At 40.0% G+C, this 494,515-nt stretch overlaps 5 protein-coding genes and 1 non-coding gene across 16 annotated transcripts; 3 read left to right on the top strand and 3 right to left on the bottom strand.

The window, feature by feature from the left end:
• Positions 1–35,610: 35,610 nt before the first annotated feature.
• Positions 35,611–46,615, top strand: uts1 (urotensin 1). Of its 5 annotated transcripts, XM_073057140.1 has the most exons (4): positions 35,611–35,740; positions 35,859–36,049; positions 37,066–37,225; positions 45,770–46,615. In XM_073057140.1, exons 3-4 carry the CDS (start codon positions 37,146–37,148, stop codon positions 46,278–46,280), a joined length of 591 nt encoding a protein of 196 aa, XP_072913241.1. In that variant the 5' UTR covers positions 35,611–35,740; positions 35,859–36,049; positions 37,066–37,145; the 3' UTR covers positions 46,281–46,615. The 5 variants fall into 5 exon arrangements, with proteins under 5 accessions (XP_072913241.1, XP_072913242.1, XP_072913244.1 ...); XM_073057141.1 differs by lacking the exons at positions 35,611–35,740; positions 37,066–37,225 and having other exon boundaries at positions 35,790–36,049; XM_073057143.1 differs by lacking the exons at positions 35,611–35,740; positions 35,859–36,049; positions 37,066–37,225 and adding an exon at positions 36,054–36,120.
• Positions 46,616–46,681: 66 nt separating this feature from the next.
• On the bottom strand, positions 46,682–113,860 carry trim54 (tripartite motif containing 54). 4 transcript variants are annotated; one of them, XR_012100321.1, is made up of 11 exons: positions 113,583–113,860; positions 112,929–113,101; positions 108,427–108,598; positions 108,159–108,254; positions 71,996–72,229; positions 71,858–71,880; positions 69,744–69,868; positions 55,988–56,074; positions 52,436–52,513; positions 51,724–51,759; positions 46,682–48,190 (listed from the first exon to the last, which is right to left on the bottom strand). XR_012100321.1 is itself a non-coding variant. In XM_073057137.1 (10 exons), the coding sequence occupies exons 1-9, from the start codon at positions 113,748–113,750 to the stop codon at positions 51,746–51,748; spliced, it is 1,092 nt and encodes a 363-aa protein (XP_072913238.1). In that variant the 5' UTR covers positions 113,751–113,860; the 3' UTR covers positions 46,682–48,190; positions 51,724–51,745. The 4 variants fall into 4 exon arrangements, 3 of the variants coding, with proteins under 3 accessions (XP_072913238.1, XP_072913237.1, XP_072913239.1); XM_073057137.1 differs by lacking the exon at positions 52,436–52,513; XM_073057136.1 differs by lacking the exon at positions 51,724–51,759.
• Positions 113,861–128,483: 14,623 nt separating this feature from the next.
• Positions 128,484–160,573, bottom strand: dnajc5ga (DnaJ (Hsp40) homolog, subfamily C, member 5 gamma a). 2 transcript variants are annotated; one of them, XM_073057147.1, is made up of 6 exons: positions 160,441–160,573; positions 151,113–151,234; positions 147,419–147,632; positions 145,331–145,493; positions 132,183–132,266; positions 128,484–131,188 (listed from the first exon to the last, which is right to left on the bottom strand). In XM_073057147.1, exons 2-5 carry the CDS (start codon positions 151,220–151,222, stop codon positions 132,184–132,186), a joined length of 570 nt encoding a protein of 189 aa, XP_072913248.1. In that variant the 5' UTR covers positions 151,223–151,234; positions 160,441–160,573; the 3' UTR covers positions 128,484–131,188; position 132,183. The 2 variants fall into 2 exon arrangements, with proteins under 2 accessions (XP_072913248.1, XP_072913249.1); XM_073057148.1 differs by lacking the exon at positions 160,441–160,573 and adding an exon at positions 160,232–160,413.
• A 9,043-nt stretch (positions 160,574–169,616) lies between these two features.
• cad (carbamoyl-phosphate synthetase 2, aspartate transcarbamylase, and dihydroorotase) lies at positions 169,617–283,028 on the bottom strand. Of its 2 annotated transcripts, XM_073057145.1 has the most exons (44): positions 282,678–283,028; positions 274,840–274,979; positions 273,882–274,011; positions 271,196–271,338; positions 269,590–269,731; positions 266,532–266,703; positions 263,890–264,075; positions 258,414–258,526; positions 257,846–258,000; positions 257,392–257,523; positions 250,392–250,625; positions 249,896–250,117; positions 249,593–249,781; positions 248,951–249,075; positions 248,305–248,438; positions 247,265–247,377; positions 234,601–234,845; positions 233,810–234,056; positions 233,206–233,304; positions 229,881–230,105; positions 229,533–229,715; positions 228,083–228,301; positions 225,779–225,946; positions 224,768–224,950; positions 216,633–216,737; positions 210,519–210,764; positions 210,332–210,413; positions 209,980–210,146; positions 208,882–209,046; positions 207,217–207,348; positions 204,633–204,834; positions 199,512–199,702; positions 197,942–198,082; positions 190,428–190,517; positions 188,285–188,438; positions 187,586–187,633; positions 186,824–186,984; positions 186,119–186,193; positions 183,890–184,102; positions 179,917–180,042; positions 175,294–175,449; positions 174,977–175,078; positions 173,608–173,702; positions 169,617–171,163 (listed from the first exon to the last, which is right to left on the bottom strand). In XM_073057145.1, exons 1-44 carry the CDS (start codon positions 282,781–282,783, stop codon positions 171,061–171,063), a joined length of 6,759 nt encoding a protein of 2,252 aa, XP_072913246.1. In that variant the 5' UTR covers positions 282,784–283,028; the 3' UTR covers positions 169,617–171,060. The 2 variants fall into 2 exon arrangements, with proteins under 2 accessions (XP_072913246.1, XP_072913247.1); XM_073057146.1 differs by lacking the exon at positions 187,586–187,633.
• Positions 283,029–298,329: 15,301 nt separating this feature from the next.
• trnaa-ugc (transfer RNA alanine (anticodon UGC)) lies at positions 298,330–298,401 on the top strand. The gene has a single exon. It is a non-coding gene; the product is annotated as a tRNA-Ala (tRNA).
• Positions 298,402–298,698: 297 nt separating this feature from the next.
• Positions 298,699–483,469, top strand: ift172 (intraflagellar transport 172). 2 transcript variants are annotated; one of them, XM_073057151.1, is made up of 49 exons: positions 298,699–298,884; positions 299,642–299,785; positions 303,064–303,176; positions 325,008–325,047; positions 328,499–328,564; positions 334,430–334,509; positions 336,117–336,204; positions 347,821–348,035; positions 350,885–351,008; positions 351,306–351,401; positions 352,499–352,660; positions 354,818–354,871; positions 359,563–359,666; positions 360,447–360,532; positions 368,251–368,363; positions 368,862–369,029; positions 370,507–370,643; positions 373,154–373,261; positions 377,651–377,735; positions 384,975–385,067; positions 391,293–391,370; positions 394,527–394,775; positions 396,947–397,025; positions 399,420–399,540; positions 399,713–399,857; positions 403,055–403,144; positions 404,048–404,145; positions 404,484–404,619; positions 407,019–407,135; positions 413,599–413,741; positions 415,599–415,692; positions 416,818–416,882; positions 416,970–417,150; positions 417,609–417,718; positions 435,149–435,278; positions 435,972–436,070; positions 442,451–442,560; positions 446,344–446,407; positions 447,986–448,072; positions 454,074–454,190; positions 456,664–456,774; positions 460,164–460,283; positions 465,738–465,833; positions 469,156–469,215; positions 476,062–476,160; positions 479,617–479,770; positions 480,695–480,786; positions 481,966–482,060; positions 482,536–483,469. In XM_073057151.1, exons 1-48 carry the CDS (start codon positions 298,846–298,848, stop codon positions 482,053–482,055), a joined length of 5,250 nt encoding a protein of 1,749 aa, XP_072913252.1. In that variant the 5' UTR covers positions 298,699–298,845; the 3' UTR covers positions 482,056–482,060; positions 482,536–483,469. The 2 variants fall into 2 exon arrangements, with proteins under 2 accessions (XP_072913252.1, XP_072913251.1); XM_073057150.1 differs by having other exon boundaries at positions 481,966–483,469.
• Positions 483,470–494,515: the final 11,046 nt, after the last annotated feature.

The raw sequence follows: 494,515 nt of genomic DNA on the forward strand, positions 1-494,515 counted from the left end.
AATGGAGACCGCCTGCAGCGACAGCCATCCGAAGCCTTATGGACATCAAGCGGTTCAGTGTTCTAACTCGACTAGTCAAAACAGTTGCATGGGTCTGGAGAGCAGCAAAAAAGTTCATTGGAGGAAATCAAGCCATGGACAGTCCAAAGTGGGAGACAATTTCTTTGACAGGAGTCATTTCAGTAAGGGAACGAGAAGATGCTCTAAGACACATTTTTCTAGTAGCACAAGAGGGTGCAACCTTCCCAAGCACCACTACAGACAGGCTGGTAGTCTACAAAAACTTAGACTCTTGGCTGTTGGTTAGCAGTGGCCGAGTGCAAATCTTCAAAGAAGATCAAGTTGGTGTCCCCATGTTGCCCTATGATGCCTGGGTGTCTACACTGTTAACTTGGGAGGCCCACAATGAGAGTCATGACAGAGTAGCTGGAACCTTGCTTAAGATGAAAAGAAAGGCATGGGTTATGAGGGGAAGGAAAGTTGTCAATGGCTGCATGCTCTGCAGGAAGGCAAAAGCAAGGAAACGTCAACAAGTAATGGGTGACTTACTGCCAGAAAGAACTGAACCTGCTGCACCGATCCAGTTCACAACGGTGGACCGCTTTGGACCCTACCAAGTAAAAGATGACATCAAGAAAAGAGTAACACTGAAAGTCTGGGGAGTGGTCTTTTGCTGCATGGCCAGCAGAGCCATCCACACAAAGTTGGTAAACACCCTATCAACTGAAGGATTCCTGATGGCCAATCAAAGGTTCACAGCAATCAGTGGACATCCAAGGAAGATCTAGTCAGATTCAGGCACCAATTTCATTGGAACAAAACCAGTCTTGGAGGAGCTGCACAGATTCTTGGACGGCCTGAACGAAGCAGCCCTGCAGGAGACTGCGGCAAAAGATGGAACGGAGTGGATTTGGAAAATCCATCTGCCTGATTCTCCACACAGGAATGGTGCTGCAGAAGCCGCTATATGCATTGTGAAGAGAGCACTCCAGAGTCTTGGGAAGGAGTCTGGGTTCAGTTACAGTGAGTTCCAGACAACTCTTCACAGGGCAGCCATCCTTGCCAATGAGCGCCCAATTGACGCCAGGGTACAGAGCCGGGAAGACTGTATTCAGTATGTCACACCCAACACTCTTCTACTCGGTCGAGCATCTCAAAGCGGGGATTTCAAAATCTTTGACTTTTCCAGCTACCCCCTACAAAAGACTCCGAGCAATGCAGTCAGAGGTGACCAGGTTCTGGAGGTGCTGGAGCCAACTCGCTGGTCCTAATTTGTTTGTCAGGAGCAAGTGGCATACTGCACAGAGGAATGTCACTGTTGGGGACGTCGTCTGGTTAAGCAACCAAAATGCACTAAGAGGACATTTCAAGCTTTGCAGAGTCATCAAGACTAATCCAGACAGCAAAGGCATTGCGAGGGACGTCAACGTCAGGATGTTCCCAAGCTACAGTGTTCCTGTGACTAAAGCTCTGAAAGTAACAACAAGGCATCCAATCTCTGATGGGAAAAAAGACAGGATCCAAGCCACCATCCTTCACAGGGAAGTCAGGTGGCTGGTTGTCTTACTACTTGCTGAGGAACAGATGGAAAGTCAAGACAACAATATATTGTAAGAACACAGGACTGGGACCACCAAGTTTGCCTTTGAAGCTTGTGATCTCCCCAGTGTTTCCATGGGAAGATCGAGTGGGAGGTGTCAAGTCAAACCAGAGTTTCTAGATAGTATTGGGACCTACAGGCAAAAGAAAATAAAATTTAAAAGTAATAGCAAGAATACTGGATGGAACCCACTGCCTGAGTGCTGCTTCTGCCCAGAACATTGGGGGGACCCTGCAGCGTCACAGCGGCAGTCCGGAAGCAGCGTTGGAATCTGCGATAAGATGCTGAACTTTAAATAACTTGAGAGACTGTTTCATGGAAAAGAGCACTGCTGTCACTGCATTTGGGTTAGCGCTAGCTTCATCCCAGGGATCATCGCGCGCAGGCGCTTCTTGGAAATGGTGCAAGGTTTAAGAAGAGCTCGGGAACCTTCAGGAGGGGTCGCCCGGTTTGAAAACATAATGGTCTATTAGAGAGCAGATACTGTGCAGGTCAAAACCGTCTACAAAATCTGGAGAGACAGCCAGTTTTTTCACCTAATGGCTAATGACTAAGGACTAATGACTAATAACTAATGGTTGATGGAACTAATGGAACTATCAAACTGCTGCACTTGCGAAAAATAAAAGGAGGAAAAAGGAAAAGTTGTTTGGTCATTGAGTGGAATCCAGTTAAAAAACCTTTGGGTAGATGCATTGAATCTCTTTCAAGTGGGGAAGCTCCACATGTTCAAAGAAGAAAAAGAAATCCAACTTGACAGACACACTGGAATTTAGTTTCTCCTTCTCCAATTTCAAAGTGAACTCGATCATATTGTGATCACTGTTCCCTAAGGGTTCCTTAACCTTAAGCTCTCTTATCACCTCCGGATTATTGCACAACACCCAATCCAGCACAGCCAATCCCCTAGTGGGCTTAACAACAAGCTGTTCTAAAAAGCCATCCCTGCAAATTCTCTCTCTTGAGGTCCAGTTCTGGGCTGGTATTCCTAATCCACTTTCATGTTAAATTCCCCGATTATTATCATGACATTGCCCTTCATACGTGCCTTTTCTATCTTCTGCTGTAATTTGTAATCCACATCCTGGCTGCTGTTTGGAGGCCTTATACAATTGCCATTAGGGTCCTTTTACCCTTGCCATTTCTTTACTCAACCTATAGAAACTACACCTTTCGATCCTAAGTCATCCCTTTCTAATGATTTAATATTATTTCCTAAACACAGGGCCACACCACCCCGTCTGCCTACTCACCTATCTTTCCGATACATCGTATAGCCTTGGACGTACAGCTCCCAATAGCAGCCACACTTTAGCCAAGTTTCAGAGATGGCCACAACATCATACTTGCCAATCTGTAGCTGAATTTCAAGATCATCCATTTTATTTCTTATGCTGTGTGCATTCAAATACAACACTTTCAGTCCAGTATTTGTTGCTTTCTGTTGTAAATCATCCCACTGGCTGTGGTTATGCCTCATCTCCTGCCTGTCCTTTCTATCATCTCTGCTGTGCGCTATCTTTGATTTATTTCTGTTTTCCCCTTCCTCAGCCCTATCACTCCGGTTCCCATCCTCATTTAAATCCTCCCTAACAGCTCTATTAAACCTGCTTGCTGGGATATTGGACCCGTTGGGGTTGGGTGTAATCAGTCCTTTTTGTACAGGTTTTACCTCCTCCAGAAGAGCCTCAGTGATCCAGGAATCTGAATCCCTGCCCCCTACACCAGTCTCTCAACCACACATTATTCTGCCTGATCATGCTATTTTTGTGCTTGTTAGCACGTGGCACAGGCAGTAATCCCGAGATTACTACCCTGGAGATCCTGATTTTCAGCTTCCTACCCAACTCCCTGAATTCTCTCTTCAGAATCTCCTCCCTTTTTCTACCTATGTCATTGGTACAAACATGTATCATGACTTCTGGCCCTTCAGATTACTTTGCACCTGATCCGAGACATCCTGTACCCTGGCACCAGGGAGGCAGCACACCATGTGGATATCTCTATCAGGCAGACAGAACCTCCTGTCTGTTCCCCTCACTATGGAATCCCCTATGACTACTGCATTCCTCATCTTCCTCTTTCCCTTCTGCACCACGGAACCAGGCTCAGTGCCAGAGACCCGATCACCGTGGTCGTCCTCTGTCAGGTCACCCCCCCAAACAGCATCCAAAACGAGATGACGATTACTGAGGGGGATGGCCAGAGGGGTGCTCTCTACTATCTGAGCTCTTCCCTTCCCTTCCCTGACCATCACCCACTTGTCTAACTCCTGCAGCCTCAGGGTGACTAACTCCCTGTAGCTCCTATCTATCTCCTGCTCACTTTCCCTAATAAGCTGTAGGTACCAAGCCGCAGCTCCAGATCCCTAACACGGTCTCTCAGAAGGTGCATCTCAGTGCACCTGGCACAGATGTGGCCATCTGGGAGACTGGAAGATTCCCAAGATTTCCACATCTGACACCCAAAGCAAAGTACTAACCCTACAGACATGCTCTCTATTCCTCCAAAAAAAAATTGCAAGGAAAAAGCAAAGTCCACTTACCCACTTACCTCGCTGAAGCCTGAATGAGCCAAAGCTCTACCAATCTGCCTCAGACCACGCCTCTGATGACCACTCTGCTAAGCAGTGTCTCCTTTTTATACTTGAACCTTCCCTGTTCTCCAACAGGTGCGCTGGTTATAGCTGAGCTCCTGTGAAGTTTTCTCCTTTTAAACTTCACTCCCGGCCCTGTGTGCTGCCTTCTCTCTTGGAGCTCTCCAACTCACGATTCGTGCCCCGGTTTAGCAATGTTCAAGATCAAGATTCAAGATTCTGGATTATATAATATCATTTCCAGTACGGAAGTGTAACAGAAAACAAAATAATTATTACTCCGGGTCCGATGCAGCACAAAAAATCCACAAAAACACAACAAGATAAAGAACTCAATAATTAAAAAAGATAATAAATATAAATACATTTGATAGCTTATATAACTAGATTGATTGTAGTCCATAAAGTGATGCTAGGTACAGGAATGTCTGTACATAAGGTGACTGCAGGAAATGGTGGTGGTGGGTGGAGGTGTTGATCAGCCTTGCTGCTTGAGGAAAGTAACTATTTTGGAGTTTGGTGGTCCTGGTGTGGATGCTATGTAGCCTCCTCTCTTGTGGGAGTGAGACAAACAATCCATGAGCAGGGTGGGTGGAATCCTCAATGATGTTATTGCGTCACGGTCCGGTCCATGGACTCTGCATTCTGGTTATTTCTTTTTCCCCGTGTTCCATTGGGCACTTTGATTGAAGCACTTGATCCTCATTTTGAGCCTGCAGCATAAATAGCTCCGGGGTTCAGCTATTCCTTTGCTGGACCGTCATCAGAAACTCACACCAAGAAGCTTGTCACTAGAAACCAGTTACCGGAAGCTTGTCACCGTAAGCCAGGCTGGTGGATTCAGGATCTGGGCTGCCCAGAAGTCTGGACCATCATTGGAGCCGCTGAGAATCGTGACTCTAAGTTGCTTCGGTGCCTGTGGCTGCTTAGCGAATTCAGTCGTTTTCATGTCCAGTAAGATACGAATTCTGTTGTTTTTGTGGCCGGCTAAGACTTGCTGGTTGTTTGCTACCACTCTGAGCAAAGATACAAATGGACTGTCGTTGTGTAGTTTTGTCTCCTCGTTTACAAGTCCCTCCAGCTGAGTGGATCCAGCCGTTTGCCGCTGCTTTGAGTTGGGTATTCTGTCTCTTTGTCGTCCAAGTCTGTGTTCCAGTCCAGTGAAGTCTGAGTCCAGGTTCTGCGTTCCAGTCCAGTCAGGTCTGAGTTCCGAGTCAAGTCAAGTCCGAGTTCCAAGTCAGGTCAAGTTGAGATCCAAGCCCCGAGTCCGAGTCGAGATCCAAGTCCCAAGTCCGAGTCAAGTCCGAGTCCAAGTCAAGTCCAGGTTTTACCGGTTTGTTATCCAGCATTTACATCCATGTTGACATTGCGTCCTCATTCCTGGCCTTCCTAGTAATTCTCAATAAACACAGTTCAGTTTATACGATCTCAGTGTCTGTGTCTTGCACTTGGGTCCGCTCCCAATGCCCCCTTGTAACATATTGACCCTTTTTTTGGCACCTTATTGTATATATGTCCTTGATGGTGGGTATGCTGGTGTTGGTGATAGGTTTGGCAGTTTTGAGTACCTGTTGTAGAGCCTTCCTGTCTTCTGAAATAAACTGAGAAAGAAAAATGAAGTAAAATGGTAGCTCATAAATGGATCATTGGGTCTATTGTGTATTGGGTTCCCATTGCAATCCCATCAGGACTTCAAGCTGTTCAAGTACTACTAACAAAAATAAATGAATTTCCACCCTAATGTAATTGTTAGTGCTATTGGCCTCAGGGAACTGTAAATTTTTCCTTACAAATATCAACCATCATCGCTTTGTGAGCTAACACTGAATATGAATTAGTTACAGGATTCTGAGAACAAGGAATTTCCTAATATGGGTTTTGTTTTCATTTCAACCTGTTTTTTTTCACAGTTGTATATTCTTAGCAGAGTGAGTCACCTCAAGCTGCTTTTAATCACCCCAAACATTAATTTGCAGAGCAGCACTGATAGAAGCCCAAGGAACAAGTGTCCCACTTACTCTCTGAACAGAATTTAATAATTTAAGTCTTTAATCATATGGTTACTAATAATTTTAATGGATTAAAACAGAACATCAGACTTATTATAATCATATAAGCAGATAATAATTAATTACTTCAACAACTAGTCTGTTTTGCTTAATATTGTAGATTCAAAAATCTCAGTTAAGTTAATGAATTGAAGACTTGAGGCATGGTTACTTTAGAGGTGACCGATTTAAAATTTTAAATAGCTGCTGTACTATTTTACAAATCAGTAACCTGAAAGTTCACGGCCATGGTTTCTTGCCATCTGCTTTGATCCTGAAACTGGTTTCAAGAAAGTGTGCTCCAGTATGGGGACTAAATTGGATTGCTTTAGAAAATGGTCACATGCATCCATAATTAAACTGCATCCATTTTGTCCAGTATAAGATTGGGCCGGAGGCAAAGAGTTGGACTGAAGGGAGCCTTTTCTGGCTGGCTGCCAGTGACTGGTGTACTCCACAGGGGTCTGTTTTAGGACCCATTCTTTCTACATTATGTATCACTGATTTGAACGATGAAATTGATGGCTTTGTTGCAAAGTTCACAGACAATATGAAGATAGGTGGAGGGGAAGGTAGTTTTGAGGAAGCAGAGAGGCTACAGAGGATGTGCACAGATTAAGAGAATTGGCAAAAAAATGGCAGATGGACTATAGTGTTGGGAAGTGTATGGTTATGCACTTTGGTAGAAGAAATGAAAGGGTTGACTATTTTCTAAATGGAGAGAAAATACAAAACACTGAGGTGTAAAAGGACTTCAGAGTCTTTGTGCAGCATTCCCTAAAGGTTAATTTGCAGTTTGAGTCTGTGGTGAGGAAGGTAAATGCAATGTTAGCATTCATTTCAAGAGGACTAGAATATAAAATCAAGGATTTGGTGAGGTCTCACTTGGGGTGTTGTGAGCAGTTTTGAGTGTCTTATCTTAGAAAGGATGTGCTGAAACTGGAGGGGGTTCAAAGGAAGTTAATGAAAACAATTCCAGAATTGAATAGCTTGTCATATGAAGAGTGTTTGATGGCTCTAGGCCTGTATTCAGTAGAATTCAGAAGAATGAGGGGTGACTTCAATGAAACCTATCAAATGGTTAAAGGCCTTGATAGAATGGATGTGGAGAGGATGTTTCCTGTGGTGGGAGAGTTTAAGACCAGAGGACACAGCCTCAGAATAGAGCGGTGCCCTTTTTTAGAACAGAGATGAGGAGGAATTTCTTCAGCCAGAGAGTGGTGAATCTTGGAATTCTTTGCCACAGGCAGTTGTGGAGGCCAAGAATTTATGTAGATTTAAGACAGTGGTTGATAGATCGTTGATTGGCCAGGGCATGAAGGGATATGGGGAGAAGACAGGAGACTGGGGCTGAGAGGAAAATTGGATCAGCCATGATGAAATGGTGGAGCAGGTACGATGGGCCAAATGGTCTTATGATCATAAATACCTCCTTCCTGGTAATACAAATATTCTCCAAAACATCTCCACTTGTTTCCCTTATCACTTGAGCAACTATGATTTTCTCCTCAGTAAATAATGAGAAGGAATATTCATTTAAAGTCCCCCAAGATATAGGAAGCCCTGCTGATCTCTAACGGGATCTACTCTCTCCCTAGCTCCCCTTTAATATAGCTATAGAACCTCTTGCTGTTTTCTTTAACCTTATCTGGCAGATCCATCTCAAACCCTCTCTTTTCCCTCCAAATTTCCTTCTTAAGAGTATTCTTAATCTTCTTTTATAGTTATAGAACATAGAACATAGAACAAAACAGCACAGTACAAGCCCTTCGGCCCACAATGTTGTGCCGACCCTTAAACCCTACCTCTCATATAACCCTCCACCTTAAATTCCTCCATATACCTAACAGGATTGTCGCTGACATTTTAAAATCAATGAATGTTTCTTCCTGTTTCTACACCAGGGCTTCAATATCTCTCATCAGGTAAGGTTCCCTAAACTTTCCAGGTTTACCATTCACCCTAACAGGAATATGCTGCTCCTGGACGCTTAATATCACACTTGAATTTAGTTCCTTTCAGCCAAACAGGCTCACCCAATTGACTTTTCCTAGATCCTGCCTAATTCCTCCTAAGTTAGTTCAGTTTCAATTTAGGACCCTAATCTCTGGACTTGTCCTATCCTTTTTCATTACCATCTTAAAATAATTAGAACTATAATCGTAAAATTAATGTTCACTCGAACCGGTGTTCCCTGACAGTCACTCAGTTACCTGTCCTGCCTTGTTCCTTCACTGCACCTGTCCTGTACTACACCTTGCCAAATAGGGCTCTTGATATATTGACTCAGGAAACTTTTCTGGACACATTTCACAAATTCCACCTTGCCAAGGCCCCTAACATTCTGGGTAGTCCAGTTAATACTGGGGAAATTAAAATCTCCCCCTACTATAATCCAATTATTCTTTCAGCTATGAGCAGTTTCTCTACCCACCTAATCCTCATGTTCCCTCTGAATATTGGGGGTGGGGTCTATAATGCAGTCCTGCTGGAGTGAACCTTCCTTTCTTGTTCTAAGTTATACTCGGTATGGCCTCACCGGACAATCCCCAAAGTACGTCATCTTTAAGAACTGCCGTTACGTCCTCACTCATCAGAAGGGAAACAATCCCTCCTCACTTACCTGTACCTCTGACATGCCTGTAGCATTTGTATCCTGGAATACTGGAATAGAATTTGTATCACTGACTACTCAAATCAGCTGCACCAGTCCTGCCCTTCTCTCAGGCATATTTCTGTTATGGGTATACTGTAACATCCCAGTCCCAGGGCCAATCCGTGCTCTGAGTTTGTCTGTTAAACTTCATGCATCAAAATAAGTGCAGTTTAACTGGGTATTCCTTTCCCTCCCTTTACTGTGACATAGCCTAAAAGAATAAACCTTGCATTTTGGGCAGTATTTTGGCCTGTCCTGCCGAGCATTTCCTACAACTTTGATTTTTGTAGCTTCTGTATTCCAGTGTTTGTGTTTTCTCTTTCCAACTTCCCTTATCGCAAGTGGAGGCAGAATCTTTGAATTTTTTTAAGGGCAGAGGTAGATAGATTCTTGATAAACAGAGGTGAAAGGTAATTTAAATGGACATGAATGTGGAGTTGAGGTTATAATAAAATCATCTATTATCTTATTGACTGGTAGAGCTGGTTTGAGTGGTCAGTGATTTGCTTTTGCTCCTAATTTGTATGTTCTTAAGATCCTAACATTATTTGGATAGCACAAGTGGCAGGCTAGTCCAAAGTTAACATACACTTAAAATCCCACATAACTATTTAATTTTCTATTTAATCCGTCCAAAGTCATATAACCAGAATCAGATTTATTATCACCAGCATATGTCGTGAAATTTATTAACTTCATGGCAGTAGTACATGAAATACATGATAAATAAATATAGAAGAAAAAAACTGAGTTACATTAAGTATATAGATGTCTATTAAATAGTTAAGTTAAAATAAATAATGCAAAAAAAGAGATACAAAGAAGTAGTGAGGTGTGTTCATGGGATCAGTGTTCATTTAGAAATCGGTTGGCAGAGGGGAAGAAGCTGTTCCTGAATCGCTGAGTTTGTGCCTTCAGGCTTCTGTACCTCCTTCCTGATGGTAACAGTGTGACGAGGGCATGGCCTGGGTGGTGGGGATCCTTAATGATGGGCGCTGTCTTCCTAAGGCACCACTCCTTGGAGATGTCTTGGATACTATGAAGGCTAGTGCCTTAATGGAGCTAACTAATTTTACAAATTTCAGCAATTTATTTCAATCTTGGCAGTAGCACCCCCCGCCCCCATACCAGATGGTGATGCATCTAGTCAGAATGCTCTCTACAGTACAGTTGTAGAAGTTTTTGAGTGTTTAGTTGACAAACCGGATCTCCTCAAACTGCTAATGACATATAGCTGCTGTCTTGCCTTCTTTATAGCTGCATCAATATGTTGTGTCCAGGTTACCTCCTCTGAGTTATTGACACCCAGGGATTTGAAATTGCTCACACTCTCCACTTCTGATCTCTCTATGAGGATTGGTTTGTGTTCCCTCATCTTACCCTCGTCTTTAAAATAATTTAGCTATCAATAAATTAATTATGCTCTTCTTATATTTGTGCATCAATTTCAAGAAATCACGGAGACAATAGGATCTTTTAAGAGACTTTTGGATAGGTACATGGAACTTAGTAAAATAGAAGGCTATGGGTAAGCCTAGTAATTTCTAAGGTAGGGGCATGTTTGGCACAACTTTGTGGGCCAAAGGGCCTGTATTGTGCTGTAGATTTTCTATGTTTCTATTACTTTGAGGGAGTATTTCTTTCCTGGATTGTGAGCTATTTCTCTGAATGAAGTATTGGTATTAGCTTATTATTGTATTGTCACATAAACCAAGATAGAGTGAAGAGCTTTTGTTTTGCATTCCATCCATACAGATCACGCTGTACATAATTATATCAAGGTAGTAAAAAGAAAAGAGAATGTAGATTATAGTGTTCCTGGTGCAGAGAAGTGTAGTGCAGTTAGACAAATAAAGTGCAAGGATCACAGCAAGGTAGGTTGGAAAATCAAGTGTTCATCTTTTAGCCGATGAGAGGTTCATTCAAGAGTCTGGTAACAGTGGGGTAGGAGCTGTCTACGCTTTCTCCCATTGACACACAGTTTTACATTTCTTATAGTCTTTTGGTATGTTACACCATATATTTTTGAATGTTGGTTGCAGAGTAAGATTTTTGTTGGCATTGATCACAATGGTCAGGCCATCTGGTCTGCTATTTCTGACCTGACATCCTTTAGGAGAGATCTTTTGTGTGAGAACCTAAAGTACAATATGTGACCCTTGATCATTAATCTTACTTTCATGTCTAATATTTTCATAATGACTTAACATCCCAACGGACAGTTAAAATTACACTGGTATATAACAAGCAATCAACAGTTGATTGCTGACAGTCAATTGCAAAGCAGTGAAAGAGTCAAGTCAATTTTGGACATAGCAAACTTCAAGAGAACAATGCTAAGAATGATCAGATATAAAACAAACAAAATCTGACATCTTAAAGTCACTAGTGGACATTTCTTTTTCTTTGAATTTTTTTTTGAATCAAAAAATTTTTGTTTCAGTTTTAATTTTGCAGTTGATATGTCATATACATGTTGCCTAAGAGCTTATTGATATGAGGTACTATATTGTGATAGAGTGCGTAGTTTATTCTTAGCTGTAAATAGCAAGGCATAAGCCTCAACTGCAGGCTTACCAATAAATTAGAGTATTTTGGCATATTTCTGGCAAAAAAATAAAAGGAAGTAAATATTCCCTTAATTTAAAACAGAAAGTCTTAAGGACAAAAATGCAAACGTCAGTAAATATAAAAAAAAAATCCAATAAAAATATTTACCCTCTCTCTTCAATCCTGGGAGCACTGCTGAAGTTTGTGCTTCATCATTGGATTTCATGCTAAATGCAATCAGAAACTTCTTGATAATCAGTTATATATATATATGGTTCGTATATATATATATTTATATATATATATTCATATGAATATATTTATATTTATATATATATATATATATGGTTCATATATATATATATAACTGATTATCAAGAAGTTTCTGATTGCATTTAGCATGAAATCCAATGATGAAGCACAAACCAGCAGTGCTCCCAGGATTGAAGAGAGAGGGTAAATATTTTTATTTTTATATACATATATAAATATTGAGGACTTCTATGTTTGCCAGGAAATACAGAGTTTCAGGTAAGTGCCAGCAATCCTCTACAAAGCTACTGGCATTTCTGCAGATGAATTCTATGTTGATAATGATTCTATGTTGAGCATTCCTCAAAAGCAATGTGATAGTTAATGAGAATTTATTTTTTCTAACAAAATATAGATGATATTACATGATAAGTTTAAGAATTTTTGTTTTAGATTAAGGGGATGTTTAATTCTTTTTATGTTTTTGCCAGAAATATTCAAAAACATTGTAATCCTTTGTGGTTGCAATTGGTAAGCCTACGGTTGAGACTTACGTTTTGCTATTTATGGTTGAGATCAACTAGATGGAATTAGGCTGTCAAACAGCTGCAGAAGACTCAATGACTATATAATTAATTATGAATAGGAGATTTGCCAACTATTAGGGAACGTTATATACAAAATGACCAAACAACCCAACTTTGCAATATGACCTACTTATACTGTGGTAATTATTCTGATGCTATGCTTGAGGCATAGGATGAAGTACAAAGATCACAAAAAAATTCCAAGCCAAGTGAACAGAATTTCACCCATGTTTCTGATGGGTCTTGGTAGGTGGGAGCTCCTTCTGACACAACCAAGAATACTAGCACAAGAGTTGGAGATAAGGTGAAAGGAGCTCAATGATAGCAGCTCTTCCCTTTTAGATAGATAGATAGATAGATAGATACTTTATTCATCCCCATGGGGAAATTCAACTTTTTTCCAATGTCCCATACACTTGTTGTAGCAAAACTAATTACATACAATACTTAACTCAGTAAAAAAAATATGATATGCATCTAAATCACTATCTCAAAAAGCATTAATAATAGCTTTTAAAAAGTTCTAAGTCCTGGCGGTAGAATTGTAAAGCCTAATGGCATTGGGGAGTATTGACCTCTTCATCCTGTCTGAGGAGCATTGCATCGATAGTAACCTGTTGCTGAAACTGCTTCTCTGTCTCTGGATGGTGCTATGTAGAGGATGTTCAGAGTTATCCATAATTGACCGTAGCCTACTCAGCGCCCTTCGCTCAGCTACCGATGTTAAACTCTCCAGTACTTTGCCCACGACAGAGCCCGCCTTCCTTACCAGCTTATTAAGACGTGAGGCGTCCCTCTTCTTAATGCTTCCTCCCCAACACGCCACCACAAAGAAGAGGGCGCTCTCCACAACTGACCTATAGAACATCTTCAGCATCTCACTACAGACATTGAATGACGCCAACCTTCTTAGGAAGTACAGTCGACTTTGTGCCTTCCTGCACAAGGCATCTGTGTTGGCAGTCCAGTCTAGCTTCTCATCTAACTGTACTCCCAGATACTTGTAGGTCTTAACCTGCTCCACACATTCTCCATTAATGATCACTGGCTCCATATGAGGCCTAGATCTCCTAAAGTCCACCACCATCTCCTTGGTCTTGGTGATATTGAGACGCAGGTAGTTTGAGTTGCACCATATCACAAAGTCCTGTATCAGTTTCCTATACTCCTCCTCCTGTCCATTCCTGACACACCCCACTATGGCCGTGTCATCAGCGAACTTCTGCACATGGCAGGACTCCGAGTTATATTGGAAGTCTGATGTGTACAGGGTGAACAGGACCGGAGAGAGTACGGTTCCCTGCGGCGCCCCTGTGCTGCTTACCACCGTGTCAGACCTACAGTCTCCCAACCGCACATACTGAGGTCTATCTGTCAAGTAGTCCACTATCCAATCCACCATGTGAGAGTCTACTCCCATCTCCGTTAGTTTGTGCCTTAAGATCTTGGGCTGGATGGTGTTAAAGGCACTAGAGAAGTCAAGGAATGTAATCCTCACAGCACCACTGACCCCATCTAGGTGAGAGAGTGATTTGTGCAGCAAATACGTGATAGCATCCTCCACTCCCACCTTCTCCTTATACGCAAACTGAAGAGGATCCTGGGCGTGCCTGGTTTGTGGCCTCAGATTCTGTATTATCAGCCGCTCCATGGTCTTCATCACGTGCGACGTCAAGGCAACAGGTCTGAAGTCATTCAACTCCTTTGGTTGTGGTTTCTTCGGTACCGGGACAATACAGGATGTTTTCCACTGTCTGGGTACTCTTCTCTGCTCCAGGCTCATGTTGAAGATGCGCTGTAGTGGTTCTCCCAGCTCAGTCGCACAGGCCCTCAGTAATCGTGGGGAAACGCCATCCGGTTCAGCCGCCTTGCTGGTACAGATCTTCCTCAGTTGACCTTCCACCTGTGCAGCCGTAATCCTGGGCGTGGGCAAGGTCTCCTGTGAGTGCCTATTTTCCTGTGAGGGAAGTAAGCCTGGTGTGGATTTCTGCGATGAGGATGAGATTGAGCTGTCAAACCTATTGAAGAAGTTGTTCAGCTGGTTCGCTTACAAGAGAAAATCTGCAGATGATGGAAATCAAAGTAACACACACAAAATATGAGGAAATCTGCAGATGCTGGAAATTCAAACAACAACACACACAAAATGCTGGAGGAACTCAGCAGGCCAGGCAGCATCTATGGAAAAGAGTAAACAGTCGATGTTTTGGGCTTCAAGATGGAGCTAACTAAGTTTCTGCAACTTATTTCGATCTTGTGCAGTAATAAACTACCCCCCCCCCCATATACCAGATGGTGATGCAGCCAGTCAGAATGCTCTCCACAGTCCTTTTGTAGACAATTTCGAGTGATTTCATTGACAAACCAAATCTCCTCAAACTTCTAATGAAATATAGCAGCTGTCTTGCCTTCTTTATAGCTGCATCAATATGTTGCATCCAGGTTGGGCCCTCAGAGATATTAACACCCAGGAAGATGAAATTACTTATTCTCTCCATTTCTGATTACTCTATGAGGATTGCTTTGTGTTCCCTTGTCTTTCCCTCATATTTAAAAATAATTTAAATATTAATAAATTAATTGTGCTCTTCTTATTGTGCACGAATTTCAAGAAATGGATTACTTTGAGGGAGTATTTCTTTACAGTCCTGATGAAGGCTCTTGGCCCAAAATGTTGACTGTTTAGTCTTTTCCATTGCTGAGTTCCTCCAGCATTTTGTGTATATTAATTCCTCCCTTTCCAACCTGGCAGAGGTAATTTGGACCAGTATCATTTTTGTGAACTGTGCGAACCTGCACTTGTAGTGCTAACTCAGATGTCTAGATCTGGACCCAAAGTGTTCTAAATATATTACATTAAAAATTAAATTATTTACATTAAATTATTGCATTAACTATTGTATCCTGATAGAAATGGGTTCCTGTTTTTTTTTAAGAGCTTCTAACATCTTCTAGTGAGGGCTCCAGTGGTTGATTTTTCTCTCCAGGAAGAGGCTTTGTCTAAGAACATATGAGAACATAAGAAATAGGAGCAGGATTAGGCCATCTGGCCTGTCAAGCCTGATCCATCATCCAATAGGATCATGTCTGATCTGGCGATGGACTCATCTTCACCTACCTGCATTTTACCCATAACCCTAATTCCGCTACTATGCAAAAATCTATCCAACTTCGTCTTAAGTATGTTTACTGAGGTAGCCTCCACTGCTTCATTGGGCAGAGAATTCACAGGTTCACCACTCTCCTCATCTTCATCCTAAATCTACTCCCCTAGATCTTGAGGCTAAGTGTTTGAGTTCTTTGAAATATAATTTACTGTATGATTTATGTACATTTCAAAATCTAAGCAGGATAAATCAGTGAGTAATCTGCAAAGACATAGTTTCTGAAGTTTCAAAAGTTGTAATAAAAATACTCAAAATTAACCAATATCTTAGATATATTAATTGTGTGTTAGATAGTAATTAACTAATCATGCAATGCATCTTTGGAACAGTTATACTACCAAAGTTATTTATAGCAGTAAGCAGAAGCACTCACTTATCAAAATTCATCATGGGCTTAAAATGCAAATCAGAGAAATAAGTCTTTTTTGAAGGGTTTCGGCCCGAAACGTCGTTATTACCTCCCCCCATAGATGCTGTCTGGCCTGCTGAGTTCTGCCAGCATTTTGTGTTTTTTATTTATTTCCAGCATCTGCAGATTCACTTGTGAAGTCTTTTTTAAATTGGCTTTCATTTTACAGATCTTTGAAGGATTAGATGGAAATCTTGAAAGTATTAACAGCTAGAATGTAACTTGTAATCTGTTTTATATTATGTAGGTTTTTGTACAGTTTCTCAAAACCAATATTGATCAGTGTGTCAATAATTCCTTTTCCGCATATCTCCAGAATCTTTGAAACTTGAAGGGTTCTTCAGAAATTGACCTCTGCCTGCAGGGAGTAGAGTGCATATGGAGTGCATCTTGTGGAATCCTGGACCTTTGCCAAGAATTTTCCACCCATTCATTCATTGATTTTAATGGTAATGGCCCAGAGGGTTCAGATGATGGAAACAACCTCTACAGTCTCTGACTTGGTGAGTCAAATTGTATGATTAGTCAATTCTTCAATGAATGGTCAATTGCTTACCATAAACATAAAGCATGTCAAAATGTAACTGTGTTATGTGGCCAATGATGTTCATAGAAACATAGTAAACAGCACAATACAGGCCCTTCGAACCACAAAGCTGTGCTGAACATGTCCCTACCTTAGAACTACCTGGGCTTTACCCATAACCCTCTATTTTTCCAAGCTCCATGTAGCCATACAGGGAGTCTCTTAAAAGTCCCTATCGTTTCTGCCTCCACCATCGCTGCCAGCAGCCCATTTCACGCACTCACCACTCTGCATAAACAATTTACCCCTAACATCTCCTCTGTACCTACTTCACAATTAAGGTGAAATGTCACATCAAAGTTCTAAGTAAATTTATTATTAAAGTACGTACGTTACCATACTATACATTAAGATTCATTTTCTTACAAGCATTTACGGGGGAAAAGCAGAACATTATTTAAAAAATCTTCACCTGAACAAAGACTGACAAACAGCCAATGTGCAAAAGAAAACAAGATATACAAATAAAAATAATACTGTAAACATGAGCTGTAAAAAGTCCTTGAAAGTGAACCTGTGGTTCATAAAAACAGGTTCAGACTAGTGGTAATTGAAGTTAACAACGCAGGCTCAGGAACTGGCTGATAGTAGGTTAATAACTATTCCTGAATCTGGTTCTGTGGCACCTCCCACCTGATGGTAGTAGTGAGAAGAGGACTTGGTCTGGATGGAAGGGGTCTTTAATGATGGATGCAGCTTTCTTGTTGCAGTGGTCCATGTAAATATACCCAGCGGTGAGGAGGGCTTTGCCTGTATTGGACTGGGCTGTATCCACCACATTCTGTGGCCTTTTCCATTACTGGGCATTGGTATTTCCATACTATACTGTGATGCAACCAATTAGAATACTCTCCACTGTGCATCTTTTGAAGTTTGTCAAAAGTTTTCGGTGAATGTATGCATAAGAACATAGAAGCACTGTTGTGACTTCGTAGTGCTGATCCCAGGAAAGATAATACAATATGCCAATACCAAGGAATTTAAAGCAACTGACCTCACCACCTCCATTCCTCTAATGAGGATGACTTATGGACCTCCAGCTTCTTCCTCCTGTGGTCAATAATCAGCTCTTTGGATTATTTAATTTAACAATTATTTTGACATATGGGGAAGTGCAATTCACGTGCATAATATTTATTTTTTGGGCCAGAAAGAATGCCAAGCTGCTCGATGTTATTAACAGTCTATTTACACCTTATGTAGCAACATGTAAATATTTCTGGTCATTTTATAGTCTAAATCCTGGAATTCATTCTTTGCTGAGATGGCTTTTCAGCTCTGCTTTGAGCAGTTTTCGTCTCTAAATATCTGGAATTGGTTGACAGCAACTTTTAGGATTTTGATGTTTAAATGTGTATGTGTACTTCAGGAAGTCACTGCTATTTTCACAGAATAAAGATCAACGACAGTGTTGGTTTTGTTCCCATTTTAGAAGTTAACTAAGCACCAGTTGGCCATATAGAAATGCTGATTTAATTCATGCAGTACAGTTTTATTCATTGGAAAGCAAGGGTTAGTTTTTGTGAGGTTAAATGATAGATTACATAACCCTATGAGAATAAAATATGTTGATATTTTGGACGAACTTTCTATAATTCTTAATAGCATGGAACCCAAGCAACTTCAAGAAGCACTAGAAATAAAAATGACACTCAACTGGTCAGTCAGGCAGCATTTGTGGAAAGAAAAACTGTCAGAATTGAGAAATGAAAAAATAAAATTAAGAACTAGCCACAACTTCATTTAACAATAAACCTACAGTGCAGTCCAGATCCTGACAACTTGCTATGTAAAACAAATAATAGTTTTTCTCATGAGTTCTTTCACTATTCACCATCATTGTTTGATCTCTGGTCCTTGAGCCTTTTGCGACTGGAAACAGTTTCTACCTACTCTGCCTAGATCCATGTTGAATTTAGATCTATGAAATTCCCCTCAAAACCCCAGTTTCCCCAGTCCATCCACATTACAGAAGTTGCATAAACGCTACCTGCCAATTTATTATCAAAGTACGTACATATACTGTATGTCACCATATACTACCTTGAGATCAATTTTCTTCAGGCATTTACAGGAAAATAAATACGATAGAATTTATGAAAACTATACATAAAGACTGACAAACAATAAATGTCCAACAGAAGGCAATTTTTAAAGTAAATAAATAATACTGAGAACATGAGTAGTAGAGTCGTTGAAAGTTGGTTTATTGGTTGTGGGGTCAGTTCAGCACTGAAATGAGTGAAGTTATCCATGCTGGCTCAGGATACTGATGATTGTAGGGTAATAACTTACTGAACCTGGTGGTAGGAGAGGAGAGCATGGCCTGGATGATGAAGTTCCTTGATGATGAATGCTGCTTCCCTGTGGCAGTCCTCTTTGTAATTGTTCTGGATGATGGGCACATTTGATAAACTTTCCTTAGCATTGCCTTGTTATGCTGCATACAAGCATGAAGAGTTGTGAACAGAACTGAATGTTGCTCAATCATCAGGGCATATCCACTCTGCTGGCCCTTTAATGGAAGGAAAGACTTTGAAGAAACAGCTAAACATGATAGACCGTCTCTGTGCAAGGTATGTGTCCAGCCAAAGGAATTTTTGTTCAATTTATCAATTGGAAAGCGAAGTTCTTGTTTCTAACTCATTGATTTTGTATTAAGAGTCATTGAACTATGAAGTAATAATTTTGATTTATGCATCCAGTCCCAATTTTACGGGGTTGTATATTCAGATAATAAAAATAGCAATAAACTTACAGGAAATAAGTCTGTCAGGAATTATGTTGATGAGAATTGATAATGTACAACATGAATAGCGAAGATTAAAACCTTAGTTAAAACTGAAATCTGTTGGTTATTCCATAAAACAATGTTATTATAGAGCTAACACGAGTGAATCTGCAGATCCTGGAAATAAATAAAAACACAAAATGCTGGCAGAACTCAGCAGGCCAGACAGCATCTATGGGAGGAGGTAGTGACAACGTTTCTGGCCAAAACCCTTCATCAGGAGTCGGGGGCTTCGGCCCGAAACATTGTCACTACCTCCTCCCATAGATGCTGTCTGGCCTGCTGAGTTCTGTCAGCATTTTGTGTTATTACAGAGCTGTAGTCAAAGAGGATAAACTCATCCATGGAGGCAATTTGTCAGAGCTCAGAAATAGGATAAATGCAATTATGCTGATGGGATTATAGGTACCCCGATAGCCTTTGAGAAATGGAAAAACATGCATTTCATATTTGTATTAAGAAAAAGAGGCTAACTAAGGAGACGGTAGATCCATTCAAGGATCTGTGTTTAGATTCCAAGTAAATGCTAAATGAGTATTTTGGGAAGAATTTGAAGAATAATGAAAAACAGATAGGGCCATGCTAATGTGCTAGGACATTCTGAGATTAAGGAGACGGTAGTTGTGGGTCTTTTGAAAAGCATTAACTGGATAAGTGTGCAGGGTCAGATGGCTCATATCCCCGAATATTGAAAGAAGCAAGCAAAGAGATTGCTGGGGTTTTCTCAAAGAACTTTGTGTCTGCCTAGCAACAGGCAAGGTTCCAGAAGACTGGAGAGTAGCAAATGTGCCCAAAAAGGGAAATGAGGATAATCCAACCAAGTCAACCTTACTTCAGTGAGAGGGAAACTATTGAAGAGAGGATAATTAGGGATATGATTTATGCACATTTGCAAACCTGTGTCCTGCTTAGGGATAGTAAGCATGGCTTTGTGCAGGACAGGTCATGCCTCAGGAACTTGGTTGAGCTTTTTGAGAAGCTGACAAAAGCAGCTTGATGAAATTAAAGTAGTGGACATTACCTACATGGACTTTTAATAAGGCATTTGATAAGGTCCCTCGTGGTAGGTTAGTTTGGACAATGAAGAAGCATGGGATCCAGGGTGAATTCCAGGTTAGGATTCAGAACTGGCTTGCCTGTAGAAGACCATAAGACATTGAAGCAGAATTGGGCCATTTGGCCCATTGAGTCTGCTCTGCCATCTGACCGCAACTGATTCATTCCCTTTCAACCCCATTCTCCTGCCACCTCCCCATAACCTTACATGTCCTGACTTATCAAGAATCTATCTACCTCCACTTTAAATACACTCAATGACCTAACATCCACAGCCACCTGTGGCAATGAATTCTACAGACTCACCACTCTGGCTAAAGAAATTTCTCCTCATCTCTGTTATAAATGGATGTCCCTTTATTCTGAGGTTGTGCCCTTTGGTTCTAGACTCCCCCACCACAGGAAACATCCTTTCCACATTCACTCTATCTAGGCCTTTCAACATTCAATAGATTTCAATGAGATCACCTAAATGTCAATGAATACAGGCCCAGAGCCATCAAATACTCCTCATATATATAACAATTACAGCACGGAAACAGGCCATCTCGGCCCTTCTAGTCCGTGCCGAACGCTTACTCTCACCTAGTCCCACCTACCTGCACTCAGCCCATAACCCTCCATTCCTTTCCTGTCCATATATCTACCCAATTTTACTTTAAGTGACAATATCGAACCTGCCTCTACCACTTCTAATGCGTTCCACACAGCTACCACTCTCTGAGTAAAGAAGTTCCCCCCCCTCGTGTTACCCCTAAACTTTTGCCCCCTCTCAACTCATGTCCTCTTGTTTGAATCTCCCCTACTCTCAATGGAAAAAGCCTATCCACGTCAACTCTATCTATCCCTCTCATAATTTTAAATACCTCTATCAAGTCCCCCCTCAGCTCCAAAGAAGAAGGACCTAACTGGTTCAACCTTTCTCTGTAACTTAGGTGCTGAAACCCAGGTAACATTCTAGTAAATCTCCTGTACTCTCTCTATTTTGTTGACATCTTTCCTATAATTCGGTGACCAGAACTATACACAATACTCCAAATTTGGCCTTATTCTGATAATATGATAAGCTAGAATCAATTTTGTAAACTTCCTTTGAACCCTCTCCAATGTCTGCACATCATTTCTTGGATAAAGGGCCAAAAATGGCTCACTATACTCCAAGTGAGGCCTCACTGGTGCCTCATAAAGTTTCAGCATTACATCCTTGTTTTTATATTCCAGTCCTCTGGAAATGAATGCTAACATTGTGTTTGCCTTCCTCACCACCGACTCATCCTGCAAGTTAACCTTTAGGGAATTCTGCACAAGGACTCTGAAATTCCTTTGCGCCTCAGATTTTTGAGTTTTCTCCCTATTTAAAAAAACAGTCTACACTTTTACTCCTTCTACGAAAGTATGTGACCATACACTTCCCAACACTGTATTCCATCTGCCAGTTCTTGGCCCATTTTCATAAACTGTCTAAGTCCTTCTCCTGCCTCCTTGCGTCCTCAACGCTATCTATCCCTTCATCAATCTTCGTATCATCTGCAAACTTGGCCATAATGCCATTAATTCCGTCATCCAAATCATTGACACACAAAGTGAAAAGAAGCAGTTCCAACACCAACCCAAAACCAGTAGTTACCAGCAGCCGATCAGAAAAGGCTCCCTTTATTTCCACTCTTTGCTTCTTGCCAATCAACTAATACTCTATCCATGCTGGTAACTTTCCTGTAATATCATTGGTTCTAATCTTGCTCAGCTGCCTCATGTTTGGCACCATGTTAAAGGCCTTAGGAAAATCAAAGTACACAACATCCACTGATTCTCCTCTGTCTATCCTACTTGTTACTTCCTCATAGAATTCCAATAGATCTGCTAGGCAAGATTTCCCCTTAAGGAAACCATGCTGACTTTGATCTACCTTTTATCATGTGTGTCCAAGAACCCCAAAACCTCATCCTTAACAATCAACTCCAACATCTTCCCAGCCACTGAGGTCAGGCTAACTAGCCCATAATTTCTTTCTTCTGCCTCTCTCTCCTCTTGAAGAGTGGAGTGGCATTTGCAATTTTCCAGTTTTCCAGAAGCATACCAGAATTTACTGATTCTTGAAAGATCATTACTAATGCCTCCTCAGTTTCTTTAGCTACCTCTTTCAGAACCCTCGGTGTAGTCCATCTGGTGCAGGTGACTTATCTACCTTTAGACCTTTCAGCTTCCCAAACACCTCCCTAGTAATAGCAACTGCACTCACTTCTGCACCCTGACACTCTCAACCATCTGGCATACAGCTAGTGTCTTCCATAGTGAAGATTGATTCAAAATACTTATTCAGTTCGTCCACTATTTCTTTGTCCCATATTACTACCACCCCCTCATAATTTTCCAGCAGTCCAATATCTCATTTCACCTCTCTTTTATTCTTTATATATCTGAAAAACTTGTGGCATCATTTTTGATATTATTAGATAGCTTACCTTCATATTTAATCTTTTTCCTCCTTATAGCTTTTTAGTTGTGTTGTTAGTTTTTTAAAACTTCTCAATCCTTTAACTTCCCACTAATTTTTGCTCTATTTTATGCTCTCTTTTACTTTCATGGTGGCTTTGATTTCCCTTGTCAGCCACGATTGTGTCATTCTGCCTTTAGAGTAGTACTTCTTCTTTGAGATGTACAGAAGCCTGCAGGCACACAATCAGTGATTCAGGAACCGTTTCTTCCCCTCTCCCATCCAATTTTGAAATGGAAACTGAACAGTACACTGCTTTTTTTTTCATTTATTTCTGATTTTTGCACTGTTTATTGTAACTTAAATATTTAATATACATACTAATTACTGCTATTGATTTTTTCTGTTTATCACGTACTGCTGCAGCAAAGAAAACAAATTTCTTGACATATACCTGTGATATTAAACCTGATTCTGATTCTGATCTATCCTGTGCCATCCAAATTTCACTCAAAAGCTCCAGCCATTGCTGCTCTGCCATCATCCCTGCTAGCATCCCTTTACAATCAGCATAGACCAGCTTCTCCCTCATGCCTCTGTAATTCCCTTTACTGATACATCTGACTTCAGCTTCTCCCTCTCAAACTGCAGGGTGAATTCAATCATATTATGATCACTGGCTCCTAAGAGTTCCTTTACCTTAAGCTCCGTAATTAAATCTGTTTTGTTATGGAATATCCAATCCAGAATAGATGATCCTCCAGTGGGCTCAACCATGCTGCTCTAAAAGGCCATCTCATAAGCATTCTACAAATTCTCTCTCTTAGGATCCAAAATCAACACCTACCTGATTTTCCCAATCCACCTGCATATTGAAATCTGCCATAATTATTGTAACATTGCCCTTTTGACAAGGCAGAGAGTAGTGTTAAAGGGCTGTGATTCTGGCTGGAGGTGCATGACCATTGGTGTTCCACAAGTATTAGTACTGGGCTCACTGTTGTTTGTGATGTATAATGATGATACATTGCTATACATCACGAACACAGAGCACTATTGCAGGAAAGTAGCATCCATCATCAAAGACCCCCACTGCCTACACTATGTTCTGTTCTCACTGCTGCCATCAAGAGCCTCAGGACCCACACCACCAGGTTCAAGAACAGTTATAACCTGTCAACCATCAGCCTCTTGAACCAGAGTAGATAACTTCACTCAATCTACTTGTCCCCATCATTAAACTATTCCCATAACTCTCTTTCAAGGACTTTTCATCTCATGTTCTCAATATTTATTGCTTATTTATTTTTTCCTTTTGTATTTGCACAGTGCCTGCCCATCCTATTGGTACAGCCTTTCATTGATTCTATTGGATTTACTGTGTATGCCACACAAGGAAACAAATTCTAGGTTTGCGTATGATGACATATATATACTTTAAAAATAAATTTACTTTGAACTTTGATTTGGATTAAAATGTGTATGGATAGATTAGCAAAGTTGTGGATGCCTCCAAGATTGGTGAAAAATTGTGGGCAGTGTAAAGGACATTCAAAGAATACAGCAGGATATTTTCTCAGTGGCCACTTTATTAGGTACACCTGTACTCCTGCACATTGATGCAAATATATCATCAACCAATCAGTGGCAGCAACTCAATGCATAAAAACATGCAGACGTGGTCAAGAGGTTCCATTGTTGTTCAGACAAAACTAAGTGACTTTGACCACGAAATGATTGTTGGTGCCAGATGAGGTGATTTGAGTATCTCAGAATTGCTGATGATCTGGAATTTTCATAGACAACAGTTTCTGTTGATTACTCTTTAAGTACCGTGCCTCATTTGCTCATATGAATAGAAACAAAAGCATCCAGTGAGCAGTAATTCTGTGAGGGGAAAATGCCCTGTTAATCAGAGAGGTCAGGGGAGAATGGCCAAACTGGTTCATGCTGACAGGAAGGTAACATTAACTCAAATAACCATGCATTACAACCAATGTTCCCTCCAAATTTTTACAACTGCACAGTCCAACTATTGCTTCGAACGGGAGCATTGTACACAGCCTGAAAACTACAAGCACTTTAAATGTCTGTTTGTAATATGCATACTATGAATATTTAGAGTGAAAATTGAAAAATCACATAACCTTGATCTTATACTAAAATTCAGTACACTTTCAAAATTATATTAACATTATATAAAAGAAAATTCCATCTGCATATTAACAAAGGCGATGTGCATGGGAACACTTCAGTTACTGTGTGGCCATGCACCTACATGGCTTAGAGAGGACAGTGATTATAACTGTGATGTACACAAGAACATCTCTGAATGCAGAAGCCCATGAACATGAACTCAGTGGCCACTTAATCAGGACAGAGGAAATGTGCATTTTTCAAGGGCTGAAATGGCTAACACAAGGGGGCATAGTTTTAAGGTGCTTGGAAGTAGGTACAGGGGGATGTCAGAGGTAAGTTTTTTGCACAGAGTGGTGGGTGTGTGGAATGCACTGTTAGGCAGAGGCAGATACAATAGGGTTTTTTAAGAGACTCTTAGGTAGGCACATGGAACTTAGAAAAATAGAGGGCTATGCAGCAGGGTAATTCTAGACAGTTTCTAGAGTAGGTTACAAGGTTGGCACAACATTGTGGGCCGAATGGCCTGTAATGTGCTGTAGATTGCTATGCCTCTATGAAAGTGGCCACTGAGTATAGATCAGTTACAGATTTGGCAGAGCAGCAGCAAATGGAGCTTAATCCAGGCGTGTGAGATGTCTCACTTTGGAAGGTCAAATGAAAGGAGAAAGTCAATGGTAGGCCCCTTACTACCATTGAAATTCAAAGGGATCTTGGGGTCCAAATCCATTTTTCACCGAAAGGGACTACACAAGGGGATGAGGTGATAAAGAAGGCATATGGCATGCTTGCCTTTATTGCTTGGGGTCTAGAATATCAGAGTAAGAAAGTCATTCTGTGGCTATGGTATATAAAGTTCTATTCAGAGCACACTGGAGTATTATGTACAGTTCTGGTCCCTCCAATGTGGAAAGTGTGTAGAAGAGGTGTATTAGGATATTGCTTGGATTAGAACATCTGAGTTTATAGGGAAGGGGTAGGCAAACTTGTATTAGATAAACTCCTTAGAGTGTCAGAGGCTGAGATGATCGAGGTTTTTAAAATTATGAGAGGCATAGTGTTACGTACCCCATAACTGGGTGTCTTACCAGCAAAAATAGAAGTATCCATTGGAGTCTGGTACTATTTTCCAAACAGTGTTTATTAGTAAAATATACAAATCAATATCAACAATGCAAATATACAGATAATACACGTTAGCAATACTAAACCTAAAAGTGTGGGTATAATAATAATCAATAATAAACAAGCTCTATCGATGTCTAGGGGATAATGAATTGTCATATGTGAGTATAAAGTTCAGTTCAGTTCATACAGGCTGAGGTAGTTGTTGGTCGATGTGTTGTAATTGTTGGGGAGAGAGAGAAAGAGAGAGAGCAAACAGTGACAGCTATTGTCTTGCAAACCTTCCTTTACAATCTTGATCCATCGATGTGTTGTTGTGGCCATTCAGGTATGACCCCTCTGTCCTTTAGCTAGACCATTCTTCTATGGTGGACTCGTCACCCAGGCAAGGGTGGACGCACACACAAGCCCCCACCGGCCTCACTATAAACACTGTGAGTTCAAATTGACCGATCCTTCGTTCGGTCTCCGATGCCCCACACTTTCTCGTGGGTTCCAACACTTAAGCAGTGCTCACTAGTGTGTCTCTCGGTGCGTCTCCCCAGACCTCACTTTTATCCCTACTCACGGGGTCTCAGATGTCTATCAGTTTTGAATGGCTTAGCCCATCAAACCAGCCCACTCCGGCTGTCCACTGAGGAATTTTAATGAACAGAATAGTACCAAGTAAACAGCCCTCTCCGGAGCCGTGAGTCTTACAGGAGTCATAATATGGTCTCTCTCCCCCGGTGTTATCTCGCCCTTGTCTGAAGCAAATGTTCCAGTCCCAGTATGTTTTGTTCCATCTCTTTCTCTCTCATTAACAGCCTGGCAACAGTAATGGTAATTCTCTCAGGGGAGGGGGACATGGGCAACCTTGCACCCTTCCGCCCATCAGAGCTGTTCATCCTTCGTAACACCCCCATCCTTCTAGGAATTTTCACCATAGGGGAAAATTAACTACTATAGCATTTTACAGGATTACAGAGTTTAGCAAAAAAAAATACAGAAGTGTTCTTAACTATAAAGCAATACAGATATACCTTCACTTAGCATCTAGATAAACAGTCAGTGATTACATTGTCACTTCCTTTAATATGTTGTATCTGAATATCAAACTCTTGTAGCATCAGACTCCAATTTAATAATCTCCTGTTTTTATTTTTCATGTTAGCTAGGAATACCAAAGGGTTGTGATCTGTATAAACAATTAAGTGTCTTTGTGCTGAACAAATGTACACTTCAAAATGTTGTATTGCCAAAACAAGTGCCAACAATTCCTTTTCTACACTAGAGTAATTCCTCTGGTGCACATTGAACTTCCGAGAGAAATACGCTACCGAGTGTTCCACCCCATCCCCTGCTTTCTGCAATAGGACTGCCCCTGCAGCCTCATCACTTGCATCAGTCACCAGGGAGAAAGGTTCTAACAAGTCAGGTGCCTTTAACACAGGGTGATGGCACAGTATGGTTTTTAACTTGTCAAAAGCATCCTGACAAGAATTGTTCCACTCAAATTTTTCTTCCTTCTGTAGGAGTTTTGTAAGCGGGAGGGCGATATCAGCAAAGTTCTTACAAAATTTTCGATAGTACCCCACCATGCCCAAAAATCTTCTCAAGGCTCTCTTATTTGTTGGTATAGGAACCTCAGAAATTGCCTGTACTTTAGCCTGCACAGGAGCCAACTGCCCCTGCCCTACCACATACCCCAAGTATGTGATTGTGGCATGACCAAATTCACTCTTTGCAAGGTTCGCTGTAAGTTGGGCTGCAGACATTCTTCTAAATAGGTTTTCTACAGCCTCAATGTGCTCATCCCAGGTGTCATTCCAAACTACCACATCGTCAATATAAGCCTTGGTATTTGTTAACCCTTTTATCACCATGTCAATCATCCTCTGGAATGTCCCTGGTGCATTTTTCATTCCGAACGGCAAGACATTGTACTCATAAAACCCGGATGGGGTGACAAAGGCTGAAATTTCTCGAGCCCTGTCCGTTAAAGGAACGCACCAGTATCCCTTTAACAAGTCAATCTTAGTGATGTACCTCGCTTTCCCCATTTTATCAATGCAATCATCCACCCTAGGGATAGGGTAAGCATCTGTCTGCGTGACAGCATTCACCTTTCTATAATCGGTACAGAATCTTATGGTACCGTCTGGTTTCGGTACTACCACGCAGGGAGAGGCCCACGCAGAAAAGGATTCATGAATTATACCAGCAGCTAGCATATGCTCAATTTCTTTTTCGACTAGCTTGCTCTTTTCCAAATTCATCCGATAAGGGGATTGTTTAATAGGCTGGGTCGAGGTAACAATGACATAATGCTCTGTTCCTTTACACCTCCTTGGAACATCTGGACATAAATCTGCCGTTTAATGAGCTGTGTTAACTGCTCTCTTTGTTCAGGCTCTAAGTGATTGACTTTATCAGCAAGGTTGGCTAGAATAACTGAGCTCTGTAGTCTGGTGGGTATTATACTTAACTTTTCAAAACGTTCTGGGTCCTCCTCAACACTCTTCTCTACCTCATCAGTTTTTGTGACTGCTCCGACCTCTGCGGGGGTCGTTTCATGATAACCTTTCAGCATGTTTACATGAGCCAACTGGTTCGGCTTGCGTCTATCAGGGGTTTCAATCACATAATTCAGCGAGTCTATTTTCTTAACCACTTTGTATGGTCCTTGAAACCTCGCCTGTAGGGGGTTGGTAACTACAGGGAATAGGACCAAGACCTTATCGCCCACGTGAAATTTTTGCTCTCGGGTACGTTTGTCATACCATTTTTTCATTCTCGTCTAGGAGTCTTTGAAATTTTCCTTTGCCAAGGCGCATACTTTATGGAGTCTTTCCCAGAATTTTAAAACATAGTCAGTCACACTGACTTGAACGTTCGGGCTAGACCACTTCTCTTTAAGTAGAGTTAAAGGTCCTCTGGGCCTGTGACCAAAAACGAGCTCAAACGGACTGAACCCCAGAGATTCCTGAACCGTATCCCTCACTGCAAATAACAGAAGTGGTAATGCATCATCCCAGTCTCGAACATTTTCCTGACAGTAAGTTTTAATCATGGTCTTTAGTGTAGCGTGGAATCTTTCCAACGCTCCTTGAGATTCCGGATGGTATGCAGAAGCTAAAATTTGTCTCACTCCCATCTGTGTCATCATTTGCTGAAATGCTCTGGATGTGAATGTACTCCCCTGATCCGATTGTATTTCCTTAGGTAGCCCCACTGTGGTAAAGAATTTAGTGAGGGCTTTCACCACCGCAGGGGTCCTAATACTCCCCAGAGGCACAGCATCTGGAAATCGTGTAGCAGCACACATCATGGTCATGATGTACTGCAGCCCACTTGCTGTTCTAGGCAAAGGACCCACAAAATCCACAATGATTCGGGAGAAAGGATCCTCAAAAGCGGGTATCGGTCTGAGAGGTGACTTAGGGATCACCTGGTTTGGCTTTCCTACCACCTGACACGTATGGCACCTTTTACAGTAATCAGCTATATCCTTCCTCATTTTTGGCCAATAGAAATCTTTCATAACCCTATCCACTGTCTTCCTTACTCCCAAATGTCCACCTAGAGGTCCCTTGTGAGCTAAGTTCAAAATTTCATCCCGATACATCTTCGGTACTACCACCTGATGTTCCACCACCCAGTCATCATTGACTGGCACTGTGGTCGGCCTCCACTTCCTCATCAACACTCCGTCCTTCAGGTAGTAGCCTTCTGGTTCTTTATCCAGTTCTGTCTCAGAAAGAACTGACTCTCTCAATGCCACAAGCTCCTCGTCACGTCCTTGCTCCTTTATAAATTCTTTTCTTGCTAAGGGTAGGTCTACCTCCTCTCCTTTATTCTCCTTCACCTCCCTATTCTCCGCTTCACCATCCCCTAACCCCTCCTGGTACAGGGTCAGTAAAAATGTCTCAGCCAAATCAACATTGGACTCATTTAAACTGTCCTCTTTCTCAGCCGTCTTTCTCAACATGCTGCGAGTGATTGCGCATGCGGGATAGATCTTAGAATCCAGGGGCGTGTCCTCAGCCTTCACAGGCTTGCTCATTAATTTCACTGCTGCACACATGTCACCACCTGCTAAATCATTACCAAGAAGGACGTCCACACTGTCTCTCGGTAATTCTGACCGCACCCCTACTTCGACTGGTCCAGATACCAGGTCACATTTTAAAATGATCCCATGCAAAGGCACAGCTTCTGTTCCTTTTCCTATACCTCTTAAAACTACCTCTCCAGTCTCAGGACCAAAACCTAGCACCTTACTTAGGATCAATGACTGATCAGCCCCAGTATCTCTCCAGATTCTCACTGGAACTGGGGTCTCTCCTTCTTTCACAGACACCGTCCCTTCTGAAATAAATTTCTCATGCCCCTCTCGTACTCTATCTACCTTTGCCTTCCTCGTTGATTTACTGATCTACTCAATACACCCTGTAGGGACTGCCGTTTTCCCTTTTCCTGTCTCCTTCTTCGGAGCAAAGCACTTAGATGCAATATGACCAACCTTTCCACAATTATAACAGGTCAAGCCAGGAACCTTCCTGCCAGCCTGCTGGTCCTCCTCCTTACCTTTACCACCAGCTCCCGGCTTATTCTCTACCTTAGCCGGTGGACTTTCTTTACTGTCCCTACTGCCTTTCTGGTAACTCTTATTTAAGGAAAACTTTGTCTTGTGGGTTAGGGTATATTCATCTGCGAACCTGGCAAATTCCGATATAGACTTATTCGGCTTCTCATTCAGATACATCCAGATATTATCCGAAACACAACCTTCAAATTCCTTGATCAGAATTAACTCTCTGAAACGATGGAAATCCTCCTCCACCTTTTCTGCAGCACACCAGCGATCCAAGAGCACACCCTTTTTTGTAGGCAAACTCTGCATACGTCTGATTCCACAGTTTCTTTAAATCTCTGAACTTTTGTCTATATGCCTCGGGTACCAATTCATAGGCCCGAAGGATAGCCTCTTTTACTTCCTCATAATCCGCAGACTCGTCCATGGACAATGCTGCATATGTCTGTTGAGCCTTACTTTTTAATGCACTTTGTAACAACGCCACCCACTGATCTCTGGGCCACTTCTGATTCACTGCCACCTTTTCAAAATGCAAGAAGTAACTATCAACATCTGTCTCCTCGAATTGAGGTACTAACCTAAACTCCCTACTAACATTAAACTTCTCCTCTCTTGAGCCTTCCTCTCGGTCTTTTCCCTGTTGCTTTACCCTCTCTATTTTCAGCTTATGTTGCCTCTCTTTCTCCCTTTCCTTCATCTGCCTTTCAGCTTTCTTTTCTTCCTCCTCTGCTTCCAGCTGTTTTAACCTAAGTTCATGCTCCCTCTGTTTCTCTTTCTCCTTTAGCTGGAGTTCATACTCCCTTTTCTTCTGCTCTGCGTCCAACCTTAATTTTTCCAACTCTAACTGAACCACCCCAACAACTGGTTCCTTTTCAGGGATAAGTTCCAATACCCCCGGCGTGAACACATCCTCGGATATATAATACTGGGCTATGGCCCTCTGTATCTCTCACTTTTTCATTGACGACTTCACCTCTGTGATATTTAAACCTTTCGCAATATTCACCAAGTCCGTCTTTGTGGCACTCTCTAGCGCCTTCAAAGTCGGGTTTTGTATAAATTCGTCTACATCCATCTTTTCTGGTTTCCCGTCTGGTTTCCCACGCAACCAGAATAAATAATGGACTTATAGCCCGATTCACTGCCCCCCCCCCCAATTTGGTATCAAATCCCGGACGAGCCCCCAATTTGTACCCCGTAACTGGGTGTCTTACCAGCAAAAATAGAAGTATCCGTTGGAGTCTGGTACTATTTTCGAAACAGTGTTTATTAGTAAAATATACAAATCAATATCAACAATGCAAATATACAGATAATACACGTTAGCAATACTAAACCTAAAAGTGTGGGTATAATAATAATCAATAATAAACAAGCTCTATCGTTGTCTAGGGGATAATGAATTATCATGGGAAAGTATAAAGTTCAGATCAGTTCATGTAGGCTGAGGTAGTTGTTGGTTCTTTTGTTGTAACCGTTGGAGGGAGGGGGGGAGAAAGAGAGAGAGAAAACAGTGACAGCTATTGTCTTGCAAACCTTCCTTTACGATCTTGATCTGTCGATGTGTTGTTGTGGCCATTCAGGTATGACCCCTCTGTCCTTTAGCTAGACCGTTCTTCTATGGTGGACTCGTCACCCAGGCAAGGGTGGACACACACACAAGCCCCCACCGGCCTCACTGTAAACACTGTGAGTTCAAATTGACCGATCCTTCATTCGGTCTCCGATGCCCCACACTTTCTTGTGGGTTCCAACACTTAAGCAGTGCTCACTAGTGTGTCTCTTGGTGCCTCTGAGGGGTGTCTCCCCAGACCTCACTTTTATCCCTACTCACGGGGTCTCAGATGTCAATCAGTTTTGAATGGCTTAGCCCATCAAACCAGCCCACTCCGGCTGTCCACTGAGGAATTTTAATGAACAGAATAGTACCAAGTAAACAGCCCTCTCTGGAGCTGTGAGTCTTACAGGAGTCATAGTATGGTCTCTCTCCCCCGGTGTTATCTCGCCCTTGTCTGAAGCAAATGTTCCAGTTCCAGTATGTTTTCTTCCATCTCTTTCTCTCTCATTAACAGCCTGGCAACAGTAACGGTAATTCTCCCAGGGGAGGGGGACATGGGCGCACCCTTCTGCCCATTAGAGCTGTTCATCCTTCGTAACAATAGATAAAGTAGGCAGTCAGAATCCTTTCCCCAGGGTAGGAATGTCAAAAACCAGAGGAAATGCTTTTAAAGTTACAGAGGGAATTTTCAAGGTGGTGTGAGACGCAAGTTTTTTTCCGCACAGAGACTGGTAGGTGGCTGGATGAGTTACCAGAGTTTGTAGTGGAATTGGCAATTGGGTAGATTTTTTGAGAAGCATTTAGACAGACACATGAATATGGATGATTATGGAAGAGGACATTTAGAATAAATTAAAATTCATGATTGGCACAACTATATGGACTGACTGGTTTTCCAGTGCTAATCTATTCAATGTTCTTTGAAAGAATAATCAGTAGTCAGGCTACTTTTATATGCTGGATTGGGAAGTTTCAAAACTAACAACTATTTAGAGTATGTGTAACTTTTACAGACAGGAAGGATTAAGAAGTTAGACATGAAAAGTACAATTATGTTTAAGTTAGATTTATCCAGTTGAGCTGATAAATATTAAACTTGAGTGACCAAATAAGAGAGGTCCAAGTCATACATTTTATTCATACATTTACATCTCGATGTTCTAATGATGATAATGATCTGATAGAGGATTAAGTATATTGAACATTTTTGATATTGGTATTGGTTTATAATTATCACTTGTATCAAGATACAGTGAAAAACTAGTCTTGCATACTGGTTGCACAGATTAAATTAGTACAAAGTGTACTGAAGTAGAACAAGGTATGATAAAAATGTGAATGCTAACAAAAATTGCAGTGCAGGTAAAAGATAAAAAGTGTAAGATCATAACAAAGCAGGATGTAAGGCTGAGTCCATCCCATCATACACTACATCCATTCAAGAGACTGATGGCAGTGGGATAGAAGTTGTCCTTGATCTTGATGATACATGCTTTCAGGCATTTGTTTTCATTTTTAATTCCCTGAGTCTTACAATATTAAAAAGCATATAAATAGCAGGTCAGCTTAAATTTATTGGGTCGTTTCTCTTTTTGGATTTAATTCACAGTTTTCAATGAAATTTATTTCCACTTGTTGATTACTGTAGTCTTTTCTGACACTTCCAGCACCACAGAATTACTTATCCAGGTCATGCATAACTGAACTCTGGGTACTTGTACAACTTTGAAAAACACGTAAGAATGTTCCAATTTAGTTGAATTTGTTGCAGAGTGAGACTGCCATATTTTTTAAAGCTGAAACGAGGAAATTACCATGTCCCGATTATCTTTGTGACTGTGCATGGAATTAATTGGTTTTATCAAGAGATGGAACGGGAGAAGAGGGCCCCTTAGATCTTGTATACAGTCAAAGCCAAGATGGTTGAAAAAATTTATTTACATTGTTACCGTTTTATTTTATTCTGCTAAATTTAAAATAATAATGGAAAAGCCAGTTGAAATAGCTATCAGCATTTTAGCTGAGTTGAAGCATAACAAGGTACAGATATAGGAAGAGTGTAAATAATTTACAAAGACTTCTGTACTGATTAAAAAAAAGGTAAAACTCAATGAAGCATTTCTCTACAAATTGAAAAGTTATTTTTGGATGCTTTCAAAGTTGTAACTTCCTTACATACGTTTATAAATTTATTTGTAAGTATGACGTGTTTGGTCACTAGTCTAACATTTTATAGTTGTCATTTCAACCCTACTTTCAAAGTTCAAAGTAAATTTATTATCATGTATATGTATATGTATTCATCTCCTTGTGAGTATACTCAACAAATCTATATAGAACAATAATCATATCGGAATCATGAACACCAACTTGAATGTTCAACCAGTGTGCAAAAGACAACAAACTGTGCAAATACAAAAATTAATAAGTAAATAAGCAATAAATATCAAGAACATGAGATGAAGAGTCCTTGAAAGAGAGTCCGTAAATTATGGGAACATTTCAATGACGAAGTGAAGTTGAGTGAATTTATCCCTTTTGATTCAGAACTGGCAGTTGAGGGATAATAACTGTTCCTGAACCTGGTGGTGTGAGTTCTGAGGCTCCTGTACCTTTTTCCCGGTGGCTGCAATGAGAGAGATCATGGGGGTCCCTGATGATAGATGTTGCTTTCCTGGGATAACCTCCGTGTAGATGTGTTCAATGGTGGGGAGGGCTTTACCCGCGATGGACTGGGCTCTGTAGGATTTGCTGTTCAAGGGCATTCGTGTTTCCTTACCAGGCTGTGATGCAGCCAATCAATATACTCTCCACTACTCGTGGAGAAGTTTGTCAAAGTCTTATATGTCATGCCGAATCTTCGCAAAATAGTGGCGTTGTCGTGTTTTCTTCGTAATTGCATTTACCGGGTGGATCCAGGACAAGTCCTCTGAAAATGATAACACAATGATATCTAAAAGTGTTGACCCTCTCCATCTCTGATCCCCAGACAAACACTTCCTCCTTCTCCAAAAGTCAATTATCAGCTCCTTGGTTTTGCTGCCGTTGAAGTAAGAGATTGTTATTGTAGCAACACTCAGCCCGATTTTCAATCTCCCTCCTATATGCTGATTCGGCCAACGCCAATGGTTTCGCCAGCAAATTTAGAAATGGCATTGGAGCTTTTTAGCCACACAGTCATAAGTCTAAAGCGAGTAGAGCGGGGGCTAAGCACACAGTCTTGAGGTGCGTCTGTGCTGAAAAAGATATCTTGTTTGATCCCATCCAACCTACTCATTGCCTCACATCCCATTCCAAACAACCCCATCCATAATCCCCATGAACACTCACCAGCCCACATAATTGCCCGCCCCATGTATCGCCCCACACAAATCTCCTCTCCTGTCGATCACGCCGCCCATACCATCGGCCTGACGCCGTTCCACCTCCACCGCACCTGCAATGAGTTTACTGGGATGCAGCCGCGGAAGTGAACAATCTGTAAAACCTTCTAGAACCAATCTCGTCTTTGTTCTACACGTGAAATACAACATGAAAAGATAAGGAAATTATGTAGAAGATCTCATTTGCCCATTTGTTCAAAGTACACAAAGTACATCACGTAAAACAGGTGAATTATTGATGTTTCTGATGGCTCTCTTAAACCGACCCGTCAGGACTTGTCCTGTTAAGTTTTATTAGATGTGCTTTAGAAGTGCTGCCATTCACTGTATATTTTACTGCAGCAGCTGTCCGACCACTGATATTTTGTGGAACATCTTTCGTGCATTTACAAGCAGATACATTGACGTCATCTCGACTCCTTAGATGTAATATAAGGCTGGGAGAGAGCCCCTGGAGCACCAACCAACCCCCGCAGCCAATGATCGAGCCCCTACAACTCTAAGACGTTTTATACTTAGAGCGCCAGGACAAGCAGGTGAGTAGGCAAGCATCTCTCTCCACTCCTACGCTGATAACAGCGGCTGTACCTATTCTGATCCAGCAGAAGTAAGTTCATACCCAAAGCAGTTCGGTGCTCGAGTGCGTTCACAATTGTCCGTGACTTTTCAGAAAGGGGCAGACAAGTGGGCAAACAATCGACTCCGCTCCTGCACCTTGTGACTTTGGATGAATTAGTTAAAACTGGGAAAGATGCTAGGCATGGGGATTTCGATCAAAGGTACACCCTTACCATCCGTCAATCCAAACATTGATTTAAAAGTAAAAGGTTATTTAGCCATGGCGTACTTAAAACTGATTTCTGTTATAGAGGCAGAGAGGATAAACTGGTCTGAGCACGTTGCTTATATTTCTATTGAAGTTTAAGTTGCAAAAATAATCAGTCAGGAAATTTAGTCAATAGAAACTGATTTGCACAGAATTGATCTGTAAAAATTGTAGCTATTTTGATAACATTGCACTAATGGACAGTTGAATTACAAAAACTGCTTTGATATTTGACCTAATTGTCTCAAATTTTATTTTGCTCCAACTTACAGCTATAAATCTGCAGGATCCAAAAAGGTAAAGCACAGGACAGAGTGAAAGCCTCTTCAACTGGTGGAGTCTTTGCCAGTTCTTTCTAAAAACAATGAGCTTAATTCCACCTTGGTTACTAACCTTTTAACGGAGATTAGCTCATTTTTAGTTTATCTGCAACTCTCCTCCAAATGGCAATTAAAACTAGGTCAATTGTTAGTGTGAGTCAGGAATAGAGCTTGGAAGAAAAGATACTGAAGGTGAAATGTCGGTACATGGAATTAGGTCTCTAATTAGTATAAATGTCTTTGGAGGGTAATGATCTGGTAAATGGCTTACCCCAATATTCTTTCATTTTATAACCAAATTTCTAAATCCTTCACTCTATACATAAATAATTAGATAGTAATGATCAGGTACATGACTCGATGGGATGTGGGTGGTTTAAAAGCTGATGGAACTGTTGCCTTTCAGTTCCAGTGACTTGGGTTCATTCTCCAGTGCTGTCTGCATGAAATTTGGACATTTTCTCTAACTCTGTGGATTCCCTCTGGATGCTCTGGCCCCTCCTACATTTCAAAGATGTGCAGGTTGTAGGATTAGTTGGGCTCCAAAAGTTGGTCCTATTCTGCAGGTGAGTGGCGGTTTCTTGGCGAATTTGATGGGAATATGGGGTGAAAAAAATTAACATAGAAATTGACTAATCATTCTATTAGCTAATTCTACATTAATTCTACACTGGGTGCTCGATATTTGGAGCAGACTCAGTGGGCTAATTTATTCCATTTCTGTTTCATTTTCCTTTGGAAAACTAATTAAATAGGATTTTTTAAGTTTTCAAACTACAACTACATTTGTGATTTTAAAGAAACTCTAAACCTTTAATATTAGTGCTTGGAAGTAGGTACAGAGGAGATATCAGGGGTAAGATTTTTACACAGAGTGGTGAGTGCGAGGAATGGGCTGCCAGCGACGGTGTTGGAGGCGGAAACGATAGGGTCTTCAAAGAGACTCCTGGGTGGCTACATGGAGCTTAGAAAAATGGAGGGCTATGGGTAAAGCCTAGGTAGTTCTACGTAGGGACATGTTCGGCACAGCTTTGTGGGCCGAAGCTACTGTATTGTGCTGTAGGTTTTCTATTAGTAATTAAAAATAATAGCTTTGTCAGATTAACTCAAGACATCAATACTTCTGATTCTTTTGTTATTGATTGTTAAATTTAACAATATTCAGAAACATTTACTTCTCCAGGTAGTATAGCTTAGTACTTCACAAAATTTGAATAGATGTTATGTGACTGATTTAAAGATATTTAAGAAAAATATGTATTTTGGAAGGGAAAATAATATATCCTAATGTATCAAAATAATGAACTGAATTATCTTCCTGATATAACATTGGATACAGAGAGAGATTATTACTGGAAAGATTTAAAATGTTTGAGAAAGCTCAATTGCTTTCTGGCTTTCTCCTAAAAGGTTGTTTCTGAACTACTTTACAGCATATACGCAGTTTTATAAGAGCAATGCCTGCCTTAAGGACAAACCTCAAAAGGACTCTGATTTCCAAATTAAGAGTATAACAAGATTATAAACTTACTGTTTTCATTACTGAAATCCTTCAATATGTCCAGGTTTTTAAAAGAGATTAAGGAATGAAAATGTGCTTAGATTTTGAGAATATTTTCCTACACATTTTTATTAAGTCCTGAGCTAAAATTTCTAAAGTCTGCTTTGGAGCAATCAGAGTTCTAATTTTAATGGAAATATATCAACATTATCATTAAGAATTCCATCAGTTTTAGATCATATGCCTCATTTGCTTTGCAAATGGTGTCATCAATTATACTGTGTTTAAATATCGTTTCTGTTCACCTGAATATCTCTATATTAGTATACACAACTTCTTTATCAACATAAATGAGTCTGTTTGGAAATGTTTTAATGAAAAACAGACAGTGAATCAGTTAAGAAAATAGTATAGAAGTGCTAGAGAGTACATTATCAACACTATTTAGTGTCATCTCTCTGCTTAATCCGAATTGTCAGTGATAAAGCCAAGTTGGTCACTTTGTACGTAGAAGTACATTTTAAAGAATGAGAAACTATAATCTGGGAGTATCCAAATCAAAGGATTTATAGCAAGTAATCAAAAAAGTTTTTTTTTAATTGTCTTTTATATCCAATGCATTCAACTACCAGAGTAAAGTTAAGTTAAACCACTCAAAGGCAATGAAAATGCATCACTTAAAAATAGCTTTTCTAGGTTCTAGAGCATCACTGGTAAGGCCAGCATTTATTTAGCACCCTTAATTGTATTAATGCATTGATGGTGAACTGCTGCCTAGAGTGTACGATCACCATCTGTTTAGGTAGATAGGTGACAGATGCAATTTTATGTGGAGAGGAATGTGGTGTATTTTGGGCAAAATCGTTGGAAATGTGCTGAAAGCTGTGTAGGAAGTGGAAGTCTGTGTGCAAATGCATTATTTAAATGTAAAGGAATTTGAAGTTATATTTAGATTTATAAAGAGAGACAGAGCAAAGGGGTGTAGGTATCTGTTTGCCAACCTCTCATTTCAGCAGGTTTTCTGTAGACAGCAGTCTAATTAGTCGATCAGATTTTGCTTCAGTGGTGAACATACAGTTTCCAGCTTCAAATAAGCTGTCTATGAAGTTTAAACAGGAAGTCAGGCTTTCTTTCACAATATCAGTTTGAATTTTGTGCATTCTATAAGGGATCTGAGGAGTCTTTTTCAAAAACTATGATCAGGCAATCTGGCCATCCCCCCGGTTACAATGTTCTAAAATTAAATTCTCATTGTACAACAGCAAAGATTAGATCAGATACATGGGATTAGAGGAGAAATTTAAATGAAAATAAAAGCTTTAAATTTTTTTAATCTAGCATTCTTCTGAGGAAAAGTGGCTCCACATTTTGAAAAGTAATTATTTAGTACTGCTCAGCTATTACTTAAAAAAACAGCTACTCTTGCTTGTAAAAGGACTTGATCTTTCTCATAATCTCAAAGAGGCAATTTCTATGATCATTCCAATTACAGACTATTACTGATGGCAGCCTTTTGATCATGCACTTACCTACTCTGTAGCTTGCTGTCAGTTTTCCCAGCAGTAGAAGCAAGACAACCTTGCCATTATTACAATAATATTAAAGACCTCAAGTTCAATCTTTTGTTAATGTGGAAAACCTAAAGACAGTAAGCTAATGAGATTTAATACTGAAAAGAGCTGTTAATCATTAATGCGGCACAATAGAGAGTTAATTAAAATAAGTTATTTTGGTGATTATAAGCAGTCAGAGGAGTCTTTGAGGTGACAACAATTAATCTGAGCACTTTTCCTCCCATACTCTACAATGAATTGGAGCAGCTTAATTATGTCCAGTATTCTGAGTATAATTATCCTGAGTTTGCATGGAATCAATGTCCTTGGTTTCCCAGCCCCATATGAGGTGGCCTTCTAAGAGCCAACCAGCAGCTCCCTGCATCGGAGTGCCCATTGACACAGTCGGAACAGTGAAGTGACTGCTACCACGACAAACCCGGTGTGGATCACACCAAGCTTTGCCGCCAGTGATTTCAAATTTTAAATGCATCTGGTGGTCAGAGGCGTTTAAAATTTTAAATACCAATATTAAAATATGTAGAATTTGTAAATTAATAAGAATACAGTTTGAAACGTTAAAGCAAAATTACTTTTAAAAAATCATGCCTGCAGAAGTGTCTCCCAAGTCTTCTTCTGGAATATGACCTTAAAACAAGGCCTTGCCTAAGTACACTTCTGGAGAATGCATCAGGTAACATGCAAAATTGATAACCAGATAAAAGTTTCTTCTGCGATCATCTTGGCACTTGGCTCCAACCAATAATATCAGAAAGAGATTATCTTTTACTTTACAACCTTGCAGTGGCACAGTTTGATAGTCCCTCACTACTTCAATAATTAATCCATGGAAGTGTATAATTGCATTGCAAACGGCAGACTGATGGTGAATGTAGCACTATGTAATGATATGGGTTCTGGAGAATGAGAGGCTTCTTACTGAAACTCCTGTAAATGCATTAGATGTGACCAGTCCTCCGTGAATTGCTGGCAATACACTGTCAAATCTGTCATTTCCCTACAAACAGGTGACATTTGCATATATCCTTTGCTCCATATGTTCTTTAATGGGCCATGTGTGTTACTTTCCAATGCAATTCTAAAGGGATGAGAAGTGAGGACCTTTGTAACTAATTACATGGAACTTCAATTTTGAACAATCATAGTCATGGAAAAATACAGAACAGAAACAGGCCCTGTGGCCCATCCAGTCCCTGCCAAGCCACTTAAACCGCCTACTTCCATCGACCTGCACTGCAGCCACAGCCCTCCATACCCCTGACATCCACGTACCGATCCAAACTTCTCTTCAGTGTTGAAATCGAGCTCGCATGCGCCAGGTGTGCTGGCATCTCATTCCACACTCTCACAACCCTCCGAGTGAAGACATTTCCTGTCATGTTCCTGTGAAACTTTTCACTTTTTGCCCTTAACCCATGACCTCTAGTTGTAGTTCCACCCAACTTCAGTGGAAAAAGCCTGCTTGCATTTACCCTATCTATACCCCTCATAATTTTGTATACCGCTATTGAATTTCCGCTCAGTCTTTTGCATTCTAAGGAATAAAGTCCTAACCTATTCTTTCTTTCCTTATAACTCAGGTCCTCCAGACCCAGCCACATCCTTGTAAATTTTTTCTGTACTCTTTTAACCTTATTTTCATCCTTCCTGTAGGTAGGTGGCCAAAGCTGCACACAATACTCCAAATCAGGCCTCACCAATGTCTTATATAACTTCAACATAACATCCCACCTCCTGTACTACTTTGACTTATGAAGGCCAATGTACCAAAACCTGTCTTTATGATCCTATCTACCTGTGATGCCACTTTCAATGAATTATGGACCTATATTCCCAGATCGCTTTGTTCTATTGCACTCTTCAGCGCCCTACTGTGTAAGACCTACCCTGGTTGGTCCCACTGAAGTGCAACACTTCGCAATCGTCTGCATTCAATTCCATCTGCCCTTTTTCAACCCATTTTTCCAGCTGGTCCAGATACCGCTGCAGGCTCTAATGGTCTTCCTTGCTGTCCACTACACCCCCAATATTGGTGTCATTCGCACATTTGCTGATCCAGTTAACCACATTATCATCCAGATCATTGATATAGATGACAAACAACAAAGGCCCCAGCCCAGCAATGACCCCTACGGGCCTCCATTAGTCACAGGCCACGCGGCAGAGAGGCAACCATTCTGGCTTCTCCCTCAAAGTAAGTGTCTAATCCGACTTACTACCTCATCCTGAATGCTAAGCAATTGAACCTCTCATGAGGGACCTTGTCAAATGCCTTGCTAACATCCATGTAGACAACATCCACTTTCCTGATAACTTCCAAAAACTCTTAAAGATTGGTTAGATATGACCTACCATGCTGACTATCCTTAATCAGTCCATGTCTGTCCAAATACTCATATCTGGTTCCTTAGAATACCTTCCAATAACTTTCCCACTACTGATGTCAGGCTCACAGGCCTATAATATCCTAGTTTATTTTTAGAGCCTTTCTTAAACAATGGAGCAACATTAGCTATACTCCAAACCTCCACCACCTCACTTGGGCCCCTGCAGCTTCTGCACTTGCCTCCCATGGGGTCCAAGGGAACATCTTGTCTGACCCAGGGGCTTTATCCACCCTAATTTGCTTCAAGACAGCAAAAACCTCCTCTGTAACCTGTATAGGGTTCAGGACCTCGCAGCTGCTTAAAAAGATAAAATCCTATGGCATTACAGAAATACACTGGCATGGATAGAGGAATGGCCGGCAGGCAGGAGGCAGCGAGTGGGAACAAAAGGGGCCTTTTCTGGTTGGCTGCCAGTGATTGGTGGTGTTCCTCAGGAGTCAATGATGGGACCGCTACTTCACACATTGTTTGTCAGTGATTTAGATAATGGAATTGATGGCTTTGTGGCAAAGTTTGTGGAGGATACCAACATAGGTGGTGGGGTAGGTAGTGCTGAGGAAGCAATGCGATTGCAGCAGGAATTAGACAAATTGGAAGAGTGGACAAAAAAGTGACAGGTGGAATACAGTGTTGGGAAATGTATGATGATGCATTTTGGTAAAAGGAACAATAGTGCAGACTATTATCTAAATGGGGAGAAAATTCCAACATCAGAGGTGCAGAGGGACTTGGGAGTCCTCGTGCAAGATTCCCAGAAAGTTAATTCACAGGTTGAATCTGTGGTAAAGAAGGCAAATGCAAAGTAGCCATTTATTTCAAGGGGAATAGAATATAAAAGCAAGGAGATAATACTGAGCCTTTATAAGACACTAGTCAGGCTGCGCTTAGAGTATTGTGTACAATTTTGGGCCCCATATCTCAGAAAGGGTGTGCTGTCATTGGAGAGAGTCCAGAGGAGGTTCAGAAGGATGATTCCGGGATTCAAGGGGTATATGAGGAGCTTATGGCAGCTTTTGGACCTGTACTCACTGGAATTTAGAAGAATGCAGGGGGATCTCATTGATAGGACTAGATGGCTGGATGTGGAGAGGATGTTTCCTCTGGTGGGGTATCCAGAACTAGAGGGCACAGCCTCAAAATTGAGGAGCAATGCTTTAGAACTTTTAAACTTTAGAACCCTTAAAGGAGGATTTTTTTTTTTAGCCAGAAAGTAGTGAATCTGTGGAATGCTCTGCCACAGACTGCAGTGGAGGCGAAGTTTGTGAGTATGTTTCAGGCAGAAGTTGATAGTTTCCTGTTCAGTCAGGGCATCGATGGATACGGTGAGAAGGCAGGTTTATGGGGTTGAGTGAGATCTGGGATTAGCCACGATGGAATGGAGCAGACTTGATGGGCTGAATGGCCTGATTCTGCCCCTGTGTTTTATGGTATTGACTTTGTGCTTCAGCACCTCAGTCCTCATGGGGATAATGACTCCACAGTACTGACTGGCCAGGATTTCCAGAATGCCAACAGATTAATTATTTTAGACGCAACATATGACCATGTCAAGATGATATAGGCCAGCTCTGGCTTTTCCTACTTCCATTGTGGAGTTGGATTACTGGGCATCCTGAAACTTCTCTGGATATACCAACCTCTGGCTGGTAGGTGGTTTTCACAGTCAACCATATAAACAGAAACTGGATGTGGGTGACAGGTTCTCTATCCTGCAATGCATTAATGAACTGGCCCTGCATTTAATGAGAATGGGAAGATTTTCATGAATGGTTTTGTTGTGAGGTCCCACTTGATGTAGTGAGTTCAAATGTATAACTTGGATGAGTTCGGTCTCTAGGCTTCACGCACCACTTGACTACTGTTCTTGGTTTGTCTTTCCTTGCATTCTTAGTTCCTTGTGCCAATCCTATGGCTTGAATGTTGAAAACGAATCAGTGAGACTTGACCAGAGAACTCGACAATCCATTTATCCATAATTGTACAGATCCCCTTCCCATTTCACACCATAAACAATATGTACATTTGACACTGATTTCATCTTTGCAGATGTGGTAAATTGCATTTGACTTTAGAGGAAGCATTTACCACATTTAAAGATATGTAATATAATTTCTCTGTGGAGTCCTAGTTATTTTCTTTAACCTAAATCTGGTAAGGAGAGTGGCAATGTTCAATATCTGAAAATTTATCTAGATTGGTATAATTGAGCTGAATTGATTCTGGTCTTTCTTGTAAAACTTCTGTTTTCTCTTCTTATTACTGAATAGGCCCCCATGACCTGTCTTCAATGCCGTGAGAGAACAAGTACATCTTTACTATTAACGTTGTGATTTGGACCCTGAGCACAGCAAAAACTTTTGTAAATATCCAGTGAGCTGCGCAATCTCAAGTGTGCCAAATAGTTAAATTCCATTCCAGGAAACAGACAAAGGGTACCCATAGTGCCAATTGAGCTACATTACACAATTTAACGGCATTGAATTTTGACTGCAGCTTGCACATGATCTGCAGTGTAAAATGTTTATTCAGGATTTGTAGATATGAAAGAGTTGAGATTTAGCACAGGTTTTCACAAATCTATCCCTTTGTCAGTGCTAATTTGCTATTAGATTTGATATGGTGCATCTAAAGTAAGTAGGATATATGAGATCAGTGCTATTCACCCTGAAAGGTTTGTCTGTCACTGAACACAGTTCAGATCTGTTCCTAATTTTAAAATATGAAAAGTTAAAACAAGGATAACTTTTCTCAAATGTTCCTCACATTAAATTCTCTATCTTTCATGACAACTGGTCAATCTGGACTGCAGCTCATTATTGCTAGAAATATTCTGTAAATCTCTGAAATAATCCTTTTTTAAAAAATTTGATAGTTGTATGGATGTTCGTCATTTATGATGTGAGAAATCTGTCAACATAAGAACAATTAAGAAAATTGAAAACTTAATGTGAAAGTGCATTTGGAATTATCTAAATTGCATTCAGCAGGTAAATTCACATTTCCGGTCTGAGAATGTGAGCAGCTGCTTTGTAAACAGATCCTATGATTATTTTGTTCTGTGTTAAAGGATGGGGAGGTTATTGGTCAAAAATAAATGTATGGGTCTTCAAATCCAATGCCTGCTGCTGGCTTTGGCTTCTTTTGGGGACAGGAGTTCATCATTAATCTGTAACGAGTAACAGAGACTGGCCGCTTGTCATCCAGGCACAGAGGGAAAACAAGATCATTCTGTACTCCAGACGGGATGGCAGACTAGGAAGATGTAGCCAAACTGATGTGCGAGTTAGTGCAGCCATTGGTGGTGATTGTTACATAAAACTGTTTTGAATTCTAACTTTGCAATCATAAGGTGCAATTTAACTACCAGCCTTAAAATAATCTCACAAGTTTGCAGAAACCAATTAAGGGAGAATGTAAGACAGAAGTTGTAAATTGAAATTCCTTTTTCCACAGTGAATGAGGTTTGATTTTGGCTTTTAAAATGACACATAGTTCAAGAAGCTGTACAGTCAATGCCAAAAATCAGCAATCAGAATTCAGCTTGAATTTGTATAATTTCATTAAAAGGAGCGGCACCTCATCGTAAACCATTTGTGGGCCATACCTGGTGCGGTCATATTTTACTGTGGCTCTTGTCTTTGCTTTCAGATTTCCAGTCAGCATGACAACAACACCATTGATTTTCATTGCAACCTGTTTGCTACTTGTCAGCCACATCTCCCCTGCTGTGTGTCGTGCTGCAGATCTGGGTATTTTCAACAGACTGCGTTCCAATATCAGCACAGCCAGTGGTGAAGATAATGATCAAGTTCTTTCCTACATTCTGAGGGAAAAGTTACTCCAACCTTTGGAGCAGAATCCAAACTACATGGAGCTTCACTCTCGGTCATCCTTGGATCAGATTCTGAATGAGATCCTTGAAACCAGTCACCTCTGGAATGAGCTTTTCCCAAACACAGAAACACCAGTGTCTATTCAAGGAGCAGAACTTGATTTGGTGCCAGCTTTTTCTGAACACTCAAAGAGATCGGCTTCCACAATCAACTCCCTGGATCTCTCACTTCACCTTTTGAAGGAAATTATTAGGATGAGCAAGAATAAGAATCAATTGATACAGGCAGAGGAAAATCGGAAAATTATGGAGGCCATTGGCAAATGATGTAAATTGTAGCAGTGTAACTTATCAAATTGGAGGTTTAATTTTTTTCCCAAAGATTTATCATATGGATCCAAAGTCATTAATGAAACTGCTAACCAAATTTGTCTTTTAAACTTGTGTAATTCCAAAAGATAATCTATTCAAAAAATTATCAAATAAATAAATATTCATGAATTGTGCAGCATCAAATAGTTGTCATTTTATAAAAGCATAATTTTGACTAATGCATTATTCAGAGGGGATGGTTGGACTGAAAACAGCAGTAGCCTGTCACTCCTGGTCTACGAATTCTGGGAATGATTCATGAGTTGAAACATATTTCATAATAGATGATCACAGAGGAGCTATTAGTACTTGAATTTGGATGTATGAAATTGAGAAAAAGACTTCAAGTTAGAAAATCATATCCTGTAGAAATTTAATCAATATTGAAAAATAATATTATTCAATCAGTTGTATCACAGATTCAAAGAGATATTGTTATCAATCAATTGGCATCACTTGTTAGTCTTCATCAAATAAAGAACATTTTAGATGTCTTAGAAATTAATATATAGATAGAATTTTTGAAAAGAGCATCCACACTCCACATCCAATACAAACATGACCTTACTGAGTGATAGTCCAAATGACTTGTTCTTATGTTCTTAGCATAATTTTGCAAAGTATTTGTTAAAGAGAATTAGCTAACTTCAAAAAGAGATGTAAAATAAATGGATAAACTGGATGATTAACGCAATAAGCTTGCTGAGCAATCTGCAGGAAATGAAAATGCCAATTGTGCTTTGTCCAGATGCTCTCATACATTACCTAATCCAATTTCACTGTTCCTTGCCATTATCTGTATATACAATTCCATCAGAAATTTACAACCCCATCATGTCTACGTGAATACTTCCCTACTTGCCTTTTAACCAACTAGTTGACAAGATTCATTAGTTTCTTTTCAAAATAATGTTTCAGGATATTAAGGTCCCTTACACATTTCCTTTTCATGAGGCCTGGTCTCAGTTCTCTCATCATTAACTCCTACCACTCATTCTCTTTCTTTAGTAAATAGATTGACATTTGATTTTTGTAGACCAAGACTTCATTTCCTCCAAAGTCTCTTATGACAGAGAGAAACCACAAGAATGAGACAATTTGAATGAACCAAATAAATTATGATGCAAGCACATTTCCGGTGACCATCAAGATGCATGGCTGAAAACACGAATAGGTTACAAATATAAGAATGTTGAATATAACCCGTAGGTAATACAGTTATTTAAATATGCATTCTTGGAAAACAATTCATTGAACAAAATCTTGTAAATTAAAAACTGGACGATATATTTAATGGATAGTTCGATACAGCAATCAAAGACCTGTGCCCCCAAAAGTCAAGGGCATTATAGCAAAGATGCTTACATTGAAGAATTACTGTATGTCTTTCAGACCTTAACTAATGCATTACTTCCAGCACATGGCTTATATTTTCACTTCAGATTTACACACAAGATTGTTAATCTAAAAGTCTGTGGAAATTGGTAAAATAGCAGACCATATAGACCTCCTTTCTAAATATACTTCATCTAGAAATACAATTGCTTGAAATTTCTAAACTAACAAAATGCAGAAGTATCCAAGTGTTGCTTTTTTTTAAAAGGGAGATTCAATATTGCAAAGTTAATATTACCCTAATGTTTATTGGAGTGTTTAACAATTTTAGTGATTTAATTATTTGGTCTAATTGAGAAATCACAGTGCTGTGATTGGTGAGCTAAAGAAAACTGAATGTAATCATTTTGCAAGCTTGTCTAATCATCAACAGTCATTCAGTACTACAATGTGTACTTAGTCCCAATGCAGATCAGTAGACTACTTCATGGGTTCAGTCCTCATTCTCTTCACGTGACTTCAGTATTGACCTGAGGGAAACAATCGAGTTATTACATAGTCATCTGTGGTTCTGAATAAGAATCCAAAATCATAGACGTAGAACACTACAGCACAGAAACAAGCTCTTTGGCCCATCTAGTCAATGCCAAACTATTAATCTGCCTGCACCTGGACCATAGACTTCCATACACCTCCCATCCATGTACCTAGCCAAATTTCTCATAAATGTTGAAATAGAACCCAAATCCACCACTTCCTCTGGCAGTTTGATCCACAATCTCACTACCCCCTGCGTGAAGAAGTTCCCCCTCATGTTCCCCTTAAACATTTCACCTTTCACCTTAACCCATGACCTCTAGTTCTAGTCTCACCCAACCTCAGTGGAAAAACAGGCTTGCACTTACCCTATCTATACCCCTCATAATTTTGTATACCCTCATTCTATTATGGTCTAGGGAATAATGTCCTAACCTATTCAAACTTTCACTATAACTGGTCCTCAAGTCCTTGCAAAATCCTTGTAAGTTTTCTATGCACTCTCCAACATATTGACATCTTTCTGTACGTAGCTGCAAACAATACTCCAATTTAGGCCTCAACAGTGTCTTATACAACTTCAACATAACATTCCAACTCCTGTACTCAAAACTTTTATTTACGAAGGCCAATGTGCAAAAGCTTTCTTTAATGACCCTATCTACCTGTGACACATGTTCAAAGAATAATTGACCTGTATCCCCAGATACCTTTGTTCTACCACACTCCTCAGTGTCCTACCATTCACTTTGTAAGACCTACTCTGGTTGGTCCTCCCAAAGGGCAGCACCTCACACCTCTCTGCATTAAATTCCATCCACCATTTTTCTAGCTGGTTCAGGTCCCGCTTTAAGTTTTGATAGTTTTACTCATTGTCCACTATACCACCAATTTCTGTGTCACTCACAAATTTTCTGATCATTGATATAAATGACTAACATCGATAGACCCAGCATCGATCCCTGAAGCACTCCACTAGTCACAGATGTCCAGTTAGAAAGGCAACTATCTACAACAAAGCCAATGTCTAATCCATCTTGAATGTCAAGCAAATTGGAGATTTTCCCTTAAAGTTAATAAATTTAGGAGATGTTTTGATGGATAATGATCAGATCTATGCTGTAGGTTTGACATCTATTAACATATATTTCAACATTAAAACCATATAGAAAAAGCTCACTATAATACAGATGCAGTCTTCAATGCACTGTTGAAAAAATATCATCATGTATAATTATACAAGGTTGAAATAATTGACCTATTTATTTATTTAGGAAGCCAAATGGGAAACAAAGCAACTACAATTTTTGGTTCCTTATTTAATGACCAGAGAAGAATGCTATTTGAATCTTATGAAATATTTCCCAATTTCAGTATTTGTAAGAGAAGTTCACTGCCAGGCCCGCAATGTAGATTAGGATCTAATCAAACATTAGGTTTCAACTGTTTCAAATTTATTTCGATCTAAAATAAAGATGTGTGCAGGAGTTAGTTCACACAGTTCATTAAAACACACAGCTTGAAGTTGTATGAATGTGATGAGCTAAAGGCGATCAACTCTGGAGTGAGGAAGGATGACAGGTGATTTGATAGAGATGTACAAGATGAGAAGAGGTATAGATAGAGTGGATAGCCAGAGACTTCTTCCCAGAGCGGAAATGGCTAATTCAAGAGGGCATAATTTTAAGGTAATTGAAGGGGGAATGTCAGAGGCAAGTTATTTACATAGAGAGTGGTGTGTGTGTATGGAACGCCCTACCAGGGGTGGTGGTAGAGGCAGATACATTAGGGACATTTAAGAAATTCTTAGATAGGCACATGGATAACGGAAAATTGGAGGCAAGGGTTAGATAAATCTTAAGAGTAGGCTAAAAGGTCAGCACAATATCGTGGTTGAAAGGCCTATACTGGACTGTAATGTTCTATGTTCTGATTCCAATGATGAATGAAACAGCTAGACTTAGCTGAAAGTGAGGAAGGAATGAGTACGTCATCTATGTATTACCTTCCAATTTTTGTCAACAACACAAGGGCAAGAAGTCATTTTGAATCTTATACACAATTATAAGATTTGTAAGATTATAAGATCTTATACACAATTATAATCTTGTGAACAACAACAAAGAGCAATGAGACAAGTTGACAATCAAAGTCTGTGACTGGTCAGATTTAATTTGTTTCCCAGATGCATCAGTGGATGAAGAATCTCACAAGGTTATGACCAGTTAGGGATTAGGACACATCACCTAAGTATAGGCCTTGAAAGAACATGGTTATAATGGAATTAATTTTCTGGTTCTCATTCAAGGCAGTGCTGGGATAGAAACTGACAATGTGGCCCACTTCAGGACTGAACCACACCATGATGGCAAAGATCTATTATTGTAAATCCATCTGATATATGCATGCCTTTCAGAGAACAAAGTGTCACACACCTATCCTACATCTCCTGCATGATATTCTCAGATGAAATGGTCTACCAGGCCTCTCAATTGAGGAAAAGTAGGGATGGACAACAAATACTAAATCTCCAGAGATGCCCATTTCTCATGAAACAATAAGTTAAAAAAAAGTAGTTGTTGTACCTCCAACCACTGACATCATCTTCCCCAGTGCAGAAAACCATATAACCATATAACAATTACAACACGAAAACAGGCCATCTTGGCCCTTCTAGTCCATGCCGAACACTTACTCTCACCTAGTCCCACTGGCCCGCACTCAGCCCATAACCCTCCATTCCTTTCCTGTCCATATACCTATCCAATTTTACTTTAAATGACAATACCGAACCTTCCTCTACCACTTCTACTGGAAGCTCGATCCACACAGCTATCACTCTCTGAGTAAAGAAGTTCTCCCTCGTGTTACCGTTAAACTTTTGCCCCCTAACTCTCAACTCATGTCCTCTTGTTTGAATCTCCCCTACTCTCAATGGAAAAAGCCTATCCACGTCAACTCTATCTATCTCCCTCATAATTTTAAATACCTCTATCAAGTCCCCCCTCAACCTTCTACGCTCCAAAGAATAAAGACCTAACTTGTTCAATCTTTCCCTGTAACTTAGGTGCTGAAACCCAGGTAACATTCTAGTAAATCTTCTCTGCACTCTCTCTATTTTGTTGACATATTTCCTATAATTTGGTGACCAGAACTGTACACAATACTCCAAATTCAGCCTTAGCAATGCCTTGTACAATTTTAACATTACATCCCAACTCCTATACTCAATGCTCTGATTTATAAAGGCCAACATACCAAAAGCTTTCTTCACCACCCTATCCACATGAGATTCTACCTTCAGGGAACTATGCACCATTATTCCTAGATCACTCTGTTCTACTGCATTCTTCAATGCCCTACCATTTACCATGTATGTCCTATTTGGATTATTCTTACCAAAATGTAGCACCTCACACTTATCAGCATTAAATTCCATCTGCCATCGTTCAGCCCACTCTTCTAACTGGCCTAAATCTCTCTGCAAGCTTTGAAAACCTACTTCATTATCCACAATGCCACATACCTTTGTATCATCTGCATAGAGATCACTTAGTATCATCTGGAAGAGATCAACATCCATTTTTGATTTAAGGAAAATACATATAACAAGATAAGTAGACAAAATTCCCTTCCTTCCATTTCTCTTTCACTGTAACCCAAAACAGCCTTGAGAACCAATGTTTGTTGACGTTCCTGATACCTAATAATTTGGACATCAAAATGGAGATACTATCTAGTCATAAGGATCAGTTCCAAATTTGTGTAAAATTAGTTCATCTGCAATTTGCCCCAAAATTGGTGTATGAAGAGAAAAATAAATTACCTAGAGTACTTCTTTTTGATTAAAGCATTATTCGGACAAAGTTAAAAATATTTAAGTTCAAGCAATTCCCTCTCCAATCAAACATCTACACTCTCACTCAGGTTACATACACAAGCAAGTCTTCTCAAGGGAAATGGTTGAAGATCAGCCATCTAGAACCCTACAAGAAGTTCAGGTACGACCCATGGTACATCCCAATAGTGAAAAGACAGCTCCGTGTGAAGTTAGAGACACAACTGGATGCACAATGTACCTTGACTTTCTATAAGGGTGTCAAGGCTGTGATGCTTCACTTCCCAGTAAGAGCTTCCTCAAGGACTATCACCTGGTAGCACTCATATCTACTGAGATGAAGTGCTTTGAGAGGTTAGTCATGGCTAGAACTAATTCCTGCCCGAGGAAGGACACAGACCTGCTGCGACTTTCCTACTGCCACAACAGTTCTACAGCGGGTGTCATCTCAGTGGCTCCCTGTTCGGCCTTGGACTACCTGAACAGAAACAATACCCATGTCAGGCTGCTCTTTATGAATAATAACTCAGCATTCAATGTCATCATCCGGTCTGTGGTGAGCAACAAGCTTCAAAACCTGGGCCTCTGTACCTCATTCTGCCACTGGATTCCTGACTTCCTCATCGGGAGACCACAGATGGTGAGGTAATAACATCTCTCCCTCGCTGACAGTCAACACAGCAGTACCTTGAGGACGTGTGCTTAGCCCACTATACCCCCTGTCCACTCATGATCGTGTAGCTAAACACAGCTCAAACACTATTTATAAATACAGTTATTGGCAGGATCTCAGATGGCGACAAGGTGGTATACAGGAGTCAGGTAGATTGGTGTCTTGAGTGGCATCACAACTTTGTATTGAACGTCAGAAAGATCAAGGAATTAATTGTGGACTTCAGAAAGGGCACGTCTTCATTGAGGGGCCAGTGGTGAAAAGGGTGAGCATCTTCAAGTGACTGGGTATCAACACCTCAGAGTTGCCCCACAGGCTGTACTTGACTAGAAGTTTGAGGAAATTTGGTATGTCACTTAAGATGTTATCAAATTTCTACAGATGTACTGTGGAGACCATTCAGACTAGTTGCAACATCGCCTAGCTGTTCCGCACTGATAAAAACTCCCAGAATATTTAAATCAGTTTGGTATGGCCTTCTCCTAATGACTCCGATGATTATGTTCTCTCCGTGTACTGTCTACAGGCACAGGATTGAAAGGGGATAGAGGGTTGCAGACCCAACCATCTCAATCATGGGCTCAACCCTCCCCACCATCGAGGAGACCTTCAAAAGGTATAGTTTCAAGAAGACGGCATCCATCATTAAGGACCCTCTGTGTCTGGGATTTGCCCTCTTCTCATCCCCTTCTCCAACAGGGAGAAGGTATAGGAGTCTGAAGTCCCACCCTCAATGCTTTAGGAACAGCCTCTGCCATCAGAATTCAGAATGGCCCATGACCCACGCTACCTCACCATTCCTCTTTTCCACTACATATTTATTTTACTTAGTGATTTTTTAACATCTTGCACAGCACTACTGTCACAAATCAACAAATTGCACAGCATATGTCAGTAATAATAAACCTGACTCTGATTGTGAGAATCTGTGGAATCATAACCAAACAACAGTGTGAAGTGATTGAAGATGGAAAAATATGCACACAATAATGATGAGGTAGCAGGAGTGAATCTGAAGATGCTGGAAATAAATAAAAACACAAAATGCTGGCAGAACTCAGCAGGCCAGACAGCATCTATGGGAGGAGGTAGTGTCGACTTTTCGGGCCAAAACCCTTAACAATGATCTCTACTTTTGCAATTAACTTAAAAAATCCTGGTTGTACTGGCAATTGTCTTGACAATAGGAATGACCATTGAGTTCAATTTCAGTCTCCCATTATCTACATTGGGCTGGCACGTGGTGATATTAAAATATCAGCTAAGAGGACTAGAATATAAAAGCAGGGATGTAATGTTGAGCAACATACACAAAATGTTGGTGGAACGCAGCAGTCCAGGCAGCATCTATAGGGAGAAGCACTGTTGACATTTCGGGCCGAGACCCTTCGTCAGGACGAAGTCCTTCTTCTTGCAGTCCTGACGAAGGGTCTCGGCCTGAAATGTCGACAGCACTTCTCCCTATAGATGCTGCCTGGCCTGCTGCATTCCACCAGCATTTTGTGTGTGTTGCTTGAATTTCCAGCATCTGCAGATTTCCTCGTGTTTGTTATGTAATGTTGAGACTTTGTAAAGCACTGGTGAGGTCTCACTTGTAACATTTTGAGGAGCTTTGTGTCCCTTATCTTAGAAAGGATGTGCTGAAACTGGAGAGGGTTCAAAGGAGGTTCATGAAAATGATCCCAGGATTGAACGACTTATCATGTGAAGAGCGTTTGATGGCTTTGGGCCTGTATTCACCAGAACTGAGGGGTGACCTCATTGAAACCCATCAAATGGTGAAAGGCCTTGATAGAGTGGATGTGGAGAGGATATTTCCCATAGTGAGAGAGTCTAAGACCAGAGGACACAACCTCAGAATAGAGGGGTGCCCTTTCAGAATGGAGATGAGGAGGTATTTCTTTAGCCAGGGACTGGTAAATCTGTGGAAATCGTTGCCACAGGCAGCTGTGGAGGCCAGGTCTTTATGTATATTTAAGGCAGATGTTGATAGATCCTTGATTGGTCAGGGCATGAAGGGATATGAGGAGAAGGCAGGAGACTGGTGCTGAGAGAAAAATTGGATCAGCCATGATGAAATGGCGGAGCAGAATCAATGGGCCGAATGGCCTAATTCTGCTCCTGTCTTATGATCTTAACAACTTAATTTGATTGAGAATGGTGAAAAAGAACTAAGTAAAAAGATAGAATTATGGACTTAATTCGTAAAGATTCAAATTTCTTTTAAATACTGCTCCAGCAATAAAAGGATTCTTCAAAGCTGTGAGCCTGAATTTAAAACTCATGCTGTCACTCATTTTTAATTTCACTGGATAACATCCAAATCTTACATAGATATGAACAGATGCTTTCCTCCATTTCATGAGGAACAGGGAAGTAAACAAGATTAGAAAAATAAATTTTGCTAGTTCCACCATGAGTCAACACACACACAGATGCATCGTCACAGCTGAAGCGGCAGGAACCCACCATTACACTTCAAGCAGGTGCCTGAAGAGGCAGGTCATTGTTCAAAATAGTCACTTCATTTCAAAGCAATTATTTGCAAAACAAGTTGAGGTGCTTCTGAGACTGCTAGGGAAAAAAATCAGTCTTTCCTTGCATTTTGTTGGAAAAATATAATGTATGCTCAACACACTTCCACTGAGGCAAGAAGAGAAACTTCTCTAAAAAGTAGACAGTATATAGACACAATGTTCCATCAAAGGTGTGTGCGAGCACAAAGGAATTTAAACTGTGCACAAAAGGTGTCACCTTCTAACTCATTGTCATGTTAGGTATATTTCACGATCATACACAATCACATTTCCTTTTCCAGTTTCTGATGCAATTTTATTTCTTTTAAAGAATAAATAAAAGGAATGAACAACAGACTGGACATGTTAGTGTATTAACCTTAGAATAGCTTCAGGTTTACCTCCACTCAAAAATTCAGTGTGCACTTGTTGTTGTCACTGGGCAAAGAATTTTACAGCACAAAATTTTTGCTCACACTGGTCATTACAAATTAGAGGGAATGTTGCATGGACACTGCATTATCATCTGACCAATTAGAAGACAACACCAAACTGGACTAAACATTCTAGGAGTTTTTGCCAGGCTGGGTGCAGCCACATTGACAGATATACTGTAAGCAGACTTGAGGGATGGAAAGAGGATGCAGAAAGATCTGAGAAATTAATGTTTTTGTTATGATATTGAGAAAAATGAATTTTGTAAAATGAAAATAATGATGAAAAAACAAAAAATCTTCTGCAGATCTTAGTTTTGATTGCTCACCATCTACAATTTCCCCTTCCTCTTCAATTACAGCACCTTCTTCTATTTCTTCTTCCTCTATCTCTTCTTCTTCTTCTCCTTGGTACTCTATAAAGAGGAGAAATCATGAGAAACTTCATGCATATTCTTGGTACCAACTGCCTGATTAGATCAATGTTCAGCAAAATTACCAATTATCTAGAGCCACAAATCACTAGCAGTTGTCAAGGGTCCAAACATCACCAGATAGATGTGTTGGAAAATTCAGGAGCATTTTGAAATATACTTGAATTTTTTCTTCTCTATTAGTCCAACCACGCTACAGTCTTAGAAAATTTGGCAGGTAACTTAAATTTCCTGCAATTACTAACACTCAAACTCAATGCCTGTTATGAAAATAAACTAGCCTTGTAAATCTCCTTTAATCTCCACCCTCTCATCTTACAGCTATGCCCTCTATCTAGTAACTTAATTTACTCCTACAGGTTGCCCCTCATCCTCCGACACTCCAGAGGAAACAAACCAAGTTCATTTGACCTTTCCGTATAGCTAATACCCTCTAATCCAGCTGAACTTCCACTGCATCTTCTCCAAAGCCTCCAAATCCTTCCTGTAGTGAAGAGGCCAGAATTGCACACAAGTGTGGCCAAACCATAAATACAGCTGCAAGTCCCCTTCCTGATCATGATCCATGAAGGCACGTACAGCATTGGCCTTCTTTACCACCGTATCAACTTGTGAAGCCACTCTCACCAATGTACCTCATAGTCCTGGTATTGAATATGTATTCTCTTTTAAAAATTAGCTCCAAAAATTTAGCAGAAAAATGGCAGATGGAGTTTAATTCACACTTGTCTAGATTAAACTCCATCTGCTGTATCTCCATCCAACTTTCCAACCAGCATGCTTTCTGCTATATCCTTTGACAACCTTGCACAGTATTCATAGCTCCACTAGGTTTGCAAAAATTACTAATCAGCCCAATAGTTTCATCCATATCATTTAAATATATCACAAAAAACAGAGGTCCCAACATTGATCCCTACAAAATACCACTGGTTTCTTGTCCAGTTAGAAGAACATCCTTCCACTACTACACTGTCTTCAATGAACAAGCCAGTTTTGATTCAAAACTACCAAGTTACTGTAAATATAACTCCTTTGCTTTAATCTTTTGCATCAGCCTACCACCAGAGACCTCACCAAAAGGTTTATGAAAGTTCATGTACACACCATCCACTCCCTAACTTCCCCAATGAAAATCAATCATTTTCAACTCCTCAAAAAAACTCAGTCAAGTTTGTTCATTGTCTTTGGCCTTGACAATAAAGTTGTTCTATTCTAAGACATGATCTCCACCAAACAAAGCTATAACAATGTTTAAGAGGCATTTTTCAATGATACCATTTTAGAAACATTAGACAGAGGGATATGTTCATGTTCAGACATCATGGGTCAAGGGGCTTACTCCTGTACTATGTTCTTTGATCTATGTAAGTGAAAGTCGCTGACTAACCATCAATAACAAGTGTGCATTTGTGAAACTTCTAAAGGCAATGAACTTGGTCTTCAACATAATTAAAAAGAACCTTTAACACGGCCATAGAAAAATCTGGATGGGTGGTATAGAGATGACTGGAGAAAGTCCTGCTCTCTGTGTTCTCTGTGTGAAAGCTGAACCAGGTTATGCAGCTGAAGGGATGCTCTGGACTTCAAGGAAGGGGGAGGGAGAGACACGGGAGAGGTAAACAAAACCGAGTGAGGGGGTTGAGGACAAATTTGTAAGGAAAAGAACATGAATAAAATAAGAAGCAAAATAACTCTTCAGAAACACCACTAAAATGACTTTCAGGACTTTGCACCTGTGATCACCTCTCTTCCGATATTAAGATCCAAACTGATTAATGTTGAACAAGGAAAGTTACATATATACAAGTTGTTTTAATTGTTTACAGGAAAAAAAACAGTAGGTACATTGGCACTTCCTTGCTCACCAAAGAAAGACTGCATTCTTAAGAAACATAGATTGTCAGAATGGATACTTGTTTAACCTGAAAGTTTTCTATATTTATCTTTGGTGCCTTACCAACCATCCAAGTTGACATCCAGCACCCTAACAAGTATGCATTTAGCTCATAGCTGCCTTACTTTTACATAGAAGAAAATTGCATGATTCTAACATTCTAGGTTAAGCATAAACTATCTCTTCCCTCCATTCAACCTTGGTTACTGGCCTGGAGCTAACGGAACACATGTGAGGGGTGGGGGGGGTGCTTTTACAAACTGCTACCTGGTGTTCACCTGAGCCAGTTATTAAAAACCAGGTTAGTACTAGTCAATGGACAAGACCCAGCTGATACAATATTCTGACAGAACTGCAACAGGCAAACAGCACAGAATCTGTAAATAGTCATTATCTTTTTCCCAAGGTGGTAGATTCTAAAACTAGAGGCCATAGTTTTAAGGTGAGAGGGAGATGGTTTAGATGGGATACAAGGGATTTTGTTTTTCCCAACAGTGGGTGTTGGGTATATAGAATAAGCTGCCAGAGGAAGCGGTAGAGGTGGTATAAAAGACATTTATACAGGTACATGGATAACAATGGTTCAGAGTTAAAATCAGGTTTAATATCACTGGCATGTATTGTGAAACCTGTCGTTATGTGGTAGCAGCACATTATAATAAAAACTGTAAATTACAGTAAGTAGTACATATATAGTTTAAAAGTTACATTAAATAAGTAATGCAAAAAGAGAGAAAAAAAGTAATGAGGTAGTGTTCATGAGTTCAATATCCATCAGAAATCTGATGGCAGAGGGGAAGAAGTGATTCCTGAATCACTGAGTGTGCCTTCAAGCTCCTGTATCTCCTCCCTGATGGTAGCAATGAGAAGCGAGCATGTCCTGGGTGATGGGCTTCCTTAATGATGGATGCCGCCTTTTTGAGGCATAACTCCTTGAAGATGTCTTGGATGCTGGGGAAGCTGGTGCCCATGACGGAGCTGACTGAGCTTACAACGTTCAGCAGCTTCTTTCAACCCTGTATTTAGAGGGATAAGGGCCAAATGCATGAACATGGCAACTTAGGGACCGGACAACTTGGTTAGATGGTAGGGTCTGTGTCTGCGCTGTGTAACCCTCTGCCTTCGATCTCCTTAAATATTCAATCCAACTTGTACACCAGGGCAACATCTTGATAACAGTTTAAATTCCGAAAGGGCAATGGTGTACATGGCCTAGGGACAAGTGTTTTATATTTTTGAGATCAAGAAGCTGGAGCTCTCCTGTGGGCAGCATAAACTCATCAGCTGTCCGACAGTCTGCACCACCACACCATCTCTATCATCCTACGCTCCTCTGTTGACTAGTTCAGGGCATCAGCTGTCCAACAGTCTGCACCACCACACCACCTCTATCATCCTACGCTCCTCTGTTGACTAGTTCAGGGCATCAGCTCTCCGACAGTCTGCACCACCACACCACCTCTATCATCCTACGCTCCTCTGTTGACTAGTTCAGGGCATCAGCTCTCCGACAGTCTGCACCACCACACCATCTCTATCATCCTACGCTCCTCTGTTGACTAGTTCAGGGCATCAGCTGTCCGACAGTCTGCACCACCACACCATCTCTATCATCCTACACTCCTCTGTTGACTAGTTCAGGGCATCAGCTCTCCGACAGTCTGCACCACCACACCATCTCTATCATCCTACGCTCCTCTGTTGACTAGTTCAGGGCATCAGCTCTCCGACAGTCTGCACCACCACACCACCTCTATCATCCTACGCTCCTCTGTTGACTAGTTCAGGGCATCAGCTCTCCGACAGTCTGCACCACCACACCATCTCTATCATCCTACGCTCCTCTGTTGACTAGTTCAGGGCATCAGCTGTCCGACAGTCTGCACCACCACACCATCTCTATCATCCTACACTCCTCTGTTGACTAGTTCAGGGCATCAGCTCTCCGACAGTCTGCTCCACCACACCACCTCTATCATCCTACACTCCTCTGTTGACTAGTTCAGGGCATCAGCTGTCCAGGAAGAAAACCCACTCCCACCACCAGCAAAAAGCAACTATAGATGAGTGAGAAACACCAAGAGAACTTGTAGTAATATTAGTGTGTAATTATATTATACTTTCTGATTCACAGTTGATGAACATGTACTTTTGTTTTCTGAAATAAATCCCTCAGTTCTTATTGAAAGGACAAATCAGTGACTAAACTTGAAATCTCAACTGTCGCAGCAGCAACCTGGCACTCAACGTCAGTAAGACGGAAGAGATGATTGTGGACTTCAGGAAGAGTAAGACAACGGAACATGGATCAGTCCTCAAAGAGGGACCAGAAGTGGAGAGATGAGCAATTTCAAGTTCCTGGGTGTCAAGATCTCTGAGGATCTAACATGGCCCCAACATATCGATGCAGTTATAAAGAAGGCAAGACAGCAGCTAGATTTCATTAGAAGTTTGAAGAGATTTGGTTTGTCACCTAAAACACTTGAAAACTTCTATAGATGTACCGTGGAGAACCTTCTGACGGGCTGCATCACTGTCTGGTATGGTGGGGGGGGGGGGGGGGGGGCTACTGCACAGGACCGAAAGAAGCTACAAAACTCTGTACAGTTAGTTCCATCTTGGGTACTAGCCTCCATTGTATCCATGACATCTTTGTGGTGCCTCAAAAAGGTGATATCCACTATTAAGGACGCCCCACACCCAGGCCATGCCCTCTTCTCATTGTTACCATCAGGAAGGAGGTACAGAAGTCAGAAGGCACACACTCAGTGATTCAGAAACAGCTTCTTCCCCTCTGCCATATTATTCCTGAATGGACATCGAACCCTTGAACACTTCTTTTATATATTATTTCTATTTTGCACTATTTTCAAGGTAACTATTTAATATTCATACATATACTTACTGTAACTGATTTACTTATGTATTTCTTTCTATATTATCATGTATTGCATTGAACTGCTGCTGCTAAGTTAACAAATTTCACGACACAAGCCGGTAATAATAAACCTGGTTCTGATTCTGACTTCAGGCATTCTGTCACAAAGCTCGTGAAGGTGAAACAGACTGCTTCCTCTTGACCAGAACAGGCTTGATTCATAGCAACAGAGAACTGTGATGATCAGATACTTTAAGTGCCTTACTGCACAGCCATCTGCATGCACTACTGTGTAGCCATGTATGGCTTGATACACACATCAAAAGAACACTTTCAGAGTTTATAGTTTCTTGCTATATGGCTGCCATTCAGCCCATTAAATATATGCTGACTCTTGGAGCAATTCCACTAATCCCATCATGTTTAAATTCATTGTCACAGGCATACAGACACAGAGCATCAATGCCAGGAAAATTACTTTTTTTGCAGCTGCAGCACGATACATCATAAACAGGACAAATACAAATTAACATAAACATAAATTAATGCAACTTACATGAGAAATAAACTTATTGACATGAGTGTAATCTCTAAGGACTGGAGATGGGTTAATGTTGTCCTGGTATATAAGAAAGGTGACAACTAATCATGGTAAACTATAGATAAGTAAGCTTAACATGTATCATAGGTAAGACAATGGAAACATTAATAAAGGATAAGTTGGAAAAGCTGCTGATAAGATCAGGCATGTTAGCAGAAAGCCAGCATAGGTTCAAAAACGCAAAATCATGTTTTACTAATATGCTGGGGTTCTATGAAAGGGCAAGTAAAATTTATGATAACAATAGAGCAGTTGATGTCATTTACTTTGTCTTTCAGAAGGATTTTGACAAGGTATCCCTTGAGAAGTTAATATTCAAATTACAAGAGGTAGGCGTTCAGGGTGAGGTATGCGAATGGGTGCAGAATTGGCCCAAAAACAGAAAACAATGAGTTATAAAGAGAGGATCATTTTCACACAGAGATGATGTTAAAATGGGGTTCCACAGGGATGAGTTTTGGGGCTGCTGCTGTTTCTAACTTACATTAATGATTTGGACAAGCACATGACAAATAAACTAGTAAAGTTTGCTGATGGCACAAAATTAAGGGGACCGGCTGATAACATTCAGACAGCAGAATCAATACAGGTAGATCTAAACACAATCCAGATGAAATTTAATGTAAGTGAATGTAAAATATTACATACAGGAAGTAGAAAAATTAGACATAAGTATACAGTGGGGGGACTTGAGTTTGAAAGTGTACTGTGTGAGAAGGATCTGAGCATCCTGGTGGACTCATCACGGTCAACAAAGAAGCGATTGGGAAGACTAATAGAATGTTGGGCTATATAATGTGCACAGTGGAGATCAAGTCTAAAGGCGTTCTCCTTAAGTTCTATAATGTGCTTGTGAGGGACACCTTGAATACTGTATACAATTTTGGTCTCCATATTTTGTGAGGGATGTGAAGGCAGTCAGAGAGTTCAGAGAAGGGCGACCAGACTCGTTCCTGGCCTTCCTGTTGCTCCATCTGTGATATTCTTTCCACTGGCTGCTAAACCATTGCTGCTTGCCAAACAAACTGTAGCTATGAAGAAAGACTGAAAGAATTAAATCTTTTTAGCCTAAGTAGATGTGGAATGAGAGGAGACATGATAGAAGTGTTCAGAATCATTAAGGGTATAAGTAAGGAGGATCCCAGCAACAAGGACATGGGGCCATAGATGGAGACTAGTTAAAGGGAGATTTCAGACTAACATCAGGAAGCATTTCTTTACACAGCGACTCGTGGACACATGGAACACACTACCAAGTTGTGTAGTTGAGAGTAGTACTTTAGAGACCCTGAAACCTTAACTTGATAGTTATTTCAACACACTACGTGAATAGGAATTTGGCAAGCTTTGTTGGGCCAAATGGTCCGATCTTGTCAAAAACTTTCCAATGTTCTAGAGAAAAAAGATATAGTCTGATGTAGTGTTAGGGGATTGCAGGCTGGTCCTAGAACCCAAGTACCTTATTCTCTCTAACATGCACTTGAGTTACCCACTAACTGCTGATTCTCGTACCTCTCACCTTCCTTTGGGCAAGTTACAGTAACTGCCTGCATGTCTTTGGATATGGTGGAAAATGCTCATGGTTTCCATGAGAATATGCAAAGTTCACCCAGGCTGCAAGGAAGTTAAGGATCAAATTTGTTTCCTGGAACCATGCAGTAACAACTGTGCTGCCCTGACAGAAAGCAACCTCTCACTGGGTATTCAATGATGGTTCTCCAGTCTATAATCTAACTGTGCGGCTCAGATGTGCCCTGTAGTTTGTCTCTACTTACAGGTGGTAACAGAGAACAAAAGCACATATGTGTTTGTGCTGTCAAACATTTTTTCTTCCTGTTGCTCCATCTGTGATATCCTTTCCACTGGTTGCTAAACAGTTGCTGCTTGCCAAACAAACTGTAGCTGTTGACTTCTGTAATAATACTGACCTTTACTGCACCCCACCCCCCACCATCCCACAAAGAAGCTGGAGTAAAATAGACAAGTCAACCATTAATAACTTCACAAATAAAAATCAGCTTGTAAACTTGTTCACTCACTTTTCATCAATATTCATTACTGTATAGATCACGAACCGGTACTACTAACTGGGATGTACTGCAAGGGGGGCTCTGTGGGGGCGTTGAGGAGGTCACTGAATGCACAACGGACTATATTAACTTTTGTGTGGATGCCGTTGTCCCTGTTAGAACTGTTCACTGCTATCCCAATAATAAGCCCTGGATCACTAGTCACATCAAAGGCCTCCTAAACCAGAAGAAGAGGGCCTTTAAAGATGGTGATCGGTTGGAGCTTAAAAGAGTTCAGAAGGAACTCAGAGTACAGATAAGGGGGGCAAAGGAGCAGTGTAGGAGGAAGCTAGAACAAAAGCTGCAGAAAAAAAGCATGAAGGAGGTGTGGGATGGGATGAAGATCATCACCGGATGCGGTGCAAAGCGGGGGGCGAACATAAGTGGAGATGTGGAGAAAGCGAACCAGCTGAACAACTTCTTCAACAGGTTTGACAGCTCAATCTCATCCTCACCGCAGAAATCCACACCAGGCTTACTTCCCTCACAGGAAAATAGCCACTCACAGGAGACCTTGCCCACGCCCAGGATTACGGCTGCACAGGTGGAAGGTCAACTGAGGAAGATCTGTACCAGTAAGGCGGCTGGACCAGATGGAGTTTCCCCACGATTACTGAGGGCCTGTGCGACTGAGCTGGGAGAACCACTACAGCGCATCTTCAACATGAGCCTGGAGCAGAGAAGAGTACCCAGACAGTGGAAAACATCCTGTATTGTCCCGGTACCGAAGAAACCACAACCAAAGGAGTTGAATGACTTCAGACCTGTTGCCTTGATGTCGCACGTTATGAAGACCATGGAGCGGCTGATAATACAGAATCTGAGGCCACAAACCAGGCACGCCCAGGATCCTCTTCAGTTTGCGTATAAGGAGAAGGTGGGAGTGGAGGATGCTATCACGTATTTGCTGCACAAATCACTCTCTCACCTAGAGGGGGTCAGTTGTGCTGTGAGGATTACATTCCTTGACTTCTCTAGTGCCTTTAACACCATCCAGCCCAAGATCTTAAGGCACAAACTAACGGAGATGGGAGTAGACTCTCACATGGTGGATTGGATAGTGGACTACTTGACAGATAGACCTCAGTATGTGCGGTTGGGAGACTGTAGGTCTGACACGGTGGTCAGCAGCACAGGAGCGCCGCAGGGAACCGTACTCTCTCCGGTCCTGTTCACCCTGTACACACCAGACTTCCAATATAACTCGGAGTCCTGCCATGTGCAGAAGTTCGCTGATGACACGGCCATAGTGGGGTGTGTCAGGAATGGACAGGAGGAGGAGTATAGGAAACTGATACAGGACTTTGTGATATGGTGCAACTCAAACTACCTGTGTCTCAATATCACCAAGACCAAGGAGATGGTGGTGGACTTTAGGAGATCTAGGCCTCATATGGAGCCAGTGATCATTAATGGAGAATGTGTGGAGCAGGTTAAGACCTACAAGTATCTGGGAATACAGTTAGACGAGAAGCTAGACTGGACTGCCAACACAGATGCCTTGTGCAGGAAGGCACAGAGTCGACTGTACTTCCTAAGAAGGTTGGCGTCATTCAATGTCTGTAGTGAGATGCTGAAGATGTTCTATAGGTCAGTTGTGGAGAGCGCCCTCTTCTTTGTGGTGGCGTGTTGGGGAGGAAGCATTAAGAAGAGGGACGCCTCACGTCTTAATAAGCTGGTAAGGAAGGCGGGCTCTGTCGTGGGCAAAGTACTGGAGAGTTTAACATCGGTAGCTGAGCGAAGGGCGCTGAGTAGGCTACGGTCAATTATGGATAACTCTGAACATCCTCTACATAGCACCATCCAGAGACAGAGAAGCAGTTTCAGCGACAGGTTACTATCGATGCAATGCTCCTCAGACAGGATGAAGAGGTCAATACTCCCCAATGCCATTAGGCTTTACAATTCTACCGCCAGGACTTAAGAACTTTTTAAAAGCTATTATTAATGCTTTTTGAGATAGTGATTTAGATGCATATCATATTTTTTACTGAGTTAAGTATTGTATGTAATTAGTTTTGCTACAACAAGTGTATGGGACATTGGAAAAAAAGTTGAATTTCCCCATGGGGATGAATAAAGTATCTATCTATCTATCTATCTATCATTTTCAGAGCAGTGATAAACAGCTTGTTCGTGTTATCTAATCAGTTGATACCACTATTTCTCCCCCCAGAGTAACACACACAAAATGCTGGATGAACTCAGCAGGTCAGGCAGCACCTATGGAAAGGAATAACCAATCAACGTTTCAAAGTCAAAGAAAATTTATTATTAAAGTACATATACGTCACCATATACAACCCTGAGATTCATTTTCCTGCAAGCACACTCTGCAAATCTATTGAAGAATAACTATACAGGATCAATGAAAGATCAAACAGAGTGCAGAAGACAACAATCTGTGCAAATGCTGATATAAATAGATGGCAATAAACAATGAGAACATGAGATAACAAGATAAAGAGTCTTTAAAGTGAGACCATTGGTAGTGGGAACATCTCAGTGGATGGCCAAGTGAGTGAAGTTATCCCCTTTGTTCAAGACCCTGATGATTGAGGGGTAACAGTGCTTGAACTTGGCAATGCGAGTCCTGAGGCACCTGTACCTTCTACCTGATGGCAGCAGCAAGAAAAAAGCAAGGCCCAGGTGGTGGGGATCTCTGATGGTGGATGCTGCTTTCCTATGACAGTGTTTCAATGTAGATGTGCTCGATGGTTGGGAGGGTTTTACCTGTGATGTGCTGGGCTGAATCTACTATCTGCTGTGGGATTTTCCATTCAAAGGCATTGGTGTTTCCATACCAGACCATGATGCAGCAAGTAAATACACATCTATAGAAGTTTGTAAAGTTTTAGATACCATGTTGAATCTGCAAAGCAAAGACTCCTAAGGAAGTAGAGATGCTGCCAACCTTTCTTCACAATTGCACTCACGTGTTGGGCCCAGGACAGATCCTCTGAAATAGTAACACCCAGGAATTTGAAGTTATTAACCCTCTCCACCTCTGTTCCTCCAATGATTACTGGCTCATGGACCTCTGGTTTCTCTCTCCTGAAGTCTTCAATCAGTTCCTTGGTCTTGCTGGCATTGAGTGATAGTTGTTGCTATGACACCACTCAGCCAAATTTTCAAGATTCCTCCTGTATGCCGATTTATCACAATAGACAATAGACAGTAGGTGCAGGAGTAGGCCATTCGGCCCTTCTAGCCAGCACCGCCATTCACTGTGATCATGGCTGATCATACACAATCAGTACCCCGTTCCTGCCCTCTCCCCATATCCCTTGACCCCGCTATCTATAAGAGCTCTATCTAACTCTCTTTTGAATGCATCCAGAGACTTGGCCTCCACTGTCTTCTGGGGCAGAGCATTCCACATATCCACCACTCTCTGGGTGAAAAAGTTTTTCCGCATCTCTTGTTCTAAATGGCCTGCCCCTTATTCTTAAACTGTGGCCTCTAGTTCTGGACTCACCCATCAGCGGGAACATGCTTCCTGCCTCCATCGTGTCCAATCCCTTAATAATCTTATATGTTTCAATCAGATCCCCTCTCATCCTTCTAAATTCCAGTGTATACAAGCCCAGTCGCTCCAATCTTTCAACATATGACAGTCCCGTCATTCCGGGAATTAACCTTGTGAACCTACGCTGCACTCCCTCAATAGCAAGAATGTCCTTCCTCAAATTTGGAGACCAAAACTGCACACAATACTCCAGATCAAAACTGCACTCAACAGTCTATCCAACACCGTTCCTTGCCTAATATAAATTTCCTTCAGTTCATCCTTTACCCTAGTTCCTTTGGCCACTATTACATCTGGGAAATTGTTTGTGTCTTCCCTAGTTAAGACAGATCTAAAGTATCTGTTCAACTCATCTGCCATTTCCTTGTTCCCCATAATAAATTCACCCGTTTCTGTCTTCAATGGCCCAACTTTGGTCTTAACTATTTTTTTGCTATTCACATACCTAAAGAAGCTTTTACTATCCTCCTTTATATTCTTGGTTAGTTTACCTTCGTACCTCATTTTTTCTTGGCGTATTGCTTTTTTTGTTATCTTCTGTTGCTCTTTAAAAGCTTCCCAGTCCTCCAGTTTCCCGCTCATCTTTGCTATGTTATACTTCTTCTCTTTTATTTTTATACTGCCCTTTACTTCCCTCATCAGCCACGGCCGCCCCTTACTCCCCTTAGGATCTTTCTTCCTCTTTGGAATGAACCGATCCTGCACCTTCTGCATTATTCCCAGAAATACCAGCCATTGTTGTTCCACTATCTTCCCTGCTAGGGTATTGTTCCACTGAACTTTGGCCAGCTCCTCCCTCATAGCTCCATAGTTCCCTTTGTTCAACTGTAATACTGACACATCCGATTTTCCCTTCTCCTTCTCAAATTGTAGGTTAAAACATATCATATTATGGTCACTACCTCCTAATGGTTCCTTTACCTCGAGGTCCCTGATCAAATCCGGTTCATTGCACAACACTAAATCTATAATTGCCTTCTCCCTGGTGGGCTCCAGTACAAGCTGTTCTAAGAATCCATCTCGGAGGCACTCCACAAACTCCCTTTCTTGGGGTCCAGTACCATTCTGATTCTCCCAGTCTACCTGCATGTTGAAATCCCCCATGACAACTGTATCATTACCTTTGCGACGTGCCAATTTTAACTCTTCATTCAGCTTACACCCTACATCCAGACTGCTGTTTGGGGTCCTGTAGATAACTCCCATTAGGGTCTTTCTACCCTTAGAATTTCTCAGTTCTATCCATACTGACTCTACATCCCCAGATTCTATATCCCCCCTCACAAGGAACTGAATATCATTCCTCACCAACAGAGCCACCCCACCCCCTCTGCCAGTCAGTCTGACCTTTCAATAAGATGTATATCCTTGAATATTCATTTCCCAGGCCCTGTTCACTTGAAGCCATGTCTCTGTTATTCCCACAACATAGTACTTGCTAATTTCCAACTGAGCCTCAAGCTCATCTACTTTATTCCTTACACTTCGTGCCCTACATCCTTGATCCGGCCCACAACAGTGGTGTCATCAGCAAACTTGAATATGGTGTTGGAGCTGTGCTTAGCCACACAGTCATAAGTGTAAAGCGAGTAGAGCAGGGAGCTAAGCACACAGCCCTGTGGTGCATCTGTGCTGATGGAACTCATGGAGGAGATGTTGTTGCTAATCTGAACTGACTGGGATCTACAAGTGATGATCAAGGATATAGGATCCAGTTGCACAAGGAGGTATTGAGGTCAAGCTCTTGGAGCTTATTGATTAGTTTTGAAGCTCAGCACCTTGGGTCTTAGATGTTGCCTGACATGCTACAGCATCTTATATAAGTTACACTGGTTTTCCAGCATGTGCAGAATCTCTTGAGTTTCCACTCCATCCCCCAAAAGTAGAACTTCCCGGTGGTCAAACATTTTAATGCTGATTCCCATTCCCAATCTGACATGTCAGTCTATGGCCTTCTCTTGTGCCCCAGTGAGGACACCCTCAGGGTGGAGGAGCAACACCTATATTCCTTCAGGGTAGCCTCCAACCTGATGGCATGAATATCAACTTCTCCCTCTGGTAAATAAAAAAATGTCCCCCCCCCTCTTCTATTCCCCACTCCGACCTCTTACCTTTTCTCACCTCCCTCTGGGTCCCTTCCTCCTTTCTGTTCTCCTATGGTCCGCACTCCACTCCTATCAGATTCCTTCCTCTCCAGCCCTTAATCTTTCCTATCCACCTGGCTTCACCTATCTCCTTCTGACTATCCTCCTTCCCCTTCCCCCAACTTTTTATTCTGGAATCTTCCTCCTTCCAATCAAGTCCTGAAGAAAGCTTGTGGCCCAAAATGTCAACTGTTTGTTGCTTTCCATGAATGTTGCCTGATCTACTGGGTTCCTCCAGCATTTTGTGTGTACCTCTTGTGTTTACTTTTCCCCACTCTACATTTTCAGTTAAAATATTCAAGAGGAAAATCCTCTAAAGAGCAAAATACCGGGATACTAAATCAAAGGAAATAAAAACAGAAAATTCTGGAATGACTCAGCAGGTCAGGCAGTATCTATGGAGAGGGAAGAGAGTTAATCTTTCAGGTCAAAGACCCTTTGTCAGTCTTTCCAGAGTTTGCTGCTTTTGTTTCAGATTTCCAGCACCTGCATGGTTTGATTTCCACTTAGTCCAACATTGTTTTCCTTAATACCTGTTTGGAAATTTATCCTTTGCAATATCTGTTCGGCCCTTCCAAAGTTGACCACAAAATGATCCATGTTTTCATATCCAGGTTCTGTTCTCTCCATCTGGGCAGCTTTTGATGTATCAATAATCCTAAGAGAGTCAGTACATTAACATTATTCTAGATAGGTTGGCACGTACAGGAAGGAATGAACATTAATCCACATACTGCAGGTTCCTTCACACACACACCTCTTATTAAATGGAGTTGAGGTTAATAAATTTCCACCTTGCAATATTATTAAGCAAAGCCTGAGATAATGTTTGCAATTGAATTTTTTTACAAACCTAGAGCAATTTTCAGCTGTGGTATGGTTACCATTTAATTGTTTACATTAACACATAGCCAATTTGATTCTGACTGAGTTGGCATTAGGACAAATAAGCCATCCTCTTTTATCTAAATTTTTAATATACAATCTCAATGTTGTACTATAATACAAATAGCCTTTAGTTGTTTTAAACCCAGTCACAGTAATAGCCAGTTTTAACAAGAGAATCTTACCCCAGTGTAAAGCTGATTGGTATTTAATTATATGTAATTATACATTATACAGTCTGCTGAAGATGTTTTCTATTGTTAGGTAATACTGTTGATCAAATATTTGAGGAGTCAACATTCTTATAGGGTGGCCATAGACAGTGTGATCAGCCTGATGCCCTGACTGTGCAGTTGCATCTGAACTTTACAGTACCTTTCAATAGACCCCCTTCTTTTCAAGTATTCACCTCATTTTCAAGTGTAGAACTTGCAGGTAACACCTTATCTGACTGGGGAAGGTAACTAATTTAAGATTCATTATTTCTGTGCAATACCTTATTTCCTTTGCTTATACCATTTTTCATTGTAGGATAATGGCAATTATGTCAGAAAGTCATCAGTTTTAATTTAACATCCTAGAAGAGGCAAATTTTTTACATCCATATGTACATTTGTGGTTTGTTCGTTATGTGCCAAGTTGTATGACGTGGGTGATCATAGTCTTTCCATGACCACGATTGTTCTTGGCAAATTTTTTCTACAAAAGTGGTTTTCCATTGTCTTTTTCTGGGCAGTGTCTTTACAAGATGGGTGATCTCAGCTATTATCAAAACTCTTCCGAGGTTGTCTGTCTGGCGTCTGTGGTCACATGACCAGGACCATGTGCACCGGCTGCTCATATGACCATCCACCACCTGCTTCCATGGCTTCATGTGACCTTGACTGAAGGGCTAAGCAGGTGCTACAGCTTGCCTGAGGGTGACCTACCTACAGGTTAGCAGAGGGAAGGAACGGTTTACGCCCCCTTTAGTAGAGACACTTACCCAACCCCGCCACCTAAATGCTGACGGTACTTAACATAAACGGTGCTTATTCCATCAAGACAGAGTCAGCAGGGAGTTAACAGGAAGTTAAATTTTATCACTAATTTAAACAAGTGTATATTATGGATGTATACTGCACATCAACATATGTGCATTCAAAGATTATCAAGACAGTGCCTGCGCCTCTTCTGGCCCCACATCCCTGCAAATGCTTCAAAATTTGTGAGTGATGTTAAAAAATTATAGTAGCAACAGCAAATTTCACTTAAATGAAAAACGTGCTTCCATTTATTAGAATGCTACAATAGACAGTAAGAATGTCCAGACATAACCACTGTTACCCTACAGTCGGAAACCATATTAATTAGCAAAAGAAATTGGAGCACAAGAATAATTCTGTGTCTGCATCAATGAGGAGCCATGCCTGTTTCCACATTGTAGAAATGTTACTGATATGCTGAGATATCAGCAACTTTATTCACCCTCACTTGGAAGAGAAAGCAGTCAAAATTTATGAGGTAAATCCTGATAGACAGAGGAACTGCACGTGTGTCAGCTGCAGACTGACAGAAGGAGTGTAATGCCTAGGGAACACCAGCAAGCGTGCAGGTTTTGGCAGAAGCCTGAGGTTGGGTTAAAGTCTGGCAAAGTTATAAAAGTGGAAATGCACACTCATAACTCTCCCTAAAGATTAGATTAGCTTAAGTAAATATTAGCAAAGAACTATTACAGCAGAAACAAAGGTGTTTTGAAACCATTCTTCAGAAGCTGACTTACTTTTTGATCAGTTGTTTTGTGTTCTGTGAAGAGAAGAGATGCACTAAGATGAATTGCATTGCAAATTACTGTAAAAACAACCCACAATAATATTGTATATCCACAAAAGGGAAACATATTGGCCAGTGATAGACGGACCTGCAGGAACACTGCCATCTGCGGTTCCTCCATAGATTGCAAGGCGGTTTCTACCAGTTTGCTGGCTCCTTCCAGGTGATCTCCATACTGCCTCATCAACGATCTGACATATTGCACTTTCTCCTCCTGTTCGCGAGTTATAGATTGAAGCATTTCCTTTTTCCTCTCTTCTAGAATAGCGTACAGAGCGTCAAATTTTTCACAAAGGAGTTGTTTTTGTCTTCTGCTGTTGTCCTGCAAAAGATATGAACATCTGTTTGTGGCGTGCATGGGATGGACCGGTAGAGTCAAACACTTGCATTTTATGATGGACAGAGCATCAAAAGCTGCACCACTGATACCAAATTTCTTGATGCTTACAATGCATCCCTTTCCCGAGCATGAGCACCAACCCATCCAGAAACGGTACTATATTGGAAGCTCTTAAAGGCAGCTTTTCTTGTTCAGTTCAGTGCACATAGAGGGAGGTTCATTTCTCAAACTGGTTTGCATGCATCTGCCATCAATAGAAGCAATAATGCAACTGTTCAGTAGTAAATAGATAGTACACTCATACAGAGCAGGATAACTCAGGCTGGTAGCTGGTCTGTTGCAAACCAGCTTACAAATGGTACATTGCCACAATGACTTTCAAAGCACTTCCTTAGTGGTAAAGGTCCGTGGACAAGAGGTTGAGGGGGAAACTACAAAAATCCTACTAATGCAGGGACACTTCTCAGGGAGCGTCCACTTTCCATTGCTGGCAGGGCCCTAAACCAATGGTAGTATCTCCTTCCATGTCACCTTTGCCGTACAGGTGTATAACCCGTGAGTCCTGAAGAAGGGTCTCCGCCTGAAATGTCAACTGTTTGTCCCTCTGAATCAGGTTTATTATCACCGGCATGTGTCGTGAAATTTGTTAACTTAGCAGCAGCAGTTCAATGCAATGCATAATATAGAGGAGAAAATAAATAAACAAACAAACAAATAGTTAATTAATTAATGCTGGCTGACCTGCTGAGTTCCTTCAGCATTTTGTGTGTTATTCTGTTTTATGTGACAATATTATAATTAAAGATGCAGCTTTTGACTTGTTCAAAACTGGGTTTTTCAATTTGAATATGGGGGTGGGTATGTGGAAGGACACATGGAGCAAACCCCACAGTCACAGGGAGGAAGATGCCAAGTCGACACAGGATTGAACCTGGACCTCTGGTTCTGTTGGGCAGTAGCTCGACAGCTGAACAGATTAATTTGGCCACAAGAGTGTGACTCAGGCTTTCAAGACAAGGAAGCAAGTGTGCTAATCTTTGAAGTCACAGATGACCTCAACAAAAGTACAATACAGAATTACCACTCGCACTTTTGGTAGCTAACTATGAAATTATGTGACATGAGCTCATATGGTAAATTGGGAAATTGCATGAAAAGGGATTACAATTAACAATCATTAAAAAGATTAATACAAAGACTATATCAAAGCTATATCTGATGCAGGGTTTTGATCTGAAACATTGACAATTCAAAGCAAAAGTTGAGTTTATCATTTGCAAAAATATATGCACAAGTGCAATGAAAAGCTTGCTTGAAGAGAAATTGTATTCCTCTCCAAAGCACGTTTTGGATTTATTCTAATTATGTTATAATAATTTATTGAAATTAATTCAAATTCGACGATCTTGGCCAAAAATTGCCAAAGCAGTAACGTCTTTACAGTTGCTAACCAGTGATCTAGCTGGGAGGTTCAACGTGAATATCTAACGAGGTCAAGATTTTAATTCCTTATGAAGTTCCACCTTTCTCCGCTTTGGCCCTCATAGAAAAATTGAACAAAGAGCTTGGGGGGGCTTTTGTTTTATTATCATCCCTTCACAATGCTTCACATCTTCAGAAGAGGAAAGTGCCTTAACATCATTTGTCACTCTAACCCTTCTTCTATGACAGGTACTTCTTGATATTTAGGATCAACTGCTCGTGCGAGGCAGATTATTGTGGCTAATGCACCAAGTATTCTAGATTTACCTGGAACACTTTCTTCAAACACACTTCAATTAATCATTTTCAGCAAATATAAATTTGCAATCAGGAACCCATAACGAGTGGTGCCTTTCAGTCATTACCTACACCGTCAGCCCATCGTCTATCAGGTTGAACAATGACTTGCGTGTTAAATGCCAGGCACGGCAGGGAAATTTATCACGAGCTTACAATGTAATTTGTTCGTACTTCAGAAGCGAGTACATGTCAGAAGACTTTACTGCTGTAAAGTGTTTTGGACTTACTGCTGCAAAAGGACTTTAAAAGAAACAACTTTCACACTTCCACCCCCAATAAAAACAGACTCTAGGGTTTGGCATATCTTCAACCACTAGGCTGAAGATTATAAAATTCAAACACAACATGAAGAAACCATATTAAGTACTGATCGTGACCAACATCCTAGAACTTTTTTTAGAGAAATCTAATTTTTTTAAATTCATAAGCTTATGTTAGAATAACTTCACACAGTAAATTGATGTATGTGGCTGACTTGTTTACATTAGACTATTAATTAATCTATAGCAGCCACATTCTGTGAATAAAACATTGTAAATATTGCATAAAACATCAATTCCAAAAAGGGAAGACCAGAAGCATTATTCATATTAAAATGTGTTTTTAAGATGTGGCCAATTTGGCCAAGGGAACTAACATTTTCAATCTATTGATGAAACTAAAACAGACTGTAAGCATAGATGCCGTGAGAATGCAAACAGACTTCAAGGGATATGTACAAGCTGAGTGTGAGGATAACAGCATAGCAGATGGAATACTGTGTGGAAAAGTCTACACTAGACTTTTTTAAATGACAAGAGTCTGGGAAATATGATGTCCAAAAGGATCTGCATGTTGTTGTACTCAAGCCACTGTAAACAAATATGGTTAGAAGGATATTAAGAAGGTAAATAATATGCCTGCCTTCAATGCAATTGAATTTACATGGAGTAGCAGAGACAAGTCACTCTAATTGAATAGAGCCTTTGTGAGACCATACCTGGAACACAGTGATCAGTGTTGGCCTCCTCGTCCAACAAATATATACATTAGCTATAGAGTGATTGTGCTGAAAATTCATCGGACTAGTTCTTGGGATGGTAAATGAAGAGAAACTGGATAGATTGCAGAAGGATAGGAAGAAACCTCATTTAAACAATAGAATTCTTAGTTTCTAATTGGGGTTGTTTGCCTTAGTGAAGAACCAGGGGCCATGGTCTCAGACTTCTATAGATGTGTGGTGGAAAGTACATCACACATACCTGGTTGCATCGCAGCCTGGTATGGAAGCACCAACGGCCTTGAACAGAAAATCCAACAAAGAGTAGTGAATGTCCCAGTACATCACGGGTAAAGCCCTCCCCACCAGTGAGCACATCTACACGGAGTACTGTCACAGGAAGACAGCATTCATCATCAGGGACCCCCACCACCCAGGTCATGCTCTCTTCGTGCTGCTGTCATCAGGAAGAATACAGGAGCATCAGGACTCGCACCACCAGGTTCAGGAACAGTTATTACCCCTCAACCAACAGGCTCTTGAACCAGAGGGAATAACTTCATTCAATTTCACTTGCCCCATCACTGAACCTATTGAGTCACTTTCAAGGACTCTTCATCTCATGTTCTCAATATTTAGTGTTTATTTATTTATTATTATTTCTTTCTTTTTGTATTTGCACAGTTTGTTGTCATTTCCACACTGGTTGTACCACTTACTGTGGTCTTTCATTGATTCTATGATGATTATTGGATTTATTGAGTATGGATGTAAGAAAATGAATCTCAGGGTTGTATATTGTCACATATACTGTATGTACTTTGATAATAAACTTACTTTTTACTGCCTGTTGCACCACTGGCACTTAGAGCAGCAATGAATGTCCTCCATCTCTGTCTGTCTTTGGCTATCTTCTCTATTGTACAATATGATGGTCCTCATTTCTGCTTCTGCGGTACATCGTCAAGTAGTCTTTGGTCTCCGCCCATCACGGGTCCAATGAAGTGCTGTCTTGATGATAGAGTTGGTCTCTCTTCCCATCACATGCCCAATCAGTCTCCAACATTTCCTCGTGAAGATTGTGGCCATGTCCTCTTGGTGACACTGAATGAGAAGGGTGTGGTTGGAGATATTCCTTGGCCAGAAAATACAGAGGATCTTGGTGTGGAATAACGACAGCTTGGCAGGGCCAGTATTCTAACCCATAAAGAGTGTGGACAGAATGCAGCGCTGGTACAGCTTCACTTTGGTGTGGAAGATGTACTTGGTTGATCTCCATATGTTGCTCACTGATCTGAAGATGTTTCTAGCTTTGCTGAGTCTGCACTGGATGTCGACCTTGGTCCCACATCCTGCTGAATGATGGCGTCCAGGTAGGTGAATCTACTGGTGCTGGGTAAGTCGACACCATATGCACTGACGGGAGGAGGAGACTCTACACTGAGAGACGTGGTCTCAAATGTTCCCTGGCTAACTCTGAGTTCAACCTGTCCACCAAAGGTACAGAGATGTTGAGTTTTGAGTGCTGGTATGTAAGTGAAAGGAATGTGAGGTCATCTGTAAAGTCAAGGTCTTCTAAAGTAGAGAATAGAGTCCACCTAATGCCTTTCTGCTTATCTTTCACAGTTTGCCTCATAACCCAGCATAATATTGCCAGCATCACACAGCCTTGACTGATTCTTGTCTTGACTTCAAAGCTCAAATTGCAGTCCCCAACTGTGTAGGTGAAATTAGCAGAGAAACTCTGGATAAGTCGGATAACTTTGGAAAGAATCCCATATGGTCTGAGAATTCATCAGAGATCCTCCCTGTGGATGCTGTCAAAAGCCTTTGCAAAGTCCACAAAATTTACATGCAGTTGTCTCTGTGCACATGATGTTACACAGGGTGAAGATCTGGTCGACACAGCCTCTGTTTCTCCTGAATCCAATTTGCTCCTTCCTCAAAGCACACACTGACAGCATCTATAATCCATTGGACAATGACTTTGGTGAGAATCTTGCTGGGCACTGACAAAAGTGTGATGCCACACCAGTTGTTGCAATCACTTAGTGCTCTTTTCTTGGGAGTCTTCACAATAACTCCCTTTGTCTAGTTCTTGGGTACTTGCCAAATCCATGGTACCCAGAGTAATAACAAGTATTTCCTCTATAGTACAAATATCCACATTTTTTTTTCATGTGAATGATTTTTATGCAAGCCAAGTACAATTCTAATGGGACTGTAAAAGTGGTATGAGAAATCAAATTGCTTTGGCCTTTTGATTTGAAGATGGGATAACTCACTTTCCAGTAAGATAATATATAACCATATAACAATTACAGCACAGAAACAGGCCATCTAGGCCCTTCTAGTCCGTGCCGAACGCTTACTCTCACCTAGTCCCACCTACCTGCACTCAGCCCATAACCCTCCATTCCTGTCCTGTCCATATACCCACCCAATTTTTTTTTAAATGACAAAATCGAACCTGCCTCTACCACTTCTACTGGAAGCTCGTTCCACACAGCTACCACTCTCTGAGTAAAGAAGTTCCCCCTTGTGTTACTCCTAAACTTTTGCCCCTTAACTCTCAACTCAAAATAATGACATGTGTAGAGTCAGCAGCCTCTTGGGAAACAACCAAAGGTGCTTTTTCCTTTGTTAAATTTGGGTTTTTTTCATGTAAGACTATGCTGGACTCCAACAACTATGAGTACAGCAGGGTTACCACAGCAGTGAGCTGCTCATAGTCCAGGGTAGCCAGCTGGGGTGTCACAGGGGCCAGTTGGCAGTTCCAAGAAGCAGAGGCCAGCTGTCAGGCTGCAGGAGGAGGCTAGACCACTGGGCCGTGGGAGGAGCCGGATTGGGTTCAGAGGAGCTGACCTGGGCACAGGCCGTGCTGCTGCCTGCCAGTCGAAGGCCCTGGAATTGGTGCACCAAGACGGCGTGCAGTGAAACTCTGAGTGACTGGCTTGGACCTTTCTTCGGTGATCACAAGACCCTGTTGGACATTGATTGCTGCAGGCCTGCTTCCCTTGTTTGGTGGCGAGACAGGAGGCGAGGCAGTAGTATTGGCTCTGTTGTAGCAAGGACTAGGCCTCAAACTGCAGGCTTGCCCGCTGCTGCAGTGAGGGGGAGGAGCTGGTGCTTCAGGTGGTGTAGCTTGGCGTCCGTGCTCAGTTGGGAGTGGCCTCTCCCCTTGGTGCTGCCCTCCAGTGTTGGATCGGTGGAATTACAGGCTGGACTGTCACGCAAGGTCTTAGACTAAAAATATGTTTTCTTGCGTGTCTATTTCCTTTACTTTTCTCTCTCTCATTATTTTGAATGCATGTGTACGTTTTTGCACCTTGGCCCCGAGGAACGCTGTCTCAATCAGTTGTATCTATGTATGGTTTGAATGATAATTAAACTTGATTTGATTTGAATTATATTAAATAATGTTTTCCGGAGTACTTTTGGGAATCTTGGCTCGGTAAAACTCATTTTATACACAAGTGGATTTGAACAAAATATAAAGTACAAAGCAAATCTATTATATATACGTCACCATTTACAACCCTGAGTTTCATTTTCTGACATACCCAGTAAATCCAAGACAGACAGACATACTTTATTGATCCCGAGGGAAATTGGGTTTCGTTACAGTCGCACCAACCAAGAATAGTGTAGAAATATAGCAATATAAAACCATAAGTAATTAAATAATAATAAGTTAATTATACCAAGTGGAAATAAGTCCAGGACCAGCCTATTGGCTCAGGGTGTCTGACACTCCGAGGGAGGAGTTGTAAAATGTGATGGCCACAGGCAGGAATGACTTCCTATGACACTCAGTGTTGCATCTCGGTGGAATGAATCTCTGGCTGAATGGACTCCTGTGCCTAACCAGTACATTATTGAGTGGATGGGAGTCATTGTCCAAGATGGCATGCAACTTGGACAGCATCCTCTTTTCAGACACCACCATCAGAGAGTCCAGTTCCACCCCCACAACATCATTGGCCTTACGAATGAGTTTGTTGATTCTGTTGGTGTCTGCTACCCTCAGCCTGCTGCCCCAGCACACAACAGCAAACATGATAGCATTGGCCATCACAGACTCGTAGAACATCCTCAGCATCATCCGGCAGATGTTAAAGGACCTCAGTCTCCTCAGGAAATAGAGATGGCTCTGACCCTTCTTGTAGACAGCCTCAGTGTTCTTTGACCAGTCCAGTTTATTGTCAATTCGTATCCCCAGGTACTTGTAATCCTCCACCATGTCCACACCGACCCCTTGGATGGAAACAGGGGTCACCGGTGCCTTAGCCCTCCTCAGGTCCACCACCAGCTCCTTAGTCTTTTTCACATTAAGCTGCAGATGATTCTGCTCACACCATGTGACAAAGTTTCCCACCGTAGCCTCATCTCCCTTGCTGATGCGTCCAACTATGGCTGGGTCATCAGAAAACTTCTGAAGATGGCAAGACTCTGTGCAGTAGTTGAAGACCGAGGTGTAGATGGTGAAGGGAAGGGGAGACAGGACAGTCCCCTGTGGAGCCCCAGTGCTGCTGACCACTCTGTCTGACACACAGTGTTGAAAACGCATGTACTGTGGTCTGCCAGTCAGGTAATCAATAATCCATGACACCAGGGAAGCATCCACCTGCATCACTGAAACACAATGGAATCACTGAAAGACCACATCCAGCAATAAGCAAAAGACAACAAGCCGTGCAAACACAAAAGAAAGAAATTAAATAATTAATATCAAGAACATGAGATGAAGAGTTCTTGAAAGCGAGTCCATAGGTGTGGGTACAATTCAGTGATGGGGCGAGTGAAGTTATCCCCACTGGTTCAAGAGCCTGATGGTTGAAGAGTAATAAATGTTCCAGAACCTGGTGCTGAAACTCCCATACCTTCTTCCTGAGGGCAGTAGCAAGAAGAGAGCCTGGTCTGGCTGGAGGGGATGCCTGATGATGCATGTTGCTTTCCTGCGCCACCGTTCCGTGTAGATGTGCTCCGTGGTGTACTTCAAGATGTAAAGTTAATTTTGTTGAAGATACCTCTGCCTCTGACATCACACAGCAAAATAAAAACCCTGTAGTCAATAAATAACTTAGAACTTATTTGTTCTCAATTCTAATGGTTTTCTGGTACTACGATGACAGGTGGAAAGCTCCATCTCTGAGTTTGTGTTCCACATTGAGATAATTGAGTAAGTCTTCCAGGCAAGATGTGATTGTACAATGGAGCAACTTACATCTTTCAGTTGTTGTTTTCTGCACAGTGACTTGCTTGTCGTCTGATTGTATGGGCTGCATAGTTTTCACTATTATGTTTTGCCTGCTATGTGTTCAAAGTTTTTCCCAAGGTCTGACTCCAAGGAAGCATAGTTGGTCCAGTAACATCTGAATTCATGCTTCTGCGATATCAGTGTTGCAGGGTCAGCTCACACAAAATCAACTTTGTTACCTTCCAGCTGATTGGAGATAGTGGATTCCAGTTAACTGGGACACATCGGTACCAGTCCATTTTGGCCCAGTTAAGTGTCTGCCTCAATTAGCCAAAGTTTCATGGAAATAGTTAAAAGGGTATGAAAAGGACAAACGGCCATTTAACTGAGTAACGCATTATGTATTTAAATGAAAAATAGAACAAATTAGAACTCTACCAATACAGTACTACATCAGTACAAAAAACTATGTATTAGTTCTAAGTAAGTTTATAATCAAAGTACATATATGTCACCATATACAACCCTGAGATTCATTTCCAATAGTCAATACATCTGTAGAATAATTACCACAACAGAATCAATGAAAGAGCACCCAACTTGGTCATTCAAACAGAGTGCAGAAGACAACAAATCGTGCAAATAAAAACAGAAAGAGGTAATACTAATAATAAATAATAAACAATAAATATTGAGAACATGAGATGCAGAGTCCCTGAAAGTTGTGGTTGTGGAAACACTTCAATAATGTGGCAAGGGACATTGAGTAAAGTTATCCCTCTGGTTGAGGGGTAGTAACTGTTTCTGAACCTGCTGGGTGAGTCCTGAGGCTCCTGTATCTTCTGCATGATGGTAGCTGGGAGGAGAGAGCATGTCCTGGGCAGTGGAGGTCCCTGATGAAGGATGCTGCTTTCCTGCGGCAGCATTTCATGCAGATGTACTCAATGGCGTTGGAGGACTCTGTCCGTGATGGACTGGCCCATATCTACTACTTTTTGTAGGATTTTTCGTTCAAGAGCACTGGTGTTTCCATACAAGGCTGTGATGCAACCAGTCAATACACTCTTCACTACACATCTACAGGAGTTCGTCAAAGCTTTAGATGTCATGCCGAATCTCTGCAAACTCCTAAGGAAGTGCCGCCATGCTTTCTCCACAACTGCACTTACCCAGGACATGCCTTCCAAAAATAAGAACACCAAGGAACTTAAAGTTTAAATTGAATGTTCCTAATACTTATCGACAGAAAAATTAACCCAGTGTATGCTGTGCATTACTTTTGATTGACAGTAAATGAACTAAGTGAACAGAATCAGCGCAGACACCTACTGCAGATTATGGACTGCCTTCATACAATGCTCTTGATGATCGCATCCATTTTCATTGTAACGTTCAAGATTGTGACGGAGGGCACTCAGTAAACACACTCCTCTCTCACACACGCCATTCTGCTCTCATCATGGTGAGTTTGCACACTTCAATGTCTTTCTGTGGTAAACTATGTGTATACCTGTCTGGACACGCCTCTCTGCTGACTGCTCCTGTGGCTCTTCCCACAGACCCCTGTATAAAGGTGATTGGAGGCACTGCTCCTCCCTCAGTCTCCAGGATGTTGTGGTCACGTTTGCAGCTAATAAAAGCCTATTGTTCGCCTCCCGTCTCCGAGAGTTATTGATGGTGCATCACTTTCTCAGTACATTCTCATAATTAACCACTGTTCTCTCCCTGCATTGTTACATACATTCAGAGTCAGACACCAAAGTTTAGTCTAATTTCATCCTTTTTTTGTGCTTAACTGTAAGTGTGCGACTGTGTTGAGTGTCCTACTGTTTCATGTTGTCACCTCCCGGCAGTTCTGTAGCATCAACTGAGTCCTAAACTGAGCGGATTCGCTTGGCCTGGCTTTATGGTGCCTTCCTGCCATATACAGTGGAATAGATAGATAGATAGATAGATAGATAGATAGATACTTTATTCATCCCCATGGGGAAATTCAACATTTTTTCCAATGTCCCATACACTTGTTGTAGCAAAAACTCATTACATACAATACTTAACTCAGTAATAATATGATATGCATCTAAATCACTAACTCAAAAAGCATTAATACTAGCTTTAAAAAAGTTCTTAAGTCCTGGCAGTTGAATTGTAAAGCCTAATGGCATTGGGGAGTATTGACCTCTTCATCCTGTCTGAGGAGCATTGCATCGACAGTAACCTGTCGCTGAAACTGCTTCTCTGTCTCTGGATGGTGCTATGTAGAGGATGTTCAGGGTTTTCCATAATTGACCGTAGCCTACTCAGCGCCCTTCGCTCAGCTACCGATGTTAAACTCTCCAGTACTTTGCCCACGACAGAGCCCGCCTTCCTTATCAGCTTATTAAGACGTGAGGCGTCCTTCTTCTTAATGCTTCCTCCCCAACACGCCACCACAAAGAAGAAATATCCCATTTCTTTAGTAATGGAGATATGTAAATGTATGTATTGGTTTATATACTGGTTATTTTGTAATATGACTGTAATTACATTCTATGTCATGCGTCATCTTAAGTTAACTTTGTTGATAATTAAAGATGGCACGTCCCAGTGCCCATTAAATGAGCTCATTGCCCTCAGTATGGGAGAGAGATAGGGGCTGTGAGGAGTTTACACCGGACAAGAATAAGTATGGAGCTATTATTGTGTTTCTTGTAGATATCTCTTTGTAAACATTGGCAATTTTTCACAATTTTTACTAGTGTTTGCAAGTTTGATTTTTAAGGCATCTAATAAACGCTCTTGTGCTAAAGTGCTAAGTGACTCCAGCCACTTTTTTCTTTCGTAAAATTAAAGGTCAAAACCCACGTTTTTAACAAAGATGATCGTTGACACCTTCAAATTCTTCTTCGTTCTTAACTTGATGAAGTAGTGAAATAGTTTCATTTTCAATCCTGGCATCTCCAAGTCTGAATGCTTGAAAAAGCAGTGAGCGAAACAGTTCTGAATGATCTTATTTCTCACCAACCATTAGTGACAAGAATCACTGCTTTTTGAACACATGCAACTGGTGCTGTTTAAAAACTGTTCACTGCAGTGTCTAACGGCCACGCAAGTGTTCTTGTCTGACACTAGTTAGAAACTGTATGGCACCAGTCTCATGTCCCTAATTAAGCAGCATGGCATCCCAAAAAAATCAAAGGAAATCCTGGCTACTTTCCTGATCAGTTTTCGTTCTTTTAGAGTTGGTCCATGTGAATGGCTGCACTGATTAACCAACGGCCCAATTAGCTGGAATCCACTGTATTATCTAAGGTGAGGTCTCCCTCTATTGGTAGATTCTTAATTCTGATTCTACACTACTGCCAACAACATATTAAAACAGTCACAGACATGGAAAACTGCTAGAACAGATTATCTGGTCCATTCCATCGTTTCGAGTACTCTGCAAATGTACAGACACATTACAAATATTACCCATTTATATCACACTGCTGTCCCCTTTTATTGAAACTGAGATTCACACATTTGCAGATAAACTTTTCCCTCGGACCTTTCTCAAGGTTGTAAGGTTGATGCTTGTCATCGTGTTTACGTCAAGATAGATACTATTTCCTGACTCAGTTCAGTAGAAACTTGTGATGTTTCCTCCACGGTTTCTAATGGATCCACTGTGGAAGACTTTCATGATCACATGACCATGAAACTTTCTTCAACTTCTCTTACAAAAATTGAGTTATGTGTCTGTTTCTGTTTCCATTTCCAAAAGATATCTCCTTTCATGACAAATACTTCAACTACCTGTCCATAATCTCACTTCTGACTATCAGATTTTTTTTTATTATGTGTGAGTAAACAAATTGCACTTTGCTTCACATTTCTCTCTCCTGGTTTCAATCATTCTGTAGCATTTTGCATCAGCCTGACACTTTGTGCTTGCCGCTGTATTTATTGTTGTTTTTCCTGCCAAATGAGCTTCTCCCTAAAGACATAAACTCTCGAGTATCCATTCTACTTCACTGTGGCTCTTGCACATAATCTGTCAACCCTCACTTCACTTCCTCTGCAACTACAACACTATATTCTCCACTCTGCTGTCTTTTTACTACACTACAGTCATTAAACACCACAGCACTGAAACAAGTTCTTCAGCCCATCTAGTCCTTGATGAACTACTGTGGGTTTGTGCCAGTGGTGTGTGAAGCTGTGCCCACATCTTCGAATTAGCATATAGTCCATCTCACAGCTGGAGCCTTTAAGTGGAAACTGTCACCAGGGGTTCAATTCTTTAAAAGTCAGGAAGGTCTCAACCGAAAACGGAGTATGAAGTTACCCTTTAGAATCAAAGAGTCATTGTACACTACAGCACAGAAAAAGGCCCTCATCTCTATTCTAAATGGATGTCCCTCAATTCTGAGGCAGTGACCTCTGGTCCTGAATTCCCCCACTATCCCACAAGAGGTAACATTCTCTCCACTTCCACTCTACCTAGGCTTTTCAATATTTGATAGGTTTCAATGAGATCCCACTACACACACCCCCCACCATTCTTCTAAACTTGAGTCAGTACGTGCCCAGAGCAATCAAATGATCCTTATATATTAACCCTTTCTTTCCTGGGATCATTCTCATGAACATCCTCTGGACCCTCTCCAATGCGTGCACATCATTTCTTCAATGAGAGGCCCAAAATTGCTCACAATACTCTAAGTGTGGTCTGACCAATGTCTTATAAAGCCTCAGTATTACATCCGTGCTTTTAAATTCTACTCCTTTTGAAATGAATGCTAACATAGCCTCTGCCTTCCTTACCATTGACTCAGCCTTCAAGTTAAGCTTTAGAGAATCCAGCAAAGGACTCTCAAATTCCTTTGCCCCTCTGATTATTAAATTTTCTCCCCATTTAGAGAATAGTCCATTCCTTTATTAATTGTGAACAGTTTGAGGCCTCTTATCTAAGAAACGACATGACTGTGCACTTCCCTGCACCATATTCCATCTGCCACTTCTTTGCCTATTCCCATAATCTGTCCGAATCCTTCTGCAGACACTGTTTCCTCACCACAACCTGCTCCTCCATCTATCTTCATATTGTCCGCAAGCATGGCCACAAATCCATCAATTCCTTCATCCAAATCATTGGCATATAATGTGAAAAGAAGTGGTGCCAATACCACCTCCTGTGGCTCACCACCAGTCACCGGCAGCTAACCAGAATAGGACCCCTTTATTCCCATTCTTCGCCTCCTGCCAGTCAGCCAATCTTTTATCCATGCTTGTACCTTTTGGGAAATACCATGGGCTCTTATCTTATTCAGCAGCCCCATGTGCACTACCTTGTCAAAGGCCTTCTGAAGATCTAAAGAAACAACATCCACTGACTCTCCTTTGTCTATCCTACCTGTTATTTCCTCAAACAATTCCAACAGATTTGTCAAACAATATTTCTGCTTTAGAAAACCGTGCCTGATTTATCATGTGCCTCTAAGTACCCCAAACCCTCATCCTTAAAAATAGACTCCAACATGAAAAAGGATCCAGTGCTTTTCTGTCATATATGATGAATGAACTCTTCTGGGGCTTCCAGCAAAGTACAGGTATGAATTATAAACAAGGTGGGACAACGGATTTCTGATTGGATGAGGACTAACCAATCAGGAGGGATGGACAACGGGAGTATAAATACCACTGGATTAGGCAGACAGACAGACAGACAGACATACTTTATTGATCCCAAGGGAAATTGGGTTTTGTTACAGTTGCACCAACCAAGAATAGTGTAGAAATATAGCAATATAAAACCATAAATAATTAAATAATAATAAGTTAATTATGCCAAATGGAAATAAGCCCAGGACCAGCCTATTGGCTCAGGGTGTCTGACACTCCGAGGGAGGAGTTGTAAAGTTTGATGGCCACCGGCAGGAATGACTTCCTATGACGCTCAGTGTTACATCTCAGTGGAATGAGTCTCTGGCTGAATGTACTCCTGTGCCTAACCAGTACATTATTGAGTGGATGGGAGTCATTGTCCAAGATGGCATGCAACTTGGACAGCATCCTCTTTTCAGACACCACTGTCAGAGAGTCCAGTTCCACCCCAACAACATCACTGGCCTTACGAATGAGTTTGTTGATTCTATTGGTGTCTATTACCCTCAGCCTGATGCCCCAGCACACAACAGCAAACATGATAGCACTGGCCACCACAGACTTGTAGAACATCCTCAGCATCGTCCAGCAGATGTTGAAGACCGACATACCCAGGCATCATCCCTGATGAAAATGGCAGAGTTTGTGATCAAAAACGTCAGTTAAAATCGATCCTTGTACTCAGCTGGAAGCCTGAGAAGAGTTGACTCCAAATTCTTTCCAACCACTGAATTAGGCTAACTGGCCTATAATTTCCTTTCTTAAAGAGTGGAGTGACATTTGCAATTTTCCAGTCCTCAGGAAGCATTCCAGAATCTAGTGATTCTTGAAAGTCAGTACCAATACCTACACAATCTCTCTGCTACCTCTTTCAGAACTCCGGCTATAGTCCACCTGATGCACCATCAATAACTCACTCTGAGACGTAAGAAGCGAGATATCGGCTTTTATTGACTGGAAGAATGAACAACACTACATCCTGGAGAATGAGGCTGGGCTCAGGCCTCAATCGCCTTTATACAGGGGTCTGTGGGAGGAGCCACAGGAGCAGTCCAGACAGGTATATGTAGTTCACCACACCACCTACCTTCAGTTTTTCAGCTTCCCAAGCACCTTCTCCTTACTAATAGCAACGACACTCACTTCTGCCCCCTGACGCTCTCGTATTTGTGGCATTCTGCTAATGTCTTCTACGGTGAAGTACGATGCAAAATACTTATTCAGTTCATCCACCATTTATTTGTCCTCCATTACTACCTCATTTTCCAGTGGTCTGATATCTTTCATACACCTTCCAAATCTCACCCAGAAATTCGAGCCATATTTGTTCTACTATAATCCCTGCTGATTTCCCCTTCTGATCATCTTTGGCCAGCTCCTTTGACATCTCTATAATACCCTTTGCTCCACGGTAACACTGATATAGTGGATTTTATCTTCTCCTTCTCAACTTGCAGGGTGAATTCTATCATATTATGATCACTGTCTCCTAAGGCTTCCTTTACTTTAAGCACACTAAGCAAATCTGGGTAATTGCGTAACACTCAAACCATAATTGATGTTTCCCTAGTGGGCTCAACCACAAGCTGTTATAAAAAGCCACATCGTAGGCATTCTACAAATTCCCTCTCTGGGGATCCAGCACAAACCTTATGTTCCTAATCTACCAGAATATTGAAATCCCCCATGATTATCACAACATTGCCCTTTTTACCTCCCATTGTAATTTGTACACCACATCTTGGCTACTGTTCAGAGGTCTGAGTATAACATTGATGGTAAGACTCTTGGCAGTGTGGAGGATCAGAGGGATCTTAGGGTCCGAGGTCATAGGACACTCAAAGCTGCTGTGCAGATTGACTCTGTGGTTAAGAAGGCATACGATGCATTGGCCTTCATCAACTGTGGGATTGAGTTTAAGAGCTGAAAGGTAATATGACAGCTTTATAGGACCCTGGTCAGACCTCACTTGGAGTACTGTGCTCAGTTCTGGTCACCTCACTACAGGAAGGATGTGGAAACTATAGAAAGGGTGCAGAGGAGATTTACAAGGATGTTGCCTGGATTGGGGAGCATGCCCAATGAGAATAAGCTGAGTGAACTCAGCCTTTTTTCCTTGGAGTGACGGAGGATGAGATGTGACCTGGTAGAGGTGCATAAGATGATGAGAGACATTGATCATGTGGATAGTCAAAGGCTTTTTCCCAGGGCTGAAATGGCTAAAACAAGAAGGCACAGTTTTAAGGTGCTTGAAAGTTGGTACAGAGGAGTTATCAGGGGTAAGTTTTTTTATGCAGAGAGTGGTGAGTGCATGGAATGGGCTGCTGGCAACAGTGGTGGAGGTGGATACGAAAGGGTCTTTTAAGAGACTCCTGGATAGGTATATGGAGCTCAGAAATATAGAGGGCTATTGGTAACCTGAGGTAATTTCTAAAGTAAGTACATGTTCAGCACGGCATTGTAGCCAAAAGGCCTGTATTGTGCTGTTTCTATGTTTCTAACTCCCATCATAACATTTTTTACCCTTGCAGTTTTATTAGCTCTATTCACAAAGATCCTACATCTTTCAAATTTATGTCACTTCCTTCCAAGGATTTGATTTAAATTTTACCAATAAAACCACCTCACCCCCTCTGCCTACCTGCCTGTACTTTCGATACAATGTGCATCCTTGGATGTTAAGCTCCCAGCTATGATCTTCTTTCAGCCATGATTCAGTGATGCTCACAACATCATACCTGCCAATCTCTAACTGCCCATCAAGATCACCTACCTTGTTCTGCATATTGTGTACATTTAAATATAACACCTTCATTCCTGTATTCATCAGCCTTTTTGATTTAAGCCCCTTGTTACATTTTAACTCATCAAATGGACTGCAACTTTGCCCTATCATCTGCCTGTTCTTCCTCACAGTTTCACTGCACACTGTGTCTAGTTGTATAGCAACTGCCCCGTCCTCAGCCCTATCACTCCAGTTCCCATCCCCCAGCCAAATTAATTTAACACCCCTCTACCAACAGTTCTGGCAAACCTACTCACAAGGATAATAGCTTCCCTCAGGGTCAGGTGTAACTAGTCCTTTTTGTACAGGTCATAATTCACCCTCCTCTTTTAGAATGTTGTGGACCCGATCTGACACATCCCTGACCCTGCACCTGGGAGGCAACATACCATCTGGGTGCCACTTTCACATTCACAGTATCTGCTTTCTGCGTAGAGAATCTCCTATCGCACCAACCTCCTCTTCTTCCCCCTTTTCTCCTGAGACACAGAGCCAGACTCAGTGCCGGAGACCTGGTCACTGCAGCTTCCCCTTGATAGGTCCCCCCCAATCAGCCTACAACACTATCCAAAGTGAATATAGTTATTGCTAAGGGGGACGGCCACTGGGGTACTCCGCACTGGCTGCCTATTTCCTTTCCCTCTCCACACAGTGGCCTCCTGCAACAGGGGTGACAATAACTCCTATCACCTCCTCGTTGTCAGTATGAGCCGACGGTCATCGAACTGCAGCTCCGGTTCCTTAATGAGGTCTCCAAGGAGCTGCTGCTCGGTGTATTTCATGTAGACGGAATTACCAGGGAGACTGGAGATCTCCCAAAGTCCCCACATCTCACACAAAGAACATACCACTACACCCAGATCCATTCTCAGCACACCACCTATGTACTAACAGAAAAAATACTTACTAGAAAATCACTTCCTGTAGATAGAGGACTAGAACTGCACACAATACTCCAAATTTGGCCTTATCAATGTCTTACAGAACTTCAATATAACATCACAATTCCTGTACTTAATACTTTGATTTATGAAGGCCAATGAGCCAGATGCTTTCTTTATGACCTTACCTACCTGTGACACCACTTTAAAGGAATTATGGACCTGTATTCCCAGATTACTGTTCTCGCACACCCCTCACTGTCCTACTCCTCACCGTGCAAGTCCTACCCTGATTTGTCCTCCCAAAGTGTGACAACTCACACTTGTCTGCATTATATTCCATCTGCCATTTTTCAGCCCAATTGCCACCTGGTTCAGGATCTGCTGCAAGCTCTGGTAATCTTCCTTGCTGTCCACTACATCCCTAATCTTGGCGTCATCCACAAAATTGTTGATCCAGTTTATCACATTATCTTCCAAATCATTGATATAGATGACAAACAATAATGGACCCAGCACTGATCCCTGCAGCACTCCACTGGTCACAGGCCTCCAGTCAGAGAGGCAACTATCTACATCCACTCTCTGGCCTCTTCCATGAAACCAATGTCAAATCCTATTTACTACCTCATCCTGAGTGCCAAGTGACTGAACCTTTTTGACTAGCCTCTCATGTGGGACTTGTCAAAGACTTTGCTAAAGTCCATGTAGACACATCTACTCACAAACAAAAGAAAATCTGCAGATGCTGGAAATCTGAGCAACACATACAAAATGTTGGAGGAACTCAGCAGGACAGGCAGCATCTATAGGAAAGAGTACAGTTGACATTTTGGGCTGAAACCCTTCAGCAACACTGGAGAAAAAAAAGATGAGGAGTAGAGTCTAAAGGTGGGGAGAGGGGAGGGAGAAGCACAGGGTGAAAGGTGAAACCAGGAGGGAGAGGGGTGAATTAAAGAGCTGGGAAGTTGAAGAGATACAGGGCTGGAGAGGGGGGAGGAGCATGAGAGGGAGGCGATCAGCAGGCAAGGAGATAGGGCGAGAGAAGGAAAAGGGGAATGGTGAAGGAGGGGCATTACTGGAACTTTGAGAAATCGATGTTCATGCCATCAGGCTGGAGGCTACCCAGATGGAATACAAGGTCCTGACGAAGGGTCTCGGCCCGAAACGTTGACTGCTCATTTTAACAGATGCTGCCCAACCTGCTGAGTTCACCCAGCTTGTTTGTACGTCTTGATTTGACCACAGCATCTGCAGTGTACTTTGTGGAATATAAGGTGTTGTTCCTCCAACCTGAGCGTGGTCTCATCGCAACAGTAGAGGAAGCCATTGATAGACATATCAGATTTGGAATGGAAAGTGGAACAAAAATGGGTGGCCACTGGGAGATCCTGCTTATTCTGGTGGAAAGAGCATAGGTACTTGGCGAAGCAGTCTCCCAATCTACGCTGGGTCTCATAGGTGTACGGGAGACCATACCGGGAGCACCAGACATAGTATACGACCCCTGACAGACTCACAGGTGAAATGTCACCTCACCTGGAAGGACTGTTTGGGACCCTGAATGGTGAGGGAGGAGGTGGATGGTCCAATGTAGCACTTGTTCTGCTTGCAAGGATAAGTGCCAGGAGGGAGATCAGTAGGAAGGGATGAATGGATAATGGAGTCACATAGGGGGCGATCCCTGTGGAAAGCAAAAATTGGGGGATGGGGGGGGAGGGAAAGATGTGCTTGGTGGTGGGATCCTGTTGGAGATGGTGTAAGTTACAGAGCTGGATGCAGAGGCTGGTGGGGTGGTAGGTGAGGACAAAAGGAACCCTATCCCTGGTAGGATGGCAGGAGGATGGGGTGAGAGCAGACGTGTGAAATGGAAGAGATGCAGTTGAGGGCAGCATTGAAGGTGAAGGAAGGGAAGCTCCTTTAGAACCATAGAACATTACAGCACAGAAACAGGCCTTTTGGCCCTTCTTGGCTGTGCTGAACCATTTTTCTGCCTAGTCCCACTGACCTGCACCTGGTCCCTCCAAACCCCTCTCGTCCATATACCTGTCCAAGTTTTTCTTAAATGTCAAGAGTGAGCCTGCACTCACCACTTCATCTGGCAGATCATTCCACACTCCCACCACTCTCTGTGTGAAGAAGCCTCCACCCCCAACGTTCCCTTTAAACTTCTCCCCTTCACCCTTAACCCATGACCTCTGTTTTTTTTCTCCCCTGGCCTCAGTGGAAAAAGCCTGCTTGCATTCACTCTATCTATACCCATCATAATTTTATACACCTCTATCAAATCACCCCTCATTCTCCTACGTTCCAGGGAATAAAGTCCTAACCTATTCAACCTTTCTCTGTAACTCAGTTTCTCAAGCCCCGGCAACATCCTTCCTGTAATTAGGTGACCAAAACTGCACACAATACTCCAAATTCGGTCTCACCAATGTCTTATGCAACCTCACCATTACATTCCAACTCTTATATTCAATACTCTGATTTATAAAGGCCAATGTACCAAAAGCTTTCTTTACAACCCTATCTACTTGTGAAGCCACTTTTAGGGAATTATGTACTTTTAGGGAATAATTATGAATTATTCTTTCTTTGAAGGACGACATCTCCTTTGTTCTGGAATGAAAAGCCTCACCTGAGAGCAGATGCAGCAGTGATGAAGGAATCAAGGGAGGGAATGATATTTTTACAAGTAACAAGGTGAGAAGAGGTGTAGCCCAGGTACCTGTGAGAGTCTATGACACAAAACCTTAAGACATCAGAGCAGAATTAGGCCATTCAGCCCATCGAGTCTGCTCCATCATGACTGATCCCGGATCTCACTCAACCCCAGACACCTGCCTTCTTGCCATATCCTTTGATGGCTTGACAATCAACTTCTCCCCTAGATTCTTGCTGCAAATTCATTGAACTTCTGACTGCCTTTACCTCTTGATGCAACTCCCTGTCTGTTGAATCCAGAGCATTTATTGTTATATAAACATAGTATAAGGTTAGACTGTTCAGAGTCTAACAAAGGAGTCATTTTTGGATTTCAAACTTTTATGCTAATAGCAGCCAGTGGTTTCCAACTTTGGAGTCCATGGCATAAAAATGGTTGGGAACCCCTATTTTATACATTTTGTGCAATTATGAACCCCTGTTCATAACTCTTAGGCATTTCATCAGTGTTAGCTGCTATGGCAACATTGACGAAATGCATAGGAGTTTAAGTATTATAACACACAGAACCAGTAGAGAAGAAGAAACATTCAACTTAGGACAAATTGGATTGGGGAGAATAAAGTATTAATGACAGTGTTGGAACTATGTTAATTACCTCAGTACAAAATCAAACATAAATATATTTTTCATGATAATTAGAAGTTGTTGCAGCTTAACTGAGGAAATTAACAAGTTCAAATGCAGCAATGCCACTTGAATTGGGAAGATTGCAAGACAGATTTGCTGCATACATTGTAACGGTACGCCCAGATTTGGGAACAGCTTCTTTCCAACTGTGATAGGACTGCTGAACGGATCCTGACCCGGATCTGGGCTGTACCTTCCAAATATCCGGACCTGACTTGCACCACCTTACTTTCCCTTTTCTATTTTCTAATTATGATTTATAAGTTAAATTTTTATTATATTTACTTCGATTTGTACTTCAGGGAGCGCGAAGTGCAGAATCAAATATCACTGTGATGATTGTATGCTCTAGTATCAATTGTTTGGTGACAGTAAAGTAAAGTAAGTAACATTATCCAATAATATTCATACCAGATCTGTTATAATGAATTTGTTCAGCTTCTATTCATTTCCTATATTGTGCTTTAGTCAAATGTTAACCATTGGCTTGTATTTTTGTAGGATGACAACAGCCAATCCAGCAGGTGATGCATTTCACTATGTTATAACCTGCCTTCTTATCAAATCACTAATCCCAGGGTTGAAAATTTTGGAGATCAGTTTCCTGTTTCTTCTAAGCCTCACCATTCTATAAATACACTGCTTTTATTACCCAAGTAAAGTCCAAAGTAAATTCAGGAATTCTAATACTATCTCAAATTTATTTTAAGATTTCACATTTTACAGAATCTCATTGAAATTATTAGCTCTGTTTCAAGATGATGAAAAAAATCACATTTTTATTATGAGCCCAATTGTATTTGCCTTTATTCTCTTCTATAATGTTAATCCATAATCCTGTGAAATTTGAGATTATGAATAAGTCATCTCAAAATGTTGTACCATGGATGACCACATAAGGTTTGTCAAGTTCAAAAATGTCTTGTTGAAAATATCTACAACAACGAGGTTCAAATTGGCGTGCAGAATATCAAAAGCATTTATGACATTCCTTTGATGTTAAAGTTAAAGTCCTGGAGTCTGTCACAATGATGATAGATGGGGACCAGTGACCAAGCTATAGGGGATGGGGTAAAAGAGGCATGAGGAACAAAGGCAAATGTATACAGCAGGCCATTTGGCCCATCAATTCTATGCTGACTATTAAGCATCCCATTTACTGAGTATTACCCAGGTGAAGTCTGTGTTCCATTTTACTCTGCCCACATTCTCCTCAACTGCCCTCATATTCTGCCAGTCACCCAAGCATCGGGGCAATTTACGGTGGGCACTTAATCTATCAACTTGCACATCTTTGGGATGTGGAAGGAAAGCAAAACATTCAAGGGAAATCCGCTTGGCCATGGGGAAATACACAACATAGATAGGCAGCATTGGAACAAGGTCTGTGAGCAGACTGAAGCCATTGTGAGACAACAGTTCTATAAGCTGTACCACAGCACCATGGAACATAACTAATAAACAGAGAGTTTTGACTGATGTTTCCCCTCTGAAAGGAAGAGAAGAGTGAATAGTTAGAATTATTTAAGAAGGTTAGAAGCATAATATGTTGCAGAGCAGGAGGTAAGCAATCAGCGCTGGAGTTTGAAATACCATGCAGGACCAAATTTCATTGTCTGAATCTGATAGGATGAGGATCAATTCAATGGCCGTGGCACAGAACTTACTTTGAGTCCTGGTAGAAGAAATGGTTTTCCCAATAATCCCCGCAAAGAAATAATGACATCTACCATGGACACCGAGAAACGTGAGACAGCTCCACTCCTGTCAAAGGCAGCTGTTAGCTCACTGGGTCTCTGAACTGATCTTTTAATTCAGCGCAAGGGTGAACAAAACACCCCAAGCAGGAGAAGAGCTGATATAATCTATTTTCACCAGTGATTTGTCTGCAGGAGATCAGGAATCAGGCTCTAACCCTAAATTTTTGACCTTATTTGTGATATTTGACAAGCCACCAAACACAAGCCAAGTTTAGGGTAGGAGAATGGGCAAAAACAAAATCAATCAGGCCACATCACGTCCAAGTGCACAGCGTAGAAGCATGTTCTTTGGCCTAGCGGGTCCATACCAACTAAGATTCCCATCTAAGCTAGTCCCCTCTGCCAGTGTTTGGCCCATATTTCTTTAGACTTTTCCCATCCATGTACAAATCCAAGCATTAACTGCTGTTAATAGGCCAGCCTCCACCATTTCCTCTGGGATCTCAATTCATATGCAGATCACTCTCTAGGTAAAAAAATTACCCCCTAGGTTCCCACTAAATTCTACCCCTCTTATCTTAATCCTATGCCTTCTGGTTCATGATACCCCAACCTTGGGAAAAAGACTGTGTAAATTCACCCTATCTATGCCTACCATAACTTTATTCACTTCATTAGCATCTTCCCTGATTAGACCATAAGACATAGGAGCAGAATTAAGCCATTCAGCCCATTGAGTCTACTCTGCCATTCCATCATGGCTGATCCTGGATCCCACTCAACTCCAAACACCTGCCTTCTCGCCATATCCTTTGATGCCCTGTCTGATCAGGAAACTATCAATTTCCACCTTAAATATATCCAGAGACTTGGCCTCCACTGTAGTCTGTGGCAGAGCATTCCACAGATTCAACACTCTCTAAAAAAATTCCTCCTTACCCCTGTTCTAAAAGGTCACCCCTCAATTTTGAGGCTGTGCCCTCTAGTTCGAGATGTCCACATCCACCCTATCTAGTTCTTTCAACATGGGTAGGCTTCAATGAGATCTCCACGTGTTCTTGTAAATTCCAGTGAGTACAAGCCCAAAGCTGCCAAACACTCATCACATGTTAACCCCTTCAGTCCTGGAATCATCCTTGAGAACCTCCTCTGGACTCTCTCCAATGACAACACATCCTTTCTGAGATACGGGGCCCAAAACTGTTGACAATACTCCAAATGCAGCCTGACTAGTGTCTTATAAAGGCTCAGCATTATCTCTTTGCTTTTATATTCTATACCTTTGAAATAAATGCCAACATTGCATTTGCCTTCTTTACCACAGACTCAACCAGTAAATTAACCTTCTGGAAGTCTTGCACAAGGACTCCTAAGTCCCTTCACACCTCTGTTTGAACCTTCTCCCCATTGAGATAATATTCCACACTAATCTTCCTTTTTTCCAAAATGCATTATTATACATTTCCCAACACTGTATTCCATCTGCCACTTTTTTGCCCATTCTTCCAATCTATCCAAGTCCTGCTGCAATTGCATTGCTTCCTCAGCACTACCTACCCCTTCACCTATCTTGGTATCATCCTCAAACTTTGCCAAAAAGTCATCAATTCCATTATCTAAATCATTGACAAACAATGTGAAAAGTAGTGGTCCCAATACTGACCTTAAGGAACACCACTAGTCACCGTCAGCCAACTTGAAAAGGTCCCTCCTTTCTTCCCACTTGCTGCCTCCTGCCTGTCAGCCATTCCTCCATCCATGCCAGTATCTTTCCTGTAACACCATAGGATGCTATCCTGCTGAACACCTCAACAAATGCCCTCTGAAAATCCAAGTAAATTGCATCCACTGTCCCTCCTTTGTTCACCCTACTTGTTACTTCCTTGAAGAACTCTAACTGATTTGGCAGGCGAGATTTCCCTTTACAGAAACCATGCTGACCTTAACTTATTTTATCATTAGTCTCGAAGTGCCCCAAAACCTCATCCTTAATAATAGACTCCAACATTTTCCCAGTCACTGAGGTTAAGTTAACCGGCCTATAATTTCCTTTCTTTTGCCTTCCTCCCTTCTTAAAGAGTGGAGTGACATTTGCAATCTTCCAGTCCTCCAGGGTCATGCCAGAATCGTGATTCTTGGAAGATCATGACCAATGCACCCATTATCTCTTCAGTAACCTCCCTCAGGACTCTGGAATGCAGTCTAGAGTTCTCCTGAGCTAAAAAGTACCAAGTCCCAACCTGCTCAGTCTCTTTCCACAACGCAGTCCCACGAGTCACAGCATTCTCTTAGATCTCTTGAGCACTCTTTCCAGCGTAACTGCATCTTTCCTACAGCAGGGTGACCAAAACTGAACACAACATTGCCTCCTGTTCAACTGCAGCGTAACACTGCAAGTTCGATACTCAATGCCCCATCTGAAGGTGTCCAGCATGACAAAAGCCTCCTTCATCATCCTGTCTTCCTGTGATTAGGAAAATATATACTTGTTCTACTAGGTTCCCTATAGGCTACAACACTCCCCAGAGCCGTACTATTTACTGTGAAAGTCCTTAGTTCATTTGTCTTCCCAAAATGTAACACCTCACACTTACCGAAATTAAAATTCTGCCAATCCTTGCAGAAGCACCTGTAGATGCTGGAAATCCAAGCAACACATACAAAATGCTAGAGGAACCCAGCAGGTCAGCCAGCATCCACAAAAAACAGCACAGTCGACACCCTGAGCTGAAACCCCTCAGCAGGACTGGAGAAGAAGTTCAATCCTTGGTCCACTTACCCAGCTGACCACGTTCCCTCTGTAAATCCTGATAAACAAACCTTTACTATTCCTATTTAAATCACTGATATATATGACAAGCAGCAATGGGCCTAGCACTAAAACCTGGTGAACAACAACAGTCACCGTCCCCCAATCTGAAAAACAACCTTCCTAAGACAATTCTGTTTCCAATTGTTTAGCTCTCCTCGGATTCTATGTGATCTAACTTTCCATTGCTCCTTACCATATGGAACCTATACAATGATACTAGTAGAAACTCACATAGATTAAAATATAGGCTGTGCCTTCTTCACACAATGAAGTATTTTGGCTGCATTAAATGTATGGTATTATTTTGAGTTTCATGTTTACATGGTGGAAAATAAAATACTTTGTTGAAGAAATAATTAAGGTAAAGCTGAATTAATGTGTAATAAATATTATTAGCAATTTGATTTAATTATGTTTTTGCAGAAATCAGAGGCTAATGCACAAATTTTGGGGTTCAAATGTTCTCTGTCATTCATTCTTTGGGATTTTTTTTCTCCTTTGTGGATGTCTGCAAAGAGTAAGAATTTCAGTTTGTATACTGTATACATTTTCTGATATTAAATTGAACCATTAAACTTTATTTCCTTAAGCAACTGAAGATACCCAGTTTTGTTGAGATCTAATGAAACACGAAGTCCTCCTGAAGTGAACCATAAAAAAACCCAGAAAGTTTCAACTCTATCCATGCTTCGTGTTTTGTTTAGAACACTTCCAACCTAAAAACACATTTAAGATTTTCAAAGGTGAAGCATAGCCTCTGAACGAAGTCAAACACATTCTCAAGTTGACATTAGCTTTATCAGTCACAAGTACATTGGAACATACAGTCTGCACCAATGACCAACACTGTCCGAGGATGTGTCGCTGTGTTCTGGAGCTAACATAGCATGCCCAGGACTTACTAATCCTTACCTGTACATCTCAGGAATGGTGGGGGACACCGGAACACCCGGAGGAAGCCCACACAGTCAGAGGGAAAACGTACAAGCTCCTTACAGGAGACGATTCCTGATCCCCTGATCACTGTTACAGCTGGTGGTATCACAAAACCTACTAGCAAGCAGCTGACACTGACGCAGTAACATTAAACAAGGCTATCCTTTGCTATCAGGAGTCTTTTTATAATGGATTTCTGAAATTACTGGATCACTTTTCAGAACCTACACCAGCAATCCCAGGAGAAAGTAGTAAAAAAAGCGAGGACGGCTGTTTAACACAGCTTTTTCTTGCTGAAGTAAATACTGTAGCCTGTGCTTTTCTGAGACAGTTAGAATCATGTGTTGCTCTATGTGGATTGTATAATATTTAAGTTTATTTGTCGCACATCATCCAAACAAGACCTATTTGACCTTGAGAAAATACTAGTGAAATAGAAACTCAGGTTTTGATAGGTGCCGTGTTATTGATTGCCGTGTTCATTGGCAATCAATAAAAATGAGACACACTGATCTGTTGCAATGCTGGATTATCATGACTCATTCATTAGAGAGGTTAAAGTATTAACTAGCAAAAAAATATATAAACAAAAACATGAGCTCCATTTCTGGATTCAAGGAACTACATTGCTTAAATGCTATTAGCATATGACCAGGTTGTTAAAGTAATGATGTCATTCTCTTGGCTGGAACACAGTATGGACTGACATTTCATATAAATGAAAGGTACACCAAACTTATTTACAGACTATCCCGTGTCATCCATTATTTTCAAATGGCATACATTCTGGGGAAAAGTAGATAGCATAAACTCCATTAATCACTTCAACAGAACATTACTGTAACAGAGTTTACATCAATGCAGCAGGCTCCACTCTATTGTGATAGACTATATAATGAATTTTACCTAAAGCAATACTTCTAGTTTCTAGAAAAAAAGAAGCTTGTTTCTGAAAGGATAAGAAATATTCATCAGATTTACAGATTATAAGTGCAAACTGCAGGTAGCTTATTTTTTTCAGACAAAATTCATTCCATGCTCCATCATATTTTTTAAACTGTGCAAACTAAGGGATAAATAAAGTACATGGAGACGATGCAAGCTGGAGACATAAAATCACAGGGGCAACAAGCAAGCCCAGTTTATGTCCCATGTATCTCATTGTGTCAACTGAAATGCAGCAATACGTTTTCATGTACCTTATTACATTAAGATTACATGAAGGTGGAGCAGTGGATGTAGTGTATATGGATTTCAGAAGGCATTTGATAAGGTTCCCCATGCAAAGCTCATTCAGAAAGTAAGGAGGCATGGGATCCAAGAAGTCCTTGCTTTGTGGATGCAAAATTGGTTTGCCCAAAGAAGGCAAAGAGTGGTTGTAGATGGTTCATATTCTGTATGGAGGATGGTGACCAGCGGTGTTTTGCAAGGATCTGTTCTGGGACCCCTGCTCTTTGTGATTTTCATGAATGACCTGGATGAGGAAGTAGAAGGGTGTTTGATGATGACACAAAGGTTGGGGGTGTTGAGGATAATCTGGAGGTTGTCAGGAGTTACAGTGGGACCTCAATCGGATGCAGAACTGGGCTGAGAAGTGGCAGATGGCGTTCAACCCTGTTAAGTGTGAAGTGGTTCAATTTGATAGGTCAAATTTGAAGGCAGAATATAGTATTAATGATAAGACTCTTGGCAGTGTGGAGGATCTGAGAGATCTTGGGGTCCATGTCCATAGAACACTCAAAGCTGCTGTACAGGTTGACTCTATGGTTAAGAATCATGTGAGAGTTCAAGAGCCATGAGTAATGTTAAAGCTACATAAGACCTTAGTTAGATTCCACTTGGAGTACTGTGTTCAGTTCTAGTCACCTCAGTACAGGAAGGATGTAGCTACGATAGAGAGAGTGCAGAGGAGATTTACAAGGATGTTGCCTGGCTTAGGGAGCATGCCTTATGAGAACAGGTTGAGCAGACTTCACCTTTTCTTCTTGGAGTAATGGAGGATGAGAGGTGACCTGATAGAGGTGTATCAAATGATGAGAGGTATTGATTGTGTGGATAGTCAGAGGCATTTCCCTGGGCTGAAATGGCTATCACGAGGGGGCATAGTTTTAAAGTGCTTGGAAGTAGGTACAAGGGAATGTCAGGGGTAAGTTTTTCACACAGAGAGTGGTGGGTGTGTGGAATGCACTGCCAGCGACAGTGATAGAGGCGGATACAATAGGGTCTTTTAAGAGGCTCTTAGATAGATACATGAAGCTTAGAAAAATAGAGGGTTACGTGGTAGGGTAATTCTAGGCAGTTTTTGGAGTAGGTTACACATGGTGGGCTGAAGGGCCTGTAATGTGCTGATTCTATGATAAGATTACACTATGAAACTCCAGGGGTGTTAAAGTCATGAATGAATTGGTCCACAATTACACACTGTAATCAAAATGTACTTATCTTTACAGGTTTCTCCAGATATCCGAATGTAGAGCGTTCCTATGAAACCGTTTGTAAACCGAAATGTTGTAAAGCAAAGAAGCAATTACCATTAATTTATATGGGAAAAATTTCTGAGCGTTCCCAGACCCAAAAAAATAACCTACCAAATCATACCAAATAACACATAAAACCTAAAATAACATTAACATATAGTAAAAGCAGGAATGATATGATAAATATACAGCCTATATAAAGTAGAAATGTATGTACGGTGTAGTTTCATTTATCAAAATCAGGAAGACAGCGAGTCAAAATTGACATGGAGAAAAAGAATCGGCACGTACACGCTTGCACACACAACTGCACGCACAAGGCTTCACGGTCATGGTAGACTTTCTCGGGGTAAATACATGTATAAAGCAGGTGGCTTTTTTCATAAAAGCAAAAATCCTCTTTGGTTAACGAAAACAGGGACTAATGTCAGTCTTTCGTAACAGCAAGCTGTTGTGAAGCCAACGTTCGAAAAACGGGGACCACCTGTATTCCTTGACAGTGATGCATTTACCTAAGATTTCCTTGCCTTTTAAACATATTAACTTTGTTGCTTCACAGAGGCCTGTAGGCAAGGTAGTTTTTGCCATTATCATTTGTCTGTGAGGTCTAGAGGTGTTCCACTGAAGACAATGGAGGATCTTGGAGTAGCATGGGCCTGTAAGCTCGACGCAGAACTTACATTCTCAGGCTTATGGTGTGATATCTCAAGCATGTGCTTGGGCTGTGTTCACACTGTGCCTCCTACTATTTACAGTGTTGGCAAACAAGATATCTGATGACTCATTTACCCACGCACCCAGTCCCGAGTAGCAACAAATTCTTCTCAAGCGTCTCCAAGTGGCAACATAAACATAACAGAACCTTAGAAACATATTTAGAAAACTCTTTAAACAGACAAAATTAGATTGGATTTCTCCTACCACTATTGAAAGATCTGAGATGGATGGAGGAACTGAATGCCTGACCCACTTTTAACCTTAGACTTCAGTTTTGTAGACATTGTTGAAAAAGAAATAAAAGAGTTTGAATATAGGTGGGGCCTTTCATGTCTCTCTGAAAATGTATCCCTAACTTCAAGCAGCAAGCTTATACAAACAAAAAAAATACAATAATTTGCTTTAGTAATGCTGATTGGGAGGTAAATGTTAGAGTAGAGCCAGATCATCAGACCTTCTGTGAAAAGTGTAATTGTGTTTGAGTGGGCAGGTGGAGGCTCGGTTTAACATTTCATACCAAAGGCCGCACTCCCCCGGCACTGCGCTGGAGCAGCAGCCGCGGCCTGCGTTTCTGTGTCCAGTCTCCAGTGGGACTTGATCCCAGAATTTTGTAACTCAGAGGCTACAGCTTTGCAGGTGGAGTTGGGTGTTAGACAAATGGCAATAGGGACAGCTGCAAGCAGAACCCCACAATGCGGAGAAGGAAGGAGGCAAATCGTACCTCCAACGAAAAGGAGCAACTGAATTCAAAAATTAGTGGAGTGATTAATTAGACCTATAAAATGAAGTAGAGGGTCATAACATTAAAGGCATTCGAAATACATTAAACAAAGATATAAGTAATTGAATAAAAGGAGATATTAAGGACGTGCAATACCATACAAAACCAGAAATAAAATCAATGCATAGAGGAGTAAAGCACAGGAAGAAGCCTTCAGTCCTCGATGTTGTGCTGAACTATTTGAGCTAATCACACCTAATCCCTTCTGCCTGCACACGATCCATGTCCCTCCATTCGCTGTATGATCACGTGCAACAGAGCCTCACACACCCCGGATGTGTCTGCCTCCACAACCACCCCGGGCAGCACCTTCCAGGCACCCAACATTCTGTGTAAAAATCCACCCCGTCCCCACCCCACCGGAAACGCATACTCTCTGCTATTAGACATTTTGACCCTGGGATGGAGATACTGGCTGCCCACTCATAATTTTATAAAGTCCTATCAGTTCTCCTCTCAGCTACTGTTGCTCCAGAGTAAGAAAGCCCAATTCTGTCCCACCTCTCTTTAAAGCACAGGCCCTGTAATCCAGACAGCATGCTAGTAAATCTCTTCTACACCCACTTCATAGCCTCCTGTAATGGGATGACTTGAACTAATTGACCAATAGGCAGATTTAAATAAAGGTGAGATACAGTCTGCCATTTCTCTTTGAATTCCAAGAGGCTCTATTTGATTTACTTAGCCACTGTCAGAGGTATTGCCTGTTGTTCACTGAGCTAGAGAAGTGTGGCTGAGAGTTTCCATTGCATGACTGCACTTTAGACTATAATACCATAAGATATAGGAGCAGAAGTAGGCCATTCAGCCCATCGAGTCCATTCACCATTTCATCATGACTCATCCCCATACACCTGTCTTCTCACCATATCCCTTGATGCCCCGACTGATCAGGAAATAATCAACTTCCACCTTAAATATACCCACGGATTTGGCCTCCACTGCAGTCTGTGGCAGAGCACTCCACAGATTCACTATTCTTTGCCTAAAATAAATTCCTCCTTGCCTCCATTCTAAAAAGGTTATCCCTCAATTTTGAGTCTATGCCCTCTAGTTCTGGATACCGCCACCAAAGGAAACATCCTGTCCACATCCACCCTATCTAGTCCTCTCAATATTCGGTAGGTTTCAATGAGATCCCCCTACATTCTTCTAAATTCCAGTGAGTACAGGCCCAAGCTGCCAAATGCTCCTCATATGTTAACCTCTTCGTTCCCAGAATTATTCTTGTGAACCTCTCTGGACTCTCTCCAATGGCAACACAAATCCCTTCTGATATATGGGGCACAAAACTGTTGATAATATTCCAAGTGCAGCCTGACTAGTGTCTTATAAAGGCTCAGCATTATCTCCTTGCTTTTATATTCTATTCCCCTTGAAATAAATGCCAACATTGCATTTGCCTTCTTTACCACAGATTTAGCTTTTAAATTAACCTTCTGGGAGTCTTGCACGAGGACTCCTAAGTCTCTCTGCACCTCTGATGTTTGAACTTTCTCCCCATTTAGATAATGGTATGCACTATTGTCCCTTTTACCAAAATGCATTATCATACATTTCCCAACACTGTATTCAATCTGCCACTTTTTTGTCCATTCTTCCAATTTGTCTAAATCCTGCTGCAATCGCATTGCTTCCTCAGCACTACCTACCCCTCCACCTGTCTTGGTATTATCTGCAAACTTTACCACAAAGCCATCAACTCAATTATCCAAATCATTGACAAAGCAATGCAAAAGTAGCGGTCCCCAGAGGAAATCCACTAGTCAATGGCAACCAACCTGAAAAAGCCTCTTTTATTCCCATTCACTGCCTCTGGATGTCAGCCATTCCTCTATCCATAGGATTTTAACTTGTTAAGCAGCCTCATGTGTGGCACCTTCTGAAAACCCAAGTAAATGACATCCACTGCCCCTCCTCTGTCCACTCTGCTTGTTGCTTCCTGAAAACACTCTGACAGATTTGTCTATCAAGATTTCCCTTGACAAAAACCATGCTGACTTTGACTTATTTTATCATTAGTCTCCAAGTACCCTGAGACCTTATCCTTAATAATAGACTCCAACACTTTCCCAACCACTGAGGTTAGGGTAACTGGCCTATAATTTCATTTCTTTTGTCTTCCTCCCTTCTGAAAGAGTGGAGTGACATTTGCAATCTGCCATTCCTCCAGAAGCATGCCTAAACCAAGTGATTCTTGAAAGATCATGACCAATGCATCTGTTATCTCTTCAGCAACCTCCCTCAGGACTCTGGGATGTAGTCCATCTGGTCCAGGTGACTTATCCACCTTAAGACCTTTGAGTTTGCCCAGCACTTTTTCCTTTATAATAGCAATGGCTCTCACTCCTGCTCCCTGACACTCACAGATCTCTGGCACACTGCTGGTATCCTCCACAGTAAAGACTGGAGCAAAGTACTTATTAAGTTCATCTGCCATTTCTTTGTCCCCCATTACTACCTCACCAGCATCATTTTCCAGTGATCCAATATCGCTCTCACCTCGCTTTTATTCTTTATATAACTGGAAAGAACTTTTGGTATCCTGCTTCATATTATCAGTTAGTTTGCCTTCATATTTCATCTTTTTCCTTCTTATACCTTTCTTAGTTGCCTTTTATTGGATTTTAAAAGCTTCTCAATCATTCAACTTCCCACTCACTTTTGCTACCTTATATGCCCTTTCCTTGGCTTTTATGCAGTCCTTAACTTCCCTTGTCAGCCACGGTTGTCTAGCCCTGCCATCTGAGAACTTATTTTTCTGTGGGACATATCAATTCTGCGCCTTGTGAAATATTCCCAGAAACCAGCCACCTCTATTCTGCTGTCATCCCTGCCAGTATCCCCTTCCAATCCATCTCGGCAAGCTCCTCTCTCATGCCCTCTGGAATTCCCTTTATTCCATTACGAAACTGATACATGCGACTTATACTTCTCCCTCTCAAACTGCAGCATGAAATCAATCATATTCTGATCACTGCCTCCTAAGGGTTCCTTTAGTATGATCCAGGTTATTTCACAGTACCCAGTCCAAGATAGTCTTTCCCCGAGTAGGCTCAAGCATAAACTGCTCTAAAAAGCCACCTCATAAGCATTCCACAAATTCCCTCTTTTGTGATCTGGCCCCAACCTGATTTTCCCAATCCACTTGCATATTGAAATCCCCCATTACAACTGTGACATTACCTTTATTACATGCCCTTTTCAGTTCTTTACAATCTCAATCCCACATTTTAGCTACTATTTGGAGGCCTATATATGATTCCCATAATGTTTTTTAACCCTTGTAATTTTTTAACTCCACCCACAAAGATTCAAAATTCTCTGACTCTATCTCACCTCTGCTTAAAGGTGTAATTCCATCCTTACCAACAGAGCCACACCACCGCCTATGCCTTCCTGCCTGTCCTTTTGATACAAAGCATATCATTTGATATACTTTGATATCCTTTGCAGAGGATGCAGGAATTGAGGAAGACGGTGCTCTGCAGTGGGATAGAAAGAAGCTGGTAATGACAGCATTCTCTGGGGGAAAAGTATTCCCAAAATAACTTACAGTGTCACAGACCAGCAAGTGTGACAAATCCTTAAGGAATTTCAGCTAAGAGAACACATGCGACCATAAGTCAAAACAACAGAATGAGAGAAAAATATTTTGGTTCATAAGGAATAAGAATTTATAAAGATATCCTTCTCTTAACAGCACAATTTTAAAACAGTAGCCAGGACAAACTTAATTATATATTCAAAATAAAGTGACGGTGGGGAAGAGTTTCTGACAGGAAATGTTAACTCCATCTGTCTACCCACAGATAGAACTTGATGTACTCTATACATCCAGCATTTTCCGTTTTTGTCTTCAATATATATAGAATTTGGAATGAAGGATGTGTATTTCATTGAAAAATTGAAGGGAATACTTTCACTATTTGCATGCTAAAGCCAACATAACCTGACCCACTTAACCAGGTGAAAGCTTCTTAAATCCTCATTCTCTTGAACATGTCTTCCAGTTCTCTTGGTCTACGCTTCCTCTCGCACAATCATTCAAACTTCCCACTAGTTAATCTCCCCATTCAGCCAGGTTCCACTGCTGGTATAATTCACCGATTCTTCAAAACATGCACCATATACTAGAAAGTGACTATTTTTCTCTTCACATGAACAGCCACACAATTATACCCTTAACACGTCAGTTATTGTAATACACAATAACCATCCTTGTCTGTCAGTCACCCAATTTGTTTCTGACACAGGTTAATTGCACTGGTAGCTCTCAACGTTCAAGAATTAAATAATTAGTTTTGTTATAATCATACTTATTTATAAAGTGGCTGATTGTTTGTGTGGAACAACAAATCAATAATGACAAACATATTCCTACATTGAGTATTAAAGGATCGTTGGAAACAAATTCCCTATTACCTCTAGGTTCTTATCCAGAGGTCAAGCATAATGTTAATAAATTCATTGTCAGGTCATAGCTGCACAACTTTTGAAGCAATCACAGTAAACAGACAGACATTATTGCGTTTTTTAATGAACATATTCCACCATTCAGCCCATGAGTTCAAAGAGTAGCTACTTGAGCAATACACTGAAGTCAGATTTATTGAGTTTCCACAGAAGTATTTTCTTTTCTTATTCTTTTTCTTTCCTCTCACACCCCCCCCCCCCCCCCCCACACACACACACACACTCTCCTCTTCACCATCTTAAGAACATTTGCAGGGGAGGGGTGTGGTGAACTAGATATACCTGTCTGACTGCTCCTGTGGCTCCTCCCAAGACCCTGCTGACTGCCCCTGTGGCTCCTCCCACAGACCCCTGTATAAAGGCGACTGTGGCCTGCTGCTCTCCCTCATTTTCCCCAGGATGTAGTGTTGTTCTTCAGTCAATAAAAGCCGATATCTCACTTCCTAAGTCTCGGCGTGAGTTATTGATGGTGCATCAAGGGGACAAAATTTAATGTTTAATGCAGGAATGATAAGGGACAAAGATTAAGTTTAGAAAATCCTCTCTATCACCTTGTGACTTGGAGATATTAGCAAAACAACTTTATAGTAGGATATGATAGATTTGTATTTACTAAAGGTTTTTTTTAAAACACATTTTTGCCAAGCACTATGAAACAGAATAACTCTTGTTCACAGAGGGAAAAAATATTAATCTACATCCTTTAATGACAAGAAACTTCATGCTGCTTTGCTGCAGATCATTAAAACGTAACATGCCACACGTTGTAAGGAGTTGTCATTGTTAAACAGGCACAGCTCACCAGCTACTTGCTTACATTGCTATTTTCAGCATTTTAGTTGTCAAATTTCTGGTAGCTGAAGACAGCCTATAAATTTCCTATAGTTCCTCATTTGATGTTCTTATACAGCAACAGCGGAGTGTATTCCGAAAGAGTCTTTAACATGCAAAGCATATTAAGATACTTCCCAAGACCAGATCTGACAGCCAATCAGATATTAGGATAAACAGGCAAAAGCTGGATCGAAGGAATGTCTGATGGTAGGAAAGATGGAGAGATTGAAGAAGAAAATTGTGGACCTAAGGACCTTTGTAGCTGAAGATATGGTCACATTTGAGGGAATGAGTTGCTCATTAAAGTCAGACTGGCGAAGAACGTCAGAGCTGGAGCAGAATGCAAATGCAGAGGCAAGTTCAGGAAATGAAAATGAGAAAGGCTTTTAACCTGAGCCTTTGCCTGAGTGGAAGTCAATGCACACTGACAGGCACAGGAACAACGAGTGTGACGAAGAACTATTGTAAACATGGAAAGTTTGATCAGTTCAACAGATAATACACTACAAGACAAAGAGTATTTATTCCGTGAGCCAAGTCACAGATACTTTTAACATGCAGCTGCTTACCTCGATGGTTTTACAGATTTCTTCCAGCTGAGTAATAATTGCCTGGATTCTGTCATTTCCTGCCACCAGCATTGCAATTCCATCACTGAGCTCAGTCTGCGAAGAATAGAAATACTTGTCAGACCATTCCAGGCAGCAACAGTACCATGTTTGTCCATGGCTTGAACATTTTCTCTGACATCTTAACAACTCCTTTAAGATATTAGCATTTTTTAAAAGATACATTAAGCAAAACACTATCGGTTTTTGTTAAAGAACTCCAACGTACCTTTTGACGTTTGTAGACATTTTGCAGAGGTGCCACTTCACAATCTTTATGAGCACCAAAGACTTTGCACATTGAGCAGGTTGGAACCTCGCAGGTTAGACAGTAGATATTAATCTTTTCATCTTCATGCTCTTCACACATTAACTGCTGGTCAGGCTTGCTGTGCAGAGGTCTGAAGAAAATTATTAGTGAAAAGTATGAAATGCCACAACAGGAAGTATTGGCAACTAAAAGAACGAGATATTTCATTTCTCTTGAGATAATTGCCTCTCCCACCTTTAGGTAATATCTTCTCACCTCCGTGAACAGAGGAGGTGAACTCTGAACTCTGAACTCGTGAACTCTGCCACCCAGTTATTTCCTCCATCACCTCACCCACTTATCCTTGGCGGTCCCTCTGACCTCTGCCACTTCTCCATCACCCCAGCCCCATACACCTAACACCGGAACCTTTATCAGGAGGTGTTCAATGCAATGAATTACCAAGGCCATTGCGATTTTCTGTGCTATCTCTTGATCATCTAGGAAGGAAATTTGATTATTTAGCCTCCTTCGTGAACTTTCTTTTAGACACATCTCTCAGATAAGGAGGAAGAATTTAAAAAATGGAGAGAAGTATAGAAAGCATGTTGACAAGATGCCGTAAAGGAAGTGAGAGATCCATATACTTCACTGTTTGGGAGAAGCAAGAAGATCCCTAGAATGAGGAGGAAGAAATAGAATTAGAATTGATACTAACAATAAACATCAAGGAATTACACCATAGTGAAAGTCAAATTAAAGTACGTATAACCATATAATAACTTGAGATTCAATTTCTTGCAGGCATTTTTAGGGAAATAAAGAAATTCAATAGAATTTTTGAGGAACTATACATAAACAAAGACTGATAATCAATGTGCTAAAGACAAATTATACAAATAAAAAAATAAATTATACTGAGAACGTGAGTGGTGGAGACCTTGAAAATGAGTCAGTAGGTTGTGGAATCAGTTCAGATTTGAGATGAATGAAGATATCCACACTGGTTCAGGAGTCTGATGGTTGAAGGTAATAACTGTCCCTAAACCTGGTGGAGTAGGACTTAGGGCTCCTGTACCTCCTGCTTGATGGTAGTAGCAAGAAATCATGGCCGGGATGATGGGGATCCTTGATGGAAGAAGATGGCACGGGGAACAATGCTATCACAAGCAACATCCTCAAGCTGGTCCACAAAACTGCTGCTTCTCTCACTTCTTTTTCTTTCAAATATAGTTCTGCAACTGTTGGAGCCTGTGATCTACGGTTTGATGGTGTGTTTTCAGGCCAATTGAGTGATCTGGTGGTTTGCTGTTTTCAGGAATGTTCTGAGAGGCAAGGGGTCTCCTTGAGGCCTAAATGTTTGGAGACTAGGCGTAAGCCCATGATCGACTCCATTTCTCATCGAACTTGCCAATTAAAGCATCAAGGAAAATTGAGGCGAATGCAGAAGGTGAACGGGTGGCCCGTGCCACCCCCCACCTCTCGCTTGCTGCTGCCGGAGAAGATGTCTTCATGCGATGGTCTCTCTCACTCCCTCTCACTCACTGCTCCCAAAGGAAGGTCCCTGCATTCAAATGGTCTCTCTCTCCTGAAGCTGTCGGAGGATGGTCCCAGAGCAAGGAACAATCAATGCGGTTGTGGATTGGACTGTCGTTCACATTATGTTGTGTCTTCTGGTTTCCTGCCGCTCCCTTCTTCTGTTGCTATTTTTGGGTGACTTTGAATCAGGGCGGGCTGCAGATAATGAATTCTGAGCTGAACTTGATATGGACTCTTTAGTTTTTGTGCTTTATATTCTGTGTTTTTGCCCATTCTTTTCTGTTGCTGCGCAGGAATTGTTTTCTGCACATGAAGTGGGGTACGGGGAGTGCGGTGGGGGGAGTTAATGCTTTTCTTGGAATGGGTTCCATGGCTTTCTTTGTTTCGGGCTGTCAGCGGGGAAGAGTATCTTGGGGTTGATACTAAATGCACTTTGAATCCTTTGTTTTCTTCTGGCAGCACTCCTGAACAATAAATATGCTCAGGAGTGGGGAGGACTTTGTCCCTGATTGGCCTGGAAATTAAACCGTAGCCCATTGATTAAAAACAACTGAGGAGAAAAATCTAATTAGGTATTTTCCTCCAATCTTATTTGACTGTTTTTCTATATTCCAATACAGTTATTGGAATTAGAAATGGAGTTGATAAGAAGGGAGGTGTTCGGTGAATCCAATTAAATTTGGTGACCATATACCCATCTGTTTAGGGGAGAGATTGTTTGAGGTCATCAGCTTTAATAAAAGATTTTCTTGAACTAGGTGAAAGAGTGAATCTCAGCTAAAAGAGAAGGATTTATAAAATAGGTTACAAATTACAGGAAATAAGCATGAGAATAGTGACAAAATCTTTTCTCACAAAGTACAAATCAAAACAGTAAATGACTGGAGTGAGGCTGGGTAGATAAATTAAAATATACTTCAACATTGGTTATTTGTTATTTGCCTTCCAATAAGCATCATTAAGTACACTAGTAATCTAATGCATCTCTCAAAGATGGTTGTACAAATATCACCCCATTCTTCAAACATTCTTTGTGAAAATCTGTTCAGTTGAATTGTGCACCTCTTATCTCTTAGGGTGGCGGAGAGGAGATGTAGTTCTACGAAAGGAGGTACAAGGCAGGTCATCCTTAGGCCAGGTGTGGCACCTGCTTAGCACCACCCCTCCCAATCCCCCATCAGGGTCACGTGAAGCCATGGGACCAGGTGGTGGATGGCCACATAAGCAGTTGGTGCATATCAAAAGTCCTGGTTGTGCGACCACTGAAGCCAGGCAGGCAAACTCGGAAGAGTATTGATAATGGTTGGGGTCACCCATCTTGTAAAGCGACTGTGAAGAAAAAGGCAATGGCAAACCACTTCTGTAGGAGGATTTGCCAAGAACAATCATGGTCATGGAAAGACCATGATCATCTACATCATACGACATGGCACGTAATGAGCAATTAATTATCTCCATGCAATTCATTATGTGCAATGTGTTAACTTTTCATTTCATTATAATCCTTTATTGATCTCCTAGATTGAGCACTGCATGCTTAATTTAATACTATTTTTTTCTGTTTCAGGCTTCTGTGAAATAATATAGGGGCTCCTAATTTCAGAGTAATACTAAGGTCCCTTAAGGTTGTCATAGCTAGGGGTGGCAATGGGGACAAGCTCCCATTAAATGCCTCTGACAACCAAGTCCAGCTCCTGGCCTTCACGTGTGGCTTGGCTACTAAGCCCAGCAGAACTGTTTCTACTGACAGGAGAAGGGGCAAAGGCGGGTTACTGGCGCCTTAAAACCAGTCACTACAGACAGATCGGGTTCATCATACATGGTTGGTAGCTGAAAGGAAAGCTCTGATCTCAAACCTCCATTCCCTTGCGGCTATACCCACTCATGGGGTAGGCTCCAGGAGTAAACCCCGAGGGAAATATCCAGAGCTGGAGTTCCTAAGCAGTCTGACATTGAGTTCAATGCTGACTGGCAACTCCTGTGACACTGCTGGTATCAAACTCTATCGGTCTCTGCCATTCATTTGGGTTCATCAGATATGTGGAGAGGGGAAGCTTGCTCTCCATATCGTACTGCCCAGGCTTGTGTATCTAGACAGCTAGGATGCAATCTCCGTGGTCAACTCTGACCAACGGAAGCCTCAGAGATGTAAGTGAAATAATAAACAATTTAAATATCCCAAGCTTGCTTCATCCATCCATCCAGCATCCTCTTTGACTTTCTACCATCAGGCAGGAGACTATGATGCATAAAAACAAGAACGATCAGGATGAAAACAATTTCTTCCCCCAGGCCATTGGGCTTCTGAACTCCCGGCTGCATTGTATTTGAAGTGTCACTGGTTAGTCTGTCTCATACCTTATCGTTTGTTATTCATCTGTAGATTTTATCCTTAACTTCATAAATTATTGTGAGTTATGTGTACACCTTGGTTCAGAGAAACATTGTCTCGTTTCTATTATCTGTATGTTATATGGTTAGATAGGTTACATACATGTATATAGTTAAATGACAATAAACTTGACTTGATACCCAATTCACTTCACCACCTTCATGACTTTCAATCTTGTTGCTCTCTATACTTTTAACCATTCTTATTTAGATTCCCATATTGTAGAATATTTTACTTCTGATTTCCCATTCACAAGGGTCAGTGCTATTTCACCTTTCCCACTAATTATTAAATAGTGGAATGGTACTGGTGGAAAAATACCTTTTATGTTAATCCTTCCCCCCCCCCCCCCCACCTCCGCTGGCAAGACTATGGCTGAAAGAAAGGTTTTAAGATGATGGTACAGTTCATGAGAGGACAAACGAGAAAACAAAAGGCAAACTCAAAAAAAAAAAACCATGTCTCATATAAATATATTTTCAAAACATTCACTGAAACATTTTGACTCTGTCTGCCCAACTGCCTCTATAAATAAAGTACATTGCGCAACCTGGATGATTCCTGCTTGTAGATGTCAATGATATTTTCCACCAGGAGATTTCTCTGCAGGCCGTAAACCCCATGTCGATCCAGCACTACTTCATGTCGACAGGAAGGGCACCGAAAGCGGCCCCCTGAAGGCACCGTTGTGGAACCCCTTGACTGCCAAAATGGGTTGGATGCCTGGGAATGAGATATCATATGATAATGTCAATTAACCCTAACAATCAGCTTACTAAATGATTCAGCTATTATTCTCAGACCACATATCCTTTCTCAAAATTTCTATTTTGATAACTTTCTTCCGTTTTACAAACATCCACTTCAATGGTAGTAATATCTTTCACAAGAATGTTTCTATTTTTAAACAGCTGATCTATACTTGATTGTTATTTCTTCCACTTCTCTCGCCATGTTAATGCCCTGATTATATTTCCTTTGATATTTTCTTTTCCTCATTATACCGTTTTGTTTCCTTAAACCTCAAGTCGAAAATGTCAGTAAAGCTGTCTTTTCAGATGTCGAAGTGCAGGCACCCTATGTCTTGTTTGATCAAACAGTTCACTCATCTTACTGGAAGTATAAATGCTGTTAACGTTCCTCTGTTCAAAATAAATTAACAATTACACCACATCCAATTAATAACAATGAATGAAACACATACCTGGAAAACATCATTAGCACATTTTCTGCATAAATTATGCTGGCATGGTAAAATTACTACTGGCTTTGTGAACATTTCCAGACAGATAGGACAAATAAGTTGTTTCTCCAAACTGTCCATTGTCTGTGCATCTCCGAGCATTGGTTTGAAGCCCACTGCGAGGTTCATCCCCGAAAAGACTTATCGGTAAAGTGGTAATCAAATTTCTTCCTCTTTTCAGAGCTCTCTTTTCTTCTGCCTTTCTCTCTTAACTCAAAGGCCAACTGATGGACAAACAGTTAAATTTAGAACAGTTTGTCAGAGGATCGTATTTTTTTCTTTTAAGCAACAAGTCACGTGGCCCAACAGTTATGTGCTCTGCATTCCTCGCTCCATATTTATCTCATGAAATGAGAGACTGGGATGTGGAAGAGCCATTTGTTGAGCAGTTCTTTTCACTGTCAACTGACCATTACTCATGAAGTTTGCTACAGATTAAATATAAATTCTTCAAACTGAATTCATTCCATATGGTTTTGAATCAATGCCTTACATTAAAATCAAATCTTAAATCATGAAATTAAATCCATAGAGGAAAAAAGGCTAATTGTTCCCAATACCTAACAGGTATTTCAAATAAATACTGTCTATTGTGTGTGTCATTCTCCACAGCAATTTGTCATCATTAAATCAATACTTCTAACTTCACTTGATAATAATCAATGTGCAAACAATATAATTAATTGAAATATCCCACACAATGAGGCGGTGTTCCTTAATTAGAGCCATAGAATACTACAGCACAAACAATACGTCCTTCAGCCCATGCCAAAATGTTTTTCAACCTTGTCCCATCGACTGTGCCTGGAGCGTGGCCCTCCATAACCCTCCCAACCATGCACTTACCCAAACTTCTTGTAACAGTTCTAATTTAATCTGCATCCATCTCTTCTGCTGGCAGCATGTTCCACACATGCACCACCGTCTGAGTGAAGAAGATCTCCCTCAAGTTCCCTTTAAATATTTCATCGTTCACCCTTATACTACGACCTCTCATTCGAGTCTCACTCAACCTCAGTAGAAAAAAGTCTGCTTGCATTTACCATATCTATACCCCAGAAATTTGTATAACTCTATCAAATCTACTCTTATTCTCCTACACTCCAGGGAATAAAGTCCTTAACTATTCAGCTTTTCCCCTATAAATCAAGTCCGGGCACATCCTTGTACATTTTCTCCGAACTCCTTCAAACTTATTGATATCTTTCCTAGGTAGATGGCTAGAACCGTACACAATACTCCAAATTTGGCTTCACCAACATCTTATACAACTTCAACATGACATCCAAATTCCTATACTCAGTATTCTGATTTACAGAAACCAATGTGCCAAAAGCTATCTTTACAACCCTATCTATATAGATAGATAGATAGATAGATACTTTATTCATCCCCATGGGGAAATTCAACTTTTTTCCAATGTCCCATACACTTGTTGTAGCAAAACTAATTACATACAATACTTAACTCAGTAAAAAAAAATATGATATGCATCTAAATCACTATCTCAAAAAGCATTAATAATAGCTTTAAAAAGTTCTTAAGTCCTGGCGGTAGAATTGTAAAGCCTAATGGCATTGGGGAGTATTGACCTCTTCATCCTGTCTGAGGAGCATTGCATCGATAGTAACCTGTCGCTGAAACTGCTTCTCTGTCTCTGGATGGTGCTATGTAGAGGATGTTCAGAGTTATCCATAATTGACCGTAGCCTACTCAGCGCCCTTCGCTCAGCTACCGATGTTAAACTCTCCAGTACTTTGCCCACGACAGAGCCTGCCTTCCTTACCAGCTTATTAAGACGTGAGGTGTCCCTCTTCTTAATGCTTCCTCCCCAACACGCCACCACAAAGAAGAGGGCGCTCTCCACAACTGACCTATAGAACATCTTCAGCATCTCACTACAGACATTGAATGACGCCAACCTTCTTAGGAAGTACAGTCGACTCTGTGCCTTCCTGCACAAGGCATCTGTGTTGGCAGTCCAGTCTAGCTTCTCGTCTAACTGTACTCCCAGATACTTGTAGGTCTTAACCTGCTCCACACATTCTCCATTAATGATCACTGGCTCCATATGAGGCCTAGATCTCCTAAAGTCCACCACCATCTCCTTGGTCTTGGTGATATTGAGACGCAGGTAGTTTGAGTTGCACCATATCACAAAGTCCTGTATCAGTTTCCTATACTCCTCCTCCTGTCCATTTCTGACACACCCCACTATGGCCGTGTCATCAGCGAACTTCTGCACATGGCAGGACTCCGAGTTATATTGAAAGTCTGATGTGTACAGGGTGAACAGGACCGGAGAGAGTACGGTTCCCTGCAGCGCCCCTGTGCTGCTGACCACCGTGTCAGACCTACAGTCTCCCAACCGCACATACTGAGGTCTATCTGTCAAGTAGTCCACTATCCAATCCATCATGTGAGAGTCTACTCCCATCTCCGTTAGTTTGTGCCTTAAGATCTTAGGCTGGATGGTGTTAAAGGCACTAGAGAAGTCAAGGAATGAAATCCTCACAGCACAACTGACCCCCTCTAGGTGAGAGAGTGATTTGTGATATGTGACACCACTTTCAAGGAATGATGGGTCTGTTTTCCCAAATCCCTTTGTTCTCCCACACAACTCGGTGCCCAACCATTCACCATGTCCTGTCCGCATTAAATTCCATCTGCCATTTCTCAGCCCATTTTTCCAGCTGGTTCAGATCCCACTGCAAGTTTTGATAGCCTTCTTCTTTGTCCACTACACCCCCAATCTTTGTTTCATCTCTAAAATTGCCGAATCAGTTTACTGCATTGTCATTCAAATCACTAATAAACATGACAAATAACAATGGACCAACACCAAACTACAACACACCCAGAGTCACGGGCCTCCAGTCAAAGAGGCAACCATCTACTAGCACTTCCTGGCTCCTCTGCATTTCCTTCATTGTTCTAGGAGCTGGCCAGCGGTTCAGAGAAGAGACCATTGGGCGTGCCATCGGGCCACGCAAGGAGCAGGATTGGAGGAGCTGACCTAGGTGCAGACCGTGCTGCTACCCGTCATTCGAGGGCACCAGAGCTGGTGAGCAAAGGTGGCATGCAGTGAAATAGTGAGTGATTGTCGTGGACATTTCTTTTGCGATCGCAAGACCCTGTTGGATATTGATTGCCATGGCCTGCTTTCCTTGTTTGGTAACGAAATGTAGTGTGGCTTCTGTGTTCAGTTGTGGGTGGTCTCTCCTGCCAGTGCTGCCCTCCTCTGTTGGATCAGTGGAATTACAGACTGGATGATTCACAACCATCAACGTATGGGACTTGTTGCTCAGGGTCTTGGATTAAAAATGTGTATCCTTGCATGACTATGTTCTTGATCTCTTTTTTGCTATTTTGAATGTGTATGTATGTTCATGCACCTTGGCCCCAAACAAGAGAAACAAGAGAAAATCTGCAGATGCTGGAAATCCGAGCAACACACACAAAATGCTGGAGCAACTCAGCAGGCCAGGTAGCATCTATGGAAAAAGGTACAGTCGACATTCCAGGCCGAAACCCTTCGGCAGAACTGGAGGAAAAAAAACTGAGGAGTAGGAGTAAATCTGCTCCTCAGCTTTTTTCCTCCAGTTCTGCCGTAGGGTTTCAGCCTGAAATGTCGACTGCACTTTTTCCTCCATAGATGCTGCCTGGCCTGCTGAGTTCCTCCATCACTTTGTGTGTGTTGAATGATAATTAAACTTAATTTGACTTCCTGGAAAATTCCATAAGATTGGTCAGACACAACCTGCCTCCCACAAAGCCATGTTGACTATCCCTAATCAGGCTCTGTCTAATCAAATACTTACAAATCCAGTCCCTTAGAATACCTTCCAACAACTTCCCCACTTCTGTTGTCAGGTGCATTGGCCTATAACTCCCTGGCTTATTCTTAAGGGTTTTTTGAACAACAGAACAGCATTAGCTACTCTCTAGTTCTCCGGCACCTTACCCATGGTCAAGGACTTTTTAAGATAGCTCTGCATGGGCCCCTGAAGCTTCTGCACTAGCCTTCCACAAGGCCCGAGGGAAACACCTTGTTTTGCCCTGGGGACTTATCCACACTCATTTGCCTAAGAAGGAAGTATCTCTTCTTCCATAATCCATTTGTGATCCATGACCTCACCAGTTTTACCTTAGTTCTAAAGACTTTCTGTCTGTCTCCCAAGTGAATACAGATGCAAAAAAAAATCCACTTAAGATCTCCCCCAGCTCTATACATGGTTGATCACACTGATCTTCAAGAGGACCAATTTTATCCCTTGCCATCATTTTTTTCTTAGTATATCTGTAGAAGCCCCGGGACTCTTTTTCACCTTATCTGCCAGAGTAACCTCATCCCTTTTCTTGATCCTCCTTGCTCCTCTTTAAGAGATGTTCTCCTGTATTCTTTTATTCCTCGAGTAGCTCATTTATTCCTTGTTGCCTTTATCTGGTATGGACCACGTTCTCCTTGGCTAGGGCCTCAATATCCCTTGAATGATGGGCTGAATAGCCTAATTCTGCTCCTATGTTTATGGAAAATCAAGGTTCCCTAAACATACTAGTCTTGCCGTTCATTATAACAGGAACATATAAATTCTGTACTTTCAATATCTCACTTTTGAAGACTTCCCATTAACTTATTGGAAGACAATGATTAAACTCTGTATGAAAACCTGCAATACTAAATGTTGGATGCAAGAGCATCCCTAGTAAAGGCCAATCAATTGGTTTATACCTCTTTTGACTCCCCCCATGCATCTTCCAACTTCCCCAAACATGAAGGAATATTCTGAAATACAACATATTCACTTAACAAGACACAATCCCTTTTAGAAGGCGTGCCCAGCTCCGCCAACACTCTTAGCAGTGAAGCTGTTTTGAGGCTAACATCTCTGCCATAGTCAATACCAGACATCTTTCAGCACAAATAAAGTACCACAAAGGCTGTCTCTGTAAAATCCTCTAAAATCACCAGCAGGAATCATTCACTTTTAATATCATAGGATGTAAAATTTGTTATCTTGTGGCAGCAGTAAGACATAAAATTACCATAAATGACAAAATAAATAATGCAAAGAAAGAAATAACAAACTAGTGTGAATTTATAGATGGCATTTGAGCTGCACTTAGCCATTCATGAGTGTAGAGGGAGTAGAGCAGTGGCCCAAGCATGCATCCTTGAAGTACGCCTATGTTGATTGTCAGTAAGAAAGAAATGTTATTATCAATCTTTACTACCTGACTGATACACAAATTGGCACCAGTATCCCCTCCCAGGCCAATGTTCTGGGCTCTGAGGCCCCAGTTAACATAGAAACTGATACGGTTCTGAACTTTGTCTCAGGAGCAGATTACCAAGAAGAGAGAGAGAGAAAAGGAAATTCAGGAATGGGCATCACAGCAGTGTAGTGGTTAGCACAACGTTTTACAGTACAGGCGACCCAGGTTCATTTCCTGCTGCTGCCTGTAAGGAGTTTGTACGTTTTCCTTGTAACTGCATGAGTTTCCTCCAGGTGCTCCAATTTCCTCCCACGGTCCAAAGATGTACCAGTTGGTAGGTTAATTGGTCATTGTAAATTGTCCCATGATTAGGCAAGGATTAAATTGGGGGAATGCTGGGCAGCCTGGCTCAAAGGACTGGAAGGGTCTATTCACACTGTCTCAATAAAATAAAGTAAAAGTTTTCTTGAAGCAGGATATCATTTTCGCTAACCACTGGGGAAAAAAAAATCAATACTTCTGGAATGTGCAGAAACCTTGTGTTAGCAGTGAGAATGAGCAATCACCTCACAATACAATTGACACACCTGTCCTATCAGCCATTTCTGCTTCATCTGCTGGATATTCAAAAACCCACAAATTTAGAATACATTTTTGAACTATTCATCTTCGTAATTAATAATAAGCTTTGCTTTTGCACCGTACTGCTGCTGCAAAACAATCTTACAAGGTGGAGATATTAAAACTGATTCTGACTCTGCAGAGTTTGCAGTTGCAATGCTGGCCTTGCTAAGCTAGAATGCTCAACACCAGAGTGGAAGCAAGTCATCCCCGGTCCAAAGGGATTACTTATGAAGGCATGAAAATTCAATATTAAAGCTTGTGGATTAAATTCATGAACATATAATAATTTAGCAATGATTTATGTAAATTATAAATTACATCCCTAACTGAAAACATTGATTCTTGCAAGTCATTCTTCAATCTGCCTGGAGAATTCTCCCCTTTAGAGTTTTTTTAAATATGACTAAGCTTTTACAAATAAAATTAATTACCATATTTAACAATTATAAGATAAGCCATTAAGATCCCAGTGTTCAAGGTTGCTTTACATTCTGAATGCTAAATCTAGTTGCACCTCAACACATTTCAAAAAAATCTATCTACACAAGTACAAAACACAGTTAATGGTTTACATTGTTACATAACATTATTATTACTAGGGTTAATGATTCACTTATGTCCAGTGTTAATCTCAGACAAACATGTATTAAAATGCAGAAAAATGTGAACCAAAAGGGGAGAAAGGAGAAGTGGTAGAATTTCAAAAGAGATAGTCAAAACAAAAGTTGATAGGGGCGGGCCATGCTTGGTAATGGATAAATAAGGAAACAAAAGACAATGAGCCATCAAGACTAGCACAATCATAACTTACAGTAGGTAAACAATGGTGTTAAATGTGGTTTATAGAGTCACAAGGCCCTGGTCCCACAACAGGAAGGAGGCTTCTTTGGAATAGTATGTTATGTGGTGGATTAAAGTCAAAGTGATAAAGAGTCAGTGTAGCAAGTGATCAGAAGTTTGTAGACTGAATGGAAATGTTCAACAAACTTGCTATTACATAATATGGCTTTGATTCCAAAATACTGTAATGTTAGTCTTGACTGTTAAAAATAAACAAGAAAAATACATTAGAAAAGAAAGTTTGAACATGCATAAACATCAGTTAAAATATACACAATGTAAAACAAAACACTTCAGGAAGGGAGATTGTACACATGCTCCTGCTTACACCAATGGTACAGAGTCCATAGGGTTGAGAGCTTCAAGTTCTTAGCAGTCACCAAAAGCCTGCCCTACTACAATAAAGCTTACCAGCACTTCTACTTGCTCAGGAGGCATGTCCCCTTCGACCCTCACTAATTCTTATCGATGCACCATAGAAAGTATCCTATCCGGACACATCAAGGATTAGCATGTCAAGTACTCTGACGGTGATCACAGGAAACTGCAGAGAAACATCACAAAAACTAGTCCTGATGAAAGGTCTCAGCCAGAATCGTCTATTGTTTATTTCTCTCCAGAGATGCTACCTGACCTGTAAATTTCTCCAGCATTGTGTATGTGTTACTCTAGATTTCCAGCACCTGCAGAGACTGTTGTGTTTTGTGTACACTGTCTTGGTAGAGTCAAAAACTGCACTCACACCGGGCATACTCTCTTCTCCCATCTCTAACTGGGCAGACTATACAAAAGCTAAAACCGCACATCACCAGCTTCTGTTTCCCAGTTATAAGGTTATTGAATGGATCTCTAGTACAGTGAAAAGGACTTATGATTTCACAGTCTACTTCATTATGGTCTTGCACCTTATTGTCTACCTGCATTAAACTTTCTCTGTAACAATCTTCTGCACTATTACTGTTTTATCTTGAACAAACTCAAGGCACTCAATATCTGTATGAATGGTATGGAAGAAAAATACCTCAGTACGTGACAATAATGGATCAATTTACCAAAAATTATCTATTTAAAATATCACAGATGCCAGTAAATAGCAATTATCTAATTAAAGGCCTAGCAAAGGTCTTCAATAATACTAAACTGAAGACTATAAATTACAAAAAGTTATCAATTCCTGCCAAGCTGAATATTATAGTTGTGGCATCTATAAAATACAACAATAAAACTACACAGGATTCCATATAACATTTTCTGCCTCAACGTCTTCTTGCAATTCCATGAAAATCGGGCACATAGAACTAAGATTTCTTAATATGCTATTATGAATTTTATCTTTAGAAGTATACAACCTTTTGCCAACCACCCAGACATATATATCTTCTCCGTTTTTAGCTGTACTTGTCCGGTAAATTACTGCGGAGCAAGAGTATCACTGAAACCTCCATTCTCAAGTCAAACATAGATGCATTTTTTTCCAATGGATTTTTCACCTTAAGGAGAGAGAGGCTCATTTACTTTAACCAATGTACTCCACTCTCTCTTTCTCCAGTTGTATTAGGGACTTGCAAGTGACATTGAGTTAATCTTTGCACTCCATTCTGCTTTGATGCACAATCCCAAATACAACAGCATCACATCATCAGTATGCATATGAATAAGGACTAGCCCATGGATCAGATTACAAAGGACAAATTATTGGCAGGATAAACAACAATAATTATAAGCTTTCAAAAATGCTTAAAATTTTTATGTTCATTCTTCCGCGGGATTTCTTGACAAAATCTTTAATTTTTGAAACAGCGTTGAGTAAGCCTAACACATTGAAGCCAAATGTAAATCAGTGGCCAAAGGTGGGCACCGGAATCAGCTGGGGAAGGGAGAAGGAGAGCAGAGTCAGAGGCTGGGAAGATGTATGTGCAGAGAAGAAAGAGATGATGGTCAGATGGAACCAGCTAGGAGAGCAGGAAAGAATATGAAAGGTGAACCAAGGGAGAAGAATCCCAGGTAATTATGTCAAAGTAATACAGTTTCCTAGAGAGTCTAGACCTGCATAACATTTGAGGTTTCACCATACAGAGATATATATATTTTGGGCTTAAAATGACAGATCCATTTCTGTTCATTTGGTAAATCTGTCTCCAGCTGAACACATCACACATCAGGAACAAATTCAAACCTATCTGTATAGTATCTATGTGCTCCCAAACCACCAAGGTTTTAGAAGGCTGAATCCTTCCCATCCACAACCTGCTCTGAATCTCAAGCTTCCATCCTACCTTTTTCTCTATCACTGATCTGTACGCGATACATCCGTGCATAAGCTCACCAACCAGCTGCCCCCCTTACTGTGAACCCGGGTTGTATACCATTCTAATGCTTTATAATTACCTCAAAAGTGACCATGCACCCTCTGTTCCACATTATTTGGTCTCTTAGTCATAACCTTTCTCTGTGTTTGTGGGCACCAACTTCCTTTTGTGCTTCACAATCTTTACATTCACTACCTGCTGGAATATTCCCACCCTACATGTTAGGAAGTTAACTGACACTCAAATTCATTCCCCTATACCTGAAAATTATCTCTAGCTCAGGGGCAATGAGAAAAAATGTAATTCTAAATGCTCAACAGATCACAGTACAGCACACATCCTGCTAGCAATCTCATGATTAAACATTTATATGCTCCTAAATTCTATGTGATTCAAACCAACTCTACAGGTAACATCCTGAAATTATTTAACATTGGATGTTATGGTTTTGGATAAATGTTTTGGAGGTTGCTGTAAAATATCCTATTTGATGACTAAAGTTAATTTTATCATCTATTTGAACTTGAAACATTTCACACCATAAACGCAACATTCCAGCCTGCGTCTTTTCAATTCACATTTATTGTCATGTATTTCAAGAAGCAAAATTGTACAAAATATAATTTCATCACATTAACCGCATATACAGCCTAGTTGAGATTAATATTACAAGGTCACACAGCCCCTTATAAAATGTACCTTTATGTAGTAAATTAAAAAGAACAATGCCCTGATTTATTAAATATAGCCCAGACTTCATGACAATGCATCTTTTTCATTATGATACAGACATACTAAAAGTTAGAAGCTAAATAAGCTTGAGATAGGAAAAGGATACATAATTATGAAAGCAGAGTGGAAATAAGCTTCATAACAAAAGCTTCATTATATATCGCCTGTTACCAGAACAGTCCCATATTTTCATAATAACTTCTGAAATATGCTGTTTCAAAAAATAGTATGCAGACATAATATTTTTGTAATTAATGCCAACTCATTTGAATTTTGTTTTGTAAAGTTTAGTTTCAAAGATTTCGAACTAGGAAAAAGCTTCACTAATATTATGCCAATTTATTAGTGTCAATCTACATGTTCGGCAGCAGGTAAACAAGCTCATAACAATCTTCACAAACAAGAGAAAATCTGCAGATGCTGGAAACCTGAAAAACACACACAAAACGCTGTTGGAACTCAGCAGGCCAGGCAGCATCTATGGAAAAGAGTATAGTCCACATTTCGAAACGCTGATTGTACTCTTTTTCATAGATGCTGCCTGGCCTGCTGAGTTCCTCCAGCATTTTGTGTGTGTAGCTCCTAACAGTCTTCAGTTGGCATTAATGTCTGGCAGAAATATTACAGATAAATGCAGAAATATTATAGATAAATGCAAAAACTTGATTCCCAAATATGTACCATTACTAATTATATTTCAAATCTACAATTTGAAGGACATAAAATCACAAATAAAATCTACAATTTTTCAATAATGTGGCACGTGCTCGGTTACATTTTAAGATTGAAGATCAAAGTAATATTGCATAGTGTTATATTTTTAATCTGAAACAATTAAATTCATTTCTTAGAAAAAACAAGTTTCAAAATTGCATATACAAGTTTATTAAGTATTGTCATCTTTTCATAAATTATTCAGAGTAAAGTCCCAGAAATGCTATGCTTATATTCAAACAATTTGTCCAAAGTAATTCAGATGGTAAGATTGTAGGCAGTAATTTGAAAGACAAATTTCTATCTATGTTCATGCATCTATTCCTCACTTACTGTCCAGAATGCAAGGCCCCAGGTAATTGCTCCCTAGATAAATAATTTCACGTTAGACTTGAAAACACAAATTGTTATAAATATTCAATACAAACAGCATCTATGAACAGAGAAATAGTTTACATTTCAAGTCAATTAGCTTTCACCAGAACTGGAAAAAGATACAGATAATTGAATTTTAGGAGAGGAATAAACAATAGATCTATAATAGGGTATAAAGGAGGAGTGGTTAAATGACAAAGGTGGGGATGATGCAAGGCAAAAACCCTTAAGGGAGCAGGACAAATAATGAAACTGAAGATTGATCTAGAGCTGCTGAGAATGAAAACAGAACTATTCTGAAATTGATAACTGGATGTTGGGTTCAGAAGTCCAAAAGGTGCCTAGTCAAAAGATGAGCTTGCTCTGAGTTTACATATTCCCTTTGAAGCAATGTAGTGGACTGAAATCAAAGTGGAAGAGGAATGGAAAATTAGTGACAGGTGACCAACCAGGAACTTAAGAGTCGTCATTATATAATAGAAATGGGTCAAATATTCCAGATCCAAAACAGGTGCCCAAGCTCCCAGTCACTTCTTCATTCTTCCCTCAATCTTCTACATTGCCTCAATGAACATTAAAACTTAGAGATGTAGTGCAGAATAAGCTCTCCCCACCGAATGACCTGCGCTGCCCAGCAGCCCACCTATTTAACCCTAGCCTAATCACAGGACGATTTACAATGACCAATTAACTTACTAGCCAGTACATCACTGGAATGACATACAGTACTTCATCTTTTGAAGAAACAAAACACATCTTTATAACTCAAAATGTTATGTCCCAACAATGTCAGATGATGATCCAACATATTCACTCAATCCATTGTATGTTTCAGTTGCTCAACACTGGCCCCACTTGCTTTGCATCATCAATCCACTGCTCACTTCATGAGTCCCACCTTCTAACCCACTGCAGATCAATTTCTTTCTGCATCGTGGTACAACTTATTTCTGACTTTATCCACTTCCAATGCAAGGGAGTTGATGTGAAACACCCAGCTGTTTCTCCTAATGCTGCTGGGTCTAAGGAATGACAACATTTTTGACTTCTTAAATTCCCTGTAACAGTTTTATTTGTACCATAATTGTCACTCTCATCCTTTTTGATGGATATAAAGGTTGGTTAACTTTCAAAAGGTGCTAAGACCAAAGTTGACTGATCATTATCATGGTTGCATAAAACATCAAAGGCAATAGGTTTTTTTTTTGGAGAAGCTTATTCTGTCACATTCTACATAACCGGTAAATTTGTTTTTACACATTCTTAAGTTCAACTGTGGCTACAGGATAGTAAAGGCATGCTCTTTGTTTTCACACTCAATTTTTCTCATGACCAAGAAAAAGTTCAACGCCCATGTATCAGGTATTCATTTACATGCAGTTGTGGTTCTAGATGTTATGTTTTTAAAATGCTGATTGTAAAGGACCCCAGAACTTAAACAAAAACACTATTGGAGTTATGTTTCAATTTAGCCCTGAGTTAGTGTCTTCTCCATTTGATATTATACCTGCCAACGGTGGGATGGGGAGTGGGCAGTGGTGAGGATACATATCTGGAATTGCTGAATCTCTAGTTTGATTATTTTAGTAAGCAAAAGCTAGGTCATACTTTGAAATATGTTTGTGTCCTGAGACAAAACCAGGTTGTTGCTGCAACAGACACATAACACAGTTCATTCTTAAAAACGCATTCCAAGTTGAGCTTCAATTTGTGAAAGTACAAGAACATGTTAAATGAAAGATCTTTAATGCTGTGAGTACTCAAGGATATATGACCACCATCTCCCACGTATGACATGGGCATTTAAAACAAGGAAGTATTTTTCTTAGGAACCCATTATTCTATAACCTCAATTTCTAAATAACAATTTTTCTCCTGATGCTAATTTGCACAAGCAAAGCAGAAACCATTCCTGAAGCTGAAAACAGTGCAAAAACAGAAAATAAATTTAATTTTATAAAACTAAAATTACAAACTAAAGTTTAATTGCAGTGCAATTTATATAATTTGTATATTTAATATTTTTAAAAATCACATGTAAAAATAGCGTTTCCAAGAAAATCATACTTCTAAATGTTCTAATGGATGGACTAATTATTATTACACAGATGAGGGAACCTGTATTCCTCTCATGTTATAATTGGAGACAATGAAAACAGGCATACATTTTCAGATTGATCTTTGTAATTTCAAAGAATCCATGAATTGAAAATAAATTGTGAACAGGAAATATATATTTTTTGAAGCAAGTAGTTTGAAGGGAGTTAATTGATTTTGTTTGAAAAATTGCGTTCTTTATTCTACGTGCTTTCTCATACTAAACAAACCAAAGTTGTTTTGTTTGGATTTAGCTTGGCTAGAACAGAATGCATTTTTAAAATTATAATTGTTCAAGATCTTTATCAATTTAATTTGCTTTGAATCTATTGATAAGAAGATATGCTTCACCTTCTAAACCCTCAAGGTTGCAACAAAAATACTGATTGCAAAGTGTGTTAAAATTATGTTTGTCGGAAGTAAGCGAAATAGACTATACATTTTCGATGAGCAATAAAAGAGCACCAAGAACTTTAAGTTCAAAACTCCACTTTGCTAGAGCAATTAGATCTTCAACAAAATCAAATACAAAGAACTGTGGTTTGATACCTTCTCATTTAAACACAAGTTGGGTTTATCCAAAGTTATGCAGAGCAGAGGACAAGAACCTCATTATCAAATTAACTCATTAAATACATTAACCACAGAAGATTTTATCCATGGTGGAAAACAAAATGTGCAGAAGGCATGAACCTTGTCAAAGAATAAATTATTCCTGATTCAATACATTACAATCCTAGGGAAGTTGGAATAAATGTGTGGAGCTGGATCACAGATGATCACTGAAAAGACTCAAGATATTAAGTGGCACCCTCTGTCCTCAGGTTTTACTGAAAAATCAGTTGTGCTCATTATCTGACAAAATATGGGCAACAGATGTAACCCTATTTTAACAGTACCTCAGATTATAAACTCAAGTGTTAGAAATTCAAACCACTGTATTAAAGAATGGCAAACACTAAAGCTACAAACATAATAGAAAACTAACGAATAAGGAAAGTCAGCCAAGATATTTTCCAGTTAAATACCATGTATTTTAAAAAACCTATTTAGATTTCAGCCATTCTCTTTCACTACAGTATACAACCTTGAAGTGATTAATGCCCAAAATAAGGTAAGTAAGGTTAGGTAAAGAGATGTCCAGACATATTATTTGTTGGACCATCATTATCTAAACTCTCAGTGTGGTCCTTACAAGGACAATGCAACTGTTATGGACAAAAATATTGTATGTCTGAATGACCCTCACATTCCAATATCTGGACAGGAATAGGAATGATAAAATATTTAGAGATTTTACTTAAACTGGTTAAATCTATTGTTCAAGTTTACATTTTATACTATATGGGATACTAGAAACTTCGATAACTGAGTGATATTATTTCAAACAATTATTAATTTTTTTTAGCAACTGCAGCGTTGACACAGTAACACACTGTAGCTTTTTCTATGAGACCTGTTCAATAAGTAGGTCAACATAACATAACTTCCATTGCTGAAGTTTGTCAACTGTAAACATATACATTTAAATATGCACATACCCTTTACACACAATAACTTCATACATAGCAAAATGAACTGTTTATAAATTCATTATAAATGAAGCATACATTCCATTTTTTACTATTATCTGACAAAAAAATAACCAGTTCTAAAGTTTTTTTCAAATACAGTATTTTGTTTGCATTGATTAATATTTTACAATTTTTGTAAAAATATTTTAGTTGGTATGACACAATTTTATTATACTTAGTGGCAGATCAAAACTTGCTTAAAAATGGCTAAATTGCTGAACTTCAAAACTATGATCAAAGTCCACAAGCAGTGTGAAGACTTGGTTGTTTATGACCAGAAATGGGAGGAAAATATCAGTTTCAGGCAATAAAATAGCCCAAATCCATACAAAGAGCAGTTGGTAATTCTGATTAAACAAAAGTGAACACATTGAAGCTACTGGTTTTATAAAATCACCATAAATTCCAGTGCTTTATTTTCTTTTAAATGACCACTGTAGAAAAATTAAACAATCCAGATAAATGTGCAGTTATAATATTTACACAAAATGGCATTTGTAAAGTCTGATCTAGCTATAAAAGACAGTTAACTGTGCATGAAGTCCAGGTCAAAGGATCACAGAGTTAGTGGTCCATCAAATTGCATTTTCTCACTCAGTTGCAAACTTAATACATTATAGAAACTTGCTTTCAATTGCTAAGAATGAGATTAAAAATAAAAAGATTTTATAAAGCAACTCAGCTGGTCACTCCAAGCAAACACAAACAATGGCTGACTTTTCAATAGGTTACAAGGGACACAATGAAATAATTTTGCAGTACACTTCAGCATCTAAGAGTTAAAGAATCCTAATTTATAACTAATATGTTTTATTTCTTGCGGTATTTGCAACTCTATGACTTATTTGCCAATTAAAAATGAATCCATGTTGTCACACTACAACATTTATTTGGAGAAATAGTAAAGGAAGGGAAATAATGACTTACAGAAAATTATAATCCTGACAATAGATAGCAGCACTGAATTCACAACTAACATTCATCTTCTACACTTAAGTGACAGAATTTTTTGGTCAGACTACCTTATCAAGAGGAGTCAAATGGCAACTTTACATTTTCAATATAGTTGATAAAAGTGTACACAGATTTTAGATATTTTACAAAATCAATCTTTTCAGAAACGTTTCCAGTCTATTAACTATTTGGCACAAATTTCAATCAGTAATAAAAGTGCTGTGCTGAACCGGCCTACTGGGCCAAACAGATGCTTTTAAGATGAACACAGCTTGACAGAGATACCAACCCATCAAATATAAAAAAAATAATTTTGTTAAAACATTAATTCTAATAATTTGTGTCATTCAAAGAAGAACATCTACATGGTCAATTAAAAGCTGCTGCACATTTCTCATCTTTCCAAACTTGAAGGCTTAAATATTCTTGCACATTAAATTAACTTATTTTTAAATTCTAAATCAGAAATATTAAAGACATATTTTTATTCCCAAACAAAATTTGATATAACTACCAACTAGTAGTGTTTATACTGCTATATAAACAGCAGATGCATTTTCATTGGCTCTCCACTTGGTCTTGACAACAGCAAATGTGCGCGCAACTCAGCATCACACCTTGGTACTAATCAATAAGTTTTTTTTAAAAAACCGCAACTGGATCCTCGACTTCCTCATCAGGAGACCACAGTAAGTGCAGATCGGAAATAAATCTCCCTACTGGCACACCTCAAGTTGTGTGCTAAGCTCACTGCACTATTCTCCCTACACCTATAACTATGTGGCTAAACACAACACAAACAACATCTATAAATTCGCTGATGACACAACTGTTGCAGGCATCATCTCAGATGGTGATGAGGAATCATACAGGAGTGAGATAGAAAGACTCATTGAGTCATGTTGCAACGGCCTTGCACAACATCAGTAAGACTAAGGAATTGATTGTGGACTTCAGGAAGGGGAAGTCGAGGGAACACATGCCAGTCTTTATCGAAAGGTCAGCAGTGGAGAAGATCAGCAGTTTCAAGTTCCTGGTTGACAACATCTAAGATCTATCCTAGGACCAACATATTGATGTAATTAAGAAGAGGGCATGCCAGCAATAATATTTCATTGGGAATTTGAGAAGATTTGGTATGTCACCAAAGACTCCAACAAAGTTTACATTTATATCGTGGAGAGTATTCTAACGGATGAATGGAGGGGCCACTACACAGGATCGGAAAAGACTGCAGTGGGTTGTAAACTCAGCCAGCTCCATCATGGCACTAGCCTCCCCACCATCAGGATACCTTCAAAAGGTGATGGCTCAAAAAGGCAGCATCCATTACTATAGACCTCCTGTCATTGCTACCATCAGAAAGGTGGTGCAGGAGCCTGAAGACACATTTTAGGTACAGCATTTTCCCTCCACCAGATTTGTGAATGGACAATAAACCCATGAACACTAACTCACCATTTTTCTGCTCTTTTTTGCACTACTTTTTTACATGTATTTCTTATAACTGATAGCATATTATGTACTGCACTGCTGCCGCAAAACAAATTTCACGACATATGTCAGTGATAATAAACCTGTTTCTGATTATACACCTTGAACAAGACAAACTTTGGTGATAAACATAGCAAAAGTACATGACAGCCAAAACCGCATTTTATAACTTACACTGAGCTGTGCTTTACGAGCAGCTTCTCATTTTGAAGCCTAAAATCAGTGCAAGTTGAAATTCCTTACCATTTCTACTCAGTTATAAATTCAGTGGAATGAAGTATAAAGTTATGATTTCAGTTCAACTATTTAAAAAAAACTAAGCACAATGAGTCCTTTGTTTAAAATAGGTTATTTCCTATTAGGATGATTCAGTTGATTTGCAGATGAGTTTATCAACATAAAAGTAGAGTTTACAAAAATTTTCAAATGCATTGGTTGTGTGAGAGAGCTCCCTCAGGAAACTGCCATATCTTGGTTACATACATATTCAATTAAAATTAAATGCCTGGCTGAAATAAATTCTGGATCCTCCTTTTCTAGTTATCACTTCTGCAGCCATATTTTTTGCCTGATAACAGCTGGGTTAATCAAGATTCCAATGATTCGGACTGTGGCTGAACGCTGGAGATATTTACACCTAAAAAGGTAAACAAATCAAAATGAATAACTACTGCTATGCAATATAAAATACAGGTAAAAATACATTCAGCAGCTGCTGATGAATGGGTAGGCTGAAGGTTGACAAAGAAGGATGGGAAACAAAATATTAAGGAAGCCTATGAGAGTATGTTTTAGAGATGATAATATTGCTGTGCATTTTCAATGAAAGCATTGGTGACATTTTGGAGTACAACTGGATCCAGAATTCCATACTTAGCAGAAATTTGAGGATGGCCCCAGATAAAAGTTTGGGAAGATATCCAATGAATTACACTGTAATAAAAACAGACCATCATAGCTTGTTCTAGCATGATCCAGGAGGAAAATCAAGAATGTATTTTAAGTTCTAAGGACAGAATACAAGCTAGTAAGTCTTCCAGGTGTGAAACATAATTTAAAGGCCAGACCAGAGATACAAAAGTCTCCACATATAACTCAAATGTGAAAATCTGTCAGAGAGAATTGATCGGCATATCATAAACTATTTACTTTGAGAAACAGATTTGAATTTAATACATATTTAAATTCAAAACAAGATCGTCTGATTACTAGTAAAGGAGTTCACACACTTAAAGCATGATTTATAAGTGGACACAAGAGACAAAATTTTAATAAGTTAAAGAATTGCCGCTTTTAAGGTATCATTTTAAATCCACCTGCTGAACCATTTTGATTTAGTTACAAGGGAATAGCAACAAAATATAGCAAGTCTAGTGTGAAATCAATATAAACTTTCTCAATTTTTGATCTAATCTTAAGAATATGATGTATTCTTGTTAAATAACATTTGCAATCTACTGAGATTTTTGTAATAATAAATGGGCAGGCTGTCAATCAATGTGCTAGAGATATCAGTTTAATCACAAAATCATTAAAATGGAAACGATTAATTCAACTTTCAAAGCATTAGTATAATCTACAGCATTCATTAGCCCTACGTCAGACTTTCATAATGAAAAGAAATGATGAACCTTAATTCGCTGATGCCTCATGTTGTTCATCTGCCTTTACAGAGGCCGAATTACTTGTTGGTTGAGCGATAATGATCTTTTCCCCTAATGAACAAAAAAAACAAAGACACTCAGAAAAATGTTCCAAATTCTACTAATCAATGCACTGAAGTTCTTTACTATTGATGAAACAGCTTTGCATTTGACATTTAACCAGTAAATAAGCCACAAATGTATAATATAATCCCGTGAGCCACTGGAGATGAACATGCAGGAAAAATAAATTCCAGAGACTTTAGATAATTGGAAATCAGAATTATAGGCATACGTTTCCACATTAGTTTTTAAGCAGTTCCCTGGGTAAGATTGCAAATAGCAAACTATTCCATTTTAACACAGAACGTATCAAACTCTATTTTAAATATGCCCAAATAACTTGGCCTCTTTAGACATCCATGGCAATGGATTCCCTTTAGAACAGAGATGAGGAGGAATTTCTTTAGCAAAAGGGAAGTGAATTTATGGAAGTCTTTCTATTCTGAGGCTCTGTCCTCTGGTACTCGACCACTCCACCATCAGTAACATCCTTGCCACGTCAACTCTATCTAGGCCTTTCAATATTCTATAGGTTTCAATGAGATCACCCTCATCCCCCAATTCTTCGAAACTCCCAGTGAGTACAGGCGCAAAAACATCAAGCAGGCAGGGGGGTAGAAAACTTGCACAGCATGCATGTCTTCATCAGTCAGAGCACTGAGTATAAAAGTTGGGAAGTCATGCTGCAGTAGTTTAAAACTATGATTAGCCACATTTTGAGTTTCACTGACACTACAGGAAGGATGTGGTCACTTTGGAGAATGTGAAGAAGTTGTGTGAATCGAAATGGATTAAATAAAAGGAGGGATTGGACTAATAGCTCCCTTTCGAGCAAAAGCTGAGAGGCAACCTAGTAGAAATGTGTAAACTTATGAAGAATAGATAAGGTAGGTAATTTTCTGTGGTTATGATAAACTGCTTGAAGTTCAACATATAATTTCAGATTACTTGTAACACACAGGAATTTGGAAAAACAGGTCAACTTTTATTGAATATCATGTGTTTAATTGCATAATGGTGCTGATGCTTTGCAATAGTTCAACTAAGCTAAATATGTTTTGTTGATGACTTTAATTTGGACTCAGTGTCTGAGGCTTCCCATAAGTGTCCAACAATAATCAGGCAGCATTGACGGATTCCAGTTACCCATGACTACAATGTCTAGGTGAGTCCTTTCCCCGTGCTCATCACTGACAGCGCCAAGATTTGCAGGGAAGCAGTCTCAATGGGAATTCAGAAAATGAATCTTAAGTGACACGTTGCACTTCATAGTTTTGTATGCTTGAAGCATGTTGTCAACCAGCTGCACAGAGCTTGGTGCTCTGTAGTTGCCAAGAAAATTTTCAGTAGCATCTTTGAATGCCTTCCAAGTGATTTTTTCCAGTCCCACTGGAAGTTCACTGAATTGCCTGTCACTGATGACCTGTTTGATTTGTGGACCAACGAAAATGTCTTCCTTAAACTTGGTATCAGTTATTGTAGGAAATATCTGTCTCAAATATCAAAATCCTTCATCTTCCTTGTCCATCTCTTTCACAAGGAATTTCATAAGCCTCAGTTTTATATTTAGAGGAGGCAAAAATATCTTTGGTTCTACAAGTGGCTTACGTGCTACATTTTTCTGCTCTGGAACCAACTGCTTATGGAGTGGTCAATTGTTTTTAATGTAATGAGACTCTTTAGCATGGCTATCCAATTTGGAAATGAATCAGCAATTGGTGTATCTGAGCTGTATTCCTAGTATAGTCGGCCCTCCTTATCTGCGGGGGATTGGTTCCAGGACCCCCCACGGATACCAAAATTTGCGGATGCTCAAGTCCCTTATTTAACATGTATCAGTGAGGTGGTCTTTAGGATCTGGCGGTGCAGCTCTGAATCTGCAGGTGTTTCTGTTCACGAAAATAATCACGATCACGATTGAAAATAAGGTGGAAGTAATAAAGCGATCGTAAAGAGGTGAAACACCATCGGTCATTGGAAAAGCATTAGGCTACAGTCGGTCAACGATTGGAACAATTTTAATGGAGAATGTGAAAGGCCCTGCCCCGATGAAAGCTACAATTATTACTAAGCAACACAGTGGTTAAATTATTGAAATACGTATGTTTCTTAAAAGGTAAAATATGTACTATAGACTAAGAAAAACGTTTGACTAACTGAAGCTAAATAATACCGGATGTACCTGTTCCGACTTCAAATCCGACTTAAAGACGTACTCAGGAATGGAACTCATTCATACTTTTAAGTCATTTGTAGATTACTTATAATACCTAATACAATGTAAATACTATGTAAATAGTTGTTATACTGTATTGTTTAGGGAATAATGACAAGAAAAAAATAGTCTGTACATGCTCAAGCAATGAGTGCTGGAGAGAGAACTTCCGGGTTTTCCCGATTCGCGGTTGGTTGAATCCGCGCATACGAAATCCGCGGATAAGGAGGGCTGTCTGTAGTAGCAATACTACTTACAGATCACCACAGATGTTCCAGTTGTAGTTGCTGCACTGCATGCGTTTCAACAAGACTTCCAACCTTCAGTAGTTTTCTTTCATGTGTACTGCACAACGATTGGCATTGAAGGGTGGACATTGCTGATGTGTAGCAGCTCAGCTTTCAGGCTTAACATTGAAGAATCAATAAAAGATGCCATTGTCATGGGTCATGCTGCCAACCCAAAGCAGTCAAAAGCCCATTATGTCAATGCAGAAACACAGATTATCAACCTGACCAGAGAATTACATCAAATCTTCTTGCCAGCTGTGAAGGACAGACAATTTTGTGTCTGGTGACAGCAGATTCCATCTTTGTAGCCTTGAACCCAGTAATTCTGCTTTTGTCTTTGACAAACCCAAGTCTCCGATCAGGTCATTTAATTCAAATTTGTTATCAGATGAGGCCCATGCAACATAAGGGGTTCAAAATCTATATCATTATCAATGTCATTTCCCATTCCTGGCTCGTGCATCATGGCATCTTCTTCTGCCTCCTCTAGACTCCATGTCTCTGGTGGCTTCGATGCTGGAAGACTATTGTCATGTGGCACAGGTTTCATGGCTGAAGGGAGACGGGGACATTTGATCATTTTTAAAATTTTTAATGCAGAAACCAGACACACTGGTCAGACAAGTAGCAGTCTGTCACATGATTCTTCTGCTCTCGCCAAATCACCACGACAGCAAACTGCATTGACTTCTGAGTACCTCTGTGCCAAGCTCGAAGTAAGATCGACAGCACATATTGTACAACAAATGTGAGGACCTCAGGCTTTATCTTGGTCACCAGTTTCAGGATCAGAATCAGTTTTAATATCACCAGCATGACATGAAATCGTTAACTTTGCAACAGCAGTATAACGCAATATGAGAAAAATATAGGAAAAAACTAAATTACAGTAAGTATATGTACATTAAGTAGTTAAAGTAAGTAGTGCAAAGATCAAAATAAAAAAAGTGAGGTAGTGTTCATAGGTTCAATGTCCACTTAGAAATTGGAAGGCTGTAGGGAAGAAGCTGTTCCTGAATCATTGAATGTGTACCTCCTTCCTAATGGTAAGAATGAAAAGAGGGTATTTTACCCCCAAGTAGAGCTCACGTGTTCTTAATAAGAGGAGTCATGCTCCGTCTTTGAGATTTAAGCACATACTCGCCACAAATATAACAGACAGTTTCATAACTGTTGCAACATTGGCAAGACATCTATCACAAGTACTCCCGAAAATGCAATTACTTTATTATAATGAGTACACGCAATATACTGTGCACGTAGAGCATACATATCAACTTGATCACAAACTGATATACTCTACATGCAAATACAATGTACAGAACGATGTGTGCCTGATCTTTTATAGCCTTTCTAAAACCTGTCCTGCCATGCAGCATCCACCCTGCCTAAGTAAGCTCAGGCATACCTGAACAAGATGGGAAACTTTTCAGCATACATTTGGGAAACATTTTAAATGACTTGAATTATTAATTGAAATAACAAATATAGGCAATTTCAAAAAAAAAGGTATGTGATAGCAATATTTCATGCTGATTTTCATGATCAGCAGCCTAAAATTAATAATATACATACAAAAATATTCAGGAAGCATACATCTTTTTGTCCAGAGTAATCACTCTTGTCTCCAAAGTGGAAATGCCGAAGTCTAGAGGACATAGTTTTAAGGCAAGGTTCACCCGTCAGCTGCAATTTCATGATGTTAGGTGAGGTTGTGGCTGATGAAATAGTGATGTTTAAGATGTATACAGAAATAGGCAGAGAACAGAGGAATTAAAGTACCATGTACAAAATGATGGCATTAGTTTAATTTACTGGCAATATCTAAATGTAGTGGGCCAGAAGGCTTACTCCTGTGTTACAATTTTCTATGTACAATGTTTACTAAAATTACTACTAGTCCCAAGCTTCTTGTTACTCTGCTACGTTACTGATTTATGCTTGTCCAATTACAATCCTATCTATGGAGGTTTCATTTTGCTAATACCTGCTATTTAGAAATATTTTTGCAAAAGATACACATTGATCTCACTGCACTGAAACCTTTTTTTTTAAAACTTCATTGTGAACTACAATTAACAATCAGTTTTAACAAATCAGTGCTGACTTTCATTTACTAACCTACTCCAAATGCCAAAAAGTTAAATTATAATCCACAAAATTTGCCCATCACCACAGTTAGGCTGACTGATTTTCTGTTACTGAGTCTACCACTTTTTTAAAACATAAAAACAAGTTTACAACTTCATGGTGTTGGAAAAGAATGGGTATTGAAATAACACATTGCAAAACTTTCTGAAATCTACCCATGAATTTGTTTCATTAATGCCATAGTCCAAGGCCAATTTGGAGCAACTATGATGATCGAAAGCATGATAAGGTTCAATTAGCAATCATAAAATATATATATTCAAAAAGGACAAATCAGATACCAATTAATTTGTCACTCTTCATTTTCCATTTTATGTTGATTAAATAGTCAAGTATTCCACTTAGGACCAGACCTATATATTGCCTTAAACCAAAGTATGCATATTAAAAAGGTGTTCCACATCCAGCATTAATAGTACCTGGACACCAACTTTTTATTTGCACATAAAATCTGATACATATACTTGTTCTACACTACATTTCTCAGAACAAATATTGAATGTGAATTATCTCAATCTACGATGGTTTGTTTCCTAATGGATCAGCTATTGATATGCAGCTTAAGGTTCAATAGAATTTATACAGAACCAACACCACACAAACAGGCTACCCAAACAGATGTTCTTTTAGAAATATCAGATAATTACTTCTTCCTGCCTTTTATATCCACTTCCTGCCTTCAATAGCAAACTGCAATAGTACTGCCCTTAAATGTATTAACAGTAATATAATGTTTAACAGCACTATTCTACATGGTTCCAAGGACCACATTCCATAAGGCATGGAAAACAATTCATCCTCTTATCAAATTATACCTCCCATTTCTGGCCCCACAACAATTGAAGTTCTTTTTCCCCATTCCATCCTCCAGATACCACCCAAGACACACCCTCTTCTCTTTGTTACCAGAGAGGAGGTAAAGCAGCCTGTAGGCACATACTCAATGATTCGGAAACAGCTTCTTTCCCTCTGCCATCCAATTTCTGAATGGACATTGAACACATGAACACTACTTTTCTTTATTTTACATTACTTACTATTTTATACATTACTATAATTCACTTTTCCCCCTCTATTTGTTGTCTTTGCTTTGTACAGCACTTGCAAAGACAACAAATTTCACAACATATGCCAGTGATATTAAACCCGATTCTGAGAGCCGGTTAGATCAGTCCCTGCTGACAATAATCTTTCTTAACTCTCTCAGCATCCAGGTAAGCATTTATTACACATATTTCTAGTGCATCAAAATCCTTTTAGAAATCATAAATCTACATTCAGACCGCCGTTTTTTTATTCTGAAAAATAAACACCAAAGTTGAAAATCTTCATGGATTTATCAACTGTTTTATTTATGAATTTGAAAAAACCTCATTTTACTCCACACCATTTAATGTATTTAAGAATTAACTCAAAGCACATCTCATACCCTACTACATTAAATTTAATACAACTTTTCCATCATGCTGAAACCTTTGAAGTTCTTCCTATCAACAATTTGAATGAAAATAAATGGCAAGATTAGCAAGACTGGTACCAAAACTGGTGGAAAAGACAGTGAAAGTGGTAGTAGAGTTACAACAGGACCTAGATATGTTGAGAAAATGGATAAAGTAACAGCTGATGAAACGACTCAAGTACAAAGTGATGCTTGTTGAGTTAAACCAGGGCATAAGACATATTGCACACCTGCCTAGAGTACAAGAGTTAGAACATAATGCTACAGTGTACAAGACTGATGAGGTGGTACCTGGAATATTGTGTGTGGTTCTTGTTACCATACTATAGGAAGGATTTGATTAAATTCCGGCAGGGTTGGAGAAAAGGGTGCAGAAAAGATTTGCAATGATGTTGCTAGGACTTGAGAGCTTCAGTTACAAGAGACTGAAAAAGCTGGGACTGTTTTTCTTGAAGCAAGAAGGCTACTGGAAGTAGAAAGGGGAAGAGGGGTGGTGTGACCTGATGGAGGTTTGTAAAGTGAGAGAGTTGTTACAGAAGGATGGTCGGTCTTTTACCCAGCCTGGTAGGGTCCAAAACAAGAAGCCATAAATTTACGGTAAAAAAGTGCCTGCATATGTAGTAATGCATACAACACACAGGTGATTGTGGATATATGGAATGAGCTGCCAGAGGTACAAGTAGAGAGATGTATAATTGCAACACTTAAGTCGAGTCAAGTCAACTTTTATTGTCATTTCGACCATAACTGCTGGTATAGTGCATAGTAAAAATGAGACTGTTTTTCAGGACCATGGTTTACATGACAGTACAAAAAACTAGACTGAACTACGTAATAAAACAAAACAGAGAAAGCTACACTAGACTACAGACCTACATTGGACTGCATAAAGTGCACAAAAACAGTGCAGGTATTACAATAAATAATAAACAGGACAGTAGAGCAAGGTGTCAGTCCAGGCTTCGGGTATTGAGGAGTCTGATAGCTTGGGGGAAGAAACAGTTATATAGTCTGGTTGTGAGAGCCCGAATGCTTCGGAGCCTTTTCCCAGATGGCAGGAGGGAGAAGAGATTGTATTAAAGGACATTTTGGGGGTAAAAAATATTGATAGCAAAGGTCTAGATGATTTTGAGTTACATCAAACTAGCTCAGGAGGACACACGAGCCAAACATCCACAACGTTTACTCCTCTTTGCACTGAGGCGGAGGCCTGCTCTGGGCTTCATGTCTGCAGGCTCTACGACACTTACTCCACTTTACACTGAACTGAGGTTGTGGCTCGCTCCAAGATTAGTGTCTCAGTACTCACTTCCGTCTAAATCTTATTTGCTTACTTTTATTGTTTGCACAATTTGTTTATATCTCTCTGCACAGATTATGTGTCATTTTTTTATGGGTTATTTTGGGTTTCTTTGTTTTGTGGCTGCCTGTAAGGAGGTCAGTGACCAGTGGAGTGCCTCAGGGATCTGTTCTGGGACCCTTACTCTTCGTGATTTTTATAAATAACCTGGATGAGGAAGTGGAGGGATGGGTTAGTAAGTTTGCTGATGGCACAAAGGTTGGAGGTGTTGTGGATAGTGTGGAGGGCTGTCGGAGATTACAGCAGGACATTGATAGGATGCAAAACTGGGCTGAGAAGTGACAGATGGAGTTCAACCCAGATAAATGTGAAGTGGTTCATTTTGGTACGTCAAATATGATGGCAGAATATAGTATTAATAGTAAGACTCTTGGCAGTGTGGAGGATCAGAGGGAACTTGGGGTCCGGGTCCATAGGACGCTCAAAGCAGCTGCACAGGTTGACTCTGTGGTTAAGAAGGCATACAGTGTATTGGCCTTCGTCAATCGTGGAATTGAATTTAGGAGCCGAGAGGTAATGTTGCAGTTATATAGGTCCCTGCTCAGGCCCCACTTGGAGCACTGTGCTCAGTTCTGATCGCCTCACTACAGGAAGGATGTGGAGATCACAGAAAGGGTGCAGAGGAGATTTACACAGATGTTGCCTGGATTGGGGAACATGGCTTATGAAAACAGGTTTAATGAACTCAGTCTTTTCTCCTTGGAGCAACGGTGGATGAGAGGTGATCTGATAGAGGTGTATAAGATGATGAGAGGCATTGATTATGTGGATAGTCAGAGGCTTTTTCCCCAGGTTGCCACAAGAGGACACAGGTTTAAGGTGCTGGGGAGTAAGTACAGAGGAGATATCAGGGGTAAGTTTTTTCACTCAGAGTGGTGAGTGCGTGGAATGGGCTGCCGGCAATGGTGATGGAGGTGGATACAATAGGGTTTTTTTTAAGAGACTTTTAGATAGGTACATAGAGCTTAGAAAAATAGAGGGCTATGAGGCAGTCTAGTAATTTTTCAAGTAGGGACATGTTCGGAACAACTTTGTGGGCCGAAGGGCCTGTATTGTGCTGTAGGTTTACTGTTTCTATGAATCTCAAGGTTGCATAATGTATACATATCTTGATAATAAATATTCCATGAACTTTCGAACCTAGGTGAGCATAGACGAATTGGGTCTCTTTTCTGCTGTATAACTCCACAATTCTAAGATATGGTCTGCCACTTGATAGAGTTTCAAACTTCAAAGAAAGATTTATGGCATTAATGCAAAGTAATTAAAAAATAATTGGCGTTCACCACTGTTCATAAAAGATTATATTGAATTCTATTTGCAGCCACCTTTCAGCTAAATTTCACATTTCCTAATAGGGTGTTGCATTTATGCTAGACTCTCATATACATACTTATCCTAAGTTTCCAACTGTCCTTTAACATTGTAATTACACCTGCCCCTAACATTTCCTCTGGCAGCCATCCAATTTCCACCCCAAGTTGAAAAACTTGCCTTTCAGATCACCTTTCTACTTTTAATACTTCACCAAATTCAATAAAGTTAAATATTTAGAAATTCATGCAACTTATTTTCTCAACTGTATTTTATTACTTGATGTTTTAGCAAAGGTTTTGGTGTGCTTCTGCCCATCTAAATTAACCTAACGGGTCAATAATTGAGCTGTCAGAGTTGATTAATTATATCAATTACAATGGATTCTCATTAATAGGGACACCTCAAAACCAATGCATTTTGACCCTAACTAGCTGCCCAATAAACTATAGAATTAATTGAAAAAATATGTACAAATTAATTTTAACTGTGTACAAATTATATATTTAAATGAAATACTGAACAAATTAGCACACTACAAATACTAGTTACATATGAGGAATTCATCCAGTGCATGGTGTGTTCTTTTGATTGACTAAATTAGCACAAACACCCAGTGCAGACAATGAACTGCCTTTGTAAAATGCTTTGACAATTGCATCCCAAGAATCTTCATTTTCATTATAATATTCATGATTGTTGATACTTTCAAATTATTCATAGTTCCTAACTTGAAGTCATGAAATTATTTCATTTTCACTCCCACCATTTCTCACATTGCCAAACCTGAATGCTTGAAACTGCAGGGAGCAAAAATCACTGCTATCTGAACATGAACATATGCAACTGATGCCATTTTAAAGTTGCTTGCTCCAAGCATGGTGTAGTGTCTAACAGCCACACAAGTACACATGACTGACACTAGTTTAAAAACTGTTTTGCAACAGCATCTTGCCCCAATTAAGTGAGTGTCCCAAATAAATAAAGAAAATCCTGGTTATTTTCTCAATTTGTCCTTTAATAGTTGTCCCGAATAAGTGGCTGCACCAATTAACTGATAGCCCAATTAACCAAATTCACTGCATTTTATTTCCTGAACCAACAAATCTCAATTGAGTTATTCAGAGAACCTGATGTATTTAATACTTATATTTTACAGGTTGGTTATAAAATATTTTCTAATACTAAAGAAGTCTTAATGAAACACTATCCTACCTTTATACATGCACCAATCCACATTTAAATTATTTAACAATTCTACACTAACTAGAAATGTAACTGCATTTATTATTCCGGCAGATCACCTGTCAGGAAACTCCTAGCATGCATTGGGCAATTTTCCAAATGTCAAAATGAATGAACAGAAAATTAAGCAGAAAAGTTGTGCACCCTGGATTGCATTCAGAATCCTGTGACACATGCAATGCCCAACCGTGGAAATGCCTTTTTTAAAGGTACTGTCCTTGTCTCTGACCAGTTCAACATTTACTCAACCATTTAGGGCTTGAGATACAAAAGCAAAACATCTTCTCGTCAAGAAGCCGAACATCTTTGAGACACTCCCCATATGCTGATGTATGGACCTGACTACCAATTATATGTGCCATTTTTCAAGAAATGCCAAGGAAAGTAATATGATGAAATTTAGCTTGTGCATAAAACGTACATTTTTCAACTGACTATTTATGTAACGCAGTTGTCACAGGATAGGATTTGTTGCCTTATTTTGAAGTTACTCAACTCTAGTCTGAGCACATCAAAAATGTAGAATTGCAACACACCTCCATTTCAGATTGGACAATTGTCTGCAGAGAATTATGCTGGCGGTGATGATGCAAACCTGTTCACATTGTTCTAGATTCAGAGTCGGCAGCTTTGGAAAAGAGCCAAGCCACAAAGTATTTAAAAATTTGCGACACTTAGAAAATCTTTTCAATAAACTGATTAGCTTACCATTTCTACAATAAAAGTCTGAAAACAATATATACTCAATGGCCACTTTATTAGATACATCTACTTATTAATGCAAATATCTAATCAGCCAGTCATGTGGTAGCAACTCAATGCACAAAAGAATGCAGACATGGTCCGTTAGAGTTAGCTGTTGTTCACCAGAATGGAGAAAAAATGTGATCTGATTGACTTAAACTGTGGAATGATTGTTGTGCCAGACAAGGTGGTTTGAGTATCTCTGCAGATCTGGGATTTTGAGAATGGTGCCAAAAAAAAAACAATGCACAGCTGTGTGTGTAAAATGCCTTATTAATGAAAGGTCAGGGAGAACGGCCAGACCTGGATCAGGCCAACAGGAAAGCAACTGTTACTCACAAGACCACGTTACAGTTGTGGCATGCAGAAAAACATCTCTGAATGCACAACACACTAAACCTTGCAGCAGATGGACTACAGAAGATCACAAGCATACCTCCTGCACCTAATAAAGTGGCCACTGAGTGTATTTTTATAGTCACTGAGTGTAAACCATACATCAGCACAGTGCTGAAACAGGCCTCTCAATCTTATAACCCTGTCATATCTCCCCTCAGCCTCCACTATCTCAAAGAAAACCCGTTTGTCCAGCCTCACCTTTTAGCCTATGCCCTCTAATCGAGGCATCAACATAGTAAACCTCCTCTACACCCTCTCCAAAGCCTCAGCATCCTTATTATATGGCTAGAACTGAAAATATCACTAATAATTGTGGAATAGAACTACAATGTCTGTGAGACTGGTTATCACATAATCCTCATTTTGTTTGATCATCACATGAATGAAGTGTAGACTACAGTCCTACTTGTGAGATGGATATTCTCAATTTCTCAAATGGTGTCAAAGCATTGAGAAATACTTAAACTTTCACACCCTTCATTATCAAAGTTTGTATTTTGCAATGTGACATGGAACCTATTGCGGAGGCCTTTCATTTCTTTAGCTAAGTGTGCAAAATAGACATGTAGGTGAGAATGCACTGTAGACATTTGAGTAACAAATACTTTCAGAAGGGTAAAACCTCAAGGGATAACATTCCTCAAATTAGACAATTCAACTTGAATCCTTTGTAATGACACAATTGCAGTAATCAAAGAGCCATTACGTTGGTTAAATGACTTTTAATGTTTTAGGTATTCAATAATAATGGTCAAAAATTTAGGTTTTTGGATACAGTGAAGTGTACAAATCTTATTTCCTTATAACTCAGTAGAACACATTAGGCATGGTTTGCATTTTAAACAACCAATGAATACTTGAGAGATCAAAATGGTTAAGTATTATGATAAAAATTGGAACCAAACTTGGGTCCATAACAAGTCAATTCAAGTGCAATCAAAACCTTACACCAAAAACTATTTTTCCCATTATGTACTCATTACATGCATTTATGGACAGGTACCCATTTTGCTTGTACAGGTAACCAAGCATTTCTTTTGCTGGGGGTTTTCAAACTGGAATTGTACACTTCATTTGACTAACCATTTTCCATTGCTCTAAAAGTATCCAGACTCAATGAAGCATTAATTTATTCCTTGTCTTCCTAAAATTGGTCTTCAATAATATGTAGCAAATGGTGGCAAATGATAAAGAACCAGAATCCAAATTTTCCTTCCTAATTCATTCCCACGTATATTGAAGTTAACAATTTTAAGACAACATCACTCCTTGCTCCTGTACTGTTTAGCTTAAGTTTGTACATTACAAATGTTGGCTGGTAATTGAAACAGATTCCAATTATATTGACTTATCAACACTAGAGTGTTCTGCTTTAGTCTGTGCCTCCAAGTCAGGATTTATAATAACAATCTTCCATTTCTCCTGATGGTTTCATTTTCCACAGCAAAAGCAGCAACAGCCAGTAATGATTCCACACAATGATTTAATACAATACCAAACAGCAGAATTTAACAGACTATTTTTACAACATCTTTTTCACGTTGTCATAAAATGTTGGTAAAATGAATTACATTTCAACTTTTCACACCAGCACATGAAAATGCAAAATGAATAAAGTGAACCTTCCATCAAGCTTCAGAATAAAATCAGTTCACAATTAACAAAGCAGAACACATTATTGCAGCATTCAAAGACTAATGCTGCACAACTGCAACTATTTTAGCAACTTAACCAACAATTTCAGAATTCAGTTATACAGGATGGAAAATCTTCTGATTAAAGCCTTTTACTCAATTTCAAAAGTGTATTTTCCACCATAAATCACCACAACTAGTGAAATTAAAACTTACATATTTTGGCTGGTAATTGAAACAGATTCCATTTGTATTGACTTACCATCTTCACTAGTGTGTTCTGCTTTAATCTGTGCCTCCAAGTCATCAGGATTTATAATATCATAATCTTCCATTTCTCCCGATGGTTTGCATTTTCCACAACAAAAGCAGCAACAACAGCAACAGCAGCACCCAGTGATGACTCCACAGAATACAACTAGAGCCTGCGACGTAAAGATGATTAATATGCAAGGGAATAGTTTTCTATACTCACTAAGCAAGAATATGCACAGAGCAGCCTTTAAAAATTACTACTAAAGTCTTTTTAAACCCACATAAAATCTTCTGTGATCAGTGTGTGCTTCTCAGACCGTATCATCCATGCCAATTCATTAGCTATCAAGATGTAGTTAAAATTCACATAAGGTGGTCATATTTGAATTAAGATTGTAAAGTTTAAAGTTGAATGCTAATTGAAGCATTCCAATTTTTTCTAAAAAATAACCAAAATGAAAATTGCTTGTATGAAAATCGAATGATTAAACTGAACTTTAAAAAAAGCAAATTGCTAGCACCCAGAATTCATAGTATTAGCAGCAATTGAAAATCCGAGCAGAAAGAAACTTTTGCCATTGTTTACAGACTCACAGTTAAAATGTTTTAAGATATGGTCTATAATAAGTTGATAAACAAGGCAGAAAAAGCTGCAAGTACTCAGGTTAGGCTGCATTACTGAGTAAGGCTGAGTCAATATTTTAGGTCACAGATGTAAGCTGATCTGCTGATTAATTGACGCATTTCCTCATTTTTGTTTTAGATTTTCAGTGTCTGCAGTTTAAGTTCAGATTGCTTGTTTCCAAAGATAGATGTAATTATACATGTTGATAAATGATATTTTACTATAGATTAATACATTGCTAGAATGTTGAAGAGATGATTTACTCAGCTCAATCCCTGTTTCACATTTTCTATATTCTAATCAAATCTAATATCTTTAGTTAACACCTATCCAACAGTACATTTTCTTAAGACTTTTTGGTATTATTATAGAGAAACTGTTGGCAAGACTGGAAAATATTAATTGAGAATTTGCAAATTCCCATTACATTCTTCAAAACAAAACATCCATAGAAAATACAATGTACATCGTACAGACTGAGAGCACAATGAGAGTACTGGTGGGCTTATCACTTACATTCCATGATTTGAGCATACATCACTTGTATAGTGTACTCAGTTCAGCTCACTATACTTGTGACTGTCTGAGAGGGGATGAGAGGAGTTACACTCTGCAAATTCCAGGTCTCTCCTAATGGAATTTGCAGGAATGAGGGATCATAGTTATTAGGTTAGCCTGGAAAGGCCGGGGTTGTTCCCTTTGAAGCAATGCTGAGGAGATTTGATAGATTACAGTGATAAGATTAAGGAAAGCTGTTCCTAAAAGACCCAGGACTGCAGGTTTAAAATGGTGGACAAAATATGTGAGGAGTATGTGAGTACATACATTTTACTCAGCAGTAATGATCCAGAAGGCAATGATTTTGGAAACAAAGTTGATCAATGACTAAACTTGGGAAGATGGGGATCCATGTCAAGAGTCAAGAGTCATGGATAATGGAGGTCAGATATCATCTTCAATCCATTCTTATTCCTCCCTCTTCTGGCCCCTTCCCAATATGTCAATATGTTCTTCTTTTATTTTCCCTGCACTCTTACTGCTCTATTAACTACTATTAATTTTCAGAAAAAGTAAAAGCCTGAAGTCAAAGGAGGAGGGAAGAACAATGCAAGTGTAGCAATGGGGAAAATTGGCAAATAAGATAGGAATCAGTAAATTTAGCTCATGACAATAATTAAAAAGGCCAGTAATAACTATACCACCACTCATATTAAGAGGCAGAGGCAAATCAGCTTGAGAGCTAGGCATGACACTAGACCACAAAGGACAGGCCTCCATCGGCGTATAAAACTAGTGAATACCCTTAAAATTGGATGGAAACTTTCCAAATCAGAGTTTAAAACATAGCAGAGGGTCAGGAAGTGGAAGGAATGATGGAAGAAAAAACACTGGGCGACTACAAGAGAAATAAAATCCATAAGCACTATAGGATAAGAGGAATAGATTAAGTTTCCGCTAAACATTACCTACCTTAAACCAACACTTATTCATCAGAAAGTAGTATTTGACACTCTCTTCTCCAAACTGTTCAGCCACATATAATCCCATCGAGCCATACTCATCATAGATGCGTTTCTTATTTTCATCATTCAGAATCGCATTTGCATTGTTTATTTCTTTAAACTTTTCTGATGCATCAGGGTTGTCAGGATTTTTGTCTGGATGATACTTGAGTGCAAGCTTCCTAATTGGAAAACAAAAGTAACAAACTTCAGAACTACAATCTGGGTACAAATAATGCTGTATCTAGAGCTAATTAAAAATTTTAAATTAAACTAATCTCCTTAAATCAAATTAAACTATTACCAGGAACACCAGTGCTATTTTTAACAATGTTAAATAGTAGGAAGAGACAAGATTTCAAGAAAATACAGAAGGTTTCTGGATTTCCATTTCAACTTTTGTCATATGCTGCAAACCTTAAAAAAATCTCATTAGTTACCCAAATGTGTGCAAATTTAACTGCAGCAATTGCGAAACAGGTTATTCTTCTATTGAGTGAATTATTGGCCCTTTCCAGAGGTGTTTCAATGAAGCTTAAAAAATATGTCGGTGCTTGGTCAGCACAAACATCCTCATAAGTAGATTTAAGCAAAATGCACACCAAGGTGACCTGCAGTTCATTTAGCATGCCCAGCCTAAACTCCTGCAGCAGCATGCTTTACGTACAATGTTAAACACTGCTGGACTCCATCTCTGCAGAATTGGGTGCTCTACACAGCCTGATACAATATTTCAGATGCTGAGTGCACAGGCAGCAACCATGCAGCATGTACCTGTTGTTTCATGAAATCTGGTTTCACCTCCATTGGTCCATTGAAAGGTCTCCTCGTGTAGTACTGAGAATCTCGCTACATGTGTAAGAGAGTGCTGTAAATATGTCAAGATGACAATAAGCTGGAATGTGACATTTGATTCTTCACCTGTAGTGCAGTAGATAGCTCAGTTCAGTCACAGAAGCAATGATGCAATGACTGGCCAATATACCTGCTAGTGACTGAAACTATTAATCCTGGGTTTCTAAACACGAAATTGCAGTACTTGTGAAAATTGCACAAATTCCCACTGTGCCAACAATAGTCAGTCTAGGGCAAGACCAGACAAAATGAGAGCAAAAGAGTCATATACACAAGGATCTGGGAATGAGACAGAGCTCGAGGTGGATGCCTGAGGGATAAGAAGGTGGCACATAGAAGAGCTCAATAACACCACAGACAGCTGTAACATGTGCAAACAAAAGGGGAAACTACACAAGTATAGGATACGCTCAAAGGATGGAGTCAAAGTGACGAATCAGTGAAAGAAATATCCAAAATGGAAGCAAGCATGTGAGTAAAAGAGAAACATATGAGGATAGAAGGAAGAGTGTTTGGTGCACTTGTTTTGACTTCAATCTGTATGTAAAACTGGCTTACAAGGTAGCCAGGAGTTGTGAAATCTGAACATAAACTGCAGAAGCTGAAAATCTGAAATAAAATAAGAATTGCTTGAAACACCCAGCAGGCAGACAGCTTTTGTGGAATTAAACACTTAGAAGACCATAAGATATAGGAGCAGAGTTAGGCCATTTGGTCCATTGAGTCTGTTCTACCATTTCACCACAGCTGAACCATTTTTCTTATCAGTCCCCACCTCCTGCCTCCCCCCCCATATCCATGCCCTGACCAATCAAGAATCTATCAATCTCTCCCTTAAATATACATACAGATTTGATCTCCACAGGTGTCTGTGACAACGAATTCCACAGATTCACCACTCTCTGGCTAAAGAAATTCCTCTTTATCTCCATTCTAAAAGGACGCTTCTCTATTTTAAGGCTGTGTTCTCTAGTCTTAGACTTCCCCACCACAGGAAACACACTCTCCACATCCACTCTACTGAGGCCTTTCAACATTCAATACGTTTCCTCATTCTTCTGAGCAGAGACCCAGAGACAACCAATGCTCCTTATATGACAAGCCTTTTAATCACAGAATCATTTTCATGAACCTCCTTTGAACCCCCTCCAATGTATCAAACCCAAGAAAGAAAACTAGTTAGTTTTAAATTGAGAGAATGTGGAAGAGCAATGAAACAGAAACAAGAGGAACCTTTCTATTATGGCAAGGTCAGGATTGTCTTTGGGATAAGTTGTAAAACTCACCCCATTGATCAGTTAATGGGGGCAGTTGGAAAGGAAAATCTAAAAGTTATGAATTAAGGGCAGTTTGAAGAATGCACAGAAACACAAGAGATCAAAATGCAGGATGGCCAGGCATGTCAAGCAGACGAGGTTGTGCTAAGGAAAAAAAGACCAGCCAAATCACAGCTGGATGACATTGTGGAAATGGTCAATTATGATGATGAATGCAAGTTGCCGGAAGTTGTAAAGCAGAAGCTAGAATGCTCCTTTTTGACTGAAGATGTGATACTGTTCCAGCTAATGTTGCACTTAACACTTAGGTCAAAATGGGAACTAATGGAGAAGTCACGGGCAGCAGGGGCTGCCTGAAATGAATGTACAGTGGGCCCTCCTTATCCGCGGGGGATTGGTTCCGGGAACCACAGATTGGTTCCCCCCCCCCCACAGATACCAAAAAACGTGGATGCTCAAGTCCTTTATTTAATCTGTCTGAACACGGTGGTCTTTAGGACCCAGCGGAACACCGGACCTTATTTAACATGTATCAGTGCTGTGGACTTTAGGTCCTGGTGCAGCTCTGAATCCGCAGGGTTTCTGTTCACGAAAATAATCACGATTGAAAATAAAGTAGAAGTAAAAAGCGATCGGAAAGAGGTGAAACACCATTGGTTATTGGAAAAGCGTTAGGCTACAGTCAGTCAACGATCGGAACAATTTTAATGGAGCATGTGAAAGGCCCTGCCCCGATGAAAGCTACAATTATTACTTAGCAACTCAGTGGTTTAATTATTGAAATACATACGTTTCTTAAGTGTTTTATGTGCATAGAAAGGAAAAATATATACTATATACTAAGACAAACGTTTTACTAACTGAGGCTACATAATACCGGATGTACCTGTTCCGACTTCAAATCCAACTTAAAGACGGACTCAGGATCGGAACTCGTTCATAAGCTGGAGACTGCCTGTACTTTTAAATCATCTCTAGATTACTTATAATACCTAATACAATGTAAATACTATGTAAATAGTTGTTATACTGTATTGTTTAGGGAAAAATGACAAGAAAAAAATAGTCTGTACATGCTCAAACGACGAATGCTGGAGAGAGAACTTCTGGGTTTTCCTGATCTACTGTTGGTTGAACCTGCGCATGCGGAATCCACGGATAAGGAGGGCCGACTGTATATGCACTGCAATGCAATTACCCAATTAGCATCTGATTTCTCTAATGCAGAGGAAATCACTTGTTGAGCTGCAAAAGCAGCACACAAGATTGGAGGAAGTAGGGTGGCTGTTTGGATTGCTAGAAAGGGAACAGATAGAAGAACAAGTGTCACATCTCCTTCGGTTTCATAGAAAAATGCCAAAGGGAGTGGTTGGTATCAGTAATGGCATTTTAGAAGCTGCCATAAAGCATGCTCATATTTTTAAATTCTGAATGATAATATTCTGAACTACTCCAAGGGAATAATTTTACACAATTATTGGAAGGTTAAGAATTAATAGGTTTCAAATTAGATTTAACAAAATTTCATACCTATATGCCTTTTTGATCTCCTCTGGTGTAGCTCCTTTCTCTAATCCCAATGCCTTATACAAACTTTCACCTGTTCGAGACATCGACCGCTGAAGTCGTGGTGCAGACATGTTGGCAGGTAGCTGTAAGAAATGAACAGGTTTTTATCTAATGTAAGGGCGTTTTCAGTTATCTTTTTTTTAAAATCCCTCAGACAGCTGCAGCTCATTCAGAACGCTCCTGCTAGAGTCCTCACTAAGATCAAGAAAGTAGAACATATCAGTCCAGTTCTCAGATTGCTACACTGGCTTCCTGTCCAGAGAAGTGACTTTTAAATAATGCTACTGGTTTATAAAGTTTTGAACGGTCTAGGGCCAAAATACATCTTCGATCTCTTGCTGCATTACGAACCTTCCCAAGTTCTCATGCCATCTGGGGCAGGTCTGCTACAGTCACCAGGGTCAAAACTAAACGTAGTGAAGCAGCTTTTAGTTACTATGCTCCACCTATCTGAAATAATCTTCCAAAGGATCTGAAGTCTGCCCCAAAGTTAAGTTCTTAAATCAAGGCTTAAAACTTTCCTTTTTGCTGTAGCTTTTAATTAGAATCTCCTGCACTGCACTTCAATTTATCATATCTATTTGTGTGATTTTATTCTTATATATTGTTTGAAATTCGATATTAAATTTTTATATCTCGTTCTGTGTAAAGCACTTTGAACTGCCTTGAGTTTGAAAAGTGCAATACAAACAAACTTACTTGCTTAACCTGAAGTGGGCTGGTTCTCTTCACCCACTGAGGCACCTCACTGAGCCAATCCTATTTTGCTGCAATTATTCCAGATCACTCTAAATAGACAATAGACAATAGGTGCAGAAGTAGACCATTCGGCCCTTCGAGCCTGCACCGCCATTTTGAGATCATGGCTGATCAATTCCTTATCAATACCTGGTTCCTGCCTTGTCCCCATATCCCTTGATTCCCCTATCCATGAGATACCTATCTACCTCCTTCTTGAAAGCATCCAGAGAATTGGCCTCCACTACCTTCCGAGGCAGTGCATTCTAGACCCCCACAACTCTCTGGGAGAAGAAGTTTTTCCTTAACTCTGTCCTAAATGACCTACCCCTTATTCTCAATCCATGCCCTCTGGTACTGGACTCTCCCAGCATCTGGAACATATTTCCTGCCTCTATCTTGTCCAATCCCTTAATAATACAGCCTATACAGCCACCTCTCTAAATATCCCATAAACATTGTAAAACTGTTCATTTTTTTGGCAGCTTGTTCCACATACCCACCACTCTGTGTGAAAAGCTTGCCCTCAAGTCTCCTTTAAATCTTTCCCCTCCCACCCAAAATCCATGCCCTCTATTATCCTGGGGGTGGGGAAAGACCATCTATGCCCCTCATATCTCTGCAATGTCACCCTTTAGCCTCCTACATTCCAGAGAAAATAGCCCCAGCCTTTTCAGTCTCTCCTTATAATTTAAGCTGTCTAGACTCCTTCACCACTGTCTACCTTCATTATGCCACACTTTTAGGGAATTGTGTAATTATACCCCCTCAGTCTCCTATCACTAGAACCATGCCATTTAATATGCATGTCCAGCCCAGATTTACCTTTCCAAAATGTGACACTTGAGTTAAATTCCATCTTCCATTCATAGGCCCACTTTCCCAGTTGATCTAGATCCTGTTCTAATCTCACGTAACCGTCTCCACTGTATCATCAATTTGTGTCATGCTTACATGTAGCTGTCTAGCTACATTCTCATCCAAATTAATATGGATGACAAACAACCATCAAGCCAACTCTGCATTCAATTGGTTAGCTCAAATCTGATCTAACTATTCAGAACTGGATACCACACAGAACATTACCTGCAACCTAACACCCTGTCCTCACCACTTCTCTTGTTCACTTCTCTAAAATAAAAACAACTTTGTGAGAATTTCTCATTCACATCATGCTGACAAATCAACCCTCATCTTTTCAAGTGCAAGGATTCTGGTTCCTCAATCTCCTCTGGTTACTTTCTCAATACTGGTGTTGGTCTCACCAGATTTAGCTCCCTGGCTTGTCCTTGTAGCTCCTCTTAAAAGCACACCATTGCCACCTCTTAACCATCAGGCTCTTGAACCAAAGGGGTTAGTTAACTTCACTCAATTTGACTTCTTCATTGAGATGTCTAAAGTTCTCAGTCATCCAGGTCATTGCATATTGAGCAGTAGTAAATCGAGACAACTGGACTAGCTGTGTTGTCCAGAAGGTGTTTCATCAGTCATCTGAGAGGCTTCATCCGTCTGATCCATGGTGGGTAGTTTCCCAGCTTATAAAGTCTGAGTTGTTTTAAGGTACAGCAATTGCATGAGTGTCATTCAGAGTCGTAGAAGTGATGAGAGGTTTATTAGCCCTATCTTTGCATGAATGGAGGTGTGAACTGTTGTGGAGACGCCGGGGTAGAGATGTTAGGACAACATTACAAGAAGCTGAAAGGTGGTGTCGTACTTTAACCCCTTTTGTTCAGGGATGGGTTTTCTAGTTTGACAAAAATGGCTTCTATAACCCCTCTTTAAAACTACCCATCCTCCCCATACCAGCAAATTATCCAGAAAATGTCAGGGTATCCATCTGTGAACTGAAGCTCAAGAGAAAATAGGTCATGCACCAAAACAATGACCCTAAACACACAGTCAGTTTACCAAAGAATGGTTAAAGCAGAAGTTTCACATTTTGGAAAGGCTGAGTCAAAGTCCTGACATCAGAAATGTTGTGTAAAGGCCTGAAACTAACAGTTCAGAATCACCAGCATGTGTCGTGAAATTTGTCCACCAACATCCCAGAGTTGAAGCAGTTTTGTAAGGTGGAATGGCTTAAAATTCCTTCAAGCCAATATGCAGGACTGATCAACAGTTACTGGAAATATTTGGTTGAAGTTATTGCTGTACAAGGAGGGTCACACCAGTTACTGAAAGCAAAGGTTTACATATTTTTCCAACAAATACATGTAATATTGGACCATTTTGTTCAATAAATAAACAAACAAGAATAAAGTTTGCAACACAAGTGAATCTGCAGATGCTGGAAATAAATAAAAACACAAAATGCTGGAAGAACTCAGCAGGCCAGACAGCATCTATGGGAGGAGGTAGTGATGATGTTTCGGGCCGAAACCCTTCAAAGGAGTTTTGGCCCGAAACGTCGTCACTACCTCCTCCCATAGATGCTGTCTGGCCTGCTGAGTTCTGCCAGCATTTTGTGTTTTTAATAAAGTTTGCGTTTTTTTTATTTACATGGGTTGCCTCTATCTAGTTTTAGGGCTTGTGTGAAGATCTGATCACATTTTAGGTCATATTTATGCAGAAAAAGAAAATTCTAAAGGGTTCACTAACTTTCTAGCACCACTGTATATGTAGTTTGATAATAAATCTACCCTGAACATTAGCCAACCCCCAGCTTTCTAGTACAGTACCTCTCTTGTGGCTAATGGCAATTCAAATATTTCTACTAATTTCTTACCAGATTTTCCACCGTTCTTTGGATACATTTGGTCAGGCACTAAGGATTAGCAACTTCGTGGTTTAAGACCTTTATCACTTCTTGTTATGTGGTAATGTTTCAGGAAATAATTTCTCTTCTCAGCTTCCATAATCTGCACCTCAGTAAATACAGAGAGGTATTTGTGCAAGGCTCGACCCATCTCACGTTGTTCCACATACTTAAAGGATGCCCATTTTCTCCCAAGTTACCTTTTAATCTGATCTCTCCATTACCTACTTTGCCAAGACTCTTTTTGTCCTCCTACTTCCCTTATGCTTCCCAAAGGAGTCAACTTGATCACAGCTGTTTCTACCCAAAATGCCTCCTTTTTCCTGACCAGAATTGCAATATCCTTCATGAAACATATTTCTAATCCTGGCAGCCTTGCCCTTCATTCGAACAGAAACTTGGGATCCAAAACTCATTGAAGGACTCCCATTTGCCATACATCATCTTACTAATACTAATTAATGGAGGGTTATGGGCTGAGTGGAGGGTGGGACTAGGTGAGAGTAAGTGTTCGGCATGGACTAGAAGGACCAAGGTGGCCTGTTTCTGTGCTGTAATTGTTATATGGTTATATGTTATATGGTTAATACCTTCTCCTAATCATTTTTCAAGTTCCTTTCTAATGCCATCAAAATTAGCCTTCCCCATTATGGACTTTCTTGGGTATTCAGGTAAAAGGGCAGATTTACCAAAACTGCGGTCTGGGCATGGAACGGTAGCCGTTCCTCATCTTAGTATAACAATGATCTAGTCACTAGTGTGTTGGGACCTCTGGTGCTGTACATTACATGCTGATGGCAATTGGGCAAGGATTTCTTCAAAAAAGTCTGGTTGAAGTCCCCGACTATGATTTGAAATGCGTTAGAATGGACTTTCTTGTTTGGAGATGACATCGTGCAGCGTCTCGAGCGCTTCATTATAGTCAGCCGCTGGTTGTATGTAAAGTATGGTCAGGATTATGGAGAACTTCCAAGATAAACACAATGGATAGCATTTGATTATTAGGTGTTCAAGGTTGGGGGAACGACTTCAACAAAACCACCACATCAGAGCACCAAAGAGAGTTTACATGAAACACACCTCCACCTTTGTTGAATCAGCATTTTGGTCCATCCTGTGAGTCAAGAAGCCTTCGAGTCTGATCACCCTATCTGGCATGCTGGGAGTAAGCCATGACCCAGTCACACATACAACAATTTCACATTTCCCTCTGATACAGGTCCTCAATTTTGTTTTCCAGCGACTGCTCATTTGTTAACAAGATGCCAAGTAGAGAGTCTCCCATTCCTCTGATTCAGCCTGGCTTGGAGTCTCCTCCTACTCCCTTCCTTACTTCCACCTATACCAAAGAACCATCATCTGTTGAAAGATGCCGTACCTGCTTGCTTGAGTCCACCAAGCCCGTTAGAAAATTAAGAAATTTGTAGTTCATTAAGTTGATTTAAAAGTACATTGCTTAGAGAAATTACATGCTGCAGATTGCAGTGAGAGTAGTTCAAACGAGGTATTGTATGTAGCCCGCAAAACATTGCCATGGTTCTTGCTTAATTCATAATGATTAGAATTATTCAAACTGGATTTCTTCAGAATCAAATTTAGCAGTACATGGAACAGGAGAAAGTCACTGAAAGAAAATCAAAATGTGCAAGAGAGGTGCTATTCAACAAGGGACAGTTTGTAAAAGAAAAAAGGTGGCAGCGAATAGATAAAGAAGAGGAAGTTTGGTTGACCATGTCATTAATTGTAAGAATTTAAAGGAGTTTCATTAAAGACAGCATTTATGATTAGTCTGCTATCCTGGCAGGGTTGTTTACCTGGTAAGAGTATTTAAAAGGTAACTGCAGTAACATGAGCAGTTACAAGATTTAAAGACTGGAAAAGAAAGCAATGTTGAAATTGGGTCAGTATTAGTTTTGAAAAGAGACAATGACCCAAATAAAAGGTATTACCTTAGGTTCGTCCTTTAAAATTGCAATGCTTTCCAGACTGTACTGTGCATCAGAAATCAGGGTCAAATCGTCAGCAAAAGAATTTTAGTCTATACAACTGAACAATGGATTATATTTGTTGGATTGTATTGCTGTGTATAACTGTGCTTGAAAAACAATCAGCAGTTCTAAACAGCCACACTTAACATGTCACCCTAACACATGAAGCCTTTGGATTTTTTTATGGAGCAACCATACACTGATGTGCAAACATCAGCATTTCAGGCAATTCATCTGATCATAATATTAAGGACTTGCTGAGCTATAGAGTTTTGGGGTAGTGCTACATACAAAATAAACTATTCTCCCTTAGAATTCCAAATTTAAATTGATTTCTCCAATTACCTCCACATTACTGAAATATACAAAACTAACAATTGCTCCAATTTACAAAAGAAACAATTTTGTGTAAGCAGTAAGTTTCGAAACTCAGTTCCCACAATGTCACTCATTCAGCTTTTTAAAAAAAAATTACTTCCTAAATACTGACCAAGTTCAAAATACTTAAGAGGTTTGACTTTACACCTTATTACATATATCACCAAAGTTATTCAACTTATTTGGCAATTAAAGTTTGACAGTCTTCACTGGTGCTGCTCTTTGACAGGGTTAATTAGTCTCATTCCCATACAAGTTTTCTCCCCCTCTCCAACATTACATTCCAGTTCACAATTAATTGACATGACAGTTCTTGTCAATTCGCTATGCCAGTCAAAATATTCTTTTCTCTTCCCTCTGGCTCCACCAACAATTGCCTTCTGTGCCTCTGGCTATCTGCCAATGGAAATACTTTTTATTACCTACTCTAACAAAAGTCACAATTCTGAACACTGCTTTCTAATTTTACTGATCATGAGCTATCCATGCAAATAGTAAAAGTTTAAAAAAATAAATTCTCCCCTTCGGGAAAACATTTGGTCAAACATCCAAAATGTTACTGTTTATGCACTTGCACTCCCTACCGACAATACCAGACTTGGAGAATTTGCAGAACTTTTACTTTCAACTTGCTCTGTCACTCATTTTTTTCTTGACAACACCAAATGTTTATAATATAATTCACTTGTCCAAATTCATTCTTCTACAAACATAATGGCATCTTCAAGGACCCCTGTACCTCAAAACACTGGAGAGACACCACGTTTGTCTCCAAAGAAACCAGTACAATGGGCAGGCCCCATTAGTCACATGCCTCAACAGGAGACACAGAAATGAACCACAATAATCAAAACTCTCATAACAACAAATAGCCAGGCAGACTGAAGAAAAGAGTCAAGGATGCTCTCAAAGGCTCTTTTCAAAAATGGGTTTCATGGTAGTGGAGTGGTTAGCATGGTGAAATTAAAGCTCAGGGCATTCCGGAGCTTGGAATTCAATTCTGTAACAAATCTCTGTATATCCTGCCCTTGGAGTGCGTGGGTTTTGCCCAGGTGCTCAAGTTTCCTCCCATTGCCCAAAGACTGATCAGGTAGTTTAACTGATCCTTGTCAATTATCCCATGATTAAATTAGGGTTAATCGGGTTTGTGGGGCAGTGTAATTCAAAGGGTTGGAGGGGCCTACTCCACACTATATCACTAATTTTTAAAAAGATGCAATATTCCCACCAACTATTGGGAACTGCCAACCCGTGGCCATTCTGCATTCTCTGAAAACACCATGTCTAAACATCAGAAGCGCACACACACAAGCCTAGAATGAATGATAGGAGAACCAACTCAAAACATCCACTCTCACCATGTGCTTCCAGCCCGACATAGAATTGCAAATCCTACTTTATCAACTCACTTTGCCAAAGTGGCCTAATCAGTCATCAAACTATTGTTTATGGTACTTTGTTGCATACTACAGTCACATTACCCTCATTACAACAGTGACTAGTTCTTTGGCTGTAAAGGACATTAGGGTATTGAGAGTTCATGAAAGCTACCAAATAGACACCATTTGCAACATTAATTACATTGTACTCCAGTATAAAGCTACCAAATTCAATTGTACCCTTTCTTCTTTCATCTATTCCTTCCTGTCTTCCATTAAAACAACAAATTTTTATTTGGCCACAGTTAATTCATTTTGTTTACGTTAGCTAAATTGGAAAGAAGATTAGTGACGATTAACTAGATGATCTAAATAGGAGTACAATTGTATTAGACCAGCTTTTGTTATACATACACTAATTAGAAATGCACACCTAACATTACACCAGAGTTGCACTGAAACACTATTAATGGCTACAAGCTCAGTAGAAGAGAAATTGCTGGAAATATGCACCAAGTCACACAGCATTTGCAGACAGAATAACACTTAATATTTCTGTTGACATTAACTTGAAAAAGTTAAAACTAAGAGGAAATAATGAAGAGAACAAAAGATGTGTCTGTGATGAAGTAAATACACAGAGTAATAAAAGGTGGTACTGGCGTAGAAAAGTGATAAAGGGTAGCAAATCTGAGCAAGAGTTTGTCCAGTGGAGACGAGAGGGGAAGGGAACAAAAGCAATACTAAATTACAGCAAACAGAACACTACATTTTGGAAATACAGGACAGGAACTTAAGGGACTTAAGCAGTTAACATTGATGACCTTACTTTAGACTGGTTATCTGAAATTATACAATTAAATTCCAAGGACTATAACATGGCAGCTGTAGGAAGAAATGCTGTCCAGATACCTACGAGGGGCCTTGATTGGAACAGTGTGAAATGCCAGCTAAGAGGGCAAGTTGGGTGGAGAATTTAGCATGACAGGCAATAGTACAATTCTATTGTACAATATTCCACAAAACGGACACCAAAACTGTATTCAGTTGTTCCAGTGATCAGAAGAGCATCACTGCAGCACAACTACAGCTGCTTCATCTGGACCAAGTGCAGAGGTCCCTGGGTGATGGGAAATGAGGAAGTAAAAGATAGTGTTACATTTCCTGTTATTGCAAGGGGAGGTGACATGAAAAGGAGAGTGGATGTTGGGAGAAACAGAAGAGTGAACCAAGCAATTGCTGAGGAAGCTGACCCTTCGTGATGCTGGGGCATGTACCTGATATCAAAATCATACTGAAAGTGGCAGATGGATAGGGTGCAATGCAAGGATAATGCAACTTTGCTTTGGGTGGGAAAAGCAGCAAAGTATGACAAATGGAACAGATGCATGTGGTACCCTAGCAACTGTGGTGAAAAGGAAATTCGTAAAGAGGAAGACAGCTGGAAACTGTTGCTGTGGGGAAACATCATCAGAACTATCAGGACAAGGGCACAGAAAGTCAGAAGACAGAAACAGCGAGAAGATAAATGAGCTTTTCAAAACCCGTAACAGATGACAGTAAATTGCATTTTACTCCACCACTCACACGCTTCTCCGCGGAAGCAGCTCCACCGACTCCAACGCACCCCGCCAAAGAAGACCTTTCCCCGGAAAGCTACTCTACCGCCTCCCACCCCAACTCATCCCTTCTCCCAGGAAGCTGCCCCGCTATTTCTCTCCCCTCCCCATCCCACAAACTCTGTTTATCTTTCCAACCTGCCCCTTCTCTCGAAGTGCCGCTGTCCAACTCCCCACTCCCTCCTTCTCCCATAGAGGTGCTTCAACAACACCCCTCACCCACCGAGAATTGCCCCCACAGCCAGCCACCAGATTCCAACGTCCCTCAAGCTGCCGACACGAACCGAGGTGCCACAGGTGACGTTTGCTTTCCCGAGGGCCAAAGCACGGGCTCCTTCACGCTTTCAAGTTGGCGGCCTCCCCGCTCTGGGACCGCCTTCCCGGCACAGCCGGGCATCCATTCGGGCAGCCGGCTCCCGGCACGACGCTTACCTCTGGTAACGAGCTGCCCCGCTCGGCTCCCCTCTTTCGCCTCTCCCTCTACTCAGGGCGCCGTCCAGGAGGCGCACGCGCGAACCGACAGGACGTGACGCGCCGGAAGAAGGCTCTGAGGTCACGTGCTCCGCGCCCGCCGGTTGTTTTGCTGTAGGACGGTGTTTGGACAGCGTCGGGGAGTTTCTACTTGTCCGGAGACGAAATAAACATGTCTCAACTAAAGATTTTACGTGAGTCATCAATGCCTGAGTCGATAGGGCTGGCACAAAGCCCAGTGCTCATTGAAAAAGCGGCTGAGCGAGGTTTGAGCGGTTTTACCTGTAGACTGATGGACCTTGAGTTGGAAGTACTTGTACGATCACCTCTTTGCTGCTATAGACACCATTTGCTGAATGGCCTTTGCTACCATGCAGTCTCTCTGACTAATGCTCTACAATAAGATAATGGTCTTTCTGATGCTGGTCCTATGGTTGAGCACAGCTCTCCACGGTTTGGTTAGAGCTGTCGGAAGCGCAGCGCTGTGAGACTGGCGGAGCATTTGCGGTCGTCAATAGTAAGGCCGGTTCTCTCGTTTGCTTCAGCAAAAGAATAGATGGCTTCGAACTACGTTTAGAGCCTAGGGTAAAGGATCCAGATAATCTCTGTAAATTCTTGCGTTGTGGTACATCTGAATTATTTTTATGGTCAGAGTGCCTTCTGGTGATGGTGCTTGTGTCTGCCTGGTGCCTCCAGACAACCAAGTCATAGAAACATCAGAACTGGAAACAGGAATAGACCATTTGGCTCCTCGCAGCAGCTTAATCATTCGTAAAATGGCAGATGGAATTTATCCTGATAAATTCATTTAGGGAGGACTTTTAAGAATAGAACATATACAATGAATATGCAGCTCTGTCCAGTAATACCTGAAGGTGGCAGCACAGATGGATAAAATGAGATGACGACATGGGAAGATACTTGACTTCGTTAGAGTGTGAGAGCAAGGAAGTGAAACAACTTTATGAAACATTGACAAGGCCACAATTGGAGTACTGCGTATAATTCTGATCACCACATAGTAGGAAAGAGATCTTACTAAACTAGAAAGTGCAAAAAAGATTTACCAGGATTTTGCTTGAACCTGGGGAGGGGGGCTGAATTATAAAATAAGTTGCATAGGCAAGAGTATTAAGTTCAAATTAAATTTATTATCTAAATATGTAAATGTCACCGTATACTACTGAGATTCATTTTCTTGCAGGCATTCTCAATAGAACTGAGTAATACAATCAAATCATTGAAGAACTACATACAGAATGACAAACAGCTAATGTGCAAAAGACAAACTTATACAAATACAAAAAAAAGTACTGAGAACATGAATTATAGAGTCCTTGAAAATGTGTCTATAAGTTGTGGAAACAGTTCAGTTTTGAGGTGAGTGAAGTTATCTGTGCTGAAATGGTTTGGAAGCTGGAGGCCCTTGATGATGGATGCTACTTTCTTATAGATAAGCTCAATGAAGCCCTGGAACATAAGAGATTGAGGATGACATGATAGAGCTATGTAAGGTCATGAAGGGTATAGAAAGGATGAAAGCAGTCTTTCTTCCCCAGGGAGACGGTGCTAAAACAATAGGGCATAGGTTTAAGACCAGGGCAACTTCTTCGCACAAAGGGTGATGTGTATTTGGAATAGGCTGCTTATTCCAAATTGGCAAGTTTGGAATGATTGAAAGGGGCACAATTTAAAAACTATTTAGATAAATACATAGATCAAAAAGGTTTAGAGAGTTATGGGCTAAACATGGTTAATGGGATTATCTCGCCAGGCAACACAGCACAGACAAATTGGGCCAAAAGGCCTTTTTTTCCATGCTGTGATGCCTATGAAGTGATTGCACTGCAGAGGACGCAGTAGAGGTTCACTGGGATGAAGCTTTTCAATTATGAGGAGAGACGAGAAAGGCTTTGTTTAACATAGAGGCTGAGAGGACTACTTATGTAAATATTTGCAGAGCAGAGGTACTTTAATCTGGAGGGTATCGATCTATGGCATAAAAGGTTTAGAGAAAATCTGACAGGGGACTTTTGTACCCTAAGGGTGGTTGGAGTATGAAATGTATTGCTTGTGTGGTGACGGAGGGCGAAACTGATTGAGTATCCAGACAAGCACTTGTGTCACCAGGGCATAGAAAACTACACATCAAATGGATGTAAATTGGATTTAAATAGATAGAATGGCCCCCCCTTCACCATTCCCCCAGCCTCCTTACCCTCTCTCACCTCATCTCCTTGCCTGCCCATCACCTCTCTCTGGTGCTCCTCCAACCCCCCCCTTTTCTTTCTTCCATGGCCTTCTATCCTCTCCTGTTAGATTCCCCCTTCTCCATCCCTGAATCTCTTTTACCAATCAACCTCCCAGCTCTTTACCCCTCCTGGTTTCACCTGTCACCTAAAGAGGAAACCTGCAGATGCTGGAAATCCAAGCAACACTCACGAAATGCTGGAGGAACTCAGCATCTATGGAAAAAAGTACAGTGGACATTTTGGGCCAAGACCCTTCAGCAGGACTGGAGGAAAAAAAGACGAGTAGAGTTAAAAGATGAGGGGAGGGAAAAACACAAGGTGATAGGTGAAAGCAGGAGGGGGAGGGGTGAAGTAAAGAGCTGGGAAGTTGATCAGTCAAAGAGATACAGGGCTGGAGAAGGGTGAATCTGATAGGAGAGGACAGAAGGCCCTGGAAAAAAGAAAATTGGGGAGGAGTACCAGAGGAAGGTGATGGGCAGGCCAGGAGATGAGATGAGAGAGGGAAAAGGGAATGTGGAATGGAGAAGTGGGGAGGGCATCACCAGAAGTTTGAGAAATCGATGTTCCTGCCATCAGGTTGGAGGCTTCCTGGACAGAATACAAGGTGTTGCTGCTCCTGAGTGTGGCCTCATCACGACTCCGGAGGAGGCCCTGGATAGACATATCGGAATGGAAATCTATCACGTATCACTTTGTGTTTCTCCCTCTCTTACCCCCACCTTTCAACTCTACTTTTTTCCTCACATTTTATTTGTCCAATCCTGTGTGTGTTGCTTGGATTTCCAGCATCTGCAGATTTCCATTTGTTTGTATAGAAAGGTAATTGATGGTGGTGCAACAAAGTTCCTGTGTTCTGACTTAGATTATTCTGATCTTTTTTGCTTCAGCCCCACTTTCCTAAGCCAAGTCCATGCCCTGTGATTAATTTCTAAGTATATTCATGACCAAATTGATTGATCTTGGCCATGAATATATATAACAACTTCAGCTTCCATCATTTTCTTCAGTGGAAAATTTTAAATGTTTACTTCTTTCTACGTAAATAAATTTCTTCTCATCTTAATCCTACCTAAACTATTACCTCTTCTTCTTGACACTTAGCCAAGCAAAATATCATCCCTGCATCTTCTCTAACAAGCCTGATTAGAATTTTGTATGTTTCAATAAGATCATCAATGATTTTTCTAAACTCAGAAAACTATAGGGCCAGTCTGTTTAATTTCTCCTGTTTTGGTCAATTATATTTAAGAAATTGTATGCTTGCACTGGAGAAGAAGCTGAGGAAAATCAGAAAGATATTCTCATCTAAGATTTTCTTGGGAACATCAAAGACTCCGGATTTATAGAAATGATGAGTGGAAAAGACAATAAACTGGAGTAATAGAATAAACACCCAAAATACAGGAGGAACTCAGCAGGCCAGGCAGCACGTATGGAAAAGAGTAAAGGCCAATGTTTTGGGGTGAGACCCTTCATCAGGACTTAACTGGAGATATCTATTTTACTTTGGCAGGGGTATAGGGAGGAGTGGGGAGGATGCTGGTCAAAAACCACAAGGCATGGATTTAAAGTGAATGTTGGAGGAATTAGACAAGAAATGAGGAAAAACTTTTTTCCCCAAAGATACTCAATCCCTGAAAGGATGATAGAACCAAATACTTACCGTAATCACATTTAAGGAGTGGTTGAATGTATATTTAAAGAGCCAAAACCTGCATAGCTATGGCCACAGCAACGAACGTGGGAATAAGATGGTGGTGGTTTTTAATTGGCAGACAATAAACTAATGGCTTCCTGTGTTGTAGATCTTCTGCGACCATGATTTCTGCCTTATTCCCATCCCAGGAATCAATCTGATGCACCTCTCCTCCTTTCCAAGTATATTCTTCCTTAGAAGCAGAAATCAAACCTTTTATACAGTATTTCCAGGTCTGAGATTAGAAGGCCCTTTATTACTTCTTCTGTAAACTATCACCCCTGCTGGGTTTATAGGTCGCCAACAGCAGCTCACCAAAGCCCTCTATCCTGGGCTGAAGGTTGATTGGCCCAGTGGCTTCCACTTTCACCATACAACTCCATACATCATCTAAGTGAAGGCCCCTCTTCTCCCAAGTATGAAGTCTTTGGAGCTTCTGTGGGCATTTCTTTAGCTCTGCGTTTTTATGGGATGGGGTGCTAGCCTCATGCCCAATCCAATGGCAGAGTTCCTTTATTATTTCAGATTTGTTCCACCACCTATCTATACAAACAAGAGAAAATTTGTTATTTCAGATTTATTTTATTGAATCTTCCTGCAAAAAAATCAACATAGTCTTCTTCTAGGTAGCAGAGTTCATATGTTTGGAAGGCATTGCAGTACGTTTTAGAAATGGCACACCCTGCAGTCAATGGTGGAACTGGAAAGAATGAATATACAGAGTGGGGAAAATCAAAGGAGTTGTCTTGTCCTGTGATGCGAGTGAGGTGTGAGGGTCTCTGCCAGTCAGAGTTGACTATGTACTGCATCCTGGCTGTCTAAATACACAAACCTGGGCAGTATGATATGGAGAGCAAGAACCCACCCCCCATGCATCTGATGAAACCAAAGGAACAGCAGCGTCACAGGAGTTGTCAGTCAACGTTGAACTCAATGTAGGACTGCCTTAGAGACTCCAGCTCTGAATTTTTCCCTTGGGGTTTACTCCCAGATCCTTCCCCATGAGTTGATACAGCTGCAAGGATATGGAGGTTGGAGATCAAAGTTTTCATTCTCCTAGATGACCTGCCAACCATGGCTGCCAAGCCCCATCTGCCTGAAGCAACTGGTTTTAAGGTGCTGTACGGTGTTGAGACTTTAGATGTTGGAGTTATGGTCATCCTAGCAGGCAGACTATTCCTTTGCACTATGATTTGTGCCTTGTATATGATGGACTAGCCTTTGGATACTAAGTGGATAGGTTGACACAGGATAGACAACCCCAGATTCTATCTTGAGCTGAAATTATCGCATCTTTGGTGCAGCTGAATCTTTGGCCGTTATCATCGCACCAAGCCATTGCTGGTGGAGATCATGATTATTTGGCACCCTTATACTGTGAATGCCACTTCATCAGCCCACGAAAGAACATTGTCCCAGTCTTGCTGCACCCAGGTATGGACGGTTTCAGTTGCTGATAACTAAACATCAGGTAACCATCATGTAAGCCAGGTTAACTAAACCCAAAAATGTAATGTTAGAAAGCTCCACCTGTGAAGGGATGTAAAAGAGAATTTGGTAAAAAAATGTTATGCAAGAACGAGGTATGGTTGACACAGGGTGAACAAGGAGAAAAACACAGCAACGATTAGAAGCTGAAGACATGAACTGCTAAGAATGGAATTAGTATCTTTACCCTACTAACTTGAAAACTTCAGGGTGAAACCCCCTAGAGGGGAGACAACAGCGGTCAGATTTATTGAAGCTATGGCTATAATATGCAGCAGCTATAACGAGACAGTATTGGCAGAGACCAGTGTCCAAAATCTCTACAGTGTAGTCAGGTATCAGTTCTGTAAAATCATACCAAGGCATTTGGACAAGTTTTTTTGTACAAGTCTGTGAATTGCCTTGGCATGGATGATGAACTATTTCAATCCAATGAACTAAGAAAAGAAATGGCGAGCTACTCAAGATTCGACAAACCAGCATGGGAATGGAATGTGTAATGATGCAAAGGAATTAATACGGTTGTATGTACAAGTTTATTTTCATCTGAAGAATCAGAATTTGATTTTCGGCAAGAACTGATTATTTTTGCAAAGACTTCCGTAAGTTACTTAATGAGATTTACTTTGTTTAAAAGTTTTGATGTTAGAGAATTGTGAAGGGAGTTAACTGTTTATATACAATTTTTGAATTTGAATTTAAACTTGTAGATGTACTGCCTGGAATGAAAATGAGGTTAACTATAATACTTAAGAATATGGTTTTCTATCTAGGGATAAGCAAACAGTTTAATCTGTAAACTTTTAAATAGGGAATAACTCTAGATCTAATTAGTTAGATTAGAGTAATAAAGGAATCTCACTGATTCTAATTAAAAAGTTATTTGTTGTGGTTTTATATCTAAGATGTGGAACCTAAACAGAATGTTGGAATTTTGAATTGTTCTTGCTCACTCAAATATTTTGTACATTTTTTTCTTATAAACAACCCTTATTTCCAGAAGTGTGTGGTTTCTATTCACTGCCTCCTTCCAATACCTAGAATCTTCTGATAGCCTACTAGCGCTTAGTGTAATTTGATTTTCACAAACAGCGCGGTGACTGGTCACACACAATAAGACCGATGCTAGACAGGTGTTACAATCAGCACAAAACACCTGAATTTACAGAGAAAGGATGGTTTTTGATTAAACAGTGAAGGTGGTGGAGCCACAGGATTTCCTGTGATGTCCTCGGCTCAGATGACAGCTTTCTGACAAGCACAACCATTCTTCTTTATGCAAGTACGACTCAAAAGTGGAGCACCTCAAACGAGAGTTGACCTTAGTATCAAATATAATCACACTCTGCTCACCTCTGATCAACATTCAACCCTGATGAGGGTTGCAGCCAAGTGATCATCAAAAGGAGCAAAAGCAATGTGGCTAATGAAGGGTAAATACAGTACCATTTTGTGGGACTCAAGGTAGTTGACAACCCAATAATTTCTTGAATGCTTAAAAAAAAAACACTATTTTCTTCCAGCTTCCCATTGCCGCTTCCTCAGCACCTTGCCATTGACAAGGGAACCCAATTAGAAACATTGTAGGCTATGCCCAATGTATCTTTGGGTTATGTTGGCTGTTAATGCAAACACTGCAATTCACTGTTTTGATGTGCATGTGATAAATAAATGACACTCAATCTGTGCCTTACTAAATGTCTTTAGAGCCAGACTATAGTGGGGGCCACATTAGGAATTCAAGTCAGCAGCAAACACTTGCACATTAGAACTTGCTTTCTTTTCAGATTCTCATTATTATTGAAGTATGTATACATTATACAGCCTTGAGATTTGTCTCCTTACAGGCAGCCACAAAACAAAGAAACCCAAAAGAACTCAAGTAAATAACTGTCAAACACCCATCGCACAGAGAGAGCAAAAAAAAAATCCAAATCGTGCAAGCAATAAAAAGTAAGCAAATAGCTTCAGAATTTAAGTTTTATGAAAGACATGGAGCCAGGCATCACTGCAGTTGGAGAAGGCCCAGCATGGGGCTGAATAAACGTCAGGGAGCAGCAAGCAGAACTGGCCCTTGCTCCTGGTCCCAACACCCTGACCTTTTCCTTCTGGCCGCAATGGGGACTGATCCCTACCACCACATACCCAGCCTTTCCAATTCAGCCCAGCAGTCAAGTTGATAAGAGATCGGGACTTTCGTCATTCTCAACCCTGCCTCTGCTTGCCTCTCCAGTTAGCATTGATCATTATTAATAAAGTGTTTAGTAGTTTTGTTTTTGCCAAGTAGATGCTCAGCATTTTAAACCGGATTCTGCTTGTACTACTAAATGCTTGTAGCCTTTTTTTTTTTAAAAAGCTACAAAACACACTAAACCAGATTATAAACACAAAGGATTGTGCAGGTGTTGGAAATCCAGAGTAAACCGGACTGGAGTATGAAACATTCTAAAAGCCAAAGGGTATGTAGCTTCATTTTAAAAAAGATTGAAAACATTAATCCTCAGATGGTGCAGAACTATTCAATAAATTTTAAACAAAGCAAACTGACTACTGGTCAGACCAGTTTGATATAGATGCAAAAGCCGTACTAGATCCACATTAATGGGCCGGTGACTCAGATTTCTCTTTTAATTGTTATTGTTCCCCCTCATTCTCCCTTTATTCCTTAGGTTTAAGGCTATGTCCACACTAGACTGGATAATTTTGAAAATGCCGGTTTCGGGTAAAAACAATAGGTGTCCACACCAAGCGTTTTTGAAAATACCTCCATCCACATTAAAATGGGTATTTGGGTGAATCTCCTCCTACTGGGCATGCGCAGGACACATCTACAGAAAACAAGTAACATGTTTGGTGTTGAATCTTGCGGTGAAAGTGCACGTTTGTGCAGTTACAGACTAGAAAAACTTTAAAGGAAATTGCCAAACAACGGATAGCTGTTGGTTCTTGCACAGGACTTAAAACAAATATTGGAGTGTATGGAGGCAACTGATGGAGTTCACAGACAGTATGACCCGGCTGATGATGAACATTGTTGAACAAACTAACTTTGTTGCATTAATAAAGCACCTTGTTAAATGTATAAACATGTCTGCATCAGTGTTATCTTGTATTTCCATACAATGTTACAGTAAACTGTTATACATCTACTGTCAGAGAAGTACTTGCATAAATAGGTAAACCACCTTCATACAAGCAAGGACAGAAAACAGTGCAAAGTGAGTATACTTATTTATTCAGTAAGTTATGGGTCAAAGTATTTGGTAAGTACATTTCTAACTCTTCTGGCTTCAGTCTCGTTGCCGTCTGTTCTGAAATTGTTAGGTTGTGTGGAGGGTTGCATTCAAGAAAACAATGAAATGCTGCGCTACTGCCATCACCATCTGTTCCAGCACGTCATGACAGCATTTCTAGAAATCGCCGGTTACCCCGTCCACACTACTCTGCACAATCGGCATTTTTAAATTTACACACGCTGGAGGGTGTTTTAGAAAAGCTCCTTCTTCGGGTAAGGAAAACACTGTTTCAGTGTGGATGGAGGGTGAAAACAAAGAGGAAAAGCTTCGGTTACAGATTTTTCCTGTCTAGTGTGGACGTAGCCCAAGTCCCAGTTTTCTGAAGGTGGGAAAAACTACTTTGAAGAAAGAAAGCCTTTAGTTTGAAGAGATTTCCAGAAAACTTAAATCAAACTGGACACTAGATTTAGTACAATAAACTTTATTGGAGACAATTCAGTTAAAAAAATAAGCTGTTAACAATTATCAGAATGTTTTCTGCGAATAAAACGTTCACAACAGATAGCAAAAAAAGTTAATCCTACAAAAAAATGTTTTCTTTTAAAAGCAAGTCCCGCAATCAATAACAATTGGCTACATAATGTTTCAGCAGGTTAACATTTTATACGTCCAGATGATCCTTTTCAGATAGAATGTCAATAAAACCATGAATTTGTCTCAAATCAGTCAGTTGTATATCTACTGGTGGAAGAGTCATGTTTTTTTTTAAACCATGAATCTGTAGGTTTGTAACTGACCGACTTACCTGAAACAAAAATCTTGTTATTGGTCTAGCGGCCACGTTATTACAGTAAGATGCTGCACTTTAAAGTTTATCAGAAGATGCAGTTAGCTGCCAAACCATCCTGTTTCCAGTTAATACAAGAGAGTAGTACTGTAAATGAATTTACACATTCCCAGCTTATTAATAGATTAAGAAATAGTTATGTAGTTGTATGAGAGAAGTAATAAGAATCAGTGTTTCTTGGGTCACTTTGCAGTACATTAAAACTCAAAAGCAAATCTGAAGTTTCAAGCTTCACAAGGTAAAGTAATTGTGCTTTGTAACCATATTGTGAGTATAGGCATTTTTGCAGGTCGACAAATAAGTAATCTCCAGAACTGGTCTCCATTTTAAATAAGGGAGATCTTCATAAAGGATATTTTTCTTGGTTTGACAGCTTTAAACTCAGCGACCTTAAAAGTACAGTGCAACATGGTGTATATACCATATTCCAATTTGTTTTATCTTTCACCAAGTACAACCAGGTACATTACTCCAATAAAGTAACAGAAAAATGATACAAGTTTACAATCTTGAATATTTACAGTCATAAATAGCAAGTTCACAACATTAGCTTTACTGTCAAGCAGTTTTGTTTTAATTTTAAACAGCTGCAATTTTAAGGACGTGTGTAACATTAAAAGCCAGTTGCTTTGATATATGGAGAATGCTCTAAAAAAAAGACCCAAAGTATCCACTACCTTAGGGACTACTGCACTTGTGCCTCTGCAAGTCACAAAATTTCACATTTTTGGAGAAGTGAAAATTACCCTAGCCCACTAAACAATAGCAGCAGTAAAACAGAACACTTAAAACCATACAAAATTGTCTTAGTGAAGAAATAACTGGACTTTTTTTTCCCAGGAAGTCAGATACATAGGTAAAAATGCTGAGTTACTTTAAGGCAGCAAATCCATGGTTTGAAATTCGTCCTGTATGTTTGGACATTTCAAGTCGATAGCCCAGAGCTCAAAAATCACATTTGACCTATGGTCACCCAGGAAACATTGCATCTTATAATCAATATGCTTTTGGTTTTTCTCTTATACATAACCTTTTCCTTGCTATCTTAGTTGGTCGACGGTTTCAAAATTTGCCAAGAACTGTTGCAAGTAGAGCCATCCTTACATACATGCCATTTTCAGCCTGACGGAAGTAAGCTGCCCGTGGGTCAGAATCAACTTCCACACTGAAAGAAGCACAGCGACATTACACATCTTAACAAAAATTATGAATATATGCACATTTATTTATTGTTTTTAAAAAAAGAACAAGTTTAAATCCGACTCTTCTCATGTCTGTGTCAATCTGATCGAGAGGGAGCAACAAAGGGCAAAGGAGAAATTCCTTCCAATGCAATAGAGGTAACATTATCAACTAGTGCTATCTTATACTATTTTTTAAAAGAAGAAATGGAAACTTATGTGGATTAAACTTGTGTGGTTTTATGTGGATTAAACTTAAGACAGCTGGTATTTGCAATGTACAATACCGCACTCCCAAATTTACCCTTATCAAATGCAATTGTTTTTCTAACAGAAGTGATCTAGAAAGAAAAAAAAAACTATATTGAAATTTGGATGCAAAACCAAAGAGCATTTGTATATGTTAATATGCTAAATGAAATTAAAAACTACAGATCATGGAAATACGAAACAAAACAAAATGCTGAAAATACTCAGCAAATCAGACAAAATTGGGAAAGAAAAGCAAATTCAATGTTTCAGGTCAAAGATACTTCAGAACTGGAAACAAGTAGTAAAAAGTGATCAGGAAAGTGTAAAGAGAGATTGATAGGACAGTAAATCTGAGAAAGATTGAGCTACCAAGCAAAGTTTTATTTTTGCTTCTTCAAGACAATAAATACTAAGCAATTTGTTAGCCATTCTCAGCAATTATTAGGTTGAAAACCTCTTGCATCTCGTGTTGGAAAAATTAGCAGGGTGTTCAGTTTGCCTAACCACTCGTCCCATCACAAAACTGGTTTAGTTCCAGGTATAATCCCAGGAACAAGTTAATCTTTGTTACATCAGCCCAGGAGCTTCTGAAATACATTTCCTTTGCCATTTTTGTCTTCACATTCAATTAATTCCCAGAGCACACACACTTCTCCCTCTGCTTTAGTCAGTTCTTCAATTTTCTCTGTTATTTCTCTGTTCCACTTACCCAGTGTGCTGAGTCTCTGCATCCACATTTAATCAGGAACCTATGATTTTCTCTAGGTTATTTCCAATTTCCTTGGTCTAACTTCCATTACAGCTTTGCCCCTCTGTTCCCCCAGTCCTCCATAAAACTCATGTTTGACATTCTCTCATTTTACATGCCCTGACACGACATTTCTGCCGAACTTCTCTCCAAATGACTCAAAATGCATTTTTCAAATCCATGTCCATACTCAATGGGTACGTGCCCAATCAGGTTTTTGGCTTTGTACAGGACAAAAACAAACAAATCTGATGATAGCAGACTACAGCGCATTATCCTCACTCATTTCCTGTACCAACCAGCCCATCACATCATCTTCCTCAAATGCCTTTCTCATTCATGCCCCAACATGGACAGAATAAATCCCACCTGTGATAAAATTATGGAGAGATGGAATAAGTTATTGTCTGTCTCAAGGTAACTAAGAAGTATCATGGATCAGGAGATTAAGGCATGTCATTCAGGGACTAAGTTCATCACTGTTCTTTCACATACTGTGTTTTAATTCAGCAGTGCAAGAAGATGATATTCACTACTTTGACACAGTAATCTATTTTATTTTTGTTTTATGACTAATATACACCTTCCAATTTAATTTAGTCCAATTTTATTTGGGGGGGGAGGGGGCAGTAAAGGAGAGATTCTTCTCTTCAAAATTCATCATTCCTTCACTGAATGTACAGTCTCAACACAACATCTAATTTGATATCAGCTTCCACATATGTAGCAGAGTCTTGCTTCTTTTAATAGCCCAATACTTCCACCATCCAATCCTGCTCTTGTTAAAGATGCTGGATAATAAATGTAGTTCATGAGCAGAGAGGAGCAATGAAATATTGCGGAATATTGGTAGCTTGGGTTGGCTATTTGGACGGTTGGTTGGTCACCGAGCTTGGCAAAACATCTGCAGACACTTCAGCTGCAATCAAGAAGCCATCATTAGTGTGCAATTCAGGGTGTTGATATCCATTTGGACACCGGAGGAGACCACAAGTCAACATTCTGCGGAGACAACACCCTCAACTACACACTGACGGCTTCTCAATCGGAGCCGAAGCATTTGCAAAATTTCTACCAAGTTTGGCAACCAATCAAATTTCCAAATAATGAAGTATGTTCAGATGGATGTTTTAAGCACACCTTTGGCTTCTGACTGTTTATGTGAGAGATGTGGATAGAACAGTAGTGCAGGGGAGAAGTTAGAAATGACAGATCCTGAGTGGCTCTGCAGGGTACCCTACTCCATGATACGTGCATCAGTTACATTAAGAACATACAAAAGATTATACAATTATTTTACCATGGAAATACTGACAAATTCCAATGTGACTCAATGTTACCAAAAATTACATAATAACTTTGATTTGAGAGCAGATGGTCAATATAACCACACATAAACACACAAATAAAATTATTGCAAGGTCTTACCTAATTTCATTCACTCGCGGCAGAGGATGCATAACTACCATCTTTTTCTTGGCTCTGGTCATAATGTGAGGAGTGAGGATAAATTGTCCAAAACACTAGAAAAGAAATTAATTTACAAATAACTAAAATCATTTAGAGGTAAAAGAATCTGAGTATATTTAATTTTACGAAGTCTTAAGATTGCTGTGGACAATCATAGCAATTTAATGCTAGAGAAAAACACTTCAACTGAAAGTGATTTTTAAAATAAATGCTCAAGAAATCTGATTCTGTATAATAAAAACATAACCCTTATGAATTATTAGAAATAAGATTCTAAATTGCAGAATATCAAGTATTTAAATAATTACCAAGTGTTACTTTAATACCCTCACTTTTTAACAATCATTGTTTAATCTTAGGTGACACAAGGAACAACATTATTGACTCATTAGCTCGGAGTGCTGTTGATATGGATTTTAAAAAAAATAAAGCTTAACCAATTTAATTGTCTTTGCTTAAATGCAGCAAATGGGGGCCCTGGGTGAGGTTAGGCTCAGGTTTGGCTGAAGTACCTTCTTTAAATCAGAAGGTTGCCAACAGCATTTTGATACTCACAAAATGAGGCAATTAATTTAGGTAAAGTAGCAATACAATATCTTTAAGGGTATAAGAAAAATTGACAAGTAATCTGTTGTTTAAGGATCACTGATTTCTGTGGACAGTTAATCAAATCTTACAGAGACAATGTTTTAATTAACAGTGTAGAAAATAGTTTTTTTAAATCAATTTCTGCTCTCCCATTGTGCAGAATTGTGCACCTGGCTCATTTGGTTCTGTTTTCCATGCTCCTTTAAAATTCCTTGGGGCCTCTTTCTTGTGATCTCTTAAACTCACTGGGGCCCTCTGCCTACCTCTGGGGAAAGTATTTTTCAAATCATTATTGAAAATTGTTTTCAGGCCTGGAAGGTGAATGGCTTACTGCCTAGTTTTCCATCCCTAGCCAGAAATGTTCTACAGGCTTCTTGGGACAATCACAAAGTGACTTCAGGTTCTCATGTGTACTCATTCAGCTGTGATTACTGAAGTTAGTTCATCAGTAATAAAGCGCTGCACCTTGTAACCAAAAACAAAAAAAAAACAGTAAAAGAAAAAAATCAACAGAATTACATAGAACAGCGAGAAAAGTCACAAACACATCAAGGAATACTGCAATGGGAAAGTTATTATATTTCTATAGAAGATAATTGAAACATACATCTTAAATCCAAAATACTTAAATTGATTCAAATAAGCCTAAATGTAATGGTCAACTTAATTTTTAGAACTTTAAACAAAGGGGCATTGCTGGACAGAGTCCTGATTTCATTTAGTATACATTTTTCATTACCGTTTCGTATTCTTCTTCGGAGGCAAATCTTTCTTTCTGAATCCTAGTCATGTATAATACATCAGTGTCTGGTAGGGCCTCTTCCAAACTGTCAAATTCCTCCTGTACATACAAACAGGTGTTATATACAAAAAGATGTTAAGAAAACAACAAAAATTGCTGATCTGTCCAAGAATATAAAAGTATCACAGTATTCTACATCTGTAAACAAACAGCATAACTCCCATTTCCTCAAACACGCCTATATTATGAATTTGCAGGTTTTGCAATGTTTATAGTAATTATCTTCAAATTAAGTGCAGATTACTTGTGCTCACCTGCTTAATTCCTCTGGATCCAAGAAAATGAACAATATTTTGGGGCATCCGAAGATTTTTGGGAGCAACATATCGGAGATTCACGCGATATAATGTGAGAAGGTAGGCTAGAGAATGTACTGTTCGTCCATGCTTCAGGTCTCCAACCATTGTAATCTACAGATATATTACAATGACAATTGGTGAAAACTTAGTTTAACCATACTTGGCATAAGCAGAAACTAAATTATTTCGCACATCAATCTGTGATGTATTATGATGCAATGAGAAAATAGAAGCTGCCTTTCAGTGCAGAATTATACAACATATATACAAGATCTGGTATGTGATGATGACTGGCACTGTGTATATTATATATTGAAAATAACTCAATTCCAATAACTATCACAAATCTAGTTGTGAAGAGCCAGAGATGCTTTGAAGTTAAAAGAGATAGGCTAGACAAGTACTATATTACACCAGGGATTTTGATCAATTTAACTGAGAAATATTGTGAATCACATGCTTCTTTTTTCACAATAGAACCCAAAAAACATGGAGAAATTGTAAAGCATGAAAAGCTGAAAATTCAAGAACTGAAATGTTAGGCAGTTCAAAAGTATTCACCCCCATTTTCTCAGTACATAGTTGAATTACCCCCGTGTAGCTATTACAGCCAGTGGTCAGTGGTGGAAAAAGCTGTCCCGGAGCCTGTTGGTCCTGGTTTTTATGCTGCAGTACCGTTTCCCAGATGGTAGCAGCTGGATCAATTTGTGGTTGGGGTGACTTGGGTCCCCAATGATCCTTCGGGCCCTTTTTACGTACCTGTCTCTGTAAATGTCCTGAATAGTGGGAAGATCACATCTACAGATGTGCTGGGCTGTCTGTAGCTCTCTGCAGAGTCCTGCGATTGAGGGAAGTACAGTTCTCATACCAGGCAGTGAGGCAGCCAGTCAGGATGCTCTCAATTGTGCCCCTGTAGAAAGTTCTTCGGATTTTGGGACCTGTACCAAACTCCTTCAACCGTCTGAGGTGAAAGAGGCGCTGTTGTGCTTTTTTCACCACACAGCCAGTATGTACAGACCACATGAGATCCTCAGTGATGTGTACGCCGAGGAACTTAAAGCAGTTCATCCTCTCAACCCCAGATCCATTGATGTCAATAGGGGTTAGCCTGTCTCCATTCCTCCTGTAATCCACAACCAGCTCCTTTGTTTTTGTGACATTGAGGGAGAGGTTGTTTCCTTGACGCCACTGTGTCAGGGTGATAACTTCCTCTCTGTGACTGCCTTGTTATTATTTGAGATTATGCCAATCAATGTAGTGTCGTTAGCAAATTTAATTAGCAGATTGGAGCTGTGGGTGGTGACACAATCATGAATATACAGAGAGTAAAGGAGGGGGCTTAGGACACAGCCCTGAGGGGCACCTGTGTTGAGGGTCAGGTGAGGGAGCCCACTCTTAGCAGCTGCTGGCGATCTGACAGGAAGTCCAAGATCCAGCTACACAAGGCAGGGTCAAGGCCAAGGTCTCAGAACTTCTGTCAAGCCTGGATGGAATTATGGTGCTGAAATGTAGTCCAAGAACAGTATTCTCACATAAGCGTCCTTCTTTTCCAGATGTGTAAGGACGGTGTGTAGAGCTGTGGCAATTATGTCCTCTGTTGATCAGTTGTGAACTGTAGGGGGTCCACTGTGGGTGGTAGCATGCTGCAGATGTAGTCCTTAACCAACCTCTCAAAGCATTTGCTTATTATTGAGGTGAGTGTGACTGGACCGCGTCGTTCAGACATGTTACCTTGGACTTTTCAGGTACAGGAACAATGGTGGATGTTTTGAAGCAGGAGGGCACTCTACACTGGGAGAGGGAGAGATTAAAAATGTCTGTAACCACACCTGCCAGTTGTGCCGCGTACACCCTGTGTACCCGCCCTGAAGCCATGAACTTCATCTCTTCTTGTAGTCACCAACTTCTGCAGCTCACTCAGCTCTCCTCCAAATGCCATTCTTCTCCGGGGTGGTCTGACTGAGGCAATGTGGCTGTGGTTTCATTCCCCCCCCAACCCTCCACTTTCTCATGTTCGACTGCACTGAGCCCTGAGGTATGTTCAGTGTCTCTGAGATGTGCCCCTGTACAAGACTCTGCCTTAGGTTTGTGCTTCTCCATTATCATTTCCCTGATGTGCCTTGAATATTCTTTTGTCTTCATTTTGGTCTGATCTGTTGCTAAGCTAACGGACCTTACAGAGAAAGGGAGTATCTATTCTTATGAATTCATTGAAAACAATGGTCCTCCTATTTTTTTTACATCAACAAATATTATCATTAAACATCAACAAATAGCTCCTGGAGGAAAGTTTGTATAGTAATTACAAAGGGAAGGGGTGAATACTTCCTTCAGCCTTTCAATTTTGATTTTTAATTTTTTAGTAAATTGTTGACAGGTCTTCTATTTCTTTTATTTTGATTTGACATGATGCACATTAGCTCAAAAAATCCTACTTAAATATTCTAAATTTAGAAAATGAGACACTTAAAATGTGAAAATAACTGTGGGGGCTGAATAGTTTTTCCAAGGCATTGTATATGACAAATGGACTACAATGTGGGGAAAATGGGCAAAACATATACTTTGATACTCAAGAGAAAAACAATATTTTGTTTGACAGTCACAGGGTTCCAGGTACACGAATCTAAAGTATTATGCAGTTACAGCATAATAATTAGGAATTATACTGTAATTAGGAAGGCAAATAGTACGCTGACCTTTTTTTTTGCAAAATTAAGTGAGTGCAAGAGTAAATGCATTGTAAAGCAACTACCTATAACCCAAGTGACACTGCACCTGGAAAAGTGCACACAGGTCTGATTTTCACACCAAGGATAAAAGGCAATGTTTACCAGACTGATTCCTAGAATAAGGGAAAATTAAAAAGAATGAGCTATGAATCAATGCCCAAACCTTACAGGGTTTCAGATGGTAGATGGAAGAACAATAATGATTTTTCTGGCTTGTCAAGAACCAGGGTTCAGTATTCCTAAGGAGTCAGCATTCTTAGAGATGAGAAGAAATTTCTTCACCGAAAGGAGATGAATCTTTAGAATTCTCTAACCAAAAACACTACAAAGTCTCTATTGCTAAGCACAAACACAACAAGAGTTACTAGGCTTTTGGCTTGCAAGGGAAAAACCACATTGAAGTAACAGATCAGCCACAATCTTTGCTGACTGGCAGAGCAGACTTGAGGATCTGATTGTTAAGAGTCCTACTTCTATTTATGTTCAAATTTGCAATAGTAATAGTAAGACCCAATGTTCAAACCTCTACTTAAGCCATCATAAATAGTATGCAATTATGAATCAAATACAGGAATTCGGGACTCACTGGATTTAAGGGGGTTCATGTTTGTAAATTTAGTGAAATCCACTGGTTATTATACTACAGCATCATTTACTATAAAACTAAAGGATTCCTGTGCTGTGAGGTTTTGACACTAAATCTGCTCACAGTAATTCTGCTTTAATCCACACATCCTGCAGTAAGCAACAACTGAAGATGGAATGCAAGGAAATCAGATAAATTGACATGAATTACAGGTCATTTGCAAAGGTTTTGACAGAAAACATCAAAAATAGTCATATGGTCAAAGCATCAGGCTACTCGGCCCATCTAGACCATGCCAAACCACTTAAACTGCCTAGTCCTATCGACCTGCACCAGGATCATAGTCCTTCGTACTCCTGCCATCCACCTACCTATCCAAATTTCTCTTAAGTGTTGAAATTGAGCTCGCATGCACCACTTGCACTGGCAACTCATTCCACTCTCTCACCAACCTCTGAGTGAATTTCCCCCTCACGTTCCCTCTAAACTTTTCACCTTTCACCCCTAACCCATAGCCCAACCTCAGTGGAAAAAGCTGCTTGCATTAATTTTGTACCCCTCCATCAAATGTCCTCTGAATCTTATACATTTTAGGGAATGAAGTCCTAGCCTATTCAGTTTTTCCTTATAAACTCAGGTCCTCCAGACCCAGCAACATCTTTGTAAATTTGCAATACTCCACAAGATCTAACTGTAAGAAGATAATTTCTAAAATTGAGCTTTTTAGGTACATTTAAATATTGTAAAATAAAAAGAATTTCAGAATGTCTATATTACAAAGTTGAGCATTCTTTAATGAGACTGGCAGCTTAGATAATAATAGCTGAGTGCCAGAGATCCAATTTCGACTAATGTACACTACTGCAGTTACCATCGGAAAATTGCCAGAAAAACAACTGCTTTGAAGACCATTTTCACTAAGGTCCATGATGACCACAAACAGCAGGGTGACATCTTAGATTGGTAGCAAATCAATAAAAAGAATATTTTTGTTACGAAAATGCAGCAAGAATGACTTGAAAAATTAACTTCCCTTCTCCACGTCGTTATTGCCTTACCTGCTGAATATTTCCATTGAGTTCTCACTTATAAATAGTTAATTCTTAATGTAGATTTAGTATTTTTGAAGATTAGGGTGAAAATGGTACAAACTGAAGCAGAGCCAATGTATCAGATTAAAAACAACAGTTTGCTCAGAGCATGCAGCAAACCATGCTGAAAAATTATTACAGAAACCAACTAAAAGAATATCCATCTCACCGTCATTCCATTGACAGTCCCCAGCTCCTCACGAATAGTGAAAATATCAAGCAGAGCCTGAGTTGGATGCTCACCCACTCCATCTCCAGCATTAATAATAGGCTTTCGGCAATTTTTAGCAGCAAGCTGAAAAATAAAGTAACTGGATTCAAGTTTTTCAGTATTGGACTTCCAACTTGAAGCTAAATACATGTATAATCATAATAACATAAAACTAATGTAATATGAATTAACAGGCCAGCCTACTATAATCAAGAATATTGTTTAAAGTTTCTTCAAATGAAAGTTAAAAGAATCTGCTTCAAACCTTTTTATTAGAAAATTTTTAAATTGGTAGCAAAGCCCAAGACAATTTTTATTTTGTAACATAGAAATTAAAATCTTAAGCAGCCCCTTCAGTTCTCACTTAACAATCATGATTGTAAGTTTTCACTAAAACTGCTGGTAACTAGCTATTAAGATCAGCTTTTCAATAGTGCAGATTCCACTGTTATAAATAGGGTGACACAGATGTAGTAGTTCAACAAAATTGAACACAAGTTTTCTGTTTTCTACTAGGATGACTATGATACTGCAAGTGATGGTGTATAAAATGGTAAACTGGTTTATTATTGCCACATGCACTGAAGTACAGTTTTAAAAAAACTTTGATTTGCATGCCATCCATTTCATTGCATCAGTGCTTCAACATGGAACAAGGGAAAATCAATATCAAAATGTAGTACAATAGACACAGAGGAAGTGTAATGTAGACATAGAATACGGTGCACGGCCATGAGGTTCAGAGTCCATTCATTGTACAAGAGGTCTGTTTATTAGTCTTATAACAGCAGGATAAAAGCTTGCCTTGAGCATGGTATGTGGTTTCAGGCTTTTGTATCTTCTGCCCAATGAGAGAGACTATTCAGGGTGGGACAGGTCTTCGATTATTTTGGCTGCTTTAATCATGGCAATAGGAAATGTAGGCCACCTCCATGGAGGGAAGCTGGTTTCAATGATGTGCTGAACTGTGTCCACAGCTCTGTAGTTTCTTACATTCTTGGCAGAGCAGTTACCATACCAAGCCACGATGCACCCAAGCCAGATGCTTTCTACGTACAAAGTTGGACCAAGATAGGAACTTCAGGCAAATAAATCTTTCTACCTCAATACCATTGATGAAACCAGGAGCATGTGCACTGTCCCCCTTTCCCTAAAGTCACTGACCTTTTATTTTGTTTTCCTGACATTGAGAGAAAGGTTGTTGTCATGACAGCACATCACTAACTCTTCCTGTACTCACTCATCATCTGAAATTCAGCTCACTAGGGTGGTGTCATCTGCAAAGCTGTAATGAAGCCAGAGGAGAATGTGGCCACACAGTCACCAGTCTATGTGGAGCAAAGTAAGAGCTGAAGAAACTTAACCTGGGGTACAACAACACCACCACCAGTCTCATTCATCTCTCGTTAGCTGAGAAAAGAACATTTTCTTATGCTAAATGCCTGATATTTATCTTTAAAAATTATAAATATAGAACAATCTGCAAACATTAGGGTTAGAAATGTTTTCTCAAACATGGAAAATAGCATTTCCAGATTAAGGCATTGTTCTGCAGCAGCTTACTGCACACAAACAGTTAGTGTGATAGCGTAATATAAACTGACTACATTCAAAGAATCCAATCTGACTTAACATTTCAGACACAAAACCATTTACTTCCCTACTGAATCATCCCTCCTCAACTTTAGTATTGTCAAATTCACGAAAGAATGTTATTCAGGCATCAATATAACACATTCATAGTTCTGAAAGATCCTTGCTGGATTGCTGCAAGACAGTATTTTTTCCTTCAAATTCCTCAGACCACTGGAGACATTTCTGTTTGGTGCCACTCAACCTGCACAGAAACTCATCACCTGATCGGTTGGCTCCTTATGAACTTCAACACCCAATGAGGTTTTCACTTTGACACATAACTGACCAACCTACATAAACTCAGATCAAACAACACACCCTTTGGCAGGGGGAAGTCCACCAACCTTGTCAGACAAAGTGAAGGCTAACAGAGGCTGGTGTATAGTGGAGGGGAAACCAACTTAGACTAGTAATATAGTAAATGCCTTATCTACTCCAGACTAGCTAATAAAACCTTACGCTAGTGTTGAACATTGGCAGTACAGTAAAAAAAAATTTAAAAAAAAATTCGAACTTAATAGAACTTGTAATTAGCAGCTTGTTTGAATGCTCATGGTTAACCTCTGTGTAGCCATTGGGCCAAAGTTTGTTCAACATACTTCTCTTTATACTACCAGCAGCTCCCTCCTCCCCCACTTCCAGCCTACCCCGTGACTAATGTAACCTTTTGCTGTTCTCTCCGGTGAGATGTCTTGGCCTCACTGCCACAGGCATCCAAGTGCAGCAGCCTATAACCCTCAAGATGAGCTTCCAAAAGGACTTTGAAACTATGTGATGAAATCTTAAGTTTTATTCATTATGGACTATGCCTTTAAGAACCATGTCTGTAAGAGCCGAGCGACAGAGGAAGACGGGAGGGGGGAGGGAGGAAAGGGGGAGGGGGGAGAGGGGGAGAGAGAGAGAGAGAGATGATGTACATGATCACTACATGATACACAGCTGGTGTTTAGCACAATATTTAAATGAGCATCACTGCTTGGTTCACGGGACACGCAAACGCACAAAGGCTGGTTGCGGAAATTGCCACTGAACTTTTAAGTATCCACAAAGGGTGGGCCTGAGGATCGATTAAGAGGAATCGATCCATGACTATTAATTAGTGCGTGTAAGGGCGACCCTGTGGAATCTACCCGTGTGTCTAACCCTTGCCTCGGTTGGTAGGTTATCACTTGAAGACGGCGCTCTTAAGTTGGTCACATTTGGTTGACTTGGAAGATCTGGAGGACATCGAGGATTGACGACACCTGTTTATTCAGATTATGAGTATCTCTCTCTCACTTCAATTCTGTGCATCTGAACTGAACTTTTCTTACATACCATCGTAAGCCTGCATCATTTACCACCTAATCTTGAAGTGTATATATTTACACCTATATATGCATAACACTGCTAACTCTTGATTTACCTGGTTTAAGTTACTATATTACGTAGTTACTAATAAAATAGTGTTTTGTTAACAGCAAAACCAGATTCCAGGTGTGTTCTATTGCTGCTGAAACTTTTACAGGGTTGCGTGTGTGTGACAAATGTCACTGACATTTTAAAACAATTAAAAGATTTAAATCATTTGAAAACTGTAACATGTGAACAATACATTGATTTAAGCATTTAATTTATAAAATAATTGAAAGCATTAAGGCAGTAAAACTTTTTTTTAAAAAAAAGAAATAGTCTTTCAGTCAAGAATGGTGAATCCATTCAAGTGAAAGGGTTCACAATAACATGCATCAACCAGAAGCTTAAAGGTATCAAGCCAAGTACAAAGTTTATCCAGCCTCTCAGCTCAATACGCTCGGCCTGGACTTGTTAACCAGCATTTGATCTTTAGTGCCTTTCTGTTTTGCAATACCAGAGGTGAGGATTATGCTGTCCAGAGTGCTCTTGCTACTCAACAATCCACTACACGATGCAGTCCATTGTTCAAATGATAGTTAAAATGGATTTTTTCCTAATGACACAACTCTAATTTGGAATGTCTTAATAAATTGATTAAAAATAACTACAAGGGACAAACTTAACCTTCATTACATTAATTATTGCTGCTAAATGCAATAAGCAGACATTTCCAAAACAAATCTGTATTTTGTATATTTTAAAAGCATCAGAAGTATCAAAAGCAATAAAATTGCATCATTTGTTAAAAACAAAGCAATGCTTGTTTCTATACATCTGTTCAAACGTATGAATTGTTGACAAATGGACAACTTAAGGGGTATATTTAAACACCATAAATTCTCTGACAGTGAAACTCAAAGTTAAACAATGCAGTAATATTCTGTACCTAAATGACTCATACCTCAACTGCACCCGGTTCAGGATGGCGAAGAACAACCACATCCACATAGCAACTCATTGTATGTACCGTGTCTAAGAGAGACTCCCCTTTCTGCACAGATGAAGTTGCTTCAGAAAAATGAACGACAGAACCACCAAGCCGTTGCATAGCAGCTGCAAAGGAGCTACTGGTTCTTGTGCTGACCTCGTAAAACATGGACGCCATAACCTTACCCTGTTGGGAGTCAAAGGACAGATTCAGTATGCCTGCTTTTGACATTTTTACACCTCGAGGCTGTTCTTCATGCTGTACTATGACCATTGTAATTTACATAGTTGATGTGAGCATGAATAGTGCAGCTTTTCATTATTTTCATTTTACAATCACCTGTGGAAGACGTACCAGTCTCCCGCAGTATTGCTGTCACACTAAAAAGAGTCTTGGTGAAATGTGTAAACAGAACCAAGATACAATTAAATATCTTCTCGTAAATTGCTTAATTTGAGACGCCCCTGTCTACTTTTTTTTTTAACATCAACTCCAGATTCATCATTTATTGTGAGATCAGGAGGGCTGGCAAGCATTCACTGCCTGTTTCTAATTTCCCTTGAGGTTGTATTTGATGGCCTTCACTTGGCATTTTTATGGTGTACATTATTTACCACTCAGACCACCACTGGATCACTGAATTGGTCTTTATTCCTTCATTTGTAGACAAGCAGAACTGAAGATTGTACAGTAATCAGTGAATATCAAGCAACCTCATTAATGAAGCAACTATAGTTGGTTGTGCTGAGGAAGATGCCCCAAGGAACTTCACCAATCGCAATCATCTTCCTTGTGTCAGAAATGCCACCAGCCTTTCCAATATTTACCCCTTGATGCCACTGACTTCAGTTTTACCAACATTTCTTGATGTCCAACCCTGTCAAAGCTGCCTTGATAAAGGGAAGTTACTCGAACCTTACCTCTAGAATTCAGCTCTTTGGTCCATGTCTGGACCAAGGTTATGGTGAAGTCTAGAACAGATTAGTCCCAGTGTGACCAAAATAAAACTCCTGTTTTCGGGTAATTATCACCTGACACCACTGTCAACAACTTCCATGATTTTGCTGATGTTAGGACAGTAGTCATGGGACCATTATCAGCTGGATTGGATCTGTCATGCAGTTTGTGAATAGGATACAATGTGGTCAACTCTCCACTCCTTTCAGACGGATGTCAGTGTTGTAACTGTACTGCAAGGTCTTCAGTATAACAGCCACGACGTTGTCTGGTCCTACAGCTTTGGCTCTAGCCAATAAAATCAGCCTTTTGTTGCTATGACTTGGAATTAATCAAATTGGCTGAAGAGCAGCTTCTATGATTGTAGAGATCTCAAAGAGCAGCACAACTACATCATCTACTTGGGACTTGAGCCCAATCTTCAACACTTACATTCTAGGTCCCACCATCATTGAGGAAGAGGATGTTCTAGGGTTCTTCCTTCAATTGAAGGAATGGAATACAGAAGTTGGCAAGTCATCATACATGACACTGGTGAGACCATACCTGTAGCACCACATACATTACACTCACATACAGGATATACTGGCCCTTGAATCATTGTGAAGGTAGTTCCCTTTGTTCACTCTTAGGATAAAGGGGTTGTTTTCTAAGAAAAGATTGAGTAGATTGGTTCCCCAAACTCTAAATGAGTGACAATTTTATTGAAGAGTATGAGGGCTTCTTAAAATTAGTGGGATGAGGACATTTCCCTTGGTGGGAGAACTTAGAATGAGAAGGCAGACTCTCAGGATAAGGCTCAACACATGAAAACCAAGATGAGGTGGTTCTATGACTCATCTAGTCATTAAGTATACTTGAGGCAGATATTGAAAGATTTCAAGAATACAAGCAAATCAAGGACAATGATCTGAATGAAAGGGGAAATCACATGGTTATTTCTACCCACTTACTTTATGATTAAATACTGGGCTATTCAGAACACTTGTTTGCTCTATAATTCTGCATAGACCAAAAATAAAGATATATACTGAATTGTTTAATAAATTAGCCAATGTTAAATTACAAGTTATCCAATGCAAAAGTCATATTTTGGGGTAGAATTTAGACAAGAAATGTATCGTTATGTTATTTTCAAGACACTAGAGATTTATCAATACTTTATCTGAGCAATATCACAAGTATTGAAGTTGGATGAATTAAGTTTCTAGGATAATTATAAATCAAATATCATATTAGACAAACCTTTAGAATATCCAGGCTACGATCTTTCTGCACTGTTAAACGCAGGTTATGAGCAACATTGAACAAATGTGACAACTGCAAAAAAGAACAGAAATTCAATATCTACAAGTAAACTCAGACTTCTACATACACAAAAATTAACAGTGGCACTTTTATCAGGACTCCTACTGCAACTTTCCATACAGTTGCAACCTTTGCATGTCTTTATAATGAGATCAAAATGTTCTTACTGGCCTCAGGGCTAGCCTCTTTTGGATATTTCCAGCTCACTTAGTAAATTCAATGTCATATTCTGTCTATATGCTGATGCTTAGTCTTTGAAAACAGAGTGTTAAATAATTTTTAGTCTGTATTCTTTAAATTTACCCTTGGAATATTAACTGCGATTTGTTTTTTTGTAAATATTTAAGCAGTTGTCAAGTATTCCAAGTTACCTACAAATTGACAATGTCCAGAATTTTCCAACTCGTGGGAGAGATCAAAGTCCCAGTGTTGTAAGAAACACAGATGCAAACCAGAATTTTTTCAGGCACTGTGCCCTAACACTAGACAACCATTATCAGCCAGCTATCAAGCCTTTCATCTCATTTTAAACTGGTGCACATCAGCATCCACTTCATGATATACCCGAAATTCACACCAGGGCAGAAACTACACATCTTCAAAACTATAAATTAAAGTACATCGATAAAAGAAAATTATCACCTGGTCTTTTGTAAACTGTCTAACTGACAGAACATGCTGTCCAACAAAAGAATGTAAAAGAGGAGAATATGGATGAGGGACAGCTTGTGCTGCAAGATTCTGTGGTGACAGAAGCCTCGAGACTGGAGGAGGATAAACATAACCATCCTGGCTCATGGTATCTTTCAACAAAAGAAAAACAAATAGAAGTTCAGAATTATTTGAAATGACAGACTTTCTGCTGTTATGCAAATATTCAGCATATCGTGAAAAATGACACATGTTCAAATCAACCAGCAAATTTGTATGGCGAGGTTCATAATCGAGTGCTTTAACAACCTTCAACTATACAATCAAAGCCTATGCTATTACGAATGTCACTGTACAATCCAGCACTTGTACTTGCACAGTAATTATAAGCCTCCACATTAAATCTCAATTTGCACACTAAGCAGCCCAAATCTTTAATCAGTATTAACAAAATGACCCAAATACAGTATCATTAACTGAACTATATACATCTCAGTAGGCACAATTCTGTAAGGCTTCAATGCTATGCAGTACAGTGAGTGACATGCAAACATCTGAATACCAAAACGGGCACACAAGCAGCACATTCAATACAATTCCACAAAATGCTTGCAAATCTACAATATCTGCAAAGCAACAAAACATTCTTTTCAAGGGAAAAAGATGGGATTATCTGTAGCCAGAATAATCATTTTAAGTAACTGCAAGCATTGCAGATTATTGTAATTTTACACCTGAAACTGCAATTCACACCTTGTTCGATGAATTTCTTGACAGTTTTTTCCTTGAATTCCCCTTCAGCTGTTCAAATCAGAGCAAGCAGAATCAGCGAGAAGTCATTAACTGAATCAAACAATCCTGATTAAAAAGATAAGCATGCTCTGCAATTTATAAAACATTTCTCCATTTGATGATCAGCGGAATGGGCGGCAGATCTTTCTTTGCAAGCATCTACGTGATCCATAATTAACATCAGATTTTTTAAAAATAGTTTAAACCTCCTTTATGAAAGGCATTAAATAATGAGATAATTAAGATGATGAAATCTTTTCAAAGAGACTCATAGCCAAGATGGTTATACCAAAAGCACTAAAAACAAAGGTGTTAAATGTTGTTAATGTGCACGTTGCAATTAAGCCAGAAGGAGTAACCGGGCAGGTACAACAGTACACTTGGATAGGTGCATGGAGAGGCGGGGCTTGCAGAGGTTTGGCCAAATTCAGGGAAATTGGGACTAGTTGGGCAGGCACTGTGCTTCGCATGGACTAATTGAATTCTACCTTACTATTTTTTTGAGTTACTTATTTACCTAGGGGCTGTATCAATACTGTGTCGCTTGATCACTCTAAAAATCAGGCCATCTAATAGTGTTACAGGTTAATACATATACAAATTATGTTACACAAGACCATGTTAAATCATGAATGAAGGAAGAAATGCAAAGAACACTACCATTTAACAGTCCAGGATCAGAAGAGCGGTGGATTCTTGGGGGCAGATGGAACCTAGCATCCACAGCAGGGCCACTACTTGCCAGTCTACGTGGGCTTGCTGGCCTGGTTCGGATTGTTTCAGTCTGAGCAGAATGTTTTGAATGCTCTGGAGTCTTAAGAGAAAAGTTAATTTACTTTGAGCAGATATGTTACAGGTAATTACCCAGGTTTGTATGACAAGGAAAATGAAAAACCTTAATTAGCGCTTATGAAAACCTTTGGAATACTCTTTGTATGCCTGCTGTAAATTTTTAAAAAAGAGTAATAAAAGCCATGTTGAAGACTTCAATGCAATATTGAGGGGATGCTGCTTTAACACTTGCTTTCAAAGGAGATACTCAAAAAAGCTATCAATCATATTATGGAACAAGAGATAGTTGATTCATTAGATTGTGCCTATTCACAGCAGAATAATCCCATTGGCCCCATTTTGCTCTGAAGTCATTTAACTTATTCCTTCTTTCATACCCATCAAATCTTATCCACCTACACATGGGGTAATTAACAGTAACTAATTCGCCCACAAGTACATCTTTGGGATATCGAAGGAAACTGGTGTATTGTCCGAAATAGTGACAACATGCAAACTCCACAGATGCTTGTGCTCGGCAGCATCTTTAACACAAGGAAGCTCTGGTATTCTAGCAACACATACAAAATGCTGGAGGAACTCAGCAAGTCAACACCATCGACTGCTTACTCCCCTCCATAGATGCTGCTTGACTTGCTGAGTTCCTCTAGCATTTTATGTGTGTTGCCCAAGCTTTCCAGCATCTGAAAAATCTCTTGAATTTCTGGTATTCTGGTACTTCTCCTGACTTCCTTCAATTGAAACTCATGAGCACTTCACTTTCTTCCAATCTTCGTGGGTTTTTTTAAAAAAAAAAACAATCCTCATTATAATCATCACACCCAAAACTTGTTCCAATTTTCAAATCAGAAGACTGCCTCTTTTCCTTCTCCAGCACAGAATAACCCTTTGGCCTCAGGTGATGACAACCGCAATTTACCGAGTTCACAGCCATTCATCTGACTGTGTTACCTCAAGTGGCGCCCCTACAATGACAATAGTAAAAGTTTGACAACATCGAAGCTATCTTTAACAAGTTCCGACACCCCTAATACCACCCATTGCCACTTTCTCTGTTGCCTCCAGAAGAAATCTACTCATCAATTGTCAGATGGCAATTTGAATACACTGTCTTTCTTATGGACAGAATTTAAATCCTCTAAATTACAGAGAATCCAATTAATACTGCACAGAAACAGTTCCCCATAACTACTGCAAAGGTAATTAGAGTATTTGAGTGACAAGAAATAAATCAATGTAAAATATCCCTCATACAAAACCCAGAGATTCTGTATACTTGTGAACTTGTGAACACTTCGGTTGAATGAAGCTTCAGAAAAGATTGAAGGGAAAATCACTTCAGTTTCCTCAAGGTTAAAAGTCATTTCATCATAATTGCTTGGGTAAACTAGGTATGTTAGTTCCAGAAATTTTAACCCTAGTAAACATATCTATGCTTAAAATGATGAAGTGAGAAATAAACTAAGATAACATGAACATGAACTGTGCAAGGACAAGGTTCACTGTCACCAAATTTCCCTTACTGGCCAATGTCATGAGTACAAAGTTAGTGCAACTGTTGAAGTGGCGAAATCATTTTCTCATTAACAATGGGAAAAACCTTCACAATTACCCAGGAGTATGCTTGACTTCCCACTTATTGGGAAGTTATTTCCCAGATCTTTATCGAACAAACACGAACACACACTATTTTTATTTCTGGATAGGCTCAGAACACAGGCAAATTGGGAAGCAAGATGTTCACCAGCACTGACTGACCCAAGAAAACAACTTGCTTTTCCTCATGTGTTCTTATGACTAATCCACTGACATAACACTGAGAAATGAAATCAAACTATTTCGGGCAACTTCACACTTCCATCTCATTTAAATTCTGGCCATTAACTGTGTTAACTGATATCTGTCAGCTAGAAGTGGGCTAAAACATGAGATCTGAAGCTGCTGCATTGTTCAATTTAAACCATTATTTCTTTTTGAATCAGAATAGTCTGTGGTGGAATTGAAACCTTACCTTTACTGCACTAGGTGGTGGTTGCGGTGGCAATGAGACACCCATTGGCCAGGCCCTCACATCCTGTCCATAGCCTGGGGGAACCAGCACCTGTAATCACAGGTTACAATCCAGTACATTTCCATATAGTGGATCAGTTGTTTCAAAGCTCAGCAGTGCCAAGCACAAAAATAACGACAAAACAATGATTAATACCATGTCAAAACAGTTATCTGAAAGGAAACCGCAGAAACATTACAGCAATCAGGAAGACTTCATTTAATTTTAATGCTCTTTAATTGTTTTTAATATACAGTGCAAGTGGAGGAAAAACTTCAAAAGCATATCTTTATTTGAGAAAATAAATGTGTTGCTGATGCCATCCAGAGTCAATCAGAAGAGAACAGCCAAATCAGTGTCTACAGCTTCAGAGAAGGAAAGAGCAACTGCAAAACAATCAGTGCATAAAGGGCACAGAGAAAGTACAAACTAAGAGCAACAGAAGCATGGTTGCAAGCAGACCAAAACTAGGAAATAAATATTTCCTGATACTCAACTTTAAGTAAAACAGAAATGGAAAAGTAAGTGAATAGTCCTGGTAATTCAAATATGGATTAAAACAGTGGACAGAAAAGATTTTGGTTCAGGAAAATCTAGTAGTATCAGCAGATTTGGGTGAAAATACAGAACACGAGGGAACATTGTACACTGGGCCACAAGGAGTTTTCGTCAAATGAGGGTAGTGTATATCCAGGAAATAAGAGGTGCATTACATCAGCAGAATCCTTAAGGTTGCTATAGCGAGGGGTGGTAATGGGGGTAAGCTCCCACCACCTATTAAATGCTCCCAATGACATACACCTCAAAAGGCCTCTGACAGCCAAGTCCAGCTCCTGGCTTTCACGTGTGGCTTAGCTACTATGCCCAGTGGAACAGTTTTTACTGACAGAAGGGCAAAGGTGGGTTACTGCTTTGGGTAGATGGGGCTAGTCAGCCGTGGTTGGCAGCTCATCTGGAAGGAAAATGCTGATCTCAAACCTCTGCTGCCCTGCAGCGAAAACTACTCATGGGGGAGGCTTCGGGAGTAGACCCCAAGGGGAAAATCTGGAGTAGGAGTCCCTAAAACAGTCCTACATTGAGTTCAATGCTGACTGGCAACTCCTGTGATGCTCTGCTACCAAACTGTATCGGTCTCTGCTGTTCCTCTGAGTTCATCAGATGCGTGGAGAGGGGGAGCTTGCTACATGGGCAACAGCTTGCTCTCCGTATCATAGTGTTCAGACTTGTGTATCTAGGCAGCTAGGATGCAATATCCATGGTCAACTCTGACCAACGGAAGCCTCAGCTCAACTCATAAGCAGAAATTTGTTTCTCTGGTGGTAATATAGTGGAAGACAGAATAATTACCACAAGTTACAAAATAAAGTTTGGAAATAATGAACAATGAGGTAGTGTTCATGGACCTTTCAGACATCTTTTAGCGGAGGGGAAAAAGTTTTTGGGGCTTTTGTACCTGCTCCCTGATGGTTGTAACACAGAGAGGGAAGGTCCTTCATACAAAAGAATGAAGGATTATTTTGTAGATTGTCTACAAATTTGTTTTTAAAAATCATTTTGCTGAGATGCTAATGATGGAACAACCTATAGTACTGTTCAAAAGACTTAGGCACATGCAAGACATTCAGTAATGCAAAAACGCTTTCAAAAAGAAAGGTTTCTACATATCAAAAGTTACTAAAAAGAGCTGTAAACAGAGAGAGAAAAAACGAATCAAAATATTTGGTGCAACGATCATTTGCCTTTAAAACTGCATCGTTTCTCTTAGGTACACTGTCATGCAGTTTTATAAGAAAATCCAAACATCTTGGAGAACTTGCCACAGTTCTGCAGATTCTGGCCGTCTCTCCAAGTAATCCCAGACAGCCTTGATCAGAACTCTGTAGTGGCCATAACATCTGTTGGAGAACTCCTTGCTCTTCTTTTCACTGAAGATAGTTCTTTATGACCTTGGCAATGTGCTCGGCATCATTGTTTTGCTGCAGAATGAAGGTGGGACCGATCAGATGCCTCACTGATGGTATTGCGTGATGAGATGAGAATCTGCTTGTGCTTCTCAGCTTTGAGGATTCATTCCATTCATTCTAACCAGATCACCATTAATTCTAACAATTCCATTTACAAAAATGCAGCCACAAACATGCAAGGAATTTCCACTGTTGGCTGCAGACACTCATCCATGTAGTACTCTCCAGCTCTTCTGACAAACTGCCTCCTGTTTGAGCCAAAAATTTCAAGTTTTGATTCATCAGTCCAGAGCATTTGCTGCCATTGTTCAGCATCCCAGTCTTTGTGTTTTTGTGCACAGTTGAGTCGCTTGGCTTTGTTTCCATTCGGAGGAATGGCATTTTGGTAGCAACTCTTCCATGAAGACCACTTCTGACAAGACATCTTCAGACTGTGGAGAGGTTCCAGTGGTTTCTGTGTGTTCAGAACCAATAGCATTGCTGGACTTCTTCCGATTTTGAAGGGAAGTCAGTTTCATGTATTTTCCATGTCCAACAACTGTATTTCTAGTCCCCAGCCATGCCCATTTCTTTCAGCTTCTTCAGAAAAGTTTGGACAGCACATCTTGAAAATTACTGCTTGGGAGAGATCTTGCTGATCTTGGATGACCACCTTGTGTCTTGTTGCTATGCCCACTCTTGTAATGGTGTAAGAATTGATGATTTGAAGGTTAAACTATCACATCTTTTAGATTTTAGATTGGCTGTCCTTCACCCAGTTTGATTCTTTCTACATCCGTTTCTATTTCAGTTAATCAGTTTCGTTTATTCAACTCCTTATGTCACTGGTCAAAAGCACCTGTTTGTTACCTTTGTTTAATCATGCAGTGGGCTAAATACCTACAAAGTAAACAAGTTTTTATTTGAAAAGTAGTCTATTAATTAATATATTACTTTCTTTAATGAAATACAAAAATTCCTATAATACATTTAATTCTTTTGGAAAATGAATGTTTCAAAATCTAATATCTGCTCTTTTCTACTGACACACTAATAAAGAAGAGAAAAAAAATCTAAAACACAAATTTATATTAAAAAAATCTGGAGTGCCAGACTTTTGCACAGCACTGTAGTTTAGTTCAAGTACTGTGTAATTTTAAAAAAGGGTATTGGTAGGTATGGACTCCTCAGGGAGCAGTGATAAGTGGATGAAATTTGCATAAAATGTGATTTTCTTCTATCTGAATCAGGTCTTAAATCAGAACTATGATACCCTACATGATATATTTCACTGCCTCTTTATTAGGTACCACCTATACCGAATGAAGTGTCCATTGAGTGTCCGTTCTTCGTTTTGCCCTGCTGTAGTCCATCCACTTTAAGGAGACGACGTGTTGTGCATTCAGAGATGCTCTTCAGCACACCACAGTTGTAACGTGTGCTTATCGAAGATACTGTCACATTTTAGTCAGCTTAAAGCAGACTGGCAATTGTCCTCTGGTCTCTCACATTAACAAGGTGTTTTTGCCCACAGAACCATTGCTCACTGGATGTATGTTTGTTTTCACACCATTCTCTGTAAATTCCAGATCTCAGATCAGCAGTTTTGAGATACTGGCACCAACGACTATTCCACAGTCAAAGTCACTCAGAACACATTTCTTGCCCACTCTGATGTTTAGTTTCAACAACTGAACTTCTTGACCATGTCTGCATACCTACGTGCATCGAGTTGCTGCCACATGATTAGCTGATTATATATTTGCATTAATGAGTACATAATAAAGTGTATATGATTTAAAATGTAAGCTCATCTTATATCTTAATTGTTGACTACAAAAGCTCAGTGTTCAACACCAACATCCCTTCAGTACAAATTAAGCTTCAAAACCTGGGCCTCGGTACCTCCCTCTGCAACGGGATCAGGAGACCACCGTCAGTGTAGATTGGAAATAACATCTCCTTGCTGGCAATCAACAAAGGTGCACCCCAAAAATGGGTGCTTGGCCCGCCGCTCTACCCTCTACAATCTATGGCTAGGCCAAACTCAAATGTTATCTATAAATCTGCTGATGACACAACTATTGTTGGCAGAATCTCAGATGGTAACGGGGAGGCATGCAGGAGTGAGATCGATTGGGTGCTTGAGTGGTGTTGCAAGAACAACCTTGCACTCAACGCCAGTAAGAACAAGGAATTGATTGTGGACTTCAGGAAAGGGAAGTCAGGAGAAAAGACACCAGTCTTTGTTGAGGAGCCATGAGTGGAAAGAGTGAGCCAGTTTAACGTTCCAGGGCCACAACATCTCCGAGGATCTGTCCCGGGCCCGACGTATGGATGCAATCACCAGGAAGACATGCCAGCTTCATGAGGAGTTTGAGGAGATTTGGTACATCAAAGACTCTAGTAGATTTCTACAAATGTACAGTGGACAGCATATTGACTGGCTGTATCACCACCTAGTATGGAGGCTCCAATGGACAGGACTGACAGTAAAAACTACTTGTAGACTCAGTCAGCTCCGTCATGGGCACTAGCCACCCCACCATCAAGGTCATGTTCAAAAGTACTGCAGGGATATCTTCAGCAAAGACTTGATGAAGACATCAAGAACAATATACCAGTTTGCCTACGGTACAAATCTGGGTAACAACATGGACTCAAGGTGCAGACAGGCTTTGTGGAGATTTATAAAGGGTAAATGTATGGGCAAGAATTTGGAAGATGGAATACCAATACAGGGGGGAAAAAAATCCCAGTTTGGTCAAAAAAATAATGACAATGGACAAGTTAAAGGAGAAAGCTTGAAAGGTTTGGTTTTTGGAGGAACATTATGTCCTTGCACACAAATCACTGAAGGTTTGTACAGGTTCAGCAGCCACTTAGAAAGGCTATTGGCACACAGACACTTCTGAAATAGGATTTGAGTACAAGTAGAGATAACATTCTCCAATTAGATAGGACAATATGTAGAGTATTGTGTATAGAAAAGGCCCACAACAAGATGGAATACAATCAAGATTTAGATTTGTGAAAAATATGTTTGACATAAAGAGAAGAAATTCAGCAGATTGAGCCAATAATTTTGAGTTTTGACCTTATTTAAACATACAAAATAGTTGGAGACTTTGACAAGGCGCAGAGATGTTTCCTCCTACTGGAAAATGATACTCAGTCTCAAGGAATCAGCCATTCACGACAGATAAAAATATTTTTTTTCAACCAGACTGTGGTGAATCTTTGGAATTATCCAACTAACAGAGCTGGCCAAAAGGGATTGTTGATACCAGCAGCACAATAATTTCTTGGAGATCTTGTTTTGAATCTTTATAAAGAAGCTTTTATGACCAACATATATCAGTAAAGAGTTTGACTGATTACTTATTTTAAAATCCTAAATTTATTAATGTGAGCCTCTCAATAAAATTAAGCAATTCTTCATAAAAATCCTACTGGAAACGAGCCTAATGAAGGAGTTTCTGATAGAGAAATGCAAATATAGGCACTTATGGTTTACAAAATGTTTGGTTCTGGAGAATTTCTGGGTGGAGAAAAGACACATGGAATTTACTCCCAAACTTTTGGAGGTCTTTTCGGGGTAGGACATACACCAGGAACACTAGAGTCCAAGAGAGTACTGAGGAACTGAGGGACCTTTGGTCCATAGATACTCAAAGGTGAACAGACTTGCAGGTAGTGAAAATGTACAGCATGCTGCCACAGAATACAAGAACACAGAGGTCATGGGACAACTTTATAAAAGATTGATGTTTTGGGTGTAGTTCAGGTCCCCAGGGCATAATTATACTGGATAGTGTGCAGTGAACATTCACAAAGATAATCCCTGGAAAGGAAAACTTCGATAATGAGGAGGAATTGGATAGACTGGATATTCCTGAGGGGAGGAAGCTACGGAACCACCCCCAATGATATACAAAATTATGAGGGACATAGAGTGGATTGTGAAAATGTAACTTTTACAAAAAGAAGATATTATAATCAAGAAGGCATAAATTTACATGAAGTGAAAAGTTCAAAGGGCAAGAAGTAATTTTCCCCCCCAGTAAAAGGAAGTTGCAGTCTACAAGACATGTAAATAGGATTAATATAATATGATGTGCTGGTGTGGACTAAAGAGCCTGTTTCTGTATTGTCAGACTTCTGGTTCCTCAAAGACATTGAATCAGGTTACATTCTTCTCATAGCAATCCATCTGCCAGCAATGGCCGACTGGTCTAGCACTAAAACCAGATGCCTATGAGATATGCACAGTGACCAGTGTTACATCCCAACATCAATCATATCTCTGTGGAGTCCCAATGAGCAAAAAGAGTACGGATTGATGACCGAAACATATAGTGCATTGGGCAAAATGATATTTCTAAAAATATGACTGTCAAGATAGGTGGATTCCATGGACTTATGTGTTCCAAGCAAAAGTCATTCTGTGAGCTATCTGAAGTAGGCCAATCAATGGGATGTGCAGCTCAGTGAGTACAAAACTGGCATTTACCCAATGTTTGTTGCAAAACTGGATCTAAATAGTTTAAGTTTATGAAGAAGCCAAGCAGCGTTGAGTACATTTCTTATCAGTTATAATTTAAATGAATACCATTGTTAACTTGTTATTTACTTTTCAAACAGGTTGAAAAATGCTCAAGGACAATGTGTAATAGTGATGCATGAAGATCACTATCAGAGCTAAAATAATGTTCCAGCACCAACATAGAAAGACTTAACTATAGTTTTGCATGTCAAAGGTTGGAAACATCTCCACACTCGATTCAAAGCAGCATGGAAGACACAAAATCATATTTACAAAAACAAATATTTACACCAGAAATTGCAAATGGAATTCATCCATACAAACAGTACGAGGAAGTTCAGTACGTTGATCGTGTAACAGTAGCCGAAAACTTCCAAATACAAAATACGGGAAATGAACAATGAGATACATTGCCAATTTACACAAATTTTCAATCTCCTGTACTGAAGAGCAATAACAGACCAAACTCAGTCAAGCAACATTGTCACCAGCAGCATTCTGCATGTCAAAGTAAAGCTAACCACGAAGACATATACTGGTTAAAAAAAAAAGCCTTCCCTAAACTGCAAGATTTTTTAATTGTAACTGAGTTGCAAGCAAAACTGCAAATTTTTTTTTTTAAAAAAGTAAAATTTGCTTCAATTAAATATTAACAAGTAGAAACATTTCAGGGCCAATGGGAATAACATAAATCCCAAAGACTACATTTTTAAAAATAATTTCAGAAAATTGCTCTTGTTACAGTGAAATTCACTGTTTCAGTTCAGGGATGTGAATTGCTTGGTTTGCAAATTCTGCTGTAAGAGCTGAATTTGAGATTTGGAGAACAACAGGCAAATGGAGATCCCTGGGAGTGGCCCAGTTGATAACCAGTGACAACCCGGCTGTGGCAGAGGCTGGATATTACCAAATTTGCTATTTCAACAACTTTGCAATTTAGGTAGGACCTCGATAAAACTGAAAACACTGCAGAGTCCAGGCGTTACCTGTCCATCAATGTAGGCCACTTCACCTCTCAGTACAACTCTCCTGACTCTTCCCTTCACTTTCTTTCCTTCAAATGGTGTCCATTTAGACTTTGTGAACTGCATGTATGCTGGAATAATCCATTCTTGCTCCAGATCAACCTAAAAGTACCATAACACCGACTCAATTTTGTTTCAATGACATTAGAATACCAACATATTTAGAAACACATTTCAGATAGGATGAAAACTTCATATAATTATATACTCCTCTATAATGAACAAATCTTAGAATATTAGATCTGCTGTTTGGTCATTTGTTTTAAAAATGACAAGAGTCCCATTAATTTGTAATATTAATCCACATTCTCTTGCAGAAACATTATGTTCCATTTTCTCAGGGTCCTAGACACACACTCCAACTACATGTGGCCACTGTTCCCCTGACAATGCTTCTGCCTCAAAGCATTTTGAAGGTAATCCACAGTAGATGGATGTTAGCAAAAAAGTGCCACCCTGACCAATCTGGTAGCCGGTATTGTTGTTGCCACAATCCCAGTTTCAGTCCTGCCTACCAATAGGGATTTTGTACGTACTCTCGGTGATTGTGTGGGTCAGGGGAATTGAAACATACAACAGAAAATAGGTTAAAGGGAATGGAACAGATGGGTATGCTCTGAAAAGCAAAAAGGTCTTCACGTGTCCTATGAAAATATGGGCTTGGCACTGTGCCTAAAAAGTTCACTTCTGTACCTGGAGCCAGACTTTCAATGAGATTTCCCACTTATCCATCACAACCCCTGGTTTAAATAAGAGTGAACTGCATACATAATAGCCTTCTCTCTTCAGCAGAATAGTCTGACTACGCATTGTTTATCACCCCCACCCCCCCCCCAACAGTGACAAGAGAAAGATGAAGGCCAGATGGAGGAATGTGGGACAGGGAAACTCACTGATAACACTACGTCAATCTCGACTCTGCTCTGTGATATCTAGGCTGCTCTGTTTTAAATTCTCCAGCCCATCTTCTGAAACAGTCCACTGTCTATGTGCTCTCTACATCAACTGTTTCTATGCATATGGTTCTTTTTACATCTTCTACTTATGCCATGGTATTAACATTAAGCCAATTAACCAATAGTACCATTACTAACCAATACATGGGGATGGTGTGAGCATAATCGAAGAGTGTTGGATTACATGTATATCAGGGGAATTGCATCAATTAGTTAATCTAACAAGACACAAACTTTCCTCATATAGCCAACCAATTAGATATTTTACTTCTATTAGGGCTTAAAGATCAGATAAATAGGACACTTTCTAATACTACAAACTTGCCAATATTCATTAAGAAAGAGGATAAAAGATTGAGTGACTTGAATGAACATGTCACATATGCCAAAAAAATTAAATTCTGCAAATCATAAATACAAGTTATGGTCAAGAAATGCCAGAGGAACTCAGCACATCAGGCAGCATCTATGGAGGGGAATTAAGAGTCAATGTTTCACCCTGAGTTCCTCCAGCATTTGAGAGTGTTGTTTATTTTGCAATACAGTTTCAGACAAACTTCTCAAGACTCCTTTACCTCAACATAAGTGTTTTCTTGAACTGGCAATGAAAAGATTTTCCGGGGATTTTCATACAGCCTTTTAATTAGATCATCAATGGTGAGTCTTCCCTCACTGATGGCTGTGAGGAGTAGTGGCAACATGGTTTCTAAACCAGGGTAACCTGGTGGTGGCGTGTCGCTATTCTTCTCTTCAACAGAGTGCGGAGCTAAAGAAGATAAAATCATTAATGAACACTTATCAAGAACACAATTATTCTGCCCAGATGAATCTGTAGCACGTCACTACAAATTAGGTTAGCATGTACTATTTTGTGGGCATCACTGAGTCTTGGCTGAAAGAAGATCATAGTTGGGAGCTTAACAGCCAAAGACACGTGTTGTATCGAAAGGACAGGCAAAAAGGCATAAAGGGCGAGGTGGCTTTTTTGTTAAAAAAAAAATGAAATCAAATCCTGAGAACAAGGTGACATAGGATCAGACGATGTAGAGTCCTTATGGGTAGAGTTAAGAAACTGCAAGGGTAAGAAGACCATGATAGGAGTGCTATTCAGACCTCTGAACAGAAGCTGGGATGTGAGATACAAACTATCAGATAGATAGAAAAGGCATGTCAAAAGGGCAATGCAATTACAGTCATGGGGGGGTTTCAATATCCAGATAGATTACAAAAATCAAGTAGATGCTGGATCCCAAGAGAGGGAATTTGTAGAACGCCTATGAGAAAGCTTTTCAGAGCAGCTTGTAGTTGAGCTCACTAGGGAAAAGGCAATTCTAGATTGGATGTGGTGTAATGAACCAGAGTTGATTAGATAACAAGATAAAAGAAGCCTTAGGAGACAGTGATCAGAATATGATAGAATATGGGAGGGAGAAGGTGAAGTCAGATGTACAGTATTACAGTGGAGTAAAGGGAATTACAGAGGCATGAGAGAGGAGTTGGCCAAAGTTGATTGGAAGGGGATGCTAGGAGGGATGACAGTAGGGATGACAGTAGAACAGCAATAGCTGGTGTTTCTGGAGGCAAGTTGGAAGGCGCATCCCAAAGACAAAGTATTCTAAAGGGAGGATAAGGTAACCATGGCTGACAAGAGAAGTCAAAGGCAACATAAAAGGAAAAGACAGGATATATTATCTAGCAAAAATTAGTGGGGAGGTAGAGAATTGGGAAGCTTTTAAAAACCAACAGAAGGCAACTAAAAGGAGAGAAAAGATGAAATTGGGAGGGTAAGCTAGTCAATAATAAGAGGATCCCAAAAGTTATAAAGAGTAAAAGAGAGGCAAGAGTGGATATCGGTCTGCTGGGAATGATGTTGGAGAGGTAGTAAATGGCATATAAACTCAATAAGGATTTTGCATCAGTCTTCAATGTGTAAGACAGTAGCATTCCACCAGAAATTGGAAGTGCTTGGAAAGTTGAAAGGTCTGAAGGCAGATAAGCCACCTGGACCAGATGGACCACAGGGTTCTGAAAGAGGTGGCTAAAGAGATTGTTCAGACATTAGCAATGATCTTTCAGGAATCACTATATCTGGAATGGTTCTGGAGGACTGGAAAAGTACAAGTGTCACTCCAAGAAGGGAGGGAGGCAGAACAAAGGAAATTATAGGCCTGTTAACCTGACTTTGGTTGGAAAGATATTGGAGTCTATTATTAAGGATGAGGATTTGGGGTACTTGGAAGCACATGATAAAAAAGGCCAAAGGACGGTTTCCTTCAGGGTACATCTTGCCTGATAAATCTGTTGGAATTCTCTACGGAAATAACTGGCATTATAGACACAGGAGTCCGTGGATGCTTGGATTTTCAGAGGGCTTTGACAAGGTGTTGCATGCAAGGCTGCTTCACAAGAGCCCATGGTATACAGGAATGATACTAGCATGGATAGAAGACTAGCTGGCCGGCAGGAGGCAAACAGCGGGAATAAAGGGGGCTTTTTCTGAATGGCTGCTGGTGACTAGTGCTGTTCCAAAGAGTTCAGTATTGGGACCACTTCTTATCAATGATATGGATAACAGAACTGATGGTTTTATGGCCAAGTTTGTGGATGATATGGAGATAGGTGGTGAGGCAGGTAGTGTTGAGTAAGCAGGGAGTCTGCAGAAAGTCGCAAATCGGGAGAATGGGCAAAGTAGCAGCAAATGGAATATGGTGCAGGGAAGTGTATGCCATCTACTTTGGTAGAAGGAATAAAGGTACAGACTATTTTCTAAATGGGGAGAAAATTCAAAAGTCAGGGATGCAAAGGGACTTGGGTGTCTTTGTGCAGATTTCCCAAAGATTTACTTGCAGGTTGAGTTAGTGGTAAGGAGAGCAAATGTAACGTTAGCATTCATTTTGAGAGGACTACAATGTAGGGGCAAGGTTGTTATGTTGAGTCTTTACAATGCAGGGGTGAAGCCTCACTCAGGAGTATTATGAGCAGTTTTGGGCCCCTTATCTATGAAAAGATGTAACGGCATTGTGTAATAACCCAGATCTTAATAGGGAGCTTAATGAAAAGGAACAGTTAGGAGGCAGTGATCATAATATCATTGAATTCCCACTGCAATTTGAGAGAGAGAGAGAGAGAGAGAAAGAGAATCACAAGTCACATGTATCAGTATCACAGTGGAATAAAGGGAAATTAAAGAAGCATGAGGGAAGAGCTTGCCCCGGTGTATTGGAGGAGGATACTGCCAGGGATGACAGCAGAGCAGAGATGGTTGAAGTTTCTGGGAATAGTTCACAAAGCACTGGATAGATATGTTTCATAGAAAAAGTTTTCAAATGGCAGGGCTAGGCAACCATGGCTAACAAAAGGAAGTTAAAGACTGCCTAAAAGCCAAGGAAAGGACATAAAAGGTAGCAAAAATGAGTGAGAAGTTGCGATAATTGGGAAGCTTTTAAAAAGGCAGCTATTAGAGCTAAAGAAGGGGAAAAGATCAAATATGTGGGCAAACTAGCCTCTAATATAAAGCAGGACACCAAGTTTTTCCTCAGTTATATAAAGAATAAAAGGGAGAAGAGAGTTGATATTAGACCACCAGAAAATGATGCTGGTGAGGTAGCAATGGGGGACAAAGAAATGGCAGATGAACTTAATTGGCACTTTGTATCCATCTTCACTGTAGAAGACACTCGCAGTGTGCTAGAGGTCCGTGAGTGCCATTGCTATTACAAAGGAAAAAGTGCAAGGCAAACTGAAAGGTCTTGAGGTAGACATAGTCACCTGGACCAGACAGACTACGTCCCAGAGCTCTGAGAGTTTGCTGAAGAGATAGCAGATGGACTGGTTATAATCTTTCAAGAATCACTTGATTCTGGCATGGTTCCGGAGGACTGGAAAATTGTAAATGTCACTCCACTCTTTAGGAAGGAAGGTAAAAGAAAGGAAATTATAGGCCAGTTAGCCTAACCGCAGTGGTTGGGAAATGTTGGAGTCCATTATTAAAGATGATAATGATAAAATAAGTCAAAGTCAGCATGGTTTCTGTAAAGGGAAATCTTGCCTGACAAATCTGTTAAGAGTTCTACGAGGAAGGTACACAAAACAAGAGGCAGTGGATGTCATTTACTTGGATTTTCAGAAGGCATTTGATAAGATGTCATACATGAGGCTGCTTAACAAGATAAAATCCTATGGCATGACAGGAAGATACTGGCATAGATAGCAGAATGGCTGACAGGCAGGAGGCAGCTAGTGGGAATAAAAGTGGCGTTTTCAGGTTGACTGCCAGTGATGTTCCTCTGGGGCCAGTATTAGAACCGCTACTTTTCACATCGTTTCCCAATGATTTGGATAATGGAATTGATGGCTTTGTGGCAAAGTTTGCGGATGATACAAAGATACGTGGAGGGGGAGGTAGTGCTGAGGAAGAAATGCGATTGCAGCAGGACTTGGAAAAAATAGGCAAAAAAGTGGCAGATGGAATAATGTTGGGAAATGTATGATAATACATTTTGGTAAAAGGAACAATATTGTGGATTATTATCTAAATGGGGAGAAGGTTCAAATATCAGAGGTTCAGAGAGACAGAGGAGTCCTCGTGCAAGACTCGCAGAATCTCATTGAAACGTATTGAATATTGAAAGGCCTAGATAGAGCTGACGTGGAGAGGTTGTTTCCAATAGCGGGTGAGTCTAGGACCAAAGGGTATAGCCTCAGATTAGAGGGACACCCATTTGGAACAAAGATGAGGAGTAATTTCTTTAGCCAGAGGGTAACGAACCTGTGGAATTAATTTCCACAGACAGCTGTGGAGGCCTAGTCATCAAGTACATTTAAAGCAGAGGTTCAGTCCCGAAGAAGGGTCACGTCCTGAAATGCTGACTGTTTATTCATTTCCATTAATGTTGCCTGAACGGCTGTATTCTTCCAGCAGTTTGCGCGTGTTGCTTTGGATTTCCAGAATCTGAAGAATATCTTATGTTTAAAGGTTGACAGATTCTTGATTGGTCAGTGTCAAAGGTTACAGGGAGAATGCAAGAGAATGGTGTTGAGAGGGAGGGTGGGTCAGCCATGATGGAATGGCAGAGCAGACTCCACGGGCCTAATTCTGCTCCTATGCCTTATGGTCTTACTGCCACAGGATGTTCATCAAAACGTTCTTTATAAAAGGTAGCAACTATGACAATCCTCTGTTCAAATGCCTTTATAGCAAATGCAGTTAACAAATACAAATAATCACAGCACCACCATCAATTAAAGAACTACACATCAAAGAGCGGTATGTTGGCTAATATGAAGTCAAATTTAAGCTTTTGCTCCAATTAAATGATTGTTAGTGAGGATGTTTTTAGTTCTTCAACAGGAAAACAAAATTACTAATGCAATTTTATTATGCTCTGGGGAAAAGCAGTTTCATGCAAAATAAAAAGATATGGCAGCAAAAACACTTCTCATCTCATTTACTACATACTGCCTGCCAGATGTGTGGTTACTTGCTGTAGCTTGAACCCATTCTGGACAGCTACACCCACAGGGATCTTGAGACTGGAATTACAGCAAATAAAACTGTTGGTTGCAGATTAAAAAGATGTATCACATCACTAAGGCAAACAAAATATTGAAGATTTTTCTAAAAGAATCCCTTACTGCTTCACCCCATGACCCAAATTATAAAAATAAAAGCAGAGCTTGCTGATTTAATTACGTACCATGATCAGTCGCAAAACAGTCAATTACATCCATATTTTCCCAGAGAGCTTTGACGTCCTCTTTAGTGCCAAGCATTGGTCTCACCTGGCCTTTGCCATGGCCAATACTTTCAAGGTCTTCTTCACTCAAGAAAAGATGGTGAGGAGCTACTTCACAGGTTACCTGTACACCTTTCTGCTTTGCAGCTCGTATAATCTGGATCTGGTGGAGGTAACAAAATGGCACTTAACTAAATCCAATAAACGCATTCTCATTGCTTCAGTCATTTTTAGGTTTAGAGATAACAGAAGTATATTTGACCGGAAATTCAAGGGGAAAAAAAAAACAATTATAACATCAAATCAATTGAATAGAAATGTTCAGGATTCATCTTTTCAATAAATATCCAGCAGAATAGCTACATGAATGGGTTGAGGGCTGAATGGTCGACTGCTGTACACACGTTCCCAATTGTAAAAATCAGTGTACTTCCTTCACCTTTTTCCAATGCGAAATATCCAATAATGATATTACAAAATTCTGTATCACACTTAAGTCTCAATTACACCATGGCAAAAATTTGATTTCAATTTTGATGCACTATTTCTCATACACAAAGTAGTTAATTTAGCAATATGAAATCAATAAGCTTTTGCTGCAATTAAGTAACTATTTTTAGTGAAGACATTTTAGTCCTTTAACAGAAAAACAAAAGTAAATACTAATCCCAAACCAGCAAAGAATGTCTATAAATTTTAAGGTCCCATTGAAAGCCAATCTTCTACATCACTTTAAAAGCATGGGAGTAGCACCCACTTGTGCTACTGTCAAAAAAACACACAAAATTCAAGCATTTGCAGCTTACACAAATGACCAATTTTCATTACTCTTTAATTTCTCGAAATTTGCTGATGACACTACACTGATTGGCCTAATCTCAGATAATAATGAAGCAGCCTACAGAGAGGAAGTCATCACCCTGACACAGTGGTGTCAAGAAAACAACCTCTCCCTCAATGTTGCAAAAACAAAGGAGCTGGTTGTGAACTACAGGAGGAATGGAGACAGGCTAACCCCTACTGACATCATTTGATCTGGGGTTAAGAGGCATACTGCATCACCGAGGATCTCATGTGGTCTGCACATACCGGCTGTGTGATGATAAAAGCACCTCTTTCACCTCAGACGGTTGAAGTTTGGTATGGTCTCCCCAAATTCTAAGAACTTTCTATAGGGGCATGATTAAGAGCATCCTGACTGGCTGCATCATTACCTGATCTGGGAACTGTATTTCTCTCAATCACAGGACTCTGCAGAGAGTGGTGCATACAGCCCAGCGCATCTGTAGAAGTGAACTTCCCACTATTCAGGACATTTACAAAGAAAGGTGTATAAAAAGGGCCCGAAAGAGACCCGAGTCACCCCAACCACAAACTGTTCCACCTGCTATCCAGGAAATGGTACCACAGCATAAAAGCCACGAACTACAGGCTCCGGGGACAGCTTCTTCCTCCAGGCCATCAGACTGCTTAATTTATGTTGACTATCCTGTTGTACATATGTACAATGTCCTGTGCATGTTACTAAAAAGGACTTCTTTGGTTTGTTACGAGTAGGAATGCTTCTTTGTCTGTTAAAAGTTTCTCTTGCCGTTGTTTCGCTTTAGAATGGCTGATATGGTAATTGTACTCATTTGTTAATCAATGGGGAATGTTATTGTGTTTTGTGAGGCTGGGAACTTGGGGGAGGGGTTGCGCGGGCTTGGAGAGTCCGGAGGGAGACGCCGAGGAAGGAGGACATGCGCTTGGGAGACCACCGGGGAGTCCGAAGTGGGAGTTTCGGGAGGATGACCACCGAGGAGTCGAATAGTTCGCTGGATGAGCTCCACCGATGTGCACTAAACTGACTGAACTTTGATAAGTTGGCGCCTTTTGTTTTTTTCTTGTATATATATATATATATATTGTATTGCCTAATACTCTTTTAATTTTAGTAAACTCTTTAAAGTGTATTTCATAACGGTATTTGTTGTGGGTTTGATACTGCCGGCGGGGGCGCGAGGCATAAACTCGATTCTCACAGCACCTGCGTGTACGGGAGGCGGGGTTGGTGTGTGGCTGGATCTCTTTTTCCCCTAGACATATACCAGCCTGTTGGGTAAGTGTTACACATAATATTTATTGTAAATTCCTATAATTGCACATTTGAACAGAGACATAACGTAAAGATTTTTACTCCTCATGTATATGAATGATGTAAGTAATAAAGTCAATTCAATTCAAAAGGGGCTCTTGGAGAAGCACATGGATGAAAGAAAAATGGTGGGACATGTGAGAGGGAAGAGTTAGATTGATCTTTGAGTAGGTTAAAAGGTTGGTACAGCATTGAGGGCCTTTTCTGTGCTGTTCTGTTCTATAAAACTGAAAGACACTTCACTATGCTTATTTTGCAAATAGTGAGATTTGGCTTTGATATAAATAATAAGATAAATTTTACTTCAAACTATGAAGTTTCAAATTACTCATTTTTTATAAAAACTTTATATATAGGATTTGAAAATGTATGGCTTATTTGACACAAGTACAGTTAGACAAGTTTACTTACCTCCTCCTTCCGAGCTACATGGCAAATGTGAACAGGTCGCTGATATAACTGAGCAACCATTAAAATAGCTGCTACAGTCTGTCTTTCTGCATGTACAACTATAGGCAGATGCTTAGGCCACTTCTCAAAATGCTGAAAATGACAAGTAATTGTAGTTAAAATTCATAATTAGGCAACAAAAATATGTTAGCTGGGATACTTGCTATTTTCATAAACATGGACAGACTGAGAGATTTAGTTTAAAATGTGCTTTAATTATACCTCAAACCCCTGAAGACCAAGGAGATGGTGGTGGACTTTAGGAGATCTAGGCCTCATATGGAGCCAGTGATCATTAATGGAGAATGTGTGGAACAGGTTAAGACCTACAAGTATCTGGGAGTGCAGTTAGACGAGAAGCTAGACTGGACTGCCAACACAGATGCCTTGTGCAGGAAGGCACAGAGTCGAATGTACTTCCTTAGAAGGTTGGTGTCATTCAATGTTTGTAGTGAGATGCTGAAGATGTTCTATAGGTCAGTTGTGGAGAGCGCCCTCTTCTTTGTGGTGGCGTGTTGGGGAGGCAGCATTAAGAAGAGGGATGCCTCACGTCTTAATAAGCTGGTAAGGAAGGCGGGCTCTGTCGTGGGCACAGAACTGGAGAGTATGACATCGGTAGCAGAGCGAAGGGCGCTGAGTAGGCTACGGTCAATCATGGAAAACCCTGAACATCCACTGCATAGCACCATCCAGAGACAGAGAAGCAGCTTCAGCGGCAGGTTGCTATCGATGCAATGCTCCTCAGACAGGATGAAGAGATCATTACTCCCCAATGCCATTCGGCTTTACAATTCAACCGCCAGGGGAAAGATAAGTTAAAGTGCCGGGGTTATGACTGAGCTTAAGTTACCATTCAATGTATTTTAGTAAACTATTTAAGAACTTTTTAAAAGCTATTTATTAATGCTTTTTTTTGAGAGGGTGATTTTAGATGCATATCATATTTATACTGAGTTAAGTATTGTATGTAATTAGTTTTTGATACAATAAGTGTATGGGACATTGGAAAAATGTTGAATTTCCCCATGGGGATGAATAAAGTATTTATCTATCTATCTATCTATCTAATCTAAATAGAATAAAAGCAAACTGTTGGGCTTATTCTGGAGTATCTTATAAACTCAGAGCTGTTTGAAACATTCATCTCACAAGACTCTTTTTGCAAAGTAGAAATGCAAGAAAATTTGATAGATGACACCAATTGCGTGCATCTTTTTAAAAAAAAAGCACAATGAATGCTCGGGCAAGATAGAGACAATCTGAAAACAATTGGAAATTTCATAATATGACAAAAAATTTGAATGCCATGAAGATTATGATATGACACTGAACAACTTCAAAATCCCAGGAACAATAGTGAATAATTACCTCCTAAATAGAGAATAAAATTACTGCACTATACTAGTTAAACAACAAAGCACCTTCCCCCAATTACTGTAGAACATTATTAAATAATAATAATGCTCCTGAGCCAAGCTTTACATATCAGGTCGGTGTATCTTCCAAAATTCCAACGCTTAATTTGAAATTGGGACTTCTCCTTTACACTGAGCTCTATTTAAACCATAAAAGAAAGTGAACAACAGAATCTATTTCTTGTAATACTGGGAAAAAAATCTACTATACCTCCATCCATAAGGATACATTATCCATTTTGAGTGTTGAAAAAGTGTCATTTAAGTACATCTTCAACCCTGCAGCTGAATTGCTTATCAATGGTAAAGCATCGGCATTGTCTAAAGATGCTCCCAGATACAATGCAAAGTCACACCGGGCACCAGCAGTTGCTAACTGGAAGGAAAATTTTGTCATTTAAAACGAGTTATCCATGATCTACAGCATTTACATTAGCAAAAGAGTAATCTAATTTTTTTTTTTTTTTTTTTTAAGTAGTCCACACCTCACTAGACTAAATACATCATTCTTGCCAAAAAAGGACAGAAGATTTAATAATTCTTCTTGTATCATGTGGAACTAATATCATTAAATAATTGCACAATTTGCTCAAGGTATGCAGAAGAAAACGTTTGGCCAATAATTTGACAACGTACCATTAAAACACCATAATCAGAAAATCGTGGCTATCCCTCGAAGTTGAGGATGATGGTCTTCATTCCGTTGATCTATCACAGAGCAAAGACGCCTGTGCATGTATTTGTTTAACGTGTACTTGATGTTGCACTCCAAGATACACACAAAACTTCACAAATCAACCATCTGATTCCAACGACATGGAAACCAGATGATTGGAGCTGATGAATTTGTTGCAGCCTTCATCCGCCTTCACAGCCGTTGAGTTCGAAGTAACTTCATCCACCTGTTCCACCGTTGAGGTCTTGGTTGGATTGTTCTTTGTCAGGGAGCTCACCCTTGACCTTACCCGCCATGGGTGACCCTACCAGGAGCATAGCTCCAGACGGCATCGCTCTCGGGATCTCAGGACCACACCAGCTTCTCCACCACGACAAGGTGACAATCCACAGAGAAGCTTGTGTGGTCCTGAGATCCCAACAGCGACGCCGTTTGGAGCTATGCTCCTGGTAGGGTCACCCATGGTGGTAAGGTCAAGGGTGAGCTCCCTGACAAAGAACAATCCAACTGGAAAATATGGCAGTTTTTAATATCCACAATATTTCCCCTTAAATGTGACTGGATACAAAAAAATGAACATAACCTACACTAAAAACATTTTTTTAAAAAAAAAAATCAAGGTATTAATTTTACCTTCTGTACAAGTGCAAATGAGGTCTGATCTGTGACTGGAGGGTTTGTGTTGGGCATAGCACACACCATGGTAATACCTCCTGCCAAAGCTGCAGCAGTGCCAGAAGCAAAATCCTCTTTGTGTGTTCCACCCGGCTCCCGGAGGTGTACGTGGACATCAATCAAACCTTAAAGTGCAAAGCACACCGGCAACGGATAAAGCTTACTTTTATACTCTTGCTGAATGCATGTTTTAACACTTCTCCAAAATTTACTCCCAGATATGCATTACTAGCCAAAATTAGAAACTCTTTAGACACTTTCCCCAAAAGTTCTAACCCCATTTAAAAAGCAGAGTAGTGGTTGCCATTACCTGGTAAGCGAATTAATTTGAGAGATGTCATGGAATCTACATGAGTCTTCACTGGAGGATTAGTCCCGACCAGTCGCAAAGCCTAGAGCAAGAAGGTACATTTTAAACAGCTTGTGCTTCCCCTTTAATAAAGCTGAAAGAATACTAAAAGAATTGCACTTCCACAAATCACACTCTAAGAACTTGCCTCAACAAACAGTTTAGTGCACTTGATGTCAGTAATTAACGGAACAGAACAATCTATGGCTAATCGCCTGGTACGGTAGCCCTTCGTAACAAATGAAGAAAGACGTCTTCCTCCAGAGTTCCTCATGGAGAGATTTATAACCAAGTCAAAGTGATTTTCTTCCAAGTAGTCTACAATACTCCTTTGCCTCTCCTTCAAAGGACAACCATTATCACAATCTTCAAATGGCCAATCCACCGCCTTAATCTGCAAAAAAAAACACCAATTACTCCCATAAAATCCTCAAGCACTGATAAATTAATAAAGGAGAATCTTAACATTAGGACCAGAATCAGGAAGACTTTCCTCTACTGGTTGCAAGTAATTCAAGACCATACATCGAGTCTGCTCCTGTCTATTTCCCTCTCAGTCCCAATCTCCTGCCTTCTCCCCATATTCTTCATGCCCTAATAAAGAATCAATCAATTTCCACCTTAAATATACCCAATTAACTTGGCCTCCACAGCCACCTATGGCAACAAATTCCAGAGTCACCGCCCTCTGGCTAAAGATCACCTGTCTCTAAGGTATCACGCCCTGAATTAAGAAAATTGGGGAAAATAATGCTGCATTGTAAGTGGGAATACTACTTAACAAGATCAAAAAAACTATAAAATTTCACAGAAATATACAGTTTTCTGGCAATTTAACACGCAAGGTTCTTAAAATTTTAATGTCTGGTTGTATAAAAGCTAATGTCCTCATACAAGTTTTATTTTACATTAAAATAAACCACCCAGAACCAGGGTACACAGGTCAGAGAAAAAAGACAAGTTATGCCACATTTGTCTATGTTGCCAGTTTTAACAATATTATCAGCTGCTCATAGTTACCCCAAAAGTGGTTATTACATGCCAAGTTTTCAATTTTCCAGGGTGAATTTTATTTGAGTAATTAATGCATTTCCTTACAAGAGAACCATAACCTTGTCATTGGGTTTGGACGGTTGTGTGCCTCAATGACCCAGAGAACAACGTTGGCTAGAGTTTGGGCTTTATACTTGGTGGGGTCAAAGGGTAGAGACTAAGAGTAGTCTACCGGTCCTCCAGGTTTGAGGGTTCAGCTCAAGGCTAACAGCCCTAACTGGTAAAACACAATTATTGCAAAAACAGCAACGAAGAATCCTCCTACATTGGAATGGCCACGGACAGAGAAGGAGGACCTTCATTACTGCCCTAAATGCCAGCTGCGTAACGGACGGAAAGTAATTTCAAATATTATGCAAATTGTCCCTGTGGCCGTTCCCATCAACAATAAGTATACGGTTTTGGATACTGTCGGTGGGGATGACCTACCAGGAACAAGTTGCAGTGGTCCTGTCTCTGGCACTGAGGTTGAACCCTCAACTAGGAAGGGGAGGAGGGAAAAGAGAGCGGTAGTGATAGAGGATTCTATAGTCAGGGGGGCAGATAGGAGATGTTGTGGGGAAGATCGGGAGTCTCGGATGGTATGTTGCCTCCCTGGTGCCGGGTCTGGGACATCTCAGATCAGGTGCAGGTTATTCTTGAGAGGGAGGGCAAGAACCCAGATGTTGTGGTCCATCTAGGGACCAATGACGTGGGTAGGATGAGTGAGGGGGTCCTGCGTAGTGAGTTCAGGGAGTTAGGTGCAAAGCTGAAGGGCAGGACCTCCAAGGTAACAATCTCAGGATTGCTACCTGTGCCACGTGCGAGTGAGGCAAGGAACAGAAGGATTATACAGATTAATACGTGGCTGAGAGGATGGTGCAGGAGGGAGGGCTTCAGGTTTTTAGATAATTGGGCTTTGTTCCAGGGAAGGTGGAATCTGTTCCGAAGGGACGGTTTACACCTGAACTGGAGCAGTACTAACATTCTTGCAGAAAGTTTGCTAGTGCTTCTCGGGGGGGTTTAAACTAAATTTGCTGGAGGCAGGTATCCAGAATGCGAGAGAGGATAGCGAGATGAAGAATAAAGGACAGGTGGGGACTACACGGTTCCGGAATATTAAGTGTGTAGTAGAGAAAGGTGAGGCGGAACAAGTGATAAGGAGGACACATGTACAGAGGGATGGTCTGACGAAACATGGAGTTAAATGTGCAGTAAGAATAAGTAAATTTAGGAAGGACAACAAAATTCAAGGGGCGTATAGCCCGATGGGAGTTCGGGGAGCTGGGTTAAGCACAATAGGCAGCGATTTAAACAGAGAGAGGAGAAATGGGCTAAAAATTCTATATCTAAATGCACGAAGTGTCAGAAATAAGGCAGATGAGCTTGAAGCTCAGGTGCGAATGGGTAACTATGATGTTGTTGGGATAAACGGAGACATGGCTGCAGGGAGATCAGACCTGGAAAATGAATGTACAAGGGTATACGTGCTATCATAGGGACAGAAATGTGGGCAGAGGGGGTGGGGTGGCCCTGTTGGTGAGGAATGAGATTCAGTCCTTTGCAAGGGGGGGACATAGGATCAGGAGAAGTAGAGTCTGTGTGGATAGAACTGAGGAACAGTAAGGGCAAAAAGACCCTAATGGGTGTTGTCTACAGGCTCCCAGACAGTAGCATGGATATTGGGTGCAAGTTGAATAGGGAGTTAACATTGGCATGTGGCAAAGGTACTGCAGTAGTTATGGGGGATTTCAACATGCAGGTGAACTGGGAGAATCAGGTTGGTGCTGGACCCCAGGATAGGGAGTTCGTAGAGTGCCTACGGGATGCATTCTTGGAACAGCTTGTACGAGAGCCAACCAGGGACAAGGCTATTCTGGATTTAGTCTTGTGTAATGAACAGGATTTGATAAGCGATCTTAAAGTAAAGGAGCCATTAGGAGGTAATGACCATAATATGATAAGTTTTTATCTGCAATTTGAGAAGGATAAGGGCAGATCGGAGGTGTCAGTGTTGCAGTTGAACAAAGGAGACTATGGAGCCATGAGGGAGGAGCTGGCCAAAGTTAACTGGACGGATATCCTAGCAGAAAAGACAGTGGAACAGCAATGGCAGGTATTCTTGGGAATAATGCACAAGGTGCAAAATCAGTTCATCCCCCGGAGAAGGAAGGATTCAAAGGGGGGAAAGGGGCCACAGTGGTTGACAAAGGAAGTCAGAGATTGCATAGCATTTTAAAAAAGGAAGTATGACAGAGCTAAGGTGAGTGGGAGGACAGATGATTGGGAAATTTTTAAGGAACAACAGAACTTAACTAAAAAGGCAATATGGAGAGAAAAAATGGGGTCAAACACAAGCTAGCCAGGAATATAAAGGAGGATAGCAAAAGCTTTTTTTTTTAGGTATGTGAAGAGAAAGAAGATAGTTAAGAACAATGTTGGGCCCTTGAAGAATGAATTGGGTGAAATTGTTATGGGAAACAGAGAAATGGCAGAAGAATTTAATAAGTACTTTAGATCTGTCTTCACTAGGGAAGACACAAGCAATCTCCCAGATGTATGGATGGGCCAAGGACATAGGGTAACAGAGGAAATGAAACAGATTGACATTAGGAAGGAAATGGTGATGAGTAGACTGATGGGACTGAAGGCTGACAAATCCCCAGGTCCAGATGGTCCTGTTCACCCTGTACACATCAGACTTCCAATATAACTCGGAGTCCTGCCATGTGCAGAAGTTCGCTGATGACACGGCCATAGTGGGGTGTGTCAGGAATAGACAGGAGGAGGAATATAGGAAACTGATACAGGACTTTGTGATATGGTGCAACTCAAACTACCTGCGTCTCAGTATCACCAAGACCAAGGAGATGGTGGTGGACTTTAGGAGATCTAGGCCTCATATGGAGCCAGTGATCATTAATGGAGAATGTGTGGAGCATGTTAAGACCTACAAGTATCTGGGAGTACAGTTAGACGAGAAGCTAGACTGGACTGCCAACACAGATGCCTTGTGCAGGAAGGCACAGAGTCGACTGTACTTCCTTAGAAGGTTGGCGTCATTCAATGTCTGTAGTGAGATGCTGAAGATGTTCTATAGGTCAGTTGTGGAGAGCGCCCTCTTCTTTGTGGTGGCATGTTGGGGAGGAAGCATTAAGAAGAGGGACGCCTCACGTCTTAATGAGCTGGTAAGGAAGGCGGGCTCTGTCGTGGGCAAAGTACTGGAGAGTTTAACATCGGTAGCTGAGCGAAGGGCGCTGAGTAGGCTACGTTCAATTATGGATAACTCTGAACATCCTCTACATAGCACCATCCAGAGACAGAGAAGCAGTTTCAGCGACAGGTTACTATCGATGCAATGCTCCTCAGACAGGATGAAGAGGTCAATACTCTCCAATGCCATTAGGCTTTACAATTCTACCGCCAGGACTTAAGAACTTTTTAAAAGCTATTATTAATGCTTTTTGAGATAGTGATTTAGATGCATATCATATTTTTTACTGAGTTAAGTATTGAATGTAATTAGTTTTGCTACAACAAGTGTATGGGACATTGGAAAAAAGTTGAATTTCCCCATGGGGATGAATAAAGTATCTATCTATCTATCTATCTATCTATCCTAGGGTACTAAAGGAGGTGGCCCTGGAAATAGCGGATTCAGGATCAGTTCCTGAGGATTGGAGAATGGCTAATGTTATCCCAGTTTTTAAGAAAGGAGGGAGGGAGAAAACAGAGAATTATCGTCCTGTCAGCCTAACATCAGTAGTGGGGAAGACGCTAGAGTCCATTATTAAAGATGAAATAGTGGCATATCTAGATAGCAGTGATAGGATTGGGCCGAGCCAGCATGGATTTACCAAGGGCAAATCATGCTTGACTAATCTATTGGAGTTTTTCGAGGATGTAACCAAGAAGTTAGACGGGGGAGATCCAGTGGATGTAGTGTACCTCGATTTTCAGAAAGCATTTGATAAGGTCCCACATAGGAGATTGGTGGGTAAAATCAGAGCTCATGGCATTGGAGGGGAAGATATTGACATGGATAGAAAACTGGTTGGCAGATAGAAAGCAAAGGGTAACGGTGAATGGGTGTTTCTTGGAATGGCAGGTGGTGACTAGTGGGGTGCCACAGGGCTCGCTATTGGGACCACAGCTGTTTACGATTTACATCAACGATTTAGATGAAGGCATTGAGAATAACATCAGCAAGTTTGCTGATGATACTAAACTGGGTGGCAGTGTGACATGTGATGAGGATGTTAGGAGAATTCAGGGTGACTTGGATAGGCTGGGTGAGTGGGCAGATACTTGGCAGATGACGTTTAATGTGAGTAAGTGTGAGGTTATCCACTTTGGGAGTAAGATCAGGAAGGCAGATTATTATCTGAAAGGTGTAGAGTTAGATAAGGGAGAAATACAAAGAGATCTAGGAGTCCTTGTTCATCAGTCACTGAAGGTGAATGAGCAAGTGCAGCAGGCAGTGAAGAGGGCTAATGAAATGTTGACCTTTATTACAAAGGGAATTGAGTACAAGAGCAAGGAAATCCTTTTGCATTTGTACAGAACCCTGGTGAGACCACACCTGGAGTATTGTGTACAGTTTTGGTCTCCAGGGTTAAGGAAGGACATCCTGGCTGTAGAGGAAGTGCAGCGTAGATTCATGAGGTTAATTCCTGGGATGTCCAGACTGTCTTATGCAGAGAGGTTAGAGAGACTGGGCTCGTACACGCTGGAATTAAGGAGATTGAGAGGGGATCTGATTGCAACATATAAGATTATTAAGGGATTGGACAAGATAGAGGCAGGAAATATGTTCCAGATGCTGGGAGAGTCCAGTACCAGAGGGCATGGTTTGAGAATAAGGGGTAGGTCATTTAGGACAGAGTTAAGGAAAAACTTCTTCTCCTAGAGAGTTATGGGGGTCTGGAATGCACTGCCTCAGAAGGCAGTGGAGGCCAATTCTCTGGATACTTTCAAGAAGGAGCTAGATAGGTATCTTATGGATAGGGGAATCAAGGGATATGGGGACAAGGCAGGAACCGGATATTGATAGTAGATGATCAGCCATGATCTCAGAATGGCAGTGCAGGCTCGAAGGGCCAAATGGTCTACTTCTGCACCTATTGTCTATAGTCTATTAACCAGAGATACAGTCATGTTTTCTGCACAGATGTAGTGGACATTTTCTCTCTCTCACTCTCAAACACATATAGGTGCACACAATCCTTACCTTAATGCCATGCTCGGTATAAAAATCTGCTGTGCCCAGACTTGCATACAGGCTGTACCCAAGTTGTTCTAAAGACTGGACCGTACTTAGCAGTTCACTCTTATTCTACAGTTCGAAAAAAAAAACACCATCAAATCTTCAAATCACAAATTCTGTAAATTTCAGCTCAATTTACAAGCCAGCCTCAACACAAAGTAGTTGGAATAATTAGATTTAGAACTACAGACATTAGAAAGGCTAATTATCAAAAAAAGCTTAAATGAAAAATAAAAGAGACAAGTGTTTATTATAGAGATAAATACATCCCTCAAAAATTGTACAAATACCAATAAACTTTCATAACCACAGGATGTCAAAATGGTCTTGGGAAATATCGCTGTGTGATTATATAGGAACATGCAGTGCAAACTTGTCTCTCACAAATAGATACGAGATAATTAACTTGATAACAAGATAATTGATGACACAGGAGGCTCCTGGTGCTGGAATCTGGAGCAAAACTCAGCTGACCAAAGTGAGTAAAACAATGGATATTTTGCGTCAAATTCCTGCATCAGAACTGGTGATATGGTGATCCTAGCTGAAGGACTGATATCTGCCTGTTTCCCTTACAAGGTGTGCCCATTGCAAAGGGAATAAATACTGCAGCACCCCAACCTTTTGACATGCCAGCCTAGAGAATGCGATCAGAACAGAGCACCAGCCAACTGTCAAACTCAGTGCAGAATACTACCACTCACTCTAGGTCACGGACCTCTCGGTTACTACGGGTCCATAGCATAAAAATTTGCAAACCCTTGCTCCAGGCTGAACATTTTCTCAATATCAAAGTTATCTATGTCTGCTGTTCCATATATCCTCATTACTAAAAGCGAGAAAACTTACAAAACAACGACTGGCACATGAGATTCATTTCAGTAATGTACAGTAAAACTCCTATAAACCAGCATGTTCAAGAGTCAGGTGGTGTTGAACTTTCAAATTCTGATTTTATTTCGTTACTACTCTAAAACAAAATTTATTTCACTTCTGTAATTTATAAAAGATTAATTATTATTATTATACAGTAGAATAATAAATTTTGCAATTAACCCAGTAAATATGGGAACAAGAATTCCAGCAAGGAGGCAAGCAGCACAGGAACCATCACCAGATGCTGAAGCCTTAGTATTTCTTTTTTTTTTTTATAATTGATTTTTTTAAATGCATTTTCTATAACACTACAAACAAAAAAACCAAAAACAAAGTAGAAAATTAGTACAGTGCAAGATAAACATACAATAGTAATATAATACAAAATAAGATAATTGAGAAAGCACCCAAATTGAAGTCATGTAAAGTTAGTATCCTCCCCAAGCCCCACAACAACAAAAAACTCCAGACCAACCAAGACAAAATGTAGAAAATATAAATCAGAACATTCAAACCCCCAAAACTGTAAATACGCTTGAAAACAGAAGATAATAATGCCTACTACCAAAAAAAAGAGCTGAAAGCAAGGGACTGAAAAAAAAACTTAATTAACAGGAAAATTATGAAAATACTCAATAAAAGATCCCCTGACCTTATGAAACTTTATATCCGAATTAAGAATTGAATAATGGATTTTTTCAAGGTCTAAACAGGACATGATATCGTTAAGCTATTGAGCATGCGTGGGCGGGGCAACATCTCTCCATCTAAGGAGGATTAGACGTCTAGCCAGGAGAGAAGCAAAAGATAATATTCGACATTTAGTCGAACTCAAGCGTATATTTGTCTCACCCAAGAAACCAAACAGAGCAATTAAAGGGTTAGTTTCTAAGTGGCGATTCAGAATACAGGGCAAGGTTATAAAAACATCTTTCCAAAATTTCTCTAAGCTAGGACAGGTCCAATATATATGAATAAGAGAGGCCTTGCCACTTTTGCATTTATCACAAAGAGGACTAATATTAGGGGTAAAATCAAGATAATTTAGATTTGGACATATGGGCCCTATGAACAATCTTAAACTGTAAAAGACAGTGGCAAGCACAGAGAGAAGTTGAATTAACCGATTTGAGAATCGAGTCCCAAACCTCATCAGATAAAGGGATATTTAAGTCATGCTCCCAAGCCATTCTGATTTTATCCACAGGGGCATGCCATAAGGATACTACCGTAGATGCCGGATTATAAGCCGCTACTTTTTTCCCACGCTTTGAACACTGCGGCTTTTACTACGGTGCGGCTAATGCATGGTTTTTTTTCATGCCGCCAAAAACATTTTGCCTCGTAACAGTAGACCAATAAAATTGATGAGTAGTTCACAGAGGTCCAATGAAATTGTACAATAAATCAAGCGCACTTTCACAATTAAATTATTGTAAATCAGTCATTTGTACTCACCCTCATCAACATGGAAAACACTCGAAGAAAAGCATTGTGCTGCCTTTATGGCAGTTATTTAGTTTATAATATTTTCACTTAGTAATTCATTTGTTAGTATTTTCTAGTTAAAGTTAGAAGTGTTTTAACTATATTTGTTTTCTGTACTACATCCCGGGATGCTATGACGTCACATCCAGTTTCGCCGCGTTTTGTGGGAAATACCGGTTTGCGATAAACGGGAAGGTGGGGGCAAGCGGCATTAGACCTGCGCAAGAACGCTGCTTTTAAGTTAAAGGCGATCAATAACTTTTCCTGGTAGGCTGCAGTATATATTTTTTTTTTACCAGTCGTTAGGAGATATTGGAATGTTGTTCGTGCACTGTTCAGTAAAAAAGTATACGCAACGTAATTTGTGTGTTACCGATATGTATGTATATTTAAAAGTAGCCGTGTTACAGGCACTGTTCGAAAAAAAGCATTTGCAATATGTATTTGTTTATGTTACCATACGGATTTAATTAAAAGTTAAAAAATCCTCACGTGTAATTTCTTTCTGAGTAAATATCTCATATTACAACGTGGGACACCTGCGGCCTAAAATCCGGTGCGGCTTGTACAAGTACAAAATTGATTTTCTTTCTAAAATTAGAGCCTGCGGCTTTTAATCAGGTGCGCTCTGTAGTACGGAATCTACGGTAATTTATCACGGATAAAGGATATTAAGCCTTTACCCAGTGGATTAATAGAAAGAAAGAAATCCATAGCATTTTTCTCGGGCATTTCAGGGAAGTTGGGAATTAAAGGATTGATAAAGGATTGGAGATATCTGAAGAAATGGGCATTAGGCAGATTGAACTTAGCAGAGAGCTGTTGAAAGGATGCAAAGCGATTATCGATAAAAAGATCTTCAAAATGCCTAATAATGCCCTTTCTATACCAATCATAGAATGTTGAATCATACATAGCAGGTAGAAAAAGATGATTATGTAAGATAGGACTAGAAAGGGAAAAACCATAAAAACCATAAAATTTCCTAAACTGGGCCCATATTCACAAAGTGTGTCTAACAAGAGGATTAACACTTAATCTAGACAAACTACTAGGGAGTGCAGAACCAAGAAGTGCAGAAATAGATAGATCTTTAGTGGAATTCAGCTCCATTGCTACCCAATTAGGGCACTCAGATTGGTTATGAAAAAAAGACCAGAAGATAGTGCAACGAGTGTTAGCTGCCCAGTAGTATAAACGAAAATTAGTTAAGGCCATAACACCCTCTTTTTTAGATTTTTGAAGATAAACTTTATTAATTCTAGAACGCTTATTCTTCCACAGATATGACAAAATAATAGTCTAAGGAATCAAAAAAGGTTTTAGAAATAAAAATTGGAATAGATTGAAATAAATATAAAAATTTAGGGAGAACATACATTTTAATATTAATACGACCTACCAAGGACATAGATAGAGGTGACCAGTGTGACAGACTCGGTTTTGTAGTGTATAAAAGATTGGCAAAATTTTCACGAAAAAGATCTTTAAACTTCCTTGTAACTGTAATACCAAGGTAAGTAAATTGATTATGAACTACTTTAAAGGGGAGGTCACGAAATGCTAATACTTGTGCTTCCTTATTAATTGGGAAAAGTTCACTCTTATGTAAATTAAGTTTATAGCCAGGAAACTGGCTAAATTGATCAAGAAGTGAAAACATTGGAGGTAAGGATGTGGACAGATTTGAAAGAAAAAGTAATAGATCATCAGCATAAAGAGAAACTTTATGCTCAACACCTCCCCCTCCAAATCCCGGTCAATTCAGGACAGCTTCGGAATGCTATCGCCAGAGGTTCTACAGCCAAATTAAAAAGAAAGGGACTTAAAGGGCATCCTTGACGGGTGTCACGTTTAAGGTTAAGTAACTGGGATTGCTGAGAATTAGTCAAAACAGAGGCAGTAGGACATAGATATAGCAATTTGATCCAAGAGATAAAACTTAGACCAAGGTCAAATTTTTCTAAAACCGCGAAGAGGTAGTTCCACTCTATACGATCAAATGCTTTCTCCGCATCAAGAGAAATAACACATTCAGGAATCCCAGTTGAAGGTGAATATAAAATATTAAATAAATGCCGTATGTTAAAAAAAGGAAGACGGTTTTTAATAAAACCAGTTTGATCATCAGAAATAATAGAGGGTATAACAGTTTCTAATCTATGAGCCAAGACTTTGGCCAAGATTTTAACATCAACATTAAGCAAAGAGATCGGCCTGTACGAGGAACACTCTGTTGGGTCTTTACCCTTTTTTAATAAAAGAATAATACATGCCTCATTAAATGAGGGTGGCAATTTACCATAGTTAAACGAGTCAGATAGTACTGAGAGTAACTGAGGTGAAAGAAGTGAAGAGAATGATTTATAAAATTCTATGGGGAACCCATCAGGTCCAGGAGATTTGCCTGAAGACAGTGCAGAAATTGCAAAAGATATTTATTCTAATGATATAGGCTCATTAAGTTTTGCTTTAAAATCAGATGAAAGCGAAGGAATATTCAGAGTATTTAAAAAAAGATCAACAGAAATATTCTCATTCAGAGATTCAGAGGAATAAAGCCAAGAGTAAAAATTTTTAAATACGTCATTGATTTCTGAGTGATTCGATGTAATATCCCCGTTCTCCTTCCAGATCTTTGTGCTAAGTTGTTTAGTTTTAGAACGCCTCAACTGATTAACTAGAAATTTACCAGATTTGTCACCATGAATATAAAAGCAACTCTTACTTTCAAGAAGTTGACGTTCAACAGGTTGAGTGGAGAGAAGGTCAAATTTGGTTTGAAGTTCTACACGCTTCTTACATAATTCAGGGTTATTAGTTTGAGCATATAATTGATCTAATTCTTTAATCTGATTAATTAGGTCTAATCGATCTATACGGGACTTTGTATTAAGATTTGCTGTATATGAGATTATTTGACCCCTCAAATATGCTTGCATGGCATCCCAGACAATCTGGGATGACATTTCAGATGACGTATTAGTGTTTAAAACAAAAAGTTATCTGATCCTTAATAAATTTTAGAAAATCATCCTCCAATAATAAAGTCAGGTTAAAACACCAATGTTTATTCCTCTGAGGGAGACCAGGAAAATTTAGAGACTAAGTAATTGGGGCATGATCAGAAATCAGTATACTCTGATAGTCACAAGAATGAACAAATGAAATAAGTTGATTATCAATTAAAAAATAGTCAATTCTAGTAAAGGTATGGTGAACACGTGAAAAAAAGGAATAATCTCTCTCAGTAGGATGAAGGAAACGCCATATATCAGAGATACCATAGTTAGAAAGTAAAGAGTGGATAGCTAAAGCAGATTTAGTAGGTGATCTAGTAACAGGGGACGATCGATCCAAATTTGGATCTAACCAGCAATTAAAGTTGCCACCCAATATAAGAGAATATGAATTTAAATCTGGTAATGAGGAGAAAAAACGTTCAAAAAAATTAACATCGTCAGAATTGGGAGCATACAGGTTTGCTAGTACAACTTTAGTATTATATAATTTACCACAAACAATAATATAACAGCGATTCGTGTCAGATATCTTACTATGGAGTTCAAAAGGAATATTTGAGTTAATAAGGATTAACTTCCCTCCTAGCTTTGGCCGGGAAGGATGAATGAAAATGCTGACCCACCCACTTTGACATAAGCCAAGAATTATCAAAACTACGGATACGAGTTTCTTGAAGGAAAGCAATGTCAGCTTTAAGTTGCTTAATATGGGAGAAGACCTTCCTTCTTTTAACAGGATGATTCAATCCCTTTACATTCCAGCTCACAAATTTCAGTGTATTAACCATTATCAATTGTTAATACATAAAAGGTAGTAGGCATATATAAAATCAAACATTGCAATAACAGTCTGGGAGCAAAAATATAAACATAAATCAGTAAAATCAGGACAGAAACATATCCTGAATAACAAGGGAAAACAGAAAAAACAATAAATAGTGTTGGAACTGGAGAACCCACCCCACCCTCACAACCCAAAACTAGATGGCTACCCAAAAAAGCAGCTAGCTCTACAAAAAAAAATGTTACCCCAAAAATAACTTCCAGTTCCGTATTATTGACATAGGCTCCGTATAGATAATATAGCAAATACTAACTAATTTATGCACTAGAGAGCAAAATTACAAATAGGAACAACTTCGTCAGAAAAAATATAAAACTTAATACCAAAAAAATACAAAAAAAACTAACCTACCCACGAGAAACTATGAAAAATTGAAAGAGAAAGATAAAAGGGCGGGGGAGTGAGAAATTTTATATTTAAAGAGAGTACATATCAGCCGTTTAAAAAAAAAGGCAAGTCTTATACCGTAAATCAACAGGGAGGCCTTCAATACGAAACTCCAAGCCTCCGAAACAAATTAAGACCAATTGTAGTTCTCTATAGTTAAAGTTATTCAGAAGTAGAGTAAATTACACAAGTAAAATCTAAAGTCCACAGGGAAACATTAAATTTAGATCATCTATTTTAGAAAATCGTACCAAGTCCAGGGAGAGACTAACTAGAACCCTTAGAATCTCAGTAGTTAATGTCTGAGTTATTCAAGTAGAGTCTGAGTTCGCAAAAAAACTTTAATTCAAGAAGTACTTATCAGCCATTTTAGAAAATCAAACCGGGTCCAAAGAAGTCAAGATGGCTGGAAGATTTCCAACGAACAACTCAGCCTCCTTCACTGATTTAAACCACTTATATTCTCCAGTAGTAAGCGTAATTCGAAGATCGGCAGGGTTACGAAGAGAAGGTTTGAATCCACGATTAAAGAGCTCTTACATTACGCCTTTGAACTCAGCACGCATCTTCAGAACCTGGGGGGCATAATCTTCCACCATACGAATGGTATTACTTTGGAAGGTCAGAGTACCTCTTCGGCGTGCCTCCATAATCAAACGGTTTTTCACCTGATATCGACGGAAACACAGGATAATTGGCCGTGGTCTAGAACCCAAAATAGCACGAGGGACATAAATCCTGTGAGCCCTTTCTAGCTCAGGTGGAGTCGGGAGAAATTCTTTCCCAAAAATCTCACAGAGAAGAGAAAAATTCAACGGAAGAACCCTTTTCGGTGGCCTCCGGCAAACCGAGAATTCGCAGATTGCAGTGCCTGCTCCGATTTTCGAGATCCGCCATTTTGGAAGTAAGTTTACTGTTTTGCTCCGTTAGGTTGGAGCAGAGCATTTCTAGATGTTGAACACGGCGTTCTAAACCTTCAGAGGTTAGGTCGATGCGAGATAGATGTTCAGCATGGTCATCCACTCTGGCATTAATCTGATCCAATTTTGACTCCAGCTGACTGATAGAAGCTCTAAATTCAGTCTTGATATCCATTAGAGTATCTTGTCGATGCTGTTCCAGGATAGAGAGAATCTCGGCCGACAGAGCCATGGGAGTTTCTTTTTCCCCCCGAGTTTAGTACTTTTTGTAGCCATTATAAGATAGATGTATTTGCAGGCAGATAAAATAACGAACTAAGGTTTAAAAAGGGAGACACATAGTGCGAAGATAAGTATAACGGAGCAAAAGTTTGAAGTGACTGAACAATCGCCATCTTACCGGTAGTCAGTATTTCTGAAGTTAGATAGCAGATTATCAGTGTTAAATACCGCTTTTTCCACCCCACCCCCAACCAAAGAAATGCCTGTCATTTTTAAGACCAAGGAAAATTTTAACATCGGCAGTACATTTGCCAAAAAACACTTCTAAGCCATACTTACTTTGTAGCTGCCGATGGAAAGCAAAATATTCTTTTTTGGTATTTTAAAGCCCGTGCTCAACATGGCCTTGAGATAAGCTTCATAACGATTTTCTCCAAAGCAAGCCACTTCCCCAGTGCTTGTCATTTCCACCCCCAATACCACATCTGCCCCAGCTAGGCGAGAAAATGAAAACTGGGGCACCTGCAAATGAGATCACACAGAGCAAAATCAGACTTCACCACTTCAAGTTTAACAGATCATCAAAAAATATTACATATTCTCAAGAACAAGTATGTTTTCAAAAAGCTACCTTAATAAATGGCCTTTCTTAATTTTACTCACTTTGTATTCATTTAATGAAAGTTGTGCATACTTCGGCAGCAGAAATCATGTCACCTTTCATTAAATCTGTCACCAATCTACACTTTCAAGCTGCTTTTCTGTCCACAGTTGCTACCAGATTTACCGAATATGCTTAGCACCTTGTTTTTATTTCAGGATTATCTGAAGTCAACCTTTTCCCTTTGTTTAGATCAAATTGGGGCTTTCCATCAGCATCTTTACAACAAATGCTTCTTCATGACAACCTAGCAATCTTGGTTTCAAAGGCCAAGCCTTCACAATGTGTCCCCATAATTTCTTCTGTTGATCCGTGGTGTGTGTTATTTTTTTAAATATCCAGCAACAACATTTCAAGCTTGGCCTGCCAATGAACCAGTGTTTCAGTTTACATGATTTCTGTATTATTACTAAAAGCAATTGTACCTCATAATTTACACAATTTTGTGTCGCCAAGATTGTTATTTTTTTTTAAAACACTGCTTAAAAGTAATTTGTTAAATACTACATAGTGCAGAAGTTTTTCCAATGTAAATTTACCATCTAAACAAAGCTACTCTTCTTGAAATCAAATGTCATATAACAAACATTTTAATATTTTGTTCAAGGGAATTATCAGACTGCTCTGAAAGGCAATCAGCAGAGGAATATTTCTACTTTCCAATTCACTCGTCATTAACAGGAGTTTACCTTTACTCCTACAATTCCTGAACCACTCATTAGTCCTACAGGCTCAACTTCTTCACCCATGATGACTTGTGTTGCCAAAGCTATTATATCCACTCCAAGTGTCTTTGACACAAACGGGAAGGAACGTGAAACTCTCACGTTACATTCTATGACCTTGAGCTGATCATCCTGCAGAGGGGATAAACAAAATAGAATAGATAAGTAATCAGAAATGACATATGCAAGTGCATGCCCCAGTGCTACGGTAACAGAGTGGTGAAGAGTCTATTCATGACCCCACAGACAGTCTTCCGGAGCAACGTTCCTGTTCCACCCACTGGTTCTCAATGTAAATTCTTCTCCACAACGTTGTTTTTAAAAAAATTCAAGTTCCCCTTGAAAGCTGCATTCAAGTAGATTATGCTCAGAAACTCAGATGCATCAGGATCCTGCCTGGATTAAAGTGCACATGCTACAAGAGGCTGGACAAATTTGGGTTGTTTTCTTTGAAATGGCAGGGGCTGAGGAGCAGTCTGAGTAACACTTATAATATTATCAGAGGCATAGATAACAGTAGTTAAGCAGCATCTTTTTCTCCCCCCAGGATCAAAATGTCTAATACTGGAGAGCAAGCATTTAAGGTGAGAGGTGGCAAGTTCTTAAGAGATGTGTGGGGCAAGTTTTATTCTTTCCCTTTTATACAGAGAATGGTAGGTGCCTGGAATGCACTGCCTGGGGTAATGCAGGAAAATTATGATAAAGTCTTTCAAGAGGCCCTTAGATAGGCACAGGAATATGCAGAGAATGGAGGGATAAGGACACTGTGCAGACAGAAGGGATTGGTTTAGTTTGGCATTGAATTGCTAGCTTAAGTAATTTGGCACAAACTTGTAGGCTGAAGCACTTCTCTGTACTATATTCTATGGTCTATCTATCCATAACTTTTATATGGTCATAAAATTATCAAGATTAAAAATTTCAATGCTCCAATGTCAAATTATGTAATACAGGCTCAATTGCAGGACTGATACCAGATAACAGAAACTGTAGGCCAAGACATGGTTAACCTTGAAAATGCTCTAGGCTTGATGCTGTGACAGGTGAAGGAGACTGCATGAAAGACCAATCATGCTGAGTTATTTCAGTGCCATCTCTCAAACAGCAACTTTTATCAATAAGGGGCAATCATTATAAGATACGCAGAAGCACAGTCAGTCATCAGCAAGCTCCATTCCAAGCTGATATATTGCTATTTTAAGATGGCGAGGTGTGCAGTGTTCCATCATTGTCTTCATGTCTCCACTCAGGAACTCCTTACCCAATAGCACAGTAGGAATACCTTCACTGAAAGACTGCAGTGGCTTAAGAGGGCATCTCTCCATCACCTTCTCAAAGACAAGTAGAGATGGGAAATAAATACTGGTTTTGGAAGCTACACACAGATCACAAAAAATATTTCACCATCTTTTCATGATTTATTTCTATAATCTCTTATGAACTTGTGCAAGCTTGTTTATTGGTTTCACTCACAAACTTCTATGTTTTGCTTTTCTGGAAGCGATTTGTCAGTTCTTATAAGCAATTCCTATAGGAAAGCTATTTTCTGATCATGAATCCAAATGACTCACTGCTGCGGTAAGGACCTCCAAGGAAAGGGAGGGTTAGGAAGAGAGGGAGAAAGAAAAGTGAACCTGGAATCTTGGTTCAGTTGGAAACCAAACTTAAAAAGTAATGCACCTGAGAACTACTACAAAGGAAACTCAAAAGTTAAATTTTACATTTGACCACTGATGCAATATTTTCACATTACACAAGTAAGCACAATGTGTTTTAGAAAACTAAAGTGACGGGGTGGTGCACTAACCAAAAATATTTGCCCAACACTAGCCTAATCTTATTGCAAATTACCTTTGCAGTGATCAGTGGTTTCTGTGGTGCTCCGAGGGCGGTCAAATCGGCTGGTGTGAATAATGTTAGAAAAATTAAACTGATGCAGCACAGACCATTTCTGCAAAATTGGGATTGAAGCTCACTGAAGACACTTTATGGTATCCAGAAAGCACATGTCACAGAGTGCTCAAAGTGAACAATATATCCCAAAGTGCAAGTTGCCATGTAAAATATTGAATGCAATTAACCCAGCATTTCCAGCAGAGATGTCTTCCACATTGACCAAAAAAAACACTTCTGCTTTTGTGATTTAAGTTCAATACCTTTAGGAGTCACTTATATTCAATTACATCAGAAAATAATAGGATTAAGGATACTTGGGTTTTATATTTAATTCAAACTATTCCATAAAAGTTAATTAAATGAGGATCTAACCTTTGCAATGAGCTGAAGATTGAAAGGTCCAGTGGCTTGTAGCTCCTGTCCAATTGCACAAACAATGGCTTTGATTCGTTCCATTGTCTTCTGATTTAGGTCCTGTGGCGGAGTTACCAGTGTAGCATCGCCAGAGTGGACCCCTGCGTTTTCAACATGCTCTGAAATAGCTACTGCTATCACCACTCCATCACAGGCTACCGCATCCACATCAATCTCCTGTATCAGACACAAATATGCATCTTGATTATAATAAATATCTGCATGACTCTTCCAAACTCTGCTTCAAATGATTACAACTTTACTGTGCCATGCCAGTTCACCACTGCTAAGTACATACCAGACAATAATGAAACTGAGACAAGAGACTGTAGATGCTAGAATCTGGAGCAAACAAACAAACTGCTGGATGAACTCAACAAGTTAAGGAGTATTTGACCATCACTCTACCCCACCCACACGGGTTCTACCCATCAACCTACCAGCCTGCCGCACCCTTCCTTTTCATTTCTAATGCACTGGCTACCTTCCTTTTACACTTAAGTCCTGATGCAGGGTTTTAACCCAAAAAGTCACAAATCGTGACCTGCTGAGTTCTTCCAACAAATTTTTACAATTGAAATTGAATTTAATTAGGCAATAAAGAACCAGCTGCATTAATTCATTACGACAGATGAAACTAATTCCTGCGATTCACCCCACTAACGTAGCTTAAAGCTTTAGTTAGCTTCAGTTATTTATCATTTATTTAGAGATACAGCGGGGAACAGACCCTTTCAGCCCAGTGAACTCAGCAACCTATTCAACCCTAGCCTAACCACACGACAATTTATAACCTACTAACTGGTACATCTTTGGAAAGTGGGAGGAAACCGGAGCACCTGGAGGATGAGAATGTATAAACTCCTCACAGACAGCACCGGAGCTGAACTCTGACCTCCGACGCCTCCAGCTGTAATAGCATTGCGCAAACACGGTTATTGGCTTTCACAATATTTCCAAAATGAAGGCTTTAAAGTCAGAAATCAGATACAGTCCAGAACTAATGAACTGGGACAGTTGACAAGTGTAGATGAACATACATTTTCAAAACAGATTCCTGGAATCATCAGCTAATGTCAGCACTGATACTCTTCAAATGGAAATCACACCCTTTTAAAATAAAAGATTTCTATAAATGTATTTCTGTTGAATTCATAAAAGGGATATCGTTACATGTGCAAGACCTCTTGTTAAACAATAAATATAATCTAAAACACAGGATACTTGATTAATTATTCTGATTCATTGTTTTCATTCACTATTCCAAGCAGAATTCTTCTCTAAGCTAGGGAGGAATTCTGCTTCACGTACAATGCATGAAAGCAATAAATTAGGATAATCACAAAGTACCAGCAACACATTTGAGGTGCAAAGTAATTCAGAATCACAAAAAGAATGGCTTGTTAACCTTGGCCTCCTGAATGAATTTGGAAATGACAACAGGGTGTTCCTTCGAAACAGCAACTGCACTGCTGAGGAACTTCTCTAGGTCGCTGTCAGAATAAGCAACGTTCATAGCAACCCCGCTCAGCACGTAAGACGGGCGGATGAGACACGGATAGCCGACTTTTGTGCAAAACTCCTTGGAGGACTACAAAAAGAGAAGAGACATCTTAAGTTTTGCAAATCAATTTTATAGGTTAGAAGACAAGACGACAACTTAGAACGCCTCAAATGCTTATGTCAATAGTGAAGTGAACTAACTTGTACACTTTATATGGATCAACTGCTTGCAAGCACAGTATTGCATACACACCTCTGTATCTGACAGTTCCTTCCACCGTGGCTGGCTAATACCAATTGTATCCAGCATTCGGGAGAATTTGAAGCGATTTTCAGCGGTATCAATGGATTCTGGTGATGTACCCAAGATTCGGCATTGCTGACGGTGAAGATCCATTGCAATATTGTTTGGCAACTGCCCACCCATTGACAAGATGATACCCTCTGGATTTTCCAGTTCATAAATATCCATCACTACCTGAAAAAAAAATGCACAGTCAGACAAGTATTTCAGCACAGGTGAAGCTTACTAAATATTGCGTCCACCACCACCATCCCTAACCACCCCCCCCCCCCCCCCAATACAAGTTGAACAGACTCTTGACAAAGTAGTGTCAAAACCCTTTGCATGAATGGCCAGATTAAGAAATTGATAACATGATGTCTAGCACAAAACAATCGACTTGACCTTTCTGAGACAGGGCATGCTGTTAACTGTCATGGTTAAAGCCTGAAAAATTGGCCATCTACTAAACAAATGTTGGAAAAAGAATCAGAATTTAAGACAACCTGAGAAAGGTAACAGGGTTCCAGATACAGAAATATAAAAGTATCAATTTTTATTCAGTTGTGGACAAACAAGCAACTGCATGAGCTGAACCACTTCTTAATGTTATATCGCACCATTTCATTTTGAACCAGGTTAATTCTGGAATGACAATGTTCCCTTAACCCCTAAAGAAAACTCAATATGAAATGCGATTTAATTAAAACCACAAAATGTTTTGCCTGTAAACACGAGTCTTCATATCTAAAATTGCAGCAGGTTAAGAATACATTTTATTGCATAGCATTGGTCAATCCTGTGATTAGTAGCTTCGATTTTCAATTGCCAGCATGGTATAGATAGATAGATAGATACTTTATTCATCCCCATGGGGAAATTCAACATTTTTTCCAATGTCCCATACACTTGTTGTAGCAAAACTAATTACATACAATACTTAACTCAGTAAAAATATGATATGCATCTAAATCACTCTCTCAAAAAGCATTAATAATAGCTTTTAAAAAGTTCTTAAGTAGTTTACTTAAATACATTAAATACAATCAACCCCGGCACTTTAACATATCTTACTCCTGGCGGTTGAATTGTGTCTACAGTCTCCCAACCGCACATACTGAGGTCTATCTGTCAAGTAGTCCACTATCCAATCCACCATGTGAGAGTCTACTCCCATCTCCGTTAGTTTGTGCCTTAAGATCTTGGGCTGGATGGTGTTAAAGGCACTAGAGAAGTCCAGGAATGTAATCCTCACAGCACCACTGACCCCATCTAGGTGAGAGAGGGATTTGTGCAGCAAATACGTGATAGCATCCTCCACTCCCACCTTCTCCTTATACGCAAACTGAAGAGGATCCCGGGCGTGCCTGGTTTGTGGCCTCAGATTCTGTATTATCAGCCGCTCCATGGTCTTCATCACGTGCAACGTCAAGGCAACAGGTCTGAAGTCATTCAACTCCTTTGGTTGTGGTTTCTTCGGTACCGGGACAATACAGGATGTTTTCCACTGTCTGGGTACTCTTCTCTGCTCCAGGCTCATGTTGAAGATGCGCTGTAGTGGTTCTCCCAGCTCAGTCGCACAGGCCCTCAGTAATCGTGGGGAACCTCCATCCGGTCCCGCCGCCTTGCTGGTACAGATCTTCCTCAGTTGACCTTCCACCTGTGCAGCCGTAATCCTGGGCGTGGGCAAGGTCTCCTGTGAGTGGCTATTTTCCTGTGAGGGAAGTAAGCCTGGTGTGGAGTTCTGCGGTGAGGATGAGATTGTGCTGTCGAACCTATTGAAGAAGTTGTTCAGCTGGTTCGCTTTCTCCACATCTCCACTTATGTTTGCCCCCCCGCTTTGCACCGCATCCAGTGATGATCTTCATCCCATCCCACACCTCCTTCATGCTTTTTTTCTGCAGCTTTTGTTCTAGCTTCCTCCTATACTGCTCCTTTGCCCCCCTTATCTGTACTCTGAGTTCCTTCTGAACTCTTTTAAGCTCCAACCGATCACCATCTTTAAAGGCCCTCTTCTTCTGGTTTAGGAGGCCTTTGATGTGACTAGTGATCCAGGGCTTATTATTGGGATAGCAGCGAACAGTTCTAACAGGAACAACAGCATCCACACAAAAGTTAATATAGTCCATATCCTGACCTGAAGCCATGCATGCAATAAAATGACATCACTCAAGTTAACGTGGGCCAAGACGTTTGTTCTGAATGGCTCAGCGCCTCAGCACACTATGTATCCAAGACTGTAGGATTGCAGAACGTTCAAAAAGGGGCATTCAAGTTCAAGCAGCAATGTACAGGTCCCTCCACATCTTACAAATACCTTCTTCTGTACAACCTGCACATGAGAACGAGTGTTTGACAGACCTGCAGGATGGAGGCCATCTTCTGTCAGTGGGGAATCTGACCGGTGACCTGTCTGGGTAACGAACAGTCCACAGAATCAGAACTCTGACCTAATCTGGGGAGGACCTGTACTTCCTGTTACAGAGAATCATATCCTCCATTTCAGCTCACAATAAATGCATCTCTTCGTGATTGGAATAACATCTGCACTTTGTGTACAGCAGACCAGATGGAAGAATGTGGTGAAAAAACGATTTCTATCACAGAAATGAGGAATTATATGCAGAATTAAAAGGTCTAAAACCTAACTGACTTACTGGCAGCTTGACAAGTCGTACTGTGAAAATAATGTATGAATAAAGAAGTGTTTGTTCCATGAGAAGCTTCTTGGTCTACCCTTCTCAAAATATGTGATAACAATGTGTATCAACAGCTCCAAGCAGTATTCTGGTCTCACTTGGCTGCAGATTTTCTCATGCTTGGTGAGCAGGGACTCTTGTGTTGCCAACTGAGAATGCAAGCTCGCTAATAAACAGTATGTACTTTTTAAGTAAACTGTGCTTGACAGTTATTTCCTGGGGCTGAACCTAAAGGCCTCTGGTGGAGAGGCAGATCAACAGAAATTGCTCCACATCATTTGTCGTAAAAAGACTGGCAAGTTTACAGTATAAAATCTGAATATTGGCCTTCTAAAAAAAAAAAAACCACAAGACCAGGAATGATTTAAAGTTATAGAAGTTATGTCAGCCCATTTTATACACATTACAGAAAGTACTATGACAAAAAGCTCAAACTCAAATATGGATTATTGAAATCAACCGAAGCATCTCAAAAAGGAATAATTTTTAGCATTAATTTCTTAAATGAATATATTCTCTGCCTGTACAATTATAAATGTAACAATGGGAACAAAATCTGAATCATAGGATGTACACCACTTTGAAAACAAACTTACTTCAAAAGAAATTTCATCAAAGTAAAGCCGATCACACATATCATAATCTGTACTGACTGTTTCTGGGTTGTAATTCACCATTATTGTCTTGTAACCCATCTATATGGGGGATTTAAAAAAAACATAATTTAAGGGCATTTCATTTTCAAGAATGCGAAAATCCAATGAAATGCTTAATCAAGTAATGAAATCTGTTTTTATAGTTCAGTTGATTCTACAAATCTAAACATTAGAAATTAAAGTTAACTATTAATTTATTACACATAAAGGAATATATCAACAGCTAGTTTATCCCCCCCCCCATACTCATAGAAGAGTTGGTATGAACTGGACGTTCATTCTTCAACATTATTCTAATTACATGGGGGAAGCAAAGTGATGACAGGAAAGATGATCTGTCAGCTAATATACAAACTGAAAATCCCATGTCCTTCCCTGCTACTCTTATGATGGAGAATTTCTTAATCTTTAAAATGAAGCAACTACCAAAATGTGGTACTGAGTAGAGCACTTACCGCACCCTATCTGTAACATTTTAAACCCAAGCTACATTTCCCATTTAGTCCCTTTAACATATTATTTGCCAATAAAGCAGCTTTGAAACCTTGCGTAATTGCTTGATACATCCAACAGCACACCAATCGAACTCGACACTGCTTCCTATCCTGTATACGCCAGAACCGATCACCATCACGTGCGATTTGGTAAAGTCGAGGTCATGTTCTTCGCCATTGTACGTCAAATAGAGATAGTTGGTTTGAGCAGGCCACTCTGCTGCTACGGTATCAATCTGCTTCACCACAGGAAAGATTTGCCATTCCTGTCTTAATCGTCTCACTGCCAGCTCAGTACTAAGGAGAGACAATCAAAGCATTTTACAGCCATTATAGTGAAGACACAGATCTTAAACATGTCATTACTCAAGGAGGAAGAAGAGGCTAAAAAAAAAAATTTTCACCTCCCTAATCTTTCAGCAAAAATAAGTTAATAAGCCAATCTGAATATTGGGTTCTGATTTTTCTTTAAAACCAGTGGCTTTATTAGACAATGTCTGCCAATCTACATAATAATTAAATTTTAAGCCAAAAGCAATCTTCAGGTCTTTGAGTATAGACCGAGCTAGTGAACAGCACACTCAAAAAGTCATCATTCAAACAATGCAGGTACAGGTACAGGTACAGCTTGCCTCAATTTTCCCCACATCACGACTGGAAAAACTTACTACACTGCATAGAACACGATTACTTTGGAATTTTGAGAGATTGGACAAAAGGTCAAGGTGACTAGCCTACTACTAAAATTGATGTGTGGTTAAGACCACATTTAAACGATTACAACTTTAATCCAGGGGTTTATAAACATAATAAAATCAATGCAAATTGTTTAGTTCCTGACCTCTGAATGGCCATTGCAATCTGCTTGTCAGAGAAACCAAGGCGTTTAGCTTTCAGAAGAATAGGACGAGGCATTTCATCCTTTGTGTACAACTCAAGCTTCTTTGAGTATTCCACAATGTTCTTCATTTTATGAAGAAACCACTTGTCAATTCTAGTCAACTCATAGAGACGATTAATTGTATAACCTGCCCTCAATGCTGCAGCCAGGACAAAAATTCTTTTATCCGTTGGAGTTTCAAGATCCTAGGGGAAAAATAATCAAATAGGCAAGTATTAATCAGAATTTAAGACAATGTACAAGAAGATTATTTTGAATGTTGGACCACTTAAAGGAATAAGTACATATCAAAGTAAAAGCTGAAACAACCCAAGGATAATATAAACACAAAAGGTTCTGTGGATGCTGGAAATCTAGAGCAACTGGCACAAAATGCTGGAGGAACTCAGCAAAACGGGAGTATTGTAGGAGAGGAGTAAATTGTTGACATTTCAGGCCGAGACCCTACATCGGGTCCTCAATATTTGTTTCTTTCTTTTTGATTTGCAGTTTGTTGTCTTTTGTACTCTGAACACCTGAGTTAGTGTGGTCTTTTATTGATTCTAATATGGTTATTATTCTATTATGGATGAATTGAGTATGCCCACAAGAGAATCTCAGGGTTGTACATAGTGACATTTACATGTATGCTGATAATAAATTTACTTTGAACTTTACCCTATTTTCTATTAGTTAGCCAAACCTCTCAATAGACAATAGGTGCAGAAGTAGACCATTCGGCCCTTCGAGCCTGCACCGCCATTTTGAGATCATGGCTGATCATCTACTATCAATACCCAGTTCCTGCCTTGTCCCCATATTCCTTGATTCCCCTATCCATAAGATACCTATCTAGCTCTTTCTTGAAAGCATCCAGAGAATTGGCCTCCACTGCCTTCCGAGGCAGTGCATTCCAGACCCCCACAACTCTCTGGGAGAAGAAGTTTTTCCTTAACTCTGTCCTAAATGACCTACCCCTTATTCTCAAACCATGCCCTCTGGTACTGGACTCTCCCAGCATCTGGAACATATTTCCTGCCTCTATCTTGTCCAATCCCTAAATAATCTTATATGTTTCAATCAGATCCCCTCTCAATCTCCTTAATTCCAGCGTGTACAAGCCCAGTCTCTCTAACCTCTCTGCATAAGACAGTCCAGACATCCCAGGAATTAACCTCGTGAATCTACGCTGCACTTCCTCTACAGCCAGGATGTCCTTCCTTAACCCTGGGGACCAAAACTGTACACAATACTCCAGGTGTGGTCTCACCAGGGCCCTGTACAAATGCAAGAGGATTTCCTTGCTCTTGTACTCAATTCCCTTTGTAATAAAGGCCAACATTCCATTAGACTTCTTCACTGCCTGCTGCACTTGCTCATTCACCTTCAGTGACTGATGAACAAGGACTCCTAGATCTCTTTGTATTTCTCCCTTACCTAACTCTACACTGTTCAGATAATAATCTGCCTTCCTGTTCTTACTCCCAAAGTGGATAACCTCACACTTATTCACATTAAATGTCATCTGCCAAGTATCTGCCTACTCACCCAGTCTATCCAAGTCACCCTGAATTCTCCTAACATCCTCATCACGTCACACTGCCACCCAGCTTATTATCTTCAGCAAATTTGCTGATGTTATTCTCAATTCCTTCATCTAAATTGTTGACGTAAGTCGTAAACAGCTGTGGTCCCAATACTGAGCCCTGTGGCACCCCACTAGTCACCACCTGCCATTCCGAGAAACACCCATTCACCGCTACCCTTTGCTTTCTGTCTGCCAATCAGTTTTCTATCCATGTCAATGTCTTCCCCCCAATGCCATGAGCTTTGATTTAACCCACTAATCTCCTATGTGGGGCCTTATCAATTGCCTTCTGAAAATCGAGGTACACTACATCCACTGGATCTCCCCCATCTAACTTCCTGGTTACACCCTCGAAAAACTCCAATAGATTAATCAAGCATGATTTGCCCTTGGTAAATCCATGCTGGCTCGGCCCAATCCTATCACTGCTATCTAGATATGCCACTATTTCATCTTTAATAATGGACTCTAGCATCTTCCCCACCACCAATGCCAGGCTGACAGGTCGATAGTTCTCTGTTTTCTCCCTCCCTCCTTTCTTAAAAACTGGGATAACATTAGCCATTCTCCAATCCTCAGGAACTGATCCTGAATCTAAGGAACATTGGAAAATGATTACCAATGCATCCGCAATTTCCAGGGCCACCTCCTTTAGTATCCTAGGATGCAGACCATCTGGACCTGGGGATTTGTTAGCCTTCAGTCCCATCAGTCTACTCATCACCGTTTCCTTCCTAATGTCAATCTGTTTCATTTCCTCTGTTACCCTATGTCCTTGGCCCATCCATACATCTGGGAGATTGCTTGTGTGTGTCTTCCTTAGTGAAGAAAGATCTAAAGTACTTATTAAATTCTTCTGCCATTTCTCTGTTTCCCATAACAATTTCACCCAATTCATTCTTCAAGGGCCCAACATTGTTCTTAACTATCTTCTTTCTCTTCACATACCTAAAAAAGCTTTTGCTATCCTCCTTTATATTCCTGGTTAGCTTGCATTCGTACCTCATTTTTTCTCTCCATATTGCCTTTTTAGTTAAGTTCTGTTGTCCCTTAAAAACTTCCCAATCATCTGTCCTCCCACTCACCTTAGCTCTGTCATACTTACTTTTTTTTTTAAAATGCTATGCAATCTCTGACTTCCTTTGTCAACCACTGTGGCTCCTTTCCCCCCCTCTGAATCCTTCCTTCTCTGGGGGATGAACTGATTTTGCACCTTGTGCATTATTCCCAAGAATACCTGCCATTGCTGTTCCACTGTCTTTTATGCTAGGATATCCGTCCAGTCAACTTTGGCCAGCTCCTCCCTCATGGCTCCATAGTTTCCCCTGTTCAACTGCAACACTGACACCTCTGAGCTGCCCTTATCCTTCTCAAATTGCAGATAAAAACTTATGATATTATGATCACTACCTCCTAATGGCTCCTTTACTTCAAGATCGCTTATCAAATCCTGTTCATTACATATGTTATGATACCAGCCCCCTCCTTTGTGAGAATTGCAAGAGCCCTAGTGAAAGGGGGGTCAATGACCCGAGAGAGAGAGCAAGAGAGAGAGAGAGAGAGACAGGCCGAATGGACACAGGAAATGGAAAGACAGCGACGTGCTGGATACCGCATTCCACTGGGACAAAAGCTGGCGACTGTGGCATTGTTCTCAGGAGACACCTGGGAACTGCAGACGTGCCAACTCGCAGGGACATTGTAAAGCCCTCGGGCAAAGTGGGCTGGTTGAGAGAGAGATTGCATCACCTGCAACCTGATTGACACCTGAGATCCCGTGAGGCAGTATAAAGAATGGTCTGAAAGAGGACGACCCTCAGACGCACCAAGGAGACACCAAGAAGCACGATAACGCTTCCCGTGGGAACAGGAAGCCATTTTGAAGGAAGCCACGTGCGTTAAATTCCGAATGCGGATTTTGTGGCTAGAACCAACGGAAGATCGCTTTTAACTAACAACGGGGAAGATCGCTCCCCTGATTCCACGGATGTTTTGGGCAAGTTTTTCCGTTTATCTCTCTCTCTCTCCAACACGTGAAACTAAAAGGGAAAAGCCTGCAGACTTCAGAGTGACTCTTTATATTTCCAATTGGACTCAGTATTATACCCTAGACAACGAAAGAGCTTATTTCTGAGTGATTATTAATGTACCTGCGTTTTAGATTGAGTATTGACGCATGTTATCTGAATGTTTGTATTAACCTTAATTTTTGTGCCCCTTTATTAATAAAACTTTTGAAAATAGTACCATTGGACTTCAACTGACATATCTATCTTTGCTGGTAAGTGAAACCAGTTACTGGTTTCATAACAAGTGGGGTTCTCGTCTCGGGATTTGACACCAAAAAGGGGGAGGTCAGTCAATCGGGATTGTAAGTCAAAACAAAATAATTTGGATCTGGTACGCAGGTAGCCAGACAGAAAAACCAGCAAAGATGGACGTGTGTGAATTTATGAAAAACGCGACTGTGGCGGCGCTAGAGGTGAGCACCAAATCAGACTTGTTAAATTTGGCGAAGGGGTTAGAGGTGGAAAACGAGCAGGATCAAGCTGAGAGGCAAAGACAGCATGAAATTCGGATCAGAGAGTTAGCAGCAGCCGAGAGAGCGGCAGCGGGGAGAGAAAGAGAGAGGGAGGAGCTAAGGAGAGAGCGGTTTAATGTTAGTCGGGAGCTGAGAGTAGTACCTCCGTTCGAAGAGACGGATGTTGATAGTTATTTCTTGTTTTTTGAAACGGTGGCAGCTATGATGCCGACCCGCAGACTGGCGAGTGCGGTGGCCCCGCCCCTAGAGACCCAAAGCTATCGCGCATGCGCGGTCACACGCAGCCTGTCCAGAAAAGCAGTGAGCAGTTTAAATCGGGCCAGCAGTAATCTGGCCAAGATGTTTTTACCGACCCTGTACCATGAGGGTTCCGAGGGTGGTAAAACAGAAAGCAGTAAAGTAAAAGGGGGTAAGGGAGAGGAAATAGCCCTGCCCTTAGTGAAGAGAAAGGTCCTAGAGGTAGGAACTAAAGTTGAGAAACGGATAAAGTTGTTAAAATGTCCAGAGTTGGACATGGTTAATCTGTCTGGTTTGGCAGAATTGTTTGAAGAAGTTCAGAGTTCTAAAGGTGTTCTCGATGGTCCCGAGAGTGAAATGAGGGCAGTCTTAGAGAGGAAGGGTATCCTTGCTGTGGAGAAGTCAGCTGAAATGGCCGAGGAGGTTGTTTCAGCTCGCAGGGTTGCGCCTTCCCCAACGGGGGGCTGCCTAGAGAGTAACTGGAAGGATCGGGGGACGTTAGAATTTGAAAAAGGTACGGGTATTGAAAGCCTGGAAGGGGCCAATATCCCGTTTGAGTGTGTCCAAGATGGGGGCGCACGTGGTGCTGAACCTGGTAACAGAGCTCAGGGGAAGTCTGAGGTGTTTGATTCAGGGGAACGGGGCGGCCGTCTTTGTGGATCAGATAGGGTTGGTTCAGTAGGAAAAGGGTTAACCTTGGTAACCGTGGGAAATGTGAGTTCCACGGTGTTTGTATTCGAGAGTGGGGCCAAGGTTAATGCCGAATTTAAGGGGGGAATGAGGATTGTTATTGAAGGAAACGGAAAGTCTGTAGTTCCCAAGTCGAAGGAAGAAATTTTAAACCTGGCAGATCGCTCACAGAGTGAGTCGGGAAATAGCGGGGCCCCCCACTCTATTGTTACGCCAGGGTGGGGTGTGAAGAGGTTGCATTTGAAATGCTACCTGAAAGAGGAGTTGGAATTAAAAACAAATAGCCTGAAGGGTCTTGACAGTTTGAGGCATGGTGTTAAAAAAATAGCCCCGATGAACGAGGCGGGCGGGAGTTCACCACGCCAAATTACTCAAAGTCCCAACGGGGGGACTCGCCAGAAAAGAGGTGACGGTTAATGGGGATGCCATTTTTTTTAAACAGCAAAGCAGGTTTTACGGGTTGCGCCAAAGCCTGTGAATAATAAAGACAGACCTTTGGAGACCTGCCGGCGAAGTAAACCGACCGAAACGATTAGTATTCGCATAAACTTTTGTAGATGCACCTAAGCTAAGATCACACCTCCTTAGTTATGTTGCTGAAGAAAGCAAATAAATAAGCTGGTTATTGAGCTGAAGTCTGATGCTGCCAGGCGTTAGCATGGCACGTGAGGTTAAGGTATTAAAGGAAAGGGGCACTGTACTTGTTACCTGTTTAGATGCTGACTTGAATGTATAACTGTATTACTCTGTAGTGAAAAGAAAAGCTTCTGTATTGTGTTAGATTCAAAATTTCTGTAAGACTCTGTACCACTCTGTGTTTTTAACCGCTGGTAAAAAACCTTTAAGAGGGGAGGTGTTATGATACCAGCCCCCTCCTTTGTGAGAATTGCAAGAGCCCTAGTGAAAGGGGGGTCAATGACCCGAGAGAGAGAGCAAGAGAGAGAGAGAGAGAGACAGGCCGAATGGACACAGGAAATGGAAAGACAGCGACGTGCTGGATACCGCATTCCACTGGGACAAAAGCTGGCGACTGTGGCATTGTTCTCAGGAGACACCTGGGAACTGCAGACGTGCCAACTCGCAGGGACATTGTAAAGCCCTCGGGCAAAGTGGGCTGGTTGAGAGAGAGATTGCATCACCTGCAACCTGATTGACACCTGAGATCCCGTGAGGCAGTATAAAGAAGGGTCTGAAAGAGGACGACCCTCAGACGCACCAAGGAGACACCAAGAAGCACGATAACGCTTCCCGTTGGAACGGGAAGCCATTTTGAAGGAAGCCACGTGCGTTAAATTCCGAATGCGGATTTTGTGGCTAGAACCAACGGAAGATCGCTTTTAACTAACAACGGGGAAGATCGCTCCCCTGATTCCACGGATGTTTTGGGCAAGTTTTTCCGTTTATCTCTCTCTCTCTCCAACACGTGAAACTAAAAGGGAAAAGCCTGCAGACTTCAGAGTGACTCTTTATATTTCCAATTGGACTCAGTATTATACCCTAGACAACGAAAGAGCTTATTTCTGAGTGATTATTAATGTACCTGCGTTTTAGATTGAGTATTGACGCATGTTATCTGAATGTTTGTATTAACCTTAATTTTTGTGCCCCTTTATTAATAAAACTTTTGAAAATAGTACCATTGGACTTCAACTGACATATCTATCTTTGCTGGTAAGTGAAACCAGTTACTGGTTTCATAACACATAACACTAAATCCAGAATAGTCTTGTCCCTGGTCGACTCTCGTACAAGCTGCACCAAGAATGCATCCCGTAGGCACTCTACAAACTCCCTATCCTGGGGTCCAGCACCAACCTGATTCTCCCAGTTCACCTGCATGTTGAAATCCCCCATAACTACTCCAGTACCTTTGCCACATGCCAATGTTAACTCCCTATTCAACTTGCACCCAATATCCATGCTACTGTTTGGTGGTCTGTAGACAACACCCATTAGGGTCCTTTTGCCCTTACTGTTCCTCAGTTCTATCTACAGACTCTACTTCTCCTGATCCTATGTCCCCCCCTCGCAAAGGACTGAATCTCATTCCTCACCAACAGGGCCACCCCACCCCCTCTGCCCACATTTCTGTCCCTACGATAGCACGTATACCCTTGTACATTCATTTCCCAGGTCTGATCCCCCTGCAGCCATGTCTCCGTTATCCCAACAACATCATAGTTACCTATTCGCACCTGAGCTTCAAGCTCATCTGCCTTATTTCTGACACTTCGTGCATTCAGATATAGAATTTTTAGCCCATTTCTCCTCTCTCTGTTTGAATCGCTGCCTATTGTGCTTAACCCAGCTCCCCGAACTCCCATCGGGCTATACACCCCTAGAATTTTGTTGTCCTTCCTAAATTTACTTATTCTTTCAGCACATTTAACTCCATGTTCCATCAGACCATCCCTCTGTACATGTGTCCTCCTTATCACTTGTTCCGCCTCACCTTTCTCTACTACACACTTAATATTCCGGAACCGTGTAGTCCCCACCTGTCCTTTATTCTTTCTCTCGCTATCGTCTCTCACATTCTGGATACCTGCCCCTGCAAATTTAGTTTAAACTCCCCCCAAGAAGCACTAGCAAACTTCCCTGCAAGAATGTTAGTACCGCTCCAGTTCAGGTGTAAACCGTCCCTTCGGAACAGATTCCACCTTCCCTGGAACAAAGCCCAATTATCTAAAAACCTGAAGCCCTCCCTCCTGCACCATCCTCTCAGCCACGTGTTAATCTGTATAATCTTTCTGTTCCTTGCCTCACTCGCACGTGGCACATCATGTTGACTTCCTCTCCGTGCCCTGTGGTGCATCGGGTAGCAACCTTACCATTTCTTTAGCATTTGTCTGCTTTTTTTATATAGGAGGCTGAGTTGCTAGTTCAGCGCTCAACCCAGCACAGATAGAAAGTGTACAAGGAGCCGGCCGGATTCGAACCCAGGACCACGGTGCAGATGCCACACCACCACCAGCCGGCCCCTCCTGGTAACATACCTCTCTATCTATTCTCAATACATTCAGTATTTTAATAAGTCTGTCAAACATTTTCTTCCCATGAGAATCATGTAATAGTATTTTTTTTAAATTATTTTCTAGCTAACATCTTCCTAATAACAGATACTGACTGGCCAATCCATTTTGTCTCACTCTTTACTTGAATCAGTGCATTTGATCTGTGATTTTTTTCTGGGACCTTGGTAAAATAAGAAGAATTTTGGAAGAAGAGAACCAATGCATTTGTTAACTCCACAAGTCATTTATATTAAGACCATAGTTAGCAAGCTAATTTAGACTCCAGAACTTCTTTCAATGGTCTTCATAGTGATGTTTTTCTCAAGTTTTTCTTTACTTTGACATTAATTATTAATTGCAGGAGCTCTGGGAGAGTAATCATAACATAGAATTTTACATTTGGAAAGTACAATCAGGAAGCAGTGCTGGAATCTCACCTGTTTACAGTTTATATTAGTAATTAAACATAGAAACAGAAAATAGGTGCAGGAGTAGGCTATTCGGCCCTTCGAGCCTGCACCGCCATTCAGTATGATCATGGCTGATCATCCAACTCAGAACCCTGTACCTGCTTTCTCTCCATACCCCCTGATCCCTTTAGCCACAAGGGCCATATCTAACTTCCTCTTAAATATAGCCAATGAACTGGGCTCAACTGTTTCCTGTGGCAGAGAATTCCACAGATTCACCACTCTCTGTGTGAAGAAGTTTTTCCTCATCTCGGTCCTAAAAGGCTTGCCCTTTATCCTTAAACTGTGACCCCTCGTTCTGGACTTCCCCAACATCGGAAACAATCTTCCTGCATCTAGCCTGTCCAATCCCTTTTTAGAATTTTATGTTTCAATAAGATATTTTATGTGTTTCAATAAGATTATTGAAAACAATTATATAAAATTAAGACAAATGGACTGAGGGCATTCCAACTAATGGCAGGTAACAAAGTTACATCGGGCAAAAGAGTTTGCAGAGAAATATAGATAGCTTAAACAACTGGGTGAAAATTTTAAACAAAAGAGATTCTGCAGATGCTAGAAATCCAGAGCAACACACACACACACAAAATGCTGGAGGAACTCAGCAGGTCAGACACCTTCTATGAAAATGAACAAACAGATGACCTTTCAGGCCGAGACGCTTCATTAGGACTTGAAGGGAAGGGAAGAAGATGCCGGAATAAAAAGATGAGGGGAGGGGAAAGAGGACAAACTAGAAAGTAATAGGTGAAGTCAGGTGGTAAAGGACTGGCGAGGAAGGAATCTGACAGGAGAGAGTGGACCATGGAAGAAAGGGAAGGAGAAAGGGCACCAGAGACAGGGGCTCGGCAGATGAGAAGTGGTAGAGGCCAAAAACTGAAGAGGGAAAGACGGGAGAAAGAGAAAAAAAATTACCAGAAGGAGAAATCAATGTTCTTGCCATCAAGTTGGAGGCTACCCCGACTGAATAGTAGATGTTGCTCCTCCACCCGAGAGTGGCCTCATCATGGCAGAAGAGGTGGCCACGGATCAACATATTGAAATGGAAATTGGAATTGGAATTGAAATAGTTGAACACGGAAATTCCACTTTTTGTGGATGGACTGGAAATGCTAGACAAAGCAGAACCCCAATTTATGTTGGGTCTCACCAACGTAGTGATGGCCACATCAGGAGCACCAGATACAATAGATGACCCCAACAGATCGCCGGTGAAATGTTGCCTCACATGGAAGGACAGTTGGAGCCCTGAATGGAGCTAAGGGAGATGGTGAATGAGCAGATGTAGTATCTCTTTCGCTTAGTGTTATGCGCCAGGAGAGTGATTAGTGAGATGGGACAAATGGACAAGGGAATCACAAAGAGCACGATCCTGTGGAAAGTGGGGAGTGGGGTGGGGGGGTGGGAGTGTTTAGTGGTAGGATCCCATTGAAGATGGCAGATGTTGCGGAGAATATGTTGAATGCAGAGGCCCAAGGGGTAGCAGGTGAGGACAAGAGGAAATCCATCTGTCAAGGCAGCAGGATGGTGAGTGAGCACAGATGTTTGGGAAATGGAGGAGATACGGGTGAGGGTAGCATCAATGGTGGAAGAAGGGAAATCCCATTCTTTGAAGAGGACATCCTGGAAAGGAAAGCCTCACCTGGAAACAGATGTGGAGACAACGAGACCCTGAGAAACGGGAGTAGCAGTTTCACAGGAGAAAGGGTGGGAAGAAGCATAGTCAGGATAGCTGTAGGAATAGGTGGGATTATAAAAGATGTCCATCAACAGAGATGGAGAGACACGACAGGGAGACAGGGTGTGAGAAATGGACCAAGTCAAATTAAGGGCAGGGAGAAGTTGGCGGCAAAGTTGATGAAAGTAACAAGCCCAATGTAGGTGCATGAAGCAGCACCAATGCAGTCATCAATGTGGCGCAGAAAGAGTTGAGCATTATCAGGGAAGGCTTGGAACTCAGACTGTTCCACATGGCCAATGAAAAGACTCTCATAGCGGGGGCCTACGCAGGTGCCAATAGCTACCCCTCAAGCTTGGAGGAAGGGAAGTGGGAAGAGCCAAAGGAAACATTGTTGAGGGGGAGGACCAGTTCTGCCAGGTGGAGGAGGGTGGTGATGGAGGGGAAATGGTTGGGTCTTTTCTTGAGAAAGAAGCGGAGAGCTTTAAGGCCTTCTCGATGGGAGACAGAAGTATATAGGGACTGGGCACCCACAGTGAAAATGAGGCAGTTAGGGCCAAGAAAATGAAACTTGTTAAGGTGATCGAGGGCACATGAAGTGTCACAGATGTAGGCGAGAAGGGACTGAACCAAGGGGGAAACAATATGCAGACACTAGTTCATTGAGGCAGGAGCAGAGACAATGGGCCCACCCAGACAGTCAAGTTTATGGGTAGGACGTGGAAAAGAGCAGTGCAAGGTAAGGGCAAATATTTGAAAAGTTAAGCTCAATGGGAAATAACGTGGGATAACCCATTCAGGTAGAAAGGAGAGAAAAACAGAATATTTACATGCAGGAAGTACACAGGGAACTGGATATTCTCAAACAAAATACAGGAAGATAGCAGGCACATAAAGCAAATCATTAGGGATGCAACTGGAACATTAATCTTCAATGGCCCAGAACAACAACAATGAGAATGGACCAGACTGAGCAGCAATATGTGCAGCATTTCTAAGGGGAATCTTTGCACTCACCATTGAGTCCAGTAGTAGATAGAACTTGGCTGAGAGAATTGATGTAAAATTGCCAGGATTTCGGCAACATCATACATTTGAAGAGGGCCATTATTAAAGGGGCAAGCTCAGGTTAATTATTTCTCTTTGTTTTACTGTATTCTAAATTAATTTACAATATACTGAAGATATGCCAAATGTCTTTTTCTGCAGCTAGCTCAGTGCAAAGTGAATTAGCTAAAAATGACCATTTATGTTGCCCCCCCCTCTGATTTTCCAATACTTCCGGGATACCTTTAGCCTTTTATTAACCATGAAGATAGAAATGTGTGTTTGGAACCTCTGGCATTACATATCCTTCTTTTAATTCCCAAATCCATTTTTCCCCTCTATACCTTCAAAAGCTTTTAATAAACATAAGTTTCATTCATTAATGTCAAAGTTTCTTCCTCAATCTAGAAAATAATACATTATGATTACTGTTCCTCAGAGGATCCTTTAAGATCATTAATTCTATCTCATTACAAGATCAGATCCAAAAAGGCTCATTTTTAGTTCTACAATGCATTGCTCAAAAAGCTCAAGACTACCTTTGGCAATTTTATTTGCCAAATTTACAGCAAATCCTTAATCATCGGGAGGCTTATGTAAAAATAAAAGCTGAATGCAAGCATTGTTCTAATATTACTTTGATGCGCCAAACTATACATGAGCTAGATTTACTGAGGTTCCTGTCATGATTTTAGAAAAAAACTAACACACCTCCATTTGTAATGAGTATGGATTGCAATGCCTACCTTGAAAATGCAATGGCAACCAACTCCTGCCAAAAGAGATGTTCATTCTAGGTTCCCAATAAAGTTCAAGCTTGCTTGTTTTTTTGTGATCACAAATACCAAATCTTTCTCCCCATCCAGATCTGCATCAGCATTAATTTTGATATACAACTTTAACATTAATAGAGCCAAATCTCAACTTAATTTCTATCAGAAGGACATCAACTGATAAACAAAAACTATCAGAAAGTTAGGAATACAATCTTTGTGATAAATTATGAGTTAATTACAGGCTATCCCAAGGTAACAAATGGATTTCATCTTTACAGATAACCTGAAATGATTTTCTCTACAAGTCAGAAAATAAAAATCGTTCGATGTGATAACACACTATTGTAATGCATGGTATATAAAACTGATAAAAACAATTACTGCCAGAGGACAGAATAACAAACAGCTGCCATCGGTGGGAGCCATTGAATGCATGCACAGAAATATTGAATTGAATAATATTATGGAAACTTGTTGTATGCAATGGCACCCGTAAGATGGGCATTTGTAACCAGGGATAGCCTGTAACAATTAGGGCTTTTATCTGGAGGAGGCCGAAATGAAATAGCTTCTGACATACTTCATCAGAAGCCAGCTTCAAAGTATGATCAAACCCAACACAGTTTTCGTCCACCATTCTCAGTGCTTTCTGGAAAGCTTCTTCAAAATTACGACCAATGGCCATCACCTCACCTGTTTTGAAACAAGATTGTGCAGGTGAGATTCTCAGTTTAGAAGGTTCTGAAGACTGAACTGATATTTATTTTCACTGTTTTCTGTTCTTAGTCCTTTAGTTAAGAAGGCAACTCAGTGCTGCGGGCTATGACTCATGGCTCCAGCAACGGACCTCCACTGTTGTCCATATATCATTTACACTTTATCCTCCCGTGCTCAAACATTATAGGTTTAACATGTTAACTGATTTCTTTGAGGCTGATTTCAGTGCAGTTAATAGGGAAATCTTTTGGGAGATTGTGGGCATGAGAGGGTAGGTTGCAGGGAATTTACTGTGGGAAGGGGATTGATGCCACTGCTCTGAGAGTTGGCAATGTCACAATGTATCAAATGACTTCCTCCACTGTCATAAAGAAATCTGAAATATGGATTCCCTTACACAAGTGGAAAAGAGTTCTTATCAAAACACTCCAACAAATATACTTAAATACCTATGTAAATACTAAAATCTTTCCATGAACTAAATTACTGATTTTCAGCCCACCTGGCCACCTTGCATCTCGAGAACCAAAAGGTCAACTTGCTCTAAGTGGCCCTTGTTAACTGCTATCAGATTATGTTTTTTTAAAACTTTAGTTCTTTCAGCAAAGGGAGATTTTCTTAATCCAAGCTGTACTAAAAAATCAAACTAAATTCTCATTTTCTAACTTTCAAAGATTGTATCACACTGCAGCTCCTTATACCCAGAATTATAACATTAATGGCTAATGGAAATAGCAGTTTTTATGCAGTTGATGATTGGCAACTAGGTAAAGTTTACCAGTCTTTGTTTTGCTGCATTCTGCTTTCACAGCAACCACAGTTTAGGAGATAAAATAATTTTCAGCCTACCCATGTCCAAAAACCTGATTATGACAACTGCAATTAGCCCGAAACAATACTTACCAACACTTTTCATGGAGCTTCCAATTTTTGTGCTTACACGCAAGAACTTGCTGAGATCCCACCGGGGTAGCTTCACAACACAATAATCCAGACTAGGCTCAAAGTTTGCAGTTGTAGAATTTGTCACAGAATTTCTGCACCAAGTGTACAAAAAGGTGGAGTTCAGCAAAGTAATGCAAATGACCTTCTTCTAAGTTTAAATTGATTCTACAAAATTTATTCACTGTGCCACATATCTCCATATTAATAAAGAGGCACGAATGGTTATTTCAACTCAACAACCTACAGACAACATTGAACTACCATGACATTTGTTTTTGCTAGAGTTCTTTATCATCATTCCTAATACTATGACAAACATTAAATAAAGCATGTTGAAACCTCTCTCCCTATGCACTTATTACAAATGCACACTTTTTCCAATCCACAAGGTTATTTTACCAGACTCAGAGAATGAGAAACAGAGTTCAGAATTGAAGAAAATTGATTTTCACTAATTCCTGAATGCACTTTATCTCAAGAGCTCATGACATGCTAGCCAGACACATTCCATAGACATTTAACACAGGTGAAAGTACTATTGAGCAATATTGATCGTGATCTAAACTGATGGCTTACATATTTTTGCTGTTAAAGACAGAATTACCTTAGGACAGGCAAAGGAATTCCAAGACCAAGTTTGGCTGCAACATAAGCTAAGGGATAACCAGTTGCCTTACTGGCCAAAGCAGAGCTTCTAGAAAGACGAGCATTCACTTCAATGATAAAATACTGGAAAACAAAGGAGGATGCCGTATTAAGTATGAGAGAGATTAACTTCAATGGAATGTACAAATTGACAACAAAAGCCAACTCCAGCATACTAATAAATTTGAGTACATGCGTTATCTCAATGTCTGCCTAATACTTAAAAAGAAATAGAATTTAGGAAGAAATGCATAATCATTCTAACTTTACAGTTGGAAGACCATTTCGCCTAAATAATAAACATCATAGCCTGTTAACTTTATATTCTTCTATTTACAAAAGAAACTCCTTTATAATCAACATAGGCAGCTACCCTAAAATTGAAAAGGAACATACCAGGCCAGCTCTGCTCCTTAACTTTGGATGAATAAAAATATCTACTTGTAACAAAATAATCCCATGCTGCTGTCAGTTTAATTTGAAAGAAAAGGATACTACAATCAATTCCCACAACTGTATAAAATCTACTAACAATTTTCTGCAGGTTTACACTTCCTTCACTGTTTCTGTACAGACTAACATAATACACAAACTCAGATACCTGTTCAGATTCAGGGCTCAGCGCATACTGAATATTACACTCTCCCACAATGCCCAAGTGTCGTATCACTTTTATTGCAGCTGTCCTCAGCATGTTATATTCCTTATCATTTAGAGTCTGACTTGGTGCAACAACAATCGACTCGCCTGTGTGAATTCCCAGTGGATCCACATTTTCCATGTTGCAGACCTGCAGGGGTACAGAATGCACAACTTGTGTAAATCCCCACTAAAAGAGCTCCAAGATAAACAAAAAGGTTCGACTGAGTGAAGGGACCAAAGTGATTTGCTTTGCCAGACTTACTGTGATACAATTATCATAAGCATCCCTGACGACTTCGTATTCGATTTCCTTCCAGCCTTTCAGAGACTTGTCAATCAGAATCTGAGATGTGTGTGCAAATGCCTGTGTCACTAAGGTCACCAACTCCTCTTTGTTCTGAGCGAATCCTGAGCCCAGTCCACCCAGAGCAAAGGCAGCCCGCACCAAAACAGGGTAACCCAAGCGTTCTGCTGCAGCTTGAGCCTAAACAGAGAAGTTAAACTATATAATCCAATAGACAGAAACCTATTAGGCAAATTATAGTATAATGTCATGTTCATTTATAACAAGCCCCACAAGTTCAAAGCAACTAGTAAAAAGTTAAAAGCAGTATTAAATGATACATTACAAATTGCCTCTACTGAAGACTTCAGATAAAAAAAATGTTACTGAGACACTTTTCCAGGTACATACACGCTCACTGTAACAAACTCATCACAATGGTTAAAGTTAAACTATTAGGAAATCAGAGCTTTACCTGGTCTAATGAGAAAGCAGCTTCGCTAGGTACAACGTATTCATTAATTTCTGCCATCTTCTCCACGAAGATTTTCCTATCTTCTGTCATCTCAATAGAAGCAACTGGAGTCCCCAAAACCCTGACGTTGTACTTTTCCAAAACCCCCCTTTTCTGAAGCTCGATGCCACAGTTTAATGCTGTCTGTCCACCAAATGTTAGGAGGATTCCATCTGGTCGTTCATTCATTATGACCTGAATATGAAATGTAAAAATGTTCTAAATACAAGATAACTGAAATTGAATACAAAAAAAAAGCACTCAAGACGATGACATTAATGCGCAACACAAATGTTATACAAGCTACCAATTAACTCGCCAATGTTCAGTCCATCCACAGGATGGGAAGTCATTAGCTAAAAGTACAGAAAACAAATGAAAATCAGGAAGGAAGAAATCAGCAGCAAGGAGCAAAGCTAAAGAGAATTTGTTTGATTTACTCTAAATGTTTTCTTTGTTTTAAAAGAGGGATGAATATGAAAAGTATGCCTTACTTTAAAAATGATTTTTTCATTCCATATTAACACTGATGTAGATATTTGATAGCTCCCATGCTATTGTGATTGCCTGCCAATGTCAAACCACTCAAAATTATTCAATTTCAATAGCACGTTTGACAGCTAGTAAGTAGATTCTCAATGCAGAATACATGGACCATGCTGAAAGAAACAGGGACGCAGACAATTGGTAAATCCAGTGCAGTGGAAGACTCGCCTCAAAGCAGATTCCATCTGATGTCTGTTTAATATAGCACATATCCCAACTATTACCTATATCCTTACTCTCCTTGTAGCTTCCTAATCTATGCATCCATGTACTCACGTAATAAGTGATAATCCCAGGCACAAACTGTCCAGTAGAAATCAGCGCTAAATATCAGTACAATCGAAGTCTCAAGATGGCGCTTATGGAGTGAGACTGTTTTAGGCTTCGCTCCAATCCTTTTACTTTTTTCTACCTACAAGCACCCCCTAATTGACCTGTTTATACCTATTCTAAAGGCGTTCATACTTATGAAATCTTTTTCAACTGTTTGAATCATTTTCAACTCGTTAAAATGTCTAAACCACGAGAACCTAAGGAATCGAAACAGACGAAAGAACCGTTAACTTTGGAAGCAATTGCGAAACTTATGGATGAGAGACTTGGAAAAGTGGAAAATAAATTAACCTCAAAGCTTTCTACACTCGATGAAATTTTAAAGACAGTCGATGCAAAACTTCAATCACTTACACTGGATTCACAATAACAAGAAGCAAGAATTTTAGTTCTTGAAGATGCCGCTCACCAGAGAGATTGCAAAATTGAAACTCTGCAACAACAGCAAGCTTCGACTTCTCAACTGCTGGATCGTTATAAATCTAAAATCACTGATCTTGAAAACCGGTCTCGAAGACAAAATCTACGGATAATCGGGCTTCCGGAAAATTTTGAGAACGGTGATCTGACTGTATTTTTCTCTAAATTTTTAATGGACGTCTTCGGCTCAGAAGTACTGGATACCCTTCCAATAATCGACCGTGCACATCGCATTTCTCGTTTTCAACCAGCTCCAGTTACGAAACCACGACCAGTGATTCTCCGGATTCATTATCCTCATACCAAAGAACGTTTGATTCGGGCTGCCCGGAAAAAGGGTATGATCAGCTTCCAAAATTTCAAATTTCGTATTCTGGAAGACTATAGTCCCGAAGTTTTAAGGGCAAGAATGGCTTTTAAATCGGTTATGTCGGGAATTCATCGGAAAGGCTACAAGCAAGCGCTGTTATTTCCAGCACAATTGAGAGTTACTCTCAAAGATGGGACTTATCGGCTGTTCAAATCTCCAGCGGATGCTCAAAGATTCCTTGAAGAATAGTACTTTTTTATAACTACGAGTTGACTAATGTATTGTAATTTTACTACTTGTATTAAATTTTCTTTTCTTCATGCTAATAATGTCTATAGATTTGGATCTTTTATAATTTGATGATTTTTACGTGATGGCTAACAGTGTATTCTTACACACGGTAAAGGTCCGTTTTTTTTTGGTTCATTCTTTTTATATTATTATTCTGTTAGTTTTGAAAGTAACTCATTAGGTTTTTCTTTTAACTTCATATACATTTTTAAAATATTTTTAATGCTTAAATATTAAGGTTTTTTTTAAATAAAAAACTTTTCTAAGATGTCATTTCTTTTCCCCAAAAGACCTTAGTGCTTGGATACATCACATCCGTTTGGATGTGTCTGTATAAGTTTAGGGACTTTCTTTTAAAATACTAATACAATATTATCCATTTATGGGTTTTAAAGTTTTTGGTTTTTTTTGTTTTTTTCTTTTAATCCTTTTGTGTTTTATATATATATATATATATATATATCTATATCTATATCTATATATATATCTATATATATCTATATATATATATATCTATCTATATATATATATATATATATCTATATCTATCTATCTATAGATATAGATATAGATATATATACACTAATTTTATAGTTTAATCTTTGTTATACTAACCCTTTCTTAAAATATGGGTGGTTTGTATCTGTTTTTTTTAAACTTTTTTGTTTGAGTTGCCGTCTTGAGACATGGGGGTAAAATTAGTATTAGATTGCCTGCTTGCCTCTTTTTGGCTTTTTTCCTGGGGTTTTGAGGGTGGAGGGAGGGGGATCCTTCTTTTTGCTTTGCTTCACGCTTAGTTTTACTTCACGGGCTGACTCGAAACTACAAAAATGGTTGCAGTGTCATAACTTCCGGCTCCTCCTTGAACTTACTTCCCTCTTCCGGATTCATGAGTTCATCTTTTTTTTAACCTTATGTGTTAATTGTAATAAATATTGGCAATATGGATAAGATTATTAATTTTGTTTCTTGGAATACTAATGGTTTAAATCATCCGATCAAACGGAAAAAAATATTCAAAGTATTCCACAGAATTAACGCTAATATTATCTTTGAACAAGAGACTCATGTGAGGAAGGTGGATAGCAAACGTTTTTTTAGGTTTTGGAAAGACCAACAGTATCACTCGAATTCCCATGCCAAAGTAAGAGGCGTTTCCATTTTTATAGATTCTTCAACCTCTTTTATACACTATGAAACAATTTCGGACCCACAAGGTAGATTTTTGCTTATTACTGGTTTACTTTTTAATCATAAAGTTGTTTTAGTTAATGTTTATGCTCCAAACACTGATTGTCCTGAATTTTTTAAAGTGTCTATTTACATCCTTTCCTAATTTGAATCAGTACATGCTGATAATGGGTGGGGATTTTAACTGTTGCTTAAACCCTTCGATGGATAGATCTAAGCCCACCCAAGCTCTTCTGAATAAATTGGCCTCTCTTATTAATTTCTTTATGGTTGATTCTGGAATTTCCAAAATTTGGCGTTTTTTTACACTCCAATGACAAAGAATTTTCATACTTTTCTCATGTTTATCATAATTATTCAAGAATTGACTACTTCTTTATTGATCATCATTTACTTACAGATGCTATTGATTGTAAATATGATTCCATTACCATTTCTGATCATGCACCTTTGAAGCTATCTATTAAGACAATGGATTCATCTTCTAATGCTAAATCTTGGAGGTTCAACTCTATTTTATTGCAAGACTCAGACTTTCTTAATTTTATTAAACAACAAATTGATTTGTTTTTTTCAACAAATTCTACAGAACAGATCTCTAGTGAAACATTATGGGACACTTTTAAAGCATTTATTCGTGGACAGATTATTTCATACTCTGCTGGAGTTAGGAAACGAACTAATTCTGAAATATTAACATTGGTTGATAAAATTAAAACAATTGATAAGATTTATTCAGTGATCCCCAGCAAAGAACTTTATAAAGAAAGAGTTGAACTTCAAATGGAGCATAGTTTGTTATTATCCTCTTCGATTGAAAATTAGTTAATTAAATCTAGAACCAGTTTTATGTACATGGCGATAAATCTGGCAAATTATTGGCTAATCAATTAAAAACTGCTTCGGTTAAACGACAAATTACTAAGATTCATAAATGAGATGGCACTTTGACGATTGATCATAAAGAGATAAATAAAGCCTTTCAAGATTTTTATAATTCTTTATATCAATCAGAATTTGTTGAGGATTCTTCTATAATGGATGAATTTTTAAGAAAATTGAATATCCCGAAATTAACAACAGAAGATAGTGTACTTCTAGATGCACCTATTACGGAAACCAAAATAAAAGAGGCTATTTTTTCAATGAATTCAGGTAAAGCCCCTGGTCCGGATGGTTATACTGCAGAATTTTTAAAATCCTTTTCCTCTATACTCTCTCCTTGGCTTTGTAAAATTTTTAAAGATGTGTTAACTGTAGGTAAATTGCCACAATCTTTTTATGATGCCTCTATTTCTTTAATTCTTAAAAAAGATAAAGACCCCACTGAATGTACATCTTATCAGCCTATATCCTTGCTGAATACGGACTCTAAGATTTTTAGTAAAATTTTGGCCACTAGATTAGAAAATATATTACCTCGAATTATCTCTGAAAATCAGACTGGCTTTATTAAAAATCGTTATTCATCTTTTAATATCAGAAAATTAATTAATATTATTTATACTCCTTCATCCAAAATACCAGAATGTGTCATTTCCTTAGATGCTGAAAAAGCGTTTGATAGAGTTGAATGGCCATATTTATTTAATACGTTGCAGCATTTTAATTTTAGTTCGAAATTTATATCATGGATTAAATTAATATATTATAAACCTTTGGCTTCGGTTTTTACCAATAATCAAAGATCTCCTTTTTTTCAGTTATTCCGAGGTACGAGGCAAGGCTGTCCTTCAAGTCCTTTACTATTTGACATTGCTTTGGAACCTTTAGCTATTGCCATTCGTGAATCACCTAATATTTTGGGTATTACCCGTGGAGAAGGGGAAGGGAAGTTATCATTATATGCTGATGATTTGTTACTATACATATCTGACCCCGAGAGATCTATTCCTGCTATTTCGTCCTTGCTTGCTCAGTTTAGTAGCTTTTCTGGTTACAAACTGAATTTTAATAAGAGTGAATTATTTCCATTAAATATGCAAGTTCCAATTTATAAACACTTACTATTTAAAGTTGTCACAGATCATTTTACTTATTTGGGTATTAAAATTACCAAGAAACATAAGGATTTATTTAAAGTTAATTTTTTACCTTTAATTGACCAAATTAAGCAACTTGCTACCAGGTGGTCCCCATTATCTTTGTCATTGGTTGGTCGAATTAATGCCATTAAGATGATAGTGTTACCCAAAATTTTATATTTGTTCCAAGCATTACCGATTTTTATTCCTAAATCTTTTTTTGATATTATTGACTCTAAAATATCCTCGTATGTGTGGCAGAATAAAAATCCTAGACTAAGCAAAAAATATTTACAGAAGCCTAAGAAGGAGGGTGGTTTGGCTTTGCCAAACCTGAGATTTTACTATTGGGCAGTTAATATTCGATATTTAATATTTTGGACACAAGAATCGATTATATCATCTTGCCCACAATGGGTAAATTTGGAATGTAAATCTGTACAAGACTTTTCATTGTTTTCAATTTTAGGATTTTCACTTCCTTTTTATCTAAATTGAATAAACAAATAACTACCCCTATAGTTAAACATACATTGCGAAAATGGTTTCAATTTCGTAAATTTTTTGGCTTGAATAAGTTTATCTTATCAAGCCCTATTATATCTAACTTTTTTTTTCAGCCCTCTTTTATGGATCAAGCCTTTGTATTATGGAAAACAAAAGGTATAACATGTTTTCGTGATCTATTTTTAGATAATAGTTTTATGTCCTTTGAACAGCTATCTAATAAATATAATTTACCTAAATCTCATTTTTTTAGATGTTTGCAAGTTAGAAATTTCTTGAATAATATGTTACAGTCTTTTCCGAAATTATGACCAATGGACATTACGGAAAAAATTTTAGCTCTGAATCTTTGCCAGAAGAGTTTAGTAGCCACCATTTATAATACGATCATGAAAATACAGCCAGAAGTATCAGAAAAAATTAAGAAGGAATGGGAAAAAGAACTTCATTGTCTTATACTCACTGAGCAGTGGGAGACAATTTTACAATTAGTCAATTCTTCTTCTATTTGTGCTAAACATGCCCTAATACAATTTAGGGTTGTACATAGGGCTCACATGTCCAAGGATAAACTTACTCGATTTTATTCTTATGTTAATCCAACCTGTGACAGATGTCATTCTGAAGTTGCTTCACTGACCCACGTTTTGATCTTGCCCTTGTTTGCAAAATTATTGTAAAGATATTTTCGGTATTATTTCAACAGTTCTGAATATCAAATTGCAACCACATCCTATTACTGCAATTTTCGGTTTACCAATGGTGGATAACAGTTGTTTATCCACCTCAGCTCGACGGATGATTGCATTTGTCACATTAATGGCTAGAAGATCTATCCTATTGAACTGGAAAGAAATTAATCCTCCAACTATATTTCAGTGGTTTTCTCAAACTATCTCTTGTTTGAGCTTAGAAAAAATTAGAAGTGTTGTCTTTGATCCTTCAGTTAAATTTGAAGAAACTTGAAGACCATTTATTCAACATTTTCATATGAGTTAAACTGACTTTTCCTAAATCCTGCTTCTATTATCCTTAATTATCTGGATGAAGGTATGGAGTTATTGACGCTACTGTGTATATTTGACATAATACAGTGGCCCACGATGGTTAGGTTTTTTTTTCTTTTCTTTTTTGGGGACTTTTTTTTTAAAAACTTTTTTCGTAATTACTATGAGTTTGGGAGGTTATTATATATGGATTATCATCTATTTTAATGTATACAACCTATTAATTATGTACTCTCAAACTCTCTGTATTCATGTTTCATTTATGTTTGTTTAAAATTAATAAAAAGATTTTTTTAAAATATCAGTACAATCGTTTTGAAATAAGCCATTACCTGTGTAACATATTCTGGGGTAATCGGTAGAAAATAGACTTTGTCTGCAAGTCCTTTGGACGTCTGCACAGTCGCAATATTTGGATTGATAAGGACTGACTGAACATTCTCTTCTTTCAGAGCTTTAATTGCCTGAAATAAACCACAACTTAGATACACAAAACAGACTGGGAAAATTGAAGCATCTACTTTGAGACAAAATAAATCTTAAGCCAAAAAGGCAAATATTGTATTTAAGCCAAAACCCAACTTAATATTTTATTGTAGCACGGTCAACTTCCTTGAAACTTCATATGAATCCTTGTGACTACCGAAGAATTAAAGAATGTAAAGAAAGGCATCATGTTCTGCAGACATTTAATGTGGCTGTCCCAACACATTTTAATTTAGTGCAATCCTGTTTCAAATTAAACCATTACAAGAACGTCTTCAAGTTCATTTTACTTCAACTCACCTGAGAACCCGAGTAATCAAACTCCCCTGCCTGACCAATAGACAGCCCACCTGATCCAAGGATAAGGACCTTGCGAGGTCGCAGCCTTCCAGATGGAGGGATGCTTTGCTCAGTTCCATTTTTGAAAGTATAATGGGAAGTAATACGTTCTTTAACTGAAAAAAAGGCAGAGTTTTTTTTTTGCAATTGTTACGTTAATTTTGAGTGATTAGTTATGAGATGCAATTAAATATAGCAGCTTCGATACAAAACTAGCTTTGGATTAAACTTTGATGTGGCTGTACACAGCTGTTTTGATATTTGGGGAAAAGTAAACAGTGATGTTCCCTGTGTACTTAGACTACCACATAAAATTATATGTCTAAGTAATCACAAAGCTCAGTTTACTCTATCACAAACCATAAAGTGAAATCCCCGCTGCATAAAGTACATTCTCATGATACAAGCAAGTACAAATGATTTGCAATTTGACCAGCGTTAACCTATTATTTAGTGGTTAAGGAAATACTGATTCTGAATCCACTGCAATGTATTCAGTGCCCTCAGCTGCCTGAATCAAGTTACTCACCAGTTACATCTAAATTAATGCCCATCTTTGTGTCACGCACACATTCCAAAAAGATATCGAACAGATCCACCAGGTCTGTTGGTCCAGCCATATGCTCTGGGTGAAACTGGATGCTGAAAGCAGGAAGTAACTTACATTATTAACAAATGTCAAGGCATTTTTGTTTCTTTATCTATTGCATCCAACATTAAAAGATTTGCAAGATACTGATGAGCATTTACAGAAAAGTGAAATAATTGGGAAGTTAACTTTTCCAAAAAGGAAGTTAGTTAAAAGTGCAAGTACCATCAGCAGATTACCAAGCACAACTGAATGAGTAATACTGTGTTTTTGGATCAGGTAGTATGTTACAGCAAAGAATGCATTATCAATGAACCAGTTCTACCTCTAACCCTGACTACATTACTCCATTAAACTGTCCCATACGATTCTAGAGCTCTCAAAAGGTACGTCCCTGCTTCTTCCATCAAGTTTAATTTCTTTTACTCAAATCCTGTGCATTTTGAGAATATAAGTATAATTTCTAAGGTAAGGACATGTTCAGCACAATTTGTGGGCCAAAGGGCCTGTATTGTGCTGTAGGTTTTCTATAAACTCAATGCAAGAAGCAAAGTTCTACCAATGTACACTGCAACAAGTTTTGATAGTTTTCCAACTTCCACAGTACTCTGTATGCTCCAATGCATGGACTTGAAGTTCTCAACACCACTCCAATGATCCTCCTCTACTCTGGGTTGCTACGGCCAAGATTTCCAGGAGTCAGTGGGGAAATTCAGTTTCTTCAAAAAGACTGAACACATCCTTACATCTTTTCTTCTGTGCCAAGTAATCTCTTCCTCCTGCAGCTCAGAATCAGGCATCAGGTATCCCAATGGATTGAATGGGATGAAAAATTGAGCCTCAAAGCTCAGGAAATTGGTTTGGGAGAAAACACTGATGCTGGCATTGAACATGGTATTGGTGGCACTTTTCCATTGCCTGTTGAACATCTCAAAAAGGTGCAGGACATAATTAACACAGATATCAATTTCATAATTGCCTTCTCTGAGTGGTGGCTGCCGAGCTCGGAGGTGGTCCCGTTTTCTAGAGCATTACTGAGAGCTGTTGAAAGTCAGAATGGTAGAGTGGAACAAGATTGACAGTGGATCCTTTACTTGCAGATGTTGAGTGCAAGGATTATCTTTTGGTATGCTTCAGGAACCAATAATACCTTGGCACTTGATCTCGGAGCAGAGATGAACACCAGTGGTCAAGCTGTAGCAATGCAAACAGCACTTAGTTTGGGTGTCTTTAGTTCTGAAGTGTGGTTGCTGTAGGTTCAAAGGTTTCCTATCAATTCTGAAGATTAGCTCCAAGTAAGGTGCAACATGGTGGTGAAGAACATTGAGGAAAATATCATGATATTAATGCAGTCAGTCTTCAACAAGCTTGGAGATGTAAACCCATTAGTTATCATTGTGACTTGCATGCCAAGGCAAGTTTCTGTGGGCAACCAAAATCAATATTATTCAGAGGTTTAGTAAGGTTCAAAAAAGGCTACATTTGGTGCCTGACGCTACTCTCCGCAATTTTCTTGAAGCTGTCACACCAGGGAGATCACAACCACTGTCCCTGGAAATGTGCTGAATCCGAGCTGAATCAGGGATTAGCAATTGCTTCAGAAGAACAATGATGATGACTTTAGCTGCAGCAAACAGTAACCCACCTATGACTACCACAAACAGATGCCTCCTTTATTAAAGGTGAATACTATTGCAACATCTCTAAGGTCCCCTGAAGCAATCCCCTCTTCTGAGACAGAGACGAAGATGATGAGATTAAAGATTCCTGAAGCTCTTCACTGATGAGTTTTAGGACGTCAACAGGTACAGGTGCCTTGTTATTTGTCAGCTGAGATCTAGCCTTCTCAAACTTTGTCAGTCAGGAATAGCAACAAGACTAGTTGGAATAGCCTGTTATGGAGCCCAGGCACTCACAGCAAAGTGTTGTAGATAACAGGCTCTTTAAAATAATTCTTCGAACAGGTGTTGTCTACATATCACTGAAGTTGCCATTCCATTTTGTACAATGGCATGGCATGTGTACTTCTTACACAGTGAAAGGCAGGAACACCTGGGTGTTGGCAAACACTCCAACATGTACATAGTCCCTGAAAGTGGTGACATGGTTAAACAGTGATGAAGAGAAGGTAGATGGCATACTTGCTGTCATAGGTTGGCACACTGAGTGCAAGATTTAGGATGTCATGTTACAGTTGTACGAGACATTGATGAGACTACACCTGAATATTGAGTGCAGTTCTGGTCAACATACTATAAAATGAACGTGATTCAGCTAGAGCTGGTGGAAAAGAGATTCACAAGATGTTCGCATAATGGAGCACTTGAACCATGAGCACTGGGACTCTTTATCCTGGAGTGAAGGAGGTCAAGGGGTGACCCAACAAAGGGGAGGCAGGGGTCGCGGAGAGGGGGTGGTAAAGGTGGATACAATTACAATGTTTAAAAGACCTTTGGACAGGTTCATGATCTAAAGGGTTATGCCCAAAATGCAGTCAAATGGGATGAACTCCAACTAGCACATTGGTTGGTATGGCAATTTAACCAAAGAGCCCATTTCTGTGCTTATAACTATGAACTTATCAAAGAACTGAAAAGCCAAAAAGCGTTCAGCAGCTCCTAATCAGAAGACAAAGGATTAACATTTTAGCTCAAGGAACTTCCATCGGAATTGGTAATGCATGCAGAATATATTTTATACATTATACATATACATATACAATGTATATATATATATAATTATACATTATACATATACAATGGTAATGCATTTTTAAACTATTCAACCAGCACTGTCAGGTGATGTTACTTAAAGGCACTTAAGATTTTTTTTAAATTTTGTACTGCAAAAAAAAAAGCTTTATTTGACATCTATTAAAACACTCAAATCTTCTATCACAATTCCTATTTTAGGCAAAGGAATTCAACATAACTTCATACTTTTAACAAGTATTCAACAATTGGACCAGATGAACTGCACCCTAAGGTTCTAAAAGAGGTAGCGTTAGAAATTGTGGTGGCATTAGAAACTACTTTCAAAAATCATTGGATTATGACTGGAAAATTGTAAATGTTACTCCACTCTTTAGGAAAGGAGGAAGGCAGCAGAAAGGAAATTATAGATCAGTTAGCTTGACCTCAATGGTTGGGAAGATGTTGGAGTCAATTGTTAAGGATGAGGTGATGGAGTACTTGGTGACACAGGACAAGATAGGACAAAGTCAGCATGGTTTCCATCAGGGAAAATCCTACCTGATGAACCTGCTGGAATTCTTTGAGGAGATTACAAGTAGGATAGATAAAGGGGATGCAGTGAATGTTGTATATTTAGACTTTCAGGAGGCCCTTGACAAGGTGCCACACGAGGCTGCTTACCAAGTTAAGAGCCTATGGTATTACAGGAAAGTTACTAACGTGGTTACAGCATTGGCTGTTTGGTAGGAGGCAGCAAGTAGGAATAAAAGGATCCTTTTCTGGTTGGCTTCCAGTGACTAGTGGTATTCCGCAGGGGTCGGTGTTGGGACCACTTCTTTATGCTGTTTATAAATGATTTGAGTTTGAATAGATGGCTTTGTTGCCAAGTTTGCAGATGATACAAAGATTGGTGGAGGGGCAGGTAGTGTTGAGGAAACAGGTAGGATGCAGAAGGATTTAGACAGATTAGGAGAATGGGCAAGAAAGTGGCAAATGAAATACAATGTTCGAAAATGCATGTTCGTGCACTTTGGTAGCAGAAATAAATGTGCAGACTATTTCCTAAATAAGGAGAAAATCCAAAAATGTGAGATGCATAGGGACTTAGGAGTCCTTGTGCAGAACACACTAAAGGTTAACTTGCAGGTTGAGTTGATGGTGAGGAAGGCAAATTCCATGTTCGCATTCATTTCAAGAGGTCTAGAATACTAGAGCAAGATGTGCTCTAAGGCACCAGTGAGGCCTCACCTCGAGTACTGTAAACAATTTTGGGCCCCTCATCTTAGAAAAGATGTGCTGGCATTGGAGCAGGTCCAGAGGATGTTCACAAGGATGATTCCAGGAACGAAAGGGTTATCATACGAGGAACGTTTGATGACTCTGGGTCTGTACTCGCTGGAATTCAGAAGTATGGGGGAGGGGGGGAATCTCATTGAAACCTTTCAAATGTTGAAAGGCCTAGACAGTGTAAATGTGGAAAGGACGTTTCCCACGGTGGGAGAGTCTAGGACAACAGGGCACAGCATCAGGATAGAAGGGCACCCTTTCAAAACAGAAATGCCGAGATACTTCTTTAGCCGAAGGGTGGTGAATTTGTTGAACTTGTTGCCACATGCAGCTGTGGAGGCAAGGTCGCTGGGTATATTTAAGGCGGAGGTTCTTGATTGGACATGACATCGAAGGTTACAGGGAGAAGGCCAGGAACTGGGGTTGAGGAGTAAAAAGGATCAGCCATGATTGATTGGAGGAGCAGACTCAATGGGCTAAATGGCCTAATTCTGCTCCCATGTCTTATGGTCCAAGGTGTCAACAAATGGTGGTTGTGATGTGTCTAGTGTGGTAGTGTAGTAGGTAGTGCTTGTCGCTCCCATTTTCAGCTTCCACCACTGGCTAGCAGTGAAAAGAAGAGCTGAATGTGCAAGTCTCTTCCTGCCAGTACATAGCCTCTCCAACAGCAAGCCTCATGTATTGCCATGTGGCAACTCCTTTTGGATTCAGGCTGAACTAGAGGACAGGGAGGAGGTCTGGCCCCTGCACTCAGAGCACACAGGCCCACTGGTGTGTGGACACACCCTGGTGCTCATTAGACAGATCCCCACTATGGGTAAATAGACCCACTGCCTTGTGGGCAGCCTTGGGAGAGACAAAGGCTACGGGAGTAAACCCAGACAGCAAATCCAGAGTGGAGCTCCTCAGGCAGCTGGATGTCACTGAACATCCTTCCGGCAGCTCCTGCAGCCAAGCTGGTGCCAAACATATTGCTTCATCAACCTTCCTTTGGACTACATTAGTGAGGCTGAGAGGGGAATCTTGACAACTGGGCATCTCGGGATGTCCATACCTTCAACCCACACTTGTGATGCTGATGACAGATGGACGTCAACCAACCAACAAGTTAATCAATTCAAATAACTTTCACAGCATTTGGATTAGAGAATTTCAACCCATCAACACCATGAAGACCACTTTCTTCTACTTCTCTGTCAGGGCCCAGCCTGTCTGCTGCTCATATTCTTAATCATTTCTTTGGACAATAATGTCTCATCAAAACTCCTCTCCCCCTGCCCCCCCCCCCCCCAACCCCATGTTTAATTAGAGGATGACTCATTTGAAATTCCCTCTGAAATAGCTTGAGATAATTTATAACATCAAAAGCACAACACAAATGGCACTCTGTCAATGAAAAAGACAGATTAATTAGTGTAGTCTTTCAAAATACCCACCTGAAAATTGGTTTAGTATTATGAATGATTCCTTCATTGGATTGGTCGTTAGCATTGGTGAACAGAACAGACCAATCCCCTGGAAGATGGTTTGGGTCTACAGCAAAGCCATGATTCTGGGACGTAATGAAGCAACGTTGTGTATCTTCATGAATACAAGGCTGGTTATGCCCACGATTCCCATACCTGTAACAAAGAAAAAAATGTGCATTCCAGTGTACACACAAACTCCAGGATAACAGTTCTAAGATTAAACCCAGATAACTGAAGCTGTGAGAACACAGCACTGACTGCTGGGTCACTGAGAAAGCTGATAAAGGATTTTGTTTTGCAAAACTGTCTAACTGCATTAGCAGGGTGAGAAATTTTCAGTGTACATGTATATTGGTAAATGAATAATCAAAACAATACTGAAGAAACCAGTTTTTCCACAAGTGTCAAATCCCCAAAACACCAATTCTGTGGGAAAGCTGTAAGAATGATAAACTATTTTATCAAATTATGTAAACATTCTTATAAATACCAGACAAATTACAATAAACAGCACCATACGCCGAACCTTTTCATTTTGCACGATGCCAGTCAACTCAAATTCACCGTACACTAAAATGAAAATATGTCTGTGGAAGTCATCAGCATAATTCATAATTAAAACCACATTTCAAGACTGATAGGAAGGATGTTTTAAAATTTCTTAGTAGAGTCCAGACAGCTACAATTTCCTATTATCCACAAACACAATTCCAACAAAACAGCACAAGTCAAGGCTGTACTGGCGTTATTCTTAAATGGGAGTTAAACCAGGACAATTACCAGCCTGTTCCAGCAGTGTGGGACTATTAGTAGTTACCAGCAGAACTCAGGCTTCTATTTCTTATCATTATGCGCCTTTGAGGCAATATAATAAATTTTCTTGAAAAGCACTGTTTGCTGATTGATTTTTTTTAAATGCAGCATGTAGCTGTTTTGTAGCCGAATCTTAACAGAGTGGCAAAGTCTCATCTCAAAAGAGGCAGAGAACCACATTACTCACAAAACATCACACAAAAGCAAAATGTACTCTTGTCAATTCTGCAATAGTTAATTCGAGTGGTTTACACTTATAGCTACAATTTGAACAAATGGGTTAATATGAGGATCACCCATATGGAAGCCAAATTAAATTAACAGAATATATAACTGTGAGAAATATAGATAATATATTTTGGTAGCCTCACAGTTAGCATAACACTATTACAGTGCCAGTGACACGGGTTCAATTCCTGCCACTGTCTGCGGGGAGTTTATACGTTCTCCCTGTGACCGCATGGGCTTCCTCTGGGTGTTCCATTTTCCTCCCACATTCCCAAGGCACACAGGTCAACTGGACACAGGGGTAAAATTGGGTGGCATGGACTCATTGGGCCAGAACAGCATGTTACCATGCTGAATCTCTAAATAAAATAAAGATGCTCAATCTGTCAGGAAAACAACATTAAAAGTTGCAGATAAAATAATTTTTTGGCCAGAACTGGAATTATGACATTCATGTGGGAACAAAAACATACTTTGCTGTGTATACTTGGACTCCACATACAGCACCTTTCTTGTTCTTACTGAACAGAGTCATGCTTTAAGTATCTATAAACATGCACAATGCACATCTTTAGCTACTTTCAATAACAATACATCTTTTCTCACTTTGTACTAATTTGAATATACATTCACCAGCCTTGACAGCTCCCAGGTACTTTGCCCAATGCTTTATTGAATTTACACTTTGAGTCACTTTTCTTTCCAATCATTAAGATAAACAGTAAATATTGAGTTACGCAGGAGGTCAGAAAGCAGCTGCAAAGTCAATTAGGACTTCAAGTGAATGACCTGTCATTAAGACTGGAAAAGTTTCTTACTGACTAAAGTTTTAAACATCTATCAAAACGAGGAAGGAAGAATGGAAAGGTAGCAGAATCAAATCACAAAAGGGGTGATAGTCCAAGGTAAAATAGGATGGTAATCAAGTCGAAGCATTATGGGCAAGTATTGCCTAATGAAGAGATGTTTGTCAAGCTTACCAGTGGTTCAATGGAAGAGCGCGAAAGGCCAAGGGCAGTAGGTTAACAGAGGTACAGAAAGAATTGAAAATTATGAACACTAGAAGTTTGGGAATTCGGAACAAGGATACAAAAGGAATCAAGATGATCTGCTGATCAATAAGCCAGCCAACATCTGGTCTCTTTGGTGCAGGAATTCCTTGGTGAACAGTGAATACTGAAGTGAAAACAACAAATTGGTAGTATACTTGGAATATTTAGGGCTCCAGATATTGAAAAAGCAGATGTATTACTTCTACACATGAAGCAGAGCACTAGAGAAAGATTGCTCAAGGCAGTGGGATATTCCACATGTACTTGCTGCTGGTTAAGAATGGGACCCTTGCCTCTAAATCCCCGCTCATTGCAAAGTTAACAGACAATAGTTAGTCCACAGGGAATCAGCCAATTCAATGTAGGTTAGGAATCAAAGCTGGGCTTTATTGATCAGAGTGCTGATTCAGACAGCATCTTCACTAGCATGGTCATTGAGAAAGGTACACATAATTTATACACCCCCACAAAATACCAAAAAGGTGCAAACACAAGTCTAATTTGTAGCCTACTCACTTCATCTTGTAAACTTTGGCTCCAACTGCCAATGAAAGGATCTGATGTCCCATACAAATTCCAAATAAAGGCTTAGGATTTTCTTCAGAAATGATCTTTCTCACATTGCAAATTGTCTGTTGACAATACTCTGGATCTCCTGGTCCATTGCTGATAAATAACCCATCAAATTCTGAAATAGAAAAATAATTACTACTGTACGTTTTCAACAATTATCCCTTTCCAAAACAGGAATATGGACGTAGCAATGGCTAATTATACATCAAGCTCTTGCGCTTTTTTTAAATAAAAACAGCAATCATCAATATTTGGTTGGAACTTTACTTTGAACTTTCATGTAATTGTGAAAAGAATAAATACCGTAGATTCCGGATTTTAAGCCGCTACTTTTTTCCCACATTTTGAACAGCTTTGAACTCTGCGGCCTTTAATACGGGGCGGCTAATACATTATTTTTTTCATGCCGCCAAAAACATTTTGCCTCGTAACAGTAGACCAATAAAATTGATGAGTAGTTCACAGAGGTCCAATGAAATTGTACGATAAATCAAGCGCACTTTCACAATTAAATTATTGTAAATCAGTCATTTGTACTCACCCTCATCAACATGGAAAACACTCGAAGAAAAGCATTGTGCTGCCTTTATGGCAGTTATTTAGTTTATAATATTTTCGCTTAGTAATTCATTTTCTAGTTAAAGTTAGAACTGTTTTAACTATATTTGTTTTCTGTACTACATCGCGGGATGCTATGACGTCACACCCGGTTTCGCCGCGTCTTGTGGGATACCGGTTTGCGATAAACGGGACGGCGGGGGGGAGCGGCGGAGCGGCTTTGGATCTGAGCGAATGCTGCTTTTAAGTTAAAGGCGATCAATAACTTTTCCTAGTAGGCTGCAGTATATATATTTTTTACCAGTCGTTAGGAGATATTGGAATGTTGTTCAGTAAAAAAGTATACGCAACGTATATTTAAAAGTAGCCGCGTTACAGGCACGGTTCGAAAAAAAGCATTTGCAATATGTATTTGTTTATGTTACCATATGGATTTAATTAAAAGTTAAAAAATCCTCACGTGTAATATCTTTCTGTGTAAATATCTCATATTACAACGTGGGACACCTGCGGCCGAAAATCCGGTGCGGCCTGTACAAGTAAAAAATTGATTTTATTTCTAAAATTAGAGCCAGCGGCTTTTAATCAGGTGCGCTCTATAGTCCGGAATCTACGGTACATGTACTTCACAGGGGGGGAAAATCCCATTCAGCTAAAAACACTGCAGATTTTCTCGCTGATAAAAAAAAATTTTGCAAGCTTCCAAGTTAAAGGGAGTCAAAATTCCCAGCATAAGTGATGAAAACCCATTTCAAACTGGTAATTAGATTTCCAGTGTATAAATGCTTAAAAGTGTTTTCAAAATTGCAAGATAGGACTGTCCTGTTGAGGCAGGGAAAGGATGGTAGGGTGAAGAACTCATGGCTCAGAAGAGAGGTGGAACATTTAGTCAAGAGGAAAAAAGTATATATAAGGTTTAGGAAGCAAAGATCAGGTAGGGCCCTGGGAGTTATAAGTTAGTCAGAAAGGAGCTTAAATGACTGAGGACATCTAGAAGGGGACATGAGAAGGTCTTGGCAAGTAGGATGGAGGAAAACCCCAAAGCACTCTACACGTGCGTGAAGAACGGAAGGATGACTAGAGTGAGGATGGGACTGATCAGATCTTTTAAAAAAAGGAAACTTGTGTCCGGGGTCAGAGAGGTAGGGAAGGCCCTTAACAAATACATTGCTTCAGTATTCACCAGTAAGAGGGACCTTAGCAAATGCGAAACCAGTGTAGAACAGCCTAATGTGTTCGAACATGTTGAGGTTAAGAAAGTGGAAGTGCTGGAACTTCTGGGAAACATTCAGATATACAGATCCCTGGGGCAGGACGAGATATGCCCAGGTTACCACTGGAAGGGAAGAGACTGCTGCACCTTGGCAATGATCATTGCATCCCCATTTGCCACAGGAGTGGTACCAGAAGATCTGAGGATGGCAGATGTCATTCCCTTGCTCAAGGAATTATAATCCTGGGAATTACAGACCTGTCAGCCTTGTGCCAGTGGTGGGCAAATTATTAAGAGAGGATTCTCAAAGAAAGGATTTACAAGTAAATTGAGAAGCATAGTCTGATCAGGGATAGTCAGCATAGTTTTGCAAGGGGCAGATCAGGCTGATTGAATTATTTGAGCAAAACGACAAAACAATTTGATGAAGTGTATATCGATTTCGGTGAGGTGTTCGACAAGTTCCCCTTGATAGGCTCACTCAGAAAGTCAAAGCACATCATCCATGGAAACCTGTCTGTGTGGACTTAGAATAGGCTTGCCCACAGAGGGCAGAAGGTGAGAGATGGAGCGTGTTCTGCCTGCAGGTCCGTGTCTAGTGGAACTCCTCAGGGATCCGTTCTGGGACTCCTGCTTATTGTGATTTTTATAAATGACATATGAGGAAGTGAAAGGGAGGGTTAATAGGTCAACAGATGACATGGTTTGATGGCATTGTGGATGGTGTAGGAGGTTGCTGTAGGTTACAATGGCACTTTGACAGAATGCAGAGCTGGGTTGAGAAGCAGTAGATGAAGTTCAAACAGGAAAAGTGTGAAGTGATCAATGAGGGAAGGCAGGGAGACTTCCAGACCACATTTTATGAATTAATATAAAAAACCAAGAGTTCACAAACTGTTCCTTACAACTGCATAGTGGAAGGGGATGTTAAAGGCTTTTTTTTAAAACTACACACAAGGAGTGGTGAGTGCATGGAACATACTCCTGGGGTGGTGGTACAGGCAGATACATAGGAGCATTTAAGAGACTCTTAGATAGGCACGTGGTTGAAAGGAAAATGGAGAGTATGTGGGAGGGAATGGTTAGATTGATCTTGAGAGTAGATAAAAGGTTGATGCAACTTCATAAGCTTAAAGGCTTGAACTGTGCTATACAGTTCTGTGTTCTACTAGAATACCATTTCCTGTTGCAACCAAATTTTAAAATGCTTAATTCTCGACTTATCCTCACCGTTACTCTTCAAAGGATAATCCCACGGTACTACAGTTACAGAAGCTCCCCTCTTACACAAGCATCTGATCTGGTTATACTTCATCCCACAGTCCACAGCCAAGATTTTCACACTTCCAGAGGGATTGTATACCTTGGGTTCCTGAAAGTGAAATAAAGAAAAGTGAATTTATAAATCCCCTTTGCTAGACACAACATGTTTATTCACATTTCTTTTAACTGCACAACTTTAACAAAATTGTACAAATATTTCATCTTTCGATTACGTATCTTGGTAATTTTTCATTTCATACATGCACATAAATAAATTTATGGAATAGAGTAGAAATCTACAAGTATTAATGAATGAATGATACATGGGGGACAATTAAAAATAAAAGCAAAACTTTTATCTTGTACATTGCCCTCATGTTTTAAGATTTTTGTTTCAAAAAGAGGCAGACCCATTAGTTGTATTATGATCAAAAAACAGGGCAAAAATTCAAAGTCACATACACACTCCTAGCAGCAGATATCATAAAAACTACTTAATCTATTATTTTTCCTATCGCCATTTCTCCTCCGACTCCCCCTCACCATGCTCCTGAAAATCAGTTTCTAACCACTACATGCAACCCTCACAAGTTGAACAGAGTGTAGGGATATACCCAGTGGCATGAATCCCAGAGAATTCCACAACATAAGAAACCATGGCAGCTCTCCATACAACAATCAAGTTCCAGTCCCAATTCCCTTGCTCGATCCCCTATGTGCATGCAACATCCTTACAAATTAATTGCCCAGCTAATCAATAATCTCGCTGCGGATTTCAGGAAGGTGGTACAAGAGCCTCAGGGCTTACATCACCAGGTTTAGGAACAGCTATTACCCCTCAACCATCAGACTCTGGAACCAAAGGGGATAATTTCACGCAACTTCATTTGCACCCAACACTGAAATGTTCCCACAACCTGTAAACTTACTTTCAAGGATCTCATGTTCTCCATATTTATTTATTATTATTATTTATTTCCCTTCGGTACTTGCAGTTTGTTGTCTTTTGCACACATTGGTTGCTTGTCCACCATGTTGGGTGCAATCTTTCTTTGATTCTATTATGGCTCTTGGATTTACTGAGTATGCCCACAAGAAAATGAATTTCAGAGTTGTACTGTATATGGTGAAACGTGAAAATTTATTCAAATAAGTTAAATTCCTCCCGCCCTCATTTGGTGCATCGGGGGGCAACTTTTTGGGACCTCTCACCCCAAAATCCAGATCTGGATGCCACTACACCACCAGTGCAGATAATTCAAATAAGCAGCCAATCAATAAAGTTAAAAGCAGCGAGTGCATGCAATATGATGCTGGATAACCTCAGCAGGTTAGGAGGCATTTTTGGAGGAAGGATCAGCAGTAATATTTGCTGACTTGATGAATGAAAGAACACATGTGAATCAAGCTGCAAATAGTTTAGTCCACAATAAAGTACATGATAATAAACAATTAAATAAGATTAGTTTCCTCACTTGATCACTTTTGTAAAGCAGCAACAGGGAGGATGGAACTAGTACAGCAGATAAAAATAATAATGTGCATATCTAGAAGTCACACTTCTGACGTTTACCTTGATGGAAACTTCCTTCACCAGATTTAGTTTGTTTGGATCATGAAAAGGAAGAGTATTTGGATCTATCCCATTTATCACAATCTTCCCTAACATTGTGCCTTTCTCCCGAATCTTCTTTGTGAGGCGTCTTGTATCAATTCCTGCAAATTCAACAATGTAATATTGTTAGTTTAGTAGTGCCTTACAGGCTAATGTGTGGGTACATCCCTATTGTCAGAGAATTAGTTAGTGCTGGCCTTTTTCAAACAAGCAAACAAGCCTTCTACGAGCACTAATATGTTGAGGAAACGTGATCGCATTACTGAATTCATCTTCAGCAACATTCTTTGCCAAAAAACTACAAAACATCACTGCCTCACAGCACCTAATTGGTAGAAGTATTTGTTTTAATCCATACCAATGTAAAAATATCAGGCCAAGGTTGATGCCTGCACTTGGCAATTCCGAAAAGGAACCACCAGCATTCAGCTGATCCTTTGTTGGTCCCAGACTTTCATATATCTGCTTTAAGTCTGGGACGATTTCCTGTCAAATGGCAAAAATTCTGTCACTGTACTCCTTCATACATCTTTGCATGTAATCCAATGGCAGAGCAAGTCTTGCAGAAATTTCCTCATACTACAATAGGGAATCTCCACCACTCTGATCCACAGTCAGTCCTAGGCATTAGGAGCTTCCAAGCTTGGATATTAAGTAAGTTAATTACTTGACTTTAATTTAATGTTTTATTAATTTCTACATGTTCTGTGCCTTTAATTAAACTGATTTTTAGGAAATTTTAGAACTTATTCATATTCAATATAATTTTTATAATATTTGAAAGTTTAAGAAGTTTTAAAAGCCTCATAAGCTTAGATGCAACACAAAGTTCTACCCACAGCTTTGCCCAGTGAAGTACAATCAGTATGGGACCTCAGCACATCAGCTGTGGCTACACTTGACCGCCTGATTTCCACAAGAGCAAACCCAGTCTTTCACATTGATGCGACACATTGTGTGGGGTGACCGTGCACCAAAATGTAAGCTCAGGGAGCTATCATCCTTTTCCTGCTGTAGCTCCCATGATCAGCATGAACATTTTGATGTGCTTGTCAACAGCAGCTGACCAGTCAAAAGACCAGAAAAAAAAAATTTAGATTGTTACACAAGTCAATCGATCACAGCAAATTGACTACAGCTGCAAAGTCATTACAGGATGAGCCATTAACAGTTTAGGTATAATATGCTCCACTTGAACATTTGTGTTTTGCAAATTGAGAAATCCATTTCAAATGCCATGAGATACAGAGTACAGATCACAAAGGTTGAAAAAGAAACAAGGCGAATCAAAGATTGAAAAAGATAACAAAGTTACAGCAGCAATAAACAAATAAATCCTTGTGCACCTTAACAACTCATAACTAAACCAGAAAAAAATACAGTTAGTATAACTTAAGACTGCATCAGAAACATGCAAACTCTAGGATACTGGTGATCTGCATTTCACTAACATGATATTCAGTTAAAATGCAGTGGACTATGAATTACAGCACTTAATACTATATACATTTATCTAAACATAATTGTGTAAGAAGGAAAACTAGTTAATTGAATTCAAACAAGTTTTAATTCAAAATGATAGATAATCTTCCAGCCGGATTTTAATTCATATACAGTACTGGCAGACAACCCAAGATGCGGCGGCTACAATCGATTATTGTAGCACACCCTCTCAGCACAGACAAAGGGAACCAGATACAAGAAGCTTTGCAAACGAAGTTACACCAGCAACAGATCTGGTGGCAAAGGTTTCTGATTTGGTCCCAAAATCCTTACTTGGATGGAGGGGAAGTTTGGAAAGAGAAGAAACATTCCAGTTAGTTGTACATGGGTATACTTCGTGGACCTATCCTTGTCAAGTTGCCTCATCAATAATGTAATGAGGCATTATGTCAGTGATAGTGCTGTTCTCGAACGCTGTCTCATCAGCCTTGAGTTGTTCCCTCTTCATATATGTCAAACTCAAGGCCCACGGGCCAAATCCGGCCTGCGGTGGAATTATCTTTGGCCCGCGAGATAATATCTAATTACTATTAAAGCTGGCCCCAGTAATCGAAGCGCCTATGGCGTATGATATGGCTAATGCTGAGTTTATTCAGGTACCAGGTTTTCAGGGTTTTTAGTGTTTATTCGGCAGTCTTCTTCATAAGAAACGGAATTTGTAAAGTGAAACACTTTGTAGTTATAGCAGAGACTGAGACACATGAGAGCAGGCTGAAGAAACGGAGGCAACGAAAGCTGCGCTCGCACGCGTCCGACTGATCCGGCCCGCATGAAGCTGCATTTTGCTCAATCTGGCCCGTGACCTAAAATGAGTTTGACACCCCTGCTACACCCAGTTAACTCAGCCCAGGTCAGCTCTTTAACCATGTTAAAGTTTTTTCACAATGCTAACAACCTCTTCCTTCAGTGATGCATTCTGGTTCAGTACCGCAGCCGCTTCCCCGTTTAGCCCCAAACTTTGTGAATCAGTTTTCTCCTAAAGCTCTTTCACCCCTGCCAGTTCCTCCCTGTACACAAACCACTCAGCATCTAATTCCTATCCTCCCTCTGTCCACAACCATCCCACTCTTCTCGCTCCTCTTCCATCTTAGTTTAATTCTTCCTGCAATTCAGAAATTGCTTGCAGAAATCCCATACGCACCCTCCAATGCAGGAATTCCTTGGTCTTTCAACCACTGGCCCAACGAGCGGACTGAACTCCAGTGACTTGGGTTTTCTGAATGTTCGCCGATCACCAATGCTGCAGCATAAATTTTGGATGATTCAAACCACTATGAAAATAAAACATGAATTAAACAGTGAATACTGTTTAAATAATTAGACAAAGGGACAAAGTATTAAAATATTGAAAAGAGAATGCAATAAAAAAAATTAAAATACAAACCTGTTTTCCCAACACTTTACCACGAATTTCAACATCATGTAAAAAGAACAGGTCAATGAGAATTAAATAAAGGGACCATTCTCTTTACATCTTTTCCTTCAAATCACCAATGAAGAGCTTAAGCAATAGATTTATTGTCAGAGGCAAAAGAAAAGCCTACTAGATGAATACACTATGATATGCAACGAAACTTACTATACTTTTTCTGGATAAGACAGAGAAATGTTGTTTCTTGAAACTTCTTCCGGACAGACTTAATTTCATGGTCAGAAGTAATGTGGACAATTTAGTTAGTAATACGGCGCAGAGTAAGCCCTTCCAGTCCTTTGAACCACGCTGCCCCTGTAACGCCTGACAAACTCAATTTAACCCCAACCAAACCAATGGACAATTTACAATGACCAATTAACCTACCCGGTATGTCCTTGGACTGCATGAGAAAAACCACGCATTCCACGGGGCAGACATAGAGACTCCTTACAGAACAGCACCAGAATCGAACTCTGGAACACCCCGATAATAGCATTGCACTAACCGATATGCTACTGTGATGCCCAAGTGGAGAATTTACTACCAGCCCCATCTCTAATCTTGTGAAAGAAAAACAGATTATTATATCCAATATTCAAATTGAGTGAGTTGGCTTTAGACCAGCATTTACTAACACATTTTAAGCATCAGTATATAAAAAAAAAGTCCATTCCACATCATGTACCTTACTGAGCTCATGTTCATCACTTTCATCCTTTGGTACACCATAGTTCCCAATTAGTGGATAGGTAAGGACAAGTATTTGGGAATAATATGACGGATCCGTCAGGGCCTCAGGGTAACCCACCATTCCAGTCTGGAAAACTTAAAAGAAAATACATTGATGTAAATATAAATAGTTGATTTTTTTTTGTTCCAGGCACATTCAGATTTTATTCAAGTTTGCACCAATCTACAGCTCTACAATCGACAAATTTAACGTTTGCAAGAAAACTTCTCACAGCAACTTTTTAAAAGACCAACAGACGGAAAATACTGAAAATAATTTCCCACTCAAGAAAACATACCGACGACCCGAGTTTAACAAAGCACCAGGGCAAAGCAATCATAATGCAAAACATGCATGTCCTTTTATAAGACATTGCAAATATGAAATACTGCTGCCACTCCAATAGATAACCATCTCAAAGTAGTTTTAACTTTCTGAGACCAGGAAGTTAATAGAAAAAGATCTGAATTAAAATCTAGATTAATATGCATGCAGGCACCACAAGAACAGGCTGGTGAGGAAGGTTGTCCCAAGGATAGGGCAGGGCTACAGATCATCAGTTAGGAATTTGGGCAGAGATACAGTAAATGAAGTTCAATCAGAACCGGTGTTCTGTTTGGGGAGATCAAACGCAAGAGGGAATAATACAGTAAGTGGCAGACAACTTTGGAGCAGTGATCTTGGTATACAGGTCCATAACTTCCAGAAAGTGGAGAAATGTCTTAGGCAATCTAAAAGAATGCCTATTTGCAGAGATGAAGGGAGAGTTAAGAACAAAGGGAATGTTTGTGATGAGGTGGATACAAACAGTATACTATTGACTCAGTGTCCACTATATCAGGATGTTGGTTGTAAATCATTACTCTATTACCCATTCTATTTTTTTCAATCAGAACTCCACACGGTACAACACTTCTTTCAGCATTGTCCCATTTATTTATTTTTTATAATTGCCCAATATCTGATCTACCATTAAAGAGCAGAACTGGTAACTGCACTAGCACGGTGATGGAGTAACTCAGCAGGAGACGAGTAGATTGCCGACATTTCGGGCCAAGACCCTTCATCAGGACTGGAGAAGATACCAGGATAAGGTGGGGGGAGGGGAAGGAGGACAAATAGTAGGTGAAGTAGGAAACTGGGAGGTGATAGGTGGAAAAGGTAAAGGGCTGGAGATGGAGGAACCTGATGAGAGAGTGAATGATAGGAGAAAGGGAAGGAGGAGTACCAGAGGGAGATGATAGGCAGGTAATCAGAAGAACTGAGAGATCAGAATGGGGAATTGAAAAAGAGGGCAGGGGAGGAGGGAAAAAAATTACAAGTTGTAGAAATCAATGTTCATGCCAGCTGGTTGAAGGCTACCTGGACAGAATTTGAGGAGCTGATCCTCCAACCTGAGAGTGGCCTCATCTTGGCAGAAGAGGAGGCCATGGACTGACATGTCAGAATGGGGATAGGAATTAAAATGGTTGGCCACCCCACCAAGAATCCAGCTTTCGGTAGATGGAGCAGAAACGCTCAATAAAACGGTCCCACCAATTTACGTTGGGTCTCACCAGTGCAGAGGAGTCCACACTGGGAGCACCAGCGACAACAGACAACTCCAACAGATTCACAGGTAAAGCATTGCCTCACCTGGTAGGACTGCCTGGGACCCTGAATGAGATGAGGGAGGAGGTGAATGGGCAGGTGCAGCACTTTTGCTGCTTGCAGGAATGTGTGCCAGGAGGGAGATTAGAGGGGAGGGACGAACAGAGGGAGTGATCCCTGCGGAAAGCTGGGTGGGGGAGGAGTTACAATGCGTTTGATGGTGCGCTCCGTTGAAGATGTTGGAAACTGCAGAGAATGATGTGTTGGATACGGGGGCTCGGAGTATAAAGTGAGGACAAGAGGAATTCTATCACTGTTAAGGTAGCAGGAAGATGGGAGTGAGTGTGGATGTCCGGGTAATGGAGGAGATTCAGGTGAAGGCAGCATCAATGGTGGGCGAAGAGAAACCCTGCCCTTTGATGAGGAGACAGCAGAAAACAGCACCGGAACAGGCCATTCGGCCCACGATGCTGTCAAACCCGCTAAAAAAGTAAATCGAAAGTGCCAAAACACTAATCCCTCCTACCTATACAATCCATCTGTCCATCTTCCTTGTATCCATGTGCCTATCCAAACATCTCTTGAAAGCCTCTAATGTATTTGCCTCTACCACCACACCAGGCATCACATTCCAAGCATCCACCATTCTGAGTAAAAAAAAACTTTACCTCTCACATCCTCCTTGAAGGTACACCCTCCCCCCCATCTTCAACGCATGTCCTCTGGTATTAGACATTTCAACCCCAGGAAACAGATACCCCCTGTCCACTCTATCTATGGCTTTCATAATCTCATAAACCTCTCTCAGATCTCCCCTCAGTCTCTGGTGCTCCAGAGAAAACAACCCAAGCTTATCCAACCTCTCATGATAGCACATGCCCTCGAAACCAGGCAGCATCCTGGTAAACCTCTTCTGCACCCTCTCCAAAACCTCAACATCCTCCCTATAGTAGGGCAACCAGAACTGTATGCAATACTTCAGACGTGGCCTAATCAGGCTTTATAAAGTTGCAACATAACCTCTTGACTTTTGAACTCAATGCCACAACTAATAACAGCCTTCTTAACACATCAACCTGTGTAACCACTTTCAAGGAGCTATGAATTTGAAACCCAGGATCCCTCTGCTTAACACTGTTAAGGATCTTGGCCTTAAGAGAGTGCAATCGCCTTGCATTTGCCCTACCAAGGTGCAACACCTCACGTTTCTCAGGGCAATCTGCCATTTCTCTGCCCATACCTGCAATTGATTTGTATCATGCTGTATTATTTGCCAGTCTTCTACACTGTCCACAACTCCACCGATCTTGGCATAATCAGCAAACTTACTCCCAACATTTTAAGCCAGGTCATTTATATACATTACAAACAGCACAGATCCACGAGGAACATTATTAAATACAGACTTCTAGCTCAACTAAGTCCCTTCAACAACTACCTTCTGTCTTCTATGCGCAAGCCATTTCTGAATCCAAACAGCCAATTCACCGTGAACCTCATGCCTGAATCTTTTGGATTCGCCTCCCACGAGGGAATCTGTCTAACACCTTACCAAAATTCTTGTACACAACACCCACTGCCCTACCCTCATCAATCTTTTTCATCACCTGGTCAAAAAGTCAATCAAATTGGTAAAACACAACCTGTCCTGCAAAAAACCATGCTGGCTCTCTCTAATTAGGCCATGAGTTTCCAAATGCTCATACATCCTATCCCTAAGAATTTTCTCCAGCAACCTCGCTACAAGTGACATGAGACTCATCAGTGACACATCCTCATGTGCTTTATTCGGTCCTAAGTTCCAAAGCTTTACACAGAAACATACAAAATAGGTGCAGGAGTAGGCCATTCAGCCCTTTGAACCTGCTCCGCCATTCAGTATGATCATGGCTGATCATCCAACTCAGAACCCTGTACCTGCTTTCTCTCCATAGCCCCGATTCCTTTAGCCACAAGGGCCATATCTAACTCCCTCTTACATACTTTTTCTTTTTGACTAAATTCATCACCTCTTTGGATATCCACTGTTCTATTATCTTTCCATCCCTGTCCTTCCTTCCAACAGGAACATATCTTTCCTGTATTCTGTGCAATTGATCTTCAAATACCCTCTATGTCTGATGTGGATGTGCCAGAAAACAAAGGTGGTCCCGACTCTTCTTAGTTCCTGCCTTACGCCCTCGTAAATTGCCTCCACTCCAATTTAAAACTCTCCTGCAAGAACCATATCTATCCTTATTTCTAGTTGTCCTGAAAGGTAAGGAGTTGAGGTCACTGTTCCCCAACTGAAAGGTCAGTCACCAGGCCGGGCTGGTTGCCCACCACCAGGTCCGCTATGGACACCCCCCCCCCCCCCACCACCATTGGACTGTCCACATATAGATTTAAGAAGCCTTCCTGGATGCACTAAGAAATTCTGCCCCATCTAAGCCCCTTTCACTAAGGTGGTCCCAGTTTATATTAGAGAAGTTGAAATCCCCCATATCAACTGCCATATTATTGTTAAACATTTCCTTAGTCTGATTCTATATCTGTTCCTCAATGTCTCGGTGGCTTTTGGGGGGGTGGGGGGGGGGAATCTGCTGTGTAATCTCATCAATGTGATTGCACCCTTCCTATTCCTGAGTTCTACCCAAACTGACCCCTCTATTACGTCTCCCATGAGTGCAACTGTGATATTGTCCCTGATTAGTGGTGCAAACCCCCCCCCCCCCACTTTTACCACCACCACCTCTATCTTTTCTAAAACTTCAAAAACCTGGTACGTTAATAACCCATTCCTGCCCCCCTCTCAACCAAGTTTCAGTATTGGCTACAACATCATAGTTCCATGTATGATCCATGCTCAAAGTTCATAAGCCTTACCCATAATACTCCGAGCATTTAAATATACACACTTCAAACTATCCGATCCATCATACCAGTTATTTTGATTTTGCTTGGATATAATATCTCAAATAGTACTGGAATGGAAAGCCTCATCCTGATAACAAATGTGATGGAGACGAAGGAACTGAGAAAAGGGAATGGCATTTTTACAGGAGACAGGTTAGTAAGAGGTATAGTCAAGATCCCCGTGGGAATAGGCAAATTTATAAGGATGTCCGCAGACCACAAGTCTCCAGAGATTAAGAAATAGGAGAGAGGTGTCAGAAATGGACAAAGTTAATTTAAGGGCAGGGTAGAAGATGGAGGCAAAGTTTATGAAATTGATGAGCTCAGCGTAGATGCATAAAGCAGCACCAATGCAGTCGTCTATGTAGCGCAGAAAGAGTTGGAGAGTACTACCGGGGAGAATGCTTGGAACATGGACTGTTCCATGTAGCCAGTGAGTAGGAAGGGATAGCTGGGGCCCATGTCTACATGTCTGGAGAAAGCAGGAGGAGCCAAAAGAGAAACTGTTGAGGGTGAGGACCAGCTCCACCAGATGCAGGGTGATGGTGAATGGAAAATGGCTGGGCGTGTTGTAGAGAAAGAAGCAGAGAACTTTTAAGGCCTTCTTGATGGGGGATAGAAATGTATAGGAACTGGACATGTATGGTGAAAATGAGGCAATCAGAGCCAAGAAATTCAAAGTTGTTGAGGAGATCAAGAACAACACTGTTCTTTTCCGTGCTTTTCAACGTCCAATTGCTGGGCCGAAATTAAGCAACCACCTTTATATTCACCCTATGTAATAATTTTTACCACTATTTGAGAGAATAACTGGGTGCAGTACCTATCCTTTTAACGTTGGTACTTTGCTCAATGTATGATCTGCACTCTGCCAAAGGACATGCCCAACAAGACAGTTGAGTGCATAGTCTGGCAGGGGATGTGCTCATTTGGCAGTTTGGTCTGGATTTTTAAGCGGTACTGACAAATCAACAAAGGCACAATGCTATCCCAAATACTCCAGTTTGATTGGTCACAGGATCGGAATTCTGTTGAGGCATTGGGAATGTCACTTGGTCCAAGGAATCTTTGGGAACATCTCTGAATCATTTCTACAGTCCACCTAGTAATTTCTTGCATAAGTAGAATTTAGTATGGTATAGTATCAGAATTTAGTTACATTTTTGATCATGGCATCAGAAGCATACAATCAGTACCAGCAAATAATTTTAATATTTCAACTTCTTACCACTATTCCTATGCACTGCTTCAGTGCATTAAGGCACCTAATTTTCTTCAGGAATGGTAGGAATTGGAAAGACCATCCAACAGGAGAAATGGCTTTTGGCCCACTATCAACTTCATATTGTAATTCTGAATATTGATTACTGCTTTTCACTGGCCCTGAAGTGGTTCAGTACAAAACTTGGAGAGGAAACAATTTTTTAAAAATCAAATTGTTGCAATAATGCAAAGTGCTCAGTCATTGTTTCATCCTTTGAACTGGTGAAGCCATGCAAGCACAAGTTCACTTACATGGGAAAATGATTCATCATCCCAATGCTAACAAAACATTTTTTAAGATGCTAAAACTGAATTTTAATTAAAAACCTGTTTCTTGAGATTTGAGAGTCAGTGGCAATGATGTCTGTCTTGAATTGTCCTGGAGCAGATGTTGCTGCCTCAAACCAAGCAAATCCTCCCAGAATGCTGTTTGGTAGCCCCAGCATTTAATCCAAACAGTGAAGAACCACTGATACATTTTCAAACCAGAATAAGGGTGGAAAGCTTGAAATTCAAAAGTAAAGTGGGAATTCCTATCACAGATCACATATGAAGTTAAGATTACCTTAGTGCACAATTCACAATTACATATAAGGTACAAACTTGCCAAGATCAGATCAGTTTACTTTCCTCTCCAGTAATTAGGATCTCAAAACTAAGATTTGTCTGTTAGAAGTAAACGCATGGTAACACACAAAAAATGATAGAGGAACTCAGCCGGCCAGGCAGCATAAGACCACAAGATATAGCAGCAGAAGTAGGCCATTCGGCCCATTGAGTCTGCACGCCATTCAATCTTGGGCTGATCCAATTCTTCCAGTCATCCCCACTCCCCTGATTTCACCCCATGCCCTTTGATGCCCTGGCTAATCAAGAACCTATCTCTGCCTTAAATACACCGAATGACTTGGCCTCCGCAGCCGCTTGTGGTAACAAATTCCACAGATGTACCACTCTCTAATTAAAGTAATTTCTCCGCATCTCAGTTCTAAAAGGACATCCTGCAATCCTTAAGTCGTATGCTCTTGTCCGAGACTCCCCTACCATGGGATATATGACTTTTCCATATCTAATCTGTTCAAGCCTTTTAACATTTGGAATGTTTCTATGAGATCCCCCCTCATTCTCCTGAACTCCAGGGAATATAGCCAGACGTTCCTCATACAGTAATCCTTTCATTCCTGGAATCATTCTCGTAATGCATCTACGGCAGAGCAGATAGCCTACATTTCAGGTCTAGACCCTTTCTCAGGACGACATATCTCTATTCTTCCAGCAGTTATATACAGACGAGCATTAGAATCCCCTACAAAAACACTTCAGTTTTCAAATGAAAACAATTTAGCTCCACTCCCATTTCCCATTTTTTGCACAGAAAGGTCAAAGCTCAAAGGAGAATCAAACTATTAACTAGAAAGCTACAATCTCATCATCTGTCCCTTGGTTGAAATTGTTTATGTGTTTGCACTTTACTGACGTAATTAGGCTTCTGGGGGTGAAAGAAAAATGCTTTTACTCGCTGATGCACAAATGAGGTGTATAAAGACGTAATAAAATCAAGTATTTACAGCTGCACACGAGGTCTTTTCCAATACAGCAACAACGCAGTCCTAAAAGAAGCAAAACCCTCCCTAGTATCGCATACAAAATGCATCAGGCAGCATCTAAGGAAATTAATAAAGTCGATGTTTCGGGTCGAGACCCTACAGGCCTTCCCAACCCTTTTTTTAAATGTCATGGACGAATATCATTAAGCAAGGGGTCCGTGGACCCCAGGCTGGGACCCCTGATTCTTCAAGATCCTCTCTCCCTATTCATTATTTTAGCCTCAATGTATTTAATTGACTGACAAATCACAGTTGGAAGACTGAAAACTCTCATAAGGCGAAGCTAAGTCTGAAATCCCTACACGAGATTTCAGTAAAATCCTGCCGCTTAACCTGGTACTGTACAAGTCAGTTCTGCAGCACCGACTCATCTCCACGTTGTTATAGCGAGTATACAGGGAGTAAAAGCGGCGTTCTCTCAACTCCGACTGAACTTACCCACTTCGCCAGAGACGCCGGTATTTGCGCCGAAAAGCCTGCCTTCAAATGAAGAGCCGTCTTCCAAATGAAGCCGGGCCATTTCCTCGACAAGCTTGCCTGGCATCTCCTACAGCGCGGCGTGCAACTTTCTTCCTGCCGCTTGCGCTGGGCCCGCCACGTGAATCCCAAATACAACAGACGCTTCTGCCGGGGACAAAAGACCGCTCCGAATCAAACCCGCCGCTCCCCAACAACCCGCAATCTTAGTGCGATGAACTGCAGCACCCTCTACAACCGACTGTGCCAAATAGACCTGCTCCCATCCACGCCGAACGAAAGCACGGCGCCACAGAAGCTCCCTGACCCTCTACCGCTTCGCAAAGGAAATGACGTGTCGTTTTATTACTTCTCTGGACGAATATGCATTAAGGGCATCGTAACAGTGATTGGGATTGATCTGAACGACCTGTTATGCAATTACAACGTTATAGGCATCTTATATATTGAAGGAGGAATTTAATTTTTCTGGCGATTTACTTGGGCGAAGCTCAGCAGTATGGTGCAGTATAATTATTCTTGACAGCCATACTCAAGACAACAGAAGGATCTGCAAGGAGGTTCGACAGGGAGGGTGAAACTTGATATTTACATTGAGACATATTTTCCTCTTTGTACACAACTGCAAATAAATACTCGAAACATTTTAACATAAAGGAAGGGAGCAGGCCTGTCAGCCCATCCAGCCTACTCCTCTCAAGATCGTGGCTGAGTCTTCTCTTCCATTCACAAGGCCATGGCTGATCTTCTACCTCAACACCATTTTCCTGCTCTGTCTCCATTTCAAGAAAAGTCTTTTGCCACAAGATTTCAAACTACCAAATTGCCAAATAGTAACCACGTCGCATAACTTTTCTTGGGCATCCAGCTGGGTACAGGCATTGATTTTAACAGATGTTTCAATGACAAACTCTGCCATCTTCATCAGGAATGATGCCAAGGCACATCTAGTCAAGTGGTATATGTACTCAATTCCCATTGTCTAGTCTAGAACTATGTGTCTAGTTCAGACGTTTCTGGTTGGTGTTCATAGAATTCTGAGAATATTAAAATTCAATGTCCAAAGGTACATATATGTCACCATGTACAACCCTGAGATTCACTTTCTTGCGGGCATACCAATAAGTCCATAATAGAATAATAACCATAACATTTATATATTAGGCATCCGTTAGTCTCATGAGACCATGGATTTGCGCTTTGGAAGGTTTCCAGGGTGCAGGCCTGGGCAGGGTTGTATGGAAGACTGGCAGTTGCCCAAGCTGCAAGCCTTCCCCTCTCCATGCCACCGATGTGGTCCAAGGGAAGGGCACTAGGACCCAAGCAGCTTGGCACCGGTGTTGCCGCAGAGCAATGTGTTGTTAAGTGCCTTGCTCAAGGACACAAACACGCTGACTCAGCTGAGGCTCAAACCAGTGACCTTCAGGTTACTAGACCGATGCCTTGTCCACTAGGACACGCGCCAACACTATAACCATAACAGAATCAATGAAAGACTGCACCAACTTGGGTGATCAACCAAATGTGCAAAAGACAATAAACTGTGCTAACAAAAAAATATATATATAATAAATAAATAAGCAATAAATGTCAAGACCATGAGATGAAGATTCTCTGAAAGTGAGTCCATGGGTTGTGGGAATGTTTCAGTGATGGGTCAAGTAAAGTTGAATTAAGTTGTCCCCTTTGGTTCAAGAGCCTGATGGTTGAGGGGTAGTAACTGTTCCTGAACCTGGTAGTGTGAGTCCTGAGGCTCCCGTACCTTCTTGCTGATGGCAGCAGTGAGAAGAGAGCATGACCTGGATGGTGGGGTCCTTGATGATGGATGCTGCTTTCCTGCGACAACGTTTCATGTACAGCTACTCAATGGACTGGGCTGTATCCACTACCTTTTGTAGGATCTTGATTTTCCATTCAAGATCTATAGAAGTTTGTCAAAGTTTTAGATGTCATGCTGAATCCTCGCAAACTCCTCAGGGAATAGAAGTGCTGCCGTGTTTTCTATATAATTGCACTTATGTGCTGGGCCCAGGACAGGTCCTCCAATATAATACTGATGAATTTAAAGTTGCTATCCTCAAATAATAATAATTTTAAACCAAGAAAGGGCCCCCTATCATCATCATCATTTCATCCCTCAATGTTCCTCCCTTTGGCTTTTACTCCTTCTTTCCAGTTTGTTCTGTTCCTGCCCTTGACGTTAAGGGCTCCAGCATGCATGTCATATTTCCTAATGATATACAGTAGAAAAGGACTATTTGGTATATCAGATCTATATTACATCCACCTTCAGCTCCATTCTCTAACTTATTTCCTGTCACCTATTAATTCACATATGCCCATTTATACCCTCCCAAATCTCCCAGCCACCCTACACCGGGGTAATTTACAGTAGCCAATTAACTTACCCACTACCGTGACTTTAGTGTGTGGGAGATGACCAGAGCACCCAGGGAAACCTACGCAGTCAAAGCAAAATATGCAAACTCCACACAGCATCAGAGTCAAATGTGGATCACTGGAACCATAAGACAGCTAGGGGTATGGAGGGCTATGGTCCCAGTGCAAGTTGTTGGGAGGAGGCAGTTTTCATGGATTTGGCAAGGACTAGAAGGGCCGGAGGACCAGTTTCTGAGCTGTACTTCCCTATGACCCTATGACAGCTGGGCTACAAGCAGTCCCACTTCCAACAGATGATGCAAACCACAGTGAAGAAGATGTCCTCTTTAAGTTATTTTGGAGAGCTCTTCTAGATGAGACCATAGTGCAGATTGTTATTTCAGAAATCCAATGATGTTTTCCATCATATTTCTGGCGTTTGTATGGCTCAAATTTTAACAGTGCTCTGCTTTCCTTTATGGATCCTCAGTATGCAGTTTATAGCTTCAGTCTTGAACTGCCACCCAGCAAACAGCCATCTATTGATCTGAGATGGAGGCAGACAAATTCCTACCACAGCACAAAGGAATCATGAATGCCATGAGTTGAGTTTCTGGATATGAATGGGGAGTGTGGGGAGTGAAATAACTTGATATTCTGGTAAAGATCTGTGTGGTTATGTGCAGTTTGGAATACAATATTGGTGTATTTTATCTCCCCTATACAATGGATAAGTAGTTAATCTTGTTAACACCCTGTCCCATGTTGTCTGCTTCTCAACAATGGAAAGAAAGCAGATAAGTTTTACTCTACTTGAAAAGAGAACTTTGGCTACATCTCTATCATGTGCAGCAATAAGAAAACATCACAGATGTCTTCAGACCTACCTGGATAAAAATTAAGACCAATTTCAGACTTGGCCCCAGCTACGAGACTGCTGCTCTGCCTATAGCACGACCAGCTCCTTCGAAACCCTTCCTTCAAAAGCTTTTTTCCTAGGAAAGGTATTCATAAGATTCTCAGAAGACTGGCAGAAAATGCTGCCTAGGCCTAAGCCATATAGTTTTAGGGCTGCTTTCTCCTTCTCCTCCAGCAAATGTGCTGCATGGTCTGCTGTCCACATCTAATTTTTCCATGCTTAATGCATAATGCTTCACTGCTTCCACATCAGCAAGACCTGTTTCTCAACATGCCATTGGAAGCAAGAGTCTCTCAGCCTTAAGGCAAACCATGACCATGACTGAGTGAGATCCCTGCAAAACCAGGATCTCAGGAGCTGATGGTAGGGATGAAGTGAACTTGGTGAGTATTGTTTACCAAAAATATAAGCCAACAACTTAAAGGTATTTGGGGTAAAAAAAAAATACTTGAAGACACAAGGTGGCTCTAATATATTTTTCAATTTCTCTCCTCCTTCCAGATGATTAACATAAAAATGTCAGTGTCATATCTTATTAATAGTGTTTTACATTGAGTGGGGATAGGTATGAAGCCACTGCCTACTCAAGAAGACATACAATAAATGTCACTGTGTAAATAACCTTTGAAGCAAAGGAAGCAATGCCGAAAACATGCACAAAAGGCAGTAACATGGAATCAGCTGGGGAATTCAGTGGCTTAAGTGACAGCTGTGGGCAGAGAGGAATTATGGGCATATCAGGTTGAAACCCTGGTTCTGGGGTTCCTCCACCAGACTAGTTGTTCCTTCAGATTCCAGCATCTGCAGTCTCTCGTGTTCACCACGCGCACACAGGTCTATCTTCAGGTGTAAGCATTCAATCCAAGCAGGGTGCACATCAAGCATGATACTATATTGATTCCCAAAAGATGATTCTGGGCAGCGGAGAGGATTATCATGCTGAGGTTCACTCCAGTACATTGTGAGACACATAGCTAACTAATTTTCCACAGCTCTGCCCACTCACGGCCTATCTATATCTTTTGTCCAGTGCTATCTGTGTGAAGCTTGCATGTTCCCTTTGTGACTTTATGGGTTTCATTCAATGCTCTAATTTCCTCCTACATCACAACAATATATAGGTTGGTTGACTAAAAGGCCACTGTAAGTTTCCCTTTGCGGGTAAGTGAATGATAGAATCTGGTGGGGGGGTGCGGAGTTAATGGGAAAGAGGGGAGAATAAAATGGAATTAGGATGAGTGTAAATGGGTGCTTCATGGTCAGTGTTACTTTGCAGGGCTAAAAGGTCTCTTTCTGTCCTGTATGACCCTGTGTTTCCATCTTTCATTATCGCTTCTCTTATTGTTGCTATAACAGATGTTAAACTATGTGGCCTGTCATTTCCTCCATTCCTTTTTTGAATAAAAATGTTACAAATGCATTTTCCGATTCTCAAGAATGTCCATCCTGCCACATCTTTTAAGACCCCAGGTTGAAATCACTAGGGCCCAAAGACTTGTTTGGCTGCAGATCCAACATTTGACTTGTTCTTCATTACTTCCAATGTACCTCAAAAGAGTTGGCTATTCAAATGTCTGTGAAGCTGTTTAACTTGATCTTAAATATGCATATGCTTGTTAATGTTGTATCAAACAATATTGTTTGTTTTGGCACATAGTTTTAATGCATTGGTTGTTTCTAAACTTAACGTACTATGATCCGCAGGGTATAAAGATGTAAAATTGCTTCTCAGAAATCAGAGACATTGTGCAGATATATTTTGATTATGGCTTTCTTTTGAACAACAAAGCAATAGAAGTAATCTTTGGACAGATATGAGGTAATTGTTCTGATAAGAAATCAAAGAATGTGTGGCAATATTTGGCTTGAGCAAGTTTGCTGTCCAGCCAAAAGTGTTGCTAGTGAAATACCTTACTTTTATAAAACTAATGAACCTCTGAAGCAAAGAGAGCTAAGAGAAATATAAAATTTATCTTTTGACAGGTAATCTTGACCAAAGATTAGGTTAGAAATCCAGTCAACATTTGTATTAATTACATATTAAACCAAAATATATTAAAAAGAAGGCTCAGAGGTGAAGGATATACTGACATCGCAACATAATACAACTAATTTGGCAGGTGGATGGGAACTGGAATGATAGGGCTGAGGATAAGGTTGTTGGTTTATAAGAGGCTGTGTATAGTGAGACTGTGGGGAAGAACAGGTAGACGATAGGACAAAATTGCACTCAGTGGAATGAGTTGTAGTGTAAAGGAGGGAGAAAATCAAAAAGGGTGATAGACACAGGACTGAAGGTGTTATATTTGAATGCACACTGTATATTCAATAAGGTAGATGATTTTGTAGAGATTAGTAGGTATGATGTTGTGGGTATCACTGAATCATGGCTGAAAGAAGATAATAGTTGGGAGCTTAACATCCAAGGATACACTTTGCATCAAAAGGAAAGGCAGGTAGGAAGGTGGTTCTTTTGGTAAAAAAGATGAGATCAAATCCTTAGAAAGACGTGAGATGGGATTGGAAGATGTAGAATCCTTGTGGTAGAGTTCAGAACTGCAGGAGTTAAAAGAACCTGATGGGAGTTATATACAGGCTTCTGAACAGTAACCACGATGTGGGGTACAGATTATTATGGGAGATAGAAAAGGCATGTCAAGAGAGCAATGTTATGATAGTCATGGGGGATTCTAAAATGCAGGCAGATTGGGAAAATCAGGTTGGTGCTGGATTCCAAGACAGACAACTTGTAGAATGCATACAAGGTGGCTTTTTAGAGCAGCCTGTGGCTGACCTCACTAGCAAATCAGCTACTTTGGATTACGTGTTGTGTTTGATTAGGGAGCTTAAGGTAAAGGAACCTTTAAGAGACAGTGATCAAAATATGATAGAATTCAACCTACAATTTGAGAGAGAGAAACTGAAGTCAGATATATCAGTATTACAGAGGAGTAAAGGGAAATACAATGGAATGAGGGAGGAGCTGGCCAAAGTTGATTGGAAGGCAACATTAGCAGAGATGACGACAGAACAGCAATGGTTGCAGTTTCTGGGAGTAATTCAGAGGGCACAGGATATGTACTTCACAAATAACAAGAAGTATTCTAAAGGCAGGATGACACAATCGTGGCTGACAAAGGAAGTAAAAGCCAACATAAAAGCAAAAGAGAGGGCATATAATAAATCAAAGTGGGAATGTAGAGGATTAGGAAACTTTTAAAAACCAATAGAAGGCAACTGAAAAAGCCATAAGGGGGAAATCTAGCCAATGATACAAAAAAGGATACCGAAGGTTTTTCAGAAATATAAAGAGTAAAAGAGAGGTGAGAGTAGATGTTGGAATGCTGGAAAATGATGCTGGATTGGAGAGGTAGTAATGGGGGACAAGGAAATGGTAGATGACCTGAATAAGTATTTTGCAACAGCCTTCACTGTAGAAGATACTAGCAGAATGCCAAAAGTTCAAGAGTGTCAGGGGGCAAAAATGAATGCAGTTGCTATTACTAGGAAGAAGGTGCTTGGGAAGCTGAAAAATCTGTGAGTAGATAAATCACCTGGAATGGATGGACTATACCTCAGATGAAAGAGGTGGCTGAAGAGATTGGTGAGGCATTAGTAATGATCTTTCAAGAATTAATAGCTTCTGCTATGGTTTCGGAGGACAGGAATATCACAAATGTTACTCCATTCTTCAAGAAGGGAGGGAAGCAGAAGAAAGGAAATTATAGGCCAGTTAGCCTAGTCTTAGTGGTTGGCAAGATATTGAATCAATTACTAAGGATGTGGTTTTGTGGTACTTGGAAGCACATGATAAAATAGGCCAAAGTCAGCATAGTTTCCTTGAGGAAAAATCTTGCCTGACATATCTGTTGGAATTCTTTGAGGAAATTACAAGCAGGATGGACAAGGAAGAATCAGAGGATGTGGTATATTTTGATTTTCAGAAGGTCATTGGCAAGGTGCTGCATGAGGCTGCTTAACAAGCTAAGAGCCCATGGTATTATTTGAAAGATACTAGCATGGTAAGAGCATTGGCTGATTGACAGGAGACAAAGAGTAAGAATAGAGGGAGCCTTTTCTGATTGGCTGTAGGTAACTAGTGGTGTTCTGCAGGAGTCGATGTTGGGACTACTTCTTTTTAAGTTGTATGTCAATGGTTTGTCATAATCCAGGATAGTCTGCTTACCAAAAGAGGACATTGTCTAAATGTTACGATTTCATATCCCCGTGTCTTGGAAACATATAGTTGTGATCATTATAGTATAATAATTAGGGGGCTAGAGTGTAGGAGCCATGTATCTATTCTCAATCTACTTTGTGTTGTGGATTTTTTATGTTAGTCATGAATAGAGGTGTGCTGAAGGTGAAGGGAGTAAGTTGCATATTCTTGCTTATTTCATGGCAATTTATAGCTTGGGACTGGCAGAAGTTGTATTTTTTCCTAACATTGAATAATGCTTAGCTTACACTTGGGCATGCTTAAGTTTAATCACTTTTTAAAAAATATTATTTATTTATTAAATTTTAGAAATTACAAAGAATAAATGTGGTGATAAAATAGTAAGAAAAATAATATTAACCCTCCCCCCTCCCCTTAACCCTCCCCCCCTTAACCCTTATCTAAAGAAAGAAAAAAAGGAAAGAAAAGAAAGATTGCCTGGATATCGGAGGATCCCCACATGCTCCATGGAGCTCAAAATAATTTTGATATTTATTTTTACTTTCCCCAATTACTATAATTTTATCTTCAAAGGACCTATGTATTTAATCCTATCTTTTGTAAGTATGGGAACCAAATTTTCAAAAATATATCATATTCATTTCTTAGATTATACGTAATTTTTTCAAGTGGAATACAACTATGTATTTCATTATTCCAACGATCCATAGTTAAATATAAATCAGATTTCCAAGTAACTGTGATAACTTTTTTGGCTACTGCCAATGCAATTTTTATAATTTTTTTTCTGATACTTATACAATTTAAGTTTCATTATTGTCCCTTCAATGTCTCCTAATAAAAATAATAGTGGACTATGTGGGAGTTGTACTCCAATAATTTGTTCCAATAAAAGTCTTAAATTTATCCAAAATGGTTGAATTTTAAAACAAGACCAAGTAGAATGTAAAAAAGTACCAATTTCTTGATTACATCGAAAACGTTGGTCAGACATATTTAAATTTAATCTATTTATTTTCTGTGGTGTTATATATAATTGATGTAAAAAATTATATTGTATTAATCTAAGTCGAACATTTATTGTATTTCTCATACTATCAGAACATAATCTTGACCAATTTTTTCCATCAATTTTAACATTCAGATCAGATTCCCATTTTTGTCTTGATTTATGAATTCCTAATTTAATTGTCTGCTTTTGAATCAAATTATACATACAAGATGTAAATTTTTTAATTTTTCCTTTCTGAATTAATATTTCCATTTCACTAGGTTTTGGCATCAACATTGTTTGTCCCAGCTTTTCTCGTAAATAGGCTTTTAATTGAAAATAACAGAAAAGAGTGTTATTTGATATTTTATATTTATTTTTTAATTGATCAAACGACATCAATATACCTCCTTCAAAACAGTCACCAAAATATTTAATCCCCTTTTGAAACCAATTATGTAACCATCATTATCATTGTCATTATCAAGGGGGAATGATCTGACAGTATTCTTGCTTTATATTCCACACTTTTCACTCTATCTTGAATATTTTTTGATAATAAAAAAAATCAATCCTTGAGTAAGTTTTATGTCTATTTGAATAAAATGAATAATCTCTTTCTCTTGGATTAATTTTTCTCCCTATATCAATCAGGTTTAAATCTTTCATTAATGATAAAGTTAGTTTTGTTACTTTTGATTTTGTAACAACTTTAGATGACCTATCCAAAACTGGATCCAAACAAAAATTAAAATCTCCACATATTAATATTTTATCATGTGCATCAGCCAATTTCAACAAAACTTCTTGTATGAATTTTGCATCATTTTCATTTGGTGCATAAATGTTCATAAAAGTCCATAATTCTGAAAAAAATTGACAATGTATAATCACATATCTCCCCCCAGAATCAATTATTACATCTTGTATTTTAATTGGCAAAGATTTATTTACCAAAATTGCAACTCCTCTCGATTTTGAATTAAGTGAAGCTGCAATGACATTTCCAACCCAATCTCTCTTTAATTTCTTATGTTCTATTTCTGTTAAATGTGTTTCTTGTAAAAAAGCTATATCTCCTTTCATTTTCTTAATATATGTTAAAACTCTTTTTCTTTTCACAGGTCCATTAATTCCATTAACATTAAAACTTAATAAATTAAGTAAATTAATCATTCATAGTACCTTGGGAACTCTTTAAAATTCTCCATGTTGCTATGAGTCTCTCCCCAACCATCCAGGCAAAAAAGAAGAAAAATACAAGATAACTAATATATAAGAAAAAAAAATACCCTCCACTAATGTTGCAAATAAAAAGAACACAACATTACCCCCCCCCCATTTTACGGGTCATGGCAATTGCCATGATTGTACACGTGAAACTTGCAGCCATCGATCAGGAGCTCCTCCAGCTCCCCCGCAAAAAAATATATATTAGTGAAGAAAAAAAAAGAAAATAATTAATGTCTCTACTCCCAATTAATACTCCTTGACTATTTTTTCCTTATAAATGTCCATCAAGTCCAACCTTGTTTCAGTCTTCATCATTAGTCCATTTCATTTCTATAATTCTTTACTCCTCTTCATGTACATCAGGTAATTCTTGTACAAATTTCTCCGCTTTCTGGTAGTCAACGAAAAAGCTTCTTTCTCCATTATCCAGGAAAATTATCAATTTTGCTGGGTAGCTCAATAAAAATTTATAGCCCTTTTCCCATAAAGGTTTTTTTCACTGGATTAAATTCCTTCCGCCTCTTCAGAAGATCGTAACTTATGTCTGGATTTTTAAAAAAAAACTCTTTTCCCTTCTATTATCAATGGCCCATTTCTCTTTTTAGCACCTTGAGTAGCTGCCTTCAAGATCATTTCTTTACCTTAGTACCTTAAGCATTTTATCAAAATTGATCTTGGATTTTAATCTTGTTGAGATCTTGGTCTTAAAGCTCTGTGTGCTCTTTCAATTTCAATTACTTGACTTCCTTCTTTCATTTCCAAAATTTTCGGAATCCATTCTTGAAAGAATTTTATTGGATTTTCTCCCTCTGTACCTTCCATAAGACCAACAATTTTAATATTATTTCGTCTACTAGAGTTCTCAAGTGCATCCATTTTCTTTCTGTTGTCCAGGCAAGATTATTGTTTTCTATCTTGTCTATTCTTTCAGTGTTTTCTTCCACTTTTACTTCCATCTCTTTAACTTTATTATCCATCTTCTTTTGTTTTTCCACCACATTATCAAGTGTATTCTGCATCCTTCTTATATCTGTTCTTATAGCTTTTAATTCATTCGTCATATCTGTTCTTGTAGCTTTTAATTTATTCATCATATATATCAGGATATCTTTTATGTCTCCTTTAATCTCTTCCTTCTTTTCCTCTTCTTCTTCCTCTAAATTCCCCAAAGAGTCTGTTTCTACTTCCGATCCACATCCAATTTCACTTCCAGCCGTAGTTGAGATTTGTAGTTTTATTGATATCTGTTCCTACATACTTTCGCGCATGTGTTGTTCCTGCCGTTTCTTCTTAGAGACCACCGACATTGCTGCAGCTTCCTTTCCCGCATCATCAGAAGTGCCATGCACTTCGCCGGGAGGAGATCCAACTTGAGTCCGATGCTTCGCCAAGACGTTTAGGCCTTTTTCCCCACCGATTTGCGCAGTCTTCGAAGTAGTAGCTTTCTTCTGTTTCAGTTTAGGAGCCATATCAAAAGATAATCCTGAGTTGCTTATAAATAGTTTCTAACAGATATTTGTTAACTCTTCTTCATTTAAACCCTATTTCATTACTTTTTACGAGGGAGCTGGATTCCCAACATCTCGATCCTACGTCATCACGTGACGCCTCCCTTTAATCACTTCAGGATTGTGTGGTTGCTAATTGTAATTATACAAGTGTCTAAGAAGAATAATGTGGGCAGCCTTCATGACAATCACCCAGTAGCATTCACATCAACAGTGATGAAATGCTTTGAGAGGTTGGTAATGACTAGACTGAACTCTTGCCTCAGCAAGGACCTGGACCCATTGCAACTTGCTTATCGCCACAATAGGTCAACGGCAGAGACAATCTCAATGGCTCTCCACACAGCTTTAGTCTACCTGGACAACACAATCACCTATGTCAGGATGCTGTTCATCGACTACAGCTCAGCATTTAGTACCATCATTTCCACAATCTTGACTGAGAAGTTGCAGAACCTGGGCCTCCATACCTCCCTCTGCAATCAGATCCTCTACTTCCTAACTGGAAGACCACAGTCTGTGTGGATTGGCGATAACGTATCCTCCTCGCTGACGATCAACACTGGCGCACCTCAGGAGAGTGTGCTTAGCCCACTGCTCTACTCTCTGTATACGCATGACTGTGTGGCTAGGCTTTGCTCAAATACCATCTTCAAATTTGCTGATGATACAACCATTGTTGGTAGAATTTCAGGTGGTGACAAGAGGGCATACTGGAGTGAGATATGCCAACTAATGAAATGGTGCTGCAGCAACAACCTGGCACTCAATGTCAGTAAGATGAAAGAGCTGATTGTGGACTTCAGGAAGGGTAAGACAAAGGAACACATACCAATCCTCATAGAGGGGTCAGAAGTGGAGAGAGTGAGCAGCTTCAAGTTCCTCTGTGTCAAGATCTCTGAGGATCTAACCTGGTCCCAACATATCAATATAGTCATAAAGAAGGCAAGACAGTGGCTATACTTTATTAGGAGTTTTAAGAGATTTGGCATGTCAACAAATACACTCTAAATTTTCTATAGTTGTACCATGGAGAGCATTCTGACAGGCTGTATCACTGTCTGGTATGGAGGGGCTATTGCAAAGGATCGAAAGAAGCTGCAGAAGGTTGTAAATCTAGCCAGCTCCATCTTGGGCACTAGCCTACAAAGTACCCAGGACATCTTCAGGGAACGGTGTCTCAGAAAGGCAGCGTCCATTATTAAAGACCTCCAGCACCCAGGGCATGCCCTTTTCTTACTGTTACCATCAGGTAAGATGTACAGAAGCCTGAAGGCACACAGTCAGTGACACAGGAACAGCTTCTTCCCCTCTGCCATCTGATTCCTAAAGGGACATTGAACCCTTGGACACTACTTCACTTTCTTTTAATATACAGTATTTATGTTTTTGCACATTTAAAAAAATCTATTCAATATATGTAATTGACTTACTTGTTTATTTATTATCTTTTATTTTATTTATTATATTTTTCCTCTCTCTCTCTCTCTGCTAGATTATGTATTGCATTGAAGTGCTGCAGCTAACAAATTTCACGTCACATGCCAGTGATAATAAACCTGATTTAGATTCTGATTCTGATAATAAAGGATTTGATTCTTTGAACAATCATTCTATTGGAGCAGACAGCGTGTCATGCAAGCATAACAACTCCATTGTGGCCGCAGGGTTGCGGCAACTGTTTTGTTTTTGGTTTGGTATTGCTGCTACATTCACTTTCCCTCAATCAATCAAAGCCCATGTTGGTGAACTAATGATGGTGATGAATTTCATTGTTGGTATCTGCTGTTGCCATAAAATGGCTGTCAAGTTAATGTCAGGTTACCCAAAGCCCAGCAGTGTGTAGATGATGCTTGTGTTTGCTGATGCTCAGAAGCTGAACTCCAAGCTATCCTGGACACTGACGCATATCGATAGATCTGCCTTCCACTAAACATCTGCATTGCATGCATCCTCTGTCACTAATCCCTGATAGTAAAGGTTCACAGCAAGGTGAAATCAGACACAGAAAAGTAACCCACACTCCTTGTTTTAATAATGTTGTTGTAGCTTCATGTCACAAAGTTAACTGTTGAAAATTGTAATAAGGAAATTATAACATTATACAAACATGGGAACTTGAGGCATAAGTAGGCTATTCAGCCTTTGCCATTTAATAAGAACATGATTTATCTTTTACCTCAGTGCTACTTTACTGCATGTTCCTTGATACCTTAATATCTAAATATCTAAGAATCTCTTGAACAGACCTCATGCCAAGTCTCCATAGACTTCTGGGTAATACATTCCAAAGATCAGGGGTCACCAACCTTTTTGGCACCGTGGACCGGTTTAATATTGACAATATTCTTGTGGACCAGCCGACGGTGGGGGGGGGGGGGGCGGATGTTAATCACGACTGGAATATAGGTGATAAGTCAACTATAAGTCACTTAGAAGTGGCTAGTACACTCAATTTCGTTTCTAAAAAGGTTTATCTAACGAACTTAATATTAAACACACAGCGTGTATTTTCCTCGCATGAATATAGTGATAAGTCAATTATAACTCACTTATAAGTCAATAACATCATAATATTTTAAGTGAAGTTTGGATGTTAAACACACAGCACATATTTTCCTCGTATGAACATATAAAATCATTGCAACACACCAGTGAGAGGACAAGGTAAGGGCCGGAGGTCCCCGTACCGGGGCCGTGCCCAGTCACAGTCCGGAGAAAGCGACTGACCGAGTGAGGAGTGTGACAGGACGTGTGCCCGCCCCCCCCCTTGTAGGATCTATCGGCGGACAAAAATTTGGCTTGAGGGATGACTTTTGGTAGATTGCAGCGAGGCAGCTGCTCTGCTACTTACAAAACCCTGAGCCCGAATTAGGTCATCTGCGAATATTTTAGCACCGGGTTCCCACGAACATTCGGTGTGCTAAACAGGTTTAGAGGCGGCGCCCATCTGTCCATGCTCCAGGCCAGTAGCAATGGCTCTTCTCGCCGGCCGCACCATGCGGCTGTTTACCCGAGGCCAGCCAGTGATCCCTGGCGTGAGGGTATCACTGTTTAGGCGACTGATGACTTTGTGTGGGTAATGACCTCGCGTGCGTTCAAGCTCATCAGTAGGCGTGACAGGGAATGAGGAAAGGTGCAGCTGACTCATATCGTTTCCTCGTGGCCCAGTAGCATATGCTTTGCGGCCCGGTGGTTGGGGACCACTGCCAAAGATAACCTACTTTCTGTATTAATAATATTTTTCTTATCTCTTTCCTGAATGACTGATCCCTTATTTTGAGACTATGTCCACAGGTTATAGACACTGTAGGAGGGAGGAGGGGAGGGGAGGGGGAAGGGGAGAGGGAGAGAGAGAGGAGAAAAATAAAATGCTGGAGGAACTCATGAGTGAAGCAGGATCTGTGGAGGGAAGTGGATCTACATGACCTGCTGCATTTCTTCATCAGCCTCTCCTTACAGAACAAGCCTGCCACCCCAGAGATCAATTTGCTGCAGGCTCTGTATTAAAAGTTTATCTTTTCTTTAAGTGGGGACACCAGAGCTGTACACAGTATTATAGATTTGATCGCATAAAGTTTTTCATATATTAGGAGCAAGGTGTCTCTTCTCTTGTAATCAAGTGCTTTGAGAATGAAGACCAGCTTTCTAAACTGCCTCCTGTACCCACAAGGTAACTTTCATTATTATCGAGATACCAGGACTGTGGTATGGCAGTCTCTATCACTGATCCCTGTGGCACCGCAGTTATCACAAATTTAACACCAATGTATTTGATACCGACAAACATGATCTGAATCACCATAGTCGTAAAAATAATCAAGTTTCGGCAAATAAATAGCTGGATTTTACAATTGCAAAATTCTTACATCAAATTCCATTTCCCAAGGTTGGAAGGCTAAATTTAAGCTATTATTTCAGTAACAGATTTCTAAACCGGGTTTCTGTAATATAAGCATTGACTCTATAAACTTTCTGTTATAGTATAAAATCATTTGCCTTCTGGTGGACTTGTATATATATATATATATATCACCTTGGTGGATCCCAAAGGAAAATATTTATCAGTGTCATTGACTTCTTTTTCCAGCGATTTTCTTCCCACCTGAAAAAATATACTTAATTGTTTCTATAAATTTGAATTTCTGCTTAGTAGTCAGAATTTTAAGCTGAAATTCAGATGAACAACATTCCGTTGGAACCTTGAGAAATGTAAACTAAATTGCAGTATTTAAAGGGGGATTCAGGAACAAAGAAATATCCGAGTGAACGTGGATTGATGATGATGAGAATATGCGTAATTAAACAGAACAAACTGTTGTAAACCAACTGAAACCCGAGCGAAATGGAACAATGAATCGGCCGGATATGGAGGACACATGAGCGAAGTAGCATGCAGCGGTGGGGATGTAGCTCAGTGGTAGAGCGCATGCTTTGCATGTATGAGGCCCCGGGTTCAATCCCCGGCATCTCCACAATTTTACATCGTTCTCCAAAATAGTTAAATTGCCGTCTTTCCCTGTAAACGAGCTCTTATCGAACCCGAACGATATTAATATGGGAAGGGAAAGAAACGGAAACGTCCGGAAATGCAGAATCCTTTTCCTCTTCCAAGATGTGTTAAATTCTCCGGTTTTGTCTTGATGTATTTTCCTTCAACGAACCGAGAACCCCCCACCCCACCCACTGAATATAAATGAAGCGCTTTCCTGCCTTGACGCAGTTCGCTAAACTTGCTTCACCGGAGGCGGCGCCAGATGGAGGAAATGGGAGGGAATTCTCCGCCAGGGCAACCGAGAGCAAATGGGATGGAGGCTCGTAACTAAGGGCAACGCAGAACGAATGGGACGGGAGCTCGTAACTAGGGCAACGGCGGCTAGCGGCTCCGCGACGAGGAGGAAGCAAAGTGAGATCGCAGAATGCAGCTGAAGCACCTGAAAACCCTGTTGACGCCGCAGGTACAGTGGGGTGGGGGCGTTGCGTGGAGCGGGGCTGGGATCAGCCCGGGGGAGCAGGCCGCATGGAGATATCCGGGCCTACATTATGACTTGGGGCCGACGTTTCTTTTCTGCTCTGCATTCTAGCTTTGACTGTAGCCCCTCGGGTCGTCGCAAATAACTTTATAGTAACGGTGCAGCCTGTTGTAATGTAGCCAGATGCAAGATCTGCACCCGACTCGATCTTTCTGTAATCAGAGTTGCACCAGTTCTGTTCGAGAGAGATGAGCACCCCGTTGTAGTGATGTTTGTCATCTTCATATCTAAGTATCAACTCAGTAATAGCATTCATACCATAAAATTCCGCTTCTGTTCTTCTATGCAACCGATCCCTCCGTATTTATTCTGGAACTCCAGTCTCAGAACCCCAGTAGTTTTACAGTTGATGCAAGACCAACCATCTTGAATCTCTTTAGCTTCGCTCACTGCTCACTAGACATTAATCGCATTTGTAAGTGTTAAAAAAGGAAAAAAAACATTAGAACATGAAATTTAAAAGCAGAACATGAAAGGGTGGTGTCAGATAGACCTTAAATATATTAGTTATTCTGAAAATAATCAGATGTTTTGGGTGATGAAGATGAGAGAATTTTGATTTTATTCAGTAGATAGTTTTGTTTTCAGAATTTAGCTCTTTATCGAGTGGACAATGGGATAATTTTTTCCCTTCTACATTGCATGTAATTTTAAAGTAAATTATGCTATTTTTTCCTTTAAGGATGGTGCTGCAAAAGTTACATGTATGTCATGGGCACCCAACAACAACAAGTTTGCAGTCTGCACAGTAGACCGAGTTGTTCTTCTCTATGATGAAAATGGAGAAAGAAGAGATAAATTCTCCACTAAACCTGCTGATTCTAAGGTAATCGCAACTTGTAGTCTTAAATATAAGTAATAATGTGCAGATATCATTTATTTACTGGGAAGTTCCATAATCAAATTATCGTATAGTTGAGTGTACTGTAGATGACTTTAGGTAATAGATCAGTTGTAAGGAAGGGCATGAATTGAAAATACACGTGGACTAAGATGTTAACTCTCCTGTGCTATCACCAGTGGGATCATCAGTTGATCTGCCACCTGTCTTCAGGAGTTTCAGCCTGCTTATGATCACGACTCCCTCGAGGTGGTGGGCCGGCAGTACTAAAACACCACCTCCCACTGATGAGCTTAACAACTTGGCACCTGCCTCTATCAGAGTTGTTGGTCGCTTCCATCCAACAGATAGTCTACTCTTCAGGTATCTATGCAGCTACTGAAGAGTTTACAAAAGATGGATACACTGTCCGACTATCTGCCCCTCTGGACGTACTTGGTCCACACCCATGATGGTCCTGTCTGCTGCCTCAGCTACAGCCCTGCTGGCACTTATTGAAGCACAGAACATTCTGAGGAGGATTGACAAGGTGGATTCTAAGAAGATATTAAAGGATTGAGTTCAAGAGTCTGGAAGTTATGTTGCAGCTTTAAATCTAATTAGGCTGTATCTGGATTATTGCATTCTCTTCTGGTTACCCCATTTTAGGAAGGATGTTCAGACTGTGGAGGAGTGCAAAAGAGGTTTACCAGGATGCTGCCGGATTAGGCGTAAGGAGATGTCAGACAAATGTGGGGTTGTTTTCTTTGGGGAGGCAGAGACTGAGAGAAAATCTGATAGAGCTTTATACGATTATGATAGGTATACATAGAGTGAACAGTCAGTTTCTTTTTCCCAGGTTTGAAATATAAGGTGAGAGGGTTAAAATTCAAATGAGATGTGTGAGGCAAATTTTTTTTAACACGGAGAATGGTGGGTGCCTGGAATGTGCAGCCTGGAGTGGTTTGGAGGCAAATATGATAGAGATGTCTAAGAGGCTCTTAGAAAGGCACATGGATGTGCAAGAAATGGAAGGATATGGACATTGTGTAGGCAGCAGAGATTAGTTTAGTGTGGGATTTGATTAATAATTAGTAATTTGGCTCTTGAAACAAAGGGGATAACTTCACTCAACTTCACTTCATCATCGAAATGCTCCCCAACCTATCGACTCACTTTCAAGGACACTTCATCTCGTGTTCTCCATATTTATTGCTTATTTATTTATTTATTGTTATTCTTTCTTTCTTTTTGTATTTGCACAGTTTGAATGCCCAAGTTGGTGCAGTCTTTCATTGATTCTATTATGGTTATTTTTTGATTATGGATTTATTGAGTATTCCCACAAGAAAATGAATCTCAGGGTTGTATATGGTGACATATATGTACTTTGATAATAAATTTACTTTGAACCTTTATTAGTTTAGTGCAATATTGCAGGCCAAAGGGTCTGTTCCAGTGCTCCGCTGTTGTATGTTCTAATAACAATAATCTCGAAAATCTTTAGGACCTTTGATGCACGTGTGCTCAGCTCAATAATAGCTACTAAAAATGGAAGATTCTCACTACCAGCTATTTGCATTGAAAAGGTACAGCAAGAAGACTTGTCTTGCACAGACCTTTGTTTATAAATTCCTTTGATTAATTTTGAATTTTGAGGTTTATCTTGTAATGACACAGTGAAGTAATTTGCGCACTATCAGAGGAGAAATAATTTTGGTTCACTTTCACTCCCTGCTCCTAATTTCCACAAATCATTGCATTTATTCTCTTTTACCCTCTCCTGCAATTGCCTTAATATTACTCAAGGGGTAATTTAAATTAATGAACCCTCTTTACGATAATGGGAGTAAACCAAAGCATCTGTAGGAAACCCACACAGTCACTGACAGAAAGTACAATCTCCACACAGACAGTGCACGAGGATAGAATCATATTTGGGTTCCTGTATCTGTATATCAGCGACAGTAACTGCAGTACCACTAAATCACTCCTAGCGATAGATGAATGTGAGATTTTAATATAGATCATGAATGAACCATTTTGTTATTTAATCCTATTTAGCCAAATATATTTTCTTGAATTATACATGGCCTTGTGCACTGGTAATAATAAATAATTAATTTGTTCTCTACAACTTTTGCTCATTGTAGAGCTCTGACCTCAAATCTAATATTAATCCTCTGAATTTGTATCTTCAAGAAGATGTGCTCTTTAAAAAACTGAAAACCATTCCAAATATTATTTAAGGATATAGATGTCTTTCTAGTGTTACGAATGAGGAGCAACTCTGATGGGCAGAAGGGTACAAAGTTCCCCCCCCCCCCCTTTTGAGAATCGCAAAATCGCTATTATTTCGGGTCTGATACCAAGGAACTGAGAGAGGTAAACAGCTCATGTCAGTAATGAGAGAGAGACAACGCAGGAATACACAAAGGTGGAATGTCTCCTCCTAACAAAAGCGGAACGGAACCACTGATTACTGCTATTGTCTCTTGGAGAAGAGTATGAGTGTATTGAGTACTGTTCTATTCATTAAAACCCCTCAGGGGTCAACCAGAGTGGTCTGGTTAATGGGTTGCATCATCCCAACGTGATTGACACCTGAGACCCCGTGAGTGGGGATAAAAGTAAGGTCTGGGGAAGACCCCTCAGACACACCAGGAGAGACGCTATGAGACCGGTGGGGGGCTTGTGTGTGTGTCCACCCTTGCCTGGGTGACGAGTCCTCCACGGAACGATCTAGCTAACGGACGGAGGGGTCATACGTGAATGGCTACAACAACAACGCATCGACGGATCAAGATCATAACAGGAAAGTCGGCAAGTCAACAGCTGTTTTTCTCTCTGTCTCTGTCTCTGTTTCTCTCTCTCTCTCTCTCTCTCCCTCTCTCCATATTGACCAACAAACTACTGCAGCCTGCATGAACTGAACTGAACTTTATATTTCCATCGGACAATTCATTATCCCCTAGACAACGATAGAGCTTATTTCTTAGTGATTATTATTATGCCCGCACTTTTATGTTTAGTATTGATGACATATATTATCTGTATATTTGCATTGATATTATTTTTGTGTATTTTTACTAATAAATACTGTTAAAAATAGTATCATCAGACTTCAACAGATACTCCTATCTTTGCTGGTAAGACACCCAGTTACGGGGTTCATAACACTAGCATTTAGTCACTTGTGAAACAAGATTATCTGTGGAGTACAATTTATGCTCTTTTCATTTAGATTGTTGCAATTAAAAATTATATCATTGTCTTTTTTTCAGTATGGCAAGAAAAGCTATGTGGTCAAAGGGATGGCCTTTTCACCAGATTCCACCAAAATAGCTATTGGGCAGACAGACAGTATCATTTATGTTTATAAAATTGGAGAAGAATGGTAAGTCTTTCACTGAGTGGAATTTGTTGAATGACTAGCATGATATTCAGCACAGAGACAATGGTCTCAAGGGCCTATACTTGCACTGTACTGTTCTATGTTTGCAGGCAAACTTAGATAATTAGATTATATTCATAAGCTTCAATAAATGCTACTTAAAAAATCTTCACCAACCTGTGGGATTTCACTTTGCTGTAGTCTGGAGAGTTTGGGCAATGTTTACTGTATAGAGATGTTCTGCTGGAGTTCAGTAAATGAATTGTATGCCGTTTGTGAATACATATCATTATTAAATATTTCTCTGCTTATCCACCTGCAAAGTCCCTTCCCATGTGCGGGATTTGAATCCACCTTTATTTAAAACAAAAATCTATTTTTCCAATGAGAGATATAAAGTTGCAGTAATAAGCCTGGAAGATCATCAGGGGCACCAGTCACCCCGACCATAAACTGTTCCAGCTGTTAGACTTAAACTGTGTGCAGTTTTGGGCTCCTTATTTAAGAAAGCATGTGCTGACGTTGGAGAGGGTTCAGAGAAGATTCACTAGAATGATTCCAGGAATGAGAGGGTTAACATATGAGGAACGTTTGACCGCTCTTGGACTGTACTCCTTGGAGTTTAGAAGAATGAGGGGGGACCTCATAGAAACATTTCGAATGTTGAAAGGCATGGACAGAGTGATGTGGCAAAGTTGTTTCCCATGGTGGGGGAGTCTAGTACGAGAGGACATGACTTGAGGATTGCAGGGCGCCCATTCAGAACGGAGATGCGGAAAATTTTTTTTAGCCAGAGGGTGGTGAATCTGTGGAATTTGTTGCCACGGGTGGCAGTGGAGGCCGAGTCATTGGGTGTATTTAAGGCAGAGATTGATAGGTATCTGAGTAGTCAGGACATCAAAGGTTATGGTGAGAAGGCGGGGGAATGGGACTAAAGGGGAGATTGGATCAGCTCATGATGAAATGGCGGAGCAGACTCGATGGGCCGAATGGCCGACTTCTGCTCCTTTGTCTTATGGTCTATGGTCTAAATTCACATGCCTGTACATTGCAATGGAGTCATAACGCAAAGATTTTTACTCCCTCACGTTGTGGGATGGATGTAAGATTTAAATAAATTCTAAATCCTAAATACATTTGATCTGTATAATTATGTAAAAAAAAATGTAGAGTGGTAAAAACAATTATGGAATGCATGCAAAATTTGATAGGAAATATTATAATAAGGAATAAAAAACATTTGTGCAAATAAATGATTACTTTGTTCACTACAATGGAAACAGTATATGTAAAGAAAAGATGAACTTCAGGAACTTCAAATTGTTAATATCATGAAAGAGAACGTATTGGAACTGGATGTACGAAGCTGTATCCCAAAGTTCAAAAAGTAATGATCTCTGAGAAAGCAGATACATTAGTGATGATCTTCCAAATGTCCTCACTTCTGGAACATTCCCAATTGATTAAATAATAACAAAAATAACATGGTAATTAAAGATAGAAGGAGGGAATAAGAACTGTGGATCAATTGTCAAGATATCTTTTACCAATAAAATCATGGTATCTGCATAAGGGACATTGGAATATGACATTCAAAAAATTGTTAAAGGCAGAATAACATGATTTTCTGAAATGAACGTTGTGTTTGACAAATGTGAAAGAGTTATACTATATAAAACATTGTGGAATAACATAATTAGCTTAGAAACAAGATTTATCAAAGGTCAAAAATCAGGGAGTAGGAATAAATGGATCGTTTTAGCTTGTTAAACTGTTATTGATGGGGCAGCTTGGGGGCTCAATCATGAGCCCTCAGTTGTTCACAGTTTGTATTAAGTGATTTAAAATAGGTGAATAAACATAATTAGTCAAAGGTTGAGAAGGTTTAAAGGTTCATTTATTAACAAAGTATACAACTCTGTAATTCTTCTCCGGGTAGCTATGAAACCAAGAAAGAAAAGAAAAAGTAGCACGATCATCAACCCCCAAATCCTCCCTCCCAGCACAAAAAAGGGAACAAAAATTGAACAGGCGCATCAACCCCCAAATACCCGCTCCCTGCATAAAATAAATCAAAAGGGAACAGGCACATCGATCCCCAAATTCCCCCCCACCAAAAAAATGAGAAAGATAGGGCCAAAAACAAAAAAAACTACATGACTGAAAAAACTTAATAATTTAAAACTAGTTGACAAAATCGGTTGTGGGGAGAATGCAAGGAATACACATTAGGTTATGTAAGTGGGTCAGGGATGCCAACTGAAATATAAACTGGGAAAATACAATATTTATATAAGAGATAGGAGCAGGAGTAGGTCATCTGGCCCTCTGAGCCTGCTCCACTATTTAAAAAGATGAAGGCTGATCTGGCTATTAACTCATCTCCACCTACCTGCCTTTTCCCCATAACCCTTAATTCCCCTACAATACAAAAATCTATTCAACCTTGTCTTAAATATATTTACTGAGGTTGCCTTCACTGGCTTCATTGGGCAGAGAATTCCACAGGTTCACCACTCTCTGGGAAAAACAATACTTCCTCAGTTCCGTCCTAAATCTACTCCCCCAAATCCTGAAGCAATGTCCCATAGTTCTAGTCTCACCTACCAGTGGAAACATCTTCCCTGCCTCTATCTTATCTATCCTTAGAACCATAGAACATTACAGCACAGAAACAGGCCTTTTGGCCCTTCTTGGTTGTGCGGAACCATTTTTCTGCCTAGTCCCACTGACATGCACCTGGATCATAACCCTCCATACACCTCTCATCCATGTATCTGTCCAAGTTTTTCTTAAATGTTAAAGGTGAGCCCGCATTTACCACTTCATCTGGCAGCTCATTCCACACTCCCACCACTCTCTGTGTGAAGAAGCACCCCCCTAATGTTCCCTTTAAACTTTTCCCCGTTCACCCTTAACCCATGTCCTCTGGTTTTTTTTTCTCCCCTAACCTCGGTGGAAAAAGCCTGCTTGCATTCACTCTATACCCATCATAATTTTATATACCTCTATCAAATCTCCCCTTATTCTTCTACGCTCCAGGGAATAAAGTCCTAACCTATTCAACCTTTCTCTAACTCAGTTTCTCAAGTCCTGGCAACATCCTTGTAAGCCTTCATTGCACTCTTTCAACCTTATTAATATTCTTCCTGTAATTTGGTGACTAAGAAGGTTGGCGTCATTCAATGTCTGTAGTGAGATGCTGAAGATGTTCTATAGGTCAGTTGTGGAGAGCGCCCTCTTCTTTGTGGTGGCGTGTTGGGGAGGAAGCATTAAGAAGAGGGACGCCTCACGTCTTAATAAGCTGGTAAGGAAGGCGGGCTCTGTTGTGGGCAAAGTACTGGAGAGTTTAACATCGGTAGCTGAGCGAAGGGCGCTGAGTAGGCTACGGTCAATTATGGATAACTCTGAACATCCTCTACATAGCACCATCCAGAGACAGAGAAGCAGTTTCAGCGACAGGTTACTATCGATGCAATGCTCCTCAGACAGGATGAAGAGGTCAATACTCCCCAATGCCATTAGGCTTTACAATTCTACCGCTAGGACTTAAGAACTTTTTAAAAGCTATTATTAATGCTTTTTGAGACGGTGATTTAGATGCATATCATATTTTTTTACTGAGTTAAGTATTGTATGTAATTAGTTTTGCTACAACAAGTGTATGGGACATTGGAAAAAAGTTGAATTTCCCCATGGGGATGAATAAAGTATCTATCTATCTATCTATCTATCTATCTATCTATCTATCTATCTATCTCTACACCCAATACTCCATATTCAGCCTCACCAATGTCTTATACAACCTCACCATAACATTCCAACTCTTATACTCAATACTTTAATTTATAAAGGCTGATGTACCAAAAGCTCTCTTTACTACCCTATCTACCTGTGACGCCACTTTTGGGGAATTTTGTATCTGTATTCCCAGATCCCTCTGTTCTACTGCACTCCTCAGTGCCCTACCATTTACCTTGTATGTTCTACATTGGTTTTTCCTTCCAAAGTGCAATATCTCACACTTGTCTGTATTAAACTCCATCTGCCATTTTTTAGCCCATTTTACCAACTGGTCCAAATCCCTCTGCAAGCTTTGCAAACCTTCCTCACTGTCCACTACACCTCCAATCTTTGTATCATCAGCAAATTTGCTGATCCAATTTACCACATTATCATCCAGTTCATTGATATAGATGACAAATAACAATGGACCCAGCACTGATCCCTGTGGTGCACCACTAGTCACAGGCCTAAACTCAAGAGAAGCATTTGTCCATTACCACTCTCTGACTTCTCCCATTGAGCCAATGTCTAATCCAATTTACTACCTCACCAAGTATACTTAGCGACTGAATCTTCCTAACTAACCTCCCATGTGGGACCTTGTCAAAGGTCTTACTGAAGTCCATGTAGACAACATCCACTGGCTTCCCTTCATCCACTTTCCTTGTAACCTCCTTGAAAAACTCTTAATAGATTTGTTAAACATGACCTACATGCACAAAGCAGTGTTGACTCTCCCTAATAAGTCCCTGTCTATCCAAATACTTGTAGATCCTATCTCTTAGTACTCCTTCCAATATTTTACCTGCTACCAATGTCAAACTTACCGGCCTATAATTTCCTGGATTACTTTTCGAGCCTTTTTTAAACAACAAACAACATGAGGGATCCTCCAATCCTCTGGCACCTCACCTGTAGATACCGACATTTTAAATATATCTGCCAGGGCCCCTGCAATTTCAACTCTAGTCTCCTTCAAGGTCCAAGGGAATACCCTGTCAGGTCCTGGGGATTTATCTACTCTGATTTGCCTCAAGATAGCAAGCACCTCCTCCTCTTCAATCTGTATAGGTTCCATGACCTCACTACTTGTTTGCCTTATTTCCATTGACTCCATGCCAGTTTCCTTAGTAAATACAGATGCAAAAAACCCATTTAAGATCTCCTGCATTTCTTTTGGTTTCATACATAGCTGACCACTCTGATCTTCAGGTGGACCAGTTTTATCCCTTACTATCCTTTTGCTCTTAATATACCTGTAGAAGCTCTTTGGATTATCCTTCACCTTGACTGTCAAAGCTACCTCATGTCTTCTTTTAGCCCTCCTGATTTCTTTCGTAAGTATTTTTTGCACTTTTTTATACTCCTCAAGTACCTTATTTGCTCCCTGTTTCCTATAGATATGAAATTCCCTTTCATAATTTTATATGTTTCCATAAGATCTCCTCTCATTCTTCTGAATTTATGTACTTTGGTTGGGAAAATAGAGAGACAAAAATAGTTTTAAATTGTGATTACAAGTGAACATTGATGGGCAGATGGATCTTGATTTACTGGTTCATGAAATGCAGAAATTAAGCATACAACAAATGACTAAGAAGGTTAATGATATGCTGGCCATTGAATTTGTGATGGAATCCAAAAGTAATTGTTGTCCGGATTACGTAGATAAGTTTTTAGTGTTGGATCTCGGTAATTTTTGATCCCTGGCCTCTTTTAGGAATCAGGAATGAGCGAGACTCTTTGATTTTCACGATCATTTCTTCATACTCGAGATAACAAAAATTCTTCGGATAGAAATAATCCAGATAATAGGCTACATAATTAAAACAATTATAACACAAATATAATGTACACCAGTCAATTTAAAAATGAAATGATATATGTAACTGCTGGACCACCTGTTGCCAGTAAGTGGGAATGAACTACCACATACTGTGAAAATACATGAGTTTGTTAAAGATACAAATTGTTAAAAATGCAAATTATGTCAAAAAAAAACTATGATTAAAACTATGATTTTTAGTCTTGCATTAATTCAACTAATAAAAACAATCGATTTCAACAATAGGATTGTGAGAGTCAAAGACAGAGTAGACAGTCTAAGTTTAAAATGTCTCTTATAAAGGGCATGAACTTAAACTTGCTCTGTAGTTCAAAGAAAATCTATAGGGCAACTATTTTACTCTGAGAATGGTGGGTGCCTGGAATGTGCTGTCAGCAAGTCAAGTCAAGTCACTTTTTATTGTCATTTCGACCATAGCTGCTGGTACAGTACATATTAAAAACGAGACAACGTTTTTCAGGACCATGGTGTTACATGACACAGTATAAAAACTAGACTGAACTACGTAAAGAAACAACACAGAAAAAATCTACACTAGACTACAGACCTACCCAGGACTGCATAAAGTGCACAAAACAGTGCAGGCATTGCAATAAATAATGAACAAGACAATAGGGCAGTAAGGTGTCAGTCCAGGCTCTGGGTATTGAGGAATCTGATAGCTTGAGGGAAGAAACTGTTACCTAGTCTGGTTGTGAGAGCTCGAATGCTTCAGTGCCTTTTCCCAGAGTTTGTATGAGGGGTGCATGTGGTCCTTCATAATGCTGTTTGCTTTGCGGATGCAGTGTGTAGTGTAAATATCCGAGATGGCAGGAAGAGAGACCCTGATGATCTTCTCAGCTGACCTCACTATCCGCTGCAGGGTCTTGCGATCCGAGATGTTGCAATTTCCGAACCAGGCAGTGATGCAGCTGCTCAGGATGCTCTCAATACAACCCCTGTAGAATGTGATGAGGATGGGGGGGTGAGAGATGGACTTTCCTCAGCCTTCGCAGAAAGTAGAAACGCTGCTGGGCTTTCTTTGCTATGGAGCTAGTGTTGAGGGACCAGGTGAGATTCTCCGCCAGGTGAACATCAAGAAATTTACTGCTCTTAACGATCTCTACCGAGGAGCCATCGATGTTCATCGGGGAGTGGTCACTCCGTGCCCTCCTGAAGTCAACAACCATCTCTTTTGTCTTGTTCACATTCCGAGAGTTGTTGGCTCTGCACCAGTCTGTTAGCTGCTGCACCTCCTCTCTGTAAGCTGACTCTTCGTTCTTGCTGATGAGACCCACCACGGTTGTGTCATCGGCGAACTTGATGATGTGGTTTGATCTGTGTGTTACAGCACAGTCATGTGCTGCAGTGGTTGTAGAAGTAAATATGACAGAGCTGTTTAAGAGGCTCTTAGATAGACAAATGTATCTGCAGAGAATAGAAAGATGTAGACATTTTGGAGGCAGAAGGGATTAGCTTAGTTGCAAGTTTAATTATATCGGCACAATGTTGTGGGCAAAAGGTCCTGTGCCTGTATTGTATGGTTCTACAGGGTATTCAGGGTTATTATTATTATTACTATTATTCAGGGTTTTGGTGAGTCTTCATTTAGAAAACTGGGTGCTATTTTTTTTTTTAATTTTTTTATTAGTTTTTCAAAACATTTTACAAAATTAAAAACCCCAAATCCCAATGAGGATCATTAATACAGAGCAAGGTTAAGCATACAATAACAATATGCTACAGAGGAAGAGAATTTAACAAAAAAGCACGTAAATTAAAGACAAGTGAGCTTAGTGTCCTCCCCAAACCCCACAACACAAGAAAAAAAAACAACAATTCCAGACCAACCACCACACAATATAGAGAGTATAAGTCCGGACAGTCAAACTCCCAGACTGTGAATACACTTAGCAACAGAGGATAATAATGCCTACTACCAGAAAAAAAAAGGGAGCTGAAAGCAAGGGACCGAAAAGAAAAAAAAACCCTAGTCAAGAGGAAGGTTATGAAAGTACTCGATAAAAGGCCCCCAGATCTTATGGAACTTTAAATCCGAATTGAGAACTGAATAATGAATTTTTTCGAGGTCCAAGCAGGCCATAATGTCGTTAAGCCATTGCGCATGAGTGGGCGGGGCAACATCTCTCCATCTAAGGAGGATCAAGCGTCTCGCCAGGAGAGAGGCAAAGGATAGTATTTGGCATTCGGTCGGACCCAGACATAAATCTGTCTCGCCCCAAAAACCGAACAGAGCAATTAAGGGGTTAGGTTCTAGGTGCTGATTCAGAATACCCGATAGTGTAGTGAAGACATCTTTCCAAAATTTCTCCAAGCTAGGACAGAGCCAGTACATATGGATGAGAGAGGCCACGCCCCTCTTGCATTTATCACAGAGCGGACTAATGCCAGGGTAGAATCGAGATAGTTTAGATTTAGACATATGGGCTCTATGAACAATCTTAAACTGTAAGAGACAATGGCGAGCACAAAGAGAGGTTGAGTTAACCGATTTGAGAACTGAGTCCCAGCTCTCCTCGGATAAGGAGATATTTAAATCCTGCTCCCAGGCCATTTTAATTTTATCCACAGGGGCCCGTCGTAAGGCTGCTAGTTTATCTTGGATAATTGAAATTAAACCTTTACCTAGTGGATTAATGGAGAGAAATAGGTCCATAGCATTTTTCGCAGGCATTTCAGGAAAGTTAGGAATTAAAGGAGCAGTAAAGTGTCGGATTTGGAGATATCTGAAAAAGTGAGCGTTAGGCAGGTTGAACTTAACAGAGAGCTGTTGAAATGAAGCGAAGCGGTTATCAATGAAGAGATCTTCAAAATGTCTAATGCCCTTCCTGTACCAAACATGGAATGCTGAATCGAACGTGGTAGGTAAAAAAAGGTGATTATGTGCGACAGGGCTAGAAATGGAAAACCCCTGGAAACCATAGCATTTCCTGAACTGAGCCCATATACGCAAAGTGTGTCTAACCAGAGGATTAGCTATTGATCTGGGCAGACTACTAGGGAGTGCAGAGCCAAGAAGTGCAGATATAGATAATTCTTTAGTGGAGCTCAACTCCATTGCCACCCAGTTAGGGCACTCAGGTTGACCGTGGAAGAAAGACCAGAAGGCAGCACAACGTATATTAGCTGCCCAGTAATATAAGCGAAAGTTAGGTAAAGCCATGCCACCCTCTTTTTTAGATTTTTGGAGGTGGATTTTATTAATTCTAGAGCGCTTATTCTGCCACAGATATGACAAAATAATAGAGTCTAAGGAATCAAAAAAAGATTTAGGAATAAAAATTGGGATAGATTGAAATAAGTATAAGAATTTGGGGAGAACATACATTTTGACAACATTGATACGACCTACCAAGGACATAGATAGAGGTGACCATTGTACCAGACTCTGTTTTGTAGCATATGAAAGATTGACAAAGTTTTCACGAAAGAGATCTTTAAACTTCCTTGTGACTGTAATTCCAAGATAAGTAAATTGATTATGGACTACTTTAAAAGGGAGATCACAAAATATTAGTTCTTGTGCTTCTTTATTAATTGGGAAAAGTTCACTCTTATGTAAGTTGAGTTTATAGCCAGAGATCTGGCTAAACTGGTCAAGAAGTGAAAACATTAGAGGTAAGGATGTAGACGGATATGAGAGAAAGAGTAGTAGGTCATCAGCATAGAGAGAGACTTTATGCTCAACACCCCCTCTCCAAATCCCGGTCAGTTCAGGACATTTTCGAAATGCTATCGCCAGAGGTTCTATAGCCAAATCAAAGAGAAAGGGACTTAAGGGGCATCCCTGACGGGTGCCACGTTTGAGATTGAATACTTGGGATTTCTGAAAGTTAGTTAGAACAGAAGCAGTAGGACACAGGTACAGCAATTGGATCCAAGAGATGAAACTTTGGCCGAGGTCAAATTTTTCTAAGACTGCAAAAAGGTAGTTCCACTCTATACAATCAAATGCTTTCTCCGCATCAAGGGAGATAACACATTCAGGAGTCCCAGTTGGAACTGAGTATAAAATATTAAATAGACGCCGAATGTTAAAAAAAGGGAGACGGTTTTTAATAAAGCCTGTTTGGTCATCAGAGATAATGGAGGGAATAACGGTTTCTAATCTATGAGCCAACACTTTAGCTAAGATCTTTACATCAACATTGAGCAGAGAGATCGGCCTGTACGAGGAACACTCTGTTGGGTCTTTGCCCTTTTTTAAAAGAAGAATAATAGATGCCTCATTGAAAGAGGGTGGCAATTTGCCGTAATTAAATGAGTCAGATAATACTGAAAGTAACTGAGGAGAAAGAAGTGAGGAGAATGATTTATAAAATTCCACAGGGAACCCATCAGGTCCAGGAGATTTCCCTGAGGACAGTGCAGAAATTGCAAAAGATATTTCTTCTAGTGATATAGGCGCATTAAGTTTGGCTTTGAAATCAGATGAAAGTGAGGGGATATTTAGATTCTGTAAAAATTGATCCACAGAGATATTGTCATTCAGGGATTCAGAGGAATAAAGCCGAGAATAAAAATTTTTAAATGCATCATTAATTTCTAAATGATCCGATGTAAAGTCTCCGTTCTCCTTCCGGATCTTTGTAATATGTTGTTTGGCTTTAGAACGCCTCAGCTGATTGGCTAGGAATTTACCAGGCTTATCCCCATGAATGTAAAAACGGCTCTTGCTTTCGAGAAGTTGACGTTCGACAGGTTGGGTGGACAGAAGGTTAAATTTAGTTTGGAGTTCAACGCGCTTCTTGTATAATTCAGGGTTCTTAGTTTGGGCATATAATTGATCCACATCTTTAATCTGGTTAATGAGGTCTGCTCGATCTGCACGGGATCTTCTATTGAGATTTGCTGTGTAAGAGATTATTTGACCCCTCAAATATGCTTTCATGGCATCCCAGACAATCTGGGATGGCACTTCAGGTGATGTATTAGTGTTAAAATAGAAGGTTATCTGGTCTTTAATAAATTTTACGAAATCATCATCCGATAATAAAGTTGAATCGAACCGCCAGTGTTTGTTCCTCTGAGGGAGACCGGGAAAGTTCAGAGAGAGGGTAATTGGGGCATGGTCAGAAATCAGTATACTCTGATAGTCACAAGTGTGGGCAAATGGGATAAGTTGGTTATCGAGTAGGAAATGGTCAATTCTAGTGAAGGTATGGTGAACATGTGAGAAAAAGGAATAATCTCTCTCCGTAGGATGGAGGAAACGCCATATATCAGAGATACCAAAATTAGAGAGAAACGACTGAATAGCTAAGGCAGATTTGGTAGGTGGTCTGGTAACAGAGGACGATCGGTCCAGTTTAGGATCCAACCAACAGTTAAAGTCACCACCCAATATAAGAGAGTATGAGTTTAAGTCTGGTAGTGAGGAAAAAAACCGTTCAAAAAAGTTAACATCATCAAAGTTGGGGGCATACAGGTTTGCTAGTGCAACTTTAGTGTTATATAGTTTACCAGAAACAATAATAAAACGGCCATTTGTGTCCGATATTTTATTATGGAGTTCAAAAGGAATATTTGAGTTAATAAGAATGGAGACTCCCCTAGCTTTAGCGGCAAAGGATGAATGAAAATGCTGACCCGCCCACTTGGACAGAAGCCGGGAGTTATCGAAACAACGAATATGAGTTTCTTGGAGGAAAGCAATGTCAGCTTTGAGTTGTTTAATATGTGAGAATACCTTCCTCCTTTTAACAGGGTGGTTCAGTCCCTTTACATTCCAGCTCACAAATTTAAGTGCACTAGCCATTATCAATTACTAATGCATAAAAGGCAGCAGGCATATAAAAAATCAAGCGGTACAATAGCAGTCTGGGAGCAGAGATGTAAACATAGATTCGTAAGGTCAAAATATAAACATGTCCTAAACAAAAAAGAAATGTTGGAACTGGAAAATGCACCCCACCCACACAACCCAAAACTAGACGGCTACCAAAACAAGTAGCTAGCTCTACCAAAAAAATTAACCCAAATACAACTTCCAGATCTGTGTCATTGACAGCAGTTCCGTATAAATGCTATAACAAACAGTAACTAGTTTATGCACTAGAAAACATAACTACAGATTAGAACACCTTCTGCCGAGATATACAACTTAATACAGAGAAAATCGGAAGAAAACCAAAACTAACCTACCCGCGAAATATTATAGAAGGGAAAAAAAAAGGTAAGAAGGAAAAAGAAAAAAAGAGGAAGGGGAAAATTATAAATTCAAGACGAATATTTATCAACCTTTTACCGAGAAGGGAGAAAAAAACATTCAGAGAATGGAAAAAAAAGGGGGTGAAGAAAAGAAAAAGATAAAATAAATAAGTATTTAAAACAGAGGAAAAATAAATCAGCAGTTGAACTGTGAACCGACAAACAGGGAGGCCTTCACTAAAGACTTCAAACCTCCAAAACAAGTTAAACTGGGTGCTATTTTGATCTCTTTTCCTCTGAGCCTTAGTTAATTCATAAGATTGATTCCTGGGATGAGTGAACTTAAAACTATAGTTTGATAATGTTTGGATGATATTCTCTCGGGTTTATAAGAATGCAAGATGTTCTCAGGGAAGTGAATGGAAGACTAAAGAAAACCCCAAGGCATCCTACAAGTATGTGAAGAGCAAGAGGATAAGTCGTGAGAGAATAGGACCAATCAAGTGTGGCAGTGGAAAAGTATGTATTGAAGCGAAGGAGATGGCAAAGGCACTTAATGAATACTTTGCTTCAGTATTCACTACGGGAAAGGATCTTGGCGATTGTAGGGGTGACTTGCAGCGGACTGAAAAGCTTGAGTGTGTAGATATTAAGGAAGAGGATGTGCTGAAGCTTTTGGAAAGCATCAAGTTGGATAAGTCACCGGGACTGGATGGGATGTACCCTAGGCTACTGTGGGAAGCAAGGGAGGAGATTGCTGAACCTCTGGTGATGATCTTTGAACCATCATCGGGGACGGGAGAGGTTCCAGAGGATTGAAGGGTTGTAGATGTTTTTCTCTTATTCAGGAAAGGGAGTAGGGATAGTCCAGGAAATTATAGACCATTGAGTCTTATTTTAGTGGTTGGTAAGTTGATGGAGAAGATCCTGAGAGGTAGGATTTATGAACATTTTGGAGAGGCATAATATGATTAGGAATAGTCAGCATGGCTTTGTCAAAGGCAGGTCATGCTTTAAGAGCCTGATTGAATTTTTTGAGGAAGTGACTAAACACATTGATGAAGGTAGAGCTGTATATAGATTTTAGTAAGGCATTTGATAAGATATCTTGTGCAAGGCTAATTGAGAAAGTAAGGAGGCATGGGATCCAAGGGGACATTGCTTTGTGGATCCAGAACTGGCTTGCCCACAGAAGGCAAAGAGTGGTTGTAGATGGGTTATATTCTGCATGGAGGCCGGTGACTGGTGATGTGTCTCAGGGATCTGTTCTGGGACCACTACTCTTTGTGATTTTTATAAATGACCTGGATGAGGAAGTGAAGGGATGAGTTAGTAAGTTTGCTGATGACACAAAGGTTGGAGGTGTTGTGGATAGTGTGGAGTGCTGTCAGAGGTTACAGTGGGAGATTGATAGGATGCAAAACTGGGCTGAGAAGTGGCAGATGGAGTTCAACCCAGAAAAGTGTGAAGTGGTTCATTTTGGTAGGTCAAATATGATGGCAGAATATAGCATTAATGGCAAGACTCTTGGCAGTGGGGAGGATCAGAGGGATCTTGGGGTCCAAGTCCATAGGACACTCAAAGCTGCTACGCAGGTTGACTCTGGTTAAGAAAGCATACGGTGCATTGGCCTTCATCAATCGTGTGATTGAATTTAGGAGCTGATCAGACCGCACTTAGAGTACTGCGCTCATTTCTGGTCGCCTCACTATAGGAAGAATGTAGAAGCTATAGAAAGGGTGCAGAGGAGATTTACAAGGATCACACACAAAATGCTGGTGGAACGCAGCAGACCAGGCAGCATCTATAGGAAGAAGTATAGTTGATGTTTTGGGCCGAGACCCTTTGCCAGGACTAACTGAAAGAAGAGATAGTAAGAGATTTGGAAATGGGAGGGGGAGATCCGAAATAATAGGAGAAGACAGGAGGGAGAAGGGTGAAGCGAAGAGCTGTAAAGGTGATTGGCAAAAGGGATACAGAGCTGCAGAAGGGAAAGGATCATGGGACGAGAGGCCTAGGGAGAAAGAAAGGGGGAGGGGAGCACCAGAGGGAGATGGGGATCAGGCAAGGAGTGATTGTGAGATGGACAGAGAGAAAAGAGAGAGAGAGAGAGAGAGAGAGAAAAGGGAGGGGGAAATAATAAATAAGGGATGGAGTAAGAAGGGGAGGGAATTTATTTATTTATTATTATACCTTCCCACCTCTTTTTTTCTTCTTTTCTCTCTCTCTTTCTTTCTAAGGCCTAACATTGTCGTGGTTTCTCATGCCCCACAAACGACCAGGAGACGCAGAAGATTCTTCAAGAAGGGTTAAACTTTAATTTGCAAATCAAAGCTGAGACAGTCATTGAGCTAGTCGCTGATTGCCCACTGATCCTTGTACATAGCATTTTTTATAGCAATCTCCTGGTTTAGTTGCATTAGCATGTACAATCGGTCTATAGTTGCGTATCACAAATACATCCGCCACTATTGTTTCTACCCATTGACTTAATCATGTTCTAATCTACACCCCATTATCTTCTACATTCTTAAGATTTCATTCTCCTACTAAATTGGATACATGCATAGCAAATAGCAAACTCAAAGCTGACTACATAGTTTTGGTTACACAGCAAACAATGCAACTTTTATACTCCAATAACATCGGCATTAGAGAGAGATCACTGGATTATCAGGTGCAGCAGGGGTCTTCACAGCGTAGTTATATTCTCCCTTTCAAAGCAGTTCATCTGGCAGAGAAGCATCACTGCCATTCATGCTATTGGGCTTCGCTTTGTAGGAAGTAATGTCTTACAAACCCTGCCAGAGTTGTCGTACATCCGAAGTCACCTCCAACCTCATTCAAAATTGTCTCTTTACCCTAGAAATAGCCCTTCGCAAATCATGCCTGCTTTTCTGGTATGGGCCTGGGTTGCCAGATTTGAATGCCACAGATCTAGCCTTCAGCAGACAACGTACCTCCTAGTTTATCCACGGCTTTTGGTTTAGGAATGTACACTAAGTCTTCGTAGGCACACATTCATCCACACAGGTTTTAATGAAGTCGGTAACAACTGCAGCATATTCATCCATATTCGAAGATGAATCCCTGAATACAGTCTTGTCCACCGATTCAAAGAAGTCCTGTAGACACTCCTGTGCGTACCTTGTCCATACCTCTTGATGTTCACTACTGGTGCTGCAGTCTTCAGTCTCTGCCTATACTCAAGGAGTAGAAGTACAGGTGATCAGACTCCCTGAAGTGAGGGCGTGGTATAGCTTCAACGAAGAGTCAAGTCAACTCAAGTCACTTTTATTGTCATTTTGACCATAACTGCTGGTACAGTGCATAGTAAAAATGAGACAATGTTTTTCAGGACCATGGTGTTACATGACACAGTACAAAAACTAGACTGAACTACGTGAAAAAATACAAAACAGAGAAAACTACTCTAGTCTACAGACCTACACAGGACTACATAAAGTGCACAAAAACAGTGCAGGCATTACAATAAATAATAAACAGGACAGTAGGGCAAGGTGTCAGTCCAGGCTCTGGGTATTGAGGAGTCTGATAGCTTGGGGGAAGAAACTGTTACATAGTCTTGGTCTTGAGAGCCCGAATGCTTCGGAGCCTTTTCCCAGATGGCAGGAGGGAGAAGAGATTGTATGAGGGATGCATGGGGTCCTTCATAATGCTGTTTCCTTTGTGGATGCAGCGTGTAGTGTAAATGTCCATAATGGCAGGAAGAGAGACCCTTATGATCTTCTCAGCTGACCTCACCATCCGCTGCAGGGTCTTGCGATCTGAGATGGTGCAATTTCCGAACCAGGCAGTGATGCAGCTGCTCAGGATGCTCTCAATACAACCCCTGTAGAATGTGATGAGGATGGGGGGTGGGAGATGGACTTTCCTCAGCCTTCGCAGAAAGTAGAGACGCTGCTGGGCTTTCTTTGCTATGGAGCTGGTGTTGAGGGACCAGGTGAGATTCTCCGTCAGGTGAACACCAAGGAAGAGTGCTTTCAGTCAGAGAAGTGAAAGGAAAACACTATGTTAAGTTTTTTTTTCTGCTTCCTTTCTTTACATCTGCTCAGCTAGGATAGTAGAGATGCCAGGCAGGATAGTGGAATGCCCCTCTTGAGGGATGTAGGAAGGCAGGGAGACCTCCAGTGTCCCTGACGACTACAGCCACGAGAAGTGCATTCAGCTGCAGCTTCTAACACTCCACATTAAGAAGTTGGAGCTGGAACTGGATGAACTCCAGATCATTTGGAAGACTGAAGGGGTGATAGACAGGACATATAGAGAGGTAGTTACACCCACGGTGTAGGACACAGGAAACTGAGTTACTGTCAAGAAGGGGAAAGGTGTTAAGGAGCCAGTGTAGAGTACCACTGTGACCATCCCCTCAACAGCAGATATATCACTTTGGATACTGTTAGGAAATTGACCTATTAGAGGAAAGTCACAGTGGCTGGGTCTCTGGTATTGAGTCCAGCTTTGCGACTCAGAAGGGAAGGGAAGAGAAGAGGCACGTTGTGGTGAAAGGAGATTCGTTAGAGGAAAGGACAGGAGGTTCTGTGGGCGAGAACAGGATTCCCAGATGGTGTGTTGCCTCTTGGGTGCCAGGGTCTCAGACTGAGTCCTCAGCATTCTTAAGTGGGAGGGTGAACAGCCAGAGGTCATGGTCCATGTACGTACCAATGACATGACTAGGATGAGTGACAAGTTTCTGCATGGGAGTTCAGGGAGTTGAGTGCTAAGCTAAAGGGCAGGACCTCTAGGGTTGTGATATCAGGATTGCTAACCATGCCACATGCTAGTGAGGCCAGAACTAGGAAGATTATATAGTTTAATACATGGCTAAAGAGTTGGTGTAGGAGCGAGTGCATAAGATTTTTGGATCATTAGGCTCTCTTCCAGGGAAGGTCGGACCAGTACAGAAGGGACAGTTTGTACCTGAACTGGAGGGGGAGTATTACCCTAGTTTGTTACTGCTGTACGGTGGGGTTTAAACTAGAGTTGCAGGGGGATGAGAACCAGAGTGCCAGAAGAGTTGGTGGAGAGGTTGTGGAGGCAGATGTTGGTAAGACCTCAGGCAAAGTCAGGAATCAACATGTGACTAGTGTCCTGAGCTGTGTATATTTCAGTGCCAGAAGTATCGTAGGAAATGCAGATGAGGTAGCTAGTTTACAAACAGAGGCAACGTGTATTGAGGAAAGGCTGTTGATAGGACAAAATTGCAGTCAACAGGATAAGATCCAACGTAAAAGGTGGTCAAAATAAAAAAGGGTGAATACAGGACTGATTGTGCGCGATATACAGAATAAGGTAGGTAAACTTATAGCACAGTTGCAGATTGGCATGTATGATGTTGTAGACATCACTGAATCAAGGCTGAAAGAAGATTATATTTGGAGCTTAATGTCCAAGAATACACATTGTATTGAAAGGACGGGCAAGAAGGTCGAGGGGATGGTGTTGCTCTGTTGCTAAGAAATAAAATAAAATAATTAGAAAGAGGTGACATAGGGTCAGAAGGTGTTGAATCATTGTGGTTAGAGCTAAGGTACTCATTCATCAACCGTGGGATTGAGTTCAAGAGGTAATGTTACAGCTATATAAGACCCCATTTGGAGTACTGTGTTCAGTTTTAGTCACCTCACTACAGGAAGGATGTGGATACTCTAAGAGAGAGTGTAGAGGAGATTTACAAGGATGTTGCCTGGATTGGAGGGCGTACCTTATGAGAATAGGTTGAGTGAACTTGGCCTTTTCTCCTTGGAGCAATGGAGAATGAGAGGTGACCTGATAGAGGTGTGTAAGATTATGAGGGGCATTGGTCGTGTGGATAGCCAGAGGCTTTTTCCCAGGGCTGAAATGACTAACACGAGGGAGCATAGTTTTAAGGTGCTTGGAAATAGGTACCGAGGGGATGATAGGGGTAGGTTTTTCACACAGAGATTGGCGGGTGCGTGGAATGCAGTGCTGGTGGCAGTGTTGGAAGTGGATACAATAGGGTCTTCTAAGAATCTCTTAGATAGCTACATGGAGCTTAGAAAAATAGAGGACTATGCGCTAGGGAAATTCTAGGCAGTCTGTAGAGTAGGTTACTTGGCACAACATTTTGGGCCCAAGGGCCAGTAATGTGCTGTAAATTTGTTTGTTCTATGAGCTGCAAGGGCATAAAGACCCTAATGGGAGTTGTGTACAGACCCCTAAGCAGTAGTAAGGATATGTTCTACAAATTAGAATGGGAAATAGAAAGTGCATGCCAAAAGGGCAATGTTACAATTCTCATAGGGGATTTTGATATGCTGGTAGAGTGGGAATATCAGGTTAGTGCTGGATTCCAAGAGAGGGAATTTATAGAATGCCTACGAGATGGCTTTTTAGAACAGCTCATGGTTGAGCCCACTAGGGGATCAGCTATTCTGGATTGAGTGTTGTGCAATAAACCAGAATTGATTAGAGTGCTCAAGGTAAGGGAATCCTTAGGGGCAACTGATCATAATATGATTGAATTCACCCTGAAATTTGGGAAGAAGAAGCTAACATCAGAAGTATCAATTTTATAGTGAAGTAAAGGGAATTACAGAGGCATGAGAAAGCAGTTGACCAGAATTGATTGGAAAAGAACACTGGCAGGGATGATGGCAGAGCAGCAAAAGCTGGAATTTCTGGAAGCAATTCTGAAGGCACATGGTATATACATCTCAAAGAGGAAGAAATATTATAAAAGCAAGATGACACAAGGGTGGCTAACAAGGGAAGTCAAAGCGAACATAAAAGCCAAAGAGAGGGCATATCATATCAAAAAGTAGTGAGAAGTTAGAGGATTGGGAAGCTTTTAAAAACAAACAGAAGGCAACTAAAAAAGTAGTTAAGACGGTAAAGATGGAATACAAACATAAATTAGCCAATAATATTAAAGAGAATGCCAACAGTTTCTTCAGGTACATAAAGTGTAAAACAGAGGTGAAAGTGAATATCTTACTGCCAGAAAACGATTCTGGAGAGGTAGTAAAGGAGGACAAGGAAATGGCGGATGTACTGAGTAAGTATTTTACATCTGTCTTCACTGTGGAAAGCACTTGTAGTATGGAGAAAGTTCCAGATGTCAAGGGTCATGAAGTTTGTGAAGTTACCATACTGGAGAGAAGATTCTTAGGACACTGAAAGATCTGAAGGTAGATATACCCAGGGTTCTGAAAGAGGTGGTTGAAGAGATTGTGGAGGCATTAGTAATGATCTTTCAAGAATCACTAGATTCTGGAATGGTTCTGGAAGACTGGAAAATTGCAAATGTCACTCCACCCTTCAAGAAGGTTAGTTCTTAAACTGCTGGAGAACAGTGCGGAAAGAACAGATGCTGTTTTCTCCCGGTAGGGATTGGTTTTTAGTTCCAAGTACTCCTGCCACATTTTGTCACCCTGCAACCTCATCTTTCAATCCCTTTGAATTATGGAGGACAGTATGTGTATTAATGTCTCTCTCCAGCACACTTCATCAATGTCATCATGACTCCAGTATTTCTACTATTTTTAAAATGTTTCTTGATGTACATATGATTTTTTTGTGTTCTATCGCTGAGCAGCAGTGAACCATCTGAATAGCCTATCAGAGTTCTCTTTGGGAACTAGTTGACTTGATTAGCAATTCTGATCTGGCTATTGTTCACGATTGTACTTAATAACAAAAAAGGGAGACGAGCAGAAGAAACTTTAGTCCAGTTCGTCTGACCTCAATGGTTGGGAAGATGTTGGAGTTGATTATTAAGGATGAGGTTTCAGGGTACTTGGAGGCGCATGATAAAATAGGCTGTAGTCAGCATGGTTTCCTCAAGGAAAAATCTTGCCTGACAAACCTGTTGGAATTCCTGGAAGAAATAACAAGCAAGATAGACAAAGAAAAATAGGTTAATGTTGTGTACTTGGATTTTCAGAAGGCCTTTGACAAGGTGCCAAACAATGAGGCTGCTTAACAAGTTAAAAGCCCATGGCAATACAGGAAAGATTCTAGCATGGATAAAGCAATGGCTGATTGGCAGGAGACAAAGTGTAGGAATAAAGGGAGACTTTTCTGGTTGGCTACTGGTGACTAGTGGTATTCCACAGGGGTCTGTGTTTGGACTGAATATTTTTATGTTATATGTCAATGATTTGGATGAAGCAATTGATGGCTTTGTTGCAAAGTTTGAGGAAGTAGAGAGGCTGCAGAAGGACTTAGATTAGGAGAATGGGCAAAGAAATGACATTTGGAACACAGTGTTGGGAAGTGTGTGGTCATGCACTTTGGGTGAAGAAATGACAGAGGTGACTATTTTCGAAATGGAGAGAAAATGCAAAAAACTGAGGGACAAATGGACTTGGGAGTCCTTGTGCAGGATTCCCTAAAGGTTAATTTGCAGGTTGAGTCTGGTGAGGAAGGCAAATGCAATGTTAGTATTCATTTCAAAAGGACTGGAATATAAAAGCAAGGATGTAATGTTGAAGACTTTATAAAGCACTGGCAAGGCCTCACTTGGAGTATTGTGAGCTGTTTTGGGCCCCTTATCTTAGAAAAAGTTTGCTGAAACAGGAGAGGATTCAAAGGAGGTTCACAAAAATTATTCCAGGATTGAGTGGCTTGTCATGTGAAGAGTGTTTAATGGCTCTGGGCCCTTATTTACTGGAATACAGAAGACTGAGAGGTGTTCATATTGAAACATATCAAATGGTGAAAGGCCTTGATAGAGTGGATATGAAGAGGATATATCCTATGGTGAGAGAGTCTAGGACTCAACACAGCCTCAGAATAGAGGGGTGGTCTTTTTGAACGGATATGAGGAGGAATTTCTTTAGCTTGAGAGTGGTGAATCTGTGGAATTCTTTGCTACAGGCAGCTGTGGAGGCCATTTTTATTTATAGTTAAGGCAGAGGTTGATGGATTCTTGTTTGGTCAGGGCATGAAGGAATACAGGGAGAAGGCAGGAGATTGGGGCTTAGAGGAAAATTGGATCAGCCATATGAAACGATGGAGCAGACTCAATGGGCCAAATGGCATAATTCTGCTCCTATATCTTCTAGTCTGATATCCTACTAAATGGTGAAGCAGGCTTCTGCTCATATAAGCTCCTACAGGTATCTGGAGTTTGGATTGTTAGGACTGACATATAGTACTTTCATTGTGCCTACTCATCTAGCTGGGCCTTTTTCCAAGGCAAACAATAACTTCCCCAACTATGACCTTGTAATTTTGCTAGACACATAGCTCAAAGAAAATATACTTCATAAACAGGAATTTACCGTTAATCATATTGTCACTGTCTCCTGATCAGAGTAGGGACATAAGCCAAAGTTCATTAAGTGATAATTCTACCAGTTCAGTGTGGAGTTTGGCAGTTTGTTGCTTTTGAATTGTGCCAAATCTGATTGTGCTTCCTCCAATTTTGCATCTGGATTTTTATCATTCATATTGTTCAAGCTTTCTCATCAGAGATGCAACAGACTTCAGCCTTTGCTGTTATGAAATCAGCTGTTCAGGGAGTTTCTCTTGTTCCAGTTACTTCCAAATTCCATTTATGGTTCCAATTCCACTTGTGATTAATATCCCTCCTAATAGCTTCCATTTCTTATCAGATTCTCATGCAGGTAGTCTTTGTGTTCCAGCCTATTCCCCTGCAGCAGCTGTCCTCATCTTGCTCTATCTGCCTCTCCTTTTCTGCCTCAATCCATCATCCATCTGCCTCTGTCTCCCTACCCAACCCTAACTAGCTTAACCTGCCCATCAATCTTCTCCTCTCCCAAGTCCACCAGTCTACCTTGGGCTCCTGTCCCACCACTCTCCTTATCTTCCATGTTTTGGCTATCTCCTCTCTCCACTCTCAGTCCTGATACACTGTTTTAACTTGAAACATCAACAATTATTTTCCCCCACTGATGGTGTTCCTCAAGCAGATTGTTACTCACAATTCCAGCATCTACAATCACTTGTGTCTCCTTGCACTGATAAATTCGTCCTTTAAATTTATACAAATTTTGTCCTTTAAACATTAACACTGATTATTGATTTTGCATTTATTTTTCTAGGGGAGACAAGAAGGTTATTTGTAACAAGTTTGTGCAAACGGTAAGAAAATCTTTTAGTGCAGACAATCTGGAGATTTTAATAATTTATGTGGTCAATTTTTATCATGAATCAGCACATTTGAACTTGTCTAATTTTATGTGTGGCATGAGAGTGTATTCATTTTACCAAGACTAGAAATTATGAGGATGAATTGAAACTTAGTCTCCTGATTCTATATTTTTGTTAGAAATATTCATGAATTTCATTAATCTTTACAGCAGCATTCATTTTACTGCAATCTAGACAAGGACTTTTTTGTTGAATTTTCCTATTCTATGCACTTGCAGCGTTCAGTGTCATTGCATTGAAATGACTTAACACCTCGTGGTCTTGAATATGAAGTTTAAGCTTTCAGCCTAGGGATGTTGTTTGGAAGTGACTAAGTAATAGCAAATTATTAAATATTGAGAAGTACAGGAAATAAATAGATTACAGGTAGTTACCGAGTTACAAACATCCGACTTACGGACAACTCGTACTTACAAACCGGGGAAGGAGAATGCCATCTGCCATTTTAAATCGGATTGCAACGCCGTCTGACATTTTAAGTTGGATCACAATACAGTCTGCCATTTTAAGTCATTGCCGTTGACACTGTGTTGAGTGTTTAACTTTGTATTTGGCTTAAATTTTTCTTAATAAGATTCACCCTGATCCCGCCGCGGCCCCCCCCCCCCCCCCCACCGTTCCAGTCGGCTAGTGGTGCAGTGAGATCAGCGCCGGGCTTGAGAACAGAGGTTCCCAAGTTCAATCCAGTGACAGACCGCTCCCATGCCGGGTTGATGTCAATCCAGTACTCCCATACCATCCGTGCCGGGTTGATGTCGAGCTCGCAGCTCAACCTCGTAAAAAAAACACTGCCACCTCCAGTTTAAATTCCCATGCGGAATATTGTGGAGGATCAAATACCCAAACCCAGCACAGCCCCCACTTGTCCCATTTAGCCTGTCTCAGTGCGGTGGTCCTTAGGACCCAGCGGACCTTGGGACCTGCCGCTCGCAGTGTTTCTCTTCCATTGACAGGAACCGATCGCAATTGAAAATAAAGTGGAAATAATAAAGCATTTGGAAAGAGGTGAAACGTCATCAGTCATTGGAAAAGCGTTAGGCTACAGTCAGTCAATGATAGGAACAATTTTAAAGGATAACGGATAAAGTGAGAATAATAGAGCATGTGAAAGGCCCTGCCCTGATGAAAGCTATCGTTATTACTAAGCAACGCAGTAGTTTTAATTATTGGAATACATACGTTTCTTAAGTTTTTTATATGCATAGAAAGGTAAAATATATACTACATACTAAGACAAACGTTTGACTAACTGACGCTAAATAATACCGGATGCCCTTGTTCCAGCTTATGTACAAATCTGACTTAAAGACGGACTCAGGAACGGAACTCGTACGTAACCTGGGGACTGCTTGTACCAGGAAGAATCAAGGAACAAATGAGGCACTTGAGGAGTAGAGGGCTAAAAGTGGTTGCTGTGGCAGATAAAGTGAAGAAGAATCTCAAGGGCTTCTACAGATAATATTAAGAGCAAAAGGATAGCAAGGGATAAAATTGGACCACTTGGAGGTCACTGTGGTCATCTATGCATCGTGCCAAAAGAGATGGGGGAGATCTTAAGTGATTTTTTTTTTGCATTTCTATTTAGTCAGGGGATAGATAAAGTCTGTAGAACTGAGGCAAAACAGTAATAAGATCATAGACTGTCTATCGCTTACAAAAGAGGAGGTGCTTTCTGTCTTGAGATAAATTAGGGTGGATAAGTTGCCATGACCTGACAGTGTGTTCTTTTGACTTTGTGGGAGACCTGTGCATTTTGGCCCAATTAAGTGACTGGTTCAATTAGCTGAAATTTCATGGAAATAGTTAAAATGGTATGAAAAAGACAAACTGCTGTTTAACTAACAATGAAGTATTTAAATGAAATACGGAACAAATTAGAACACTACCAATACTACTACTTACTATAAAACTATTAGTTCCTAAAAGTTATCAATGGGGGATTTCATCCAGTGTACACTGCCATGTTTTTTGATTGACTATAATTGAACAAAATCAGCATAGACACCTAGTGCAGCTAATGAACTGCCTTCTTGCAATCTTTTCGATGACTGTGTTCTCCAACTCTTAATTTTCATTGTAACTTTCAAGATGATTGTTGATACCTTCAAATTCTTCATAGTCCTAACTTGCTGAAGTAGTGAAATTGTTTCAGTTTCTCTTCAGGCTCTTTCTGGCATCTTCAAGTCTGAATGCTTGAAATCGCAGTGAGCAAGAATTCTGAATTGTCTTGCTGCTTATTTCTTGCCAACTTCCAGTGACAAAAATCACTGCTTTTTGAACACAAGTGCTCGCAATGGATGCTTTTAAAAACAGTTTGCTCTAAGCACGGTGTAGTGTTTAATGGCCACACAAGTGTATACAACTGACCCTGGTTAAACACTGTTTGTTATTAGTCTCTTGTCCCAATTAAGTGGCATACTGTTCCAAATAAACAAAGGTAATCCTGGCTATTTTCTTGGTTAGTTTTTGTTCCTTATCAGTTGTCCCAAATAAGCAGCTACCCTGGTTAACTGATGGCTCAATTAACTGGAATCCACTGTATATGGATATACCCAATATTTAAAATAGCCTTTGGCAAGAGACATGGAAGAGATTAGTAGAAAGATTAAGGATAATGTAATTACAAATAGGTAACAAATGGATTAAACATGAAAGAAGGTTTATAAAGTGCTTTGAAAGGGGAACATTAGTTGAAGCAATCTGCTTTGGGCTTGCTTGATTGTATTTCCTAATGATTTAATTAAAATTAGGGAAAATTGTATTAAGATTTTATTAGAGTTTTTAAAATAAGAGGCACAGTTAATAATTCTGAAACTGCGAGAATGTAAGTATTTAGATAGTGGAATAGGCAAAAATAGTTATCAAAATTCTTCGTAAGTAAGTCTGTCAAAAATATTAATTACAGTTTAATAAGAAAGCTGTAGGTTCATACAAGAGAGCAAAATTAAATCAGGACTCACTTCATCCTGACGAAGGGTCTCGGCCCGAAACGTCGACAGTGCTTCTCCCTATAGATGCTGTCTAGCCTGCTGTGTTCTACCAACATTTTGTGTGTGTTGTTGTTTTAATGCAATAATGAGTTAGCATTTTAAGTGGTGGCTATGTAATCTTTTAGGAATACATTAGGAACATATAGAGGCATGGGAATAGTTTTGAGCACAGGGAAATGTGAACAATAAAAAAAACCCAGTATCAACCAGCCAATTTCCAAATTGTGTTTTATGTATAAATCTGTATGACTGGGTTTCTCATGCACAGAAACATCTTGGTTGTTCGCAATTATCCAAACAATACAATTCATACTGAGATGTTGCTAGCCATTACTTTTGTTGTTTTGATTCTAAATGAAGCAAAGAACATTATAAATACATTTGTATTTCAGAGTGCTGTTACATGTCTGATTTGGCCAGCAGATCAAGCAATTGTTTTTGGATTGGCAGAAGGAAAGGTATGTTCCTGTATTTCACTGCCCTAATCTCCTCACTAACAAACAAATTATTATGAATGGCAAGATAATTCATAGGGAAGAAGGAAATGAATAATGAAATTACAAGGGTAGATACTTAGCATTTTTTGTTACATTAACACAATCATACTCTTGTAATTTGGAAGATTTGCATTGGATTGTTTATGCATTGTGACATAACTTTAAGATGTTTGGAAGAAAGTATAGGGGAGAAATCAGAGGTATGGTAGGTGCTTAGAATGTGTTGCCAGCGGTAGTGTAAAGACAGATACATTGGGGACATTTAAGAGACTCCTAGATAGGCACAAGGATGAAAGGAAAATGGAGGACTATGTGGGAAGGAAGGGTTAGATTGTTGTTAGAGTAGATTAAAGAGTCGGCACAACATCATGGACTGAAGGGCTTGTACTACATTATGCTGTCCTATGTTCCAATTATACATTTGTGTGGTTGGGTAGAAGTTCACAGGGGTGTAGGACTGAGAATAATCTCTCTCATACTGACCGTGCACTTATATTGGTATCTATCTTACTTCCTTACTTTGGTAATGTAATTTATAAAGCTGAAAATCAGAATGGCAGTGAAATGATCATGAAAATAATTGAAAAATCATTTAAGTATGGAGTTTCATTTGGTTATTTGTCATTTTATATTTAACTGTATTAATGTATTTTCCCAGACTGTTTGCAGATTTCAATACTCACTTTAAAGTATTAAATTGTAATTCTGATTTGTCTCAGGAATTCACTAGTTTGAAACACATTGTCAGAAGCAATCTCATTGCTTTACAGTTTGACATACAGTAATTTGAATAATATTCTACTTTACTGTTAAACCAAGATTATTTGGCCTTCTGGGTATTTAATGAAATTAAGCTCTATAGATGTGAAGGTGAAGAGCTGTGATCTGTAATAGTATGGCTCTAACACTCAAAAGTGTGACTAATTGTAGGGTGCTTTTATAACTGTACAGAGACAATGTGCCAAATGGCCTCCTGTATTTTAAAATTCTTTGTATTCTTCTGTGAAGATTTTTTAAATGTTTTGAAATTATCACCTGAATGTTTTTCATGTTAAAAAAAAATTGATAAAGAGCTTGAAAGAGAGTTTAGGAAATTTATGGCAGTGGAGCTCTAAGCACTTTACAGCTACTGTCTCAGACTTGCCATACACTATATTTGTATCTTACTTCTTTACTCTAGTAACATAATTTACAATACTGAAAATCGCAATGGCAGGGAAAAGGATCAGGAAATTAATTAAAAAATCATTAAAGTGCTGAGCTTGATTTGGTTATTTGCCATTTACCATTTTTTATATTTAACTGTATTAATGTACTTCCCAGAATGCTTATAGAGTTTTATACTAAATCATAAAAGTGTTAACTATTTCCATAGAATGAGAAACAAATTGAATTGAAATAACTGGTCAGTTAACTGAGATGTACATATAAAAAATTGCAATTTATAGTAATACTATCTTAAATTGTTTTCAAGAGTGTTATTTAATACAACTTAACACAAGCCACATAAGTGAGTATGAATGCAGATAATCGGAAGCTGTCAAAGCAGTAAATTTTAATGTTCATCTGGAAAGAGGAAAGTAAAGTAGAAAAGTGGAGATTCAGGAAAGGAACCAATGTAGAGTGGACCAACTAATGCTTTGCTGCGGGGAGCTCTTCCATTCTCTCTTTGAGGCTGAGGCAGTAAGACTGCTCCAGCTGCTGTGCGCTTCGTGTTTGTGAGCTTCATGGCGATTTGCCCCGCTATAACGTGAACTGAGACCAAGGCTATGGGCCTACTGTGGCTGCTCTGGGATTCAATGGACTCAATCTGGTTTGGAATGCTGTTGCTTGCTTTTATTGTTTGCATGATGTGTTTTTTTTCCGATTCTTTCTCTGTATATTCGGTGTTAGTCTTTTTTATAATTGAATTCTTTCAGGTTTCTTGTTTTGTGGCTGCCTGTAAGCAGCCAAGGTTGTATAATTACACATACTTTGATAATAAATGTACTTTGAACTTTGAATTGCCTTGAAATTCCAGTACACACTAAAGAATGAACTGGAGTAGCATTGATCTGGCAGAACAATGATTATTTTGATCACCTTTCTATAGAGCTTGTAACTTGTGTACATCTTTGCATTCTGTTGTGCTGCCTAGGCTCTGGGCTTTATTGGGCCTAAAGTAGGAAGTTGTGTTTAAAGTAGGAAGTAGGATGTTTTAAATATCTCTGCTAGGCCTCCTGCAATTTCTGACAAGGTGTTCCAAGGGAACACCTTGTCAGGCCCTGGGGATTTATCCACCCTAATTTGCCACAAGGCCGCAAACACCTCCTCTTCTGTGATCTGTTTCCGTTCCAGGCATAGATTACCACTCTGATCTTCCAGAGATTTAGACCCTTGCAATCCTTTTGCTCTTAATGTACTGTATCTATAGAAGCCCTTAGGATTATCTTCCACCTTGTCTGCTACAACAACCTCATGTCTTCCTTTAGCCCTCCTGATTTCCTCTTAATTGTTCTCTTGCATTTCTTATACCCTTCATGTATTTTATCCATGTATTGTAAAGTACTCCTCAAGTTCTTATCTGTCTATATCTGTTATGCATCATCTTCTTTTTCTTAACCAGGGCCTCAATATCTCTTGAAGACCTAGGTTCCCTAAACCTGTTATCCTTGCCTTTTATTCTGATTTAAAAAAAAGCAATCTCTGTACTTTCTAAATTTCACATTTGAAGGGCTCCCACTTGCCAAATACACCTTTGTCGGAAAACAGCCTGTCCCAATCCACACGCCAGATCCTTTCTGATACCATCGTAGATGGCCTTTCTCCAATTTAGAACCTCAACCCAAGAACCAGACTTAGGCTTTTCCATAATTACATTGAAGCTAGTTGTATTATGATCACTAAAAGCAAAGTGTTCCCTTGCACACACTTCTGTCACCTGCCCTGTCTCATTTCCTGTTTCATTCCGAATACAAGATGGAATATCACACACTCTTTAGTTGAGACATTTAAGCATTGATTAAGGAAACTTTCCTGAACACATTTTTCAAAATCTTTCCCTTGTAGTCCTTTTATAGTACGGGATTTTTGGGTGATCTATAATATAATCTTTCTTATTCTTCAGTTCCACCCATAAATCTTCACTAGATGAGCTCTCCAGTATGTCCTGACTGAGTATTGCAGTGTAGTGACGTTTTCCCTGACTAGTAATGCCACCCCTCCTGCTTTATCATGTCTCAACTAACGGGACCCAGGATATTGAGCTGCCAGTCCTTTCCCTCCTTGCATTGAAATATTATTCCCACTTTGCTCAGTGTTTTGATTCCTGACCTTGCATGTAGACTTAACAACATCTTTCTTCATGACCATTCCACTATTTTTTCTGGCACTGGTTTCTATCCCCCTGCAACTCTAGATTAAACCATCTAAACCATGCAGCACTAGCAACCTTCCCACTAATATGTTAATTCTCCTTCAGTTCAGATACAAACTGAAACCTTCTGTAGAGGTTCCACCTTTTCTGGAAGAAAGCCCAATGACCCTAAAATCTGAAGCCCTCTCTCTCTCTGGAACCATTTCCTTAGCCACATATTAAACTGTATGATCTTCCTATTACTGGCCTTACTAGCAACATGGCATGAATAGAAATCACGTGATCAGAATCCTAGAGGTTCTGTCCTTTAACTCAGTATCTAACTCCCTGAACTCACTTTGCAGGACCTCATTACCCCTCCTACCAATGTCATTGTTACCGATGTGAAGTATGATTTCTGGCTGCTCACCCTCCCACTGAAGAATGCTACGGACCCAATCCGAGATGTCCCTGACCTTGACCCTGACACCCAAGAGGCAATATAGCATCTAGGGTGTTCTCCTAATCAATGAATCCCCTATCACTACAGCTGACCTCTTTTCCCCATCTGAGCCACAGAGCCTGTCTGAGTGCCAGAGACCTGACCAGTGTGGCTTTCCTCTGCTCAGTCATCCTCCTCCAACAGTATCCAACCGTATATCTGTTGTTGAAAGGAATGACCAGAGGGGTACCATGCACTGGCTTGCTCTCCATTTTTACCCCTCCTGATAGTGACCCAGTTACCCATGTCCTGTACATTGGGTGTAACCACCTCCCTGCATATCCTGTCTATCATCCCCTCAGCCTTCCAAGTGATTTGGAGTTCATCCAGTTCCAGCTTCAACTCCTTAACATAGTCTATTGGAAGCTGCAGCTGGATGCACTTCTTGCAGATGTCATAATCAGGGATACTGGAGGTCTCCCTACCTTCCCACATTGCAAAAGAGGAGCATTCCGTTATCCTGCCTGGTATCTTCACTGCTATAAATGTGCAAAAAGAAAGATAAAATAAACAACAAAATAAAAAACTATGGCCTACACCTCTCCTTGCTGAAGCTTTGATGAGCCAAAACTTCCAACTCTAACACTGGCCGCTCCCACAATGGCTGCTCTGTTTAAATCTAACAACTTTTTATTGTATCTTGCCAAGTGCCAAGTGATGCACAATCCAATGTCTCCTTGGGAACTGTGGTGTGCAAAATGTGCTGACTGCCCCCGCTTGCTTCTTTTAAACTCGCTGCCCCTCCACGTAGTCCAGCATCTCCTCGGGAACTGTGGTGCACAAAATCTCAAAGCAGGGAAGGTGTTAATTTGCAATGTTGGTTGTTTAACATTATTTAAGCACCCATTCCCTTACTGCGTGATTTATTTTTGTGTGTATGTTTAAAAGCATCCATTGGTCCAGAATCTTTAGTAAATATGTTGAATTGTATATGACACATTAAGTTTTAAACAGTGTAGAATTACATTCACTAAAATGCAATATTACTTTGGCGTTATGATTGTCTTTCTGGATTAGCAATTCCTAATGTCAAAATCCAACCAGTTTACTTGTATTGAACATTTACACATTCTGGTAATTTTGGTACAAATTATGTAGTCAATGATGAATACAGATCACTCATCTATACAAGTAATTGCTGTGAAGCATTTTGGGATTTGTATGATTGATGTAATATACTTGATTTTACTGGTGTGTTGTGTGTTCTCCCGACTTCCCCATCTAACTCCTGTAACCATCCTCACGGCCATCTGAAATTCTACCAACAACAGTGGTGTCATGGCAAATTTAGAGATGGCATTTGGGCTGTGCTTAGCCACACAGTCTTGAAAGGAGAGCAGTGGGCTATCCATGCACCTGTGTTTATAGTAAGCAAGGAGGAGATGTTATTACTGATCTTCACTTCACTGTGGTCTCCCAATAAAGTAATAGATCTACTTGCAGACATTGTGGGTCAAAGGGTCTGTTCTCGAGCTCTATTCTGCAATTATTCCAGTGTTTTGTTTTTTTGATTACTGTTGACCAGATTTACTGGAGATCTTTGATGGCGTACTCAATCAAATGCTCCCTTTTGTTGAGTGCAATCACTCTCTGAAATTCAGAGCTCTTGGATTCAGGTTATAACCAGGGCTGTGATGAGATCTTAAACTGAAGGGTTCTCATTAAAACCAAATTGAGCACCAGTGAGCAAGTAGTTAGTAGGAAGGTTAGCTGTTTGATAGCATATTGTCAATACTGCATCACTCTGCTGATGATTAACAGTAAGCTGACTATGCGGTAATCAGATTGGAACTGTCCTGCTTTCTTTGGATGTGCATGTACGGTATCTTAAAAAAAGGCCATTGTTGTAGAATTATGCCACCAAGTGGTACTTTAATATAGATATTTTTCTGATCTTCATATTAAACAATTTATAATGACATCCCTATGTTGTTAAAATTAATATTTTATGTTTTTTGATGTTCTCTGATATTGTTTCTGTTTAATATAGGTTCGCTTAGCTAACACAAAAACAAACAAGTCATCAACCATTTATGGAACAGATTCTTATGTGGTTTCACTAACTTCAAAGTAAGTTTTTTGGAAATGGCTGTTATTCTCATTGTAAGGCAACTTCTTTATAAATGAGTTAACACACAAAAAGCTGGAGGAAGTTAGCGGATCAAGCAGCATAAAACAAGGGAAATGGACAGTCAACGTTTCTGGTCAAGACCTTTCATCAGGACTGAGGGTGATAGCCAGTACAGAAAGAGGGTGATAGCCAGTTTAATAACTTCAGGATATGGGTGGAGGAAGAGCAGGTGGGTGATCAGTAAATCCAGCTGAGAGGGATGATAGGCAGGTGAAAGAGGTGGAGAATGGAAATAATGCAAGGGACTGGTAGGTGGAAGTGACAAAGGGTTGAAGAAGGAATTTGATCAGAAAGGACAGTGGACCATGGAATACAGGGAAGGATATGAGAAAGGGAACCAGATGGAGGAATGTGTAGCTTATAGGAAGATTGGGAGGATGGGGGAGAGGAAAGAGAGGAGTTGATGGAGTCAGTGGGATAAGAGAAAACAAATGGGGGGACAGAGGGGAATGTTTACTAGAAGTTAGAGAAATCAATGTCTTGTGACATATGGAGCACTCTTTTAAATACCAAGGTCCTTACTTCAACTTTGATGTACTGGGGTATGTTCATCTTTTGTAGCAGCATCAAAAGAGAATCATGACTTGAGAAACATTTTTTTTTCTCAGCAATTTTTTATTGGTTTTTTAAATCAAGAAAGCATAGTAAAAGGTTTGTGCAGTACATAACAAATGTACAATTCACATCTATGAAGGAGATGCACCCATAATACAATCATGCTTTGGTTGCCTCCCTGCCCTGACCTACCCCTCCCAATTCCCATCTCCAAGCCATCATTGCATTAGCAAAAAGGATTAACCAGAACCTTTATCCCTACAGAGCTGCATTGATATAGAGAAGGTGTAATTTCCTAACACACAAACTGTTGTATGTTTACATGTCTGAGTTCGTAGAATTTTACCAGAGAATGCTGAAAGTCAGGGAGTTATGTGCAGAGGAAAGGAAGAAGGGATGAACCTTTAGTTTGACTTGGAATTCTGAAAATATTCAAGAAAGGGTCCCTACACCTTTTGGAACTTTATGTCTGAATTGAGATTTGAATACTGGATCTTCTCAAGGTATAGACTGGACATGATGTCCCTAAGCCACTGAGCATGGGTGGGCGGGCCAGCATCCCTCCACCTGAGCAAGACTCCGCGCCTGGCCAAAAGAGAGGCAAAAGACAGTATGCGATGTTTGGTCTGACTTGGGTGCGTGTCTCCCTCTCTGGAGGTGCCGAAAAGAGCAATCAAAGGGTTAGGTTCCAGATTGTAATTAAGTATTTGGGATAGAGTTTGGAAAGCATCTTTCCAGTATTTTTCCAAGCTAGGGCATGTCCAGTAGGCAAACATTTTTTACAAGCTATTTATCTTCTTTTTTCAGTATCTTTATTCAGAAGATTGGCTCATTTACGTTCATGTCCAAAATGGGGTTTTACCTTTTGATTTCTTTTTGCTAACATGTACTTCTCAGATTCAAGCTTTGTCATGAATTTCAGAATTTTAATTTTTATGCTGTTTTTTGAAAGTATTCAGCTTTTTGCCATTTTCATATCCTCTCTTCACAGCTCGTCAGGCAAAGGGATTCTGTCTGGCCATGCAGATGGCACTATTGTGCGTTACTATTTTGACGATGAAGGGTCAGGTGATTCACAGGTATGACAATAAATTAAACAACAAGTAGTAATTAAGAAAAATGATCAGCAAATGACCTTTACCAGTCTCATAAAATTGTCCAGGGTATGGTTATTTGTGTTAAAATCCATTAAAACATTTGTGGATTTCAACAGTGCTTGTGTATATTTGACACATTGTATGGGAAAGTATTGTGGAATGGAGACAATTCCCTAATATCATTTGTACCATTTTTGTTGCTGGTGTAATATATTCAGGGAGGTGGCTACCTACGATTATCACGTCAAGATTTATGAATATGTAGGATTGGTGATTGGCTGCACACTGTATGAAGTAGCAAGTGAGAGAGTGACATCTTGCAGGACAGGGGCCACTTGAAAACTGCAGGTTTCATTGGGAGTGGGTCATTGTTTGTGCCAATAAAAAGAAAGGAGGTGTAAGTAGAACAACCATTGTTGAAGTGGAGCAGTGTTAAGGCTGATTTATATTTGTGCGTCGCATCTATGCCGTAGGTACTGCATACCCTACGCCATAGCGTGACGCGCACCTCCCCCAAAAAGTAACTCAAGCGTGGCGGCGACGCAGACTGCAACAACTGTGATTGGTCTGCTTGGTAACATCGCATTTCCAGTTGCTTCTTCTCCGCTATGTCTGTACACCAATGCGAAATAGATGAACCAAATCATCAAATCTATCTGCCGACATGCGAAAATGTTTGAAATGCATTTTCTCATTCATGTCTCTCACGAAGAAACTCAACACAGTGGCATAGAAACCCCACCGCCAACTAGCGTTTTGGCGCACACCAACGCATGCTCGCTACAGCGTAGAGCGATGCAGAAGTGAAAATCAGGGTTACGGTGTAGGCTGCAGCGTAGCCCATACGCACAAGTATAAATCAGCCTTTAGTCTGTGGTCAAGCTTTGGCTCAACAGGCTTGGACAAATACAGGCAGAGGCTCTAAGTAAGCTTACAGTAAGATTTTTTTCTGTTAGTACATAGTGTGCTGAGAATGGGTTTGGTGTTAGTGATATGTTCTTTGTGTGAGATGTGGGAATTCTGGGAGACCTCCAGTTCCCCTGATAACTACATCTGAATGAAGTGCACTGAGCTGCAGCTCCTTAGAGATTGTGATAAAGAACTGGAGCCCTTATGGGAGAAGGAGAAGGTGATAGAACACAGAACAGTACCACACAGGAGCAAACCCTTTGGCCCACTATGCTGTACTGAACCAATTAAATTAGTAATTAGTTAACTAATCTTTCCTGCCTACCCACTGCCTATAACCTTCCACTTTCCTCATGTTCATGTGCCTATCTGTGTGTCTCTCAAAAGTCTCTAACGTATCTGCCTCTACCGTAACCCATGACAGGGCATTCCAGACACCCACCACTCTCTGTGTAAAAACATGCCCCTTATGTCTCCTATAAAATTACCACCTTTTACTTTATATACATACCCTCTGAAATTTCAACCCTTGGCAAAAGATAATGTCTGTCTATTATGCCTCATAAACTTATAAACCTCCATCAAATCTTCCCTTAGCCTCCGGTGCTCAGAGAAAACAATCTCTTGTTATAGCGCGGCCTGAGGCTAGGCTCAGTACCAACTCAGAGCAGTGGGGTGGGGGGAGCTGGGAGGTTCCAAGCTGGTAGATAAGAGATACAGGAAGGTAGTCACCCTTAAGTTGCAGGAAGCAGGTATCTGGCTGACTGACGAGGAGAATATCAGCCAGTGCAGAGTACCCTTGTGACAGTTCCCCTCAACAACAGGTGTACTGCTTTGGATACTGTTGGCGGGGGAGTGGGTGCGTGGAGGATAACCTAGCAGTGGAAAGCCACAGCAGTCAGGTCTCTGGCACTGAGTCTGGCTCTGTGACTCAGAAGGGAAGTGTGGGAGGGAAGTAGAGGTGAGCTGTAGGGGATTCACTAGTTAGGGGAACAGAAAGGAGGTTCTGTTGAAGAGAACAAGATTCCTGGATGGTTTGTTGCCTTCTGGGTGCCAATGTCAGGGACATCTCGGATTAAGTTTACAGCATTCTTAAGTTGGAGGGTGAGCAGCCAGTGGTCATGGTCCACATTGGTACCAATGGTTCAATTTAATGTCAGAGAATGCACACAATCTGAAATCCTTACTCTTCGTAGACATCCACAGGAGGATAAAAAGAATGAATGACAGAAAAAAGTTAGAACTCCAAAGACACCTTCCCATGCACAAGCATCAATCCTCCTCCGCTTCCCTTCCCCTCACTTGTTCTAACGAAAAGCATCAGCCCCCACCACCCACCATGCAAGCAATAACAATCCCGCAGAGACCATGATCTATAGTCCATGAAAACCTATTGTCCATCCCAACACTTCGACATCTCAACAGGCCTCTGTCTCACTAATGAGTGAGAGAGAGAGAGTGGGAGAGAGATATGGCTCCTGCCACAGTGGGAACAGAGGCCAACAGCTCACTGTTTCGATGTTACAGTTTGCAGCGTTGCTTATTTGAGTTCCGCCGACTTAAGAATGGGCAGACTCTCTCTCACCATTGAGATCGCTTGAGTACAGGGGCCTCTGACAGCTACACCCACTGTCTCAATGTTTCCATCTTCCACGATGCTTCAGTTGACAACATCAGCGAGGAATCGGGCTGTCCTCAGGGTTGCACTCTGAAGGCTGTGTATCTTTCAAGCCGCTTCTGGAGATCCCGAAACGCAAGCGGCTTGGACAGTTTTGAAGAGCAAGAACCCATCATCTGTGAAGAAGGTAATTTGAGTGCAGCTGTAGATCATGGACTCCAACAGGTCCCCAGGCACCTTGAAAAAGAAAGAAAATATGTGAAAACAGAAGATTTAAACTGCTTCACGGATGAACTCGAAGAAGTCGCCCAGGTCCACAAAAACTTCTGGTACCATCTTGAGCTCCTCCCAATCCAATGACATGGGTAGTATGGGTGACGAGGTCCTGACAAGTGAGTTCAGAGAGGTAGGTACTAAGTTAAAGGACAGGACTTCCATTGAGCTCAGCATTGCTACCCATGCCATGCGCTAGTGAGGCCAGTAGTACAAAGATCATGCATTTTAATATGTGGCTAAGGAGACGGTACAGGAGGGTGCTTCAGATTTTTCGATCATTGAGCCCTCTTCCAGGAAAGGTCGGACTTGAACAGAACAGACGGTTTGCACCTGAACTGGAGGAGGACTAATATCCTAGCAGGAAGGCTTGCTGGTGCTGCACAGGGGGGAGGGGTTTAAACTAGAGTTATAGGGAGATGATGGGAACCAGGGTGCCAGAACAGATAGTGGAGTGGTTGTGGAGAAAGATGTTGTTAAGCCCACATACATACAAGGTCAGGAATTGAAAGGTTGAGCATGGTGGGACTAATGTTCAGAGCTGTGCATTCTACAATACAAGGAGTCTTGCAGGAAAGGCGAATGAGCTTGAGGCATGGATCCACACATGGATTTTTGACATTGAAGCCATTAGTGTGACTTGGTGGCAGGACTGGCAGCTCAGTATTCCAGGGTTCTGTTGTTTTCGATGTGACAGAGCGGGAGGTATTAAAGCAGGAGGGGTGGCTTTACTAGTCGGGGAAAATGTCATGGCAGTGCTTAGTAAGGACAGACTGGAGAGCTCGTCTAGTGAGGCCTTATGAGAAGAACTGAGGAATAAGAAATAAGGAATAAGGGTTTTATTATAGATCATTCAACGGTCCACAGGATTTAGAGGAGCAAATTTGTAGTGAGATTGCAGACTTGCAAGAAGCATAAGGTTGTGATTGCAGGTGATTTTTAACTTTCCATATATTGACTGGGACTCCCATACTGTAAAAAGTCTGTTGTGAAAAAGATTGTCAAATTTCTTCAGTAAGTTTCCTTAATCAGAACATAAATGTTCCTTCAAAAGGAAGGAAAGATTTATGGAACCTTGCTTTTTGAGAGATATTGAGGCTCTGGTGAAGAAAAAGAATCAGGTGTATAGCAGGTATAGGCAGGTCGGAACAAGTGAGGGACTTGAGTATAAGAAATGCAAAAGAACATTAGGGAAGGAGACAGAGCAGGAGTTTCAGCAGGGGAACATTTAGCATTTAGTGATCATAATGCCATTAGTTTCAAAGTACATATAGAAAAAGATAGGTCTGGTCTTTCAGTTGAGATTCTGAATTTGAAAAAGGCCAGTTTTGATGGCATCAGAAAGGATCTGGCAAATGTGGATTAGGACAGGCTGTTTCCTGACAATGGTGTACTATATTTGGTAGGTGGGAGGCCTTCAAAAGTGAAATGCAGAGAGTACAGAGTTTGTGCGTTCCTGTCAGAATAAAAGGTAAGGATAACAGATTTACGGAACCTTGCTTTTTGAGAGATATTGAGGCTCTGGTGAAGAAAAAGAATAAGGTACATAGCAGGTATAGGCAGGTCGGGACAAGTGAGGGACTTGAGTATAAGAAATGCAAGAGAACATTAAGGAAATCAGGAGTGCTAAGAGAAGGCTTGAGGTTGCTCCAGCAGACAAGATGAAGGAGAATCCTCAGGATTTCTACAGAAATATTAAGAGCAGAAGGATTGCAAGGGGCAAAATTGGTCCACTGGAAGATCAGAGTGGTAATCTATTCATGGAGCCAAGAGAGATGGGGGAGATCTTAAATGTAGTTTTTGACATCAGTATTTACTGAGGAGACTGATGCTTCTATAGAATAGGGCAAAGCAGCACAAGGTCATGGACACGATACAGATTACTGAGGATGATGTGTTCACCGTCTTGAGGCAAATTAGGGTGAATAAATCCCTATGGCCTGACGGTGTGTTCCCTTGGACTCTGTGGGAGGCTAGCGCAGAAATTGCAGGGGCCCTGGCAGAGGTATTTAAAACATCTTTAGCCGCAGGTGAGGTGCCAGAGAATTGGAGGATAGCTAATGTTGTCCTATTGCTTAAGAAAAATACCCATCAAATTATAGGCCTGTGAGCCTGATGTCAGTAGTTGTAAAGTAATTGGAAGGTATTCTAAGGGACTGGATATATGAGTATTTGGATAGATAAGGACTCTTTAGGGATAGTCAACATGGCTTTGTGTGTGGTAGGTCATGTCTAACCAATTTTATAGAGTTTTTCAAGGAAGTTACCAGGAAAGTTGACAGTGGATGTTGCCTTGTGGACTTTATCAAGGCCTTTGATAAGGTCCCATGTGGGAGGTTGATCAAGAAGGTTCAGTCGCTTAACGTTCAGGATGAGGTAGTAAATTGGATTAAATATTGGCTTCATGGAAGAAGCCAGAGAGTGGTTGACTTTCTGAGTGGAGGCCTGTGCCTAGTGGTGTGCAGCTGGGATCGGTGCTGGGTCCATTGTTATGTGTCATCTATATCAACAACCTGGATGATAATGTGGTTAACTGAATTGGCAGATTTACAGATGACACCAAGATTGGGGGTGCGGTGGACAGTGAAGGCTATCATGGTTTGCAGCGGGATCTGGATCAGCTGGAAAAATGGGCTGAAAACTGGCAAATGAATTTAATGCAGAGAAGTGTGAAGTGATGAACTTTGGGAGGACCAACCAGGGTAGGTCTTACATGGAGGGATTTCAGAATACAGATCCATAATTTCTTGAAAGTAGTGTCACAGGGAGATAGTGTCATAAAGAATGCTTTTGGGATATTTGCCTTCATAAATTAATGTATTGTGTACAGGAGCTGGGATGTTCTGTTGAAATTGTATAAGTCATTGGTGAAGACTCATTTGGAGTATTGTATGCTGTTTTGGTCACCTACCTACAGGAAAAATGTACATGAGATCAAAAGGGAGCAGAGAAAATTTACAAGGCCGTTGTTAGGACCTGAGGACCTGAGTTATAGGGAAAGGTTGAATAGGTTAGGACTTTATTCCCTAGAACATAGAATATTGGGTGGAGATTTGATAGATGTACAGTATACAAAATTATGAGGGGTATAGATAAGTTAAATGCAAGCAGGCTTTTTCCACTGAGGTTGGGTGAGATTACAACCAGAGGTCACAGTATAAGGGTGAAAGGGAAAAGGTTTAAGGGGAACAGAGGGGGGGGGGACTTGTTCACTCAGAGGGTGGGGAGAGTGTGGAACGAGCTGCCAGTGCAAGTCCTGGATGCAGGGTCAATTTCAACATTTAAGAACATTTGGATAGGTACATGGATGAGAGAGGTATGAAGGGTTATGGTCTGGGTGCAAATGAAGGGAGATTAATGGAATGGCACAGATTAGATAGGCCAAAGGGCCTATTTCTATGCTGTAGTGTTCTATGACTTTATGAAAACACATTGTGGACTTTACCCCTATTAAACACTATGTTGTCAGGACAAATCAGAAACCATGACTGACTGAAGAGGTTCATGCACTGCTTAGGAATCAGGATGCTGCCTTCAGGTAGGGTGATAAGATGACTCTATGGTCAGCAGGAACCACACTCTTCCATGCCATCAGGATGGTAAAGTGAGAGTACTCACAAAAAATTCACAGCCATTTCTGTGACACCAGGGATGCGTGGCACATATGGCAAGGTATACAAATCCTAACTGATTACAAGTCCACCTGCACGTCAACGACAGTGACACCTCCCTGACTGCCTTCTATGCACAATTTGACACCACGAATCTAACAACTTTCTACAAGAGCACCATCAAGGATGTCTTGTCTGTCTGCATCATTGAGGCAGTGTGGAAACTGCAAGGCATCGGATCACAAGACACCACCGAGGATAGTAAAAGCCGGGGGTCTCTCTATGCCTATTTGTGACATTTACCAGGAGTGTTGTATATGAAAGACCCAAAGCATTGTTGAAGATTCCTGCCAACCATCCCACAATCTTTTTGATTTACTACCGTGCAGGAGCGTCAGGACTAGCACTGCCAGACTGAGTAACAGCTTCTTCCCGCAAGCTGTGAGACTAATGAATACTTTGCCACCACTGAGGGCTTGTCATTAAGACAGCTGCTGTGCTGTTTACTGTTTACCTATGTTGTGCACTACATATGCATTTTGGATTATGTTTTATTAATTTGTGGTAATATTTTGTTTTACGTGCTGCGAGTGATATATGTGTATTGTGGGCACACCATGGTCTGAATTAACACTATTTTGTTTGGTTGTATCTGTACAGTCAGATGATAATGAACTTGAACGTTACCTTGTCACTTCTCTTCATCTGCTTCTCACACCTTAAAAGCGCTATAAATCTTCACTACTGCTCCTTTCTGTATGTCACTGAAATAGCCTGTTATGTTAAAGACTTGATGTAAATAAAGGTCAAGCAGCATGTACAGATAGAGTAAAAAGCTCAAACAACACACACAAAATGCTGGTGGAACACCCTGGAGTCTTGGCCCGAAACGTCAACAGTGCTTCTTCCTATAGATGCTGCCTGGCCTGCTGTGTTACACCAGCATTTTGTGTGTGTTGTTTGAATTTCCAGCATCTGCAGGTTTCCTCGTGTTTGCTCTGTAGAGTAAAAAGCTGCCCTTTTGACTTGGCAGATAGAAAGATCTGTTAAATTGTGGAGACTGAGTGAAGGGTTTCAGAAAATGATTTTAAACAGATATGAGAGAAGAGAGAGCAAGAGTCTCATCTGTGTTCAGATGAATGGAGACAATGAGATAAACCTTGTTGCATACGGAATAGTTGGGTTAAAAGGGACAATTATTATCAGGATTATAAATATGTATTATAAATATATTTTTCATCTCAAGAAAAACGTAGTTTTAAGATATGCAATGTGGAATATAATGAGCACACAGATCTGATTTTTATATGTAAATTTGATACCGGTTCAGAATGTGGTTTTAAATGGCTCATTTTATGCTTTCCTGGTTTATGAAACATTTTGAGATGTGAAACCTTTCCTTGCCATGCAGTATTGTGAACTTAAAATGAATTGTTCATTTTATTGTGAAGTGACCAAATTTTTGTGTTAATTTTTTTCATGTGGGTTACTTTAATTTCTTTGATGTAATTAATGGATCCAGGTAAATAACAATACGTCTGAGCATTACGGGCTAACTAATATTAGACATATATTGACATGATAACATATGAGCCTCAAATCTATATCCTTATAATAAAAAGCCAAGGATAAACTTTATTTGCCATATACATGTATTAGGGATTTGCTGTGGTGCATTGGCATAACATGCAACAAAACCAACATTCAATAATTATAAGCAATAAAGAATGATGAAACAATAGAGGTTAAAGTACGGATATGGATTAAAAAGTGCAAAAATATAAGTACCAGCATGTATTTATAATGTAACCAGCATTATATTAAGTGATTTTAAAGTATTTGCAGTGCAGTGTCTAGGGTAATAGATAGAATCGGGGGTGGGGGAGGAGGGTTGCTAACTGGAATTAACTGATCAGCTTAACTGCCTGGAGGAAGAAACTTTTAAGGAGGCGTAATTTTTTCTGTGGCTGTTTTAATAGCTCTATAGTGTTTTCCAGAAGGAAGCTTTTGGAAAAGGCTGTTTCCTGGGTGGGTAGTGTCTGCAAAGATTTTTCATGCCCGCCTCTTTGTCGTGGACACATACACAACCTGCAGTGGTGGTAGACTGCAGCCAGTGATTTTTTCCTGTTGTCCTGACAGTTCACTGTAGTTTTCACATGTAGTGAGAGAATGCTGCACCAAACCAGTCAGTAGCGGATGCCATGAGGAAGCAGTGTAGAATTGCACCAGTATATTCTGGGGAAGATGGAATTTTACCAATTTTACCAAGTATGTAGTCTGAGCCTTTTTATCAATGAAAGAGATACGCTGGGCTGATGCCTCCGTTGGTTAGAGTTGACCATGGATATTGCACCCTAGCTGTCTAGATTACAAGCCTGGGCTGTATGATATGGAGAGCAAACCTGTGTAGCAAACTCTTCCTCTCTGCGCATCTAATGAACCCAAAGGAACGGCAGAGACTGATACAGTTTGGTACCAGCAGTGTCACAGGAGTTGCTGGTCAACATTGACCTCAATGTAGGACTGTCTTTGTGATTCCAGCTCTGGATTTTTCCCTCAGGGTTTACTCCCGAAGCCTTCCCCATGAGTGGATGTAGCCGGAAGGCAACAGAGGTTTGAGATCAGAATTTTCCATCTCCTAAATGAGCAGTCACCACGGCTGATGAGCCCCATCTGCCCAAAGCAACTGGTTTTAAGGTACCAGTAACCCATCTTTGCCCTTTCTCCTGTCAGTAGAAATGGTTCTAGCAGGCTTAGCTAAACCACACGTGAAGGCCAGGAGCTGGACTTGGTTATCAGGGTCTATTTGAGGCGCACGCCATTTTATAGGTAATGGGAGCTTGTCTCCATTGCCACCCCCCCCCCAGCTATAAAAACCTTAAGGAACCAAAAGAGATATGAAGGACATTTAAAAAAAATACTCTGTGGCTTAAAGTACCCATTTGCCTTGAAAAATTACATTAAAAAACTGCAGGTGGTAGAATCTGAAGTTAAAATATAAATTACTGTATTCACAGAGCAGATCAGTGAGCATCTGTGGAAAGAGAAGCAGAGTTAATGTTTCAAGTTGAAAGCCCTTTATCAGACCTTCCATTCTGGGACACAGCGATACAGCCTGATGGGTTTGCAATACACCACCAAGATAGGACTGCTGAGTCTTTCTGAGGCAGAGGAAGTGGAGTATGCTTCATGATCAACTCCTTGTGGTATACAGACGCTGTGGTGCTGTGTCAGTCCTGTTCACCCAACCTGGAACATCTCAAGATCAAGTGTCATCCATTTTATCTGCTGCAGGAGATTTCAGTGATCATCTTGCTAGTGGCGTGCATCCCATGACAGGCCAGTGCAAAACAAGTTCTGGACAAATTGAGTGATATAATCAACAGACATGAAACAGTGCATCCTGATCCCATCTCTCTCATTTTGCTTTTGACCAGGTCAGCTTGAAAAAGTCTCTAATTAATTATTATGAACAAATCACTCCTAGTATCAGAGGAACCAACATACTGGACCACTGTTAGACCACCATCAAGAGTGCTTACTGTGCTATCCAATGCCCACACAGATAAGTCTGATTATCTGGCTGCTCTTCTACTCTCTGAGCATAGGCAGAGACTGAAGACTGCAGCAGCGGTAGTGAGGACCAAGAAGGTTTGTACAAGGGAGGCACAGGAGCGCTTGCAGAATTGCTTTGAACTGGTAGGAGAATGTATTCAGGGATTCATCTTCAAGTCTCAATGAGTATGCTACATTTGTCACTAACTTCATTAAAACTTGTGTGGATAAATGTGTGCCTGTGAGAACTTACTGTGCATACCCAAATCAAAAGCCATGGATAAACTAGGAGGTTTGTTGTCTGCAGAGGGCTAGATCTGTGGTGACCCAGGTCTATACAAGAAAACCGGGTACGGCTTGCAAAGGGCTATCTCAAGAGCAAAGGAACAATTCTGAATAAGATTGGAGGTAGAATTGGATGCACATCAACTCTGGCAGGGTGTGCAGGCCATTACTTCCTACAAAGTGAAACCTAATATCATTAATGGCAGTGATGCTTCACTTCCAGATGAGCTCAACACCTTTTATGTTTGCTTTGAAAGGGAGAATAAAGCTACAGCTATGAGGATCCCTGCAACACCCAGTGACCCTCTGATCTCTGTCTCGGAGGCCAACATCAGGCTGTCTTTCGAGAGGGTGAACTCTTGGAGGCAACAGGCCCCAATGGATTACCTGGTTGGGCTCTGAGAACCTGTACCACTCAACTGGCAGGGGTGTTAAAGACATCTTTCAATCTCTCATTGCTATGGCCCGAAGTTCCCACCTGCTACAAAAGGGCAACAATTATACCAGTGCCCAAGAAGAGCAGAGTGAGCTGCCTGAATGACTCTCATTCAGTAGCACTCACATTGACGTCCAGTGGCACTAGCATCTGAAGTGCTTTGAGGTTGGCTATGGCTAGAATTAACTCCTGTCTCAGCAGGAATCTGGACCCACTGCAATTTGCCTGTCACCACAGTCGGCCTATAGTGGACACAACCTCATTGGCTCTTCACACAGCCTTGAACCTAACATATCGATGCAGCTACAAAGAAGGCATGATAGCAGCTATATTTCATTAGGAGTTTGAGGAGATTTGCTTTGTCACCAAAGACACCCTCAAATTTCTACAGATGTACAGTGGAGAGCATTCTAACTCTCTGTATCACCATCTGGTATGGGGGTGGGGGGAGGTGGCTACAGGACAGGATTGAAGTAAGCTGCAGAGAGTTGTAAACTTAATCAGCTCCATCATCTTATTTCATACACATTTTTTTAATTACATTTGCCAGTGATATTAAACCTGATTCTGCGTTGTTAGTACTCAACTGCCTTATTTCATGGTCTAAATTTTATCTCTGAAACCATATTCCTTCCCAGTGCATCTTATGTGATATAAATGATAATATTACTCAAAAACTTCACTTATTTGCAATCTACAATTTAAAAAATTGTAATGTGGAAAACTGATAGAGGGATGCTGTACATGTTCGGCACAGCATTGTGGGCCGAAGGGCTTGTATTGTGCTGTAGTTTTTCTGTGTTTCTGTGATTTATAATTAACTTATTTTATGATATCTGATTCTTGTAACACAAATGAATGCTTATGAAATATTCTAATTAAACTGTAAATTGGATTTTTTTTTGTTTCAGGGTAAACTAGCTACTCACAGTTGTCCACCTTATGCCTTAGCTTGGGCTTTAAACAGCATTGTAGCTGCTGGATGTGATAAGAAAATCATTGCCTATGGAAAGGAAGGCCACATTATCCAACAGTTTGATTATGGTCGAGATTCTACAGAGAAGGAGTTCACAGTAGCTGCCACCAGCCCCAGTGGACAGTCTGTAGTCATTGGAAGCTATGACAGGTAACATTGAGTTATTGAGTCCGAGAAAGGCACAGCACAGAAGCAGGCCATTCGGCCCATCCATTCATGCTGAAACATTTAATCTGCATACTGCCATCAACCTACACTGTGGCTATAGCCCTCCATATACTGTGTACCTAACAAAACATCTCTTAATGTTGAAACTGACCCCACATCCAACACTTACACTGGTAGCTTGTCCCATATTCTCACCACACTCTGAGTGAAGAAGCTCCTGTCTATTCCCCTTAAACATTTTACTTTTCACCCTTATACCATGACCTCGAGTTCCAATCTAACCCAACCTCAGTGGAAAAAGCCTGCTTGCATTACCCTATCTATACCCCTCATAATTTTGTATACTGTACCTCTACCAAATCTCCTCTTAATTTTCCACATTCTAAGGAATAAAGTCCTAACCTATTCAATCTTTCCTTATAACTCAGGTCCTCCAGATCCAGCAACATCCTTGTAAATTTTCTCTGCTCTCTTTCAATCTTATTTACATCTTTTCTGTAAGTAGGTGACCAAAACTGCACACAATACTCCAATTTAGGCCTTATCAATGTCGTATACAACTTAACATTCCATCTCCTGTACTCAGTGCTTTAATTTATGAAGGCCAATATACCAAAAGCTTTCTTTATGACACTATCTACCTATGACACCACTTTCAATGAATTATGGACCTGTATTCCCAGATCCCTTTGTTCTATCACACTCAACAGTGCCCTGCCCTACACTGTGTAAGTCCTACCCTGGTTGGTCCCACTGAAGTTCAACACCTCGCACTTGCCTGCATTAAATTCCATCTGCCAGTTTTCAGACCATTTTTGCAACTGCTCCAGATCCCGTTACAAGCCATGGTAGCCTTCCTCACTGTCCACTACACCCACAAAACTATAATCTTGATGTCATCAGCAAATTTGCTGATCCAGTTAATCACATTATCATCCAGATTGCTGATATAGATGACAAACAAAGGACCCAACACTGATCCCTGCAGCACTCCACTAGTCACAGGCCTCCAGTTAGAGGGGCAACCATCTACTGCCATTCTCTGGCTTTTCCCACAAAGTCAATGTCTAATCCAATTCACTACCTCATCTTGAATGCCAAGTGACTAAACCGTCTTGACTAAACCGTCTTGACCAACCTCTCTTGTGGGACCTTGCTAATGTCCATTTAGACAATGCCTACTGCCTTGCCTTCATCCCACTTTCCTCAAAAAACTCAAGTTTTTTTAGCCATGACCTACCATGTATAAAGCCATGTTGATTATCCTTAATCAGTCCATATCTATCCAAATATTCATATATTCAGTACTTTAGAATACCTTCCAGTAAATTTCCCACTACTGATGTCAGGCTCACTGGCCTGTAATTTCCTGGTTTATATTTAGAACCTTCCTTAAGCGATGGAACAATATTGCCTATCCTCCAATCCTCTGGTATATCATCTGTCGCTCAGGAGGATTTAATTATCTCTGCTTGCACCCCGGCAGCTTCTGCACTTGCCTCCCACAAGGTGTGAGGGAGCATGTTGTTAGGACTTGGGGATTCATCCACCCCAATTTTCCCCAGGATGGCAAACACCTCCTCCTCTGTAAGCTGTATAGGGTCAGCAAGTCGATGCTGCTTTGCCTCATTTCTATAGACCCTGTGACCATCTCCTGAGTAAATACAGATGCAAAAAAGTCATTTAAGATCTCCCCCCATCTCTTTTGGCTCTAAACACTGATTACCATTTTGATCTTCCACAGGACCAATTATGTCCCTTGCAATCCTTTTGCTCTTAACATAGCTGTAGAACCTCTCAGGATTCTCCTTCAACTTGTGTACTAGGACAACTTCATGCCTTCTTTTAGCCCTCCTGATTTCTTTCTTAAGTGTTCTCTTATATTTCCTATAGTCCATAAGCACCTCATAATGCCTATACTTGCTGTATACTTCCTTTTTTTCCCACCAGGGCCTCAATATCTCAATATCTCTTGAAAATCAAGACAGGCATGTGCAAGCTTTGTACTCTCAAAATTTCAGTTTTGAAGGCCTCCCACTTACCAAGTACACTTTTGCCAGAAAACAGCCTGTCTCAATTTACACTTACCAGATCCTTTCTAATATCATCAGAATTGGCCTTCCTCCAATTTAGAACTGCAACCCAAGGACCAGACCTATCTTTTTGCATATTTACTTTGACTCTAATGGCACTGTGGTCACTAGATGCAAAGTGTTCCCTTACACAAACTTCTGTCACCTGCCCTGTCTCATTCCATAATAGCAGATCCAGTATTGCATGCTCTCTCATTGGGACTTCTACATACCGATGGAAGAATCTTTCTTGAACATCATAAACAAAGTACATTTACTGATGAAGTGCTTTGGCAATTTGTTGAGCAAACCTACAGTGCCCTGAGAGAATTTAAATAAATTAAAACTCACTTCAGAAGTTACAGAAAATCACTGAACGTGACCAAGAATTGATCCAAGTCACAGTCTTTTAACAAGGGGAGGGGAGTTTAGAATCAAACAGCACAGGTTTCAGATGAGAGGGGAGAAATTTAAAGATGATCTGAAGGATAGGTTTTGCATACAAAGAGTAGTGGTTAATTGCAATGAACTGTCAGAAGAGGTGATGGATCGTGCCATTTTCTCACTCTTTTTGTTTAATCTAATTGATTGAATAGTTCCATATAACAAAATTGAATACACTGAACTTACTCTTCATTGGTTTGCTACTAATTTTATTTTGAATTTAACTTCATCATATTTTTTTTACTTCCTATTTTGGATGTTATGTGTGACAAGTTTGTTTCCAGTGTATGGTTGAAATTAAATGTTTTCTTGCAGGCTCAGGGTTTTAAATTGGAGTCCTCGTAGAAGTGCTTGGGATGAGTCTCGACCAAAGGAGATCCCAAACCTTTACACTATTACTACCTTAGCTTGGAAAAAGGATGGTTCTAGACTTTGTGCGGTTGGTACTCAAAGAATACATATTCTTTATCAAAAGTTATTTTTGTGCTTTGGAAGTAAATCTGTCATCATATCTGTTTTTACATATGGAACAACTGCAATGACTTATTTCTGCCTTGAGGATAGATTGAAAAAATGTGTAATTTCTTCCATATGCTACATTTAGAATGGGATACATAATAGTTTTGTTTACAGAAAATTTGAATGACCATAGTGTTTTCCATTTTATATTTAGTTAAGCACTTTTGTTAAAATTATTGAGGAGGAGCATATTAGAAATCCACTTCTTAAATTGCAGGGCACACTTTGTGGAGGAGTCGAACAGTTTGATTGCTGTCTACGTCGTTCTATTTATAAGAACAAATTTGAAATGACGTATGTTGGCCTCAGTCAGGTTAGTAGAAAGACTTGTTTTTTTTTAAAAATCATTGATGCTACAGAGAAGACATGATAATTTTAGTTTGTATTTGTTGGTGTATAGTCAAAAATAGCTGTTCATTACCAGTACTATCAAGCCTGTCTCCTTACTTACGGCAACCTGTGACAAGGACAAGAATATGTTTTGTTGCTAAGGTTGCTTGAAGGAATCTCAGTCACTCCCATACTTCATCAAACCTACCTTCCACTATTATTCTCATATTGAACCCAAAACTTGAAATTGGTATACTAATGTATTTACTTTAGTACTGAAGTTAGACATTTATAACAAAAGATCAAGTCAAATCTTCTGTATGCTTATTGTTACTTCAAAATATATTTCTATGTTCAATCTATTGGCAATGGAAACATCCCATAATTAATTTTAATGCAATCTAAACTGTTCTCTGCATAGGGTCAATCAATAGGTCTTGTAAATCATAACTTGGAAGTTAGGTAATGTCCAAATAAATGACAAAACACATACAGTTCATCATGTTACTATGTCCTGTGGGGGATCTTGGTTATTTTTGATCTTTGGCTTCTTTTAGGAGTTCAAGAATGAGTGAGAAATGTTGATTCTTCATGATCATTTATTTTAAAGCTCAAACAAGTGACAGATATTATGTAAACAAAAAACAGTGATACAAAGCAGATGGAAGACGAGAAATTAAAGATATTCAATATGGTGCTTTTGAAAAATCTATCACCTTTATATTCCAGATAACAGAACTTCCTTAGATAACATAATCCAGTCAAAAGGCTAGACAATTATAACACATGTATAATATGCTAATACTTAGCTAATTAAAAAATGAAAAGTTGTCCAACTATTATATAAATGCTATACTGCCTTCTGCCAGTAAATGTGGACAAAATACCACATGCTATGAACAATACATGGGTTTGTTAGAGATGCAAATTGTTAAAAATACAAGTTATCTCAATAAGAAGGAAACTACAATTACTGATTCCAAAACCTGTAAAGGTACTGTACTTAATTATTTCAAGCATTCCTATAAAGCGAACTGAGTAAATTCAGGGCAGGCAATGCTGTCTTTCTTTTCTATTCAGGTTATAGTAAGGAATCTTTCCACTGGTACCAGGGTGGTGCTGAAATCCCATTATGGATATGAAATTGATGAAGTGAAGATCATGGGAAAAGATCGATTCTTGGTGGCTCATACTACTGACACATTACTTCTAGGTGATTTGGCCACCAATAAACTTAGTGAGGTACTGTGAGAATTCAAATATCTATCTTTGCATTAGATTTATCAATTACCTTGAAGCTTATGCAGGTATATTCCTTTTTTAATCTACATCTTGTTTATGTAATAATGCACACCAAGAACAGATTGTTAAGTCCATTCATACCAAGGAGGTGAGCCATTTACTTGTTTCTGTTCTGTTGAACATCCAATCAAGATGTGAATATATGCTAGTAATGCTCTAAGATCCTGGAATGACCTTCTGGCTTTCTGTGAGGCTCCTGAGATGGACTTTAATGTCTCCCAAGTTCTTTAATCGAAAAATATACTTCCACTTCTGCTGATTCTAGCTTCAGTGATATAGATCCTTGGGGAGAAAATGTACTTCATTATCCAACTTGTGTGAAGCAATATGATATTGCCAGGATATTTAAATGTATAACAACTGAGCACAATTCTGTTCCTTTTCAAAGGGAATGGAATAAAAATCAAGAATGGGCACCATCACTGAATAAAATTATCCTATATATAACTGCATTTTTTGAGCAGTGTTAAGATTAACTATTAGTATTTTAAGAGCAAGCTCTTTTTGTTTCTGATAAGATTATTATTTCAATAGACTATGTTCACTGATATTATTGGATTTGTATCTGTGATTTTCATTGCTAGAAATATGATTTTAATTAAGGCATCAGTTTGATAGGAAAGTAACCTTATCATGGTAGTTATAATGAAAGTAACACCAATTGTGAGCTAGACCAGGTAACTTATCTGCTGCCTAAGTCTTGGAATGATGTTGTAGGGAAGGAAGAGAAAAAATAAATTGCATTATTTAACTACTTGGAATTCAAAATTATGCAATACAATTTGTCATTAAAATGCTGTTTGGTTTGAAGTTCCTGTTTAATTTATCAAATATGTCTTTAACATTTTTAATAAGCAATTTTTTGCAATCATATGATCTATTTATGTACAAATAATGTACGGTAAATGCTACTTCTAAGACAGGAATTCAATTTCTTTTTGAGATTTCGTGAACTCTCATTTCTACAAGTGCAAAACAACTTCATGTTCCCATTGAGGAAATTGGTAATAAGCTAATTTCAGGTCATAGCATTCCTACACCACAGGGCTGTGTGCTTAGCCCCCTGCTCTACTCAATTCACACCCATGCCTATGTGGCTAAGTACAGCTGCAACACCATATACATGTTGGAGTGGGTGATGATGAATCTGCATACAGCAGGGAGATTGAAAATTGGGCTGAATGGTGTAATAATAACCACCTCTCACTTAATGTCAATAAGACCAATGGACTGATTGTAGACTTCAAGAGAGGGAAACCAGAGGTCCATGATCCAGTACTCATTGGAGTATCAGAGGTGGAGAGGGTCAGTAACTTAATTCCTGGATGTCACTATCTCAGAAGACCTGTCCTGGGCCCATCATATAAGTATAATTGCAAAGAAAGCACAACACTGCCTCTACTTCCTCTGGAGTCTGCAGAGATTCAGCATGCCATCAAAAACCTTGGCAAACTTCTATAGATGTGAAGTGTAAGGTGTATTGATTGGCTGCATTATGGCCTGGTATGGGAACACGGTATGGTATGGGCCTTTGAGCAGAAAATCCTACAAAAGGTAGTGGATTCAGCCAGTGCATCATGGTTAAAGCCCTCCCAACCATTGAGCACATCTACATGAAACATTGCCGTAAAAACGCAGCATCCAACGTGGACAATCCTCACCACCCAGGACGTGCTCCTTTCTCCCTCCTGCAATCAAGTAGAAGGTACAAGTGCCTCAGGACTCGCACCAACAGGTTCACAAATAGTTACCTCTCCATCAGACTGTTGAACAAAAGGGGATAGCTACACTAATTCTATTTCTGGTGTTCTCACAACGGATGGTCTCACTTTAAGGACTCTTTATCTTGTTATTTCATGCTCTTATTTATTTATTTATCTATCTATCTATCTATCTATCTATTTATTTATTTATTGCTTTTTACTTATTTTTGCATTTGCACAGTTTGTTGCTGATTGATCCTGTTTACTGTTACTGTTCTATAGATTTGCTGAGAATGCCTGCAGGAAAAAATATCTCAGGGTTGTATGTGGTGACATGTATGTACTCTGATAATAAATTTTATTTTGAACTTTGAACTTTTCTACTTTGTTTTAGGTTGCTTGGCAAGGTTCTGGTGGAAATGAGAAACTTTACTTTGACAATGAAAATGTAAGTTTATTTTGATTTTAAAAATTTTATGTTGAATTTATGTTTGGGCACAAAACATTTGTTCTTTTGTATAAATAAGTACATGTCATTCTTGATAACATTGAAATAGTATGGTATTTTCTACTGTAAAGAAGTGAACTATTAACATAAATATAATAATAGTCAGAGGCTTTTCCCCAGAGCTGAACTGGCTAGCACAAAAGGGCACAGTTTTAAGGTGCTTGGAAGTAGGTACAGAGGAGATGTCGGGTAAGTTTTTTACTCATTTAGAGTGGTAAGTGCGTGGAATGGGCTGTTGGTGATGGTGGTGGAAGTGGATACCATGGGGTCTTTTAAGAGACTCCTGGACAGGTATATGGAGCTCCGAAAAATAGAAGCTTATGGGTAACCCTAGGTCATTTCTCAGGTAAGGACATGTTCGGCACAGCTTTGTGGACCAAAGGGCCTGTATTGTGCTGTAGGTCTTCTATCTTCCTATAATATAAACTTACTCCAGAGCTGCATTGTACATTCAACCAAAATACCACCTGCAAATGCACCTCAACTATACTAAAGGGCACCACGGTAGCTTTGCGGTTAATACAACACTTACAGCTCAGGGTATTGAAGTTCAACGTTCAATTCTGGTGCCATCTGTAAGGAGTTTGCACATTCTCCTCATGACAGCATGGGTTTCCTTTGGGTGCTCTGGCTTCCACCCACAGTCCGAAGATGTATCGGTTAGTAGGTTAATCGGTCATTGTGTATTTTCCTGTGATTAGGCAGTGTTAAATAGGTGGGTTGTGAGGTGGTGCAGCTTGTTGGCTCAGAAGGGCCTGTTCTGCGCTGTATCTCAATAATAAAAAAAATTTTTAAAAATGAAATGGCAATTGGTAGAAATCTGGGAACCTGGTTGGTTGAATTATTTCTTTTATGAGTTTGTCAAGCTAATTTCCCGACCTGAGGGATGATGCAGTTAGTGGAAATCATCCCAGGCCTAAGATTTCACTGAGGGTGTTCCTTACACAGTGTCTTAGGTGCAACTATCTTCCAGTTTTTTGTTAATGATCTGTTTCCAACATCAGTGGATATGTAATTCAATTCGTAACTCCCCTGTAAATAAAGACCATGTCAGCAAGAAGCAAGGGCTGATAGGTGAGAGTAACATTTAGCAATGGCAATAACCATCTACAGCAAGAGAGAGTCCAATTACCTGCCCTTGATATTTAATACCATTACCACGAATGAGTCCATTAACATCCTGTAGGTCACTACTGACTAGAAACTCGGCTGGACTCTGCATGAGCATGCTGTGATATGTAACTCACCTTTTCACCATCTGCAAGGCACATCAGAGAGTGACTCTTCATTTGGCTGGCCGTGTGCTGCCCTAACAACACCTGAGAAACTCAACACCGTCCAATTCAAAGTAACCCAACTGAGGAGAACTCCATCCATCCATCCATCCCTTCACAACCATCTATATAACGCATCATCTACAAAATGTACAGAGGTTACTCAGTTTGACCACTTTCATAGTATCTTCCAAACCTGTCAGCTATATCGAGTATCTAAACAAGTAAACAGGAATGCAATCTCTTGTATGTGCTACTTCAGGTTACACATCATCAAGGAGGTGGAAGATGTTGATCAGATGTACACAACCCTTCATTGTGCTGGGTTTAAAATTTTTTTATCTATGCATTGTGAAAGTACTTCAAGAGTACTACAGTTGTTCAATGTGTGGCTCATCAGTACCTTCTTAAGGGCATTTAAAGATGACAATAAATGCTGGGCATATAATAGAATACAAGTAAAGAAAATACAAGTTTGCTAGGTCTTCTGGCACATGTTTATTAAATTAATTTCTTTTAAATAACTTTTTCATTATTTCATTTGCTATTGCCCCTAAATTGTTGTAATAGTAAGCTGGATCAGATGCCTTACTATGTGAAACATTTTAAAAAATGGTGTGCAGATACAATATGTTCTTAGGAAAACTTTATTAATGGACATTTGGAGTATAAAAGTTTTTATTGAACCCTTCACAGGGTGAACCCAAGACCACACCTGCAGTATGTTTCTAGTTTTGGTTTCCGTACTTAAAGATGTATAAGCCTGTATTGAACATGGTGAATAACACAGATCACTAGGTTGATTCTTGGGATGAAGAAGTTGACGGACGAAGAAAGATTGAAGAGGTTGAACCTATATTCTTTGGACTGTTTGGAAAAGTGAGAAGTGAACTTGTTGAGGTTAATGTGGAAAGAATAAAAGAAGGTTCAATGTAGGATTAGTGTGAATGAATGGTTGATGGTCAGTGTGGACTGAGTGGGCCAAAATGACCATTGTATCGTTTTGTAATTCTATGACTCTTAACACGGTGCATGTTGAGAGGATGTTTCCCCTAATGGGGATATATTGAACTAGAAGGCATAGTTTAAGAATGTGGTTCAGGTGGGAATAAGAAGTATTGGAATGGTGTGGGAGGGTTGCAGCGTAGTGTGTATGGGTCAAATCGAGGCAGTGAGGCTTGGACCTCAAGGAATGAGGCAATGTTTACCCATTGCTAGAGCAGACCAGGGGCCAATTCAAAGTTGAGGTGGTGGGACCAGAGTCTAAAAGCAAGGAAAGAGCTAATGTTTGACTGATTGAAGTGCCAGGCCAGATTGGGACAGTTGGGTATGGGACGAATCAAATAGACGGGGCCCAGGCCTGAGAACATATCGAATGATGGGACCTGGGTCTGAGAGTGAGGAACGTCGAGATTTGACTAATTTAAACATTGTGCCAAATTGGAAAGGTTGGATACGGGCTAAATTGAGGTGGTGGGTCCTGGGCCTGACAGTGTATTGAAGCGGCAGGGCCCAGGTCCGAGAGTGAGGAACAATCCGCTGTTTGGCTGATTTAAGTGCCAGGCCTGATTGATAAAGGTCAGGGTGTTGGTGCTGGAGGCAAGGTACAGGCCATTGTTCAGCTCACGGCTCCTCAAGATTTAGTCATCTCTGTGCTGAACTGAGGCTGTGGCCTGCAACTAACAGGCTCCTAGACCAGCTGCAGTGATGAACTGGCTTTGTGGCTGTGAACTCACTTTTGTGAACTTTAGTTCTGAATGTTGTTTGCTTTCTTTCTAATCTTTGCACGATTTGTTCTTTTTTCTTAGTAGATTGGGTGTTTGAAGTTTCTTTTTAATGAGTTCTATTGGGTTTCTTTGTTTTGTGGCTGCTTTTAGGGAGACACATCTCAAGGTTGTATATAGTATACACGTGTAGCACTTACCCAACAGGCTGGTATATGTCTAGGGGAAAAGGAGATCCAGCCACTCACCAACCCCACCTCCCGTACACGCAGGTGCTGTGAGAATCAAGTTTATGCCGCGCGCGCACACAGTATCAAACTCACACCAGATACCGTTATGAAATACACTTTAAAGATCTTACTAAAACTAAAAGAGTACTATGCAATACAGTATATATGAAAGAAAAGAAAAAGTAAAAGGCGCCAACTTATCAAAGTTCAGTCAGTTTAGTGCACATCGTTGGAGCTCAACTATCGAACCATTCGACCCCTCGTCACTTTCCTCCGACCTCCACGTCCTTGCACCTGGGACCACCCCGGTGGTCGACCAAGCAATGCAGCGCACGTCCACCTTCCTCGGCGTCTTCTTCCCGACGCCCCTGAAAAAACAGTGAAAACCCCCAAGCTCCCAGCCTCACAAGACAAAATAACATTCCCCATTGGTTAACAAATGAATACAATCCCCATATCAGCAAGTCTAAAGCTAACCAATTGCAAGAGAAACACTTATCAGACAAAGAAGCATTCCTACTCTTAACAAACCAAAGAAGCCATTTTGAGTAACATACCCAGTACATTGTACACACGCTTTGATAATAAATGCACTTTGAACTTTTGAACTTTGGTTTCTTCTCAGTGTGTTGTTCTTCCCTTGGACTTCCCTAACCTCAAGAACTTTGGGGATAAAGATCTTGAATGTATTCAAGGGATAGACTGACAAATATTTAAATTATGAGATTCAATGGGTATGGTAAAAGAGGGAAAGTGGTCTCAAGATGTAAGTTAGAGGCCTCAGTTATGATCGTACTGAATGGCAGAGTAGGCTCGAGACTATTTCTACCTCTGTTGTTATGTTCCTATTACTTCCCTTTTTATGGCAAGCTGCATTCTTCTAGGTTAGTGTTCGGCCACATAGCTGCACCAGTCGTGTAAGGGATGCTGTCTGTCCTTGTGGAATGATCCTTTTGGAGTATTGTGAGGAAATGTAGACTGATTTGTTGCGGTAGTGACCATAATTGGAACAGCTGTGAGGTAACTATCTCTAAATTTTGTTAGAACACCACTCTTAATCCACTGATGTCAATTCTAGCCTATGTTGATCCACCAAGACCCTAATAGCTTCTCAGCCAGTCAACCATTCCACTCAGTCTCTGGCTGGTCAACTGCCCCATGCTGCTGACTTAGCTATTTTCCATAGGTCTCGACTTAAGTCATTGAAGACCATTTCAGGCCACTTAATATCCCCGGCAATCTGAACTCCTGGTCTTAGTTCTAGTTTCTAGTCACAGTGGGAGGCCATAAACACTTCTGAAATTTGCTGCAGAGGAGTCGTTTCTGTATCTATATTTTCAGGTAATGTTGGAAGATGTGTTGATGAGCTTTCTAATGAATAGTTAATTTTTTTTTGTTTTTAGGTCTGCATGATCTTCAATGTTGGTGAATTGACACTTGTTGAATATGGTAACAATGACATTTTGGGGTCTGTTAGAACTGAGTTCATGAATCCTCATTTAATTAGGTATGATTTACATAAATTTTTCAATCAGTCTCTGTGATTTTTTTTCTTTAAGCTACCTTACTAAGACTTTCATAGTTCATATTTCCTTATGATGCAGAAGGCCATTCAGCCAATTGAATCTATGCTAGCTCTCAGAGCAAACCCAACGATCCCCTTCCCTGACTTGCTTTCCATCACATATTACGCACTACATTAAGGGTAATTTGCAGTAGCCAATTAACCCAATGACCAGTGTATGCTTGGAATATGAGAGAAAGTTGAAGTAACCAGAAGGAACCCACAATTTAAATATGGAAACTCCACTGAGGTGGCAAGAGAGTTCAGGAAGAAACTGCAAGGAAGTGTCACTGCCAGCATTATGCACGAACTGTTCTAATATAGCATTATGGATTGCTACCAATGAAAATATGATTATGAATATTTAGATCAAGTAATATTTTGAGAGGATTTTATATTCTCCAAATCTTCTGCAATCAATCAAAGGAAGATCCTCATAGTGTAAGCTAATTATGATTGAATTGGGACCTTGGCTTATTTTTACTGACCATCTTACTCTATGTTGATGGATAGATTTTTCCATCTTTGGAAAGCAGTCATGACTTGAAGACTATGGTATATTTTTGAACTATTAGGAGTTTGGGTGAATGGCTCTGTGGATGCCACTAATTGTTGATGATTTGTATTGTGAGTTTGTGAGTATTAATGGTATTGACAAAAGAAGATACATAGTTGGGATTTTGTTTTTGAGATGGAGATGTATTTTCCTCCTTTATTTTACAGTGTTCGCTTGAATGAACGCAAACAAAGAGGGGTAGATGACAATAAGAAATTGGCATATCTGGTTGACATTAAAACAATAGCAATTGGTAAGTCTTATCTAAAATATATGAAATGATTAATCAACAATAATTTATTGCAGGATAATTTTACATTTATTTCAGTGAATAAAATTTTGTTTATATCTCAATGCATGATGCTTTTTTAAGAAACTGTTTATTTAAAATAATGGAAATAGTCTCTGTGTATTTAATATACAAGTAATATTTGAGTAATTGTACATATATTGGTTGAGTAAGCATTCTTGTTCATTTAAATACTTCATTATGGTTTCTATGTAAAAATATGTAAATTAAATACATCATCACGCCGTCACGTGATATGTACTTTCATCACTTAAAGTAAACATGAAGTTAGACCCGCATTTCGGACTCCTATGTCTTCCTTTGAATTAATTTAATGATTTAAAATTACAAAACATAACACTGGCGATAAGTAATTTTTAAAATGAACCTGAGATAGCTACTGACCCATTCAAATGCAGCAAGACTTTTAAGTTTAAAAAAAACGGAGTGAGGAACAGTTGAATTTTTTAAAAAAATGCGGTACTGCATATACAGAGAGATGATCAAGTTTTAAAAAAGGAGCGCAAATGTGTTCTTCAGATGGGAAGACATGATCGAGTTTTTAAAAAAAGACAGAAAATGGAAGAACTCATGGGTTCATAAGGAGAAAGGAAGGTTTCATGGGTTCATAAAGAGTGAGTACCGGGTGATAATAATCATTTTTTAAAAAAAGGCAGAAATTGGTGGCTACGTCAGAAAGATTGACATGTTTGATTACACAATAGATAATTTGATTTTATATACTGAGCAAATTGAACAGTATTTTGAAGCAAATGAAATAGCCAATGAAAAACAAGTACCAAATATATTGGGTGCATTGGGTTTAAAGGCATACCGTTTGCTTCGTAGTTTGACTGCTCCAACCAAACCATCAGAAATGCCCTTTTCTAATATTGTCAAAATAGTGCAGGAACATTTAGAACCGAAGCCATTGTTAATTGCAGAACACTTTAGGCCCCATAAGTGGAATCAAAAAGATGGGGAGTCTACTTCAGTATACATGGCTGAATTGAAGGGATTGTTTGAGCATTTTATACACTGGAATTTAGAAGGATGAGAGGGGATCTGATTGAAACATATAAGATTATTAAGGGATTGGACACGCTAGAGGCAGGAAACATGTTCCCGATGTTGGGGGAGTCTAGAACCAGAGGCCACAGTTTAAGAATAAGGGGTAGGCCATTTAGAACGGAGTTGAGGAAAAACTTTTTCACCCAGAGAGTTGTGGATCTGTGGAATGCACTGCCTCAGAAGGCAATGGAGGCCAATTCTCTGGATGCTTTCAAGAAAGAGTTAGATAGATCTCTTAAAGATAATGGAGTCAAGGGATATGGGGAGAAGGCAGGAACGGGGGTACTGATTGTGGATGATCAGCCATGATCAGATTGAATGGTGGTGCAGGCTTGAAGGGCCAAATGGCCTACTCCTGCACCTATTGTCTATTGTCATTGTCAGTTCAATAATAGGCTTAATGATGCACTGATAGGTCATTTTGTTTGTGGAATCTTAAAGAAAGCATTCAAAAATGGCTCCTAACTGAAGGACAACTTGCATTCAAAAAAAACAATTGAAATTACTGTTTCAATGGAAATCAAAGAGAGAGGTGCAATTGAGTTGCAGTCAGTAATGAAAGTGAGATGAATAAAATTGCAGCATCTAAGCAGAAACCAGCTTGACCAAACTTATTGTGTTACCATTCTGGCAGGGGCTCACATACACCAAACAAATACAGGTTTAAAGACAAAACTTGTAGAAAATGCAACAAAGTAGGACACGTACATAGAATTTATCGAGCAGACTAAAATAAATGGACTGCTTAGGGAAGTAAAAAAGACAAAAAGTCAAATTGCAGTTTCAAAAAGAGCACTAATCTGAATGCTGTTGATGAAAAATCTGATAATGATGAGAGTGACACAGGACTGTGTAGCCTTGAGATTTATAGTGTGAAAATTAATGATAGACAGGCTGTTTCAGTCATCCCACAAAATGAATTTGAATTTGAAAGTGAGTTTTTGAACAATATGAGTACAAATGATGTATTTGAAGCTTTTTTTTTAACAAATCTCTATTTGTTTTCATTTGATCCTTTCCATTATTTCTTAAGGCCAGTTTTAGTATCCCAATTAGTGGTACAAATGAGACATTTCTTTTGTAACTACATGCTACCTTTGCCTTCTTATGAAAATCACTGAGCAATTGAATGTCCCTGTACTTCCATAATGGGTGAGAATTAAAACTGTCATAGGAAGTTATTTTAAGGCACTTATCTTTAGCACTATTAACTCTTCTTTTAGAACTTTAACTATTGAAGATGCTATAAAATGTACTTTGCTTAATTTTTTTTCCTGTTGGCATTTGTCTCTTTGGTTGTAATTTTCTTTTATTTCTTTTCCTGTACCACTCTAAATTGCTGTTTGGGTAGAGTGGATTGGAATGCCTATTTTCCTTAGCAAAGTGGTCAGTTTTCGAATGGGCATAAATTTCAGATAACTGATAGGAATAGAGAACAAGTTGAGAAGAGTTGGGTTATTTTCATGCTAAAATAGGAATGATAGGAACAGAAAATTACTATTTATTATTTAAGAGTATTTTGATGAAGAAATGATGGAAAGTTGAATTAGCTCTAGTTAAGTTGAATTTATATGCACAAGCACACATTTTTAGAGGTGCAATAATAAAATGTATTTGCAACAGCATCACAGGCACATAGCATTAAAGACACAACATTAACAAGGGAAGCACAAGTTAAGCTTAATTATACAAAAGAAGCACAATTAGAACAAAAAGTCCATCTTGGTGCAAAGCAATCACCGTGTTGCTATTAGCTAGCGATCAGCGTTGTGCAGCTTGATTCAGGAATTGAATGGTTGAAGGGAAATAGCTGTTCTTGAATATACTGGTGAAACTTGAGGCTTCTGCCGAAGGGAGCTGTGAGAAGATAGAATGGCGCAGGTAATGGCAATTTTTGATGATAGACGCAGCCTTCTTGATGCAGCACCCCTTTCAATAGAGGGAAGGGATGTACCAGGATATATTGGGCTGAGTCCACTATTCTCTGTAGCTTCCTACATTCGTGCACATTCAAATTGCCATACCAGACAAGTGAGGATATTTTCAACAGTACATCACCTGAATACATTGGGCCATGTGGCCTTCTGTGTCTTGCATTTCTAAGTTCATTATGATGTAGGATGATTATACAATATATTGCAGTAAGCCTTCTTATTGCATTATTTATGTTAAAATTAATTTGTGTAATTTCTTCAAAGAAGGTTGTCCTTACTGGTAACTTGGACATATTGATAGGATCCTTTTTAAAAAAAAAACCCACTGCTTTTCTCACTTGATCTTCATTCCTGATGAAGGATCTTGGCCCAAGACGTCAACTGTTTATTCCCATCTATAGATGCTGCCTGACCTGCTGAGCTTCTCCATCACATTGCATGTATTGCTCTAGATTTCCAGCATCTTGTGTCGCAATCTCACCTAAGTTCTTTTACATTTGATGTCCTCCGCATAATTGCCTGGAGTTTCCTCCAGGTGCTCCAGTTTCCTCCCACATACTGTGCTGTATCTCTAAATAAATAAAAAAATAAAAAAATTGAAGAGTATCTAATGAGGTGGAATATATTGATCCAAAATTTGAAATGTATAAAAGTAAGGCTTGCAATTACTGTTATAACTAATGAAAAAATCATCCTTGGTCACTTGTGCATTGTGTGGAATATTGTGGCAGCTCTGCCTTATAACCTGTTTCCAAAATATTTTTCTATTGATCTTGCTGGAACTAAATTCTGGAAGTGGACAACATGCAGCCACACTATTTAATATAAGTGATGAGGAATAATTTTTTCCCAGTATAAAATTCCTGTATAATTTTAAGAAGCACTTTTGATGCGAGGAACCTGATAATCTTCACAACAGTGACATTAAAGGTGCTGTGTGTACTTACATTAGAGCAAGTTCTCATTCATTTCAATATTCTGCATAGATCAAGTAACATTTTCAGCAACATTAGCCAATGAACTGTTTATTTTAAGATTTTACAGCTATTAGGCATTCAAATTTGTGCAAATTCCAGCTGAAAATTGATATAGATAATTAACCCCATCTAGTCTGATTCAGGATTTATCTTCACAAACAAGATGCTGTTATTCATTAGCAAGCAAATTATACAACTTACTATTTGTGTTCTTTACTTGGATGTTGTTAATTATGTGCAAATCCCATGAAGTTTTATGTAAGGCTAATCCAAAATTACTAAATATCTCACCAAGGAACTGGAAAACCTAGGCCTGCATATATTAAACTCTATTTATCCTATTCTCTCTTGGCATGCATTAGTATAATGGATACATAGTATCATTTTTAGCTAAGCTAATTTGTCTAGGTTACTTAGTTTATGTAACTAATGACAGTAAATATTCAATCTCAAATTGACAGTTTTTTAATATTACCTTATCTTTCAAAAACATTTGGGCAATACGCACAAAATGTTGGAGGAGCTCAACAGGCCAGGCAGCATCTATGGGGGAAAAAGTACAGTTGCCATTTTGGGCTGAAACCCTTGGGCAAGACTGGAGGGAAAAAACTGAGGAGTAGATTTGAAAGGTGGGAGGAGGGGAGAGAGAAACACCAGGTGATAGATGAAACTTGGAGGGGCAGGGAAGCAAAGAGCTGGGAAGTTGATTGGTGAAAGAGACTGAAGGCCATGGAAGAAAGAAGAAGGGGGAGGGGAGGAGCACCAGAGGGAGGTGACAGGCAGGCAAGGAGATTACATGAGAGAAGGACAAGGGGATGGGTAATGATGAAGGGGGTGGAGGTATTACTGGGAAGTTTGAGAAATCGATGTTCATGCCATTAGTTTGGAGGCTGCCCAAACGGAATATAAGGTGTTGTTCCTCCACCCTAAGTGTGGCCTTATCCAGAAAGTGGAGGAAGCCATGGATGGATATATAGGAATGGGAATGGGAAGTGGAATTAAAAACGTGGCCACTGGGAGATCTTGCATGTTCTGGTGGACAGAGCATAGATGCTCCTACCAATATACTAGGGGCCACACTGGGAGCACCAAATACAGTATGTGACCCCAACAGATTGACAGGTGAAGTGTCGCCTCACCTGGAAGGACTATTTGGGGCCCTGAATGGTAGTGAGGGAGGAGGTGTAGAGCAGGGTGAAACACTTGTTCTGCTTGCAAGGGTAAGTGCCAGGAGGGAGATCAGTGAGGAGGGACAAATGGACAAGGGAGTTGTGTACGGAGCGATCCCTGCGGAAAGCAGAAAGTGGGGGTAGGGGAGGGTAAGATGTGTTTGGTGATGGGATCCAGTTGGAGGTGGCAGAAGTTTCAGAGAATTGTGTGCTGGATGCAGAGGCTGGTAGGGTGGTAGGTAAGGACAAGAGAAACCCTATTCCTGGTGGGGTGGCTAGAGGATGGGGTAACAGCAGATGTGCCTGAAGTGGAAGAGATGATGTTGAGGTCATTGCTGATGGTGGAGGAAGGGAAGCCCCTTTCTTTGAAAAAGGAAGACATCTCCTTCTAGAATGAAGAGCCTCATCCTGAAAGCAGATGCAGTGGAGACGGAGGAATTGAGAGAAGGGGATGGCATTTTGACAAGTAGCAGGGTGGGACGAGGTTTAGTCCAGGTAGCTGTGAGAGTCTGTTGGTTTATTGTAGTCATCAGTGGATAAGTTGTCATTGGAGATAGAGACAGTGAGATCAAGAAAGGGAAGGGAGGTGTTGGAATGGACCAGGTGTGTTTGAGGGCCGGGTGGAAGTTGGTGCCAAAGTGGATGAAATCAGCAAGTTCAGCACAGGTGCAGGAAGCAGCACCAATGCAGTTGTCGTTTAGTGTAGGAGAAGTGTGGGATGGTTACCAGTGTAGCCTTGCAACGTAGACTGTTCCATGTAGCTGACAAACAGTCAGGCATAGCTGGGACCCATGCGAGTGCCCATGGCTACCCCTTTTGTTTGAAGGGAGTGGGAGGACCCAAAGGAGAAATTATTTAGAGTGAGGGCAAATTCCATTAGGCTGAGGAGAGTGGTGGTGGAGGGGAACTGTTTAGATCTGGTGTCCAGAAAGAAACGGAGAGCTTTGAGGCAGTCCTGGTGGGGGATGGAGGTGTATGGGGACTGGACATCCATAGTGAAAATAAGATGATGGGGACCAGGGAACCTGAAATCCTTGAAAAGATCAAGAGCGTGTGAGGTGTCGGGTATGTAGATGGGAAGGGACTGAACTAGGGGGGATAAAACAGAGTTGAGGTATGCAGATATGAGTTCAGTGAGGCAGGAACAAGCTGAAACAATAGGTCTATCTGCACAAGCAGGTTTGTGGGTTTTGGGAAGGAAGATGAAACGGGAGGTGCAGGGTGTGGGAACTATGAGGTTGGTGGCAGTGGATGGGAGATTCCCCAGAGTCAATAAGGTTGGTGATGGCATGGGAGACAATGGCCTGGTGTTTCTTAGTGGGGTCCTGTTCGAAGGGTAAGTAAGAGGAGGTGTCTGAGAGTTGGCACTGGGGCTCAGCAAGGTGGAGGACAGTTTGCCAGACTACTACAGCACCTCCCTTATCTGCGGGTTTGATGGTGAGGTTAGGATTAGTGCATAGGGAGAGGAGATCCGAGTGTTTGGAAGGAGTGAGGTTTGAATAGGAGAAAGGAGGGTTAATTCTAGACAGTTAATGTCCCGTCAGCAGTTGGCAACGAAAAGGTCCAGAGCAGGGAGAAGATCAGGGCGGGATGTCCAGGAAGAGGAGGAAGGTTGAAGACGAGAGAAAGGGTCAACGGTGTGGATCTGGGCAATAGTTTGCCACAACTGAGTTCAAGAGGAGGGGTGATACAATGCAAGGCAAAAGCTCTTGAAACAGTTGTGTAGCAATGTTTTCTTCAGCATTGTGCATCTGAAAATTATTCCTGGCCATAGAGGATAATAGTTGCAAGTATTTCTGAGTTAACCTGCCCTACTTTAACCAGGCAGTTCCATGCCCAAATTGATAATGATGTTATTTCTGCGTCAATTGCATGTGAGTTGACATCATCCCACACGCTCTTTGGCAGGAAATTAAGTTATGTTGTGTCAAGGAGCGGTCATCATTGGCCATTCTTGGAATTAATGACTTTAGAGTGTTCTTGACTTGCACAGTATGATTTGAAGGTGCAGATTCCAGCCTACCCCTTGGTAGCCAATGCAGGAGAGTCGACTTTAATTTTTCTGTAAACTATACTTGCCCGTTAACCATCATCTACTCCCCAGTCACTGAGTTCACCCACAGACTCCATTCTGCACAAGTTATCCCACCCCACTTCTGTTGCCTGTACTCTCCCTGCCGCTATTTCCATGCCATGAAGGAAGGTGTACTGCAGATATTCAGGAACGTTAAGTCATTATTCTTGAGGTGATATTGAATTTAGCAGTGATAGGCCTAGAAATGGTATAGGTCTGTTTATTTGCAGTGATCCTTTAGCACCCTCTTTTGGTCTCAAATTGTTTGTAGTCCTAGCTTTTGCACTAAATGAGGAAAATAAATATTTCAGCAATTAGGTGCTGCAGGTCTACAATTTTTGCAAATTAAAGATGCGTAGAAGAAAGCAATTAAAAACAAAAATAATATAGGGTGCTGGCAGGTGGAATATGTCTTTTTAAAATAATCCAACACATTTTCTGGTTCTTTTCTTCCCAGTTGATCTATTATCTGGATATAACTTGGGTGCTGTAAGTCATGATACAAAAATTGACTGGTTGGAGCTGAATGAAACTGGACACAAGCTGCTTTTCAGAGATAAAAAACTTGGTGTAAGTTCTGCTATTTTGTTTTGCAGAATGTAAAATAAGTTAATATCTGCAAGCTTTATATTTGTACAGGAGGCCCTGTTGCAAGAATTTGAATAATCAACTTGAATTAAATGTTGGTTTTTATGAATACAATGCTACTGCATGATAGTCTGTGCTCTGCCTCTTCTATCCGAAAATTATTTGTATGAAATTGGATTTGTAATGTTGCAGAGAAGAAATTCGGTATTTTTTTAATGTGTTGGGAGAGACTGACTGTGACGGAGTGTCTTGACATTGATGTGATGCATCTATGAGGGTAGTGAAGTAAAGACTGGCATTTCTTAGAATTCTATTGCTTAAAAAAATTGCACATTCTAGAAATAGCAGTGTGAGTGAGGCAAATAATCACTCTTTGAATGCATACCACATAACTAAATTAAAATCAAAGAGACAGCTGCTTTATGTTTCAAAAAACATAAATTGTGAGAATATAAAATCCTTCTCTTTTCTACCTCACAGCTGCACCTGTTTGATATAGAAGACAATACAAAGACAACGATCTTGACTCATTGCACCTATGTTCAATGGGTACCTGGCAGTGATGTGGTTGTGGCCCAAAATCGTGGTAATCTTTGTGTCTGGTATAATATTGATTCTCCTGAGCGAATTACAATGTTTCCACTTAAGGTAATTAAAAATTAAATCTTAAAGACAAATCTCAGCAATTTATGATGCTAACATAACATTTACTACAGGACTGTCTACCTGTAGACATTACAAAACTATGAAATGTTATGAAAATCAAGAAGCTGCAGATGCTGGATATTTGAAACATAAGCAAATGGTGGAGATACTTGGCAGATCAGGTAATATCTGTGAGAAGAGAGCAGAGTCAACATTACTTGCTGAATGCTTCTCGAGTTTACTGTTTTTATGTGAAATCTTATTATCTTCCACAACATTCATTTGTTGAAAAATATCTGCCAAAATGATTATTTTACACTGTCAAAATTTTAGCTTGTCTTTATTTCACTCTGGGTATATGACTGGATGTATTTGGGTGCCATGGTAGTGTAGCGGTTAGCAAATTGCTATTAGAGCTCAGGGCTTTCAGGAGTTCAGACTACAATTCCAGTGCTGTTCTGTAAGAAGCCTCTGTACATCCTCCTTGTGGAATGTGTGGATTTTCCCCAGGTGCTCTGGTTTCCTCCCACAGTCCAAAGATGTACTAGGTAGGTTAATTGGTCTCTGTAAAAATTGTCCCTTGATTAGGTTATGGTTAATCAGGTTTGTTGGGGGTTGCTGGGGTGGTATGGCTGGAAGGGCCTACCCTGTGTGGTATTGCGTAAAAAAAATAATTGCTTGTGCCTCTAGCAATTTATCTTTGCTCCAGATTCTAGCATCTGTAGTTTCTTCTTCTTTCTTCTGTTTTCAACGGATGCTGCCTGACCTGCTGAGTTCATCCAGCTTTTTTGTACGTCTTGTAGTTTCTTCTGTCTCCTTTATACCAGTTTCATTCCTAAAATGGAGGGACTGTTGTATGGGGAGATTGGCTGGCCTATCATTACTCGAGATCAAAAGAGGGAAGAGAGATGTCATTTAAACACAAAATTCTGACAGGCTCGAGAGACTGGATTCAGAGAAGATCTTTCTTATGGATAGATCAGTTTAGAACCAAAGGTCCCATGTTTCCATGTTCTGTTACATATTTAACCCAATTTTTCTTTCTTTTCTAATTACTGACATTTTTCTCATCATGGCCGAATATATAAAATGCCTCCATAGTTTCTACGTGCCTAGAAATACAGTTGTATAGCATTCTTTTTCAGTTATCATGCAATTGAAAATTGATCTTTATCTTTTTCCAAAGAGAACAATATTAACAACCATTTTCTGGTCATTTTGCTTTCCATTGTAAATTCATTCTGGCATTTCCACATGTTGCAACATTTTGCATCAATATGATATGTGTATTGGGGGAAATGCGATAATGTCCCCATATAAATTGTTGGTCATTCCCAGAATAACTAGACTGGATCCAGGTCAAGTAAATCCCTTACAATTTTTTTTAACAGTTCTGTCTCCCGTACCTAAATGCACACTGCTACCTTCTACTAAGCATTGACACTGCTTTCATTTATTGTTAATTTTTTTTTGTCTACAGGGTGATATTGTAGATCTGGAGCGGAGTAATGGTAAAACAGAAGTCATTGTCACTGAGGGAGTGAATACTATCTCTTATACTCTGGATGAAGGATTGATTGAATTTGGCACAGCAGTTGATGATGGAGATTACAGTAGGTTAGTGCAGAATGTTAACGTTTTAGTATATTGGATAAAGGCTTTCTATATTTGTTGCCTCTTGGATTAGATTCAGATTGAAATGAATTGCTATTACATTAAACAATATACTGCAGCTATAAGGAAATGATTCAGATGTAATCTTAGCTAAAGAAAAATATTTGAATTCAAATAGTTTACTTTGTATTAATGAGTTTTAATAGTAATACTTTAATACATTGAGCTGCAGCACAAAATAATTTAGATTGAACAGCAGAAATGATTAATTATGCACGCTATGTATCATAGACGTGCTTTTGAAAGCATGAAAAGTATCAAATAATTTTAAAGGATTTTTGGACTGAATTCCTTTATTTAATCCTTACAAAATAACCAATGAGCATAACTCAAGTATGCCCAAAATATGGCCACATCTTCCTATTGTTCAGTTTTATTGCTCTTAAATATACCACATTATGATTTTGAATTTGTGATGAACTAATACAGGGAATCCATGAAGGGATCGCCTGAGGTTTTAACTTTGTGATGAATCTTACTCGCTCATCTAGAGCCATGATTTCCTCAAACAGTGTGATTTGAGATGCAAGCTCCTTTCACTTTTTCTGATGTGCTTAATCTTTTGCACACTAATGTGCAATGCAGACTTTCAGCTTTAGCTTTTTACTACAAAGTACCCAATGCCAACACTCTGCCAACCGCTGAGTTGGAATTGGAGTGGGATATGTCTCACTACAAAGAGTCTTCTAATTGTCAACTGGTTATTTTCACAGCAGATGAGGTAAATTAGTAACCTCTTACAATAAAAAAAGATGCTTTCTTCAGAAAAATTAAGTCAATGAAGGATAGTTACATATAATCTGTGTATAAAATCTATATTGGTTTCTTGCAATTGGTTGACAGAAGAATTAATCAATCATTTCTGCCATTGTTGGCAAGAACACTGCCAGCAAATGCAATATTAAGAAATCCCAACTGTGCAGGTTAAGAAAAGACCAGTGATTGGAGGCTTAGACCAGTGAAAGAACGATGATTTAACATGAACCAGGAAATTTCCAGAGCTGAGATTGAATCTTTATAATATGTAGATCATGCAGCTATTATCATGGACTTTGACAGAGGACACAAAGTAACAGAAGAGATAAAGAAAGGGATGTTGGTTACATCAACAGTGGTATTTATAGACTTGGATGAAAATAAAAGTAATCAATCAGTTGAACAATACAGATCAAAACAGTGAATAGCAGAAGCTATAAGGGGCAGGGATTCTTAGTGTAAATTGGCTTTGGTAGTAAGCCTTTACGAAAGGCTTGGGAATTTTGCATATGAGCAATGTTACGTTCCCAGTAACCGGGTGACTTACCAGCAAAGATAGAGAGGTCCGCTGAAGTCTGATGGGTGCTATTTTCAAACGTTTTTTATTTATAAAGGGGCACAAACGTATGGTTAATACAAAACATTCAGATCATATACGTCGTCAAAACTCAATCTAAAGCACAGGTATAGTAATAATCAATCAGAAAAAAGCTCTATTGTTGTCTAGGGGATAATACTGAGTCCAATGGAATATAAGAGTCACTCAAAATCTGCAGGCTTTCCCGTTTTGGGAACCGCTAGCATTTCACTTGTTGGAGAGAGAGAGTGGTGAGAAAGAAGGAACACTTGCCTGTCGTCTTTGCGAAGCAAGTCCCTGTTGCTAGTTAAAACGGTTTTCCTTTGGTTTCAGCCACAGACTCCCGATCCGGAATCTAACGCACGTGGCTTCCTTCAAAATGGCTTCCCGCTCCGATGGGAAGCGCTATCGTGTCTTCTTCGTGTGTCTCCTTGGTGCGTCTGAGGCCCCGCCTCGGCAGCCCACCTTTTATCTGGACTGGCAGGGTTGTAGATGTCAATCAGGGTGGGGGTGAGGCAATCTTTCCCCCATCACCCAGCCCACGTTGCCCTGAGGGTTTGCACGTAGTCCAGTCCCTTATTCCACAAAGGTGTCTCCCAAGACAATGGCTATGTCCATGGCTTTTGTCTGGCTGAGAGGCCAGCCCACATTCCAAACCGTAAGGCTTCTCCCTCTCTCTCTTGCGATTCTCAGAAAGGAGGGGGCTGGGGTCATAACAGTTATGAATGCTACAAACGTTTTGTTATTGAGTTTACAATCTATTTTTGCCTGGTATTAGGCTATAGTAAATGGATGAGGATGTTTGTACAATAAATTGCATATCCCTATAAGCAGAATGATGTAAGTAATTTGGGAAAAGAACAATCATTACTACTCCATGTACAAAAGGGCAGAATTCCATATTCTAATATTCCTTTTTTCCTTTCAATCTGAAATAAGTGGGTTTTCGGTTTTTGACATCATTTTCACTCTAGAACTCATAAAGGGATGATATTCTCACTCAAGGATATATCTTTTAAAGACTATCAGACTATTGATAATCTGCTTGAGTAAAAATTAAGGGTAAAGTGTCATTGGGAAAATTAGCATGATGAGTTTTAAGTATTAATTTTTCTTCCAGGGCTACTGCTTTTCTGGAAACGTTGGAGATGTCATCAGAGACTGAAGCCATGTGGAAAACATTAAGCAAACTTTCTTTAGAAGCACAGCAATTACATATTGCAGAGAGGTAATAGCTGGTGTTTTAATTAGGGAACCATAGAGGAATTTAATTTTCTGAGATATATAATGAAATACACCAGGAGATATGATTCATCGCTGTTAGCAAGAATTACATGGTCATACCTTTGTCTTTGCTTCCCAAGAATTTGTTTCCTTTACTACTATATCATGCCAAGATATCAGAAACCTAAAAACATAGAAAACCTACAGCATAATACAGGCCCTTTTTGGCCCACAAAACTGTGCCTAACATGTCCTTACCTTAGAATTTACCTAGGGTTACCGATAGCCCTCTATTTTAATAAGCTTCATGTACCTATCCAGGAGTCTCTTAAAAGACCCTATCGTATCTGCCTATACTACCGTCACCGGCAGTCCATTCCACACACTAACCACTCTCTGTGTAAAAAGCTTACCCCTGACATCTCCTCTGTACCTGCTTCCAAGCACCTTAAAACTGTGCCCTCTCGTGCTAGCCATTTCAGCCCTGGGAAAAAGCCTCTAACTATCCTCACGATCAGTGCCTCTCATCATCTTATACACCTCTATCAGGTCACTTCTCATCCTCTGTTGCTCCAAGGAGAAAAGGGCGAGTTCACTCAATCTGTTCTCATAAGGCATGATCCCCAATCCAAGCAACATCCTTGTAAATCTCCTCTGCACCCTTTCTATGGTTTCCACATCCTTCCTGTGGTGAGGTGACCAGAACTGAGCACAGTACCCCAAGTGGGGTCTGATCAGGGCCCTATATAGCTGCAGCATTACCTCTCAGCTCCTGAACTCAATCCCACGATTGATGAAGGCCAATGCACTATATGCCTTCTTAACCACAGAGTCAACCTGCGCAGCTGCTTTGAGCGTCCTATGGACTACCCCAAGATCCCTCTGATCCTCAACACTTCCAAGAGTCTTACCATTAATACTATATTCTGCCATCATATTTGACTTACCAAAGTGAACCACCTCACACTTATTTGGGTTGAACTCCATCTCCCACTTCTCAGCCCAGCTTTGTATCCTATCAATATCCCACTGTAACCTCTGACAGCCCTTTCAGATCCTTACCAGGTACTCCATCAGGACCTTCTGCCATTTTGTTGCTCATTGCGAAATCTGGAAAGTCCCATACAATTGGAGAAGAACTGATTCTGTCAGCAGTATGGGAGGTTCTGAGTATAGTTTTACATAAGTCACCAGACCAAAGAGGTAAAGCGATTCTGCTCATCAACAACTCTGTTCAAAGATGAATAGATGAAATGTTTGAGAATGTTGAAGACACATTGTGCAACATACTTAGGACAACATAATTTGTTCTGCAGTTTAATGAGTCTACTTTGCCAGGCAACAAATGTTCACTTCATAAAAGATGAAAGCATGGTTCAAGAGTTGGTATTTACAAAAGGACTAGAAACAGATATGAAGGGAGAGTCAGTATTTTGGGTTGTGGAGCAATTTTCAAAGAGAAGGGCATTACAGTCACCAAAGTTCCTGCTTATGCAACAGATGGGGCACCATCAATGACAGGGCAGGAATTCACAGATAACATTTGGTTGCCAGAAACCTAACAGCTGGGCTGTAGAAATCAATAAATATTATTATCAATGCGGTAAATAAAATCAAGTTCCGTGCTGCCAATTCTCGGCTATTTGGAGAGCTTTGTATTGAGAATACTGAACAGTTTGAACGGTTGTACACAGAAGTCAGATGGCTCTCATAAGGAGGCTGCCTGAGATGCTTTTTACACTTTCTGAAACTTTTTGAAAATTCTTTGAAGACTCGAATGCTTCTTTCAGTAACCAACTCAAGAATATTAAGCATGACGTTGCTTATTTGTAAGAATTATTTGCATAGTTTAATGAAACCAATCTTTAATTACAAGGAAATGATGTGAAATTTATCAAAGTCAAATAGGTCATCTTCACATTTCTATCCAAGTTAACCCTATTTAAGTGCAACATTGGCCATTGTGACCTTTTCCAATTTCCAAGCATCTCTGAGTTGGAAGAGAAAGAAAGAATGCCAGATGATGATCATCAAGTATACTGTGCCCAACTGGGTGAGCTACATAAAGGCATGTCAAGGAGATTTCAGAATATTCTCTCAATCCAAATTCCAGATTGAGTAATAAAACCATTCCTGAACATTTGTAATGAGGAATTAACAGAAAGAATGGAGGAAGAAGTGATCTCACTACAAAATAAGCTGATGCCAAGGTTAAAAAAATTATATTAAGATTTTTGGTTGCAGAAAGCAATCACCGAATACTATCCTGTGCTGTGGAAAAAAAGGTCAAGATGTTCTTTATTGCCTTTCCAACATCATATTTAGTGGAGTGCAGTTTCAGTGCATTCACCCAACTTCTTTCAGAGCAGTGAAACAGACCGCAAATTACTGAACATGGGATCTGAAACATCTGAGTGACATTCAACCTGATGTTGAGAAGCTGATGTCGCTGCAACAGGCCTATCCATCTCATTGGAAGGTGAAAAATTAATAAAGTCCTGAATAGTTGGGCTTCTAATGTATGCTCTAAAATTGTTGGTGAAAATTGTTTTGACTGTAATTAGATAAAGAAATTTTATTGGTAGCTGCAAATAGATTTGAATAATTTTTTGTAATTATTTGTCACTGCTTTGAATTTGGCAGTTCCTATTTTCTTTCAGCGTGCACCATAAATCTAAAATTCTTTATTGTTTTAATGTAATAGCCAGAAAGGGAGGGGGCACTGGGAGCCAAGGGAATAATAACACAAAAGAAGTTTGGGAATCATTAGTGTTGAGCCTGGTGTTCTCTGTGTGGCAAAGGCTGTCTCATTATTGAGAATTTGTGAACATTGCAGAATAATCACCAAGCAATTCCATTTTATGGAAAGGAAAGGATCATTAATAAAATGGCTAAAAATAATTGATCAATGCATTTTGCCAGGAGCATCTCTCAGCTACTTTGACCATTAGGCTTCAGCAACCACAACTGCATTCTTGCTTCATGTTAGGATTGTTCTGGCTAGTGGAGGATTTTATCCATTGGTACCAGCTCTGTCAAAAGATGCATTTATGTTGAGAGCATTTAATCTCACTGTGTGTCATTTCACCTTTTACCATTTGTTTCGGTCCTAATCAGAATATTCTGAAAATTGAGATTGAATGGTTGTAGAGAAATCCAAAAAGAGTGCCAGTAATAGATATGGTTATCAATAGATGTGGTTATTTGTTCATAAAAATTAATTTAATAGTCCTCCTGAATATTCTTCCCGATACTTGGATGATTATAAAGAACTTGATAGATAAAAACAGGTTGATTATATCCACTTTAAATTTCATCACAACAGTAGCATTCAGGACCACAAACAGTCCTTCCAGGTGAGGTGACACTTCATCTGTGTGTCTGTTGGAGTCACCTACTGTATATCGGTGAGACTGATGTAGTTTGGGACACGGCTTCGCTGAGCACCTATGTTCTATCCACCAGGAAAAGCGGGATCTCCCAGTGGCCATCCATTTTAATTCCACTTTCTGTTCCTATTCCGACATGACAGTTCACGGCTTTCTCTACTTTGACAATGAGGCCACACTCAGGTTGGAGGAGCAACATCTTATATTCTATCTGGGTAGCCTCCAGCCTGATGGCATGGACATCGATTTCATAAGCTTCCAGTAATACCTTCCTCCGCCCCACTCCTTCACTATTCTCCATTCCTTTTTCCTTCCCTCACCTTATCTCCTTACCTGCCCATCACCTCCCTCTGATGCTATGCCCCCTTTTTCTTTTCTTCCATAGCCTTCTGTCCAATCTTATCAGATTCCCCCTTTTTCAGCCCTGTATTTCTTGCACCGATCGACTCCCTAGCTCTTTATTTCACCCCTCCTCCTCCCAATTTCATCTATCATCTTGTGTTTCTTCCTTCCCACCCTCACCTTCTAACTCTGACTCCTCATCTTTTTTTCTCCAGTAGTGCTGAAGGGTTGTGGCCCAAACTGTTGACTGTAGTCTTTTCCATAGATGCAGTCTGGCCTGCTGAGTTCCTCCAGCATTTTGTGCGTGTTGCTTGGATTTCCAGCATCTGCTGATTTTCTCTTGTTTTTAATTTTTAATTTTAATAAGCCAGTTTTTACTTTGTCAGGTCAGTGCTGATGTCATAGATTCAGTGGACCAGCTTATCGTGTAGTAAGATCTTAATTTTGCTGAGCATAACTTCAGCACAGTATTGTCAGGTCTCAGAGCTGTGTTCATTGTAGTTCATTTTGAATTATTATTATCCAGAACAATTTAATGTAGAAGAATCAAAATAACCTGAAGTTCTAGAACTGGCTCAAATATATCAAAGCAAACAAAAACATATTGGGGATTGAATCTGCATTTAACAGACTTAATGCATGTTCCTTTTGTTTTTAAAAAGATGTTTTGCTGCCCTGGGGGACGTAGCTAAAGCTCAGTTTCTCTGTGAGACTAACCGGATTGCAGACCAAGCAGCAAAAGAACATGTAAGTAATAACAAGATAAACTAATTGCCAGTTGAAAAACTTAAATATATCTTATAATTTTATACACTAAAAACATTAAAATATTTCATTAATTTGAGTTGCAAATAGGTAATAAAACAGTGTTGTGCGATAACTTCTCTTTTGGGAAATGTTAAATTTGTTATCTTTTGACAAATTGAAGTTGATTCGGGACAAGGTGAAATTTGCAAGACTAATTTCACTTATGTCCTCTGGCCATATGTCTAATGTTATACAGAAAAGTGCTTTCCGCCCCTCTGCCAAAATATATTGACATAAATAATGACCACAGGGCAGTGTGAGGGGTCACACTCTAGAATTGGCCCAAATTTATGTTATTATCTAGGAAGAGAAAGATGTGGAGTATGAATAAATATATGAGTTACAGTTTGTAGATAGTTTTATTGATGTTTTCTGGGTCTGGACCTTTTTGTGCAATGGCAGCTAAGTTATGGTATGAAGGCATAATGTTATTGATGAAGCCAGACCATTTTTAAGAGAATCAGGAAGATCATTTTATGCTAAGGTAGAAAAAACAGGAATTATCCCAAAATAGCCTGTGGACTCTGAAATTTTCAAGATTAAGATTGACATATTTCTGCCAAGTATTGATATCAAAGAATATAGAATTTTGGTGGTAAATATCGTTGAGGTACAGATGAGCTCTGCAGAGCATGAACATGTGGCCCAATTCCCTCTTCGTATCTATCACACAGTATAATGTGGAATTGAATGAATTTTATACTTAAACCAGTAGATGGCAGACTTTATTCATTGTAGTTTATAGATTTATTCCAGCATCAACGGCATGAAAAGCAAGAAAAACAAAGAAGCGTAAGGTCAGTTACCTCAACAAATATCAAATGATAGCATTCACATCTATCATTATGAATTTCTTTGAGAGGTTGGTTCTGGCTAGAATTAACTCTTGCCTGAGCAAGGACCTGGATCTACTTCAATTCACTTACTGCCACAATCAGGTCGACAGTGAACCAAATCTTATTGGCTGTCTGCTCTCCTTCGGAGCACTTAGACAACAGCAAAAACATGTGCCATGCTGCTGTTTGTCGATGAGCACTCGATATTTAATACTATCATCCTCTCTGTATTACCTTCCAAGCTTCTAAACCTGGGTCTCTGAACCTTTCTCTTCAACTGCTTCCTTGATGTCCTTATCTGGAGGCCACAATCGGTATGGATCAGTATTAACATCTTCTCCTTTCTGGCAATCAACACATGCATATCTCAAGAATGTGTACTTCTACTCTCTCTACACTCATATCACCGATAAGTGCAGGTCCAATGGGACTCATCAAATATTCCCATTTGGGACTGCTACAGCTGAAATCCAGAGTCACAGTCATAGGTTCTTCAGTAAGCAGCATCGTCTTAAGGTGTTTAAAAAAAATCTATCGATACTCAAAATCAATGTATCATGGACTTCAGGCTCAGGTCGCGAGTGTAGTTTCCCTATAAGAAAAAGGAAGTGTGGAAGCTGCGTTATTCGACCGGTACGATTGAAACTCCAAGGCCTGAGATCCCCACTCTAGATTATCCCACTGGTGAATGTAGTCTCTGGAAAATAAAACTGAAGACCTCAGAGTAAGATTGCGTTACCAGAGAGACATCAGGGGCTGCTGTGTACTTTGCTTCACGGAAACATGGCTATGCCCTGCCATTTCAGATACAGCAGTACAGACTGTTGGCTTCATGTGGTCAAAGCAGAGAATTGCAGAAAAGCTGCAGAGGGTTGTAAACTCAGCCAGCTCCATCATGGATACCAGCCTCCCCAGTGTCGAGGACATCTTCAAAGGTGATGTCTCAAAATGGCGTCATCTGTCATTAAGGACCTACACCTTCCAAGACATGCCTTTTTCTCATTATTATAATCAAGGAGGAGGTAGAAGCACATGAAGACTCATACAGAACGTTGTAGGAATAACTTCTATTAAGATTTACGGATTCCAGGTAATTGGGGCACATTTTGGCCCAATTAAGTGGCTACCCCAATAAGCCGAAGTTTCATGAAAATGGAGGGAAAAAAAGACAAACTACTGTTTAACTGAGTAAGAAATTGTGTATTTAAGTAAAATATAGAATAAATTTGAACATTACCAATACTACTGTAGTACTGTAAAACTGCATTAGTTCCTAATAGTTATTGACAGAGGAATTCATCCAGCGTTCTGTTGATTGACTTAAGCGAACAAAACCTAGTGCAGATAATGGACTGCCTTCATACAATTCTATGGCCGACTGCATCCTCGAAATCTTCATTTCATTGTAATCTTCAAGGAGATTTTTGATAACTTCAGATTCTTCATAATGCCTAACTTGTTGAAGTTGTTAAATTGTTTCTTTTTCACTCCTGGCAGTTTTTGGCATCTCCAAGCCTGAATGCTTGAAACTGCAGTGAGCAAAAGAGTTCTGAATTGTCTTACTGCTTATTTCTTGCCAACTATCAGTGATACCAATCACTGCTTTTTGAACACAAACACATGCAACTAATGCTATTTAAAAACTGTTCACTGTAAGCACGGTGTCAAAAGCACTGAAAGCACAAGTGCATGCATCTGATTCTGTGCCATTTAATTTCCTGTCCCAATTAAGCGGCATAGTGTCCCAAATAAACAAAGGGAATCCCGGCTACTTTCCATATTAAGTTTTCTTTTTTAAGTGTTGTCCCAAATAAGTGGCTGCCCCGATTAACCGATGTCCCAATTAACAAGAATCCACTGTATACACTGTATGTATAGCACTGTACTACTGCCAGAAAACAACAAATTTCATGACATACAGTATGTCAGTGATAATAAACCTTATTCTGATTCATTTTTCCACTTGTAGTACTGACTGTCACTGGCTTGTCAATGCTTTATTGCCTCATTATATTTATTGTTATTATCATCATTATCATACATATATTGGCATAAAGTGAGAAGCTTATCTTGCATGCTGTTCATACCAATTCATTTCACAGTACATTGAGGTAGTGTAAAGTAAAACAATAAAAGAATGCAGAATAAAGTGTAACAGCTACAGAGAAAGTGCAGTGCAGATAGACAATAAGATGAAAGGTCATTACAAGATAGATTATGAGGTCAATAGTCCACCTTGCCATGCTAGAGAGCCATTTAACAGTCTTATAATAGGGAGGGGTTATAGAAGCTGTCCTTGAGCCTGGTAATCCATGCTTTCAGGCTTTTATATCTTCTTCCTGATGGGTGATGAGAACAGAGAGAATGTCCAGAGTAGATTGCGGTGTGTCTTTGATTATGTTGGGTGCTTTACTGAGGCATTGAGAGGTGCAAATAGAGTCCATGGAGGAGAGGCTGGTTTCTGTGATGGACTGAGCAATGTTCACAAATCTCTGTAATTTCTTGCATTGATGCTGTGATGCCTATACGGTTGGACCATATAGTTGGAACTTTTATGTCTTTATCTGAAATATCATTTAACAGAAAATAGTTGAGTAGGATTTTTTTAATATATGGATTATAGCGTGTCTCAAGTATTGACTGTACATTATCAGTGTTATCAGTTAGATATTGCATGTCAATGGAGAAACTAATGTCAACCAGGGAATGAAGAAAATACACTTGCCTGGTGGACATTGAGTTTACGTAACCTACATAAAGTGCTGTGCTGATTAAATTATCTTTGGTCATTCTGTTTTGGCGATACAAGCTTAAAAAGTTGAAAATGATTAAAAAAGAAGAACGTCAGAAAATGTTGGAAAAGCTCAGTCAGAGCGACATCTGTGGCAAGAGCAGAAGAATGTGCTCAATTCTGGTCATCTCACTACAGGAAGGATGTGGAGACCATAGGAAGGGTGCAGAAGAGATTTACAAGGATGTTGCCTGGAATGGGGAGCATGCCTCATGAGAATAGGTTGAGTGAACTCGGCCTTTTCCCCTTGGAGCGACAGAGGATGAGAGGTGACCTGATAGAGGTGTACAAGATAATGAGAGGCATTGATCATGTGGATAGTCAGAGGCTTTTCCCCCAGGGCTGAAATGGCTAGCACAAGAGGGCATAGTTTTAAGGTGCTTGGAAGTAAGTACAGAGGAGATGTCAGGGGTAAGTTTTTTATGCAGAGAGTGGTGAGTGCGTGGAATGGGCTGCTGGCGATGGCCGTGGAGGCGGAAACGATAGGGTCTTTTAAAAGACTCCTGGATGGCTACATGGAGCTTAGAAAAATAGAGGGCTATGGGTCAAGCCTAGGTAGTTCTACGGTAGGGACATGTTCGGCACAGCTTTGTGGGCCAAAGGGCCTGTATTGTGCTGTATGTTTTCTATGTTTCTAATGTGGCAGAGACTATAACAGAAGAGGGTCAGCCAGCCATTGCTCCGTTCTGCTGAAGTAAAACCATGTTCCTGCTCTCTCTCCCCATACCTCTTGACTTCCTTGTGGTTTTAATGTCTGCCATTGAATATATTCAGTGGCTCCACCCCCACTGCCATCTGGAGTAAAAAAATATTCCAAAGCTCCACCACCCTGCTCAGAGAAGAATGTCTTCTTGTCTCTTTCTAAATGGAAAATCACTTCTTCTGAAACCGCCCCTCTAGTTCTTGATGCTGCAAATAAAGGAAGTATTTTCTTAGCATCTGCCCCATTCAGACTCTTCACAACCTTATGGGTTTCTTATGGGAATCTTATGACCTCTCAGTCTTCTATACCCCAACCTGTTCCACTGATTCTCATTTGATAAAACCTTAATATCAGGAATCAGCAAGTAAATCTTCACTTGAAACTCATTTTGCAGTTTCATTACCACTCTGTAAAACTGTGTCAAAACTTCATAAAGGTTAATATTCCACGAGCATTCCTAATTGCATGTTGTACCTGCATATTAACTTGTTGTGTTTCATGTCTAGGACTTTGAGATCCCTTTATACCAGATATTTTGTAGATCCTCCCTATAGGTACTTATATTTTTTTTATTATTTTGATATTTTAATATATTCTACCATGAAGACCAACCAAAATTAATTTAGAATTTTGTCGTTTCTCTGTTCCTTATTATCTATTTGTCAGACTCATGCCCTAAGGAACTACATTTACCTTCTTTGGATTCATGTTATTTGTTAATTTACTGAAGCCTCTCACTCTTTTTAAATTTATCCTCTGCTGGTTTTGAAAACTTCCCAGTTCTCTGGCTTACCACAAGTGTTACTTACACCATTGTTCATTTTGTTTATTGTAATTTTAAAAAAATTGTACCTGTCTTTGTGTTCCACCCATTTATTAGCTCCCTCAGTGAAGGTTGAGGCCTAGTGTAGCTGTCAGTGCTAAGTACCTACAGACCACCTGACAGTGGAAACTACTTTAAATAAATAAAAAATATATGTATATGCCGGCTGGCGGCATAGCAGCATCAGTGCTGGACTTCGGGGTGAGAGGTCCCAAGTTCAAATCCAGCCGTTAAGAAAGAGCTGGCGATCTCTTAAAAAAAACTTAACCGGCAGAAGGAAATGTCAAACCACTGTTGTAACTTGCCTTGTACGTGATTTCCCAATACGTCAGAGCGGCGTGGAAGGAAATCATCCGCTACCTGGAAATAATTCCAGGTGTATATATAAACAAACCTGTGACATCTAGATAGGAGCAACTGCTGATAAATTGTTTTAAAAAACATAATATAATTTATGGGACCTGCTAATATTCCTTCAAAATGTGAAGCTTTTTGAAACCAATGCTTATTAGTACCACATGGCTAGAGGGAAAGTAAGACCTGATTCTGCTACAATTTCTCATGTTTTTTTGCCTCTCTTGGAATTGACTTGGGCATTAAATGTGGGCTCAGTTGGGGTGGGAACTTCTCAGTCCTTTGTCTACACCTAAAAAGGCAAGCTGGCGAAACCTTTAAGTTCATGGTTATGTAGGCCAGTGGAAAAATGGCACATTGGCTCAATACCTCCAGCATGATGCATACATAATTCTGTATTAGGAGATGAAAGTCAATCTTGGCACTAGACACTAGACACTAGAATACTACAGCACAGTACAGGCCCTTCGGCCCTCAATGTTGCGCCAACCCATATATTCCTAAAGAAAAGTACTAAACTCACACTACCCCGTAACACTCTGTTTTTCATTCATCCATGTGCCTGTCCAAGAGGCTCTTAAATATCTCTAATGTTTTAGCTTCCACCACCATCCCTGACTAGTCATTCCAGGCACCCACAACCCTCTGTGTAAACAAAACTTACCCCTGATGTCTCCCCTAAACTTCCCTCCCTTAACTTTGTACATATGCCCTCCGGTGTTTGCTATTCATGCCCTGGGAAACAGGTGCTGGCTATCCACTCTATCTATGCTTCTCATAATCTTGTAGACCTCTATCAAGTCCCCTCTCATCCTTCTATGCTCCAATGAGAAAAGTCCCAGCTCTGCTAACCTTGCCTCATACGACTTGTTTTTCAATCCAGGCAACATCCTGGTAAGTCTCCTCTGCACCCTCTCCATAGCTTCCACATCCTTCCTACAATGAAGTGACCAGAACTGAACACAATACTGTAAGTGTGGTCTCACCAGAGATTTGTAGAGTTGCAACATGACTTCTCTACTCTTGAACTCAATCCCCCTATTAATGAAGCCTAGCATCCCATAGGCCTTCTTAACTATCCTATCAACCTGTGCAACGGCCTTGAGGGATGTATGGATTTGAACCCCAAGGTCCCGCTGTTCATCTACTCTCTTAAGTAACCAACCATTAACCCTGTACTCAGCCTTCTGGTTTGTCCTTCCAAAATGCATCACCTCACACTTATCCGGATTGAACTCCATCTGCCACTTTTCTGCCCAATTCTGCATCCTGTCTATATCCTCTTGTAATCTTCGACAACCTACAGCTCCATCCACAACTCCTCCAATCTTCGTGTCATCCGCAAATACATATTAGAACAAATGAAATGTTAAGAGAACTTAGAGATAGAAATACTATTACACGTGTTTGTGAACTAGGTGTTGCATAACTAGAAAGATTCTTTTGATAGTTTAGCCATATTCTTAAATCAATTGGATCAAATTCTTAGTTTATTGGACAAAATAATAAAAAGAAACCAAGAAAATTCCTGTTGTTCTTTGTTGCTTTCAGATCTGCTGAGTATTTATAGCATTTTCTCTTTATTTTTGTTTTGTCTAAATTGTATACAGGATGTTCTTGTTTTTTTTAATGATACAATAAAATAATAGAATCCTGTTTTATTTCTTTTTAGGGAGGTGATGGCACAGACAATTACCTTGTTCGTGCACGATTGGCTATGTTGGAGAAAAATTACAAATTAGCAGAAAATTATTATCTGGAACAGGTATGGGTGCAAAATCACTACATAACTGACAACTATAAATTTTGCACAATTCCGCTGTTGTACATCTACTGAATGCAAATTTTAGTGTGGCTTTGTATTTCTTTTGCTCTCATCTCACAGGCAATTAATAGTATTCTATTTGCAGATTAGTAATTGATCATCGTATTAACTTTTTCTCTGAAAAATGTGGTTTTTAAAATTTGATTGATTTATTTATTTAGTGATATAGTGCAAAGTGAGTCCTTCTGGCCCTTTGAGCAGTGCGACCTCAGCAAGCCCTGACAACCTACATTTAACCCTAACTTAATAACGGGACAATTTACAATGACCCCCCCCCCCCCCCCCCAATTAACCCACCTGGTACATCTTTGGACTGTGGGAGGAAATCAGCACCTGGGGAAAACTCAAGTACTCCACAGGGAGGACGTACAGAGACTCCTTACAGAGGACTCCGGAATTGAACTCTGATGCCCTGAGCTCTAATGGCATCATGCTAACCCTTACATGGTGCTTTTTTTAAATGCATCTGATATCCTCAAAAATTGTCAAGTGCTTTCAATTTATTTACTTCCATGTCAAAGTTTATTATTTGTAAATAGGAAAGATTAAATGAGCTTCAGTGATTAAAAATATGAAAAGACAAAATATTAAGGGATTTGGCTTTTTAAAAGTCAAGTCAACTTTTATTGTCATTTTGACCATAACTGCTGGTACAGTGCATAGTAAAAATGAGACAACGTTTTTCAGGACCATGGTTTACATGACACAGTACAAAAAACTAGACTGAACTACGTAATTTAAAAAAAAGGTAGATAAATCCTAGTTTGGATGAAATATATCCAGATTTCATTAAGTTTCCATTTGGATTCCACAAGGCTTAGTATTCTGTCCATTGTCTTATTTTATATGTTAATATTTTAGTCTTAAATGCAGAGGACATGTAAAAGAAGCTTTCAGGTGGTAATGTGGTTGATAGTGATGCAAAAACTTTTAGTTTGCCACATTGTAGAAAAGTAGAAAAATTTAAACAGTAGACAATTTGGCCTTTCAAGCAAAAATAGAAAATCTAGAAAATCGCAGCAGGTTAGGTAGCACCTATGGAAAGAGAATGAGTGAACACTTTTGGTCTGCAACCCTCCATCAGAACTGGGTGTGAGAAAGATGCAAGTTGGTTTACAGTAGAAGAGTTCAGAGAAAGAAAAGGATGTGTCACAGACAATCTGAAATATCCCAGCCATGCCCTCTGCCCTATTGAAAAATAAACTTGTTTCAGAATTCTAACATAAGCAGTTTATTTTTGTTTTAAATTTGAACCTGTTTTAATAGTCAGTGCTATCATGGCTGATCATCTTCCTCAACACTTGCTGCAATGTCCCCATATCCCTTGATGCCTTTTGCATCCAAAAGCTATTCTGCCTATTTATATATATTCAGCAATTTGGAATCTATGCTGCAGTGATAGTGAATTCCACAGGTTCGTTATACTCTACATCAAGAAATGTCCCTTTATCTTAGTCTGAAATCTCTTGCATGTATCCTGGAACTGCAAACTCCTACATTCCAAACTCTCTCATCCTCTCATTCTTTTAAGTTCCAGTGTATAATAACCTCATAGGACAAATCTCTCCTTAGATCTGCTATCCCAGCTACTAGTTTGGTGAATCTTTGCTTCTTTCCTGAAACTATTTCCTTTCTTAGATAAAGAGGTCAAAAATTGACACAATATTGCAGGAGTGGTCTCACGTGGTCCCTGCATAAAGGCATCCTTGCTCTAGTACTTAAATCCTCTTACTGTGAAGGCCAGTGGATCATTCCTACCTTAAATTGCTTGCTGTATTTGCATATATTTCTCTTGGTGACTGGCATACTAGAATACCCATATCTCTTTGTGTATCAGTACTTAATATAATTGCATTTAAATAACACATATCCTTTCTAGTTCTACTACCTTAATGGGTAGCTTTACCTTTATCTTTGGTATTACAACATCTGCTAAGTTCTTGTCCAACTCACTCAATCTAAGTAATCTTAAAGCATTTTTGTTTTGTCTTTGCAATTTGTAATCCCACATTATTTAGTCATTGGGAAATTTTGAAATATTGTCTTTTTCATCATTCAAATTACTGATGCCGGTTATGAATAGTCAAAGCCAAACAGTAATCCCTGAGCCTAGTTACTGTCCTGAAAAAAATTCCCAATCCTTGACCATCAGACAATTTTCAGTCAATGCATTATCCCCAAGGCCATGCATTTTAATATTGCTCAATTGTGCATCTAGCAGAGATGATGCTTCACATTACCAGAGACCCAAGTTCAGTTTTGGCTTTGGATGCCGTAAGTTTTGGAGTTATATATTTTTCCTGTGATTATGTGAGTTGCTTCATGCTGTAATTTTTTCCTACATGCAAAAGACTCTCACAACAAACAATCTATTAGAGGAACTTAGCAAGTCGAGCAGCATCTGTGGGATGATAGAAACTGCTGACATTTTGGGTTAAAACCCTATAGTGGGACTTGTGCAGAGTTTCGACCTGAAATTTCTGCAATTCCCTCCCTCCCACAGATGCTGCTCGACCAGCTGATTTCCATGAGCAGATTGTTTGATGTGCAGAATTCCAGTATCTGTAGTCTCTTATGTTTCTGAAGATTTGTCAGTTGGTTGCTAAATTTGCCACAGTAAATTGTGTTCATGTGTACGTAACTGGTAGAATTGGGGGTGGGGGGAAGCAGAAATTGATGAGAATGTGTGGAGAATAAAAAGTATGAGATTTATGTGGGATTAGTATAAGTGTGTGGTTGATGGTTGGCTCAATGTGCTGAAAAGCTTGTTTCCATGATGTGTATTTCCAACTATGAAAGGTGTGATTGTATGGATGCAGAAAAAGTGCTGAAGGTTATCAGTAGTGGAATAATGTTAAGAATTATGAGAGATTGGGTTTTTTTCTGGAACAGGAAAGGTTGCAGATACGGACAGATAACACTAGACAGCAATTTTTTTGAAAGTATTGCTTCCTCAGAATGTTTTTCTGTTACGATAGACCGCTTAAAGCTGAACACAAATATAGTTTCAGACTACTTGTATCAGGTAGGAATTTGGAAGAAATTAACTTTTATTGAATATAATGCATTAATTTCATAACAATGCTGATGTTTTGCAATAGTTCAACTTAAGCTAAACATATTGATGATTTTCATTTGTACTCAGTGTCTGAGGCTTCTCGCTTAAGTGTCTAGCAATAATCAGCCAGCATTGATGGATTCCAGTTGCCCTTATACCATTTCTCCATGACCACAATGTCCTGGTGAAACCTTCCACCATACTCATCACTGACAACGCCAAGATTTACAGAGAAGAAGTTAAAATGTGAATGCAGAAAATGAATATTTAGTGACATGTTCCACTTCATGGTTTTGTATGCTTGAAATACGTCAGAATCAGAATCAGGTTTATTACCACTGGCATGTGGCGTGAAATTTGTTAACTTAGCAGCAGCAGTTCAATACAATACATAATATAGAAGAAAAAATAAAAATAATAATAATAAATACAGAAGCAAATCAATTACAGTATACATATATTGAATAGATTAAAAATCTTGCAAAAAAAACAGAAATAATATATATTTAAAAAGTAAGGTAATGTTCAAGGGTTCAATGTCCAATCAGGAATCGGATGGCAGAGGGGAAGAAGCTGTACCAGCTGCATGTAGTTTAGTGCTCTGTGCATACCAAGAAAATTGTCAACATCCTTGAATGCCTTCCATGCAGTTTTCTCTGGTCCCACTTGAGGTTCTTCGAATTGCCTGTCACTAGATGACCTGTTTGATTTGCGAACCAACAAAAATGCCTGCCTTAATCTTGTTATCAGTTATTCTTGGAAACATTTGTCTCAAATATTGAAATCTTTGTAGTCTTAAACTCTGTAATTCTTCTTTTGCCTTTAACAAACCCAGGTTTCTGACCAGGTCATTTAACTCAGACTGAGTTATCAGATGAGGCTCATTCAACAGAAGGGATTCAAAATCAGTATCAGTGTCGTTTTCCACCCCTGGCTTGTGCATCATGGTGTCTGTCTGCCTCCTCTAGACTCCATGTCTCTGATGGCTTTGATACTGGAAGAATACAGTATCATCATGTGGCCCAGGTCTCATGGCTGAAGGGAAATTGGGATATTGAATAGATTTCTTGTTTTAGCAGAGAAACCAGACACACAGGTCAGACAGAAGTAGCAGTCTGTCATATGGTCCTCTGCTCTTGCCATATCATCGGGAGAGTGAACAGCATTGACTTCAGATACCTCTGAGCCAAGCTCTAAGATCGACAATACATGTTGCGCAATAAATGTGAGGAGCCCAGGCTTTGTCTTGGTCGCCAATTTTACACTCAAAGTAGAGCTCATAGACTTTCTTAATAAGCGGAGTCATGCTCTGTCTTTGAGATTTAAGTGTATATTTGCCACAAATATAACAGGAAGTATTGTAGTTGTTGCAACATTGGTGAGACATTTTGCTATCATAAATACACCTGAGAATACAATTACTTTATTATGAATCCACAGAATATGCTATATGTACAGAGCATGCGCATCAACATTATCGCAAACTAATATACATGTAAACACAATGCATAGAACGGTGTGTGCGTGATGCTTTTATATGTCGGTTATAGTCAATACCTATACTTGGCTGAAAGCTTGAGAAGAGTTTATTTGTCATATACACTGGGAAATCACTAGATCCTTTTTCTGATAGAGGTTTATAAAATTATGAAAGGCTATTTAGAATCTTTTTCCTAGGGTGGAAATGTCAAGTATTAGAGGACATGCATTTAAGGTAGGAGGGAAAAAGTTTGAAAGGAGAATGTACAAGGCTGATTTTTTACATAGAGAGAGGTGTGTTCCTAGAACAGGCTTTCCTGGAGCAGTGATGGTAACAGATATGATAGTAGCATTTAAGAAGCAGTAAATAGACAAAGTGACTATACACAGGCAACGTAGGAATGTGGATCATGTGCTTGCAGAAGAAGGGTAGCGTAATTTAGCTGCATGTGAGGTGCAGTAATCATGGGCTGAAGGGTCTGTTCCTGTGCTGTACTTTTCTATGTGCCATGTTCTATGTTAAGGGGAGACTTAATTATGATAAATAAAATTGTGTTGACAGTGTAAAGAAGAAGGATCAAAAACCAGGAAACACTTAAAATATAGTGGATTCTGGTTAATTGGGATGACTCTTAAAGAACAACAGCTAATTGAGAAAAAAGCTGGGATTCCCTTAGTTTGTTTGAGACATTATGCCATTTAATTGGGGCAGGAGACTGCTGCCAGGCAGTTTGTAACTAGAGTCAGCCACATGCATTTGTGTGGCCATTAGATACTAAACCATACTTAGAGCGAACAGTTTTTAAATAGCATCAGTTGCATGTGTTTGTATTCAAAATCAGTGATTTTTGTCATTGATGGTAAGAAGTAAGCAGTAAGACAAATCAGAATCATTTTGCACACTGCGGTTTCAAGTGTTCAGGCTTGGAGATCTCTGAAGTGGCTGGGAGGGAAAATGAAACTATTTCACTGCTTCAACAAGTTAGGAAATATGAAGAACCTGAAGTTACTGACAATTATCTTGAATGTTACAATGAAAATGAAGATTGGAGAATGTAATTGTTGACGGTATTGTATGAAAGTGGTCCATTATCTACGCGAGGCGTCTGCTGAATTTGTTCATTTACAGTCAATCAAAAGAACATGGCAGTATATGCTGAATTTTTCCGTCAATAACTATTAGGAACTAATACACAGTTTTATATTACTGTACTGGTATTTATAGTGTTCTAATTTGTTCAGTATATCATTGAAATACATAATTTATTACTCAGTTAAACAGTAGTTCGTCTTTTTTTTTATATGTTTTTAACTATTTCCATTAAATTTCTGCTAATTGGGGCAGCTGCTTAATTGGGCCAAAAGGTATTTGGTCTTGATGTGTCCCAATTAACATGTATTACATCCACACACAGTAGACAACATATATCACAAGTTATAGACAAAAATTGAAGTTAAATGTGCAACACATTTATTTACTGTAATATTAAGTGATTAAATCTAACAAGGTGTAGTATTATTGCCTGGAAGGTAATAGTTTATTTTTGTGTTATCTCCACAGCATACCGATGTACCTTTCTTTCAGGTTGATGACAGTTTAGAATATTATTTTAGTTTTTTTTTTATAGAATGCTGTTGATAAAGCCATGGATATGTACCAGGAGCTACACATGTGGGATGAATGTATTAATGTAGCTGAAGCCAAGGTGAGTTGATTTTCATTGTGACTAACACAGACACTATTAAAGTACTGGATGAGGATTAGTTAAACATTTATCTTCTAAGAATTAAGATTCAAAGGGAAGAAGACAGGGAAGAAAAATGAGTTTTGAAATGATTTATGGAGTTGGTATGTATAGATCTCTGAAGGTATTAAGAAAGGTGGTTGGAAAGATTTATAAAATATTTGTCTTTTTTGGCCTTGGCATGAAACAGAGGAGAAAGGAGATTATGCTAGTGCTGTATGAATAATAGTTTTAGTTCTGGTCCCCACGTCAGTTGAAGGATGCAATAGTTCTACCGAGAGTACAAGGGAAATCTATCAATATGAAGAAATAACGTTTCATTAAAAGGTGAAGGCAGAAACATAGAAATCTACAGCATCTTTCAGGCCCTTTGGCCCACAATGTTGTGCCGACCATGTAAGCTACTCTAGAACCTGCCTAGAATTTCCCCACCACATAGCCCCTCTATTTTTCTAAGCTCCATGTACCTATCTAAAGCCTCTTAAAAGACCCTATTGTATCCGCCTCTACCAACTTTGCTAGCAGTGCATTCCACGCACCCACCACTCTGTGGAAAAGCTTAGCTCTGACATCCCCCTTGTACCTACTTCTAAGCACCTTAAAACTAGGTCCCCTCATGTTAGCCATTTCAGCCTTGGGCTGAAAAAAGCCTCTGGCTGTTCACACAATCAATGCCTCTCATCATCTGATACACCTCTATCAGGTCACCTCTCATCCTCTGTCGCTCCAAGAGAAAAGGCCAAGTTCACTCAACCTGTTCTCATAAGCCATGCTCCCAAATCCAGGCAAAATCCTTGTAAATCTTCTCAGCAGTCTCTCCATAGCATCCACACCCTTCCTGTAATGTGACCAGAACTGAATACTTCACTCCAAGTGGGGTCCAACTAAGGTCTTATATAGTTGTAACATTCCCTCATGGCTCTTGGAACTCAGTCCCATGGTTGATGAAGGCCAACACACCATACACCTTCTTAACAACACTGTCAATCTGTGCAGCAGCTTTGAGTGTCCTATGGACATGGACCCCAAGATCTCTCAGATCTTCCACACTACCAAGGGTCTTACCATTAATATTATATTCTGCCTTCAAAATTTGGCCTATCAAAATGAACCACTTCACACTTAGCTGGTTTGAACTCCATCTGCCACTTCTCAGCCCAGTTCTGCATCCTGTTGATGTTGTGCTGTAACCTCTGACAACCCTCCAGACTATCCAGAACACCCCCAACTTTTGTGTCATCATCAAACTTACTAACCCACCCTTCTACTTCCTCATCCAGGTCATTTATAAAAATCACAAAGAGGAGGGGTTGCAGAACAGATCCCTCCAGAACACCACTGGTCACTGCCCTCCATGCAGAATATGAATCATCCACAAGCACCCTTTGTCTCTGTGGGCAAGCCAATTCTGGTCCACAAAGCAAGGCCTCCTTGGATTCCATGACTCATTACTTTCTGAATGAGCCTTGCATGGGGGACCTTATCAAATGCCTTACTGAAATCCATGTACCCTACATCCAGTGCTCTACCTTCATCAGTGTGTTTTGTTACATCCTCAACTAATTCAATCAGGTTCGTAAGCCATGACCTGCCCTTGTCAAAGCCAAGTTGACTATTCCTAATTAGATTATGTCTCTCCAAATGCTCATAAATCCTCCCTCTCAGGATTGTCTCCAACAACTTGCCCACCACTGAAGTAAGACTCACTGGTCTATAATTTCATGGGTTATTTTTACTCCCTTTCTTGAACAAGGGAACAAGATTTTCAACCTTCCAATCCTCTGGTACTTCTCCCGATCTTATTGATGTTGCAAAGATCATGACCAGGGGCTCAGTAATCTCTTCCCTTTTAGAAGCTTTCTACATTTTTAAGGTGGTGAGTAAGTACTTTAAGCAACAAGACAACAGGGTTAAGGCTTAGGCTGGGAAGTAAGATTTTATTTTGGGCAGCACGGTTGTGTTTTGTTTTAAATTTCATTATTTGCATGACTATAATACGCATATGAAAAAATGTGCTGATATCATAAAATAAATAAAAACTATAACAAATTTGGATAATAATAATGGAGAAAATAAAAAAATCAATTTTCAAAGTTTAGGAGTCTTATTTTAAAAGCTGACATTCTTGTAAACCTTGAAAAATATCTACAAATATAATTTTCCTTACAAGAGATCGATGTTACCAAATTTTAGCTGCCAGTTGAATTGTCCCTGACAAATTATTTGGAGAAAAATTATCTGCACATCACATTCCCATGTTTAGTCAGAACCTTCAAAGTTTCAATTCTTTTTACAAAAATTCTGACACTTTCAAAAGTGTAATAATTTATATTAAAAGTGCTGAACTACTATTTGTTTACTTTCAAAATCTTTTAAAAAGGGCCACTAAAAAGTTAAAGACCTTTAAATATTCTTTTAAAATGTTTGGAAATCTCAGAGCAATTTTGAAAATATTTAAAGGAGGATTTTTGAAACACAAACCTAATTTTTTATATATGATCAGGCTTGTATCTCACAGCTGACCCCTTCCATTAAAACAAATGTGGTATTTTGTTCTTCCCTATACCATGCACAAAGTAGTTTGTCTTGTATTTGTAAAGCAGTTAACTTAAGTTCTTGGCTCCGTTACTGAACTGAACTCGAGCACTGGTGCAACCTATTGGCTAACACAGGACTGATGCAAATTTTTTATATTTCCATGTACTGTAATTCCAAAATTACTATAAATCCATATTTATTGGATGAAGACATTGAATGATGATGGTTTTGCCATTATTGCAGCACAAAATCCTTAATATAAAATGGAATCAAGTTTTGAACTTTATGTGTCTCAACTGCAAGTATTGAGTGACAAATTCAGAAAATTTGCAAGGGTTTAAATAGAAAATATTAGCTGTTAGATTGAGTGTTCTTTATCCAATGTGATCTGCAGTTACAATTGTAGCCATGTCAATGAAAACATAGCCCCTAAAAGTAAAGATTATAATTTAAAATTACACTAATGTTTTGATCGTGATTATTTTTCATACAAAGAAATGCATGTAATATTTTCTTTTTAAAATCTTGCACAGAGCAACCTTGTATAGAATTAACTACTGTTTTGTTTTTTTCCTCCAGAGTCACCCGGAATTGGACAATCTACGACGTAATTATTATCAGTGGCTGATGGAGACTAATCAGGAGGAAAAGGCAGGAGAAGTGAAAGAAAATGAAGGAGATTACACTGGGGCTGTCAATCTGTATTTAAAAGCTGGTCTCCCTGCAAAAGCTGCCCGATTAGTACTAAGTCGGAATGAACTGTTAGCAAACAATGATGTTATAAATCGAATTGCTGCTGCTCTGATTAAAGGAGATTTTTATGAAAGGGTTAGTATCAATAATGTCAGTTTGTCTTAAGCATTTTTATTTATACATTGGTTGCAGCAAATTAAATAAGATTAAAATTCTTTAAATGCCATATTAAGGAAGTTTTAAAGTTAATTACTAAAATCTTTTTTAGAAAAACAGTCTGTTACCTATTTATTTTCAAATGGTTCTATGATGATGAACAGTGCAAAATACGTCATTATTATCTTTCTTAATACTGATTTGATTGATTTTATAAGTATTTCACAGAAGTGTTAGATTTGGAATATAACAGCAATCAGTGTTGAATTACTTTTGTCCTGGCTAAATGGAACATACTGTAAATGAATGAGTGGTTATTAACACATGTATTTTTATACACTGTCTTTTATATATTGCAATAGCTGAGAATACTGTGAAATCTGTATGTTCTGTGGACTACTGGAGCAGAGTCTTTGTATTTGGGAGGCAAGTGACAGAGGGTGGGAACAAGACAACCATGGGACCACAATTTTAGGGGAGGATGAGAACTTAAGTTTTGAAGTAGGGCAATTGGACTGAGAAAGGGAATCCTAGTATTGTTTTCAGAGTGTAAGGAGTTGAATCTAGTGGTGTTAGGAAGGAAGACACAGAAAAGTGTAAATTTAAACTGCTTTTAATGCTCTTCTCTAACCAAAGAAGTTTTCTTCTCTGATATTACCGTTCGTTAATTACTTACAGTTAGGGTAAGTATCAAAGTACCAAAACTGTATGGATGAATATTCCTGTAGTAATTTTTAGAAAAGTTTGTCTTTCAATAAAAGTATTTCATGAGCATATCAAACTGAGGAAAGGCCAGTATCATGCTTTTCTGTTGAGATTTACAATGTCTATTGCTTTCAAGTTACCATTTTAAATTGTTCAGAGTAATTTTGGATTTTGTCTTAAAAGTAAAATTATTTTTTTTCTGAAAGTGCCATCTGCTACAATGTCCAATCTGTTTAAACTTTAGTTTCTTTTATGAGTTAAAACTCTGGCATTGAAACATACTGAAGATTTGAAATACAAGTTTTAATGAAGTTATTAAAGGATATTTCTGGTTCAATATGAAACAGAAAACACCTTTGAAAACTTGCATTTTTATTTAATTACTAATAGTGTTTGAAAATTGCTATTGAGCAAATAAGATGATGTAGTTTTGTTGCATCTCCAAACTGGTAACAAAGCTACTATCAGGAGAACTATGGCACTGACTGTCATAAGTCAATGGTCAAGGCATTATGTCTGCAGTTTTTGAAACAGTGATTCCTGATTTCAGGCATGCCGTTCTTAGCAAGGCATGTCACAGGAAGAAAAAATGAAAATAGATCCCATGTACTTAAACTAGAGAAATGAAGTTACCTGAATGTTTAATCTTTGTACAGTAAAACTGATAATACAGTCTTTAGCTGTTCAAAAGTCTTGATGACTTGACATCTGAGTTTCCTTCCAACTTGCTAGGGCCCTTGTCCCTTGATCCTTCCAGCTTGCTGGGGCCTTGCTTTCCAGTGTTTGTATTTACTCTCGGTTAAGTATCTCACACTTTATTCCACTCACCAGGTCCTAGTTCCCATGTACCCCTATGACTGGCCAGGGACCCGCTTCTGTGCTTCCATGTGACCTGCTTCCCTTACTCCTTTCCAACATGTTACACTCCCTGTCCCATGCTCCAAACTAGGTCTGAACCTCTCACTCCTATGATCTCATTGGCCCTACTGTAACTCCATTTACCATTCTTTATTCAAATTAAGTCACAATTTCTGAACACCCTTCAAAGCAGGCATTTCCAACCCTTTTAATACCATGGACCCCTATCATTAAATGAGGGTTCCGTGGACCCCAGGTTGGAAACCCCCTGCTTTAATGTAACCAGGTTTAAAGTGAAATTTATTATCATGGAATATAATATCTAAGAAAAAATTAAATAAAAATGTGTTAGTTTATTATTATAAATAACTACTTTTTCTTTGAAAGTGGAAAATATTATAGTACAGACACAGTACTGATACAGTATTGTTGAGTATTACAGTGGTGGTCCAGATACTATGAACAAGTTCATTGTATTTTGTAATATAAAAAGAATTACTGATTGCATTTCTTGTATATCATAACATTAATGATAGCTAAAAATTCAGTAATCTGAGACTAACTTTAGCACTTGAATTTCGTTCCAGGCTGGAGATCTCTATGAAAAGGTTGGAAATTATCAGAGAGCACTGGATTGTTATCGCAAGGGAAATGCCTTTCGCAAAGGTATCTGGAGCTTTCAGTACAGGGATAGGTGCTTTTTGGTGTAGAAAGAGCTATTGTCCCAAGGTAGTAAGACGAATTAAATGGGATAGGTAATTGGTTTATTATTGTCTCATGTTCTGAGATACAGTGAAAACCATTGCATGACATCCATACCAATTATTTCAAAACATATTGAGTTAGTATAAAGGGAAAAACAATAACAGAATGCAGAATATAGTGTTGAGTTACAAAGGAAGCGCAGTGCAGGTTGACAAATAAGATGCAAGAGCTACAGTGGGGTAGATCGAGAGATCAAAAGTTAATCTTTATTGGATTCAGTCCATATTATAAGGAATTGCCGTAGAACTGTTATTCAGACAGACAGACATACTTTATTGATCTCGAGGGAAATTGGGTTTCGTTACAGTCGCACCAACCAAGAATAGTGTAGAAATATAGCAATATAAAACCATAAATGATTAAATAATATTAAGTAAATTGTTCCAAGTGGAAATAAGTCCAGGACCAGCCTATTGGCTCAGGGTGTCTGATACTCCGAGGGAGGAGTTGTAAAGTTTGATGGCCACAAGCAGGAATGACTTCCTATGATGCTCAGTGTTGCATCTTGGTGGAATGAGTCTCTGGCTGAATGAATTCCTGTGCTTAACCAGTACATTATGGAGTGGATGGGTTGTCCAAGATGGCATGCAACTTGGACAGCATCTTCTTTTCAGACACCATCGTCAGAGAGTCCAGTTCCACCCCCACAACATCACTGGCCTTACGAATAAGTTTGTTGATTCTATTGGTGTCTGCTACCCTCAGCCTGCTGCCCCAGCGCACAACAACAAACATGATAGCACTGGCCACCACAAACTCGTAGAACATCCTCAGCATCGTCCGGCAGATGTTAAAGGACCTCAGTCTCCTCAGGAAGTAGAGACGGCTCTGACCCTTCTTGTAGACAGCCTCAGTGTTCTTTGACCAGTCCAGTTTATTGTCAATTCGTATCCCAGGTATTTGTAATCCTCCACCATGTCCACACTGACCCCCATGGATGGAAACAGGGGTCACCGGTGCCTTAGCCCTCCTCAGGCACCACCAGCTCCTTAGTCTTTTTCACATTAAGCTGCAGATGATTCTGCTCACACCATGTGACAAAGCTTCCCACCGTAGCCCTGTACTCCGCCTCATCTCCCTTGCTGATGCATCCAACTATGGCAGAGTCATCAGAAAACTTCTGAAGATGGCAAGACTCTGTGCAGTAGTTGAAGTCCGAGGTGTAGATGGTGAAGAGAAAGGGAGACAGTACAGTCCCCTGTGGAGCCCCAGTGCTGCTAACCACTCTGTCTGACACAGTGTTGCAAGCGCACGTACTGTGGTCTGCCAGTCAGGTAATCAATAATCCATGACACCAAGGAAGCATCCACCTGCATCACTGTCAGCTGTTTTCAATTATTTAAAATTATTTAGTTAACTTCTAACTAGTCACGATTAGAGTTCCATAACAGTTTGACAGTGGTATGCTGCCTGTGAAAGCTTTCAAGGGTTATTTGCAGGTCAGAGTTTCTTCGGTGTGCTGTTGGAATCATTGCTGCCACTCACACCACACTGCTGAAGTATTGAACAGTTCAAGTCAGTAATGTAGGGCTTCCGTATATGAACCAGAGATTTACAGATGTAGAAAGACCACCAACAGCTATTGGATAAGTAAGATTTAATTGATTTATTTAATTTTGAAAGTTGCATTTGTCCTCTTAATATTAATCCATAAAAGTAACATTGTAGTATCAATTTGCTTTGAACTTCCACACAAGCCTCTTCATATTCTCTCATTCTATTGCCATTGTCCTGTTTATCCCTCTTTTTTTATCGAGAATATGTGACTTCCTTAGGTGCATCGGTCTGTCTGTCCTGTCACCAAAACTTGCAATTACCTTAATACCTTAAAACTATTGATGTGCAGTAGTTTACAAATATATTTTATGTATTGATTCAAAGCTGTAAAATGATTATGACAAAAACAAGCAAATTTTATGAATTGGAATGTTGTGCCTATTAATATAACTGTACTTTTATGATGTTTGTTAAGATGTGGAAGAGTGCTTCAGAGAAAAATTGCTAGATGAATTTTATAGCCACTGTTTATGAAAGATATTTAAACATAAGGATTTTCATTTTTTACTATTGAAAATTATTTTTTATAAGCTGAAGTGACTGTTCAACATTCTTGGTTCATTTAATCAAAAAGAAAAACACAGCAAATGGCAGAAAGCAAAGCCTAGTTGAAACATTAAATCTTGTTTCTTTCTTCACTGATTTAGCAAATAATTCTATTTTGGCTTTATTCACTTCATGGACTTCTAGACAACTTGTGCTATTACTTTATAGTGTTCTTCTTAATCTACATTTCAGCAGTGGAAATGTCCAGAACGGTTTTTCCTTCTGAGGTTGTGAAGTTAGAAGAGGCCTGGGGAGATTATCTTGTACAACAGAAACAGTTGGATGCTTCAATTAATCATTTTATTGAAGCTGGGTAAGTTCACCTAAATAGTCCAAAAGGATGCCTTTTGTACACAATCAGCAACAATGAGTAGGTCATAGGATTTAAGGGTTGGAACTTGTTTCCTGTGGTGAAGTTACTTTAATCATATGCTGATTTGCTTTGGGAATTATATTTAAGTTTTCGTTTGTTAATTTTTTTCCAGTTGTACAATAAAAGCAATTGAAGCAAGTATTGGAGCTCGACAGTGGAAAAAAGCAGTCCATATTTTGGAGCTTCAAGATGACAAAACGGTTTACAAATATTATCATAAAATAGCTCAACACTATGCTTCAGTTCAAGAATACGAGGTCAGGAATTTGCCATATGTGCAATTTTTTATAGTTAACCTCTATATCATATACAGTATTGCCATGTTGGAATATTAATTTATAATTTATTTTTACTAGCTAATTCAAGCTTTCACTAAAATTTGAATTGATGAAGGTCTTATTTCTTTATTGTTTCTCTGGGATTTATTCTTCTATCAGGTTCCTTCCATGATAATTTTATAATATTTATTACTTGGTCAACATGACTCAATAGAAGCCTCTTGCTTGATATTCTACAATTATATTGGTACAGATCCACTCTAGTTTATGAATACCTGAATTACATACAAGTAAGTATTTGAGCGACCAATGCAATAGATGTGCTGTGGGCTGTGTTGCTGCAGGTATCATCTATTGTATGGGAATTGTTTTCGCAGCTGAATTTCCAACTTATGAACTGTCCAGGTTACAAACAATTTATAGGAATGGAACCATGCCATAGCCTAAGGAGGTCCTTTGCAGAATATATAGCAAAAGAAATCTGCAGGTTAGAGTATGACAATCAACACATCTAGCCCTGCTGACCTGTGGTGATTGCAAACAAAGTTAATCCCACAGCATTACTCTCCCTGGGTAACAAGACAGAAAAATATATCAGGTTGAAATATAAAAAGCAGAAAAGGATTTCCTTTATATTAGTGTTCTTCAAAATACCAGGATGTGCCAAATACTTGGCAATCAATCACATAACAAGTTCTTATTAAACAGGTCTAGTCATCATTAAAAAAAAGATGAAGCTATTTAATTACTTAATGTTTTTCTTCCCTGTCTTAAAGATTGGTCTGCCTCAAAAGCCTATAGATTCATCTATTGGAATAGATGACAAATTTATGGCCATACTATATATTGAGAGCATTCCTAATGCCTTGATTTTCCAGTATATGTCCGATCCTCCTATTGATTTAAATAACTAATAGTTTGAAAAAGAAATTTAAGGCATTTCAAAAAAAAGCTTGAAATAAAGATGATTTATTTTCTGGATTATTTTCACAAGCCAAAAGATGTTTGAATATCTGAATTCCTAATTTAAATGAACTGTGAACTTGGCAAGCATTGTTTCAAGTTTATACTGCTGCAGAAATAACTTACCTCTATACCTACTAGGTCAAGCTGACTTAGTGATAGTTTTGATGTTTTTAAATTGCATCAAACATGGGCATAGAAGATCTGCTAATAATATTTAAAAGTAGAGAGCACACTTTGTGTGTTTTGTTTCCTTAGATATTACTCATCAAATTTTTCTTGCTTTATTCTAGGTTATTAATAACCTAGCTGTATCCAATGACATTGGGGGTCTCTTTTTATGTTTATTTATAAATAAGTAAATATGTAGGATGATATCTACTATATAATATGAAACCTTAAACTGACTGCCAAACAATCTTTTACCTGGAATAATGTATTAATGCCAGTCACAACATTTGATTTAACTTAAGGCAAAACGTACATATTTTCTTTGGCAGATGGAGTTTAGTCTGGAAAAGTTTGAAACTGTGGAAGGTGAAACTTGAAGGCAAAGTAGTGTGGAAGAATAGAGGGATCTTGGGATCCAGGGATCCAAGTCTATAAATCCCTTAAAGTTGCCGTGCAAGTTGATAGGCTGGTTAAGAAGGTGCACAGTGTGTTGGCATCCTTTGATTGAGTTTAAGAGCTGCAAGATAATCTGCATTAGACCACATTTGGAGTATTGTGTTCAATTCTGGTCACCATAATTATAGTTAAAAGGTCAGCACCACATCATGGGCCAAAGGGGTCCGTACTGTGTTGTACTGTTCTCTGAGAGCAGGCAATTAATTTTTTTTTCACGTTCCTGTCAAAGGTTCATGCACATTGTAAAAGTTAATAACTCCCAGTAATTTTAAGGTAATACATTGTATGTACAATATTACAAGATAATTAAGATACAAAAATGCATTTGAACTAGCTAAGTGATTTATTCAGAGAGTCCCTAAACACTGAAGTGCATTATTGCACTGTTGTTTTAAATATATAAATTGTCCCTCCTTTTCAAGTGTGCCCCATAGACTGATTTAAAGAAATATTGTAAGTATCTTTTCCATGCCATTTTCTAATTTGTGTACATTGCCATTTAAGGCCATAATTTGAATGCCAACTTCTCAGATCAAAAAGCATTAAATTAGTACAAAGCTGGATCATAATCGAGAGTTTTAGTTGTTTGATATAAGAGATTAGCATTGTGGCCTTCTGTACAATCCTACTTATCTTTCTTGTATACTGAAGATGTTTGACCAAAGAATTTGATGACAGTATCTGCATTTGTATTGGGGTTTTTTGGCTATTTTCTCAACTAATTCTTGAATTTGTTGTCTTCACTGTCAATTGCTTGCAGGGTCAAATATACTGTAAATGTATTCTATGAACTTGAGCACTGATATGATGTCCCTCATGTTTTGGTACCAACTACAAATTTGCAAAGACTTTTCTGAATACAGGTCATTGATGTAAATCAGAGGCAGTGATGGTTCCAACACTAAATCCCTAAGGCACCCCGCCCATTTCTTCTCTCCAGCTTAGTGCAGATTGTTCCAATTAACTCAAGCTAATTTCTTATCTAATCCCATCTGTGATCTTTTTTCATTAATTTTTTCCTTTCTTTAGTTTATTTGATTATAAAATCAGTATATCACACACAAGTATATGACATCCCATATGATTTTTGATATTTGGAAAACATTTTCATGATTACTGTTGCAAGCTCATAATTTTTAGGATACATTATGGGCTTTGCAATGTATGTATGAGGTCATAGTGCAAGGTTAATCTACCTCCCCCTCGCCCCATCCCATTGTTCTGTGTAGTACAGATGGACATCAATTTCCTACATTGTGTTTAAATTTGTGAAGATTTGGCTAGAGCGTAGAGTTACAGAGTGGTTCTGCTTCTATGAAATTAGTATTGCATGCTAATTATGATTTACTGTATTGTTTTCTAGTAGATGTTTAATTGTGGCAGTGTTTGTCATTATAATGTCTAACACCCTTTGAACACGTACTGTAGATGTCATTTTGGAATATAGGAACTCTTCATAATGTTGAAAACATGCACTGACATGACCAATTTCAATCTTCACAACTTGAAATCAAATATTATTGAAGAATTTGTGTCTTTTATGGTTCTGTTAACCTAAGTTGATGGTTTTTCTTTTTATCACCTAGACCGCAGAAAAAATGTACATTAAAGCTGACCGAATCAAGGATGCCATTGACATGTATAAGCAAGTGGGAAGCTGGGAGAAAGCTCACAAGGTCCAGTGTTGAATTGTACATAGAAATGAAATTGTTTAAGTAGCATTTCTCCATGTGAATATTGCTTAAGTAGTACTTCATTCTGTGTCATCTGGGACACAAATTGAAGTATAATTTAGTTTGGCAGGAAGATAAAAAGAAACCAGTACATTTATGCTGGAACAAGCAACTTCTGCTAATGAATGTTGTATAAATTAAGATTAACATCTAAGTTCACCCTTGATTCAATAGGAACATCATACATTTGTAGATATGGTGATCAATGGTGCTATAGCTGACGCTACAAAATCTGGTGATCATAGGGCATGTCTCCACACTTGCTACTGTATGTCCATGTCTCATGGAGTTTGACTGTAAAATGTCACTTACAAAGATAGCTTTGATATCTTCCCAATTTATCATTTTGATGTTCAATGTCTAGCTGAATGTTTCCAATGTTTTATTGTTAATATTAACAGTGTTATAAATTTTCAAATCCTGACAAATAGTACAGTTAGCCATTTACTTCAAAAATCAATCAACATGGTATACTTCCAGTGGTCATTTCACCTTTGGATTGCCAGTTCCAACATTTAAATTGGCATTTAAATTAGCACGTATATAAAAATAATAAGATATGCATTATTGTAGTCATACTGCATAAAAACAACTCTGTTGTCCCACCATGTCTGTATCTTGAAGGCAGTGTGTTCTAGAATCCAAATGTTGTCTAGATGAAATATTCTTCCTCAGATCCTCTCTAAACCTCCCATCCTTTATCCTAAACCTATAGCGTGCCATGGGGACTTTTATTTTACATCTCGCCTATCCATGCCCCTAGTGCTGTGGTAAATGTGGTGATACTTCTGCAGCTTCCATAAATTAATTACAATTTTAAACTAAAACTTTTCTTGAAACTTGTAGTTGGCTGTGAAGTGCATGAAGCAAGAAGATGTCACTGCTCTGTATATAAATCAAGCACAAGAATTGGAAAAGAAAGGAAAATACAAAGAAGCTGAAAGGTAACATATGGAACACAATACTTTTGACATTATTTGCAAAATGCAGCCTATCTTTTGCAGGCCAGTGACAACCAGGTAGCCTGCCAAACTCCATCAGGTTTCCGGTTAACAGGATGGAGAAACAATGCTATTTCAGTTAAACTGGAGCTTGTACTGTACTGCTATATTTGCAGCTGGTATTCTGACCTAATTATTGTAGAATGATTGATCAATTTATTTTGAACTGCTCTAGTAACCATATAACCATATAACAATTACAGCACGGAAACAGGCCATCTTGGCCCTTCTAGTCCATGCCGAACGCTTACTCTCACTTAGTAATACCTTTTTATCTATAGGTTGTACATTACTGTGGATGAACCTGATTTAGCAATCACAATGTATAAGAAGCTTAAAATGTATGATGACATGATTCGACTTGTGGCTAAGTATCATAAAGATCTACTTACAGACACTCACCTTCATCTTGCAAAGGTATGGAATAATGAATAAATGGAGCTGTGTGCAAGATCTATCTTTTTATATGCCTGTATTATGCTTCCGCAGTAAAGTAGTACATCAGTGATGGGGAAAGTTATTGAATGAGGGTCTGAGAGATGGGATTTATTTGCATTTGGAAAGGCAAGTACTAATTAAGGATAGTCATTGTGGGAAATCATGTCTCACGGATTTGATTGAGTATCTTGAAGAGATGACCTCGAGGGCATGATGGTAGACTTAGTCTTTGATAAAGTCCTGCATGATGGGCTGTTTGGAAGGTTAGAATAAATGGGATCCAGGGTGAGTTAACAGACTGGATACAAAATTGACCTAGTAATGGGAAGCAGAGGGTGGTTATGAAAGGTTGATTTTCAGTGTTCAAAAATGTGTTGCAGGAATTAATGCGGGGTTCTCAGTTTGTCATACATGCTGATAATTTAGATAAGAATGTAGATGGTATGACTAGTAAGTTTGCAGTTAACACCAAAATTGGTGGTATAGTGGACACGTGGAGGAGATTGTCTAAGGTTATACTGGATCTTGATCAATTGGGAAAGTGGGCAAGGGAATTGCCAATGGAATTTAATTCAAACAAGTGTAAAGTGCTGCATTTTGGGAAGGTAAGCCAGGGTGGGACATGCACTGTGGTCTGGGGAATGTTGTAGAACAGAGGCACTTGGGAGTACAAGTAAATTGTTCATTGAAAGTAGCAATACAGGTAGACAGGATTGGTGTAAAAGGCATATGGCATGCTTTTCTTCATCAAGTGAGCACTGAGTGCAGGAGTTGGGACATCATGTTAGTTGTATAAAACATTGTTTAGGCTGCAATTGGAATGTAGTGTGCAGTTCTGGTCATCAAACTACAGGAGAAGCTCCATGAAAGATTTACAAGGTTGTTGAATGAATTGGAGGGTTTGAATTATGAGGAGAGATTGGATAGGCTGGATCTTATCCCTGCATTAAGATTCAGATTAATTTATTGTCATATACACCAAGGTGCAATGAAATTACTTGCAAAAGTAACAGGATGAGTGCAAAAACAACAGGATGGTGCAAAGTATAATAATGAGAACTGAGGTAGTGTCAAATAAAAAACTAAAGTGACAGCAACAGAAAAGGTAGAATTAAAAATTTGAGAACATGACAGTGTTACTGAGAAGGAATGTGAAAGAGATGATTGTTTCACAATTCTGAGCAATGGGGAAGAAGCAGTTCTTGAGTCTGGTCATCTGCCCTCTGTGTCCCTGAATCTTCTCCTAGAAGGTGGAAGAGAGATGGCAAAGGAGGCTGAAAGGTGACATGGTAGAAGTATATAAAACTATGAGAGGTATGGTAGGAGTTTTTAAAATTAGAATGTTTATTATTTTAAGGTGAGAGGAAGGAGATTTAAGAAGTGATTGGGGGGTAAAATTTTCAGAGTAGTTGCTGTTGGAATGAACTGCTAGAGGAGGTGGAGGTGGTGGCAGGAACAGTAACAGCATTTAAGAGGCATCTGGACAGGTACTTGAATGATCAAGGCACATAGATATGGAATTCATTCAGGCAAATTGGATTAGGCATAATGGTCAGCATAGATGTGCTGGGCTGAAAGACCTACTTTTTTGTATAATGCTATGACTTCTATTGTTTGAAAATATTATGTCTAATATTACAAGACAGGAAATCATACTGACATTGATTTTGAAATTCTATTCATAAATACAAATTGGTATAACTAATCGAAGTTTCTAATTTAAATTGGAGCATTTTGACGACATGAATTTTCTTGAGTACTGAGGCCATTCGAATACTCAATGTCCAGAACTTAACATATGAGGTTTCATGAAGGTTGCTAGAAAAAAAATCTTTGGGCCTTCTTGGCAAGTCTTTTCCCAGAGCCTTTTAAATAATATAAAACTTTACCACTAAAATATGTAATTAAAGAACTGTTTTATAAGATCATAAGAAATATTTTACTTTTCTTGCTCACAACCACAAAAGCATTGTCACATAAATGGGTTTGTGGATCCTGTACTAGGCCTAAACTGCTGCTGAATCTGCAAGCAGAACCCATTAGCTTAAACACTGGGGAATTCAAATAATTTGATGCATGGTGATAGATTTACTACTGAGAAAATGTTAACAAATTAAGTGCTTCCATTTTTGATATGGATCTATTGAAGCTCAGAATCTGGTAGTACTTAAGTGTGCAATTGCAGGCAGTTCTGATGCAAAACTGCCATAAAACCCAGCACAATCTTGCCATTATTTTTCCCAACTGAAATTGCAAGCTAAAATCTATTACTCTGCCATTTATGTTGTTTCAATCAAATTACAGTATTGTTAATGCATTTCTTGCCATCATTTGGGTTTAAAAATGCTACCTGTGCTGATGAAAGTATGTTGTTATAGGAACTAGAAAGTGAAGGCCGTTTTCGAGAAGCTGAATACCATTACTTGGAAGCGAAAGAGTGGAAGGCAATTGTGAATATGTACCGTGTTAATGACATGTGGGATGAAGCATATAGGGTAAGATCTTGCTTGCCTGCATATTCTTATTTTCATCTTGGAATGGACATGAAATCCATTGTTTACAAAGGCCAAATGTGAATATACAAAACATCTAACAAATGGCTCTAATAACCATATAACAATTACAGCACGGAAACAGGCCATCTCGGCTCTTCTAGTCCGTGCCGACGCTTACACTCACCTAGTCCCACTGGCCCGCACTCAGCCCATAACCCTCCATTCCTTTTCTGTCCATATACCTACCCAATTTTACTTTAAATGACAATACCGAACCTGCCTCTACTACTTCTACTGGAAGCTCATTCCACACAGCTACCACTCTCCCAGTTAAGAAATTCCCCTCGTGTTACCCTTAAACTTTTGTCCCCTAACTCTCAAATCATGTCCTCTTGTTTGAATCTCCCCTACTCTCAATGGAAAAAGCCTATCCATGTCAACTCGATCTATCCCCCTCATTATTTTAAATACCTCTATCAAGGCCCCCCTCAACCTTCTACGCTCCAAAGAATAAAGACCTAACTTGTTCAACCTATCCCTGTAACTTAGGTGCTGAAACCCAGGTAACATTCTAGTAAATCTTCTCTGTACTCTCTCTATTTTGTTAATATCTTTTCTATAATTTGGTGACCAGAACTGTACACAATACTCCAAATTCGGCTTTACCAATGCCTTGTACAATTTTAACGTTACATCCCAACTCCTATACTCAATGCTCTGATTTATAAAGGCCAGCATACCAAAAGCTTTCTTCACCACCCTATCCACATGAGATTCCACCTTCAGGGAACTATGCACCATTATTCCTAGATCACTCTGATCATTCTTCAATGCCCTACCATTTACCATGTATGTCCTATTTGGATTATTCCTACCAAAATGTAGCACCTCACACTTAACAGCATTAAACTCCATCTGCCATCTTTCAGCCCACTCTTCTAACTGGCCTAAATCTCTCTGCAAGCTTTGAAACCCTACTTCATTATCCACAACGCCTCCTACCTTAGAATCATCTGCATACTTACTAATCCAATTTACCGCCCCATCATCCAGATCATTAATGTATATGACAAACAACATTGGACCCAGTACAGATCCCTGAGGCACACCACTAGTCACCGGCCTCCAACCTGACAAACAGTTATCCACCACTACTCTCTGGCATCTTCACTGTTGAATCCATTTTACTACTTCAATATTAATACCTAACGATTAAACCTTCCTAACTAACCTTCCATGTGGAACCTTGTCAAAGGCCTTACTGAAGTCCATATAGACAACATCCACTGCTTTACCCTCGTCAACTTTCCTCGTAACCTCTTCAAAAAATTCAATAAGATTTGTCAAACATGACCTTCCACGCACAAATCCATGCTGACTATTCCTAATCAGACCCTGTCTATCCAGATAATTATATATACCATCTCTAAGAATACTTTCCATTAATTTACCCACCACTGACATCAAACTTACAGGCCTATAATTGCTAGGTTTACTCTTAGAACCCTTTTTAAACAATGGAACCACATGAGCAATTCGCCAATACTCTGGCACCATCCCCGTTTCTAATGACATTTGAAATATTTCTGTCAGAGCCCCTGCTATTTCTACACCAACTTCCCTCAAGGTCCTAGGGAATATCCTGTCAGGACCCGGAGATTTATCCACTTTTATATTCCTTAAAAGCACCAATACTTCCTCCTCTTTAATTGTCATAGTTTCCATAACTTCCCTACTTGTTTCTATTACCTTACACAATTCAATATCCTTCTCCTTAGTGAATACCGAAGAAAAGAAATTGTTCAAAATCTCCCCCATCTCTTTTGGCTCCACACATAGCTGTCCACTCTGATTCTCTAAGGGACCAATTTTATCCCTCACTATCCTTTTGCTATTAATATAACTGTAGAAACCCTTCGGATTTATTTTCACCTTACTTGCCAAAGTAACCTCGTATCTTCTTTTAGCTTTTCTAATTTCTTTCTTAAGATTCTTGTTACATTCTTTATATTCCTCGAGCACCTCATTTACTCCATGCTGCCTATATTTATTATAGATCTCCCTCTTTTTCTGAACCAAGTTTCTAATATCCCTTGAAAACCATGGCGCTCTCAAACTTTTAACCTTTCCTTTCAACCTAACAGGAACATAAAGATTCTGTACCCTCAAAATTTCACCTTTAAATGACCTCCATTTCTCTATTACATCCTTCCCATAAAACAAATTGTCCCAATCCACTCCTTCTAAGTCCTTTTGTATTTCCTCAGAATTAGCCTTTCTCCAATCAAAAATCTCAACCCTGGGTCCAGTCCTATCCTTCTCCATAATTATATTGAAACTAATGGTATTGTGATCACTGGACCCGAAGTGCTCCCCAACACGTACGTCTGTCACCTGACCTATCTCTTTTCCCTAACAGGAGATCCAACACTGCCCCTTCTCTAGTCGGTACCTCTATGTATTGCTGCAAAATACTATCCTGCACACATTTTACAAACTCCAAACCATCTAGCCCTTTTACAGAATGGGCTTTCCAGTCTATGTGTGGAAAATTAAAATCTCCCACAATCACAACCTTGTGCTTACTACAAATATCTGCTATCTCCTTACAAATTTGCTCCTCCAATTCTTGCTCCCCGTTAGGTGGTCTATAATACACCCCTTAAGTGTTACTACACCTTTCCCATTCCTCAATTCCATCCAAATAGTCTCCCTAGATGAGCCCTCTAATCTATCTTGCCAAAGCACCGCTGTAATATTTTCTTGGACAAGCAATGCAGCACCTTCTCCTCTTGTCCCTCTGATTCTATCAAGTTGCATGCCATCTTGGACAACAACTCCCATCCACTCCATAATGTACTGGTTAGGCACAGGAGTATGTTTAGCCAGAGACTTATTCCACCGAGATGTAACACTGAGCGTCATAGAAAGTCATTCCTGCCTGTGGCCATCAAACTTTACAACTTCTCCCTCGGAGTATCAGACACCCTGAGCCAATAGGCTGGTCCTGGACTTATTTTTTCCACTGGGCATGATTAACTTACTATTATTTAATTATTTATGGTTTTATATTGCTATATTTCTTCGCTATTCTTGGTGGTGCAGCTGTACGAAACCCAATTTCCCTCGGGATCAATAACGTATGTCTGTCTGTCTGTCCGTCTATCACACCTGAAGCAATGAAATCCTGGAATATTTAGTTGCCAATCACACCCCTCCTGCAACGATGTTTCATTAATAGCTACAACATCATATTTCCAGGTATCAATCCATGCTCTAAGCTCATCCACCTTTCTTTCAATGCTCCTAGCATTAAAATAGATGCATTTAAGAAACTTTCCACCTCTTCTTGTCTGTTAATCCCTAACAATGTGATCAACTTTATTATCTTTTTCTTCCTTCTCCCCTACATCTTCGGTCTGAGCGCTCCCCTTCTCTATCACTTGCCTATCCTCCCTCACAATATGTCTACTAGCTTTCTCTATTTGTGAACTAACCTCCTCTCCCTTCATCTCTTCAAATTGATTCCCACCCCCCCAACCATTCTAGTTTAAAGTCTCCCCAGTAGCCTTAGCAAATCTCCCCGCCAGGATATTGGTCCCCCTAGGATTCAAGTGTAACCCGTTCTTTTTGTACAGGTCACATCTGCCCCAAAAGAGGTCCCAATGATCCAGAAACTTGAATCCCTGCCCCCTGCTCCAATCCCTCAGCCACGCATTTATCCTCTACCTCATTCCATTCCTACTCTCACTGTCGCGTGGCATGGGCAGTAATCTGGAGATTAATACCTTTGTGGTCCTTCTCAACTGCCTTCCTAACTCCCTATATTCTCCTTTCAGGATCTCTTCCCTTTTCCTACCTATGTCATTGATACCTATATGTACCACGACCTCTGGCTCCTCACCCTCCCACTTCAGGATATCTTGGACGCGATCAGAAACATCCTGAACCCTGGCACCAGGAAGGCAAACTACCATCTGGGTCTCCTGATCGCGTCCACAGAATCGCCTATTTGACCCCCTAACTATCGAGTCCCCTATTACTACTGCCTTCCTCTTCCTTCTGAGCTATAGGGTGGACTCTGTGCCGGAGGCAAGGCCACTGTTGCTTCCCCCAGGTAGGCTGTGTCCCCCCCCCCCCCCCCCCCCCACAACAGTACTCAAACAGGAGTACTTATTATCAAGGGGTACAGCCACTGGGGTACTCTCTAGTATCTGACTCTTCCCCTGCCCCCTCCTAACCGTGACCCACCTGTCTGCCTCCCGTGGTCCCGGTGTGACCACTTGCCTGTAACTCCTCTCAATCAACTCCTCACTCTCCCTAACCAGACGAAGGTCATCGAGCTGCAGCTCCTGTTCCCTAACACGGTCCCTTAGGAGCTGCAGCTCGGCGCACCTGGCGTAGATGTGGACTTCCGGGAGGCTAGGAGACTCCAGGACCTCCCACATCCGACACTGAGAACAACAAGCTGCCCTCACACTCATACTTCCCCTTTCCTCAAATAACAGGAAAAACTGAAACTTAAACCTACCTTGCCTTGCCCGCTTCTGCCTAAGCCCATTGAGCCCAAGCCCTTAAGCCTTCACTCTGCTCCCAGCTCACTCCACTGCCTGCAAACAACGCTGCCCGCTGTATAAGGCTGTGTCCTTTTTAAATCTTCCCTGCTTCACTGCCCGCCGTCACACTCCCGCGCAGTCCCGCCTCTCTTAACTCAGATGAGAATAAGAAAAATTCAAGGTGGCTCCCGCCGCACTCCCATTCTGATCCTCTGACTCCCTTCTCCAAACGAAAACCTATTCAGGATTTCTGCCCTTTTCAAATCTTCCCCGCTTCACTGCCCACCGTCACACGCCTGTGCAGTCCCGCCTCTCTTAACTCCGATGAGAATAAGAAAAGTTCAAGATGGCTCCCGCCGCACTCCCGTTCTGATCCTCCGACTCCCTTCTCCAAACAAATAAGTTGAACATCTGTGTATTTTAGATTACAGAACTATGTTCGGTAAAAGCTTGTCGTCTATACATTTCCTCATAAGTAAACAGATCCTATTGGATTTTCTATTTTGGTGTCTACATCTGCCTACTCTGGATAATTTGAACCATAATAGAACTAAGAGATAAAAAAAGAAAAATTGGATTATGAAACAATTATATGGCCCCTAAATCAATTTTTTCCCACTCAGAAGATGCTGGCTGATCTGATCTTACCTCAAATCCACTCTTTTATCTGTTCCTGTAATACATGCCTCCTTTATTGACCCAAAATCTGTTCCAGAATCTTATACATTTAAGAAAGAGGAGGCAACATAGTAATGTACTTCGAAGAATTGCATTCTCACGATTCCAGTGACCTGGGTTCATTCTAGACCTCTGATGCTGTCGGTGTGGAAACAACATGTTCTCTTTGTAACCCTGTGGTTTCTCCCAGGTGCTCTAGTTTCTACTCATGTCCCAAAAATGTGTTGGTTTTCATGCACTTTAACTAGTCACTGCAAATTACACTGAAGCAAACTCTTGAGATCTTGTTCCTTTACTACCATATTCCCAATTGTTTTCTATCTTAGTTCTTCCTTTGTTCACACATCTCTGCAACCTCAATCCATTTTTATAAACTATTCTTTCAGTTTTCTTCTCTTTGTTATCTTCCCTTTTTTCCTTTTCTCTCATCTTTTATTCTATCTTTTCGCCTTCCTCCTACCGTCCTTTCTGTTCTGGCTCCCTCTTTGCAGCATTCTTCCGTCTTTCATTCAGTCTATATCATTAAATCAAATTTTACAGTTTTTTCTGTAAACAAGTTTTTCTACCCCACCCTCTAACCATCTTGCTACCTCCTGATCATTTTTTCTTAAACATATGGAGGATACTTAGTAGTCCAAATTTGCCACTAAAGGAGACTAATTAATAATTAGTTAATTATTATTAACAATTAGTAGTAATTAAGTAGCTTTGTATCCAACATGATGTAATAGTTTTAGTTGGTTAAATCCATTTCTTTTTCCTCTTTATCATACACTTTGTGGTTGTCTTTGCTTCTTACTTGATTATTAAGCCTTCGTATTATTATTTTTACGTGGAGTCATTATTAGATGGGTAACAAAAAATTTGGAATGAAGATATATCGAAATACAGAATTGGATGCTTTTTAAAAGATTATAAGGGTAGATGCATTTACTTAGGCACGCACTAACCAGAGAAATATTGGGAAATAATACAACCCAGACGATACTTACAAAATGCTTTTGTCATAATAATGGGTAGTGGATCACTTAATGAGCTGTTTAGTTTTCTTCTATGGCATCCCAGTGTTTAAATTCCAAATTGAAAAGTTCCCAGGTAGATTTTGTAAATTATTTTATCTTTTGAGAAAATGTCAGTATCCACTTTAACATTGTAAGTTTCCATTTAAAATTGAATTCTATCCAATGTGAGAATTGATTTAAGCAAACTCCCCTGTGTTTTTTTTGCAGGTTTCTAAAGCCCATGGGGGTGCGAATGCTCATAAACAGGTGGCCTATTTATGGGCTAAGAGTCTGGGAGGAGAGTCAGCAGTTAAATTGCTGAATAAATTTGGTCTTCTGGAAACAGCAATCGACTATGCAGCTGATAACTGGTGAGATCTACTCAAACTAAAATCATTACACATTGCTTTTTGTGTTATATGACTGTTTCACTTGCCTTCCTTTGTTATTCAATGCTCCTTATTTGATTGAATAAATAACCTCCTTATTTAGGATGGGCACACCTAGTGAGCAAACTCCTGAAAGTTGGAGTAAAATGAACCTATCTTGCTAATTGTTAAACCCAATTTTGCGAACACAGTCCATTTTTCACAATTACCTCCTTTTAGAGCAGAGGATATTTGACCCACCGTGTCCCTCCGGCTTCTTTGTGTATTGCTCCTTTAAGAACAAGACTGGTGAGGTCTCAGAGAAAAGGCTGAAAATGATAGATATGAGAGGAGAAAAAAGTGGAACATGGAATCAAGTGAAATAGGTAGGGAGATCATATGGGAACAGAAGGGGAGAGAAACCAGGGGGAGGACTGTTTCGTGATGGGCAGATGGAGTGGGTAAGCCCTTTGTCTCTTCTTCCTATCTCCAACCAGCTTCTGTCACTATTTCCACTGTCCCCTCCTCCATCATCTGTGTTCACCTACCACTTGCAAGCTTTTGCTCCGCCACTTCCTTTCACCTTTTCATACTAGCTATCATTCCTCTACCTTTTAGTCCAGATGAAGAATCTCGACACAAACATCAGCCGTCCATTTCCTTCTGTGGTTGCTGCCTGACCTGCTGAGTTCCTCCAGTATTTTGTGTATTGCAACATACTTCCAAATCAAGGCTGTTTGTGAAATTGAATGGAACATGAATGTAGTGCTCTCATATGCCTGGTACATTTCACGGCCAGAGGCATGAAATTCTGGCATAGAGTTGAAGTAACCTTGGCAAGTAACTCTAATGTATTTTCGGCCACATTCTGCTATTAATAGAAGAATTGAACGCTAAGAGCGATGGCTTACGTTTTGTTAAGCAGGGGATTTTTGCTGGATTGTGCTGAGCTTCTTGGTTATTTATTGTTGGAACAGCACGCATCTAAGTAAGTGGAATTGGGAAGTCAAAAAGTGAGTCACATGCTGTAGAATACACACCCTTCAACATTTTATTTCACACAAAAAAAACAGGCAATAGAGGGCATAGTAAGAATTGCAGTCTTCCTTGTGGTGCAGAGTTCCATTAATTACATGTACATTTAGTTTGATAAGTGCTGCTAGTCAACTCTGCTCCAATAGTTTGAGTTGGCTACTAGTTAACAGTAAAAACAATGGTAGGGTTCCAGTGAAGTGAAGATGAAAGCTGCCTTCCTGAGGGGAGGAATATAATCCCATCATATTCTGGAGACCTATGAAGAAAGAATATGATTTCCTTGCTTTCCATGTTCTCCACAAGGGCTTCAATGCAGCGTTAAAAAATAATTTAATCTGTCCCTCCCTTGATGGTGCACATGGTTTTTCAGGTTGCTGTCAATGCGTAACTGCTCTAGTTGCAATAATCCTCCCCCTTGAAAGTCCAGTTAAGATTCCGGGAACACCTGTTAGCCAACCTTGTTAGCTAGTTGTGATATTCCATTGCTGATTATTACAGTCATTGAATAGTATTTGTGGTGGCTGGATCCAGAGGCCTTCAGTGTTGGTGCATAGCTAGTATTACACTCAATCGATATATGATAGTGTCAGCATTTTGTAAATCAAGCAGAACATTATGGTATATAGAATTACAGCAATACGATACAAATTTAAGGCTGATGTATAAAGGAATTCATGAGCTCTCTGGGAATAAACTAAATTTTCTCGAAATATTTTTGAGGTGATTGAGGTGAACATAAACTATATTTAAATTGCCAGATTAAGACTTATTGTAATTAAGTTGATGTTAAATAATCACTTAAACTATGATAAAATTTGCTTTCAGTTCTTTCGAGTTTGCATTTGAATTGTCACGACTATCAATGAAAAATAAAATCCCAGACATTCATCTCAAATATGCCATGTATCTGGAAGATGAGGTAAACTTTTGTTTCTTTATTGACGTTCAATTAGTATCAGTTGATTTACAAATCTTATATCTAATTTTATTTGTGAACTTATGATTAAAATAGAGTACAATACAATTTCTTACAAAACAATAAATTTGATGGCAGAGCCCAGTGGATACACCCAATAGATAGCTAAGTACAAAATGTTTTATCTTTTCCAATCCTTAGTTTGTTGTTGTTACGTTCTCATTCAGAATTGGACATAGGTTATTATCAACATTAGATGTTTTAGTTGTTTGTGAGAGCAAAAAAAATCTCTTCGTTTTTAGAGCTGGGTTATGTCCAAACCTATAACCCCTAATTTATGGTTTCATTAGTTTTTAACTCACTGGTGCTTTTAATTTGATAACATAACATTAGAAAATAAGTATAAGAAACAAGTGAAAAATGTACATAAGAAATTTAGTTGGAGAAATATTAAGGAGTAACGATAGGATGGAAAGTCATCCTTGGTTAATGAATAAACTTCTCGGGCTTCCAGCTGAATACGGGTATCAATTATAACCAACGTTTCGATGACGAACTCTGCCATCTTCATGAGGGATGATGCCTGCGTATATCTAGACTGGTGGTATTTATACCCCATAGTCCACCGTCTAGACATACCCAGGCATCATCCCTGAAGAAGATGGAAGAGTTCATCATCAAAACATCGGTTATAATCGATAGCCGTACCCGGCTTGAAGCCCAAGAAGAGTTTATTCATCATATATGCCAGGAAAGCACTAGATCCTTTTTCGCCCTTGGTTGTTCATTATAAAAGCAATTATATGAAATCAGTGGAGCCAAATTCTGTAAGTAAAGCATGACATATGATTATTACGTATACCTTATGCTCAGTTAGCACAAGTGACTAGGAACAAATTTTATTCTCTGATGATATTTCTATGTGAGTTTACAAAACACCACTAGTCAATCAACAGATATTGTGGTAAAGCATGACTAATAAACTTAGTATTAGAAATTGTTGCAAACCTTGTATGAATACACTAAATTAATCAAAGCAAAATGCAGACACATTTTTCCAGATAGAAATATAATGTTCACTTCTAATTATTTCTCTTTTTCTAAATATATCATGTTTCACAATCTTAGGGTAAGTTTCAAGAGGCAGAAATTGAATTCATTAAAGCAGGGAAGTCTAAGGAGGCTGTCCTTATGTAAGTCTTTCATCTGCTAAGTCTTCCATTTTGTAAATGAATATATATTGCTTTGTGTAGCTTAACATTGTTTACTTATTTTTAAAGGTATGTACATAACCAGGATTGGGACGCTGCCCAGAGAGTGGCAGAAGCTCATGACTCGGACAGTGTAGCTGATGTCTTGGTGGGTCAGGCACGATTTGCCTTTGACCAGAAAGAATATCAAAAGGCTGAGGCTTACCTCCTGAGGGCTCAAAGACCAGAACTGGCTGTTAAGTATTACAAGGTCAGTTTTTTTTTGCCCAATTGGCTTTTGACAAGTTTATAGTTAACATATCATTTGCACATATTTGTTGTAATGAGACTTGGTAGAACATCAGTGTCAATGTGAAATAGTAATAATCAGAAATGATCTTTAGGGAGTAGTTTTCCAACATTTGTCTGTCAAGAAGCAAAGTACAAACAGATTTGTTTTACCAGTGGTGATGCTAACAGTGACGTACAATTTCCACAGTTATCACAGCATTTATGGAACAAGAATGAAACTATATTGCTAATCTCAGTGAAAATTACAGTAACCACTATGTTCCAAACTGGTACAGGGGCATTAATAGCATTTCTAACTTTTTGTAGCATTCCGGTGTATTATAGCTATGGTAGATGGTTGAGGTAACTCCACAGAAATTTGAGGTTATCCTACTTTAATGGATGAAAGTTGTTTTTACTTGAAACCTTTTGTTGCAGGATGTTGGAATGTGGAGTGATGCAATTAAAATTTGTAAAGAGTACATCCCCAACAAGCTGGAACAACTTCAGGAGGAATATGAAAAGGAAGCAATTAAGAAAGGAGCAAGGTGAGCATATGAGCTGTTTAATGCACATATGGTCAAAATCATGAAAATATGAATTACAAAGCTAGATATTAAATTAATAATATATAACATGGATTTGAAGTTTTGGTAAAAAAATTATATCATGTTGTATATACCTCTATTTGTAAGGTCTTCTCTACAGAGGTCTCCCCTATTTTCTTTAACTCTTTGAAAATCTGTTTTCATTAACATATTCTTAATCGTGAGATATTTTTCTGCTTAAATGTCATTTCCTCCTCCACCTTACTTGACAGGACCCCTGAATATGCCATTTCCATTTCCTAAAATTTTATTATTGCTTCCTATTTTTCCCTTGCCTTCCTTCCAACAGCTTCAGCATTAACTGATCATCCTTTATATAGCTGTCATCCTTAATGAAATGCTACCATTGGGCATTTCTCCCTTTTCAGTAGTCTGTAGGGACATTTCCCTCCATGGATTCCTGGTTCACTCTCCAAATAGCCTTTCCCCTTCTCACGGGTGCAGGAGGTGCAACAAATATACTTTTAACTCTACCGATCATCCAGGTACCCAAAATGCAAATAACTTGAACTATTTCCAATTTAATATACTGTATTCTGCGCTGACAAAATGGCCCCCTCCACACTGGGGAAAGCAAATGATCCTGGATAACCACATTGCAAAATATCTCCATTCAGCACACAGGGGTGACCCTGTGCTTTCAGTTGCCTGAAGTGTATATTTAATATTCGTCATCCAGCCCTTACTCTGCCTTTGGCCTCCTACACTATTCTAATGAAACACAATATTAGTTTGAAGAGCAACATCTCATCTTTGCAGTAGTTATATTTCAGGATTCAAAACTGAATTCAATAATTTCGTTTTATTAGTTTGTTTCTGAACTGACTAGTCCTGATATAGAATTGTAACATTACTTTATTGCCCTTTCTCCATTGATGCTGCCTAATCTCCTGAAAGCTTCCAGAATTCTATTTCATCTTTCCAATAATTGCAGTTTTGCATCCCACAAATCTAATAGTATTTTCATTTCTTTTTGTTTTCTTTCATTTCCTTCTATTTATTTCTCCACCAGACAGAACAGCCTTGATTAGCAAGCCTTTAGCACTCTCTCAAAGCCTGCATTACATCATGCATTCTCCATTAACCCCCATCATAGACATTCCCTTTGTTCTCTCCACCATTCCATTTCCCTCTCTATTCATAAAATTCCACTGGATGCCTCATTAACAAATAATTCAATATCCACAGTATATTCAAGATAAATACTGCGCATGCCCATGGAATTACGGGAAAGTTACATACGTGGATAGAGCGTTGGTTGATTGGCAGGAAACAGAGTGGGAATAAAGGGATCCCATTCTGGTTGGCTGCCGGTTACCAGTGGTGTTCCTCAGGGGTCCGTGTTGGGGCCGCTTCTTTTTACGTTGTATATCAACGATTTGGATTATGGAATAGATGGCTTTGTGGCTAAGTTTGCTGATGATACAAAGATAGGTGGAGGGGCCGGTAGTGCTGAGGAAACAGAGAGTCTGCAGAGAGACTTGGATAGATTGGGGGAATGGGCAAAGAAGTGGCAAATGAATTACAATGTTGGAAAGTGTACGGTCATGCACTTTGGTAGAAGAAATAAATGGGCAGACTATTATTTAAATGAAGAGAGAATTCAAAGTTCTGAGATGCAACGGGACTTGGGAGTTCTCGTGCAGGATACCCTTAAGGTTAACCTCCAGGTTGAGTCGGTGGTGAAGAAGGCAAATGCAATGTTGGCATTCAATTCTAGAGGAATAGAGTATAGGAGCAGGGATGTGATGTTGAGGCCCTATAAGGCACTGGTAAGACCTCACTTGTGCTGACTTTAGAGAGGGTTCAGAGAAGATTCACTAGAATGATTCCAGGAATGAGAGGGTTAACATATGAGGAACATTTGACCGCTCTTGGACTGTACTCCTTGGAGTTTAGAAGAATGAGGGGGGACCTCATAGAAACATTTCGAATGTTGAAAGGCATGGACAGAGTGGATGTGGCAAAGTTGTTTCCCATGGTGGGGGAGTCTAGTACGAGAGGACATGACTTGAGGATTGCAGGGTGCCCATTCAGAATGGAGATGCGAAAAAAAATTTTTAGCCAGAGGGTGGTGAATCTGTGGAATTTGTTGCCACGGGTGGCAGTGGAGGCTGAGTCATTGGGTATATTTAAGGCAGAGATTGATAGGTATCTGAGTAGTCAGGGCATTAAAGGTTATGGTGAGAAGGCGGGGGAATGGGACTAAAGGGGAGATTGGATCAGCTCATGATGAAATGGCGGAGCAGACTCAGTGGGCTGAATGGCCGACTTCTGCTCCTTTGTCATATGGTCTTATGGTCTTCTGCCAATTTGGAAATTTATATTTCAGTTCAAACAAGAACCTTGCAGCACAAAAATCCTGAAATTGCTGGTTAGAAACACCACTGTCAACACTTATCAGCATGTCTGCCTTTGTGACTCAGAAGAGAACGGGGAGAAAGAGGCACGATGTGGTGACAAGGGATTCATTAGTTAGGGGAACAGACAGGAGGTTCTCAAAATAAGGTTTAATATAAGATCATAAGACATAGGAGCAGAATTAGGCCATTTGGCCCATTGAGACTGTTCTGCCATTCCATCATGGCTGATCCTGAATTCCACTCAACCCCTTCTCGCCTTCTGCCATGCTGCCTTTTCGCCATATCCTTTGATGCTCTGACCGATCAGGAAATCATCAGCTTCTGCCTTAAATACAGTCAGCCCTCCTTAGCTGCGAGTTCCGCATCCGTGAATTCAACCAACCGCGAATCGAGAAAACCTGGAAGTGCTCTTCCAGCACTTGTTGTTCGAGCATGTACAGACTTTTTTTCTTGTCATTATTCCCTAAACAATGCAGTATAACAACTATTTACATAGCATTTACATTGTATTAGGTATTATAAGTAATCTACAAACCCTATTTCCAGAAAAGAGGATATTTTCCAAAATGCAATAAAAACAAAAATCTGTGATATGTTAATTCACGTGAACCTTTATTTAACTGACAAAAGTACAAAGAAAAGGTTTTCAATAGTTTTACTGACCAACTTAATTGTATTTTGTAAATATACACAAATTTAGAATTTGATGGCTGCAACACACTCAACAAAAGTTGGGACAGAGGCATGTTTACCATTGTGTTACATCACCTTTCCTTTTAATAACACTTGTTAATCGTTTCAGAACTGAGGATACTAATTGTAGTAGATTTGCAATTGGAAATTTTGTCCATTCTTGCTTGATATAAGACTTCAGCTGCTCAACAGTCCGTGGTCTCCGTTGTCTGATTCTCCTCTTCATGATGCACCGTACATTTTCAATAGGAGATAGATCTGGACTGGCAGCAGGCCAGTCAAGCACACGCACTCTGTATCTACAAAGCCACGCTGTTGTAGCCCATGCAGAATGTGGTCTGGCATTGTCCTGCTGAAATAAGCATGGACGTCCCAGGAAGAGACGTCGCCTTGATGGCAACATATGTCTCTCTAAAATCCTAATATACGCCTCAGAGTCAACAGTACCTTCACATCCATGCAACTCACCCATGCCGTGGGCACTGATACACCCCCATACCATCACAGATGCTGGCTTTTGCACCTTTTGCTGATAACAATCAGGATGGTCGTTTTCATCTTTGGCACGGAGAACTTGACGCCCGTTTTTTCCGAAAACTAGCTGAAATGTGGACTCATCTGACCACAGCACACGGTTCCACAGTCTTTCGGTCCATCTGAGATGAGCTCAGGCCCAGAGAACTCGCCGGTGTTCTGCATAAAGTTGATGTATGGCTTCCTCCTTGCGTAATACAGTTTCAAGTTGCATTTCTGGATGCAGCGATGGACTGTGATAAGTAACAATGGTTTTCCGAAGTACTCCCGAGCCCAGGTGGCTATAATTGTCATAGTAGCATGACAGTTTCTTAGGCAGTGCCGCCCGAGGGCTCGAAGATCACGCACATTCAACAGTGGTTTCCAACCTTGCCCTTTATGCATTGAGATGTCTCTGAATTCTCTGATTCTTTTCACAATTTTATGTACTGTAGATGTTGAAAGACCTAAATTCTCTGCAATTTTGCGTTGGGAAATGTTCCTTTTGAACTGACTAACAATTCTCTCACGAATTTTGGCACAAAGGGGTGAGCCACGACCCATCCTTGCTTGCAAAGACTGAGCCTTTGATGGATGCTACTTTTATACCCAGTCATGATACCTCACCTGCTACCAATTAGCCTGCTTAATGTGGAGTCTTCCAAACCGGTGTTAACTTGAATATTCTGTGCACTTTTCAATCTTATTTTAACTCTGTCCCAACTTTTGTTGAGTGTGTTGCAGCCATCAAATTCTAAATTTGTGTGTATTTACAAAATACAATTAAGTTGGTCAGTAAAACTATTGAAAATCTTTTCTTTGTACTTTTGTCAGTTAAATAAGGGTTCACGTGAATTAACATATCACAGATTTTTGTTTTTATTGCATTTTGGAAAATATCCCAACTTTTCTGGAAATGGGGTTTGTAGAAATGATTTAAAGTATACAGGAGGATATACGTGGGTTATCGTGGGTTATCGTGGATCGGGATCAAAAACATTGGAAGTTCTCTTACTAAGTAAGTTGGAACAGGTACATCTGGTATTATTTAGCTTCGGTTAGTCAAACGTTTGTCTTAGTATGTAGTATATATTTCACCTTTCTATGCATATAAAACACTTAAGAACGTATGTTTCAGCGCCGGGCTCAGGAACAGACCGCTTCCGAATGCACTCTCCATCCATGCCAGGTTGATGTGGAGGATCAAAAACTCAAAACCTCAGAACCCAATAATTAAATCACTGCGTCACTTAGTAATAATTGTAGCTTTCATCGGGGCAGGGCCTTTCCCACTTTATTCTTTAAAATTGTTCCAATTGTTGACCGATGTAGCCTAACGCTTTTACAATGACCGATGGCGTTTCACCTCTTTCTGATCACTTTATTATTTCCACTTTATTTTCAATCGTGATCGTGATTATTTTCATAAACAGAAACACTGTGGATTCAGAGCTCTGCTGGGTCCTAATGTCCACCACACTGAGACAGGTTAAATAAGATCTGGGGTTCCGCTGGGTCCTAAGGTCCACCACATTGAGACAGGTTGAATAAGGGCCTTGAGCATTCGCGTTTTTTGGTATCCGCGAGGGGTCCCAAAATCAGTCCCTCATGGATAAGGAGGGCCAACTGCATACCCATGGACTTGTCCTCCACCGCAACTGCGGCAGAGCATTACATGGATTCACTATTCTCTGGCTCAAAAAATTCCTTCTTACCTCTGCTCAAAAAAGGTTGCCCCTCAATTTTGAAATTTTGAGGCTGTGTCCTCTAGTTCTGGGTACCCCCACCATAGGAAACATCCCCTCCACATCCACCCTATCTTCCAACATGTGGTAGATTTCAATGAGATCCCCCCCCCCACATTCTTCTAAATTCTTCTGAAGCTGCCAAACGCTCCTCATATGTTAACCCCTTCATTCCTGGAATAATCCTTGTGAGCCTCCTCTGGACTCTCTCCAATGACATCACATCCTTTCTGAGATACGGGGCCCAAAACTGTTGACAGTACTCCAAGAGTGGCCTGACCAGTGTCTTGTAAAGGCTCAGCATTATCTCCTTGTTTTTATATTCTATTCCCCTTGAAATAAACACCAACATTGCATTTGCCTTCTTTGCCTGTAACTGTATTGGTACCTGTAACCTGTACTCAACCTGTAAATAAACCTTCTGGGAGTTTTGCACGAGGACTCCTAAGTCTCTCTGCACCTCTGATGTTTGAACCTTCTCCCCATTTAGATAATGGTCTACACTATTGTCCCTTTTACCAAAATGCATTATCATACACTTCCCAACACCATATTCCACCTGTGATTTTTTTGCTCATTCTTCCAATTTGTCTTAAGTCTTGCTGCAATCACATTGCTTCTTCAGCAGTACCTACTGGTCTACCTAGCTTTGTATCATCTGCAAACTTTGCCACAAAGCTATCAATTCCATTATCCAAATCATTGACAAACAATGTGAAAAGTAGCAGTCCCAATACTGACCCCAGAGGAAATCTACTAGTCAATGGCAACCAGCCAGAAAAAGCCTCTTTTATTCCCATTCGCTGCCCCTGGCTGTCAGCCATTCCACTATCTATGCTAGAATCTTTCCTGTAATGCCATAGGATTTTAATTAGTTAAGCAGCCTCACATGTGGCACCTTATCATATGCCTTCTGAAAATTCAAGTACATGACATCCACTGCCTCTTGTTTGTCCACTTTGCTTGTTACTTCCTTGAAGAACTCCGACAGATTTGTCTATCAAGAGTTCCCTTTACAAAAACCATACTGACTTTGACATATTTTATCATTAGTCTCCAAGTACCCTGACATCTCATCCTGAATAATAGACTCCAACACTTTTCCAACCACTGAGGTCAGAATAATTGGCCTATAATTTCCTTCCAGTCTACCAGGATCATGCCAGAATCGAGTGATTGTTGAAAGATCATGACCAGTGCATCCATTATCTCTTCAGCATCCTCTCTTAGGACTCTGGGATGTAGTCCATATGGTCCAGGTGACTTTATCCACCTCAAGATCTTGAGTTTGCCTCACACTCTTTACTTTGTAATAGTAATGGCACTCACTTCTCCTCCCTGACACTCACAGACCTCTGGCAAACTTCTGGTGTCTTCCACAGTGAAGTCAGATGCAAAATACCCATTAAGTTCATCTGTCATTTGTCTCCCATTACTACCTCAATAGCATCATTTTCCAGTGGTCCAATATCAACTCTCACCTCCCTTTTACTCTTAATATAACTGAAAATACTTCCAGTATCCTGCTTTATATTATTGTCTACTTTGCCCTCATATTTAATCTATTCCCCTCTTATAGCTTTTTTAGTTACCTTTTGTTGGATTTTAAAAGTTTCCCAATTATCCAGCTTCCCACTCACTTTTGCTACCTTGTGTGACTTTTCCTTGGCTTTTATGCTGTCCTTAACTTCCCTTGTCAGACAAGGTTGCCTAGCCCTGCCATTTGAGAACTTTGACAAGATGCCGCACATGAGACTGCTTAGGAAGATAAGAGCCCATGGAATTACAGGGAAGTTACTAGCATGGGTGGAGCATTTGCTGATCAGCAGAAAACAGAGAGTGGAAATAAAGGTCCCCTATTCTGGCTGGCTGCCGATTACCAGTGGAGTTCCTCAGGGGTCAGTGTTGGGACTGCTGCTTTTTACAATGTACGTCAATGATTTGAACTATGGGGTTAATGGATTTGTGGCTAAATTTGCTGATGATACAAAGATAGGTGGAGGAGCAGGTAGTGTTGAGGAAACAGAGTCTGCAGAGAGACTTAGATAGTTTAAGGAAATGGGCAAAGAAGTGGCAAATGAAATACAATATTGGAAAGTCTATGGTCATGCACTTTGGTGGAAGAAATAAACGGGCAGACTATTATTTAGATGGGGAGAGAATTCAAAATGCAGAGATGCAAAGGGACTTGGGAGTCCTTGTGCAAGATGCCCTAAAGGTTAACCAGTTTGAGCTGGTGGTGAATAAAGTGAATAAATATTGGCATTCATTTCTAGAGATATAGAATGTGATATATATAAGAGCAGGGATGTGATATTGAGGCTCTATAAGGCACTCGTGAGACCACACGGAGTATTGTGTGCAGTTTTGTGCTCCTTATTTTAGAAAGCATATACTGATTTAGGAGAGGGTTCAGAGAAGATTTATGAGAATGATTCCAGGAAAGAAAGGGTTACTGTATGAAGAATGTCTGGCAGCTCTTGGGCTGTATTCCCTGGAGTTCAGGAGAATGAGGGGGGATCTCATAGAAACATTCCGAATGTTAAAAGGCCTGAACAGATTAGATATGGCAAAGTTGTTTCCCATGGTTGGTGGAGTCTCGGACAAGAGAGCACGACTTCAGGATTGAAGGACGTCCATTTAGAACAGAGATGCAGAGAAATTACTTTAGTCAGAGGGTGGTAAACCTGTGGAATTTGTTGCCATGAGGGGCTGTGGAGGCCAAGTTATTGGGTGTATTTAAGGCAGAGATAGATGGGTTCTTGATTAGCCAGGGCACCAAAGAGTATGGGGAGAAGGCAGGGGAGTGGGGATGACTGGAAGAATTGGATCAGCCCATGATTGAATGGTGGAGGACACTCGATGGGCCGAATGGCCTATTTCTGCTCCTATATCTTATGGTCATATGGTCTAACTTCTTCTTATGTGGGACTTATATATCCTGTGCCTTGTGAATTATTCCCAGAAACTTCAACCACCTCTGCTCTGCCCCCATCCCCGCCAGTATCCTCCTCCAATCCACCTGGGCAAGCTCCTCTCTCATGCCTCTGTAATTCCCCTTATTCCATTGCAATACTGATACACATGACTTATACTTCTCCCTCTCAAATTGCAGTATGAATTTAATCATACTATGATCACTGCCTTTTAAGGGTACCTTTACATAAAGTTCCCTAATTGGATCTGGGTTATCATGGAACACCCAATCTAATTTAGCCTTTCCCTGAGTAGGCTCAAGCACAAGCTGCACTAAAAAGCCATGTCGTAGGCATCCAACAAATTCCCTCTCTTGCGATCCAACACCAACCTGATTTTCCCAATCCTCTTGCATATTGAAGTCCCTGACTGTGTCATTACCCTTATTAGATGCCAATTCCAGCTCCCTTTGCAATCTCAACTCTACATCTTGGCTACTATTTGGAGGTCTATATATGATTCCCATTATGGTTATTTTTTTAACCCTTGCAGTTTCTTAACTCCACCCACAAGGATTCAACATTCTCTGATCCTATGTCATCTATTTCTAAAGATGTAATTCCATCTCTTACCAACAGAACCACACCACAGCCTATGCCTTCCTGCCTCTCCTTTTGATACAAAGTATATTCTTTGATGTTAAATTCCTAACTATGACATTCTTTCAGCCACAACCCAGTGATACCCACAACATCATACTGACCAATCTCTTAATTGTGCCACGAGTTTTTCCACCTTATTCTGAATGTTACGTGCATTTCAATACAGCACCTTCAGTCCAGTATCACCAACAAATGTCGTGAAATTTGTTAACTTAGAGTCAGCAGTACAATGCAATATGATAAATATAGAAAAAAAGAATTACATTAAGTATATATATCTATGTATTTTAAATAGTTAAATTAAGAATTGTAGCACAAAACAGAAATAAGAAAGTGAGGTAGTTTTTTATGAGTTATAATGTCCATTTAGGAATTGGATGGTAGAGGGGAAGAAGCTGTTCCTGCATTGCTGAGTGTGTGCCTTTAGGCTTCTGTACCTCCTTCCTGATTGTAACAATGAGAAAAGAGCATGTCCTGGGTGATGGGGTCTTTAATAATGGACGCCGCCTTTTTGAGGCACAGCTCCTTGAAAGTGTCTGGGATACTACGGAGGCTAGTACCCATGATGGAGCTGACTAATTTTTCAATGTTCTGTAACTTTCAATCCTGGGCAGTAGGCCACCCATAGCAGACGGTGATGCAGCCTGTTAGAAGGTGCACTTGAAAAAAGTTTTTGAGTGTTTTAACTCCTGATGAAATATAGCCACTGTCTTGCCTTCTTTATTGCTGCATCAACATGTTAGGACCAGGAGTTATTGACACCAAGAAACTTGAAATTGGTCACTCTCTCCATTTCTGATCTCTTTATGAGGATTGGTTTGTGTTTCCTTCTCTTGCCCTTTCTGAAGTACATGATCAACTCTTTGGTCTTACTGATGTTGGGTGCAAGTTTGTTGCTGCAACACCAATCAACTAACTATATATTGCACCCATATGTCCTGTGTGGGCAAGAATGAGATTCCCGGAGGGTATGTTGCCTCCTGGGTGCCAGGGTCAGAACATCTTGGACCGACGCTTCAGCATTCTTAAGTGGGAGGGTGAACAGCCAGAGGTTGTGGTCCATGCAGGTACCAATGACATGGGGATGATGTGTGGCGAGGTTCTGATTAGGGATTTCAGGGGGTTAAGGTGCTAAGTTATAGGGCATGACCTTCAGGGTTGTGATATCAGGATTGCTGCCCATGTCACGTGCTAGTGAAGCCAGAACTAGGAAGATTATACAGTTTAACGTATAGCTAAGGAGTTGGCATAGAGGAGAGGGCTTAAGATTTTTGGATCATTGGGCTCTCTTCCAGGGAAGGTGGAACCTGTACAAAAGGAATGGGTTGCACCTGAACAGGAAGGGGACAAATATCCTAGCAGGAAGGATTGTTAATGCTGCAAGGTGGATTTTAAACTGGAGTTGCAGGGGGATGGGAACCAAAGTGCCAGAACAGTTAGTGGAAAGGTTGTGGTGATAGATGTTGGTAAGATCTTAGACAAAGTTAGGAATCAAAAGGTTGAGCATGGTGTCCTGATCTGCATATATTTCAATGCTAGAAGTATTGTAGGAAAGGCGAATGAGCTCAGGCCTCGATCAACACCTGGAGTTAAGATGTTGTAGCCATTAGTGAGACTTGGTTGCAGGAAGGGCTGAACTGGCAACTCTGTATTTTGGGGTTCTGTTGTTTTAGACGTGACAGAGCGGGAGGGATTAAAGGAGGAGGGGTGGCGATACTAGTCAGGGAAAATGTCTGGGCAATCCTTTGTCAAGACAGACTGGAGAACTCAACTAGTGAGGCGATAAGGGTGGAACTGAGAAATAGGAAAGGCATGACCACCTTAATTGGGCTATATTACAGACCTCCCAACAGTCTGAGGGATTTAGAAGAACAGATCTGCAGAGACTTTTGCAAAAACATAAGGTTGTTATAATAGATTACCTTAACTTTCCACAGATTAACTCAAAATCCCATACTGTAAAAAGACTAGATGGAATAGAGTTTGTCAAATGTGTTCAGAAAAGTGTCCATCATCATCATGTAGAAGTCCCAATGAGAGGGTGTGCAATACTGGATCTGCTATTAGGGAATAAGACAGTGCAAGTGACAGAAGTTTGTATAAGGAACTTTGCACCCAGTGACCACAATGCCATTAGTTTCAAAGTAAATATCCAAAAAGATAGGTCTGGTCCATGGGTTGAGATTTGGCAAATTTTCAAACAAGAGAAAATCTGTTGGAAATCCAAGCATTGCACACAAATGCTGGAGGAACTCAGCAGGTCAGGCAGCATCTATGGAAAAGAGTACAGTTGTCGATTCAAGGCGAAACCCTTCAACAGGACAATTTTGATGATATCAGAAGTGTGGATTGGGACAGGCCATTTTCTGGAAATGGAGGCCTACAAAAACGAAATTTTGAGAGAAGAAAGCTTGTATGTGCCTTTCAGAATAAAAGGTAAAGATAATAAGGGAACTTGGGTTTCAAGAGATATTGAAGTGCATAGCAGGCATAGGCAAGCAGGAGCAAATTAGGTGCTTATGGAGTATAGGAAATACAAGAAAGAAATCTGGAAGGTTTAAAGAAGGCACAAAGCTGCTCTCGCAGATAAGGTGGAGAATCCTAAGGGATTTTACAGATATGTTAAGAACAAAAGGATTGCAAAGGACAAAATTGGTCCTCTGGAAGACCAGAATGGTAATCCATGTGTGGAGCCAAAACAGTTGGTGGAGAGTTTAAATGAATTCTTTACGTCTGTATTTTCTCAAGAATCAGAATCAGGTTTAATATCACAGGTGTCTGTTGTGAAATTTGCTAATTTAGGGGCAGCAGTATAATGCAATACATGATAATACAGAGGAAAAAATAAGTAAATTAATTTCAGTAAGTATATATATGTATATTAAATAGTTAAATTAAAAATAGTGCAAAAACAAAAAAAGTGAGGTAGCGTTCATTGGTTCAATTTCCATTTAGGAATCGGAAGGAGCTATTCCTGAATCACTGAGTGTGTGCCTTCAGGCTTCTGTACCTCCTACCTGATGGTAACAATGAGAAGAGGGCATGTCCTGGGTGATGGATGCCGCCTTTCTGAGGCATCACTTCTTGAAGATGTCTTGGATACTATGGAGGCTAGTACTCAAGATGGAGCTGACTAATTTAACAACTTTCTGTGGCTTTTGATCCTGTGCAGTAGCACACCCCCCACCATACCTGACAGTGATGAAGCCTGTCAGAATGCTCTCCAGGGTACATCTGTAGGACTCTTTGAGTACACAGGAGATGAACGCAGAGTCTATTAATGAGCAAAGCAGCATTAACTTCATGGACACTGTACAGATTACAGAGGAGGAGGTGATTGTTAATCTGAGGCAAATCAGGCTGGACAAAACCTTTGAGTCTGACAAGGTGTTCCCTCAGACCCTATGGGAGACAAGTGCCAAAATTGCCTGGGCCCTAGCAGAGATACTTAAATCATCCTCATCTTCGGGGGAGGTCACCAGAGGATTGGAGGACAGCCAATGTTGTTCTGTTATTTAAAATAGGTTCTAAACATAAACCAGGAAATTGCCAGTGAGTCTGACTTCAGTTCTGCAAAAGTTATTGGAAGGGACTGGATATATAAGTATTTGGATAGATGTACTGATTAAGGAAATTACCAGGAAAGTGGATAAAGACAAGGCAGTCTACGTGGACTTTAGTAAGACATTTGACAGATTCTGCATGGGAGGCTAGTCAAGAAGGTTCAGTCACTTGGCATTCAAGATGAGTTAGTAAATTGGATTAGACATTTGCTTTGTGGGCGAAGTCAGAGAATGGTGGTAGATGGTTGTCTCTCTGACTGGAGCTGTGACTAGAGGTGTGCTGCTTGGATCAATGCTGGGTCCTTCATTTTTGTCACCTATATCAATGATCTAGATGAGAATGTGGTTAACTAGATCAGCAAATTTGTGGATGACACCAAGATATGGGATGTAGTTGACAGCGAGGAAGGCTATCATAGCTTGCAGAGGGATCTGCATCAGCTGAAAAATGGCAGATGGAATTTAATGCACACGAGCAAGGTTTTGCTCTTCGATAAGACCAATCAGGGTAGGTCGTACACAGTGAATGGTAGGGCAGTAAGGAGTGTGGTAGATCAAAGGGATCTAGGAACACAGGTCCATAATTCGTTGACAGTGGCATCATAGGTAGATAGGGTCGTAAAGAAAGCTTTTGGCACATTAGCCTTTATAAATCAATGTATTGTGTACAGGAGATGGGATGTTATGTTGAAATTGTATAAGACACTAGTGAGGCCTAATTTGGAGTATTCTGTGCAGTTTTGGTCACGTACCTACAGGAAAGATATAAATAAAATTGAAAGAGCACTGAGAAAATTTACAAGGATGTTTTTGGGTCTGGAGGACAAGTTATAAGGAAAGATTGAATAGGTTAGGACTGTATTCTTTAGAATGTAGAAAATTGAGAGGAAATTTGATGGAGGTATACAAAATTATGAGTGGTATAGAAAGGGTAAGTGCAAGCGGGCTTTTTCCACTGAGGATGGGTGGGACTACTACCAGAGATCATGGCTTAAGGATAAATGCGTGGCTGAGGGATTGAAGCAGGGGGCAGGGATTCAGATTTCTGGATCACTGGGACCACTTTTGGGGAGGGCAGGATCTGTACAAAAAGGACGGGTTGCACTTGAATCCCAGGGGGCCCAATATCCTGGCAGGGAGGTTTGCTAAGGCTATTGGGAGAGTTTAAATTAGAATTGCTGGGGGTTGGGAACCAAACTGAAGAGATGGAGGAAGAGGCGTTTGGCTCACAAATAAAGAAAGCTTGGAGACAATGCAAGAGGGAGGCTAGGTAGGTAATAGAGAAGGGACGTGCTCAGACCAATGGTTTGAGATGTGTCTACTTCAATGCAAGGAGCATTATGAACAAAGGAGATGAGCTTAGAGCGTGGATCAGTACTTGGAGCTATGATTTTGTGGCCATTACAGAGAGTTAGATGGCTCAGGGGCAGGAATGGTTACTTTGAGTGCCAGGCTTTAGATGTTTCAGAAAGGACAGGAAGGGAGGCAAAAGAGGTGGGTCCGTGGCACTGCTGATCAGAGATAGTGTCACGGCTGCAGAAAAGCAGGAAGTCATGGAGGGATTGTCTATGGCATATATGTCAAACTCAAGGCCCACGGGCCAAATCCGGCCCGCAGTGGAATTATCTTTGGCCCGCGAGATAATATCTAATTACTATTAAAGCTGGCCCCAGTAATCGAAGCGCCTATGGCGTATGATATGGCTAATGCTGAGTTTATTCAGGTACCAGGTTTTCAGGGTTTTTAGTGTTTATTTGGCAGTCTTGCTCGGCAGTCTTCTTCATAAGAAACGGAATTTGTAAAGTGAAACACTTTGTAGTTATAGCAGAGACTGAGACATATGAGAGCAGGCTGAAAAAACGGAGGCAACGAAAGCTGCGTTCGCACGCGTCCGACTGATCCGGCCCGCATGAAGCTGCATTTTGCTCAATCCGGCCCGTGACCTAAAATGAGTTTGACACCCCTGGTCCATGGAGTCGCTGTGGGTGGAAGTTAGAAACAGGAAGGGGTCAATAACTTGACTGGGTGTTTTTTATAGACCACCCAATAGTAACAGAGACATCGAGGAGCAGATAGGGAGAGAGATTCTGGTAAGGTGTAATAATAACAGGGTTGTCGTGCTGGGAGATTTTAATTTCCCAAATATCAATTGGCATGTCCCTAGAACAAGATGGGGTGGAGCTTGTTAGGTGTTTTCAGGAAGGTTTCTTGACACAATATGTAGATAAGCCTACAAGAGTAAGGAGAAATATGAGGCTATCAGGCAGGAACTTGGAAGCATATATTGGGAACAGATGTTCTCTGGGAAACACATAGAAGAAATGTGACAAATGTTCAGGGGATATTTGCGTGGGGTTCTGCATAGGTACATTCCAGTGAGACAGGGAAAGGATGGTAGGGTACAGGAACCATGGTGTGCAAAAGCTGTTGTAAATCTAGTCAAAGAAAAGAAGAGCTTACAAAAGGTTCAAAAAGCTAGATGATGACAGAGATCTGGAAGATTATAAGGCAAGCAGGAAGGAGCTTAAGAATGAAATTTGGAGAGCCAGAAGGGGCCATGAGAAGGCCTTGGTGGGCAGGATTAAGGAAAACCCCAAGGCATTCTCCAAGCATGTGAAGAGCAAGAGGATAAGATGTGAGAGAATAGGACCAATCTAGTGTGACAGTGGAAAAGTGTGTATGGAACTGGAGGAGATAGCAGAGGTACTTAATGAATACTTTGCTTCAGTATTCACTACGGACAAGGATCTTGGCAATTGTAGGGATGAATTACAGCATACTGAAAAGCTTGAGCATGTAGGTATTGAGAAAGAGGATGTGCTGGAGTTTTTGGAAAGCATCAAGTTGGATAAGTCATCAGATGAGATGTACCCCAGGCTACTGTGGGAGGCGAGGGAGGAGATTGCTGAGCCTCTGGTGATGATCTTTGTATCATCAACAGGAATGGGAGAGGTTCTGGAGGATTGGAGGGTTACGTAATTTGTTCCCTTATTCAAGAAAAGGAGTAGAGATAGCCCAGGAAATTATAGACCAGTGAGTCTTACTTCAGTGGTTGGTAAGTTGATGGAAGAGATCCTGAGAAGCAGGATTTATGAACATTTGGAGAGGCATAATATGATTAGGAATAGTTACATTGGCTTTGTCAAAGGCAGGTTATGCCTTATGAGCCTGATTGAAATTTTTGAGGATGTGACTAAACACATTGATGAATGTAGTGTATACAGATTCCAGTAAGGCATTTGATAAGGTACCCTATGCAAGGCTTATTGAGAAAGTAAGGAGACATGGGATCCAAGGGAACATTGCTTTGTGGATCCAGAATTGGTTTGCCCACAGAAGGCAAGGAGTGGTTGTAGACTGGTCATATTCTGCATGGAAGTCAGTGACCAGTGGTGTGCCTCAGGGATCTGTTCTGGGACCCTTACTCTTCATTATTTTTATAAATGACCTGAATGAGGAAGTGGAGGGATGGGTTAGTAAATTTGCTGATGACACCAAGGTTGGGGATGCTGTGGATAGCGTGGAGGGCTGTCAGGGGTTACAGCGGGACATTGATAGGATGCAAAACTGGGCTGAGAAGTGGCAGATGGAGTTCAACCCAGATAAGTGTGAGGTAGTTCATTTTGATAGGTCAAATATGATTGCAAAATATAGTATTAATGGTAAGACTCTTGGCAGTGTGGAGGATCAGGGAGATATTGGGGTCCGAGTCCATAGGACACTCAAAGCTGTTGCGCAGGCTGACTTTGTGATTAAGAAAGCATACGGTGCATTGGCCTTCATCAATCGTGGGATTAAGTTTAGGAGCTGAGAGGTAATGTTGCAGCTTTATAGGACCCTGGTCAGACCCCACTTGGAGTACTGTGCTCAGTTCTGGTCGCCTCACTACAGGAAGGATGTGGAAACCATAGAAAGGGTGCAGAGATTGACAGGGATGTTGCCTGGATTATGAGAATAGTTTGAGTGAACTCAGCCTTTTTTCCTTGGAGCGACAGAGGATGAGAAGCGATCTGATAGAGGTGTATAAGATGATGAGAGGCATTGATTGTGTGGATAGTCAGAGGGTTTTTCCCAGGGCTGAAATGGTTAGAACGAGAGGGCACAGTTTTAAGGTGCTTGCAAGTAGGTACAGAGGCGATGTCAGGAGTAAGTTTTTACTCAAGAGAGTGGTGAATGCATGGAATGGGCTGCCAGCGACGGTGGTGGAGACGGAAAAGATTGGGTCTTTTAAGTGACTCCTGGATAGGTATGGAGCTTAGAAAAATTGAGGGCTATGGATAACCCTAGGTAATTTCTAATGTAAGGACATGTTTGGCACAGCTTTGTGGGCCGAAGAGCCTGTATTGTGCTGTAGGTTTTCTATGTTTCTATCTCTAGTTCTTAAGATTTGTCAGAAAAAATTGAAAATGAAGTCTCTGATCCCATTTTCAGGATTTTTAGGTAAGACCACATGCTGTCAACATTACTCCGTATACATTAGTTTAGTCATTATGTCATTTGATCTTTGGACAAATAGTTATAAAAGAACTTAGGATGATATGTAATTGCTAACATCCTGTGTGAAGTTATAAATAATTTTCCATTTAGAATCAGAATCGGGTTTAATATCACTGGCTTACATCATGAAATTTGGTGTCTTGCAGTAGCAGTACATTGTGATATGTAATGATAAAAAAACTAAATTACAGTAGTAAATATTTAATTTATATATATATATAGTGCAAAAAGAAAGAAATGTTGTGAGGTGTTGTACATGGGTTCATTGTCCAATCAGAATTCATAACAATGTTATACCACAGAATAAAAATAATTTTATGGTTCTTTGAAACTGAATACAGTTCTTTATTGAAGAAGTATTGTACTTTTTAAATTTTAGTCATTTGGCACTCAGTGATTTCATAATTTTATCCCACAGGGGAATTGAAGGAATAGTTGAACAAGCCAGAGAATGGGAGCTGTCAGGAGAATATATCAGGGCTGTGGAATGTTACCTTAAGGTCAAGGAGACAAATAACTTGGCTCTAATGGAGAAGTGCTGGATGAAGGTAAAGTACACTAAGAATGAATTTCAGTACACATATATCAATATTGTTGGTGCTGAAACCCATTAACTTTCAAACTTCATCCAGGAAGTACCAAAAGCTCACACATAGTTGATTGACTACTTTCCTTTTGGTAGATATTTTCCTGATGAAATATAATCTGTCAGCATAAAACCATTTTTATTTCTAAGTAATGAGTAGCACTCAAATGTATTCTCCTCTTCAGTAATTGTGCTTTAAATATTAAAATGTTAGGGGGAAATTAACAATACATAATTCCACACATTGAAACTAAATTACTTATTCAATCTGCATCAGGGTTGATCACGTTACTTCAAAAATGAAAAAGCAGCAAGTGGTAGTAACTAAATATCTGAACTACATTTAAGCTTGTAATGTTTCATTAGAGTTCTGTATAGCATGATTTTTCTCCATGGTGTAAATGGATCTCTTTGCTCTCCTAGTCTGTTCAGTTTTATTTCAGTCTTCTAGAATTTAAAGTTTTTTGCTGGATTTTGATTGTGCATCTACTTTTCAGTTTCTAATTTATCTGTTTTTAGCAACATTTTTCATAGTTATTGCATCTTTACAGTCATAACTTTAAATACATCTGCCTCGGGTATATTTTAAAATGTTTTTGTTAACAATGCCTCTCATACAAATATTCTTTGCATTAACAGATTCTCTGTTTTCTAGGCTGCTGAATTGTCTATCAAATTCTTAAACCAGGAAAAAGCCCTTGATGTTATTCAGACAGTTGGTCCTCGGTTAATTGAAATACAGAAATATAATTCGGTATGATTTATGTTATACTTTTATACCCATCTATTAATTAAAACAAGGAGTACTTCAAATATACAGGAATGTCTGAAAAAGATAATTGAATATTTTGGTTGAAAACAACTCTTTCAGATAACAAGAGAGGTTAGAGATCTAGATTTTTAAACATTTTTGTTGAAGGTAATTCTTACTAGATTGTATGTTGATTATAATATTGTATAAATAATCCAGGATCTTGGAGAAATCTCACAGTTATATTTCTAGACATCTATTGCTAATAAAGGAAATGCCAATTTTCCCTTTGCTTCCACCACTGTTGTCTGAACCACTGAGCTCATTCAGCAGTTTCCTTTTTGTTTGTAGGGCTGTTTGCTGAGCTTGGAGGTTAGATCTCAAATGTTTTGCCACCAGTTGAGGTGACATCATCAGTGCACAATTGAGGATTGTTTGTGCCGGGTACCCTTGTTTATTTTGGTCTGAATCATTGTTCTGATTGGTTGGCTCTCACCTGGTTGCTGGTCACCACTGGGTCCTGGCCAACCGGATAACTGAGTGATCTCTGTTGGCTCCTATCCCTGGTTACCTGTTGTTGTGAGCATTGGTCCTTGGGTGCCTGCGGTTCACCCCTTGGTCCCAATTCCGCAGACGCATAGGTTCGTATAATGTGTCCAGTTAATAGAATCTTCCATTGAGGAACATGCCTCTAAGAATTCTCTGATTTCTTGCTTTGTGCTCCTGTCAAGTTTTTTGTAGTTTCCCAGACGCACTGGTGTCTTTCTTGGTCTTCATGTACTGAGATGAGTGACAAAGGATCGTGTCTTCTTACGGGTCACTGATGTTCATGTAGTCTCATGGATAGTTTTCTCCCCATCTGTCTGACAAAGTGTTTGGGGCCGTCTCCATGCTGGATTTGCTGTATTACGCTTGTTCTCTCCATGTGGGCTGTCGGATCTTTGGGTCTCGAGATGAGTGATCTGATGGTTGTGCTGGGTTTGTCTGCTACCAGTATTCTGTGTAGTTGGAGCAGTCCTGTAGTCACTCCAGAAGTATTGCTGACATATGGTAGGGTTAGCCTCTTGCCTGTTCAGTAGGAGTTCAAAGGTTCTTTCTCTGGATGAGACATCTGCTGATGAAGTTTTCTGGATACCCATTGCGTGTAAATACTTTGAAAAGGAGATTTTCTTCTTTCTTAACAAGCATATTGAACTGTATGCAATTTATGAACCTATGTGTCTGCGGGATTAGGGCCAAAGTGTGAGCCACGGACACCTGAGAAACCAAGACTCACAACGACTGATAACTAGGGATATGGGCCACCGAAGGTCATGACCTGTGGAGAAGAGCGGCCAGCGTCCCAGCCAAACAATTATAGCAGCATCAGACCAATATAAATGCAAGCACTCACAGAAACGACACTCAGTTGTGCACAGATGATGTCACCTTAACTGGTGAAGAAACTTTTGTAACCTAACCTCCAGGCTCGGCAAACAACCCTACAGACTAACAGCCAACTCAAGCTACCAGTCTTCTCAGGACTTCTGGCTGCTCAGCCTCCCTTTTCAGGATATTGTGGACACATTCAGAGACATCATGGACCCTGGCACCTGTGAGGCAAACTACCATCTGTGTTCCTTTTTTGTGTCCATAGAATTGCCTATCTTCCTCCTAACTATAGAGTCCCCTATTACTGCTGCAATCCTCTTCAATTCCCTTCCCTTCTGAGCCAGACTCAGTGCCAGAGGCATGGCCACTGTTGCTTCTTACAGGTAGATCATTCCACCCCCCCCCCAACAGAACTCAGAATGGAGTAATTGTTGATGGGAACGGCCAAAGGGGTGCTTTCCTCCATCTGACGTTTTTCCTTCCCTCTCTCGACAGTGACCCATTTATCTGTCTCCTGTAGCTTGGGGTGACTACTTCCTTGCATCTCCTGTCTATCACTTCTTCACTTTCCCTAACAAGAGGAAGGTCACTGAGCTGCAGCTCCAGTTCTCTAACATGATCTCTAAGGAGTTGCATCTTGATGCACCCGGTGCAGATGTGGCCATCAGGGAGGCTGGTAGTCTCCTGGAAATCCCACATATGTCACCCAGAACAGACCAATAAGCATAATGTTTCATAAAATAGGTTAACAATAATTTTTCAAGATTTTTTGAGAATGCTTATTTATATTCATAAATAGACTGATCTATGCTAAGTAGTGTGGGCATAACACAAGTGGTTTTCACAGTCTGTAGCGTATGTATGACCTTGGACCTGAACTTGCTGGGAAGTATTGAAAGAGGTGTGTTGAATTATTAATATTTACTTCCTAAAAAGTGCCAGAATTTTTGTCCCAAACTTCCAAGCTGAATCATGTTGCCAAATTTCCCACTGCCTCTGATGTTAGGGTCCACGGGGAGTCCAGAAGGAGAATATAAACTTGCTGCAGGGAACTGAGTCCTCAGTGAACCCGTTTGTTTGAATGGAGAGGAAAGATTCTGAGGAGGAAACATAACATAAAATGTAATTTACATTTATATTCCTCAATTGAATTTACTTTAATTATTAAAAAGCGATTTTAGTTGTATCTAACCCCATTTAATTTTATAAAGAACCGTGACCATTTTAAATTCTAATTACTTTATTGATTTTAATAGTTTTGAATGGTTCTGAATGTTCTGGACATTTGGTAACAGCTTTGATAATTGGCAAAGCTTAGACATAAGCAGTGTTAGTCCGTGAGCCAGGACCCCAAATTTGGGCCACCGGTATCATCTGGGGGGGGGGCGGGGGGAATAATTCTTATAGTGATTTTTGGCAAGGTATACACCCCTAGTGCTAGAAAATATGTGATAGCGTTGCAGTGGTGGTAGCTTTGCTCAGATGATGAACCTCCCAGAGAAGAACCCTTCTGTGTATGAGGCCTTCAAGACAGGCCAATTCTCAGTGCAGCTGTCAAGTAACAACACCTTTGGGCAGATCCCTGTGGACCAGGCTATTGAAGCCACAGTGAACAAAGACACACAGACTCCTGGAGGCACATCACGGTTCAGCCTGAATGCTGGAGCTATTAAGCGTGCACCGCACCGCAGTACATTCCTGGGACAGGTTAGGGAGATGGTGCAAGGCAACAAACCAGAGCTTTGTCATGCGGAGCTACAGCGGCCAAGAATCCAGGAAGATGAGGAAGCAGTTTCAGCAGTGGTTGGCCTCATACATGAATGGGTCAACCCATTTGCAGAGAAGTGGGACCTCATTAGCATCTCTACAGCAAAGGCAGCCCCCAAGGACATTGCCTCTGACCTGATGAAAGCATATGAGATTGGTGAGCAACCTTCAAGGATGAGAGACCAGAGGAAGACCCACCAGCAAAGAAATTGCATGACCCAATGAAAACCAATAAGCTGAGAATATTCAGTGATATATGTAAGAAGAGAGAAGTGAAATCAAATGGGAGGGCGATCATCTTGAAAGCAGACAGGTCTTTGGATGCATCATAGGCGCAGTCTACGTATGGAGGATATCCTTTCTCATCTCCCTGGACCATTGCCCTGGGCCCTGTCCACACCAGAAGGATTGCTGAGAAAGACAAAGCTACTTTAGCCACAACCTTGCAGAAAAATGTAGCAGTAGAAGAGCAACTCCCAGAAAACTCTGCTACAGTGGTTAATGGAATGAACTTGGTCAAAAGAGTGAAAGGTGATCAAGTTACTTTCAGAGATGTTGCCACAACAATTATGGGTATGGCTCTGAGGGAAAGTAGTCAGAGTAGCAGAATAGATGTTGTGTTTGACACATACAAGGAGAACTCTATCAAGAATAGTGAAAGATCTCTATGGGGTGAAGAGACTGGTCACAAGTTGCAATGTATCACAGGCACACAGATGGTGATGCAATGGAGGAGCTTCCTGACCAAAGTCAGTAACAAAAATAGTCTCATTAGCTTCATAGACCATGAATGGAGGAAGGCGGAGAACAGAGCAAAGCTACAGGAGAAGATTTTGTATGCAACTGTGAATGACAAATGTTACAGAATGTTACAACAAGTGTATGGGACATTGGAAAAAAGTTGAATTTCCCCATGGGGATGAATAAAGTATCTATCTATCTATCTATCAATGGGACCTCAATTGAGGTGAGGAGGTGTCAGCTCTTCAGTGTCAACAGCAAGAAGCAGGTGGCCGCCTACTTCTCCATGCTGCCCATGGCACAAGACAGGGATACCAATCTGTAGTGATCTGCTCAGAAGATACAGATGTCTTTATCATGACTTTAGTTTTTTGTGACAAGATTGAGGTCCCATTGATAGATAGATAGATAGATACTTTATTCATCCCCATGGGGAAATTCAACTTTTTTCCAATGTCCCATACACTTGTTGTAGCAAAACAAGTACAATACTTAACTCAGTAAAAAAAATATGATATGCATCTAAATCACCATCTCAAAAAGCATTAATAATAGCTTTAAAAAGTTCTTAAGTCCTGGCGGTAGAATTGTAAAGCCTAATGGCATTGGGGAGTATTGACCTCTTCATCCTGTCTGAGGAGCATTGCATCGATAGTAACCTGTCGCTGAAACTGCTTCTCTGTCTCTGGATGGTGCTATGTAGAGGATGTTCAGAGTTATCCATAATTGACTGTAGCCTACTCAGCGCCCTTCGCTCAGCTACCGATGTTAAACTCTCCAGTACTTTGCCCACGACAGAGCCCGCCTTCCTTACCAGCTTATTAAGACATTGTTTCAGAAGTGTGGCACTAGAACCTGTATAAGGCTTGTAGACATCAGGAAGGTTGCTGCCACTGTTGGCATAGAGGTTTGTAGGGCTCTCATCAGGTTGCATGCATATACAGGATGTGACACTGTAAGCACTTTTGCAGGCAAAGTGCCCTAAAACTTCTGACCAGCAACAGGGAAACTCAGAACACATTCTTAGAGTTGGGTCAGGAATGGGACCTCTCCCCAGAACTGATGGAGAAACTGGAGGCATTTACATGTCTCCTGTATGCCCCAAAAGCATTGACCACCAAAGTCAATGAGCTCAGGTATCACCTTTTTTGTGCCAAAAAAGGTGAAATCAAAAGTCATCAACTCCCACCATGCAAGGACTGCTTAACAAAACATGCACAGCGAGCCAGCTACCAGGCTGGTATATGGAGAAAATGTTTGGAGAAGGACCCACAAGTACCAAGCCCTGTTGGCAGAGGATGGAAGATGGAGAGAGAAGAGGAAGTGGTGCACTGGATGGAAGGCCGGCCAGCACCCGATGCCATCTACTGGCCTATAACTGTCCAAAACAATGTTCACTCCAGATGTATGTGTGTTGCTAATGGTCTCAGGTGTGTGTGCAGGCCTCCGTTAGTCTCAATAGACCATGGATTTACGCCTTAGAAAGCAAGGTTTTTAAAAAATTTTCATGGAAGACCGGCAGTTGCCCAAGCTGCAAGTCTCCCCTCTCCATGCCACCAATGTTGTCCAAGGGAAGGGCATTAGGACCCATACAGCTTGGCACCAGTGTCGTTGCAGAGCAATGTGTGGTTAAGTGCCTTGCTCAAGGGTACACACGCAGCCTCAGCCAAGGATCGAACTAGCGACCTTCAGATCACCAGACAAACGCCTTAACCACTTGGCCACGCGCTAACTGGTCTCAGGTGTACTGACATGTGTAGATTGGCAGACTGTGAGAACCAGGCTTCCACTTCAGAGAGTGTGGAAAGTTCAGATGAAGATGTTGAATTATAATGATTATTAATAGGTTATGAAAGTATGGAAAACAAAGTATGAAAAGCAGTCTTTGATTAAATATATTAATTTTACAACCAAATAGGGCCTAGATTATAGCCGTGTGGAACCCCACATTTGCATTATTGTACTGTAATTCTATATGCTATGACAAAAGCTTAAGATTGTTTTGATTTGACACAACAATATGGAAAATATCATGACATTGATAAAACTCCAGAAATCTCTCTAAATGAGGTGTTTTACCTTGGGGGGGGGTAACATTTTCTGCTGTACTGATGTTAATATGGAATATATACAGAAAGTGATTACTTATTTGAAGTAATAAAGCTACCACTGGTGCAATGCTATCACATATTTTCTAACTCTAGAGATGTATACCTTGCCAAAAATCACTGAGCATTATTCCCCTCAGATGGTACTGACCAACCCTCCTGGCTCACGGACTATATCATACTGTGCAATTTCTTGCATTATACTCGTAATTCCAAGCTTTTTATGAGTTTCCAGAATGGCAGAGAATTCCTTCAATCCCTGTGTTAGTAATGTAGTTGATTCAACTTAAGTGTGAAGTCTGCACTCTACCCTTTGGTATTATTGTGTTATGTTGACTAACCAAAAATAGATTTATGGCAAACCTGGTCTAGATTATTATAATCATTATTTCACAGGCAGCTGAATTATATCTTAATGTGGATCTCATAAAAGAAGCCATAGACTGCTTCATAGGAGGGGAAGAATGGAACAAAGCCAAGCGTGTGGCAAAGGAACTTGATCCAAGGTAAAAGTTGCTTTTGTTTGGCACAGTGTGTATTCCAGCATGATTGAAAGACAAGAGAATCATGGTATATATGTAACAAACAGATCATTGTTTCTGTGCCAGTAGTCAATAAAGAGCCACTCAACCTTCGAGTAACACACATAAAATAGCAGACGATCTCAACAAGTCAGGCAGTATCTACGGAGCGAAGTAAACAGTTGATGTTTTGGGCCAATAATCTTCATGACTGGAAAGAAAGGGGGCAGAAGCTAGAATAAGAAGGTGTGGGATGGAAGGGGAAAGAGAGCAAGCTGGCAGATGAGGGGTGTCCAGGCATGGGGAGAGGAGAGTGGGTAGTGAAGTGCAGGAGCAGGTGTAACGCTTGTCATGCTTGCAAGGTTAAGTGCTAGGTGGGAGATCAGTGGGGAGGGATGAGTGGACGAGGAAGTCATGTAGAGTGCAATCCCAATGGAAAGAGAAGAGGGGTGGGAGAAGGGAAAATATGTGCTTAGTGGTAGAATCCTGTTGCAGATGGTGGAAGTTACAGAGAATGTGCTGGGTACGGAGGATCATGGGGTGAGAGGTGAGGACAAGAGGAACCCTATCCCTATTGTGGCGGCAGGAGGATGGGGTGAGGGCAGAAGTACAGAAAATGGAGGAGGTGTGAGTAAGGGCAGCATTGATGGTCTGAAACAAGAAATGGTATCCTTTGAAGGAGAAGGACATCTCGGATTGCTCAAGATTTCCAGCATCTTAAGAATCTCTTGTGTTTATGATTTGCTGCACTTGGTCTGCAGCTCTGAAGGTCACAGCTCTCCGTGCATATTCAAGTACATTTTCAATGTAGTGAGGGTTCCTGCCTTGTAAGTAGTGAGCTCTAAACCCCAGCTATACATTGAATGAAAAAGATGTTTTTCATCTCTAGTTCTTCTACCAATTACTTTAAATTGATACCTCTGTTTTTGTCATCACTGCTAAAGAAAAAAAAATTTTCTCTAGGCTTCTCATAGTTTATACACCTCTCCTCAGCCTTTTCTATTATACTGTGTAATCTTTACCATTTATGAAAATGTTGAAATCCCAGCAACATCCAAGAAACCAACATTCCACCCAATCAAATACACTCTCTCCAGGCAAATCCCATCTTTCCAGAACTGTACTCAAGTGGTGATCCAGCTACTGCTTTATATATTTATATTATAACTGTCTGGCTCTTGTATTCTGTACATTGAATAAAAAATCTGCTATGCCTTTTAGGCAAGTGTACCAACATCCTGCATCTCTCTCAATACTTTCTGTTTTATTCTGTATTCCAATGTTTGTCCCATTCAATATTTCACATTTAATTTGATGTACTCTTTTATACTTAAGGCATCTAAAATGACATAGTGGAAGCTTTATAATATTAAAATCATCAAGGATTTAGAATAAAGAGACTGAAAAATTATTAAGATTTTTAGAGGACATTTGATATAGAAGTAAAAGATTGAGATGCTAATCTCATCAAGAGATTCAGTTGTCATGAAATCAAGTATTGCCCAGGTCTTTTTTTCACTTGACTTTGAATAAAAAGTCCTTCTCTAGGAAAGCAAAATTTAGTTCAGATGGTTGAGATAGGAGTGCATCCCCTAGTATTTTAATCCATGGCTGTACCAATTAAAAAAGAATTAAGAATTCGGGGAAGTATGTATGACATGCCATATGTACCTGCCCTCTTAAACAGCTGCTGTCATACTGATCTCTGCATCCTTGCTGTCTGACTAATTCTCCCACATATTGGACTTGGCTCTTTGTTTCCATAAGCCAGACTTACCTCTTCACTCCTGGCGTTGGACTAGCTGCCGAATGCACAGACTGCCATCTGGACTCCTGCTGCCTTATCATACCTTACACACTATCAGAATGAGCTCCATTCCTGTGTTTGGACTGCATCTTGATATCTGATGTTGATTTTGAAAACTAACTGAACTAATCTTCTCTGGTGATATCTGTGAATTGCAAGCATGCATGGGCATGGCTTTCGAGCTTTGTTTGGGAAGTCTTTGAAATCCGGGTATACATTGTGCTGTTTACAAAATCAACAGTTCTCTCTCACATGGGCTTGGAACAGCTTGTGAAAAGCTGCTGGGGGTATTGCATTGGTGCTACTTCCTGCACCCATGCTGAACTCGCCGATTTCATCCACTTTGCCTCCATCTTCCACCCGGCCCTCAAATTCACCTGGTCCATTTCTGACACTTCCCTTCCCTTTCTTGATCTCACTGTCTCTATCACTGGAGACAGCTTATCCACCGATGTCTATTACAAACATACAGACTCTCACAGCTACCTGGACTATACCTCATCCCACCCTGTTACTTGTAAAAACATCATTTCCTTCACTGAGTTCCACTGCGTCTGCTGTTAGGATGAGGCTTTTCATTCTAGAACAAAGGAAATATCCTTTTTCAAAGAAAGGGGCTTCCCTTCCTCCACCATCAATGCTGCCCTCTACCGCATCTCTTTCATTTCATGCACATCTGTTCTTACCCAATCCTTTGGCCACCCTATCAGGGATAGGATTCCTTTTCTCCTCACCTACCACCCCACCAGCCTCTGCGTCCAGCACATGATTCTCCAAAATTTCCACCACCTCCCAACGGGATCCCACCACCAAACATATCTTTCCCTCCCCATCATTTTCTGCTTTCGGCAGGAATCGCTCCCTATGCGACTCCCTTGTCCACTCATCCCTCCCCACTGAACTCCCTCCTGGCACTTATCCTTGGAAGTGGAACAAGTGCTACACCTGCCCCCAAACCTTCTCCCTCATTACCATTCAGGGCCCTAAACAGTCCATCCAGGTGAGTGACACTTCACCTGTGAGTCTTTTGGGGTCAGTTACTGTGTTCACTGCTCCAGATGTGGCCTCCGTATATTAGTGAGATCCGACGTAGATTGGGAAACCGCTTCGCTGAGCGTCTGTACTCCATCCGCCAGAACAAGCAGCATCTCCCAGTAGGCACTCATTTTAATTCCACTTCCCATTCCCATTACACTATGTCCATCCCTGGCTTCCTCCACTGTCATGATGAGGCCACACTTAGACTGATGGACAACTCCTCTTTTACCGCTTGGATTGCTTCCAACCTGATGGCATGAACATCGATTTCTCAAACTTCCAGTAATGCCTCCCATCCCCCCTTCCCTTCACTGTTTCCCATCCTCTTTTCTCTCCCTCACCTTTCTCCTTGCCCACCCATCTGGTGCTCCTCCCTCTATTTTTCTTTCTTCTATGGCCTTCTGTCTCTTTCACCAATCAACTTTCCTCCTTCTTCGGCGTCCTCTTCCCGACTCCCAAAAAGACCGCAAAAAACCCCCCTCCCAGACCCACAAGACAAAATAACAATTCCCCATTGGTTAACAAATGAATACAATACCATTATCAGCAATTCTAAAGCTAAACAACTGCAAGAGAAGGCACTTATCATAACAAAGAAGCGTTCCTACTCTTAACAAAACAAAGAAGCCATTTTGATTAACATACGCAGTACATTGTACAATAGTTTTTCAACTGCATTTCCATGTTAATCTCTTTCTGGAAATAGCAACATGGGACTTTGTTCTGGACAATTGTCCCTCTCAACCACATCACCAAACCTGTACTTGTTTCATTTCATTTATGAAGCTACTGTGTGCAGGTTGATTATTGCATTTCCACAGAACAAGCAATTATATAATGTTCTTTCATTGGCAATGAAGCATAGGAGTTTGATAGGTGCTGGTTAAATGTTTTCATCCAATTTTCTTAATTATTTTCTCCAGATTTGAAGACTATGTAGATCAACGCTACAAAGAACATTTGAAAAATCAAGGCAAAGTGGATTCAGTGAGAATTTGATTTTGTACTGAACTAACATGCCATTATATGTAACCAATTGGTCTCAAAATGTTATGAAGCAAATAATAACGTAGCAAAAGATAAACAATACTTTACAGTGCAGGCAACCCAGGTTCAATTCCTGCAGCTGCCTATAAGGAGTTTGTACGTCCTCCCTGTGAATACGTGGGTTTCCTCTGTGGCTTTAGTTTCCTCCCACAGAACAAAGACATACTGGTTGGTAGGTTAATTGGTCATTGTAAATTGTCCTGTGATTAGCCTAGGATTAAATTGGCAGCAATGTATTTGAATGTGAGCTGTAAAGACTGGTCAGTAAAGTGGCAAATGGAATGCAGTTCAAAGAAATAAGTGTCAATGCATTCAGTAAGGTGCATCAAGGCAAGGGAATAGGCAATAAATAAGAGGATATTTAAGATGTTGATAACAGCTGGAGTACAGTGTACAATTCAGATCAGCAAAATACAGGGCAGACTCAATTGCATTGGAGAGGAGAGGTGCAGAGAAGACTTATGGGGACATTACCAGGAAAGGGAATTATGGCTATGAGGAAAGACTGAAAAGACTGGTACTGTCTGCTTTGGACAAGGGAGGCAGAGGGGTGACTTTATTAAGTTATAAAAAATTCAGAGGGAATGAGACAAACAAGAATATTACCTTTAGCAGAGGACTCAAAAACCAGGGGCATACGTTTCAAGGAACTGGTAGGATTGAAGGAGAGATGAGCAAAGATCTTTACAGCCACCTGGCATTCAGGGTACAAAAGGGTAATTGAGGCAAAACCCTTTAATACTACTTGGAAATATACTTGAGGAGTCATGAAAGGTGAGATTTGGCTAGGTAGCTCTTTCTCAACTAGCACAAAGATGATATGCTAAATGACCACTGTGCATCAGACTTTTATGTAATCTTATGCAAGATTATAATTTTACTTTGTAATCTCTTTGCTGTGAATCTGATTTTACAAAACTGTTATCCCAGAAAGAAACTGCACCTTCTATGAATAATATTTAACATTACTAAAATGCTGAAATTGATGTTATTTTTTAAGAAAATATTCATGCTGTTACATGACCAGTAGGTAAATCTCGCTGTGGGTTTGTTGCTTCCTGACAAGGTGTATATCCTGGAAATCTTCTTTTGGGTCTCTGCCCATTTTTCACTACACCTAAAGAAAACGCTGTGGCAAGGTGCATGGGTAACAGCAGACAAGAGTCAGGCATTCAGAAGGCATTAAACTTCCAGTGGCTTTCTTGATTATGGTGCTCCTGTCAAGGAACCAAATAATTGAACTGCTTTGCCAGATTTAAAATTTGGTCTGCACTGTAAAAGTTACATTACTGAAGCTATGTTAATTTTAATTCATGAATAGAGCCATAGAGTGAACTAATTTTACTGCTACTTAAAGATGGATGTTTTATTCAAGGTGGTTCTGGGTTTTAAGCCTTTTGGAAATTCCCTTTGAAGAGAGCAATTGGCTTCATAAGTGAGATTAAGTCTGGTAAATTTACAATTGTCTCTTCCAGCTTTGGTAGTACATTCATATAAGTCATGCATTTTTTTCCCCAGCTGGTTGGAGTGGATGTGATAGCAGCACTCGATATGTATGTTGAACGAGGACAATGGGAAAAATGCATAGAAACTGCCAATAAGCAGGTGAAGTAGAACTATTTAAATTGGTTATATTTTAATACTAAAATGCCATTTTAACAGAGCTGAAGCCTCAGCTTTTGAGTATTATGGATACAAGTGTCAATATAGGATTTAAACATGCAGGCTTCAAATATCGTGAAAAGTTTTCAGCATTTTCCTGCGTAAATATCAACAGCTTAAGGATTTTTGTGTGTATGTGCAATTTGTGAAGCTGCAGTCTGTTATTTGCCAATAATATAGTATTCATAGTATTGGCCACAATTTCACACTTATTTAAATTATGTTATTCTTCTATTTTAAATACCTTTCAAGTATTTTAAAAATTATTTTCTTAACTAGACAACCGGGTGACCCAATGGGGCACCCTTTGAGAGAAAGGTAGTGCAGTCTGATGTGATGTGCTTTGGAAATTAACGAAGAAAAACTCAGTTTATTAAAGAAGAAAGATACATAGCAAGACAAATATAGCTCCTCCATGTTTAACAAAGGACACTTTTGATGACAACATTTCTGGTTGATCTGCCACCCTTCAAGAATACTCAAACATTTTCATTTCTTTTTCCCTGGCTTAAAGTCAATGCAGCTGACTCTCTGCTGGAATACTGGTTTCTCCAAGTAAATCAACACATTTCCCATGGTTTGGCCTTGCGCCTTATGTATAGTCATAGCAAAGCATGACTGTATCGGGAACTGGCTCTGCTGAAGAGCGATATCTTCCCCTTCTGATAAATTGAGAGTAATTCTTGGGATCATGACAATTTCATTTTTGAATGCACCAATGTTTATCTTTGCTACAATGAGATTGTTGTGCAGATTGTCGTCCACCATCATTCACATTCCATTGCAAAGCCTTGGTGCATCTAAGTTCTTCATTGAAATGTTGGGAGATCCCCTCTTCAATACCAGTTTATGTGGTGGCAGTCCAGGGAGTTGGACTGAGTCAAGGAATTCTGTTGGAAAATGAGTGGTGTTAGCTCCTTCAGTTACAGCATTGAAGGAACAGTATTCTTTCATGATTCCAGGGAAACGTCTAATGCATGTGAAGTTTATTTTTCGCATCATTTCATTGAGAGGAACCAAGATAGAATTCCTCGAGAACAATTCTACAGGATTGTCAAATGTCGGGTAGTTGAAATCAGTGCATTCTTCCATAGTTTTTGCTGGCAGAATCATATCTTCAGGTAATTTGATTTCATCGTTTTCATTTTTCTCTAACTTGTCTTCTCCAACATCCAATAAGAACGCAGAATATCGTCCTTCTCCCTCACTCAATTGCATGTTTCTCTTCAATTGAAACTTGATGAAGCTTCTCCATAAGTAGGATTTTTTAAATGCATGAATTCTGCACATCAGCATCATTTCCGCATTTCACAACTGCTAGAAGTGAACTGAAATCGCCACAGCAGATGGTTAAAATACCCCCAAAGGCCTCATTCTTGCCGCATACATCACAAAGAGTCCAGTCCATGGCTTCGAAGCTCTCCCTCCTAATCATGGGGCACTCATCCAAGACAATAAGCCTTGCATTTCGGAGTAAGTTTGCAGTATTGGTGTTTTTATCGATGTTACAAAGGGCATCTTCACTGGCTTTGAGGGGTATTTTGAATCTTGAATGTGCTGTCCTACCACCAGGCATCATCAATGTTGCTGCAATACCTGATGATGCTACAGCAATAGCAACACCTCCATCTCCCCTAACTTTAGCGAGAATCAAGTTGATGATAAATGTCTTGCCCATTCCTCCAGGTACATCAATAAAAATCATTGAAGAGATATTCCTTTCCAAGCAGTCGCACACATATTCATATACTTCTCTTTGCTTATTATTCAATAGGGGCTCCTTCTGTGAAACAAATTCCTGCTGTTCGTCTCTGTTGTATTGCAGTTCACGTAATAATTCCAGATTGCCATGGACTTGACAGATGAGCATATTTCTACATTTAGATGACAATTGAACAGCTTCAATAGTTGGGCATTATAGGTGACCACCCATTCAGAAGTTATAGTTCGACTTTGTCATCCTACTTGATGACTTTCGAATCCTCCCATTTCCACAGACCCTCTTCTATATACAGGATATGAATCATCCCCACACCTTGTATGCTCAATAAATGGCTTCAGGTACCTCTTACTGCATTTTCCATTTTGCCAACATGATGATTTAGTTGTGCAATAAGGACCATGTATTATGTGCTTCAATACCAATTCATGCAGCTCGGGATCTTCATTTGGGTCTGGTATTTCTGCTTGCACGAACCTATCATAATCTTGTGGTCTCGGCTTGGATGCCTCATTGAACCACAGCAGACAGTGCAAATGAGGCAGACCCCGCTTTTGGTATTCGACACTTACAATGTAAGCGATATACCTACCAAAGAGACCGTCTGTTCCAGTGAGGTACTTCATAAACAACTTTCCCTTCAATCAAACACTTTCGCGATTAAATCCAGCCAATCGTTTGGTTGCTGATGCAAAAAAAGATGCTGTCAGATTTCAGGCCAGTTTGGATTGCATGTCATTGTAATGAACAATGAAGCATTGCCATACTGATATATATACATCATGCGGTCCATCATGTGGACATTGTTCCATCATGTATCTCGGTCCACCGACAAATGTTGAGGAGAGGATGATGCGCCTTCTGATGTTTCTGAAATCATCATTCAATGCATCAGTCAGGCCTCTGTATGTTGTTGATCTCAAGGCTGCTTGATTCATTCAGATGTAGCTCAACCTCTTGCCTTCAATCTCAGCAGCCACATCGACCAAGTATTGTTGGAATAGATGTCCTCCTCTGAGAAGGTTATTAAACTCATTCTCACAGTTCATTATTTGATACACATAATAACACATTGCCATCAGTTTCTTGTTGTTCGTCATTCGGAGTTGATGATGCCAGCCATCATCTCCAAGTGGAAAGAAATGTACGTATTGAAAGCTGTCATAAGAGCGATGGGACTCTGAAATTATTTGCAAATCACTTCCTCGTTCTTTCAACACAATGTGCCGTGATCTTGCTTCAGGTTCGATGCTGTTCGGTATAAGACGACGACTTCGTTGGCAATTTGTGCATTAAATCCTCTCTCATGTTCAAATGCTGGTCTCCGGTCAGGATCAATGACAATGGATGCCTCTGGCATGCCTCAAATTTGTTCTTTTGCAAGTCGAAGGGATGCAATGTACGGGTTTCGTTGTCGTAGTAGATTTTCCAATAATTCAACAATCTCACGTTGAATTCCATCATTCTGGAGTATCCCCATTCTTATTTCTACACTGTCTTGAGGATCCATGAAGTAAATTTGAAGGAATCAGGCTTTCTGGTTGGGGTCTGGCATTAGATGTCCAATGTAATGATGGATTTGGCCTTGAATGATCACAGAAGGATTCCATCCTTTCCTAGTTGGAAGGACTTCTTTGGCACCAAATGCTGTCATTTGGAAGAGGCAATTGTATTGTCTGATGTTCTTCCTGAACTCATTTGCAATAGGTTCATAATTGCTGTATAAATTGAGGAGTTCATTTGGTAGAGGCTGCAAATTGCCTATCCTGACCTTTCCCTTCATACAGCAGAAATTTGCAGTTTCTCCAGTGAATAGGAAGGCACGACAGTGAGGGCATACTCTGGTCATCGTACCAGCATCAGCAGCAATGTTATGCCATGCGAGTCGTGCATTTTGCCTTACTCTTTCTCTGTGGAGGTATTGTCATCGAAAGCGGCCATTGTCATCTTCAGCAACTCTCGCAATAATTACTCTTTGCTGCATATTCTCGAGATGATCTTTCCTTTTCTCCGTCTCTTCCTCTCTCCTTCTCTGCCTGTTTTTGTCATTCTGGAGACGCGCAGCCCTTTCATCCTTTGTCTCTTCATCTCTTCTACCATTTGTTCTTTCTGTCTGATCCTGGAGTCGTGCGGCCCTGGCATGATCCGATTCTTGTTCTCTCCTCCTCTGTCTCTTCTTCTCTCATCTTTTTTGTCCTGCCTCTTTGATCCTGGAGTCGTGTGGCCCTGGCCTCATCCGATTCTTGTTCTCTCCCTCTCCTTGCTGCTTTCCGACGACATTTGGCCATAATGTCCCCCTTCTCTTTCCATGCAGCATAATTAGGCTGTCCATATTTTTTTACCCTAATACTGGATGGAAGATATGAAGCAGTAACACCAAAGCCTCCAGGATGCTGATTTTTCTTGATGATGTGGTTGGCGATCTCCTAAATGGACGTGATAGCCCTGTTCTTTTGCTGTGGTTGGTATCGCTGCTGTGAGCATCGTGAGGCGCTGCTGAGGCTCGCTGTGCGCATGCGTCGCGGTTTCCATGGAAGATGGAATTGGCTCTGTGAGCATCGGGAGGTGCTGCTGAGGCTGGCTGTGCGCATGCTTCGTCGTGTCGCGTCGCGGATTCCATTAAAGCTGGAATCGGCTCGGGTTGTGGAAAGCGGGGCCTGTTGATTGACAAGTGAGCAATTTTATACAAGTATATAACCCTGAACTTTGCATACATTCTGTAAGTTAGCGCATATTAAGTCAATTTAGTCAAACAAAGTGCCGCTGTAATGCACCATTTGGGCTAATTGGAGGTGACAACCAGACAACCATAGCTTGAGAATTTTAGTAGTATATAGATTTTCTGGGCTGTTTATACAGTGCTAAATTGTCTCCATGTAAATAACTTTTAATATGAAGAGATTGTAAGGTAGCTTGCTGCTTAATGTTTCTTGTGAAATTTAATAGTTTTAATTTCTACGATATTTATGTTGGATGTTGAATCGAAAATACGGTGCACTATCATGGAAAGTGTCATTAATTTTTGAGCTTGAAGGATAATTTAAAATGTAAGCAATGTATAATTTGTATCATCATCATGCACAATGAAAAAAATTCTACTTGTGACAATCTTTGTGATTTTACTTGTGTCGTGTGTTTTTGAAATAATTTTCTTCCTTTCAGTAAGGTGGTAACAATGCAGTTAGCTGTTAATTGAACTATGAAATACCTGATAAGCCACTCATTTGAAAGCAAAGTAAAGATAGCAACAAATAGTATGCACAATGTCAGTATAGGTATCTTTCAATCTGACTCTAGTTTTGGCATGATCTTTTCCACATGAGATCAGTGTACAGGGAGACTCTTCGATCAATCAGACTGAAGAATCCAACCTGGAATTTATGTGCTGCAAAGTAGAATTGTAAAGCAGGCAACATAAATTAGAATTAAATGCTCATCAGGAAGGGAACCAAAGATTGGCAAATGAAATTGGGATTAAGGGAGAGGGTTAGAGGAGATGAAAACAATGAGAAAGAAAACCATTTTATGTACTCTCCTATAAACTTCTGAGGGAATGAATCATTTGTAAAATTAATTGTTCAAGATTAGAGAAGTTATTAAGCAGTAGCTATTAGTTACTATTCCATTTTTAAAAAACTTGCTGCTAAATGTACCTGCCATAGATACAATATTTCAGCCATTTTAATTGTAGAACTAGAGGGAGAAGCAATCGTTATAGTATTAGCAAGGCCTGTTAAAGTGCGCCTTGTGGAATCAGACCAAGCCTTCTGAGTCTGCAGAATTAACGACGTGCATGCACAGCCCAGAAGCCTTTAGATCCTACCTGTTGTAATACTGAATGCAAACAGGATCACTGTTCTTTTATTTTAACTTGAGCCACCTTAAAATACTTCTATTAAGTGTGAATGTGATAAACTTGAAAATTATAACAACAGTTTAAAGTTGCTTCTCAGGAAACCACTGTTCGTACTTGCATTAGAGCAAAGTGGGAATGAGTGATTAGAGTGGCAGATGTTCAAGATATAAATACTGAGCTGGACCATTTGCATCATGACTTGTTTCTGTGATATAAATTCCTGCAATTCTTTACATAATCAGAAACCAAAGAGTGAAATCCAGCAAATATATATTGAATATACTAATAACGGGTCTAATTTTTGCTTATTGAGTTTTCAGCATTGATAATATATTCTAAAACTTGTATAATTGAACTGTGTGTTTCAGAACTATAAAATTCTTCACAAGTATGTAGCTTTGTATGTTACACATCTTATCAAAGAAGGTCTTTCGGAAAAGGCATTAAGTCTGTACGTTCAACATGGTGTTCCTGCTAACACACAGGTAAGTGAAATTAATGAGTAAATCTCCCTAATAGTTCTGAGATGTTTTAGTGAAGTATCAGTTCTCGGAGAATGATATATGGTGCTGATAGCTTGCAGGTTGAACTAAGACATATTTAGATACTTGAGATACCACATAAACATTTTAAGGTCATACTTTCAAACCTACTCTTTTCCATAGATGCTGCCTGGCCTGCTGAGTTCCTCCAGCATTTTGTTTGTATTACTTTGATTTCCAGCATCTGTAGATTTTCTTTTGTGAGTGCCTTTTATGCTCACTTTGACCATCAAAACATGGAGGTATCTTCATACCACAGCCCCTTGCTACCCTGTGATTTCAGTTCAGAGGCCAACGTAAGCATCCTTCAGGAGGATGAACCTATGGAAACCATCTGGTCCAGAGAGGATACCTGGTCGAGTACTAAAAACCTGTGCTGGTCAACTGGCTGGAGTGTTTACTGATATCTTTAATCTCGTGCTTCGGCAGTCTGAGGTACCCACCTGCTTCAAGCAGGCTTCAGTTATACTGGTGCCTAGGAAGAAGGTGGTAATCTGCCTCAATGACCTATCATCCAGTAGCACTTACATCCACTGTGATGACGTGCACAATAGGTCAACAGAGGATGCCATTTCATTGGCTCTTTACTCAACCCTGGATTATCTGGACAGTGAAGATGCATACATCAGATGTTCTTTGTTGACTACAGTTCATTCATTACTATCATCCCCTCAAAACTAACCAACGGTCTCCAAGACCTAGGCCTTAATACCTCCTTGTGCAACTGGATCCTCGATTTCCTCACTTGCAGACCCCAGTCAGTTAGGATTGGCAACAAAATCTCCTCCATAATCACTCAGCACGGGAGCATCACAAAGTTGTGTGTTTAGCCCCTGCTATACTAGCTTTATTATTCAGATTGAGAGGCTAAGCACAGCTCAAATGCCATATTTAAGTTTGCTGACAACACCATTGTCATTGGCCAAATCAAAGATGGTAATGAATCAGCATATAGGAGGGAGATTGAAAATCTGGCTGAGTGTTGCCCCAGCAACAACCTCTCACTCAATGTCAGCAGGACCAAGGAGCTGATTATTGATTACAGGAGGAAGAAACCAGAGGTCCATGAGCCACTCCTCATTCGGAGATCAGAGGTGGTGAGAGGTCAGCAACTTTAAGTTCCTCGGTGTCATAATTTTAGGTGCTCTGTTCGGAGCCCAGCACGTAAGTGCAATTACAAAGAAAGCATGGCTACATCTCTAGTTTCTTAGAAGCTTGCAAAGATTTGGCATGTCATGTAAAACTTTGACAAACTGCTATAGATTCGTGCTGGAGAGTATATTGACTGATTGCATCACGGCCTGGTATGCAAACACCATTGCCCTTGAACGGTAAGGCCTACGGAAAGTAGTGGCTATGACCCAGTCCATCATGGGTGAAGTCCTCCCAGCCATTGCACAAATCTACGCAGAGCACTGTTACAGGAAAGCAGCATCTATCATCAAGGACCTACACCATCCAGGCTTTCTTATCAGTGCTGCCATCAGGAAGGAGATACAGGAACCTCAAGATCCACAGCACCAGGTTCAGGAACTGTTATTATCCCTCAGTTATCAAGCTATTGAGGGAGCGGGGATAACCTTATTCAACTTCACTCACCCCAACACTGAACTGTTCCCACAACCTATGGACTTAGTTTCAAGGACTCTTCCTGTCATGTTTTTGATATATATTGTTTATTTATTTATTTTGGGTTTTTTTTTTTAAGTTTCTTTGTATTTACCCTGAATGCCTGCAAGAAAATGAATTTCAGGTTTGTACAGTATATGGTGACATATGTATACTTTGATAATAAATTTACTTTGAACTTTAACTGTTTGAACTCTTTGACCTCTGTCAGACGTTTTAATTTCTGACCTATTCTGATGTGGATATGATCTGATGTAATGTTGAGGCCTGCTGGTTAATGCATCTAACATGGATTTACAGTTGGCAAAATCAGACAAACAGTGGTTACTACTTCTGGAGAATTTGGTGGGCATGACTGATTTGGCATACATAAAATAGTTATGATTTGTTATTTCCCTTGGCTTCTTTCATTAATCACCACCCACTCCTAGTCTTCTAATTTATCAGCTGCCAGTTATACTCCTTTCACAGAATTGTCAAAACATTGACATCCATCTGCTCTAACTAAAGGGCTTCCAAGGTCTCTGGAATTTGCCAACGAGAGGAAATCACCCTATCTGAGGGAATCTTGGTGTAGATGCTGATGTAAATGTGCTAGGCTGCAGTCAAAAGCCTTGTGCTGGCAGAGTTAGGATTTACCTGTTTTTTTTTATTGAGAGCATGTATTTCATGCAACAGATCACAGTAGCCTTTCCTAATCCTGTCCATTCCTTGGGAAAAGGGACTGTCACTAAAAGGGGAACATTTTTGTGTACTTCTTTTTCAGGATCACTTTATTTTCTTTCAGAATTTCAATATATACAAACGGATTTTCATGGATGTAATAAGCCTGCCAGACATAAATAGTGCTGATGGCTATAGGACATGGGCTGATCTTCGCAATGTACTCTTCATTCTGGTAGGTATGGCGTAAATTGAAACTTTTATGTGGCGAGAAACCTCAGACAATTTGAGATTATGACAGTTATCTGAAAGTGAAAGAGTATTGACTCATTGTTTTTATTCCCCTAAAATGGAGAAAGAAGTCCAAATGGATGCAGTTTTGATTTTGGTCTATTCTATTAAGAGGTTTTGGATGGAAAGAATTTAACTGGCTTCAAATCAGTACTCTCTCTGCTCTGAGTCTTGGCATGCAATTAATCTTCATTCTTATTTGGTCAGACAATCTTGTCATATTGGTTACAAGGATTCTCCATTGTGATGTGAGGATGATACGTTCTAGATTAGTCACTCCAGAAAAAATATTTCATATTTTCTTGACTTGTTACTGTAAAAAGAAATGTTGGTTTCTGTACCTTTGTGTTACCTGCATTTTGATTTGGCTTTATTTGAGGCAAGATAATAGCTTCTGCACATGTTACAGTAATTCTGGACTATTTCAGAACATGATTTAAATCGTGAAGTACTGGTTTAGTATTAAGCACAGCATTGACCTGAAGAAATTATAAATATTTTCAGAAAGGTTCGCTTTACTGCATGAATAGAAATTATTTTGAGGATTTTTTTTTGCTTGTGATAGAATGCAATGGTTGCATAATACAAATAATATTTGTAAAGTAACTTAGAATTTCCTCTTAATACCGTAAATATGTATGCTAACAATAGTGTACATATCTTCAAATTTTCCACAGAATAGGAAAATATAATTTAGTAGAAAGAAAATAAAATTTTATGTGTCTCATATTAGTATTCTTTTCCTATCTATACCAACTGATGTTCAATATTATTTTTTTTATCAGTTTTTAAAATTATTGTCCTATTCTTTATATTTGTAGCATGACACTCTGTGCAGTTTACTTCCAGGTTAAATTATCCAGTCTTCTTTTTCCTCACAAGTTTCAAAGCTAATTTCTAATTTCTGTTATTTTTTTTTCCTTTGAAGTACAGTATTTTAAGTTTCCAAAATATAGTCTTAAACATAAAAAAACCTTAAATTGACTTGTTTTTCATTAATGTGATAAGAATAATTTATTAAATTGTCTTTTATGCTTTTTAATACATTTGTAACAGCTTTTAGCAGGAAATCTGAGCACTGTTCTAAGAACACAATTTTAGCTTCTATGCCAGCGAGACCTGGACTGTCTACAGCAGACATACTAAACAGCTCAACCACTTCCACTGGAGCTGCCTCCACAGACTTCTCCACGTACGATGGCAGGACAAAGTCCCAGACACGGAGGTCCTGGAGCAGGCTAGCACCCACAGCGTCTACACCCTCCTACAGAAAGCCCAAGCCAGATGGGCTGGCCATGTTGTCAGGATGTCTGACAGTCGACTGCCAAAATAGCTGCTGTATGGAGAGCTGAGCTAGGGCAAGCACTCAGCTGGAGGGCAGAAGAAATGTTTCAAAGACTGCTTCAAAAACCTCAACATCAATCCCAGTAGCTGGGAATTGCTTGCTCTGGACCGCCCAACCTGGTGGAGCAGGACCACTAAAGGAGCGTATGCAGCAGAAATCAGACGCACCGCAGAGGCTCAGAGGAAATGCGCCGTGCGCAAGGCTCGAGCTACCTCCACTTCCACTGCAGCACCTACCCTCATGTGTCCCACATGTGGGCGAGCTTTCGGGGCCCGGATTGGCCTCACCAGTCACCTCTGGACCCTGTACGTACCCGTGACACGTGACAGTGGTGTACTTGTCACGTGACAGGTGTTCAAGCTATACTGGACTTGAGGTAGTGGTCTTGTGATGGTGGAGTGATGTCATTTTCCCGCCAGTAGAGGTCATGTGACAGGTTTTTTTTTACAGAGTATAAAAGGAGGACCCCTCCCTGTGAGGAGGGGCAGTTCGTGGCTGGATTTGCCATGTTGACTTCATGCCACTGCGTGATTTAATGTTATGGCGCAGTTTAGTTGAAAGATGAAGTTTTATTTAATGCCTAAAGTTTAAAAGGTCATTGCCAGCAGCTTCTTTATAATACTGCTAGTTAAAAGTCAGTGGAGAGTGAAGATCGGAGTTCGGGAGTTAAAAGATCGAGGAACGTCGATTTCGACGGTGAAACAGGTTCAACCTTGTTTGATCCTCATTCGGAAGGAATTCGTTGACTGTCCCCGTGTTAATCTCTGTGAATAGCAGAAAGGATTGGGAACAGTTTTGTAAAGGAAAGGTTAGTGCCTTTAAGCCGTTTCATTCTTCATCTTACTAAATTCTTTGTGGGGAAAGTAGTTCGACTGGGAATCGAAGCAAGACGACGTGAAAGAGAATTTAAATCGTCTCAAAAAGTCTCTCCCTTAAATGGGCTGTAAGAATTTTGAACTTTTGCAATACTACTTTGAAGAACTGTTTTTGCAACATCGCTTTAAGAACTGTTTAAGCTTCCTTGCTTTAAGAACTGTTTAAGCTGCCGCACAGCAGCTGATTTCTGGTTACGTTAGTGATTTGTTTACTTTTGGGGGGGTTGTTTTCAGTTTTTAATAAACGAGTTATTTGTTATAAAAACCCCTGCCTCACTCATATATTTATTGTTGCTTGAATCCGTAACAACCCACAGTCACAAACCCTCCACCTGACGGAAGTCGTGGTCATCTTCAACGCCGAAGGACGAACAACAACAACAAGACTTTCCATATTGTGAACTAAATTTAGATTAAGTCACTTATGAATGAGTAGCATATTTATATTCTTGGCTTAGATCAGTCATCTACTTTTAAAGGATATTTTTCTTTAGTTTCCAGCAGTTTTGACACCAAAGCTTTTTAAAATTAGTTGGAAAGAAATTGTGAAGATCAAAATTTTAAAATGTTGTTGGAATAAAATGCTAAATTAGGAGAAACTAAGTTTCTAGAAGGTAAAAATACTAACATTTAAACTGAACTACGTATAAAAATTAAAATAGAGACTAGGATTAGCACGAGAGAAAGAGAGATTTTGGCTAGGGTTATTTGTAAAGAAAGGAAAAGAAATTATATTTTCCTATGAAGTTTGTTTAGTTTCCAAAATTGTTGGACTTTGAGGCTAGCTGGTTTTGATTTTAATGGTTAGCAAAATTCTGCCACAAGCAAAATTTTTATCTGACTGCTAGAATTGGAAAAAAATCTTTATTTTGAGACTACATCCTATCTTTTCCATTTGAAATTTTTGAGATATGTCTTCACTTGAGGTCTAAGAGATTAAGATCTAAGAGGGGCTTCAATATACTTCTGTAAGGTATTTCATTATTACAATGATATGAGATGTCAATATATATCTTTTAAGAATTGGAAGAGATAATACCAGTACTCATTGTGATTAATTTGGATCTCTACAATACAATTTAGTTTTTGGATTTTTTTTTTGTAATTTTCCAGTGTGAAAACCTGGTTAAATCTTCAGAGGCTAATTCTTCTGCTCATGAAGAATTTGAGCAAATGCTACTGATTGCACACTATTATGCCACTCGTGCGGCATCTTTGGGAGTCAATCAACTGGTAAGTTTGAATAAAGTGACCTATCGAAGGTTCATGTGTTGAAGATTCCAACATATTTTGGATATGTTTATGTAAAGATGTGTTTTCATTAATTCATCAATTATTTACAAACTTCATATATTAGGTAATACTATCTTACCATAGTCATCAAATTGTACAGCCCTAAGACAGGCCTTTGTAATCGAATGGTGCAACCCAACCCAAAGTTTCTATCTAACTAATTCTTATTCCTGGCTTATCAGATAGAAAAGAATAAATCATAGTTGATACCAAACTCTCACAAGATTTCTCAACATATGTCAGTGATAATAAACCTGATACAGATTCCTTTCTGGGTAATAATAATCAATCTTTTTATGATTGCCTAACTAGAATTGTACTTCAGAAAGTGTTTGAATCAAACCTTATACAGGAATGTTATAACCTGTCACCAGCAGAAAAGCATTTTCTGCCCTTTTTCAATACCTTGTACCTCCATTAGGACTTTCTAAAGTGTACTTAGGGCAAAGATATACTTTTTACTTTAAAAGCCAAAAGTTTGAAAATCAATTTGGATACAGCAGTTGAAAGAATAGATAGGACTATTGAGCTTCAATGCCTTTTAGTTAAGGATATTTGCTAGCCTTAGCTGCCTGACCTGTCTCTGACTCCAAGTGCATTATTGCTGTCGATATACAGCTGTTCCCTAAGAGTCTCACAATTTTTATAGCTTAAGGAGAAAAAAGGATGGGCAATTAATTCTTTCTTTTTAAAAAAAAATAAAAAAATTTCTATTTGTTTTTCAAAACATTTTACAAATTAAAAACCCCAAATCCCAATGAGGAGCATTAATACAGTGCAAAATTAAGCATACAATAACAATATGCTACAAAGGAAGAGAATTTAACAAAAAAGCACCTAAATTAAAGACAAGTGAGCTTAGTGTCCTCCCCAAGCCCCACAACACAAGAAAAAAAACAACAACAACTCCAGACCGACCACAACACAATATAAAGAGTATAGGTCAGGACAGTCAAACTCCCAGACTGTGAATACACTTAGCAACGGAGGATAATAAACCCTAGTCAAGAGGAAGGTTATGAAAGTACTCGATAAAAGGTCCCCAGACCTTATGGAACTTTAGATCCGAATTAAGAACTGAATAATGAATTTTTTCGAGGTCCAAGCAGGCCATAATGTCATTGAGCCATTGCGCATGAGTGGGCGGGGCAACATCTCTCCATCTAAGGAGGATCAAGCGTCTAGCCAGGAGAGAGGCAAAGGATAATATTCGGCATTTGGTCGGACCCAGACATAAATCTGTCTCGCCCCAAAAACCGAACAGAGCAATTAAGGGGTTTGGTTCTAGGTGCTGATTCAGAATACCCGATAATGTAGTGAAGACATCTTTCCAGAATTTCTCCAAGCTAGGACAGAGCCAGTACATATGGATGAGAGAGGCCACGCCCCTCTTGCATTTATCACAGAGTGGACTAATGCCAGGGTAGAATCGAGATAGTTTAGATTTAGACATATGGGCTCTATGAACAATCTTAAACTGTAAAAGGCAATGGCGAGCACAAAGAGAGGTTGAGTTAACCGATTTGAGAACTGAGTCCCAGCTCTCCTCGGATAAGGAGATATTTAAATCCTGCTCCCAGGCCAATTTAATTTTATCCACAGGGGCCCGTCGTAAGGCTGCTAGTTTATCTCGGATAATTGATATTAAACCTTTATCTAGTGGATTAATGGAAAGAAATAGGTCCATAGCATTTTTCGCAGGCATTTCAGGAAAGTTAGGAATTAAAGGAGCAATAAAGTGTCGGATTTGGAGATATCTGAAAAAGTGAGCGTTAGGCAGGTTGAACTTAACAGAGAGCTGCTGAAAAGAAGCGAAGCGATTATCAATGAAGAGATCTTCAAAATGTCTAATGCCCTTCCTATACCAAACATGGAATGCTGAATTGTACGTAGTAGGTAAAAAAAGGTGATTATGTGCGACAGGGCTAGAAACGGAAATCCCCTGGAAACCATAGCATTTCCTGAACTGAGCCCATATACGCAAAGTGTGTCTAACAAGAGGATTAGCTATTGATCTGGGCAGACTGCTAGGGAGTGCAGAGCCAAGAAGTGTAGATATAGATAATTCTTTAGTGGAGCTCAACTCCATTGCCACCCAGTTAGGGCACTCAGGTTGACCGTGGAAGAAAGACCAGAAGGCAGCACAGCGTATATTAGCTGCCCAGTAATATAAGCGAAAGTTAGGTAAAGCCATGCCACCCTCTTTTTTAGATTTTTGGAGGTGGATTTTATTAATTCTAGAGCACTTATTCTGCCACAGATATGACAAAATAATAGAGTCTAAGGAATCAAAAAAAGATTTAGGAATAAAAATTGGGATAGATTGAAATAAGTATAAAAATTTGGGGAGAAAATACATTTTAACAACATTAATACGACCTACCAAAGACATAGATAGAGGTGACCATTGTACCAGACTCTGTTTTATAGCATATGAAAGATTGACAAAGTTTTCACGAAAGAGATCTTTAAACTTCCTTGTGACTGTAATTCCAAGATAAGTAAATTGATTATGGACTACTTTAAAAGGGAGATCACGAAATATTAGTTCTTGTGCTTCTTTATTAATTGGGAAAAGTTCACTCTTATGTAAATTAAGTTTATAGCCAGAGATCTGGCTAAACTGGTCAAGAAGTGAAAACATTAGAGGTAAGGATGTAGACGGATTTGAGAGAAAGAGTAATAAGTCATCAGCATAGGGAGAGAAACTTTATGCTCAACACCCCCTCTCCAAATCCCGGTCAATTCAGGACAGTTTCAAAATGCTATCGCCAGAGGTTCTATAGCCAAATCAAAGAGAAAGGGACTTAAGGGACATCCCTGACGGGTGCCACGTTTGAGATTAAATACTTGGGATTTCTGAAAATTAGTTAAAACAGAAGCAGTAGGACACAGGTACAGCAATTGGATCCAAGAGATGAAACTTTGGCCGAGGCCAAATTTTTCTAAGACTGCAAAAAGGTAGTTCCACTCTATACGGTCAAATGCTTTCTCCACATCGAGGGAAATAACACATTCAGGAGTCCCAGTTGGAGCTGAGTATAAAATATTAAATAGACGCCGAATGTTAAAAAAAGGAGACGGTTTTTAATAAAGCCTGTTTGGTCATCAGAGATAATGGAGGGAATAACGGTTTCTAATCTATGAGCCAACACTTTAGCTAAGATCTTTACATCAACATTGAGCAGAGAGATCGGCCTGTACGAGGAACACTCTGTTGGGTCTTTGCCCTTTTTTAAAAGAAGAATAATAGATGCCTCATTGAAAGAGGGTGGCAATTTGCCATAATTAAACGAGTCAGATAATACTGAAAGTAACTGAGGAGAAAGAAGTGAAGAGAATGATTTATAAAATTCTACAGGGAACCCATCAGGTCCAGGAGATTTCCCTGAGGACAGTGCAGAAATTGCAAAAGATATTTCTTCTGATGATATAGGCTCATTGAGTTTGGCTTTGAAATCAGATGAAAGTGAGGGGATATTCAGATTCTGTAAAAATTGATCAACAGAGATATTGTCATTCAGAGATTAAGAGGAATAAAGCTGAGAATAAAAAATTTTAAATGCGTCATTAATTTCTAAGTGATCCGATGTAAAGTCTCCGTTCTCCTTCCGGATCTTTGTAATATGTTGTTTGGCTTTGGAATGCCTCAGCTGATTGGCTAGGAATTTACCAGACTTGTCCCCATGAATGTAAAAGCGACTCTTGCTTTCGAGAAGTTGGTGTTCGACAGGTTGAGTGGACAGAAGGTTAAATTTAGTTTGGAGTTATGGGCAATTAATTCTGACCCTGAGATTCAGGTCCTTATCCCATGAAAACAAAATAATATAGTAATGTGTTTGTGTTGAGGTTTGGGTTTTTTTTCAAGTGAATGGAGCAGAATTTCATAAGCAGAGTTAAATGTTTTGATGTACTTCTTTAGAAGGTTGGCGTCATTCAATGTCTGTAGTGAGATGCTGAAGATGTTCTATAGGTCAGTTGTGGAGAGCGCCCTCTTCTTTGTGGTGGCGTGTTGGGGAGGAAGCATTAAGAAGAGGGACGCCTCACGTCTTAATAAGCTGGTAAGGAAGGCGGGCTCTGTCGTGGGCAAAGTACTGGAGAGTTTAACATCGGTAGCTGAGCGAAGGGCGCTGAGTAGGCTACGGTCAATTATGGAAAACTCTGAACATCCTCTACATAGCACCATCCAGAGACAGAGAAGCAGTTTCAGCGACAGGTTACTATCGATGCAATGCTCCTCAGACAGGATGAAGAGGTCAATACTCCCCAATGCCATTAAGCTTTACAATTCAACCGCCAGGACTTAAGAACTTTTTAAAAGCTATTATTAATGCTTTTTGAGATAGTGATTTAGATGCATATCATATTTTTTACTGAGTTAAGTATTGTATGTAATTAGTTTTGCTACAACAAGTGTATGGGACATTGGAAAAAAAAAAGTTGAATTTCCCCATGGGGATGAATAAAGTATCTATCTATCTATCTATCTATCTATCTATCTATCTATCTATCTAGCATATGTAGTGGGTTAGGTTTCTACACAAGACACAGCATTCTTCCACGTTATCTAAAACGATGTGAAATCTTGGAAAAACTGAATACCAGGAGGAAGAGTATTTAGAGAATTCCTCTCCAACTGTTGCTCTGATCAAAATTTCTTCCATACCTGATAAGTCCATGCAATACCTGCCCTTTTGCAGGGAATTTCTTTGACTGTATTCATTTCTTACAGTGGGAGCATCAATTACAAGGCCAGCGTTTATCCTTATAAGTAATATTCCAGTGTTCTATGTATATATTCTTTAACATTATAGTTTTTATATTTTTTTTCAGTGAGCACTTTATCCTTTTGTATATTGGCTAATAGTTCTTAACTACTTTGACAGATTATCAATACCAATACATGATGTATTGCAGGTATGGTGTTTATAAGTTAATCAAGTATCCAATTAGCATTCTGGTATAATTGTCTTTTCATTAATGTAATATAGTGGATTTAATGTTTTTTATGATAAACCTGAAACAGAAAATTGAATTGTTTTCAGGAATAAAATGCAAATAATTTTGTGTACAAAATTAACTCACTAATATTGAGCTAGTGTCTTGTTTGGACTAACAGAACTTATTAAAATTGTTTAATCTATTGCACATTTAAACTTAGCTGGCCGGTGGTGTAGTGGCATCCATAGCAGACTTTGAAGCAAGAGGTTCCAGATTGGAATCCCGCCGGCTCCTTGCATGCTTTTCATCCATGCTGGGTTGAGCATCAAGGCAACTCAGCCTCGAAAAAAACATAGGAAATGCTAAAGAAATGGCAAGGTTGCCACCCAATGTGCCACAAGGCATGGAGAGGTTTATAAACATTTAAACTTACTGAATGATTCTTGATTTCAGGACATGATTGCAGCAAAATTATCCATCTCTTTGCTTCGGCATACGGACGTCATTCCAGCTGACAAAGCATTTTATGAGGCTGGCATAGCAGCAAAGGTATTAATTCCCTCTTTTGTGATTTTATATTAGAAGGGATACTGCTAAGTTTGCTCAAAATAAACTTTGCTAGCAGGGATATTAAAAAATAATGCTAGAAAATTGTGGATACATCATTACACTTCCTCCCTCACCACCATTCAGGGCCCCAGACAGTCCTTCCAGTTGAGGCGACACTTCACCTGTGAGTCGGCTGGTGTGGTATACTGCGTCCGGTGCTCCCAGTGTGGCCTTTTATATATTGGTGAGACCGACGCAGACTGGGAGACCGTTTCACTGAACACCTATGCTCTGTCCGCCAGAGAAAGCAGGATCTCCCAGTGGCCACACATTTTAATTCCACGTCCCATTCCCATTCTGATATGTCTATCCATGGCCTCCTCTACTGTCAAGATGAAGCCACACTCAGGTTGGAGGAACAACACCTTATATACCGCCTGGGTAGCCTCCAACCTGATGGCATGAACATTGACTTCTCTAACTTCCATTAATGCCCCTCCTCCCCTTCTTACCCCATCCCTGATATATTTAGCTTTTCTTTCCCCCCCCCCTTTTTTTTCTTTCTCTCTCTGCCCGTCACTCTGCCTGTTCTCCATCTCCCTCTGGTGCTCCCCTCCCCACTTCTTTCTCCCTAGGCCTCCCGTCCCATGATCCTTTTCCTTCTCTAGCTCTGTTTCCCTTTTGCCAATCACCTTTCTGGCTCTCTGCTTCACCCCACCCCCTCCGGTCTTCTCCTATCATTTCGCATTTTTCCTTCCCCTTCCTACTTTCAGATCTCTTACTATCTTTCCTTTCGGTTAGTCCTGACAAAAGGGTCTCAACCTGAAACGTCGACAGCACTTCTCCCTATAGGTGCTGCCTGGCCTGCTGTGTTCCACCAGCATTTTGTGTGGGTTGCTTGTATAAAATGTTTATTTTGGAGAAAGACATTCAGACATGGTCTTGAAGCAAAGCAAATTCCCTTAATTTTTAGGAAAAGAATGTAATGGTAATTGAGGATTAAATTTAATCAGGATCTACATGTTAAGAAATGGGGATTGATTTTAAAAGTAAGGTAAATTCAGACTGGGTTTGAAAACCTGTAGCCAAATATTTGTGCCTCCCGTACATACATAACTAGCCCAGATGTATGTTTTAACTGTAGAGCACCCTGGAATATCCTGAGAACTTGACAAAGCATTTCAAAGTTTGAAATTAAGTAAATTTATTATCAAAGTACATATATGTCACCATATACTACCTAGAGATGCATTTTTTGCAGGCATTCCCAATAGAATATTCACATTATCATTTATAAGAAACATAACCAAGACTAATCAGTTTAAATGCTATGATTTGGTTGAATTTGCATGATTTTAATATATTTAGAAATGCATTTGTATTTCAAACTAAACATTTATAATACATTCTCGACACAGCTGTCTTTAATAGTATATGTATTAAGAATGAACAGTCTGTAATTACCTTTCAAATAGACATATTAGGTGCTAGAAACAATTTTGTATTGGTAAGATGAAAGGAGAACTGACATAACATTTGATCGAAGTAAATGGAACAATTTTAGATTAAGATTAATTTCATCTTGATTCTCAGTCATCAAAAGGCGCTTCATATTCAACAGATGGAAGCCTTCTTTATTTATACACAGAGTGTGAATGTGGTTGGTTTGCTATTATTTAAAAGCTCATCCCTTTTTGGCATTGAGCAAGTGTTGTAGAGCTCTCTCCTTGAATTGCTACAGTGGAGTGACCAAACTATTCTTGCTCTGCAATTAAATAAGAGGTTGCAGAGTTTGGTTGAATAATGATGATGGAAGATGAATTATTTCCAGGTCAGGTTGGTAGGTGACCTGGCTGCATTCAATGCCTTTGTCTTACACATGTTTGACACTGATAGTTTAGAAGTGTTGTTCAAAATGCCATCATTGTATGAAATACAACTCCATCGATATATTAAAAAGAAAAGATGAGAAATTGGGCTTGATAGTGTTGGTATTTGGGTGCTGTGTCCAAATGGATTTTCAGAATAGTTGCCAAGGAGTGAAAGCTTATATTGCGAACCATGTTGAATGCTACTTTTGTAAAGGCCCAGTTAATATTACTGGAGACTTGAAGCCAAGGCAGATCATAATATCAGTTAGAGTACAGCACTGCTTCAATGCCAACACTGTCACGTTTGAGATCAGGGATCTAGCTTAAGCTTTTTCATAACATTGCACTGCTGAACATGCATTAATAGCACGAAGGACCATCCCCACCATCTCGATAATTCTTCTTGCAGGGGGTATTGACTACTTTGTGAATTTCTGCTTCATTTGTTTTAGGTCATCACTATAATTCCTGACAAGTTGCTAAAATCTACAGGAATGGTATGATAAGTGGTCAGTGGTGTTTTGACAATGTATAGGCTAATGCTCCTGGATATGGATGCACAGATGGGCCTTCCTTTTGGAACTATCCATAACAGGAGAAATGAACAGATACCATACAGAGCAGACAAGCTGCTATAAAGTCTTAGTCTGTGAGTGACACCTGATAATAAGAGGACCTCCACTATAGGCATGGTGCCTAATGGCATGCAGCATAGGCCTGGCAGCCACTTTTATGTGTGTGTAGCTTGCATACTTTCACCGCAGCTTTGAAACCTGCTGCATTGTGACTGAGTAGGAGGCAGTGTTGGCATCGAAGCAGTGCTGAAAACACTTTGTCCCCTTTCAGGTGAGTATTTAAGTAACTCTCTTTTGGGCCCTCTATTCCCTGAAGAAACTCAGCCTAAACTTTCAACCCTCCCTTCACCTGACACTTTGATCTACTTATCTGTTGACATAACCCATCCCCTCATCCTCAACACCCCATCCCATCCAACCATCGCAATAGCAGAGGCAACAGAGGTTTTAGTTCTTGTATGTTGCTGCTTTTTTCCTGTAGTTCTTCCTCAAACCATGCAAGCCAACTGCTTATCACAATTTGATTGGTGCCATGAGACTCCTGTTGCAAAGTTGAATATTTTACCGATTCAGGTTGGAACTTTAGTAAGGCTTTATCTGTACCTTATATTTCTGTTCTGCTAATGGAAATCAGTACTTGCTTTTTTCCCTTGAAATTCATAGCAATATAACTGATAACACCACATACTCACTGATACAGAAAATTATTGTGAATTTAAAGGCAACCTGTCTATGGGAAAGAAATTGCAAAAACAGAGCATCCGATGAAATAATAAATCTCCCTTTTGAAGTTTCTAATAATATCTGGATGTTATTATTCATGTGATTTTTGGTTATTTAGTAGTTAAGCTTTTGTAAAAAATCTTACTTTTGCAGGCAGTTGGATGGGAGAACATGGCTTTCATTTTCCTGAATCGTTTCCTGGATCTCAGTGATGTAAGTGCTTTAGTATCTTAATTTCAGATTTTTTTCAAGGAAAAACATTTTTTGTAACTCAGCATAGTTAAGAAAAATATTGAATTAGAGCTTCGCTTTCAGAAACTTAATATTTGAATTCCCAACACTATTGACTGCTGGTGAACTTCGTTCAGCCAGTTCAATAGATCTGAGAAAGACTTGCTTCCATAAGTGATCTAGTAATTACGTGATTAAAAACCAACTAAACTTGAAGAGTGCAATGTAGAAAAACTAGATATCTTGGTCAAGTGGGTAAAATAATGAGGAGATTTAAATTCAGTGAAATGTTTTAGGGGAGTTGGTCCACCAACTACTGTTTTGTCAAGTTTAAGTACTGCATTGCATTGCATGATTAAGGTTGGGGGTGGGGGGCGGGTGATGATTAAACTATTTCCCCTGTTGGTGTGAATAGTAGAGTTCCAAAACCAATGCCATCAAAACATAATGGCCAGTGCCACACTAAGTTATAAAACCCTGGTCTTTACAGAAGTCACAATGTTAAAAGTGATGAGATATTTTAACTAATGAATATGCTAAATAAACAATTTATTTTGTGCAATCTGGTTAATCTGTTTGCCATTTGCATATGTAAAATGAATTACACTACTAATCATGTCTTTTTGCATTTGCTGCTTTCTCAATTCTCTTTCTCTTTTGAAGCACTGCTTATCATAAACACAAGATAGCCTGCAGGAGGAACTCAGCAGGCCAGGAAGCATCTATAGAAATTAATAAATAGTTGACATTTTGGGCTGAGGCCCTTCTTCAGTCCTGCTGATTTCTTCCAGTATTTTGTGTGTGTTGCACAGCCTATCATCTCTGTACCATATGATAATACTGTTGAGAACTGATCTGTTCTCAAATGTAAGGGACCTGTCTGCTGTCCACAATATGTTTTTGCTTATAGGAAGCATGAAACCAAGGAAGTTTTTTTGTATTCAGACAAGCAGACTGGATGCATCAGGTTGTCACAATTCATCTTGATTACTGCACTGTTGAATGAAAATATATTTTATTTAAGATTGGATCTTAAAGTAATTCTGGAACAAGAAGGACATTGCAGTGTATTTCACAGTACCGCTGCCGCAAAACCACTCATTTCACGATATGTCGGTGATAATAAACATGATTCTGATTCTGATCTGTGATTTTTCTGGACACCATTCTTTTATCTCATCTGCTTTTTGATTTTGTTTTGTAAATAAGCACTGTCAGGTTATGTTTAAGCTCAATGAGTCAAAGAAATGTTAATAAAATTGCTTTGCTAATGCATTGATTTTATCTGGCCTTTTCCTTAAAGATTTATCACAAATAATATACATTAGGTTTACTGGAGAATTTAATTGGGTAGTGGTAAAATATACAAATACAATATCTTAAAAAGCAAACAGAAAATACAGAAAGCAATTAGAGGGAGAAGCAGATTTAAAATTTCAAGGTTGCAGAGAAAGTGGGTAAGTGGAAAGGTCCGTCATAGGGCAGAGACCAGGAGAGATTGAATAACACTTGGTGGTGTCAGAGATGGTAAGAGTAATCCAGAGCATGTACAAATTGAAGGAGATAAATTAAATCTGACTTGCCTGAAGAGAAGCAAGAGCAAAATGATACTAAATGGTGGAAATGTTAGTGGCAAAACATGAGTGCTTGATTATCTGTCTGTGTTGAGTTAAGTCATGAAACATGAACTATGGTGAACAATCACCGAAACAAGATGCGAGCGATGGTGAAGCTGAATCAAGGGTTGAAATGTGCAGGTGCAAGGCAAAGTCAATGTGAAGTCGGGGCAAGCAGAGCGGATGAGAGGCAGATCTGAGGCCTGTCCATCTAAACTGAGATCGAGGTTTGGTCGATCTATGCACCGGCCAATTTGGAAAGATCGGATAAGGGCTGAAACATAGCTTTCTAATATCAAGCAGTAGTAAATCAAGGCAACTGGTGTTGTCTAGAAGATGTTTTACCACTCATCCGAGAGGCTTCTTCAGTTCTGTTCCCTGGTTGGGTAGTTTTCTGGCTTATAAACTCTGTGAGTTGTTTAAAGGTATAGCAATCACATGGAGGTCATTCAGAGTCAGAGGTAATGAAAGGGTGATTAGTCTCATCTTTGCATGAATTGGAGGTGTGAACTGTTGTGGAGACGTCGGGGTAGAGATGTTAGGATTGCATTGTAGCTGATAGGTGGTGTCGTACCCCCAACCCCTCCGTTCAGGGATGGGTTTTCCAGTTTTACAAAGATGGCTTCTTTAACCCCTCTTTCAAACCACTTCTCCTCCCTGTCCAAAATGTGCACATTGTTATCAGCAAAGGTCCTTGTCCTTTAGGTGTAGATATACAGCCAAGTCTTGACCTGAGGTGTTAGCCCTCCTATGTTGGGCCATCCATTTGTGAAGTGCTTCTTTTGTCTCATTGATATATAAATCTGTGCAGTTCTCATTGCTTTGGATAGCATCTACAATATTGCTCTGTTCATGTTTGGGTGTAGGATCCTTGGGGTGGATGAGTTTCTGTCTGAGTGTGTTTGTAGGTTTTAAAAACACGGGGATTTTAGTCTTTATTGAATATCCTTCTGAGGCTCTCTGAAACTCCAGCTACATAAGCAATGACTATGTTTTTTGTCTGCTTTGCTCTTTACCTCTGACTGTTAGGCTGATATCTCTGCTGGTTTCTGTTGCTGTCTTGATGAAGACCCAGTCAGGATAGCCACAAGCTTTCAAGGCTTCTCCCCATACTTGCTCTCCTTGTCTTTAGCTGTAATGTTGGCGGGCACATTCTCAGCATGGTGACGTAGTGCTTGATAACCCCCAACTTATGTTCTAATGGAGTCACACTGCATGGGTTGGTGTACTGTAAACTTCAATATCTAGATGTCCATTTTCTTTGATAAGTACTGCAGAGTCTAAAAAGGCCAATCTATTGTTGTCTACATCTTCTTGTGCAAGTTTGATGTTACTATCCACCAAGTTGATGTGCTCTGTGAAGGTTTGCACCTCATGGATTTTGATCTTGGCCCAGGTGTCATAGACATGGCTTTCTAATGATATTTGCTTACTTTTATTGCTTGCATGATTTGTTTATCTTTTCTCTCTGTACATTGAATGTTTGACCAGACTTGTTTTATGGGTTCTTTTGGTTCTTTGTTTTGTGGCTGCCTGGAAGGAGACCATTCTCAAAGTTGTACAATGCACACATACTTTGATAATAAATGTATTTTGAACTTTGAAATTTGGCTGTATGTATCAAAACACGAGATGAAATACTGTTCCTTCCACACAGTTAACTTCATTGGAATGGTGTGAGGCCTAAAATAAAAGAGATCAGAACAGTACAGAGAGAACAATTCCTGTGGAGCACTGAAAAAGGAAGGGACAATATATTGTCTGGTAGTAATATCAGAAATTACAAAGAGTAACCCTATGAGTGTAGAAGATAGTAAAGTTGGAGGCGAACATGGGGGAAATTCTGCTCTTATTCTGGTTGGGAGGAGAGGGACAAATGTAGGTGCGACAGTGTAGCGGTTAGTGTGACACTATTATAAACTGTAAAGAAAATTTATTATCAGAGGACATGTCTGTCACCATATATTACCTGAGAATTATTTTCCTGCAAGCACATCAGTAAATCCAAGAAACATCATAGAGTCAATGAAAGACCACAGCCAACAGGATGGACAACCAATATGCAAAAGACAACAAATAGTGCAAATCCCAAAAAACAGGGAAATAATAAATAAATAAACAAACAAACAAACAAACAAACATTAAATTTTGAGACCATGAGATGAACATAGCACATCGAAACCTAGAGCACAGTACAGGCCTTTCGGCCCACCATGTTGTGCTGAACTTGTAATGTACTCTAGAAACTGCCTAGAATTACTCTGCTGCATAGCTCTCTATTTTTCTAAGCTCCGTATACCTATCTAAGAGTCTGTTAAAAGACCCTATTGTATCTGCCTCCGTCGCCATCACCTGCAGTGCATTCCATGCACCCATCACTCTTTGTGTCCTTGAAAGTGAGTCCATGGATTGTGGGAGCAGTTCAATGATAGGGCGAGGAAGCTGGAAGAAGCTGAATTAAGTTATCCCCACTGGTTCAAGAGTCTGATGATTGAGGGGTAATAACTACAGGTGTCCCCCGTTTTTCGAACGTTCGCTTTACGTCAACTCGCTGTTACGAAAGACCTACCTTAGTTACCTGTTTTCGCTAACAGAAGGTGTTTTCACTGTTATGAAGAAAGGCAGCGCGTGGAAAAAAGCAGCCAAGCTCCTCCCCAGAACCGCATTTAGCCGCCATTGCTTAAACACTTGCCCGTGAGCATCTGTGCTTTACTGTATGTCGATTTATTTTGCATCCTTTAGCAAGGTGAATTCTAAGGTACCTGTATCGATAAAGCCTAAAAGAGTTTGTTAGGGTGTTGCAATTAACGTAAAACTAGACATAATTAAGCATTTCGATCGTAGTGAACGAAGGACATTGTCTGCACGTTGAATTTGCTTGCGTCCACCATTCGCACTATTTATACGCAGAGAGAGAATTTTGAAAGCTGCCAATGTTACTGCTGGTTCTGCTCGTAGCAAAGTGGTCTCTCTCAGTCGGCATCCAATAATGGATAAAATGGGAAGTCTATTGCTTGAGTGGATTGATGGGTGTACAAAGCGTGGTGTTCCATTAAGTTATCTTATACTTAAGGAGAAATCAGTCAGTCTTTTTAATAAGCTGAAACAGAAAGCACTGGAATCATTGAAATGTTCCCACAATCTATGGACTTACTTTTAAGGACTCTTCCTCTTATGTTCTCATTATTTATTGCTTTTTATTTTTTTTTTGTCTTTCTAATTGCACAGTTTGTTGTCTTTTACAAACTGGTTAAATGCCCAAGTTTGTGTAGTCTTTCACTTCTTCTATTATGGTTATTATGCTATGATGGATTTAATAAGTATGTCCGCAAGTAGATGAATCTCAGGGTTGTATATGGTGACATATAAGTACTTCGGTAGTATATTTACATTGAACTTTGAACAGCCCTCTACAGTCCAGAAAAGTCTTGTCAGAAGTGGAAACAAAGCCAAGAGACTCACCTACACAAAAATACAAGGACTGTGGTGCTGAACAATGGCAGCAAGTGACAGATTAGTCAAAATTTTTATTTTTTACCTCAAAGAGGAGGCAGTTTGCCCTTTGAAGAGCTGGAGAGCTTTACATGGATGTGTGTCTGCAGCCAACAGTGAAGCACAGTGGAGGTTCCCTGCAGGGTTGTGGCTGCATTTCTGCAAATGGAGTTGGTGACCTGGTCAGAATTAACTGAATCCTCAAAGCTGAGAAGTACAAGCAGATTCTCATCCATCACACAATACCATCAGGGAGGTATCTGATCATTCCCAACTTCATTCTGCAACAGGGCAATCACCCCAAACACACGGTCAATGTCATAAAGAACTATCTTCAGCAAAAAGAACAAGGCAACAGATGGTATGGCCTCCACAGAGCCCTGATTCCAACATTATTGAGGCTGTCTGGGATTACCTGGAGAGACAGAAGCAAGTGAGGCAGCCAAAATCCTCAGAAGAACTGTGGCAAGTTCTCCCAAGATGTTCGGAACAACCTACCAGCTGATTTTCTTATAAAACTGCACGACATTGTACCCAAGAGAATTGATACAGTTTTAAAGGCATCAATGGTCACACCAAATATTGATTTGATTTAGCTTTTATTCTGCTACTGCTTTTTAGAGTAATTTTTTTGTTATTTAGAAACTTTTCACTTCATTATCTTTGGAAACATCTTTGCATTACAGTATTATTTTACATGTGCCTAAGACTTTTGCACAGTAATGTAAATAAATTTACCTGACAGCGTTGTCATCTATGCTGAAGGAGAAACATTGGTTGAAAGGACACTGCTAGAAAATCTGCCATCATCACAACAGTGGAATGGAGAAATGGGGTGGAAAGAAATGGCATTCTTACTGGAAGCAAAGTGAGAGAAGATATAATCCACCCCTGTAGTTTTCGTTGTGGAGTAAAACTTGTTTCAGTTCCAACTGTTCTCAATTTTATTTCATAATACAAACATCTGCAGTATTTTATTTTGGACAGCAAATTTTAAAATATGTTCAGATTTTGAATCAGTGGAGAATGAAGGTGCATTTTCTGAGTAACAAGCAAGCATTCTTAATGCACAGATGTGAATAATCTTACATTTGTTGTACCAGGTGCCGCCACTGTTAAGAAGGCAATTTTCATTTTGAACCAACTGCCAGGACTAATTTTCCATTTTCCCCCCCTCATATTTGACCTCCATTTGACTTCAGTTTTACAATGATATAATTAAGATTTGGAACTGACAAATGTAGGAAATGAATCTGCATACCTAATACCATAATTTTCTGTATCTGCCTACCAACCAACTGTGATGTCTCATCACCCTGAATAATACTTAGTTTTAAATCCCATCTCAGCTAGAGTACAATGATTACTTGTTTCTTTAGAAATGAGATACTTTAAAACCTAAAGAGCAAACATGAGGAAATCTGCAGATGCTGGAAATTCAAACAACAACACACACAAAATGCTGGTGGAACACAGCAGGCCAGGCAGCATCTATAAGGAGAAGCACTGTCAACGTTTTGGGCCGAGACGTCGACAGTGCTTCTCCTTATAGATGCTGCCTGGCCTGCTGTGTTCCACCAGCATTTTGTGTGTGTTGTTACTTTAAAACCTGTTTTGTTCTGGAACATAAAACATTAGATTCCATTTGTCCTGTAAGAATTATATTCTTAAACGCTGACTAAAAATTACTCTGTTAACCTTGTGCATCTTATGTTTCTAGGCAATCGAGGAAGGGAATCTCGATGGGCTGGATCATTCTGATTTTCAACAAACTGATATTCCATTTGAAATACCGGTCCCTGCAAAGCAACATGTTTTGGTAAATTCAAAAGGAAATATCATAAGCTTGTTTATTTCTTCCTTAACAATACGTAATTCCAAATTTAAGAACCACTGCAGAATTTTAGATTTGATTTTTGTAATCATAGGTGCTTTTTCTTTTTAAGTCTGGAAGATAGTCCTGTTTATATGTTCCTTTGCTGAGCATGGGTAAACTGGGGAATGAACAGCTTTACAGAGACCTGGTTAAGAAATAGTCCCCAGTCATTAATGAAAACTGCTGTCTACCCATTGTAGTGTCATTGAGATTATTTGTATTTTATTTTTAATTGGGGCAGTTTCCATGTTCTTATCAGTTTGGGTCTCCCTGGCAGCCCAGCCAATACCATGTCTGGGCTCCAACTAGACCTGGAAATGGAGAACATCAGATCCAGGGCAAACTAAACCTGTGACCAAGCCTGCTCAGCTCTCTGGAACACAACTGGACCTAGGATCAGGAATCACACCAGCCCTGACTACAGGAACTGTTCTTAGTCTGGCTCTTGATTGGCTCCTGTTGCATTTTTTGGCTTTATGTCCTCATTCAGTTTAAAGCATAGGTGTATGGTACTGCCATCTTTGATAATGGAGACATATTCTAATGTAGCCTTCAGAAGAGAACTATCTGAAAAGAAAAGGTTTGCAGGTGTGTGAGGAGAGAGTTGGACCAGTGCTTGCATGAAACCAGTATCAAAAATAAAGACCAAATGGAAACTTTCAATTCTAAACCACACAGAATATAAGACTGAAGCTTCTTACCAGCAAGAAATGCATTTTCAAAGAGTCGTCTTTAAAGAGATGTTTCAGATAGGTTTCTTTAAATCATTGTTTCCGCCATGGCAGGTTTTACTCCTTTTGGAGAACAGGTTATTTGAACTGGAAGGAGAATGATCATTGAGGGTAGGCAGCGAAGAGATGTATCTACCTTCTGTAGTGAGTTTGCTCTCAACGATAAAAATGTGGAAACATTTTAAAAATGTTTCTTCTGAGTGGCTCTTGGCGGTGCTTTAGCTAATATGTTTGACTCTCTCACAATAAATTGTGTAGCACAGGCGTATGAGATGAACCACATTGATCTAGACACAGACACCAATACAGAAGCAATTGTGGGAAAGATTAAGGAATTGGATACTGGAGTCGTGCGTGTATCTTGCAGAGTTTTAGGGCTGGGTGAGACTACAGAAATAGTAAACAATGGGCAGAATTTCAAAATGTTGTTTGGCCATAATTTCATATAAGGCATTAAACAAGGTGTGGAAATCTTAGTGTACAGACATGGAGAGCAGAGTTTTGGAGATCTTCAAGTAATGAAGAGGAGAAAGCAGAGGATCAGGCTGGAGCACAGTGGTCACAAAACTATTGATAATGATTTCAACTGCAGATCAATAGAAAGAAGGATATTGTAGAGATGGAAATGAACAATGGGTTTTGAAACATAATCTGAAGCTTCTGAAACTTCTCCAAAAACTCTCCGAAACTTCCACCACCTTCAACGGGATCCCACCACCAAGCACATCTTTCCCTTTTCTCTTCCCCCCCCCCCCCCATTCTCCGCTTTCCACAGAGATCACTCCATACGCAACTCCCTTGTCCATTCGATCCTCCCCACTCATCTCCCTCCTAGCACTTATCCTTGCAAGCAGATATACTGCTACACCTGCCCCTACACCTCCTCCCTCACTACCACTCAAGGCCGTAAACAGTCCTTCCAGTTGAGATGACACTTCACCTGTGAGTCTGTTGGGGTCATTTACTGTGTTCTGTGCTCCTGGTGTGGTCATCTGTATATCAGTGAGACCCAACGTAGATCGGGAGACCATTTCACCGAGCACTATGCTCTGTCCATCAGAACAAGCTGACCCCCCCCCCCCCCGGTGGCCACCCATTTTAATTCCACTTCTCATTCCCATTGTGATATGTCCATCCATGGCTTCCTCCATTGTCGTGATGAGGCCACACTTATACACTTATGTTGGAGGAACAACACCTTGTGTTCCATTTGAGTAGCCTCCAACCTGATAGCATGAACATCAATTTCTCAAACTTCCAGTAATGACCCCATCCCCTTCACCATTTCCTATCCCCTTTTCCCTGCCTTACCTTATCTCCTTGCCCGCCCAATGCCTCCCTCTGGTGCTCCTCCCCCATTTCTCTTTCACCAATCAACTTCCCAGTTCTTTACTTCATTCCTCCCCCTTCAGGTTTCACCTATCACCTGGTGTTTCTCACTCCCTTCCCCCAACCTTTTAAATCTGCTCCTCAGCCTTTTTTCTCCAGTCCTGCCGAAAGGTTTTGACCCAAAACGTCGACTGTACTTTTTTTTCATAGATGCTGCCTGACTTGCTGAGTTCCTCTGGCATTTTGTGTGTATTACCTTATATTCCGTCTGGGTAGCCTCCAACCTGATGGCATGAACCTCCTCCCCTTTTCTTTCTTCCATGGCCTTCTGTTCTCTCCTATCAGATTCCCCCTTCTCCAGCTCTGTATCTCTTTCACCAATCAATTTCCCAGTTATTTACTTCACCCCTCCAACTCCCCCCCCCCCCCACTGAGTTCACCCATCATCTTGTGGTCCCTCCTCTTCTAAATCTGACTCTTCATCCTTTTTCCTCCAGTCCTGATGAAGGGTCTCAGTCCAATTATACTCTTTTCCATAGATGCTGCCTAGCTTGCTGAGTTCCTCCAGCATTTTGTGTGTGTTGCCACCATCAAAGAGATGTTTTCATATGATCTTATAAAGAGTAAGCTTAGATGCGAAGGCCCAAAAACGAGGTCCTTCAGGAACAACAGATAACACACTGGAATAAGAAAAGAACCCAGTGCAGATGATTCAACACAAATTGTTTGGACTGAAGTTGCATTCTAACTAACTTGAGGATAGCAGAGCATAATTGGAAGAGTACTGTATAGTTAACCCTGTCAAAGGTTGTAGGTAGGTCAAGAAGGTTGAGGAGGGGTTTGCATTGTAATAGTCGCATGGATACCATTTGTTTGTTTTGATACTGTGGCGGGATCACATTCACTTCACCATCAATTTCAAAGCCAATGTGCAGTCTTTGAGCTTCCATCACTTGATCTAAACCAGTATGTTCTTGCTAGGTAGGCACTTATCTTCCTTAATACTGGTTAATATGTTATTTCGGTTGCTACCAAAGATGCAGTTCTGGGCTCACTTCTGTAACTTTTGGAGCAACAACTCAGCCATACAACAAGCTAAAAGATTTAGCTATCTACTTTAATTTTTTTTTCAAATTACACCAGAATTACTTGTTTTGGTTGAGATGTAATTTTGCATAGTTTTTCCATAAGCAAAAAAACTTTGTCAAATCAGTGTTCTTGGATAAAGAACCAATGGCTAAAGATCTCAGAATTCAGCAGAAAATTTGTACCAGTTTAACCTATTTAATTTTGCAGAGACTTGCATAGCAATGCTTCATAGTATTGTTTTAAATTTCAGGATGACAGGAGGGAAGAGATTAGGGACTGGGTTCTCACTGTTTCGATGGACCAGCGAGTGGAGCAGGTTCTACCAGCTGATGAACGAGATACTTATGAAGCCTCCTTAATAGCTGTAAATACTGGCATCCGTTCTCTTCCTTGTGTAATAACAGGTGACGATTATTTCATGCTACATACATTTTTAATTGTTTGCCCTATTCAAATAAAAGATGGGAAAAAGTAATTCATGCTTTAATCACACCACTGTTAATTCATGTCTGGATTAAGTACATGATAAAGGTTTTGATAGAGGTTTACAAAATGATGAGGGGTATAGACAGAGTAAATGCGAGTAGGCTCTTTCCACTTAGATTAGCAGAGATAAGTATGAGAGGACATGGCTTTAGGGTGAAAGGGGAAAGGTTTAAGGGGAACATAAGGGGAAACTTCCTCACTCAGAGAGTGGTGGGAGTGTGAAATGAGCTACTATCTAACGTGGTAAATGTGGGTTCACTCTTACGTTTTAAGAATAAATTGGATAGATACACGGATGGGTGGGGTCTGGAGGGTTATGGACTGGGTGCAGATCAATGGGACCAGTGGAATAAAGTCTTAGCACAGACTAGAAGGGCCGAATGTCCTGTTTTCTGCGCTGAAGTGTTCTGCGGTTCTATGATAAAATTTGTTACCGCAATAATGTCTTAATACTGTACCAATTAATTGCTGATCTGACTGTCTAGGAGATATAAATGTGGTAAAGTTGCTGGATTGCTTTTAGTAGAGATGAAAAAAAAACTGGGGGGGCAGGTGGTGGAAAGCCGGGTGAGAAAATTAAGAACAATTCTACCTACTAGCTGGCTGATAAGAGGCCACTAATGCATCTATAATCTTCTTGTGCTATGTGAGGCAATTATCAGACCACATACTGCTTTGCATCATTAAGGATTTATAGAGGAAATAATATTTATGACAAAAAAACTATGATAATGTTTTGTTCCTTGGCACTCTATGCACATCACAATGTATCCCTAAACTATTTCATAGAGTAAAACAACCATTTCTTATACTGATTAACCATTCCTGCTATTATGACTCAGGTTATCCTGTACTTCGACACAAAATTGAATTCAAAAGGCCTGGAAAAGCAGCAAACAAAGATGACTGGAACAAGTTCCTCATGGCTGTGAAAGTGAGTAATTATGCAAATCGCAAAAGCATTCATGTAAATCTAAAAATTATCCCTAAAGCAATAAGTACTGTTACGTATCCCGTAACTGGATCACTTACCAGCAAAGATAGAGAGGTCTGCTGAAGTCTGATGGTACCATTTTCAAACGTTTTTATTTATAAAGGGGCACAAAAGTAAGGTTAATACAAACATTCAGATACCATAAGTCGTCACTACTCAATCTAAAGCGCAGGTATAGTAATAACCAATAAGAAATAAACTCTATCGTTGTCTAGGGGTAATGTATATATTGTCCGCTGTATATCTGAAAGTCTCTTGCGGTCACTGCAGTTCCACCAGCCGCCATCTTTGGTGGTGTCGCGTTGGTGCACTTTTGTTAGAAAGAGAGAGATTGAATGAAACAGTTACCCGGCGGGTTTGTCCAACCTTTAGGGGTTCGATTCCATCTTTTGTCTCGGTGGGGAATGGACGCTCGCTGGTGGCCTCCCCTGTAGCTAAGCCGTTCTCTCGTGGTGAGGTCGCCAATCCCAGGCAAAGAAAAGACGCACACGAACCCCACCACCGGCTGTCGCTATTAAACGCTGTCGCAGGATTTCTAGCGTGTCTTCTGGTGCGTCTGAAGGGGTCGTCCCCCCCCCAGACCCTCCTTTATACTTCCTCACGGGATCGCAGGTGTCAATTCTCTCTCAACCAGCCCACTTTGCCCGAGGGCTTTACACATGGTCTTCATGAGACAATGGTCAGGGTCGCTTTATTCTGCATCCCGGACGTGGTATTCAGCAAGTCTCTCTCTCTCTCTCTTGGGTCATTGACCCCCCCTTCACTAGGGCTCTTGCGATTCTCGCAAAGGAGGGGGTGGTATCATAACAGTACAAAATTAGGTTATTGCAAATGGTTAAATCAGGAGAGAGGAAATGGTTTAGCCAATTGTAGTCCTCATAAGAAGTTCATATTCCTGGGTTGTGACTATTTGAGCTGCTTATTCTGATTTTTTTCCCCCATTTGTACAATGATATGGAATGTATTGATTTAAAATGCTCAACTATAAGTTCATTTGGAAGTGAAAGCATTATTATAGATGTTTATGCAAAGGGTCACATCTGAATATCTTAGTTCACACACATATATAAAAATTGGTCAATCCATTTATTTTCTAATAAATAATTATTTTATTTTCAGACAACTCACAGCCCAGAGTGTCAAGATGTTTTGAAGTTTGTCAGTCAGTGGTGTGGAGGCCTTCCCAGTGCTAGTTTCTCCTTCCAGTGAAGAAGGTTATTAGATGATTACCTGTTATAAAACCATTTTCATGTGTATTTCAACTCAGTGTTGAGTGCTCAACTGGTCTGTTTCATTATTCTTTTCCATTCTGAAGACATACTTATTTGCCAAGTGATGTCGTTAATAAAATTTCTTAACTAACACAATTGAATACTTAGAATCTCTAAAAATTCTTGGCATTACAATATACTTGTAAATAATATTCCTTTGCTAACAGTTCAGTTTTAGAAAAAATTTAGGTGATATTTTAAGAGAAATCCATAGGGAATGGGAATTTTCTGTTAACCTATTGAATGCCACAATAACCCATCTTACATCACCTGTTTGACACTGTCGTTAATTCACTTCTGTGCTGTCTTAAGAATTGAAATGTAAAAAACTGGAGCTATGTGGCACAGGAACCTGCATTTTTTGGAGGAGAAAGAAAAGTTAATATTTGTGGTTAATGGCCTTTCTCTTTCTCCTCAGGGTTACTATCTGATTTGCTGTGTGTTCCCAGTTGTTTCTCCTCTATTTCCATACACTGTAAAACTACAGTATTTTGGTCTAAGATTATCTTCATGATTTTCGGAATAAGAGTGAAAAATTGAACAGATGTGTACTTTGGGTCATATGTGTATCGAAGTTGGCCATGTCATGCCCTATTAGTGAGAAGAAATCATTTCAATTACACCACTCAAGATAGATTCAGAAATGCAGATAATGTTTTTCCTTAATCTATGATGTAAATTAAGCTTATTTTTTTGAAGTTCATTTTTTTAATGTTAAGTTCAATATAAACTGCAGGAACACTAGCCTGTGTTCTTCAATTTGACAGCGTTGGTGTCAAATGTAAGTAATTGATCATCCATGCTGCAAAACAACTGAATTTTGTAGCTTTTATTTCTGTGTAAAGTCATGTTTTGTTGGGACGTTATTCTATGTATCCACTTTATTTCTGTGGATACGTACTGTAGAATAACATAAAATGTAACACTCTTTATTAATTTTGGGGATCATAAAGAAAATGAAATGACAAATGTGACTAACTTCTACAAGCTGGTTATCATTAAAGTAAGAGTTTCTTGAAGTTGTCCATGTAAGGAAGTCCATAACTTAAAATTTGTGTTGCAAATCTTTGCTAATTCCTCCAAGACCCCTGAATACAACCATTATCTCTTTGAATGCAGGGTCCAAATGGTATAGTAATACCATTTAAGTTGTTTGAGGATATATTTAGATATTTGATATGATCAAAACTTATTATCAATTAGCTTTATTGAGATTGCCACCAATGTTACCTTGTTAATGGGTACCATTATGTACTTGTTTTCTACTTATTTTTGTATTACAATTCATTTATTCCCATTAAATTTAATCTTACACTTCTTTTAACAATCTATAAACGTTATTTAAAAGCAAATTGTCCTGATGCTCTTTATTTTCTTCAGTATTATGGATGGTATTCTAATCTGAGAAATCCGATTTTAATCAAGAGAAGAAGAACACCTACTCAGATAAGGGATCTATCATTTCATTGCATTCTGAAATCAATTGCACAATTTGAAGTCTGGATGCTCCACAGAAATCCAAGGCTGTTGATTAGCTCAATTGTTAAACTTATTCTGCTCTATTACTCCTTTGGAGAAAAACTACCTCAATCAAAAGTTATTCATAACTCAAGTCAGCTTCCCGGGCAACTTAAAAGATGTCAAAAAAGCTGCACTTGGTGTTAATGGGATAAATAGTGTCCATATCTTTACTTAACATTAATTCCTACTTTTAAAGTTATTCCCGTATACTGCCATGTTGTAGTCTGATGAATAATATGTTCCTGTTCTGAAAAGTTTTCTTCTAAATTGTCATTTATGTTTAATGATGAGTTATGATGTTGTTAGATTCATGGCCGTTCAACTTGTACTCCCACATCTCCCCAAAAAAGCACCTGTGCTATATTTGTTGTTTTTTCCACAAACTATACCATGTATTTTCATAGTCTCTGAACATTAACTTGGAACTTGAAAAGCAACTTTAAGCTACAAAGGACTTACTTGCAGCTATGTTTTATAATACACTTCTAAATGACAACAAAGAAAAGACACAAACAAGAGAAAACACGAGGAAATCTGCAGATGCTGGAAATTCAAACAACAACACACACAAAATGCTGGTAGAACACAGCAGGCCAGGCAGCATCTATAGGGAGAAGTGCTGTCAACGTTTCGGGCCGAGACCTTCAAGGGTCTCGGCCCGAAACGTTGACAGTGCTTCTCCCAAACAAGAGAAAATCTGTTACTGTGGGGAAAAAAATTCAAGTCATATAACAATAGAATGCATGTGAAATTGTGATAGTAACACAAAAACTGGAAATTGCAGTTCCTGTCTGTTAATGGCACTACTTACAAAATTTTCAAAGTCCAAAATATGCCTCATAAGCTGGTAGAAACCTATAAATGAAAAGTCCATGAAACAAGAGCATGGGAGATAAATTAAAGAACGCTGAATGTTTATAAAGCCATTGCTCATCCCGCCTTTAAATCCTGATTGAAATAAATGCTAAAGAAACAGTTAGATACATCAGTAAGTTTGGCTTTAATCACATTTTCAGTTTGAGAATGAAATGGAAAAAGTTTTTGATCGAGGCACGACTGAGCAGGCATGTGGATGTCAGCGAGTTAGACCGGCGGGAAGAATTTAAAAAGAAGACAGATTTATAGAGCGGGCGCCAGGGTAGAGGGAGTCAGAGTAGGAGGGCTTTGGCTCTACGGGACTTAGGCAATAACAGGTTGAGGCGAAGAAAAGTTACTTGTGAAGAATAGGAATTGGAAGTATGTCTGAGAGGCCAGTGTTCTGTACTGGGTGTCGGATGTGGGATGTCCGGGAGACTCCCAGTCTGCCGGTCGGCCACATCTGTGCCAGGTGCGTCAAGCTGCAGCTCCTTAGGGACCGCGTTAGGGAACTGGAGATGCAGCTCAATGACCTTTGTCTGGTCAGGGAGAGTGAGGAGGTGATAGAGAGGAGCTATAGGCAAGTAGTCACACTGGGGCCTCAGGAGACAGAGAAGTGGGTAAGTCAGGAGAGGGAAGGGCAAGAGTCAAATACCAGAGAGTACCCCTGTGGCTGTCCCCCTTAACAATAAGTACTCCTGTTTGAGTACTGTTCGGAGGAACAACCTACCTGGGGGAAGCGACAGTGGCCGTGCCTCTGGCACAGGGTCCGGACCTGTGGCTCAGAAGGGTAGGGAAAGGAAGAGGATGGCAACAGTGATAGGGGACTCTGTAGTTATGGGGTCAGACAGACAATTCTGTGGATGCAGAAAAGAAATACAGATGGTAGTTTGACTCCCAGGTGCCAGGGCCCAAGATATTTCTGATCGTGTCCAAGATATCCTGAAGTGGGAAGGTGAACAGCCAGAGGTCGTGGTACATATTGGTACCAAAGACGTAGGCAGGAAAAGGGAGGAGGTCCTGAAATCAGACTACTGGGAGTTAGGAAAGAAGCTGAGAAGCAGGACCACAAGGATAGTAATCTCAGCATTACTGCCTGTGCCACGCCACAGTGAGCATAGGAATAGAGTGCAGTGGAGGATAAATGCATGGCTGAGGGATTGGAACGGGAGCAAGGCTTCAGATTTTTGGATCATTGAGACCTCTTTTGGGGCAGGTGCGACCTATACAATAAGGATGGGTTGCACTTGAATCCCAGTATCCTGGCAGGGCAGTTTGCTAGGGCTACTGGAGAGAGTTTAAACTAGAATTGCTGGGGGTGGGAACTGAACTGAAGAGATGGAGGAAGGGGCGGTTGGCTCACAAATAGAGAAAGCTTGGAGACAGTGTGAGAGGGAGGATAGGCAGGTGATAGAGAAGGGATGCATTCAGACTGATGGTTTGAGCTGTGATTATTTTAATGCAAGGAGTATTATGAACAAAGCAGATGAGTTTAGAGCATGGATCAGTTCTTGGAGTTATGATGTTGTGGCCATTACAGAGACTTGAATGGCTCAGGGGCAGGAATGGTTACTTAGAGTGCCAGGCTTTAGATGTTTCAGAAAGGACAGGGAGGGAGGCAAAAGAGGCAGAGGTGGGCACTGCTGATCAGAGATAGCATCACAGCTGCAGAAAAGGAGGAAGTCTTGGAGGGATTGTCTACTGAGTCTCTGTGGGTGGAAGTTAGAAACAGGAAGAAGGAGTCAATAACTCTACTGGGTGTTTTTTTATAGACCACCCAATAGTAACAGGGACATCGAGGAGCAGATAGGGAGACAGATTCTGGAACGGTGCAATAATAACAGGGCTGTTGTGATGGGAGATTTTAATTTCTCCCAAGAGCAAAGGGTTTAGATGGGGTGGAGCTTGTTAGGTGTGTTCAGGAAGGTTTCCTGACACAATATGTGGATAAGCCTACAAGTGGAGAGGCTATACTTTTTCTTTTTACAATAGGTGCAGAAGTAGACCATTCGGCCCTTCGAGCCTGCACTGCCATTCTGAGATCATGGCTGATCATCTACTATCAATACCCTGTTCCTGCCTTGTCCCCATATCCCTTGATTCCCCTATCCATAAGATACCTATCTAGCTCCTTCTTGAAAGCATCCAGAGAATTGGCCTCCACTGCCTTTCGAGGCAGTGCATTCCAGACACCCACAACTCTCTGGGAGAAGAACTTTTTCCTTAACTCTGTCCTAAATGACCTACCCCTTATTCTCAAACCATGCCCTCTGGTACTGGACTCTCCCAGCATCTGGAACATATTTCCTGCCTCTATCTTGTCCAATCCCTTAATAATCTTATATGTTGCAATCAGATCCCCTCTCAATCTCCTTAATTCCAGCGTGTACAAGCCCAGTCTCTCTAACCTCTCTGCGTAAGACAGTCCGGACATCCCAGGAATTAACCTCGTGAATCTACGCTGCACTTCCTCTACAGCCAGGATGTCCTTCCTTAACCCTGGAGACCAAAACTGTACACAATACTCCAGATATGGTCTTACCAGGGCCCTGTACAAATGCAAAAGGATTCCCTTGCTCTTGTACTCAATTCTCTTTGTAATAAAGGCCGACATTCCATTAGCCTTCTTCACTGCCTGCTGCACTTGCTCATTCACCTTCAGTGACTGATGAACAAGGACTCCTAGATCTCTTTGTATTTCTCCCTTACCTAACTCTACACCGTTCAGATAATAATCTGCCTTCCTGTTCTTACTCCCAAAGTGGATAACCTCACACTTATTCACATTAAACGCCATCTGCCAAGTATCTGCCCACTCACCCAGCCTATCCAAGTCACCCTGAATTCTCCTAACATCCTCATCACATGTCACACTGCCACCCAGCTTAGTATCATCAGCAAACTTGCTGATGTTATTCTCAATGCCTTCATCTAAATCGTTGATCTAAATTGTAAACAGCTGTGGTCCCAATACCGAGCCCTGTGGCACCCCACTAGTCACCACCTGCCATTCCGAGAAACTCCCATTCACCGTTACCCTTTGCTTTCTATCTGCCAATCAGTTTTCTATCCATGTCAATATCTTCCCCCCAATGCCATGAGCTCTGATTTTACCCACCAATCTCCTATGTGGGACCTTATCAAATGCCTTCTGAAAATCGAGGTACATTACATCCACTGGATCTCCCTTGTCTAACTTCCTGGTTACATCCTCGAAAAACTTCAATAGATTAGTCAAGCATGATTTGCCTTTGGTAAATCCATGCTGGCTCGGCCCAATCCTATCACTGCTATCTAGATATGCCACTATTTCATCTTTAATAATGGACTCTAGCATCTTCCCCACTACTGATGTTAGGCTGACAGGACAATAGTTCTCTGTTTTCTCCCTCCCTCCTTTCTTAAAAGCTGGGATAACATTAGCCATTCTCCAATCCTCAGGAACTGAACCTGAATCTAAGGAACATCGGAAAATGATTACCAATGCATCTGCAATTTCCAGGGCCACCTCCTTTAGTACCCTAGGATGCAGACCATCTGGACCTGGGGATTTGTCAGCCTTCAGTTCCATCAGTCTACTCATCACTGTTTCCTTCCTAATGTCAATCTGTTTCATTTCCTCTGTTACCCTATGTCCTTGGTCCATCCATACATCTGGGAGATTGCTTGTGTCTTCCCTAGTGAAGACAGATCTAAAGTACTTATTAAATTCTTCTGCCATTTCTCTGTTTCCCATAACAATTTCACCCAATTCATTCTTCAAGGGCCCAACATTGTTCTTAACTATCTTCTTTCTCTTCACATACCTAAAAAAGCTTTTGCTATCCTCCTTTATATTCCTGGCTAGCTTGCATTCATACCTCGTTTTTTCTCCCCGTATTGCCTTTTTAGTTAAGTTCTGTTGTTCCTTAAAAATTTCCCAATCATCTGTCCTCCCACTCACCTTAGCTCTGTCATACTTCCTTTATTTTAATGCTATGCAATCTCTGACTTCCTTTGTCAACCACTGTGGCCCCTTTCCCCCCTTTGAATCCTTCCTTCTCCGGGGGATGAACTGATTTTGCACCTTGTGCATTATTCCCAAGAATACCTGCCATTGCTGTTCCACTGTCTTTTCTGCTAGGATATCCGTCCAGTTAACTTTGGCCAGCTCCTCCCTCATGGCTCCATAGTCTCCTTTGTTCAACTGCAACACTGACACCTCCGATCTGCCCTTATCCTTCTCAAATTGCAGATAAAAACTTATCATATTATGGTCACTACCTCCTAATGGCTCCTTTACTTTAAGATCGCTTATCAAATCCTGTTCATTACACAAGACTAAATCCAGAATAGCCTTGTCCCTGGTTGGCTCTTGTACAAGCTGTTCCAAGAATGCATCCCATGGGCACTCTACGAACTCCCTATCCTGGGGTCCAGCACCAACCTGATTCTCCCAGTTCACCTGCATGTTGAAATCCCCCATAACTACTGCGACATTACCTTTGCCACATGCCAATGTTAACTCCCTATTCAACTTGCATCCAATATCCATACTACTGTTTGGTGGCCTGTAGACAACACCCGTTAGGGTCTTTTTGCCCTTACTGTTCCTCAGTTCTATCCACACAGACTCTACTTCTCCTGATCCTATGTCCCCCCTTGCAAAGGACTGAATCTCATTCCTCACCAACAGGGCCACCCCACCCCCTCTGCCCACATTTCTGTCCCTACGATAGCACGTATACCCTTGTACATTCATTTCCCAGGTCTGATCTCCCTGCAGCCATGTCTCCGTTATCCCAACAACATCATAGTTACCCATTCGCACCTGAGCTTCAAGCTCATCCGCCTTATTTCTGACACTTCGTGCATTCCGATATAGAATTTTTAGCCCATTTCTCCTCTCTCTGTTTAAATCGCTGCCTATTGTGCTTAACCCAGCTCCCTGAAATCCCTTCGGGCTATACGCCCCTTGAATTTTGTTGTCCTTTCTAAATTTACTTATTCTTTCAGCACATTTAACTCCATGTTCCATCAGACCATCCCTCTGTACATGTGTCCTCCTTATCACTTGTTCCGCCTCACCTTTCTCTACTACACACTTAATATTCCGGAACCTGTCCTTTATTCTTCATCTCGCTATCCTCTCTCGCGTTCTGGATCCCTGCCCCCTGCAAATTTAGTTTAAACCCCCCCCCCCCCCCCCCCGAGAAGCACTAGCAAACTTTCCTGCAAGAATGTTAGTACCGCTCCAGTTCAGGTGTAAACCGTCCCATCGGAACAGATCCCACCTTCCCTGGAACAAAGCCCAATTATCTAAAAACCTGAAGCCCTCCCTCCTGCACCATCCTCTCAGCCACGTATTAATCTTTATAATCCTTCTGTTCCTTGCCTCACTCGCACGTGGCACAGGTAGCAATCCTGAGATTGTTACCCTGGAGGTCCTGCTCTGAAGTTACAGAGAAAGGTTGAACAAGTTAGGTCTTTATTCTTTGGAGCGTAGAATGTTGAGGGGGGACTTGATAGAGGTATTTAAAATTATGAGGGGGATAGATTGAGTTGACGTGGATAGGCTTTTTCCATTGAGAGTAGGGGAGATTCAAACAAGAGGACATGAGTTGAGAGTTAAGGGGCAAAAGTTTAGAGGTAACGCAAGGGGGAACTTCTTTACTCAGAGAGTGGTAGCTGTGTGGAACAAGCTTCCAGTAGAAGTGGTAGAGGCAGGTTCGATATTGTCATTTTAAAAAAAATTGGATAGGTATATGGAGAGGAAAGGAATGGAGGGTTATGGGCTGAGTGCAATTCAGTGGGACTAGCTGAGAGTAAGCATTCGGCACGGACTAGAAGGGTCGAGATGGCCTGTTTCCGTGCTGTAATAGTTATATGGCTATATGTAGGACTGCAGTCAGACCCCACTTGGAGTACTGTGCTCAGTTCTGGTCACCTCACGACAGGAAGGATGTGGAGACCATAGAAAGGGTGCAGAGGAGATTTACAAGGATGTTGCCTGGTTTGGGGAGCATGCCTTATGAGAATAGGTTGAGTAAACTTGGACTTTTTTCCTTGGAGTGACGGAGGATGAGAGGTGATCTGATAGAGGTATACAAATGTTTGTATAAGATGATGAGAGGCAGTGATCATGTGGATAGTTAGAGGCTTTTTCCCAGAGCTGAAATGGCTAACATGAGAGGGCACAGTTTTAAGGTGCTTGGAAGTAGGTACAGAGGAGGTATCAGGGGTAAGTTTTCTAACGCAGAGTGGTGAGTGCGTGGAATGGGCTGCTGACGACGGTGGAGGAGGCAGATACAATAGGGCCTTTTAAGAGATAGGTACATGGAGCTTAGAAAAATAGAGGGCTATGGGTAATTCTAGGTAATTTCTAAAGTAAGGGCATGTTCGGCATAGCATTGTGGACCAAAGGGCCTGTATTTGTGCTGTAGGTTTTCTTTGTTTCTATATTTCTATGGAAATCTGTAACACTATTTCACTTAACAAGATTGTCAGTGACAAGATGAGTAATATTACATTTTGGTCTATTACTACCATGTCATATCTCCTTTGTTATGTGCCATGTCATATGACCATGAATGTTCTTGGCAAATTTTTCTACATAAATATTTTGCCATTCCCTTCAACTGGGCAGTGTCTTTACAAGGTGGTTGACCCCAGCCATTATCGGTTATGTGACCTAGCGGCAATGGTCACATAACCAAGATGGGGTCTAACTTCCAATTTAAGATGGCGCTGGCAAATGCGTGCTACAGCTCATGGGTAGTTGAAAAGGCAAGCAATTCAACTAAAAACATGACTGATGACACCTTTTCTGAAGTAAATTGTGATAAACTATCACTGCAAACAATGAAAAAGCAAGTGGAGTTGAAGCTGATTGGAAGGATGGGCCACGTAGGTGATTGCAAAGCCAAGGCGCAACGTGTTCACGGGGTTGCAGACGGAGTTGGTATCACCGTCGTTGTTGGAGTGAACAATTTGGAGAGGGGTTGCTGTGGAACAGGTTCGATGCCCGTCCATCTAACCCGGCGGTGAGGTTGGATTGCTCCAATTTGGTGAGATTGAAAACAGCTTTGAGCTGTGCAGCCTGAGCGTGTTTCTGTGCTGGGATCCAGGTCCTAGAGCGAGGCACTACCAGGTGCTTGGACAACTTAAATGCTGGTCCAGATAGACTGGAAGCCGAGTGTTGCGACTGGAGGTGAAGGCCGGGCTGATTTTGCTCTCTCTCTCGCAACGTTCACTCCTCTCTGCTGAGGCTGTGTACTGCTCCAGCGGCGGTTGTCTCTGCGAGTTTTGTGGTGTTTATGCCCGCTAACGAGATGAACTGAGATTTAGGCTTGGGCCTACTCCGGCTGCTCCAGGGAGTGAATTTAAGGACTCAGTCTGGTTTGGAATGCTATCTTTTTTTTTGGGGGGGGGGTCCCCTCTTCTCAGCACAGTGGTTATAGTTTTTTTTTAAATTGGGTTTTTCGGGCTCCTTGCTTTGTTGCTGCCTGTAAGCAAACAAATCTCAAGGTTTGAAAATATTCTTTGAATCTTTGACTTATGTTATGCACCTGCTCATACAACCATCCACCACTTGTTTCCTTGGCTTCAAGTGACCCTGATCGGGGGCCTAAGCAGGTGCTACACCTTGCCCAAGGGTAACCTGCAGGCTAGCAGAAGGAGAGAGCACCTTACACCTCCTTATCTCCACCCCACTACCCATCATGCTTTGGGATCAAAATAATCCACAGCCAGCAAGATACACAAAGCTGTGTAGAGGTATGACATGGAAATGGGCCCTTAACAGCTGTAATCTGCACCAATCAGCAACCACCTATTTCAGATTTATCCTATTTTTATCCCATTACTTTCTCACCACATTCCCATCAACGCCCCCAAATTCTTTTACTCACTTATACACTCAGGGCAAAGTTGAGTGGCCAATTAACCCACCAACTAGCACGTCTTTGATTTGGGAAGGAAACTGGAGCACCCGGAGAAAATCCATATAGCCTCGGTATGACACATTAACTCCACACAGACAGTATCTGGGGTCAGCTTTAACTCAAGGCTTTAGCACTGTGAGGCAGGGTCTCTACAAGCACCACCATTGTGCTGTCCAGCTATCTATAGCAAAGTGCTAAATGCAATGAAATGACAGAACAAATACTCAAATTAGGCCAATACTCTTTCAATTCTAAAAACTTTTACCATTGTGAGCAAACAATAATTGAAGACTTTTGTATTCAGACTCCTTTGAACTAGGACCTTTATATGAATAATATCCTTCTGTTCACGATTTGTGATTCCCATCCATGTAAGCATTGGAGAAGATTGCCACCTACATTGAAGTCATAGATCTGTGATTTTTTTTTAAACACACTCTCTTTGCAATTTTTGAGATGCCAATTTTTGCTAACAGTCTTGTCTAAAAGTCCCTTATGGATTTTCAGATTGTTCATACAAAACAAAGTAAGGATGATTATAGAAAATCATCCAAATCCTCACCGATCCCTTCTCAAGAGTGAAGCCATCATTTGAAAGGAGACAGGCCATTTTCTTTGTAGAGTTAAATGATAGATAGATAGATAGATAGATACTTTATTCATCCCCATGGGGAAATTCAACTTTTTTCCAATGTCCCATACACTTGTTGTAGCAAAACTAATTACATACAATACTTAACTCAGTAAAAAATATGATATGCATCTAAATCACTATCTCAAAAAGCATTAATAATAGCTTTTAAAAAGTTCTTAAGTCCTGGCGGTAGAATTGTAAAGCCTAATGGCATTGGGGAGTATTGACCTCTTCATCCTGTCTGAGGAGCATTGCATCGATAGTAACCTGTCGCTGAAACTGCTTCTCTGTCTCTGGATGGTGCTATGTAGAGGATGTTCAGAGTTATCCATAATTGACCGTAGCCTACTCAGCGCCCTTCGCTCAGCTACCAATGTTAAACTCTCCAGTACTTTGCCCACGACAGAGCCCGCCTTCCTTACCAGCTTATTAAGACGTGAGGCGTCCCTCTTCTTAATGCTTCCTCCCCAACACGCCACCACAAAGAAGAGGGCGCTCTCCACAACTGACCTATAGAACATCTTCAGCATCTCACTACAGACATTGAATGACGCCAACCTTCTTAGGAAGTACAGTCGACTCTGTGCCTTCCTGCACAAGGCATCATGGTGATCAGAATACATTGATGAAAGTCATGACAAACAGATTAACACTTCTACGAGGGGTGATTGATAAGTTTGTGGCCTAAGGTAGAAGGAGTCAATTTTAGAAAACCTAGCACATTTATTTTTCAACATAGTCCCTTCCTACATTTACACACTTAGTCCAGCGATCGAGGAGCATATGGATCTTGGACTCCAGAAAGTGTCCACAGTAGGGGTAATTTAAAAGTTTGTGGCCTAAGGCAGAAGGAGATGAGTTATACAGCTCTCATTACATGCACATGCAGTTCAACTCTTTGAGTGATTATGCAGAAAGTTTGGTTAATAACTCGTCAGGGATGATTGATAAGTTTGTGGCCTAAGGTAGAAAATGAGTTATTAACTTCAAACTTTCTGCATAATCATTCAGAGTTAACCTGTATAACTCATCTCCTTCTACCTTAGGCCACGAATTTATCAATCACCCCTGCTGTGGATACTTTCTGGAGGTCCAAGATCCGTATGCTCCACAACCGCTGGACTAAGTGTGTAAATGTAGGAGGGGACTATGTTGACTATGTTGAAAAATAAATGTGCTAGATTTTCTAAAATTGACTCCTCCTACCTTAGGCCACGAATTTATCAATCACTCCCGTAGGAACAAGAGAGGTTAAAAGTTCTAATGGAGCCATAGAAGATGTTGGAATCATTTAAACTATAATGAGGAACCTTTTGTTGCAGGAATCAGTTAACATATACTTGTAATTATTAAGATTGCTCAAAATATCTCAGCTAGGTCTCAATATTGGTTGCATTAAAACATTTCTTATTTTTACAGTAAAGAAGGAGGCCATTTGGCCAATCCATTCCCTGTTGACTCTCAGC

Source organism: Hemitrygon akajei, chromosome 9 (assembly GCF_048418815.1).
Source record: "Hemitrygon akajei chromosome 9, sHemAka1.3, whole genome shotgun sequence".
Taxonomy (NCBI): Eukaryota; Metazoa; Chordata; class Chondrichthyes; order Myliobatiformes; family Dasyatidae; genus Hemitrygon; species Hemitrygon akajei.

Bases quoted from the DNA above. Each gene is read 5' to 3' on its own strand.
- ift172 (XM_073057150.1), top strand. From the start codon at position 298,846: ATGCAGCTGAAGCACCTGAAAACCCTGTTGACGCCGCAG. The intron at 348,036-350,884 runs GTAACATTGAGT...GTTTTCTTGCAG, and splicing joins GTCATTGGAAGCTATGACAG to GCTCAGGGTTTTAAATTGGA. The intron at 480,787-481,965 runs GTGAGTAATTAT...TTTTATTTTCAG, and splicing joins AGTTCCTCATGGCTGTGAAA to ACAACTCACAGCCCAGAGTG.
- trim54 (XM_073057136.1), bottom strand. From the start codon at position 113,750: ATGAACCTCGCAGTGGGCTTCAAACCAATGCTCGGAGATGCACAGACA. The intron at 113,102-113,582 runs GTATGTGTTTCA...TCTCATTCCCAG, and splicing joins GTGCTAATGATGTTTTCCAG to GCATCCAACCCATTTTGGCA. The intron at 108,599-112,928 runs GTTGCGCAATGT...AATTTTCTTCAG, and splicing joins TACAAGCAGGAATCATCCAG to ACCTCTGCACAGCAAGCCTG.
- uts1 (XM_073057140.1), top strand. From the start codon at position 37,146: ATGCTCTGGCCCCTCCTACATTTCAAAGATGTGCAGGTTGTAGGATTA. The intron at 37,226-45,769 runs GTGAGTGGCGGT...CTTTGCTTTCAG, and splicing joins AAGTTGGTCCTATTCTGCAG to ATTTCCAGTCAGCATGACAA.
- dnajc5ga (XM_073057147.1), bottom strand. From the start codon at position 151,222: ATGTCTGCACCACGACTTCAGCGGTCGATGTCTCGAACAGGTGAAAGT. The intron at 145,494-147,418 runs GTAGGTAATGTT...TTTACGTCGCAG, and splicing joins TGAATAAGTGTTGGTTTAAG to GCTCTAGTTGTATTCTGTGG. The intron at 132,267-145,330 runs GTAAGTCAATAC...TTTGTTCATTAG, and splicing joins AGAACACACTAGTGAAGATG to GGGAAAAGATCATTATCGCT.
- cad (XM_073057145.1), bottom strand. From the start codon at position 282,783: ATGCCAGGCAAGCTTGTCGAGGAAATGGCCCGGCTTCATTTGGAAGAC. The intron at 258,001-258,413 runs GTGAGTAACTTG...CCTTTTTTTCAG, and splicing joins CATTAATTTAGATGTAACTG to TTAAAGAACGTATTACTTCC. The intron at 190,518-197,941 runs GTAACGCCTGGA...CTGTGATTACAG, and splicing joins TGGCCTACATTGATGGACAG to GTGCTGGTTCCCCCAGGCTA.